The following is a 498854-nucleotide window of genomic DNA, read 5'->3' as shown; positions in this document are numbered from 1 at the left end:
AACACACTCTTTGCAAGCACCAACATTTACCTTTGCCCTCTCCACAATTTTCATTGTTCCATTCTTATTTTTCTTTTCCTATTTTGGGGGGAGAGCGGAGTGGCAGTTTTTTCTTTATTACACCTGTCATACCTGATGAGCCTGTATTCTGGTCCTTTGCTCTGGCAAGTTCAGAGATTCAATCACACCTATAAATGTGTCTTGCCACCTTGAAAGTGGGTTCTGAATCCAAAGACAAGAATTGGCCTCTATTGTGACTGTGCAGATTTTGGCCAGCATTTTCTCTGCTATACATGTGAGGACCTTAGCTTTCTTGGGGTAACACCATCCATGGACAGGGTAACAGCAGGACCACCTGCACCTCCTGGCCTGGTGGTTGCTGTGTGATTCTTGAGCATGGTAGGAAAGGGCCAGCTACCTCAGAAATCCAGATATCTACCCAACTGAGTATTTTTTTTTAAGTAAGCTCTACACCCAACATGGGCTTGAACTCGTGACCCAAGATCGAGAGGCGCACAACTGAGCCAGCCAGGCGCTCCTCACTTGCTGTGTATTGCCTCCTCCAAGAATTCCATTCTGCTTATCTAGCCTGCGAAGCACAAACTCTTCCACGATTTTCTCCTCTCTGAAGGAGAGACATTAGTAAAGCAAATCAGCATGTCGTTCTTCTAAAAATGCTCCAAAGGTTTCCCAGAATACTTCACTAGCTTCATTGCTCACCCCGCAATCTCCTGCTAGTCATACCGAATTCCTCACCATTCCCTGAACAAGCCAGGCTCCTGTTGCCTTCAGGCCCCAGCACATAGTCACATGGGAAGATTTTTCATTCCCCTTTGCTTGGCCAACTCCTGTTTTCCAATCTTAGCTGTACTGTTTTTACTCTCAGAAGTCTTGGCTCCTTCTCCCAGGACAAAAACCAAGTCAGATGCTGGTCAGGTGTTCCTCGCATGCTCAGCCCTCAACTTAACACTAACACCACATTGAAATGTTCCAGGTACCTGTGTGTTTCTACCTCGAAGATGCACCTTCTCTGATGGCAGAGACTCACTCATCAAGCCCTGTGCTCGGCATCTTACAACTACTCCATAGATGTTTGTTCAGTGGATAAGTAAATGAAAGAAGCCACCTAGTTTCCCTTACCTCTTTCAGGCTTCAGTTCTTGTCACTGAGGGAACATCAGGAACAGGGTCTTTCAGCTGTTCACTGACAGCCTCTGTTACTCTGATTTAAGCAGGTCTTTTTCCCCCAAAGTACGCTTCCTTATCCCTGTTCTACATTTCTCCACCTCTTCTTTAGTCCCCAAGGCTCCATCCAGAGCCTCCCAATATGACTATTCAGGGGGATCCCAGGAGGCACCTATCTGTGCAAGGAGATAGAGACAGAGGCGCAGAGAGAAAGAAACTGAAGAGGAACAGGGAGCAGAGGAATCCATGCTTCCTGACAGCCTCTTTTTTGCTCTGCCCTTTACCTCCCAAATCTGAAGGACATACTATTGTTTCTATTGTACAAGGTGTGGCCACTGGGGCCCCAAGGCTTCAACAGCCAGCGTGTCTCGTCAGTTCTGCAGCTACCAAGAGGTGGGACCAGGTAAAAATAGCTCTCCACTGAGCCTGTACCATGGGCTCAGCCCAGGACAGGGATTGTTCCATGTAATGCTCATGGTAACCTCAGAAGATAAGCCGTTTATCCCCAGTGGGCAGGTGAGGAACCTGAAGTCCAGGGAAGTCAATAAACTCCATCCAGGTCACATAGTAAGGGACTGAGCCAGGACCACTGCACCTGCCTTGTGCTTAAGGCCCTCTAGGGGAGGAAAACAGAAAGTGTGTGAAAAATAAAGCATACAAGATCACTAGAGGGAAGAGGAGTTCTGGAGTAAGGACTCCATATGTACCTCAGTGTCCTTCACCAAGAGGGGCCAGGAGGCCATGTGTACATCACACCTCTGGAGAATGAGTTGACAGTGCCCCCTGCACAAGCCCTCACCACCTTCTTACTGGACACTTCTATTTGCCCTTCCTTCCCATGACTACCCAGGGGCCAGTATTGGCTCTCAGGGCACTTGCTTTCCATAGGATCCTATGGTCAATTCTTCCATTCATGCAGACATAAGAATGTTGGTCCCAGCTCTCCATTCTCAACCTTGACTACACTTTAGAATTACCTGGGAAACTTTTATAAGCCACACACATCTAAGCCCCACCCCAGACCAATTAAATCATAGTCCCTGGGCTTGGGTCTTGGGTACTGGTATTTTTTTTAAAAGCTTCCCTAGTGATTCTCATGTGCAGCCAGATCTAAAAACCACTGCATTTTAGGAGATGGGTCCATATGGAAAAGTTAAATTGCAATGTATGGCACTATCTACACACAGAAAAGACCCAAATTCTTTGGGGGTCAGGGAGGGGAGTTGGTGACAGCCTCATAAAGGAGGTGAGATTTGACATGACCTTGAGCAACATCCAGAGGAAGGAGGAGGGAGACACCAGAGGAGGAAATGACAGGAACTTGTGCTTTCCTCCTCCTGCTACACAGGGCCCATCCAGACTCTTCCACTCCTCAGTGACATTTTACCCAGGATGGGGGTCAGCAAAGGCAAGCTGAGAAGAGTTCCAAGTATGAAGGTTTATTGTGAGGCACATTTAAACGGTGCCTGATAGTTGATGAACTGGAGAGAAGAGAAAGGAAAAGTAGAGAGAACAGGAGAAAAATACTTGCTCTCCTCTGCCCCATCACTCCATCCTCCTCCCTCAGACAGAATCAGGTCCTCTCCACTCCTCACTGAGATGAACTCCTGTGCTCTCATCACCAACCATGGAGACTCTTTCAAAACAGTGCTTCCAATGAGGCACTGCAGCTCAGAAGGCAATGCCTGGTTCCTTTGCTCCCAGAGCTCAAAGCAGTGCCTCCAGCTGTCTCCATGTCTGCAGCTTCCCCTAAGGAGACACGCGGATGGCACAGGCTGAGCCCAGGGAACCAGCTATGAGGTGTGGGCATCTGTCTCCTGAGGCCACACCCTCTCTTTACTCCCCTCTCCAGATGCTGATGAAAATGTGCTTGCAGCTCTGTTTTATGGAGAGAAACTGAGGTCCACTGGAAGGAAATAATATTAAATATATATATTTATTTATTTTTGAGAGAGAGAGAGAGAGAGAGAGACAGAACATGAGCGGGGGAGGGGCAGAGAGGGGAGAGACAGAATCTGAAGCAGGCACCAGGCTCTGAGATGTCAGCACAGAGCCCAACATGGGGCTCGACCTCACAAACTGTGAGATCATGACCTGAGCTGAAGTCAGACACTTAACCAGCTGAGCCACTCAGGTGCTCCCATCACTGGAGGAAATAATCTGTGGACAATGATACACCAGAAGTTCCAAGCTAAGGGTAAATTACCCCAGATACCAGTTCAGGTGGAGGAGGTGGGTCAGCATGGACAACAGGGCCACCTCTGTCTTCAAAACATTCCCCAAATAGGGCTAAGAATACCTCCACAAGTATGACCTACTTTTCAGACGTGCTGATGTCTAGGATAGGGTCAGTCCCTGTGGGCTCAAGATCAGGGCGTGGGAGGGTGTGTGTGCCTGTGTGCCTCCCCTCACCACCCCCAACTAACCAAGAATATCAATTTGCATCATGAATTATTCTAGAAGTGTGTCAGAGCAACCACCTAGGCAACATTTCCTTACCCCCAACGCAAATGGAGAGATTTGGGGTGACTCCACCTCCAAACCTGGAACCTGGGGAGTCTGTGTTAAAATGCAAATACAAGGGCCTTAAATATTTTTAAAGGTGTAATATAAGAAACAAACTGCCCAGGGGCCAAAAGGATTACCTTTTATATGCAAATGCAATAATGTATGTTTAAATGCAGTTTTTGTCAGGGTGATGAGCTGACTCAGGCTGGAGGGAAGGGGCCACCTGGGTGGGCTCCAGTGCATAATAAAAACCCCACCAGGGCGGAGAAGAAAAAGGGGATGCAATAACCTGGGAGACTAGATAAGAAATTCTGGGGGCAAGCCAGCATGTAGAAAGAGGACCAGATTCCTGGGGTCAGTAACTAAGGGTGACAAGACTTTCACTTCCACCAGAAATCTGAGTAGTCATCTGGGGCAAAAAATAGGCCAGGAAGGTGCTATCTCAGAAACCAGAGGCAGGAACTCAGAGCAAATGGAGAGCGCCCTGCCTTAGTGGCCCACACTTCCTCTCCTGCAGCACCCCCCTCTCCCCCCTCCCCTCCTGCTCAACTCTAACTCTTCTTTCCAGGAGCGTGCTCAGCTGTGGATTACTTGAATGTGGGACTACGTTGAATTTTATTTTGATATTCCCAGTGCCTGGCATTCATTAAGTGATCACTGATGAAGGAATGATTAATTATTTGCTTCTGTTTTCCTTCTCATCCATTCACCAAATATTTGCTGAGGTCAGCTGTATGGTAGGCAATAGATTGCAATTGAGAGAGACAGAACGTGAAGAAATGATCAGCTAATTCTACACGTGATAATAATTACATTTAGGGTATGAAAGGACAAGAATTGCATAGAAGGGAGACCCAACCCAGAACAGGGGGTACAAAACAGTTCCTCACAGGAAAGGACATCTCAGATAAATCTGAAGGATGGATAGAAGTTAGCCAGAGGAAGAAGCGTTCCAGGCCTAGAGAAGAGCAAAGGTCCTGAGGTAGAAAGTTTAAGGGACTGAAAGAAGGATGGAGGCTGAGTGGCAGCAAAGGAAAGTAAGTAAAGAAAATGGTGTGATGCAGAGGGGAAACAGTGTGTATTCACCTCCATCTAGAAGCCCTGCCCCTTCTGGTGCACTGAGCCATTACAAGGAAATCCATTCCAATGGATTCAAAACAGATTTGCATCCATCTCACTGCTTGTCCTTTTCTGGTCTTCCCAGCGTCCAGGTCCTGCGTTTGTTTCTTGGTCTGCTTTTCCACAGTACCTGAACCTGGCTTAGGGAGCAGCCCTCCTTTCCTGCATGGATGACTGTCAGATACTGAACGGGCAGTAACCTCCCCCTGGGAGTGATTGGCAGTGTAATAGCGGTGACAGTGACTTGCAAAGTGTTGTGGGGGATTCATCCTGGCCTGGTGAGTCACCAGAGTGAGTGTGAAGGGGTGAGCAGAGCAGGCCCCCCGAGGAGCTCTTCCGGATACTTCAGTCACTTCCATCTCTTACTGAAGCTGGAAGTTGAGGCCCCCACAGGACCTAATGGGAGGGAGCAGACTTGTGCTCAGGGCGATGGGGGATTGAGCAGGTAGGAGAGAGATAGTATGTGCCCTGAGTGCCCAAGCCCTGCTGTGAACTGGGTTTACTGTTTCAGGTGAAGATGAATCCAAACAACTGGACAAAACTCATGAAAGAAGCAGAAGTTGCCAGGGAAGCCAGAGAACTCCCAAAGGCTTTGTTTTGAGTCAGAGCTTGAACACCATCCAGGTCAGAAGGGAGTAATAACTGAGAACCTGAAATGGAATTTCCTTCTTTTTTCTTTTTTTCAATGACTTTATTTTTAAGTAATCTTTACATCCAATGTGGAGCTCGAACTCACGACCCCGAGATCAAGAGTCACATGCTCCACTGACTGAGCCAGCCAGGTGCTCCAGAATTTCCTTCTAGACAGGTTGGCACAGAGTGAGTTGGGGACAGGGTGGCACCGTATACTTTCTGGAGGCACAACCTCAGGGGATGTCATTCAGATCAATGTCAATTTGAGATTAAAGGCGCCCCTTGGCAGTGTGCAGTATGGCAGGCCCGTGGAGGGACAGTATGGTCAGAGGCCCTACAGAAATTCTGGAAATGCTTTTGGAGGAGCTGAGACTATCTCCAGGCCTAGCAAGGATTCAGATTCACAAATTTAAGCAAAAGCTTCCATTTCCTGGGCTACTGCCTGCGGACAAGCTGGCTACCTATGAGACTGTGACCAAACCAACTTGTCACTAGCCTTAGAAATGTTTAAACACTAAAAAAAAAAAAAAAAAAAAAAAAAAAAAAAAAAAAAAAAAAAAAAAAAGAGGGAGAGAGGGGCACCTGGCTGGCTTGGTAGTTAGAGCACATGACTCCTGATCTCAGGATTGTGGCTCAAGCCCCATGTGGGGTGTAGCGAGTACTTAAAAAATAAAATCTTAAAAAATAATAATAATAAACCTTAAAAATAAAATAAAATAAAAAGAAATCAGTGGTCCCATGCAAGAATGACATTTATGTATATGGAGTCACTGACAGCTATTGACTGTAACAGAATTTTGGAAACAGACCAACAGTCCATCAGTAAGAGATGGGTTAAGTAAATTATAGTATCCACTTATGGAGAATTATGTTTTATAATGATAGATGAAGGGTCACCTGGGTGACTCAGTCAGTTAAGCATCTGACTCTTGATTTCAGCTCAGGTCATGATGTGACAGTTCATGAGATTAAGCCCCAAGTAGCACTTTGTGCTGACAGCGTGGAGCCTCCTTGGGAGTCTCTCTCTCCCTCTCTCTTTGCCCCTCCCCCACTTATAATCTCTCTCTCAAAACAAAGAAAGAAACTTAAAAAAAAAAAGATTCTCCTCCCTTTCCCTCTGCCCCTCCTCTGCTTGAGCACACTCTTTCTCTCTCTCTCTCGCAATAAATAAATAAATAAATAAATAAATAAAAGATGAAGAACTTTTTTCACTATGCACTACAAGAAAAATATCTCCAAACTACATTTAAGTTAAAAAAAAAAAAAAAAAAAGCACAGTGCCAAAGTGTGAAGCATGTACAATGTGCTGCCTTCAATATAAGCAAGGAGAAGAAAGAATAATATATATTCATTACTGTGTTTGCAAAAAGCAACTCTGGAAGAATACACAAGAAACTGATCAGTGTGGCCAGCTGGTAGTTTGGGTGACGAATCAGGGAGTAGAACAGGATGTGGGAGTGAGATTTTTTTTCTGTAAACAGTTTATGTTATTCTGATTTTTTCAACCATGTCACTTATTTGTGGTAGGCAGAACAACTTCCTAAAGATGCCCTAATCCTCAGGTCATGTGAATATGCTACGTTTTAGGTCATTTAGGTCACGGATGTTAAAATGGGGAGATTATCTGGGTGGGCCCAATCTGATCACCTAAGCCCTCACAAGTGGAGAGCTTTCTCTGGTTGAAGTCAGAGAGATTCAGCAGAAGGAGGCAGAGAGATTGGAAGTTTGGGAAAGACTCAGGGGGCTACATGGAAAGCCTGGGAAAGAAAGCAGTCACCCCTCAGAAACTGTCCTCTGGCTGATATCCAGCAAGGAAACAGGGACTTCAGTCCTGCAACCTCAAGGAACTGACTCCAAATTACAATGTGAATGAGTTTGTTTATTTATGTATTTATTTTTAATTTATTTTTTAAGTTTATTTATTTATTTTCAGAGAGAGAGCACACACACACACACACACACACACACACACACACACACACACGTATGCATGGGGGAGGGGCAGAGAAAGGAAGAGGCAGAATCCCAAGCAGGCTCCACACAGCGCAGAGCCCAAAGTGAGCCTGGAACTCATGAGCCAAAGATCATGGCCCAAGCCAAGATCAACAGTTGATGCTTAACCGACTGAGCCACCCAGGCAGGCACCCCTATTAATTTATTTTTAAATTTTTAAAATGTTATTTATTTTTTAAAGTAAGCTCTTCACCTCACTGACCCAGCCAGGTGCCCTAGTGTGGACAAGTTTAGAAGCCAACTATTCCCCTGAGTCTCCAGTGAGGAACACAGCCCCACCAGCACCTTGATTGGGGGCTTGGGAGACTTTAAACAGAGGACTCTGCTGAGCCCACCTGGACTTCTGACCCACAGAAATTGTGAGAAAATAATGTGTGCTCTCTTAGGTTGCTATGTTTGTGGTAATTTGTTGCATCAGCAACAACAATAAAAAATTGTCTATTCAATATTTTTTTTAATAATGTTTTTTCATTGGTGCTCAGAAAATCTCTTCCTTCTTTGTAATTTTTCCTCCTTGAATGAAATTTAGAGCATGAGTCAAGAAGAGGCTTGAGAAGGGTGCCTGGGTGGCTCAGTTGGTTAAGAGTCTGACTCTTGATTTTGGTTCAGGTCATGATCTCATGGTTCGAGAGATCAAGCCCCACATTGGGCTCAGTAATGACAGCTTGGAGCCTGCTTGGGATTCTGTCTCTCTCTCTCTCTGCCCCTCTCCCACTTATGCTCTCTCTCTCAAAATAAATAAATAAATAAATAAATAAATGTATCTTTACAGGTATTTTTACCAAAAAAAAAAAAAAAAAAAAAAAAAAGAGCTTTATGAAAGGCTCAGTCCCATCTACATTTTAGGGCACACTATGTCCAAAGATTCACCATTGGTTCTATTTTGTCAATTCCTGTTCAGGACTCTAATCCAGACTTTCCTTACAGTCTCAAGAGAGTGTTCCAGAAAGCATGGGAAAATCAAATACTTAGTTACAAACAAAGAGATATCATAGTCCATTATTCTAGCCTAGGGTTCTTGAAGTTTGGGTCCTGGGCTACAATCATCATCATCACTTATAAACTAGCTAGAAATGCAAAACCTCAGAGTTTTCCTGGATCTACTGACCAGAACCCCTGGGGGTGGTGCCCAGGTTTCTGTGCTTTAACAAGTGCCCCAGGTGATTCTGATGCTCGCTCAAGTCTGAGAACCGTCATGTGTCCTAGCCTGTACAATGCCATCTTCCTGTAAATGACTGGGATGAGTGGCAGAGTTCATAGAGAGAGAGATTAGAGGCATTTCAGAAGGTGGGGAGGTTCCCAGATTCATCATAGCACATCTCCAAGTGTCCACTAATTCTCAAGGGCTTAACAACAGAAAGTTTGCTGTGTTAGATAAGCACAAACAGCTAGGTTAGGAAAACTGGGCAGGGACAAACAGGAAGTGGCAGGACGCCCTTTCACAGAGGGTCAACTCTGACTCAATACCAGCAGGGGCTGCCCCGACAACACACTGTGGGTGGGCAACCGTGGGCACCATGTAGTCTGTAATATTCTCAAAAGTGCTGTTTTATATCAGTTAAAAACATACCAGAAAACACTATTCCAGAATATAAATAAGGCATGCCTAAGTAAACCAAGAAGTGCTTGCAATTATTAACTACAAAATGTTTTTTTACAATCTGAAAGGAGTTTGTGCACTTAGCTCCCGTCCTGTGTGGTTGGGCAAAAGTTGGCAAATGATGCTCCACAGCAGACCTGGGAGGTAGGAACTCAGGTGAGAAAGTGCCTTTTCTAGGTGCCTGCAGGAGAAAGGGACGGAGTAGTCTGACAGGCGCACAAGAAAGAACTCTGGGGGCTAACATGCGAGGAGAGTCTGCCGACCCACCACCCCTGAGGCCCACAGGTGGATCTCTTGTTGGATCTCTTCAACAAACAGGCAATTGTCCAAATGGCCTGACTGGGACTCCACTCATTAGTTGCCTTTTGGTCTTCTGCCCATTTATGTCTAGCCTGTCTTTCCCAATGAATTGTTCAGACTCACATTTCCATATGCCCAGCCCCACATGCAGCTTCTTCTGGTGCCTAGCTCAGCCTGTCTCTGTCCCTCCCCCTACACTGCTGGTGGCAACAGCTTAAACTGCACAGCCGTGGATGGACTGCCTAGTGCAGTCACCTGTGCAAAGAGAACCAAGCCCTGGAAGAATGTTTTTAGGAGTCACCTCAACTGCGGGCAGCTTGAGCCCCTTACTTCCTTACAATGTAAGGTGACCCATGTCACAGGGGTGCTTGCATGATGTGGGGCAGAATGTGAGAGTGGGGGAAGAGCTTGGACAGGCCAGGATCAGGAAAAGAATTGGTGATGGAGACAGGGACCCTATTTGTTTGGTTTGTAGGGAGCATCAGAAAGAGTAAGCCTAGACACAGCTGCACTGAGACACACAGCTGGACTGTAGTATCCCTGCGGGAACTCCCCCAAGTGTGATACATAACTTGGGGGGTTTCCAGAAAGCTTGAGCCCTTCATCTGTGACAGAAGATACTTCCCTTCTGGGGTGGGGGGGGGGGTTGGTCTCAACATCTCTATCTGTATTGCTTTGTTATAATTGTCATGACAAAATAACAAAATACCACAGACTGTGTGCCTTAAACAACAGAAATTTATTTACTCACAATTCTGGGGGCTACAAGTCCAAGATCAAAGTGTCAGCCAATTGGGCTCCTTCTGAGGCCTCTCTCCTTGGCTTGCAGGTGGCCACCTTCTCACTGTGTCTTCACATGGCCTTTCCTCTGTGTGTGTGCACACCTGGTGTCCCTCTGTGTGGCCAAATTTCCTCTTCTTAGAAGGACACCAGTCAGACTGGATTAGGGCCCACTCTTATAGCCTCATTTTAACTTCTTTAAAGGACCCTGTTTTCATCAACGTATGAATTTTGGAGGGACACAGTTCATCCCAGAACACTACTAAGAAATAAATAACATCAACCCATCTTTTTCTTCCTTTTTTTAAAAAAAAATATTTATTTATTTTTGGGAGAGCGCAAGCAGAGAGTGGAGGACAGAGGATCCGAAGTGGGCTCTGCTCTGACAGGCTGACAGCAGCGAGCCCAATGTGGGGCTTGAATTCATAAACTGTGAGATCATGACCTGAGGAAAGGTGGGATGCTCAACCGATTGAGCCACCCAGGTGTCCCTAATCTCAATCCAGTTTACTAACTGAAGGAACCATGAAGAGAAGGCAGGGCTGTGTTAGAATCAGCAGAACAAGTTTTGATTTAAGCACCCCCTGCAAAATATCAGAAAGGTCGTTCTTGTCCCTTGTTAATGAAAAAAAAAATCACTCTGCATCTAGGAACTATTAATTGAGTGCCTCTCTGTGCCAAGAATTGTGAAGGTAAAGCCATAAAAGCTGAAAGCCAAGGCCCCCACTGCAATGCAGGTATTGTCTGATATAATCAAGGAGGATTTATTGAGTGGTGGAGGTTAAAGTAGTATCACACATGCTGGATCCCAGTCTTGAAAAAGCTTGTAATTCTTGCTGGGGTGGCCGGAGGAACTCCTATGATACAACAGGAACACCACCAGGCAATATATGAGTTCTCAATCACGCAGTGCTTCAGAACAAGGAGGATCGATGGGGCAGCGGAGCGAGAACAGCTCAATTACTCAGACTGAAGCATTCATTAGTCTGAGCCATTGTTCATGCTACAGATTTTGCTGCTCAGAACAGTAAGAGCCTTGGGGTCCCTGGGTGGCTCTGTCAAGTTAAGCATCGACTCTTGGTTTTGCTCAGGTCATGGTCTCGTAGTCATGAGATCAAGCCCTGTGTCAGGCTCCAAGCTGACTGTGGGGGAGACTGCTTGGGATTCTTTCTCTCCTTCTCTTCCCCTCCCCTCCCTCAAAAAAAAAAAAAAAAAAAACCCCAGTAAAAGTCAGTTAGAAAGCCTTGATCACATGGATGACTCAAGATCTGCAGTTTCAAGTTTCTAAAATCACAAGCCAAGCATGGGTCTTGCTCTGCTCACCATTGTCTCCCCCACCCCCCCTCCACCTAACACCAAATATGAGCTGAAAGCTTTCTCTGGGTGGCTTTGCCCTGTGAAAGCATATGAGAAAGGGGGTCCCCACCCCACCTATGCACACAGACCTGACAGTGAGTTTCAATAGGACAGGCTGAATAAGCTCACACCTGTGCCCCGTTCCCACTGCACCCCAAGTCCCTCAGTCCTCTGAGTTGCTGGTAATTATGCCCTTATTTGTTTAGGAAGCCCGTGGCTACTTATTGACCAAACAGGGCATCAGTTGACAGGATGTGGGCAGTAGGAGGAGCCTGTAGAATTAGACAAAGACAAGCAATCAGAGCCAGGCAGAGAGGACAGAGAACACAAGGAACTGAGGGCTAGAACCGCCTAGCTTGACTTGTGTTTCTCTCCCCTCTCCTTTCTGGTCCCAGGGGTCCAGATTGGCCTGGGAGTGCAAGCGGGGTCTCCTCGCTTCTCCTGAACCCCACGCTGTCCTTCCAAAAGGCCCCTCTGTTTTCACCCCCAGTTCACCTGTGCGTAGCATGGGGAATGGCCCCCTCCTAGGTTTCTTGGTGTGGGAGGGGCTCTGCTTGGTGGGCCCTTGCCTCCTCTATGCACAGGAGTCCACAGGGCAGTGACCAGGGCCTAGTAATGGCCAAAATGCCTTCCTTTCAGATGATAAGTTGGGAATATCTCTAAAAACTGTCTGAAGCAAGTAGATTAGAATTCACTTTCATTGAGAAAGTGCCCCTTTCAGAAGCAACATTTGTTGGGGTAGAGTGGAGATAGGCAGGGCAAAATCAAACAAATGGAGATGGCCAGTGCAAGCTTCCTTACAGCTCCTGGAATCCCAGAGTTCCAGCGTGCCCCAAGTCGGTGCCGGGTTTGACACACAGTCCACACTGCTGGACACTGACAGAGAAACTAACTGCATGCGGAGGGTGGAGGGTCACGGCATCCTCATTCAACTTCTTTTTGTTTGTTTATTTGTTTGAGAGAAAGAGGGCAGGCAGTGTAGGGGCAGAGAAAGAGGGAGACACAGAATCTGAAGCAGGCTCCAGGCTCTGAGCTGTCAGCACAGAGCCCAACACGGGGCTCAAACCAATGTACCATGAGATGATGACCTGAGAAGAAGTCAGACACTTAACCGACTGAGCCACCCAGGCACCCCATCATTCAACCTCTATGTCTCTGGTGTGTGACTTCCAAAGGATACTAGCAGTTCATAAGAATTGATTCAGCATGAATCTGGCTTTAACTACAGGAACAGAAAGATGAGAATCAACCTTCCTTGAGTTCCTGAGGAAAAGGAACCTAAACCTGAGTTTCTCCATGGGTACTACGTTAGTATCCCTGCTCTCCTGCTCTCTCTCACACACAGCTCCTGGAAGCCCTGGGAAGTCCTGAATCTAAACTCTTTTTTTTTTTTTTTTTTTTATTTTATTTATTTATTTATTTATTTATTTATTTATTTTCAACGTTTATTTTTGGGACAGAGAGAGACAGAGCATGAACGGGGGAGGGGCAGAGAGAGAGGGAGACACAGAATCGGAAACAGACTCCAGGCTCTGAGCCATCAGCCCAGAGCCTGACGCGGGGCTCGAACTCCCGGACCGCGAGATCGTGACCTGGCTGAAGTCCGACGCTTAACCGACTGCGCCACCCAGGCGCCCCCTGAATCTAAACTCTTCATGCTGAAAATGTGGGTTAAAAATTTGTGAGCACTGTGAACCTCCAACATGTAGAGACAGCCCTCCTTCCCCAGGCATTATGGAGCATTAGCACTGGTATTTTCAGTGCACTGCACTCAACAGCAGTATATAGCCCATCTCCCAGGAAGGAAAAGGAGAGGCCCACAGTCCAGGCTCAAGATAGGTAGATATGCTTTGTGACAAGAACACCTAATAATAAATGTATTCTTACTTGACGGCTTCTATTGTGCCAGATGTTTTTACATGTTATTTCATTTAATCTTCTAGGTATTATTATTAAGGCGAGTTATATGATCTGAACAGAAACCAGAATATAGGTATTATTATTACCATTCCATTGTAGAGATGAAAAAACTGAGTCTCAAGAAGGTAACTAGCTTAGAGAGTTAACTTGCCTCAGGTCATGTGGCTAGTAATTGGGGAAGGTAGAATTGAACTCAAATGACTCCATGGCCCACATAGTAACTACTAGGATTTACTCCCTCTCTCATAAACTGATATTGTCAATTCTCAGCTATCAGCAGGGTTGGTGCCTTTAAACACCAAAAGCAGGGCTGGAAAGACCTTAGGAATAATATTCTAGTCCATACACAGCAGGCCTACAGCCTACAGGTCAAAAATTTTTTGTATTCTTTATTGAGGCATATTTTACATAATTCATCTATTTCAACTGTACAATTGAATGATCTTTAGTAAATTTACCAAGTTAAATTGCATAAACATTATCTTCAATACATTTTAAAATGTTTCCATTGCCCTAATAATGTCCTTTATACCCACTTACCTGCAATTCAAAATATGACCCACAGATGTTGTCTTTGGTCCATCAGATTTAAAATACTAAAAGATTCTTTTTGCTAGTTTTATAAAATGAGACAATTTCACACAGAAATTTAAAATTTTAAGTTCTTGAAAAAACAAGATTGAACAAAATTGGACCTTCCTTTATGCAAGGCAAAACTGGTAGCTGGCTCCTTTCAAACAAAATGTACTTGCTGGGAATTAAAAGCAGAAATGAACTATCGGGACCTCATCAAGATAAAAAGCTTCTGCACTGCAAAGGAAACAATCAACAAAACCAAAAGGCAAACAACAGAATGGGAAAAGATATTTGTAAATGACATATTGGCTAAATTTTAGTATCCAAAATCTATAAAGAACTTACCAAAGTCAACACTTGAAAAACAAATAATCCAGTGAAGAAATGGGCAAAAGACATGAATAGACACTTTTCTAAAGAAGACATCCAGATGGCCAACAGGCACATTAAAAGAAGCTCAATGTCACTCCTCATCAGGGAAATACAAATCAAAAACCACACTGAGATACCACCTCACAACCAGTCAGAGTGGCTAAAAATGAACAAATCAGGAGAGTAATAAATGCTGGCGAGGATGTGGAGAAACGGGAACCCTTTTGCACTGTGTGTGGGAATGCAAAACTGGTGCAGCCACTCTGGAAACCAGTGTGGAGGTTCCTCACAAAACTTAAAAATAGATCTACCCTATGGCCCAGGAATGCCTGCTAGGAAGTTAACCCAAGGGATACAGGAGTGCCGATGCATAGGGGCACTTGTACCCCAATGTTTATAGCAGCACTCTCAACAATAGCCAAATTATGGAAAGAGCCTAAATGTCCACCAACTGACGAATGGATAAAGAAGATGTGGTTTATATATACAATGGAATACTACTTGGCAATGAGAAAGAATGAAATCTGGCCATTTGTAGCAACAAGGATGGAACTGGAGAGTGTTATGCTAAGTGAAATAAGTCAGGCAGAGAAAGACAGATACCATATGTTTTCACTCATATGTGGATCTTGAGAAACTTAACAGAAGACCAGGGGGGAGGGGAAGGGGGAAAAAAATTACAGAGAGGGACGAGGCAAACCATAAGAGACTCTTAAATACTGAGAACACACTGAGGGTTGAGGAGGGTGAGGGAGAGGGGAAAGTGGGTCATGAGCATTGAGGAGGGCACTGTTGGGATGAGCACTGGGTGTTGTATGGAAACCAATTTGACAATAATTATATTGAATAAATAAATAAATAAATAAATATTGTTTTCATCTTCAAAACAAACAAAAACAAACGTACTTGCCAGTTCCTCAATGAAATTAGTGAGGGGGCCCAGGAGGGGGCCCCAGAACCATGGCCCCACATTTGCCCTACAGCCCCAGGCACCTGGCCGTATGGCTCTTGGCAGATGGCAGAGCCATTGTGTCTGCGTCGTTGTTACAAAGATAGCTTTTGGTTCTCAACAAAAAGGAGCTGCTCTTTTTACTTGGGCAAACTTCTGTGAAAGCAAAGCCACATGTCTTATTTGAACTTCATAATAGGGTTTGCACCTGATTGTGGCAAAGGAAAGCTCAGAGTTTGCTTCCTTTCTTGCTGTCTCTTTGGAATCTACCTCTCCCTGCACATAAAGATGGCATTTCTTGAATCTTGCTTTTTGGCTTAACTTTGCTAGACTCAGTGCAGACACACTTCTCAGGGAGCTTGTAACGCAGCTGATCAGAGGATGACCTTCTTCAGTTACTAAGGTAGACTTTGCTGGTTGTCTACTCAATTTCTCCTTTGTTCCTTACCATTTTGTTCAGAGTGGCAATATTTTCAGGGAAGGTGGAGCCAGCGTTGGGAGCCAAATACGACTGGCCTGACCCATGCTAGGGACCCAGGTCTCTTTGACAGTGATTTGGCTTAGGATAGGTATGACCTTCTCTAGTCAGAGACATAAGGGGATAAGGACATTGGCTGGGGGACATTTAGAGCAGATTCCCCCTTTTTGTCATTTGTTTATTGTCACAATAGTAACGTAACACTTGGTGCTACAGCCAGCCACCTTGTGATCATGAGGGCAAAGCCAAGAGAATCACGAGAGGATGAAATAGAGCCCCTGATGTTGTTGAGCTGCCAAATCATCCAGACATCTCCTGCTGGACTTCCAGTCATGTGAGATCAGCTATGCCCCTTATTGTGCAGGCCACTTCTACTTATGCATTCTATTATTTAAAACCTAAAGCATCCTGACCAAAGTGTAACATTCTAATCATAAGTTCCTATTGCCAACTGGGACGCTTCCCTGCTCCCTATCACTTGCTCAACTTTTTAACCATATTTTGGGGTGGGTTTCTCATGTAGAAAGCTACGTTTCAACCAATTTATGTTGATATTGTTTTTTAAATTTCAAGAGGTTGAGTTTTTCCTCATTTTGACTCCAGAGTTTATGTGCAAATGATATGACCCCAAAAAACTGTATTACAAAAGTCTCTGAGGTTAACCAAGAAAACAAAGGGACAAATGCACAGACCTTGCCATGGCAGATTGTACTTCCACCAGCAATCCCGGATTAAATTAGCAAGCAGGCAAAGAAGGTCACCTGCCAAAACCATGTACTGGTGGCCAGCTCTGAAGGCCTGTGGAAATGGCTTTGTTTTGCTGCCAGCCTCCACCCATGGGCTTGTTTTTAATTAGAGAATTAATAGTCCCTTATGTCAGGAAGGCTACAGCTGCTTCAAGCCTCACCCCACTCCAACACCTGGGGGAATAGTCTTCGGTCACCCTGTTGCTGGGCTGAGAATGAGGGCAGCCCCAAGCACCAGCCATGGGCCCGTTGCTGTGCCCCAAAGCTCTACTCACTAATACCAGCTTCTATCTACTGAACACCACTACGTGCCCAATTACCCCTTGTCATAATGCTACTCTCTAAAAAACTACACTATTATGTGGGATAATTACAGGGCCCATTTCATAGACAAGGAAACCAGGCTCAAGTGTGGCAAGTAGGTTGCTTGAAACCAAAAGCTGAAAAAATTGCAGCGCCTCCCTCTGTCTCCGAAGTCTGCTGGCCAATGCCACTCAGATCCAGAAAGAAGGGGCCAGGGTTATCACCACACTCCCAGGAGGGGCCTTCACTGCAGCTCACGGCTCTGAACAACTGCTTTCTGGCCATCAGGCTTTTACCCCTGAGTCCTGAGCCTGAGGCTGCCTCTTAAGCTCCCAGTCAGTAAAGGAAGGCTCCTGTGCCCGGGCACAACATGCTTGAGATTTGTTATAGTAGCCAGCTGAGGGAAGTGCCAGGCCCTTTCATCCCACATTCTGCCTTTCTCACCTGTCCCTACTCTGGAAATAGCCTCCTGATGACAACCTCTGTTACTAAGACAGAACCAGAGGCAATACCTAAGGATGTGTTCTTGCCAAGAAGTTTTAACCAGAATCTAATCAAACCTTGTAGATTTAACTTTCAGTTTATAGGAAATATAAAGATAAAGGAACAAGTTAAACAATACAATGGGGAAATAATCAGACAAAATCATGGTATGAAATTGTATATGAGATATACACAGGTCAGTACCTGTCTCTTCAGGAATCGATGACACTGGGGCCCCTGGGTGGCTCAGTGGGTTAAGCAGACAACTTTGACTCAGGTCATGAACTGGTAGTTTGTAGTTTCAAGCCCCACATCGGGCTCACTGCTGTCAGTGTAGAGGAGAGCGAACGTCGGATCTGTATCTATCTCAAAAATAAACATTAAGGGGGCGCCTGGGTGGCTCAGTCGGTTGAGCGTCCGACTTCGGCTCAGGTCACGATCTCGCGGTCCGTGAGTTCGAGCCCCGCGTCGGGCTCTGGGCTGATGGCTCAGAGCCTGGAGCCTGCTTCCGATTCTGTGTCTCCCTCTCTCTCTGCCCCTCCCCCCGTTCATGCTCTGTCTCTCTCTGTCTCAAAAATAAATAAATGATAAAAAAAAATTAAAAAAAAAATAAACATTAAAAAAAAAACAAAGAAGAACAAAAAACAAAAAAATGAGGGGCACCTGGGTGGCTTCAGTTGGTTTAAGTGTCTAACTTGGCTCAGGTCATGCTCTTGTGCTTGCGTGGAGCCTGCCTTGGGATTCTCTCTCTCCTCTCTCTCTCTCTCTCTCTGCCCTCCTCTCCTCTCTCTCTCTCTCTCCTCCCTTAAAAAAATAAAATTAAAAAAAAAAAAAGAATCACCAACACTGTAAAAGGAGAAGTGATTGTTCTAGATTAAAATGGATGAGAAAAATAACAACAAAACACAATTCATGGTTCTTGATTGTGTCCTGGTTTCAAAAAACCAACTTCGAAAGATATTTGGGGGCAGATGGGAAAACTTGAATATTGGCCCTGTTGTTAAATTAAATTAGATAATTATTTTCTAGGATAATATCCTTACTTTCTGGAGATGTTTCTGAAGGGGAAAATCACTGTTTGTAATTTACTTTAAAATAATTCGAAGACATAGAGATAACAGGTAGGGGGATAGAGAATAGATAGAATGAGCAAATATGGCAAATATTTACCATTGTTGAATCTGGGGGTAGCTATATGAAGATTCTTTGTACAGTTTCTTTCTATTTGTATGTATTTCAAACATAATAAAAATTGGGGGGGGGGCTTTCATAACAAAAAGTTACAAACTAAATGAAGATGATCATAGGATGGAGACCTGAAGCCAGGGCCTCTGTTGGTCAAGTTTTGCCCAGTGGTCTCCTCCCTTGGTGTTCTGCCCAGCTGTTGGGCTCCCTGATGCTTCAAGCCTGGACTCTCTGAGACTTGAAGGAGCTTAGAGTCTGCTGAGGCCCCTAGAAGCAGAGCAGGAAGAACTGGTTCTAGGGCTGGACAACCAAGGTGGGATTCCTAATTGGTGACTTGGAATGAAGATAAATGTCTCCCATAAAGGGGCCCCTGAGGAAGACAGACCCTATACAGAAGAGCAAAAGTCCCTCCTGGGCATGCCTCCCAGCAAGAATAGGAACAGAGTTAAAAGCATAGTAAGATATAAATGTATCAATCAACACACTGTACACTTTAAACTTAACAGGATGTCATGAGTCAATTTTATGTCAATAAAGATGGAAAAAAGAAATAGCACAGTAAGATAACGGGCAGCAAGTCTGGGCCCTGAAGTTAGAATGATTTACTAGAGTAGAAAAGTCATTCCTGGCTATGAAGACCAAAAATGAGGTTGAGGGCTCCCCAATCAATTAGCAGACTTAGCACATTTTCCATAAAACACCAGTGAACTTAACAGAATTTGAGAAATGATCACATAATTCATATGGAAAGTGGGCCAAAAATACAGATTTGAAGAATATTTTTAGAGATTATAAGCTCCCTGAGAAGAATCACGCCTGACTTGTCTATCTCCCACCCAAACCCTCATTCTGCCATAGGAGCTTGCATACAACAGGTCTTCAAAAAAGTTTTTTTGTGGGGTTTTTTTTGGTATTCAAAATTTTTTTTAATTTTTTAAAATATTTATTTATTTTTGAGAGAGAGAGAAAGAGCACTACAGTGTGAGTCAGGGAGGGGCAGAGAGAGAGGGAGACACAGAATCTGAAGCAGGCTTCAGGCTCTGAGCTGTCAGCACAGAGCCCAATATGGGGATTGAACCCATGAACCATGAGATCATGACTTGAGCCAAAGTCAGACTCTTAACCAACTGAGCCACCCAGGCACCTCTTCTTTTTTTTTCCTTTTAATTTTTTTTGTTTATTCATTTATTTGAGAGAGAGAGAGAGAACAGGTGGCAGAGGGGCAGAGAGAGAGAGAGAGAGAATCCCAAGAAGGCTCAGAGCTGTCAGCATGGAGCCTGATGTGGGACTCAAACTCACAAACAGTGAGATCATGACCTGAGCTGAAACCAACAGTCAGATGCTTAATTGGCTGAGTTACCCAGGAGCCCAGATAGAGTACTTCTAAGTGCAATCTAACTGAATAAATTTCTCATAGCCAGTTTTCCTTTTTCTTTTTTAATTTATTTATTTTGAGAGAGAGAGAGAGAGAGAGAGAGAGAATCCCAAGCAGGCTCTGTGCTGTCAGACAGAGCCCAGCTTGGGGTTCGAGCTTAACGAACCATGAGATCACGACCTGTACTGAAATCAAGAGCCAGATGCTCAGCCAACCTGTGCCACCCAGGCGCCCCGGTCACAGCCAGTTTTCTTAGACATAGGAAGAAATTCCACTCTCACCTTCTTTTCCCATGTTCATTAAGGTTGTAGGGAGAATGGGAGATGTAGGACAGAATAGTCCTCTAATGGTCTCATATGTAAGCATTGGCTACCAACAGGTCAGCCAATTCTGTTAGGATCAGGACCAGGTCATATGTCTTCTGCATTCTTTCGGGTCCAGCAATGTTGGTCACAGACTAAGTGCTCAAAAAACATTTGGAAAATTGAACAGATTACATCTGAAGCCAAAGAGCACTAATCTTACTTGTATAAGGTGGAGCTCAGGGAACTTTCCAAAAGAGGGAGAAGGTATACATGGCACAGGAGGTCTGGTTGAGGGGCCGTTGATTCCATATAAAACTGGACAGGAAATGCTCAAAGATGGTATCCTGGCTCTTCTGCCCTTTGGAGCCCCCCGACCTGTAAGAAGGAAACTTCCAGAGCTTCCCCATGATGAAAGTTTTAACTGGGCTACAGCTAGAGCATCTGGGTTCAGGAAAACAGGCAGTCACTTGAGCTGGCTATATTAGTAACCACCATTAAGGGGTGATTTTATTTGGTTACCTGGCCTCTGGAAAAGGAAATGGGCTATAGGCAAAGAAATTAGCAATCTAAAAGCAAGCAAATTTGTCAAGTAGAAAAGGACTCTGAGATCAGAGGCTCTAGTCCTGCATTTTACACAGCAGGGTCCAGAGAAGGGAAATACCTAGCCCTGAACCACTTCCCTTGTTAGGAGCAAAACAGGTACTAACTAGAAGCTAGCCACTGACTCCACACTCCCACCCCTTCCCACTCGGGCCAGCCTCTCCCACGAGACAGTCACTCTGCCTCACCACCCCACAGACAGTCTCACTGTTCTTCCTTCCCCAAATCCATCCATCCGCCCACAGGCCTTTGCCATCCTTCCCACTCTGTGGGTGCCATACAGTTCTGATGGGCATTGTGCTCAGAGAGCAGCAAGCTGGGACTTGTGGTCTTCCTGAGTTGTTGTTTTGGGCTGCTAAAAAAGCTGGTGGCCAGTGACTGCATCGGAGACGTATGCAAAAGGCATCTGTGTTTCTTAGTGTCCCCAAACACCAGGCTCAGTGCCAAAGAAGCAGACCCTTTGTCAACAGAGATGCCTTGGCTTTGTGCACTCATAGGGAGGCAAAAAAAAGTCTGCTGGCATCAGACTCATCTCTAGGGGAGGAGGGAAAGGGAGTCATCTACAGAAGTTCCAGTAAATGTTCTCATTTAAACAAACAACAAGAAAATAATAAGATGGAGAAAGAGCCAACGGGGCGGGGACAAGCAAACTCTTGAAATTGCATTATAATTAGAGCATAACTTTGTTCCGGATCCTCAGGTGCAGAGAGGGCTGGTGTGTTTATTAACCTGGTCAAAAGACATCAAGGCAAATTGAGTTGCAGCCTAGCCTTGCCAAAGAACAATTTAGCATGCAAATGTGACTAGCACTGGGGCTCTAAGGAGACCAATAAGGTCTTGGGCAGTTGAAGAGGGAAATCCAAACTGGGCTGCCTTGAAAGTGAGGGGAGTCACTGGGGAGAACAGAGCAGGGGTGGGGACAGGTATCCTGTTTCCACCAGGGACAATTTTCATTGGTTTGGTCCGGCTGATACCAAAGCTAAGAGCTAGCTGGTTGGCCCCCAAGGACCGTGCCAAGCCACATATGGGAGTACAGCAGACTAAGGCCCAGGAAAATTTACGTGATTCTGTGCCAGTATTAACCCAGCAGGAATGCCTACCCATCAGCACTGCTGCTCCAAGGCCAGGAGGGCATTGCCAGGGTGTTTGCCCAGCAGAAACTAGCATATGGGCCCCAAAGAAACCTTTCAGAGTAGGCGGAGGGCAGCCTATACCCCTGTGAATCACTCTCTGGTGGTTTTGCTGTGGTTTCAGAACCCGTGGCTAGGGCAGAGGGACCACGAGGGCCCCTGGCCGGGTTGCTTTCTCTTCTCCCAGCTGCTTCTGTCTCTCTCTCAGGCTCCTGGACACAAAACAGCTGAGCAGATAAACAAGTCACCACCTGCTCCCTCCTCCCCCATGACACCGCCCCTGTCCCCAAGTCCCACCCCTTCTTCCTAGCATTCTCTCCCTCCATTCCTCCCTGAAGCCAAACTTCCCAGCAGCAGCAGCTGCCGCCGGCTCTCCCCTCCTGTGCCTGCCTCCCCAGCACACCCTCAGCTCGCCCCTCCACAGCCCCCCTCTGCCCCTTGCTCCCCACCAATGGCAAATGAGGAACATGTGTACAGAGCCCTGGGCTCTCCCCCTTCCCAGAGCCATTTCAAACAAAACAGTTGTGCTTTCTGAAAGTAATTCGTGGAGCTCTGGGTCCCCAAGGAAAATGAGTTTATGGCATCCACAGCCCTGGAGCCAGTGAATGTCTGGCCACTTGGCCCAGAGCCCCTCTGCCAAGCACAGGAAAGCTAGAAGGAAGGGGTTAACCTGAGCAGAAGCCAGGAGGGGCCCAGCTCCAATCCAGACTGCAGGGGAGGCAGATCCCTGGGATGGAGGGGAGCAGGAAACAGCTCAGAGAGGCCAGGAGGCCAAGGCCCAGTTTAAACCCTGAATAAAGGCCATCTTTTTGGTAGCCTGCATGCATTCTCTCTCTCTCTCTCTCTCTCTCTCTCTCTCTCTCTCTCTCTCTCTCTCACACACACACACACACACACACACGGTATATTCTTATTACCAAAATAAAGGTTGTCACAACAGACTCTGGTAGGCAGAAGCTCTGAGTTGGTGCTGTTTAATAAGTCCCCAGTGCCAATGGTAGGCATTACTGAAGACCTCGGTGGGTGGGTGAGTGCCTCCCAGGGAGGGGAGGTGTGTCAGGAGGATCCCCCAGAGGACTCCTTGGCAACTTAGAGTTTAAATTTGGGTTACTACTGGCTCACCTGAGTTCTCAGAAGCTGAAGCCAATGTAACTGGGAAGACAGTGTACTAGCCTGTCTTCACCCTCAGGCTTCCCTATTTTCTCGGAGCTCTCAAAAAAAAAGAATTGTAGGGGCACCTGGGTGGCTCAGTCAGTTAAGCATTTGACTTTGGCTCAGGTCATGATCTCATGGTTCATGGGTTCGAGCCCTACAGTGGGCTCTGTGCTGACAGCTCAGGGCCTGGAGCCTGCTTCGGATTCTGTGTCTCCCTCTGTCTCTGCCCCTCCCGTGCTCACACTCTTTCTCTGTCTCTCAGAAATGAATAAACATTATAAATAAATAAATTGTAAAAATTGTAATTGAAGTATACTTGACATACAACTCAGAGCTCTCTCTTTACTGTTTTATGGACAAGCAGGGAGTGGATTTGTTTGAGGAAAATAAACCTGGCTTCCATTTGCTAAATGTTTCAAATCTGTTTGCATAAACCAATGCTATTTTGTGGAAAGTAGCAGCAACATTAGACTGGATAGCAAGGAGCTGAGTTTGAAACGGTGAGGAAAGTAGCAGCAACATTAGACTGGATAGCAAGGATCTGGGTTTGAAACGGTGAATGGTGGAATGACCCTGGACAAGTTACATTACCTCTCTGAGCCTGTTCTCTCATCGGTAAAATGGAAATACTATCACTACTCCATATTTTTCAGGTGAAGTGAAGTGACAAGGCAAAGTTAATGAAACATGCCTGCAACACCAAGCATTCTGCTGAGGCCCCACCTGGTGCTCGGTAAAATTGTTTATATTCTGTGGGAGACAAAATGGAAACACCAAACGGAAAATGGACAGTGGAAAGGCGGGTGCAAACCCAGAGACTCTGAAAAGGTCCATGTAGAACCACTGCATGAGGTGGGAGGAGGCAGGTGAAATATTCCAGGTAGAAGTAAGTGAACACTTCTTCCCTCCTTCTCCTTGTAGAGCAGGGTTTCCCAACCTCAGCACTACTGACATTTTGGGTCAAGGAATTCTTTGCTGTGGGGACCTGTCTGGTGCCTTACAGGATTTTCGGTAGCATCCCTGGCCTCCACCCACTAGATGCTGGTACCACCAACCCCTCCTTGTGACAATCGAAACGTCTCCAGACACTAGCTGGGTGTCCCCTGGGGGCAAAAGAGGACCTGGCTGAGAACTGGTGTCAGGAGCTAGGAGAACAGGCCTCCTTTTAGGAGTCTGAACCAAGGCTGTGCTCATAGTACGGAGTCAGTAAATGTTAGGATAGATGCTCGCTGATACCTTTCTTTTAAGCAAGAGAGGCTCTCACAATCCGAGAAGGAAGATGTAGTCATGGAAAAGGCAATGAGTGACCATTCTAAGAAATATGGTGGGTGTGGGAGGGGGAAGGAGAAGCAGTGGCTGCTATTGAACAGGCTGGAAGGAGAGGCTGGCCAGTGCCCACCACTGACCTCCCCCACCCTCCCTCCAGGAGGCACTCACTGTCTTAGAGGGAATTCCCCACTTCTGGACTTTCCTCTCACCTTATTTGAAGAATGGAGTTGAATTTGTGCATCAAAGTGGAGAATGATTCAGGGTGGTAGGAGTCAGATCTGTTTCTGACCTTGCTTTGTAACTAATGAGACGTGTGCCCTTAGACAAGCCATTTCATCTCTCTGCAACTGTTTCTTTGGCTGTGAAATGTGGGAGTTAAGAGTTGATGAGAGCTAAGGTCCCTTCCAGCTGGAAGTTCTAAGGCCTGTGAGCACCACAAATGTGATTAAACCAACTGGCTAATTAGGGCAACGTAAAGTTCCGTCTTACTGCACTGCAAGCCAGCAGTGTAATTCTCCACTTGTCTTTGTTAAGACCTATTGCTGCCAGAAAAGCTTTTGCAAATTCCTACTAGAAAGCACTGTGCTAGCTACTGTGGGAGAGAGAAGACTTTCACTCTTTCCTTTGCAATCTAATTAAAGAAAAAAATAATTCTAATTAAAGGCCATGAATTAAAAATGCCTCATACCCCCCAATGGCTTCAAAGTGAGGCCAGCCTGCGTTAGAAGGCTAGCTCCGTACTAGGATTCCTCAGGCAATCCACTGAATCTGTTTCTTCATCTGTGAAACTGGCATAATAATAGCACCAATGTTACAGGGTAAAATTGTAAGGGTTAAATACTTGCAAGAAAATTAGCATGGTGCTTGGCATGTAAATAAGTGCAAAAAATTTTTTTTTGTTTGTAGCAAACACTTGTTGGATACTCTGAACCAGGCACTGTGCTAGGCCCTGGGAACATGGAGATGGGAGACAGGGCTCTACCTCTGGAGAAGCTCACCTGATGGTGGGGAAAGAAACAAGGACCAGCTACAGTACCCTGAGAGGGCTATGATGGAGCAGGGTAGGAGGACTGTGGACACAGGGAAACATCCGGCCCTGATCACAGGACACGGAGCGGAAATAATGTCTGTGCTGGATCTTGAAGCACGGCCAATGGTCTTCACTCAGATTAAGGAGGCAGAACATTCCAGATGAGAGAACACATGTGCCAAGGAGCCAAATGCCCTGTGCTTCTGCAGAAACTGCGTGCACTGGATCATGGTTGAGTACATATGGGATAGTGGTCATAAGTGAGCCTGGATGTTAGTTCCCAAAGGGACCTGCACAAGAAATACTTCTTTTATCAGACACACTATTTCCCCTTTTGACACAACCACCAGGCAGCTCAGAGCTGATTTTTAGGCTCAGTGTTACACACTTCCCTGAATCTAGGTTGTCTGGTATAACTATTCTCTTGCCCTAGCTTCCTTTACAGCCTGGACCTCAACTATTAATCTGTTTTTTGGTTTTATCCATTAATTATAAACTACCTTAATTCCTTTTTGAGTAAGGATGGCACATGAGTAAATGAATGAATGAACTGTGAAATACAAGAGTGCATGGATAAGAATGAAGTCAAGTCTTGTAGGGTGAGCTCCCCCAGGGTGGCGAGTTTGTTGTGTTCGCAGCTGTATCACCAGTACCTGGGCCAGTACCGGGCACACCATGGGAGCTCAACAAACCACTGCTGACTCAGAGAGTGACATTAGGAATTTTCACCTAAAAAAAGCCTTCTCTGTAAGATACAAAAGAACTGACCTGTGGGGCCATTCCCTGGCCCTATCACACCTTTGGGCTCCATATTGGACTTCCTTGTATATTGTTCCCCACTTGTTTGGGCTCATGGCCTTGCTGTTCCAGCCAGATGGCATGCTATACCTCACGGACAGATGCTTTGCCATATATGTCAGTGTCTCCCAAACCACACGTAGCACAGAGCTTGTCCCAAAGCAGCCTCCCTAAATTTCTGTGGTTTTAGCCTGATAAACACCTGCAATCCTTTGTAGTTGAAAAAGGGTGAGCAACCAGGACCCTTCCAAGTCAGGTTGGACTGGTTTTCCTCCCTGACCATGCATTTGACTGCATGGAATAGTATTTCTTTCATTCATCCAATTGATCAATGACTATTTGCTGGATGAAAGAAGGAAAGAACTGCTTCTTATTGGTGTGTTGAAGGCCTTTGTGCATTTTTATCAACTGCATTTGACCCCCCCCCTCCCACAAAAGGCAGGGAAGGCAAGGAGGAGCTGCTGGTCCTCTGGAGAAGGGACAGAGGCTCCAAAGGAGAGAGGACAGAGGGGGATGGCAGGTGTGTAAAAGCCACGGGCACTGCTGCTCTCACACCCGGTAGACCTCTTCTCTCAGCTCTCCTCAAGAGTCAGCATCAGGCCAATGACTGGGGTAGGTGACACACGGAGCACTCATGGCCTAGCTGGGCCCAGTGCTGGGTCCCGAATGGCCTCTCTCACACCTTCCTTCCTTCCTCCTTCGCCTTCTTCCAACCTCTCCCTGTCTCTCCCTGCCTCTCTTAGTGAAAGGACTCCCTTGACAAGAGTATAAGGTTTCAATTGTCTGTGTCCTGGGAAATTACAAGATCTTTCCCCCTTTCTCTTTTTAACCAGGATTACACATTCAGAGTAAGTTGGCTCCCAGGGCCTGCCCAGCTGCTGCAGGGCTGGAGGATGCCAGAGACTTCTGGGCTTGGCCACCCAGTGCAGGGTGGTCAGGTCACAGTGAAAGCCACCAGGCCTGCTCTCCCCTCTTCTGAACTCCAGAACCCCCCTTTCAGAATTCTGAGAGTCCCAGGCGTCCTTGCAGAGGAGGGGGGTGCAGCTCAGACCTGCCCTCCCCGGTCAGGCGTCTGGCCACCAAGTCTTCTTCCATTCCAAGGACAACTACAGCAGGAGGGAAAGATGGGAGACACCAGGTTATTTGTGATCTGACCATTCTCCTTTAGAAAGAGAAGCATTTCACAATATATACATGGAGCAAACCATTTTTTTATATCTTAAACTCATACAAATTATATGTTAATTATATCTCAATAAAAAATGGGTTAAAAAGAAAGAGAAGCAGGCCAAGAGGGTAGATAAGATTATGAGAACAGCAAAGGGGAGAGAGTGAAGAGAGACAAAAAAAAGGAGGGACTCTGCAAATTTCCTGTGGCCGTGGGCCCTGAGCTCTGGCCACCAAGAGGAAGTGGGGTTCTGAGGACATGGCCTGAAACAGTCTTCTTCAGAAAATTAGAAAGGATCAAGGGGCACCTGGCTGGCTTAGTTGGTAGAGCATATGACTCTTGATCTTGAGTTCAAGGCCCACATTGGGCATGGAGCCTACTTAAAAAAAAAAGAAAGAAAATTAGAAAAGTTCAAAATAGCGATTTTGGAGTGCAGGAGGAAGGCTGAGCTCTTCCATCATCAGTAACATTCACTGGGTACAGCTCTTCTCTACACTGATAATCAGAGCAAGTTGCTCCTGGGTGTAAAAGTGCACATACTGTCTCCTAATTTGAAAGGCCTGGGAAATGTGGCCACGTTTTGGCCATTCCCGCCCACTCATGGACAGGGGAGGTTGTGCGCTCATAGCACATTGGAGGCTAGGCATCGCCAACGCCCTGATTGTACAGGGGGAAACCCTTGTTCTAGTGATGAAACCTACTCCAAGACCCAGGCCCCAACACACTGCCTCCCCCTCACACACCAGAGCAGGGGGTGCGGGGTGGGGGGTGGCCAACTAATGTCTGAGTGCAAAGTGATTTAAACAAATGAAATAGACACGGTGCCAAGGTACACAGGCTGTGGTTGTGGAGTTGGGTTCTTGAGGCAGAGGTTGGAAGTGGAAACAGTCAACTTTTGGCCTTTGAAGGTCTCTGAACCGCCAGGCTGCTGTCAGCCTTCCCCAGTCCCCCAGGGTTCCTGCTTGGCTGCTGGGCGCTTGGTATTTTCCAGGACACAATATTGGGCACCTTAAAAGAGGACTGAGGGGAGTCAGGATCAGCGTCTGGCTCAGATTTCCTTACTCGGGGCAGACACGGTCTTAGGAAACTGCCCACAGTGCACAGTCCTATCATTCAAATGAAACATAAAACCCCAGCCCTGGGGAGTCACACGTGGTCACCAAGGACACCCCGGCCTGGGGCTAAGCCAAGGGCATTAGCCTGGGCGGCTCAGGACTGCTCCGCAGCTGGGATCAGTCCTTTTCTCAGACCCCCCCACTACCACCCCACTCAGGACCCTCTCAGGACCCTCCAGCTGGTCCCTCTTAAGTGCAATATTCCCTGTGCTTACCTTGGGGCTCACTGTGCTATGGAAACAGCATGCAACTTCCCAGGTTATGAGAAATAACTTTCCTAAGAGTGTCACCAGCTGCAGACGCCCCTGTCATAAACTGTCCCAGCTCTAAGCCGCCTAGGGCTTTTATCCCCTCCCTCTTAGCTACTCATTACCCAGCTTAATTAGGCCAGGAAATGCTCACGCAGAGGACACTCTCGGCAGGAGGTGAGGCTGGAGGAGAGATTCTCAGCAGCTCCACTTCCTGAGGCTGGAGCTGGGGGCTGGGGAAAGCCTGGTGAAGGACTGTGGAGATGGCAGGGCTGTGTCCTCCAGCGAACAGCTGCTGGGAAGGAGGCAGAGATGCGCACATTTGCTCCTCAGGCCCTCCAGGGAGCTGAGGGTTGTACTTGTTTACGGGAACAGCACCGGATCTGAAAGCTTGGATGCGCCTACTCACCCCCACCTTCCCCTCCCATCTCAATTAACCAGCCCCACCCCCCCAACCCCACGCTTTCACCCTCCTAACCACTTACAGTATTTCAGCCCAGTCTCTGACATAATCACAGCCAGACACAGCCTGAGACTGCCTCCCGTGTTCGGCCAGCCCCTGACCTTCACCCTAAACTGCTTTGGTTGTTTGTGTGGCCGGCTAGGCCTCCCCAGGAAGATAACGCCAAGGTTCTTATGAGGTGAATGCAGGAATGAGTTTGCCTTTCTGCTGCAGTGGTGGGCGAGAGGCAGGTAACACTGTCTGGTGGTTAATACAGGGGATTGAGAGTCTGAAGTCCAGCCTTGCTGTCCTCTGTAATTCTGTGACCTTGGATAAACTGTTTCATCTTTCTGAGCCTCAGTTTCCTTAGCTGTGAAAACAGAGAGAGTGCTACCGACCTCCTGCGAGGCTGAGACTATCTACTATATCCTCATGGCAGAGAACGGTCAGGAGGAACTAGCGGGTGTTACCTTGTCAGGACTTTGGCCAGTGGGCTTTGCCTCTGAGCAGTGAGGAGGTCTGCGCTTAGGGATGCCCCACCCCCACTTCTCTTTAAGGGAAACCTAAGAAAAGGGGAAAGTAATATTGGAGTTCTTAAGATGTATCAGAGCCATTCATACTTACATGATTTCACTTAATTATTCAATTATCTGTTGAGGCTTCTGGATACAAGTGAGTGAACTGAGGCTCAGACAGGGTGGGTGATAGCTGAAAGGCAGAGCAGATCACGGGTTACAGGATCTGGTAAGTCTGAGACTGTGCCATGGCCTGGAAATGTCAGGCCACCAGCCTACAGTGAGGAGAGTGACCTGAATCCCAGCACCAACCAGCAGATCGTCACTCTCCAAGAGGGGATTTTGAAGGCTTAGAGTCAGAATGTCATCCAAGAATGAGTCTGTCTGTGGTGGCTCTCTAGTCCCAAGGAACACACACCCACCGACCTTTTCAACAGTTCCTGGGTTCTGTTTTATGCCTTGCTGCTTCCATTGCAACAATGTTTTCTGAGAAAATGTACATTTCTTGACAAGTGACCTCATTTCCCTCACCTGTAGGAAGACAAAAATGATTCTTGGCTCTCGGATATCCAATAGTGCCATGATCAGAAGGTTCTTGTAACTTTGAAAAGTGCTTCTCATTCTACCAAGAAAAAATGAAAATGTTCCATAGTAGAGATGGGGTGGGGGTGTTGAGGAGGATGGGGACCTCCAATTCTATTCAGAGGGCAGTAGTCTGTTTCCCCACAGAGAACACCTGGGGACCTAGGTCCTCCCCCACCCCAAGGGAATCTTCGTCTGCTTTTGATCCACCTGAGAAATGGCACCCCTACCTCCCTAAACTCCTGTCCAGTGGTTTTGGGGGTCCACTGTTTTTAGGGGTCCATTTACTTGACCGGTAAAGTGGTTCTCACTTGAAATCCATAAAAGCAAAGGAAACTCCCAGCTGAGCAGTCAGGCGCACACTGAACCTTGGAATCCTAAACCTTGAGGGTCTCAGGCTTCGTTGCTCTCTACTCGTGATCTGAGGTGAGTGAAGACAGGATAACGCAAACAACTCAGCGATTTCCCAGGATGCTAGAAATGTTCTCATGCAGAACTTCTCTGCAGCTCTAGGGAATAAGACTTGAGTAAAGTTCCAGGGAAGCAGTGTGGGCTTTAGGCACAGAAGGCCCTAAGCTGTTGGCAAATCATTCTGACTGGCCAAGGAGGCAAGGCCCATGCGGGTGGGGGATGAAGGTTTAGGAAGGCGTAGGATGGCCTGTGCACTGGGCAAGGTGCGGGGCCTTCCACCCCAGGACTCCGTTTACGAGGGTGTCGTGAAGTATGAGCTCAGAAGGGTGAGGGTGGGGGAGAGAGCTGCTGGGACACAGAACCAGGACACCGTCTCTGGCACACAGGAATTTCCCTTTCGGCACCATCTGCCGCACCTTTTAGGCCTGGCTCTCCTTCCTTCAATCTATGCCCCACCCCTCCCTCTTCCCACCCACTGGGAGGCATCCTCTTCCTCCAGGGAGGGGGGGGCTCCCACACCAAGGCAGGAGTGGGAGATGCTGCCTCGCCCGAGCAGCTTGGGGGCAAACATCTGCTCACTGTCATTGTTTCTCGCTACTTAGGGGGTGGGAGGGATCTGGTGGAGCTCAACAGAACCACACACAAGAGCTGCACTTTGGTGTCTCCTCCTCCAAGGGAGCAGGGAAAAGCTGAAAATTCCCCTGGGTCTCGGAGGAGGGATTTTCAGCGTGTCGTTCCCACAGGGCGGGGGCTGCTGCTGGCGGAGGAGCTGGAGGAAGGGTGATACTCACCCTCCTTGGCAACACCCCTCATTTGTTCCCTGGCTCCCTGGTGCCTGGCAAGGCCACGTGGCTGAGGGATACAGTCACCTATGTCCCTCCCTCCCCTCTGGGTCTGCCTCTGTGCCACTTCTAACCACCAGGCTTGCAGCTGAGCACCTGGAGTCTTGGGTGTAGGCAGGCGTTCATCTCACCAAACGGCCGATTGCCAGGGTGAGGGCCCTGAATCACACATACCACGGGGACTGTAGGTTCACACAGTCACCAGCTAACCCGCTCAGGAAATGCAGGGATTTGTTCCAGCATCTTCCTTGGCAACCCCACCTACCTAACACCAAGTTTCAAATGCCAGGTTTGAGATAGAGGGAACCACCGTGAAGTGATTCTGGAAGTATTGGTGTTAGGGATGTAGTGGTAAACAGAGAGGATGAAGCAGGCCCCTGCTCAGGGGATGCCCTGCAGTCTGCTGGAGGGGTAAGCGCCACAGGTGGTAAGCCCCAATGCAGATAGAAGGACAGACCGTGGGGAGCCCAGGAGGTAAGTGAGAGCTGCAGCAGGTGAAGGGAAGGTATCTCTCAGGAAGTGACGTTTAAGCTGAAGTGAGCAGAGGTTAGGCAGGCTTGGCTAGTCTGGCAGGTGGCTGCCAGAGTTAAAGTTCTAAGACAGTATGAGGCAACACATTCCAGAACCCAGGCAGGCTCCAAGTCAGAGTTCTGATTCTGGGCTTTCTAATGATTCATTGTGTGGTCAGACTAGCAGCCCTTAATTACCCTATGGACGATGCTATCAGACTGTCTCCCAAGGATAAGAAATGTGTGCCTTAAAAGTGTTCTGAGATCTCCAGACAAGACCCAGCATATTGTTATTATCAGTGGCAACATGTTATTTCTAGTTTCTACCCACTCCACGAAAATAAGAGCCTTCTCAGAGTGGTGCCCCATCCCTTCCCAGCCTCAGCCAGGCACTTCCCCTTAAGGTTAATATAGATCATGCAGATGGTTCCAGATACCTTTATTCCCTCCTTCCTGATGGATGTTCTTGCAAATGTAGAGAGATTCCTGTTTCTGCTGTCTCTCCTTCCATGTCATCTTTATCGTGACTTTTTTTTTCAAGGACCCAAAGTATTTGGAGTGAGTCAAGTCACTGCCTCCCCCCCCCCCACCCACCCAGGGCATTATCACTGTCTACAATTCAGGGCATTTCCCATGGTGACCTCATTTGGACATACACGCATATCCACTGGAATCAAACTCTGGGTTTATGATTTATCTTCCAGTGTATGTCCTCATCTCTTGTTTTTAGCTACTGCATAGTATGACTTAGTCTGGGTATTATCACTTGTTTCTTATTTATTTGTATGCACTCCCATGTTTACTGCTACATTATTGACAATAGACAAGATATGGAAACAACGTAAGTGCCAGTCAATGGATGAATCCATAAAGATAAATACTGTATGATATCAACTTTATGTTCTATCTAAAAAGCCAAACTCATAAAAACAGAGTGTCAAATGGTGATTATCAGAGGCTGGGTGGTGGGAAAGTAGGAATGATTTTTTTCTTTTTTTTTTTTTTTATGGTACAAACTTGCAACTAAGAGACAAACAAATTATTTGTTTCTTATTGATGGATATTTGCCTCCCCTGCCCTTTTTTTTGCTATTGCATATGGGTGACTTCTTTACAAGGAGGGTTGGATTTCAGATATTTTTATTTTCTTAAAAAAAATTTTTTTTAACGTTTATTTATTTTTGAGACAAGGAGAGACAGAGCATGAACGGGCGAGGGTCAGAGAGAGAGGGAGACACAGAATCTGAAACAGGCTCCAGGCTCTGAGCTGTCAGCACAGAGCCGGACGCGGGGCTCGAACTCATGGACCGCGAGATCATGACCTGAGCCGAAGTCAGACGCTTAACCGACTGAGCCACCCAGGAGCCCCAGATATTTTTATTTTCTAGAAAACTTTCTTCAACAGGGCAAGATGAGGTGAGAAATCCACCACTGATAATGCTATTTTTGTTTTTCTTTTAGTTAAGTGCTGTCTTTGGAATCACGCCCATTTGCTCAAGGGCCCGGCAAGCTCACTCTACGATGACCTTAACCTTATTGTCCAGTGCCACCCCCCAGCTCCCCATCAGTGATCGTCCTCACCCTGGTATAAGGTGGTGACCATTCATTTCCCTCAGTTTGTCTGATACCCTGCCCCATCTCTGATGGACTAGGCTCATCATTTCCAGCTTGTGTGTGTCTCCCTCCCACAGTGGGAGGAAATTGGGGCCCTCACCCCTGCCCTTCAATGGAGCCCTTTGGACCAGAGTCATCTCTTACCTCAACCCACACCCCATCCCACAGCTCCCCTCCCCTGGCAGGCTGTCCTCTGTGGCTATCTTTCTCTATTGAAGCTTTTCTCTGCCTGTCCTGATATCATTTGTCCATTTATATTTCCTCTCTATCTTCTCAGAACCTTGGTGTCTGGAGTTTCCCCCTCTAGCCTGAACCCCTCCTGGGCTCTCCACTCTGCTGCCTTTCTTTTCTCCCACCTCGGGACCTTTCGTTTCCCCCCACTATACTTTCCAGGTTTTGCCCCCTCCTCTTTCCCCTGTGGTCTCTTGTCCAACAGCCTCTGCTCCCAGCATCTCTTTCTTCAATGCGTCTTCGGTGGCCAGGTCTGTGTGGCACAAAGTGAAGAAGAAGGTTGGTAATCATCTAATGAGCCCACACAATGCAGACAGCCAATTAAAATATCATCAACACATTGATTCCCCTTCACTGAGCATAAGGCTGAGCTCCAGTGAGGTCTGCCCTTCACAAAGTCTGCCACACCATCCAGATGATCCGGGTGACATTAACTCATGTTTATCTCACCATCAAGTAAAAATTTCAGGACCTCTCTGTCTGACTGCCATCTCCCCAGAGTAAAGGGTATTTAAATACACTGCAAATAAAAACAAAAAGAATGAAACACACAAGAAACTACTTTCTTACAGTTGGTGTATAACTGTGAACTGAAATGCATCCTCAAAACAGGAAATTTCTGTGGAAAGTGCTGTTTGGGGGGCACCTGGGTGGCTCAGTCGGTTAAGTGTTCAACTCTTGGTTTCGGCTCAGGTTGTGCTCTCAAGGGTCAGGAGCTCAAGCCCTGCATTGGGCTCTGTGCTGACAGCGTGGATCCTGCTTGGGATTCTCTCTCTCCCTCTCTCTCTCTCTCTCTCTCTTCCCCGTTCACTCTCTCTATCTCTCTCAAAATAAATACTTAAAATAAAATTTAAAAAAAAGAGAAAGTGCTGTTTTCATGGTAATTTAAATTCCAGCATTTTATTCATAGATATGTCCTTTTGCAAAATACAGAGCAGAGCTGAGAGCAGCAGCTTTTGTGGCTCCAAAGACCTTAACGTTCCTCCCTCTTTGCCTTGTCACAGAGGTACACACCAGAAGAATGCTATGGAATGAAACCCAGTTAGTTAGCATTGGTTTAGGTGCTAGGGGCTGGTTAAGGACAGAACCACTTCTCTAATTTCAGTACATTTAGTTTCTACTTGAAAATAGCAATCATAGAATATTTAATATTCTATCTCAATAGTTTTAGTAAACACTTAAATGATTTCAGTTGTTTTCCTGAGCTGACAGAGATACTATTTTATTTTGTTTTTGAAAATAAATCAATAATCAGGGACTTTTATCAATTTAAAAAGATTTGATTATTAATATTGAACTGGATTTAAAATAGCTTTGGGGAAAATATTAATTTAAAACATGGAGCATGCCTTTTTGAATAAGTAAAACAAAAATAGATTTGAAGTTTTTCTGAAGCACATTCTCTAAAACAGCATCCTCTTGGGGCACCTGGGTGGCTCAGTCACTTAAGCATCCGACTCTTGGTTTCGGCTCAGGTCATGATCTCATGATTCCTGAGTTCCAGCCCCACATCAGGCTCTGTGCTGACAGTGTGAAGCCTTCTTAGGATTCTCTCTGTCTCCCTTTCCCTCCCCCCACCCCCACCCCCGTTCTCTCTCCCTTGCTCTCAAAACAAATAAACTTAAAATATAAAATGAAATAAAACAGAATCCTCTTTCTTCCCATCTTTACACCTATTCTGGGCTATCAGCCTTGAAAATGGGATTTAGTAAAAGCATCCCTATACCAAAGCAAATACTCTCTGCCCCCACCTCCCTTAACCTACCTGCTGAGGCATCTCTCTAAATGTGAGCTGTAATCTAGATTTGGAGATCTACGGGTTGGTCTCAGGCCAACCACTAAGTGATTCAACCACTGTGTGTCTTTGGGCAAGTAACTGTCCCTCTGTGAGCCTCAGTTTTCTCACCTATATTACAGGAAACATAAGAACCACCTCCCAGGGTTGTGGTAAGACATAACTGAGACACCATATTTGTAAAAGTGCTTTAAAATAAAGCACAGGAGGGGCGCCTGGGTGGCTCAGTTGGTTGAGCGTCCGACTTCGGCTCAGGTCGTGATCTCGCAGTCCATGAGTTGGAGCCCCGCGTCGGGCTCTGTGCTGACAGCTCAGAGCCTGGAGCCTGCTTCAGATTCTGTGTCTCCCTCTCTCTCTGACCCTCCCCCGTTCCTGCTCTATCTCTGTCTCTCTCTGTCTCAAAAATAAATAAACATTAAAAAAAATTTTTTTAAATAAAATAAAATAAAACACAGGAGCTCTGGATTGGGGTGCCTGGCTGGCTCAGTTTGTAGAGCATGTGACTCTTGATCCCAGGGTTGTGAGTTCAAGCCCCACATTGGGTGTAGGACTTTAAAAAAAAAGAAGAAGAAGAAGAAGCATGCTCTAGGGCATAAAATAAAACACAGGATGTCCCTGATTGGTTCTAATGTGGATAAAATGACAAGTACAAGTATTCTAGTGTGGATAAAATTACAAGTATTCTTTGTTTAATTGTGTGAGAAATACTCAAAGATATGGGGAGGATCAGATTTAAACCTCCATGACTTATTAAATAAATTAAGAAAAATATCACAAAAACACTAGATTTTCTATGTTAGGGAAGGCTTCAGCAAACTTTCAAAAATGCCATCTTCATATTTCTCCCTTGTGAAGAATAAAATCTAGGATTTATCTAGTGTCACAGATCTTCAGGATTAGCAAAGAGACCCAAAGTTAGGAGAATAAACCAGGGCACATTCCTACAGAAACACCCTTTATGAGAGCATCACCCAGAGGAACAAAGATGTCCCTTCAGACACCTGGACTTGAGGACAGTCACCTTTCCTTTTTGTTTCTGCCCAGGGTCCCTCTTCTATGGTTCTTCTTTTACTGTAAGGTGAGAAATGTCTATGGCACAATCTGCACCCACTGGAGAGGCAATGCTGTGTGACGGGACAGAACAAAATCATCAGTGGCTTATGAGTTAGGAGAGCTTAGATGAGTCTCAAAGCATTTGGGCCTCAGCTTCCTAAAACTATGAAATGAAGATCATGATACTACCGTTGTAGGAAATGTGTGAAGAGTAGATAAAAATGCATAATTGAAAACAGTCTGTATATTATATACTACTCTACACTATAAGCCATTATTATCATGATAGATAAATTTTTTAAGATTTATTTATTTATTTATTTATTTTGCTTTTAAGTAATCTCTACACCTAACATGGGGTTTGAGAGTCCTACACTCTACTGACCGGGCCAGCCAGGTGACCCATGACAGACAAATTTATTATTAGTTTGACTTAGTGTAGTACAATAATTGAATTTTTTATTTTTTTTTATTTTTTGGAGAGTGAGAGGGGATGTGAGCAAACACACACTTCTGAGCAGGGGAGGGGCAGAAAGAATCTTTTTTTGTTGTTAAGTTTATTTATTTATTTATTTATTTGTTTTGAGAGAGAGAGAGAGAGAGAGAGAGAATCCAAAGCAGGTTCTGCACTGTCAGCACAGAGCCAAATGCAGAGCTTGAACCTGTGAACCATGAGATCATGACCTGAGCCAAAGTTGGACAATTAACCAACTGAGCCACCCAGGCACCCCTGCTTTTCAGTTTTCAAGGACTCTATTGATATAGTCCCTAACTCAGAGATTCTTGCTTCAGCCGCATCCACATTCTTCATTTCTGTTACAGTGGTGCTGTTGTTGTTTACCTGGAGCATTTTGGTTGAGGCGGAGGTTCTTTGGATCTCTGTCTCTGCTTACTTTATCCATTAACGCTCTTCACATACTGATCATTGTTTTAAATTCTTAATCTGATAATTCCAACATCCTTGCCATATCTGGTTCTGATGCTTGCTCTTCAAATTGTGTTTTTTGCTTTTTGGTATGCCTTGTAATTTTTTCTTGGTAGCCGGGCACATACTGGGTACAAGGAACTGCTCTAAATAGGCCTGTGGTAATGTGTTGGTGAGGCGGGGAGGGAGGGAAAGCATTATATAGTCCTATGATTAGGTCAGTCTTTTACTGAGACTGGGCCTGCACTGTGAACTTCACAAATTTCTCAGTTCTTTTTCTCCCCCTGCCCCACCCCGTGAGTGGGACAGGATGGCTAGAGGGGCTGAAATTGGGTATTTCCCTTCCCCAGGTCACTTAGGCTCTGATAACACCATAGCAAGTTAGGTTTAGGTTAACTAGTGTCCCCTGAGGGTGGGCCTCATTAAGAACAGAAAGTTCTGGCAATTTCAAAATGGTTTCTTTCATCCTCCCCCTTCTTGAAGCCCAAGGGGATTTTTCTTCCTTTACTATGGAATCTGGAAGAGCTCCTGAGGCAAATCTCACCATATTGTCAGGGACCCTCTATTACTGGGTCCCCCTGGAGTTTTTGACCCTCAGACTTGTCCACAGGAGCCTCCAGCAATTTGTCAATTATAGTTCAGGTTTTCCTACCCTGGCCCTGGTTTCCAGTTTCTGCTTTGAGTCTCTGCTTTGGGAAGACATGACTTCCTGTACTTGTCTGTCTGTCTTTCCAATCTTGGGGGCAGCAGTTTACCCTATGTCCTTCCTCTCTTACAGATCCAAAAAAAAAAAAAAAAAAAAAAAAAATTGTTGATTTTTCAGTCTGTTCAGCTTCTTGTTGCTAGGATAAAGGGGCAACTCCTAGGCTCCTTTCAAGTTGAACAAACAACCAAAGTCTGGCCCCATTTTCCAGTGAGGTAAAAGAAATTCAGTTCTTAGCCTATAATTCCTTCCTTTCTTTCTTTTTGTTGTTTTTGCTGTTGTCTTGAGGTGTTTAAGATTTATAGCTCAGTTTGAGTGAAAGATGTAACTAGACAAGTCTTAAATTGCTGGTGATTGATATGGTTTTTTTATCGTGACTTGAAGTTTTGCTTCTCCTCTCTCTTACTTTTAAAGAATTTATTCAATCTTTTATCTATTCAAAACTGAAGTAAACAAAACTTAGTGCCTAGGAAGGGAGGGAAAAAACATGTGTAGCCTGAATCACAATACAAATGTAGATTCATGTTTGTGCTTGCTTCTCCTCTGTACCTAACAGAGCTGTTGGCTGCAAACAACAACCAACTATGGATAACTCAGGAAGATCAGAAATTGACTGAAGGTGATCTCCAGGAAAACTGGAGAACCAGGCCTGGAAAATGGGCAAAATCCAAATCTACCCATGAACCCTAGCCAGAACCTGCCTCAGAAACAGTCTGGCTGATAAACCCCTGTTAGGCCTCTAGGGGACACTTGGCTCCATTTTTGTGAAGAAATAGTATTGGTAACCATTTCCACATCTCTATGACACTCCTTCAAAGAATTGGGCTAAACCAGATTATTTTTCTCTGTGGGAAGAGGGAATACTAGGTCAGCCTTCCAGGTGGAAGACAGGATCCTTCATCTCACTAGGACTCCTTCACTGGGAAAGACTCATAAGTGGAATGGAGATTTGGAAGTGGACAACCAAAGCAATGACCCATGTTCATTATAACCTACCTTTTTTATAGCCCAATATCCACATGTACTTCCCATACTTAATACTTCCCAGGAGGTGGGAGGCCCACACCTCTGGATCTACGTTGTCTAGAGCAATCCTACTTCCCTTGAAGGAAGGAAGGGTCAGTGACCTAGCCAATGCTCCAACTCCCCTTTTTTCCTCTTTGCTTGATGACACAAGGAGACAAAACATTAGGTAGCTATATTAGCTGATATTTCAATATGTCTCCTGGTGGAAGCTTTCTTCTCATGGGCACTAAAACCTCTAAACCAGCAAAGAACAGGTACATGGGAATAGGAAACAAAAACATTTGTAAATGGGTCACTGAGTACAATTTTACCCACTTTCATTTCCTGATTCTTATCTCTGTATATTTTTTAAGGTAATCTCTACACCCACCATGGGGCTTGAACTCATGACCCTGAGATCAAGAAGTCACATGCTTTACCAACTGAGCCAACCAGGTGCCCTAGCTCTGTGTTCTTTGGTCATTGGTTCCAAGCATAAGCTACATCCTGCAGTATTGCACACCAATCTCTGAAAGTGCTATGTCTTTGGTAGCACGTGCAAACCAGTGTTCTCTGACTTCTTGACAATGGGGTACATGATAAGACTACTGAATCTTATGACATCAGTGCATCACTTGTTTCTTTCACTGTAAAACAATGTCTGTGGGACAACTTGGGGATGTTTAGGGGCATTCATTATATTCACAATTTTTTAAATTAAAATTTAATTAAAAAATTTTTAAGTTTATTTATTTATTTATTTAAAAAAAAATTTTTTTTTCAACGTTTATTTATTTTTGGGACAGAGAGAGACAGAGCATGAACGGGGGAGGGCCACAGAGAGAGGGAGACACAGAATCGGAAACAAGCTCCAGGCTCCGAGCCATCAGCCCAGAGCCTGACGCGGGGCTCGAACTCACAGACCAGATCGTGGCCTGGCTGAAGTCGGACGCTTAACCGACTGCGCCACCCAGGCGCCCCTAAGTTTATTTATTTTTGAGAGACAGAGAATTACACAGAAGGGGGGAAGAGGAAGAGGGAGGGAGCAGAGAGAGAGAGAGAGAGAGAAAGAGAGAGAGAGAGAGAATCCCAAGTCAGTGTGGAGCCTGACATGGGTCTCAAACCCATGAACCATGAAATCATGACCTGAGCCAAAATCAAGAGTTAGATGCTTAATAGATTGAACCATCCAGGTGCCCCTCTTTATTATTTTATTTTTAAGTAATCTCTACACCCAACCAACATGGGGCTCAAACTTACAACCTCAATCAAGAGTTACATGCTCTACCAACTGAACCAGCCAAGAGCCCCTAACTTCACAATTTTTATGTTAGCAGAATCAAGGAAAGCAAAAACAATCCAGGCTAAGCGTTTATTCTGATAAGGACAAAATAGAGGCACCTTTTTGATGACAGAAGGGGTCCAATGTAATAAAGCTGTCACCAGGTAACTGGCTGGTCTTCCCAGCGAACAGAACCATAGCAAAGAGTCAGTGTGCTAAAAGTTGGTCTTACAGCAGTGGTGGGGGGCAGGTCAGCCTTGGTAAGAAGAAGTTCATATTATTGAGACCATTCATACATGATCTTCATTTCCCTGCCACCATGACCTTTATTCCTGAGCCCTGGGGTGGTGGAGAAGGAAGCTCCCTGACATCCACCTGGTGGTCATCTCATTATCTCACCCACCTGGTTAAAAACTTTTTGTGAAATGGAAGCCTTTTGATAAGAATTCACAATGGGACACCAACCTACCACCCAGAAACACCCCCCTCCCTGGGTTATTGGAAGGGATCAATGAGCCAATAAATGTCAAATGCATGGCACATGGTTTCTGCTCAATAAATGGCACTTATTACCGCTAAAAAACAGAATATGTAAATTGTATAAATACTCCCTGTAACTATGTTGAAAGAATATAGTAGAGAGAAAATATAAAGTATACCATTTATATAGTGCATAAAACAGCACTCATGACAGGCTCTAGAACATAAAGAAACTGTGTTTCTTTTCTGGGAAAATTTCTACTAACTTTGATCCAATCCAATAGCAGTTACTTTAATTTAAAAAAAAAAAAAGTATTTTCATTTTGAAAACAAAATCCAAATGTCAAGTTTAGGTGCTGTGGTTGCTCAGAATTAAAAAAAAAAAAAAAGTTTTTTTTCATTTTGAGACAGAGTGGAGGGAGGGGCAGAGAGAGAGAGAGAGGGAGAGAGAATCCCCAACAGGCATTGGGCCAACAGCACAGAGCCCGATGCCGGCCTGATATCACAAACCGGGAGATTGTGAGCTGAACTGAAATCCAGAGTCAGATACTTAACCTATTGAGCCACCCAGGTGCCCCTGCTCAGAACTTTCTGATTGTATTATATTCATGAGTATATGTAAATTATAGTAAGGCTTATTCATGTGATACAGAAAACCACAAAGAGGAAACTATTAACAGATTTTGTTTAAAGGAAATTGTTTTGTAAGTTAATAATTTACTTTTATATGACTCTTTTGCCCCTAATGATCTAGAACTGCTTGGTGGGCAACTGTGGTCACCACTTTACAAAAAAGGCAATAAATTTCATTAATAATCCAATTGATATTTATTGCCCAGGACATTATGTGGGTTGTGGGCCCAGGCCAGAAGAGAAGTTTGCTCCAGCTGCTGGACAGCTGCAGTCCAATGTGGATGAGACACAATGTGATGTTGACAGTGGCACCTATACAGAATAATTAATAAAATAAAAAGCACCGGGATACCCAATACACGTTATATGATGGGTGAGTGTCCACGATATCCTTCTCCTTAGCCTTTGGGAAATAGCCTGTGTGTGAAGGGGGAGGGCAGTGTGGTGGAGGCTGAGCCCTTGACACAGCATAGCTCACTGGAGGTGGGGAGCAGGTCAGACTGAAGGAGAGGGTTGATTGAGCTGCCATGGCAGTAGCAGGAAATGAAGGGAATGAGGCAGGATGAAGGTCTTAAGGTCACACTATATGTCAAGGACAGAGCTGGTCAAGAAAACTAGAAGTCAACACTCCCAGGCTCCTAACATTACTGGGAGACCCAGCTTCCTTGATATCTCATAAATCACAGTTTCCAGATAAATAAACTCATGTAATTCCCTCTTTTGGGGCTACCACTAACCTGGCATGTTTTCCCAGAGTTTCTAGCCTTATCACAGATTTGAGAGGTGGCAACCTGAAGGACGCTCACTAACTACAACCAGATGAAACGTTGTCAGTTGGAAAACGCTATGATAGTCTGTAGTGCTCGTCTTCAGCATTATGGATGTGCCCCCACCCAGAGACATCCCAACCTTTACACCTTCATCCTAATGCTGGATGGCCACTTCAGGCCCGGTCCCTTTCCACACTCTGCACGAATGTGTGTGAGCGTGTATGCACATGCGTGTGTGCATGCACTACATTTGCCTTGAATGCTCAAGGTTTGTAGTTTTAACTCCCCCACATCCATTATCATGGTAGCAGCCACATAACTCATTCCCAAAAAACACTAGCTCATCATCTGGGAAAAATTTATGGGTGAAGATACCCTTTTGGTGTTATTCCTTTGTTCTCTATTTGTAAGTGATCTTCAGTGAAATCCCTTGCTCTCGTGTTAATGTTCCCAGTATTTTCTGTTCAGTCTAGAAAGAGTCCATGAGTTGTCTCCCACACAAACCAGCCATGCAGCGCAAGTTTGACTTCTAAGAGTTTGTTGCTGCCTTTGAAGTGTGATTTGAGAGGCTAGGCATTTCTGCCTCCCTCCACTGATGCCTAAAATGTAACCATGAGAGATTATTCACCTGCACTCAGTATGTCATTTTCCCAATACCCTTTGTTCAGGCTTTTCCCTGAGCAGCAAAGAACACTGCGTGAGGAAGCCGGATGAGTCCTTCAGGAAGCCTTGAGATCTGTGAGGCCTTGGGCAAGTCACCCAAACTCTTCTGCTCTGAACACAGGATACCACCCCAGCCACGCAAAACTACCTGAGAAGCAGGTGAAATAAGTCAGGAAAGTAGTTGGCACAGTGCTTGGCACAAAGTCAAGGCTCCAGTAGCAATTGCTTTCTTCATAACTTCCTCAGTTTGTCATCTATAAAATGGAGCGTATACTTGCCTACCTCACACAGATGACCTAAGAATCTGCCTCCATGCCTGTCCCCCTTCAGGGTCAGGTTCTCTCAGCAGTATGGCTTTCAAGCATTCTAAATCTCAACTCGCAATAAGAAATATGCCTCATATGCACACCCCCAGTCTTGACTGGCTCCTTATCCCAAGGATTGCTCCTCCTTGCCAAAGTATCTGTGTATTCCACCTCCCCACTCCCCCATCCTACCTCGTAGAAAACCCCACCCCTGACCAGAGGCTTGATCTCCTTCTCCAGGAAGGAACATGCCCCTCCCTCCTGAGTACAAGTCGACGCCATGTGTTCATGTGATGTCATGTGATAATCAATGACCTCATCCCACAAGCCCTACTCATCTGTTGGAGTCTATTCTGGGCTCTAAGTCTTGCAGTGAGGTCCAAGGAGGGAGGATGGTGTCAGCCTATGAGTCAGAAGGTCCCTTTCGAATCCTGCTTTCAGTGTGAGTACACGCGGCTCTCCCCACTCGCCAGCAGGTTACTGATGTACCAAACACACAGTTACACTGCTCGAGGACAAGCACTTCACAGAGGCAATTTAGTTTAAATGTCAGGTGGCACATCTCTCCTCAGAGCCAGCCCAGTCACATTATCATGCCAGACAGGGTTTAGTTCCTTTCCTTCATCACCCGCACACCTCCTTGCCCTTTCCCCTTCAGACCATCTGGTAGCAAGACACAGGCCCTGGGCTAGGCCACACATCCCAGATACACCTCCCTTAGCTGTGCAAAAAAAAAAGAAAGAAAGAAAGAAAAAAATGCTTACAGACTATGGCTCTCCTCAGACTCCAATAAATTCTTAGCCAAGAGCCTTCCTTCTCCATGGTGGCTGCTATCTGCAAGAAGAAAAAGGGAAGGCTTATTTTTGAGCTACAGAGGTTTTTATAAGAATGCAATGAAATAATAAAATTTAAAAGTTATCCTCATTATTGAAATACACCTTATACCATAGTTCCCCACACCTTAATACATGTGCATTTATCAGGCAATTTGCAACCAGAGATTTTATTTTTTTTTATTTTTAATGTTTATTTATTTTTGAGAGACAGAGAGCACAAGCAGCAGAGGGGCAGAGAGAGAGGGAGACACAGAAACTGAAGCAGGCTCCAGGCTCTGAGCTGTCAGCACAGAGCCAGACACAGGGCTCAAACTCGTGAACTGCAAGAACATGACCTGAGCCAAAGTCGGATGCTTAACCAACTGAGCCACGCAGGCACCCTGCAACCAGAGATTTTAGAGAAAAGAAGAGCAGTAGGGGCAGGAAGGCAGAGAGGGGAGGAGGAGGCAGTAAAAATAAAGTGGGGCATTGGAAAGTAAACATGGACATTGAACACAGGATGATTTTGAGCCTCAGTTCCAGAACCCAGGAACATATCTGAACTCCCTACCAGCCCACCAAAAAGATTGCTTCACAGATCCTTCTGTTTATTGAGACCTTCCTAAGCACATCCAACCAGGCACTGAGCTAAATCCTGGGGTCTCAAAGACACAGCCCCTGGCCTCAGAGAGTTTACTATTTAATGGAGAAAAGAAACGCAAACAGTAACAATATGGTAGTATATGTCTAATGGTATAATTTTTCACAATGGAGAGGGTATCACTCCTGAGGGTCAGTGAGTCAAGGGAAGCCCCTAACTAAGGCATTTGAAGTAGAATGCTGAATGGCAGATAAGAGGTCGGTTGGACAAGGTGATGGGGGAGAGATTTCAAGGCAGAACATCCAAGGCAAGGACACAGTCTATTGTGGAAGTGCTCAGTCTTGTGGAAAGCAGTGGGATAAGGGCAGACAAGCTGGCAGGGAGCCTCTTCTGTACCATGGGTGGGGGCTTAGGTTTCTCTCTTGGGAGACAGGCAATCGTGCAAGATTTTAAACAAGGCGGGTAATGGTGTCAGATGTGCATTTTTGAAAGACCCTTATAACATGTAGATGGAAGAGACGCCATAAAAGGGGGGCAGTAACTGCTATTAAGCAAACCATATCTGTGCACAAATGAACCAACATGGGAGATGTCAGAGCTGTGGTTAACCTCCACGCGAAAGGAAATAACACCGGGGAAATGATGAGGTAGAAGTCATGGAGGATTGGAATGATGGGAGAGAAAAGGCCGATCAATTCACATGCGTATTGCTCACTCGGCAACTACTAGAGCACAGAGCAGTTTGTGGTGATGCAGATTCGTGAAAGGGGATTTTTAGGGGATGGTGAAGGCTTAGGTGTGGTTGTGTGCTGAAAGGGGAGAACCAGTGGAGCAGAATTTGAACATGGTTTTGAATAATGCATAGGAGCTAGGTAGGCAGAAGAGAGAAATGATCCCTGTAAAACTCATATTAACAAACCCTTTGGGACTAAAACTTTTGAACAAATTCATGCTGGGTCAGTGGGGGGAAAGTTCTAGACTCAAGACTGGCTTCACAGCGTGGACTCTGTTGGAGCCCGTGCTAGGAGTCTCAGGTGTGGCCTTTCAGGTGAGACTCCTGGGCTCCTGCACCTCACAGAATCCCGTCCCCAGAGAACTGGGGAAAGAATGCCTAGTTTTAACCATACTTCACTCTGAGTGAGGTAAGAATACCCTCTTCCAGGGTTGGGAGGCAAAGCTCACCTCTCTTGGAGGGGAAGACTTGTGGCTCTCAGTGAGAAGCCACCCCTGGAAGGCCTCCTGGGCCGCCCACCTCTTACTTCGACAGCCATTTGTCCTCACCTGTCAGGTGCGCCTATCGCACTGCATTGTAATCCTTTATTTACTTGACAAATAATTTGTCTTCCTTACCAGACAATGAGCTTCCTCCTTACAGAAATAGACTTAGTCATCCTGGCATCTCCTCCAGTGCCTGCAACCCAGCATGTGCTAAGACAGTCAATCAAGATTAGAAATGAATGAATGTGTACTGCCTGCCCTAGTTCCAGCCACCATTGCCTCTTCCCTAGATTAAGGCAACAACCTCGATCAGGAGCTCATCTCTGCTCTGGCCTCCCTCCCTGCTGCTTGCCACATGAAAGAGAGACCAGAGTGGCCTTTCTAATACACAAATCCTACCCCACTCCTTCCCTCCCCTCCCCTGCCCCAAACCCTTTGAATGTTCACAACCCACCCAACAAGCCCAATGTGATCTGGCCAGCTTTTCTGTCAGACCCACTCCCCACCTGGTCCTAGTGAACACCTTTAGGTCACCAGTGTGTCCTGCTGTCTTTATTGCCTCTGGTCCTTCACATATGCTGGCAACATCCTTAAATTCTCCTCCCCCTAGAAAATTCCTACAGGCCTAACTCACTTTCTTCCTATTGCCTTCACTAAACTCCCTAGAGAAGGTTAGATACCCTCTACTCAGTTTTCACAGTGCTCTGTGGGTCCCCTAACAAAGCACTTGTCTCTCTGGATTACAACTGCCTGCTGACTCATCTGTGTCCTCTATTCAGCTGTAGAGCCTGCAGGAGCCGGGAACTTGTCTGTCTTGTTTGCCATGATAGCCCCAGAGCCTAGCACAATGCCTGGCACTCAGTGTACTAACTGTGCAATAAACAAATGGATTCTGGAAGAGGCAAAAGAAAGTGAAAGCTGCCAGCAGAAAAGGAATTGAAGGAGGAGGGGTAAATGTAAGAACAAAAGAGAAATACAAGGATATAATCTAGAGTCCGTGAGTAAATGAAATGGGGCTACAGGTGAAAGGCAGTAGGTCTGAGGGAGAATTCTGAGTTTGTTTAGGCAACGTTGAACTTTAGGTCCCTGTGGCATATCCAAGTAGAAATGACTAATAGGAAGTTGGAGATCAGCATCAAGAGAGGTGACAAGGTGAAACTAGGACCTTAAGAGTCTTAGGAGCAGAAGATGAAGTGAGGATATGCAGAGTAAGGGTGGACCCTGCCCAAGAGGGGATGGGAGGGGCAAGTGTGAAGGAGGGAGAGAGGGGGAAGGATCACAGCAGTCAGGAAGGGTAATTTCAGGGCAGTGAGGTTTGGGGGCAAGTTGATAGGAAAGCCGCGGTAAGAGTACAAATCTCAGGGACAGGATGAGTGTAGGAGCAAGACCCTGGGGGGGGGGCGGGGGGAGGGGTTGGGTGCAGGGCATTGGGGGCAAAATTAGCTCTGGAAAGGAGTAAGGATGCCCCTTCTTTCTCTGAGCAAGGCAGAGAGAAGGAACCAATGAAGACAAAGATATCACGGATGTTGCAGGGAGGAAAGCCGAGGGAGTTCCTGCCAGACCACCTCTCTTTTCTCTGTGAAATTGAAGATTATCTCAGATAAGAGTCTGAGAGTTTAGTTCTAGCCCTATCAGGAATAGCCATGTGGCCTTGGGCTGTTCATGGAATCAATCTCCCCAGGCCTCATAGTGATTTGAAAACAACACCATCTATCGTGATGATTCAACAGCCTCCTTTATGGAGACTCTTCGTTTCCATAAAAACCTTTATTTGCCACACAACACACATTTCAGCTAAACTGTCTGAACCTTGAAGGAATTGCCTTTTTGTTGAAGCAGAGTGAATTCAAAGGGACAATAAAACAGGGCCACAAGGGGAGGAAAATAAGAAATTTGCTAGTCTCTAGCACTGATATTCAGAGAAGGGTTTAACCCTCATACTGGTGTATAGCATTGAGTGATCAGAAGGTAAGTACTAACTATAGGAGTTATTCATTCTTATCATCTCTCTAGTAAGGAACTCTACATGTGGTGTAAAACTGCTTTGACTACATTGAATAATTTATTAATTTGCCCAACAAAAATTTATTGAGCACCTGCTCTGTGCAAGGCAAGGAGCTTATAGAGATGAATAAAAAACCAACCTGCATTACCAAGCCAAGCTAGGATATTAGAGTAGAGCACTGTTCAGTAGAAATAGACTGTAAACCACATATGCAATTCATTTATTTATTTATTTTCATGAAATATTTTATTTTTAAGTAATCTCTACACCCAATGTGGGGCTCAAACTTACAACCCCGAGATCAAGAGTTGCATGCTCTACTGACTGAGCCAGCCAGGTGCCCCCACATATGCAATTTAAAGTTTTCTACTAGCCACATTAAAAAAAGAATCAGTTGAAATTAATTCTAATGTTTTCTGAAACCCAGTATATCCAAAATGTTATCATTTCCACATATAGTAAATATTTTAAAATTATTAATAGTTATTCCATGTTCTTTTTTTTTACAGCCCTGAAATCTTGATGTATTTTACCCCTACAACACATCTCAATTTGTTCTAGCCAAGTTGCAAGTGGCTCCTGGCTACTTTATTGACAGCACAGTTTCAGCGTCCCTAAGTTTTAAGGTGAATGTCGAAGGGGGCTTCTGGGTCACCCCCATACCCTTGGTGCCTGTCAGAGGCTGGATAAATCAGGGGTATGCCTAGCAGTCATGTGTTTGTTCTGAGCTACTCACGACCAAGGAGGAAGACTGGCCTCCTCTTTACCCCATTCTCCAGTCACCTTGATCTCCTTCTGCAGCCAGAGGCAGAGCCATAGCATTAAGCTGTCCAATCTCAACAAGCAATCACTGAACCAAACTTCCTCCCCAGGGGACAAAAGCAAAGATAGTTACTGTCTTTCTTCTTGGGGCCCATGTAGTCACCACAAGTGGTGAGGCTGTTTGTTCCATGCCTTGCAAGTTCAGTTACAAACGGCTTGCAGCTGTGAGATTGTTTTCAGGCCTCCTCTGGTCTCATTGGCTGGCCACCCTCTGCTCCTCACCACCACTGTATTTACTCACAGTCCTGGACCTCTGGGATTTTCTTTTTATTTGCCCAGCGTCCTTTCTTTTGGGGAACAGCCCTACTCCACTACCCCCATTTCATCTCATTTTAGTGGGTGGTCAATCTCAGGGGCCTTTTCCTACTCCTACCATGCAGATGGGCCCTTAACACATCCTCAGACAATAAGATATTCTCTCCTTGAAATTTAAATACAGGGGCACCTGGGTGGCTCAGTCAAACATTGGACTCTTGGTTTTGGCTCAGGTCATGATCTCACAGTCATGGGATGGAGCCCTGAGTAAGGCTCCCTCTCTGGGTGTGGAGCCTGGTTAAGATTCTCTCCTTCTATCTTTGTCCTTCCCCTGTGCACTTTCTCTCTCTTTCTCTCTCTCCCAAAATAAAATAAACTAAAAAATGTTTAAAAATACATTAAAAAAAAGAAATTTAAATATTAAGCAGAAACAGAGGGCGGAAGGCAAGTTGGAACCAGAGTCTACAATCTAACCAAGTGACTGATTCCTGTCCTTTCAAAACTTGGTAGTTTAATTCTTCCTTTGATTCTGTGAGCTATCCTCCCAACATCTGTCTTCTCTCCTTCCTTTTTTCTCTACCTCACATTAGCCAGAATCCATTTCTGTTGCTTATAACCAAACAAGCCTGATAAAAAATTAAAAAAAAAATTTTTTTGAAGTTTATTTTGAGGGGGGAGGGGCAGGTGGAGGGGAGAGAGAGAGAGAGAGAGAGAGAGAATTCTAATCAGGCTCCTACTGGCAGCACAGAGTCTGACTCAGGGCTCCATGTCACTAACTATGAGACCATGACCAGGGCCGAGATCAAGAGTCAGAGGTTTAACTGACTGAGCCACCCAGGTGCCCTCTGATAGAAAATTTTAACTGTAGTTCTGCAAAAAAAGCTAAAAGTAAATACAGAATATATACATATATATTTGACTTCTGTCATATATATGCATGTATATGTATGCATGTATAATTTCCCTTTTTAAACTATGCTAAATATAAGCTTTTCGAGTTTTGCAACTAGGTTTGTTTGGTTTTATTTTTTGAAACAAGGATCATTGGAAGTTTCTTATGTCTCACCATACTCTAAAATCAGTATGTATCCAGGTGAAATCACACCACCTGCCACCTCTGGGCTTAGCAGCCAAGTGGCCAGAGGGATATTGAAATGAAGTGGGCCACCTTGGCTCTCAGCCTCTGGTGGGGAGGCTGCCCTTCAGACCACTTCCTACAGCAGCTTGCTCTTGGTGTTCGTCAGCTCTTCTTCTTCCCATTGAGAGACTGAATTCTAAATACTTTATTCAGACAGCTTCAGCAAAAACAAATGTATGATGAGGTGAATAACATACTTGTAGAATAAAAATACCATGCAAGAATATTCTTAGGGAGCCTGGCTGGCTTCTTCAATGGAATGTACGACTCTTCATCTCAGGGTTGTGGGTTCAAGCCCCACATTGGCTGTAGAGATTACTTAAAGATAAAATCTTAAAAAAAAAAAAAAAGAATATTCTTTGTGTTCCAAATCATTGTGTGATGTAATCCCTGGGAATGCATGGATTAGTGTTGCTTCAGAGGTAGTATATTTCCTGAACTAGGAAAAGGTAAATAACACTCTTTATCTTAAGTGTTATACATTTAATTGAGAGTATGATGAAGGATTACACAAATTAAAATTCTGTTTATTTAACCCACTCCCCTATGTATTAAGTATACATAAATATATTTATGAATATTTATACATAGGATATTTGTAAAGAACAGAAGAAAGGGAGAATATTATGTCAATAATTGGATACTACACATTACTTTGTAGAAATATGTATCTATATAAATTTTGGTCTGTGATATTTTGGTCAACGACATAAAAACAACAAAAAAATCTAAGAGAATCTAAGAGAATAATAACCTTTCTCAAGTATGGAAGCACATGGTATCACAACAGCTAACAATGTAGGAGAGGTAGACCACTTGACTGTACAATTAACTTTCACACAGAAGACCAGAAAGTGGATTTAACCATAAGGAGATGAGAGGCATTTAAAAAATTTTTTTCAATTTTTTAATGTTTTAAAATTTATTTTTGACAGGCAGAGGGAGACAGAGCATGAGAGGGGAAGGGGCAGATAGAGAGAGAGGGAAACACAGAATCCGAAGCAGGCTTCAGGCTCCGAGCTGTCAGCACAGAGCCTGATGCGGGGCTCAAACCCAGGAACCATGAGATCACGACCTGAGCAGAAGTCGGACACCTGACTGAGCCACGCAGGCGCCCCTAAAAATTTTTTTTTTAATCTTTATTTATTTTTGAGAGACAGAGAGAGAGAGAGAGGGAGAGATAGCTAGCAGGGGAGGGGCAGAGAGAGGGGGAGACCCAGAATCTGAAGCAAGCTCCAGGCTCAGAGCTATCAGCACAGAGCCCAACACAGGGCTCAAACTCATGAACTGCGAGATCATGACCTGAGCTGAATTTGGATGCTCAACGGACTGAGCCACCCAGGGGTCCCAGAGATGAGCTGCATTTTAAAGTTTGATGGCAAGTTGGGAATCATAAGAACTGATTTCCCCCCCCCCCCCGTTTATATGCTACTATTTACTAGCTGGGAACCCTTGGTGATGGTACTAAACCTCTTTATGCCCAACCAGCAAACAGAAGCGATGTGTGGATTCGGGTTTGCGCTGGTGCTGCAGTGTAAGAACATGCGCCCTGAGTCAGACTGTCTGCATGTCCTGGCTCTGCTCCCTGCTTGCTTTTCACCTTCTGGGATCTCAGTGTCTTCAGCTGTCAGGTGGGGAGGTAATACCTCCTAGCATTGTTGGGATTATTAAATAATTAAGGCACCTAGCATGGTGTTCATGCTTAATAAATGCTAGTTCCTTTCCCTTTTCATTTTTTGGTTAAAATTTGGAATTCGCATGTTTTACTTTATGCAACTTGATTTAAAAATACAAAAGAAATAAATCTATACAAGACAAGACTTCAGGAATAAATCAGGGAGACATGGGGAATATAATTCAGACCTGGCACCCAGGGGATTCTTGCTTCAGCATCTCCTTCTAGGGAATTATTGCTAGTGAATCCAGTAGAGCCCAGGTGACCTGGCTCCAACATTAGGACACAAACAAAAACAGTTAAGCAGTGGAGACATCGTACTGCAAAACAAAAACAAAAAACACAGCATTTGACCCTTGCTGCTGCAACTAGACAAGGGAATGAGGGGGAAGCTCTTATGTGATTCGAGAAGATCCTCCTGAAAGCTGAGTGGCCTTAAAAACCCTTGCACTCCACAGCTTCATCTCAAATGCATTTGCATTAGAGAATTCTCTAGCATTTCTAATAGAAATTAGGAATAGGAACAGCTAGAAATAGAAAAATAATTGATGAACGCAAGAAAGTCCATAAACAATGATGTTTCTGCAATTAATATGAATACTGAGAATTAACCAGCCCAGTAGTGCTTGTGGCCAGCACAAACAACAAAGGCTGAAGGGGCAGCTGACTGGGGCAAGCAAACTACACTGGGCCAGAAACTTGGTCTTAGTCGCCTCTGAGTAAGGATTTTAAATAACATCCCAGTGAGAAGGGAACATTGTCTTTTTTACTTTCTATTATTTTCAATTTGGCTTATTTTTCCAAAAAAAGTGAATATGGTTAATTTCATGGTAAGGCTTCAACGTAACTTCCCATTGGCTTTCTAAAGCTCTGAATTAAACAAAAACTGCCCTGCCCCCGCCACTGCTGCAAACTGAACCCTATTAGAATAGTTAAGGAGAGAGCTGAGTTCCTCTACAAGACTGTAAGCTCTTGGTCGTTGGACTCCCAGAGCCCAGTGCTGAGCCTGCACAAAGTCATTCTCTTAACCTGCAACTCTGTTGGGTGGAAAGAGACGGACCCAGCCTCGGGTGTGGCAGCAACCAATTGCCCACAGCAAGCAGACATGGGTTCTTCCCCATGCGGAGTAGTACCTGTGAGGGTTTCTCTCAGTTTACGTGTAGTACTCCTTACAGCAGGAGTTAACTGAGGCAAAGAAGAAGGGTAGAGAAAAAAAGAGAAAAGAATATTTCGCGGTCCTACTACCAGCTGAGCCAGCCTGCCCTCTGTGGCCCAAATACTCCCATTCTCCCCACCCCCAGCCCCATGAACCTTTCTCTTCCCAGGATGACTCTCTTGGTGTGGTAATTTGCTAATGGCTAATAGAACACTAGAGGTGATATTCTTAGGCTCCTAGGTAGCAATTTCATTTTTAGTAGTGGTTTTTGGGGAGACAATGCCTCTGCTACTGGAATTGTGAAAATACTGGAAATGTTGGAATAATCATCTTCATAATGGAGACAAATTCTTTGCAGTTCTGCCAAAAGGTTACAAGGCTGGTGTTGTAGAGTGAATTTTCTGAAATTCACATGTCAAAGCCCTAAGCCTCCAATGTGGCTGTTTTTGGGCCTTTAAAGAAGTAATTAAGGTTAAATAAAGCCATAAGAGTGGGGCCCTAATCCAACAGGAGTCATGTCCTTATAAGAAGAGGAAGGGACACCAGGAGTACGTGTGCACAGAGAAAAGGCCATGGGAAGACAGAGAAAAGGTGGCTGTCTGCAAGCCAAGAGGAGAGGTCTCACAGAAACTAACTCTGCTGGCACCTTGATCTTGGACTTTCAGCCTCCAGAACTGTGAGAAAATAAATTTCTTTTATTAAAGCTACTCAATCGGTGGTATTTTGTTGTGGTAGCTTAAGTACCACTGACTAATATAGATGGTCAGTGACTACATGGGGAGATCCCTATCAGTACACTAAGGAATAAGAAAAACAGTGCCACAGAACAAAGGTGAGGCATCTTTCTGGAGCTTCAAATTCACATAATTTCTGGGAAACAGGGGTGCCTGGGTGGTTCAGTTCTTTAAGTGTCTGACTTCGGCTCAGGTCATGATCTCACAGTTCCTGAATTCAAGCCCCATATCAGGCTCTGTGCTGATAGCAAGGATCTTGATCTCCCTCTCTCTGTCCCTCCCCTGCTTGCACTCTCTCTCTCTCAAAAATAAATAAATAAATAAACATTAAAAAATTTTCTGGGAAAATTATTTTCCTATTAAAACAAACACAGATATAAGCAAAATTCACTTGGTTTTTTAAGCAGATCATGATGTAGCAAAGGAATTGGCCCTTCAACAGTGTTCTCTACTGTATCCGTCTGAATCCAGTCAAGAAAATAGACATTCCATGCAAGAAACTGGTTACATGGGTGTTGGAAGACCAAGGAGTTGAACAAGGGATAATGAGTCAATTGAGAGATTAGCAGAAAACATTGCCCCCACTAGAGTTAGAAGTACGCAGGGACCAGGTGATGTTCCCAGGGATGGTTGCTGGTGTTTAGGTGAGAGGGATACTCTGACCGTGAAAGGAGGCATGTCCAGATAGAGACGGAATATGGAGGAGACTCTGCCTTTGCAGCACATTGGGACTTTGTAGGAAGAGAAAGAGAAGCATTCTGGCTTCTTCCTTCTTTCCACCCTCCAGCCTAGGGAAAGGATGAGGGGCATTTCATCATCTGCCAGTTGGGGTACTTCTTCAGCCTCATTTACCTTTGACATGCAGAAACTTTAACTGGTGAATCTCTCTAGAAGTTGTGTGTGTGCTTGATGTCATGATCAACCTACCACCTCTGGGTTCACACAAAAGCTTGGCCTCTCTGTGCGGGTTCCCAGTTCCCATCCTCTCAGAGTCAGGGCAGAACAAGGGCAACTTCAGTTCCTTGGGAATGTCCATGCAGTCAAATGTTCTAATTATTCTATGTCACAAAACAGATCAGGGCATTGAAAAGGCATTTGCTAACTCCTGGAGTCTCCTAGGTTTTTCTGGCATGTTGAGCCTCCATGATTTTTCTCCTGCTGGTGCCTCAGCTGCTCCTGCCTGTCCAAATCCCACCTATTCATTGAGGCCCTGGCAAACGCCTTTCCCAAGGGTGAATGTGAACCTTTTCTTCCTCTGGGCTTCTTCAGCATGTTGATTTTCCCTCTGCATGGCCCTTACTTTCACCTTTTTTTTTTTTTTTTTTTTTTTAGACTGTTGCTGACAAGGCTATCTGTAACTGGACTGGAAAACCCTGGAAGGCAAGGACCCTGTTTTTTCATCTTTGTCGCCTTAGCAGTGCTTGGAGCAGTGCCTCACACTAGCACTTAATTGTTGGAATTAAATCGGGGAGTCTATTGGAATTAAATCGGGGAGAATTTTGTATGATTTTAAAGGACGGGGCCTGTTATAAACCGAATGTAGCCCGCCAAAAAGTCTATGTTGACATCCTAACCTCCGATGTGATGGTTTCAGAAGGTGAAGCCTTGGAGAGGTAACTGGGTCATGAGGGTGGAGCCTTCATGAATAGAATTATTGCCCTTACATAAGAGACCCCAGAGAGCTCTCTCTCCTTCCTACCAAGTGAGGACACAGGGAGATGATAACTATCTGTGAACCAGGAAGTGGACTCTCACCAGATACCAAATCCACTGGCAGCTTGATCTTAAAGTTCAAACTCCAAAACTGTGAGAAATAAATATTTGTTGTTTATAAGCCACACAGTCTGTGATACTTTTATTAGAGCAGCCTGAAGAGACTAAGTCAAGGTCATTTCCCCATACCCTTGTGCCAAGCTATAAAGACCAGAGTGTCAAATGTACTGCCACGGTGCTGGGTGGCTGCAGGCTTCACAATAACTTGTTGGTGACTACAGAGGTAATTTTTACCTGAAGCAGATCCTCTATTTTCAGTTCTATCGCTCCTCCCTGCTTCTATTCTAGCAAATTAAAAATCACACCTTTACCTGACAGAAAGAATCTCACCCATTTTCCAGCTCAGGGAAAATCTGACTCCGTGCCTTAGTAACTGAAGGTTCAAAAAGGAAGGTTAAGTTTGCTGAAGTGCTCAGGCCATTGTAGCTAGAAGACAGAGTAATTCAGCCAAGAGAACTCACCTCTGATAGGGAAATCCTTTTCCTGACCTGCTGACAACCTTTAGTGAGTCGTTTACCTCTATTTGTCCATTTTTATAAAATGAAGGAATTGAACCAAATACCTTAAAAATCAGTTTCAGATCTAGAAATCTGATTCTGGGGCACCTGGCTGGCTCAGTCAGAACAGCATGCGACTCTTAATCTTGGGGTCATGAGTTTGAGCCCCACGTTGGGTGTAGAGATTACTAAAAAAAAATAAAAAATAAAAAAACTTTAAAAATCATCTGATTCTATAATTTATCGAGTCTGTAAAACTCCCCCCCCAGCTTTATTGAGGTATAATTGACACATCAAACTTGTATATACTTAGGGTTTGCCATACATATACATATGAAATGATTACCATGATCAATTCATTAACACATCCATCACTTCACATAGTTATCTTGTGTGTAGTGAAAACACTTAAGATCTACTTTTTTTAGCAAACTTCAAGTGTACAACACAGTATTTTATTTTTAACTATAGTCCCCATGCCATACCAATAATAATTTTTATGATTAAATCGATTTTTAGGTTTAAGTTCAGTTCAAAAAAGAGCTCTTACTGAATTATCCCAAAGGCAACAGTGCACCTTGGTTACTGGGAGGCTTTTCCAGCACCTGCCTTGAATCCCTACTATCAAGCGCATGGCTTACTTGTTCTCCCAAACCATGCTGCAGCTGAGCACTGACATGCTACTTGGAGAAACTAGAAATAGCTAGGGAGAATAAAGTGAAGAGAAAATTCCCCTTTATTTTGATTTAAGTCTCCTCTCCCCTGGCAGGTTGATCTCTTTCCTGTTCCTACCATTCAATCATCCCTTTGGAATCTGGTTAATTGCTCTTTCTTCCTTCCTTTCTTTTTTTCCTTCTTTCTTTCTTTTTTTTTTTTTTTTTTTTTTTTTTTTTTTTTGCTCAGATAACACTCTGGTATCATCTTCAAAGACCAAAATGTCTGGTAGTAATAATTTACTGGCCTCTGCTTCTGATTAATAATTTTGGATGCTTTAACCTATAAGATCTGTTATTAGGAAGCTCAAAGTTTTAATTAGAAAGGGCAAGGAGATTTGTGTATTAAGAAGGGGTTAGTAGTTACTCTGAATTTTTTCTGGGAACACTCTAATGTATAAGGAAAGAAAATATAAATAAAAATAATCAAGAAGTGTCTGACCCAGTGGGTATTTGTTTGTATTTTAAGTTGCTTTATTTTTAGAGATTTATTTTTTTAATTAAAAAAATTTTTTTAATGTTTTTTAGTTTTGAGAGAGAGACAGACAGAACGTGAGCAGGGAAGGGACAGAGAGAGAGGGAGACACAGAATCTGAAGCAGGCTTCAGGCTCTAAGTTGTCAGCACATAGCCCAACGGGGGGCTCGAACCCACAAACTGCAGGATCATGACCTGAGCTGAAGTCAGACGTTCAACCGACTGAGCCACCGAGGCACCCCTATTTTTTTTAATTTTAAAAAAAATTTATTTATTTATTTTTGAGAGAGAGTGCAAGTGGGGGAGGGGCAGAGACAAAGGGAGAGAGAGAATCTCAAGCAGGCTCGGCACTGTCAGCACAGAACCCAACTCAAGGCTCCATCCCACAAACCGTGGGATTATGACCTGAGCCAAAATCAAGAGCCAGACGCTCAACCAACTGAACTGCCTAGGCACCCCTTAACTTGTTTTATTTTTAAACCAAAGAGCAATTCCCAGGTGACAGTCCCATTACTCCCTTTTAAGAGTTACCTTAAAAAGCAAAGGAGCCACCAAACTCACATAGCATAGGAAGCTGATTTGAGATAAATTGTCTTTGTTGACCTGGAAAATATATCAGAAAACTTAATAGAGGTTAAAGTGGGTGCTTTCCTAATGCTTTGTCTGTGGTGTTCCAGAAACCAGCACTGGAAAAAATATTGGTAGCCTGTGAAGCCCTTCAGAAGTAAGGAGCCCTGATGTTTGCTGATGAACAAAACCCAAGATGGTTTCTTAAGGATTTTTTCCTGGCTTCTTTCCTCTACAGTCAGCCACAAAGACATGGCTATGGCTGTTCACTAGCATTAACCAACCTTGCCTTTTTCTCTGGAGTCAGACTGCCTGGTTTGAGTCCTGGGTCCACCCTGGGTGGTGACTTATTCTTTCAGCCTATTTCCTCTATCATGTGCCAACATTTACAATAGATTGCACTGACAGATGAGACCAACAGGGAATTTTTCATAGCCCATGACATTAAATCACTCTCTTGTCAAACTTGTCAGCTTGTGGGATGCATCAGCTATCTATTGCTGTGTAACAAATTACCCAAAACATAGCTGCATAGAGCAACAAATATTTATTTTCTCACTGTTTCTAAGAGTCAGGAGCCCCAGGCGTGGCCTAAGTGGTGATTCTGGCTCAGCATTGCTCATTAGTTTTAGTCAGAATGTGAGCTGGGCTTGTAATCTAGTCTTAGAAGTGATATCCCACCATTTTTGCCCCTCTTGTGGATGAAGAATTGAAAGCCCAGAAAGGGAAAGTAAATTTACCTAATTGTCTTCATCTTGTTCTTACAGATTTAGCCTGACAATTTTTTGGAGAGTGTCCTGCAGGGTAGAGGTAAGGTTTCAGGAGATTAACATAGATTCCCGGTGCTCAGACATGCTGGCTTAAGTCAACAGTGCTAAGAAAGTGCAGCAAATATAACCAAGCAGTGTGGCATGGTGGAAAGAGTGGTGCTTTAGACTCAGATAGGAATGGGTTCAAATCCAGGCTCTACCACTTTCCTATGTGACCATAGTTACCTCACTTATACATAATAAACTACCTTATAGTGCTGTTGACATGTATAAATGAGATCCATAATAGTGGCAGTAAATATCAGACCCAGTTCTACAGTTTCTTTCTTGAAAATCTCTTTTAGATTTGTTCTTCCTGTTCTTTCAGCCATGGACACTCTAGTAGTCTGGTCCTCACCAGCTCATGCCCAAGTCCCCGACAGTCTTCCAAGTGACCTGCTGGCCTTGTGTTGGCTCTGCACCCTTATCCTTTTTCTTTCTCTTTCCTTCTCTGTATTACCTTCTCCTTTCTTTCAGCTTTGCTGTGTGCCACCAGGTTCATGTTCCTTTGCTACTTTCTCCTTTCACCAAGACATTTTCTGTTCTTATACTGCCTCCCAGTTGCCTGTGGCCTTAAGTATAATTTCTCTGCCTACCCACCTGTCAAGGCTTCCCACAGGCCTCAGTCTCCTCCTTGATGATCCCTGGGGTCCACACCATTCTCCATTCAGGGTTGCGTCTTCACTGCTCTTCCACTCCTGGACTCTTGCTCATTATTTCCCCAGGCCACAATGACCCCTCCCCACACTGATGAAAATCATGTCCCTATTTTAATGTCCAGGCCAAATACCACTTGCCACAAAGTCTTCTTCTATTACCCTAGCTTAACCCAGTTCAACCTCTATTTATTGAGCAACTGTTATGTGCAAGGAACTGTGATAGGAGAGGTCATACAGCTAGATAAAATACATAACATGTGTCTTTCTAAGGAAAAAAAATTTTAAGTGGCATTTAATCTGGGATTGGAAGGAGGGTCAGGATTTTTCTAGGATGAGGTTAAGTAAGGTAGAATGCAGTGGATCTGTTTGGTTGGATTTCTTTTTTCAAGAAATTCTCCTCCCATCACCAAATGCCCCACACATAAGGAAGGGTTGTAAAGGCCATGTTTGTGTGATGAGACCCTACCCTCCCTGGCCATAGATGACACTTGACACAAGCTACCATTCAGTTTTCTTATTCGTGAATTTGAAATCAACGTCCATTGGTATTGGTTAGTCTCTACCCTTGCAATTGAAGATTTTGAACTTAGAAAAGTAGCACAGCAATCCTCTACCATGTACCCAGGAGAAGAGGAGGAAGGAAATAAATATTCAGACAGGAGTTGGGACCATAAGGGTTCAGGGAGGGCCTGCATTTCCCAGGTCCACGTTCCAATCTCTTTTGAAGAGATGTTAGGCTGTGAGGTTAAATGAGATTTCTTTATATCCTTATAATAAGTTTTCACCTTTAAAAAAATTATTTTTTTAGGTAATTTCTATATCCAGTGTGGATCTCAAATTCACAACTCTGAGATCAAGAGTCACATGCACCACTGACTGAGACACCCAGCCCCCACACCAAGCTTTCACCATTTTTGCTTGTTTATATGTTGCAGTTGCTTACAACCAAAAATGTCTAACTAAGACACAGAGGCCTGAACATTGGGTTTTATAAAAAGAGGTGGAGTCTGAGATGCCCTCTTCCACCAGACTACAAGGTGAGGAGTACCTGGCCATGGGGCTGGAAGGGTAGGTTATTGTAGACACAATGTGGAGGGTTTTGAATGCCATATTTAGAAGTTGACATCATATTGCTTAAGAACTACTGAGGTTTTGTGTAGAAGAATAATACACAGTTTCAGAGGTAGACATTAAAAAGTCCAGATGGAAGCAGTGGTACGTGGATTTGCCCAGCTGGTAAATGACAATATTTTCTAGCTATGTTTCTAGACCTTGGGCAAATTACCTAATCTCTTAACCTTGGTTTCTGCATTTGTAAAATGAGAATACTAATGCTTGGCTCAAAAGACTTGGGGAGAAATTATATGAAATAAATTATAATAAATTGTCAAATGCTATGCATGCAAATGGTGACTAGTATTATTTTTATCTTTTCTTTCTCTAAATTCCTGTGACACTTATTACCAATACTATGCACATTAGCCTTATTTATTTTTAAATTATTTCAAGTATGCTGATTTTGTCTTATAATCAGATCAAAGGCCTCCATGAAATAATAACATCTTAAACTGTTTTTATATTTCTCATAATTCCTATACAAGCTTCTGGACCCAGAGTATGAAGAGCTAAATACTGTGATTGATTGCTTGTTGGCAGCAGCCAAACCATTCTGTTCTGGCATTTAGTGGCTGATAAACATTTCCACATGTTGCCTCTTCATGAACTGATGGTCTGCGTTTGGGGCTTAGCAGAAAAATGACCACATCACTGAAGCCACTTCCCAAATTACGAGATTTAATGAGCCAAGGAAATTTAATTATCCTCTGAAGTGTATTTTCTGTTTTAGATTATGACTCGGTGGCAGCAGTTGTTATCACCAAATCTCTGGGAAAAATTATACACAGATAAAAGTAGGCATATGATTTCATTCATTCATTCACATTAAGAATCTACTCTGTGAACAGTATTAAACCAAGGAAGTCTGATGCAAAGATATATACAGAAGAGGATCCCACCCACAAAATGTTTGCAGTCTATCAGGGGAGTCGAGCCATGGAAATAAATAATTACAATACAGGGCAATATGTGGTAACTATAATGTACTTATATATAAGGTAGAAATCTTGAAAGAGCTTAAGGGAACTGAGAAGTTAGGAAAGGCCTCCTGGAAGAAGTGGTCTGTACACTAGCCTCTGAAGGGTAAGTAGGACTTAGGATTTCAATAGCTGGAGTTGGGTGAAGAGCCATCATAAGCTGAGCAATGTGATTAAAGACACAGAGACTGAAGAAGTCAACGTGGGGTCCATGCAGATGTATGGGGAAGAAGGGGGAGACAGTTGGGAGCCAGAGCCAGGAAGACCTTAAATGCTAAGTTATGGATTTGGATTTTATATGCTAGACAAGAGATAGGTCCTAAAGTTTCCTGAGTAGAAGAATCTTGGGAAATTTTTTGTACGCTCTGTGATTAATTGATGTGCAGGTAAAAGAAACTCAAAACAATTGGAACAATGCAGGTGTGAGGTCAGAAAGGCTGATATTAGGGGGTAGCACTGGAAATGGAAGGGATATAGATAACAAAGGATTATAAAGGGCTCATTAATTGTTTGAACATGGGAGTTTGGGAAGACATCAAAGAATATGTTTTCCTGAGATGATGAGTCTGGGATATCGGGATGTCAATTTTGGTACTATCGAGACAACCAAGTAAATGTCTGGTTGGCACTGGAAGTATGGCTGGAGTTCAGGAGGGAAATCAGAACCATCACAGAGTTCACCATCCTTTCCACACAATCATTCCCAGAGGAAGGATTACATACCTAAAAGAAAGAAAATGTGTAGAGAAGAAAAGATAAAGAGGCAAATTTTGAATCATATTCAGAGAACTGGAAGAGGAGCCAGAGAAAGAGCCAGAGAGAATTCAAATATAAAGTAATGACAACTAATCAAATGCTTATTATGTTCCAGGCACTATTGTCAGTATTTAAAATTTATTCACCCATTTAATTTTCATGATGATTTCATAATGTAAGAACTATCACTTAAAGATACCGAGAGTCAGAGAGCTTAAGCAACTTGCCTGAGCTCACCTAGCAAGGCTCAGAACCCAGAGTCAAACCCCAGCAGTGTGACTTCAGCATGTGTGTTCTTTTTTATTTTCTTCACTGTGTGTTCTTTTTTATTTTTTTATTACAAAAATTTTTATTTATTTTTTATTTTTTTAAACTTCTTTTTTAATGTTTATTTATGTCTGAGAGAGAGACAGAGCACAAGCTTGGAAGGGACAGAGAGAGAGGGAGACACAAAATTGGAAGCAGGCTCCAGGCTCTGAGCTGTCAGCAGAGAGCCCCATGAGGGGCTTGAACTCATGAGCTGTGAGATCATGACCTGAGTTGAAGTTGGATGCTTAACCAACTGAGCCACCCATGCACCCCCATTACAAAAAATTTTAAAAATAATCTCTACACCCAAAGTAGAGCTCGAACTCATAAACCTGAGATCAAAAGTCACATGTTCATCAGACTGAGCCAGTCAATGCTGCCCCCTCCACAGTGCGAGTTCTTAACTTCAATTGATTTTGCTTTGAAAGTAGTGGTACAGGGTTGTGTCACTGAAATCAAGGGATATAGGAGTTTCAGGGAAGGGGTTGGTCAAAAGTGCCAGTGCTGATCACAGGTCATGGAGAATGAGAGTCATTACCATGAAGCAAGACCTGGAAGGGGTATTCTAAAATGAGACACTGATTTCACAATTTCATATATGTACAAGCACATACTCCACACTGGATTGATACCAGCCCAGCTCCCTTTAACAAGATTGATCAAGGATGACAAGAAGGTTTTCACTCAGGTGATTGTTCTGGAAACAAGGTGGCTAAATGCATTAGTCACCAGCCTTCTCTGTCATCATCTTAGATCCATTAAGCCCATTTAACCTGCCATTCAGGTGGCTGGAAAAAGAATGCAAACCACACCCCAATTGTCCACCAAGCACCCTCTAATAAAAGGCCAGAGTAACTTAATGAAAGCTTCAGCTCTCCTCTGTGGTTGAGGCCAAAGAAAGGTGGGGAAAGGGACCTTACAATCAAGAGAATTTAAATAGAGCTTAAGTACCACTGAGAGTTCTGAACATTATCCTACAAAAACAATTGAGGACTATTGAGTTTTTAGGTAAACTTATATTGGGGCACTGGCTTGGGTTTTGATCCTAGTCAATTATCTTTGTGTAGAATTCAAGTATACCTTCAGGTTGTTGGGCAAACCCCACTTAGTCTCCTATAAGCTGGTTAAGGATGATTTCTGACCAATGTAAAGCACATGAGGCCTCTGGTCTATACTTCATTATGACAACTTTTCAAACTTCCCCATCTCAAATTCATATGTTGTAGAATTTCTGATTCTTCAGGCCCACATATCCTATTTGACCTTCTGTATTGTTCATACCACACCCTATAATATGGGATGCTGCAGCCATTCCTTTCTTCTTCATTCATTCATTTATCCATCTGAGAGCCTATTATGGATCAGGTGCTGTTCTAATTGGATAATATGAAAAATAATCAAAGGAATTTGTAATTTGGCAAATGGTGGTAAGCAATATGAAGGAAAATAAGTAAGTGTAAGGGAATGAAGAGTTAGGTGCGGCAATGGTGGCTATTTTAAAAAGTGGGATCAGAGTATGAGGTGACATTTGAGCAAAGGCTTGAGCAAAGAGAAGGCTCCAGACATAAGGAGTTCTGATTAGTTTATAAGCCACTCAAAAACAGGGAGTGCGTCTTGTTCATTTCATATCCCTCTAAACATCTACTGCTGTGCATCCACTGTTGGTATCTCAGGAAATACCAGGGGAATGGCTACTTGAATGTATAGGGAAAAAGAAAAAAAAGCAACCTACTGACTGTTACATTAGACTAAAGAAAACATTTATTGCACAAAAGCTTTCTTTAGAGGGAAGTTTTTGTAACTAGATGAACACAATATTTTTACACGGGACATAAATGATCATGGATTTGAAAAGGGTTCTTTTTGTTTGTTTGTTTTGTTTTAAGATTTTATTTTGGGGCACCTGGGTGGCTCAGTCCGTTAAGAGTCTGACTCTTGATTTGGGCTCAGGTCATGATCTCAGGGTCTTGGGAAAGAGTCTGCATATGACTCTTCTGCTGGGCATGGATCCTGCTTAAGAAGCTCTTCCTCCCTCTTCCTTTGCCCCTCCCCCACTCACATGAGAGGACTTTCTCTCTCTCTCTCTTAAAAAAAAGAGAAAGAATTAAAGGTTTTATTTTTAAGTAAGCTCTACAGTGAACATGGGGCTCAAACTCACAACCCTAAGATCCAGAGTCACTGAATGAGCCAGCCAGGCGCCCCTGAAAAAGGTTTTATTATATTTTTATATAGAACTCTGCTTTGTAGCAATAATTATTATAATGAGTTAACCAATTATTAGTTCAAGTTTTGTACACTTCATTACCTGTAAATTCCATTACAATTTTCTGCCTTTCCTATAAAAATAATTATTTCAAGTAGGCAATACATTTATAAGACTTAAAAATTAGAAAGTATAAATAGGTACACAATGAAAAATCTTCCTCCTACCTTTTGCCCTTCCACGGCCCAGTTCCCAACCTCACCCTTAATACACACACACACACACACACACACACACACACAGCTATTACTATTATCTTGTGTATCCTTCCACAGTTTCTTCATGCATATATAAGTAAGTACAAATATGTACTCTTATTCTCCCTTTTAACACAAATAACCCATTCTGCACTTTTGCTGCATCTTGGAGGTCTTTCCATATAAATACATGTAGGATTTTTCATTCTATTTTACCGTTGCATAATGTTCCATTGTACAAAGGACCATGATTTATTTAAAGAGTGTCTCGCTAATGGATGATTAGGCTTTTGTTATTAAAACAAAGCTTCAATAAATAATGTGGAACATTTATCATTTTACATATGTATGACTATAGCTATAAAATCCCTACAAGAAAAGTTATTTGTTTTTGCTTTTTATAAAGTGAGGCCACATTAAAACTTTTTTTTAACGTTTATTTATTATTGAGAGAGAGACACACACACACACACAGAGCATGAGCAGGGGAGGGGCAGAGAGGGGGGAGACACAGAATCTGAAGCAGGCTCCAGGTTCCGAGCTGTCAGCACAGAGCCTGACGCGGGGCTCGAACTCACAAACTGTGAGATCATGACCTGAGCCGAAGTCAGTCGCTCAACCAACTGACCCACCCAGTCTCCCCAAGAAAAATTATTTGTAACTGCTATAGATATTGCTAAGTTGTATTCCCTGGAGCTTGTACTATTTAACTGTCCCACCAACATCAATGAGAAGGACATTCATTTCTTCTTGCCTTCATTCATTACATAAATATTTACTGAATATCCACTGCCTCTTAGGCAGCATGGGAAATATTAGGGATGTAACTAAGACATGGTTTCTGCCCTGAAGGAGCTCATAGTCTGGGACAGTAGTGCTTAACGGGGGCAATTTTACTCTCAAGGGGACATTTGACAATGTCTGGGGACACAACAAAGAAGTATGTGGTCCAAAGTGTCAACAGTGCTAAGACTGAGAAACCCTGGTCTGGTGGGAGTGACAGACATTGAAATGTAGAAAAGTTGTGTTCTTGAAACTTAGAGGAGAGGCTTCTGAAGGCCAGAGAAGCAGGGATGGGAGAGAAGGAAAAGAGAACAGCCAGTGTGAGGGCATGGAGGTGTGTAAGTGGCCTTGAGTGGCTAGCCTAGTGAAAGCTGTGTGAATGAGGCATGCGCAGTAAGGCCAGAGAAATCGTCATGGATCTCACTGTCAAGGGCCTTAGTTGCTAGGCTAAAGGATGTGATCTTTAAGCAATGTGGAGAGTCACTGAAAGGTTTTAAGCAGAGAAGTGGGGGTGCTTGGATGTGCATTTTAGAAACTTGCCTTGGCTGCAGGAGGGAGGATAGTTTGAGTGGGGGCCAGATTGGTGACAAGCAGAAGAGTTAGGAGGCTTGGCAGTAATCTAGATTGGAAGTGACAAGAGCCACAACCAAGGTGGAAATGGAGGGGAGGGGTTCAGGTGATACAAAGGAAGGTAGACTCAGAAAGACATGGAGCTAAGAAGGGAACTTATAGGACGATTCCTGGGTTTCTGATATGTAAGCAATAGGGTGGACAGAGAGGTAATTCTGTAGAATACAGAATACCAAAGAAGAGCAGATCTGGGGAGGGAGAGAAATGTTAATAGATGTGTTGAATTTGAGTCAATGAGCAGGGAATATTCAGACATGCAGTTCAGCAGAAAGTCCAGGACTAGCATACCCATTTAAGAGGCATCAACAAAGAACTGTCCTTTGAAACTTTGGGAGTGGATGAGGGCATCCAGGGGGAATGCAGAAAGAGAAGTGGGTGGAAAGCCACTCTTGGGAGCAGCTGTTGATTGGCCTCCATGAAAATTGTTTGAGGAGCTGAATGCTCATCTCTTTTACAGATTGCTATTCTCATTTCCTCTGGCTATGTTGACACTGCTGTTTCTCTATTCTCCTCCAAGCAAGCATCCCAATTTTTGACAACTCTTTAAAAGGCTATGCAAATCTAACTTGCTATTAATGTTGTTATTTTCATTATCCCAATTGTTCATCTGGTACCTGAAAGCCTTCTACAACATACCTTCTGCCACCTCCTGCAAATCCTTTGGCAACACTTTGTTCTTTAAAAACTCAGCTTAATATTACTCAGCAATCAAAAAGAATGAAATCTTGCCATTTGCAACTACATGGATGGAACTAGAGGGTATTATGTTAAGCGAAATTAGTCACTCAGAGAAAGGCAAATATCATATGACCTCACTCATATGAGGACTTTAAGAGACAAAACAGATAAACATAAGGGAAGGAAAGCAAAAATAATATAAAAACAGGGAGGGGAACAAAACATAAGAGACTCTTTAATGTGGAGAACAGAGGATTACTGGAGGGGTTGTGGGAGGGGGAGTGGGCTAAATGGGTAAGGGGCATTAAGGAATCTACTCCTGAAATCATTGTTGCACTATATGCTAATTAATTTGGATGTAAATTTTAAAAATAAAATTAAAAAAAACACCTCAGCTCAAGTATATTTCCTGCCTGCCTTACAGGGAACCCTGGGCAAATATCTGTCATAGAACTTAAATATCTCACTATAGTTGTCTGGGTTTTTTGTCTGCTTCCCCAACTATACTGAAAGGTCTTTAGTGCAGGAATCAGTTAGTTATCTTAGACTCTCCACACCTAATACAGAGCTTGGTACTTAGGCTTTTGAAAAATGGCTGTTGAATGAATGACTTTGATTGAGTTCTAAGAGGTTTATTAACAGGGCTGCTATACATTCCAGGGCACTCTTGGTTTACACCGGTTGTCCTGACACAGTTATTAATAATTACCCATTTTCATCACTTCTTGACCTTTTGGCCAAGATCAAGTGTAGTATCTGTTCTTATCAGTTTAATACCTGATATGCCTTCTATCCAAGAACAATATATTAAATGGATTTTTGGAGAAGGGAGATGGAATAGCAGCTTGCCCCATCTACTCTTCACATAAAACAGGTATTGTGATATTTCAGGAACAGTCCACTCCCTCAGGGACAAATAATAATAATAATAATGTTATTATTATTATTATCCTTTTCAATCTCAAAAGTGCACTTATTTGAAAGATAAAATATATGGTTACCCTATTTATAGAATACCCGATTGTCATAGCTGCTCTTAACTTTTGGCAAGTGTCTCTGTTTACAAGACATTTCTACCAGAGAAACCAGAAGACAGAGTAGGGTCTGTTACTGGTTCTAGTCAACATTAAATAATTGGAATCACTTTTCTGAAATTATGAGACAGAAATGAGACCCCAGAGTTATGGGAAAGAGAGGGAATTCATGCAGATCCTCACATTGATAAAACTTCTTTCAAAACCAGCAAGCTATAAAATCAGTATGAAAAATGACTGACACAAATAGAATGGTGCAGTGCTAAGAATCTAAGAACCAACAACTATAGGATATTATAGATATGAGGCCTCACAAATTAGGTAGCTACAATAATTCATTATGTAAATAAGGAACTGAGACCCAGAGAGAGTATGTTGAGTTGACCAGTTATAAAGTTAGTGTAAAAATGGGGCCTAAACATAAGGATAATCAAATATAACAAAGAAAGAAAATACAGAATTCAAAACTACACCCACATATATGCAGTTATTTGATTTTCAGTGAAGGTACCAAAGCAATCCAATGGGGAAACTAAAGTATTTTCAACCAAATGGTGCTGGAACAACTAAATATCCATATGAGAAAAAAAAAAAAAATGAACCTTGACCCCCTACCTCACACCATTCACAAAGACTAATTTGAGATGGATTAGAGACTAAAATATAAAAAATAAAACTATAATTATAGCTTCTAGAAAAAAAAAACCACGGGAGGATATCTTTATGACTTGAGGGTAGGTAAGTATTTCTTACAGAGGACACAAAAAGCAATAAAAAGTTGATGAATTCAACTTCATCAAAATTTAAAATTTCTACTCTTCGAAAGATATTGTTAAGAATAGAATAAGCAAGCAGGGGGAGCCTGGGTAGCTCAGTCGATTAGCCCTCCGACTTTGGCTCAGGTCATGATCTCACAGTTTATGAGTTCAAGCCCCACAGTGGGCTCTGTGCTGACAGCTCAGAGCCTGGAACCTTCTTCAGATTCTGTGTCTCCCTCTCTCTCTGCCCCTCCCCTGCTCGTGCTCCCTCTCTCTCTCTCTCAAAAATAAATAAACATTAAAAAATAAAAAAAAAAAAAGAATAGAATAAGCAAGCCACATAGTGAGAAAAGAATTTGCAAAAGATATATCTAATAGATACCTATTAGCTACAAAGGAAAAAACAGTAACTTTTCAGTGCAGAAATAGAGCAGATTTTACCCTAACCAAATGATTAAAGTTAACAGTACCAGTAATGGTACAAATGGACATCATTTACCTCCTGATAGGATGCACTGAGAAGGACCCAACTTTCCTTCTGTGGTATTCCTGCCAAAAAATATATAACCTCAATCTAAACATGAGGAAACATCAAACAAACCCAAAATGAGGGAAATTCTATAAAATACCTAGTCTGTAATCCTAAAAGTGTCAAGGTTATAAAAGGCAAAGAAATACTGAGAAAGTGTTCCAGACTACCAGAGACTAAAGGAACATCATAACTGAATGAAATATGTGATCCCAGATATAATAAAGGGTATTAATGGGATGACTGATAAATTTTGAGTCTGGTTAAAGTTTAGGTAATAGTATTATACCAATATTAATTTCCTAAATTTGATCATTGTACTGTTTTTGTGTAAGATAATGTTCTTTCTTTATTTTTTAAAAATGTTTATTTATTTATTTTTAAGAGGGAGAGAGAGAGAGAGAGAGACCAGGAGAGGGGCAGAGAGAGAGAGAGAGAGAGAGAGAGAGAGACAGAAAATCCCAAGCAGGCTGCAAGCTGTCAGCAGAGCCCAACATGGGGCTCAAACTCACCAACTGTGAGAGCATGGTGTTTAACCAACTGAGCCACCCAGGTGCCCCAAGAGAATATTTTAAAGAAAAAAAGTAAATGCACACTCAAGAATTTAGAAGTAAAAATCATCATGTCTGCAATTTACTCTCAAACATATCAGAAATTGTTATATCTATCCATCTACCTATACTTATACACATATTATATGTACACATACATATATACACTGAAAGAGAATAATTGATATAGCAAGTAAGGTAAACTGTTAACATGTGAGGAATATGGTAAACTGTTAACATGTGAGAATGTATACGGGAATTCTCCATGCCATTTTTGTGACATTTTGGAAGTCTGAACTTAATGCAAAATAAAAAATAATATAATATCAATTATAATATACTATAAATAATAAATAATATTATTAAATAATAACATAAATAATAAATTAATATAATATAATATGTAATATATAATATATATGACAATAGACTTGAATATAAAAAATACCTATGAAACAACAGACAACCCAATTAAAAACTGGACAAAACAGTTGAGGGACACTTCACAAAGAAAGATATATACATATATATATATATATATAGAGAGAGAGAGAGAGAGAGAGAGAGAGAGATAAATACACAGGAAAAGATGCTTAAAATCATACATCATTAGGGCAATGCAAATTAAAACCACGACACAATACCACTGTACACCTATCAAATCAAAAAGGTTGACAACACTAAATGTTGATGAAGACATGGAGCAACTGGAACTTTCAAATACTGCTAATGGAGTGTTAAGTGGTATAATTACATTGAGAAAAGTTTTAACAGTTTCTTATAAATCTTACTCTTTTTAAAGTTTATTTATTTACTTTTGAGACAAAGAGAGCAGGGGAGGGACAGAGCAAGAGGGAGGGAGAGAATTTGAATCACAATTCCATGCTTTCAGCAAAGAGCCTGATGTGGGACTCTATCAATGAACTGTGAGATCAGGCTTCACATGGTACACATTTTTTTGTGGACATGTGCTTTTATTCCTTTTGGGATTATAAAAGAGGTGTTGTTTAGTTTTATAAGAAACTGTTGAGTGGGGCCTGGGTGGCTCAGTCAGTTAAGTGTCCAACTCTTGATTTCAGCTCAGGTCATGATCTCATGGTTCATGAGATGGAGCCCTGTGTCAGGCTCTGTGCTGACAGCACGGAGCCTGCTTGGGATTCTCTCCCCTCTCTTTCTGCCCTCTCACCCCACTTTTTCACTCTCTCTCTCTCTCAAAATAAATAAACATTAAAAAAAATTTTTTTAATGTGTACCAGAATGCTCATAGAAGCTTTACTCATAACGGTTCAAACCTGGAAACAACCTGAATATCCATCAACAGGAGAATGAATATAGAAACTGTAGTGTATTGAAACAAATATGTAACAACATAGATGAATCTCAAAAACATCATGCCGAATGAAACAAGACTTATAGAAGCATTACATACAGTCTGAGTCCACTTAGAAAAAGTTCTGGAACAGGCAAAATTTATCTATTTTGAAAAGAAATCAGAATAGCAGTTGCTTCTGGGAAATGTAGACACTAGAATTGACTAGAAAAGCTATGAGGGAACTTTCTGGGATAAAGGTAATATTCTATATTCTTGTTGGAAGTTTGGGTTACGGAGATGTCATCTGCCAAAGTTCATTGGATACAACACTTTAGATTTTTTTATTTCACTATATATAAATGTTACCTCAATAAAAAGAATCATAAACAGCTATTGAGCTCTAGTTATTAATATGCAGGTTGAAGTGTTTAGAGGTTTGGTATACTGATATCTGCAACTTATTTTGAAATGGATCAAAAAATAAGATCAACTGACACATGGTTAGATGGACTGGTAAATGATAAAGCAAATAAAGCAGAATGTTAACTGTAGAATGTGTGTGTGTGTGTGTGTGTGTGTGTGTGTGTGTGTGTGTGTGTGTAATAGGTATATACACATACAATTCTTTCAACTGTTTTTTCCGTAGGTTTGAAATTTTTCATAATAAAATATTGGGGGAAAGTTGAGCCCAAAATCCTGGACTCCAATCCCCATTTTATTCTTTCCATTATATCATAGTTATCAAGCTTTCAGTGTCTAATCATCAGACATTAGCAATCCTTTTTGAAAAGTCAGACCAGACTAACAATAACATATAAAGGAGACATGACAAGATATTCCAGGAAAATCCTCCATAAAGCCAAGGAGATTTGTAAGCAATTCAGATCTGAAAAACAGTCCTCCAACTTAATTAAGGCCTAAGAATGCACGAAAAATCTAAGAGAAAACATCCCAAGGAAGGCCTATGTTGCCTTTTGGGGAACTGGCAAGTACAGTATAAATGACGTCACCATAGCTGACATAGAATTTCAAAATATGTTAAAGACTTACATTGCCAAGATGAGGTTTTATTAGGCTTTATGTTTGTATGACTTCTGCCTTCCTTGGACTTCATATCTAATTTCTTAACACTTTCATCAACTTCATTCTTGAGTCAAACTTACATCACGAACAAGACAAGATCACCAGCAAGAAAGGTGCAAGGACATAACTGGTTTACCTGCATAGGAGCAAGGTATTTTGCAACTCCATTCGCTGAGCAAGACTCAAGAGGATGACTAAGAGGAATACCTATGAACAACTGCTGTGTAGTAAACAGGACCACAGTGGAGTGAGCTATCCACAGAAGCTCAGCTTTAAGCAACATTCTGTAACACTGAGTCACAGAATCAGCACACAATCCTGTTTGGCACAAGTCACACAATAATAGAGGACATCTTTGGCCAGCACTGTAGGACTTCTCCAGAGGTGAAAAGGCTAGGCTACGAATAGCTACCGATATTGATTCAGGCTTCAATAATGGCTGAATCCAAAAACCAAAGGGCAGCCAATCTTGACTTGTTTCTAACCTCAAAAGGATGGTCAAGCCTCATTGACCACTCAGACATCTGGATGGTACTTACTGACAGTGTCAACTTTGAATATTAAAGATAATCAGAAGTAAACAGGGGCATTTAATACTGGTTTAAGCCTTAATTCGTTTGTAAAAATTCAAGTTTACAAAGGACTTTAGTTAGGGATGATTTTTAAAAATATTTTATTGTAAAAATAATACATGCTTATATAAAAGAATTAGAAAAGTGGAAAATTGAGGGGCACCTGGGTGGTTCAGTCTGTTAAGCATCTGATTCTTGATCTTAGCTTAGATCTTGATCTCAGGGTGGTAAGTTCATGCCCCTTGAACATTGGGCTCTGTGCTGGGTGTGAAGCCTACTTGAAGAAGAAGGAGAAGGAGTGAGGGGAGAGAGGAAGAGAGGAGAGAGGAGAGAGAAGGAGAGAGGAGAGAGAAGGAGAGAGAAGGAGAGAGAAGGAGAGAGGAGAGAGAAGGAGAGAGGAGAATCAAATTGAAGAACGAGAGCTATTTTAATTTTTAAGTTTACAAATAATATTTCCCTATTATAAGAGTTAAGAGTTATACTTATTATGACATATTTGGGAAATAGAAGTGTAGAGAAAAAATTTTAAGTGGTGATTATTTTCATCTAAACAATTAACTGCAACATTTCTTAACATTTCAGCATCTCTTTTTCTCAAATGTTTAATATATGATTGACTTACACAACTCTTTCAAGAACATGTCTGTTATAAGCCTTTTTTTTTTTTAAGAAGCAGGGTATAATCAAAATCATTATTAAGTAACATTTAAAATACTGGTATTGTTAGTTCTGGTTTCAACATAATACTAACTTCCAAATTCCACCTCCCTAATCAAATAAATTGAATAAAACTGGACTCCACTTCACTCTCCCATGCTAAGAAAATGAATTTGCTGCAACGATGATGACCTCTATTCTGCTGTGCGGCCCCTGTCATTAAGGGAGCAATATGAAGATTTCCGCCCTCTTCACAGAGCAGACATGGTGGTGAGGCCACAGAAGCATCCCCAGTGTACTTGAACTTTGCTTGCTCTTCATTGGTACACCTGAGGGGGTGGGTCTGGGTTGTGCTGACTCTGGTGACCTGGGTTGTCTGCAAAGACCTGAGGCAGTGGTAGCAGGCCTCCTCGCCTTTTCCCTCTGGTCCGAGTGTGGAAAAACACAAAGGCTTCTTCCTTTCTCTTCCTAACACAGTTTGGGACTAGTGAGGATTTGCCAAAGGAACATTCCTAAAAATTCAGGGAAGCCAAAAGGAAAATAAACAAGGGAAACTCAAAAATAACAAAGTCAACAGACAGCATACAGGTTCTGAGCTTACAATAGCTAACTCGCTTACATGCCCATTTCCTGTTTTCCAGGGGCCTCTCAGGGTTTGGAGGTGAAACTAGAGTGGGACCCAATCTTGTAGGTATTTTTTGGTGTGTATAGTATCCTGTGTGAGGAGAATGTCTGTGCACCAAGTTCTGTTTGAGAGATGGTATGATGATGTAATAACAAGAGCTGGCCCTGAAGTCATCCTCCTGGCCCAAGTCTGAATCAGAGACTTGGATGCTTCTTGGCTGTGTACTCTTTTTGTTTTAACCACTTTATTGAGACATAATTTACATACCATACAATTGGTGTAAAGTGTACAATTAAATGGTTGTATTATAGTCACTGAGTTGTGTAACCATCACCATAATCAATTTTAGAGCATTTTCATCACCTCTCTGAGAAGTGTCATATCCATTAGCAGTCACTCCCATTTCCCCCAAACCTATCCCTTCACCCGCCTACCCCTACCCTAAGCAACCACTCATCTTTCTGTCTCTACAGTTTTGTCTATTCTGCCAGTTGTGTACTCTTGAAAGCAGTATTTAACCTCTTTGACCCCTAATTTCTTCTTCTGTAAAATGGAATTTCATAGCTGCAGGACATAGGAGGCATTTAAAAATGTTCTTTCCAGGGCACCTGGGTGGCTCAGCCAGTTAAGTGTGCGACTTCACGGTTCACAGGTTTGAAACCCACTCAGGCTCTGTGCTGACAGCTCAGAGCTGGAGCCTGCTTTAGATTCTGTCTCCCTCTCTCACACTATGTATTTCTCTCTCTCTCTCTCTCTCTCTCTCTCTCTCTCTCTCTCTCTGTCTCTGTCTCAAAAATAAATAAACATTAAAAAAAATGTTCTTTCCTCCCCTTCCATCATGGGCCTTAAGATACTTGAGATACTCCTCGCGGGCCTGGAGGAATTTGAAGCCCAGAGGAGTTAAATTACTTGCCCCAGTGACACAGCAGGTAGGTAAGTGGTGGAGCCATGTTTCGACCCAGGCAAGCTGCTCCAGAGCCTGCACACTGGATGGGGTCACACTGTACCTCTCCAGGACAAACCACCCTGTGCCTGCCACTCATCGTCCACCATGGTCACCGACAGAAAGTCTGTTGCAGCTCAAAGAATTTGTCCATTTCAGAACCATTCTTTTTTTTTTTTTTTTTTTTTTTTTAAGAGAGAGAGCATGAGTGGGGGAGAAGGGCAGAGAGGGAGAGAAAGAGAGAGATCCCAAGCAGGCTCCACACTCAGTGCAGAGCCCAACTCAGGGCTCGATCCCACGACCCTGGGATCATGACCTGAACCAAAATCAAGGGTCAGATTCTCAACTGACTGAGCCACCCAGGTGCCCCTCAGAGCTATTCTTTAATAAAACATTTCTATTCCACAGCAATAGCCTAGATCACCCGGAAAACATTTGTTTCTAGACTATACAGTGTATGAGTCTGAGTGATTTCGGGGAACTCAGAGGGCAGTTTATGAATTCAAATCAGGGAGATATGAAGGTATTTGTTTCTATAACATATCACTAAGCACAAAACCACTCTAGGATGGGAAGATCCTATTATTTCCAAATAGTGTGCAACTGTGCTGAACTGGCAGCAAACTTTGACCCTCAGTGAATGCCTTTATTATTGCTTACTAGACTGATTTCATACCCTCTACTTGTCTTAGTACTGACAACCCTTTATAGTTCATTTAAATTATGTATCTGTCTTCTCTTGATTTTCCAAGCTGTATGAGGACAGTGTCCATAACAGATCTATGTCTGTGTTTCTTAAATTAGTACAGTTCCTAGCACATAATAGATGCTTATGTTTTTTTGAGGAGACTTAATTGAATTAAAGTGAACTGAATCAAATTTCCCTAGGCTTCATGGACCTAACCATTTATTCCTGAAAGATATCTCCAAATTCTTAACATAACTTCAGTTCTCTTCATATTTTGGCAGAGGCAAATTCCTAAAGTCTACTACCATAATTCTCTCCTGCTTGATGGTTGTTCTCTGGGGACCAGAAAGTCAGGTTTCAGCATGTGGTTTTGAGTCCTGTAGGAACAGAAAATCAGTTGAAATGAAAATTTAGGCTTCCCTTTTAGATCTGGCCTTAGTAAGAAATACAGAGTAAAGCAGGAAGAAAAAGGGAGTCTCCTGCACATTGTGAGGAAAGAGAGGGAGCACCCCTTCCTTCACTGTCCCCAGTTCCTAAGTTTATTGACCACAAAGTCTTGTGTGTGAACTCTGGCTGCTTGTCCTGGGCAGTTGGTCTCCCAGCCATGCTTTTACATCCTCTAGAACATGACTGCTCAGAATTGGTCCAAGAAAGCCAAATATTCATGACTATTTCCTATTTTCTTTTCCTCACCAATGACTTGTGCCCAACTTGTAAGTAGACTTTCCTTTAGTTTCTAGCATCTTCCTGATTTGATTTTATGCAACAGACCAAGGAAGTTCTATTTCAATTGCTTTCTGTTAGACCAAACATCAAGTCTACCTTCCTTTGGCATACTTATTATTCTAGGTTTATGAATACTGCATGTGCATGTGGGTGGGAGGGTGTACATTCCCTACATATTAGGAATTTACTAATGTAAAGTAATTTATTCTTAGAATTGTCTAAACCGTGTAATTTTTCTTTGCTCCTTCATAAAAGAGGATTGATCCCTTATGGCCTGTTGTTTCATTTTGATTACCTATTTTACTCTTTCAGATATAACTGAGATACAAAAACAATACTATGCAAAGTATATGTACAAAAAGCTTGTAATAGCCTAATAAACACCCTCAGTCTAAAATAGCAAAACTGTTTCTAGATCTAGTCCAAAAGTCTCAAAAATGTTGGGTTTCTGATGGGTGACTGGGGGTGACCAGAATAGTTGGATTTGAGAGATACCAGCACTTTCCTTTCCTCTACAAACAGACAGACAGACAAACAATTTTCAGATACTTCTGAGTATAAAGAAGCCGGCAATTCTACAGTGAGAAACCCATTTTGAAGGTTAAGCATTGTCCTTTCAAGGAGCTACACTTTTAAAATGGAAATGAAGGGATAATATAAGAAGTTGCTACTATCATGGTATGAATTGCCTTGTAATATAGTGTTTCTCTCACCCAGGGTGGAAATAGAACAATATGAGGATATTGTGGGCTTGGAGGATGGGGAAGAGTGTTTAAAAGAAAGTAGAACAGTGAGGGGCACCTGGGTGGCTCAGTCAGTTAAGTATCTGACTTCAGTTCAGGTCATGATCTCACAGTTTGTGAGGTCGAGTCCCACATCCAGCTCTACGCTGACAGCTCAGAGCCTGGAGCCTGTTTCAGATTTTGTGTCTCCCTCTCTCTCTGCCCCTCCCATGCTCACACTATGTATCTCTCTCTCTCTCTCTCAAAAATAAAACATTAAAAAAAAAAAAAAAAAAAAGAACAATGAGATGTGCCAGAAATACACGTACCTACTTTGAAAGTTTGCCTCAGATCCACTCTGGTTGTAAATAGAAGGAATCCAGTCTGAAAAGAAGATAATATCTAACAGATGCTTTTACAAATCTCTATTCTCTCATTTTAATTAATTCATTTTACCTGGGTTTTTTGGTTTTTTTTTTTAAGTAGGCTTCATGCCAGTGTGGACACCAACATAGTGCTTGGAACTCATGACTCTGAGATCAAGACCTGGGCTGAGACCAAGAGTTGGACACTTTCTTTTTGCTTTTTTAAATGTTTGTTCATTTATTTTGAGAGAGAGAAAGAGAAAGGGAGACAGCATGAGCAGGGGAGGGGCAGAGAGAGGGGAGAGAGAATCCTAAGCAGGCTCTCCACTGTGGGCATACAGCCCCATGCAGGGCTTGATCCCAGGAGCCATGAGATCATGACCTGAGCGAACATCAAGAGTCAGACGCTCAACTGACTGAGCCACCCAGGCACCTCTAGAGTCAGATGTGTTAGTGAATTCATATTAAAGAGGGATCTTTTGTTAAGGAATCAATGTAGTATCTGAAAAATTCAGTATGATTTTCAGAATGTTCCTTTGAGTAATATTTTGACAATACATATACACATAGTTTCATCTGGATATATACATTTCCAAAATATAATGAATGGAATATTTCTAGAATGTTTAAAGAGCAAATAACCAAGAAAAACAATTTGAATATGTATTGTTTAAATCAATTAAAGTTAACAGAGCAACAATTAAAGTCCTTCACCCTAACCTAACTACATTTTTATTATTTTTCAGCCTCTGCTAATCTTAGGACCAACACACAGAAAACAACTTTCTGGAGTCTATAGGAAGGGAAACCTTTAAATGGAATATAGTCCAACCCTCTCATTTTGCACCTGAGGAAACCAAGATTCAAAAAGTGAGCTGATTTGCCAAAGGTCCCTTGCTTAGTTAATAACTAATGGAGAACTAGTACTCATTCCTAATTCCCAGTTCTTGGACTTTCCTAAAATACCTTGTTGCCTTATGAACAAAATACTAATTTTCTGTTTTTATAAATACATCTTCCAGCTTATTTAAAATTATTTACTAGGGCACCTGGGTGGCTCAGTCAGTTAAGCATCCAGCTCTTGGTTTTGGCTCAGATAATGATCTCACAGTTCCTGTCTTCAAGCTCTGCGTCAGGTTCTCTTTTGTCAGCAAGGAGCCTGCTTCAGATCCTCTGTATCCACCCCCCTCAAAAATAAAATTAAAAATTTTTTTAAGTTAAAAAATTTAAAAAACAATTTAAAAAAATTAAATCGTTTACCATCTCAGGAAAGGCTGAGCATTTGGAATCGCTGTATTTCCATCCCTTCCTTTGACAGATATTGCAAATTGTCTCCCAACATTCATTCTTTCCTTCTTCCCTTAAAATGAAACCCCTGATTTTTAGCTGGACCCAGGAATACTCAGAATAAAGAGGTTATTCCCATGCTTCCTTGTAGCTGGGTATGGCCACATGATTCATTTCTGGCCAATTGGGTGTAAGCCAAGGAGGGAGCATAATCATTTTCACCCCTTCTTCTTCCTGCTGATTGGAACACAGAGGTATGGCTGTGGGGATCATGAGATAGAAACTGTGTGCTGAGGATGATAGAGTCCATAGAAAAAACCTGAGTCCCTGATGACTGTAAAGCCTCTGTATCTAGCTTCCTTTGGACTATCTTCCTTTTTGAGAAATACACCTTATGTTGTTTAAGTAATTGTTGTTGTTGTTGTTGTTGTTGTTGTTGTTACCTGCAGCCAAATTCTCCTGAATCTAACTGTCACAGATGCACCATTACGCCAACTCACATCTCTGCTCACAAAGGCCCTGTTTCCTGCTCTGTGTCTAAGTTCTATATCTTGGCTAAGAAGTCCCTCTCTGCCGGGATACTTGAGCCCTGCCTCTCTTGATTTCTAATCCTCTATACCTCTATTACAGACTAGGACATTGTCGGGCTGGTTATTCTCTAACACCTTCCCCCCGCCATTCATCTTCTGACTCTTCTCCAGCCTGTTTAATGATCCAACAGGCTGAGTTCTACAGACTTTATCATTTGAGCTTCCACCCCTGAGAAGTACCACCAAGGACCAGAAGCAGAGAGATATGGGAACATTTCTTACTCTGCCCTTTCCCTGCTGTGGTACCTTAGCTCTGGCCATGTTTTTCTATACTATCACTCTGACAAGAGGTTCCTCCTCCTGACTCTGTTTCTCTCTGGGGCCTCATTGACACTGTTGCCACCCCTTGCCCTTTCAGGCTACAGATGGTGATGGCTGCCTGCCACTGCTCATTCCTGAATGCCTCAGCATCCCCTGTTGATCCCCCTCAGCTTGTCTACCCCTCTGAAAAAGTTTTTCACTTCCTGAAGAATTTCATTCTGAATTCCATCTGAAGGTACCTCTGCAACCTGCAGCAATCAAGACTAATAAAATTACAGTATGATCATTTGCTCACTTCTCTCCTCTCCTTGACTGGAAGTTTCCTAAAGGTAGGGAGCTTCATCTCTCTTTTCACAGCTTATAGTATCATAACATGATTTTTGGCACATGAGTATTAGTTGAAGAATGAGGGGTGCCTGGGTGGCTCAGTCAGTTAAGCATCAACTTCGGCTCAGGTCATGATCTTGCAGTTTGTGAGTTCGAGCCCCGCATCAGGCTCTGTGCTGACAGCTCAGAGCCTGGAGCCTGCTTCAGATTCTGTGTATCCCTCTCTTTCTGCCTCTCCCTGGCTCTCTTTCTCTTTCTCAAAAATAAATAAACATTATTTAAAAATATTTCTTTTAAAAATAATAAAGTATCTCCCTTCAGTGTACTTTTATTTAGACCTAAAAAAAATTATTTTATTTTAGGGTCACCTCAGTGGCTCAGTCAGTTAAGCGTCTGACTCTTGATTTCGGCTCAGGTCATGATCTCACAGTTCATGGTTTTGAGCCCCACATCGGGCTCTTTACTGACACTGCAGAACCTGCTTGGTATTCTCTCTCTCTCCCTCTCTCTCTTTGTCCCTACCCCACTCATGTCATCTGTCTCTTTCTCTCAAAATAAATAAATTAATTTTTTAAAAAGATTTTATTTTATTTTATTTTTAAAAGTTTATTTATTTTGAGAGAGAGACAGAGAGAGAGAGCGCGTGCACATGCACAGGCAGGGGAGAGGCAAAGACAGAGGGTGAAAGAGAATCCCAAGCAGGCTCCATGCTATCAGCATAGAAGAGCCCAATGTGGGGCTCCATCTCACAAACTATGGGATCATGACCTGAGCTAAAATCAAGATGCTTGACCGACTGAACCACCCAGGTGCTCCCAAAAATATTTTATTTTTAAATAATCTCTACACCCAATGTGGGGCTCAAACTAACAACCCCAAGATCAAGAGTCACACATTCTTCTGACTGAGCCAGCCACTAATTTAGACCTTGAATTTTAGGTATTTTATTTGGAGTAAATTATGTCTTCCTTTCACAATTAGATCCCTTTCCTGAGGCAAACAATGTTTGCAATATCATTTGAATAAAATCTCTCTATATGAAATCAATGTTCAGCCAGATCTTTAAATTTAGCTACCACTGATTTAATATACTTTTTAATTTCTTGTTTTTTCAATATATGAAGTCTATTGTCAAATTGGTTTCCATACAACACCCAGTGCTCATCCCAAAAGGTGCCCTCCTCAATACCCTACTTTTTAATTTCTTAAGAAAGTGGAAGTCTTTGCAGTTTCTTTCTTTCTTTCTTTCTTTCTTTCTTTCTTTCTTTCTTTCTTTCTTTCTTTCTTTCTTTCTCTTTCATAGGCTCTATGCCCAACATGGGGCTTGAAGTCATGACCCAGAGATCAAGAGTTGCATGCTCTACAGATTAAGCTAGTCAGATACCCCTGTAGTTTCTTGATTAAGATAAAATTTGGAAGTTTCAAAACATTATAGGCTCAAAGGACTTCCAAGGATACTAAAAGTTTTTATTAGAAAAGAAAAAATGCATCTGAGTTGTTCTTAGCAAAAGTCCTCAGGAGTTTGGTGTGTAGAAGAGCTAGAGCAGCCCTCAAGCCTATGTCACTAGAGGAAGCAGACAGAACAGGCTGTTGGGGCATGCTATCCTCTTCCTAGAGGTGTTGGAACCTGGATTAGAACGTGATTTATTCACTTTCTCTGGTTTAAAATGTAAAAGGTATCTTTGACTCATCCATTTCCTTTAGACTAGATAGCCAAGCCAGCTCTCTGATTTTTATCTTCGAAACTTCTCTTCAACCATTGCTCTGCCCTCTCACTGCTGCAAAGCTAATCTTGGTCCCTATTACCTCTGTTCTGCCTTTTGCAACTATCCTAAAATAGCTGCACTGATTCCAATGCTTCTCTCGTAAGTCCTTCCTGGCCCTAGGCAACCTACCCAAGCTGTTTCTCAATCCTCTCTAACAAACACTCTCCACCAGAGAGCCTGGTCTAGTCCACCTCACAAGCATGCTTGCTCAATCCTGTCTCTGCCTGTCCCTTTGTTTATGTTGTTCCCCATATCTTAAATGCCTTTCTGCCTCTTCTCTGGCTATCCAAAATCTCACCCAAAGTTCAAGTTCAGCTTAGATTTCATTTTCCTTCCAGCAGCTCTAAATCGCAATAAATGCTCCTTTTCCAGTCATCCCATAGCACTTAGTTACAAAATCAAAGAGTTAGGAGGAAACTTAGTAATAAAAAAATCAAATATCATTTTACCAAATGAGAAAACAGAGTCAAGGAGATAATGAAGTGACCTATCCAGGGTTATATAGCTATTAAATGACAGAGGGGGGGAAACAACCAAGACCCCCAATCTTAGTTTAGTGCTATGGCGTTTCTCTTCCACTTGTCTTTATATCCAATAGGAATTTGCTTGTATTATTCACATTTGTTTTGTGGAACAAAGTTGTATCTCCTTACAAAGATTGAAAGTCTCTCTTTTTTTAATTTTTAAAAATGTTTATGTATTTATTTATTTATTTTATAAAAATGTTTATTTATTTATATAAATTTTATTTATTTATTTATTTAAAATCTTTATTATTTATTTACTTTTTTAATTTTTAATTTTTATTTTTAATTATTTTTAATTATTTTTAATTTTTTAATTTTTAAAAATGTTTATTTATTTATTTATTTATTTATTTATTTATTTATTTAGAGATTGGGAAGCAGAGGGGCAGAGAAGGAGAGACAGAATCCCAAGCAGGCTCCATGCCACCAGTGCACTCACGAACTGTGAGATCATGACCTGAGCCAAGGTCAAGAGTCAAACACTTAACTGACTGTGCCACTCAGGCACCATGAAAGTCTCTCTTGAGATTAGAAACCATGTCTTTTACTTCTTGATATTCCCACAGCAAATAATGGGCACTCAGAAAAAATCTTTGTAGTACTGAAATTCAAAATTTTAAAGTCTTTCGACAGATCTGTTGTGCACATGGTGAGCACATAATAGATACTTCGAAAATACCAGTTGATTGACTAGCTGAGTGAAAGATGAACATATACTCTCATTCCTTCATTCATTCAGTTATGAAGATATTATGTATCAAGCACCATCTAGCTGCTAGTACACAGATTATGACATGCATGAGGGGTATGCAGTGTGTCAGGCAAGATGAATATGTATACATCATGGCCATAAAATAAAATAAGAACCTACTAGAGGTGTGCACGGGGGGGGATAAGTATTGCAGGGGTGTGAGGAGGGAAACACAAAGACTTATCTTTTGAGTTAAGTTTTGGAGGAATAAAATCTAACTAAGTATAGAAAAAGAAGAGGAATTCCTAGAATCAGGGTCAGCAGACACACAGAGGCAGGCAAGTGTGCATTGTCAAGGGACAGTGAAGAAGAGAAGAACTCTTGGAGAAGGTGAGTGTAGACAGGTGGATGGCATCAGCTTGTAAAGAACCTTTCGAGCAGGACTAAAGAGGTTGGACTTTATCCTGAAGGCAATGGGAGTCAGGAAACTTTTTTTTGAAGTTTTATTTATTTAAAAATTTTTTAAATCTTTATTTATTTTTGAGAGAGAGATAGCATGTGAGCAGGGGAGGAGCAGAGAGAGAGGGAGACACAGAATCTGAAGCAGGCTCTAGGCTCTGAGCTGTCAGCACAGAGACTGACTTGGGGCTCAAACTCACGAACCGTGAGATCATGACATGAGCCGAAGTCACACACTTAACCGAGTGAGCCACCCAGGTGTCCCTTATTATTTAAATTTTTAAAAATAAAAAAAAATATTTAAAATGTATTTAAAAATGTATTTAAAAATGTATTTATTTAAAAAATAAAAAAAATTAAAAATAAACATTTTTTCTTTTTTTGAGAGAGAGAGAGAGAGAGAACATGAGCAGGGGAGGAGCAGAGAAAGAAGGAGACACAGAATCCGAAGCCACCCAGATGCCCCAAAAGATTTTATTTTTAAGTGATCGCTACACCCAACATGGGGCTCCAACTCACAATCCCAAGATCAATCTCATACTCTGCTGAGTGAGCCAGCCAGGTGCCCTTACAGTTATTTTTAAGAAGCATTTACTGTATATCAGGAATACTTCACTCACTCAGTCCTCACCATAAAACTTGAGGGATAGAGAAATTAAGAAATTAGTCCAAGAAGAGAAAAATCGCGAATAGTGGATTCTGGGACCATGTATTATTACTTAAAAAAAAAACAGCTTTATTAAGAAAATTTACATATCATCATATATTAATTTTAAATGGAACAAAATACATTTATTTATTTAAAAATCACAGAACACTCCAGTTCCCAGGGGAAAAAAATCACTGTTGACATTTTGATAATCATCCCCCTTCTGTGAATGTGACCTTCTGTCACTGAGATCTCCCCTTCCCAGGCCTCAGAGAAAGGAACAGTATCAGATCCATGCCGTGAAGACAGCGAGAAGGATGGACTCAGAAACACAGAGGGGGTAGCACAGGAGTAGGGGGAAGGAGGAACAGAAGATGTGACCATAATTTAAGGACAAGAAAAGAGAAGTCAGGGAGGTGATCTCTGAAACCTCTCTTTTCTCAACAATAGATGAGGGTGTCTGCTGACAATGAGATGGAGAGCCAGACCAGGCTTGGATTAGGGTCATGAGGCGATGTGGGAATAGGTTAGAACAGCTGTTATATTACTAGGAAAGGTTTGCTAACTTGGGACTCAGGGAAGGATCCTAAGCATCCTCAGGACCCAGATGAGACAGAAAATCATAACTGTTTTTGGCAAAGCCAATTAGCACATGTGACATAATTTTTTTTCCTCCAGCAACAATACAACATAATCTCATTAGCTTCTTCCTCTAGGTCCTATTTTAAAATGCTTTTCTATAAGTACAGCGTAGGGAATATAGTCAATGATATTGTAATAACTTTGCATGGTTACAGATGGTAGCCCTAGTTACTGTGGTGAGCATTTTGTAATGTATAAAATGTTAAATCACTATGTTTTACACTTGAAACTAATACAATATTGTATGTGAACTATACTTCAATTAAGAATTTTAAAAATTGCTTTTCTGAAACTTCCTTACCTTCTCTACATGACACTAACATGTGGCACCTTTATTTTGACAGCAGGAAAAGGCCTGTTTAATGAGGGTTGAGGAGGTTGTCTTCTAGTAGGTAATTGTGAAATTGTGTAATCAGTTTCCAAATATCGATTATCGAAAAATAGTTGGAGAAGCCCTTGACCTCAGCATTTATTCCAAAATTTGGAGGTTTCAGTCGTCCATTAGCTCAATATGAACCAACAAGGTGATGAGCTGCAGAAAAGCTAATGCCATGTTGGTTGTTATCATATCGATACGCTTACCAGATCAGGGAAAGCAACACTATTGTACATGCATTGGTGAAATCACTTGTGTATTTGTTTATTTGTTTGGTTATGTGCAATTCCAAGAAGAACCTTGGCAAAGAGTTTTTACAGGACTTTAAGAAGTCTTAAATCAAAAAAAAAAAAAAAAAAGAAGTCTTAAATCTACATTATGTGAGGCAGGAGTAAGGAAAGTCCTCTGCCCTTCGCCCTTTGTATGTCCCCTCGGGGGAGCCACACCAAAGTCTTGTACACATGTTGATGGTTCCCTCAACTGTATCTCTACCAAGACCTCTCTGCTGGTCTTATGTATCCAGCTGCCTGCTGGCTGTCCACCCTTGAATGCCCACAGTGCCTCAAGGTCACTATGTATAAACCTGCTTGCATCCATATCTCTCAGAAATGACATTCATAATTTCAGGCAGTGATGTCATCATTGGCTCAGCCACTGAAGTCATCTAGGACACCTATTTCTTAAGCCACACACAGCAGTCAGCAAAGCCTACAGATTCTAACTCTGCAGTACTATCCCTGCTTTCCTTGTTCTCCATTTCTTCTGCTACTGCCTTCAGTTAGGATCTCACAGCGTTTTGGCCTGAATCACTGAATTCTGCATTTGTGACTTCAGTCTGTTTTCTACCTATTCTTTTTGACTTCAATCTCTCTTTGCTCCCTTTGCTGCTTCAAGCCATAACTTGCCAATTTTCTAAAAATAAAAACCCACTTATATTATTCTCTTACTTACGATCTTTTAGTAGCTTCTCCAAATATTTTAGCATAAAGCTTTCACTCTGAATGTAGCACTAACGGCCCAGGTTATGTTTCTACCCTCTTAGCACAACCAACCAAAATGCTCCACTCCAGCCACTCTGAGCCACTGTGGCTCTTTGCTTCCCCTCCTCTATCCAGCTGTCACTCTATCCTTCAAGCTCCACCCAAGTAGCTCCTTGTCCAGGAAGAATTCTCTGGAGTCCCACTTCAGTTTGGATATCCTTCTCGTGTGCTCCATACCACATTGTGCCTACACTTAAGACCGTAATACTTGATTTATTTGTTTGCCTTCCTCTCTAGACTTTAACTGCCAAAGTGCATGGACCCTGGTTTATTGAACTTCATAAATCTAAACCTGAAGCCAAATACCACGCATGGCAAGGAAAAGGCCCTCAGTAAGTGATTTTTGTTTTTGTTTTTGTTTGGTTTTACTTTACTACACTGGAGCACTGCTCTAGGTGCTAGGAATACAATAATGAACAACCCAGGTCTGAGCCCTACTCTAAATAACTGAACAAATAAATACTAACTAAATGAACTAAATGACTTATTTGGAGAAAGGAGAAATCTAAGAGTGACAATGACTAGCTTTCTATTAGGTACAAGAGAGACTAATGCATTTTTATCTTGCTCTTAAATTAAAAATCCTTGAGTAAAATCTACAGAGAGGTAGATTTCATTTCTTTGGGTAATTAGAAATGATAAAAACTGGACCGGTCTGGCTGATGATGTAGTGACTCCCCATCCCCGTAAGTGGAAAGTGATCAGGTAAAGGCTGACAGCACTCCTCAGTGGGTGGGTGGTAAGCTAACCCAGAGCACCTTTAAGGCATGTCTGGAGCATGAAACCATGATGCACTTCTAACTTGTGTTCCTTCCACTGCTCCATCTTGCCTTTACATGGTGGCAGTCATAATCTCACCAACACTTTAAGTTCAATGATTTAATGTATTCCATTTTTACTTTCCACTTTATTTTTCTCATAGCCTATCCTTATTATGCATAAGCATATCCAGAAGCTCATTTGTACTCTTTACACCCATACCCAGCTTATCTGCTTCTGTTCTTGGCTCCTCAGTAATGGCGGGGAGGAGTCTTTATTTCAGATGATAATGTGGGAAGACCTGAAAGAACATGGCTGGATTATTTCATATCCCATTTGGGTGGACAGGGTTGCTAGCAGCTGGGAATTATTCTTTTATATCAAACAGAGTCAACTGGATTGGAAAGCCAATGGGGAAGAAAGTAATCTTGTATCCTATAGTATTACGTTTATAGCTCCCATAGTTACCTATAGGGAGCACAAAAAAGAGCAGCTGCTAGCTCAGTACTTCAGTGACTAACCTGCAGACTGAGGCTTACTTAACACCAATGGCCAGGTACCAGGGGCAGCATCAAGCGAACAGTTGTTGCAAGGTTTCTATTTGTTAGAATCAAAGAACTCTTATGCATGAAGGAAATAGAATGAGAGACGTGGAGATTCTGTGTCCAAGTCCTTGCTCTTCCCCATGAAAAGAGCAAGAGATGCTCAATCTTAGCACAGGCCTTTTTCATTTGCCTCATCACTGGGCTTCAATCCACACTTAGGGGAAATAATAATGTTTTTCACTTATATGATCGTTCACTCTTCACTGCTGGCCATCATTAACCATCCCACCAGTACTCCCCTATTAGCTGTGGATGGTTCTTTCACCTCCATTGTTGGCCTCAGTGAGAACTGCCAACAAGAAATATCATTCTTTGTCATGTGTTATGGGTTTTGAGGTACAGACAGACACTTGTACCCCTGAAAATGGATTGATGACATCAATTTATTTTTCACAGTTCACCATCCAGCCTTTAGTTAAAAGCTTGGTTGGGGCACCTGGGTGCCTCAGGTGGTTAAGTGTCCAATTTTGGCTCAGTTCATGATCTCAAGGTTTGTGAGTTCGAGCCCCACAGCAGGCTCTGCAATGTCAGTGCCTGGAGGAATGAAATTAGAAAACAATGTTAATTTCACAGTTTTATTCATGAAAAGTAGAAACTTTGGGGGGAGGTTGATAAAAGAATGAGGTGGGGCGCCTGGGTGGCGCAGTCGGTTAAGCGTCCGACTTCAGCCAGGTCACGATCTCGCGGTGCGTGAGTTCGAGCCCCACATCAGGCTCTGGGCTGATGGCTCTGAGCCTGGAGCCTGTTCCCGATTCTGTGTCTCCCTCTCTCTCTGCCCCTCCCCCGTTCATGCTCTGTCTCTCTCTGTCCCAAAAATAAATAAACGTTGAAAAAAAAAAAAAAAAGAATGAGGTAAGCTTAAACAAGGGAATAATGTGATCTTATATTGTAATAAAATGAATAGTATTTACTGTAGTTATTGAAAGTTACTCTAGACTATTAAAAATGTTTGCTCTTTATTCTAAGTTCAAAAATGAAGATAATAAGCAAAGAAAGTTAATTTCAATGTTATGCTTTTATTTATCTATTTTGAAAGTATATTTATTTAAGTAATTTCTATACCCAACATGGTACTGGAACTCACAACTCCAAGATCAAGAGTCACATACTCTTCTGACTGAGGCAGCGAGGCATCCCTTCGTGTTCTGCTTTTAAAAATATACTCTTATTGGGGCATCTGGCTGGCTCAGTTGGTACAGTATGCAACTCTTGATCTTGAGGTTATAAGTTCAAGCCTCATGATGGATGTAGAGATTACTTAAAAATAAAATTTTAAAAATATACACATATACTCATTTCAAGAAATCAAGAGCTTACATTTTTTTTTAATTTTTAAAGGTGTTTTTTATTTGTTTTTGAGAGAGAGAGAGAGAGAGAGAGAAAGCAGGGGAGGGGCGAAGAGAGAGGGAAATACAGAATGTGAAGCAGGCTCCAGGCTCTGAGTTGACAGCACAGAGCCTGATGTAGGCTTCAACCCATGGACCATCAGATCATGACCCAAGCCTAAGTCAGATGCTTAACTGACTGAGCCACCTAGGAAACCCAAAAACATACATGGTTTTTACAGTGATGGCACCTGGAACACATTTCATCCTTTTACTTTCTATTTTCTTATTAAAGGTGATAGGTACTTGGGGTGCCTGGCATTCTTAGTCGGTAGAGCATGTGACTCTTGACCTCAGGGTTGTAAGTTCAAGCCCCACATTGAGCCCCACATTGGGTGTAAAGATTACCTAAAAAAATAAAATCTTAAAAAAAAATGGTGATAGGTACTCAAAAAATGCTGTATGAATTAAATTAATCGGTTAAGCCATACTCTACCAGAGGGAGATTTCATTACTGTTATGGAACACCTCTCAGTTTATTTAATTTTCTGAGCTCAACTTTGCAGACTTAATTGATATTTAACAATCAAATCAATGAAACAATAAAATAGATACTTGGTGCTTAATTAGAGATCCCAGAGAGGACATAGCTCCCACCTTCAAAAAGATTATGTTTGTTCAAATGTAAAATATATTATTTATTTATTTTTATTAAATTTTTTTAAATGCTTATTTATTTTTTTGAGAGAGAGAGACACGTAGAGACAGTATGTGAGTGGGGGAGGGGCAGAGAGAGGGAGACAGAATCTGAAGCAGGCTCCAAGCTGTCAGCACAGAGCCTGACACGGGGCTTAAACTCACAAACAGTGAGATCTTGACCTGAGCCGGAGTCGGATGCTTCAACCGAGCTGCCCAGGCACTCCTAAAATATATATTTTATGGTCCGTCCCACCTTCATCTTAAATATATGGGCGTGGAATATAAATCAACAGAGAAAATATCTCACTTGAGACCTGTCTGGATAAAGTGAAAAGCTCATGTTTTTATGGAAATATATCACTTTTGAATTGAGTAGGTTTAAAATAAAAAAAAAAATTTTTTTTAAGTTTATGTATTTTGAGAGAGAGAAAGGGAGAAAGAGAATCCCAAGCAGACTTCATGCTGTCAGTGCAGAGCCTGACGTGGGGCTTGACCTCATAAACTGTGAGATCATGACCTAAGCCAAAATGAAGAGTCAGATTCTTAACGAACAGAGCCACCCAGGTACCCCTAAAATTCTTTATATGTATATGGCAGTTTATTGTTTAAGTAATTATCTCCTTTGCTCCACATATCAATCATGGAGGCAAATGGAGTGAGAGTGTGTGCTATTATTATTTATTATTTGAGAAAATGCAATGTAATACTCAAGGTCACATAGATGCCGGGAACGAAAGTTATAATGAGAAGGCTAGGTCTTTTTGAATCCTAAAAAACATTACTCTTGCCTTTGCACTATGCTTCTTTCTCTACTAAATGTTACTTTAAGTTAAAAAATTTATTCTAATTTAATCAGTTTTGAATTCAGTAGAATTTTATTCAAGATGTTAAGCTCTGAACGAAGATAGCTAATAGGGTTTCTCGCCAATTCAAGATCCATCGTCCTTGTGAAGCCTCCCCAAACACTCAGTCTCACACTAAATATTTTCTTCCCTGAACTCCTCTCTAAAAGAAGCCAAATGAACTAGATTATTTCTTACAACCTTTATGACTTTAACATTATATAATATACTCACATTCTATACAACATGGATAATCTTATCAATTGCATTACAAACTCCTTAAGGCTAGAGACTGAATTTTCTACCTAAATGTATATTTCTATATGGGATGAATCAAATTGGAGAGACAACTCTGGCCCAGCTAAGGAGTTTGAGGCCAGATTGTACACAACCCTGGGCACTTTGTCAACCCAAATAATGTGACCTTTAAACTGAGTAGGGACGGTTTGAGGCCAAAGGAACAACACAAGGAGCTAAAATAATTAAAAAGAAAGTTAAAGAAATTAAGGATTGTAGTCCCTTTGAAAAGAGATTAAGGGAAGAACTCATTAAGATTCGCCAGCTTCTGAATGGCACTGAGAATTGAGATGCTACAAAGCTATTTGACCTAGTGTCAAGAACAAGGGGAGATGCCACAATAAGATAGGCTAGGGATGGACACTCCAGGAATTCAGAGAGGAATTTTGGAACAGAACAGCATAAACATGGGCTAAGCCACCAGGGCAAGAGAGCTGATTCTTAGATATAGTTTCTAGAATAGAACTGAAGAAGAGTTCTTTGGCAGGCAATAAAATCTGATGAAGTCCTGAGCCCTGAATCAAAGAGGGGGGCCCATGGTAGAAAGGACCCTCAGCCCCCTTTCTATTCTCACCCACTGAGTACTGACATTTGTAATATCTCCTTTATGGCTACATGTGGTATTAAAACAGTATTTGTTAGCCCTCAGCTCTGGTCCAAGCTGGTTTAAGCCGGAACAGACAGAAGCAATGCACAGGAGAGCCACAGCCTCCATGCTCAGGGCTGAGCCTCCAAGAGTGCCAGCAGGCTTTCTCAACCAGGGTCAGGAGGGTTTCAAACCTGACACCTCAGTTTCAGGGCAATAACAAATTACCAGTCTTAAGGTCAAAAATAAAGAGAGCTGCTCCCGTAGCCCTGGTCCCAGGCAGCCTTGCGGCTGTTATTAAAGTGCTGTAGAAGGACACGGAGGCTTGCAAGCATCACAGTTCACAGTAATGAGAGTCCCCATCCTAAGAAGCTCTGAGGAAAGGTGTGGACAGGTGGAAAGGAGAACCATATTACTCTGAGTGTGTTTGTACTTCAATCTGGGCTTTAGGGAGGGCAATTAACTACAGAAATGCCAAAAGAAATTGCTGGAAATGTGGGGGGCGCTGGGGGGAGACATTTACACAGGGCACAATATGGTTAGTCAAAGAATTTTTTTTTCCTTTAAAAAAAGTTTGTTTATTTATTTTTTGAGAGAATTCCTTTTTCTTTTCTTTTTTTTTTTTTAAGTTTTTATTGAAATTCCAATTCATTAACATACAGCGTAATGTTATTTTCAGGCATACACTATAGTGATTCAACACTTCCATACAATACCCGGTGCTTATCACAAGTGCTGGTTTGCTAAAGAATTCCTGGGGCGCCTGGGTGGCTCCATCGTTTAAGCATCTGATTCTTGGTTTCGGCTCAGGTCATGATCTCACAGTTCATGGGTTCAAGCCCTGTGTCTGACTCAAGCTTGCTTGGGATGCTCTCTCTCTCTCCTTCCCACTCCCTCTGCCCCCTCCCCTGCTCTCTCACTCTCTCTCAAAATAAGTAATAAAATAAACTTTAAAAAAAGTTTAACAAAGTCATTATACATTGTTTACATAAAAGAAAAATAAGTTTATATGAAAGGCTTGAAAGTAATCTTAAAATTAGGTGGTTAACTAGATTTCATAGTAATAGGAAGCATGTTGACACTTTAAAAGTTATAATCTGTGTTTTATCACAGACCTTTATGATTAAAAAAATAGTGAGATAGAGTAACTAATGTTTTCTAAGAACTTATTAGCAATGCACAATACACTTATTTCACAAACATTCATTTATGATCAATTATCTGTAGACTGCTTTAAGGGAGCAGGTGGAGGACAGAAATAAAGGAGCTCTATGGGCTGTTCCCTGTGGAAGAGCTGAGATTTACTTAGTGAAATTAAGTATTCATGAAAGAGGTAAAATGGGAGATGCAGCAGTAGGCCAGGGTGGTTAGGGATGCCTCCCTGGGGTCTATAAGGAGGAGAGGCAGAGTTTGGATAGGTCAAGAACCAACGATTTAGAGGCGCACAGTGAGTACTGATCATTTTGGTTACTGTAGATCTGTAAGACCCAATACAACAGTTGCTAAGCCATGTGTGGCAGGTTGAGCACTGAAATGTGGCTAGTCCTGACTGAGATGTGCATTTAAGTATAAAATACCAGATTTCAAAGAGTTGGTATAAAAAAATGAACATAAAATATTTCATTGATAGTTTTTATATTGATTATGTGTTGAAACTATAATATTTTGGATATACTGGGGTTAAGAAAATATATTATTAAGATTACATTCACCTTCTTGGGTCACACGGATGATTCGGTTGGTTAAGCATCTGACTCTTGATTTCATCCACGATCTCATGGTTCGTGAGTTCAAGCCCCACCTTGGGATCTGTGCTGACAGTGTGGAGCCTACTTGGCATTCTTTCTCTCCCTCTCTCTCTTTGTCCCTCCCCCGCTCATGCTCTCTCTCTGTCTCTCAAAATAAATAAATACACTTAAAAAAATAAATTCACCTTCTTCAAATTAATGCACTGTTTTAAGATAAATATGACTATACTGGGCAAGACAGAGTAGGTCAGAGGCAACATGGAAAGAAAGCTAGTGAGGAAGCTTGCAAAATAGATGGAAAGGACTTGGATTAGGGTGGAAACTGAGGTTATCAAAAGGAAAAGGGATGCAAGAGACATCATGAAGGAAGAACTAATAAGACAGTGATTATTAACTGAGAGAAAAGGGAGAAGAAAGTGTCAGAAAAAAAGTGAACCCAGGAGTCTAGGAATACAGTTGTTCCATTAAAGGAATTAGGAAGTCAGTAAGGGTGTGTGAGGTGGATAGAAAAATTTAAGCTACTTGTTGTTGCTGTTATTCTCCTTCCTTTCAAAGTATTGAATTTAAGGTAATGGGAGGCATGCAATTGGCATGTGAGGAAATGACACTGGAACTCAGGAGAAAAGTGAGACTGAAGATGTGTACTGAGAAAAACATGATGTTTAATGCTGAAAGAATAAGTTTCATGACGAGAAAGCAGAAAGGCAGAGGAAGGAATGAGGGAAAATAAATGAATCCACAATAGGCATTTAAAGAAGTTCTGAATTTCTTTTTTTTAACTTATTTATTTATATTATTATTATTTTAATTTAAGAAAGTTCTGAATTTCTTGTTTTTTATGCCATCGCCTACATCATCATTATGTAATCTCATTAATCATTTAATTGCTGCATGTTAGGGAGAGTTCCCCCCCCCCCCCAAAAAGTCTAAGAACCTGGCTGAGGAGAGGACAACCCCCATTATAGTAAAATATTTAAGTAGCACTTCAAAATAAATAGTAAAAGATGACCCAAAGGAGTGTTTGATAAGTGAATTATACAAACTGTAATTTCTTGTATAAGAGTACATGGAGAGACACCCAAGCTGGAGTGTTTCAGGAAAGCTTTAGGGAGGAGGTGAGTTTTCAGTGGGTCATGATCTGAGAGGTTGAGTTGTCTTTCCAAGCAATTGAAAAGGCATGATCAAAAAGGAGGAGGCAAGGATATCCAGGTGGGTGAGTGAACCAGTTTGGCAGGAGAAGTCATTGGATGGATGGGGATGGGGGTGGGGATAGCAGATAAGTCTGAGAAGGCAGGTTGAAGCCAGATTGTGGCAGGTCTTGAATAAGAATCTATCAGAATTGGGACTTTCTCTCATGGTCAAGGGAGACTCATTGAATTTTGAGTAAGTGAATGGTACGATTGAATTTAAATTTTAAGAAAATTAAGTTGGCTTTATTTTTTTAAATTTTCATTTATATTTCCTTTTTTATTTATTTACTTACTTTTTTTTTAAATGTCTAATTTTGAGACAGAGAGCAAGTGGGGGAGGGGCAGAGAGAGGGAGACACAGACTCTGAAGCAGTCTCCGGGCTCTAACTGGGGGGGCTCGAACTCACGAACTGGTAGATCATGGTCTAAGGTGAATTAAGACACTTAACCTGGACATTTAACTGACTGAGCCACCCAGGCACACCTATAGTTCCTTTATTTTTGAGGTCTTGCTCAAACGTGTTCAGCAAGTGTTGGCTCTCCTCCTCACAGTCAGGTTTATCTTCCAATAATAGGTTATTTTGGGCATAAGGCACAGACATTTGTTTTATAAGGTTCTGGTCACTGCCCGTCCCCCCAGTTTGGTTCTAGTTTAAAGGCAAAGCCAATAGAACTCAGGGACCATTTAGCTCAAGACCTTTTTCTCACAGAGGAAATACAAAGAGATTAAGAGCCTTTTCTAAGAGAGAACCCATGTTTTCTGACCTCTAATCTAATTTACTTTCTACAACTTTTAATTTTTAAAATTCGTCTGGCTTGCAGCACTCTTTGGGAATAGGTCCATTATAGAATGCAGCTCTCTAATGAGAAAGGAAGGTTGTATGTGAGGGTGTGTCAAGAATTTGTGAGGTACTTGGACATCAGTTATACACAGGCAACTAAAGTGACAAAATAATGGTTATACTGCATTCTCACTCCAGTTGGATTCTGGGACTGAAACAAGGAGTATCCAGGTCAAGTTGGTTACCCCCCAAAAAAAGAAAGGGCAATTCAAGCAGAAAAGAGAAGCAGTATAACCCATTAGAGAGAAAACTGGATGACTAACTAGAAATTGGGGTTCTAGTTCTGGTTAGCAGTGGTTATGGGAGAAGCCACACTTTTATTTGTCACATCCCTTCCAGATTCAAATAAATGTTTTTAGCCGATCATTTGGAACTTACAACATATTTCCCAAAGAAGTGGTTATGAAACAGTGGTTAGTTTCCCAGATTATCCTCCAGGAATCTATAAAGATTCCATCAAAACTGAAATTAGTGCATATTTGCAATGAGAAATATAAATGTTTTTTTCGCAACATTAATGAATTAGCAAAACAGATTAGCCAAACCAATTATTGTGGGGTTTTTAAAATGGAAAACATTTAATTAGAAGAGGATATGGAACTGAAGGCTGTGGCAAATGTAAAAGACTATTACTTCTTGGCACTTTCAAGGTAATCTGAGGTTAATGGCACCAGCTCACAAACAGAAAAGATGCAAGAGAGAGAAAGGGAAAGAAAGTAGGAGCTGTGTGTGCTTTTAAGGAAGATGGCACAAACAGTGTTTAGAGGATGAATGAATGGGCCAGGCTGGAAAAAGCCAGGAATGAGACACCACTCTGAAACTAAGGGAGAACTGATGGAGGGTCAGTGACCAACAGATAGGTATAGAGGTCTTAATCTAGACTGTAGGAGATTAGGTCAAAAGTGGGTCCAGAAAGTAAATCAGAGGTAGTGAAGTCCCAGGGGAAAGGTGAGACAAATGTTCAAAGCAGGGTCAAAGACTCAGCCTATCAATTCCAACAGAGGCAGAGGCAGAGGCCTTGGCCTCCAAATGTGAAGCTCTAGTTGGAGTCCAAACTCAAGGAACTCAGAGGCCACACTTTCCATCAGATCAGAGACATAGAAGACTGCTTAGCCCCAGGGCCAGAATTGGTTCCAGACTGTTGGTGAAATTTGGGGTGGGCAAAGAGCACAGTGAGGGGAGGAACGAAGCAAAAAGTACAGAGACTGAACCAAAGTTAGAGGACAGAAAGAAACAGGTCAGGATGGAAGGAAGGGAGGAAGGAAGGAAGGAAGGAAGGAAGGAAGGAAGGAAGGAAGGAAGGAAGAAAGGAAGGGGAGGGTGTAAAGTTGGTGTGCGGGTCCCTATGAACACTGAGGGGATCCTCAGAAGAAAAAAAGGCAGCACAGGGAAATAAACGCTAGTAAGAAAAAGGTGCTGAGATAGAATGACTACTCTCTAACCACCACCAGGGGGCACCTCCAGTTCCACGACAGTTTTGTTGATTCACAGGACTGGGCAGGGGGGGGGGGGAAGAGGACAATAGACTAACTTCTACTTGAGGGGGGGTTGTAACCAGTACTCAAACATACTAGAGTAACCACATCATCTCACCTTTCTGCTTCCTGGTATTGTTAACGTTCTAGGCACTATTATTACTTGGCCGGCTAGTAGTGAGGCAAGGTAAAAGGTTAAATAATGATAAAAGATACAGGCAAAAATGAGAAGACAGATGGAGAACCAGGAAAAAGAAGTTGGGGAAAGAAGAGTCAGGATATAATGGATTGGAAATGAACATGAAGAAAAGTGGTAACCGTTTAAAAAAAGACAGAAGAAAAAGTGTGGAAAGTCAAACAGGTCTGAGGAAATGAAGAAAGACTGCAGAAGAAAGTCCTGAAAACCTCTAATTCAGGTTATGTGATTAATTCCACAGTGGCTTGTCACCCTTTTCACATTTCATCTATTAATAGGATATCTACAGAGGAGCTGTGCTTTATAAACACACTAAAATGTAGCCTTTGCTTTTGGGGAGCACTTAGATATATGCTCATTTTTGTCAAAGATGAAAGCATATAGTAGAATTTGGGTGGGAATTTTAAATCATTAGGTAGTCCCAGGTAATAAAAGAACAAACCTATGTAACTTTTGGGCTGTTTCTATGACAAGAGAGGGAGTGGGGGAGCCAGTGTTAGAAGTATTTTGACTCATAAAAGATACAATGAAATATATTTTAAGAATTTGGGGTTTTTTTCTTAATGCTTCCTGATAAAAACACAGCAGGTTATTAAACTGACCAGGAAAAGTGAGGGAGAAGTGTAGGAGAGACTCCAGATAGCCCACACCAAATTCTATTACATCAAGTGCTCATCATTTTTCTCCAGGTTTTACACTGCTCAAGATGGAGGAGAATCTTTGATTTAACCACAGTACACTGTATGACTGTGCCTGTCATTCAAGATATACTTGACTACTTTTGGGGAAGCATCAGGGGTAGTGTTTCCTAACTGAGAGGTGGATACAGAACCCAGCTAAGGCCCTCGCAGACCGAGGAGAATGCCGTACTAAAATACGTAAATTGCAATGACCAATACAAATATATAGGCATTCACTGTAGTTTTTCCACACTTCCGGTCTGTTTGTGAGGTGTTTTTTTTTTTTTTTTCTTCCTTCGGGCTTAGCAGAATTCTAATGTACTATAGAATTTAGTATCTCTGAAGCACATGCCTCAACACCCTCCTCCCTAAGTACATTCCCTTAGCCTTGTTGTGCAGATCTCCAACCCACCAGAGTACACACCTCAGACTATCTCCCATTTCCCAATCCCGCCCCCCACCCCCCACCCCCCGGCCCCCCAGCTTTCTAACTACATTGTGCTCACTCTTCCAGGCAGCTATTCCGCAGCCAGGGCAATTGCTGAGCTCCAAGATTGTCTTCTCTAGGGCGGTCACACGTGTCCATTCCCTGGGGTGGGCGGCCGGGGCGGGGGGGGGGGGGTGTGGCTCTCCGCTCACGGTCGCTGATTGGTGCCTCCCCCTACCCCACCCTTCCCGCCGCACTCCTGCCTCCATCATACTTGGTTCCAGCTTAACCAGCCCCACCACCTTCTTTTCTTGGAGAAAAGAGCCACTTCAGAGCTCCTTGAAACACCGTTCTTGGATGGAATAAAAGTGAGAACAGGTGGAAATCACTTTATTTCTCTAGGCCTCATATTTCTGGAGTGCACAACCCACTGGTTCTCTGGTGCTATTACCAGCACCAATAATAACTGAACTCTCACACGTGCGTATTTCTGGATCTAGCCCCTACCGAAAGCACCACCCAGCGGGCCCTTTAAAAGGACGCGACCACTAAGGCCATGTGGGGGGGTGGGAAAGACCCTTATTGTCCTCATTGATCAAAGTCATTAAACTTCTCAGACCCAAACACCTGGAAAACGGAGTGAGTATCATGGCAGTTCATGAAGTGCACCATGCTCCCTTCAAGTCACACTCCTCTTTTTTCTTGGGGTGCTCAGTTCCCTCTCCCCTCCCCCTCTCTTCCAGTGCAGCTGTCCGGACTGGGGGTGGGGAGTGGGGGCGGGGGTTGTTGTTGTGGTGAGGGCAGCCCCGCCCCCTCCTCGTGGGCGGCCCCTCCCCCAGGCCCTCTGTTAGGCCCCCTCCCCCCGCCCCCCCCAGCCCCATCTGTTTTCCCCAGCGGTGAGATGATTATATTGTATGGTACTGGGGGCGGCCGCAGCCGCAGGATGGGGCGAGCGCGCGGACCCCGTCGGCAGCCTGAGCAGCAGCCACCTCAGTAACTCGGGCCCTCGAGCCGCCGCCCCCCGCCCGGGTCGCCCGCCCTCAGCTCATGCACTCGCCGAGCGGCGGCAGCAGCAGGAGTAGCAGCCGCCGCCACCCCCGCCCGAGGAGCTAAGGCGCTGCGCCGCGGCGGGAGTCCGAGGCGGGCGGGCGAGCGGTGCGCGGGCAGCGTGGGGCCGCCGAGGCGCGCTTGGGGTTCGGGGCCGCAGCCACCGCCGCGCCTGGGAGATGTGCCCGGAGGAGGGCGGCGCGGCCGGGCTGGGCGAGCTCCGCTCCTGGTGGGAAGTCCCGGCCATCGCGCACTTCTGCTCGCTCTTTCGCACCGCGTTCCGCCTGCCTGACTTTGAGATCGAGGTGAGTGGCCGCGAGGAGCGGGCGAGGTGGCGCACCCCGCGTCCCTTTCTCCCCTGCCCCCTCGGGAGTCCCGAAACACCGTGCGGGAGGGAGCGGGGCACGCGGAGACTTTGGCCGGTAGTCCGCAACCGGAGGAAGGGCTCGGAGGTGGGGGCACGAGGCGCGCCAGGGCCGGAGCGCGGCCGGGGGCCGCGCCAGGCTCCCCAGGGGACGCCAAGTGCCGGCGTCCGGGCTCGGGACGTTCGCTCGTGGCCGCCGTGCCCACCCGCGCCTTCCGGGACTTGGCGAAGCGGGCGGCGAGGGGGCGGGGGCGGAGTGCGCTTTTGTGGGAGCGGGACCCGGTCGGCTCTCCCGGGACTTCTCGGGCTGGAGGCTGAGTGTGTGGGGAGAGTGCGTGCGCGCGCTCCCTGCCCGGTGCCATTGAAGCGGCGAGCCAGCTGCTCCGGGCGGGGACGGGGTTGCGGGCTGGATTAACTCCGACCGGGCGGGGAGGCGGCCTGCGGTCGGTTGGGGGAGGGGTCTGTCGTGCCGGGGAGAGGCTCGCCCTCACTTCGGCGGGCGCGTGGAGGGGCAGTCGCACTTTGCAGACTGCCGGAGGCCCGCGACTCTCGGGGGCGCTTTGGGTTAACTTCGGGCAGGCGGAGATGGGGGCCCGGGCTCGGGGGCGCGCTCTCCTCCGGGGAGCCGCCCGGCGCTCAGCCCTTGCCCAGAGCTCCGAGGCTGCGGAGAGAAAGTTTAGGACTCCGTTATTCTTTAACAGCGCCTTTCCTTTCGGAGCATACAGCCCTCTTTATTCGCGGACCTCGGGAGCTCTTTGAGTTGATTTCGCCACCATTATCCCTCCAGGCGGGCGTGGAGTAAAGGGATGGCTTTTCTGGCCAGGCCGAAGGTGCTTTCAAACCCGAGGCTTTGTGATAACAGGACTAAAATCAGGGGGTCCTAGTAGCAGGGATGGTGGCGGGAGTGTGAGGAATGGAATGTGTTCGATGGCCCCGACGAGCAACTAGCCCTAGCAGCATCCATCCTTCTTTCTTTTATTTTTATTTTGGAAGGGGGTGTGAATATTTGATTGGTTAGCAGGTTGAATTGCCTGTCCTCCTATGGCAGTATATATGTATTCACTTAATCACCTTTAGCCTTGGACAAAGGTAAATGGAAACTGTTGGTCAGTTTTTCTTTTCAGCTCTGCCAATGAGTTCGCCAATGGAGTAATCAAAATAAGAATTAACTCTTTAGGAAGAGCAAATCGTTGTTGTTGCCTCCCCACCCCCACCTATCCTACTTTCTGCCATTTTCAGATTGATTTTAATTCGTTTAATCTTGAGGATTTTTGCCTTACCTTTATTTTTAGATTCAATGTTGTTTGCGGAAATATCATTTGCTTCTCATATGAATGAAGTGTTGGGACTTGCTCTTGTTGCAGAGTTAATGAAATTGGAAAATAAAAAGATCAAAAGGGGTACGGTGGGAGAATGAAGCGGAATGTAGGCTGATAAACTAGGACCGCTCACTGGCTTTTGGCGATTCTTAGTTCCCGAAGCTAATTAAAACAATGTGATTAAATCGTAGGCTTCTGTTTTTAGGAAGATGTAATAACTTGGGCATTTTAGATAGCATCATAGCGTTTGTTTTCAAAGTTTGAACGTTATTGTAGCAAGCATGACTTTCACTAAAAATTTTAGTAGGGTAAGTGTTTGAAGAAGAGAAACAAGGCCACAAAAATCAAGGATTTGGGAATGCTTAAAGTCAAGAGATGTTTAACAGTTATTCTGATAATCATGTTTTCTTTTAGTTGGCATAAAATCGTGAGTAGTTTAATTACATCCTGCTGCTCAAAATGGTGGCTGTCGTGGAAGGTGTTGCTTGTGACCGACTGTGCCATCTTGGGTGCTGGCAAACTTGCCCCATAGACCATTTTCTTCCTTACAAGATAATAAAATTGAGGTGATGTTGAATTACAAGTTTAAAGCTTAAGGGCCCAGTCTAAAACTACTGTGGGAAAATTCATCTTTCAGAATCCATATAGTCCCATTTTGTTGATGGAAAAATAGAGGTAACTAATTTTGCCTTAAATTGTTGTGGATATCTAGAGTAATCTATAAATAACTTGTTTTATATTCTAAGAAATAAACTTATGGATTCTAAGTATTAGCTGGTATAATTCGTAAAGGAAATGTAAGCTGACCAAAGAGGTCAAATTTGTGTGTTTAATAGAAATGAAAAATCATTGTTATAGGGGAATAATTTGGGCTCTTTTAAATGACTGTCTTTTCTTTTGATTGGAGAGGTTCTTGGAAGTGACACTATTGTTTTTGAAGTGCATGCTGTGTGAAATACATGCAACACGAATGAATGTTTGAAATCTATATACACGTTTTTTAGAACTATCCATATCTGTTTTTATTAGATGTTCAGTAGATGGATAACAAATGATAGGGACTTTTAACCTCTGCAGTTCTTGTGTAATTCTCTCATGTAAGGTGTGTTTTGATACAGTTAATGCAAATGGTGATTTAAAGTTTTCAGCAGTTATCAGAAATAAAATTAGCCTTTTTTTTTTGGCTTCTAACAAATTTGACTCAGTGATGGTGCAGAACTCACTGAAAATATCAATTTTAGTTCAAGTGTAAAGCAAATTTATTATTTTTCTTAGATGATTTTTTAATTTAACAGTTGATTGTCCTGACGGTTTAAGAAACAACCCCTTGGTTAGAGTGTATGATGTAATGGAAGGCCCTTAAAACAAGCAGACAAAAAACCAGTTCTGATGCTGAGTCGTACCTGTTAGGCCAACTGAAAAGGCCCTACCATCTTTAATTTACTGTAGCTTTAAAAGGTAAAAATGATGAATAATACCAAGTGGTAGAAATTGTATATCAGCTTTTTTAGGAAATCAGTTTTCAGCTATGGGGAAAGATCTTGTTTTACCCTTGACCACCAAGCTGAACTAGATTTATAGAAACTTTAGGTAGTAGAATTAGAATCCTCAAGGACTTGGCTTCTATTTACCTAGAGTGAAGTAATCTCTTAGATAGGTGAAGGGCTGGGAGGATTCATGATGCAATTCTGCAACCTCCCACTCATAGAACTGGTCCCCAAAACATGGATAGTTTTATTTTTGCTTATAAAAAAAGTCCTTTTACTCTGTTAATCAACCTTGAATGGACAGGGATTCTGTAATCATCAGATGGAAAATCTGTGAATGTATGGATAATGTTTCAAGTTCAAAATTTCTGGTGTTAAAAATAATGCAGATATTATATAAAACTTGAAAATTATAGCACACTGTAGGTAAGAGAATTAAAATCACCCATAATTCCTCCACTCAGAGATGTTAACTGTTAACTTTGTATCCCTCCACTCAGGGATAAATGCTATTAATTGTTAACATATTTAGAAATTCCCAAATATGCTCACAATGTATTTGTGCCTTAGATTAGGTATTTTTATTTTTCAGATGAAGAGATTGAGGTATAGCTGGGCAACAATAGGTTAATGACACTGAATTCTGTAGTTGGTGTTACGGAAGCACACCTACTACTAGGTGCTTAACTTAGAACTGGGAGATTGCCAAAGAAGCTCCTAACTCACCTCCTTTGCATCAGAAGATTATCTGTTAACAGTTCAGAACCACTTCATTTAAATCAAGTATTTTACAATTGCTTAGCATTCCAGTGGGTTAGGTTGGTTAAGTTTTGTCTTGATTTGAGAAATGAAGAATTGTGACTTGACCATTTAATGATAATTTAAAGCTAATTTTTTTCTTCCCTACCAGGTGTTCTTTATGGTGACTATAGGGGTCTTGATCAAAGTAAGGGAAGGGAATATAGAATCATTTTCAACAGTTTGGTCTGGAGTTAATAGTGATGGGTGTGGGGTTGGGGGCAAAAATCCCATCACAAACATTTTGGGAATATTTTCCTCTAGAGAAGAGAGCATGGTGCCTCTAGGTGGCTCTTTGAAAATGGGCATGTAGAATTATCTGAATGGTTTGTATATTAGCAACATGGTAAAAATAATCTGTTTGTCCCATCTACTTTTTCCCTGAGCTGCTTGCTGTTGAGTACAGAATCCTTTGCCTTCTTTGGTTGTATGATAGATAAAGTCCCTCACCTAATGGGCATGATGACCTGGGGTCACTATCTTTAATTCAGATTCCTGAGTTCCAGTCTTCGTGTTTCCTTAATCAAGGGCACCATGGCATGAATTATTTTTATTTTTATAAATTTCTTATATTTTTAAGTAATCTCTACACCCAACGAGGAGCTTGAACTTGGGACTGTCAAAAAACGAGAGTCGCGTGCTCTACTGAGCCAGGCAGGCTCCCCAAGGCATAAATTATTATTAAGCATAGAAAATAAATAATTAGAATTGCTGAGAGTAACTTATTAGTATAAACCAGTCATATCAGCAGTTCCTTAAGCCTGGGCCCATCGTTGGGCTACAGGAGATTTTGTGTTGGTATACATATGTGTACTTTGCTGGAGGAGAAGGCCTGTCACTTTCATCAAATTCTGAAAGAGGTCCCCAACCATACAAAGGTTGAAAAGCCCTGAACTAGATGAAAGAATAAGTAAACCTTGAATAAGGGAGCCAGAAACCTAGTTTTAGGACATAAGATGCCTTGCACTAGGAGTTAGAAACTTGAATTCTTACTCTAATGGTGCCACTTATCTAGCTTTTTGACCTTGGGCAGGTCAGAATAGCTTAATGATAAATGACACTTTTTTTATTAAAAAAAAAAAAAACTCATTTATTTTTGGGAGAGAGACTGAGCACAAGCAGGGGAGGGGCAGAGAGAGAGGGAGACACAGAATCCAAAGCAGGCTCCAGACTCTGAGCTGTCAGCACAGAGCCCGATGCGGGGCTCGAACTTGTGAACCGCGAGATCATGACCTGAGCCGAAGTCAGATGCTTAACCAACTGAGCCACCCAGGCGCCCCGGCTTGCTTGCTTTCTTTATAAAATGTTTATAAATATATTTTATAAATTTTTTAAAGTTTTGCTTATTCTGAAAGAGAGTGTGCTCATGAGCAGAGGAGGGGCAGAGAGAGAAGGAGAGAGAGAATCTCAAGCAGGTTGTATGCTGACATCAGGGAGCCCAGTGTGAGACTCGAACTTGTGAACTGTGAGATCATGACCTGAACCAAAATCCAGAGTGGGAGGCTTAATGGACTAAGCCACCCAGGTGCCTCATTCCTTGGCTATCTTTAACCATCACTATGAGATAGGAGTTATTTTATTTTATTTTTAAAGTTTATTTATTTTGAGAGAGAGAGGGCATGCATATGAGCTGGAAAGGGGCAGAGAGGGAGAGAGAGAATCGCAAGCAGGCTCCTGTCTGTAAGCACAGAGCCTGATGTAGGGCTCCATCTCAGGAGCCATCAGATCATGACCTGAGGGGAGAGATCAAGAGTCAGACACTTAACCAACTGAGCCACCCAAGTGTCCCGTTATCCACGTTTTATAGATGAGAGGCTGAGTTGCTTGCAGACCGACTCTCACCTGGATTAGGTTCTTTCATAACAAATTCTGTGCTGTTGCTACATCATTCTTTATATTTCATTATGTAAAATGGAGGGCTATACCTGTAAGTGATGGCTGGGCTTCCATAGTACAAATCTTGAGTTCTTTGATTCTTAATAATGTGGGGTACAGAAGATACTTGTAAAACTTCTGCTCAAGTAAGTACAGAGTCAAGTTCGTGATTTCATTTCTTTCAGCAGGTATTTATTGAGCATCTATGTGCTAGGCACAGTGTATTAGATAATGGAGGTACAGATCTGAACGTAACACAAAAATACCTATCCTCTTTCCATTAGAAGGAGACAGACAGTAAATGAATCGGTATAGTATGTCAGAGGTTAGTTAAGAAACAAAGCAGTTATGGAGGTATAGGGAGGCCCAGTTGAGGGAGTGGGTTGTAATTTAAAATAGGTTGGTTAGTATGGCCTCACTCAAGAAGATGACATTTGAGCAGGACTGAAGGAGATAAGTGATTTAAAATGCTTTAAAAATTAGTATTTTGTGACACTGTTCTATTTAACGTAAGATACCAGATGATAAATATTTTCTGAAGATTCAAAAATCTGTTCCTCCTCTGAGGAATAAAGCCCAAAAACAGATGTGAATTACAGAGTGGCAAATCTTTATGCAGTTTGAAATCCTGAAAGAGGAGAATGTTCTGTCAGAGCAGGTCTGTCTCCAAAAGTGAAGGACGCCTGGCTGGCTCATTCAGTAGAGCATGCGACTCTTGGTCTTGGGGTTGTGACTTCCAGCCCCACATTGAGTGTGGAGATTACTTAAAAATTTATCTCTTTCCAGAAGTGAAAGAGATTCCCTTTCTGCTTATTTTGAGGGGGTGGGGGGTGTCTTTTTTTTGCCAACCATGTGAAGCTTCAAAGGGGTAGTTGGGAGCTTCTGCAGTTGCAGAAAGGGCAATACCCTCTCATCTCTGAAGGACAGCCTGTGTTACCATCTGGCTGGCTTTATGACGGAAGTTCAGTACGGTGTTGCTTAATTTTCTGGAACATAGTTAGGATAGCCGAAAATACACTTTGGCACCATTTGGTACAGCGGACAGTCTGCCCTTTGATCAAGAGAGGCTGGGCTGGAGTCTTGCTGTGTGTTAGGAGTCAGAAAGAAGAGCACTGGCACAGTGCTGAGAAACTGCAAGTGCAGAGGCTGATTTTGGTACAAATTCAAGTGTGGACAGAGCCGAGGGGGACAGAACCACACAGCTTCCAAACTATGTGGTTTTATAGCTAGTTGATGTGATCGAACATAGTCTCGGAAGGGATCAAGCAGAAAGTCAGAAACCTGGATCGTGGGCCTGTCTCTGTCATTAACTTGAGTTAGGATCTCAGGCAGATTTTTGGTTTCAGATGCTCCATACATATAATGGGAATTTTAGACGAGATGATTCTTAGGTTTTTCCTAGGTCTTAAGTTCTGTCATTCTAGGAGTGTTTCTCACATGCATAGCACTATTAATTGATCCAGAAAATCACCGACCTCACTTGTTAGGATCAGGGTTGTGACCTGTGTTAGGATCCGTGTTTTACAAATTAATTTTGTACCAGATGAAAGCCGCAAACCTGTACTTCATGTGTTTGTGAATTATATGAACTTCTTTTTCTGTGGAAATCTTGTCTGCAGTCATGTTACTTTGAAAGTAGCTTTTAGGGCTTGATGAGTAGTTAAGATTTTGTATTTTGAGACCAGAAGGAATTCTGGAGGATGAAGATCTTCAGTTATGTTATTTTCCCTTCATTTTTGTTATATTTAACAGCATTCATGCTTTGAACTTTGAATGAGATCCAGTTAGAGCTTTTAGGCATGTGGCTCGCTTTTCATTTGATACTGAAATCTTTCTAGATAACTGTGTCGTCCTCCTCTATGTTCATATTTCAGTAGATATTGTTCCTTGGATGCTTTTATTATACTTCTTTACATTAGCCTCTAACCAATATTAATTTATATTGGAACGCTTTGGAGAAGTCTTTCAGTAATTCTTACAATTGAGCAAAGAATTGTTAGATAGTATTGAGCTCAGGATTCCGTGGGTTTCTTTAATGCTTGAGGTTTCTCAGCTCAGCACTCTTGATATTTTGGGCTAGATAAGTCTTTGTTGTGGAAAGCTGTCATTTGCATTTTAAGCTGTTTAGAGGCATCTCTGGCCTCTACCCTCTAGGTGCCAGTTGCATCCCCAGTCATGACAAAATTGTTCTCCAGACATTGCCAACTATCTCCTGGGGGCCCAAATCACCACATTTGTGATTTACTGCTTCAAGGTATAATGAGGGAAGACTTGTTCAGTGTAGGTCATTGTATAAAAGGTACACTGTGAAGAGGGTAAGTTTTGCTTTCTGATGCTATTTTTTTCCCCTAAACGCAAATCTTCAGTATATTTGTATATAAAAATTGAAGGAAGTTAAAGTTGTTCTCAGATATGCATGTCAGTAGTAATTGCACTTGTCAGAAAACTGGGAAGCAGATGTTTTGTTACTATTATTTTTTCTTTCCTGGAGTCATTTAAGGGAAGAAGTGGTTTGGGGGCAATAGAGAGGGCATTGTGGGGCTAACTGGGTCCTTAAAGAAAGGCCTCCCTTTTGCAAAGCCTGGCTGCCTGGCACTGTTGGGGAAGCTGGGTGTTGAGCTGTATAGCCTCAGGCTGGCTTCCACACTGCCATTGCCTGTCAGGGCACAGGCTCTTCTTGACAAATCTCTTGAGTCTTGCGTAGTGGTGGACTGTGGGGAGTGGGGGTAGCCAGTTATGACCAGGTCAAAAGTTCAGTGAAACCTAAGTTGAAGGGGTGTGTGTGCGCATGTTCCTATATGCTTACATGCCTGAGACGGATGTGTATATTGTTATACAAAGTTTATTCTACCAGAATCTTCAACTTAGAACACACCAATCACAGATTCTTTCTTGAGGTCACTCTAAATATTTTTCTTGATTTCGCCCATTGGATTTTCCTTGTAGGCAAGTATGGCAAAATATTTTATTGGATCAAGTAGATTTTCATTTTGGTTTGGAGAAAAAAATGTATTGTGATGGTGACTTAACAGTAAGCTAAGATAGCAGTAAGCTACAGAAAGATACTGTAGAACTTCCAGGGAGATGGTAACATTTATCTGTGGCTTCCAAAGGTGTCTTTCACATAGAGCATCCGTCTCAGACTCCATTTTTGCCATCTTGGGGTATTTGGTCCCCACAGGGATCCAGCACCTTAATTTTTGTTTTTATCTCTTGATTGGGAATGAAGTAAGTCCTGACCATATTATTTTTTCTCTCTTACTCCACATTGTTGTGCTAATCTACTGATGTCCTAGGTTTGTTTTGGGCTGTGGTGGAGTTAGGTAGAATTTCTGGTCCAAATCAGGATATTAAATTCCAGAATCTGTATAAATAAGTTGGTGTGAAGTTGGTCATGCTGCAGCGAAAAGCAGTTTTCTTCTTTAGGAGGGTGAGTGACCCCTCTGAATAATTCTGTTATGTGCACTGTTTTGCACTTAATTACTCATGTACCCTTTAAAATGGAATATTGTTTATGTAAAAGTATATGAAATACAGTATTTCATTCTCCTTTTTAAAGCCCCTGACCTCATGTGACGTTTATGATTTGGTTGGCTTAAATGATGTCATGTTCTTCTAATCGTCAGCTTTTAGCTTTGATTCTACAGCCCAGACTCTCTAGGAGCAGTGCTGTTCTACTTTTTCCCTAGGGTGGGTTTGCTAGAGTAACTGCCTGACTTGGCAATATGTCACTGAGGCATGTGGCCACCTGAATTAAATGTGTGAATGGTTGTCATAGCAGACTGTGTGCATCCTTCAGTGCCCCTCCCCCCACCCATAACCTCTAAAGATAAGTGAAAATAGAGGAAGTGTTAGGGTCACAATTACACTAACCACTTCATGTTTTTAATGTTGAACATTTAAGTCACCTCTAATTAATAATTCCTAAGAATGGAATAAGTTCTTACAATTAAGAGGCTGTTAAGCAGTTTGGTTGGCCGCAAGACTGTTTTTTTCTTCTGACCAGTTCCTCTTAATGAACACCCCTTCCCTGAGTGTTCATTGTTTCAGCAACAATGGCACTAAGGACAGTTGATTTGCTTGACAGAAAATGTGTTAAATTAACAGATCTACTTCTTTAGCAAATCTTTTCTGTCCCTCCTTCCCCATTGTGTCTCTTCTGTCTCCCTGAAAGGTTGTGTTTGCAGATTCTTTTAGGTGTGGGAGACAATTTCTGTAGTCAGTGTCCTGAAGTTCTTTGTTCAGGGTACACTGTTTTATGGGAGAAAGGTGATTTAAAGAAAAATTTCACCTGTTGACATAATTAAGGGATTTAACTTTGGATGTTTTTACACTCTTAGACTGGTATTGATTTGGGTTAATATCCTACACAAATCTACTATTTTTTTTTCCACATTGTTTCTCAAAGACTTTTCTCCCCTCATTTTCCATTGTGTGGTTAAAGCAGGCCTCCTTACAGGACATTGGGATTGGGAGTGGAATGTTCTAATTGATATTGGGGATACGTCTGTCCTCATAACACTATATTTTCATCACTTTAAGTGATGGAGCTCGTCTTCATAACTGTACTAATTGCTGTACTTGGATTTCTGTAATCTGCAACTCTTTAATAGTGGAATTAAAAAGAAAAGGAAAATCTCAAATCTCAATCAGTCTTCTGTTTATTGTCATTGTTATTAATATTAAGGTTGCAGAGGTATGTGACAAAGGTTGCTATTTTCCACCTGCCCTAGGAAATTATAGTATGTTAAGAAAAAGCAGGTGAGTGGGTGGCAGTGATCGTGTAAAATTGAGTTATAGAGTATATGACTATGTGCCAAACGAGTTATAGAGTATATGACTGCTGTAGGAGTGCAGGGGCAGGCAGTGATCATGAATGAAATGCTTCCTGGAGAAGGCAGGATTTGGAGGTTCATAGTGAGTAAGTCAGCACAGACCTAGCCAGGTCAGAGAGTTCTTTTTTTTTTTTTTTAATTTTTTTTTTTTCTTCAACGTTTTTATTTATTTTTGGGACAGAGAGAGACAGAGCATGAACGGGGGAGGGGCAGAGAGAGAGGGAGACACAGCATCGGAAACAGGCTCCAGGCTCCGAGCCGTCAGCCCAGAGCCCGACGCGGGGCTCGAACTCGCGGACCGCGAGATCGTGACCTGGCTGAAGTCGGACGCTTAACCGACTGCGCCACCCAGGCGCCCCAGAGAGTTCTTTTTTTATAGAGGGCTAATGAAAATGAGGTTGAGGAGTGCCTGGGCAGCCCAGTCTGTTAAGCGCCCAACTCTTGATTTCAGCTCAGGTCATAATCTCACAGTTCATGGGATTGAGCCCCATGTTAGGCTTTGCGCTGACAGCACAGAATCTGCTTGGAATTCTCTCCCTCTTTCTCTGCCCCTTTCTGTCTCTCTCTTTATCTCTCTCTCTCTCTCGAAAGAAACCTAAAAAAAATTTTTTTTCAAATGAGGTTGAGAAATAGTAGGCCAGACATTACAGCAAGCCTTGAATGGTAGGTTCACTGGTGTTAAACATTTTTTATTCAGGCATTGAAGTGTTAGACAAGAATGACGACAACGTTTCAGGCTAAGAATGTCCTGTGTGCTAAATGTTTTAGATTAAATCTGGTATTGGAAGCTGGGATAGAACAGTTGAGGAAGAGAGGCTGGTTTAGTTATTGGGAGTGGAAGGAGCATAAAATGCCAAAGGTAGCAATAATAGGAAAGGACATTCATCACTGGCATTACTGAAGAATAAGTAGGACTATGTGATCAACAATGTTGGGTGCATAAAGAAGGTTGTATCCGTTAAGAATGTTTTTGGCTGCAAGGAAAGAATGCTGTACCAGCAGCAACTTAAACCCTGGCACAGCCTGTAACGTAATCTGGAGGAACATGGTTTCTGGCAGGTGTGGCAGCTCTGTAAAGAATACAGCATTCCGCCATTGGTGTTCCTCATGGTCACAGGATGGATTCTGCAGCTCCAAGGTCTGCATTGCTGAGTGATGCAGAGAAGTCACAGGAAAATTACCATGGAAAACAGCCATTGAATTGGTGATTTGAAGAGGTCTGAGGTGACTTCAGAGAAGCCTGTTTGAAAGAGGAGGAGAGGCTAAAACTGCATACTTCTGGAATGAGAGAGGAAAAGAGCTCTTTAGGAATGGTGGAAAAGAAAGAACTTTAAGAAATGTTTTTTTCAAAAATAAGATATAGCCATCACAAAATCTCAGTTCTTACATGGTTAACATTTTAATGTACTGAGGGAGTCCATTGTAATTCCTCCCCACTCCTGCCTTTTTTTTTTAGGCCATCCTGTTTCCAAACTCTTGGTTTAAAAAAAATTTTTTTTCTTTAACATTTCTTCATTTTTGAGAGAGAGAGAGAGAGAGAGAGAGAGAGAGACAGAGCATGAGCGGGGGAGGGGCAGAGAGAGAGGGAGACACAGAATCTGAAGCAGGCTCCAGGCTCTGAGCTGTCAGCACAGGGCCCGACGTGGGGCTTGAACTCATGAGCTGTGAGATCATGACCTGAGCCGAAGTTAGACGCTTAACCGACTGAGCCACCCAGGTGCCCCAACCAAATTCTTAATTTTTTATACTAGCAATCCTAATCCTCTTTTCTTTCTCCCTCTGATTGTTGGGAGGGGGCTGGTAGTTACCCTACCCCAAGATTGTTAGTTGCTTAGTGTTTTAAAGATTTTTTTTTTAAAGTTTGTTTATTTTTGAGAGAGGGAGAGACAGGGTGCTAGCAAGTGAAGGGCAGGGAGAGAGAAGGACAGAGAGACAGAGAATCTGAAGCAGATTCCAGGCTCCAAGCTGTCAGCACAGAGCCTGACTTGGTGCTTGAACCCACGAGCTGTGAGATCATGACCTGAGTCAAAGTCAGATACCAACTGACTGAGCCACCCAGATGTCCCCCCGCCTTGTTGCTTAGTGTTTTAAACACTTCCTATTTAGTAAAATGAAAATCTGGATTAAGAAATGTACCCTTTTTATCATTAGAATTTTAGATTTGTTTTTGCTTAACTATTGAATGTTCGGAATACTTCAGATTTTAGTTTCTCTCTGTTAAGTATTTAATGATCTGTAAGACTGCTACTTAATGCAATTCTGTGATCCTTTTGTAATGGGCATTTGTGTACAAATATGATAGTTGGGTATTAATAATAAGTGTTCTAATACCATGGTTTTCATGCCCAGGGAAGTTACAGTTCAACAGAAGGCTTTTTTTGTTTGTCTTATCTCCCCACTGGCTCTACAAAAATTTTTGGAAGTTATCTGGTAGTTCTTGCAGTGCCTTTCCCTTTTTCCCCTTCTCCTGGGTCAAGTAAATCTATAGCCTGCCTAGTAGTCTTTTTTTTTTTTTTTTTTTTTAATTTTTTTTTTTCAACGTTTATTTATTTTTGGGACAGAGAGAGACAGAGCATGAACAGGGGAGGGGCAGAGAGAGAGGGAGACACAGAATCGGAAACAGGCTCCAGGCTCTGAGCCATCAGCCCAGAGCCTGACGCGGGGCTCGAACTCCCGGACCGCGAGATCGTGACCTGGCTGAAGTCGGACGCTTAACCGACTGCGCCACCCAGGTGCCCCATAGCCTGCCTAGTAGTCTTAACATATCTTGCAAGTAAAGATGAACTGGGTCAATCAAATTCCTGTTCTTGAGAGTGTAACCTAGGAAATGTAAGGATTATTGAATTAGTGTGGAAAAGAAGCTAAAAGGTGAGAAGCCACGAAACGAGCCAAAATGTTGCATGTGAGAGAGCAGAAACCAACAGAGACCCAGCATTAGAGCAATTTCTAGGAAGCCTCCAGCTCCAATCCATTGGTTTATATCCTGTAGGAACCCCCAAGCATCTGAGGCATCAAGAGCCTAACACTTTGGGGTCACCTGGTTGATTCAGTCAGTTAAGCGTCCAACTTCAGGTCATGATCTCATGGCTTCTGAGTTCAAGCCCACATTGGGCTCTGTGCTGACAGCTCAGCCTGGAGCTTGCTTTGGATTCTCTCTCTCTTTCTCTCTCTCTCTCTCAAAAATAAATAAAACATTAAAAAGAAAAAAGAGCCTAACACTTTCTTTTCTTTATGTGCATACATTAAATGTTTATAAAGGTAGGATCATACTTTTACATACTTTACAGCATTTTGTTTTATTTAGTTAACAATATTACACGATATAGACTGCCCTTTTATCTCCTACATTATGACTTTTAATAGTTTCACATTATTGGCACTCTTATTTAACCAATCCTCTATGGGACATTGAGGTTATTTTTAGTTGTTTTCTATCTTAACAGCCATGAACAGAAATCTTTTTTCTCCATGATGAGACTAGTGTTTTTATTTTTCTTAAGTTTATTTATTTTTTTAGCAATCTCTTACACCAAACTTGGGGCTCAAACACATGACCCCAAGTTCAAGAGTCACAAACTCTTCCAACTGAGCCAGCCAGACACCCTGGGATTAGTGTTTTAAATCATTAGACTTTTCTTATAACCTACTGTTTTAAGTCTTTTTTAAAAAATGTTTTATTTATTTGTTTTGAGGGGTGGGGGGGGGGTCAGAGAGAGAGGGAGAGAGAATCCCAATTTGGTTCCGCACTGTCAGCCCAGAGCCTGACACAGGGCTCAAACTCACGAACCCTGAGATCATGACCTGAGCCTAAATCAAGAGTCAGAAGCTTAAACCAATTGAACCACCCAGGTGCCCACCTTCTGTTTCAAGTCTTAAGTTTTGAGTTTTCTTCAGTCATTTTTAAATCTTCTGTTTCATGATACAAGCTAATATGAATTTGGTGCCCATGGTGGGTGCTCCAGGCACTACATCAAGTGTTGCTTATGCATGAACTTATCTATTCTTTTTCTTTTTTTTTAAATTTATTTATTTATTTTGAAAGAGAGAACAAGCCACGAGCAGGGGAGGGGCAGAGAGAGACAGAATCCCAAGCAGACTCCGTGCTGTCAGCACAGAGCTAGACACAGGACTTCAAGTTCACAAACCGTGAGATCATGACCTGAGCTGAGATCCAGAGTTGGACTCTTAATCATCTGAGCCACCCAGGCGTCCCTATCTATTCTTTTTTAAAATTGTGATATAATTGACATACAGCATTATGTTAATGTTTCAGGTGCACAACATAACGATTTGATATTATATACTGTGATGTGACAACCACAGGAAGTTAAAACTACGTCCATCACCAGACATAATTGCAGACTTTTTTTCTTGTGATGAGAACTTTAAAGACTTACTATCTTAGGGGCACCTTGATGGCTCAGTCAGTACAGCATGTAACTCTTGATCTCATGGTTGTGAGTTCAAGTCCCATATTGGGCGTGGAGCCTATTTAACAAAAAAAAAAAAGATCTACTCTTTTTTTTTTTTAATTTTTTTTTCAACATTTATTTATTTTTGGGACAGAGAGAGACAGAGCATGAACGGGGGAGGGGCAGAGAGAGAGGGAGACACAGAATCGGAAACAGGCTCCAGGCTCCGAGCCATCAGCCCAGAGCCTGACACGGGGCTCGAACTCACGGACCGCGAGATCGTGACCTGGCTGAAGTCGGACGCTTAACCGACTGCGCCACCCAGGCGCCGCAAAAAAGATCTACTCTTAGCAACCTTCAAATATATAGTATTGTATACTATGGTCACCATGCTATACATAACATCCCCAGGACCTATTTATTTTGTAACTTTTGACTACCATATTGCCCACCCCCTACTCTGCCTCTGGCAACCACCAGTCTGTTCTCCCTATCTATGAGTTTGGTGGAATTTTTGTTTTTCTTTTTCTTTTAAAATCTTAAGGTTTTACATACAAATAGGTCATACACTATTTGTCCTCTATCTGACTTATTTCACTGAGCATAATGCCCTCAGGCTCTATCCATGTTCTTGCAAATGGGAAGATCCTTCTTTTTTTTTTTTTTTGTTTTTTTGTTTTTGTTTTGTTTTTATTGCTGAATAATATCCCATTGGTGTGTGTATACCACATTTTCTTTATGGATTCATTGGTGGACCCTTAGATGCTTCCATACCTTGGCTGTTGTGAATAATGCTGCAGTGAACATGGCGTGCAGGTATCTTTTTCAATGTAGTGTTTTCACTTCTTTTGTATACACCTAGAGGTGGAATTATCGGATTGTGGGGTAGTTCCATTTTTAATTTTTTGAGGAACCTCTATACTGTATTACATAATTGGCTGCACCAATTTATATTCTCACCAGTAGTGCAAAAGGTTTTCTTTTTTCCACATCCTCACTAAATGCTTGTTATTTTTTGTCTTTTTGATGATAACCATTCTAACAGGTGTCCAGTAATATCTTACTGTAGTTTTGATTTGCATTTCCCTGATGATTAGTGATGTTGAGCACCTTTTCATGTTCCTGTTGGCCACTTGTGTGTCTTTGGAAATATGTCCACTCACATCTTCTGCCCATTTTTACTTCTTTTTTAAAATTTTATTTATTTATTTATTTTTAAGTTTATTTTGAGAGAGAGAAAGAGAGCGTGTGCGCAAGGAGGGGAGGGAAGAGAGAGGAGACCAAGAATCCCAGGTAGGCTCCACTCTGTCAGCACAGAGCCCAACGTGGGGCTTGAACCCATGAACCAAACTGTGAGATCATGACGTGAGCCGAAATCAAGAGTCAGACGCGTAACCAACTGAGCCACCCAGGTGCCCCTTTCTGCCCATTTTTAAATCAGATTGTTCTTTTTTTTTGCTATTGAGTTGTATTTATCTATTTTTAATTCCCCCATGAGGTAAACGTCACCTTTATCTCACCCTGCAGATGAAGAAATGGAGGCGTACAGGCGAAATGATTTGTCCAAGGTCACATAGCCAGCAGGTGGCAGAGCCCAGACACGAACCCAGAAAGTTCTCAGTAGAATGCCAAGACCTTTATTGGTAAAGGAACTGAATGTTAGTGTTTCTAAGAGAGGAAAATTGATATCCAGTGCAGGTTTTTTATATGGGCTTGTTGGAAGGTAGGTAAAAGTAAATTGTCTTTAATATTGTGGCATTGAAAAGAACTTTTAAGCAAAACTGTCAGAGAAAAAAGGACATTAAAAAAGATTTTTATTTTTAAGTAATCCCTAAACCCAACATGGGGCTCGAACTCAAAACCCCGAGATCAAGAGTTGCATGCTCTACCAACTGAACCTGCCAGGCTCCCCAGGAAAAACGACGTTTTATTTTACTATTTTTTTTTTAAGTGTATTATTTATTTTGAGAGAGAGAAAGACAGAATCCCATACAGGCCCAGCGCTATCAGCATACAGCCCAACGTGAGGCTCGATTTCATGAACCATGAGATCATGACCTAAGCCGATGTCAAGAGTCGGATGCTCAACCGACTGAGCCACCCAGGTGCCTCAAAAATGACATTTTAGAAGTGAGAGAAATCCAGTTTTTTCCCTTAATACTTAAATTATGTGCAGAGTGTATCAATATCTTTTAAGAATTATTTACTTTTGTTATTTTCCCATTCTACTGTAACACTGGCTAGTGCTCTTTAAACATTATTTAATTTTTAAATAATGTCAAACTTACAGAAAAGCTGTAAGACTAGTGCAGAATTCCTGAATCCCTTCACCCAGGTTCTACGTTTGCTTTATCATTACCTCCCTCTTCCCATCATTCCTCCTCTATCCATCATCCATTCGTTCATCCACTGTTTATACCTATATAACTTTTCCCCCCTGTACTGAGAGTAAGTTTCAGACATGTTACCTCTTGACGTTTTCTCACATGACCATAGTACAGTTGCCAAAATCAGGAAATTAATACTAAATAAGATCTATAGATAATACATCGAATATTACCAACCTACCCCATACTAATATACATGTGATTTATATATTACATATTTTTAATGTATTATTTTAGAAATTATTTTTGTGGGTCAGGTTTTTAATCTAGGATCATGCATTGCATTTAGTTATTGGGTCTCTAAAGGCACCTTTTTTGTTGTTTTTTTTTTTTAAGTTTATTTATTTTGAGAGAGACAGAGCCAGAACAAGTGGGGGAGTGGCAGAGAGAGGGAGACAGAGAATCCCAAGCAGGCTCCACACTGTCAGTATGGAGCCTGATGTGGGGCTCGAACTCACCGAAACTGTTGAAATTGTGACCTGACCTAAAGCCAAGAGTTAAATGTTTAGCCGAATGAACCACCCAAGTGCCTGTCTTTAGTCTCCTTTAATCTGGAATGATTTTTAAGCTAGTCTTTCATGACCTTGACCTTTTGGGAAGAGTACATTTTATTGATTGCCACTTAATTTGGGTTTGTTGAATATACACTCATGATTAGATTCAGTTCCTGTGTTTTGGCAGGAATGCTAAAGGAGTAGTGTAGTGTCCTTTGTGCATCATATCAGGAGTTACATTGATGCCAGTTGGTCACTTTATCGTTGCTGGTTGTTATTAATTTTGGTCACTTGGTTTAAGATGGTATCTGCTAGGTCTCACCAATGTGAAGTTACTGTTTTTCCCTTATAATTAATACATACCTGGTGGGGGAATACTATACAAACATCCTATTTCTCATCGAAATTTTACCCATTAGTAATTTTAATCTGTGTGTGATTCTTTGCCTTATTCATTACATCATAGTTGCCAAATAGGTGATTTCAAGTTCCATCATAACTTTTTTCTTTTTTTGAAGTAGGCTGTACACCCAATGTGGGGCTGGAACCCAAGACTCTGAGTTCAGGAGTCGTATGTTGTACTTACTGAGCCTGCCATGTGCCCCTCCATCATTCCTTTTATATTAAGTCAGCATTCACAATTTTCATTCATCAATTCTAAGTATTTGATTCAAAACTGTTTTTAGTGTCTTATAAGAATATAATTTTATAAAAATTTTTTTGTTTTCTTGGAAATTTTCTAAAGTGAATGTACATTGATATAACAATATTAAGAGTGAAGTCATTTTTCAAAGATTCAGATTTCAGTTTTTCTTTTTACTTTGAAAAAATTCAACCTCTAGTGAAGTTCAGAGACCTAAGTATAAGTGAACCCCTGTAAGTACTTGACTTTAGATTCACCAATTGTTAACATTTCACCATATCAGCTTTTTGTTTTCTTTTGCGCTGAACCATTAGAAAGTAAGTTGGCATTGTGATGATACTTTACCTAGAAAATATTTTGGTATGTACTTCTGAAGAGTAGGGACCTTCCTCTAAATGACCGCAATAGTGTGTTCACATTTTAGAAAATTCTTTTTTTAAGTTTATTTATTTCTTTTGAGGGAGAGAGTGGGGGAGGGGCAGAGAGACCATCCCAAGCCAACCCTGCACTGCCAGCACAGGCCCAACGTGGGGCCCAAACTAACTGCAAGACCATGACCTGAGCCAAAACCAAGAGTCGGATGTCCAACTGACTGAGCCACCTAGGCGCCCCCAAGAAAATTAATCTATAATAATATATTCAGATATCCTCAGTTGTCCCCACAGTGACTTTTACAGATGTTGTTCCCATCTCTATACTGGTTCTAACATTGTGTTTGGCTGTTAAGGGAATAGTTTTTAAGGGAAAGTTTGGTAAAATGATTTAAATTTCAAGCTGAAAGTTAATTAGGTGAAATAATAAGGAAAAAAGAGACAGTTTATTGGAATAACACTGGCTCCAGTCCAGGCTGTACTCAAGGTCTGGACAGCTAGCTACTTAACTTGTCTGAGCCTCAGTTTCATCATTGGCAAGTTCCTCACTTAGTCCTTAGGGTTATTAGGAAATTTGAATGAGCTAAAGCATATGAGGGATTTCATAAGTGGATTTCAACAACTGGTTATTATTACTAATTTTTTCTTAATATTCATTTTGAATTATGATAATGATACTATAACTGTGAATCATTTGGGAGAAAGGCATTTTATAATAAAGATGTTTTTTGAATTCCCGTATTTTGAAATCAAATTATAATGCAGTAAAATTGTTAAAACAAATCAGTGCGGTGTATTGTGCTTATGTGGATTAACGTGATCACAGAGTACAATTGAATAGTTTTATTGAGATAGAATTCAATACCATATAATTCACACATTCGAATTGTGAAATTTAGTGATTTTTACAGATAGGTGCAACTATCACCACAATCAATTTTAAAACATTTTCTTTGCCTATAAAAGATCCCTCTTTTGCTATTACTACTTCATTCCTTTTTATGGCTGAATAATGATATTCCATTGTATGGACATACTATATTTTATTTACCTGTTGATGGGTATTTAGGTTATTTCTACCTTTTGGCAGTTATGAAAATACTGCTATGAACAGTGGTATAAAGTTTTTGTGTGGTCATATGTCTTCATTTTTCTTGGGTATATACCCAGGAGTGGGATTGCTGGGTCATACAGTAACTGTATTTGAGCATTTGAGAAACTGCCTGTTTACCAAAGAGGCTGCATCCATTGTCTTTCCCACCAGCAGTATATGAAGGTTCTGATTTTTCCACATCCTTGCCAACACTTGTTATCTTGTTATCTGACTGTAGTCTAGCCATCTAGTTGGTGTGAAGTAGTATCTCAGTGTGGTCTTGATTTGCATTTCCCTGATGAACTAATGCTGTTGTCACCTTTTTTTTGCTTATTGGCCATTTTTGTATATCTTGGAGAAATAGCAAATCACATTCTTTACTCATTTTAAAATTGGGTTGCCTTTTTTATTATTGAGTCAGGAGTTCTTTCTTTTTCCTTCCTTCCTTCCTTCCTTCCTTCCTTCCTCCCTCCCTCCCTCCCTCCCTCCCTCCCTCCCTCCCTCCCTCCCTCCCTTCCTTCCTTCCTCCCTTCCTTCCTTCCTTCCTTCCTTCCTTCCTTTTTTAATGTAAAATCTACTCCCAGTGTGGGGCTTGAACTCATAATCCTGAAATCATGAGTTGCATACTCTACTGGCCGAGCCAGCCAGGCACCCTGAATTATAAGAGTTCTTTATATATCTTAGATATAAGTTCTTTATCAGTTATATGAGATGAAAATATTTTCTCCCATTCTGTAGGGCTGCCTTTTCATCACTTTTTTGACGATGTCCTTTGAAAAACAATTTTGAAATTTATTTTTTCTTCTATTGCTCATGCTATTGGTGTCATAGCTAAGAATCTTTTGCCAAATCCAAGGTCATGAAGATTTACTCTTGTGCTTTCTTCTACAAGTTTTATAGTATTTGGGTCTTTGATCCATTTTGTATTATTTTATATACGATGTGAGGTTAAGGGTCCAACTTCATTCTTTTTCATGTAGCTGTCCAGTTGTCCCAGCACAATTTGTTGAAAAGACTATTGTTTTTTTCTTTCTGTATTGAATTGCCTTGACATCCTTGGCGAAAATAAGTTGACCATGCATATGTGGGTTTATTTCTAAACTTTTAATTCTTTGTCAATGAACTGTGTGTCCTTGTGTCCATATTCCATTGTGTTGATTAATGATGCTTTGTAGTGGGTTTGGAAATCTGGAGCTGTGAGCCCTCTTCTTTTGTTCTCTTTCAGGTTTGTTTTGGCTATGCTGGGTCCCTTGAGGGTCAGGTTGTCAATTTCTACTAAGAGGTCAGCTAGGATAGTTGTATCAGGTTCTGATAGGGATTGCTTTGCCTCTGTAGATCAGTTTTAACAATGTTGAGTCTTCTAACCCATGAACATGGGATGTTTTCCCTTTTATTTAGATCTTTTATTTGACAAATGATTTGTAATTTTTTTAAAGTTTATTTATTTTGATGGGGGGAGGGGTAGAAAGAGAGAGGGAGAGAGAATCCTAAGCCGGTTCCATGCTGTCAGCACAGAGCACAAAGTGGGGCTCAGTCCCACAAACTGTGAGACCATGACCTGAGCTGAAGCCAAGAATGGAATGCTCAACCGATAGAGTGACCCAGGCGCCCCTGTAATTTTCCAAATACAAGTTTGGTGCTTCTTTTGTTAAATCTGTTCAGAAATATTTTGGGGTTTTTTGATGCTGTTGTGAATGAAATTGTTTTTTTTTTTAAATTTTTTTTTAACATTTATTTATTTTTGAGACAGAGAGAGACAGAGCATGAACGGGGGAGGGTCAGAGAGAGGGAGACACAGAATCTGAAACAGGCTCCAGGCTCTGAGCTGTCAGCACAGAGCCTGACGCAGGGCTCCAACCCACGGACCGTGAGATCATGACCCGAGCTGAAGTCGGCTGCTTAACCGACTGAGCCACCCAGGCGCCCCGAAATTGTTTTAATTTTTTTTTTTTCAACGTTTATTTATTTTTGGGACAGAGAGAGACAGAGCATGAACGGGGGAGGAGCAGAGAGAGAGGGAGACACAGAATCGGAAACAGGCTCCAGGCTCTGAGCCATCAGCCCAGAGCCTGACGCGGGGCTCGAACTCACGGACCGCGAGATCGTGACCTGGCTGAAGTCGGACGCTTAACCGACTGCGCCACCCAGGCGCCCCCCGAAATTGTTTTATATTCAGATTGGTCATTGACAAATTTTTAAAATCAGTTTTATTGAACTATAATTTAAATACAATCAAGGACATCCTTTTTTAAGTATGTAGTTTGAGTTTTGGTAAATGCATCCAACTTGTAATTACCACCATTTAAATCAAGACGTAGAACATTTTTTTTCATTTCCAAATATACATATATTTGTTTTATCCCTTGGCAGTTGACCCTGACTTCCACTCTGGTGGATTACTGATCTGCTTTCTCTCACTATAGATTAGCTTACTTTTTCTAGAATTTCCTGTAAATATAGAGTGTGTTTTTTTATATCTGGCTTCCTTTAACATAATGATTTTAAGATGCAGCCCCATTGTGTGTATCAGTGGTTAATCTTTTCTTTTTGAGAGACAGTGGGCACAAATGAGGGAGGGGCATAGAGGGAGAGAGAGAAGCAGGGCTCCTTCTCATCAGACACAGGGCTCATTCTCACCAGAGAGGCTCAAACTGAGACAAAGTCCAATGCTTAACTGACAGAGCCACCCAGGTGCCCTTCGGTGGTTAGTTTTTTTTAATTGTAAAGTAGTACAAGTAAAACCTTGGGTTGTGAGTAACTTGTTCTGCAAGACGAGCAAACATTTATAAAAAATTTTTTAAATGTTTATTTATTTTTGAGAGACAGAACAGAGCACGAGCAGGGGAGGGGCAGAGAGAGACACAGAATCCGAAGCACACTCCAGGCTCTGAGCTGTCAACACAGAGCCTGATGTGGGACTCAAAACTTACAAACCATGAGATCATGACCTGAGCTGAAGTCCATCCGATGCTTAACCAACTGACCCACCCAGACACCGCAAAGAGCAAACATTTCTAATACAAATTTCATTATGTGGCTGTACCTCAGTTTATCCATTTTCTTACTGATGGACATATGGGTTATTTCCAGGTTTTGGCAGTTGTAAATAAAAGTGCTGAGTATATTCACATACAGGTAAGTCTTTGTGTGCACTTGTTTTTAATTGTCTTGAGTAAATATCTAGTAGAATTGCTAGATCATATGTAAGTGTATGTTTAACTCTATAAAACACCAAATTATTTTCCAAACAAACTGCTTTTTTTATTATTTTGATTGATGTATAGTTTAGGTATATTAAAATCTTCCCCTTCAGCTGTTAGTGAACATTTCTGTGACTTTTCATAGTTGTATAACCACTACCACAATCAAGGTGTAGAATAGCTACATCACCCAAGAAATTTACCGTGTGCTCCTTTCCTCTAGTCCTTGGCAATCACTTGGTTTTTTCCCTTGTAATTTTGGCTATTGTCATAGAAGTGGCATCCTACAGTATGTAGCCCGTTGAGTGTGGTGTCTTTTATGTGGCATAATGCATTTAAGATTCATCCGTGTTGTTGTATGTTGTCAGCATTTCATTCCTTTTAATTGCCAAATAATTCCACTTTGGGGAGACAAGTTGGTTTTAGTGGAAGAATGTTTGAGTTGTTTCTAGTTTTGTTGATCATGAATAAAGTTCCTTAAGCATTTGCATACAGATGTTTGTGTGAATACCTAGGAATAGAATTGTTGAGTCATATGGTAGGTAAGTGTATGTTTACCTTTGGAAAACACTTTGGTAGTTTGTGGTATTCCCACCAGCACTGTGTTTTGGTTCCTCTGCATCCAGTGTTACTGTCAGTGTTACTGTTTTTTAATCTATCCTAATTTGTGTGATGATATTGTGGTTTGATTTTTATGTTTACCTAACGACTAATTATACTGAATATCTTTTCATATGTTTATTTGCCATCCATACACTTGGTGAAGTATCTCTTAAAATCTTAATGCCCATTTAAAAAGTTGAGTTGTTGGGGAGCCCGGGTGGCTCAGTCCGTTAAGTGTCCAACTTCTATGCTAACAGCTCAGAGCCTAGAGCCTGCTTCAGATTCTGTCTCCATCTCTCTCTGCCCGTCCCCTGCGCTAGATTCTTTCTCCCTCTCTCTCTGCCACTCCCCCACTCATGCTCGCAGTCTGTCTCTTTCTTTCTAAAATATAAACATTAAAAAAATTTAAAAAGGAGCACCTGGTTGGCTCAGTTGGTTAAGCATCTGACTTCAGCTTAGGTTATGATCTCGTGGTTCATGAGTTTGAGTTCCACATTAGGCTGATCAGGCTCTGCCGCTGATAGCATGCAGCCTGCTTGGGATTCTGTCGTCTTCTTCCCCTTCCCCGCTCCTGCTCTCTCTTTCTCAAAATAAAAAAAACAAAACCAGTGTCTCTTTAAGAGCAGAAATTTTTAAGTTTGAGAAGCACATTTTGTCCAGTTTTTCTCTTCTGGATTATATTTTTGGCATTGTTTTTAAGAAATCTCTGCCTAATTTAAGATTGCAACAATTTCTTCCATGTTTTCTTCTAGAAATTTGAGGGTTGCTTTTCAAGTGTTTTTGTTGATAGTGTATAAAAAGTATTTTTATTGTTCCTCATTTAATTTCTAAGAAATGGGCGGTATTTCTATATTGGGATGGAACAGTTTTGTCTAGGACAGCCTACTGGGCTCTTAGAGACAAAGTTCTCATTTCTTTTTCCAGCTTAATTCTGGAGCATAGAGAATCATTCCACATTGAAAAAGACCAATCTTCCTTTTAGGTTGATCGAAGGGGATTTTCCTCCAAAGTTGGTTGCAGTGGTACTGTAGAAGCATCAATATTAACAGTGTGTTAGTTTTGCAAACTGGAATTTGATGGTGAAAATAAAGAATAGATTATCAAAATAGTTGGTACAGGATAATTTAAAAAACCAACACAATTAGTTTTTTGTTTATCTTTGATTCCTCTAGTACTTAATGGCTTATACTCTGTAGATTAATGGGATAAAAAGTTATGAATGAACACTCAAATGTAAATTAGTATAAGTAAAAACTGGAAAAATGTGAATAAAATTTGTAAATGATATCAATGTCAGTGTCTTGGTTGTAATGTTATAGTTTTGTAAAATGTTACCTTTGGGGGAACTGAGCAAAGTATACAAATATCTCTCTCTGGTATTTCTTAGACCTGCATATGAATCTACAATTAGTGAAAAATTCAATTAAGACAGTAAATCTGGGTGGGTCAGTCGGTTAAGCTTCCGACTTCAGCTTAGGTCATGATCTCGGTTTGTGAGTTTGAGTCCTGCATTGTGCTATGCTGTCAGCAGATCCTGTCTGTCTGTCTGTCTGTCTGTCTCTCTCTCTCTCAAACATAAATAAACGTTAGAAAAATCTGTTAATTGGAGAAGAGGAACTAATCTGTTACCTTGATACTTTATAGATCATTTGATTATATGAATTATTTACTTAGTTTTTATTTTATTTTCCTTAAAGATTTCAAACCTACAGAAAATCTGAAAGTGTGGTGCAACGAACACCCACATACTCTCCATTTAGATTCAGGGGCGCCTGGGTGGCGCAGTCGGTTAGGCGTCCGACTTCAGCCAGGTCACGATCTCGCGGTCCGTGAGTTCGAGCCCCGCGTCAGGCTCTGGGCTGATGGCTCGGAGCCTGGAGCCTGTTTCCGATTCTGTGTCTCCCTCTCTCTCTGCCCCTCCCCCGTTCATGCTCTGTCTCTGTCCCAAAAATAGATTCAGTAGTTATCGGGGCGCCTGGGTGGCGCAGTCGGTTAAGCCTCCGACTTCAGCCAGATCACGATCTCGCGGTCCGGGAGTTCGAGCCCCGCGTCGGGCTCTGGGCTGATGGCTCAGAGCCTGGAGCCTGTTTCCGATTCTGTGTCTCCCTCTCTCTCTGCCCCTCCCCCGTTCATGCTCTGTCTCTCTCTGTCCCAAAAATAAATAAAAAACGTTGAAAAAAATTTAAAAAAAAAAAAAACAAAAATAAACGTTGAAAAAAAAATTAGATTCAGTAGTTATCATTTTACTACATTTGTAGTAAATTTGTGTATGTGTGTGCATGTGTATATAAACATTTGTATATTAAACACATTTTCTTCATGCATGCATCATGACATTTCACTCTTAAAAACTTTAGTGTACATTGCCTAAGTGATAAAAAAATAACATTCTCCCATACAACCACAATACCATTAATGCTTCTAAAGAAAATTAAAAAGTTTCATAATATATTGGGCGCCTGGGTGGCTCAGTCCATTGAGTGTCTTGACTTCCGGCTCAGGTCATGATCTCCTGGGTCAGCAGATTCGAGCCCTTCATCGGGTTCTGTGCTGACAGCTCAGAGCCTGGAGCCTGCTTCAGATTCTGTGTCTCCTCTCTGCCCCTCTGCTGCTCATGCTCTGTCTCTCTCATAAGTAAACGCTAAAAAAAATTTTTTTTAAAAACTCATAACGTAATGAGTTTTTATAGTATTACCTAAAAATAGTTCATGATATTATTTAATCTAACATTCAGATCCCCCAACCCTGCCTTACAAAAATACCATCATTGTATTTGTTGGTTTTTTGTCAAGGATCTGATCAGGGTGTCATGTTTTGCAGTTTGATACTACTAAATTTCTTTTTATCGAGAGTAGTCCCTTTCACTGTTTGCTTTTTATAACCCTTTGAAGAGTCTGGGCCGGTTATCTTATAGAATATTCTACACTTAGGATTTTTCTGATTCCTTAGATTACATAGGTTCAAGTTAAACATTTTTGGTAAACTACTTTGTGGGTGGTGGTTGTTACTTATTGTTTCACATAGGAACCTCCATAATTTCAAGCTGCTTACTGTTAGTGATGCTTATTTTCATCACTTGGGTAAGGACATTTATCTTTTTGAGTGAGTGGTATTGAGTGAGGTTTCTTTTCTTTTCAATAAGGTTATCCCTGAGAGGATAGTTCTGTACACTAACCAGTGCCAGAAAGTGAGGTGAAAAGACATGGTTACTGCCTGTAAAATTTAAGAGATCAATGTTCAAACAGTAGTAGTAGGACAATAAGATGTTTGTTCTAAAGGAAGCGTGCAAACTACAGTGGAAGAAATGGTGAGGCCTATCAAGGTTTCACGGCTTGAACAGAGCCTAGAGGGCTAAGTATGAATCCACAGTTGGACAGGTGGAAAGAAAGGGTCACTTGGCAGAGGTAACAATGTCTGTGGAAACATGGAAGAGAGCAAGTGTACCGGAAAGACAGACTAGGGAATATCAGGTTTTGGAGGAGCATATTTGCAAGGTTGATGGGAGTGGGAAGAAGAGAAGAGAAATATGTCAGTAGTGAGGTGGTGGTAAGATATGAAGACTACTTGATTAATTTAGATTTTATTCTGATGATTGGGGTTTTCAGACTTCTTTTAAAGCTGTGAATTATTTTGTTAAAGTTATGAATCAAGTTTCCTTTGCTGAAAGGAATCAATATATGAAATAGATAAAAGTGAAGCACTGTTTGAACAGTGCTGTAGATGATGAGCTGTAAAAGTGAGCAGGGGAGAGTGACGTGACTGAGTATTTAGAATGGGTCTGGTGTGTAATCTGTGTGCAATAAATATTTGTTGATTGAATAGATAAATAATCTTTGGAGAGTAGACAGTTCACTGTTAGTAGAGCAGTCTGGAAACAGAAAGGCAAGTAGCAAGGCTGTTATAATACCCTAGGTGAGAAATGACAGGACCTGAACTAGAGAAAAGATGACAGAGATTGAGGAGAGGCCAGATGTGAGAATAGGAGATAGAATTAACTGGACATGGTTGGACAGTAGCTTGTAAGAGAGGAATAGTCTAGCTCAGTTGTACCATCCACAGGGCCAAATCATCCCCAAGGAGTGGTCTGAGAATTTATGGAGCCAGTTTTGGTCACAGAGATTGGAAGACAGTACTGGCATTTAGTGGGCAGGGCAGGCATACTGGATGTTATACAATGCACAAGACATTCCCAACAGTGAAGAAATCACCCCATCCTACGAAGTGTCTCTTAGATGGGGAAAAATTTACATTTGAATCTAAATCCAAATTTCTATTTTACATATAAACACAAAGTAGTTTTTCACTGTTTTAACATATATTAAAAGATTTAGGAGTGTGACTCTTGCGTGAACCAAGAGAGTATAGTGTTTTGTTTGGAATATTGCTAAGAGTTTTTTGCCATTTTGGAAAATTCTGTATCTATATCATCTTGTTTATCACTGGCTATATTTGGTTTACTTATACTAGAAAACTCAGTCTGCATTTGTACTTTTAGGTTCTGTGTTTAAGAATAGACATTTGGGGGGCACCTGGGTGGCTTAGTTGGTTAAGCACCTGACTTTGGCTCAGGTTATGATCTCATGGTTCGTGGGTATGAGCCCTTCATCGAACTCTCTCCTGTCAGCCTGGAGCCCCCTTCAGATCCTCTGTCCCTTTCTCTATCTGCCCCTCGCCTCCTCTCTTGTGTGCTCATGTATGCAATTTCTCTCTCTCTCTCTCTCAAAAATAAACATTGAGAAAAAAAAAAAGAACATACATTTGGGGCACCTGGCTAGTTCAGTTGATAGAGCATGTGACTCCTCATCTTGGGATCATGAGTTCAAGCTCCCACATTGAGTGTAGAGCTTACCTAAAAAAAAAACCAACCTGTTAGGTCATACTCAAGAGTATTCATTTTATTATATATTTTATTTTATGTCTCCTTTGATTACAGTTGTGGTAATATACTGATTGTTTATATATATGGATGTAGGAGGGTTTTATTACCTATGAATTTCACATCAGGATAATAAAAGGGGGGGTGTTACAGAATTTGCATTACAAAGAAGGGAGCATTGGGTCTGACACAATTGAAGAATCACTGGTCTGGTGAGTCCCAGGTTTCTGGCTTGGTGACTGCCTAGATGTTGTTACTCTTCATCGAGATGGGGAAAATGGAAAGAGGTTTGAGGCTGGGGTGAAGGTAGTAAGATTGGGAATGTTAGTTTGAAGTCTGTGTGGGACATTAAAGTATTATGAATGGGGATTTGGAGTTCAGGAGAGAGTTTTTGGCTGGGGAAAAAGTAACAGTTAACATTTATTGAGAATGGTTAATATTTATTTATTTATTTATTTATTTATTAAATTTTTAGTGTTTATTTTTGAGAGAGAAAGACAGAACATGAGCAGGGGAGGGGAGAGAGAGAGGGAGACACAGAATCTGAAGCAGGCTCCAGGCTCTGAGCTGTCAGCACAGGGCCCGACGTGAGGCTTGAACTCATGAACTGTGAGATCATGACCTGAGTCAGATGCTTAACTGACTGAGCCACCCAGGCTCCCCAAGAATGATTAACATTTATTGAAAGTTATGGGGTTAAGAATACAGAATGTGAGACCTGATTGAGTTTGTTTCCCATTGCCAAACTCAGTACCTGTCAATTTTACAAATAACTGCTCTTACACCCGGTTTCCTCATCTTTAAAAATGGGGATGAGAGTACCTATCCATTGAGTTAATGTGAGAAATAAATGCCGTAAAACATGTAAAATACTCCTGTAGTGCCAACTTAAAAGCTGTACTCAAATTAGCCATTATTTACCAAACATTGAGTAAGTGCCAAGAATTACGGGTTAATATGTGAATTATCTCATTTGGTCCTTACTGAGCAATATTTTAATGAAAAAACTGGAGCTTAGGGAGATTTAATACAGTTTTGAGAGTCATAAATAACAGTCGTAAATAATAAGCTTAGATTGGATAGGATTGAATCAAATGCTATCAGACGGTTGTACTCCATCTCCATCTCTGTTCTAAGACCAGCAGCTTCAGCATCATCTGGGAACTTGTTAGAAATGCAGGACCTCAGACTTCACGCTAGATGTGCTGAATCAAACTCTACATTTAAATGAAGTTTCCAGTTCAGAAAATGTGGAGGCCTCATTAAATGGTGTAGTTAAAAGGCCCAGGATGTAGAACACCAGATTTGGATGGGCCTAGCTCTAGGTTTTAGCTTTGTGACCTTGGCAGGTCTGTTTCTTCCTGTGGACCTCAATTTTCTCACCTTTAGGTGAGGCAAGTTGTCTTTTAGCTCTAACATTTTACGGTTCTAAGTCCCAGGTCTTCTACTTGGAAGGTGCTTCTGAAGGATGTTTAGAGTTTGGATAATGGAGGAGGTAAATGGTGGTTTGGGGTAGGAGTATCAACATAAGTACACTTAGGAATTCCTGAGTATGCCATGAATGGAAAATTGTGGATTTTACCAATTGTGGATTTATGAATTTCCATATAATTTTATCCTTTCTGAATTTTGTGTTTGAATTTAAGGGAAAATTTCTCCAGAATCTTAAAATTTAGGAAATACATCCTTTCAGCATGTCTTTAAATTTTGGGCCCCACATTTAATGCTGGCATGCTAATGTGGCAATTATTTTTTCATTATTAGGCTTATTGTAATTCTTAAGTTAACATGTCATAGTTGGATACATTTTATATTAAGTTCTAAAATGGTATTTTTTAATCTAAAATTCAAATTTTGTTTCCATATTTGCCAGAGTTTTGTCACTTTCCTTTAGACTTTCTGAAGGCATTAACAGTGTCTATTTCTTTGAACATGCAGGGAATTGTCTAAACACATTTTAGTGTGACTTTGGTAATCAGATAATAATGTTTAATTTGTGAGTGTTTTATTTACATACTTTTCCATAAAAATGTAATTAATTTCTTTGCAGATGAAAAAATCCAGATCTTTCCCCCTTGAACATAGTTTCAAAGTGTTCTTTAGGATTACCCTTAATTTTAATGTCAAACTCAGGTTGAGTGATTGAGGAAGAGGGATGGTATATTTAAAAGTAAAGAAAGGTATGTGGGAAGTGGAGAACTTAGTGACAGGTGTATCTGATGTATAGTAAGGTAGAGAGTAACTTAGTGGTATAGGTGCTTGTGAGGGAGCTGAGTGAGGTTAAATTAGAAGCTAGAGACTACAAGTATACCTTGTTTCATTACACTTTGCAGATACTGTGTTTTTTACAGATTGAAGGTTTGTGGTAACCCTGGGTTGAGCAAGACCGCTCCATTTTTCCAACAGCATTTGCTCACTTTGTGTCTCGATGTCATATTTTTGTAATTGCACAATATTTCACACTTTTTCATTATTTTACTTGTTACAGCGATCTGTGATCGGTGATCTTAGATGTTGGTTTTGTAATTGTTTTGGGGTTCTATGAACCACACCCATATAAGATGGCAGACTTAATGGATAAATGTGTGTGTTCTGACTGCTTCACTGACTTTGTTGTTCCCTCATCTCTGCTTCTCCTCGGGCCTCCCTATTCCCTGAGACTCAACAATGTTTAAGTTAGGCCAATTAATAACCCTGCAATGGTCCCTAAGTGAAAGGAAGAATCTCATGTCTCTCCCTTTAAATCAAGAGCTAGAAATGATTAAGCTTAGTGAGGAATCGTGTTGAAAGCCAAGATAGGCTGAAAACTAGGCCTCTTCTAGTTAGCCAAGTTGTGAATGCAAAAGAAACCTCTTAAAGGAAATTAAAAGTGCTACTCCAGTGAACTCAAGAATGATAAGAAAGCAAAACAGCCCTGTTGCTGATAGGGAGAGTGTTGTAGTGGTCTGCACAGGAGATCAAACCTGCCACAAGGATCCCTTAAGCCAGTGCCTAATCCTGGGCACAGCCCATCTTTCAATTCTGTGAAGGCTGAAAGAGGCGAGGAGAGGAAGCTGCAGAAGAGTTTGAAGCCAGCAGAGGTTGGTGTATGAGGTTTAAGGGAAAAAGCCATCTCCGTGATATAAAAGTGCAAGGTGAAGGAGCAAGTGCTGATGTCGAAGCTGCAGCCAGTTATTCAGAATCTTATCTATCTGAGATCATTAACAAATGTGACTACACTAAACAGCTTTTCAGTGTGGACAAAACAGCCTTCTGTTGGAAGAAGATGCCATCTAGGACTTTCATAACTAGAGAGGCGAGGCAGTGCCTGACTCAAAACTTCATTTTGTTTTATTTATTTTAAATGTTTGTTTATTTATTTATTTTGAGAAAGAGAGCATGTGTGCAAGTGGAGGAGGGGCAGACAGAGAGAGAGGGAGAGAGAGAATCCCAAACAGGCTCTGCACTGTCAGCACAGAGCCTGACATGGGGCTTCAACTCAGGAACCATGAGATCATGACCTGAGGTGAAATCAAGAGTCAGATGCTTAACTGACTGAGCCACCCAGGCTCCCCCTGGCCCAAAACTTCAAAGGACAGGCTGAGTCTCTTGGGTAGGGGCTAATGGAGCTGATGACTTTAAATTTTGATGCCCATTTACCATCCTGAAAATTCCAGGGCCCTTAAGAATTATGCTAAATCTACTCTACCTGTGCTCTACAAATGGAACAACAAAGCCTGGATGACAGCACATCTGTGTACAACATGGCTTACTAACTATTTTAAGCCCGCTGTTGAGATCTGCTCAGAAAAAAATATTCGTTTCAGAATATTCTTCTCAGTGACCTAAGAGCTCTGATAGTGTTGTTTTCCTGTTTGTTAACAACATTCATTCCACAGCCCGTGGATCAAGGAGTAATTCAATTTTTAAGTCTTATTATTTAAGAAATACATTTCATAAGGGTATATAGCTGCCATAGATAGTGATTCCTCTCATGCATCTGGGCAAAATAAGTTGAAAACTTCTGGAAAGGATTCACCCTTCTAGATGCCATTAAGAACATCTGTGAGTCACAAGAAGAGGTCAGAATATCAACATGAGCAGGAGTTTGGAAGAAGTTGATTCCAGCGCTGGTGGATGACTTTCAGTGGAGGAGGTAACCGCACATGTGATAAAAACAGCAAGAGAACCAGAATTAGAAGTGGAGCCTGAAGACATCACTGAATTCCTGCAGTCTCATGATAAAACCGGAATGGATGAGGAGTTGCTTCTTGTGGATGAACAACGAAAGTGGTTTCTTGAGATGGAATCTAATCTTGGTGAAGATGCTGTGAAGATTGTTGAAATGACAACAAGGGTTTAGACTATTACATAAATTCAGGGGCGCCTGGGTGGCGCAGTCGGTTAAGCGTCCGACTTCAGCCAGGTCACGATCTCGCGGTCCGTGAGTTCAAGCCCCGCGTCAGGCTCTGGGCTGATGGCTCAGAGCCTGGAGCCTGTTTCCGATTCTGTGTCTCCCTCTCTCTCTGCCCCTCCCCCATTCATGCTCTGTCTCTCTCTGTCCCAAAAATAAATAAACGTTGGAAAAAAAAATTAAAAAAAAAAATTTAGTTGATAAAGCAGCAGAAGGATCTAATTTAGAAAGAAGTTCTCTGGGTAAAATGCTATCAAACAGCATTTCAAGCTACAGAGAAATAAGTTTGTGAAAGGAAGAGTCAGTCAATGTGACAGACTTCATTGTCTTTTTTTTTTTTTTTTTTTAATGTTTATTTTTGAGACGGCACAAGCGTGGGAGGGGCAGAGAGAGGGGGACATAGAATCTGAAGCAGGCTCCAGGCTCTGAGCTGTTAGCACAGAACGTGACATGGGGCTCGGACCCACGAGCTTTGAGATCATGACCTGAAGTCAGACGCTCAACCGACTGAACCGCCCAGGCGCCCCTTCATTGTCTTATTTTAAGAAATTGCCACCGTCACCCCAGCCTTCAGCAGCCACCACCCTGATTAGTTAGCAGCCTGATCAATGTGGAGACAAGACCCTCTACAAGCAAAAAGATGACAACTCACTGAAATCTCAGATGATGGTTAGTTTAGCATCTTTTAGTAATAAAGTATTTGTAAATTAAATTATGGTATGTAGGGGTGCCTGGGTGGCTCAGTCGGTTGAGCATCTGACTGCAGTTCAGGCCATGATCTCATGGTCTGTGAGTTGGAGCCCCGCATCGGGCTCTGTGCTGACAGTTCAGAGCCTGGAGCCTGCTTTGGATTCTGTGTCCCTCTCTTGCTCTGCGCCTCCCCTGTTCATGCTCTGTCTCTCTCTCTCAAGAATAAATAAAACATTTTTAAAAAAATTAAAAAAATTATGGTATGTACATTGTTTTATAAGACATGCTATTGCATACTAATAGATTAGATAGTGTAAACATAACTTTTTTATGCACTGGGAAATAAAAAATTTCATTTGACACACTTTGTTACAATATGTGCTTTATTGTGATAGCTTGGGATTGAACCTGCAGTGTTTTAGAGCTATGCCTGTATCATCTCCAAACTCTTCTTTTATCCTCTAGGATAAAAAGCTGTGTTCTAACTCCTGTGCTGGCTACCATTTTCTTTTCTCCCAGGTTTAGGAACATAAAGAAAGACAGCAAGTCTGGGAAGGCCAGAGATAGAAGAGAGGTTGTTCTAAAGGTGGATGATAGGGGGAGGAAGTTTGTTCTGTAAGTAACATGCTTATCTGGGTAAGTGTGATCTCATTTGCCTCTGTAGCATTTGTTGGCAGGACATCAAGAGAGTCTTGTGCTTGCAGGATTGTCTTTAGACTTCTTCTAGAACAAGTGTGGCTGTGATTTAAAACCCTCCTCCAAACAATAAATATTCTAGAGGAAGGAAGAAGTGGATTACAGCAATTGACAGCTGAAGAGATTTTGTTGATGGGTTAGTCTGTTTCTCCATACAACTGCTTGAGATTAGAAGAGTAGATTTTTTTTTTTAAATCAAAGTAATTTGTTAAAAAAACAGGTTTATTGACATATAATTGACATACAATAAATTGTGTATATATACACATATATGTACAATATGATAAGTTTTGACATGTAGACACTTGTATATCATCATCACAGTCAAGATAGTGAACATACCCATGATCCCCAAGAGTTCTCTTGAGCCCCTTCATAATCCTTACTTACGGTCCTTCCCTGCTTCCCTTTTCCTAGGTAACACTAGATCTGTTTCTGTCACTATATATTAGTTTGTATTTCCCAGAATTTGATGTAAGTGGAATCATACAGTACATATTTTTCTGGAGGGCTGCTCTTCATCTACTCAACATAATTACTTTGAGATTCACCCATGTTGTAGAATGTGTTAATATCTCATTTCTTTTTATTGCTGAGTACTGTTCCACTTTGTGGATGTACATTATTTATCTAGTTCACCTATTGGCAAACATTTGTGTGCCATTCTGTGAACAAGTGCTTTCATTTTTCTTGAGTAAATACCTAGAAGTAGAGTGACTAGATAATATGGTAGGTGAACTTTTAACTTAAAAGAAAAATAAATAAAAACTTTTAAGGGGCGCCTGGGTGGCTCAGTCAGCTAGTGTCTAACTCTTGATCTCAGCTCAGGTCTTGATCTCAGGGTCATGAGTTCAAGCCCGGTGTTGGGCTCTGCACTGTGAAGCCTACTTAAAAAACAAAAACCAACTTTTAATTTTAGAATCATTTTAGATTTACAAAGAATTTACAGTGACAATACAAAGAGTTCATGTGTATTAGGAGTCAGGAAACTTCTCCTGTAAAAAATGGGATAGTAAATATTTTAGACTTTGTGGACCCAGTGATCTTTCTTAGAAGTACTCAACTCTGCCAACATAGGGCAAAACCAGCCATAGACAGTAAGTGAATGAGCATGACTGTGTTCCAGTAAAACTTTATTTATAAAAACAGTTGGCAGATTGGATTTGGCCTGTGGGCTATAGCTTGCTGACCCCTGCTATATACCCTTTATCCAACTTCCCTAACGTTTAATCAGATACAGCTGTGGTACATTTGTCAAAAACTAAGATACTAACTTTGCTACAGTATTATTAACTACAAACTTTATTTGGACACCAGTGGTTTTCCTTCAGTGTCTTTTTGTTTCTGGTTTAAATCCTGCATACCACATTATATTTAATTATTATGTCTGCTTAGTCTGTTGTTATCTGTATCGATTCGTGGATGTTCATTTTATTGTGGGTTTTAATCTAATACATTTTTTTTCTTGCTCATATTGTTGGTTTGACCATTGGGAGGTTTTTTAGGTTGACTGTGCTATAGACATGTCTTCATTTTTTCTTGTTTGAATACTTTCTGGCTGAATAGCATTCCCTTGTATGAATGTACTCCTTTTTGTTTATCCATTCATCAGATGGTGGACATTTGGGTTTCCACTGTCCACAACATTTGTTGTTTCTCCTTTTTGGCTTTTATGAATAATAGCCATCCGTATGCATTTGCTAATAGGTGTTTGTGTGGTTGTGTATTTTCTTTTCTCTGGGGTGGGGACCTAGGAGTAGGATTAGTTACATTTAACTTTTTAATAAACTGCCAAACTTGTTTACCAAGTGGCTGCATCAGTTTATATTCTCAACAGCAATGTATAAGAGTTCGAGTTTCTCCACATTATCATCAGTATCTCTTATTGGCTGTCGTTTTGATTATAGACATCTAGTAGTTGTGAAGTTGTATTTCATTGTTGCTTCGATTGGTATCTCTCTAATGCTAATAACGTCCAGCAACTTTTTATGTATTTAGTAACTATTCACATATTTTTTGTGAAATTTCTAAGATCTCTTACTCATTTAAAAAATTGGGGAGGGTAACACCTAGGTGGTGGCTCTGTCGGTTAAGCATCTGACTCTTGTTTTTTGTTCAGGTCATGATCTCATGGTTCATGAGATTGAGCCCCATGTTGGGCTCTGTGCTGACACTATGGAGCCTGGTTAAGATATTCATCTTCTCTCTCTCTCTCTCTCTCTCTCTCTCTCTCTCTCTCTCTCTCCCTCCCTCCCTCCCTCTCCCTCCCTCCCTCTCTCTCTCTCCCCCCTCTTGCATGCATGCCTGAACTCTCCCTCTCTCAAAATAAACATAAAATTATTTAAAGATTGGGCTGTCAGTATAAGTTATTTATATATCCTGGGTATAAGTCTTTTATCAGAAATATTCTTTTTCAGAAATAAGATAATACATTTTTTCTTAGTCTGTAGGTTTTCTTTTCAGAATTTAAAATTTTGATCAATTCTAATTTATCAATTATTTTGTAGGTGTGCTTTTATTATCATATCTAAGAAATTGTCCTTATTCAGGGTCACAGAGGTTTTCTCTTAAGTTAGTTTTTAGAAGTTTTATTGTCTTAGAGTTTATATCTAGGTCTATGAACCTTTTTTTTTTTTTTTTTTTTTGAGGGGCATAGAGGGAGAGAGAATCCCAAGCAGGCTCTGTGCTATCAGTGCATAGCCCAACACGGGACTTGATCTCATGAACTGTGAGATCATGACCTGAGCCGAAACCAAGAGTAGGTTGCTTAACCAACTAAGCCACCCAGGTGCCCCTGTCTATGAACCATTTTGAGTTAGTTTTTGCATATTGCGTGAGGTATTGATCAAAGTTTTTGTTTTGGGGGCAGGTTTTTTTTTTTTTTTTTAATGTTTTATTTATTTTTGAGAGAGAGTGTGAAGAGTAGGGGAGGGGCAGAGAGAGACATAGACACAGAACTCAAAGCAGGCTCTAGGCCCTGAGCTGTCAGCACAGAGCCTGATGAGGGGCTTGAACCCACAAACTGTGAGATCATGACCTGAGCTGAAGTGAGATGCTTAATCAACTGAGCCCCCCAGGCACCCCTGGGGGGAGGTTCTTTATTTTTTGTTTTTTGTTTTGTGTGTGTGTGGGGGGGGTAGTTTTTGTTGTTGTTGTTGTTTTTGCATGTGCTCTAGCACTATTTTGTTGAAAAGGCCATTCTTTACTGAATTGTCGTTCTACTTTTGTTGAAAATCAGTTGCTTATGAGGTTTTTTCTGGACTGTGTAGTCTATGTTATTCAATTTGTTTGTAGGCCATACCACATTGTCTTAATTACTATAGCTTTGTAATAAGTCTTAATATTAAATAATGTTAATAATTTTCACTCTGATGTTCATTTTCAGTTATGGCTATTTTTTGTCCTTTTTTACATATTCATTTACATATGAATTTTAGAATTAGTTTATCAGTTTCTATTAAAAAAGCCTGTGAGATTGTGTTGAATGTATGTATCAATTTGTGGGAAGTGGGTGCAGTAACAGTATTTAGTTTTCTGGCCAATAAAAATGTATCTCTATTTGTTCAGGTTTTCTTTAATTTCTCACAGAAAAACTATTTTAAAGATTCCATTTGTTATTTGCTAGTATGTAAAAATACTATTGAGTTTTGTATATTGGTTTTATATCCTGTAACCTTTCTATACTCAACTCTTTTAGAAGCCTTTTTGTAGATTCCATTGAATTTTTTACATAGGTGATCATATGACCTGTGAATAAGATACTTTTCCTTCTTGTTTCCTAATCTGAATACCTCTTTTTTTTTTTTTTTTTTTTTAATGCACTGTCTAGAACTTCCCATAAAATGTCTAATAGAAGTGGTCAGATCAGACATCCTTGTCTTGCTCCTCATTTTAGGGCAAAGCCTTTGGGTGTTTTCACTGTTGCCCTTTGATTTCTTCCTTCATTGTTTCCCTTTGATAATCCTTCCCATGGATTATTTAGAAGTATGTTATTTAGTTTCAGATATTTGAGGTTTTTTTCAGAGAGCTTTGTATTGATTTCTGATTTAATTCCATTTTTGTCAGACAAGGTAATTTATATGATTGACATCCTTTTAAATTTATTGAGACTTGTTTTATAACCCTTTATTAGTAACAAGACACCCATGCCCCCTTAATGGCTCTGAATTTTTTCAGGAATGTGAATGAAGAACAAATATGTTTGAGAAATATATTTTGGTTATCTGAGTAACCAAATACATATTGCTTATAAATCATTATATTGCAAGGTAAAATTAACATAAAATTAACCATTAACTATTTTTTTATAATGATAGTGATTTTTTTTTTAATTTTTTAAATGTTTTTATTTGTTTTTGAGAGAGACAGAGACAGAGACAGAGCACAAGGTGGGAAGGGACAGAGAGAGCTTGAGACACAGAATCTGAAGCAGGCTCCAGGTTCCAAGCTGTCGGCACAGAGCCCGACACGGGGCCCAAACTCACGAGCTGTGAGATCACGACCTGAGCTGAAGTCGGACACTCAACCAACTGAGCCACCAGGCGCCCCACCATTAAGTGTTTTCAAGTGTACAATTAAATGGCATTTAGCAGATTTGAAATGTTGTGCATCTAGTTCCAAGACATTTTCATCACCCCAAAAGGAAACCTGTGACTTTATCTCCTGTCTGTATAGGTTCTAAGTTACTTTTATGTTTGCTTTTTTATGATGCTTTGGAAAGAACATTGGACAAGAAATCAAGAAGTGAACTTCACATACCAACTTCCCTGTTTTCCTCTTATCTGTGTGATTTGGGCAAGTCGTTCATCTGTCCTAAGCCTCCATTTCCACTTTATTTATGTGACAGCTTTAAACGAAATCTTTAAAGTCTGAAATTCTAGCCCACATTTTGTTTGATCGGAAGTTTTGTTGGACATCTGTGACAAATTTTCAATTCTACACTAACTTCTTTCTCACCCAGGGTGCTTCTAAGCCACCTTTTCCAGGTACTGAATTAAGTGTCCTTAGATTGATGTGCTTGGACTTACAAACTAATTTCAGTTTCAGCTTAAATAAAGTGATTAGGGAGGTAAAGATGCTTCAAGTTTAAATTCATCCAATTATTAAATATATTTTGGGTTACCTGGTTTAGTTCCTAATTACCTTGTTTTATAATTTGGAAAACCAAAATTAAGGATATTCTATATTCTCATTCCTGTTTAAAATCCTCCAATAGCTTCATGCATTTAGAGTTAATTCTAAATTCCTTACCATTGCTTAGTGGGGTCCCCACAGAATCTTTCTGCTTTCACAGCCTTGCTTTGTGCCATTCTCTACCTAGTGCATGTGCTTGTCACATCAGCTTTTTTTTTTTTTTCCTCATAAAGGCTCTGAGCTTCTTAGGCCCTTTGCACCAGCTGTTTCCTCTATCTGGAAGTCATGGGGGAACATGGCCTGTTACTACTTTTTAAATCTTAGCTTGGATGTCAGTTCATTGAAACCTTCCATGATTATCCTACCAATCTATGGCTTTAGAAATTTAAAGTAAATACTGTAGAGAGACTAATACAGTGAATTCCCATCATCAAGCTTCAGTAATTGTTAACATTCTGTTGTTTGTGATCAACCAACTTAAAGTAGTATCCCTGCGTCTCCTCCTAACCCTGTCACTCTCTGTCATACTGCTCTTTTCATTTTTCTTTTTCTGCAGTTATGTTTTTTTTGTTTACTTTATTGACTGTGTTCCCCCCCCCCCCGCCTCCCCAAGAGTGTGAGTTCATTTGGACAAGGATCTTGTCTATTCTTTTTACTCTTAAGTCCCGAATACTGGAATTGTCTCTGTATATAGTAGGTGCTCAGTAAATATTTACCAAATGACATAATGAAATAAACTTCCTTAAAAGCAGGGACTGTGTTTTATGCATATTTGTATTCTTTTTTTTTTTTTTAATTTTTTTTAATGTTTATTTATTTTTGAGACAGAGAGAGACAGAGCATGAACAGGGGAGGGGCAGAGAGAGAGGGAGACACAGAATTAGAAGCAGGCTCCAGGCTCTGAGCCATCAGCCCAGAGCCCGACGCGGGGCTCAAACTCAAGGACTGCAAGATCGTGACCTGAGCTGAAGTCGGACCCTTAACCAACTGAGCCACCCAGGCGCCCCAATGCATATTTGTATTCTTAACTGTGCCTAGTAAAGAGGTTCTTTACATATAGTAGATATTCAGTAAATATTCTAATTTTTTAAAAAAAATTTTAATGTTTTAATTTTGAGAGAGAGAGACAAAATAGGAGTGGGGAGGGGCAGAGAGAGAGGGAGATCCAGAATCTGAAGCAGGGTCCAGGCTCTGAGCTGTCAGCACAGAGCCAGATGCAGGGCTTGAACCCACGCACTGTGAGATCATGACCTGAGCTGAAGTTGGCCACTTAACCAACTGAACCACCCAGACGCCCCTAATATTTTTCTTTTTCTAAGCTCTTGTTCCCTTTTACTGACAGTGGTCTTCAGGATTTTTCTAATAGAAGGGAGAAGAGTATACTTTTGTTTACTTTCTGATCACCCTGCTTATTTAATGAGAACAGATTTCTTATTGACTGGAGATTTTTTTCCCTTGCCAGGTTCACTTGGTTTTTAATCTTCCTTGTCTGCTTATAGGTGATTTGTAACATTCTGGAAGGATTTGTTGCAAGACCATTTATCTTTCCTTTCCTGATCTATTGTTTCTAGAGCTATAGAAGGTTAAGAGCTGGAAAGGATGTTAGAGATAATTTAGCTTAAACTCACAGTTTTACAGATGAGGACATTGGCCAAGGTCATACAATAAAGTAGTGGGTTGAGTTGGGGTTAGAACCAAGATGGCCAAGCCTAGCAGTTAATAGTAGGCAAAGACTTAAAACATTTTCTCATTGTTTTGTATTTATGAGATCTGTTTTATCAGGTGGACTCTTACATTCTTTGTATTATACCCTTTTAATACCTTCTATAGCTTTTAGCACTAGGCATAGAGTAATATATTTGGATTTAAGAAAATAATGTGAAGGTATTGCTTTGAGAATTAATTTAATTTAATATTATATTTCTACCTGCCTTATGGGAAGAGCCACCTGGAGGGCAAATCTTGATTACTTGTGCAATGGGTATATAAAAAGAATTGGGAATGGGACAGATGAGATGGAGAGGATTAACAGAAGGCTGCAGATGGTGGCTTAGCATTTTGGAACGAGGCCATCAGTTCCTGCTGTCCAATCCAGTGTGAAAGATCCATCTGCGCCTCCCTTGAGTACAAGAATGTGATGTAATGGACTTAGGATGTAAAATCTGGGTTTTGTTGAAATTGTCAGGTTGAATAGACTTGGAAATGCTAGATATAGAGATGAGATACAAAGAACTGAAGACCTACGCAATGTAGGTCATGATAGAGTTCTCTTTCCATTCATCTAGTACAATCCAGACCATTGGCACTTTGGTTTCTAGTTTAAGTCTTTATCAAAAAGTAAACTTAAGTAAATGTCCAATTTTAAAATAGTACCCTTTTTTTGCAAAAATTTTATTGGAAAAACTTTAGAAAATTGAGGTAAGCAAAAAGAAGAAAATAAAATGATTATAATTAGTTCTTTTGAGCCTATATAGATCTATATATAGGCAGACACATAATTTTTCAATATATGATATCATTTTATGATATAATGTTTTTTTTTTTTAATTTTTTTTTCAACGTTTATTTATTTTTGGGACAGAGAGAGACAGAGCATGAATGGGGGAGGGGCAGAGAGAGAGGGAGACACAGAATCAGAAACAGGCTCCAGGCTCTGAGCCATCAGCCCAGAACCTGACGCGGGGCTCGAACTCACGGACCGCGAGATCGTGACCTGGCTGAAGTCGGACGCTTAACCGACTGCGCCACCCAGGCGCCCCTGATAAAATGTTTTAGGTCCTTTTAAATTATTTATTTATTTATTTTTAGAGAGAGAGCTCACATAGCAGGGGAGGGACAGAGAGAGAGGGAGAGAGAGCGAATCCCAAGCAGGCTCTTGCACCAGGCACAGAGCCTGATGCGGCGTTCAAACTCATTAACCATATGGGATCATGATCTTGAGCTGAAACCAAGAGCCGGATGATGCTCCACCGACTGAGCGACCCAGGAGTCCATTTTATGTCCTTTTAAAAGTAACATATAATATAGTTGTGGTATTGTAATAGCATTGTATGGTGACAGGTGATACCTATACTTGTGAGCATAGCATACCTATAGAGTTGTTGAATCACTATGTTGTACACCTGAGGTGTGTCAATTATGCTTCAGTTTAAAAATAAGTAAATAAAGGTAATATACAAATTTTTTTCATATTCAGATTTGTGATACTGTCATAATCAGATATGGCTATGCCATCATTTATAATCATTCCCCTGTTGTTGGGCATCTAGGATCTTCCCAGTCTTAAACTAATAGTGCTAAGATGACATCTTTGTTTATATGTATGTACATGGCTTTTCCTTATGATAAAATTGATAGTGGAATTTTTGTGCTCAAAGTTATGTACCAGTTTTTTGTGTGTGTGGTTTTTTTTTTTAGTGATATTTTCGATTGTCAGTTGTTACAGCTAATACTCTGATAACTTACTTCATTTCTTCTGCATGTCAAATAAATGATGACCCATAATTGTGGTTGTAGTTCTGGTGTTCTATTATGAGTAGCTATGATTGGGAAAGTGTATTTTCTATTTACTCAAATAGAAGCTTCCCCAAATAAGCTAATAGGCATTTGTCACCACTGAGTCTTAATAATGTGATTAAGTCCAATTAATAAAGTCATTCTATTATTTCTTTTTTTTTTTTTTTTTTTAACGTTTATTTATTTTTGGGACAGAGAGAGAGCATGGACGGGGGAGGGGCAGAGAGAGAGGGAGACACAGAATCAGAAACAGGCTCCAGGCTCTGAGCCATCAGCCCAGAGCCTGACGCGGGGCTCGAACTCACGCACCGCAAGATCGTGACCTGGCTGAAGTCGGACGCTTAACCGACTGCGCCACCCAGGCGCCCCATCTATTATTTCTTTTGACTACTCTTCATTTTTTGTTTCTAGCTTTTCTTTCCATTTTAATTTTCTACCCCACCCCTCACACTTGTTCCTCAGCTACTTTTGTGTGTGTGTGTGTGTGTGTGTGTGTGTGTGCATGCGCACGCGTGCCTGAAGCAGCCTTGGGTTTGGCTTGGTTCCCATTCATAGTACTGAAGAAGCCTTTGGCTCCCAGTTCAAAATCCTGTGGCATTCACAGGTGGAGGGATATGAGGGCTATTTCCATTCTGTCCGACCTTCAGCACAAGTAATTGTTGGAAGGAAGGATACTGTTGTGGGACCAGAGAAAAGGTGGGAAAATCCTTTTCTTTGGAGGCTCTGCTAAAGGTAAATTAGGACTTCTGAGGTTGGGAAAATTGTGTCTAGGAGTCCCTCAGTATGTGTATAAAAGCTTTTTGAAGTAAATGATGAAGATTAAATATGATTTGAGTCTCCATTAGTGGTATGTTGTGTCTTTATGAGGAGACGGTGGGCTTCTTTGGTGCACGTCTATTTATGTGTGCATTTACATTCTCTTTTGAGGAAGATGTTCTCCTTTTGCAGATAGGCTCCATTCTGACTTGTGGTTACCGTTGTTACAATTTTCTTCAGGAAATGCCTGACACCCCCTTCAAAACTGCTCTGAGGCGGAGATTGTCTGGCCTCAACCTCCATACCCTCTCTTGGAGCAAGAAACTTTCTTTGACCTTGTCGGAAATATACTTTTTGCAGAGCCTTAGAACTTTTGCAGCCTTTGCAGTTTGTTTTGAGGCTGGCTTTAGATGAGGGATATCTGTGATTATTGTGGATGGAACCTCCTATAAAGGAATTAGAATCAGAAAATTATTCTTGTGAGAATAAAGAATAAAAATATTCTTGTGACCTTGGGAGCTAGAGTGTGAAGGAAAACAGGGATAAGTTGTATACTCATAGCGGCAGAGGATAGGAGTTACTCCTTTGCAAGATTTTTTTGTTTCCACGCAAATACTCTTTATAATCTAGCACCGCACTTTGGAGAGGCCATGGGTCTATTTTTGTTTGTATTTTGCTTATAACTGTTCTTAACATATGGTCTTAATGTGTTGGCCTATGTTGGCTCTTGGCTGTGATTGCCCCATTTGGTCAAGCTTGCTATGCTTGCTTAGCTTGCTTCCTCCTTTAGCATTTTTCAGATCCGCAGATCTGAGCAACAGGAAAAACAAAATGTTTGATGTCAGAGGATTTTCATCTGGCATTTAGCCTGACATTTTGGATATCCAAACAATTCTGTAAGCTAGATATATGGTTTAAATCTAGTCCAAATGTCATGTGAATTTGGAAGACAGATTCTAGAATCACTGTAGATCTCTAGAAAGACAGGTTCTCAATGACAGAATTGTGAAGTGTATTGCAAGTACTTTGTGAATTACCTTAGTTGGCAAATGACACACCTGAAAAATTAATTTGAGTAGATAGAAGGTTATTCTTGGACTATTTTCACATGCTTTCTAGGGAGAAAAATTGTTGGAGTGGATTATAGCTAGTATGGGCCAGAGACTGTATGTAATTTACCTTCAGCCTTTCTTTTTTTTTAAAAAACTTTTTTTTGATGTTTATTTAATTGTTGAGAGAGAGAGAGATAGAATCCAAAGCAGGTTCCAGGCTCTGAGCTGTCAGCACACAGCCCGACGCAGGGCTTGAACCCACAAACTGCGAGATCATGACCTGAGTCGAAGTCAGACACTGAGCAAACTGAGCTGAGCCACTCAGGCGCCCCTTACCTTTAGCCTTTCTTAATTAACATACCTATTGTGGAGTGCTTACATGTTTAAGGCATCTATTTCTAACCAAGAATTAATACCTGAGGTGTGGTTTATAAAGTAAGAGCTGCTTGTTCACAATGTTAAAATATTTTTTTTTATTAAATTGTCTCTTATTTGGAGAGTAAAAATATGTGTAAGGCAGTGACTTAATTCACCTAGAAGCCATTTGTGTTGGTACCTACAGTCCTTCAGTATTTGAATAAATGAGAATTATTTTCTTTTTACTGTGGAATCTTATTAACAGATGTGTATTTGGCTTTTAGTCTTTGACTTTAATATTATATTAGTATTATTTTCTTACCTTCTTTATTCAACATTATACCTTGCCATTTTGGCCCAGTTTTTTCATTCAATATGCTACTAAGGTAGAACATTAGGTGAACTGTTTTCTGCTATATATTTCAAATAAAGACTGTTTGTTTTTTAATTAATATTCTTGAGAGAGAGGGAGTGCATGCGTGAGCCTGGGAGGGGCAGAGAGAGGGGGAGAGAGAGAATCCCAAGCAGGCTCTGCACTATCAGTGCAGAGCTTGATGCAGGGCTCAAACTCAGGAATCAGGAGATCATGACCTGAGCCAGAATCAGGAGTCCAATGCTTAACTTACTGAGCCACGCAGGTGCCCCTCAAATAAAGACTTTTATAACTTAACAGAATAATTCAGATGTAAATTGGTTCATGACTGGCATTTTGGATGTAATTCATTCATTTAGAGCACTGGCAGTATGACATGGCCCATAGTTTCCTTCATATTTTATATGTTCCTCCAGAGAAATGCTGATAGACAAACAACATTCTCTAGATGACTCCAGGGTAGTAATTAACAGTTCCTAGTTTTACAAAATCCTCGGTTTCTCTGGTTACTTCACAGTGTTTTGAAACTCAAGGCACTCAAGATAAAATTTTAATTCACCCTAAGATGTAAGTCCATATAAAAAGATGTAAGGTACAGGGCTGCCTGGGTGGCCCAGTCGGTTAAGCATCTGACACTTGGTTTCAGCTCAGGTCAAGATCTTGCAGTTTATGGGTTCAAGCCCCACATTGCACTCTATGCTGACAGTGCAGAGCCTGCCTGGGTTCCTCTCTCTGCCCCTTTCCTGCTCGTGGTCTGTCTCTGTCTCTCTCTCTCTCAAAATAAAGAAATAAACTGTTAAAAAAAGATGGAAGGTACAAAGCTAAAGTATTGTACAATATCTGAAATCTGAAATCGCTCCTTTCACTGTGAACTAGAGAGAAGGGAAAGTGGATTGTTTGTACTTACAGAAGAGTCAGATTGTCTTGTCTTCTCTTTAAAATGTGCTGGTATAAAAATAAAAATAAAAATAAATTAAAAATGTGCTAGTATTTAATAGTATTATCATTTAGTACCATGTGTGAAATATCCGGGCCTGCAGTTGAAATGAGATAGAGCTCTGGGAATGCAAGCTGGTGTAGCACTCTGGAAAACAGTTTGGAGGTTCCTCAAAAAACTAAAAATAGAACTACCCTACAACCCAGCAATTGCACTACTAGGCATTTATCTACGGGATACAGGTGTGCTGTTTCAAAGGGACACATGCACCCCCATGTTTATAGCAGCACTATCAACAATAGCCAAAGTATGGAAAGAGCCCAAATGTCTATCGATGGATGAATGGATAAAGTTGTGGTATATGTATTCAATGGAGTATTACTCAGCAATCAAAAAGAATGAAATCTTGCCATTTGCAACTATGTGGATGGAACTGGAGGGTATTATGCTAAGTGAAATTAGTCAGAGAAAGACAAAAATCATATGACTTCATTCATATGAGGACTTTAAGAGACAAAACAGATGAACATAAGGGAAGGGAAACGAAAATAATATAAAAATAGGGAGGGACAAAACAGAAGAGACTCATAAATATGGAGAACAAACTGAGGGCTGCTGGAGGGGTAGTGGGAGGCGGGATCGGCTAAATGGGTAAGGGGCACTAAGGAATCTACTCCTGAAATTGTTGCACTATATGCTAACTAATTTGGATGTAAATTCTAAAAAAGAAATGAGATAGAGGCCAAAAGCATATGAACTCTTGGAAACAATGTTGACATATCTAAATATAGTAAAGTCTGAAAATCCAGTATTTCATATTCTGGGAAATCCTGGTGGTATGGCATCTATGTGCTAAACCATTAGGCATACAGAGATTAAAATTTGTGGATTGGTAGAGTGCATTTATTAGAACTATTTGGCTTGCTGGTGATAACAAAAATGTGGCAAATCTTTTTTTTTTAATAAGTAAGCTCTGGGGCGCCTGGGTGGTGCAGTCGGTTAAGCGTCCGACTTCAGCCAGGTCACGATCTCGCGATCCGTGAGTTCGAGCCCCGCGTCAGGCTCTGGGCTGACGGCTCAGAGCCTGGAGCCTGTTTCCGATTCTGTGTCTCCCTCTCTCTCTGCCCCTCCCCCGTTCATGCTCTGTCTCTCTCTGTCCCAAAAATAAATAAACGTTGAAAAAAAAAATTTAATAAGTAAGCTCTATAAGCAGTCTGGGCTTGAACCCTGAGATCAAGAGTTACATGCTCTGCTGACTGAGCCAACCAGGTGCCCCAAATTGTGGTACATCTTAACTGAATGGAAGAGTATATCTTACATTCTTGATATATTTGCCATTTTATGTAATGCAGTTTGGAAGTCAAATGCTATATTTAGTTGTGATTATCTCAACATATTTTGACTTTTTATTTTGTATATAGTTTATGAAGGCCCCGAATAGCGAAGGTGTAGTAATGGTGGTATGGATTAATTTTAGTCATACCATCAGAAAATAGCACTAGTAAAGTGACTTGAACAAGATGAAAACAGAAATGTGACCATTCAGAATTTCATTATAGGTTATCTACATTGCCTATAATAATTTTCATATGTAAAGTTAAAGTTTATTTATTTTAAATTTTTTTAATGTTTATTTTTTTTAATTTTTTTTTAACATTTATTTATTTTTGAGACAGAGAGAGACAGAGCATGAACAGGGGAGGGGCAGAGAGAGAAGGAGACACAGAATCGGAAGTAGGCTCCAGGCTCCGAGCCATCAGCCCAGAGCCCAACGCAGGGCTCGAACTCATGGACCGTGAGATCGTGACCTGAGTCAAAGTTGGATGCTTAACTGACTGAGCCACCCAGGCACTCCAATGTTTATTTATTTATGAGAGAACGTGAACAGAGGAAGGGGAGAGAGAGAGGGGGACACAGAATTCAAAGCAGGCTTCAGGCTCTGAGCGGTCAGCACAGAGCCCGACGCGGTGCTCAAATTCACAAACTGGGAGATCATGACCTGAGCCAAAGTCAGACGCTTAATCGACTGAGCCACCCAGACACCCCATAAGTTAAAGATTATTTAAATAGGAGAAGAAACTTACACTTCAAATTTGTTATACTCTTTCAATGTTTGTAGTCCCCATTAGTATGCAGCACTAATACATTAATTCTATCAATAAATTCTCTTTTACAAATCATTTCTGTGGCATTGAAGAATTATACTTTTCTTTGTATTTGTGGATTTTATTGGGGCTTTTTAAGTTTTAATTCTAGTAAGTTACTACACAGTGTTATATCCATTTTAGGTATACAATATAGTGATTCAACAATTCTATACATCATCCGGGGCTCATCACAAGAGTGCACTGCTTTTTTTTTTTTTTTTCAACGTTTATTTATTTTTGGGACAGAGAGACAGAGCATGAACGGGGGAGGGGCAGAGAGAGAGGGAGACACAGAATCGGAAACAGGCTCCAGGCTCTGAGCCATCAGCCCAGAGCCCGACGCGGGGCTCGAACTCACGCACCGCGAGATCGTGACCTGGCTGAAGTTGGACGCTTAACCGACTGCGCCACCCAGGCGCCCCAAGAGTGCGCTGCTTAATCCCCATCACCTATTTAACCCATCCAGCCCCCCTCTGGTAACCATCAGTTCGTTCTCCATAAGTCTTTTTCTTTTCTTTTCTTTTCTTTTCTTTTCTTTTCTTTTCTTTTCTTTTCTTCTCTTCTCTTCTCTTCTCTTCTCTTCTCTTCTCTTCTCTTCCTTTCTTTTTTGTAATGTGTATCATTTATTTCTGAGAGAGAGAGGCAGAGCATGAGATGGGGAGGGGCAACGAGAGAGGGAGACAACAGAATCCAAAGCAGGCTCCAGGCTCTGAACTGTCAGCACAGAGTCCGACGCGGGGCTCAAACTCACAAACCAGGAGATCAAGACCTGAGCTGAAGTCAGCCGCTTAACCAACTGAGCCATCCAGGTGCCCCAAGAGTCTGTTTCTTGATTTGTCTCTCTCTCTTGTTTTCCCCCTTTGCTCATTTGTTTAGTTTTTTAAATTCCACATGAGTGAAATCATATGGTATTTGTCTTTCTCAGATGAATGGGGTAAAGAAGATAGCGTGTGTGTGCGCACACACACCCACCACCCACCCACCCACACCGGAAAATTACTCAGCCATGAAAAAAATGAAATCTTCCCATGCAGCAGCGTGGACAGAACTAGAGAGCATAATGCTAAGCGAATCAGTGGACACTTGGTCTTGGTATATGGATCTTAGTGGGTATTTCTTCGTATAAGATGATTTAGTCAATGATTGAGGTACTCAATAAAGAGTACCTGAGTTCTATTGTTCTATGATAGTTCATTTAAATTACTATACCTTTTATAGTCAAAATGTGCACCATATGTGGGATATTGAGGAGATATCTTAAGGTAATGTAGAATAGTCTCCAACAGTCTGGAAAATCTGATGCTGGGCTGTGGGAGATTAGCAATTATTCTGACTTCTTTTGGCCTGCCTTATTTGTGGGAAGTAAATAACCTGATAGCATATCTTTTGAGATGGAGGGTTGTATTTCTAAGTGAGTCAGAATTTGGAGTTTGAAAATGTTGGCCTTAGCAATTTCAGTTTATCTAATTATTCTTTGCTTTATTCTACAAATAATTTGAAGCTTTTTATCATTCAAACAATTAATTCATCATCCATCATTCCATGCCATCTGTAGCATTCACTGGAGATTCAAGTCCTCACCGCTTCTCGAGGTCCAGGTTTTCCAATATATTGATGATTTCTGGGAAGAAATTGTTTTTAGGATTGCTTTTCTTATTTCCAGACTCTTTGCATTCTGTGTTGGAGAGGTTGAAGTGGTGGAATTATGAAGCCAGTAGTTAGCACTAAGGGAGTTGGATGGCATATTTACTGAAATACCTTTGAATGTGGCTCTCTTAATCATAGTTAATTTCAAATGAAAATACTTGAACCTAGGCAGCTAAGTGTTTGTGTAGAGTCAAAGTAAGCCAGAGACACAAAGAAAGGGGCAGTGATTTTTTTAATGCTTAGTTACACTTCAGAATGATGACTAATACTGAATTTAGATTTTTAAAAAAATTTTGTGAGTCAGGAAGGTGTTAATATGTATCCTTTTTATTGTTTTCTTTTCCTAGATATTTATTGTCTCTTAACCATTTTTTGTGTTTGTTTCTTTGGCTTTATTTTTATTTATTTATTAAAAAGGTTTTTTTTAATGTTTATTTTTGAGAGAGAGAGAGAGAGACAGACAGACAGACAGACAGACAGACAGAGTGTGAGCAGGGGAGGGGCAGAGAGCAAGGGAGACACAGAATCCAAAGCAGGCTCCAGGCTGTCAGCTGTCAGCACAGAGCCCAATGTGGGGCTCAAACCCACGGACCGGACCGTGAGATCATGGCCTGAGCTGAAGTCAGCTGCTTAACTGACTGAGCCACCCAGGCGCCCCTATATATATATATATATATATATATATTTTAAAAAAAAAGCTCAACCTGCCAACAGCTAAGTAGATTGAATGCACTGGGACTTATCCAATTATTCCTCCACAGTTTGGACCCTTAGATTGTTTCAGTGCCTTAAAAAAAAAATAAAGTACCGGTGGATATCACATGTATGTGCACATTTATAATTATTTCCATATGATAAATTGCTAAAAGTATGAAAGGTATGAATCTTTTTAAGGTTTTTTTTAAAAATATTTTTGATGTTTTTATTTATTTTTGAGACAGAAAACACAGGCTGGGGAGGGTGAGAGAGAGAGGGCGATTGGAACCTAAGTCGGTTCCTAAGTCGGTTCCTGGGCTGACAGCAGAGAGCCCAATGCGGGACTCAGACCCAGGAAACCATGAGATCATGACCTGAACTGAAGTCAGATGCTCAGCTGACTGAGCCACCCAGGTGCCCCTAAAGTTTTAAGTACCTATGTCATATTGACATTGTTGTCAGATATGTTCTCTCACGACAGAGTAACATTCTTTAAGAATTTTAAAATCATTTTATCACAGAGCTAGCAGTTTGGTGTTTTCCTCTTGCTAATTATCGAAGAATAGACAATTTTTGATGGGCTTTATTAAATACATTCAGGTATGTGTTGCATGTGTTGTATGTACTAAAACCTGTATTCAGGTTTTAGTAGAAATAGCACTTACATAATTTTAATATAAGCCTAGCAACAGTCATTGACTGGCATTATGGATTCTTTGAGGGTCACATCTTTTTTCCCCCCCCCAATAACGTTTATTCAGTTTAGAGAGACAGAGACAGAGTGTGAGCGGGGGAGGGGCAGAGAGCCTGGGAGAGACAGAATCTGAAGCAGGCTCCAGGCTCTCAGCTGTCAGCCCAGAGCCGGACACAGGGCTCAAACTCAATGAACTGTGAGATCATGACGTGAGCCAACATCAGCCGCTTAACTTACTGATCCACTCAGGCACCCCACGTCTTTTTTTTTGTTTTGTTTTTAAAGATTTTTCTTAAAGTACACCCGATGTGGGACTTGAACTCACAGCCCTGAAATCAAGAGTCGCATGCTCTACTGACTGAGCCAGCCAGGTGCCCCAAGGGTCACCTCTTGATCATTCAGTTTTACTTTATAAAATGGGAAATTTTCTGTACTTTACTTGCTTCTTAGGCAGTAATTACTTTTATTTTTATAGAAGGAAAAGTTTTATAGTGGGTTAACAAGTTGTAGTTAGTGAAAGTAATATTATTGGTGAATTTGCTGACCAAGTTTTGCAAAAAGTAAGGGGAAAAAATGTTAGGATGCAGAATGTTATTGCTACAGTCTCTGCTTAGGGTGAATGGTAAAATTGTGTCTCTCTGGAATTTCCAAGGAAGCAGAGCTTTCTTGGGGGTAGCTGAGGTATCTATATATTGTGGAATTTACTACTGTTTATCACTTTCTGGCCTAAGTTTTTAATTTATGAATTTTGAGAAGAAATCTTGATAGAAAGTATTATAGTTCCCACTCTTTAAAAACAAAAATCAAATTTATTGAAGTATAATATACTTACATTACACAAATTTCAAGTATACAGTTGAGTTTCAAAAACTATACACCTATATAACCACCACCCCAAACAAAATACAGATCATTTTCATTCCCTTAGAGTCATTCGTGCCTCTTTGAGTCATATTGACCCCCCATACATACACATGCACACACACATGCACACCCTGCCCTATGCAGTCACTGATCTGATTTCTGTCACTACAGATTAGATTTGTTTCTTAGAAAATAAATAGAATCATACAGTATGTGTTCTTTTATGTCCTTCCCATCCTAATACAGTGTATGGGATATACTTTTATCTAGTCCCAGTAACTGCGTTCTAATGCCTGCACTGCATTGATTTACTTTATTTCTGTTGACCTGTGTATGTCCTCGCCCACTTCGGTAGCTCCACACTTAGGTTTGGGTGTTAGGGTTCTGTGCTAGCTTTTTAGAAGATTGTTTCTGGCTCTTCACTTCGTCAGACAACTGACTACTAGATACCACTATGTTTCTTGCCATTTTTTCTGCATTTTTATCTTTCATAGGCCAGGTCTATTAAACTTTCAAACTTTCCACTATGGTGATACATGATAAATGCACATAATCTATACTTATATTTGTTTAGCAAAATGGTGAACATGGGTTCCTGATAAGCATTGCAAATGTGAGTCTGCAGGAGTGACTTACCTTTCTGCACCCTTATCCCTGCCTTTCTTTCCACATGTCCTTTGGCCATCATTCCATGTGTCACTCTTATTTTGTCTCCTAATTCTCTAAGTTGTTATATCAGCCAATTTATCTTCCATCAGCTTTTGTAATTCATCACACTCAATTATCTCTAACCCTCTCCCCTTCTACCCCCAAACACACACCCCAGTGCTCCTGTCTCTCACGCTGTGATTGATTTCCTCTCCTGCCAGCTTTCTCTCTAGTCTAGGCTGCCCTGTCAGATTTTAATACTGGGGAAAGAAGTGTTCCACCCTAAGACTAAATTGTACTTTGTGCAGCCTGACTTGTTTCTCAACATCCAGCCAAGGCTTCTTTGAAAACATCCAGTGGGGGGGGGGGGGGAAAAGAACAAGCTTGCATCATTTCTGTGGGTTGTGGCTGCAGTGTCTTTGGCTGGTTTTAAAAAACAGCTACCTGCTTGGCTCTCAGATGATCCTATAAACAATTACTTTGTCTGTATAAGTTGCAGTAGTTAATACACCATTACTACCCATTATTTAATTATTACTTAGCAGAATTATGATAACACACATCATTAAATATATGCCAGATTGCCTCTGTTAGTTTATTTGACTAATACAGTGATCTTTGTTTGTAAATGCTTTGTTTTCATCGTTTGTTCCTTATGTTGCATGGTTAAGTGCTTACAACTAACTTAAAGAGAACCCTGGTGGACATGACAGTATTGATCTTTGAATATTGATCATAACCCTGATCATTTATACACGTGTTGCTAGCTTTCTGAATGCCGTACCTATTTTTGCTGAAGTTAGGGTAAAAGAAACAGAAATTTGAGTGACTTTAATGTCAGGCTCTTAATATACCTTCTTTCATTTAGCTTTTATAATAACTCTGATGTAGATAGCATTGTTTGGTTTTTTTTATTTAAAAAAAATTTTTTTAATGTTTATTTTTGAGACAGAGAGAGACAGAGCATGAACGGGGGAGGGGCAGAGAGAGAGGGAGACACAGAATCGGAAGCAGGCTCCAGGCTCTGAGCCATCAGCTTAGAGCCCGACGCGGGGCTCGAACTCACGGACCACGAGATCGTGTCCTGAGCTGAAGTCGGATGCTTAACCGATTGAGCCACCCAGGTGCCCCAAATAGCATTGTTATTGAACTGTTCTCCTCTTGTCTCGAGGATGTTGGGTTTTTGAACTATGTTATTTTATTTTATTATTATTATTTTTTTTTTTTAATTTTTTTTTTTTTTCAAAGTTTATTTATTTTTGGGACAGAGAGAGACAGAGCATGAACGGGGGAGGAGCAGAGAGAGAAGGAGACACAGAATCGGAAACAGGCTCCAGGCTCCGAGCCATCAGTCCAGAGCCCGACGCGGGGCTCGAACTCCCGGACCGCGAGATCGTGACCTGGCTGAAGTCGGACGCTTAACCGACTGCGCCACCCAGGCGCCCCTATTTTTTTAAGTAATTTTGAGAGAGGGAGACACAGAAACTGAAGCATGCTCTGGGCCCTGAGGTGTCAGCACAGAGCATGACACGGGGCTCGAACTCACAAATCGCGAGATCATGACCCGAGTTGAACTTGGATGCTTTACTGAGTAAGCCACCAGGCGCCCCAGTTTTTTGAACTGTTTTAAATGAAGACTGTAATACCTACCTTGCAAGGTTGTTGGGAAGATTACAAATAGTATATATGTAAAGCATCAAGCATAGTGCCTGACACTGAAACTTACACAGACATGTATCCTGTTCTCGGGTAAATTTATGGCCTAGAACATTTTCTAAAACATACTAGCACTTGCTAGAATTTATTCATCTTCAAAGGTAGTTCATTTCATCTTGAACCACAGCATAAAATTATTTGTATAAAGGTCTTGAATAACTACCATCAGTACTTTGCTTTTATATACTACTGTTCAACTTGAATTCAATATAATTAAAATATAAGCATTAAAAAACCACATATCCATTTGAATGGTATCAGTGGAGCATTACTTTAAAGTGAAAAACAACCACAGCCACAACCACAACCCATTTCCTGATATTTTTTCAAAGACTGCCCTCCACCTTGCTCGCAACAGTTCATTGAGATATTCATACCCCATACAATTCAGTGGTTTTTATATATTCACAGAGCCAACCTTTAATCACCACAATCAATTTTAGAACATTTTTCATCACCCCTTAAAAAAAAAACCAGACTCTTGGTAGTCACTCTCCTCTCCTCCCCATCCCGCTATCTGGAAACCACCAATCTATCTTCTGTCTCTGGATTTTTGCTTGTTCTGGGCATTTCCTGTAAGTGGAATCATTCAAAATACAGTCTTCTGACTTCTTTCACTTAACATGTTTTTAAGGTTTATCCATGTTGTACAGGAATTAGTACTTATTCCTTGATTGCGAAGTAGTATTCTCTTGTATGGATTTGCCACATTTTGTTTATCCATTCATCAACTGATGAACATTTGTGTTTCCACTTTTGACTGTTATGAATATGCTGCTATGAACATTCATATATAAGTTTTTGTGTGAACAAAGGTTTTCATTTCTCTTGAAGAACTGCCAGACTGTTCCATAGTGACTGCACATTTAATATTCCCACCAGTAGTGTATGAGGGTTCCAGTCCATATCCTTACCAACACGTTTTTATCTGTATTTTTTATTATAACTTTCATAGACTTTCACATATTGACCTTGATGACAGATGCTTTAATGATCCCTGTACATGTAACATACTCTGCATCGTGTTTTCCTGGGCTTCTGATCGCCAAAGTGCTGCACTGACTTTGGGGTGGAACACTTCTGTCATTGGCAAACTGGAGGAGTTAATTCTTTGACTTAATATGAATGATACCACTTACTGGTTAAGATGTGTGCGAAGGCCTAGTATTGCTGTATCTTAAAAATCTTCAGAGATATTTTTCATAAGTAGTTTATTTCAATAATAGATTTTAATGGGAATGCTGTTCTTCAGTTTGAGCAAAGTTTATGTGGAACTGATTAGAGTATTTTAAACTTTGTTGGTAACATATCAATTCAAATCATGTGGTGATCTGGTCAAAGAAGTTAAAATTAACTATTGTTAAGCATTAATTAGATTGATATTTCCCCCTTGTGACTCCATTGGTGTTTTGTTTTTTGTTGTTGTTGTTTTAAGCTTGTTTGTTTACTTAAGTAATCTCTGCACCCAACATGGTACTCAAACTCAGGGCCCTGAGATCAAGAGTTGTATTGTAAACTCTTCCTATTGAGCCAGCCAGGCGCCCCGCATTGTTAATATCCAAACACTATTAAATGCATTCTCAAGGGGGTGGTATTCCCCAAAGGGGTTAAAAACTGTTTTGGCGGGGTATGGAGTGAAAAAAACCCTTAGTTATTACAGTGATTTGTGACCCTTAAGAGGACCACAGTACGTAAACTGATACATAGTGTATCTATAAGACTAAAATTTTATGGTTTGGGGATGATTAGGAAAATAATATCTAAAAAAGTTTCTTAAGGGGGTGGTAATGAAAAACAGGTTGAGAAACACTTCTCTGCTGCATAAAACAGAGATGCTAGAATATGTAATCATTAGAGATCATTTAACCAGATTACTTCCTAGAATAAAATGAGTGCCTCATATGTGCTAAGCACTCTATTATCCAGGAGGGCAAAAAATGAAAAGACCCTTTGCTTCTTTTGGGGGAAGTCTTATATATTAGTTAACATGGGATGATTATTGCTTTAGTTTAAGGAGGTATACTCAAGGTGAGAAGGCCATATAAGTTAGATTGAGGGAGACAGGGAAGAAGGGTCCAGAATAAGTATGGTGTGTAAGCTCTGAGTCTTGACTTCTAGGCCTCTGTAGTAGAATTTATTTTTCAAACTTTTAGAACCACTGGATTATTGTTTAAAATGCAGCTTCTGGGGGGCACCTGGGTGGCTCAATCTGTTAAGCGTCCGACTTCAACTCAGGTCATGATGTTGTGATTTGTGAGTTCAAGCCACACGTCAGGCTCAGAGCCTGTAGCCTGCAGCCTGCCTCGGATTCTGTGTCTCCGCCTCCCCTGCTCATGCTCTGTTTATCTCTCTCAAAAATAAATAAACAGTAAAAAAAAAAGTTAAAATGCAGCTTTCGAAGTCCCACCTCATGTAATATGATTTGGGATTGGGTCCTAGAGATTGTGATATGGGTAGCCTAAGGACCTTTTTTTTTTTTTTTTAATTTTATTATTATTATTTTATTTTTTTTTCTAGGGGTTGGGACCTGTCTTAAATGGTGGCAGTAGAAACTTTTCAGGGACAAACACTGGTCTAATTTTGTTTTATGGGAACTTCACCTATTAGGCTGTCACCTTTCATCGCTTTTCCAGCAGCTTAGAAATAAATGCCCCCCAACCCTGTATTAGGACTTTTTATTCCTGGCTAAGCTGTCACTGTTTCTTGATTATGTTTTGTTTGTATATATTTTCTTTAGCAGTATCTTTTGTAGCCATTTAGGGTAATGGAATCCTTTACTTACTCGTGTTCAGAATAAAGACAGTGTTAGTCCTCTTTTCTTTTTTTTTTTTTTTTTTTTTTTTAACGTTTATCTATTCTTGGGACAGAGAGAGACAGAGCATGAACGGGGGAGGGGCAGAGAGAGAGGGAGACACAGAATCGGAAACAGGGTCCAGGCTCTGAGCCATCAGCCCAGAGCCCGACGCGGGGCTCGAACTCACAGACCGCGAGATCGTGACCTGGCTGAAGTCGGACGCTCAACCGACTGCGCCACCCAGGCGCCCCAGTCCTCTTTTCTTAACTAGTTGAAGAATATGTGTTAAATTCTAGATGCTGCAGGTGAAAGGGTGACTTGAAGAGGAAAGGAGATGAGCATTATCTGGAACTGATGGAAAAAAGGAACCATGAATATTTAACCTGGGAAAGTACGCATACAGGGCCTAAACCTCTGCTCACTGAAGTTGTAGACCTGGACATCAAATTCAGATACCTGCAGGGCTAGACAGGTAGTTCAGCGAGGGGGGTGGGCCTGATGTACAGTCGATAAACTGGAGGGTGCGTGTCCATCTTCAAAGGGGGCAGCCCCACTCATTAGCTTCAGCTGAATCTTGTCACGAAGGACCATGAGTCGGAATCAGATCCCCTTTTTCAAGAGAAGTGAGATATCCAGACTTTTATGTAAACTCTCCCAGATTTTTTTAACATTACACGACCAAATAAATAAAAACAAAACTACAGACCAAAACATTTCTCCATGCTATAGTTTGCATTCTTATATATCAGATGAATTTTGACCCATGAGTCTTTTCAAATTCTGTGATTGAGGTAGATAGCCCCAAATAGGGATTTACGTATTTGTAAGACCCAGACCTTGGCAGCAAGATTGTAAAGCAAAGTAGAGTTTGGAGAGGGTTGTGTAACATCAAGAGCATACTTCTATGAATTGTTGGTTGAAATTAGGTCATCTCAAAGTGAGATTTATGGTGCACTGTCTCTTCATCTCTCTTCTCTAAATTTAGAGGACCCCAATTAGAGTTATGTATCCTGACGGAGGCAGGTTTTTGGGGAATTAGCAAGTGAGATTGGTCACAGAACATCCATTTTTGTTTAATCCAATGAAAATTCTGGACAGGCCATATGTACATTTAGCATAGAATAGGCCCACTGAATCTCCTTGTACTCCCTAAGAAAAATTAATAGGAGTGGGACTTAACTCACGTAAATGATTATTTTCTCATGGTTGTCCTATCCCCTTAGACTATCCAGCGTCTCTCTGGCCATTAATTAGTATGTCAAGATGTTGTGAAATACACTGTAATTCTGTTTGGGGCCATAGAATATGAATTCTCTACAGGTATTGGTCATCAGGAAAGTTGAATTCCCCAACTTCCTCACTTCGTTGGATCACAATTTGCTGTTAATTTTAATTATGCTTAATTACAGTCAGCTGAATTTGGTCTTTAGGTAACATGTACAAAAATGTACAGTATTTTGGTTATAGTAACATCACCTATGTTTAGTTTATCACATAAAAAGTTGGAGTGGCTTAAGACTTGAGTCAATTAAGAATTCTTTACATGCTGCTTATTTGTTCCTACCTTTGACATGTGTTTTAGTAAACTTGCTTAGTGGTCTTTCATCAAATGTGTAAGCTATGTCCCTTTTGAATAATTAATGTCCCTTTTGAATTAATTAATTACTCTTTGGGTAACTGATTTTGAAAAACCTATATGTGTATTGCTACTGATTCCGACAACCCTTTTCTCAAATTGAGATGCCTTCTATGCCTACTCATTGTTGACTGAGTTTGTCACCACTGAGTTTTTCCCAAACAGGGAAGGCCTATGGGACCAATATCAGTCCTCGGTCAGGAAGAGGTTGTATAAATAGCTGTGCACACACTCTAGAGTAGGGGAAGGAGGAGAATTTAAGTGTCTGTCCCCAGATGTGAACTCCTCCTGTTTTTGTTTTAGGGTAATTAATGTTTCCTTAGATTGAGCTAAACTTTGGGCTCTTGGGTTTCTGACTTTCAGTTCTGAATCAGCATCCTTTAGGCATAGGTTGGGGGTGGGGGAAATGGAGTTTGTATTTCATGTCATCCCAAAATGAATGAAGTAACATGAGAGCCATGCTTTTTTAAGCTTGGACTTGAGACTAGAAAATTGGCTATATGAAGGTGAAAACTGTCACCCTAGAATCATAGGGACTTGGGAGGGATTAGACTGTAAGCAGTCTCTTGTTACGCTATTGTGACTCCGATTCTTAAAGATCATGTTGGGTTTTGTGGTGTTTGCTTCTAGGTTCTCTGGTTGAATATTTGTGTTATAAGGTGGTCTTGTTCCTGTCTGCCATTCTGCCTCCCTTGGCCTTCTAAATTAGATACATTCCCCCTTCTGCTCCCAGACGTCTCCATCTCTTCGTCCCCTGACACAGCAATCATTTATCAAGTTGTTTCACGCGTTGTCGGGAGGGGGGCCCTGGGGACTCGAGTTTGTTTCGTCCCTTTGTTGGAGCTCCACAGGATCGTCCAGCTTAGTCTCCAGCCAACTGCTGAGAGTTGCCGGACTCCAGGAGCAAATGTTAAAGGGGCCCCCTTTCATCTACTTGCTGCTACTTCAATCTTTTATTTTAAATTCCAGCTTATTGCAACTGTAATCACACATACAGTTTCTAGACATGTATGTAATCCTGAGAGGGTTTTTTTCCCCCCTTATTCAATCATTGAAGATATGGAAATAGATTTTTAGTCTGTCTTTTCTTTGTTGTTTCTTGTCCATTTTCTGCTCTCCCTTCATTACTACACTGCCTTTTTCCAAGTGGTAGATTATTATAGATAGATTTATTAAGTGGGAGTTTGTTTTTTTATTAAGTGGGAGTTTGTTTTTTTATAAGACACCTTCTTTTGGATATGCTGTAATTTATCAAGGTGTCCTTTTTTCCTGATGACATTTCATTATCAATAGAAATATCTAAACAGTATAGGAATAAAAAGATTTTAAAGTTAGTGAAATTTTAGTGCAAGGTGAATGTTACTGTTTGTTACTAGGGGTTATGCAGGTTATCTAAAGTGTCTTAAAAAGTAAAAGGAAAAATATAATTAGACATGTATGAATGTTAACCAGTTACCATGAATTTGAAAGATGGATATTGCTTACTGTAACTTAATAGTTTAAAAGAACAGTGTTTCTTTGTGGGGTACTGGAAGTCAGACTGTAATAAGGCTTACGAGAATTTTTTTGGTGATTCTGGAACATTTCCTCCTAGTACTTTATTATAAAACTGCCAAATGAACAGAAAGGTTGAAAGGATTGTATGTTATATTTTGGGCTTAAATTTGTGTTTTTCTTTGCCAAGCTGAATAAAACATGCAGTAATCTCATAATGTATTATAAAGTTACTCTTGGAAGCAAAGTAATGAGAAAGAAAATACCCCAGATGATATGTGTTAAAAAGCCTGAATTCTGCAATGAGCCTATTTACTGTAGACAAGCTGAGCCTAGAACCTAAAGTTGTAGAGTATCACTAATCATCAAGTTTAGTGGGGAAAACTTGTGTTTTCCCTCCTCTTCAGGTATTTTATGTTGTAAATATAGCCATCGTGATTAGATTTGTCAGCTGAAAAATAGTTTATAATGAAAACTAAATTGTCTTGAGTGCTGTGACTTTAACATCAAAGTGAGCCCGATGATTTCCCTTAGACTATATTCTTATTATTGGAATATTTTTCAGCTGTGAAACTGTAGTGCATTATTTCTCATTGATTTTCACAATAAAACTATAAAATTGCAATTGCTAATAAAAAGGATTTTTTCATATGTAATAGTACTATCCAAATATCAATAATATTCAGCTATATTTCAAGTTAAGAATATGAAAGCATGGCAACCTTATATTCTGAAAATTAATATGTATTGTTTACCAGATGTTTTAAACAGAGTATAGCAATAAATAAAATACACAAAAATCCTCTTGGAGCTTATATTCTATGGAGGGAGACATATCAGGTACTTCATCTTCTTTTCTTCACATTCAGTGGCAAGGTTGGTGAGTTTTTTTTCTGTAAAGGGCCAGACCATTTTTTTTACAGTTACTTGACTTTGCTATAGAAATGATTGGGTAAGGCTGTGTTTCAGTAAAACTTTATTTATAATAACAAGGAGCAGACCATAGTTTGCCAACCTCAGTTCTAAGCTGTAGAAGAAGGACAACTAGTAGATCATAAAATTTTTAAAAAGTGTATTTGTGTAACAATAGATACCGTTAAGTCAGTGGACATAGATGAGGTTTAAGAAAAAAATTGGCAAAGCAGATGGCAAGGTGTCAAATACTGTTAATACACATACATCCCAAGGGAACATGGGCAAAGGATATGAAGAAACAGGTCTTAGAAGAACAAATCTAAATGGCCAACAAATATCTTAGAAGATGCTCATCTGATTGGCAAAACTTACAAGGATGGTAGGTAATATGTATCAAAGTAGGCTCCCCTTATCCTCATGTTCATCTTCAGTGGTTTCAGTTGCCCACAGTCAAATCAGATGTCTGGAAGCAAATGATCCTCCTCCTAACTTCAGAAGGTTGGGGTGTGGCTGGCCCAGTCCAAAGAGTCTGCAACTCTTGATCTTGGAGTCTTGATCTTGAGTTTGAGCCCTATGTTGGTTGTAGAGATTACTTAGATACATTAATTTTTTTTAAAAAAAAGGTTGGTAGTAGACTAATGCTGGGATACAGTGCCTACGTAGTTCACCTCCCTTCATGTCATCATGTTAGGCATTTTATCATCTCACATCATCGCAAGAAGAGTATGTACAGCATGGTAGGATATTTTGAGAGACATTGAGAGACCACATTCACGTAGCTTTGTTATAATGTTATAACTTTTGTTATAATTTTTATTGTTATAATCTTTCCATTTTATTTTATTATTTTTTTAATGTTTATTCATTTTTTGAGAGAAAGACAGCGTGGGTGGGGGAAGGGCAGAGAGAGAGGGAGATGCAGAATCCAAAGCAGGCTCCAGGCTCTGAGCTGTCAGCACAGAGCAGGACTCAGAGCTTGAACATGAGACCATGACCTGGCCAAAGTCAGATGCTCAACCGATTGAGCCACCCAGGTGCCCCTCCACTTGATTTTTTATTATTAATTGTTTATTATGCTTAATTTCTAAATTTTTAAAAATGTTTTATTTATTGAGAGAGAAATAGAGAATGAGCGGGGGAGGAACAGAGTGAGACAGGGACACAGAATCCAAAGCAGGCCCCAGGCTCCAAGCTGTAAGCACAGAACGCAACGTGGGGCTCGAACGCACAAACCGTGAGATCATGACCTGAGCCAAAGTCGGACACTCAACTGACTGAGCCACCCAGGTGCCCCTACTGTGCTTAATTTCTAAATTAAACATTATTATAGGCATGTAGGAAAAAATATAGTATATACAGAGTTCGGTACTGTCTGCAGTTTCGGGCATCCCCTGGGGGTCTTAATGTATACCCCTCAGATAAGTGGGAAGTACTGTATTGGAAGATTAAAGGGTACTCTTATACATTGCTAATGTAAAATGAAATTGATGCTGCCATTTTGAAAAATAATCTGACCTCTGTTAATAGTAAAACTACTTTCTTTGTCTCAGAAATGCAGCTCCTGGGATGGGTGTGTGTATGGTGGTATTTCATTGTGTTTTTATTTTATTTTTTCTACTTTTTTTAGATTGTAGTAGAATACATACAACAAGTATATAGCTTATTGGTATTAAATACATTTGTAATATTTTACAGTCATCACTACCATATCCATCTCCAGAACTTTTTATCTTACTAAATTAAAACCTCATACCTATTAAACAGTAACTGTCCATTCCCCCTCAAACCCCCCTGCCCTGGCAACTACCATTCTACTTTTTTTTTTTTTTTTTAATGTTTCTTTATTATTTTGGAGAGAGAGACAGTGTGAGCAGGGGAGGGGCAGAGAGAGAAGGAGACATAGAATCCGAAGCAGGCTTCAGGCTAGAGCTGTCAACATAGAGCCCCGTGCGGGGCTCGAATTCAGGAATTGTGAGATCATGACCTGAGTTGGAGGCTCAACCGACTGAGCCACCCAGGAGCCCCACCATTCTACCTTCTAAGATTTTGACTACTCTAAGTACTTCATATAAGTGGCATCATATAGTCTTTGGCCTTTTGTGACTGGCTTATTTCATTTAGTGTAATCTCCTATTTCATCCATATTGTAGCATATGTCAGAATGTATTTCACTTTTAAGGCTAACTAATATTCTGTTGTATGTATATATCACATTTTGCTTATCCATTCATCCATTGATGGCCACTTGGGTTGCTTCCACATATCAGCTTTTGTGAATAATGCTGCTGTGAACAGGAGTGTACAAATATATCTTTGAGACCCTGCTTTCAGTTCTTTGGGGTTTATACCCAGAAGTGGAATTGCAGGATCATAGGGTGATTCTATTTTTCATTTTTTGATGACCCACCACATTGTATTTCTTTCTCAGTATCTCTCTTTTTTTTTTTTTTTTTATTTTATTTTTGGGACAGAGAGAGACAGAGCATGAACGGGGGAGGGGCAGAGAGAGAGGGAGACACAGAATCGGAAACAGGCTCCAGGCTCCGAGCCATCAGCCCAGAGCCTGATGCGGGGCTCGAACTCACGGACCGCGAGATCGTGACCTGGCTGAAGTCGGACGCTTAACCGACTGCGCCACCCAGGCGCCCCTCTCAGTATCTCTTTGATAGTATATTCCCATCAGCAGTGTACTGGGTTCCAGTTTCTTCGCATCTTTACCAACATGTTCTTCTATTTTTTTCTTTTTTTTACAGTGGTCATTCTAGTGGGTGTGAAGTTATATCCCATCGTAGTTTGGATTTGCATTTCTCTAGTGATTAGTGATACTAGGCAGTTTTTCATGTGTTTATTGGTCATTTGTCTTTTTTGAAGAAATGTGTTTTGAAGCCTTTTGCCCATTTATTTATTTTTAAAGATTTTATTTTTAATCTCTCCACCCAGTGTGGGGCTCAAACTCAGAACTCCAGGATCCAGAGTTGCATACTCTACCAACTGAACTACCCAGGCACCCTTCTTTCACCCCCCCTTAAAAAAATTTTTTTTAATGATTATTTATTTTTGAGACACAGAGACACAGCACAAGTGGGGGAGGGGGCAGAGAGAGAGAGAGAGAGAGAGAGAGAGATACAGAATCTGAAGCAGGCTCCAGGCTCCCTGCTGACAGCACAGAGGCCGACAGAGCATAGAACCCACAAACCACAAGATCATGACCTGAGCCAAAGTCAGACACTCAACCAGTTGAGCCACCCAGGTGCCCCTCTTTTGCCCAGTTTTAAAACAGGTTCTTGGGCTTTTGGTTGGTTGAGTTGTAGGAGTTCTCTATATATTTTGAATTTTAATCCCTTATCAGATACATGATTTATAGATGTTTTCTCACATTTGTGAGTTGCTTTTTACTCTGTTGATTAGTGTGTTTTGATGCATAAATTTTTTTAAAAGTTTTTTAAATGTTTGTTTATTTTTGAAAGAGAGAGTGTGAGCAGGGGAGATGCAGAGAGGGAGACACAGAATCCAAAGCAGACTCCCGGCTCCAAGCTGTTCTCACAGAGCCTGACACGGGGCTCGAATCCACGAACTGCATGATCATGACCTAACCTGAAGCTGACACTTAACCGACTGAGCCATCCAGGCACCCCTGATACATAAAAAGTTTTAATTTTCATGAAGTTTATATTGTCAGTTTTTTCTTTTGTTGCCTGTACCTTTGGTGTCACATGCAAGAAAGCATCATGAAGATTTTTGTCCTATTTAACTTTTAGGAGTTTTATACTTTCAGGTTTTACATTTAGATCTTTGATCCATTTTCAGTTAATTTTTGTATATGGTGTGAAGTAAGGGTTCAGATTCATTGTTTTGCATGTGGATATTCAGTTTTCCCAGCACCATTGATTGAGAAGACTCCTTTTCCTAGTGAGTGGTTTTGGCACCCTTGTCAAAAATTATTTGACTGTATGTGCAAAGATTTATTTCTGGATTTTCTATTCCAATCCATCGGTCTATAGTTTTTTGTTTTTTGTTTTTTTAAGTATAATGCATACATACCGTGTTATTAGATTCAGGTATACAATATAATAATTCAGTGATTGTGTTCATCACTCAGGGCTCATCACAATAAGTGTAGTGTCAATCCCCTTTATTCTACCATCCTCCCACCCATCACTCCTTTGGCAACCACCAGTTCTTTGTATTTAAGAGTTAGGGGTTTTTTTTTGGTTTGTCCCTTTTACTCATTTGTTTCTTAAATTCAACATATGAGTGAAATTGTATATTTTCCTGACTTAGCATTATAACCTCTGGGTTCCATTCTTTTTTATGGTTGAGTAACATTTGATGTGTATATATACTACATCTTCTTTAAACATTCATCTGTGGACGGGCTCTTAGGTTACTTCCATATCTTGGCTATTATAAGTAATGCTGCAGTAAACATAAGGGTTGCATATATCTTCTCAAAGTACTGTTTTAATTTTCTTTGGGTAGATACCCGGTAGTGGAATTGCTGGATCATATGAGTAATACTATTTTTAAGTTTTTGAGGAACCTCCATACTGTTGTCCACAGTGGCTGCACCAGTTTGCATCCTCACCAAAAGCACACAAAGTTTCCCTTTTCTCCCCATCCTCACCACCACTTGTTATTTCTTGTGTATTTTTGTTGGGTGTGAGGTAATACCTCATTGTGGTTTTGATTTGCATTTCCCTCTTGATAAGTGATGTTGAGCATCGTGTCATGTCATCTGTCTGTTGTCTATTTGTGTCTTCTTTTCAAAAATGCCTATTCAGATCCTCTGCCCATTTTTAAAATGGACTATTTGTGGTTTTTTGGTGTTGATTTGTGTAAGTTCTTTTATATATTTTGGATATTAACCCCTTATCTGATAGGTCATTTACAAATATCTTCTCCCATTCAGTATGTTGCCCTTTTTTGTTGATGGTTTCCTCTGCAAAAGCTTTTTATTTTGGTGTAGTCCCAATAATTGTACTTTTGTTTCCCTTGCTTGAGGAGACCTATTTAGAAAAATATTTGTACAGCAAATGTTAAAGATATTACTGCCTATTTTTTTCACCTAGGATTATTATGGTTGCAGATCTCACATTTAGGTCTTGATTCTATTTTGAGTTTATTTTTGTGTAAGGTGTAAGAAGTGATCTGGATTCATTCTTTTCTGCAGGCAACTGTCTAGTTTTCCCAGCAGAGACTGCCTTTTTCCCATTGTGTGTTCTTGCCCTTTTGTCATAGATAAGTTGACCATTTCAACGTGGGTTTTATTTCTGGGCTCTCTATTCTGTTTCATTGATTTATATGTCTGTTCTTGGGCCAGTATTATACTATTTCAGTTACTACAGCTTTGTAGGCTATCTTGCAATCTGGGATTGTGATGCCTCCAGTTTTCTTCTTTCTCAAGATTCCTTTGATTATTCAGGATCTTCTTTAAAATTTATTTATCAAGTTATTTATCAAGTTATCAAGAGGGGTTGGGGGGAAGAGAATCCCGAGCAGTCTCTGTGCTGCCAGTGCAGAGCCACCCGTGGGTCTTGAACTGACAAACTGTGAGATCATGACCTGATCTGAAATCAAGAGTCAGATGCTCAACCAACTCATCCACCCAGGTGCCCCTGACTATTCAGGATCTTTTGTGGTTCCATACAAATGTTAGTATTATTTATTCTAGTTCTGTGAAAAATGTTGTTGGTGTTTTGATAGGGATTATATTAAATCTGTAGATTGCTTTGGGTAGTATGGACATTTTAACAATATTGGTACTCCAGTCAGTAAGCATGGCTCCATTTTTCCATTTGTTTGTGTCATCCTCATGTCCTTTCATCACATGTTTTATAGTTTTCAGGGTACAAGTCTTTCACAAACATGGTTAAGTTTATTCCTAGGAACTTTATTATTCTTGGTGTAATTGTAAATGGGATTTATTTTTTTAATTTTTCTTTCTGCTGCTTCATTATTAGTATAGAGAAATGCAACAGATTTCTGTATTTTTGTATCTTGAGACATTACTAGAGTTATTTATCAGTTCTAGTAGTTTTTGGGTGGAGTCCTCAGTGGGTTTTTTTTTTTTTTAAATGTTTTTAATTTATTTTGAGAGTGTGGGGTAGGGGCAGAGAGAGGGAGAGGGAATCCCAAGCGGGCTCTGTGATGCGGGCTCGAACCCACCAACTGTGAGATCATGACCTGAGCCTAAATCAAGAGTTAGATGCTTAACCAACTGAGCCACAATGCGCCCCTAGTGTTTTCTATATATGACATATCATCAGTGAAAATTTTACTTCTTCCTCACAATTTGGATTCTTTTTATTTTCTTTCTTGTCTCACTGCTTTGGCTAAGACCTCTAGTGTTGTGTCGAGTAAAAGTGGTTAGAATGGTGGACATCCTTCTTTTGTTCCTGTTGTAGAGGAAATGTTCTCATTTTTTTTACCAGCGAATATGTTAGCTGTTAGCTGTGGGTTTTATATATGTATATATCCTTTATTATGTTGAGGTATAGTTCCTTTAAATCTACTTTGTTGAGAGTTTTAAAATCATGAATGGGTGTTGTATTTTGTCATGCCTTTTCTGCCTCTATTCAGATGATCATATGATGTCTTTCTTTATGGTAGTACCACATTGTTTTAAAAAAATTTTTTTTAACGTTTATTCATTTTTGAGAGACAGAACGTGAGTGAGGGCAGGACAGAGAGAGAGAGGACAACACAGAGTCCAAAGCAGGCTCCAGGCTCTGAACTGTCAGCACACAGCCTGACACAGGGCTTGAACCCACAAACTGTGAGATCGTGACCTGAGCTGATGTTGGACGCTTAACCCACTGAGCCACTCAGGTGCCCCAGTACCACACTATTTTGATTACTATAGCTTTGTAAATTTTGAGATAAGGAAGTGTTAGTCCTCCAGGTTTGTTCTTTTTTCAAGATTGTCTTGTTATTTCAGATCCCTTCAGATTCAATATGAACTTCAGGATTTTTAGGATTAATTTAGGGCTTTTCTGTTTCTGCAGAAAAACATGGGGATTTTGATAGGGATTACATTTACTTTGTGGATTGCTTTGGGTGGTATTAACATCTTAATATTAAGTCTTTCAGTTCATGAACATGGAATATATTTTATTTATGTCTTTATTTCAGCAATGTTTTGTAGTTTTATTTGTAGTTTATTTATAAAAGTCTTTTATTTTCTAGACTGAGTTAATTCCTAAGTATTTTATTCTTTTTGATGCTATTGTAAATGGAATTATTTTCACAATTTACTTTTTAATTGTTCATTATGTATAGAAATGTAACTGAATTTTGTGTTGACTTTGTGTCATGCTACTTTGTTGCATTTATTTGTTTTAAATGCTATCTTTAGAGTTTTCTCCATAGAAGATAATGTCCGTAAACAGAGGTAATTTTGTTTCTTCCTTTACAATTTGAATGCCTTTTGTTTATTTATTTATCGATTTTTGTCTAATTGCTGTGACTAGAACTTCCAGTACTGTGTTGAATAAAAGTGGTAACATAGGCATACTTGCCTTGGTCTTGATCTTAGAGGAAAACTTTGTCTTTTACCACTCCTGGAATTTTAGCCCATAAATGCAAAACAACACCAAGGGCATATGCACATGGAAGCTCATTTTGACATGGTTCTAAGTGACAAAAAATGGAAAACAAAACGAGAGGCTACCTGTCAGGGAGTAGATGAATAGAATATGGTATCTTCACACCATGGACTATTAGGTAGCCTTTAAAAGAGTAAGGTCGAGCTATATCCCTTGACTTGGAGGGATTTGCGCAACATAATGAGAAAAGCAATATGCAGGTAAGTATGGTTAACATTAATCTATTAAAATAAAGCTTATATTTATGTGTATATCTCCATGTATGTATGTGTAAATCTTACATGTGTGATTTTATGTGAATTGACAAAAGTGAAAAGGGATATATACTTAATTGTTAACATGGATACATCAGTTATTGATGTTAAAGGTAGAGAAAAGAGGGGAAAGTTCCCAGAATTAATAGCATGATAGCTTTCTGAATTTATGTAGACTGTGTCTGTGTATCTATATATGTATATATTTATTTACAACTTTTTTTTTTTTTTTAAGGAAAAACAGACACTGTTACTCAGTCTTTACAATTCTAGCAATTTGTCAATGGGCTTGCTAGCTCCCAAACTTGATGTCATAAGATACACTTGCCTTTATTGTGAATCTTTGATTACTTGTCCAATTTGCCCTGTGGCTACAAAATTGAAGTCTTTTTCCCTGTTTTTATGGCACAAAAACTTTAAAAGATTGAAAAGTGCCTTAGAGAAATGAAGACTCTAGGTCATACAGCTAGTAACTGATGTTTGAATTGAATCCAGACCTATCCTTATACTTTGTACTATATACCATGCTGATAATCTTTGTCTCATGATTTCCTTCGAGCTTCTTTGTTGATGATTCACCTGGTACCTGATCCTGTACAGAATGTTGCTTTCCTTGGGATCAGTGAAAAGTAACGTTGTATAGCGGATTTATAAGAAAAATTTTATTTCAGTTATCTCTTAACAGATTTAATAAGAATGGAGTAGGGGCGCCTGGGTGGCGCAGTCGGTTAAGCGTCCGACTTTGGCCAGGTCACGATCTCGCGGTCCGTGAGTTCGAGCCCCGCGTCGGGCTCTGGGCTGATGGCTCAGAGCCTGGAGCCTGTTTCCGATTCTGTGTCTCCCTCTCTCTCTGCCCCTCCCCCGTTCATGCTCTGTCTCTCTCTGTCCCAAAAATAAATAAATAAACGTTGAAAAAAAAAAAAAGAAAAAGAATGGAGTAATACCATTTCTTCACCACCCCCTCCACTCCCTCTCAGTCTGGGATTGAGAAGCTAGGGGTGGCTGTAGACACTCTTATTCCTCAAATATTAATTTCCAGGGCTAGGTGATTTAGCAGGTAGGTTTTACACACTTCTTGTCTTCTTTGGTCACTGTCTGCTATGTTTTTATTTTGGATAAACCTTCAAAAAACAACACTATCTAACATGATAATTGTACAGTCATTGTAGGCTTAATGTTTTCTGGCATATTTATTCGATAACTTAATGTCCAAAAGATAAATACTTTATATCTATGTTGATAAATTTGTTTCTATTTCCAGTTATTTTGAAGGTTATCAGGTCTTAAAAAAAATTTTTTTTTTTAACATTTGTTTATTTTGGAGAGAGACAGAGAATTATGAGTGGGGGAGGGGCAGAGAGAAAGGGAAACACAGAATCCGAAGCAGGTTTTAGGCTCCAAGCTGTCAGCACTCAGCCGGACATGGGGCTCGAACTCATGGACTCTGAGATCGTGACCTGAGCCAAAGTCAGACGCTTAACCAACTGAGCCACCCAGGTGCCCCTGATTTTGTAACTTTAGATAAGAGATTTTAATATCATGTGGTATTTCCCTTATTTTATTCTTTGCATAGGATACTTAACATTTTTATGTGTGAATTTGCTTATACAAGTTAGAAACAGTGTGTTTAAAATATCACTGGATAATAATAGTGATTCACATGATTCCATAGAATCATTAGCAATTTTTGTTTAATGAGTTAATGAATCATAGTTGTATATGGGATTTTTGCTGGTATAGTAAGACCTTGGTTTGCAAGCGTAATTCATCCTGGAAACATGCATGTAATCTAGAGAACTTGTTTATCAAACCAAATTTCAAGAACCATTGGCTCAGTTGTAATCATGTGACATTTGGCATCACGTGTTATAAAACATCACTAGTTTATCAAGTTTTAATTCATTAGAAATGTTTGATGGGCGCCTGGGTGGCGCAGTCGGTTAAGCGTCCGACTTCAGCCAGGTCACGATCTCGCGGTCCGTGAGTTCGAGCCCCGCGTCGGGCTCTGGGCTGATGGCTCGGAGCCTGGAGCCTGTTCCCGATTCTGTGTCTCCCTCTCTCTCTGCCCCTCCCCCGTTCATGCTCTGTCTCTCTCTGTCCCAAAAATAAATAAACGTTGAAAAAAAAAAACAACAATTTTAGGGGCGCCTGGGTGGCGCAGTCGGTTAAGCGTCCGACTTCAGCCAGGTCACGATCTCGCGGTCCGTGAGTTCGAGCCCCGCGTCAGGCTCTGGGCGGATGGCTCGGAGCCTGGAGCCTGTTTCCGATTCTGTGTCTCCCTCTCTCTCTGCCCCTCCCCCGTTCATGCTCTGTCTCTCTCTGTCTCAAAAATAAATAAAAACGTTGAAAAAAAATTAAAAAAAAAATCGGGGCGCCTGGGTGGCGCAGTCGGTTAAGCGTCCGACTTCAGCCAGGTCACGATCTCGCGCTCCGTGAGTTCGAGCCCCGCGTCGGGCTCTGGGCTGATGGCTCAGAGCCTGGAGCCTGTTTCTGATACTGTGACTCCCTCTCTCTCTGCCCCTCCCCCGTTCATGCTCTGTCTCTCTCTGTCCCAAAAATAAATAAACGTTGAAAAAAAAAATTTTTTTTAAAAAAATAAAAAAAAGAAATGTTTGATCATCTTGCAGAACTCCCTCAGAACAAGTTACTTGCAATCCAAGGTTTACTGTATTTGTTGAGGGGTGTGTGTGTGTGTGTGTTTCTAACTTGAAAAATCCCTTTTTTTCTCACTTAAAGAACTTATTTTGAATTTAATTGGTCTGTTTTTAATTGCTGTCCAGTCTTGCTCAGTGCTGTGTATTTCTTCATACTGTCTGCCTCTGAGCTCTTCTCTAGCTTGTTTTCTTAAAAAATAAACAAAACGTCCCACCAGCCATTCTACAAATCCTGGTATCTATAATGTATGAAAAAATGAAGCAGGTAGAAAGTTGAACATTACCTTAGAACTAAGGGCATGCTTTTAGAGTTAGTCTTACATGTTTGATCTTACCATTTGGTAATATTTCACAGGGTAATAGACCTATTAATATAATTCTGCCCAGCTATAAGTTGTTAGTAATTGTAATCCTATTTTATTTATTTATTTTTAAAGATTTTATTTTTAAGTAATCTCTACACCCAATATGGGGCTCGAACTCACAACCCCAAGATCAAGAGTTCCACTCTCTACCAGCTGAGCCAGCCAGGAGCCCCCGTAATCCTATTTTAAACAGTTTATTATCTTTGAAATTAATCTTGGAAGATTCAAAAAAGAAGAAAGGAACAAGTTCCTTTAACCAACAGGAATCTTCTAAAGATTCCTTGAGAACCTTAGTGCATATGGTAGAAAGGCACCAGTGGGGAGGAGAGAAGATCATATTCAATCCTGAATGTTTACTCATTTCTAATTTTGACCCAACAGAAGGGAGAGGAAAAAGGTCCTAGCTGAAGTGACTTTAGCAGCTCCATTCCCTGGCTTAGCAGTGAGGGAAGTCTTCTCCCAGCAGCTCAGCTCTTCTCTGTGGAGACTGTGCTTCACTTCCCGTTCTCCCAGTGTCCTTTCTGCTTTAGCCTGCTTCACGTTTTTAGGGTTCCTGCCCCACTCTTGGTGTCATTTAAGTATATGCCCCTAAAATAAGAGGCTCTTGGCTAACCAGCTGACTACAGGAGCAGATGTGTTAAGAGTCTATTGAAACACAAAGATTTAAACTAGAAAAACATTTTGAAATGTAGAACAAAGAGAACAAAAAGCCATAATGTAAAGAAGTCAAATTTGATGATTAAAAGCAAGGTGATTTTTAGATTGTTCACCTGCTTCTCTTGTCTACTAGAAGATTGGTTAAACCCTTTTATGCTTCAAAATCATCTAGGTACCTGCCTACACATACACACACTCTGCTGGTATTCTCATAAGGACTAACAGTGCACCCCGTCTCTGGAGAGATCCTCTCCCATGGAACTGAATCCAGTGTCTTTCTTTCTTTCCTCCCCTCTCCTCCCCTCCCCTCTCCTCCCCTCCCCTCTTCACTTTCTTTCAAGTTTGTTTATTTTGTGTGTGAGAGAGAGGGGGAGACAGCATGAGTAGGGGCGAGGCAGAGAGAGGGAGAGAAAAAGAGACATCATTAGTGGGGGAAGGGCAGAGAGAGAGGGAGAGTGAGACTACCAAACAGGCTCCATAACTGTCGGCGTAGAGCCCAGTGCAGGGCTCGAACTCATGAACCCTGAGATCATTACCTGAGCTGAAATCAAGGGTCAGACACTCAACCAGCTCAGCCACCCAGGCGCCCCCTGTTTCTTATCACTCTCCTCGGCCTGGGTGGTTGTTTCTTCCATAGTTGATTGCAGGCGTGAAATTGTTGCTGGCTAATATAGATAATGTTAATTTCTTAGGTGGCACCCAAAGCACCAAATGATACATGAACAACCAAGTCTTTTAGGTTGTCAGGCTGGTAAGGAGTTACCTACAAATAGCTTTGAATTACCACCATCACTACCATTAAGATTTCCTATAAGAGAAGTTATGTAAAATGAGAAATAGTAATAAAGTCCTGTAAACCCTGCCTAGAATTACTCTCTGAAATAGTTTAACTAGAAAGAGAAGTTATCCTTCTACACAGAATTAAAGAGTTAGTGAAAACTTACTAAGAAGGAACTTGAATGTACTGTGTTAATAATGTCAGAATAGTAGCAAAACTTCCTAGGAAGGTGATACAGACAGTACCCTCATAGCTACACTAAAAAGAATATTCAACAAATATACCCAAGTATTCTTACTTTAGATGAAAAAATATATATATCATGATTTCCTGTTGAAAAAGTGATTTGTTAATTTCCCAAATAGGTAAGATTTAATTTTTCTCTTGCTACTTTAATGTTCTTAAATGCTTTTGATCTCTACATATTAGTAACTTGGATCTGTTGGACAATTCAGTTACAAGTCTTTAACGTCCTATATAAGGGAAACATACTTTACGCCCTAAGATCTATAGATTTCCCTTTCAGCAGCAGCATTGATTCATAGCAGTTAAATTAGTTCTAAAGCCTTGCATCAACAGCATTAGCATGACCTCGGAGCTCGTTATTAATGCCTTATTCCAGACCTAGATGAATCAAAATCTGCATTTAAAGAAGTTCCCCCATGATTTCTGTGTGCACTCAAGTTTGAGAAGCACTTTCCTAGAGCAGTGGTTTTGTACTTTGACTGCATTTAAAAATCAGCCTAGTTTAAAAAAATATTTTGCCTAAATCTCATTTCTGGAGACTTCAAAAAAAAAAAAAAAAAGACTTTTGACTTGGCATTAGGATTTAGAAACTTCTCCTATGTGGTTTTATCACATAGGCAAGGTTGACAACCATTGTTCCAGAGCTACACTGTGCAGTGTAGTAGCCACTGTCCACATGTGGCTATGTAAATTTACATTACTTAAAATCAAATACAATTTTTAAATTCGTGCCTCAGTCACGATAACCACATTTCAAGTGTTTAATTAGCCATGTGGCTAATGGCTGCTATATTGAATAGTGCATATTGAGAACACATAGAGATCCATCATCAGAAAAAGTTATATCTTAACATTTTGACAGCATTCTAGATAACTTATTTTCAGAGAGTTTTAATTTTAGGGAGTTGATTTATACTATTATAAATTGTGTCCTGGGGAAGAATGCAAAAATAGGCATTCAAAGGCATTCAAAGACTAGGAAATGAGTAGGCTGTGAAAAAACATCTATATTTTGGTTGAAACTTTCTTTTCACATCAGTTCACAATAACCAGTTATGCTTTTGCTATATGTAATTAGTTCAAAAGACAAATGAGAGATTGATAGTGCATGTTCATGAGTTAAAAAACTGGTTAGACCTGACTACTTTTGGCAAATAAACACTTGATGTACTAATATGAAAAATGAAGTTAGATTATTTGTGTAACTAGTTAATGTAATATCCAGCTTTGTTTTGTTACAATTTTTTAAATTTTTTAAATGTTTATTCACTTTTTGAGAGAAAGAAAGAGACTGAGAACGAGTCGGGGGGAGGGGGAAAGAGAGAGGGAGACAGAGAATCTGAAACAAGCTCCAGGCTCTGTGCTGTCAGTCCAGAGCCTGATGCTGTGTCTTGAACCCACGAACCATGAGGTCATAATCTGAGCTGAAGTCAGATGCTTAATCAACTGAGCCACACAAGCGCCCCTGTTTTGTTATAATTTTTAAGTTAAAATTTTTAAATGTAATTAATACAATTTATTGTGTATAATGCATTTAAGAAAGTGGTACAAAGGAAGGTAACCTTGTTGTCAAACAGCAGTTTCTCCATTTACTAGCTGTGTGACCTTTGGTTTTCCCTGATGAATGTCTTTTTTTTGCATATATATAAAATATGGTTAATAAAGTTACCTACTAATAGTATTGCTGAGGATTAAATGAAATAGTCAATGTAAAGCTCCAAACACTGCCTTGTATATACTAGGTTTTCAATAAGGGACAGCTAACATTATTAATAGTATATCTATTTATACTCTGGTGCTAAATAAATAGTTCTAGTGTTGATATTCTGCATCTATCCGTTGTTGTCTTCCTCCAGCAGGAGTCCAGGGTCTTTTTTAGGGCTATTGACTCCTAATGCCAAATCAATTGCTTCTTAATTTGAACTCTGTAAAACTTTCATTCCCTCCATCATGGCTTTCCAGATGCCCCTCTACTAACACTCTTTCAGCCTGCCTTTTCTTCTTTTCAAATTCCTTTTCTTTTACCCACCATTTAAATGTTAATATTCTCTTTTCTGCCCTGGGTGGTAAAATCCCTGAAACTATAGGAAGAGACCATTGTTTGAAAACAAACTCATCTCCTGTGCTCTACACTCCTTACTGATACCCTCACCTGTTTGTTCTTCAGATACTTCGGACCCAACAAGCTTAAGCAGTGAATTCATTTCCCCCCAAACTCTCAAACCAATTATTCTACCTGTCTCCCCTGGATTGAACTGGTACCACCATTTATCTAGTTAAGACAGAATTTTAGAAGTTTTCTCAGTTCTCCCGTTTTTCATAGTTGCACACATTTAGTCGGTAACCAGTTCTTACTTCCTAACATTATTCGATCTTTCCTTCTTCAGTACTTCAGCATCTTTTGTCTGAACAGTTGTGGTGGTCTGGTAAGTTTTCCCTGCCTGCAGCATGTCCGTCACAACAATCTAGAGACACACTTCTCTCAAACATACTTCATTTAAGTTATTCATGTGCACATAGCCACATTGCTATTAGACCAGGTTCCTTGAAGACAAACATGTCTCAGCACTGCGTCTTCAATACCATGCACAGTAAATGAACGTGAATAAACTGATGGTCCCTCAAATGCAGGGACTTGTGTGAGAAACCTCATTCTATTTGTAAGGATTGAGAATAATACGAAGCAGGATTCTTTGAACTCGCTCTCTTAGTGGCCTGAATTTTCTGTTGTTTTCTTACATGAAATTTGAATAGTCTTAAGTTTTAAATGTATGTGCAAACAGTTTAGATTCCTTTAGGAAAAGAATGGTATAATCTTTTTTATTTAAAATATATTTAGGCGCATCTGGGTGGTTCAGTTAAGTGTCTCTGACTTTAGCTCAGCTCATGATCTTGCAGTTCATAAGTTCCAGCCCCATCTCCAGCTCTGTGCTGGCAGTGCAGAGCCAGTTTGGGATTCTCACTCTCTCTTCCTCTCTCTGCCCCTCCCCACTCGCACGCTCTCTCCAAATAAATAAACTTGGAAAAAAAGTATATATATTTAAATACAATTAAAAAAAAATTTCAACATAGTACTACAAGTCCTACCCAGAGCATTTAGGCAAGAAAAAGAAATAAAAGACATCCAGATTGGAAAGGAAGAAGTAAAATTGTCTCTGTTTGTAAATGGCGTGATACCAAATAACAGAAACCCCTAAAGACTCAACCGGAAAACTGTTAGAACTAATAAGTGAATTCAGTAAAGTTCCAGGATGCAAAATCAGTATTCAAAAATCACCTGCATTTCTGTACGCTGATAGTGAACTGCATTTCTGTACATTAACAGTGAACTATCAGGAAGAGACGTTTGGAAAACAATTCCATTTATAATAGCATCAAGGGGCGCCTGGGTGGCTCAGTCGGTTAAGCGGCCGACTTCAGCTCAGGTCACGATCTCGCGGTCCGTGAGTTCGAGCCCCGTGTCAGGCTCTGGGCTGATGGCTCAGAGCCTGGAGCCTGTTTCCGATTCTGTGTCTCCCTCTCTCTCTGCCCCTCCCCCGTTCATGCTCTGTCTCTCTCTGTCTCAAAAATAAAAAAACTAAAAAAAAAAAAAAATGTTATAATAGCATCAAAAAGAATAAGATCCTTAAGAATAAATTTAACGAAGGATGTGAAAGATGTATACACTGAAACTATAAGACAGTGATAAAAGAAACTGAAGACACAAGTAAATGGGAAGATAATTCCATGCCCATGGATTGGAAAAATTAATATTGAAAAAATGTCCATACTAACCAAAGAGAACTATAGATTCAGTACAATCCCTGTCAAAATTCCAATGGCATTTTTCACAGGAGTTGAACAAACAGTCCTAAAAGTTGTAGGGAACCACAAAATACCCTGAATATCCAAAGCCGTTTTGAAAAAGAACAAAGCTGGAGACATCACACTCCTTGATTTCAAATTATATTACAAAGCTATAGTAATCAAAACGGTCAGCTGTTGGCATAAAAGCAGACACATAAGTCAATGGAACAGAATAGAGAACCCAGAAATAAGCTCACGCATATATGGTTAATTTATTTTCAACAAAGGAGCTTAGAATATACACTGGGCAAAGGATAGCCTCATCAATAAATGATTTGGGGAAAACAGTATTGGCATAAGCAAAAGAATGAAACTGGATGCCTATTTTAAACACCATACACAAAAATCAACTAAAAATGGATTTAACACATGAACATAAAACCTGAAACCGTAAAACTCCTAGAAAATTTAAGAGGTAAGTTCCTTGCATTAGCCTTGGCAATGGTCTTTTGGATTTGACACCAATGGAAAAGACAACAAAAACAAAAATATATATGTGGGACTATATCAAACTAAAATGCTGTGCTCAGCAAAGAAATCATCAACAATGTGAAAAGGCAGCCTATTGAATGGGAGAAAATATTTGCAAACATCGTATCTGATAAGGGGTTAATATTCAAAATATCTAAGGAACTGGTACAACTCTATAGGGGAAAAAAAATCTAAATAATAAAAAATGGGTGAAAGACCTGAATACATATTTTTCCAAAGACATAAAAATGACCATTTTCATGGTACATGAAAAGATGTTCAGCATCACTCATCATCATGCAAATGTGCAAATCAAAAGCCCATTGAGGTGTTTCCTCACCCCTGTTAGGATGGCTGTTCTCAAAGAGTCAAGGAATAACAAACAAGTGCTGGGAAGGATGTAGAGAATAGAGAACCCTGGTGCATTGTTGGTGGGAATGTAAACTGATACAACCTCTATGGAAAACAGTATAGAAGTTCCTCAAGAAATTAAAAATAGAGCTACCATGTGACCCAGCAGTCCAACTTCTGGGTGTGTATCTGGAGGAAGCAAAAGCATTATCTGGAAGGGATACCTGCATGCATGCCCATGTTTCTTGCAGCATTATCACAATAGCCAAGCTGTGAAAACAACCTAAGTGTCTGTCAGCGGATGGATGGATCAAGCAAATGAATCTGTCTCTCTCTCACGCACACACACGCACGCGCGCACACACACACACACACACACACACACGCACACACACAGGAATATCATTCAGCCTTTAAAAAGAAGAAAATCCGGGGCGCCTGGGTGGCGCAGTCTGTTAAGCGTCTGACTTCAGCCAGGTCACGATCTCGCGGTCCGTGAGTTCGAGCCCCGCGTCGGGCTCTGTGCTGACTGCTCAGAGCCTGGAGCCTGTTTCCGATTCTGTGTCTCCCTCTCTTTCTGCCCCTCACCCGTTCATGCTCTGTCTCTCTCTGTCCCAAAAATAAATAAACGTTGAAAAAAAAAATTTTAAAAAGAAGAAAATCCTGTCATTTGCAACATTCTGGATGGAACTGGAAGGCATTATGGCAAAGTGAAATTAAGCAAAGACAAGTACTGTATGGTATCACTTACACTGTGGAGTCTTAAAACACACACACACACACACACACACACACACACACACACACACACACACAAACAGTAGAAAAGCAGTTGCTGAGAGATGGGGAGAATAGGGAGTTTGTTAAAAGGGTAATCAACTTTTAATTGTAAGATAAATTCTGAGGATATGATGTATATAACACAGTGTCTATAGTTGATAACACTTTATTGTATAATTGAAATTTGCTAAGAGTAGAACTTAAATGTTCTCACGTACCCCCAAATGCGGTGATGGGTGGGAAGGATCCTTTCACAGTGTATGTGTATCAAATCATCACATTGTATACTTTAAATACCTTAGTTTTGTCAGTTGTATCTCAATAAAGCTGAAAAAATCATTAAAAAATCTTTTTAATGTTTATTTTTGAGAGAGCATGCGAGTGAGGTAGGAACAGAGAGAGAGAGAGAGAGGGAGACACAGAATCCAAAGCAGGCTCCAGGATCTGAGCTGTCAGCACAGAGCCCAGTGTGGGGCTTGAACTCAGGAACCGTGAGATTATGACCTGAAGTGAAGTCGGACACTTAACTGACCGAACCCCCCCAGGGGCCCCTGAAAAAATAGTTTGTAATAAAAAATGATACATTAATGAATTTCTTAAAACATTGAAATGGTACAAAATCCTGTGCAATGAAAAGAACTCCTCATTAACCACTGGTCATATGTATCTTTCCAAAAATACTTTATGCATATATAACCACCACCTGCATGTATACATTTCCTTTTTCCTAGTTAATTACTTGATGTCAACTTGATTTCCCCAATCTCTAATCCAGGTTTATTGATTATAATGAATTGCATCATTATTCACTGAATTTTTGCCCACACCAAAATACTGAGTCTCTTTAGCTTCCTTCTTTCCCTTTGCCTCACACCTTTCTACTGACCAGCAATTATGTTGGTTTTGCTGTCAGCATAAATCTCGAATTTGTCCACTTCTGTTCATTACTTGTCCTGCTTTGACTTTATTCTAAACCACCATCATACCATAACTAGATTATCATAGTTCTGTTCTAACTGATCTCCTTGCTTTTCTTTGTCCCATCTAATCTTTTTTTTTTTTAATATGTTATTTTATTTTTAATTTGTATCCAATTTAGTTAGCATATAGCGCAATAACGTTTTCAGGAGTAGATTCCAGTGATTCATCCCCTATGTATAACACCCAGTGCTCCTCCCAGTAAGTGTCTTCCTTAATGGCCCTTACCCATTTAGCCCATCCCCCCACCTGCAATCCCTCCAGCAACCCTTAGTTTGTTCTCTATATTTAAAAGTCTCTTATGTTTTAACAGCCCCCCATTTTTATATTATTTTTGCTTCCCTTCCCTTGTGTTTGTCTGTTTTGTACCTTAAATTTTATACGTGAATGAAGTCATATATTTGTCTTTCTATGACTATTTCACGTAGCATAATACCCTCTAGTTCCATCCACGTTGTTGTAAATGGCAAGATTTCATTCTTCTTGATTGCCGAGTAATACTCCATTGTTTATATATACCACATCTTCTTTATCCATTTATCCATCGATGGACATTTGGGCTCTTTCCATACTTTGGCTATTGTCAGTAGTGCTGCTGTAAACATTGGGGTGCATGTGACTCTTCAAAACAGCACACCTGTATCCCTTGGTTAAATACCTAGTAGTGCAATTGCTGGGTCGTTGGATAGTTCTATTTTTAACTTTTTGAGGAAGCTCCATAGTGTTTTCCAGAGTGGCTGTACCAGTTTGCATTCCCACCAACAGTGCTAAAGGGTTCCTTTCTCCACATCTTTGCCAACATCTTTGTTGCCTGAGTTGTTAGTTTTGGCCAGTCTGACAGATGTGAGGTGGTATGTCACTGTGATTTTGACTTGTATTTCCCTGATGAAGAGTGATGTTGAGCATCTTTTCATGTGTCTGTTAGCCATCTGGATGTCTTCTTTGGAAAAGTGTCTATTCATGATTTTTGCCCATTTCTTCACTGGATTATCTGCTTTTGGGGGGTTGAGTTTGATAAGTTCTTTATAGATTTTGGATACTAACCCTTTATCCAGTATGTAATTTGCAAATATCTTCTCCCACTTCATCGGTTGCCTTTTAGTTTTGCTGATTGTTGCCTTCACTGTTCAGAAGCTTTATCTTGATGAGGTCCCAATAGTTCATTTTGCTTTTTGTTTCCCTTGCCTCTGGAGACATGTCAAGTAAGAAGTTGCTGCGGCCAAGGTCAAAGAGGTTGTTGCCTGCTTTCTCCTCTAGGATTTTGATGGCTTTGTGTCTTACATATAGGTTTTCCATCCATTTTGAGTTTATTTTTATGTATGGCATAAGAAAGTCTTTGGTCCAGGTTCATTCTTCTGCATGTTGCTGTCCAGTTTTCCCAACACCTTTGCTGAAGAGACTGTCTTTTTTCCATTGGATATTCTTTCACGCTTTGTCAAAGAATTGTTGGCCATATGTTTTGAGTCCATTTCTGGGTTCTCTATTCTGTTCTATTGTCTGTTTTTGTGCCAGTACCATACTGTCTTGGTGATTACAGCTTTGTAATACAGCTTGAAGTCCAGAATTATGATGCCTCCAGCTTTGGTTTTCTTTTTCAACATTACTTTGGCTACTCGGAGTTTTTTCTGGTTCTATACAAGATTTAGAATTGTTTGTTCTAGCTCTGAAGAATGCTGGTGTTATTTTGATAGGGATTGCTCATTTGTCTTTTTTAATTCAACCCTCTAGAATACTAAAGTGGGGATGGAGGAGGGAGAACAGAAGGGAATTACTTTTCCTCCTCCATGTTATACTCCGTTAAACCACAAATTATGTCCTAGCAGTACAGGTTTTTATTTGACTCATTTATTATTTTTAACATTTATTATTAGTTTGAATGCTATTTTGTTTTATACTTTTATATATTTTATGTATTTTTCTACTTATTGTGATCCAGTAATTTGCTATTCAAATTGTTCGACTGTGACCAGTGGGAGCTCTTTCCATTGGTTGATTTGGTTTGGTTAGAGTACTTTATTACTTTCAGATACCAAAAGATGCACCAGGCTCATATATTTCCTACCCCTGTCTTAAAATCTGCTGTTTCTCCAAGGAGCTCTGATTTCTTTTGTTGGATAATGAATATTAGAAACCAAGATTTGGGGATGCCTGGGTGGCTCAGTCGGTGAAGCATCTGACTTCGGCTCAGTTCATGATCTCACAGTCCGTGTGAGCTCCACGTCACGGGGCTTCTGGCGGAAGCTCTTGCCCAAATCACTTGACCCCTGCCGGGGTTTCCGTGAGATGATCCTTCACCGCTGCCTCCAGGGTCAAGCAGTCAGATGGTTTATTGAAACTGCCGAAGTGGGGAATCCTCAAAAGTGCCACATTTGTGGCTTGAGCATTCCGTTTTGCTTTAAACACGAGTTCTCCAATATTTTGTCGTAAGACTCAAGACCCCTGCTTTCAATGGGAGCCCTAGTAGGGATGCCACTGAAGTCTTGCTTGGCGTGTCCGTCACAGCGCAGATGCATCGGCTTTTGATTTCCAGTTTCAGATTCTTCTCGAGTCGAGTGAGCACTTCAAGGCATGGGGACCCAATCTGTGTACAGAATGCTCGTATGTCACATTTCCAACTGACCCACCACTAAGACTTTGCAAAGCAATCAGCTTGGGTTTCAAAGAAATAAGAACTCTTCTTGTGCACACGTTTTATCCATCTAGGTAGCATTGAATTACATTTCAAAAAAAAAAAAAAAAAGAGCCCATGCCAGGCTCTGTGCTGACAGCTCAGAGGCTGGATGGAGCCAGCTTCAGATTCTGTGTTTCCCTCTCTCTCTACCCCTCCCCCTCTCATGCTCTGTTTCTCACTATCAAACATGAGATAAACATTAAAATTTTTAAAAACACCAAGATTTGAATGCTGGATATGCTCTTTGCTACTGGATTATTTTTGCCCTCTGCCCTCTCAGCTGACCGAGTAAGAAGATACATGTGTATATACTCACCTGTGTAAATACAAGTATGTATAAGTATATCTGTATGTGACCATCTCTGTAGTAACATTAAACATTAGTTCACATTAAGGTCTCTAAGTTTAAGCTATTACTCCAGGGATCATCCTTGCCTCTTCCCCTTGCTTATTTGTAAATTCCCACTCCAACAATGAGAATCTTGGCAACCACCATTTGCCATTCATTTGTTCAATTATTCAGTCCTAGTATATTATTGTATAGCAGTGTAAGAATTGTTAACCCATATCCTCATGAGAAATAGTTTTATCAACTAAAATACAGTGCTTCTGTAAAGTGTCTTTTGCCTTTTAAATCTTACAGATCCCACTCATTTCTAAAGTCACTTAGGTCAGCATGCATTTATTTTATAGATTCATTATTTTTTAGACACTCTTTCTTCCTCCAGCACAGAAGGCAGTCTAGTGTCCTCAGTACCCCCTCATTTATGACACTGACCTGTTTACACTTGTAACTTGGAATCTCCTCTGATGTTTCTTCCCTCGTTTTGGACCCTTGAGATGGAGTTAAAGGTTGTTCATGCATGATTCGTGTATTCCCCAATCAGGTGTTTTGATTTTGGAGGTTCACCTTCTTGCACAGTGAGTTCTTTTGCCCCCTTTCATTTAACTTGCAAGCTTTAGGTTGACAAGTCTGGACGGAGACGGTCTTTACATTTATTTTATGTTGCGTCTCTTGTCTCTAGTCATATGCCGTCACTCTTAGTATGTTAATCTATGCCTGGTAGTTAAATCAACCATCTTAAACACTGTATGCATTGCTACACCTGTATTTCATATCCCATGTTTTTCTCCGTAAACTCTAACTTCATTTTGGGGAGAAAGCCTCTCACATTTGCACCAAATATTCCTGCCTAGTATTTCATTTCTAGGTCTCTTCTGGTGTTAGTAGTCTTCCATCTCCATAAAAGCTAGTAGGATGTGGTTGACAGGTTTGGTTTAGTCTTAGCTGGCCTTTTGCCACATTCTGGAGACCTGTTTGTTGCTTCCCTAATTCCAAACATCAAAGAAACACTGAGTACCAGGATGGGTGTTCCCCCGTGGTTCTAGTAACAGCTGCTGTGCTGGTACCCCTTGTTACTCCTCTGCAGAAGCAGAAAATTGTTTTTATGCAGGTCTTAGTTAATCTTGCATGAGTGAGTTACGTTCTTGTTTTCTGTGTTGGTGCAGAGTTTATTCTTTTCTTCAAAGCAACTTCTCTTGCCAGGTAAGTTGCTGACATTAGTTTTGATTCTCACCAATCTCCTAAAATAATGTTGAGTTTTTGAAAAAAACATTGTTTACTTGCTCATCTTTTAAATATTCTCTCTTGAGACAGTATTTTTCAGTCCCCTCTCCTTTTTCAAGCACTCATAGCTGATGGGTGTCTGAGGCAGAAAAATAAGTATAGCATACATCCTATATGCCTCACCTCCTCCCATACTTCCATACTTTCTTTCTTAGGTTAGGGCTCTTGTTTTAAGTTACTGTCATTTAAGAGACTCAGCCTCTTTCTCTTGAAAGTCCTAGGTACAAGAGTATGGTCGCATTCATTATCAGTAGACCAGTTTGTCCAGGTGAAGGCAATTAGCAGTCTACAATTAGCAGAAATCTGTTAGGGACCCAGGCTGACTTATAACTGAGACCAGACTTTCTCACAGGTGATCCTCTATGCGCCAGAGTGTGCAGAAAAGCAACTTTTCTTCCAGATGTTTGCCATGTTTGTCCCCTGTGATTGGATAGGGTGGTAGTGAATAAATGACATTTATTCTAACATGCAAGAGACGACAAGAGTAAAGATTGGGAAGTGTCTGTCATTTCTGAAAAATAACATATTTATTTAGCAGCAGGGAATGGATGGCTTTGTGCTTAACTGCCTGAAATATTTCTTTATGTAATACAGCTTTCAAGTAGCTTCCAGATCTATCTGGTAAGTGAGAAGTGTTCTGGAACACTTACCATTTAGTTCTCCACAAGATCTCTAGCTTAGTGGGAGAATATTGAAAAGGTACATTGAGGTCTTTTCTAAATGGCTTTGAATGATAAGCTTAGTAGTTTGAGTGCATATGCTCAATTTGGTGAGTTGTGAGGAATCCTTGGAGGCTTCTAAACAAGTGATGTGACAACAGTTGGAGCCAATTTAATATGGCAGCAGAGTAGATCAGTCTGTGTTGGAAGTGGGAGACTGGAAGTTCAGGTGAGAACTGACAGTGTACAGCCTGTCTGTATTAACGCAGCGGCAGTGGAGATGGGGAAGAATCCATGGAGTTAATACTTAACTTAAAATAGAGCTCTCATTCAGTATTCAGCGCTCCCCAACACTACTAAGACCCCAAGAAGTGCTTCTGTATACCTTGTGTCTTAAACCCATAAGTGAGGTTAATTTTTCCTGAAACCAACACATGTATTTGCTGTGTTAGTGAATACCTACAGATTTAATTTTTGGAGTAAATAGTTTTCACAGACTAGGTAATTGTTTAATGACTTCAGATCAAACTTCAGAGAGTCATAAAACATTTCAGATGCTTTATTTTCATAACATGCTTCTCAATATTCATACCTTTATTATCCCTTGTAATAGCTGGGATTTAGGGCTTCTTTTATTGGGTTATAATCTTAAGGTTAGAATCTTGGCTGATGGATACTGCCTAACTTCTTTCAAAAATATTTCTAAGTACTGTGGGCAGGGACAGTTTTGGGGAAATGGGCACAGAGTTCCTCAAGAGATTTACATAATTGCAGTGGAAGAAAGAATATAAATGCATATAATAGGTGAAAAGTGAGTTACAAAAATAAAGCATAATAAATGAACTAGAGAATGATGTTCAGTAACTAAGAGGGCAAACCATGCAGATACTAGGGATTATGGTCTTAACAGCCACAGGAAGAGCAAGTGCAAAGGTCTGGGGCAGGAGCATTCTGAGGATCTAAGAGGAAGGTAAGAGGCTGCTATGCTGAGGGGAGTGAACAAGAATGAGAGTAGCACTGAAATGATAGAGGGTCAGCAGGAAGGTATTACTAGGTAAGGTCACGAAGGCCATAATATAAACTTAGCATTTTATCTCTCTCTGCCCCTCCCCCGTTCATGCTCTGTCTCTCTCTGTCCCAAAAATAAATTAAAAAAACGTTGAAAAAAAAAATTAAACTTAGCATTTTATTCTGAAGAAGATTTTTGCACAGAAGTGACATGTTCTGACTTAAGTTTTGTAGGTTCACTGGCTATTATAGGAACACATAAGGAAAGAAGCCAGGAGTTGCGCTTATAGGTTATTAAATAGTTGATGCTTAGACAGTGGGTAGTGGAGAAGATGCTAGCGAGATGAGAGATCAGTTTCTAAACCTGATTTGTTGAATGTGAAATGAGAGGAAAAAGAGAAGAATCAGGGATGACTCAAAGTTTACTGCTGGAACAACTGTGGGAAGATTCCATTTACTGAGGTTGAAAATGTCAGAGTGGAAGCAGGTTTAGGGAGGTCAAATAAAAAATTCAGTTTTGGTTATGTTTAGTTTGTTATGCCTGTTTGATTCCCAGTGGTACAGTTCGTTACAGGTACCCAGTTGGATAAGCCAACTTTGAAATCTGAGGATGGGTTATGAAGGTATAAATGAGAGAGAGTGATTGACTAGTATAATGGATGATATTTAAAGTCATGGCTGGATGAACTCATCAAAATGGGTATAGGCCAAAAGGATAACAAAGAGAGGAGGTTCAAACACAGCCCGAGAGGTATTCACCAATCTTTAGAGTATAAGAAAGGGCAGAAACCAGCAAAGAAGATTGAAAAGGAATACTAGTGAGGTGAGTGTTGTGAAGCCAAGAGATGAAAGTTTTAAGACGGAGAAAATAATCAGGGGCTCCCGGCTGGCTCTTTGGGTTAAGCATCTGAACTCTTGATCTCGGGTCAAGTCATGATCTCATGGTTTGTGGGTTTGAGCCCTCATCGGGCTCTGGGCTAGTGGTGTGGTGGAGCCTACTTGGGATTCTTTCTGTCCTTGCCACTGCCCCTCCCCTGCTTGTGTGCACACGCGTGCACTCTCTCTCTTTCTCTCTCCCTCCCTCTCTCTCTCTCTCAAAATAAACTTTAAAAAAGATGGGAAGAAATAAGTAGTTTACATACTTCTTTTTTATTTTTTTATTAAAAAAATGTTTATTTATTTTTGAGAGAGCGCGAGCATGAGCAGGGGAGGAGCAGAGAGAGAGGGAGACACAGAATCTGAAGCAGGCTCCAGGCTCTGAGCTGTCAACACAGAGCCTGACATGGGACTCAAACCCATGAACTGCAAGATCATGACCTGAGCTGAAGTCGGACAATTAACCGACTGAGCCACCCAGGCACCCCAACATACTTCTGTTTTAGATCCGGTGTGATGAGGCTGTTGATTACTTTTGACTTGGTTACAGTAGAATGTTGGGAATGAAGATTGATTTGCACCACTAATATTGGTGATAATATTTTACACAAAGATTCTTTTTACCATCCCTTGAGGTTCAATCATTTTAGTGAACAGTTTCATCAAAAATGAACTACTGTTTAATTGGTTTGAGGCAAATAATCAGGAGCTTCATTGCTTACGGCCAGCTGATGAAATTTCTTGGCTAGTAATAAGTTTTAAAAGGTATCTACATAATTTTAAAAAATTTTCCCAATTCTTAAGTTGTCAGACAAGTGAGTGTATTGCAGTTGGTTAACTGCTGCACATACTTGAAAAGGAGAGATTTGACAGAGTATCTTTGCTCTGTGATTCCTTTTTACAATTCCTAATTTTGGTTAATTTTGGTAGTGACCACATGTACTTTAGGCTCATTACACTTTTGAGGAATAAAAGTCTTTCCAGTGCTTTCCAACACTTTTTTATTTTCTTTTTTGATGTTCTGGCCTGTCCTAGAGATGCCAGTTTCATCTCCATTTAAATGCCATCAGAATTTGTAATATTCTGCAAAGTGTCTAATATTTTTGTTAGAACCACTTGGTAACCCTATTTCTTGGTTTTGTCCTTTTTTTTTTTTTTTGTATCCATAATCTACTTATATTATTCCTCTGTCCTTCAAGCTGTTTGTATCAAATTCTTTAATCAAATCCAGAGTCTTCTACCTAATATTCAAGGACCTTTACCAGTTTTTTCTTGTTACCTTTCAACTCTTCCCTGCCATTGACATTTCCCACTACAGATGTTGATAAAACCCAGTTGGAAAACATTGGATTGTTTGCTTTATTATTCAACTTGATCAAATACAAAACAGCAGTTCTTATGTGGAGAATGAGGGCAGATGGAAGGAAAAACATAAATAGGGAGGATCGATCTGGAAATTATAAAGATTCCTTCTAGATTGGAGCCCAGAGAACCAGAAGGATATGTATTAATAATTGGTGTAGGGGCACCTGGGTGGCTTAGTGAGTTGAGCATCTGACTTCAGCTCAGGTCATGATCTTGCACTTCGTGAGTTCAAGCCCCGCATCAGGCTCTGTGCTGACAGTTCAGAGCCTGGAGCTGCTTCGGATTGTGTGTGTGTGTGTGTGTGTCTCTCTCAGCCCCTCCCTGTTCATGCTCTGCCTCTCTCTCTCTCTCAGAAATAAGTAATAAAACATTTAAAAAAATAAAAAATAATTGGTTGTAATGGGGTACTTTTTGGAGGATGGGTAATATCATGGGGTATAGGTAGTGATTCTTATCTGTTTGGAAGTTGAATACGTAATATAATGAATCAGTTAGGCTATGTTTTATTAGAAATAGGGTCATTGTAAAATATTGTTTTCCATGCCTGTTCCCCTTTCCAGATTTTTATGGTCTCTTCCTTTATGAGAGATGTGATTCTCTTTGATACAGTGGAAAGAGTATGAGTTATGATTCTTGTTCAGTCATTTTCGTAGTAGTATTAACATGTGTAAGTTGCCATAGAAGTTTCAATTTAGGCAATGCCCCATTTCCCAGTGAGATGATTCAATAAAACTTTGGGAGTATTGACTTATCATAGTATATAAAACTTGCAATAACACATACGAAATAGTCAAAGTTCTATTTGGAATCTTTATTTTGGGAATTTTACATGAACATTTGAGTTTTTAAATTTAGAAATAAATGCTTTTTCCATTTTTATTTCTAGAAATAACTTCTTCATCATCATTGGACCACTTTTGAAGAACTCAAAAGTACTCCAGCCTTGCTTCTATCTTAAGTTTCTGAATCAGTTCTTGATGTGTTTTCTGAAAATTTTATCCCTAGCCACATGTATTTATTCATTCAATAGTAGGATAGTTTGGTTTTTCACTTGCTCTGTAGGTGTATATTCATGATCATTATAACATAAACACATATATTTCTATTTAAAATGATTTTTATAATGACATTTAATACCTGAAGTTTAGCTCCCACCCCCAGAGCAGTTACTGAGTCATTATAAGGGTTTTTTACCTCCTTATAAAATAAATTCAATCAAATGACCTCTGTAAGATCCAAAATTAGCATTGATTGAGGTTGTTTCAGGCCAGTGTCTCTTTCCTAATTTCTGTTACCCAAAAGTAAAATGAGTGAGTATCTTTTAATAGAAGAAACTTGGCAAATGTATACAATCAAGGTAAATCTCTTTTATTTTTTTTTATTTAAAAAAAAAAAATTTTTTTAACGTTTATTTATTTTTGAGACAGAGAGAGACAGAGCATGAACGGGGGAGGGTCAGAGAGAGAGGGAGACACAGAATATGAAACAGGCTCCAGGCTCTGAGCTGTCAGGACAGAGCCTGACGCGGGGCTCGAACTCACGGACCATGAGATCATGACCTGAGCCGAAGTCGGACGCTTAACCGACTGAGCCACCCAGGCGCCCCAAGGTAAATCTCTTTTATAAGAGAGAATTTTGCTGAGAAACATTTGCCTCAGCCCAGCAGAATCCTGTCTGTTTGCCAGCTTTACTTCTAAGGTAAAAACAATTTCAGTAGACTCAGAGTTGCAGAATGACATTTTGTTTCTTTAAAATTGGATAGGTATCTTTCCATTGTCGTATTCACACCTGCCATTCAACACACACCACCTTCCTAATCCAAGATCCACTTGGAAATGCTAATCAAGGATCTCAGAGGGGCACGTGGGTGGCTCATTTGGTTGAGCATCCAACTTTAGCTCAGGTCATGATCTTGAGGTTTGTGAGTTCAAGCCCCACGTCAGGCTCTGTGCTGACAGCTCAGAGCCTGGAGCCTCCTTCAGATTCTTTGTCTCCTTCTCTCTGCTCCTCCCCTGCTCGCTCTCTCTCCTTCCCTTCCTCCCTCTCTCTCAGAAATAAATAAACATTAAAAAAAAAAAAGCATCTCAGAATCAAAAGAGAATGGATTAGTCTTGAGGGGATAATTTCTTACGGGCCTGATGAAATATTCCTGCCCCATAACCAAGTGTCATCAGTACCTCTCCCTCAGCATCGAGCTTGTTAAACACTGCCAAATTCTTTACCTTGGGACATCTTTCCCATTATAGATAGCATATCCCCTTTCGGTTGTAACCTCTCCCCCCACCCCCCAACAAGATTTCAGTACTGTTTTCTTAGTTATAATCACACCCTGGTCATTTCTAGTTTGTCCTGCCTTTCCAGATTTCTTGACTGTATTTCAGGCATTTCTGCACTCGCACATTCATCTTTTTATTTTTATTTTTTTAAGTTTATTTATTTATTTTGAGAGAAGGTGAGAGAAAAATCAAGTGCAAGTGGGGAAGGGGCAGAGAGAGAGAATTCCAAGCAAGCTCCATGCTGTCAGCACAGAGCCCAGTGTGGGGCTTAATCCCGCAAACCATGAGATCATGACCTGGGCCGAAATCAAGAGTTGGACGCTCAACCAACTGAACCATCCAGGCACCACACACATTCATCTTTTAGATTAGTTGTTCTCAGTGGCTAATTCCTTTCAGTTTTCTCTGAACATTCTGTGACACTTACTCTGTGGAGGCACTGGGCAGTACCAGGGGTTTTGACACCGGTCATTATTAAGTTTTCATTTTCAGTGGTAACCTAAATTTTATCGAGACCCTTACTGTTCCTACTACCCTTGTGTGAACTGGCTGCACCTTGCTCATCTTTCAACCTATGCTAATTAATCTCCATAGCAGCATTTTGCTTGCTTATCTCCACAGCACTCTGCTGTAGCAGTCATCACATTGAATGGAAATTACTTATTTTCTTCCTGCCCCTCAGCTCCCCAGTTCTAGATCTTATGCTACGTGAAGGTAGGGTTCTTGTTTTTTTTTTAATACATATTTATTTATTTTGAGAGAGAGAGAGGAAGCGCACACGCCACCAGCAGGGAAGGGGCAGAGAGAGAGAGAATCCCATGCAGGTTCCGTCTGCCATCACCAAGCCCAATATGGGGATCATGACCTGAGCCCATATCAAGAATTGGAAGCTTAACCAACTGAGCCACCCAGGTGCCCCGAAGGTAGGGTTACTATTTTTCTCTTTGCATCCCCAGCGCTTAACACAGAGCCTGGCACATACTGTGTCTTCAGATGCTAGGGATGCCTTTTCACTTTATGGTATCCCACTGGCACATACCCAAAATAACGTTGAACTGATCAAATTGATTCAAAGGGAGCCCTACCTCCCTGCACACACTAAAGTTTTAAATTTTAAATGTGTATGTACATTTTTGCCACTCTCACATAGGACACAAGGACACTGTCAAATATGAAAAACAGCATTTAGGACATTACAAGATTGTTTCCCACTTTACAACTTCTAGGACCTTATTTTGAATATCAAGTCTTTGTTGTTTCTTCCCGCTGCCCCCTTCTTCCCATTCACCTTTCAAGTTTAATCATCCTTAATTTCTGTTTACCAATTTAAAATACCATAATATTTTTTCAGGGGTGGGGGAGGATTAGAAATTGTTACCTAAAATTTCTTTGCCCTTTTCTTATCCACATACAGTTAGTTGCAAAGTCTTACTGATTTTCCTTCTGAAATCCTCTCCTTTCATCTCATCCTGTGTATTTCCACTATCCTCTTTCTCGTATTGGCCCTATCACTTCTTCCCTGGACTAGAACAGAAATCTTCTTACCCTGTAATCTCTCTCTCTAACAATGCGTCCTGCAAACCACATCCAGATTTTAGCCTTTCTCTTTTGATTATTCTTTTTTTTCCCCTGTTCTTTAGTGGCTCCCCTAAATACCTAAAATAACTTCCAACTAATCCAGTAGTGAGCTTCTAATGACAGGGAATGAAGACTGTGTAACTTGATAGGCCTAGATCTATAGCCGCAAGTGGCTCCAAAGAAATTCTCTGATGAAGTCTTCCTGTCTTCAATTCATGCAGATGTTTAAGTTAAAAATATCTTCTCAACAACAAGTAAAACAGTGAAAACAAACAAAAAAATAAAAATAAGACTGACTCTCTAGAAGCTGTGCCATTTTAAACAGATGGTTTCCCATATTCTGACCACACGCTGGAGCCCCAGGAACACACGTACCCTAGTTGGAAAGCCTTGTTCCAAGTGGTGAAGTCTAGACTATTTGACCTTGTGTCTGAGGTTGTATATGGTCTTTCAAGAACTTGCTTTTCCAGATCTCTTGCCTGCATGGTTATACAGTATACTATGTCCAGTACTCTAGCCTCATAGAACTTATTGAGGAGCTTTCCAAGTTTTTCAGTGCTCAGAAATTGTTTATATAATAATCATGGGCATTTCCTTATGGGAGAATATCTATGAAACTTCTGAGCCTTTTTTTTAACTGCTAGAGCCAGTTTTGATAATTTATGCCTTTTCAGAAAATCATATTCTAAATTTCCATATTTATTGGTATAATTAGTATTTTCCAGTTACCCTCATATTTTAGGGTAGCAGTCATTTGAGGGGAGAAGCTATTTTGGTTTCCTTTCTGTTACCCAGCAGCATAGCCAGTGACACAGCTGTTTCATGGATGGTTGAGAGGAATGGTATGGTCGTAGCAAAGCAGCGATACAGACCTGCTGGCCTTTGGGGACTCCTGGGATAAGCCACTTGGCCAACTGAAAGTGTTATAATAGCCAGTTTCAGGTCCCTCACCATTATACCCACTCGAGCTGATTTATACTTTACAGTCTAAATTGGCATGGGGCAGGCCTTTGGGATTAAATTAATTTATACCAAGTTAGAAAGCATCAGCTGCCAAAGTCAGGAGTGCCTTCTGGAGGCTAGTGTGCTTATTTCTTCATGTATTCTAAGCTCACACTCCAGGCATTCTCTCTTGGAAAGCAGCTGGGATAGTCCTTCAGGAAGCCCTGCTTTGCATCTCCTTTGTGTAAGCACAGTTCTGGGTCCTATACAGAAACCCCCATCTTCTTCGGAGACACTGCATTTCAGTTGGTCCTTGTGCAAATTAGGAAGATTTGTAAACCTTCTAAAATCAAATACAGCATGTATGATTATTTTTTATCTTTAGACCTATTTTCCCTTCTTAAGTAAACTCAAAGAAATTATTGTACCTGAATGGCAGTAGTACAGATCTATGATCTTGATCCTTTACTTGGAAGTTGAAGAAAAGAAAGTTTATCTCTCTTTACCACCTTCTTTTCTTTAGCAAAAGATTAAAGAAAATTTCGAGAGATGAGAAGTGTGTCAAACAATAAAAAGTTACTAATATTATTTTAGAAAAGGTGTTGAGTGGGTGGTTGTTGTCCATTAAAGGAATTGGTGATATTCTTCCTGTGTCATTTTGACTGTCTCTAGTCAGGCAGGCAGGCAGGACTTCTTAAAGTAACGAATTGTAAGTATTTTTCCACGACATATGTTAAAGGCCCTATTTCTCTCCCATTGCCAATCAGCATTCGAAGCCTTTCCCCTTGCTCAGTCCTGAGTTCTTTTCCCAGCAGCCCCTGCTTGTTCTTGAGGGTGGAGGAGGTGGAAAGACGTTAAACAGACTTGTCCCTAATGAGCTGTGACGCCAGCTGCAAAGAGGGCAAATCCTGTTACTCCCTCCAGCTACTCTCTGAAGCTGCAGAGGAGCAGTAGGGATGGGTCTCCCTTCTCTAGGCTGATTGGTGAGTTTTCTGCTCCCCCACCCCCACCTACCCACCCCTGCCTCTTCTGTCCCAGAGCATCTTGGCAAAGTTCAGATTTCTGTGCTCACAGCTCAGTGCCCACAGTGAAAAGGAAATACAAAAGGGGAGGAGAGAAAGTGGGGGGGGGGGCGTAGGGGGGATTTTAGAAGTGTATTCCTTATTGCCTTACTCTAAGACTTAAGCCCTGGGTTTGAAGGCCTAAGTAGTAAAGCTTTGAATAACCTGGGTTTCCAAATAGTTCCTTAGAGAACTGTTGGCTTTTATTGGCTTATGAACACGGTAGGCCATGTATTAAAAGGATTTTAATTTCTATTGTCCAGAAACCTCTGAATTTTGAAAAGGCCACTTTCTAGCTCTTCAGTCTTTGCCTTTTTCCACACACTTTCATTGTAAGGAAGATGACATAATTGTAATATTAACATGTTATAGAATATTTACTGTGTGTGCCAGGCTCCGCTGGCTTTTATAAGCATTGCCTCATTTAATCATTACAAAACCCTTGGTGGTGGACAATTTTTTGTCTAAATTGTGGTAAGAAGCATAATACACAATTTGGCTTCTTAACCATTTTTAAGTGCACAATTCAGTAGTGTTAAGTATATTCGCAATGTTGTGAAACAGAGTTCCAGAACCATTTCTTCCTGCAAATGTGACACCATACCCATTAACGTGCACATTTTTTAACTGATGAGCCAGTTCTTCTGTTCAGGAGGATTGAAATTACCTTTCTTCTTTGCTGTCTTCCTATAACATTCTTAATCTTTATTTCCACCACAGGGTGAAAACTGAGGCCTATATATAGTATGCCTTGGTTTATCCATTTGATCCCAACTACTGGGGTTAACAGTAACTAAGGGGAAAGTGGGGGAGGGGGGGGAAAGCTTTGCTCTCCAGAAGGTTATCACCTATTCTTCATTCTAATCTTTACTGATTCTGCATTTTAAGTTCTGCTGAGCTAGAGGGGAAAAGTTTACTGATAACTTTGTCACCTTACAAGTTACCATGGCCCTGCATACTTTTTTGGTGGGTTATCTAGATAGCTACTGATTTATGAAGCAAATAAAAATACATGTAAAAAGCAATTTTATATTTTGAGACCCATTTTCTTACTGATTTATAAGTTTACTCTATTCTATGGGTAGAATGGTGGACAAGAGAGAGGGGTTGAATTTTATTTGTAAATAACAGAATTCCTCTCAATACTTGTGTTATTTGAGGGACAGTTCAAGTCTGCTTACTTCTCCTTGGAAGAGCGGATCCAAATCCCTGATATTCTACCTTTCTATGTAACCACTTTCCTTAGTTGCTCCCTCATTAGTTCATGGTTGTGCTGGAAAAAACAAACCTAGGTTCGCTGGGGAGAAGTTTTTACCATTCCCCTTTAGCCTGTCCATCATAGTTGAGTATTGAACCAAGAGCATTTCATAATTTTATTTTTGAATTAAAATAAGGATGCTGGGCCTCAGTTTCTGCTGATAATGTTACGAAAACTATGGTTGAATCACCAGTGAAGCCTGGTTATTGAAGCAGGCAGAAAATACAGTGAAACAATTTTGTCTTTCCTTCTTTTTCTTTTGTAAATTTCAGAGTCACAGATTTTATTAATCATTGTTCTTGATTCATGACACTCTCATCATTGATCTAGGAATCATTTTATTCATTTATAAGTGATATCATCTGAAAATCACCTCTATCGGAATTAGATCATCAATATCGATGCTGCTCTCCCATCCAATCTTCTGCCTCCTAGCACCTATGGGAATTTTTAATAATGCAGATAGAGAATAAAAAGTTACCTTAGGTTTATTGAAGAAAATATAGATTTGTTATACAAATTAATAATCAACTATTGGGTGCGTAGTTTAACAGTTCTTACACTTACTAATTATAACTTGACTAATTTTGATTTCTGCTAACTACCACAGATTAACAAAATGTTAGTAATTTCAGGCTTGAAAATTCATAATCTACATGTAAGTAGAATGTAGGTTTAAGGACATCTTATCTTTTGGCCATATCTCCTGTAACCTTTGTAGGTCTTAGCTTTTATTTTGTCATTGAACATCTTGTTTCACTCTAATTTGTCTGTAATTCTACTTGATGACGCTCTGGAAATAGTGATAAAAGGATATTGGCAGTTGATAGTGTTTGGAGAACACTTTAACCAGAAATTTCATGTTATGTTCATATTCTAAATAGATTTATTGGTAGAAATGAGATTCTTCTATAGGGACCAAAAACCCACTCTTTCCACCAGTCACCACTAATCTTGTATTTAGAGGAGATTATTGAGTGGTTTGCCTGGATATCTGAATTACATTTCATTCTTCAGTCCTTTCAACAGGCTTCAGAGTTAGAGGCAGAACTGTAAATTCCACAGATATTGATAACCACATTTTATCTGCATGGTTTGATTATAATCATACATTCATGCTAGGGCTTTTAGATAAACAAGGGGCTTTAGCTTGAGATTAATCATTTGACTGTGTTTGGGGTTACATTATAAGGATTTAATTCAGTCCTTATGTCAGAAGTTGAATTTTGAGCTTTCTTATATGTTTTAGAGCATTTTTGGTCTATAGCATTATTTTATTTCTTTTGGTAATTATGCCTTTTGTTTTTTAAACCAGATTTATTCATCTTCCACATGTTCTCAAATCCTCCCCTTCTTTATTCCCACAGCTGCTGGGAATCACAGACTCCGACCTTTTATCTTCCAGAATAGCACTTCCCAAACTATATATGCATATGAATCATGGGGCTCTCGTTAAAATGCAGATTCTGGATTCTGTAAGCCCATAGTGGCTCCTAGGTACCCTACTTCCTGCACCCTTCCAGGTGATGCTGACACTTGCCTCCATGGTCCTTACCTCTGGTACCACTCACAGTCATTCTGCACCCTGTTCTCAGAACTGTTTTTCTGAGATACAGATCTGATGATTTCACTCTCCCTCAGACTTGATTGCATATAGAAGTAAAATCTACATTCTTTAGTGTGGTTTTCATGGTTTTCAGAGAAGGTCCTCAAAGAATAGGCCTGTCCTATCTATGGTTCTCTAATTACCCTCTCCACTTTGAGGAGGGTCCTTGGTACTTTCTACACATGACATCAACTTTCGCATGCTCTTCCTTACTGTGCATTTGCCAGGTAAGAGTCTTCCCTTCAGGGCTCTGTGCGAATCTTACCTCTTTGGCAAAGTCTTACTCTACACTCCTCAGTTTCTCTAGTTTTCTCCAGTTTCCCCTATCACTTTGTATATTTAATGTAGCATTTGTTACATTGTCCCCATAATTCTGTGCTATCATTCAGTCAAGAAAACATTTGAATTTCTACTGTTTCTGGTTGCTGGGGGAGACAGTACTGAACACAAAGATAGATAGATAGATAGATAGATAGATAGATAGATAGATAGATAGATACATAAAATTTTCCATTCTGGCTTACATTTTAGCCTTCCCTCATTCCCTCCCTTCCATCCATCCATCCCTCCATCCATTCATCCATTCATCCATAAACATATTAGGACTTCATTCACTCTTGTATCTATTACCTGGCATATAGTAGGTAAATAAAATTCAGTCAAGAAAATATTTGAATTTCTACTGTTTCTGGTTGCTGGGGGAGACAGCACTGAACACAACGATAGATAGATAGATAGATAGATAGATAGATAGATAGATAGATAAATAGATAGATAAGATTTTCCATTCTGGCTTACATTTTAGCCTTCCCTCCCATCCATCCATCCATCCATCCATCCATCTATAAATATATCAGGACTTCATTCATTTTTGTGTCTCTATTACCTGGCATATAGTAGGTGAATGAAAAAAATTATAACTTAAAAAAAATTTATTTGAAAAATTTTTTGATGTTTATTTATTTTTGAGGTAGAGTATGAGCCAGAAAGGGGCAGAGAGAGAGGGAAACACAGTCTGAAGCAGGCTCCAGGCTCTGAACTGTCAGCACAGGGCCCAACTCAGGGCTCAAACCCATGACCTGAGCCAAAGTTGGATGTTTGACTGAGCCACCCAGGAGCCCTATGTATATAAACTTTTTAAAGTTAATTTGATGACCACCTACTATTTGCTAATTTCTGTGCTAATGTTATAGGTAGGGCCACAGAAGAAAACAAGAATGTTCCTTTTCCATAAGCACCTTATGTAGATGAGTAAAACTAACACTGTTATGTTAATATTAAGGAACAGAAAGGTCATTCAGTGACTCTATTGCTATATTTTATTGTTTCCTCTTCAGAGGACAATATCATTAGGTATAAACTGGACAACTAGAACTTGGGTCTAATGAAAGTTACCCTGAAAGAAAGGGAAACATTCTTGTCCAGCGTTTCCACCTAAGCCAGAGGGGAATGTCTGTTGGTGGGAAGCAGGAAATGAAAAAGAAAGGGAATTCATAGCTTTAACTGTTCCTGTATGAATGATTTTTTTTGTAGTCTCAGCTTAAAAATTAATGCAGATTTTACATTTTTCTCTGTAGTAGGACTCCTATAAAATTAATGTTTTGAATTATTTACTACTGAATAAAATTCATCCACATGTATCCTGTGGCTTCTAGGAATCCTGCCAGACCTCCATTTAATTTGGTACTTCTGTTCTTTAAAAACACTAAGAAGCATCAGTTAGTACTGACTATAGCACCTTTAGTCAAGAATCACATTGTGCTATTTAATTTAATTTAATTTAATTTAATTTAGTACACTGATGAGGAGGACAGCACCTCGACAGGAGCGTATAACAATATGTGAACACACATGGTGTTGAAGGAGTTCCTGGAGGAACCAGCAAAGTGAAACTTGACCAGGAAGATTTTATAGATAAAAGTTTTTCACGTAAAGGACATACAGTCCTTGGCAGAAGGGGGAGCAGATAGGGATTTCTTTCTCCTTAGGGGAATGGTATATGTGAGGGCTTGGTTGGGAGTGATGGAAGTGGGTTATTGTCGCTATTATAGCCATCAGCCTTTCTAGGATAGAGAGCATGGGCCAGTAGGAAGCAGTTTTACTCTGTGGGAAGAGCCTGGGTGGGGTGGTCTGGGTTTCACTGAGTTCTGGCACTTTTTGCTGAGTACAGCAAGAGGAGTCAGTTAACCTTCCTGGGCCTACCTAGTTTATTTATCCTGACATTGGGGGAGTTGAAATAATACAATCTATAATTGACCCTCCAGCTCTACCATTCAGTAGTTCTGACTTCTCTATCAAACGAGATGGCCTGGGATTTTTTGCTTCAAGGATTCAGCTTCTGTTATAATTGCAGTTTGCTTCGGAGTGTTGTCCAGTGACCAAGCCTAAAATATGAACCATTCAAATCTTCCCTTGTTTTGCATCACATTTACTTCTGTCAGATCTTGAGTTCGTGTTTCCTCATTGCTGCTATTTCTCTTGTTTGGGAAGTCCTTCAGAATCTTTCTCCCCAGGCTGTTGTTTGTGTTTAACCTCACCTCCCACCCTCCACCGCTAGAATTCATCTTAAATACACAGCAGCTGTGCCCTCTCAATAAAAATAACTGTAGTGAGTCTTCTTTGTCTTCCAAAGAAAAGCCAAACTCATTAGCTCAGTATTCAGTATCGCTATCAATCTTAGCTCACATTACTCCCCTCATATGATCTAGAGAACAGTTAAACTGAAGCCAATATCCTCTTGGTGTCCTTGCTCCCATTGTTCCCTACACCTGGTTATGCCCTGCACTCCCCCCACATTGTCACACAGCCACAGTTTTCCCATCTCAGGTGCCACCGTCTTGATGCAATCTCTTGGGCTTCCTGCAGCCAGAAGTAATCCTTTTCTTCTCAATTCCCATAGCACCTATAGCACCTATAGCACCTTTCCTGTACCTAATAGTGCTAATTAGTTGGTATGTCTACCTTTTTTGTATTCTTATCTCTCTAAACTAAACTAAACTCCCCAGTGCTTAGGAAGTACTATATTATCTTACACAGGGTGGGTGCCCAGTAAATATTAGTTGAGTGAATGAATTCTGGCTAATTATATTTCAGATCTTTGTTATCTCTGATTGGTAAAGTTTATGTTTTTCTGGATAATCTCTAACTAGAATGTAAAAAAGAACTCTGCAAACAGGAATTAATAAACTAATATAAGAATAAGAACCATTACTATAGATGTGTTATAATTCCCAAGTTTGTAATTAAAGCAAGCAAAATGTTTGCAAGCCTCAGCCTTGTCTTTGAATTTTGAGTCTCATTCACCAACGCTTTCAACGCAGTATAGGGCAGATGAACCTTTTCAAGTGAACCACCTCAGGGTAGTTTCTGTTTTGCTTATTTGTGTCGGTTAATATGCTTAGCAGTTTTTTGTTTTATGAAAGTTTTACAAGTGATTCCCAACTTGAGAATTTTAAAAAATAATAAATGGAACAGTTAACTTACAAAATTATTTTTTAAAATTATTTTATTACAATTATAATTGTCACAAAAAACTTTACTGTTTTTACAGTAGAAGCAGACTACCCTGCTAAGTATGCACTGCCCTATAATTGGTGTTAAGGCCAGAAATTGCTTCTTATGCACACCTCAGGCTTTCAGAGCCATTAATATGAGCCTTCAAAGTTTGGTTTCTCTGTGGTTATAGATCTGGTCAATACAATAAGCAGTCAAACCATAAGCTTGGCAGACCCTTGGGAGATGGCCTGCATGCAGAAGACATCATCCTGGTTGAAACAGTGCTAGCAAACTTTGTGTCCCAGGAGTTGATGACTTAGAGCAAATTCCACCATCTTAGAAAATACTGGTTTATTATGGGAGATTGAAAAGAGAAATAGGATCTCCTAAAATTTCCCACTGTCACTTTTTGTCCAAATAGCTCCTCTCAACCAATCTTTGGTCAGAATAGTGTACTAAGACCAGCTAACTATTTGGCATTATCTGCTTGAATCCCAAGGAAGGAAAATATATCTCACCTAGGATTAGACCATTAACATAGACATTACCTCACTTCTGTCCAGATGATGTAAGATTAATCTCAGTTCTAGCAATCTCCTGTCATCAGTCCTCAAAATAAGAATCGCTACATTGCTCATTACCAGTGCTTTTTCTTTTCAATAAATTAGTGGTTCTTTAAAGCAGTTGCAGATGGTGTACCTGTTAAAACTGTTAAGTGAATGACTAATAGTTTTTAATTATGTATTTGCCCCTTTATTCTCCTCTTATTAAAGTAGAAGGCATTGCAGCATATTTGTAGAAGTTAAGGTCTTTGAAATTATGTTAGCTAGCACGGACTTCTAAAAAGAGATACATGTGTGTTCTCACATGCAGAAAAAAAGGAGTGGAGCTTGGTGGTGGAGCAATGGGAGAAATAAATTCCATGGAAAAACAAAAAGTTGAACTCATTGCGCTTCTAGCAGTAGCTATGGGAAGAAAGGCAGAGTTCATCCATGGCAAGCAGTTTGGCTGCTCTGACCATATAGTGGCTTAGAGGGTGATGTCAATAGTGTGGGTAGTAGGAGGGGAGGGACAGGTAGATTTTAAGGAATCTCTATGTTTGATCTCTCAATTTCTCTCTCTTACCTCTTAGGAGTTAGAAGCAGCTCTTCACAGAGATGATGTAGAGTTTATCAGTGACCTGATCGCCTGCCTGCTTCAGGGCTGCTATCAACGAAGGGATATCACGTGAGTAATCCTGATTTTACTATGTATTTTGTGCATAAAGAACTAATTAACCAGGTGCCATGATGTTTCAGGTCTCCTGTAACAAACCAGAACTGATCCTTAGTTGGTGGCATTTACAAATGGATTCCACAGACTTGTGTTTGGCTCCTTTTGCAGTTCAGTTTTAATTTTATTATAATCCTTGAGTTTATTTCACTCTCACAAATCTATATCCTTTACTTTTGGATCCACCAGTTAACATAATCAAGTGTAGAATTTCTTCCTGTCAGTATATGCCTTTCTTCCTGAGTTTTATAGAAATTATAGTCTCTTGCATTACTGGTAAAAGGTAGCCTAACAAATTAAAACTAGATTTTACATTTCTGCCACTTGAGTATCTTCTATTCATATAACCAGTAGTTATAACCATAACTACATAACATACATAATGTTTAATATGGAGCTTCTAGTCTCCCTCACACCATAACTGCTAAGTAAACCGCTTTCCAATACATTTGAGATTTGTAGAAATTTGGAGCAACATTTTATTTGTGTAGATAAATAAAGGATCTTCTTGATAAGCCTCATTCCTTCTTTTGACCCTAACTTGATAACACGTTTTCTTCACTACTACATTTCTATACGGAACAGAAGTGTATAGAGCCAACTCTCAAAAAGCTGAGACAAAATGGTATTCCAGTTTTTACCCCCTGGTGCCATGCAGGGCAGGGGTTTGGAGTGTTATGGTTTGTATTTTTCATACAGTTAAAGATGGCATCTCAAATACTTCTGTTCAATTAAATCTACTCTTAGGTGTCTGCTTGGGCTGGGAAACTAGGCCCAGTATTAATGTGCAATAAACTTGTCATTACAAGATGAGTGAGAGATTGATGAAATGCCATTTTGTTCAGGGTAGAAGTTTGTATCCCTTAAGGGAGAGTTATTGCTCCTGGACTCACTGTGTTAATGTAATGACTTTTTTCCCCGAGAATACCCAGATGGTTGTGCTAGACAAAGAATAGATGAAAGGGGGAAATCATCTATTGTTTTACTACTTGAACATGATAATTAAGTTCTTCCATTCTTTTATTGGGATGTAGATTTGGGAGTTTATGTGGTTTTTAAGCACAGTTGTGGTCATAGTGTGATAGAATTTTACATTTTCATGTCTTGAATTTTTTCATTGTAACAGTTTATTTTCTTAAACCACCTTTCCTTTAAACATGATTGTCAAATGATTCAATTTGATAGCTGGACATTTGCGTCTAGCTTTTAACTGTTGTAAACAGGCTATAATGCATAGCCTTGGACATAAAAGTTTGCTTATCTAGTGAATTGTCTTCTTAGTTTAAATTTCTGGAATTGTGGTCACTCAGAGGAAATGTCCCTTTAAGATTTTTAAAATGAATTGCCAGGCTGCCCACCACAGGGATTGCTCCATTTTATCCTTGAACCCTCAATGAACGAAGGCATCGGATCACTTAAAACCTCCATCTGGATATTGCCCACTATTTGCTGGCCAGCACGTACTGGTATAACAGACACTCTCAGGGCCTTCATGGAATTTACAGTATTATGCAGGGGTGGTAGGGGTTCACTAATAATTACAGTAATGGTTATATAATTACTGTGATAAGTGTTCTAAAGTATAAAAATACAGAGTGTTAACAGAGCATATAACCTCATATGAGAAAATGATATGTGAACCGAGCCTTTATATTTGGACTTCCTTAGGCCAGTGCCCATGTCTTATAAAGCACAAGAAATAAGTAAATGAATAAATGAATGAATGAACAAATGAAATGACCAAAGATTAACAAGTAGAAGGAGTGATAACCTTAGAGCAGAGCCTAGAGATTATAGACTTAGAAAGTCTCATGTGGTTCAGAGGCGTGATTTGTTTACAGTCTTGGCCCCCCAGTGTTAAATTGTAATTTGTTGCCAACATCTAAAATGAGATGTCACATTTCAAATTCCAGCTTATAGCTTTTAGAAAACATCTAATGGTCTGCTAACCATGAAGACAGCCATCAACTAGAGGGCAAACAGGGTCTGGTCTGCCTTAGTCCTCAGCATTCCTGATTACTCTCCCTTGAGGAGGCTGATTGTCACTCATCATCTGTCATGTTCACTTGGCCCACCATATTTATTTACTTTTATTTATTTATTTTTTTTAACATTTATTCATTTTTGAGAGAGACAAGAGTGTGAGTGGGGGAGGGACAGAGAGAGGGAGACACAGAATCTGAAGCAGGCTCCAGGCTCTGAGCTGCCAGCACAGAGCCCTACATGGGGCTCGAACTCATGAACTGTGAGATGACCTGAGCCAAAGTCAGACATTTAACCGACTGAGCCACCCAGGTGCCCCTCATCTTCTTGATTAGGTCCCCTGCACACATTTTGGTTTAAGGAATCCAATATGGCACAATAGGAATTGGAGCCTACTAGGCTTTGTAGGCTGGGTTAAGAATTTGGGGGTATAATCCTAAAAGCAGTCTCCAGCAGGGGACTGGTCAGGTAAGCATCCTGGGCAAGCAGAGGGGTAAGCAGGAAGACCAGTTAGGGGGCTAATCATTTAATCGGGGGAGAAAGGAGAGATGTACACAGAAAGAGGGACTGTTATGAAGGTAAAATTAACTGGACTTGATGTCTCTAATCTTGACCAGTCCAATAGGTATAAAGTTGTTTTAATTTGCATTTCATTGATCAGTCTTCACATGCTCAATATCTTTTCTTAAGGTTTATTGGGCACATTTGAAATCCTTGTATACTTGAACTTCTTGTTGTATGCTTGGGTCATTTTACTGGTGTGTTGATTGAAGATCAGGGAAAAGAAATGCTCACTTAAAATTTGTGAGGCTTGGGGGGGCCTAGGTGGCTCAGTCGGTTGGACGGTCGATGATAGCTCAGATTATGATCTCGCAGTATGTGAGTTCAAGCCCTGCGTCAGGCTCTGTCCTGAGCGCTCAGAGCCTGGAGCCTGCTTCCGATTCTGCGTCTCCCTCTCTCTCTTCCCCTTCCCTGCTTGCTGTCTCTCTGTCTCTCTCTCTCTCAAAAATTATAAACAATAAATTAAAAAAAAAATTTTGTGAGGCTTTCCTCCTCTTGGCTCTTCTGTTTCACTCTTGCACAAGAGTCTTCCTTTACCCTTGCCTAGTGCTGGACATTGCCGATAACATGCCAGCCCCTAGGTGCTAGTAGGATAAAACAGTGTCCTATCTCTTGTGGAGACTATGGTCTTCAATGTGTGACAGTGGAGGCAGAGGGGACAGTTTGTGGTTAAACATTTAAATAGCTAAAGTCATCTCATCATTTATGGAATAAATCTCCTCATCCCTGTTGGTGTGATATCTCTTTGATCTTTTACTAAGTTTTTGCTCATGTTAGAATCTTCTTGGTTCTTTGTAATTGTACCTGTCAGTCTCTTTTGGCTCTGATACCACACTGTGTGTCCCTAATATTTTCACTAGTTTTGTGAGCTTTGCCTCAGTTTTTTCATGTATAAAATGTGTTTAATGATAGTATCTACTTGTTGGATTATTGTTAAGGATGAAGTAACATTATGTATATGAAACAGGGATATCGTCTGGACACAACAACTAATAACATGAGTGATTATTCCTTTATATTATATTTTAATGTTCAATGAGGATAGTCCCTCTAATTAATCCCTCTATTTAAAAATTGTCTTGAGGCGTGTGGGTGGCTTGGTTAAGCATCCAGCTCTTGGTTTTGACTCAGGTCATGATGTCACAGTTTGTGAGTTCAGGCCTCACATCGGGCTCTGTGCTGACAGCGTGGAGCCTGCTTGGGATTCTCTCTCCCTCTCTTTCTCCTTCTCTCTCTGCTCCTCCCCCACTCATTCTCTCTCTCTCTCTCTCTCTCTCTCTCCTCTTTTTCTCAAAATAAGTAAACTTTAAAAAATCTATTTACAAAAAATAGAATAAATTTTGTCTTTACTAATCTTGCTTCTTCGTTCTTCTGGAAAATGATTACTTTATCTCATCATGTTCTGTAAGAAATCCCCTTATATTGATTACAGTCAAATAAACCTATGAGTAAATTCAAGCAGAATTGACCTCTTCACAATATTGAGATTGCTTTTTTATTCAGACTCTATTACCCAGTAAAATTGTATAGCCTGATTCATCTATGTCAGGTAACATACCTGGCTATCTTAATTTTTGTTGCCATTAAGAGTAGAATACCATTCACACTATAAGTACTTTGGAAATATATTCTTCTGAATAGATCTTGAATCTGCCCAGTTTATTGATCCTGATTATTTTTTAAGTTGCTTCTCTTCTGATTTTCTAGGATTATCATCCCTCTTTCCTTTTGGTGTTTTTATTTCTTGTCTCTTTTATGCTGTACTAGTTATCCACTATGATGTAACAAATTACCCTAAAATTTACCAACTTAAAAACCACAAAATATTATTATATCACAGTTTCTGTGGGTTAAGAATCTGGCTGCAGCTTAGCTGGGTGTGTCTAACATAAGATCACTTACAAAACTGCAATCCAGGTACCCAGGACCTTGAATAGGATTACAGTCCTCTCAAGGCTTGACTGGAGCACGGATCCACGTATTTGTTTTATGTTGCTGCATAACAGATTTCTCCAAACTTAGTAGCTTAAAAAATCCATTTATTTTCTCAAAGTTTTATAGGTCAGAAGTCTGCGTGGGGCTCACCCGGACTGTCTGCTCAGTTTCTCACAGGGCTACAGTCAGGGTGTCAGCCGGGCCGTATTCTAATTTGGAGGCTTACCTAGGGAGCAGTCCGAGTTCAGTCAGGTTGACGGCAGAGTCCTCTCCTTGCAGTTGTAGGACTGAGGTCCTCATTTTCTTGCTGGCTGTTGACTGGGAGCTGCTGTCAGCTCCCACAGGTCACCCACAGTTTTTTTCCAAGTGGCCTCTTCATGGCTGTTCGTGTTCAAGGCTAGCAGGAAAATAGAGAGTCTTATCTGCTATAATCATGGGAGTGACATCCTTTTGTCATATTCTATCGAACACAGGCAAGATATAGACAGTCTGTCACACTTAAAGGGAAAGGATTGTACAAGGGGATGAATACCAGGAGGCAGAAATCATTCTGGGCCTCTTAAAGGCTGCCTGCTATACATGTTTTTATCATATTGACCAGATCTTCCAGAACAAAACTAAATAATAATGGTAAGATGGGGGCACCTGGGTGGCTCAGTCGGTTAAGTGTACGACTTCAGCTCAGGTCATGATCTCACTGTTCATGAGTTCGAGCCCCGCATCAGGCTCTGTGCTGACAGCTCAGAGCCCGGAGCCTGCTTCAGATGCTGTGTCCCCCCTCTCTCTCTCTGCCCATTGCGCTCTCTCTCTCTCTCTCTCTCTCTCTCTCTGAAAAATTAATAAACATTAAAAAAATTAAAAAAAATAATGGTAAGATGTATGTATGCTTGCATCTAATTACATTTACTTAGTTATTAATATTTCATAAATTGTGTGGGTAGTTTGATGGATTTTTTGTGGACAAGTACCAGTTAATTGATTTTTGCATAATCATATTTAGTATTAATGGATCTTATATATATGTGTGTGCATTTGAATTATATATATGAATCATATCATATATAAACATATAAGAATCATATATATGTGAATTATTAATGAGAGATTTTTGACTTGCCCCTTTGTTTTTTTGTTTGTTTTTTTTTAACATTTATTTATTTTTGAGACAGAGAGAGACACAGCATGAACGGGGGAGGGGCAGAGAGAGAGGGAGACACAGAATCAGAAGCAGGCTCCAGGCTCTGAGCCATCAGCCCAGAGCCCGACGCAGGGCTCGAACTCGCGGACCTCGAGATTGTGACCTGAGCTGAAGTCGGACGCTTAACCGACTGAGCCACCCAGGCGCCCCTTGACTTGCCCCTTTGTAAAATAAATGGCTGTAACCAACTTGTTCTTCATTTAATTTTATTCCTCCTGTATTTACCATAAGTCTCCACCAAAAATTATAGAAAAGTATGTAATTACTTTGATAAAAGTATGTAAATACTTTCCTGTAAACATAATTACTTTGAAAATAATGGTTATATATAAAATAATGGTATTTAATTTAGAATCTACCTTTTCTCATCATTCATTATATTTTCACTTGGGTTCAGGTAAAGAGGAGATGGTGTGAAGTCATCTAGATTAATAAGGTCCATTTTACAGGGAAGGAAACATAATCCAGACAGTTTATTTATCAGGTCATGTGCTATTTAGAAGGTGAATAATTCCTGGGGCACCTGGGTGGCCCAGTCAGTTAAGCATCTGACTTCGGCTCAGGTCATGATCTCACAGTCTGTGAGTTTGAACCCCGCATTGGGCTCTGTGCTGACAGCTCAGAGCCCTGGAGTCTGCTTCAGATTCTGTGTTTTTCTCTCACTTGCCTCTCCCCTGTTCATGTTCTGCCTATCTCTCACTCAAAAATAAATACACGTTAAAAAAAAATTTTTTTTAGAAGGTGAATAATTGCCACAAAGAATTGAAAGAACAAGAGTTTGAATATTAGAATCTGAATTTTAGGCCTATAACTCAGACCCTTTCATATTTTTTCTTAACATAAAACTAATGCATTTTTGCAGTATTAAAAAAATTTTTTTTTCATTGAAACAAGTGTTGTTGAGGATGTGGAGAAAATGGAACTATTGGTGGGAATGCAAATTGGGGCAGGCATTGTGGAAAACAGTATGGAGGTTCCTCAAAAAATTAAATTAAAACTACCCTGTGATCTAGTAATCACTCTACTGGGTATTTACCCAGAATACAAAAACACTAATTTGAAAGGATATATACTCCCCTATGTTAATTGCAGCATTGGAAGTAGCCAAAGAGTCCATCAATTGATTAATGAATAAAGAAGAGTATGTGTGTGCATGCGCGCACACACACACTGGAATATTATTCAGCCATAAAAAGAATGAAATCTTGCCATTTGCAACAATTCAGTGGATCTAGAAAGTATAATGCTAAGTGGAATAAGTCAGTCAGAAAACAAATATCCTATGATTTCACTCATATATGAAATTTAAGAAACAAAGGAAGAAAAAAAGAGGAGAGACAAACTGACTCTTAACTATAGAGAACAAACTGATGGTTACTGGATGGGAGGTGAGTGGGGGATGGGTGAAAATGGTGATGAGGATTAAAAGCACACTTACCATGATGAGCACTGAGTAATATTTAGAATTACTGAATCACCATATTGTACACCTAAAACTAATACGACACCCTATGTTAACTATACTGGAATTCAAATTAAAAAAAAACAATAAAATTTCAAAAATATAATGTAAAAAAAAAAATCACCAAACATAGTATAGAGTAGGCATCCCCATCCCCTTCCTGAAGATGGGGTAGGTACAGGATGAGCTGTACAGACTAGGTTTTATTTGTCACATAAGTATATATACCTAGAGGTAAAAATAGCATTTATAGACTTCAGAATGTCTTTTTCTCATCAAAACTGTATTGGCTCACCAGTCACATGCAAATGCCCAGTTTCATTCTGTCATCTGTTTCTTATATGTCCTCTCCACAGTTTATGCCTTTGTAAGACCGCACAGAGGCCAGAAGTGGGAAAAGTGCATTGCCTGCTCCCCTTCCACAGTGCTGAATTATAGCAGCTTTTATAAATACTTTTCCTCCTTATCACAACAGTGTATCAGTTACTCCTAAATGATTTCTTTTGAAATGAGGGATTAATTCGTTTAAAAAAAAAAAAAAAAAGGCCTCAGTCAGATTTCATAAAATTTCAAATACTTGTAACGGGTAAGAAAGAAAGGAGTTTTTCCCCTCCCCTTTTGCCAGCAGCTACTTCTTTGACTTTTCTGCTACTGAAGGAAAATATGAAAGAGAGTCTCAGATGGACAGAAGGGAAAAAGAGCCCAGGGCTCTCAGTCCTCTTAATATTCATCGTCCTTTGGTAGGGGGGTGTGGGGGAAGCACAGGTCCTACCAGTAGTGATGAAGAGTTCTTCCTGACAAAGCAGAACCTGCTGTTCTGTGCTGGGGCAGGGAGGCAAGCAGTTTTCCAGCATTTTTCAAACCACATTCTGCTAAACACACCTATAAGATGTCAGAGTATTGTGGAAAACAATCAGTTAATTTTATCTGTTTAAGTACAGATGAAATAAAAATATTTCTGGATGGCCAGATAAATTTGGGGACTGGCAGCCCAGAGATTTCTGAATTAATTGTTCTGGAATGAGACTCTGACCTCAGCCTTTTAAAAACTTGTTATTATTGATATATAATATACACACAGAAAAATGTGTATTCTGTAGTTCTACAGTTAAGTGAATACTAACTTACAGAACACACCTGTATAATGAGCACCCAGACTAGAAAGTACACTACGGGGCACCTGGATGGCTTAGTTGGTTAAGCGTCCAACTTCACCTCAGGTGCTGATCTCGAGGTTCCTGAGTTCAAGCCTTGATTGCGTTCTCTGCTGACAGTGCAGAGCCTGCTTCTGATCCTCTGTATCCTTCTCTCTCTGTCCCTTCCCTGCTCACACTCTTCTGTCTCAAAAATAAATAAACATTAAAAAAAAATGCTACAATGGGTTTTACTTTTTCCATTGAGAGGAATTGCCCAAAGTGATGGTCATTTTGTCCCACGAGTGGTATCCACTAGCAGTTAGAGTGAATGCATGCTTTCTGAAGTTTTACTTTCATCTCATCCTAAAGGGAAGTTTGACAAATGAAGTCTTGGCTTTTCTGGTTCTGAGATTTACCTGATATGTGGAGGTAAGACAGCTGCTTAATCTCTTCATGTATAACTTGCCTCATCTCAGAATGAGAACAGTACTAAAGTTATTGTGAGGCTTAAATGAAATAATTTATAAGAAGCCTTAAAACAGTCTCAAGCTACTAATAAATACCAATTTATTGTATCAATGTATGTAGAAACATTTTCATGAGTTTCTACACGTGCTGAGTAGAAAGCAGACATTGGTTCAAGCAGCTTTCCATCTCTTATCTATTATGGTTTGCATGTTTTGAAACTGGGGTCAGCAGACTTTTTCTGTAAAGGCCCAGAGAATAGATATTTTGGGCTTTGTGTATATCACATGATCTGTTGGAACCACTCCACCCTGTAGTGCAGAAGCGGTGCCTAAATGACTGATTGGGGCTGTGGCATTTTTAGAACTTTATGTACATTGAAATTTGAATTTTATAACATTTTCACATGCCATGAAATAGTATTGTTTTGATTTTTTTTTCCCCCCCAAAGCATTTACAAAAAGATGGTTTTTTACATTCTTAGCTTACAGGTTGTTTAAAAAAAACAGCAGCGAAAAAGACAGGCAGGCCAGATTGGGCCCACAACCCATAGTTTGCCAGCTCCTGTTTTTAGAAAACTAAAAATGATTACTATTCTAGTTTCCACTAACTCATTCTAACCTTTAAACTAGCATACGGAACCCACATTTGTTTTTCATTGCGTTCTGCAAACTGAGATTCTTGCCTTTACAGGATAGAATAATGCTTGTTTGTTTATCCTTACTGTCCTAGCCAATGCTGCAAATGCTTTTCAGGAACTTTTATTGAATCCTTATGATGCCTAATATAAATTCCTTTCTCATCTATTAAGGATGATGAGTTTGAGGCACAGAGAGGTTAAATAACTTGTCCAAGGTTACACAGCTGGTAATTGATATAGGATAGATTTGGCCCTTAGCAGTGTGATCCCAGACCTCCAGCTCTAACCCACAGCCCCATTCTATAAAGGAATTAAAAGAAAAACATTACAGGTTTTCATCTAAAACAGGATTTTTAACTATTTTGAACTATATACTTCTTTGGCATTCTAATGAAGTCTATATCTAAGAATATGATTTGAAATCATAAAATAAATAGAATTACAATAGGATCCAAATATACTGAAATATGGATAGTAAAATTTAATGAAACAAATTTTTGATACAGTAATGTATTTTTTTGTTAACTCATTAACATAATCTAGCAGCAGGCTTTATTTCTCAAGATTACTATCTTCCAAGTATTCATGATTACAAATGTTTATTTTGGGATATTTACAGTATCTGTAATGTGATACAAAAATACCTGATTTCTTTTGACAAAAAATACTCATGCTACTATTTTCTTGCCTACATTTACAATTGAGCAGAATGTAAAATTTCTGTTATAGGTTAGTAAAATAAAAATATTTTCTTAGCTTCATGGACCATGTGAATTGTCTCTGGGGACCTCTGCTTTAAGAGGTTTTCAAATCTCGTATCATCTGGTGTAATTTGTTTTGTTTTTTTTTTAATTTTTTTTTTAATCTTTATTTTTGAGAGAGAGAGAGACAGAGTGCGAGTGGAGGAGGAACAGAGAGAGGGAGACACAGAATCCGAAGCAGACTGCACAGAGCCCGATGTGGGTCTCGAACTCACAAACCGTGAGGTCATGACCTGAGCCGAAGTCGGACGCTTAACCGACTGAGACACCCAGGTGCCCCATAATTTGTTTTTTTAATCCATGAGGAAACTAAAGGAAGCAGCAAAACTGTACCCAAGACATGACTGTCACTTTCACATGTGTTCCATTGTATGCTATTGTAATATTTGCTCTCATATATGTCTAAATATTTTCTGCATCATACAGCAGGATTCGTTTGCAAATCTTTGGTTTGGCTTTGTGTTAGTTATAACTGTGTTTAGTAATTTGTTGTATCTGAGAGACATTTAGAATAAAGTCTCAGTTCAGAAGTTTTTCAGGAATTTGTTCACTTTGTTGCCAAGGAAGAGTGGTACAGTAAGTAGTAGTCCCTCATCTGCAGAGGGACATTCCAGGACCCCCAGTGGATGCCTGAAACTGGCTAGTATTGAATCCTGTATATTCTGTATTTTTTCCTATACATACTTATGATAAACTTTAATTTCTAAATTAGGCACAGTAAAAACTGAAATTTAGATAAATACTTAAAAATTAAGGGGCGCCTGGGTGGCGCAGTCGGTTAAGCGTCCGACATCAGCCAGGTCACGATCTCGCGGTCCGTGAGTTCGAGCCCCGCGTTGGGCTCTGGGCTGACAGCTCAGAGCCTGGAGCCTGTTTCGGATTCTGTGTCTCCCTCTCTCTCTGCCACTCCCCCGTTCATGCTCTGTCTCTCTCTGTCCCAAAAATAAATAAAAAACGTTGAAAAAAAAAATTAAAAAAAAAATTAAAAATTAGGCACAGTTTATTGACAACAATAAAAATAAAATAGAACAATTCTAACAATCTATTGTGATGAAAGTTAAATATGCACACACACACTCTCAAAGTGTCTCACTGTACTGTACTTATACTGTATTATACTTCTGTATTAACCATGATGATGTGAGATGATAAAATGCCTAAACTATGAGATGAAATGAGGTGAATGATGTAGGCATTTTGATGTAGCATTAAGGCTACTGTTGATAAGTCAGAAGGAGTTTCATCAGCTTGGACCTCAGGTTACTGAAACTGGAATGTGAAACCACAAAGACAGGACTGCTGCATCTGAATGGGTAGTGGACTTGGCAGTTCGACTCTGAGTAGGTCCTCAGAAATTCTGTGTCTTTGTGTGATTCCTTCCCTTTGAGTGTGGGGTAGCATCTGCTCCTAACCGATAAAATGTGGCAACGCTGATGGGATGTCACTTTCCTGATTATTTCATACCATATAGGACTCCATCTTGCTATCAGGTGCTCTAGAGACTCTCTTTATTGCTTTGATGAAGTAAGCAACCATGTTGGGAAAGCTCACATGACTAAGAACTGCAGTGGCCTCTAGGAGCCGAGGGCAGCCAAAGCACAGCTCTATACATAACCATGGATAAATCAGGCCAGAAAATAATGTTGAGCAAATAAATCACAGAAGCATATGTACCAATGATTACGTTTTTATAAATGTCAAACAAGAAAAACTAAATAAGGATAAATATATGTAGGAAACTTATAAAGAAAATCAAGGGAATGATTAACACAATTCAGGAAAGTGATTCTACCTGGTTGGAAGGGAGAATACTGTAGCTAGGGATAAGCATAAATGGTAATAACATCTAAAGTAGTGATTCTTAAACCTTAGGGAACATCAGAATCAGTTAGAGGACTTGTTAAAAGATAGATTGCTGGCCCCACGGCTATCTAATTCAGTAGGTTGGAATCTGCTGAGAATTTGCATTCTTTTTTTTTTTTTTAATGTTTATTTATTTTTGAGACAGGGAGAGACAGAGCATGAACGGGGGAGGGTCAGAGAGAGAGGGAGACACAGAACCTGAAACGCTCCAGGCTCTGAGCTGTCACCCCAGAGCCCGACGCGGGGCTCGAACTCACAGACCTCGAGATCATGACCTGAGCCGAAGTCAGACGCTTAACCGACTGAGCCACCCAGGCGTCCTGAGAATTTGCATTCTTTACCTAATTCAGTAGGTTGGAATCTGGCTGAAACTTTGCATTCTTTACAAGTTCCAGATGATGCTAATGTGCTGGTCCGGGACCATCCTTGCAGTGCCACAGATCTAAGGAACTGCTAATTTTCTTTTTCTCAAGCTTGATGGTGGACACATGGGTTCTTATTTTGTTTTGTTTTTGCACTTTCTCTACTGATTTATCCCCTTCAGTATATAAACTTAAAAGCAGAGTAACATACTTTGAGTTGGTAACATACTTGTTATGGCTTTTGAAACACTATGTACTTTTCCTCCTGTTAGTCTCCCTGGAATTGCAATTCTAGCCAGTTGATTTTATGAGCCTGTATCAATAAAAACTGTAGGCATTTAAAGTGATTCTTCAACTACTTGCTCTAAGCAGCAGTTCTTTTTCTTCATTGGGAAGTAGCCTACCCTAATTGAGCAAGGGATTGGAAATCAGGAACTTCTGGTTTGCTCTTAGCTGTCAAAGTGAAGATAAGATTGCTTCAGTGCCTTGAGCAATGTCTTTAAGCTTTATAAAAATATCCCCCATCAAATGCTCATTGTGATGATATTTGACACCAAAAGATTTTTTCCTTTTATCATCTTTAGTAGAGTGCTTTTTAGATAATCTAGACTAATTTGTGTTTCAGTGTGGTCTTTGTTTCGCTTTCTTGTGGTTTCCACTCAAAGTGGAAACTCATAACAATTACACATTTTGCTTCTCGGGGTTAATTCTGTACCTAACTTTATGTAATAGATTCTCTTTTTTAATTTGAAAATAGTCGTTTATTAACTGACCAGATTACAAAAATAATCACGGTAGATACCTTAGTTCATTCTTCTAATAAGCCTATTGATCTGGTCTTCCCTGTTATCAGCATCTCCACCTTCTACAAAATGGGTGGTCTTCTTTTTCATTCCCCCTCGTGGAGAAGATAACTTGAAGGGCCAAAAAAGTTGTTTGCTTCTTTGAAATGTTTTCCAACAGTATAGATCTCATGAATCAGATCCTCCATGCAGATGATGCCGTATTTACCAAGAGATCGAGTGATCAATGTGTTATCTGTCAGGACAATTTGCTTCTTGTTGATTTTGCCATAACCACGCTTGTAGATCAGTTCATTCACTGACTTCAGGTTTGGGTACCTCCATGCTATATATGGTTCCACAATCCTTAGCATGTTAACTGAAGCTTTGTTGAGTTTAACAAAGGTGCCATTGAAGATCTGGTGAAGGTGAAGAAGCTGCAACACCTTTCGAACCTTTGGGCTCACACCATTGATACCTCTGATCCTAATGACAAATGCCAATTTGGGTTCCGTAGGTACGTAGAAGTTGCCAGTTTTTCTTGCCATTCTAGCCATTCGAATCTCAGTTCTGTACATCTGCCTGTATTCCTTGTGGTTAATGCTTAGCTTTTTCATAAATAACCTTCCTCTTGCCATTTGAAGCATCTTTTGGGCAAACTTCTTTCTCAGATGCTTGATCTTCAACTCTGCGAAATTCCTTCGCTTTTTCTTAAGAGTTTCTGGCACAGTAGGAACTTTCTTTTTCTTCTCTTCTGCACCCTCCATGGTTCCAGCCAGAAAAAGGAAGTTCTGTAATAGATTCTCTGAAGACTCTTAAACATTTAATATTTAGAGGTCTTATCTGCCCTCTGTAGAAATATTATTTATCTTTTTGGAAATTACAGTACTTCTGTGAAATGAGTCAATTTAGTTCCTCTTTATTAAGATATAATTTAGATACAATAAAATTCACACAGTTTAAGTGTACAGGTTTTTTGTGGACAAATGAATACACCATGTTTTCACCATCTTACGCAAGATGACAGGACATTTCCACCTCTGCAGAAGGTGCACTTTGCCACTAAATCTACGCTGCCCGCCTCCCCCACGTTGCACCCCAGGCAACCAGTGATCTGATTTTTTATCACTATAGATTAAGTTTTACCTTATTCTAGAATTTTATATGAGTGAGACTATACAGTATATACTCGTGTCTAATTTCTCAGTCAGCATAACGTCTGTGTGATATTTGTTGACACTGCTGTTTCTATCAGTAATTTTCTCCTTTTTTGAAGAGGGGGAGTCTAAATTGTATTCCATTGTGAAAGGAAATATCACAATTTGTTTACCTGTTCACTAGTTGATGGACTTGTATGTTCCTTCTGGTCTATGATGAGTAAAGCAACTATAAACATTTGCATACAAATGTTTTTGTGGTCATGTTTTCATTTTTCTTGGGAATTGCTAAATCATGTTATAAGAATATGGTTAAGAAACTATTTTCTAAGTAGTTGAAACATTAATATTCCTACTAATAACATATAAACAGTCCAGTTGCTCCATATCTTTACCAACATTTGCCATTTTTAATTTTACCCAGTTTTTAAGTTTACTGATTCTAGTGGGTGTAACATGATAACTCATTGTGGTTTTAATTTGCACTTCCCTGATGACTAGATATATAATAGGTTATGAATATTTTTTCCTGGTATGTAGCTTGCCTTTCCATTTGTTTTGCAGAGTATTTTGTTGAAATCCAACAAAAAGACAGAGCATGAGTGGGGAGGGGCAGAGAGAGAGGGAGACACAGAATCTGAAGTAGGCTCCAGGCTCCGAGCTGTCAGCACAGAGCCTGACGTGCGGCTCGAACTCAAGAACTGTGAGATCATGACCTGAGCTGAAGTTGGACGCTTAACCAACTGAGCCATCCAGGCGCCCCTTAAATTTTTATTTTTTAGTTATTTGTTTCCAGTATATACAAAATACAATAGATTTCTATATATTGACCATGTTTTTATAGTCTTCCTGAATTGACTTTTTAGTTTTACTGGTTTTGTTGTAGATTCCTGATGATTTTTATCTAGTCTGCAATTAAAAACAGTTTTGCTTCCTCCATGCCATTCTGTGTGTCCCTTGTACTTCCTCTCTTGTCTTATTCTACTGGCTAAGACAACTCAATATATTTTCTTTTAATTCTAGGGGAAAAGTATTCTGTCTTTCACCATTAAGTATAAAGTGTTGACCCCTTTGTATATTGCTGAATTTGATTTGCTGATAATCTGTTGAGGATTTTTACCTGTATGTTCATGAGGAATATTGTTCTAATTTTATTTTCTATCTTTGTCCAATTTTGGTACAAGGATTAAAAAGTATTCTCTTCTCTTTTCTGAAAGAATTGGTGTAATTTCTTTATACTTCTTTGAGTATTTGGAAGAATTGACCACCTTTGGGTTTGTAGTTTTCTTTGTGCAAGCATTTGATTATTATTGATTCCCTTTCTTTAATAGATTAAGGCTGTCCACATGTTCTATTTCTTAAGTAATTTTTGGTAGGTTGTTTTGGCATTTTTCAAGGAATTTGTCTATTTTATCTAAGTTTTTTTTTTTAAATATTTATTTTTGAAAGAGATAACGTGTGATCAGGGAAGGGGCTGAGGAGGTGGGGGTACAGAGGCTCCAAGGTGGGCTCTACTCTGACAGCAGCGAGCCCACGTGGGGCTTGAACTCACAAAATTTAAGTTCATGTCCTGAGCTGAAGTCAGACGCTCAACCAACTGAGCCACCCAAGCACCCCTTTAAGTTTTAAAATTTATTTCCATATTGCTGTTAATAATACTCTCTTCTCCTTTTAATTTCTGTGTGATTTACAGTGATAACTTCACTTTTTGTCCTTGATATATAATTTGTTGTTCCTCTCTCCCTCTTTAGTCTTTCTGCTGGTTTATCAACTTTTCAAATATTTATTTAAGGAACCAACTTTTTACTTTACCTGCTCTTTGCTTTTTTCTATCCTTCTACTGTTTGTATTTTTGTATTTAAATTGTGTTTTATAGATGATATCCTACAGTTGGTCTTGGTTTTTTTCACTCCGTCTGACAATTTCTGCCTTTTAGTTGGGATGTTTACTCCATTTACATTTAATGCAATTGTTGATAAGGTTGGTTTTCCACTTATTCCTCTGGTTTTTTCAAGTGTACAATTCTGTGTACAATTCACAGAATTGTGTAATATCATTCCCAAAAGACACTTAATACCTCTTGGCAGCCACAACCCATTTCCTCCAATCTGTATTCCCAGGCAACCACTAAACTGCTTCTTATCTCTGTGTTTTTTCCTGTTTTAGGTATTTGTTATAGGGCTTATCATATAATATTTGCCTTTTTGTGTTTGGCTTCTTTCACTTAGTACAGTGTTTTCAAGGTTCCTCTGTGTTGTAGCATGAATCATGTACTTCATTCCTTTTTATGGCTGAAACATATTCTGTTGTATTGATACACATTTTATCTATCCTTCAGTTCATGGACATTTGCACTGCTTCAGCTTTTTGGCTGTTGTAAATTGTGCTGCTATGTATGCACATGTGTGTACATGTTTTTGTATGGATGTATATTTTCATTTCTATTGAGTATGTATACCTAAGAGTGGAATGGTCTGCGTCATATGGTAATTCTTTATTTAACTTTAAAAAAAATTTTTAATGTGTTTTCATTTTTGTGAGAGAGAGACAGAGCATGAGTGGGGGAGGAGCAGAAAGAGAGGGAGACACAGAACTCAAAGCGAGCTCCAGGCTCTGAGCTGTCAGCACAGAGCCTGACAAAGGGACTCGAACTGTGAGGATCATGACCTGAGACAAAATTGGTCGCTCACTCAACCGACTGAGCCACCCAGGTGCCCCTGTGTTTAACTTTTAGAGCACCACGCCAAACTTTCCCAAAGTGGCTGCACCATTTTACTATTCCACCAACAGTATGTGAGGGTTCCAGTTTCTCCACATCCTAGTCAGCACTTGTTATTATCCATCTTTTAATTTTCACTCTGCTAGTCTCATTGTGGGTGTAATTTGCATTTTCAAATGATTGATGATGTTGAGCATCTTTTCTTGTTCTTTCTGATATTTTGTTCCTCTGTTGGCCCTTCAGTGCTTTCTTTTTGGGTTATTTTTGTTAGTATGTTACTTTATTTCCTCTGTTGGATGTGTGTGTGCGTGTGTGTCTGTGTCCGTATCTGTGTGTTTTAGTGGGTCTAGAGCTAGCAGTATGCATCCTTAAATTATAAATAGCTATTCAGGGGTACCCGGGTGGCTCAGTCAGTTAAGTGGGTTCAAACCCTGTATGGAGCTCCATGCTATCAATGTGAAGCCTGCTTGGGATTCTCTCTTTCTGACCCTTCCTCTCTCTCTCTCTCAATAGATAGATAGATAGATCAATTTTAAAAAAGAAGATATTCAGAATTCTTATTGTGCCTTTTCACATATTACCTGACGCTTCAGTTTTCTCAATGCCAATAATATTTAAGGTCCCATCCAGCTTCCATTCAAAAAAGGTATTTTGTCTTTTTAAAGATTATTACATATTGATTTCCAGTTGACTTTTAGTACTTTTTTGTTACCCAACATAAATAATCATAAAGGCATGTAAAATTTATATTATATGTATGCTTCTCTGCTAAAAGATATATTTCATATTTTAATTTAAATTCTTTAATTTAAAATTTAAATTCTTTAATTTAATTAAATTCTTTAAAATTACCATGATTTTTTAACTTATCCTGGCTGTCATGTTGATTTTAGGATGTTTGGGTACGGCAGCCACTATATGGCCCTAGAAAAGATATGTTATTTAAATTTTTTTTGTTCTGTGTCTTTGTATGATCTTTAATAAACAGTTTATTTAAAAAAAAAAAAGAATAAACAGTTTCTCAGATGTTCTTAGCCTTTTACTTGTTGCTTCACTTGGAACCAAAATCTTTCTCCTAATCCAGTGCTTGGTGTTAAATGTGGCTTAACTATTCACACATGTATTTCATCTGCTTCAGAAATACTTGTAGCCAATGAAAGAAATGTAATTTTTTCATTTAGGTCTCCATTATGCTACCCATGATGACATGTCTTAATTGTTCCCCTGCAAGTAGACTGTGGGATACCCTTTCGTGTCTCAGAGAACTAACACATGCCTCAAAGAACTCAAGAGTCTTCTTTTCATCTGTGATCATTTAATATAGATTGCAGATATTAAAATGTGTTGCCCTGCATCATCAAGAGGCCAGCTCCAAGCAGCCAAGATTTGTGCTAACATACTTTACTCTGGTCATGCCATCCTTGCAAAATTGGTCTCACCCGCAGAGGCATATACTGTCTGAAGCTAATTGGTGGGGTTCTCAAAAATGGCTAACTTTGCGAGTTTGGAATAAGGAAAAGAGCGGTATTTAAGAGCATTTGGAACTTTTTCAGACCAGAGAAAAGTGAAACTGGTTGTGTTCAGAACTTTTGGTTAGCTTGATTTTTCTGTTAACCATATTCTATTGAGACATTTCATTATAATTCAGAATTTCATTTTAATTCATTATATTTCAGAAAGTTGAGAGGTATTTGAGTCATTAAGAGAGAATTGCATTGAGCTACATAGATGAAAAAGTCAGGAATGTTCCAGCAATTTTCAGCAGCATGGTGCCCATACAGTCTTCTTCAAGAAACAAAATCTGATCTTCCACACAAAATTGTGGGCAGGCTCTTTTTCAGCAGGAGAGAGTATATGGTCTTAATCAAATTCTTGAAGAGCTTTATGTCCTATAGATTAAGAACCACTAAATAGAAAGTGTTAGCCTGATTTTTGGCTTCCTGCAGGCTTTTTGTTTTAAATGCCTTTGAAACATTTTTCCCCCTTTTGAATTTCTGATGTTTTAAGAAAGGGATATAGATTTATATGAGGCGGTTTATCTAGCTTGAATTCTAAGCCCTCAAGTATCTCTTGGTAAGGTATGGAGATGTCTTAAGAAAACTTTAGCAAAAGCAATGTAATTGAAACTGAGTAGGATAATAGGGCTATTGGAAAGGAATCTCAAACATGCACTTCTTTGAGACAAGTAGAGGCTTTCAGACAGATTGTAGGCACAAAGAACAACACTGTTTATACACATTCAGTGTTTGCAGGACTGGTATGCTGGTGCTTCCTTTGCCTCACATTGGAATTAGAAGTTTCCCTAGCCTGGTCCAGCCTGACTCCTGCCACATCCTCCAGCGAAGCTGCCGTTCTGGTGAAATAATCTCAGTATTATAGATTCCATATTTTATTTTACTGCAAGAAAAACATGCCTTGTTGCTTGGAGTACTATGTGTACATTAGAAATTATAGAGGGGTGCCTGGGTGGCTCAGTCGGTGAAGCATTCAACTTCAGCTCAGGTCACGGTCTCATGGCTCCTGGGTTCAAGCCCCACGTCAGGCTTTGTACTGACAGCTCAGAGCCTGGAGCCTGCTTCGTATTCTGTATCTCTCTCCCTCTCTGCCTCTCCCTTGCTTGCACTCTGTCTCTCTCACGTGCTCTCAAAAATAAACAACAATTTTTTTTTTTATTCTAGAAAGCATGTAGTAAAGGGCTATTGTACCAAAGAGACTGTAATCTTCATACACTTTGCTACCAAAAAAAACAATTTTAAAAATATACCCCATTTTATTTTCTAATTCACTATTGCCACAGTATCTGCTTTTTACCGCCAGTTTGAGCTGTTCTTTGTCCAGCTTCTCCCTCCTGAAGGGGCAGTAGCAGCTTCACAGGCAGTGGAGAGAGGAAGTAGTCCATACCCACTAAGGTTCAAGCCCAGGTATTCATATGCCAGTGCTTATGCTTTGAATGTGAATGCTGCGATCAAATCAAATTTGTGAGAGCCTTGATATGCGGAGGTATTTTGCTGCATAATAAGCTAACTCTGTTCACATTTTCCCCAGTTGATGTATCAATAGTAAGGAGGTAGTGTCTTCTCTCTTTGAAAAAGCAAAATGTTTAATTTCTTATTTGCATAAGGCCCTTTGATTTTTTTCCCATGAATATTTCCTCTGACTTTTTCTACAAACATAATTACCACAGATTGTCAGTCAACATGGTACATGCCTCTTTTTAAAATTACATTGACATATAACTTCTTTAGAGCTCCTTGCTTAGTGAGAAAAAAATTTTAATCAAGCAATAGGTGAAATTGTGCCCAGATTTGTTAATAGTTGAGAGATAGAATAACCATCCAACAACTAAACAACTCTTTATTTTATATTAAATACAAGGCACATTTAGGTACTAATCAAAGTGCAGTTTATAGAATTGCCAAACTCTAATCAAGAAAAATTTAAGTTGCCATCAAACTGTCTTAAATGTTTCCTATAGAAAAATTAATCTTCAAAATTTAGAATATAGTATTTTGTGATAAGCTTTAAAGTGTATGTAACAATACAAAATTGTAGTTGCATATAGGAGTAGCTGCTTGTATTCTAGAGAAGTTTTTTCCATCTTTGTTTCTTAACCTGAAATATGAATTAATTAGGTTAGGCAAACACTGAATTTCTTTTTTTGTTTGCCATCTCAGTTACAGATCTAATTTTGACTGCTATCCATTCAAACTGTATAGTCTCTTTTTAATTGCATGAGTGAAGGTAAGACTTGCCTGTTTCACAATCTGTACCATTGATTATTAGAACTTTTATCTATTCACCAGAACATGCTGTTTGTGGTTTGAAGTACAACAACTTATTCTGTGAGAAACCCTCTTACCATATTTATCTTCTTTGGAATTTGACAGTATATGGTCCAAGTAGATGGTATAATAACATGAAACTTCAGTAAGGGGCTTTGAGACCCCTTTTTACTTCCTGCTTTCTGTTTAAGATTTGTCAACTATCAAGCCATCAGTTCTCTCCCCCTTTCCTACCCATCCTCTGTAATTTATACTAATTTATTTTTGTGTTTGGGGCCGTATGGTTAGGCCTCAGACATTCCACAGCTACCTAGAGGACATCATCAACTACCGCTGGGAGCTTGAAGAAGGGAAGCCCAACCCTCTGAGAGAAGCCAGTTTCCAAGACCTACCCCTTCGTACTCGTGTGGAAATCCTACACCGCCTCTGTGATTATCGGCTAGATGCAGATGATGTCTTCGATCTTCTCAAGGTGCTCAACTGGCAAACCCTTTTCCTAGAGCAAAAAAAGCAGACAATCAGGATATAAAATCTGATGATGTTAAGAAAAGCTAGTTTGGCTTATGTTCCTAGTCTTGGGACTCTTAATTAATGCTAACAATGTATGCAATGACCGCTGTAACCAAGGCAATCCAAGCCATACATTTAGATAACTATATGTTATTTTGGTTTAATTTCTAGTTTGGTTTTGTCTTTATGTGGCTGAGTTCCAGCTGACAAAGGAACAGTCAGGCACCTATTTATTCACCCTTTCATCAGCCAAAATTGCAACTAAATTAGCTACTGAATTTTATTTCCCAAGTTTTAAAATTTGATTTTATTTAATTGAAATATTTATTGAAAACTACAAAGACTATAACCCACATATGCAAGTGAGTGAGGTTCATCCCTACTATATACATACATTCATACATGTTACAAAAAATGCGTTGGAGAAGGAAGATATAATATCTCTTCCCTTCTCCTTATTCTACTGTTATCTGTTTTGGAAGTCTATCTCAGAGGGAGAGTGTGAGCTATTGCTTTTCACTCATAGGAGGTCAGTTTCTAATCCTGTTCAGTCAGAAATGATTAAATGTGTTGATGACTTCTCATTTCAGCCCTGCTCATGGACTCAGTATAAAATCATTGTGCAATTTAAGTACAGTCTTAGCTGAGGACTCAAGATTTTCAATAGCAGTGGGGAGGCCAAAATAGGTCAGAGCCTGGGGTAAATTGGGAGCTGTATTACTGGATCTCAGCTAGAATAAGAGATTACTGTAGGTTACGGTGGAGCTGCAATAGAGCTCACGTGGGACAAAGCTTTCACAACATTGGATTCTACTCTGTTATAATTGTCTTTCCTTTTATGGATACACACATAAATAACAGTAAGGCCAAACCAAATATATGTTCATCAAAATTCCTTTTTTGTTGTTTTGTTTTGTTGGTAAAATGGGGGCAGTGATGGGGGTGGGAAACATTTGAAATATTTCTATATCCTGCTCTTCAAAGAAGGTACCATCTTCCCATTCTATCTGTGTTTCAGATGTCCTGATTGAACATTACATAAGATGCTTAGGCATTTTAAAATATGAGGTCTATCTGACTATAAATTTGAAATTTCATTTTAGTTTTCCCGTTTTGTTTTGTTTCCTACTTCCCCAAACCTCTTTTCCCTGTTCTTCAACCAAGGGTCTGGATGCAGACAGTCTCCGTGTGGAACCATTGGGTGAAGACAATTCTGGGGCACTCTATTGGTATTTCTATGGAACACGAATGTATAAGGAGGACCCAGTGCAAGGAAAATCCAATGGAGAACTCTCTTTGAGCAGGTATAATCTGTGAGGTCAGGGCTGGGATAGCTACGATACAGAAATGTCATTAAAATTAAATACATCGGAATTCTGCAGCACAAATTTTTTTCTTCTGAAGGAGTCAGATATAACAGCATGTGTATAAAGAGTTGGCAAAGAGTTATTTCATGCAGAAATAAAAACGAATTCATAATGTAGCCTCTGCTATCAGAATGGTGAAAGATACTGTTGTTTGGACTTGAGGTTCCCAAGGAGTCCCACTGCCTTAACATAGACTGCTCTATACAGCAGGTTGCCCATAGTACCACCACATCACTGCAGTGGTTTTCCTGTCATAATCGACTCTTGATAGCTCCTTTTTTCTACTAGAATTAACGATCTGCTTCATCAGCATAGGACCGAAAGGACCTTAAAGAATGCCTGAAATGTACGCCTTACTAAATGCTTCCTAAATGAGGAAGGGACCTTGTTTCCATAGTGTCCCAAAATAATGTTACCATCTAACTTTTTTTTTTGTATTAAAAAAAATTTTTTTTTAATGTTTATTTTTTGAGAGAGCAAGAGAGAGACAGAGAGAGAGAGAGACAGAGCACGAGCAGGGGAGGGGCAGAGAGAGAGAGGGAGACACAGAATCCGAAACAGGCTCCAGGCTCTGAGCTGTCAGCACAGAGCCTGACGCGGGGCTCGAACTCACAAACTGTGAGATCATGACCTGAGCCTAAGCCAGACGCTCAACCAATTGAGCCACCCAGGTGCCCCTTTTGTATTTTTTTAAATGTTTGTTTTTGAGAGAGAGCGAGAGCAGGGGAGGGGCAGAGAGAGAGAGGAAGACACAGAATCTGAAGCGGGCTCCAGGCTCCAAGCTGTCAGCACAGAGCCCAACACAGGACTTGAACTCAGGAACCCAAGATCATGACTGAGCTGAGTATCAATTCTATTACAGAACATTTTGATTTAATGTGCTATTTCTTAGGGAAAGTGAAGGCCAAAAAAGTGTCTTAGCTGTTCCTGGGAAAACCGGAAAAAGAAGAGGAAGACCCCCAAAACGGAAGAAAGTACAGGAGGAGATTATAGTGAGGTAAGACATTCATGTTAGTCTATGAGGGTCATAAACCCGCACACTAGAAGGGGCCTTAATTCACTTGCTCTTTCATCCTTGATTTTCCTTCGTGCCACTGGAAGGATATAGGACTTAGATTATGAAGGCTTGGGTCAGAATCTTCATAAAATTACCAAGTGTACACTAGGGCTTCCCTAGCTGCATGAACTACCCTCTCTAAGCCTATTCTTTTACTGGACAGTAGGTATACTACTAATAATAAGGATTAAGTTGAACAGGATAATGAATGTAACAGTATAAATGACTGAAAACCATGCATGACCTACAGAAAGTGCTCAATATGTATTAACTTTCAAAATTGGTTGTGCCACACGTTTTTTTCATAGGAGTGTAGAGCTAAGTTAATTCTGGTTAACTGTTGACTAATAATCAGGATTTAATAGGTTTATATATCCTATATAAGTTTAAGAGTTAATTCTTTCCCTATAAGGAGATTTTAGTAGCAAATATGTTTTATTGTGTTTAGAATACAATTTCCTATGGTAAACTACAGGTAAGAGCTTAATCTTAGCAAGGAAACAGATTGTTACATATGGGAAATTTTGTTTTATACATCGTGATCTTTTAGGAAATTTTACCATGTGAATTTTAATGTAAGAATTTTGAAAATCTGGCCTATAGTGTATAAATATATTTTCTTTAAGGATCAGATCTATCATTCTATACCTATGGAAGTTAAGTCATATTCTTAAAAATTCTAATAACAGAGGACAAACCACTTCTTTCCTCTAAATTATAGAACTAGTAAATAATCTAAATGCTTGAAGTAGGCCAGATTTCTCTTTGTTGCTTATTAACTACTAAGAAGTATTTATTTCTAGGAATCATTATGAATAAATCAGTCAGAATTCGATTTTTTTTTTTTTTAACTTAAGAATCAGTGTTCCACTTAACTTTCCAGGAATTTGATTACAAAGCATAGCTTTCCTCTATTGGTTTTGTGAGAGATGTTTTATAATCATGTTGTATACACATGGCATTCATTTCAGAGTTTTGTTAGCAGTCTAGACTTTCTTATAGATTCAGGAAGCTATTTTATACCTATCTCCATTTCCCTGTTCAGTACCAACAATTAAGGTATCTTACTATGAGGATTTTAGAATCATTTTAACATCATATGTGGACTTGTGCTACCCTCTGCTGGTGATTTTATTCTTTAGAGCTCTGTATGCAGTACAGTATTTGTGTATTTTTAAATTAAATAAAATTGAAAATTCAGTTCCTCAGTCATACCAGCTACATTTCAAGTACCCAGTAGCCACATATGGCTCATGGCTACCATACTGGACAGTGACAATACAGAACATTTTCATCCTCGCAGAAAGTTCTATAGAGCAGCACTATTATAGATAATTGAAAACAAACAGAAGGCCATAGAGAGTGACCTACATGATTCAGGTATACAAATGATGATGATACTTAACACTATTTCACTGAACACTTCTGTATTTAATAATTTAATCTCCAACATCCCTGTGATGTAGGCATTATTTATAGCCTATTTTAAGGAAAGTTAATTAACTTTCCTGAGGTCACATGGTAAGAGGCAAGCCTTGAATGGGGACAGTGTGACTTTAGAGCCTGCATTCTTAACCTCTACCTTAATATGAGGTTAAATTAAACATGCTTTTCTTCAGTATAGCCCTGATCAGGGAGGAAGACACTAGAATCCCTGTTGTTTAGGGCAGGGCAGATGGGGCAGGCATTTAACTGGTAACACTTAACTCCTCTGTTTGACTTCCAAAAAAATGTTTTAAAACCTAATATTTTCCTGTACATAAAGTGTTATCATTACACTGGATTTCTCTATGTCAGTCTTTCCCCTCAATACCAACACACCAACATCCTGGTATTCATTTATTCAGTAGAGTCATTCCTCCTCCTGACTTTGTCCCATTGAAACACACACACCCTTGTATTAATATTAATTGGGTCTAACTTAACGGGGGAAGTACAGAACAATTTTGAACATGTCTTTGTTTTAATTGGTGCCTCCTTTCCCTGTGTTTCAGTGAAAAACAGGAAGAAAACTCCTTGGCATCCGAGCCACAGACAAGAAATGGTAATGACTTTTGTTGGAGTTTAGAAAAGATTGGGGCATCTGAGTGGTAGCTCATTCAGTTAAGCATCTGACCCTTGATTTCAGCTCAGATCACCATCCCAGGGTTGTGGGATCCAGCCCCACGTCAGGCTCCACACTGAACATATGTTTAGCCTGCTTAGGAGTCTTTCTCTCTCTCTCTCTCTCTCTCTCTCTCTCTCTCTCTCTCTCTCTCTCTCTGCCTCTGTGCCTATCTCTATCTCTACACCCCCCCTTTCCCTCCCCACCCCATGCATGCCTGTCTCCCGCACTCATGCTCTCTTGCTAAGATACAAAAATAACTAGAAAAGATTTAGTAATTATGATTGATTTATATTATGATGACAACTCTTTTTCCGGAGCCATGCAAAGCAATTAAGATTATTGCAGTAGCCTTCTAACTGGTTTATTTGCCCTTCTTCAGTTCTCTTCCTCACACTTACCTGTGCCCATCTCTCCATCTGATGGATAACTTCAGATCTTCACTTGTGCTTTCTAACCTGGGCACAGTGTAATGGGCACATTACATTTGGATAAATGAGCAACTTCTCAAAGACCTATCTTTTTAATGTAAAATGCTATGTAAGGGATTATATTGGATTCCTAACCAGATTTCAGTTCCATAATCCAAATTGCCTAAAACTGGGAGTGGGAGAGGAATATCAATTTATATACAGTATGTCAACATAAATGAAACAGGAAGACTGCAGAAGATCAAATCAGAACCTTTTGAATAGAAAAGTAAGTATATTTAAGCATTTCTATTAAAATCTGTAATTACGATGGTCACAATACTTTTAGGTGTAAATAGTAACAGGAAAATCAAAATTATACATTATCAACTTTTTAAAATTAATACCCTTTTTAAAATTTTTTTTTTTATTTCCTGGTTTTGTTCATACCCAGGGGGGGAATGAAATTGAGAATAAACAGAAAAAAGGTCCTAGTGGTATCTATCTAATGAACCTATCCTTTCTTTTTTAGGGTCCCAAGGGCCAGGTCAAGGGACCTGGTGGCTCCTGTGCCAAACAGAAGAAGAATGGAGACAGGTCACTGAGAGTTTTCGGGAGAGAACCTCTCTTCGAGAACGGCAGCTCTATAAGCTCCTCAGCGAGGACTTCTTGCCTGAGATCTGCAACATGATTGCCCAAAAGGTATGCAAATAGGTGGTTCCTCCTCTTCTTTAGTAGCTATAAAGCCGCTTTATTTAAGGATGATTCATTAAGTTTTGAATACATTTCTAGTGTCTCCTGGAAGTGCTACAAGCCCTTCACTTTGATCTGGAATGTTAAAAAGGGACCTCATGCCACCCACTCTCCTTCACTGTGGATCATCCAGTATTCTCCTTAGCCCCACAAAATCCTCAGTGACTCGCATTCCATAGTACTTAGGATGGCTTTTCACAGTTTAGAACCAACTTCCCTTCTATAACATTCCTCAGAAAGTGTTCCCCAAGCCCCCAGGTGTATCTCCTATCAGCCTGTGCAAACTTCTGTATATATATGCTGCTTTTTTGGTGGGGGGGGGGGCAGAAATCCTCTCTCTCCCAGTAAGCAGCAAGTTCTGAAGGGTATTTGTCTTTGTAGCTCCAGGGCCACTCTGCCAGCTCCAAATGTGTGATGCTTTTTCCGGTTTCACATTATAGTTCCATAAATCACACTTTCTATATTTTCATGCATATACACCCTCATGTATGCCTTTTTTTTTAAATGTTTATTTTTAAGAGAGACAGAACTGGAGTGGGGGAGGGGCAGAGAGAGAGGGAAACACAGAATCTGAAGCAGACTCCAGGATCCGAGCTGTCAGCACAGAGCCTGATGTGGGGCTCGAACCCACGGACTGTAAGATCATGACCTGAGCCAAAGTAAGACGCCCAACCGAGCTACCCAGGTGCCCCGTCTTTTCTCAAGCATCTTTCTCCTTCCACTTCCCTGCCTGTTTGAATACTACTCTCTCTAAGATCTCCCGTGTCTCCTAATTTTAGGATTTTCTCCCTTATGTTTTTTTTCTTTTAATGTTTATGTATTTTTGAGAGACAGCGAGCAGGGGTGGGGAAGGGGCAGAGAGAGAGAGAGAGGGAGACAGAGGATCCGAAGCAGGCTCTGTGCTGTCAGCGCAAAGCCTGACACAGGGCTCGAACCCACAAATCATGAGATCATGACCTGAGCTGAAGTCATATGCTCAACTGACTGAACCACCCAGGCGCCCCTACTTAACACATTTTGTCATGACTTAATTCTGTTTTGAGTTGTTTAAGCTTTGTTTAGATTAGGCACCATATCTCACTGTTTTAAACCCCATAACACCTAATGTAAAGCCTTTTCCATAGTGGATGCTCAAGAGTCATTGACTTTGCTTATTTCATTGCAATAATTCTAATACTTCTGACTGTTGCACATGTTCATAGAAGTCAGAAAATTTTGACCACCTGCCACTGAAATCTGAAGAAAAAGAATAAATTAATTGCTGTAGCACCTCCAGGGAAAAACAGAAGAAATATATTAATTTGTTGTGACTCTAGTGATATTTCTAACTTTTCTAAGTGGGTTGGTGCTTTAAAAGGAAAATTGTAGAAAGTCACCATTCTTATTAGAGATCTTATAGAGTGCTTCAGTAATTACATTTTCATGGATGAGCAAAAAAAGAATCTCCATTTCCCCATCACCATACTTAATTCTATATACTATAATTATACTTAAGTTTGTGACCTGCTACCCACTGTGACAATTTTTCCAGGAATTGAAACACATAATCTGATTTTTTTTTAACTTTATTTTTTTTTTGAGAGAGAGAACACTTGTGAGAGCAAGTGATAGAGGAGCAGAGAGAGAGAGAGAGAGAGAGACAGAGAGAGATTGAATCCCAAGCAAGCTTTGCACTAGGCGCAGAGCCCAACACGGAGCTCAATCTCACGATCTTGAAATCGTGACCTGAGCTAAAATCAAGAATGGGAAGCTTAACCAACTGAGCTACCCAAGCACCCTTAATCTAATTTTCTTAAAATAACTATTATATGGAGATGGTTTTATAACTTTACGTGACTTTATATATAATGATGACACATTAAATCATCAATAAAGCATATGACTATTCTGCTTAATCCTTCTTTTGTAATTTTTGCTTTTTTTTTTTTTTTTTTTTTTTTTTAAAGTAATCTCTAGGGGCACCTGGGTGGCTCAGTCGGTTAAGCGTCCGACTTTGGCTCAGGTCATGATCTCACGGCCCATGAGTTTGAGCCCTACATCGGGCTCTGTGCTGACAGCTCAGAGTCTGGAGCCTGCTTCAGATTCTGTTTCTCATTCTCTCTCTGCCCTTCCCCCGCTTGTGCTCTGTCTCTCTCTGTCTTTCAAAAATAAGTGAATGTAATCTCTACATCCATTGTGTTCAATCCCTTGACCCGAAGATCAGCGGTCACACGTTCTACCAACTGAGCCAGCCAGGTGCTCTTATAATTTCTGCTTTTTTACTGCAGTGTTCAACCTATGATTTTTTTGAATAGATGAACTAAGAAAAAAAAACTTACAAGCATAAAACTGATGGTTTTGATGGGAAAAATTTCAAAAGTTATTCTTCGCAAGAAAAGAAAAAATTTTTAAATAAGATAAACATGAATTATAATTCTCAAGAAACATGAAATTACAAGCCAAATAATAACAGATTTGGTATTTTGAAAGGCGTATAGTGCTATAAATTAGCAAACCTTAGTAAAATAGGGTATTGATTACAAAAACAAGAGAATCTAAATTGTGCAGTAGAAAAATCTAAGGGGCACCTGGGTGGCTCAGTCTCTTAAGTGTCCGACTTCAACTCAGTCATGATCTTGCGGTTTGTGAGTTCAAGCCCCATGTCGGGTTCTGTGCTGATAGCTCAGAGCCTGGAGCCTGCTTCGGATTCTATGTCTCCCTCTCTCTCTCTGTCCCTTCCCTGCTTGCTTACTCTCTCTCTGTCTTTATCTCTCTCAAAAATTTAAAAATTTTAAAAATGAAGAGAAAAATCTTAGCAGTTCAGTAATTAGGGGAAAAGAGTTATCACAAAGGGATCCCATCAAAAACTCCAGAATCAGGGGTGCCTGGGTTGCACAGTCGGTTAAGCGTCCGACTTCAGCTCAGATCATGATTTCGTGATTTGTGAGTTCGAGCCCCGCGTCGGGCTCTGTGCTGACAGCTCAGAGCCTGGAGCCTGCTTTGGATTCTGTGTCTCCCCTTCTATCTGCCCCTCCCCTGCTTGTGCTCTGTCTCTGTTTCTCAATAATAAATAAACATTTTTAAAAATTAAAAACAAAAAACAAAAAAAATTCCAGAATCACTTGAATGTATTCACAGGTAAATTTTTCTAAACCCTTAAAATAAGATAACTTGTAAACATTTCAAAAATGAAGAAAGAAATGGGTAGCTACCTTTGTTCATTCAGATACAGATATCTTAGATTCCTATTCTTCATATAAACACACCCTCTTCATTCAGTAATATAAATGTCAAGTCCTTAATACTAACAAATAAAAGCCATCCTTCACCAAAAGAATAATAGTTCTTTTGTTCCTAATAATCCCTAGGTTCTAATATTGGTAACATTGTCTTGGAAGTTTTATCTAGTATAATGATACAAACAAGAGTCAGAGGCAAAACATTTTGCCTGGAGGAATATGATGAATCTGCTTAGAAGTCTGTTAATTAGAAGTTAGTAATAGTGCTGGGTAACTAGACTTTCTGCATCAGAATCACATTGCACACTTATTAAAAGCTCAGATTCTTGCCAGTATACCACTCCCAACCCCTATCAGAATTGTTAGAGGTGTTATTTGTTAATATGCAGTTGTAGAAGCTCTCAGGTGATTATTAGGCATACTGATATTTAAAGATTGCTGAAAAATCCCATTTACAGTAGCAACAAAACAAATTTTGCTGTGAAACTAACTTGAGTTGTACATGGTTGATAAGAAAGAAAAAGCTACAGAACTGTTAGTAGATACATATTTTTTAAATCTCAAGTAATAGTAGATACATACTTTTTAAATCTCATGTAAATATATTAAGATCTCTGTTCCTAGAAGGAAAGATTTTTTTTTTAAGTTTATTTATTTATTTATTTTGAGAGAGACAGCACGAGTGGGGAAGAGACAGAGAGAGAATCCCAAGCAGGCTCTGCACTGTCAGCACGGAGCCCAACATGGAGCTCGAACCCACGAAACCGTGAGATCATGACCTGAGCCAAAACTGAGAGTTGGACGCTTAACCAACTCAGCCACACAGGCGCCATGGAAAGATGCTTAGATATCAATATTCACCAAGATAAATTGAGATTTATTATAGCCTTAGCCAAATCCCAAGATAATAAAAATTTTTCTCCAAAATAACAGGTGGATAAAAAGTATTGTAAAATAGGAGTGTTAGGAGAGGTGGATAAGAAGCATATGTATTATCACTTAAATCAGCATATTGGAAGCATTCTGAAGGGTCCTTCATGTAACAGACATGCTTATCAAATGATTTACTCAAGGCAGTACAAATGTACCAATCTTCACGGTCTTTGCTGAACTTGACATTTAGCAATTTCTTTTAATGTTTATTTAGTTTTGAAAGAGAGCGAGAGAGACAGAGTGAATGGGGGTGGGGCAGAGCGAGGGGTACACAGGATCCGAGGCAGGCTCTGAGCTGACAGCAGCAAGCCCGATGTGGGACTTGCACTCACGAACTGTGAAATCATGACCTGAGCCAAAGTCGGATGCTCAACAGACCTAGCCACTCAGGTGCCTTGGCATTTAGCATTTAAGACATATGTTCATCAACATTTGTAATATTTTTACAAATGTGTTGTGTTTATTGTACTTGTTACAGTAATTACACAAATATTATGAAGTCAATAAAATATGAGCATAAAAATTTCTTTGAAAATTTTCCATTAAAAAAAATCATTGAATATGAGTTGCTTTAAAAACTTGACTCTCTATGGGCGCTTGGGTGGCTCAGTCAGTTAAGGGTCTGACTTCAGCTCAGGTCATGATCTCCAGTTTGTGGGTTTGAGCCCCGCATCAGGCTCTGTGCTGACAGCTCAAAGCCTGGAGCCTGCTTCAGATTCTGTATCTCTCTCTCTCTGCTCCTCCCCTGCTCACTCTCTTTCTCTCTCTCAAAAAATAAATAATAAACATTTCTTTAAAAAGTTGACTGTCTTGGGGCGCCTGGGTGGCGCAGTCGGTTAAGCGTCTGACTTCAGCCAGGTCACGATCTCGCGGTCCGGGAGTTCGAGCCCCGCGTCGGGCTCTGGGCTGATGGCTCAGAGCCTGGAGCCTGTTTCCAATTCTGTATCTCCCTCTCTCTCTCTGCCCCTCCCCCGTTCATGCTCTGTCTCTCTCTGTCCCAAAAATAAATAAAACGTTGAAAAAAAAAATTTAAAAAGTTGACTCTCAGGGCAGTGCACCTAGCTGGCTCAATCAGGAGAGAATGTGACTCTTAATCTCGGGGCTGTGAGTTCAAGCCCCATGTTGGGTGTAGAGTTTACTTTAAAAATAAAAAATAAAAAGCTAATTCTCAAATTAGAGCAAAGCAGTAAAAGATTGAATAGGACAAAAATCATTAAAATAATAAGGTTTCTGCATATGGATTACAAATCCAATCTCCTTAACATCTCACTTTCACTTAAACAAAACTGGTAGGACAGATAATGGCTTAAGAGGTTAATTTATATGACCGACTCATAGGAAACCCCTCTCAATGGGGTACTTACTGCATCATATGATTGGTGAATGGCAGTACATTTATACATTAAGTAAAATACATGCTTGAAGTATATACATTTTTTTAAATTCCTTGCTTTAACTATGTTACCCTACCACTACCCATCCTAATTATATTGGCCAAGAGAGATTTTTTTTTTTGTAATAATGAAAAATGCCAGTGATTCAAATGTGACATTTGAAACATATTATCAGTAGAACATAATGTGGTGCTCACAGATACACCCATTATATATAAAATACAGTATGGGAACGCCTGGGTGGTACAGCTCAGTTGGTTAAGCATCCAACTCTTGATTTCAGCTCAGGTCATCATCTCAGTATGTAAAAGCACAAAACAGCTAGGACAGTGGACAGAGGGTTAATATGGCATAGCAGGAGTTAAGAGCTTTTCTTTCAAACTTCATTGAATAATGGTGCTTCCCTTTTCTAGTTATCCCTTTGGATAAGTTACTTGATATCTCTAAATTTTTATTTTTTCTTAGTAAAATGAAAGCTCTAACTTCACAGAAGTTTCTATGGGAATTAAGCAAAAGAAACCACATCAGTGTACCTGGCATAGTACACAGCTACCAGTAGGTACTTGTCCCATCCATTGTTCATGGTTGTAGATAATTGGTGAGAAACCTTGGTAGAAAACTAAATCTTACCAAAATAAATGCAAGTGTGAAGAAAGTTAAAACAGATTAATAAATAATTCTCTAAATGTTGAAATAATAAAAGAATCAGTAAGCTTTCTTTGACCATATAACAGTTAAGCTTTTATGGTAAGGTTTAAATAAAAGATCTAAGCTAGTAAAAGTATTTGTTACTAATATTACAGGCAGTAATATTTAAACAGCTTATAAACATTAGGTCTTTAACAAATGAATTGCCTTAGAGTATAGATAATTCACACAAAAGAGTAAAGTTGTAGGAAAACAAGTTCATCTTCTTTATCAAGACTACCATTCTCCACATTAGTAACTTTTGTCTGATTTGGCAAAGTTTGGAGTCAAGTTGATATTAGCTGCTATTGCTACTAGCATGGTAAACTCGTACAATCCCTTCAAAAGAGAATTCCATGGTAAATTTTCACATTTACTTAAAATTGAAGAGCTCTTCCTCTTGGGGTCTTTAAGCTCGTAAAGGAGTTGCTCATAGGCATATTTGAGGAAACTGCTGTGGTAGCTTTTGTGAAAAAGAGGGTCGTGACACTTTGACGGTTAGATTACATTTGTACTGAGTCCTGGTCATTCTCCTAACAGGAAAGCTTTCTAAAGCTTCTTTTTAAATCTACCACAATTGCTTTGCAGTATGTTTGCATTGTATAGACCACACCTTTTTGTCACTGACTTTTTTTTCTACCCTTTGTGCCTTTACCTCATTGATTCTTCAAGTTTCAAGACTTTGGATTAAGTGGTACTGGAACCAAACCTGGGTAGTGCTGATACTGATACTGAAGCCACAAAATTACTCATCTTAACTGCAAAGCCTTTGCTTACCACCTCAATATAGGTTCCATTGGCGAAGCTATGGGGCTCATTCCACAAAAATTCCAAAACTTATGCTGACCTTAGGTAAATACCTAGCGTTAGTTAAGTTTCAAAACTCCTTTCTTGAAATGTCCTATAGTGATTGCTTTCAAGCTTTTAAATTTTGTCAAGTCTAATCTTCTCAGGCAAGCTCTCTGATTTCTGGTCCCTGAGTCTTTTTCCCCACTTCTGTCTTGCTACTTTGGTTCTCAGCTGAGGCAGCCACCCTCACTTCTCACTGCTGCCACTGAGCTGCCTTTTAGGGGAGTTCTGCCTCCATCTGCTCGTAATGCCTCCTTTCAGAGCCATTCCCTTCAGTGAAAAGTGGTAAAACATGGCTTTCTCTTAATAATTTGCAACAAAATATTTTTTTTAGTGTCTGAATAGTTAAAAGAGTTTCTTGCCAGTGATAAAGATTGATAGAGGAGACACTTGGTGTCTGTAAGTTTTTTGCTTTTAGTTTTTTTCTTTTTTTCTTTTAAGAAAATAAACTGGCTTGGTACCTTATGGAATTGAATAGTCATTTTATTGACTGTCCAAAGGATACCTTTGGCTCTTATTTAGGTAAAGCCGTAACCCATGTGCCTTAAAGGCCACTCTAATCCTGGCAGCAGCAGTAGCAGTAGCTGAGAACACCCTAATCTGTCTTTTCCTTTCTTTTCCTCACTTCTAACTATAGGGAAAGCGTCCACAGCGCACAAAGGCAGAATTGCAGCCTAGGTGGATGTCTGACCACCTGTCCGTCAAATCCATCAAGCAAGAGGTGAGTGTGTGTGAGAGTAGAGAGGAGTTTTAAGTGTTCAAAAGGATTGTTCCATTTTTATTTCAGGTACTCCTTTTATTCCTACTTTTTAATTTACCTTTACCTCAATTTCTAAATCTCAGACTTTTATGGAGCATTCTTATACATGAGATGCACTTTTAGAAAAAGAAGTCATTAAAAAGTAAGATATGACATTGCACTCTTTTGGATCTTAACAATTAATTTCCAGTGATGATAAACATATACATATCTAATATAGGTGAGAATGATAAGCACTATAATAGATATTATGTAGTAGAAATTCATGACTGCAAAAATGGAAAAAATTAGTAGTGGGCAAAGAAAGGGGAGTTGAGGCAAGCAGAACTATACTTCACCTGAACCTTGGAGAATGACTAAGATTTTGATGGTGGATAGTGGGGGCAGAAGAGTAATACACAAGAATAATATAAACAAAGCACAGAGGCATGATGATATATAAATGTGGTAAAAGAACAGTATATATTTGGATGTGTCTGGCATATAAGATGTGTTGTTATATATAGTGGAAGAAAATGCCAGAACGATGAAATTTTTGAGTCTCCGGGCTCTCAAGCTTATATTTTCAATAGACAGGCAGTAGTTAGTGAGGTTATGTCATTAGAGCTTTGTTTTAGGAAGCTACCTTTCTGGTCACACCATGATAAATGATTTTTTAAGGAAACACTGGAAAGTAAGAAATCCATTAGCAGTGTACTTCCAGCAGGAAAGAATAGTGGAATCCCTGCTACTGAAAATGTAGGTCTAAAATGGAGGAAATGAGGGGTGCTTGGGTCGCTCAGTTGGTTAAGTGTCTGACTTCAGCTCAGGTCGTGATCTCACAGTTCGTGAGTTCGAGCCCTGTGTTGGGCTTGTGCTGACAGCTCAGAGCCTGGAGCCTGCTTCAGATTTTGTGTCTCCCTGTCTCTCTGCCCCTCCTCTCTCTTCTCTCAAAAATAGATAAACATTTAAAATAATAAATAAAATGGAGGAAATGGTGGAGGTCGGGGAGTGGCAGGTGAGGGTCATTAGTGCATGAGGGTCATTAGTATCATGGTACTTGTTGTTTTGAAAAATATGACAGTTGGGGTGCCTGGGTGGCTCAGTCGGTTGAGCGTCCGACTTCAGCTCAGGTCATGATCTTGCAGTCCGTGGGTTCGAGCCCCACGTCGGGCTCTGTGCTGACAGCTCAGAGCCTGGAGCCTGCTTCAGACTCTGTGTCTCCCTCTTTCTCTGCCCCTCCCCTGCTCATGCTCTGTCTCTGTCTCAAAAATAAATAAAACATTTAAAAAAAAAATTAAAAAAAAAAAAGAAAAACATGACAGTGAAAGAAAACAAATTGTGAAAAAGTAAAGAGGAAGCAGGGTTGAGGAGAGCTTGTGGAATTTTCATTTTTTTAAATTGAGATGTAGCATGGACATGAAAGATGTCCATGAATGAGAAAGAGACTGCATGTAGCTGACTCTGGTAAGGTGAAGTGCCTACGAAGCAGGGCCTTGCCATGGAGTTTCTCCCGTTTCTCCTAAGTTAAAGACACAAACTTTGATGGGGCAGGAAAACGTTAGGAGTTCACATTGGATGTTCATCTATCCTCTGAAGGTGAGAATGGAGATCTAATGAAGACACAATATTTAGGTCAACAACTAATTTATTAAAAAAAGGGTTTCCCCACATCCAGAAGCCGACTATGTTTGGGCATTTTCATTTTGTACCATAGTTTAGGGTAGTTAAATGACTTTAGCAGCACACGTATAGGAAGGGACAAAATTGATACTTACATTTACTGAGATTTAAAAATTGTCAAGGTGGTAAAGGAATGTGAGGCCAAAGGAACTTGATTGCAGGTGATGATACATTTGATGCTGGAAGTCCAATAGGAGAGTGGAATTCAGGGAGAGACAGTCACAATGAAAGCACCCAGCAAGTGATTTCCCTAGATCCCCCTTCCCAGTCTGTGAAGGTTATATAGAAGGTGCCTTGTACTCACGGCCCTCAATCCTCTGAAACCTCCATTTCCTCACTCTTCTTTTACCAGAGGTTTTTCTTTGTTGCTAATTTCAATCTCAAATCCACACTCTGTGCTGGGCAGTTCTTACAGTCTCTGTACTTTTTAACTTTTTAATGCCTTTTAGCATTATGTTTTGTTGAATATCACATAGTTTAGTGGCCTTAGAAAGTATGGAGCTTCTTACTGCCTCAGAGTAATGTTTTCATGACTTAAATTCAGGTGACAGCATAATTTGTTTTACAGAGATCTTATCATTAACTAAATACATTCTACCTTGAGCCTAAAAAAAGGAAAAAATTAATTTATAAATTTTTATTTACTTAAATATATTTGCATTTAACCTTTATTTCTGTTTTTCAGTTCATAGACATGCTCTTGCCAGTAGATAAATTGCCCAACTTTTAATGATTGGCAGTTCTGTCATGACTGACTTCAGTCTCCCCAGTCTCTTCTTTCCTATAGCATCATTAGTTTCGGAATGGCCTTTGGTAATTGGTATCCAGCCATAGTTCTCAAATGGTTTTCTAGCTCCTTTTGTTTTGTTGTGTCCTCTCCACTTTCTTCAATACCTTAAGAGTTAACACCTCTTTGAAAGTTCTCTTTCCTATTTTCTGTTCATTGTCCCTGTACTGAGTCCTAAATGCCTTAATGTACATTTCACATTACATAGTAATCTGAATACAGACCTAAAATTTGTTTTTCATGGCTGTAAGCAAAGCTTACTTCAGATACTAAAATTTCTTCTTTTAGTTATTCTTTGTAATATTCTTTTTTTTCTGTTTTCTTTAGTTTTAGTTGTAACTAACCATGGAATTGTAGAGCTCCTGAATATCTGTTCCGGTACCCAGTGTCCTAGAGAAAACCTTAGATGTGTTATGAGTTTTGTGCTTTTGTTTAAGCAGCAGAGAAACATCAGGCCATTAAAACCTTTTAGGCAGCATGTCTGACCTATATTGGTTACCTAGGAGTCCAATCTTTTTGCCTCAAAAACTCTTTTAATTGTGACTCCTGGGGAAAATATTAGCGAAGGGAGATAGTCTTTCTAAACTCTGAGATTAGGGCTACATTGGTTATTTTTGTCAGGACACTCTGGACATTACTCTTACTAGGGACCTCTTTGTGGTGGTATGGTCTCAAGTGTGCTACTAAAGGTGGCAAGGGTGCCAGGGTGTCTGATAACCTGCCCTGGGTGAGGGGGGAGCACGGAAGGGGAGTCTAGGCACTGCTTCAACCGGATTCTATTTATAATACTTTAGAGGATTTCAAAGTGGTGTCTGTAATTAGCTTCTCATTAAAATCCCCCCCTTGATTCTAGCAGGTCTCTTATCTATAAAACATTTTAAAAATAAAAAAAAAAATAAAGAATTTAGATACCCCCCCCCCACACTTATACAACTGACCACTTATAAAGGAAAAACAAATGCAGTGTCAAACAGCATAAGAATTTTGTTAACTGTTCAGGGTTTTTTTGTTTTGTTTTTGTTCCTTTGGTTGTACTTATTCTTTAAACTCTTAGTGTTTAAACTATTAAAAATTAAAACATTACTAAAAGTGTCTCCAGGCAGTGAGTCCTATCCTTCAGTGGTATTTTCATTAATATTTGCTTTAGCTTGGGGTGGTGTACTGCTGGAAATGAGAACAAAAATTTTTAATTTTTTTTTAATGTTTATTTATTTTTGAGAGAGAGACACGGAGTGTGAGCAGGGGAGGGGCAGAGAGAGAGGAAGACACAGAATCCAAAACAGGCTCCAGGCTCTGACCTGTCAGCACAGTGCCTGATGCTGGCTCGAAATTCAGGAACGGCAAGATCATGACCTGAGCCGAAGTCAAGACACTTAACCAACTGAGCCACCCAGGCACCCCAAGAACAAAAGTTTTAAAACAGATTCTTGGTACATAGCATGGATTTTTTTTTTTCAGATTTGTATGATGCAATTTGTATAAAATAATAATTGTTGAGAATTCATATCAGATAAGAACTGCTGAAATTATAGCACATGATGAAACAAAGCCATACACCAATTTACATTCCCACCAACAGTGCATGAGGGTTTCCTTTTCTCTGCATCCTTGCCAACACTTGTTATTTCTTGTCTTTTTAATGATAGCCATTCTAACAGGTGTGAAGTAATAACATCTCATTGTGGTTTTGATTTTCATTTCCCTGATGATTAGGAATGTTTCATGTACCTGTTGGCTTTCTGTGTCTTTTCTTTGGAAAAATGTTCAGGTTCTCTGCTCATTTTTTTTTTTAATTTTTTTTAATGTTTACTTATTTTTGAGAGAGACAGAGACAGAATGCAAGTGGGTTAGGGGCAGAGAGAGGGAGACACAGAATCTGAAGCAGGCTCCAGGCTCTGAGCCGTCAGCACAGAGCCCGATGTGGGGCTCGAACCCACAGAGCTGTGAGATCATGACCTGAGCCAAAGTCAGGTGCTCAACTGACTGAGCCACCCAGGCACCCCTCTGCTCATTTTTTTAAGAAGAAAAAGATTGGGGTTTTTTTTGCTATTGAATTGTCTAATAAGCTTTTTTAATATGCTATAAATTTAAGTTACTCAACTGTTGTATCTTACATGCTTAGCATAAATATTAATTCATTGAAAACACAACTGAAGAGATACATACTGTGTAATTCCAATCATATGACATATTCAGAGCAAGTAAATCCACAGAGACAGAGCAGATCAGTGGTTGCCAGGTGCTGCAGGAGTGGGGAGTAAGGACTGGCTGGCTGATGGGTTCAGTGTTTTCTTTTGGGGTACTAAAAATATTTTGCAACCTAATGTAGGTAGTGGTTACATAACATAGTGAATGTACTAAATACCACTGAGTTATACACTTCACAATTGTTAATTTTATGTGAATTTCACTTTGGTTTTTAACAAAAACTTATTGAGAGTAAGTTTTATATAGTTTTTAAATGATGTAGGGCCTCTGATTTAGCAGAAAATTTTTTACATCTGTAATTATCCCAAACTTTGGGATTCCTGCTTCATTGTTACCAAAATAACTTAAGCTATTTATAATCAATTTTTAGTACCTCATCTTAAAAAATCTGCAAGTTCTGGGGTACCTGTGTGGTTCTGTCAATTAAGCATCTCACTTCAGCTCAGATCATGATCTGGCCTTTTGTGAGTTCAAGCCCCACATCTGGCTTGCTGCTGTCAGTGCAGAGCCCACTTCAGATCTCCCCCCACCACCACCACTCTCTTGCTCCTGTGCACCAGCTCTCATTTACAAAATAAACATTAAAAAAAAAACTTTTTTTTTTTTTTAAAGTAAAAAATCTACATGTTCTAACCTTTGGGTACTTTAACATATTTTAATTTTTGACTTTTAACAGGGATCATATAGAGGGAGTAAAAAGTCAATAAAAATTAGATCATTTCAGAATATGTAATACTAGTTAATTCCCCCTTACTTGGGAAGGAGTTATTTTAAATCCAGAAGAATTCACCTGCTCTTCAAGAAAACTTGGTGGACTACATTAAAAGACTATAGTACTCTAACAATTCACAAATCATCAGTACTACACTTTTACCTATTTGCTTCAGGCTCTTTCTCTAGGCATTTATTACAAAACTGGCATTTTTTTTTTAATGTTTGTTTAATTTTGAGAGAGAGAGAGAAACCGAACTCAAGTGGGGAAGGGACAGACAGAGAGGGAGACAGAGTCTGAAGCAGGCTTCAGGCTCTGAGCTGTCAGCACAGAGCCCAACAAGGGACTTAAACTCACGAACCGCAACATCATGACCTGAGCTGAAGTTGGACCCTGAACCAACTGAGCCACCCAGGGGCCCCTAGCGTTCTTGATTTTTATATCCAAACTATCCTCCAAACCACCTGTGCTCCAACAAGTTGATAGCATTCACTTTACCACATTTTTACAAATGTATCACCTTTTATCATCCTTCACTATTTTGTAAGTGAAAATGCTATTTTAGGAGAAGATATTTGCAAACAACATATCAAATAAAGGATTTTAGCATCCAAAATCTATAAAGAACTTACCAGACTCAACACCCAGAAAATAAATAACCCAGTGAAGAAATGGGCAAAAGACATGAATAGACACTTCTCCAAAGAAGACATCCAGAAGGCCAACTAACACATGAAAAGATTCTCAACATCACTCACCATCAGGGAAATACAAATCAAAACCAGAGTGAGATACCACCTCACACCTGTCAGAATGGCTAACATTAACAACTCAGGCAACAACAGGTGTTGGCAAGGATGCAGAGAAAAAGTATCTATTCTGCCCTGCTGGTGGTAATGCAAACTGGTGCAGCCACTCTGAAAGACAGTACGGAGGTTCCTCAAAAAATTACACATAGAACTACCCTATGGCCCAGCAATTGCACTACTCGGTATTTATCCAAGGGATACAGATATGCTGTTTTGAAGGGGCACATGCACCCCGATGTTTATAGCAGCACTATCAACAATAGCCAAAGTATGGAAAGAGCCCAAATGTCCATCGATGGATGAATGGATAAGGAAGATGTGGTACATATATACAATGGAGTATTACTCGGCAATCAAAAATAATGAAATCTTGCCATTTGCAACTACGTGGATGGAACTAGAGGGTATTATGCTAAGTGAAATTAGTCAGAGAAGGACAGATATCATAGGACTTCACTCATGAGGACTTTAAGAGACAAAACAGATGAACATAAGTGAAGGGAAGCAAAAATAATATAAAAACAGGGAGGGGGACAAAACATAAGAGACTCTTTTTTTTTTTTTTTTTAAATTTTTTTTTTTTTTTAACGTTTATTTATTTTTGGGACAGAGAGAGACAGAGCATGAACGGGGGAGGGGCAGAGAGAGAGGGAGACACAGAATCGGAAGCAGGCTCCAGGCTCTGAGCCATCAGCCCAGAGCCCGACGCGGGGCTCGAACTCACGGACCGCGAGATCGTGACCTGGCTGAAGTCGGACGCTTAACCGACTGCGCCACCCAGGCGCCCCAAGAGACTCTTATTTATGGAGACCAAACAGGTTGCTGGAGGGGTTGTGTGAGGGGGGGGATGGGCTAAATGGGTAAGGGGCATTAAGGAATCTACTCCTGAAATCATTGTTGCACTATATGCTAACTAACTTGGATGTAAATTTTAAAAAAGAAATTAATTAAAATATGAAAAAAAAAAGAAAAGGCTGTTTTACTTTTCTTTTTGATCATGGATGTGGTTTATATATCTCTTCTGAATTTGATATTCATGTTCCATTTGTTTTGTGGGGGGGCTATTGTTAATTGATTTGTAAGGTATCTTTACATAGTAAGAATAATACTTTGTTGGGGTGCTTCGGTAGCTCAGTTGGTTAAGTGTCTGTCTGACTTCAGTTCAGGTGATGATCTGCCTGTTCAGGTGTTCAAGCCCCACATCAGGCTGTTAGCCCCACATAGGCTCTTAGCTATCAGGCTCTTAGCTCTTAGTCTGCTTCGGATCCTCTGCTTCCCTCTCTGTGCCTCCCCCATCTTAAAAATAAATAAACATTACAGGAGTCTGGGTGGCTCAATCGGTTGGGTGTCTGACTTCGGCTCAAGTCATGATCTCGCAGTTTGTGGGTTCGAGCCCCACATTGGGCTCTGTGCTGACAGTTCAGAGCCTGGAGCCTGCTTCAGATTCTGTGTCTGCCTCTCTCCCACTGTGCACTCGCTCTGTCTCTCTCTCTCTCTCTCTCTCTCAAAAATAAATAAACATTAAGGAAAAATATTTAAATAAATAATAAATAAATAAATATTTTTTAAAAAACAATAATACGATCACCCGGGTGCCTTAGTCAGTTAAGCATCCAACTTTGGCTCAGGTCATGATCTCACAGTTTATGAGTTCAGAAAACTTTGTCGGGCTCTGTGCTGACAGCTCAGAGCCTGGTTCCTGCTTCAGATTCTGTGTCTTTCTCTACCCCTCCCTCGCTTGTGCTCTGTCTCTCTCTCTCAAAAATAAATAAAAATTAAAAAAAAAATTTAAAGAATAATCATATTCGTTGCAAAAAGAATTTTATAGATATTCTTTTGGTTAATTAAATAATTAACTATTTTTCACCCCTTCCATCGTCTTCAAACATGAAACACCTCCCATGTTTATTTACAGATGATTCTTATGTGACTTAATGCTTCCATTCATAAGTCATTAGCTTGAATTGCTTTAGTCCTTAATAAAATGCTGACCCTAATTAATATCCCCTTGTGCTGGTTGAAGGAAGAATATTTCACATGCTCTCACCTGCTATCCTTTGGCAAGGAGAAGCAGAATACACACATACATTATATAGAAACCACTACAGTTTTATTCAAGTGAAATAATTCCTTTGACCAGGCTTAGTTTTCCTCTCCTCCACTTCTCCCATCTTATCAGTTGTTAGGGGTATCTGTTCCATTATAACTTCTCAGCTGGGTTGCAATAATTAAGGACTTGGGGGGGGGGGCAGCTACGTGTGTAATGGAGAGAAGGTGCCTAACTAACATTTAGCAGGCAATAGCTAGATTAGCATTCTTCAGAAGAATGTTCCTTAATGTCAGTAGCATCCCCATTTCGGAAAAAATATCCAGTGTATCTCAACTACCTGCTCTGGTTATAGGATAAAGATTTTAGGAAACTTCCTTTAGTTTTACAATGTTAGGTGTGATAATGGTTATTTTGTTTTTCGGTTTGTTTGGGTGTTTTGGGTTTGTTTTTTGGGTTTTTTTTTTTCCATATTCATCTCTCCTTTCTCATTCATTTTAGATTTTTACCTTGTAGGTAACAAACTTAGGCTCATAGAATTTGAAAGGTCAAGTGACTTTGGGAAGGTCTACTATCTAGGCAAGAGCACTTCTGAATTCTGCGTCAAATGAGAATCTGAACTTGGTTTCAAAGACCATAAAGAAAATAATAGAAAATTTTACTCAGAGCACTTTCAGTGTTCAGTGGAGACTTATAAGTGACTTGTAAAGGTCAATATGCATTTGTCTCTTTTCTCCCTTTAAAAAGAGCACTTGTAGGGGCGCCTGGGTGGCGCAGTCGGTTAAGCGTCCGACTTCAGCCAGGTCACGATCTCGCGGTCCGTGAGTTCGAGCCCCGCATCGGGCTCTGGGCTGATGGCTCAGAGCCTGGAGCCTGTTTCCGATTCTGTGTCTCCCTCTCTCTCTGCCCCTCCCCCGTTCATGCTCTGTCTCTCTCTGTCCCAAAAATAAATAAATGTTGAAAAAAAAAAATTAAAAAAAAAAAAAAAAAAAGAGCACTTGTGTAATGTCTATGGCATAAAATTTTTTGAAAATGTATCCAGTACAGCAGATTCCTTAGGTCTTCTTACTACCAAAAAGATGTGTGATGAAAAGCTTCACATTCCTGATTAAGGTTTCCTTAAAATGGAATAGTTAATGTTATCTTTTCTGTGAGGGTATTGTGAATTCTCCCTTTGTTGATACTGGATTCATTTTTCTGTCTCTGCAATTCTATATACAGGGAACAGTTACTCTTCAATAAAAATTTTTCTTAAAAGTTCTAGCTTTCACATCACAAAAGGCAAAGGAAGAATTGAAAATAAACAATTTCAGCCCTAGCTTCACTATTCTGGTTTACAGAATGGCTTGGAACTAGTTATATTGGAAAATATGCAGAGTAAAACTTTCATACATTATGATGGTAATGGTCCTATTTTCCCTTATCTTTTGTTAGATTTCATAGATAATCACTTTCCCAGTTACCATCTGAAATGTTTATATTAATTGTTTGTGTGAAAAACAAGGGAAGATGATAGCCAATCTGAGTAATTTTATGAATTTCTGTACAATTGCCTCTAGGTATCTTAAGGCAAAATGGTAGCCCCTTCCACCAAACTCTTAATTTTATTCATTGTTTTGTTAGTAAAGTATTAAAGTTAAGGGTTTTAAAGTCATGCACCCTGAAATCATGACCCTATGTTCTTCTTTTTTGAAGTTTGTTTAGATGAGAGTACTTTTTAAGATGTCACTTTTCTCGGGGCGCCTGGGTGGCGCAGTCGGTTAAGCGTCCGACTTCAGCCAGGTCACGATCTCGCGGTCCGGGAGTTCGAGCCCCGCGTCAGGCTCTGGGCTGATGGCTCGGAGCCTGGAGCCTGTTTCTGATTCTGTGTCTCCCTCTCTCTCTGCCCCTCCCCCGTTCATGCTCTGTCTCTCTCTGTCCCAAAAATAAATAAACATTGAAAAAAAAAATTAAGATGTCACTTTTCTCAAATAGTAAATCTGTAAGAGTGGTGTCTCCAAACTGCCTCAGTTTCTTTTCTCTGGTCCAGCATATTCATAGCATTATCTCCCAAAATGTAGATTGTTGAGACCAACACGTTTACCTTGGTTTAAATTGCCATTGTGTTTTAATGTTCATCCATATATTTATTCTATAGATAAGATCAACTTGTGGGTATAAGCTCCCTACCTAATATTATTTATTAAATAAATTGAATTCAGTAAAACTTGAATCTTAGAGCAGAGAACTGATCTTACATGATTGTGTATTGACTCTATACACTTGATTGGCTCTTTCCAGGAGACCCCTGTGCTTACCAGAATAGAAAAACAGAAGCGCAAAGAGGAGGAGGAAGAACGTCAGATTCTCCTAGCAGTGCAGAAGAAGGAGCAGGAGCAGATGTTAAAGGAAGAGAGGAAACGAGAGTTGGAGGAAAAGGTCAAGGCAGTGGAAGGTACGTAGGTTCTGCACAGTACATGGGGTATGGGAATAACCCTCCTCTGGCAATTTCTATTAAATATCTTGTTAACTGTGCTGTGTCTTGGATCCAGTCTTCTTACATTTGCTTTCCTTCTACAGCACTTGTATTTGTCATTCTTGGTTTTCCTTTCAGTCTCATGCTCCTTCCTCTCATCTATATACATTCCTCATGTAACATAGAAAACAATACTAAAGTATTGATGACAAGTTTCACAGAAATAACTTTAAGCACAGTTGAAATGTGCTAAAGAAAAGTCTTACAGATTTTTTTTCATGTATGGCACTATACAAATTTAGAATATTACCATTAATTTTATTAGGACAGGATAGTTTTCTCAGACTTACGTCCAGGTGTTCATCTGGTGTAATGAGATTTTTCTTTCATTTGCAATTAATATGAAGGATAATGACTGTCCCTAGATGTGTCAGATAGCAGTTGTATTTATAAGCTGAACCTAATAAATCATGTGGTAACAGATCATTTGGCTTAGCTGAATATAGATCAGTATTTCTTTTCTTTTAAGTAAATGTATTGAATATTTTAAGTTGTTTAATAAAACTACATGGCCTGTGTTTTCCTCTTTAATGCAATGTTTCATTGCAAAATTTAAATAAATTTTGGGTGTGAAATTTAATGGATTCTGGCCTTATTAAGTGCTTTTCTTCCTCCCATTAAGAGGAAGTGGTGCCTTCTGTTTCTTCATAGGTTAACCCCATTCCAACTTTGATCATTTCTTCATTATAAAACCCTTAGGGCATTTAATCTACAAATTTAGCCTGTGTCACAGTATGTAGTATGTCCTACTTGTGAAATGTTTCATAGGTTTTATTTCCAGTGCTAGATTTAAATTCCTTGAGACAGCAACTATGGCTTTTATTCCTTTATATTTTTTAAGGGGATTCTGTAATTTTCACTGGGACTCTTAACTGGCTACACTATTGTCATTTGACTTTTATACAAACAGGTTTAAAATTTATTTTTATGGCTTAGTATCTATACCTGTATGATTAATAATGCCTATGTTATAGATTGTTCTTTAAATCAACAAATATATTTAGAGCACCCATTCTATGCCAGGTGTTGTTCTTGGAATATAGATATTAAACAGAATAAATTAATCCTTTCATGGAGTTTCCATTTCAGTGGTGGGAAGAAACAATAAACAAATATTGTAGAATCATCAATAGTAGTGAAAGATCTAAAGAAGAAAACAGGTTTAGAGATAAAGAGTGACATGATGCAGGTGGCATTTAAATAAGATTGTCACGAAAGCCCTCTATGTGGACATCTACGTGGATCGGTCAATTAAGTGTTCTACTCTTGGTTTCAATTCAGGTCATGATCTTAGGATCAAGCCCTGTATCAGGCTCTGCACTGACAGTGCCAAGTCTGTATGGGATTCTCTCTCTCTCTCTCCCTCTCCCTCCCCCCCCCCTCTTACTCCCTCCCTCCCTCTCTCCTCCCACTGCCTCCCTCCCTGTCTCCCTCCCTCTGCTTGCACACGTGCTCGCGCTTTCTCTCTCCCTCCCTCTCTCCTTCTCTCTCCCTCTCTCCCCCTGCCTCCTCTCACTCCCTCCCTCCCTCTCTCCTCCCACTGCCTCCCTCCCTCTCTCCCTCCCTCTGCTTGCACACGTGCTCACTCGCTCTCGCTCTCTCTCTCAAAATAAATAAATAAACCTAAAGCCCTTTCTGAATATGTGACATATAGTAATGAAGTGAATGAAGGTCCCATATGAACATCTGATGGGAGAAGAGCATAGCAAGCAGAGGAAATAGCAAGTGCAAAAGCACTGTGGAGGGAATATACACGGAAGAAGGTCATTGTGGCTGGATCAAAGTGAACAAAGCAGGGGGAAGATTGGCAGGAAATGAGTTCACAGAGATAAGCAGGGGTCAGACCATGGCTTTGTAGACCTTGTTAGAAGGATTAAATTAAAAAATGGGTAGTCCCCAGCACACAACAAGCTCACAAATAATAGTTATCATGGGGGAACTGTAGAGAGAGTTTTGTTGGTTTTTTTTTAATTTTTTTTTTTCAACGTTTATTTATTTTTGGGACAGAGAGAGACAGAGCATGAACGGGGGAGGGGCAGAGAGAGAGGGAGACACAGAATCGGAAACAGGCTCCAGGCTCCGAGCCATCAGCCCAGAGCCTGACGCGGGGCTCGAACTCACGGACCGCGAGATCGTGACCTGGCTGAAGTCGGACGCTTAACCAACTGCGCCACCCAGGCGCCCCATAAAGAGAGTTTTTACAGGCTGTAAAATAGCAACAAACTTTTCCTGAATTCTTAGAAGCTAAGTGAAAAGGGCAGGGAGAATAATGGATTTTTTAATTGAGAATTTATTCACTGATAACTTTAAAGTTTAAAATAGTTAATTCAGAGAAATAAGCTTTTTGTGACAGTAAATTCAAAGAGGATTTCATTATGTAGGTCCTTTTACCATAACGAATAATATTTATCTGTGGTGATGGTAAAACAAAAAATTTTACACTGTTTAAGATCAGTCTAGGGGCGCCTGGATGGCGCAGTCAGTTAAGCGTCCGACTTCAGCCAGGTCACGATCTTGCGGTCCGTGAGTTCAAGCCCCGCGTCAGGCTCTGGGCTGATGGCTCAGAGCCTGGAGCCTGTTTCCGATTCTGTGTCTCCCTCTCTCTCTGCCCCTCTCCCGTTCATGCTCTGTCTCTCTCTGTCCCAAAAATAAATAAACGTTGAAAAAAAGATCAGTCTATAAAGGGAGCACAGAACCTATCAGTTAGTTTTAGTCTATTATACGTTTCTCTTTCTACCGTGTCATCCCAGCAGTGTTGACAGGCAGTCACTAGAATAGGGATCCCCTGAAATTGCTGGCAAAATTAATGTGATAGGACATGAACACATATTTCCAAGGAAAGGGCTCATAGCTTTCATTTGTTTCAAGAAATTTGAAAAGTGAGAAGTGGATTAAGAAAAAGTAGAAGCCAAAAGATGGAAAGAACCGAAATGTTCAGAAATGCATGAATGGATAAACAAAGTAAGGTTTATACCAATGATGGTTTATTATTCATCCTTAAAAAGGAATGAAATTCTGACACAGTCTACAACATGGATGAACCTTGAAGATATTATAATAAATAAAATAAGCCAAGAGGAAGGAAATGGGGAGTTCTTACTAAAGGTACAGAGTTTCTAATGTTGAGGATGATGTAAAAGTTCTGGAAATGGTAACAGTTGCACAATACTGTGAGTGTACTTAATATTACTGAATTGTACACTTAAAATGATTTAAAAGGTAAATTTTACTCTTTTTTAAAAGTTTTTTTAAGCTGGGTCACCTGGGTGGCTCAGTCACTTAAGCATCTGACTTCGGCTCAGGTCACAATCTCCGGTTCGTGGATTCAAACCCCACATTGGGCCTACACTGACAGCTCAGAGCCTGGAGCCTGCCTCAGGTTCTGTGTCTCCCTCTCTCTCTGCCCCACCCTCGCTTGCACTCTGTCTCTGTCAAAAATGAATAAACGTTAAAAAAAGGTTTTTTTTTAAACCAAAAGAAAGAAAAGCCCAAATAAATGCACTGCTTTTTATTAGTATGATACTTGTATAGGAAGTAAAACTGGATTGTGACATAAATATTCATACCAAGTTGAACAAACCAGTATGGAAATGGACATCATTGAGACTTTCTCATCTCTCAGTATGGTTGATATGTAACCTAAAAATTCTTCTTGCCTCAAATACATAGAAATTCTTTATTCTCCTTAATGTTTATTTATTTTTGAAAGAGAAAGCATGAACAGGGGAGGGACAGAAAGGGGGACAGAGGATCTGAAGCAGGCTCTACATTGACAGCAGCAAGCTCAATGTGGAGTTCAGACTCACAAACCATGAGATCATGACCTGAGCTGAAGTCAGACGCTCAATCTACTGAGCCATCCAGGCGCCCCTCAAATACATATAAATTCTATTTGTAATATATATGTTACAATATTTTGTCTAACATTGTATAAACACCCTTTTTAAGAACATATCTGAGGGTGATTGGGTGGCTCAGTTGTTTAAGTGTCCAACTCTTGGTTTCAGCTCAGGTCATGATCTCATGGTTTCATGTGTTCAAGTCCCATGTCAGGCTCTGCACTGCCAACACAGAGCCTGCTTGGGATTCTCTCTGTCTTCCTCTCTGTCTGTCTCCCACCCCTCCAACAGGCTATCTCTGTCTCTCTCAAAATAAATAAATAAGCTTAAAAAAAAAAAGCATATCTGATATCTTAGCCAAGTAAAGGAAGTTATCAGGCACTGTTTTTATGGTAACTAAAAACAGGATAAGTTGTGGGTATGGAGTGGTCTGTCTAGGGATGCTCTACCCCTACCCCAGAAATGACAACCATCAGTAAATTCCTGACAAGGATGAAGAGGTGATAAGAATTTCAAAGCAAATAAGGAAGCACCACTGTGAGCAGTAGTTGTTGGTAGTTACAGCAGACAAAAAAGAAATAGATTCAGTACTATCAGATATTTAAAAAAGAAGATATTGGAAACATAAGAAAAAAGTAACCTTGTTGAAAATGACAGGCAGATTCAAGGAAACAAATAGAACTCCTGGAAATGTAAGGTATAGGTTATTGGAATATTAAACAGCTTTGGGTATGTGTGAAAAGAGAATCAGTCAACTAGAAGGTATGTCTGGGATATTACTTGGAATGCAGCACTAAGATAAAAAGTTACTTGTTAATCTTTCAGTGTCCAGTCATGAAAACAAACCTTATGCTAGATATTTCAACACAAAGAATTTTACTTTTTTTTTTATGTAAAAAAGAGAGAGAGCTCGTGCACATACATGGGGGGAGGAGCAGAGAGAGAGAGAGAAAGAGAGAGAGAATCCTAAGCAGGCTCTGCGCTGTAAGCGTAGAGCCCAACATGGGGCTTAGACTCACAAACCACGATATCATGGCCTGAGCCAAAATCAAGAGTCAGATGCTAATTGACTGAACCATCTCAACACAAAGAATTTCAAATGGGTCTTTGGTTAAATGGAAGTCAGAAAAATAAAAAAGTTAAAAGAGACTTGTGAGATAGCACAAAGAAGAGCAAAGAGAAGAAGTTAGGTTATCACAACCTAGAAGTTGAGGGGCTCTGCCCAGTTGGAACAGGCAAGCAGCAAGCCTGGTTCTGGGACTACCAAAAAGAACCCGCTTATCAAAACCAACTGGGTTGGTTCATCTGGTCCCAGATGAAGGACCATTCCTAGCATGGTGTTGAACAGTGATAACAAACAGGAAGAAAGAAAACCCTTACCCTCATCCTATCATTCTTCCTCTGGTACTCCCTGTTGGCAAAATATAAAACTAGCAAAGAATGGAAAAGTAATGGATTTAGAGCTTACAAGCTTGATATTGATAGCTTAATAACTTAGGTGTTATCTAACATGAAAAATCCAGTGTGTGCCTACTATAAGTTCTAAAATGAAAGAATCAAGAGAATGGGGCAGAGAAAATATTTAGAATGGTTGAGAATTTTCTTGATTTGATGAAAAACACAAATCCTCAAAGTTAAAAGAAGAAGAAATGTAAACTGGATATAAATTACATGTAGACCCATGGTAATGAATTATAGAACCTATGACCCACAGATATTTGAAGTAATCAGTTTGGAGGGGCACCTGGGTGGCTCAGCCAGTTGAGCATCCAACTTCAGCTCAGGTCATGATCTCGTGGTTTTGAATTTGAGCCCCATGTCAGGCTCTGTGCTGACTGCTCAGAGCCTGGAGCCTGCTTCAGAATCTGTGACTCTCTCTTTCTCTGCCCCGCCCCCACTCACACTCAGTCTCTCAAAAAATAAAGGTTAAGAAAATGTTTTTATAGTAATCAGTTTGGAAAAGATAAATTACCTTAAAGGATGTTCTGTAACAGTGATAGACTTCTCAGGAGTAATAATAGGATTCAGGAGAAAATGGGTTGAATTTTATATTAATTTTCCAAGCCTCCATAACTAGATAGTTTAAAACAGAAATTTAATTTTCTCATAGTTCTGGAAGCTAGAAATCTGAATTTTAGATTATGGCAATCTCCATAGACTTACAAAAGAAGGGAACTTCCTTAACCAATATCCACTTTAATGGGAAACGTTAGAGGTATTCCTTCTTAAAGTCAAGAAGAAAAGATTTTTTTCTATCATTGCTTTTATTCTGTATTGTATTGTTTCACAGGGTGTTCTCTATAAAGGAAGAATATTTGTGTATTTATATTATAGAACTACATACGTATTAAATGTATAGTTTAAGGAATGTATGATTTGAAACTCCAATAAAATGTCAAGAAACTATCATAACTAATAAGAATAAAGCCAAGTAGTTGGATTCATTTTAAGTGTTAATATGAATAATTTATAAACATGACTTAATAACAATGGGAATTTTTACTACATAATAGTGGCCTCTAAATATCATTTCCTTCCAGAAGGAACCAAGATTCTTTGGAGAAATGACTGATTTCAGTACTAGGACAGAAAAAATATAAGGTGTGAGCCTAGATTATTTTATAAGAGAAAGCAAGGAAGCATCAAAGACTCCTGAAAGTTCTGTCAAAAGATATATTCTCACTGGCCAACATTGGATTTTTGTTTGTTTGTTTGTTTTATTTATTTTTGAGAGCGAGACAGAGTGCAAGTGGGGGAGGGGCAGAGAAAAGAGGGAGACACAGAATCCAAAGCAGGCTCCAGGCTCTGAGCTGTCAGCACAGAGCCCGACTCGGGGCTCAAACTCATGAACCATGAGACCATGACCTGAGCTGAACTCAGATCTGAACTGACTGAGCCACCCAGGCACCCGATCATTGGATATTTTTGAGCACTAAAAAAAGAAAATGAACAAAAAACATGAAATAAGTTTAAAATCTAGTTTATTTTTGAGAGAGTATGCACCCATGGAGTGGGCAAGGGCAAGATAGAGAAAGAGAGAATCCCAAGCAACCTTCATGCTGTCAGCTTGGAGCCAGATGCATAGGGCATCTGTAGGGCTCAGTCGGTTAAGCATCCAACTTTGGCTCAGGTCATGATCTCCCAGTTTGTAGGTTTGAGCCCCATATCAGGCTCTGTGCTGACAGCTCAGAGCCTGGAGTCTGCTTCAGATTCTGTGTCTCCCTCTCCCTGCCCCTCCCCAGCTCATGCTCGCTCTCTCTCTCTCTCTCTCTCTCTCTCTCTCTCAAAATAAATAAACATTAAAAAAAAAGAAAAAGAATGATAACACTGGTGGCAAGAACTTAAAAAGAAAGAAAGAAAACAACTGTGAGATCATTGACCTGAGCTGATATCAGGGGTCAGACGCTTAACCAACTGACTTACCTAGGTGTCCCCATAATGATATTTTATAAAAATCAATGATTACCTTAGGAGTTTAATGGGACAACTTGTTATTTTCAGACCTAGTAAAATAGAAAGTCTGACAGACTATATTTGAGAATATGCAAATAATTGGTGAGGAAAATAATTTGGTCAATAAATAATGGCAATTATAATAGAATAACAAATAATAAAAAAATGGACCTGGGCAGAGCTTTTCTCAACCGAGGCTTCCAAGAGATTATTAAACCCTAAAGTAGAGATCAGCTAACTTTTTTTTAACTTTTAAAATATAAAGCTTTTTATTTTTTTTTTTTATTCATTATTTTAAGTAGGCTCCATGCCCAGTGTGGAACTTGAACTCACAACCCAGAGATCCAGAGTCATATGCTCCACTGACTGAGCCATCCAGGCACCCCTGAAATCAGCTAACTTTCTATAAACGGTCAGATAGTAAATATTTTAAGCTTAGAGATAATACAGGGCTGTGTTCCCATTAATCTTTCATTCTTTCCCTCTTTTCCTTTCTTTTTCTTTCTTTTCTTTTTCTTTCTTTTTCTCTTTTTCTTTTTCTCTTTTCTTTCTTTCCTTTCTTTCTTTCTTTCTTTCTTTCTTTCTTTCTTTCTTTCTTTCTTTCTTTCTTTCTTTCTTTCTTTTCTTTCTTTCTTTCTTAAAACAATCAGCTAACCGTCCTACATTCTGTAGTTTGCCATTTGCAAACCCCTGCCCTAATACATCCATCGTATTTAATGAACTGACTTCTCTCCTATGCATTTTTACTAGGTATATACCTTGAAATTACTGAGAAAATGATCATACAAATAATTTTGTCTGCAGCTTAATTCTATTTTGGAACTCTAGTTAATCATCAATTGAAAGACTGATGAGGAACTTAGTAATGGGAAGATGAAGTTAACGCTGATATAATACAAAATCACAAAAGACAGATAAGTAGATATTATATCTGCTGATGTAATGAAAAAAGATATATACAACACCATCTATGAAATAATATTGCCCAAAAAATCAAACATGTTTGTCTGATCAAAGCCTCTAGATATAATTCAATTTACAGAAATCCAAGAGGTATAGGAACACATTAACACCACAGTGAGGATGCCATCAGCTAAATCCAGAATGCAGGAAATTACACAAAGACAAAATGACCCAATTTTTCCAACAAATTGGAGGGAACACTATTACAAATTCAGCTAAATTTAGACACAGACAAATGCAGTATATAGACCTTTTTAGTTTTGATTTGAACAAACCAACTTAAAAAGATTATTGCACTAGAGAGAAAGTTTGACCTTGACTCAATATTTGATATTAAATAAATCCTTTTACATTCCTAAAGTTCATACAGAAGAGCAAAGGGCTAAGAATAGCCAAGATAATAATTTCCAAAAACAGTATGGTGGGGACACTTATTTTACAGATAACAAAATAAAAATAACAGTGAATAAAAGAATGGTATTGGGGTGCCTGGGTGGCTCAGTCAGTTAAGCTACAGGTCAAGATCTCACAGTTTTGTGCGTTCTAGTCCTGCACTGGGCTCGCTGCTGTCAGCACAGAGCCTGCTTTGGATCCTCTGTCCCCCATTCTCTCTGCCCCTCCCCTGCTGTTTCTCTCTCTCTCAAAAATAAATAAAAACATAAAAAAAGAGAATGATATTGGCATAGAGATAGAAATGAACCCAGTAAACTACATAGAAACAGGCCTTGGGAAGGAATGTGGGTTCTCCGGTACCACATAACCAGTACAATTGCTTACTAATCAGAGGAAGAAAATTATATGTCTGCTTCCCATTTGTGTTCCAGATGAACTAAAGGCCCAAACCAAATTGAAGACAGTATAGATGAATGTCTTCAAGATGTCAGAATAAAAAAGAATGTTATAAGTACAAAAAACACAAGCTATAAAGGGAGCAAGATTGATGTTCGGCTACACAAATTGTTCAAAACTTACATATGACACAAACATAAACAAAGTGAAAAGATGAGTCAAAGTGGAAGATTTTTTTTTTTTTTTTTTTTTGAGAGAGAGAGAGAGAGAGGGTGCAAGTGAGTAAGGGGCAGAGAGAGGGGAAGAGAGAAGCTGGGCTCACCTGATGCAGGTCTGGGACTCCTGAACCGTGAGATCATGTCCTAAGCCGACGTCAGATGCCTAACTGACTGAGCCACCCAGGCACCCTGGAAGAAGATAATTTTAACACATAATCAGCAACAAAGTCTTATTATCCAGATTATTAAAAGCATTTATCTAAATCAGAAACGTAGCAACCCAAAGAAAATAGGGCAAAGTAATCACTCCAGTCAGGAAAATGCAGATGAAAACATCAAAATTCCTTATCAATAATACTCAGTAGTTTGGCAAAAATGCGCCTTTTATCCTACCAAGTGAGTGTGAGTTCACTCAAATTGCTGTTGAGAGAAAAGCTGTACCCCTTTGGAAATCACCTTGACCAGGCCTGATGAAGTTCACTATCTGGAAGTTCCGCTGCTAGTTGTGGACCCTAAAAACCTCACATGCATGCGTGAGAAGATATGTCAAAAGAATTGTCATTATAATACCATTTACAAGATGCAGACATATTGCAACCAACTGGAAAGTGGATTATTAAGCTGTGGAGTACTGTATTAAAGTTAATAAAGCAAAAATCTTAAAATCTGCCAGTTTGTTAGGTTCATGGATATTCATTAACTTGGTTACATTGTTCTTTAATCTTGAAATCATTTTTTAAAAAGTAATATAAGTCATTGATAGCCAAGTGCCTTTCACTAATTAAAGCAGATAAAGATTTAAGTTTATAAGGGATAATGTAAGAACAAAAAATTAGCAGGGTCATGTCATACTCATAGCAGTGGGCAGATGTGGAGTCTGTCTCTCGGGTAAGAAAATAGAAGGTCTGTCCTGGCTTCTCCCTTCCATTTTTGTGTCTTTCTGTCTGACAGTGTTCTTTATCTTCCTGGCTCTTTTCTTTACTCCTGACCTTCCGGTTCCCTGCTGGCAGTGAGTGTCCCATCAGACTAATAGTGGAATGCCAAGTGTGTTTCTCATGGCTGTGGCTGTGAGCCAGAAAAAAAATCATCCATGCCTTCCAGATCTTTGCCCATTCCAGCTGGCATCTTTCTCTTTTTCCCAGCCAAATTTATTACTACCCTGGCTTAGTAGGGTCCAGCTGCCAGTGGTGGGGGTGGATTGAAGAGCAAAGACAATTGGGGTGCAAGGATATTTTTGCAAATGCAAAACCTTGAGGGCTTACATGTGCATATAAAATCTTGTATATGTTTTGGATTGAGAATCTGGTCCTTAAAAGGGGATGTTGCTTTTCTGAGAGAACTAGGAAAGTCCTCAGGTATTGAAAGAAGGATAATCTTCATTCAATCTTTTTTTTTTCTTTTTCTTCTAATTCTGTTTTTTTCAGCCTTGCTCTTTCCTCCCTCTCCATCCCAGTGCCTGCCATACCACCCTCATCCCTCCCCCCCCCAACCATTGATTTAAATATGCATAAAGGAAATGAGTTCCACAAGATTATATTTTTCATAAAGCATTCCTTCTATAAAATCATCCTAATTATCAAAAGAGGATGGCAGAAGAAGCAAGAATAATTTTATGATACTGTTTTGGTGATCTTTGTTTCTCCTCAAAATGCTTAACATATAATCTAATCCTCTAAAAAGCACTTACCTCACTTGTACCGTAATGCACTGTGTTCATTGTAGATCGAGCAAAGAGGAGAAAGCTCAGGGAAGAAAGGGCGTGGCTGCTGGCCCAAGGGAAGGAGCTCCCCCCAGAACTTTCCCATCTGGACCCTAACTCCCCCATGAGAGAAGAAAAAAAGACTAAAGACCTGTGAGTATTTAATGATACTAACAGTAGCAAACAGTAACATTTAGGAAGCACTCAGGAATTGTGCTAAGCACTTTGCTCATTTAATTCTTACAACAACCCTGTGTGGTAGGTAATATTCAGTGTTCATAAGCTTCTCATTCTTCTGTATGCCTTTCTGTATTACTGTTATTTAGATTATAAAAATATTCATTAAGGGAAAATATAGCCCAAGAAATAATGTGCTATGAAATAACTAACATTATAGAATCATAAGTGTGGATCATCTGAGTCAACCCCAGCATTTTATGGATGAGGAAAATGATACTCCGTTTTTTGCTTAGGTTTACTAACCATCATCTTCACAATTCTTTTCTGGAGATTATCAGTGTCACAAACTTACCTTAAAAACAGTTTATTGGGACTCTTCCAAACCTTGGTACAATCAGCTGCCTGTCTGTGATTAAAGTAAGAGAGCTAAGGAGAGAAGGTTATCAAAGTTACTATTTCTTATTTTGTGATTCACAGCTTTGAGTTGGATGATGATTTCACTGCCATGTATAAAGGTCAGTTCCCATTCTCAACTATTAACTATTTCTGATAGAAATACTCTTGTGTGACTGAGTTAATGCAGCTCTCTTCTTTGGCTTTCAGTTCTCGATGTGGTAAAGGCTCACAAGGATTCTTGGCCCTTTTTAGAACCTGTGGATGAATCGTATGCCCCAAACTATTACCAGATTATTAAGGTAGAGGCTGCCTTTACAGTTATACCTTCTATGGTGTGTGTTTCTTTCTTGATTTTTGTCACTGTTTTTAAGTTCACCTGTTGTTCTTGAGAATCAGAGTTGCTGGATATATGCCATGCTCCTGAGCATCTCATAATAGCATGATTCCTTTGCCTCACAGGGACTACAAGATGGTTTTTCTCCAGCATGTTATAATTTAATGTGTCCTATTTTAGGTCCCCATGGATATCTCAAGCATGGAGAAGAAACTGAATGGAGGTTTATACTGTACCAAGGAGGAATTTGTAAATGACATGAAGACTATGTTCAGGAATTGTCGAAAATACAATGGGGAAAGTAGTGGTAAGTGGGGAAGGAGTCTGCTATGGATACACTTATTATACCATTTCAACCAAGAATAAAATGCCTTCTTTTTTAGAAATACACAAAAATAGAAGTGCATCTCTTTCAGAAGTGAATCAGACCTTTCTTTGGGGCTATGAACACAATGCACATTAAAAGCCATAGGATTGGCCATTCTAACCACTTACACAATATGTGCCAGAACCACTCCTATCCTGTGTGACAAGAGAGTATATCTGGTGGCTAACTGGGCTCAGGTTAGTTTTCATTATCTTCAAGACCAGGCTGGGCTTAGTTTGTACTGCGCTTCCTTCATTCAGCAAGTTAACCACTGACAAGACTGACCCTAGATTTTTAAGTCATCTTGAGAAGTCCATAGAGTATATATCCAATAATAAATAATATAAAAGGCTCTAGTAGCTTAAATGCTTTAGTTTAAAAACTAAGCAGCTTCTAACTAAATACAGTCACTGTATTTAATAATTCTGCATTTTAGCCTTTATTTGTACTCATTTAAGGTAACAGTCCTAGAGTCATCTTCCAGCCATACAGCCTAGAGCCTCTTAGGACAAAAACAGTACCTTCTTCTTGTGTCCATACCTGTACAACATAATATGCACTCAAGCCAGATTAAGCTCCAGAGTTTACCCAAATAGCATCTTTTATTGTCTATTGGTAGGAGATTTTTTTTTTTATGTCCTGTAAAAGCTGTATCTGGAAGTCAATCCTTGTATCTTCCCACAGAATATACCAAGATGTCTGATAATTTAGAGAGGTGTTTCCATCGGGCAATGATGAAGCATTTTCCTGGGGAAGATGGAGACACAGATGAAGAATTTTGGATCAGAGAGGATGAAAAGCGAGAAAAGAGACGGAGCCGGGCTGGGAGAAGTGGCGGAAGCCACGTTTGGACCCGCTCCAGGGACTCTGAAGGGCCCAGCAAGAAACAGCAACCAGTGGAGAATGGAGGAAAGTCCTTGCCACCTGCACGCCGAGCTCCCTCTTCTGGAGATAATCCTAGCAGTAGTTCCACACAGCTCCCTCGGGAGGGGAGCACCTCAAACGGCCGAGGCTTTTCTCGTCCCCTACATTATGGGGGGATGCCCAACCAGGCACCCCTTTTAAACCAGATGGTAAGGAATAGCTTAAAATTCTGTTGTGATTGCTCCTAGTTGGTGAATTCAAAGAGAGGTGAAGCCTTTTTAATCGGTTCCTCTTCCAAAATAATTTTTCTGTATGTGGATGATTTCTTTGCCTCTCATCTGTCCATTCTTTCTTCATTTTTCCTCTTATTTTAAATCTTTCTCTTAATCTGACATACTCTCGGTATGGGCCAAAGTTGGGATTTTAAAAAAACTCTTTGTATACGAAGCGCAGAAATACATACAGTACTTAAAATACACAGCATATCTGTAGCATTAAAATTATATGTTGCAGGGCAGTTGGGGGAAAATTGGCTTAAGAGGCTCTTGGGGAAGGAAGCAGTTATGAAAAAAAGATTAAGAAACAGCAGTCTGTCCTATAGAGAGAGATTGCTTTCGGCCCAGGAACTAGCCCTGATCTGGGTGAGCCCATGTGCTGACGTTCTTCCCTTTCTTGGCCCTATGCTGAGTTGTTCAAGGTCTTTGTGTTATTTTAGCAGTACATCCATATGCAGGAACGTCCTTGTTTTCTACTTAATGTCTTCTGTGCTTTTTTTTTTTTTTTTTTTTTTTTTAAAACCTCTCCCCAACTTGCCTTTACTCAACACCCTCCAGAGGCCAGCAGTACCAGGAACATTTGGCCCTCTTCGAGGATCAGATCCTGCCAATTTATATGTGTCCTCTAGAGTCCCAGAACCACACCCTGGAGAGCCTGTACAACAGCATCAGCCTTTTGCCATGCAAGTAAGCAACCTGATACTCAGAATATGCAGATGCAAAGGATTTCACGATAAATTTCAGAAATCTAGTCTCTTCCCAGGTTAAATTTAATTCATTATCTCCTATTCTGTAGGGTCTGTTATTATAGATTAAGCACATTACTTATTCTATGCATCTGTTGAACATTGCTTTCTTCTCTTTTCTTGTTGCCAGCCTCCAGTTGGAATTAACAACCACCGAGGACCCAGGCTAGGCACACCAGAAGAGAAGCAAGTGTGTGGGGGACTGACACACCTTACTAACATGGGATCGCATCCTGGATCCTTGCAGCTTAGGCAGATGGGTGGCCCCAGTCAGGATGGAAATATTTATCCCCCAACTCAATTCCAGTCAGGATTTATTCCTCCCAGGCATGGTGGGGCTCCAGCCCGACCCCTAGACTTTCCTGAAAGCTCAGAAATTCCTCCCAGCCACATGTACCGATCATACAAGTACCTGAATCGAGTACACTCTGCTGTCTGGAATGGGAACCATGGTGCTACAAACCCAGGACCCTTGGGCACAGATGAGAAGCCCCCCATGGGGCCAGGACCCTCTCACCAACCTCGCACTCTTGGTCATATGATGGATTCCCGAGTGATGAGACCTCCTCTCCCCCCAAACCAGTGGACTGAACAATCAAGCTTTCTACCTCATGGAGTTGCTTCTTCAGGGTATATGCGACCACCCTGTAAATCTGGTGGACTTCGGTTACAGCCACCTCCAGCCCCAACGCCAAGTTCTTTATTTGGAGCACCCTCCCAGGCTCTGCGGGGGGTGCAAGGAGGGGACTCCATGATGGACAGCCCAGAGATGATTGCCATGCAGCAGCTTTCTTCCCGAGTTTGCCCACCAGGTGTGCCTTACCACCCCCGACAGCCTACACCGCCCCATTTACCTGGCCCTTTTCCACAGGTAGCTCACTCGGCATCAGTAAGTGTGTCAGCCCCCAAGCCTACCTTGGGGAATCCTGGGAGGACACAGGATAACAGTGAAACACAAGAGCCTGAAAATGACCGAGGTAATTTACACCATCACTTTTGTCTGACTTCTGACATTTAAGCTATTATATTAATTCATAAGGGATCTTTTTTATGAAGACTATCAAACTCATTTACAGCCTCTTTTTCTTGAACCACTCACTCAGGATTGGGCCAAAGATCTGAAAGGATTTCTGGTGGTAATGATCATTATACAAATGTAGTCCTTACCATAATGTGCAGTCTTTTTGAGACTTGTACGTATAGTAATTCAGTTCTCAAAACAAACTTTTGAGCTAGCTACTATTTAATGATCCTTGTTTGTACAGGTGGAAAATCTGAGGCACAAAGGTTTAGATTGGTTGCCCTCATCTCACTAGTAAGTGGTGGAGCTGACATTTGAACCCAGACCTACTCAGTCCAGCACCCATGCTTTCAACCATGGCATCATCAAACTGCCTTTAAAAATGGCTGTCTTGGTGCGCCTGGGTGGCTCAATCTGTTAAGCCTCTGACTCTTGACTTCAGCTCAGTCATGATCTCAAAGGTTTGTGAGGTCGAGCTCCACGCTTCTAACGCAGGGTCTGCTTGGGATTCTCTCTCCCCTTCCCTCTCCCTCTCTCTCTCTCTCAGAATAATTAAACTTTAAAAAAATATTATTATTAACGGCTGTCTTAAAATTTATCATTATGAAATAACTTTTTAGTACTTTACTTAAAGCCTAATTATTTCCATCCTTCTATTCCTTGGACACATAGCTATAGCTACTAAGAATGAAAAAAAGTGAGACCTAGCAAATCCTGAAGAAATGTCTTAGAAATGTCATTTAAGAGAGTAAACCTGAAAATTGAGAAGAAAAATTAAAAGAGTAATTTGTGTAATTAGTGCTTTTTTCTGGGATAGAGGTCAACCACGTATTGTATATAATTTTCTTAATGCATGACTGGAGAATAGACACCTAGACTTTTATCAAATATGAAAATTCCACATAAGATTGATGGTAGGCCTAGAACGCAATTACTTTTTGTTTTAATTAATGTATTTAGTTACTAGGATATCTACTGAAACTTTTTTTTTTTTTTAACTTCCACTGTAGTTATTCGTTTCAGGTATACAATATAGTGATTCAACAGCTCTATACATTACACAGTGCTCATGATAAGTGTACTCTTTGTCTCCTTTGCCTGTTTCACCTGTCCCCACACTCACCTCCCCTCTGGTAACCATTAGTTTGTTCTCTATAGTTTTTCAGTTTGTCTCTCTTGTTTTTCAGTTTGTTTCTCTTTTCTTTGTTTTTTTATATTTCACTTAGCATTAATACCCTGTAGATTCCTTCATGTTATTGCGTATGGCAATGTTTTGTTGTTTTTGATGGCTGAGTAATACTCCATTGTACATATGTACCACTTCTTTATCCATTCATTTTTTTTTTTTAATGTTTATTTATTTTTGAAGAGAGACAGAGACAGAATGCGAGTGGGTTAAGGCAGAGAGAGAGAGGGAGACACAGAATCCGGGCTCTGAGCCGTCAGCACAGAGCCTGACATGGAGCTCGAACTCACAAGCTGTGAGATCATGACCTGAGTCGAAGTCGGTCACTTAACCAACTGAGCCACCCAGGCACCCCTATCCATTCATCTCTTGATGGTCACTTGGGTTGCTTCCATATCTTGGCTATTATAAATAATGCTGCAATAAACACAGGTGTGCATACACCTTTTCAAATTAGCGTTTCATATTCCTTGGGTAAATACCCAGTAGTGGAATTAATGGATCATGTGGTAATTCTATTTTTAATTTTTTGAGGAACCTCCTACTGTTTTCCACAGTGGCTGTACCAGTTTGCTTTCCCACCAACAGTGCAAGAGGGTTCTTTTTTCTCCACATCTTCACCAACATTTGTTGTTTCTTATTTTTCTTATTTTAGCCATTCTGACAGACATGAGGTGATATCTCATTCTGTTTTGATTTCTGTTTCCATGATAATAAGTGATGTTGAGCATCTGTTCATGTGTCTGTTAGTGATCTGAATGTCTTCTTTGGAGAATTGTCTGTTCATTTCATCTGCCCATTTTTTAATCGGATTATTTATTTTTTTGGGTGCTGAGTTATATAAGTTCTTAATATATTTGGCTACTCACTCTTTATCAGACATGTCATTTGCATATCTTTTAGTTTTATTGACTGTTTCCTTTGCTCTGCAGAAGCTTTTTATTTTGATGTAGTCCCAATACTTAATTTTTGCTTTCATTTCCCTTGCCTCCGGAGACTTATTTTTAAAATGTTGCTATGGCCAATGTCAGAGAAATTATTGTTTGTGTTCTCTTCCAGGGTTTTGATTTCGGCCTCACATTTAGGTCTTTAATCCATTTTGAGTTGGTTTTTGTGTAAGGTGTGAGAAAATTGGTCCACTTTCATCCTTTTGCATGTGGTTGTCCAGTTTTCCCAACACCATTTGTTGACGAGACTGTCTTTTTCCCATTGTGTATTCTTGCCTCCTTTGTCAAAGATTAATTGGCCATATAATTGTGGGTTTATTTCTGGGCTCTCTGTTTTGTTTTCGATCTATATGACTTTTTCTGTGCCAGTACCATTCTGTTTTGATTATTACAACTTTGTAGTATAGCTTGATACCTGGGATTGGGACACCTCCAGCTTTGTTTTTCTTTTTCAAGATCACTTTGGCTATTTGGGGTCTTTTGTGGTTCCATACAAATGTTAGGATTATTTTTTCTAGTTCTGTGAAAAATGCTGTTAGTGTTTTGATAGGGATTGCATTAAATGTGTAGATTGCTTTGGGTGGCATGGACATTTTAACAATATCTGTTTTTCTAATCCGTTGGCATGGAATGTCTTTCCATTTGTGTCATCTTCAGTTTCTTTCATCAGTGTTTTATAGTTTTCAGAGTTTAGACCTTTCACCTCCTTGGCTAAAGTTTCTTCCTAGGTATTTTATTACTTTTGGTAAAATTGTAAATGGGAGTTTTTTTCTTATTTTCTCTTTCTACTACTAGTGTATAGAAATTGAACAGATTTATGTATATTGATTTTTGTACTTGTGACTTTATTGAAGTCATTTATGGTTGTAGTAGTTTTTGGTGGAGTGTTTAGTGTTTTCTATATGTAGTATCATGTCATCTGGAAGTAATAAAAGTTTTCCATTTTCCATACCAGTTTGGATGCCTTTTATTTCTTTTTGTTGTCTGATTGCTGTGGCTAGAACTTCCAGTACTCTGTTGAATAAAGGTACTGCTGAAAGTGGACATTCTTTTCTTCTTCCTTATCTTAGGAAAAAGCTCTCAATTTTTCAGCATTGAGTGTGATGTTAGCTATGAGTTTTTAATATGTGGCCTTTATTATATTGAGGTATGTTCCCTCTAAACCTACTTTGTTGAAGGTTTTTTATCATGAATGGGTTTTGTACTTTGTCGAATGTTTTTTCTGCATCAATTGAAATGATCACATATTTTTAATCCTTTCTCTTGTTGAGGTGATGTATCATGTTGATTAATTTGCCCTTGCATCCTAGGAATAAATCCCACTTGATCATGGTGAATGATTTTTTTTAGTGTATTGTTGTGTTTGGTTTGTTGAACATTTTTGTGTCTTCGTTCATCACAGATACTGGCCTATAGGTCTCTTGTTTTTGTTTGTTTGTTTTGTTTCTGTTGTTTTGTTTTGGTTTTTTTGGTAGTATCTTTATCCGGTGTTGGTATCAGGGTAATGTTGGTCTTGTAGTATGAATTTGGCAGCTATCCTTCGTCTTCTATCTTCCAGAATAGTTTGAGAAGAATAGGTATTAACTTGTCTTTAAATGTTTGGTAGAATTCACCTTTAAAGCTGTCTGGTCCTGGACTTTTGTTTGTTGGAAGTTTTTTGATTATTGACTCTATTTGCTGGAAATGGCCTGTTCAAATTTTCCATTTCTTCCTGATTCAGTTTTGTTAGGTTATGTTTCTAGTAATTTATCCATTTCTTCTTGGTTGTTCAATTTGTTGGCATATAATTTTTCATAATCTCTTATAATCCTTTGTATTTCTGTGGTGTTGGTTGTTATTTCTCTCTCTCTCTCTCTCTCTCTCTCTCTCTCTCTCTTTTTGAGTTTGGCTAAAGATTTGTCAATTTCATTGATCTTTTCAAAGAACCAGCTCCTGGTTTCATCTACTATATTGTTTTTTTAGTTTCTATTTTGTTTGTTTCTCCTTTAATCTTTATTGTTTTCTTCTACTGGTTTGGGCTTTATTCTTTTTCTAGCTCCTTTAGGTATGAGGCTAGGTTGTTTATTTGAGATTTTTCTTTTTGAGGTAGACCTACATTGCTATAAACATCCCTCTTTTTTTTTTTTTTTTTTTTTTTTAATGTTTATTTACTTTTGAGAAAATGTGCAAATGAGCAGGAGAGGACCAGAGAGGGAGACCAAGGATCTGAAGCGGGCTCTGTGCTGATAGTGGAGGCCTGGTATTGGGCTCAATCTCACAAACTGTGAGATCATGACCTGAGCCAAAGTTGTATGCTTAACCGACTAAGTCACCCAGGTGCCCCTAAACATCCCTCTTTGGAATAGTTTTTGCTATATCCAAAAGATTTTGGACTGTAGTATTTTCATTTGTCTCCATGTGTTTTTTGATTGCCTCTTTGATTTCTTGATTAACCCATTCATTCTTTAGTAATATGTTATTTAACTTTCATGTGTTCTTTCCAGATTTCTTGTGGTTGATTTCTACTTTCATGCCATTATGGTCAGAAAAGTTGCATGGTACAACTTCAGTCTTTTCAAATTTGTTGAGACTTGTTTTGTGGCCTGTCATGTGATCTGTTCTGGAGAATGTTCCATGTGCACTTGAAAAGAATGTGTATTCTGCCCTTTTAGGATGGAATTCTTTAGAATATATCTGGTAGATCCATATGGTCAAGTATGTCATTCAAAAAGCAACTGTTTCCTTGCTGATTTTCTGTTTCGATCTTTCTGTTCATGTAAGTGTGGTATTAAAGTCTCCTACTATTGGGGCACTTAGGTGACTTAGTTAAGCGCCTGACTCTGTTTCAGCCCAGGTCGTCATCTCACAGTTCGTGAGTTACAAGTCCCACATCCAGCTCTGTGCTGACAGTGCAGAGCCTGCTTTGGATCCTCTTTCTCCCGCTCTGCCCTTCCCCTGCTCTCACATGTGCACACTCTGTCTCTTTCCCTCCCTCCTAACTTCCCTCCCTCCCTCTCTCTCAAAATAAATTTTTTTTAATGTTTATTTTTGAAAGACAGAGTGTGAGCGGGGGAGGGACAGGGAGACAGGGAGACACAGAATCTGAAGCAGGCTCCAATCCAGGCTCCAAGCTGTCACCACAGAGCCTGACGCAGGGCTCAAACTCAAGAGCCATGAGATCATGACCTGAGCCAAAGTCAGCTCCCCAACTGACTGAGCCACCCAGGTACCCCTAAATAAATAAACTTTTAAAAATAAAATAGGGGTGCCTGGGTGGCTCAGTTGGTTAAGCGTCCGACTCTTGATTTCAAATCGGGTCATGATCTCACAGTTCATGAGTTCGAGCCCCAATGGGGCTCTGCGCTGACAGCATGGAACCTGCTTCAGATTCTCTCCCATCTTTCTGCCCCTCCCCTCCTCATGCCTTCTTTCTCAAAATAAATAAACTTTAAAAAGTTTATGTTAAAAATAATAAAGTCTCCTATTATTCCTAGTGATTACTTCCTTATGTTTGTTATTAGTTGCTTTATGTATTTGGGTGCTGCCATGTTAAGTGCATAAATATTTACAGTTGCTGTTTCTTGTTGAATCTGTCCCTTACTGATTATGTAGTGTCCTTTGTCTCTTGTTATTAATAGTCTTTGTTTAAAGTCTGTTTTGTCTGATACAAGTATTGCTACCTGGGCTTTCTTCTGGCATTCATTTGCATGATAAAGGCTTCTCCTTCCCTTCACTTTCAATCTGTGGGTGTTTTTCAGTCTGAAATGAGTCTCTTATAGGCTGCATATCGATGGGTTTTGTTTTTGTTTTTGTTTTTGTTTTTTTAATCCATTCCATCACCCTGTCTTTTGATTGGAATGTTTAGCCCATTTACATTCAAGGTAATATGTAGGTATGTACATATTGCTATTTTGTTACTTGTTTTATGAATGTTTTTGTAGATCCCTGTTCCACTGTTCCTTCTCTTGCTCTCTTCTGTCATGACTTAGTGCCTTTCTGTAGTGATAATAGTTGGATTCCTTTCTCTTTATTTTTTGCATATTAGTTGCCAGTTTTTGATCTGTGATTACCATTATGTATGTATGTATATGTATATATATATATTTGTATGTGTATTCATATACATTCGCCATCTTCTGCATATAATATGTAAGTTGATGGTCACTTACGTTTGAACCTATTCTTAACTCCCACCATCCCACTCCCAGGTTTTAGGTATATCCTATCATACTTTCTATCCTTTTATTTGTAAATCACTTGACTGATTTTTATAAATATACTTAATTTTACTGCTTTTGTGCTTCCTACCTTTTTTACTCCTGCTTATGGTCTTTCCTTTCCACTCAGTCCCCTTTAACATTTCTCATAGGGCTGGTGTAGTGGTCATGAATTCCTTTATTTATTTATTTATTTACTTTTTTGGGGGGTCTGGGAAACTCTCCTATTATGAATGAGAGCCTTGCTGAATAGAGTATTCTTGGTTGCTGTTTTTTTTTCTTTCAGAACTTTGAATACATTATACCACTCCCTCTGGCCTGCAAAATTTCTGCTAAAAAATGAGCTGAAACAGGGTTTCCCTTGTATGTAACAGTTTTCTTTTCTCTTGCTACTTTTAAAATTTGTTCTTGGGGCACCTGGGTGGCTCAGTCAGTTAAGCCTCTGACTTTAGCTCAGGTCATGATCTCACAGTCCATTAGTTCAAGCCCCACATGGGGCTCTGTGCTGACAGTTCAGAGCCTGGAGCTGGATTCAGATTCTGTGTCTCCCTTTCTTTCTGCCCCTCCCCCACTCACACTCTGTCTCTGTCTCTCAAAAATGAATAAATGCTAAAAATTTTGGGGAGGGGGTGCCTGGATGGCTCAGTCGCTTAAGCATCCAACTTCGGTTCAGGTCATGATCTCGCGATTTGTGAGTTCGAGCCCTGCTTCAGGCTCTGTGCTGACAGCTCAGAGCCTGGAGCCTGCTTCAGATTCTGTGCCCATCTCCCTGCCCCTCCCATACTCATGCTCTGTCTCTCAATAATAAGTAAACGTTAAAAATTTTTAAAAAAAATTTTTTTAACTTGCTCTTTATTACTACATTTTTGTCATTTTAATTCCTGTGTGTGTCTTCGTGTGAACCTCCTTGGGTTGATTTTGTTGAGGACTCGCTATGCTTCCTAGATCTAAATTTCTGCTTCCTTCCCCAGATTCAGGAAGTTTTCAGCCATTATTTCTTCAAATAAATTTTCTGCCCCCTTTTCTCTCTCTTCTGAGATCCATACACTTGTTGTCACTGAGTTCCCTAAATCTTTTTTTTTTCTTTTTTTTTTTGCCTGTGAAGCTTGATTGCTTTCCACTACTTGGTCCTCCCAGTCACTGATTTTTTCTTCTGCTTCCTCTAGTCTGTCTGTTTATTCCCTCTAGTGTATTTTTAATTTCAGTTATTGAGTTCTTCATCTCTGATTTGTTTTGTTTTGTTTTGTTTTGTTTTCTGTTTGTTGAGAGTTTCACTGAAGAGTTCCACTCCTTTCTAACTTGAGTATCTTTATGACCATTACTTTAAATTCTCTATTGAGCATATTACTTACCTGTTTCATTTAGCTCTCTTGCTGTGATTATGTCTTGCTTGGTTCTTTCCTTTGGGACATAGTCCTCTATGTCCTTGTTTTGTCTAACTCTGTGTTAGGAAAGTCAGCTATGTCTCCTGCTCTTAAAAATAGTGGCGTTGTGAAGAAGAGGTCCTGTAGTGCCCTTCAGTGCAGTGTCCCCTGTTCACCACGACCTAGCACTTTAGGGGTGTCTCCTATGTGTGTTGTGTGCACCCTGGTATTGTAGCTGAGCCACATTTGCCTTCATTCCAGTTGTGTGCAATGGCTCTCTTTGTCTTGGGTAAGGTTTGATCCCTGTGTTGTCAGTGGCCCAGTCTGGGGCTGCCTTGGGCTTGAGCTGAATCAATCCAGGCATTTGCTAGAGATGCGGTAGCACCAAACTGCTGGGCACTTTCCTTCTATTGTCCTCCGAGAAGCTTTCAGTGGTGGACTTGGCCTTCAGTCAGAACACCTGTCTTCCCCCAGCCCACTGCTAGGGCCATAGTCAGACTGGTATGTGTAGTTATCTTCCCCGTTCTCTGGGGCAGGAGGAGTCTCTTTGCAGTAGTGTTTGGCCTTGTTGGGGCTGCCTGTACCTTGCCAGGCTTGTGCCGTCACTTTGGATGGGCTCTGGCCAAGGGCATATTGGAGGGGCCAGGTCAACAGGGCAATGGGGTTAGGGCCCATACAGTTCCAGGAAGCTCCAAGCCAGTCCAATGCAGGAGGGAACTGCAGCTGCCCAGGAAAAGTTCACCTGGGCTTGGATGGAGTGTTTCTGCAGGAGAATGCTGGGGCTGGGCTCTTTGTTAGCAACCCAGGTAACAAGTATTGGCACTGCTCTGATTCCTACAGGTGTCCATCTATCTAGCCTTGGGCGGGTGAGACAATGTTGCCTTTCAACTCTTTTGTTCTTGGAGAGGTGTCCCAAAAATCCCTACCCTCTAGCATACACTCAAGATTAGTAAATAAATCTCCTTACCATATATATACACCAGGTCTTCAAACTGCTGCTTCTAAGCTTTATCTCAGTGGGGCTGTTTATGTTTGTTGTGCTGTCTCTTTTAAGGGCAGGGACTCTGCCCTCCTGTCTCTCCCAGAGCCAAGCCCGCTGATTTTTAGTTTCAGGTGTTAAGTCATCTGCCCCCACCCCCCCCTCCCCCCCCCCCCCCCCCCCCCCCCCCGTCCCAGATTGTTGGGCCTCTTTGGTTTTCAAAGCCAAATGTTATGGGAATTCATCTTCCCCATGTAATTTCCTTGTGCCTGGGGTGCCTCCCTTGGGGAACTGCTTCTCTCCTCTCTCTGTGTCTGCTGTATCCTTCCCTCCTGTGGACAGTCCTAGAGTCCATTTGACTCCTGTCAATACCTTTGTTCTTCCTACCCTCTTTGATGTGGCCCCTGCTCTACATATAGCTGTGGAGAGACTTTTCTTTCAGCCTTAAAGTCATTTTTTGGGTTATTGATACCAATCCTCCTACTCTGCCATCTTCCCCAAGTCAGACTTTTTAAAAGTGTTTCTTTTGAGGAGCATCTCAGTGGTTCAGTCAATTTGAGCATCTGACTTTAGCTCAGGTCATGATCTCACAGTTCATAAGCTTAAGTCCCTCATCAAGCTCTGTGCTGACAGCTTGGAGCCTGGAGCCTGCTTCAGATTCTGTGTCTCCCTCTCTTTCTACCCCTCCCTGCTTGTGCTCTTTCTGTCTCAAAAATAAACATTTTAAGAATTAACAAAAATAAAAAAAATAAATAAAAGTGTTTCTTTTGAGATAGGGCCTGCTTTGTGAAAACCAGCTCTAACAGAATTGTCTAATACTGATTTCACATGGAGTCTGGAAGAAGCTTTAGAAGTACAGTCCCTCTGGTGAAACTAGATAAGCCTATTTGTTAGTTGCCATGTTTTATGTTGATAAAATAATGATAAGTGTAGATTTAATTTTCATTGTATAGCTCCTGCCTTTGATTTTTGAAGACAGCATTATTAGTTCATTAGTTGACCAAGATTTTAGTCGGTCTTTAAAAGTTGTTATGAATCCTTAATCTTGTCTTTAAAATTTGTTACCAGAATTGTATTTTGATCCACCTGAGCAACAACTCTGTCCTGTTCAAAGGATTGTAATAGTAAGACCATATTTTTGGTTTGATACAATAGCAAGGTAAAGAATTCTGAATTTCTAATTAAGCATTTGAGTCTAGTAAATTAATTTATTTGGGTTTATTAAATTTCTGTAATGTGTTAAAGATGCCTTTCGAGTTTTATCCTGTAGGACATCTTGTTCTCAAGACATCCAGACAAGATATTTTCATTCATTCAGCAAATATCAATTGAGTCCCTTTGTTAAGCACTAAGAGTGGTAGGGAACAAAAGAAAGTCCCTGCTGCTGTGGAACTTGTGTTCTGAAGGGGCACAAGTCAGGGATCCAGCCCTCTTGATACATACCCATCATGTCCTCGTCCTTCTCATTGTATCTTATTGTATCTCCATATGTGACATGCATCTCTGTGGAATCCATGAGCCATGAATTATCTCCCCCTCACTTAGTGATCTGTGACCACACAGGAAGAGGGAAACAAGGACATCTCCATTCTTTGGCAGACTTTATGAGTAGCTGTAGAGGTGCTAGGTCTTACCTCTTGGTCTATAAGAGGGAGTTTGCAAGGACCTCAATATCATCATCCTTTCCAGGGACTCAATTTCTAGCTGAAGTTTCAATGGCCGCACATCTACCCCAACCCTATCTCTCCTTATCTGACAGCTTTCATGTTCTTTTTACTACTGACTCCATCAGTGTCATCATTTCAGCTACTGAATTACTATTTTGTTCTGTGTTTCACTTACAGCAGATCCCTTGCCTGGGCTTGAGGAGAAACCACCAAACATTGGTGGTTCAGAGGGCGTGTACCTCAAACAACTACCTCACCCTACACCTCCCTTGCAGACCGACTGTACCAGGCAGAGCTCACCACAAGAAAGGGAAACAGAGGGCCCAGAGCTCAAAAGCGACTCCTCAGATTCTGGAGACAACTGTAAAGCAACAAAGAACAAGAATACGTGGCCCTCAGAGAGCGGCTATACCAGCCCAGCCACTCAAGGATGTATGCGAGACCTCTCCACTCTGGCAGATAGAGGGGCTCTACCTGAAAATGGAGTAGTTGTTGAAGCATCCCCTTGTGGATCAGAGGGGAAGGGCCTTGGTGGTAGTGGTTCAGAAAAGCCACTCTGCCCCAGAGGTAAAACACTACAGGAAACCATGCCATGTGCAGGACAGAACCCAGCTACACCTCCCAACACAGACCCCAGTTTGATGGGAGGCACTGTAAGCCAGTTTTCTCCCTTGTACATGCCCAGCCTGGAATACCCAAATTCAGCTACCCATTACCACATCAGTCCAGGCCTGCAAGGTTTGGGCCCTGTGATGGGAAGTAAACCCTCAGTATCCCATCCTCAGCATTTTCCCCCTAGGGGCTTTCAATCTAGCAACCCTCATTCTGGAGTCTTTCCCCGGTATCGCCCCCACCAAGGAATGAGGTATTCCTACCAGTCACCACCTCAGCCTTCCTACCATCACTATCAGCGAACTCCTTATTATCCGTGTCCACAGGGCTTTTCTGACTGGCAGAGACATCTTCATCCCCCGGGAAGCCCAAGTGGGCTCCCACCTAATCCACCTCCCCCACCAAGGCCCCTCTTCTCAGATAAGAGCACCTTGGCTAATCTGCAAGGCTGTGAGACACTGAATGCTGCCTTAACTTCCCCAACCCAAATGGATGCAGTGGCTGCTAAAGTAGTCTCAGCTGATGGGCAGAATCCTGTTCCAGAGGAAGAAAAGCTGGATGAATCTATGGAGAGACCAGAGAGTCCCAAAGAATTTTTAGACCTGGACAACCATAATGCAGCTACCAAGCGACAGAGCTCATTGTCAGCCAACGAATATCTTTATGGAACTCCTCCACCTCTGAGTTCAGGGATGGGATTTGGTTCATCTACTTTCCAACCCCATGGTGTGATGCTACAGACAGGGCCTCCTTATACACCTCAGCGGCCAGCCAGTCATTTCCAGCCCAGAGCTTACTCCTCCCCTGTGGCTGCTCACCCACCTCACCATCCAGTGGCTGCCCAGCCCAACGGCCTCTCTCAGGAGGGCCCCATCTATCGCTGCCAGGAAGATGGCCTGGGTCACTTTCAAGCTGTAATGATGGAACAGATTGGCACTGGAAGTGGAATAAGGGGACCTTTCCAAGAAATGTACAGATCATCAGGGTAAGGTTACATTAGGTGGTTTTTGGGTTGTTTTTTTTTTTTTGTTTTTTGGGGTTTTTTTGTTTTTCTGAAAAAAGAAATAGATGTTAGTTTTGAAGAGCAAAATGACCTTAGGAATGACGATAAATGTTAGCAGTCTAGGTCCAAGAAAAACATGTGACTCATTGATAATTGAAGACTTAATGGAAGTACATCAGCCTTAGAGTCTGATTTTATCTTTGGCACTTTTTTTCCCTCGTGAAAGTGAATTCGCATTTAAATGACAGATTTTGACCCTGGAAACTTGATAGCTCCAGTTGAGAGCTATAGACAGGCGTCAATATGCTGCTAAGTTCAGATACTCTGACTAGGGTAAAATGGGTCTTTCTCAAATCCTGAGGTTATGGGATCACATGTAATGCTCAGGTTTTATCCCTTATGTGTCATTTCTTCTTAAAACAAGTCAAATACTGTCCCCATAAGAGTTCTTGCAAATAGTGATGAGGTGACCTATGATCCATGAAATTTTCAAATTAATAATATATAAAAGGTGGTTAAATGAAGTTGTTTATATAAAGTTATAAAGCCTAGGGGCACCTGGGTGGCCCAGTTGGTTAAATATCCAACTCGATTTCAGTCAGGTCATGATTTCAGAGTTCATGCGGTTGAGCCCGGAGTCAGGCTCCTCACTGAGGGTGGAAGGGTGGAGCCTGCTTAGGATTCTCTCTCTCTCTGCCTCTACCCCACTTGTTTTCTCGCTCTCTCTCAAAATACTTAAACTTAAAAAAAAAAAAAAAAATGAAGTTATGAAGCTTAATCTTAAAACCAATACCATCCAACTTAAAAACTAATGTGCCTCTCTTCAGTGCCAACCTAAGAAGACCTTACCTCCAAAACCTCTCCCCCATTTAACGTTGTTCCCTATTTGTTTTATGCCTCACTAAGTACATTATGTTTCTTTTCTTTGTCTTTTCTTTTAAACCATTGGGAAGTAAGTTGCAGACATCCTGACCCTTTCTCCCTAAATATGTCAGCATGCATCTGCTAAGAATAACGACATTTTCCTGGAGCACAATCTCAAACTATTTTCACACCCAAGGAAAATAACACTAATAGTATTTAATACAGAGTTCTTACTTAATTTCTCCAGTTGTCCTCAAAATATCTTTAAAAAAAAATTTTTTTTAATGTTTATTTGTTATTGAGAGAGAGAGAGCATGAGCAGGGGAGGGGCAGAGAGAGGAGGAGACACAGAATCCGAAACAGGCTCCAGGCTCTGAGCTGTCAGCACAGAGCCCAATGCGGGGCTCAAACCCACAGACCGTGAGATCATGACCTGAGCTGCAGTCGGATGCTCAACCGACTGAGCCACCCAGGCGCCCCTCAAAATATCTTTTAAAACTACATTTCTTGGGGCACCTGAGTGGTTCAGTTAGTTAAGTGTCTTACTTCAGCTCAGGTCATGATCTCAAGGTTCATGAGTTCGAACCCCACAACGGGCACTGTGCTGATGCTCAGAGCCTGCTGCCTGCTTCAGATTCTCCCTCTCTCTCTCTCTCTCTCTCTGTCTCTCTGCCCCTCCTCCTGCTCACGCTCTGTCATTCTCGAAAAATAAAACATTGAAGCTACATTTCTTTGTTTTATTTTTTTTTCCCATCCAGGATTCATTTAAGGTTAATGTATATGTTTGGTTGCTATGTCTGTTTAATCTCTTAGTTTGAGACATTTATGCTATCATTGTTTTGTTTTCTTTTGTTTTTCAAAGACTCCAGGCTAGTTCTCATGTAGACTGTCCCAATCTCTGGATTCTTCTCATTGTTTCCTCATGTTTGGAGTCCAATTAAACATTTGTCAAGAACACTACATAGGTGGTGTCATGTACTTACTTTTTTTTTTAAGTTGGCTTCACACCCAGCATGGAGCCCAACATCATGCTTGAACTCAACCCTGAGATCAAGATCTGAGCTGAGATCAAGGGTGGGATGCTTAACCGACTGAGCCACCTAGGTGCCCCAGTGTCATATACTTCTTATTGCATCTTATCTGGAGGCACACGATGGCACTTTGTCCCAGTATTGATTTCAAGTTTGATTACCTAGATAATTAAGGCAGTATCTGCCAGATTTTTGTGATTAAAGTGTCTCTTTTCATTTTTAATTAATGTGTCTTCATTAATTCTTAACTATGCTTTCTTGTGGCTACAGAATGCAAATGCATCCGGTCCAGTCACAGTCCTCGTTCCCAAAGACCCCAGCACCAGCAACGTCACAGGAAGAGCTGCCACCACATAAACCCCCAACACTTCCTCTTGATCAGGTAAAAATTACCAGCAATTAGAATTTTTGTTATTCTTCGAGGTGGCAGGGAATAGTTTATTGTGAATTTGTTGTGATTCTGAAAAAATCTTTTAAGGTGTTCTGGGAAGTGCTTCATGTCCTACTGGCAGCCAAGTAAAAAGGGCCCCTTGGGCCCTGTGCTCCAAGTAGATTCAGTGGTGGGAAAAGCCAGGAGAAGATGACCTCAGAAGTAGCTCCTGTGCTGTCTCCGTATGTTCCTTTTTTCTGTCCTTGTGGTAACCAGCTATTTGGGGTTGTTTAAGCCTCATGTTTCCTAACTGGCCACTAGCATTTATTTTGATAAGATAGCTTTGTTTTTTTTTTATTCTACCAATTTCATCTTAGAGAGACTGGTTAGTCCAGTTTTAAAAGAACTGTAGCTACCTTCAAGTGCTGCTTTTCTGCCAGGCACCGTGCTAAGGGTTTCTGCATGCGGCATCTCATTTAATCTCTTTCTTGACTGCCGTGAATTAATTATCTTCACCGACATCAGTTCCATTCCCTAATGTGCAAGAAATCCCACAGCTCCTGAGTGACGAGGTTGGGGTCTGGATCAGGAGGTCCAGAATTTTAGATCCCACCCTCCAGAAGTAAACTGTGATGGCTGAAACCAAAACCAAGCCATTTTTCAGGTGGAGAGGAATGTGTACAGCTCTTCAGCTTACTTAATTTTTTTAAACAATACAGCTGTCAATTTTGTTTACACTGTCTTTATTTGCTTCTCTCAGAGCTAGTCCAAGGAGGAAATAAACCCCAAGGAAACAGAAAGCTGCGCATGAAGACTGGAACATGGAGAATTTAGGGGAACGGTCCCTGCCCATCTCTGTTCCTGTTCCCCCGCCACACCCCTTCACAGTGCATCACTCGTGCCATCCAAGAGCTGGAGCCATTCCCAGAGTCCTAGACTAACACCAGCTTGCAGCGGTCCTTGGGCAGGGATCTTTGCATGGCTGATAGTTAAAAACAGATGAACTGAAATTAGTGACAGCTTTTCTAAGTCCTGAGACTCTTTTTTCAGGGAAGATCATCCTAAACTTGGGGGAGGGGTCATACTTATGAATGGAGTGGTGCTTGTAAACTTTCATGAGCAGCTAAACTCAGGTATATATTTGGGGAAGGGACTACTCGTAGTATTAATGTGTTTGGAGCTGGGTCCAGTTTACAGAATTTTCATGTTGCCTTTTAAAAATAATTTTTGTTGTTGGTGGTGAATGTATTGTACATAAAGTGGGAAGGGTGGGTGGGGGTGTGGAAGAAATGGAAGTCCTAACTATGGTGGGCACGCAGCACTAGAGTGATCCTCATTTGTTTACAATCATATCACACTGAATACTTTCAGGAGCTGGAGAAGAGGGTAGGGTAAATTTACTCTTGTAAAATGTCACTATTTCCTCAGTGGCTAGCAGTCCTTTGTTAGCTAAAGGCCTTCTTTCCGATCAGCCGTAGAGGGTACCATTGCACTACACCCTGGTTGTGGGCTTTCTCCATTGGAAGGCAGAGTGCTCTCAGATGTTCTACCAGGAGCGTCTCCCCACAAGACTGGCTTCCCTCTCATCCAGTGGCCTAAATCCTGGATTTCAGAGAGCAGTGCCCTTCCTGATTTGCCACCAGCCCTACCAGATAGTTGTAAACCAATATCAGGAATTGGGATCACTAGAGTGTTTTGCTTATTAAAATACAAAATGAATCATCCTCGTCACAGACCTGCTGGGACTGTGATCTGGTAGGCATCACACAAAGCTTTCTGACACGAATCACATTTTGTGGAAGTGACTACTCAGGTTTGTATATGTTAGTACAATAAAGAAATTGCACAGTTTTGAATAGGAAAAATGTATTCTATAGATTTACAGGTTGAATTTAGGAATATCTCGGTATATATAGGTTTTATTCATTTTAAGTGAATCATAGTAAGATAAGTCATGGTGATTTAAAATAGCTTTCAGGAACAAGTTCTTGGAAATCATTTGTCATACCTGTGATAGGAAACAATTTTACAGTATTAAATTACTTTGTTACAGTTTTAGAAGTGAATTACACTGGATTGTCCCTGGTTAGCATTCTATATTTGATTTTAGCTGAGATGCCACCAAAGTTAGGACTCCTATGTTTTAAACTTTTGAATATCCCACAAAGAAAAAAATAAGACTAAGGAAAAATGCCCTGAAATTACAAGTTTTTGTAAAGAATAGCATATTTTTAAGCATGCCTTTGGGATAGTAGAAAAGCTTCCATATATTATTAATCTGCCCTAGTTTCTTACAAATTCAGCCTTGTGAGGGGCCAGTAGAATCTTTTCCCTCCAATTCCAGCATCATTGATGAAACGTGGAGCCAACATGTTTAAAGTTTGCTAAGCGTGTGCTATCAGGAAGAGAAACAAATTGGAAATAATCCATGTTATACCGATGGAAACCCAAGATACCAGCTCTAGTGTAATGGAGACTCATAAAAATAAGGGAATGCTTTTGACCTGGCGTTGTGGCTCACAGCTCAGGTAGGATTAAGAGTTGCATAGGGAACACAGGGAGCCTTTAAGATACAATGCACAAAAATACAAGTTTTTCTCTAATAGACTTCAATTTTAAATTTGATGTACTTTTATGTGGAATGAGTTTTGAGCCTGTGTTCTCATTTGATCCTAATTCTTGTTAGCTATCACTGGCATAATCTGGTTTGGAGGAGTGAAGAGGTCAGCCTTATCCCTGTAGGAAGAACAGATTCCATGTTAGCCCCTAAGCTAGTGTAAGCTAGCATGGCCGAAGCATTACCTCTTCTGTTTTTGTGTTTGTGTAGAAGCAGGGAGGAGAGAAAGACCAACTGGTCTTGACAGCTGGTTTGGGTCTGTTTAGAGCTGGTCTAGGCCCAGAGCCTTGTGCTGGTGACAGCCTTTCTCTTTTTGCATGAAAGCTGGTTTGGGTGAGAGGCCTCTGGCTGCTGTATAACTGGGAGCACAGTGAGCACAGGGTCTGTTCCCCTGGCACCAAAGTTGGAGGCATTGCTTTGTGCTGAATGACCCTGGGGCGTGGGTAGGAGCGGACCATAAGCAATAGTTGGGTTGATTTGTTCCCTTTCCTTCCACCCACTCAAGGTAACCTTTTCTCCACACTCCCCCAGCCCCTCACCCCCTGTTCTCTGTTGCTAGAAGCTGTGAACAATATAGGAAGAAATCCGTAAATTCTTATATCCTTAACCTCCCTTCTCAGTATGTAGAGAGGTGAGAAGGTATTAAGGAAGAGTATCAAGGATTGAACTACTGTTTCATATCGTAACACTGGGAACAAGGGCAACAGCAAACTTGTCAGCCTTGTTGCATCCCATGTGGGAATTGGGTCATGCATTACAGGTCCCAGCACTTCAGCCCTTGTCTGGTATATCCTGAGCTTTTACTGGTCTTTGAAGTGCAGATCTACTAAAAGCAGTCAGGAGCTGAAAGATTGCAGGAACACATGTGACCGTTGAGCTGCTGTGAACCCCTGATCCGCAGGACCTCTTTCCTCGTCTTTCTCCTTTGGCACTTCTCTTCCCAAGTGTCTTAAGCAGATGCAAATGCATTTGCCATCTTCTCCATAATGGGGATGATGGTCATGTGATATGCTGTAACTAGAAAGTAGTGTGTGAGGAGGTCCTAAAAATGACCTTTCTCAGGCTAGAAGGACTTTCACACGGTGGGTCAGTGTGCTGGCTCTCAGCTCTCAGTAGTCTGCAGAAGGGGATAGCTGGGGTCCACGGGTAATGAGAATACTCTCACACCTGTTTGATTTGATAGTCATGGCTAGCCTTTATTAGACTTGTTAATAAGTTAGAATCTGTTTCCCTAAGACCCAAGAGAAATAAATGATCCAGAAAGAAAAGTAAAGCCTTTTGGAAGGTTTCTGTTTGGGTTTTTGTTTTTGTTTTCCATCAGAGTCTGTTCATTTAAAAAGTAGCTGTTGGCTAAAATTATGGTAGATGCATGTGAAGAGTAAATGAGGGCAAAATACGCAGATCCATAGAACTTTCCATCCCACTTTCTAAAAATAAAAGTAAAGCCACTCCACCTCTCCTTAATCACGTTGGTTTAGTTCTTCTGGCAGTGCACATGAGCTTGTTATTAAGGATTCTTTTTTCTCAGTGAGCCCAAGTCAAACTGCGCTCCAAAGGCAAAACTCTTTCATGCTCATCTTCATTTTTACATTTATTGAAAACCTCAAGACCCCATAGTATGTATGTGCCTTAGTTCACTCACACCTCAGCTTGAAATGTCATTGTGCCGTAGCTTAGCCCTCAGACCTTGGAAATGCTTCTCTTGACTAAGCATGTGGTGGTGTTATCCCGTGGCGTTTGTCTGCTGTGTAATTTTTCCTGCTAATTCCCATGGAGTCCAAGAGTATGTCCAAAACACATACTCCAAAACAAAGCGCTGTCCAAAACACGCAAAATCCCAGTGTTGCAGTCACCACAGATGTCAGAAACAAGCTTTTAATCCATACCACTAGGTTGAAATTTTTCCCTTTTTTTTTTTTTAATGGAAGTTCAAATCTATAAATAATAAACTGCTCTTAAGACCTAATCTGAATTTCACAGGAGGTCTTAACCCAGCAGTCCCAAGGCAAGGACAGTCACATAGTGTCAGAATCCTGTCATGCTTTCAAAGAAACTGTTTTCAAAGAAATGAAAGGCTTAGAGTTTTCTAGCATTATTGCTACCCCCTGCGTTGTGACCGAGTGTCAGTGCATTCGCCCCCTGCCAGATTCTGCATGGGCCTCCACTGAGGAAGTCAGCTCCATGTGCGTGTGAGTCAGGATTGTGCCACTGTCGGGGGTTCTGGGATGCAGGGTCCCTGTGGATAGCTCTCTGTTCAACACTCCAGTGAGGATACTGGGAATCTTGGCTGAGCATGCAGAGGCTTTTATTCCGGGGCTCACATCGCTGTCTAGGAACTGAGAATGTGATTGAGGCTTGCTGCATGAGAAGAAACCCCTTTTTCTTTTCTAGTGGGTTGGACTCTAACATGGAGCCTTAGGACACCCAGCCTTGCCCTGCTTTCCCATTGGGAAAACGGAACTTGAGTGAACACTTCTGCATCCCATCTCTCATATGAAGCTGTGACGCAAGCCTTAGCTCCAGGTTGCGTGTTCATCTGTCTCTGCTTTGTAGGCCTTTGCTAAACAGACATTAGTGAGGCTGTCTCCCCAGCTAGTCTTGGTCTCTCACTGTGTACCAGGGGACTGACTGAACCTTTATGTAGAAATACCTGAGAAGCAGCTGATTGTCCTGTGTTTTTGAAAAGGGTGGGATGGGGTTGGGAACAGGGGCGTGGATAATAAGTTATTGAAGTGCTGAACCCCGTTCAGTGTCCTCCGTGTGACCCCTTTCCCCTAGCTGGGACCTGGGTACCTCACTCTCCTGCCTTGCACACAGCTCCTGGGAGCCCAGGCCAGTCTCCACCAGCCTGCGGCACAGTGTCAGGGATTCTTTGCTCCTGCTGCAAAAGCCGTGAGAACTTTCCTGGCCAGTACTGGAAAGGGGAATGCTATTTATTTTTATATTGTGTATATTTTGTCGTGGTCTGCTGATTCCCTGTTTCACTGAGAGCGACACTTACCTCAATAGTTAGTTCGATATTGTGTGTTGGATAATTTTTTAAAAGAACTTTTTAAAAAGCTTTTTGATCCTCAGAGATCTGTAGATTTTATTTCCATATGAACTGGTTATTTTGTATAAAGTACATTCTTAAAATAGCAAGGCTCTGATATGTGTGAGTTGTGTGTGTCCGTGTGTCACTTTTATCATCGGGAAGGTTTGAACTAGGCCCCAACGCCACCACCCATCTCCCCTGGCTTCATCAAGACGGGCAGGCGGTGTTGGGGCAGACAGCAGAGTGTGCCCTGGGCAGGTGATGGCGGTGCATGCTCTGTGGAGAGCTTCATAACGGCACGAAAACTGGCAGTTCCACATGATGTCTGGGATACAGTACCCCCCCAGCCAGCCCCATCAACACCCACCTTGTTGCACCCACTCCCAATACCACCCACAGACCCCCAGCCCTTGGTACACACCTTTGACACACTTGTATACACTACTTTTGCTCTCCTTCCAAGATCTAGGGCAGCCTGGGGTCTGGCAGGCAGCTGTGTGTGAATTACAGGTGGTCCGAAGTGGGAGCTGCAAGGCTAGGTAAGCAGGGGCTCTTCTACCTGTTCTACCTTCCCGGTTCATTTAGGTTTTATTTCCAGTTCCTAGGAGGGTTTTTGTTACAGGGGAGAGGGAGAATAGATAAAAAGTGGCCACCTTGGGACAACTGACTGGCCCAGTCATGGAACATATGACTCATTCTCAGGGTCGTGAGTTTGAGCCCTACGTTGGTTATAGATTGCTTGAAAAAAAAGAACAAGGAAGCCATCTTAAAGTAGCTGTAATCCCAAAACCCCACAATTTCTGGACTGTTTTATCCTTACTTGGCCTTGTGAGTAATCTCATTCAGTAAAAATTCTACCACAAATAGTACCAGTTTCCAACTCTGTTGTTCACTCAGTTTTATCACTTTCCAGGACAGTGACAGATCTCTCTTGACCTCCCGATTATGTGGTATTAAGTTATCCCTATTGATCTATCATTATTGACTAACATATATTTGAGACTTCTATCCTGTCGACTGCTTTAAAACTGTACTTTCCAGGGGCGCCTGGGTGGCTCAGTCGGTTAAGCGGCTGACTTTGGCTCAGGTCACGATTTTGCGGTTCCTGAGTTTGAGCCCCACATCGGGCTCTGTGCTGACCGCTCAGAGCCTGGAGCCTGTTTCAGATTCTGTGTCTCCCTCTCTCTGACCCTGCCCCGTTCATGCTCTGTCTCTCTGTCTCAAAAATAAATAAATGTTAAAGAAAAAATAAATAAAAGTGTACCTTCCATAAAAAGTATTTTTCCTAGGGGCGCCTGGGTGGTTCAGTCAGTTGAGCGTCCGACCTTGGCTCAGTCATGATCTCTCAGTTTGAGTTCAAGCCCCGTGTCGGGCTCTGTGCTGACGGCTCGGAGCATGGAGCCTGCTTCGGATTCTGTGTCTCCCTCTCTCTCTGCCCCTCCCCCCTGCTCACGCTTTGTCTTTCTGGCTCTCAAAAATAAATAAACATTTAAAAATATTTTTCCTAAAAAATATTATATCAGTCACATTTTCTAGTTTAGTTGAATTTCCATATAATTTTTTTTCTTAATGTTTATTTATTTTTGAGAGAGAGAGACACAGAATCCAAAGCAGGCTTCAGGTTCTGAGCTGTCAGCCTGACACAGGGCTCAAACTCACAAACCATGAGATCATGACGTCACCCGAAGTCAGAAACTTAACCAACTAAACCACCCAGGCGCCCCTAATTTCCATATGATTTTTGAAGCAAAAAAAAAAAAAGCAACACCACCAACTTTAAGTGAAAATCATTAGTAAACCCCAGATTTGACATGATGCTGGTTAGATGTTTTGCAGTGTCTCCTTTTGCACTGGTGGGACAGGGTGGGTGGGCCACTCACTGCTCTGGCCTGGCTTCCTTTGTTGTCGTGGCAACTGTGACACTGACATGGTCTACATCTACTCCCAGTTCGTATTAGTATCACATCCTTACGATGCATGAAAAAACTAATTGCTGACTTCTGGATTCCTAACTGCAACCACTTTTGTGACCTGAATTCCTCACCAAGCAAAGGGTAAAATTCTTTGTTTCAGCTAATGATCGGGTTTAATTTACTTTGTAATAGGAACTTAGCTCTTAGCTTAGTGCCCCTAGAGTGTTCCCAGATTTATCTCCTTTGGATCAAAACAAAGTATCTTCCACAAGTGAACTGTGTTTCAAAATTTGATAAGTAGGCAGTGTTAATCCAGCTCTATTTTTGGAACTATGATTTGACATTAATGCTTATTAAACCCTATGTGTACATAAGTTACACAACAGTTATAATTGGTGAGCTGCTTACTTCAAATTGGAGCATGAAAAGAAAGCCGGCAGGGCAAGATTTAGGGAAAACGAAGGAAGTCACAAATTGTCCATGAGGATTAGTCTCAAAACTCTGTGGAACTTTCCTTTTTGACATTTGGAAACATCCAAAGTGCTTCTCTTGTTAAGTGTTAGTGTCTTATGTCTCTAAACCAATTCCTGTCATTGGGGAAGGAAAGTATCTTAATTATATAAACAAGTAGCCCCTATAGGGTTCAGTTTTGTCATAATCTACACTCTCTGGGAGTGGTATTAACAGAATGGAGAAAATAACCCACAGTTGGACTCTTTTGGAAGTCAACCTTCACCCTTTAATCTAACTAGAGGTGAAAGGCCTATGTCAGTAAACTGTTGTGCAAGGGGTACCTTTGGAAAAAGTGTCATTGGACCTTTTCTCCCCGAGGCTGGATTCTAGACCAACTGGGAATGAGGCAGAGCTCTGAGTGTCCAGACTGCTGTAGCCTGCACTGTCCCCTCCCCCATGGGATTCTCTGTAGATTGGCCATGCAGGTCTGTTTCCCTGGCCTCATGATTTTCCCTTGGGTTTTTTAATGGAGAACATCTGTGTGTGTTTTAGTCCCCTCTTTGCTTACCAATGCTCACTCTAGTTTCCTTAGGCAATTTTCACGAAAACCTTCAGTGTAAGATGGACTGTGAAATACCAGCCAAGGAGGCAGCTGGAAAATCCCCAGATTTGGCTATTGTGTGCTGAAATCCCAGCCCCCTTCTGTTTCCATGACCTGCATATAAATTCAGGTCCCCTTGAGAAGTCTTCAGGTTTGGAAAAGCACTACCTGCTCCTAGAATCTTGGATTTGAACCTCATTTTGGACAGCGAATGACAAGAAAGGAGTAACTCTATTCTAGCCAGTTCACGCTAGATAGAATTTTTTAACAAAGTGGAGTCAGTTCCTCGGATTGGATTCAAGGTTTTTGCTTTGGGGAGGAATTGAGTCCACAGTAGGAAGGCAAAGACATCCAAGTGAAGCCTGGCCTGTGTGTGCCCCAAGAACTAACTCGCAGTCAAGTTGTCAGTAAGTATTAAATTCCAGCTGTATGCCTAGTTACTTTGCCTAATTACTAACAGTGGAAAAGGGCGGTGGGGGGGGGGGAGGCGGGAATAGCTTCCTCTGCTCAGAGTTCACTGTAAAGGGAGAAAAACAATACAAAGAAATTGGACTACAGTACAGTGTTAGAACACACTGCATAAAATAGTAGAAAGATTTTTATTCCCTCCCTGAAACGTAATCATTGCAGGAGGGTGGGGTGTTAGCCATTTGATTTGGACAGCCATTTGACTTGATGTGCTGGTGAAGAACACAGAGCCGGGATCTCCTCGGTCTGGGCCTGCTGTCTCAGCTTGTTCTGTTCAGTCTCTGCCTAGTTTTCTCAGAGTCCTTGCTGCAGCTTGAATTCCTCTTCCCTTTCATCCTGGTTCTGTTCCCGTGAGGCTACACTGTAGTGATGAAGACAGAGCAAACGGTTCTGACACCAGTAATTCTCCCCAAGGGGTACTAGGAGGACGTTTCCTAGAAACAACATAGGTCTGAGGAAAAAAGCATGTTTTTGTAGAGGCCATGGCATGGCCCCGCTACGGCAGCCTTCCATATTGTCTGCTGTCTTCTTGTGGTCACATCATCTATTATGCTTCTGAGTGTAGTCTCTGGACCAAAGCATCACCTGGGAATTTGTTACAAATGCAAATTCTGGGGGCACCTAGGTGGCTCAGTTGGTTGAGTGTCCGACTTCAGATCAGGTCATGATCTCATGATTCGTGGGTTTGAGCCCCACATCAGGCTCTGTGCTGAGAGCACAGAACCTGGAGCCTACTTCGGATTCTGTCTCCCTCTCTCTCTGCCCCTCCCCTGCCTCCGCTCACCCTCTGTGTCTCTCTCTCAAAAATAAACATTGAGAAAAATTTTAAGTCTCACTCCCAGTTTCCACATCCTCTGTCTCATCTGCAGTGTTGGGTGTTTTGGGAGATCTAAACCTAACCAACCATTGCCAGTCCAGGGTCTTGCCATCCAGTAATGTCAAGACTCCCTGCTGGTCAACGATCTGTGTACTCCAGGCAACATCTCCCACGTCTGCTGTTGTGACTTATTTAACAAATTTTAGTGAGCTTATGTCTGTGGCTTTGCAATCTGTAAGCCAATGGTGGCCAATCTAGGGTGCCCACTTAGGGGTTTAAAAACCTGGGCTTCAGAGGAGTCTGGCTGGCTCAGTTGGTGAAGCATGTGATTCTTGATCTCGGGATTGTTAAGTTTGAGCCCCACGTTGGATGTAGAGATTAAAATCTTAAAAAATCAGATGCCTGAACACTACCCCACAGGGTTTTTCATTGGTCTGGGGTGCAGCCTGGGCAACAGGATTTTTCAAAGCTTTCCTGGTAATTCTGTTGCCCAGTCAACATTGTATAAACCACTTTCCAAAACCAGTGGCTTGCAGACTTGAATAAGCCCATGAATCACCTGGAGAATCTTGTTCAGATCAGATTCTGGTTCACTAGGCCTGGACTGGGTCCTGAGGTTCTGCACATTTAACAAGCTCATTGCTCACTGCATTTTGAGAGCAGAACGACCTCAAACCCATCCATGCTTTCCAACACTGCTGGACTTGCCTTTTTATTTAAAGAGGGAGACGACCAGGGCGCCGGGGTGGCTCAGGCGGTTAAGCATCCGACTTCAGCTCAGGTCGTGATCTCAAAGTTCATGAGTTTGAGCCCCATGTCAGGTGCTGTGCTGACAGCTCAGAGCCTGGAATCTGCTTCAGATTCTGTCTCCCTCTCTCTCTGCCCCTTCCCCACTGTTTCTCTCTCTCCTTCAAAAATAAACATTAAAAAAAATGATGGAGACTCCCTCATGTGGTCCTCTAACATTGTGCTTTTCCAAATCTTCACCTTTTTTCTTTTCTGCCGGTAATGTCCCCTCATCAAAGCTGACTTTCCCTTGTGCGAGGCATTCCAGCCTCCCCTGTCTACCTCCTTACCAAATGCCATCAGTTAGCCTCTCCTCCTTTCTTCCCTCCCTATGAAGGTTTTTCCAGTTCCCTCTATTTGAATATCACATATTTACCTCTCTTTATCTTCATGCAAGCTTTTTTAAAGTTTTCTTTGTTGGGTTTTTTTTTTTTTTTAGTAATTTCTACACCCAACGTGGGGCTGGAACTCACAACCCCAAGATCAAGAGTCACATGCTCTTCTGACTGAGCCAGCCAAGTGACCCATACCTTCATCCAAACTCTTCACTAATAGAACCTGGCTTTTTTTCCTGACATTTGGCTTCCTCCCTACCTTTCTACAACTACTGACTTACATAGAGCCTTAGCCCTTTCGCAGCACTTAACATCCTGTGTGGCCTCTGACAGCTTGATCAACCCCCTCTTGACCTGGTTCTCACTGGTGCCATGACCCACACTCACCCAGCTGTGACACAGCCTGCCCTTCCAGTGACCTTCTTCCACTTCCCAAAGGTGTGCTCTTCCTAAGACTTGCTTTCTTCTCCTTTTTTTTTTTTTTTGAGACTTTTTAAAAAATGATCTCTACACCCAACATGGGCCCAAATTCACAACCCCAAGATCAAGAGTCACACGCTGTACTGACCAAGCCCAGCCAAGCACCCCTCTTTCTTCTCTTCATCACGCAGTCAGTGCACCTTCCTCTAAATGACTTTCACTTTTACCTACAACTTAAGATGTCCCTCTGTGCAATCAACTTCTATCTTCAATTCAGACTTTTTTGCCATGTTCTGGTCACCCTTTCGAAGTTCCTGTTGGACATTGACACCAAATGTCCCTACTGCCATTGTTCCGGGATTTTTATTTGCCACTGTTTTAAATTTTTTACCGAAATGGTTTACAATTTTATTTCCTACATCTTGTTAGTTTGTAACATTCTTCCTTAACCATTTTATTATAACTCCACATTAAAACTGATTGGGGCACCTGGGTGGCTCAAGTCAGTTAAGCGTCCAACTTTGCTCAAGTCATGATGTTGTGGTCCATGAGTTCAGGCCCCACATCAGGCTTTGTGCTGACAGCTCAGAGCCTGAAGCCTGCTTTGGATTCTGTATGTCTCTCTCTGCCTCTCTCTTTCTCTCTCTCTTGAAAATAAGTAAACATTTTTTGAAAATTAAAAAAAAAAGCTGACATCTTCACTTCTTCCTCCAATGCCATCCATTTATGTTTAAATGTAACATACTGCCTTCATTGCTTATCTCTTTTCCTTTCTACCCTGGTAAAATACACATAAAATATACCATTTTAACCATTTTTTAAAATGCATTTGCTTTTTTTTTTTTTTAATGTTTATTTATTTTTGAGAGACAGCACAAGTGGGAGAAGGGCAGAGAGAGAGGGAGACACAGAATCTGAAGCAGACTCCAGGCTTCTAGCTGACAGCCCAGAGCCCAATGCGGGGCTTGAGCTCACAAACTGAGATCACAACCTGAGCCCAAGTGAGATACTTAACCGACTGAGCCACCCAGGTGCCCCAAATGCTTTTGCTTTTTTGAAATTTTAAATGTTTATTTTTGAGAGAGAGTATGCACAAGCAGGGGAAGGACAGAGAGAGAGGGAGACACAGAATCTAAAGCAGGCTCCAGGCTCCAAGCTGTCAGCACAGAGCCCAATGTGCAGCTCGAACCCACAAGCTGTGAGATCATGACCTGAGCCGAAGTCAGATGCTTAGGCAACTGAGCCACCAAGGCGCCCTTGACCATTTTTAAGTGTATAGTTCAGTTGCATTGAGTACAATCACCTCATTATACAACCATGACTACTATCCATCTCCAGAACTTCTTTATCCCATAGTGAAACTCTATACCCATTAAACTAATACCCCACCTCCCTTCTCCCCCAACCCCTGGTAACCACTTTTCTTTCTGTGTGTATGAATTTGGCTATTCTAGGTACCCCAGATAAGTGGAATCATACAGTATTTTTCCTTCTGGCTTAGCATATTTTCAAGGTGCATCCATGTTGTAGCATGTAACAGAATTTTATTCCTTTTTGAGGCTAAAGAGTATCCCATTGTGTGTATATACTGCATTTTGTGTATCCATTTATCCACCAAAGGACGTTTGAGATGTTTCCCCTTTTGGCTATTGTGAATAATGTTGCAATGAACATGAGTGTACAGATAGTGTTTAAGGCACTGCTTTCAATTCTGGATGTATACCCAGAAGTGGAACTGCTGGGTCATGTGGTAATTGTATTTTTAACTCTTTGAGAACCTGCCATACCGATTTCCACAGCCACTGCATCATTTTACATTCCCATCAGCAACACACAAGAGTTCCAATTTCCCCACATCCTTGCCCACATGTGTAGTTTTCTGTTTGTTTGATAATCGCACCCTAGCAGGTGTGGTACCACTCTTTCTAGTGCACACTGCCATCCCCTGTTTTGTGGCTGCCACTTTAAACTCAATAGCCATCCAAACTTTTCTTCCCTCCCCACTCTCCTTACCTACCCACCCCTTCTGATGCTACTAGTTGGGGTGATGATATATCTTTTCCTGCTGATCCATGTGTCAAACCTGATATTTGTCCCTGGCATGTTTAATCAGCTGCCAAGCCCTATTGATTCTTCACAGAAATCAGTCACATCTCTTTCCTCCTGCATGCAGGTTCTGATTTTATTTCTCACCTGGATTATTGTAATCTCCTGGCCTGTCCAGACCACTTGGCACTGCCATAAACCTGACCTCTGACCAAAAAAAAAAAAAAAAAAAAAGGGAGTGGGGGGGCACCTGGCTGGCTCAGTCAGTAGAGCATGTGACTCTTGATCTCAGGGTCATGAGTTCAAGCCCCATGTTGGGCATGGAGCCTACTTAAAAAAAAACAAAAAACTGAACTGTGCCCTCTGGGCCCCCATTCCACATCCTATGTCAGCTTTCCATTGCCCACCAGGAAAAGAGAGGAAAAAAATGTTATCATTTAGTGAGCGCCTTTTATGTGCCAGGCACTCAATGTAAATGTACCAAATGTACTAAATGCTCTACATCTGAGTCTCATTTCACAGAGGAGGTAGCAGGCACAGAGAAGTTACGTAATTTAAGGTCATGCAGCTAGTAAGTGGTAAACTAGAATTCAAACCAGTTCAAAAGCAGTCTTACTCCAAAGCCCACTCAACCACTCTGCTCTCCTACCTCATTAGCAGTCTTATGAACTGGATATCTCAAGCCCCTTTTGAGGAAGAAAAGCACTAAGTTAAATAACTTGCTTAAAGTGAGGTAGTTATTAACTTGGAAGCTGGAATTTGAACCTGGGTCTCTGACATCAAAGTCTGTCCCATGCTGATTCTTCATCTCTCCCAAATCCTTGGCCGGGCAACAAGGTCCTCTACCTTTGGGACCCAATATGTTACCAGCTTTATACTCCCCCCTACTGTCTCATCCCTTGCCCCAGATTAGACACTTTGCCACTAAAGAGAAGCTGGGTTTTAATTTTACCTCTCTGCTTCCGGTCTTCAAGGCCAAAACCAGTGACTACTTACCAAAACTTTTCCAGCTGTCTATGCTGGAAGAAATCCTCAGCTGCAGCTCTGAGTTCACAACTCAGCTGTACCACTTGTGAGTGCAGGGAATGTGCCAAATCAGCACTGCGGCCCTGCCACAGCGGAGCACGTGGTGGACCACTGAAAATACAGAACCACTGAAATAGGCAATCAGTTGTAGTTAGAAAAGTGTGAGTCTGACAAGCAGAGGCTGGCTTCTGACCCCAAAAGTCTGGCAGAAGCATTTGCATTGCATTGATTTTCCCTTGTTTGTCCTCCTCCCTGACTTCCAGGTCTCTGAGTGGGTGGCCAGTCTCCCCTCACCCCCACCCCCACACTGCCTTGAACAAAGCTTTTTCCATCCTGAATTTTTGTCTCAGTCATTCCACAACCAAGTAAACAGCCACCTGCTTGCCACCTAGGGAGGTAGGACTGGGCTTGACTAGGCTGCAGAGTGGCCTCTTTGGGGTTTCATTCAAACCCAATCTGTTTACAGGTGTGGGAGGTGGGAGAGAAGCTGGGGACCCAGAGTAGAGGATGGCTTAGTGACGACCTGCCCCAGGGGAAGGGGCTGTGTGGGCATGAAGAGGGAGGGCCACTAACGATACCAAAAGAGGATGGTAAACCAACCCTTCCTGCAGTTCCTGCAGTTCAGCAGTGATCTGGCCTATATCTTGGCATCCAGAAAAGACAGAAGGTTCCTTACTAAAAGCAGGTAAGTGTTTGTCTTGTCTGTATCAAGCTTAGAGTTGCTAGGGAAAGACCCACTTCTAGCAAATAAACATCTGAGAAAGGTCAGAGCAGCCTGTGGGAAAGGGTCTCCATTTGCTGCACAGAGTTGGAAGGAGGTGGGCAAGAGGAAGTGGCCAGTCCCTGACAATAGTCCCAGATGACGTCTAAGTCAGGAAGCAAGTTATTTCCTTGGCACTGCTCATGTAAGGGGCTCGTCTCTGAAGAACTCTGGCTTGCCCTGCTAATTAGAGTAGGTAGAGAGAGGATGCCTCTCTTCCCTGAGTGCCTCCTCACAAGGTGTAGAGAGGAGAGACAACTGAAGAGCAGAACTGTCTGTCTCATGATGAGACTAACTGCAAGGTTAAAGGTGGTAGCTACCTCATGGTTCACTGATTCCAACATCTTTATTGAATGCCTCTGCACCAGGCTCCAGGGGCACAACCCTAAGACTTTCATCTCCCAGTAATGAGGGGGGGCCTGGGTAGCTCAGTGGGTTAAGCGTCTGACTCTTAATTTCGGCTCAGGTCATTATCTCATGTTTGGCTGTGAGACAAGCCCCGTGTCAGACTCTGCATTGAATGTGGAGCCTGGTTGGGCTTCTCTCTCAAAATAAATAAAACTTAAAAAAAAAAAAAAAAAAAGAGGCTCATGGGAGGAAGCCCAAAAAACTTTTTTTTTTCTTTTTTGTTTTCCAAAAAACAAATTGTAATTCGTCAGGTACAGATGGGGCAAGAGTGTCCTACTCAACAGGACAGTATGTGCAAGGCTCAAATGCAAGAGACCGTGATATGTTCCCAGAAGTGAGAGTTCTCCATGGCTGGCAGGGAGAGTAGACTTGGTGATTTGGGAGGGTACAGTCAAGTAGGAAAGTAGGGTCCGGGTCTGGGCAAAGAGCTAGGAAACTGTCCTAAGAGTGGAGGGAAGTTAGCGTTGCACTTTAGGCAGGGAAGTGCTTAAATGGCAGGCTGGCAGTTGGGTCCAGACTTGCACTTCTGCTCACTTGGCCATGTTGTGGAGCTCAGATTTGAGGGGAGCAAAGGGGGAGACAGAGGGGGGAGACTGCCAGGTGCTCCAGACAGTGGATGACGCCCGTGTGATTAAGCAGTGGCTGGTGGGCCCATGAGAGACTTAGGACAGCTTTTTTCTACCCATGATGAAAGACCTGTTTATCCTAGTTTATTATGGAGCAATAATTTTGTAAAATACAATAAAAATCAATTGATAGAAAAATAGAAATTTTATTTAAAAAATTTTTTTAAGTTTTATTTACTTATTTTGAGAGAGAAGGCATGAGCAGGGGAGGGGCAGAGAGAGGGAGAGAGAGAACCCTAGCAGGCTCCACGCTGCCGGTGCAGAGCCCAATGTGGGGCTTGAACTCACAAATTGTGAAATTGTGATCTGAGCTGAAATCAAGAGCCAGACACAAACGACTGAGCCACCCGGCACCCCCAAAAATAAAAATTTTTTAAATGATAGAATATAAGCTCACATTTTTCTCAGTAAATTGTAAAACATGAAATTCCTCAAGATGCCATAAAAATTCCTAAGCATTTATTTTCAATTTCTGTAGTTGTCACAGATGAGCACTGAACCACATGCCCTGAGTAGCACTGACTTTAGGAGGAAGAATTGCCAGAACATGATGACTGATTAGTTGTGGAAACATAAGGGGGAAAGGATGAATCAAAGATAGCTCACAGACTTGGCCTGGATAATTGAATGGCTAGTGGTGCAGCTTCCAGAGCTAGGAAACCAGGAAGAGAAACAGCAGGTCTACAGGGGTGGATACAAGTAAAAAGAGGTATTACTATACTGTGTGAGGCCAGACTGCTAAGATGGGGATGGCTGGGAGCTGGTTAAGATAATGGTGAGGGGCTCAGGGCAGAAATCCTCAGCTGTAGGTACATCATGAGCAAGTAGACAATGACTGAAGCCCAGGAGAAGATGGGTTTTCAGGATGATTGTGTGGAGTGGAGTGGAGTGGAGTGGAGTGGAGTGGAAGGAGTCAAGAATCTTGGCAGGACTTTATGGGTACCAGTGACCAAAGACACTGGTCATGGGAGGCTGGGAAGCTACTGGGGAGAGCCAAGGAGTCACAGAGGTCAAGATAATAGAATGTTTTAATGTGGGAGGAATGAAAAGTGGTGGAATCAGGAGCTCAGAGAACCGTGGCCTGCTCTGGTCCCTGCAACTCACCACCTAGAATCATCCTTCTAAATAGATGTGTCTCTGGACAGTCTCATTCAAAATATGATCCTGGGAAACCATGTAATAATTACTTTAGGGGTGCCTGGTTGACTCAGTCCTTAGACCATGCAATTCTTGATCTACGGGTCTTGAGTTCAAGCCCCACATTGGGCGTAGAGCTTACTTTAAAAAAAAAAAAAAAGAAAATTACTATACAGTTTTCTGTGCTTTCCAAATTTTCTAATTTTTTTCTAGTACTTTAAATACTTTAAGAAATAGAACAATTGTTCATATTAACAAAAGGGAACTGATCACCTCCTAAGCATCTGTTAACTAGCTATCTCCTAAAGAAATACACAGGATGGGTCACAGTTTCTTTTTAATTTATTTAAGTTTATTTGTTTTGAGAGGGAGAGAGAGAGAGAGAGAGAGAGAGCGAGCAGGGGAGGGGTAGAGACAGAGGGAGAAAGAATCCCAAGCCGGCACCCCACTATCAGCACAGGGCCCAACACGGGGCTCAATCCCATGAACCGCGAGACCATGACCTGAGCCGAAATCAAGAGCCAGTAGCTCACCCAACTGAGCCACCCAGGCACCCCAAAATGGGTTACAGTTTTGATGTTAGGGGCAGAACCCCTGGACAAGACAGGGTAGGTAAGCCGACTGGGCCCTGCCATGCAGACTCCCTCCCAGGCCCTCCAAGGACCTGTCTGCTTCTGGCTCTTCGACCAGTACGGCCCTTAGCCAGCTTCTTGCTCGCAAAACAGTCAGCAGGAGAGTGGAGAAGGGGCAGACGACCCCTCTGAGTGCACACACACACGCCGAGCAGAGATACTTCTGGAAATGCACACATAAGGGATCAAAAAATGCCTGGCTCTGCGCGCCAGCTGAGTGGTGTCCTGCCTGCCATACAAGGGGCACCTTGTCACTGACTTCCCACAGAGCTGGAGGAAACTGTTCCCAGAGCCTCAACTTCTCTCGCAGTGCCAGACCCTCCCTGTGGGCAGCCTCCTCTCCTGCCTTGCCTTTCACTCCTCAGCCCCTCAGGTTTCAGGCCTCCACCAGCTCCATGGTTCTTCAGCCCTGGACAGTCGCCAAGCCCAGACCCTTTCTTTAAAAAGTTCTCTCCCAAGGCACCTGGGTGGCTCAGTCGGTTAAGTGGCCGACTTCGGCTCAGGTCATGATTTCGCGGTCCTTGAGTTCAAGCCCCGCGTCGGGCTCTGTGCTGACAGCTCAGAGCCTGGAGCCTGTTTCAGATTCTGTGTCTCCCTCTCTCTGACCCTCCCCTGTTCATGCTCTGTCTATCTCTGTCTCAAAAGTAAATAAACATTAAAAAAAAAAAAAAGTTCTCTCCCAACTAACCCTTGCCCTCTACACTCTCCACCACCCCCCTTTTCTCTCTACCTCATTGCTTTGCCATCATGCCACCTATCTGGCTTCTCGCACGAAATTTCCTTTTCTCAACCTGTTCTTCCTGCATTGTCCTCATACCACATTCAACAGTGTGCTTTCCCCCTTGAAAGTATTCAGTATTTTTTTACTGCCTGCAGGATCAAATTGGTGAAAAGTTAATTTAGGGGGCACAAACTATATTGGGCAAGCCCCAGGTTCTCCATGCCTGACCTAACCTACTTTTGTAGCCCTTTTCCACCGTTCTGGTGAGCCAGCCAGGGCGGTGAGCTGTGCCCTCAGCCCTTTGCTTGGCCCCCTTAGGTGCTCACACAGTGCTGTGTCCAGGCCACCTCCCCCTCCTCTTCTTAGAAACTTTCCCTTATTTTTTTTAGTACATGTGCTGGTGAAGCAAGCACCTCCCTATGTATTTTTTTTTTAAGTTTATTTATTTAGAGACAGAGAATGAAAGTGGAGAAGGGGCAGAGAGAGAGGGAGAGAGAGAATCCCAAGCAGGCTCCATGCTATCAGCGCAGAGCCCAGCGTGGTACTCGGTCCCATGAACTGTGAGATCATGTCCTGAGCCAAGACCAGAGTCAGACGCTTAACTGACTGAGCCACCCTGGCGCCCTTCCCTTATTTTTTTTTTTTAATTTTAATTTTTTTTTTTAACGTTTATTTATTTTTGAGACAGAGAGAGACAGAGCATGAACAGGGGAGGGTCAGAGAGAGAGGGAGACACAGAATCCGAAACAGGCTCCAGGCTCTGAGCTGTCAGCACAGAGCCCGACGTGGGGCTCGAACCCACGGACTGTGAGATCATGACCTGAACCGAAGTCGGATGCCCAACCGACTGAGCCACCCAGGCGCCCTACTTCCCTTATTTTTTAAGACCACTTCCAGATCTTCCAAGCCAGGCTGGAATGGCCTTGCACATCTCTGAACACTTACAGTATTCACTATCTAAGCATCTCAATTGCAATAAAATGGAATTTGAGAGTTCTTTAAAAAGTTTGCTTATTAAGAACTCTTTGGCTACTTGGGCGCCTGGGTGGCTCAGTCGGTTAAGCACCTGACTTCAGCTCAGGTCATGATCTCATGGTTCATGAGTTTGAGTCCCACTTCAGGTGAGCTTGAGCCCTGCTTCAGGCTCAGTCCTGACAGTGCAGAGCCTGCATGGGATTCTCTCTCTCCTTCTCTCTCTATCCCTTGCTCACTCATGCCCGGTCTCTCTCTCTCTCAAAAAAAAAAAAAAAAAAAAGAGAAAAGGAAAAAAAAAAAAAAAACCTCTGGCTACCCAATTACAAAAACTAATTTTAATTTGCTTAAGACAATAAGTCATAACACCCCAAAACAACAGCAAGAAGACAATAAGTCAATTCATGAAATATCCCTTTGGTACCTAAGGTCAAGAATGAAGTGGGTCACTGTATAGTCAGGGCTTCAAACCCCACCAGAACTCTCTGCTCTCTCTCTTGTTCTGCTTTATCCATCTCTCTTACTACAAATGATCTCTCTGTTTCCCAAACCACATACCACATGACAGTAAACATGACTGCAGATCAGTCCCAAGTGTTATGTTACAGACAAAATCTGTAAAGAAGCTAAACAATCTCTTCTTTAAGATAACTGTAGAGGTCAGGGCTCCTGGGTGGCTCAGTTGGTTAAGCATCCCAACTCCCTTTTTTTTTTTTTTAATGTTTATTTATTTTTGAGAGAGATAGAGTGAGCTGGGGAGGGGCAGAGAGAGAGGGAGACAGAATCTGAAGCAGGCTCCAGGTCAGCACAGAGCCCGATGCAGGGCTCCAACTCACAAACTATGAGATCATGACCTGAGCTGAAGGCAGATGCTTAACCGACTGAGCCACACAGGTGCCCCAGGGTCCCAGCTCTTGATTTCAGCTCAGGTCATGATCTCAAGGTTGTGGGATCGAGCCCTAAGCCCCGCGTCAACCTCTGCATCGAGCCTACCTCTTGTCAAGCCCTGCAGGCATAGAGCCTGCTTAAGATTCTCTCTTTCCCCCTCTGCCCCACTCCCACTCATTTGTGCACACCTGAGTGCTCTCTCTGTAAAAATTAATTAAGGGGCACCTGGGTGACTCAGTCCGTTAAGCATCCGACTTCAGCTCAGGTCATGATCTCAAAGTTCATGAGTTCAAGCCCCATGTTAGGCTCTGTGCTGACAGCTCAGAGCCTGGAGCCTGCTTCAGATTCTGTGTCTCCCTCTCTCTCTCTCTGCCCCCCTGCCCACTCATGCTCTCTCTCTGTCTCTGTCTGTCTGTCTCTCTCTCAAAAATAAACATTTAAAAAAATTAAAAAAAATACCTATAAGGGAAATTAAATGACCTATTAAGTCAGGGGCCCATCCTCAGGTAATCAACACTACCCAGGAGAATAGCATCACATTTTAGGAACATGGTAGTCCCCACCAGGTGAACGGTAAGAGAGAATGGGGGTTCCTGGAAATGCAGTAATGAAGAACTACAACAGTTGTATCACTGCATCCCACCCTTTGATGCCTGGGGACGTGCAGAGGCATACCATTTCCCATTCATTCACATTTTTTCCTTTTTTTAAAAAAATATTTTGGGGCGCCTGGGTGGCGCAGTCGGTTAAGCGTCCGACTTCAGCCAGGTCACGATCTCGCGGTCCGTGAGTTCGAGCCCCGCGTCGGGCTCTGGGCTGATGGCTCAGAGCCTGGAGCCTGTTTCGGATTCTGTGTCTCCCTCTCTCTCTGCCCCTCCCCCGTTCATGCTCTGTCTCTCTCTGTCCCAAAAATAAAATTAAAAAAAAAAAAGTTGAAAAAAAAATTAAAAAAAAAATATTTTATTTTTTCATGTGATCTCTGCCCCCCAGTGTGGGGCTCAAACTTACAACCTCAAGATCAAGAGTCACATGTTCTATCGACTGAGCCAGCCAGTTGCCCCTAAATTTCCCCCTTCTAAATATGGATCAATAATCACGTGTCAAACTATAAATGCACTTATCTTCCCAATGTGAGATAATTCAATGTCATGACCTGATACTGCAGCCAGAGGCAATGACAGGGAGCCTCTGTTATCCAGATAAAGATTACTTTTTTTATATGTATATATCCTGTCCTTCTCTCCTTTGGTCCCAAAGAGTTCCAGATGTAGATACTCATAATTCTGTATCCCAGTGCTTAAATAATTAGTATTACTACCCCAGTACTCCCCAAATACTATTTTTCTAAATTCCATTTCGAAGAGAGAACAGGTGAAATATTATCTATTGGCCAATAGTCTAACACATAGAGCACACCTGGCTCAGTCAGAGGAGTCTACTACGCTTGATCTTGGAGTTGTGAATTCGAGCCCCACGTTGGGTGTAGAGATTACTAAAAAAAAGGAAATTAAACAGGGTGCCTGGGTGGCTCAGTAGGTTAGGCATGTGCCTTTGGCTCAGGTCATGATCTAATGATTCATGGGTTTGAACCCAGCATCAGGCTCTGTGCTGTCCCAGCAGAGCCTACTTTGGATCCTCTGTCCCCTTCTTTCTCTGCCTCTCCCCCACTTGCATGCATGCACGTGCTCTCTCTGTCTCTCTTAAAAATGAATAAAAACTTTTTTTAAAAATCCTAAAAAAAAAAAATTTTTTTTTAAAGCTAAATATTTTAGTCAGTATCCATTTGTTTACTAAATTCTTTGTCAGTGTAGGGAGCAACTTGGTCAGGCAAATGGCTGCCCCAAGGCTGGGCTTGCCGGAAGAATTTCCCTTGCCTGGGATCCTTCAAGTCCTATATATGGAGAGAACGGTGCCCAGGAGCGCCCCCGGTGGGAGGGTGCTCTGGAAGTCTATTCCTGTCAGGGCTGGAACCAGCAGGGACCTTGTTTTTGTTCTCAGCTGCATCCTGGCTGCCTGAAACTGTGGCCACTGGCACAGTCAGCACTCCCCACGCGTTTCTAGGGTGACTAACACTTGGGCCAATGGATTACCTGAGGTATTGAGCAAGTACGAACTCTGTTGCCAAGTTTGGGATTTGGGGAGTGATGACTCCTTTAAAATGTTCACTGGCTCACTGTCAGTTTCCTCTTTGTTGACTCCGTTTGCTAATGTGTTTACTGGCGCCAGAAATCTTGTGTGGCCCAGTCCTTGAATACTAAGTCTGTCCAAGAGAACTGCCTGGCCTGGGACTTACAGTGGCATGGCCCAGTCCCATGGGGTGGGGGTGCTCTGCAGTGCGTGCCCACACTACACACCAACAGGCAAATGCACTTAGAGGTTGGAGACATTATCACATCTGCCTCGTGAAAGCACTATGGCCCTGGGATTCGGGTGTCCCTAATTTCTCTGAATTCTCTTAAATACCCCTATTCCAAAATCCAGTGAACCACAATTTATAAACTAGTAATTTTGTTCTAGAAAAAGCAGGGAATATGGCTGCAAGATTCTCAATTATTTGAATCTCTGCTTTCAGACTGACAGGGTTTTTTAAATGTCCCATTGTTTCTTATCTACTTTTAAGGTGCCGTTCCGGGATTACAACACATCTTTCTCTCATAACAACTTTGTGAGTGTCTCAAAGAACAGCTGACACACTTTAATTTCCTGACATTTTGTGCCTGAGTGGCTCAGTTGCTTAAGCGTCTGACTTCGGCTCAGGTCATGATCTCGTGGTTCATGAGTTCGAGCCCCTCATAGGGCTCTGTGCTGACAGCTCAGAGCCTGGAGCCTGCTTTGGATTCTGTGTCTCCTTCTCTCCCTGCCCCTCCCCCACCCACACTCTGTTTTTCTCTCTCAAAAATAAATAAACATCAAAAATTTTTTTTCCTGGCATTTTCCCACAAGTTCCCTAAAGCTCCAGCTTTTGGAGGCACGTGGTTGGAGCCTCAAGAGTGACTGGGGGCACCACACAAGAACTGCCAGCCTCTCAGCCTGGAAAAGGGTTTCTTCACAGCCTGTTCCCTGCTTTCTCTGAGTCTGTGCTTCAGGTTTATAATTTGCAAATCCTCCCCTCTCCTAGTTTAGGGGATAGAAGTCTCTTTTGGTTGGGAGTATCAAAAACACATTCTAGCAAGTTAAGCAATAATGACGATTGACAGGACTGTTGAGTGTCTCACAAAATCCAAGGACAGGAATGCAACTGGCATCCAGGAGTGAACTGGAAACTGGGATTTTAAACAACATTAGGACTATCTCCGTCTTTTGTTTCTCCTCCAGATATCTTTGCTTCACTTTTCTGTTTCTTTCTCTGCAGACCAGCTTCCTATTTCTCCAACAGATCCAAGTTTTACACATTCTGGGTCCAAACACCATGTTCGAAATTTCCAGTTTCTCAGACAAAAACTTTGGTGTCTCCTTAACTAGTCCCTTTGTCTCTCACATCTGTTCTGTCAGGAAATCCTGTTGGCCTTGCGTTCAACATACACCCATAATTAAACCACTTCTCACTCCCTCTCCACCCATATACCCTGAGCAAGCAGCCTTTTTACCTCTTGCCTAGATTCCTGCAATAATTTAATTGATCTTTCTGCTTTTATCTTGAGCCCTCTGTTGCCTATTCTCAACACAGCAGCCAAATAGTCCTGTCAAGAGCATGCCATTTCTCTGCTCAAAACTCTCCAGTTGTTTCTCTTTTCATTCAGAATAACAGCCAAAGAGCTTCCAAGGCCTTACAAGGTCATGCTTCTGCCCGTTATCGCTCTTTGTCTTTATTGCACATCCCTGTTCACGCTTCCTGGCCACCTCACTGTTCCTTGAACTCACCAGTCTCTGCTTACAGGGTCTTTGCACTTGCTCTGCCTTGAGTGTGCTTTCCCACAAACCCGCATGGCTTGCCCTCTCACCTCCTCTGAATCCTCAAGTCACCTCAATGAATCCTTTCTTGGTTAAGCCACCAAACACCCACCCCACTGACATTTTCCTATCTTCCTTCCCTTCTACATTTTTTTCTCCAGAGAATTTATCAGTATCTGGTTTAGGATTTACTTATTTCATTTTTTTAAGTTTATTTATTTATTTTGAGAGAGCACACACATGGGGGGAGGGGCAGAGAGAGAGAGAGAGAGAGAGAGAGAGAGAGAATCCCCAAGCAGGCTCCATGCTGTCAGCTCGAACTCATGAACCATGAGATAATGGCCTGAGCCAAAGTTAGATGCTTAACTGACCAAGCCACCCAGGTGCCTGTTTTACTTATTTCATTTATTGCTTGTCTCCTCCTTTAAAATTTAAGCCCCTGACAACTAGGATTGTACTCTTTGGTTCAGTCTTCTATCCCCAGATCTGGAACAGTCAGTGCCTGGCACTCAATAAATTTTTTCTGCATGGGTCAATATACACCAAGAGAACTGATCTCTCTCTGGTCTTCCCCAAAACAAAACCCTTGGAGACAACAGAAAATTGCCAGCAGCCTCAGGGACCAATGAGGAGCATGGGAGAGGAGGGGGACCCTAACACAGCTTGAAGTGAGCCTGGAGAAAGACTCCTCAGAGCTCAAGCCAGCCTCCATGGGAGCACCCAGAGAACTCTTCCTGACACTGCCCCACTGGGGTCAAACAGGACCTCCCCCGCCCAAAAAAAAGCTGCAATAATTACTATTATTGTAGCTTTGACTTTTTGACACCGTCCCTGACTTTTTGACACCTGCTTTCCATATGTATCCATTATACATAAGCCCCGAGACTTAAAGCAGCTTAGTCTTTCAACAGGATCATAGGAAGTTCAGAAAACACATTTTAAGAGCCAAAAAATAACTTCAGAACATTTCTGTGTTTTATTGTGGTTCATGGGCCTGACAAGAGGCGTTCCTAGTCCATAGCAACTCTTAAAATCCCGGTTTTGTACCATCAGCTTCCCTCACCACCGCTTCCAGGCTCTTCTTCCAAATGTCCCAGAACTCCTCTCCTTGAGCCTAGTTTGGGCCCATTGTCCTTCTCTCTCATTGCCTTTCTTCCAATCTCAATCCCCAAAGTCCAAAAAGTTTCATGAAGGAAAAGTAACGGAGCCAGTTGGCAGTATTGATCCATTAATAATGTTCTGTCCCAGTACATGCAAGGTTTCTCATACCATGAGATGAGTGCTGTTCTGATCATGTCATAGAGGAGGAAACTGGCCTGCGGAGGCTCATCAGGAGGGTGGCTCAGGCCAGTCTCCACTGACACCCGTGTTCTCTCCACTCTGCTGCGGTGGGCCACAGTCCAGGACACAGGCACCACATCTGCCTCGGCCAGCCATCTCCCTGAGGAGCCAGCAGCCTGTGTCCCAGGGACCCACCAGCAGAATGTCCAGCCAGGATTTGAGGTAAACTGGCTGAGATGGCCAACTCTCTGGGCTGGGTTTCTGTGGTAACATGTGGTAACAACACATCATTCAGCTTCTTTACCAGATTCCTGAGTCCTGGGGAGGAGCAAGCGAGACTCATTTCCCCCCAGTATACTATGTGTATATATACATATATATATATATATATATATATATGTGTGTGTATGTGTATATAATATATAGTGTCATTGTTTGAACTACATCTTCTCAGACTGCAGAATTTCAGTCACAATTCTATTTGTTTTCACAAAGTTGCTTGTTTGTGAAATCAGGGTTCAGATGTGAGAAAATCTATTATCTATTCCTACTACTTCCAGGTAATCTACCTCCAAATATTTTGCTCACAGTTGCCCTTGGCCTGAAAGATAATGAGATATTACTAGGTTCCAAGGAGACTGAGGAAGCTTTATTTTCTGTTTTCAGTCTTTCAGTTTCTATTTTCAGTCTTCTAAAATTTCTGGATAAGGGGGCTCACATTATGTAAAGTGTGACTTTTTTTTTTTTTTTTTTTTTTTTTTACTTTTGGCTAGAATCAGATAATCTCAATACTTTAACCCTGGTTATCTTACGCTGACTAGAAGCAGGTTCTCTTATTATAAATAATAGCTATCATTTACCAAGTGCATTAACTTATTTAATCCTCACAAAATCCCTTGAGGCCAGTTTTACAACGGGGCGGGGGGCGGGGTGGACAAAGGATCAGAGAAGTGAGGTAACTTGTTTAAGTAAACAGCATAGCCAGGATTCAAATTCCATTCTGAGTGACCTTAAGCCAAAATAAAATTGCAATCTGTTTGAAAACTTCCTTATGTGGCTCTAAAGGTGGGGATCAGCTGAAAAATAGGCCCTGGGTGGAAGCTGTGAGGGACTGCTCTGAGGTGAGCTGAGGACTTCCTGCACCCTGGCAGGGCCCCAGGGGGCAGAGTTGGCACTCTGGACCTCCTTCCCAAAAGCCTTTGCAGCATCCTAGCTTGAGGACCATTTTCCTGGAGGGGTTAAGATGCCTAAGTCCTGGTGAGTGCAGAGCCCCTGGAGGGGGCCCTGGCCCCCAGCCCCTCACCTGTCTCTGGGGGAGGGAGCCCCAGGTTAGGTTGGCCAAGGAGGTGCTGCAGTCAAGGAAGCAGGCTGAGGAGAGGGGTCTCTGGTGTGGAGCTGAGGTGGGGCTGCTGTTCCCACCCTCTCTGCCCCCACCCCCACCCCCACCCCCCATCTAGTCCTGGCTTTGTGCAGCTTTCTGCAGCCAGCCTCCCTCAGAACTCCTGTGTCTCTCTGCCTCCCTCACTTATTCTTTGCCTCCCTCCTCCTCACGGACTAGTATTACAGCAAAACTCATCAATGGAGGTGTGGCAGGGCTTGTTGGGGTGACTTGTGTGTTCCCCATCGACTTGGCCAAGACTCGGCTGCAGAATCAACATGGAAAAGATATCTACAAAGGAATGTAAGTATTGGTGAGGGGAATGGGGTGAGCAGGGAGAGGGGGACTCCCAAGGGAGGAATATGGGGCCTCATTCTTTCCCATCTCTTTATTTAGAGAGTCATGCATTGTGGGGGTGGAGTGGGGTCAGGGGAGGTGGTCAACTGGGGTGTGACCAGCAGGATTAGGACACGGGGGTAGGGGAAGCGGGGCTGATAGAGCAGCGTCTTGCTCACCACTGACTTCATTTTCTGGCCTCTGCTTCTAGGATAGACTGCCTGGTGAAAACTGCCAGGGCGGAAGGCTTCTTGGGCATGTACCGAGGTGGGCTTATCATGCATCCCTGGGGGAAGGCTGGCTTGGGTAAAGTGAGAACAGAGGGTGCAGTACAGGACACCAGACTTTGTGGGTTTATAGAACATTGGGAATTGGTGTTTCTTCTGCCCAGGGAGCTCCTGGGGCAGGGCATGGGCTACCACGTGATCCTAATGATCCTAAGCCACATTTGTTTTTCACAAGCCCCCCCCCCCCCCCGCCTCATTCCTTGGTGGAGACAGAGGCAGTTATGGTGAGGTTTTAGGGAGCACCAGTGAGCACACTGGAGCAACCCAGGAGCCCTAGTTTTCATCATGGCACCACTACTGTCTCACTGGGTGATGCTGGCCCCCACATTTCCCTTCCCCCCCACTTCTCATTTAGGGCTGAAGGGGGAGAGGCTGACAGGGAAGAGAATGGAAAGGGTTTTGAGCTCCTGAAAGGGAGTTACTGGATGGCTCTTCCCTGACACAAGCCAGTGCTGTCCCTGTACCTTGCAGTGTCCCCGCACAGCCATGATTACAGATTGGAAAGTGGATATAAAACTGGCGTTGAGAAGGAGCTGATGTAGAACCCCTGAGAAATAAAGTAAAAACCTCTGTGACTCAAAGAGCTGCCAGTGGGACTGGGCTAGTAAAGCACAGAGTAATGGAAACCGATCCCTGTCCCCCAGGACCTTCTTATTGGGGCTTGATTTGGGGAACTGTTCACTTATCATCAGAGATGGGCAGCACTAGCAAAGACAAAAATACCTTCCTTATAACTGCACTAATAAGCCCATAAAGGAAACACATACGTGAAAAAGGGAAATGTGGAGGGAGGGGAGTCAAAGTAGGGAGATGAAAAAAAAAATCATGTTTCTATAAAATAGGCAGAGGAGCCCTCCTCAACACCCCTTCCTCCCAAGACCCCAGTTACTCCCAGAAACCTACCTGGCTAGGTCTGAGAGGAGGTTGTTTATATGAGTGGAAGACTCAGATAATTGTTCCTTTTTAAAATAGTTTTTATTTAAATGTTTACGTAAACTCTACACCCAACGTGGGGCTTGAATTTGAACAATCCTGAGATCAAGAGTCACATGCTCTACCAACTGAGCCAGCCAGGTGCTCCAAGAATTGTTACTTTTCAGATGGCCTTAGCTCATCCTGGTTTTTTACTTGCAGGGGCTGCAGTGAACCTAACCTTGGTCACTCCAGAGAAGGCCATCAAGCTGGCAGCCAATGACTTCTTCCGGCAGCTGCTAATGGAGGATGGGTATGGCCAGGCCAGGGGGCTGTGGGATGGAATTCCTTCACCCTATGTCTGTAGTTTGGGGGAAGGTGACAGGGAGAGGAATGTGCTGGTTTACCTGTCTTCATGTATCTAAACGTGCACACAAATGGCTGAAGGTTGGCTGCAGATGTTCGGGCAAGTGCAAACTCAAGGAGAAAATGAACTGTTGTAATTTGAAAGTTCTAGATGATAGGTGATAGATGATAGACCATTATAGAATATATATACACATATATTCATCAACTAGCTGATGAACATCTTTTTGGTTTTATTGAGCCATAATTGCAGTACCACACTGTATAAGTTTATACAGTGTGTAATGTTTGTGCCGTATAATGACCTGAGGTAGATATACTGTGAAATGCTTACAATGAGTTTAGTTAACATCCATGACTTCATATAGTTACCAAAAAAAGTTTTTTTCCTCGCAGTGAGAACATTTAGGATCTGTTCTCTTAGCAACTTTCAAATGTACCATAGAGCAGTGTTGACCATAGTCATCATGCTGTCATTACTTATTATAACTGGAAGTTTGTGCCTACAGACCACCTTCACCTAATTCCTGTCCCCCACCTCCCACCCCCAGCCTCTGATAACCATAAACCTGATCCTTTTTTCAATGAGTTTGGCTTTTTTTTAGATTCCTCATGTAAACAAGACCATTGAGTTATTCGTTTTACTCTTGTCTGCCTTATTTCACTTAGCATAGTGCCCTCAAAGTCCATGTTTAGATGGCAGGATTTCCTTGTTTTATGGCTGAATAACATTGTATTGTGTTATATACACACACACACACACACACACACACGCATTTTCTGCATCTACTTATCTGTCCATGAACACGTGGGTTGTTTCCATATCTTGGCTGTTGTGAACATGGGGGTGCAGATATCTTGTTGACATAGTGTTTTGTCTCCTTCGGATATATACACAGAAATGGAATTACTGGATCATGTGGTAGTTCTGTTTTTAACTTTTGAGGAACCTCCATACTGTTTCCCATACTGACTGCACCAATTTACATTCCCACCAGTAGTGCACAGGGTTTCCTTTTCACCACATCCATGCCAGCATTTACCATCTGTCTCTTTGATGATAAACATTCTAACAGGTGTGCAGTGATATCTCATTGTGGTTTTGATGTGCATTTCCCTGATGGCTAATGATGTTGAGCACCTTTTCATGTACCTGTTGGTCATTTATCTTCTTTGGAGGGGAGCCTGGGTGGCTCAGTTAAGCATCCAACTTCAGCTCAGGTCATGATCTCACAGTTCATGAGTTCGAGCCCCACGTCAGGCTCTGTGCTGACAGCTCAGAGCCTGAAGCCTGCTTCAGATTCTGTCTCCCCCTCTCTCTCTTTCTGTCTCCCTCTCTTCCTTTCTCTCTCTCAAAAATAAAAAGTTAAAAAAATAATATATTCTTTGGAAAATATCTTTTCAGGTCCTTTGCCTATTTTTAATTGGATTATTTGTTGTTCTTTGTTATTCAGTTGTATGATTGCTTTGTATATTTGGATATTAAGCCTTTGTCAGATATATGATTTATTTAATTACAAATATTTATTTCCATTCCATAAGTTGCCTTTTCGTGTTGTTGACGTTCCCTTTGCTGTTTGAAGTAGCCACACTTTTTTTTTTCTCCTGCTGCTTGTGTTTTAGGTGACCCATATCAAGGGGCTTTGCCTGTGTTTTCATCTAGGAGTTTTATGATTTCAGGTCTTACATTTAAGTCTTTAATACATTTTGAATTAATTTTCATAAGTGGTGTAAGATAGGGGTTTAAGTGTCATTCTTTTACATGTGAATATCTGATTTTTCCCAGTACAATTTATCGAGGAGACTGTCATTTCGCCACTGAGAATTCTTGGCTCCCGTGTGAGATATTGGTTAACTGTATATTCGGGGGTATATTTCTGGGCTTTCAATTCTGTTCCATTGATCTATGTGTCTGTTTTTATGCTGATAAATTTTTGAAAATCAACCCAAACACTTTCTAATACTCTCTGTGCCTCCTGTTGCCCTAGTGATATTGCTGAAGGGATCAGGGACAATCAAATCCCTGCAATGGGTAGTTTCATTTTACTAGTTTCAACTTCTATGCAGGTGCTACCTCCCTGGCAGCCTGATTTAAAGGTAGTTTCATGTTTTAAAGAGGCTTAGTTTGAGGGCCAGGTGATTATTCACCCAGCTGATCTGAACACAGCTAAATACCATGCATGGAAAGCCCCAACTACCAAGGGAAGGTAGATGGGGCCAGGGTGGGTGGCAGGGCTAGCCTGACACTGAAAGAGCCTGACTCATGGTCCCGCAGGATGCAGCAGAACCTGAAGATGGAGATGCTAGCTGGATGTGGAGCTGGAATGTGCCAAGTGGTGGTCACTTGCCCCATGGAAATGCTCAAGATTCAGCTGCAGGATGCTGGCCGCTTGGGTGAGGTCTCTCCCAACTCCACATGAGATTAATAAAGGGCTGTGATCAGAATAGATTCCCCCACATTCTACACTCATTTGCTAGACTGTTATTGAATCAGCTTTCTGGGTCAGTAGAAGTCTTTTTTTTGTTTATTTATTTTGAGAGAGAAGGGGAGAGTGAGCACGAGTGGGTGAGGGTCAGAGAGAGAGGGAGAGAGAGAGAATCCAAATCAGGGTCCACACTCTCAGCACAGAGCCCAGCCTAGGACTCAGACTCACAAACCATGAGATCACGACCTGAGCTGATATCAGAGTCGGATGCTTGACCGACTGAGCGACCCTGGAGCCTCTTTTTTTTTTTTTTTTTAAGATTTATTTATTTATTTAAGCTTATTTATTTATTTGGGGGAGAGGGCCAGAGAGAGAGAAAAAGAGAATCCCAAGCAAGCTCTGCACTGTCAGCTCAGAGCCCAACATGCGGCTCGAACTCACAAACTGTGAGATCATGACCTAAGCCAGTATCAGGAGTCAGACATTTAACAGACTGAGCCACCCAAGCGCCTCAAGATTTTTTGTGTTTTTAAGTCATCTTTATACCCATTGCAGGGCTCAAACTTACAACCCCAAGATCAAGAGTCACATGTTCTACTGATGAGCCAGCCAGGCACCCTTAGAAGTCTTATGTTAACCATCTTAACAGTTTGGTCAGATGGTCTTAATAGTAACCATCTATTCTAGATTTCAACACTTCCAGTTCAGAAAAAATAGCAGAAACGAGAAACTTGACTCAGAGGGACAGAAAATTCCCTCATACCTCTATCATATCACCATGACATTTAGGCTTGATTTTCTAAAGATTTTAAGAAGTGTCAACATCCTGATCACAAATATTTCTCTCAATAGACATTCTATTATGCTACAGAAGCTGGCTGTTAGTGAGAAGGCATAACAAGGGACAAGAGAACCATTTCTATTGTTTTTATTTTCTCTGGAAGAGAATTTTCCTAAATCCTGATCCTTTCAAAAATATAGAGTGGTGTAGGTACCAAGGCATACATTAAGAACAAGCATTAGCTATCTGGTAGAAGGGAGGCCAGCCCCAGGGGTGGAGCAGAGGGCTTCTCCTCAGAGGGAAACCACAATGCCTGAATTAAATGAGTCAATGTGTGACGTGCCTAACATGGCACCTGGGAAGGTCGTCAATGAATGTGGGTGTCCTTCCCCTCCTCAAACCAAGTATGCACGTGTGTGCTAGAATCAACTGGCTTTCTGGGTTGGATCAGACTAGCCTGAAGCACATAACACTGCAGCAAAAATAAAGTTTGGGCACTGGAAAGAGTGTTTTGATCTACAAAGAGTAAAAGCTCTGGAAGATTTTGTTTTTTAACTCAGATGAGAGTTTTCAGTATTCCTAAAACACATAAAAAGTGAAAGACAGGCTATGAATGAATGGATGAATTATGTACCTTCTAAAGCAGACAGTGGGGAAAATAATGTCCATTGATTAATTACCTTTTCTTTTAATAAATTTATTTTTGAGAGAGAGAGAGAGAGAGAAAGAGAGAAAGGAAGCAGCAGAGAGAGAATCCCAAGCAGGCTCCATACTGTCAGCATGGAGCCCAAGGTGGGGCCTGAACCTACAAACTGTGAGATCATGACCTGGGTAGAAACCAAGAATCAGATGCCTAACTGATGGAGCCACCCAGGTGCCTCTGATTAACTACCTTCTTAAAGCTAATTGTTTGAGGCCTGCACCTAGATTGCTACCACAAGAAAATGTGTGGTAACTAGCTTTCTTAATATGAAATGTTGCCCTGCTAGGTATCAAACAAAATTGGGATATGAAATAACTTCTTTTTAGCAAGGACCTAAAATCTAGACAAAGCTTCTCAGACAGTGAGAAGAAAACAAATACACAATTTCAGTGTGTTGAACCCTGTGGTCATTAAGGAGACTCACCCACATATGAAATGCTTGTACTTGAAATGCTCAAGAGAAAAAAATTCCATTCTATTTATTAGGTGTTTAACTCATCAAATTGCAGGCTCCGAATTATTCAACTAAAATGAAGAATCAAATTCTATCAAATGGTGAAGGGTATAAAGACCACGTTCACTTAATTTTGGAATACTGGATCAAGGAGGCCCCTCTGGAAGTCTGAAGGAGAAAGCGTTTGGACAAAAAGAATTTGCTGCTTTACACATTAGGCAGAAGGCATATGGGACTCCAATGTCCCAAAGTGCCAATAGGATCTCTGTAAATAGCTCAGAGATGGTTTAGAAATGGCAGCCAGACCAAAAGCAAGTTTTAACAGGAGGATAAGGACCTGGCAGGTAGGGGCAGGTGCTGCTATAGCTTCCTATGAAGGGAGCTGGGCAGGCTGTGGCTGTGCTCTTACGAAGCACCTTGTACAGTAGGGACAACAAATTAGATAATAACCATCTTAGGAAGATTTCCTTGGAGCCAAAAACTAATGTTCTAAAATTAGGACAGGGGTGCCTGGGTGGCTCAATTGGTTGAGCATTGGACTCTTGGTGTCAACTCAGGTCATGATCTCGAGGTTTGGGGGATGGAGCCCCACATCAGGTTCTGTACTGACAGTGTGGAGCCTGCTTGAGATTCTTTGTCTCTGCCCTTCTCACTCTCTTTCAAATTAAAAAAAAACAAAACTTAAATAAAAATTAGGACAAGCCTCAGAATTCTATCAGGATGTCAGCCTTGCCCCCAAGGTGTCCCAGGGGTAGGAAGTGGGGGGTACACTCCTGTGAGTGTTTTGCAATACCTGCTGGGGCCTGGCTTGTGACAGTGTCCTCTCCCTTTCAGCAGTTCATCGTCAGGGCTCGGCCTCAGCGCCTTCCTCCTCCAGGTCCTACACTACCCGCTCGGCTCCCACCCACAAGCGCCCGTCTGCCACCCTTATTGCCTGGGAACTACTTCGCACCCGGGGCCTGTCTGGTCTCTATAAGGGTCTGGGCGCCACTCTCCTCAGGTGAGACTTTCTTCCTGAGCTTGGGACACAGAAGGGTCCCAGTGAACAGGAAGAGGGGCCAGAGGGCCAGAGGCACTGCTGCTCCAATCTGTCTCTGCATTCTTCCTAGAACATTTAAACCCCAGAAAGCAAACTATCTTGATGCTTCCTATTTTGTCCAGAATTGGGCAGAATTGCAGAGGATGGGTATAACCTGGAAGACTAGTTTGAGGCCCCTGCTCCAGTAACCAGGCCCACATGAGTATTGGGTGTTCTGTGGTCCAAAGTCACCTAAGAATGCCCTGTGTACAAAGGACTTTGGGTCATTTATAAGCAAATGAGTGCACAGATCCCTCATTTTACTTTGCTACTTGGCCAAAATCCTTAAAGTTGGTCTGAAGTGTCCCAGGCCAGGGGATAGTTTCCTTGCATCAGATCTCATTAGGAGATCTATTACCTAATAGATAAATGAACTTCACCCTCCTGCCTACCCCATCCCCTCAACACTTAGCTTGGATAGCCCTTCACCAGACACTTGCTCAACTCATTAACTCTAACATAGCCTGTCACCCTTTCTCACTGAACGCACTGCCAGTCTCTGCACCCGCTGCTGGCTCCTCACAGAATGGCTGCGGGTGGGGAGACAAACCCATCGTCTCTCTTCCATCGTCTCCCTTACACCCTGCATTATCACAGGGTGCCAGAGAGGGAACAGGTAACTGTGGGCTTGTCTTTGACCATCTGCTGGGCTCTACAGCTCTTGGAAAGGCGTACCGGGTGACCTTGGGTGGGAGCCCCGGAAGCAGCAGGTAGCTCAGTGTTTCCTCTTGCTCTCCTGCAGAGACATTCCCTTCTCCATCATCTACTTCCCACTGTTTGCCAACCTTAACAACCTTGGGTTCAACGAGCGTACCGGGAAGGCCTCCTTTGCTCATTCCTTTATGTCAGGCTGTGTTGCGGGTTCCATAGCTGCTGTCACAGTAACACCTCTGGACGGTAAGTGGATCAGAGATGAGGGTCTTCAAGGGTTGCTTTACAAATTAGGTAGCTGTATAGTTGTCTATAGGATAAATAGGAATCTTCCACTTTCAGGACAGAAATGAAACAGTTCCAACCTGAAACCCCTCTTGGGTCACAACCTGTGGTCACTGGCAGAAACTCACCAAGAGTCTTCCCAGATAAAGTGGCAACAGTGAGACCTTTGCTCTATTTCTTATCACCGACAAATCCCTTCACCTCCTAGGTGCTGATTTCATTAGTTTTTTGTTCCTCGAGGTGGGGGCAGTTAAAATCTAAAAGGCTAAAGGCAGGAGTTAAGCAGTATGGGAAGAACGGGCTTCTCCTATCCTCAGGGCTATACTCGGCTGCTCCAACAGGCAGGTGGACCCTCACACTTTTCCTACAGAAACTATGTCATTTCTAATTCCTCCAGGAAGATCTTCTATTCCAGATCACACAATGGCAGAGCTGGCCTCAGGATTCCGTTTTCTCTACACTGGCTCTGCTAGGAAACCACTTCGTGTGGAGGACAGGATGCCAAAAGCAAGACGTTCATTACTTATTTTAACTTTTGCTTGATTTAGTTTTGAAAACTCGAATCCAAACCCTCAAAAAAGGCCTGGGTGAGGACAGCTACAGTGGGATCACCGACTGCACCAGGTGAGAGCCCTGTCACCCCTCATAGGCCCTCACAGGCTGCGTCCATGTCTACCTACACCCCACCTAGGGCAACAGTTTATCACCGCACTACGCTGAGCTCTGGATTTCTTTGAGATCTGCTCCTTCCCCTCACCTCTCAACAGAAACAGGATGTAGAGGGAGCTTTTTTCTCCTTGCATCCCTGCAGCATCTTTCTCCCAGAAAGACAGATTGAACCACTTTCCCAGGGCTCAGCCCGGCTGCTTAGTAACCAGACTGCACACACATGATGGGTGGGGCAAGGCTCCCACAGGCCCGGGAGGTGCTATTGCTGTGAAAAATGACATCTACCTTCCGTGGAGAGATGTGCACATGTTGGAGGGCGGATCACTTCACACCGTCTGCAGTGCGCTCCTGTCAATCAGCTCACAGGGCTCTTCTCTCTCTGCAGGAAAATCTGGATTCAGGAGGGACCATCCGCCCTCATGAAGGGAGCAGGCTGCCGGGCCCTGGTCATAGCCCCTCTCTTTGGGATTGCCCAAGGGGTCTACTTCCTTGGTATTGGAGAGCGGATCTTAAAGTGTTTCGAGTAGAGAGCTGGAGCTCAAGTCCCTTTACTTGCTGCCAGCTCTCTAGCATATTCTACTTAGATTAGAGAGGGATGAGCGAGACGCCCCCCATGTCATACTCTGTCCTCTAACCTGTAGTGCTACCTCACTCTCAGAAGACACACTCTTATCCCAATAAGCAAGCTGGGTATGGTCCCGTTCTCCCTTCGTGATATCCGCATCTGTTTTTTGGCGGGGTTATAGCTACCAGGGAGCTTCAGAAGCCCTTAAGCACCTACTTTTCAACAGCAAACATAGTATGTGCTTGGGGTGTATTAACTGCGGGACCCAAACACATAGTAAGATAGAGGGGTTGTTTCTCCATTTTACATTTCTACTTCACACTCAAACTCCATACACTTGAGTCAGTTTGAAGATTTAATGTTATTTCTGAGTTAAATAACTTATGGTTAGTTCTAGCACTGATTTGGGGGAAAAGGAGGATCAGAAGTTCAAGGGGACCATGAAAGCCCTCAAAGTCAGCACCTTGTTCAAAACCAAGCAGCTGAGAGATTAGGCCGATGAGCGGCCTGGGCCGTCAGGGCGGCTATCCTGCACCACACAGACTCTCACAGAACAACGTCCATGGAACATGGTTTTAAATAAAACTGATTAAACTCTCGTCTTGTAATTAGTGGGAGCAGTAGACCCGCTGCAATGGATTGTTTTCCCTCCACCTTTCCCCATCCATCCCAGAACCAAAATGCATGAAAATGAGCTCTGAGGCAGGTCTTTAGCACGTACCCTTCAAATCACCACTCATGAGGTCAGAGGACAGCCATGGGGATACTTTATCTTTCAGTTACACTGGGTTTGAAGTCTTGACCCCATCATTTCCTAACTGCATCACCTTGAGGAATGGGATCCACTGTGACAGTTCCCATGCACCAGTGCCTTCGCCGGAGGGCTGCCACAGGGAAATGCTATCAGCAGGCAGGCTCAAGTCTTAGGTAAAAAATGCCTGTTTCGAGAATTGGTATTTACATTAGTCCCCATCTAATCTCACTTATGTTAATGAAAAAACGGTCAGCCTCAGTAGCCTCATTCTCTCTAGAGAAGCCCACATTGGAGTCTGGCTGCAGAGACAGACCTGAGTTAGATTGCAACTCTGCCTACCGGTAAGATCTTGGGCAGTTATTAGTCGTCATCTGAGAAAAAAATAAAGAATGAGGAGAGGAAGAAAAGGCCCTTTGTGAAAGGGTTTAGGCCTAACACACAGTAACCCTTCTCCTCCAATAAGCCCCTAGATGCTTTTCTTTTCTGACTCTGCCAAAGCTAATAAAACTATTTCCTCAATAAAGCTGTCGAACCCTCTGGAGGACAGGTAATATTGAACACCTGTGCGTGTGGTGTGTGTGAAAGATCCTAAGGGGCTACAAGGAACACCTCTGGATAAGGGCCTGGTAAAAGTGAGCAGGAAGTGCCAGAGGACACAGAGGGTTAATGGTTTCAAGTAGTGACAGCTGTCGACCAGCAAATGCTATGGGATTAGGAAAATGCTGCTTATCTAGATACCTCAGGAAGAACTGGACCCTCTCAAATGACAAACTTGTAGAACCTTGCATAATAAAACACAGTGAAATCCATGTAAACCTTTTGTTTTAATAAATAAAACATATTCATGGCTTAGATTTTAAATCACATTTACAGATGAGGAACACTTCTAGGCCCAAACAGGTTAACAGTGAAGCTACTACTGCTGGAAGGAACGCGTGCCCCCACCCCCCACCATGCATTTTAAGCCTAAAAGCAGAGATTTAATATCAGAGAACACTATACACGTCACCCTCTAGACTGGAGAACTGAAATCAGAGGAAGAGCAAAGACTTGGTGAAGCTCCCATAACCACCATCTGATACCCTCACCTTCATGCTACAGAAGCAAATGAAAGCTGTGCTACTTTTAGAGTAGCTAGAAGGAGGTTTCCTGATTACATTAAGTGGAACTTGCTCTCATTGTTAACAATTAGGCCATAGGCATTAGCTACAGAAGAGTATCCACTGATAAATACAGAATATTAGAACAGTGAAGAGGAATCCACAGATATCTTGTTTCTTCAAATATTAGAAACTTCCACACCACAGCCAGAGAGCAGTGGATCAACTCCACCTCTCCCAAAGGCTTAGTCCAGAAACTTCCTGTTGGCATTTGCACCAAATAAGGCTCCCCGAACTTCTGGCATCATCTGTGAAGAAATAAGTTCTTTAATAGGGAAGTGTTGTCAATTGGAAAATATGGAAAGAACTGCACATCTTAACCGCAAGTGGAGAGTCACTGACCCTTACGTGGCTGGGAAAGAAATCACAAAGCTACATGCTTTGTGTAAGGACCAATCTGTCCTTACTTATCCAAAAAACTATTAACAGAATCCTTGGTGAGAAACTTAACCAATCGCAAATTTGTGGTTATGACTGACTGCTTAAGGGGATGAAGAAAAAAAACTATAATTAAAGCCATTATCGTTTAAGGCATCTTTTTTTTTTTTTTTAAAGTAATCTCTACATCCAATGTGGGGCTCGAACACACAACCCCGAGACCAAGAGTCCCACACTACCAATTGAGCCAGGCGCATGCCCTTATGGCTTAAGGCTTCTGTTACTCTGTGATGTAGGGAGAAGAGATGATCCCTTAACAATACTCTGGATCAGCTATGTTTCTTTCAACAGTTACTGAGTGCCTACTATGTGCCAAGCAGAACACACATAATGCCAGTTTGTAATGAGGCACTCATTCGTACGGCAACTGAAAAATCCTTAGGATGTAAGTTCAAACTTCTAAGGCTATGCTGTCCGACAGAGGCCACTAGCCACATTTGGTTGTTACTGTGCATTTGAAATATGGTCAGTGCAACCATGGGACTCATTTTTTAATTCTACTTAATTTTAATTTATTCATATGTGGGTAGTGGCTACTCTAATGGGAAACACAGCTTTACGGTGTAAGTTACCAGCAGATGATACTCTAGGTCAAAGTGCTTTCACTGTAAGACAAGTTAGCAGCCACAGCAGCAGACTACCACCGCTGAAAGAGGCCCCACATTTTGAGATAACTGGATTTTCCTGGCTTGTTTCCTAGAGCTCATTTGTGCAAACCTGGAAACATCTGGAGAGCCAGCAGCCCTATGGGAATTCCTTTAAACAATATTTACTTTAGATCCCACCATTATTACTGGAGAAAAGGACTCTGCTCAGCACCTCTACATGTAGTAAAATGTTTACATTAGAATCCTAAATAAACCTTCATTCAACCCTAAATCCACTCTCATGTAAATGGTATCACCTCAGTAAATGCCACTAAGTGCCCACTGCCCATTCAAGAAAATGCCACAAAATGTGGAAAGAGTGACAAACCCCAAATACTAGGGAATGGACATATGTTCTCTGTACCACTTCAAAGTAACAACAGACCAACTAATAAGAAGTATTCCCACACTCACCTGCTGGGCTATGAGATCCAGCCGGCTTTCTAGGGTATTGGAAACTTTTATTTTACGATCTCCATTATAGATTTCAACTCCACCAGCTCTACAAAGAACACAGGAAATAACAATTTTTATAGATTTGAGGAAGACAGACACATGGTACATTTACTTTCTTCCCTTGGAAGAAAGCTGTTTTGGTGTATGGAGCGTCTAAATACTATAAGGGACCAATAAACATAAGCAATAAGCTTAAAAGTAATTCAAAAAGCCTCTGAGGATTTAAGGTATGGATGGTGATAATAACTGTCACTTACCAAGTGACTGCTATGTGCCAATCTGATTTTATGCTTAGCACCTAACTTAATTCTAACAACCAGCCCTCCTCAACAAAATGGAAAGGGGGAGGATTTGGTCCCATTTTGCGTATCAATGGAGTCCTCCTCTGAATATTTCTTAAATGCCCAATCCTGCTAATTACCAGCAAGTACTGATAAAGCAATATTCATAACTGCACTGTATATCAGATTAAAGGTACAACAGCAATATTGTGCCAAACTTGCCCTTAGAAAATTCTGCCTCTAGGGGCGCCTGAGTGGCTCAGTCAATTGAGCACCCAAATTCAGCTTAGGGCATCTCACGGTTTGTGGGTTCAAGTCCTGTGTCGGGCTCTGTGCTAACAGCTCAGAGCCTGGAGCCTGCTTCAGATTCTGTGTCTCCCTCTCTCTCTCCCTCTCTCTCTGCCTCTCCCCCACCCACACTCTGTCTCTCAAAAATAAACAAACATTAAAAAAAATTTTTAAATTAAAAAAACAAAGAAAGAAAGAAAGTCCTGCCTCTAGAGGCACCTGAGTGGCTCAGTCCATTAAACATCCAACTCTTGATTTTGGATCAGGTCTCACGTAATCTCATGGTTGTGAGACTGAGCTCACGTAATCTCATGGTTGTGAGACTGAGCTCCGAGTTGGGCTCTGTGCTGAGTGTGGAGTCTGCCTAAGATTTTTCTCTCTCTCTCTCTCTCTCCCCCCCTCCCTCCCTCCACCCTTTCCCCACCTACGCAAGTGCACTCTTTCTCAAAGAAAAAAAAAAAAGGTCTGCCTCTAGACACAACTCATTTCTTCTTCTTGCTTTGTGTTTATTTTTGTTTAGTAATCTTTTTTTTTTAAGTTTATTTATTTACTGAGAGAGAGAATGAGGGAGTATGAGCAGGGGAGGGGCAGAGAGAGAGAATCTCAAGCAGCCTCCACACTGGGTATAAGGGGCTCCATCTCATGACTGTGAGATCATGATCTGAGCCAAAATCAAGAGTCTGACGCTTAACTGACTGAGCCACCCAGGTGCCCCAATTTTTGTTTACTCTTGTTTAGTAATCTCTCCAACATGGGGCTCGAACCCACAAACCCAAGGATCAAGAGTCACATGCTCCTTTGACTAAGCCAGCCAGGTGCCCCAAGCCACACCTCACTTCTGTCATTTCTAAAGTTTCTAGCACTTAGAGGCTTAAGGCATATAATAGGCCAACTCTTAAAAGGAGCTCCCCGGGAATGACATTCTTTTACTACATTAGAGTTTTATGAAATAATTTTATTAAATGAGCAAGCTATATGACAAAGCCTGGGAAAAGGTTTTGCAAATTTTCTTTGAAAAATTTTAATGGACTATTACGTTAATATTATTTTCTTACTCTGTCCTCCCTCCCCCTGGCATTTCTTTGTTTAATCCACCTTTGGTTTCTCTAAACAGACTATATCCTTCATAAGGACATGGTTGGTTCTTTGCCGAAATCCTGACCCCAATGTCTGTGAGAGAATACTTTGTCCTCACAGAGGGAGTAAGGAGGAAGACCACCACTGTCTGAGAATATCGACTGTGTGCCAGGCACTCATAGAATGGAAAGCCAAGGGCTGCCCACAACTTCTGTCTTCACAGCAACCCCACCAGTGTCTTGGTATCCTCACCATTTTACAAACAGGAAAACAGGTTTAAAGAGATTCAATAGAATGAACTGATTGAATAAAACAACAATATTTAAAATTCTACTTCAAATTAACACTAGAGTAAGTCTGCAGTTCCTTATCTACATTTCTGAAATTCAAAAAGCTGTCAGAACAGAAGTCTAATTTGTGTGTCTCCACAAGCTGAACTGCTCTCTAGTACTTGGCAGCTAATGACTTAGTGAATCTTTATGTATTTATCCCTTGTAGTGTGAATATTCCTAGTTTCCCATTCAGAAATATTAATGTATTTGATCACAGGTGTGATGCCTCAGACCCTGTTGGAGATATTATGTAATGTGTAGCATATGCACTTTATTGCTTTTCTAAACGCATATTCAAAACATCTGGCCCCCAAAGGTTTCAGGACTGAAACCCATTATTTACCAGACTCTGAACCAAGTGTCTTATGTCCTGTCTGCTTAGTCTCCACAACAATGATCATCTGCCAGTTGAATAACTATGTATATTGCATGTACCAGGCATTGCATTAAGTGCTGTATGGACATTATCTCATTTAAGCTTCCAAGAATTCTGTGAGGCAAGAATTCATTCCAATTTAGAGGTGAGGAAATAAGTCTCCGTGAAATTAAGTAACTAGTCCAAGAGTACCTAGCTAGTATGTGGCAGAGTGGAGAATCAAGCCTAAATCTGACAATACTGAAGCTTTTGTCACCAGCTTATACACCTCGGTATATAAAGCATTTTCACATGTACTATCTCATCTCTTTTCCTCAGTTCATGAAACAAAAAAGCTAAAAGCATTGGCCCTATTTTACAAATGATGGCAATATTTTACAAATGATGGCCCTATTTTACAAATGATGGTCCCATAGCTAACAAAAGGCTGACTCGGAACTCAAACCTACATCTGGTGCTCTTTCGACTAGGTTCACATGTCTCAAGGACTTTCTGCAATGTTAGTCAATGTGTGCCTACGCAGCATCAGACACACAGACGCAATCAAGGAAATGACCTTGGCTGACCTTGTCAGGAGTTCCTGTTGCCTATCCCAATTGCACCAAGCTTATTACGGATGCTGAAGAAATGTCCTGTCATTTCCTCACAGCAGAAGTACCACTGGTATTTGCAATTCTATATCTAAGGAACCTAACTATTAGAAAGTTCTATTAGTCTATACAGTAGTCACTATTATATGGGATTACTTTCCTTATTTCCAAGAAACTTAGAGGTAACAATTCTCTTCCTTAGCATCTGATACAGAGATGTGGACCCAGCTTTGAGTTCTGGGTAAAGAATTAGTGCTACCTCTCTGCAGAATAAACTAAGTGCCCATAGGAAGCAGGATGTTTAGAGTATGTCTAGCTGTTTAACAAGAGGGAACAACACAGTAGTGACAGGAAAAAAAAACAGCAATAATTACAAGTGGAACACCACCACGCCTCCATTCTTGTAGTAAAGAGTGCCTTGGAGAAAACTTTAAGAAAGACTCAGCACAGAAGCCATTCTCATAGTGAAACAAGCTTAGATGTTAAAAGCAGAATACTCCTTACATTTCCTCAGGCAGATAGGCCTCCTGATCAATTTGGACATCAACATCTTTTTTGGTGGCAATTTTGTACATAGGAATCGCTTTTTGCACTGCAGCCTGAAAAACAGAAAACAAGAGGTTTTAGTAGAGACTCAGCAACAGGTATCAAAAAAAAATCAGCCAACTATACAAGCAAGGGTATTCCTATTTATCCAGTAAAAGAATAGATGCACTGCTGGTGGGAACATAAATGGTGCAGCTGCTGTGGAAAATGGTATGGCAGTTCCTCAAAAAAAAATTAAACTCTGAATTACCATATGATCCAGCAATTCTATCTCTGAGTATATATCCAAAAGTGAAAGGAGACACTTGAACAGGTATTAATACAACCACGTTCACAGCAGCATTATTCAATTGCCAAAAGGTAGGTAGAAACAACCCAAGTGTTTAACAGATGCATGGATAAACAAAAGATATATGCATATAATTCAGCCTTAAAAAGGAAGGAAATTTGGGGTGCCCTGGTGGCTCAGTTGGTTGAATGTCCAACTCTTGATTTCAGCTCAGATCATGATCTCATGGTTCCTGAGTTCCAGCCCTGAGTTGGGTTCTGCGCTGACAGCGTGGAGCCTGCTTGGGATTCTTTGTCTCCCCCTCTCTCTGCCACTCTCCTGCTCATGCTCTCCCTCCCCTCCTCTCTCAAAGCAAATAAACATTAAAAAAAAGGGAGGTGGGGGGGGAGGTAATTCTGACACATGCTACCACATGACGAACCTCGAAAACCTCACAAAAGGACAAATACTGTACGATTCTACCAGTAAGAGGTACACAGTGTAGTCAAATTCAAAGAGACAGAAAGTAGAATGGTGGCTACCAGGGATTGCAGATAGGGGAATGGGGAGTCAGTGCTTAATGGGGACAGAATTTCAGTTTGGGAAAATGAAAATGTTCTGGAGAGGGATGGGGTGATGGGGTGATGACTGCACAACAGTGTACACGTACTTAAGGCCACTGTACAGCTAGAATGCTAATTTTATACCAAGTACATTTTATAATTTTAAAAACAAATGAGCACATCAGGAGGAAAAAAATGCTATACTGCAATTAGGGTGATAAAATGTAATTAGTGGAAAGTCCTATCTAAATAACATTCTGTGGGAGTAGACATGTAAATAACATTTTCTAAAAGGAACTTTAGTTGGAAGCTCAGACCTGCCTCCATAGAATGCTTATCACCCTGGCAAACTCTCCAGTATGTCTAGCTTTCTGTTTTACAAGTTCATACATGAGGCTGTCAGCACAAACATGAGTTCAGGTTACTGGGATGATTTATAAACTAGAATCACAATTTATTTCTTTTATTTTAGAGAAAGAGCATGTGAGTGTGCGAGCAGAGGGGTAGGGAAGCGCGCAGAGAGAGAGAGAGAGAGAGAGAGAGAGAGAGAGAGAGAGAGAGAGAGAGAGACTATATTAACCACACGCTGAGCGTGGACCTGACTCAGAGCTCAATCCCACAACCCTGGGATCTTGACCTGAGCCAAAATCAAGAGTCAGACGCTTACTGACTGAGCCACCCAGGTGCCCCTAGAATCACACTTAATTAATTTATAGTGGAGAGTGAGAGGAATCAACACCTGTGTTCTCCAGCTGGCACTTTTTCTTTCCTAGAAGACAAGTTGCTTGAGAAACAAATTATAGTAAGAATGCAAATATATTATGTACTATTAAGTGTACTAATTTACAATAAGAAATATAATTGCTAAGGAAATGTTAGCTAGGGGAGGCTGGGTGGCTCAGTCGGTTAAGCTTTGGACTCTGGCTCAGGTCATGATCTTGTGGTTTGTGATTTTAAGCCCCACATCTGGTGAACTCAAGCCTGTTTTGGGTGAGCCCCACTTCTCTCTCTCCCTCTCTCAAAAACAAAACAAAACAAAAAAACAAACAAAATAAATATAATTGCTAAGGGATCAAGCACTCAATCCTTTCCTGAAAGCAAACTGCATGGAAATATTTTATTTTTTTAAAGTTTTATTTAAGTAATCTCTACACCCAACATGGGGTTCAAACTCACAATCCCAAGATCAAGAGTCACATGCTCTTCTGACTGAGCCAGCACTCCACACGAAAGAATTTTAATCTGAAGAGCAACACAATGACACAGAATCAGAGCTAGGAGAGCTCATTCTGATTCAAGGTCCTTTGGTCTAGAGCATCCTTCTAATGCTACAGCCTGTATGTACCTGCCATGGTGCCAGCAGTCACCCCTCACACTGGGGCATATTCTCCGTTGGACAGGACGTGGAGGAACAACTTAGTATTTGCCTCTGGGCCTGCAGCTATATTTTCACTGCTGACCAACCTTTTTTTCTGGTACCCACATTATTACTTCAAGTATAGGAATATACTGACTGGGTTACAGCCAAACTTTGCTAGTCTGGGAGTAGTGTGCCTCTTTTAAAAATTTTTTTTTTCAACGTTTTATTTTATTTTTGGGACAGAGAGAGACAGAGCATGAACGGGGGAGGGGCAGAGAGAGAGGGAGACACAGAATTGGAAGCAGGCTCCAGGCTCTGAGCCATCAGCCCAGAGCCTGATGCGGGGCTCGAACTCACGGACCGCGAGATCGTGACCTGGCTGAAGTCGGACGCTTAACCGACTGCGCCACCCAGGCGCCCCTAGTGTGCCTCTTTTAGATGGTACTGTCTGCCCATCTTTGTTCCAATCCAGTATGGACTGTTTTTATTGCTGAACTTTCAGAACATTATGGTACTACAATGTTCCCAGAAAGGGAAGAGGGTACTAACTCAGATGGGGCAATTTGACCTCTTTATGAAAAGAAATCAAGAGGCTTAGGTACATTTAATGTCCATAATGTGTTAAGATACCCCTAATTTCCATGGTTGAGCTATCATCTATTTAAAGCATGCAATATAATCTCTAACATTTCAATGTATTAAAAAAAAAAAAATAGGGCGCCTGGGTGGCGCAGTCGGTTAAGCGTCCGACTTCAGCCAGGTCACGATCTCGCGGTCCCTGAGTTCGAGCCCCGCGTCAGGCTCTGGGCTGATGGCTCAGAGCCTGTAGCCTGTTTCCGATTCTGTGTCTCCCTCTCTCTCTGCCCCTCCCCCGTTCATGCTCTGTCTCTCTCTGTCCCAAAAATAAATAAACGTTGAAAAAAAAAATTAAAAAAAAAATAAAAAAAAAAAAATAGATGTCTTCTTTAAGCTCTTTACCTTTACCAGAGGGAAATCCTGTTTCCTGCAACGAACAATCATTCGTGGCTCCAACAATTGGTACAAACCCTTTAAAACACAATCAGATTCAATTAGTAGGAAATGCAATTCATAAAACCCAATACCAAACAAAATATTTTTATAATTCTTTCATGTAATTTGGAAAAAGACAGAACACACAGTATGAGAACATGGTAAAAAGCTTTTGATATCACAAACGAGATAAATACACCCAACACTCCAGTGGTAGAAACAAAATTTATATGGGAATCTTCTCTTACATCAACTAGGCAGAGGCCAAATGTTATTGTAATTAACGTAAGTAAAATAAGAATTCACAAACAAGCAGCAAACGTTTAAGATACATACTGTGTCTGGTCTGAGCCTCATAATTTAAAGCAAGTATTTTAGTGGTGCAATCAAATTAAGGAAGTTTAAGGCCGGAGGTTGCAAGCATATTTGACCCTTGAGTTCTAAAGGACTAGTAAGACTATATAAAAGAGTGGTAAAGTCTGGAAGTCTTAACCACCAGACTTTACTGTCCTCCCATGCATTTGTCTATTAGACAAGGAAAAAGAGCGAAAGGAAGAAAGCCGAGATGACGAAACAGGAAAAAACAGAGCTGGTCTCTTAACACATCTTATTGATAACCTATAAAGTTACCTGGAGCACCAGACCATCCAGCAGCACCTGGTACCTGGTTGTATCTTTTACCACTTTGCTGAGTCTTTGTTTTGCTTCATTTAGTAGGTCCTACAAAGAGCAGAGAAGAATAAGTTTCTGGGTCATCAGCTCAGAACCCACCGTGAGGATGGTCCTGGCTCACACCCAATTGCTTCACATTATATTACTGTTTTCATTCAAAACACATTCCAAGACAGATGATAAACCAGATGTCGTACCAAGTCCTATACGTCAATACAAGGAAGCATGAAGAATCATCCATAACTCCTGGGGAGTTAACACTCAAGCAGAATAGCCCAGATTATCAATCAATTCAGAAATCTACAAAACTAACATAGAAAGAGCTACATGGTAAAGATTTTAAAAGCAAGCTATTAGGACAATTGTGCAATAGGATTATATTTTTTATTAGGAAAAACACAAATAATATCTGGATAGACAGCAAAGCATCAACAATGTTTACCTCTGGGAGGCTAGGTTATCAATGATTTCAATTTTCTTTTTTAAGTGTTTATTTAAATTCCAGTTAGTTAACATACAGTATAATAAGTTTCAGGCGTACAACATAGTGATTCAACATGTCCGTATAACACCTGGTGCTCATCAGCAGTGCCCTCCTTAATTCTTATCACCTACTTAACCCATCCCCTCACCCACCAATGATTTCAGTGTTCTTTATGCTAGTTTGTATTTTCTAAGTTTTTATTTATTTATTTTTGAGAGACAGAGAGAGAAAGAGCAGAGGAGGGGCAGAGAGAGAGGGACAGAGAGAGAATCCTAAGCAGGCTCCACACTGTCAATACAGAGCCCATTGAGGGGCTTGAATTCACAAACCATGAGATCATGACCTGAGCTGAAACCAAGAGTCCGATGCTTAACTAACTGAGCCACCCAGGTGCCCCTGTATTTTCTATAATAAACATTGACTTCTATAATAAAAGTAACTAAAATAAAAATTAAAAGGGATTATTAGGAAACATAACAAAGAGAACACATTGGAAATCATTCATTAAGTAACAAGCATTTATTGGCTTACTGGCAAAAAACGGAGTCTCGTCTTTTAAAAGGCAGAGATAATGCCTCTTAAATTCTCCAACACAGTCTATTCTAGTTAGTATAATCCTTGGAAAGTTATGTTTTTTGGTGTTTTAAGGAGGAAGGAGAGACACATGCTCACCTAGAGACCAGAGTTTGGGGAGAGAGGGTGGAGGGGAGGAAGTGGCCCTCTATGTTGAAAAGCCCTTTGTTCTGAGAGTCACCCTTCATCCCCACCCCTCTGAGAACCACTGCCATGCAGGACACCTGCGGTGAGCTCTTGCTCCACAATGGGCGCCTAGGTGAGGGCATTCGGTCTGACATTCAAATCACACATCTAATTTCAAGCAAACGTTTCTTTCATCATTTGACATTCACTAAGTGCAAATACACCAAGATTTATTAAAAAAAAAAATCAGAAGTATTCACTTTAGTGCCAATTAAAAAAAAGCTTTTAATAGAAAGTAAAATAAATTCAAAGACTTCAATAGCACCACTTCAATCGTATCATGGTATGAGCCTGGGTGGCTCAGTTGGTTAGGTGTCTTCTCAGAAGACTGGCTCGGCTCATGAGCTCACGGTTCATGGGCTCGAGCCTCCCGCGTTGGGCTCTGTGCTGACAGCTCAGAGCCTGGAGCCTGCTTCAGATCCTGTGTCTCCCTCTCTTTCTGTTCCTTTCCTGCTGGTGCTCTGTCTCTCAAAAATGAATAAATGTTTAAAAAAAAATGTTTTTTTTAAGAAGAAGAATGGTGGCCCTTCACCTGTACAGACTAACTTTGCAAGCAATTTTCTGTCAATTTTGCCATTAGACAACTAATCAAAGTTCAAACACATACATGCTTTCATATGAAGACTGTTTCTAACATACTAACAAATGAAAAACTAAACAATACGAGCATGCACTACTGTGGAAGATTTTTTTTCATTTTAGTCAATATACAGTACAAAATTGGTTTCTGTAGATTTCTTCTTTTTGTTTTTTTAATGTTTATTTTTGAGAGAGACAGAGCGTGAGCAGAGGAGGGGCAAAGCAAGAAGGAGACACAGAATCTGAAGCAGGCTCCAGGTTCTGAGCTGTCAGCACAAAGCCTGACATGGGGCTCGAACTCACGAGCCATGAGATCATGACCTGAACCAAAGTCGAACGCTCAAGCCATTAGAAGATTTCTAATCTGTGGCTGGACACCCCCAAAAATTTCATGAAGGTGTTCTGAGAATCCATGTCATTAGAGTTTATAATGCGAACTACTTAAAATTTCTCTTTTTCAAAAGCAAATAAAATACTGGAAAAAAATTCTAATTCACATATTATTATACACCTTAAGATTATCTTCACTGAATTCAACATCTGTACAACAAATCTTATACTGATTACAATGTCTCTAGAACATCCAGAACTAAGGGAAAACAAAAATACAGTGGTAGTATATCCAAGTTGACTTTCTGTTTATCTGAAAACAAAGACTAACCACACGTACAGTGAGTTATTTGCAAAGAAATGCTTGTTATAAAGCTGCCCAAATGCTCTTATGTTGTTATTAGAGCACTTTCCTCCCCAAATTATGAAAATAAATGGGTTGATCCAAAATGCAAGGATTCCAAACATCAAGTGATGACTGCAGTTTGTCTCCTTTAGAAACTTTTAACATGAATATAGTTTACCTATTCTTGTATTTCAGTCTATGTTACAATATATACTCTGTCCCCAAACCAAACATGACCAAATGCCATTCACTGGTCAATGATTCATACTTTTCACCTATAACTGTGTATGTGTATGTGTGTATATATACACACATATACATATGTATGTATGTGTGTGTATATATGTATATATGTATATATATGTATGTATACACATACATACATGTATATATACACATATACACATATGTGTATATACACATACATATATATTTTAATAAATATAAATTTATTTATAATAAATATAAATAAAATTTAATAAAATTTAATATTTTAATACACATACACATACATTATATATTTTAATGTTTACTTATTTTTAACATTTATTTTATTTTTGAGACAGAGAGAGACAGAGCATGAACGGGGGAGGATCAAAGAGAGAGGGAGACACAGAATCTGAAACAGGCTCCAGTCTCTGAGCGGTCAGCACAGAGCCCGACGTGGGGCTTGAACTCGCATACCGTGAGATCGTGACCTGAGCCGAAGTCGGACGCTTAACCGACTGAGCCACCCAGGCACCCCGTTAATGTTTATTTTTGAGAGAGACAGAGTGTGAGCAGGAAAGGAGCAGAGAGAGAGGAAGACACAGAATCTGAAGCAGGCTCCAGGCTCTGAGCTGTCAGCACAGAGCCCAACACAGGGCTTGAACTCGTGAATTGCGAGATCATGACCTGAGCCAAAGTTGGATGCTTAACCGACTGAACCACCCAGGTGCCCGACTTATATTTTTAAAAATTATTAATTTTGAGAGAGAGAGAAAGAGAGAGAGAACACAAGTGGGGAAGGGCAGAGAGAAAGAATCCCAAGCAGGCTCTACACTGTTAGCCTGGTGCCCAATACAGGGCTTGAACTCACAAACCATGAGATCATGACCTGAGCCGAAGTCAGACAGTTAATTGACTGAACCACCCAGGCGCCCCCACTTTTAATTAATTATCATATATATTTTTTTTAAGTTTATTTGAGAGAGAGAGAGAGAGAGAGAGAGAGAGAGAGAACGTGCTCGCACACATGGGGGAGGAGTAGAGAGAGAGAGAGAGAGAAAGAATCCCAAGCAGTCTTCTGTCAGCACAGAGCCGGAGGCGGGGCTCAACCCCCTGAAATATGAGATCATGACCTGAGCTAAAACCAAGAATCAGATGCTCAACCACCTGAGCCACCCAGGAACCCCAGCATAATTATATTTTAACTAGATTATACCACTTGTTAAATGGAAGATAGGAGTATTATAATTGTTTTAAATTTTAAAATGCAGTTTTAATATACTAATTTTTTTCCCTAAAAGAAAAAAAATCACTCTTTTATTACATTCTGCACAAAACTGAAAAAGTAGTTAAAATTCCCAGAGGAGTTTGCAAGATTCTAGTTCGTTAATAAATCAGAAAAGGATAGGAAGTTCTTTTACTGTTTCCCTGCTTATGACCCAAAGTAGGAGTCCTTTCCCAACAAGGCCCTATTGAGAGATGGGCCCAAGTAACAGCAAAATAGTATAGTTTGAAGCCTGAAACAAGTTAACAGGCATGTTTTGCTAAATTTACCTAAGCAAAACCAAGTACTTTTTTTTGTTACTGAAGTACAGTTGACATACAATGTTATATTCCTTTCAGGTGTGCTACCTAGTAACTGGACAATTCTACCCACTACTCAGTGTTCACCACCGTTAGTCACCATCTGTTACCATATGACATTACATTATTGACTATATTTCCTACGCTGTACTTTTCATCTCCATGACTTGACTTATATCTGTACCTCTTAATCCCCTTCACCTCACCCAACACCCTCCCTTCTAGCAACCACCAGTTTGTTCTCTGTATCTGTTTGTTCACTTGTTTGTTTTTCAAATTCCACATATAAGCAGAATCAAATGGTGCCTGTCTTTCTCAGACTCATTTCACTTGGCACAATAGTCTCTTATCTATCTACGTTGTCACAAATAGTTAAGACTTCTCTCTTTATGGTTAATATTCCATTGTGTATATACACCCCCTTCTTTATCTATTCATCTATCAATGGACATTTGGGACATTTGTCTTGGCTATTGTAAATAATGCTATAGTAGGGCTGCATATATCTTTTTGATTAGTGTTTCCATTTTCTTTGGGTAAATACCCTGTAGGAGAAGTACTGGATCATATGGTATTTCTCCTTTTAAAAAGATATTTTTATTATTTTTTAAGGTCATCTCTACACCCGATATGGGGCTTGAACTCATGACACTGAGATCAGAAGTCACATGCTCTACCAACTGAGCCAGCCAGGCATCCCTGGATCATATGGTATTTCTATTTTTAATTTTTTGAGGAACCTCCATACTGTTTTCTAGAATGGCTGCACCAGTTTACACTCCTTCCAACAGTGCATGAAGGTTCCCTTTTCTCCACACCCTTGCCACCACTTATTTCTTATCTTTTTGACAGTAGTCATTCTGAAAGGTATGAGCTGATACTGTGGTTTTGATTTACATTTCCCTGATGATTACTGATATTGAACACCATTTTAAAAATGTCTATTTAGGTCCTCCACCCACTTTTTAACCAGATTATTTCAGGGAGGTGGTGTGGTATTTAGGTGTAGAAGTTGTTTATATATTTTTATATTTACCCTTTATTGAATGTATTACTTGCAAATATCTTCTCCCATTCAGTAAGCTCCTATTTTGGCTGTTTTGTTGTTGTTGTTTTTTAAGTTTATTTTTTAAAATTTATTTTGAGAGAGAGAGAGTACATGGGAGGAGCAGAGAAAGGGGGAGAGAGAGAATCCCAAGCAGGTTTTGCACTATCAGCACAGAGCCCAGTGTGGGGCTTGAACTCACAAACCATGAGCTCATGACCCGAGCTGAAGTCAAGAGTCAGACGCTTAGGGGCGCCTGGGTGGCGCAGTCGGTTGGGCGTCCGACTTCAGCCTGGTCACGATCTCGCAGTCCGTGAGTTCGAGCCCCGCGTCAGGCTCTGGGCTGATGGCTCGGAGCCTGGAGCCTGTTTCCGATTCTGTGTCTCCCTCTCTCTCTGCCCCTCCCCCGTTCATGCTCTGTCTCTCTCTGTCCCAAAAATAAAAAATTAAAAAGCGTTGAAAAAAAATATTTAAAAAAAAAAAAAAAAGAGTCAGACGCTTAACTGACTGAGCCACCCAGGTGCCCCCTATTTTGTTTTAATGATAAAAAACAAATACATTTAAATTAACAACAAGGGCACCCAGCTGACTCAATCAGTGGAACATGCAACTCTTGATCTAAGGTTGTGAGTTTGAACCCCAACATTGGGTATACAGATTAAAAATAAAATCTTAAAAAAAAAAGTTAACAACAAAATGTCAAAAAGGACAATCCTTTTCCTTCTTCTAAGTATGTAATTATTAGACGATAGTCACTTTCTTTTTCACATTTTCCCCATGGTGGTATTATCTCAGTGGTTGTATCAGGTTGGCTTTATTTCCATTTGTTACAGAACATCAGCTAGCTTTTGCTTTAAAGCATTTATCTGACAGAGGTATTTCTATGGATAACCACTAATAAAGGAATCTACTAAAGAAACTGTAAGACTATTACCCTTTTAATACACTGAGTGTGATTAGCTTTTAAGATTTTTCTAGTCCCTCCATAAGAGACTCTTAGTTTAGTGAACAAACTGAGGGCTGATGGAGGGAAGTGGGCAGGAGGATGGGTTAAGTGGGTGATGGGTATTAAGGAGGGCACTTGTGATGAGCACTGGATGTTATACGTAAGTGATGAATCACTAAATTCTCCTGAAACCAAAAATCAAATAAAAACAAAAACAAAAAACAAAGCCAAATAAAATAACCAACAAAAATGACTTTTCTAGTCCCTGAGGGCTCAAGAGAAAGTAAACCCTCAAAATCTCCCCCACAGCAACAGTCAATCTCAAATATATTCTACACAAAGCAGACTAAACCCTCAGAGCAAGAAATATTTAAACAGTAATCCATCTCCTCACAAAGACCTGGAGTCTGAAGATAGGGTTATAATTTTGAGTTAGTCCAGACACTGAAAGACATGATGACAGCAGTAATGTAAAAAACATTCTTTAAGTTCAAAGGAGGAAGAGCATAGATTTAAAAAGAAAGAAAGAAAGAAAGAAAGAAAGAAAGAAAGAAAGAAAGAAAGAAAGAAAGAAAAAGGTGGACAATTTGTGAGGGGTTGGTGGGGGGGTTAAAGAAACTGGGTGGAATATGATACCCTGACAAAACAATTAAAACTTCTTCCTTTTTTTTTTTTAGAATTAAAATTTCTACATGAACATAGTGAAACTATTAAGAGGTGCTCAAAAATCAACCTCTAATTTTTTAATTTATTTTTAATGTTTTTATTTATTTTTGAGACAGAGAGAGACAGAACATGAGCAGGGGAGGGGCAGAGAGAGAGGGAGACACAGCATCTGAAGCAGGCTCCAGGCTCTAAGCTGTCACCACAGAGCCTGATGTGGGGCTCGAACTCACAGACTGTGAGATCATGACCTGAGCTGAAGTCTGATGCTTAACCGACTGAGCCACCCAGGTGCCCCTCAACCTCTAATTTTAAGTGTCCATCAGAACAACCTAACCCCGAGAAGTATTATCACTTCAATCCGAACAGTCTGGTTAAGAAGTCATTTAAGGCTTCACACAATCTAGGAAGCTTATGAGCACAAGGATTTAAAGCATACACTCTGTAAGGTGTTTGGCTGAAAGAAACTGTAGCCCCTCCTCATCGTGGAATCCCTCAAGCATTTTTCTCTGGGCTGGAATTGACCAATCAACTATGGTCAAGCAAAGAGGAGTGGAGTATGGAGATAGGTTTGCTGTAAGAGAATAAAATTAAATAAAGACGACTTGTAAAGAGCAATACTAGCCATCTGTAAAAGTAGCCCACTATGAAAAATCTGGAAATAGGTTAAGTGAGGACTTTTAACACCATCTAAAACTCCAATCAAGGAGGCAGGGAAGCCAGAATAAACCCAAACTCTAGCTAAGAAGGCTGAAACCTGACTGACACAAATTATACTGTCCCTTGAGTATTCCCGTAACTTAAAAGATATGTCATCATAGGTGAAAGAGGCAAATTATGATCAACAATGGTACAAACCACTAATATCTTAGTGACACTCTTTGATACTAAATTCAAACTTTCTGGGGCACCTGGGTGGCTCAGTTGGTTAAGTGTCCAACTCTTGATATTGGCTCACAGTTTGTGAGATGGAGCCCCACATCAGGCTCTGTGCTGACAGCATGAAGCCTGCTTGGGATTCTCTCTCTCTCAAAATAAATAAACATTTAAAAAATAAATAAATTCCAACCTTCTGATTATCATCTGGCTCCCCAAGCAGCTTTTCCAAGGAGAGATGTGTAAATTACTGCAGTTCACATGTCAGTTTACATTTTATTATCAGTATTTTGGAAGGACATATCTGCCCACTTGAACCTGACTGCCTCTAACCTTAATGCCCTCTTAAACCTGACTGTTTTATAGGAAACAGAAGGTTCAAAGTGCTTAAAAAATTTGCCCACCGAATAGCTGATACCAGGAAACAGAAATTCAAATCTCACAGGAATTCCAAAGCTTGTGCTCTTAAACATCAGGGCAGGCAAGGAAAAAGGATAAACATCAGAGAAAATAACTACTAGAAATAAAATGTTTTCAAATAGCGAAATCCATTTAAAGCAGGTATGTATGCTTTGATGAATATGTAACCCTGTCTGCTCTGTTTCCTCAGCCCTCTAGGCCTCTTACTGTGTTTGCTAAACTGTAAATTACTTGATGGTAAGAAGTTAGACTTGGCAAAGCGCTAAGGAAACACATGTCTTTAGAACTAAAATTATAGAAATGTTTATTTTCACAAAATTCTCACTATAAATTAAAAAAATAAAAGCTCAGCTGTACACTGAACTCAAGTTGCATGCTATAGAATACTTGTAACTTTGTATCTGAGATCAATGCACCAGCAGCTCCCACAGCCCGGCTCCTTAGGAGGCCATGCACATGCCTCCAGTTCCTCACCACACACTTACTTACACCACACACTTTTCAGGCCATTACAGTCTGGCTTTCTGCCTTCATTAATCCAATGAAAGTGCTCTGGCAAAAGTCAGAAATGACACCTTGAATGCCAAATCTGTGCTCTACCTACTCTGATTCTTAGAAGCATTAGCTGCTATTTTAGATTCTCATTTTGTTCAAGTTTTCTGTTCCCTTAGCTTCTTATTCTTCTCCAACACGACTGCTTTTTTCTTCATGTTTCCTTAGCAATCCCTTATCTTCCTGCCTATTAAATATGATGCTTCTTGGGGGTACCTGGCTAGCTCAGTTGGTAGAGTATGCAACTCTTGATCTTGGGGTCATGATTTAAGCCCCACATTGAGTGCAGAGCTTACTTAATTAAAAAAAAAAAAAAAAAAAAAAGATGCTTCTCAGTTTGTTTACTTGGCCCTATAATTCGACATCCACAACCTTGGTGATCTCATCCATTCCTTCAGCTCCACCTGGAATCAGTGTGCTGTCCATATAGAAGTTCCAACCTCTCAGGACGCCTGGCTGGCTTAGTCAGTGCAGTGTGCAACTCTTGATCTCAGGGCTATGGGTTCGAATCTCACAATGGGTGTAGAAATTACTTAAAAATAAAATTTTGGGGGCGCCTGGGTGGCTCAGTCGGTTGAGCGTCCGACTTCGGCTCAGGTCATGATCTCGCAGTCCGTGGGTTCAAGCCCCGCATCGGGCTCTGTGCTGACAGCTCAGAGCCTGGAGCCTGTTTCGGATTCTGTGTCTCCCTCTCTCTCTGCCCCTCCCCGACTTGCACTCTGTCTCTGTCTCAAAAATAAATAAACATTAAAAAAAATAAAAAAAAATAAAAAATAAAAATAAAAATAAAAATAAAATTTTGGGGGTGCCTGGGTGGTTCAGTTGTTTAAGCATCAGACTCTTGATTTTTGCTCAGGTCATGATCTCAAGGTTTGTGAGTTCGAGCCCCATGTTGGGCTCTGCAGTGACAGTGCGGAGCCTGCTCAGGATTCTTTCTCTCTGCCCCTCCAGCTCTCTCTCAAAAAAAAAAAAAAAAAAAAAAAAAATTGGGGCGCCTGGGTGGCGCAGTCAGTTGAGCGTCCGACTTCAGCCAGGTCACGATCTCGCGCTCCGTGAGTTCGAGCCCCGCGTCGGGCTCTGGGCTGATGGCTCGGAGCCTGGAGCCTGTTTCCAATTCTGTGTCTCCCTCTCTCTCTGCCCCTCCCCCGTTCATGCTCTGTCTCTCTCTGTCCCAAAAATAAATAAAAAACGTTGAAAAAAAAATTAAAAAAAAAAAATCAATCAACTTAAAAACACAACTCATACATAGCATACTAGGATATTAAATTCCACAAAAGCAGGAGCTAAATTTTATTATATCTCTAGTAATTAGAATCGTGCTTGCACCTGGTAAGAATTCAAATATTTGATAATAAATGATTAATCTAAATTTTAGATATTAATGGGGTGCCTGGGTGGCTTAGGCGATTAAGCAGCCGACTTTGGCTCAGGTCATGATCTCAGAGAGTTCAAGCTCTGCATCAGATGAGCTCCAGGCCCACTTCGAATAGTGTGGAGTCTGAGTGGAATTCTCTCTCACCCTCCCTCTCTGCCCCTTGCTTGCTCACTCACACCCTCTCAAAAATAAGTGAATTTTTAAAAATCACTTAAAAATAAAAACTAAATAAATAAAAAGTACAATTTTTTTTTATTAAAAAAACAATACATGCTATAACCCTTGGCACTCATATTGAGGCCTGCTACTGAGATATTTTAAGTTACAGGTCTCTAAACTCTTGACTATACAAATAACAGCATCTACACAGTAGCTGACACAGTTGTCATTTTTGACTCCAGGCATATATCAAAGATGTAGCAACTTAAATAGTTCAGGGCTTTCTGAGCACTGGCACCAAACAGCTGGGAGAATATTTCAACTATCCAGACCAATTAAGAGAAGGGTCACCACAGGAGGAGATGGGGTGGGGAAAGTGAAGTAACACTTCTTAAACAAATACTATATGCCAAGTGTTAAGCTAGAGTATTTAAATGCATTCTTGCATTCGATCCTTATGAGAGCCTAAGAACCCTGTGTTTCAACTGGGCCAAGAGACTGATATTTGTTGGTATAAGCCTTATGGATTTGATTCCTTAAATTTTAAATTTTTATTTTTATTTTAGAGAGAGAGTGCACGTGTGTAAGACAGAGGAGGGGAGAGAGAGAGAGAGAGAGAGAGAGAGAGAGAGAGAGAGAGAGAGAGAGACAGAGAGAGAGAATATCTCAACCAGTCTCCACACTTAGTACAGAGCCCAACTCAGGACTCGATCCCACAACCCTGGGATCATTACCCAAGCCAAAACCAAAAGTCAGATGCTCAACCAAACTACCCTGGTATCCGATTCTTTAAATTTTTAATGTGCATGTAACACTACGTAAAAATAAATTTGATGTTTTAAATATTTTATTTAATTTTGAAGTTTATTTACTTTAAGAGAGATAGAATAAGTGGGGGAGGGGCCAAGAGAGAGGGAGAGAGAGAATCCCAAGCAGGCTCCATGCTGTCAGTGCACAACCTGACATGGGGCTCGATCTCACAAACCACGAGATCACGACCTGAGCCGTTATCAAAAGTTGGACACTGAACCAACTGAGCCACACACATGCCCCTTTATTTTTTTAAAGTAGGCTCCACACCTAACTTGGGGCTTGAACTCATGACCCCAAGATCAAGAGTTGCATGCTCTACCAACTGAGTCAGCCAGGTACCCCAAAATAAATTTTACTTTTAAACAGTTTAAAAATTATTTTTAAAAAGAGAAAAACCCAGAGGCACCTGGGTGGCTCAGTCAGTTAAGTGTCTGACTTTGGTTTAGGTCATGATCTCACAGTTTGGGAGTTCGAGCCCCATGTCAAGCTCTGTGCTGACAGCTCAAGCCTGGAGCCTGCTTCGGATTCTGTGTCTCCCTCTCTCTCTGTCCCTTGGCCACTCATGCTCTGTCTCTCTCTCTCTCTCTCACTCTCTCTCAAAAATAAACAAACCTTAAAAAAAAATTAAAATAAAAAAGAGAAAAACCCAGCCCTCTGAACCAAGCACCATAATTAATACATACCAAAGAGGAAATTGAGGGTCAGAAATAAAAATTTACTCAAACTAATATGGCAAAGCTGAAAGACTTGTAAGCCCAAATTCTTTTACAACAAACTACCTTCCCTAAGCACATACTATTATTTTAAGAGAAGCGTATAAACTAGGTCAATCAATTCTGGTTGCTAAAGAAATCTGAATCCTGTGGAAAAAAATCAACCACTGGTTACTGAAACTCAACATTTTAGTGAAGACACTAGGTAACAACTACCCTCAGGTGTTAACATTTTGCAGTCAACATTTCCACAAAAAGCTGTCTAGTCCTCCTTTTATATTTTATAGAGTATGAATTATTCATTCCCATGTAACAAGATAATTTAGCAACACATTCCCTATTTTCCCATATTCCTAGATTTAAAAGCATTCACATTTGAAGTGCTATGAAGGTTATGTTAATAAGCAATCTCTGTTGTCCTGAACTTCAGCCCCTCACTTAACATCCTGACAGACACATCCAACTGGAGATTTCTTGGCCCCTTAAAGTATGTCCAAAAGTAAGCTAGCTATTCTTTTTTTTTGTTTTGTTTTTTGTTTGTTTGTTTGTTTTAAGCTAGCTATTCTTAAAAGACCTTGCCCTCCAGGAGCACCTGGGTGGCCCAGTCGGTTAAGCATCCAACTTCGGCTCAGGTCAGGATCTCACAGTTTGTGAGTTGGAGCCCCAGGTTGGCTTCTGCACTGACAGCTAGAGCCTGTAGCCTGCTTCAGATTGTGTCTCTTTCTCCCTCTCTGCCCCTCCCCCACTTGTGTGTGCACATTCGCTCTCTCTCAAAAATAAACTTAAAAAAAAAAAAAAAGAGCTTGCCCTCCTAACTTCCCATTTCATTAACACAATCACCATTCTCCTAGTTAACCACATCTGAAATTCAGTATTTAGCACTGAACTTGGAAGAAGAAGAGTTAGTCAGTAGTCAATGTCTGGGAAGTCTTCCTGCAAAATGTGTCAACACTGACACACTTATATTCGTTTGTGTTTCTTTAATCTTCTAAGAAAGTGGTATGTTTTTAGGGCACCTGGGTGGCTCAGTCACTTAGGCATCCAACTCTTGATTTCAGCACAGGTCATGATCTCAGGATCATGAGATTGAGCCCCCACATCAGGCTCCGTGATGGGCCTGGAGCCTGCTTGGGATTCTCCCTCTCCTTCTGCTCCCCTGCTTGCATGAACAGACACACTCTCTCAAACAAACAAACCAAAGAAAGGTATGTTTGCCATTTATTCAAATTTTATATTTTTAGTTTTATAGCTTTTTCATATGAATGCTGGCTTATTCACTAGCATTTACCCATAGTTTTTGTAACCATTTATCCGTAGTTTTTGTAACCACTACAAAGGAATCTACTTTTTATTTTACTTGCTAATTGGTTATTATTGGTATATAGAAAAACTATTCATTTTTTATACTCTCTTTATAGCCAGTCACCACTTTGAACTAATCACTAGTTCTTACAGTTTTTCAGATGTTATATTTTTTGTATAGGCAATCATATCTGCAAAAAAAATTATTCCTTCTTAATTTGTGTATAATTCCTATTTCTCCACCTTAAAGGAATCTAAGGCCTCCACCACAATGAAGAACAGTGGAAACAGCAGGCATCCTTGTTGGTTCCTGAAATATAATTTATATGAATATTTTTTTTCAGTAAACACTACACACAATGTGAGGCTCAAACTCACAACCCCGAGATCAAGACTCACATGCTCTCATGACTGAGCCAGTCAAGAGTCCCTAATTCAAATACCTTTAAACTTTCTCAACTAAATGTATGTTTCAGTAGGTTTCTGCCTTCTTCCTCAGATGACAATACTTCCCAAATGGTTATCTTGTGTCTAACCTCTTCCCTCTTATTTTTTTTTTAATATTTATTCATTTTTGAGATAGAGTGTGAGTGGGGGAGGGGCAAAGAGAGAGGGAGACACAGAATTGGAAGCAGGCTCCAGGCTCTGAGCTGTCAGCACAGAGCCCAACACAGGGCTCAAACTCACGGACTGTGAGATCATGACCTCACCTGAAGTCAAATGCTTAATTGACTGAGCCACCCAGGTGCTCCTAACCTCTTCCCTCTTAAATTTAGCCTACATACTCATACCATGAACCCAATTTATGATAATTCTCATAAAATAAAATAAAAACTTCAATAGCTTCTACTGAAAATAGGTGAAGCTCTTTTAGCCTTGCACTCTTGGCCATAATTTTACTAATTTTATTCATCCCTATCACCCTCACATACTGTATGGTCCACCCATAATGTGCTGTATAACCAAGAGTCTATACGCTCTGTGAGATCAGAGGGCCTTTGAAGACATGGCAATATCTTATTCACTTTGTATTTACTACAACACCTAGTATAATGATTTGCTGACCAAATGTTTTCTAAAAACCATTCACCTCCTTAATTAGCTAATGCTAACTAGTGCATTCTCTATAATAGGTAAATAAACACTTTACAATTTTATAATAGGGGCTAATTACTCACTGTAATAAGGTCATCTCTCGCTCTGAGGACTTTGAGCCTTGCTTGATTCATCAAATTAGACATCTGACTGCAAAAGATATGGAAAAATAGTAGCAGTACAGCATAAAAATACAGAAACTGTAGAAAAAATACACAGCTTCCTACATACGCACAAATACTCCTCTTTGCATATACTCGAGTGGCTTCTATAAACTTATTTTCAAAGATAAAGAAGCACTTTTATATCAGTTATTCCAACTTTTTTTTCAATAATCCTGTGAAGCTTCCATTTTCACAAAGGAAGGAAAATAATTAAGCAACTTGCCCAAGGTGAGAAAAGTGTAAGTTGGTCCAGTTAAGACTTGAATCCATACCTCCCTGACTCCAAAGCACATGCTCTGTCTTTTGTCCCACTGACTTTTCAAAGCTTCCTTAGCTAATATTGTGACCAGGATCTACTTACATTTTCTTCTGCTGCTCAATCTGCTTTTCTTTCTTCTCATAGTATTCCATAATCTTCAGTCTTTGGGTTTGCACAAGACGACCTTTCTCAATGTTGAACTCTTCCTCTGCCTACCAAGGAATTAATTATTATTAATTCATTACAGCAGATCTGGAGTTTTATTTTAAGCAGCTGGTAACCAGAGGTACTTGCTTATAATTATCGTTTTCCATATCAAACATAGGAAGTTTATTATGACTTGTCTTCAAGAATTATTTCTAATTTACTTAAAAGAGATAACCAGGGGCGCCTGGGTGGCGCAGTCGGTTAAGCGTCCGACTTCAGCCAGGTCACGATCTCGCGGTCCGTGAGTTCGAGCCCCGCGTTGGGCTCTGGGCTGATGGCTCAGAGCCTGGAGCCTGTTTCCGATTCTGTGTCTCCCTCTCTCTCTGCCCCTCCCCCATTCATGCTCTGTCTCTCTCTGTCCCAAAAATAAAATAAACGCTGAAAAAAAAAAAAAAAGAGATAACCATTGATTTTCATCATAAATGATGAACCAGAAAACTAAAAACCTGATCAAAAATAATCATACCCAGTGGTGCCTGGCTGGATCAGTTGGTAGAGCATGCCACTCTTGATCTAAGGGTCCTAAGTTCAAGCCCCACGTTGGGTGTAGAGCCTACTTAAACTAAAAATTAAAAAAAAGAAAAAGAAAAAGGATAATAGTACCTACCCACAAAGTCATAAAGTATATATTGATAGAAGGTTTTGTATGTGAAAAAAATCATTGGGGCGCCTTGGTTGAGCATCCGACTTCCGCTCAGGTCATGATTTTGTGGTTCATGGGTTTGAGCCCCGCATCAGGCTCTCTGCCATCTGTGTGGAGCCCACTTAATATCCTCTGTACCCCAGCCTCTCTCTGAACCTCCCCAACTCACACTCACTCTCTCTCAAAAATAATAAACATAAAAAAAAATCATTATGTATTCTAAATTTAATCCATTTGCTTACTAGGGGGCTAATGAAAAGAACACAGAATTTGGAGTTTAGAAGATCTGGGTTACTGCCTAAAGAATCTGGTCAAGTAATCTCAGTTTTAGTCCTCCCTTATAAAAATAAAAGAATTATAACAGCATTCTTGCCTCCATTGATCAGAAAAATAAGATGAATCTAACAGTCGTTTTAAAATTATAAATTAGGGGTGCCTCAGTCAGTTAAGTGGCCAACTCTTGGTTTCGGCTCAGGTTATTATCTCACAGTTCATTGAGTTTGAGACCCGCATTGGGCTCTGTGTAGACAGTGTGGACCCTGTTTAGGATTCTCTCTTCCTCCCTATTTCTCCACCCCTCCCACGTGCTCTCTCTAAATAAATAAACTTTTAAAAAACTTAAAAAGAAAAAAACAAGCACAAATTAATGAAAAAGCAAAATAACAACATAAAAATACTACACCTCTTTAAAAAAAATTTTTTTTAATGTTTATTTATTTTTGAGAGAAAGAGAGAGACAGACAGAGTGTGAGCAGGGGAGGGGCAGAGAGAGGGAGACACAGAATCTGAAGCAGGCTCCAGGCTCTCAGCTGTCAGCACAGAGCCCAACATGGGGCTCAAACCCATGAACTGTGAGATCATGACCTGAGCCGAAGTCAGACCCTCAGTCAACTGAGCCACCCAGGCGCCCCAATACTACACCCTCCTTAACCAGCTATCATAATTACCCATAGATGCTAAATGTCTAGATTCCAGATTCCATGAGAAAATTAACCCATTACTTTTCTACTCCCTACCATAAAATTTCAGGACACTTATTGACAATCAGGATGTTTAGAAAGGAAAGTTTATTTTTTAATATTAAAGATAAGAGCTATTTGGAGTGCCTGGGTGGCTCAGTTGGTTAAGTGTCCAACTTTGGCTCAAATCATGATCTCATGGTTCCTGAGTTCAAGCCTCACATTGAGTCTCGAATCACGGCATCGGGCTCTGCTGTCCACACAAAGCCTGCTTCGGATCCTCTGTCCCCCTCTCTCTCTGCCTCTTCCCCGCTCATGTTCTCTCTCTCTCAAAAATAAACATTAAAAAAATATTTAAAAAAGAGAAAAGATATTCTTAGCAGTCCTATGTGATGCGTTGTTAAACAACTAGTAAAATTACTCCTTACCAAAGCAAAAACAATACGAAATTTTGATAATTTCTTAAACCTGGAAAAGGAAATCTCACCTTTGCATCTATTTCTTCTGCTTTCTCATTGGCTTCCTGTTCAATAAAAGCCATCATATGCTTAATCTGTAAGAAAAAAATGAAAAGATTATTTTATTTTTGAGTATAACAAGAAAAGAAAATGTACCTATCTTTTCTGATTCATTCAACAATCAATCATTATTGAATGCCTATTATGTGCCAGGCATTGTACACAAGGATAAATGAGATAATTTCTGGTCTCAGATATCTTATAATCTGGAATTTGCTCTAGCAAATGTACCAGATGCAATATTCAATATCACAGAACATTATCCTATTCTCAAAGAACTTAGAGTTTATGGGGGAGGATGGACTAAATATATACCCTCCTCTACTTCATACCCCTTTTAGCCAGGACCCTCTTTTTCTCTTTTCCATTTCTAATAAAATGGATCAAAGACCTATTTAGATTTACTTTTCCAACTTTTTAAAAAAGATTTTATTTTTAAGATTTTTTTATTTTTTATTTTTAAGTAATCTCTATACCCAACATGGAACTTGAACTTATAACACTGAGATCAAGAGTCACATGCTCTAGTGACTGAGCCAGCCAGGTGCCCCATACTTTTTCAACTTTCTTACCTTCTACTCTCAACATACTTTAATTCACTTCTACCCCTTCAGTCCACTGAAATTACTCTCATAAAATGACAATAATCTCCTAGTCCTTAAATCTTGGCCTTACCTTAATTGACATTTCAGCATCTCTTGTTATGTTGACCAATCCTCCCTTCTTAAACAATCTCTTCCTTTTGACTTCCTTGTTCTCCTTCAGTGCCTCTGCCTCCTAGACTGCTCTTTTTTAGATATCCTACTCACAGCAACCTAAATCCAAAACACTCACTGATGAACTGTTAACCACTCCCTGCCCCCAACTTTGATCTCTATCTGGAGGATTAGTACAACATTCAACTTTGACTCTTCCTTGTACCTCAGTCCTCACATCCAATCAACCACCAAGTCCAATCAATTCTCTCTTCCAATGGTTCTTTTATTTGTCCACATCTCTCTACCTTCTTAGCCACTATCCTAGTCTTTGCTATCACTATCTCTCAGCTGAATTATTACCACAGCTTCCAAATCTGTCTACTGGCCTCCAGCCCTGTTTCCTCTTTCATCAACTCTACACTGCAACCAGAAAGATCCTTTAAAAAATGTTGGTCTCATCACATATCACATTCCCCCACACCCCAACTTGCTTTATGATCAAGCTCAAAGATTTTAGAAGGTACATGATCTGGTCAATGCTTACCTTGCCAGCATTATATGAAAAATAACTTTCACCACTCGCCACTCTTCAGACTCTTGGTTCCTATCCTACTAAACTTATTTCAGTTTTTCTGTTCCTTGAGTTCACCACTCTCTCCCTCATTTCCGAGATTTCAAATATGTTGTTCCTTCCACTTGGAATACTCTTCCTCCTGCTTCATCTAGCTAACTTCTTGGGATTCAGCTTGCTTAACTGCCTTTGGAAAATCTTTTCTGAATTTCTCACCTACATGCATCTAGGGCACTCCACACTTCCTCTACCTAAATACATATTCATAATTCCTTGCTTACTTGTCCCTATCCACAACTAAACTATAAGGTGAGGTCCTTGTTAAAGGGCTTTAGAGCTCTGGCTACAGAGAATAAAGTCCACTGAAGTCTTCTGAATGGGGCTTGGGGTGACTGATCCAATTTAGACTCATAAATGAAGTATTGTCTCCAGTGAAGATGTAAAATACACCCAAGTGAATATACAAGTAACACAGCTCACCAAACTCACTAGTAGTTTCATTTCATAGGGGCTCTATATGAAAGAAATGATGAATAAAAAAAAAAGCTGATTTTAAAAACATCAATAAGCTCTAGGTTAATTCATTGTGTTTATTAATTCTCCCATCTAAGGTAAGCTCCATGAGTACTGAGATCTTGTCTTTTATATCATCATAACTTCAGAAGGGAACAACTGCCACTACAGTGGGTAATCAATAAACATTTGTGAATGAATGAGAACCTGCTGGGTATTTTAAGCCTGTTGAGATATCCCAAGTACTTTTTATTTTTATATAAATATATTTTACTTAAAAAAATTTTTTTTAATGTTTTTATTTATTTTTGAAGGAGAGAGACAGAGCATAAACGGGGGAGGAGCAGAGAGAGAGGGAGACACAGAATCTGCAGCAAGCTCCAGGCTCTGAGCTGTCAGCACAGAGCCCAACGCGGGGCTCGAACTCACGAACCATGAGATCATGACCTGAGCTGAAGTCGGATGCTTAACCGATTGAGCCACCCAGGCGCCCCTATATTTTTTTAAATGTTTATTTATCTTTGAGAGGGAGAGACAGTGTGAGTGGGGGAGGGGCAGAGAGAGAGAGAGAGAGAGGGAGAGAGAGAGACAGAGACAGAGAGACAGAACTCGAAGCAGCCTGAGCTGTCAGCGCAGAGCCTGATGCAGGGCTCGAATCATGAGATCATGCTTAGTTGGATGCTTAACCAACTGAGCCACCTATGCGCCATCCCCCCAGTACATTTTAGAGTTTAACAATCTGGAAACAATTCCCAGCTTCTCCATATACCACAAAGATATCATAAAATTAAGGTACACACAGATGTACAAAAGTGAGTCAAGATTTGTTTTACAATAAGGTGAACATACTTAACACTACTGAACTATACACTTAAAAATGGCTGAGTAAGTTTGTTTTATATATTTTTTAAAAAGTGTATTAATAGGGGCACCTGGGTGGCTCAGTCGGTTGAGCGTCTGACTTCGGCTCAGGTCATGATCTCACGGTCCGTGAGTTCAAGGCCCGCGTCGGGCTCTGTGCTGACAGCTCAGGGCCTGGAGCCTGTTTCAGATTCTGTGTCTCCCTCTCTCTCTCTGACCCTCCCCCGTTCATGCTCTGTCTCTGTCTCAAAAATAAATAAATGTTAAAAAAATTTTTTTTAAATGAAAAAAAATAATATAATATAAAGTGCATTAATAATACAAGCTCATGCCATCAAAGTCTTAAAGAAAACACAGTATGGTTTTAAAAGGTAAGATTTCCTTTTTATCAAAATTCTTAGCAGCTACCCTATGCTTGAGGAACCAAAATAAGTATGATAATCAGAGCCTATTTCATAGATAATACAATACTTATGAAGTCTCAGGCCTTGAAATATTTGTAGTACCTAATCCAGAGATACATTGTATAGAAAAACTGTGACCCTGCTAAAAGCATTAACCCCCACAGATTTGTGTGTGTGTTCACGGTAAGGAATCTTATCTCCACACGTTCAGTTTGAAGCCTTACTGAACTCAGTTTGGAATTTTAAAGTAGTTAGTTTAAATACAGTAATCAAAACAGGTGTTTATAAATGCCACAAGGCATGGGCCTGTAGAGGTGAACTCTGATTCAAACCTGCATTATCGGCCTTTATCACTCATGGTGGACCCTCTGCTACCAGATTTGACTAGATCAGCACAGCCTAGAGCAAAACACACTCATTTTAACCCAGATCAGAGAACCTGTTTACAGCCAACATGATCATATTCTGTCTTCAGGAATTCCAACAAGAGAAATAGTGAAACCCTTCAGGACATTTAACTCCGCCCCTAAGGCAGAAAAATCTGGCCTTTAGAAAATACTTTTCTTCTTCCTGCTAACCCTACTAGGTTTTAAGTTTTTTGAAGTCAGATTCCTTCGAAAATTTAATGAAATAACCATACTCCCCACATAAAAACAAATATATATAAATTTTTTTTTTTAGATTTGTTTATTTTTGAGATATAGAGAGACAGAGTAAGAGCAGGGGAGGGGCAGAGACAGAAGGAGACACAGAATTTGAAGCAGCCTCCAGGCTCCCAGTTGTCAGCACAGAGTCCCATGCCAGGCTCGAACTCACAAACCGTGAGATCATGACCTGAGCCAAAGTCGGATGCCCAACCACCTAAGCCACCCAGGCACCCCTACATAAATATTTTAATACAATAGGGAAGACATCAGGGAATCCTCTATTTATAAACACTTACTACATGCTTGGTGCCTGGCCTATTCACTGCTGCAAATACAGGGAACAAAATACACTGCCCTTATGGAGCTTAGAGTGTGGAGAGGCAGAGAACAGATTTCTTCACCTTTCAATTTTACAGAAAAAAACAAATAGTTTCAATCTAAGGAAATATACCACTTTATCTTTATAATATATTTTTCCTGGGGAAGCCTTATTCTTCAATAAGTAGGGTAGGAAAAAGATGAAGGAACAAGTGGAAGAAGAGAATCAGCACTGTAATTGTGACTACTAGAAGGTATGGAAGGCACAGTACTTTTCCACTGCACCAAGTTTCTCCTATAGTAAAAATCATAAATAGCAGTTTATATGTTAAAAACCCCATTGTTTGGTAAGAATATTGTTAAGATTTCTTAATCTTCTCCATAGACACTATTTTTGTTACACGATTTCCCCTTTATGATTAGCATAAGACCACTGATGAAGAAACACTTCATTCTTAGTGCATACTAGATTAAAATGCAGAGTCATTTCCTAGGAAAAGGAAAAAATATTTTATTGGTCACTTAAGATTCATAAGGCAGTGAGTGAGCTTTAGTCAGAGAATTTTCCTAGTACTTCAAAAAAGAAATGGACTTAGTTCTCTAAATTACCTAAAGATTAAATTGCAGGCTTAAGCTTCTTTCTCTGAAAAACCTTTTGGCAATATGACTACTAAATTCAAGGACCCTGGTTGCAAAGTATCTATGCAGGGCAAATGGAAACCACTTTTTCCTGTTACTTACAGGACTATCAATGCCAATATATTATCCTGGGAGACTTTCAAATTATAACTTTCTCAATGCCTACAAACTCGAAGGTATGACACCTCAAAAATACAAAAACAAAAAACCCCTAAAGTTTCCCAGGACTGTTTATACACTTGCAAAAATAATGTAGGTTCACGACTTCCATCATTTTTTTCCACTGACCTGGACTTACTTACTTTATGCCAAACACTGGCGCTGGAGTTCATAAATGTTAAGAGAGGAATTCTGCATTATGATTAATAAATATTTACAAAATATTAACGTACACACTTACTGAGAGAGCAACCATTACAATTCATTATGATAGAGGGGATTCTTCCAAGATGAAGATAAACAGTTCATAAAATGAATGACCTCAAAACAACATTGGAAGCAGCGGTCTCCCATCAGCACTTTATCCTACTGTGAACCCTTCTCCCAGGGTTAAAAATCAAACGAAAAAGAGGTTTTTAATCCTTGCATTCAATTTGCATTTCAACCCTTGTTTTCAATTCTCTGCTCTAACAACCACAGCGAGTACCCTGGGAAAATAGGAAATGCCGAGGTGGGAGGCAAAAAGCCAGCAGCACATCAAGGAGGCGGCACGCGAAACCCCAGCTGAAGACATAAGGCTGTGAGTCAAACCTCCTTCCCGCAGACAGACCACTAAGCCCCGGGGACTTGAGGTAAGGGACCCCTCCTTCGGCATCTGGGCTGCCCGAGGCCCGCGTCCTCCCTGAGCCGGGTTCCAGCCCGTCACCCAGGGACCGACGCTGCGACTACGCCAGACCCAACCGCAGGCCCTCACCTGCTTTTGCACGTCAGCATCGCTGAGAGCCATAGCGAAAGTGGTGCTAGGCCGGAGGGACACTGGCTGGAACGCGATTAGAACAGGGAGGTAAAAGGAAGGGGAAAAGAAAACCCGGCGCAGGTTTCGGCTTCCTTTGCTTTATAACTCCAGCTTCCGGTTCCTGCCAGGTGACGGCACACTCCCGCCCTTCTCAGCCAGTGGGAAAAGAGCTGGTTCGGGGAAGTCCCGCCCTGGCCCCGCCCTTCCCTGGCTGGGCGCCTGCGCGGGCAGTCCTTCTTGGTTCAGTCCCAGTTCCTTTGGTCACGGGCTCGTGACTTCCGAGCTGTTTTCTTCAAAAGCCTCTTCCTCGGTAGAAGGGAGAGAATGGGAGTTCTGGTGTCTGCAATTAGTTGAATTATGTGAGTTTTTGTAGCCTTATAGCCCTTGAATTTTTTTTAGGTTTAAATTTTTAGCACAAAATCAGAACTTATTATTTTGCTTTCTTGGCCTTAATGAAAGCAAATTTCACCAATATTTTATTAATGGATTTTATTTTTAGAAAAGCTTTAGATGTACAGAAAAATTAAGCAGATGAAACAGGGTTTTCGTGTATCTTTCTCCCCCTCACACACTGGTTACTGTATTAACATCTTACATTACTATGGCACATTTGTTCCAATTAATTAAGCAATATTGATGTATTGACCCAAGTCCATCATTTATTCGGATTTCTTTAGTTTTAACCTAGTGCGCTTATTCTTTTTCAGGATCCCATCCAGGATACTGTGTTTCATTTAATTGTCATGTCTCCTAAATTTGGTGGGTGTGAATGTTAACTCAACTTTTCCTTTTTGATGACCTTGACAACTTTGAGGGATACTAATTAGGTATACTATAGGATGTACGGCTCTTGGAATTTTTCTTATGATTGGTCAGTGGTTTCGGTTGGAAGATTACAGGGGTAAAGTGCCATTTCATCACATAATACCTAGGATTCATGCTGTCAGTATGATTTTTGAGGGGTGCCTGGCCGGCTGCCTCTGAGGAGCATGTGACTTGTGGTCTCAGAGTGGTGAGTTCAAGCCCCACACTGGGTGTAGAGATTACTTAAATAAAAATTAAAAAAAAATTTTTTTAATTTTTTTTAATGTTTATTTTTGACAGAAACAGAGCATGAGTGGGGAGGGGCAGAGAGAGAGGGAGACACAGAATCCAAAGCAGGCTCCAGGCTCCCAGCCTTTGGCACAGAGCCCAATACGGGGCTCGAACTCACAGACCGCGAGATAATGAGCTGAGCTGAAGTCGGACGCTCAACCGACTGAGCCACCCAGGTGCCCCCGAAATTTAAAAATTTTTAAAAATACTATTTTTGATTGCTGATGCCTACTTTGGTCACATGGCAGCTTTCTCCGTTAAAGTTAAACGTTTTTCCCTTTCCATACTGTAATCTTGGGAAGGAAGTACTATGTGAAGTGCACACGTAAGGAGTGAGAAGTTATTCTCCACTTCCTTAAAGGTGGAATATGTACAGAATTTATTTGGAATTCTTTTTTTTTTTAATTTTTTTTTTAACGTTTTTATTTATTTTTGAGACAGAGAGAGACAGAGCATGAATGGGGGAGGGGCAGAGAGAGAAGGAGACACAGAATCGCAAGCAGGCTCCAGGCTCTGAGCCATCAGCCCAGAGCCCGACGCGGGGCTTGAACTCACAGACCGTGAGATCGTGACCTGAGCCAAAGTCGGATGCTTAACTGACTGAGCCACCCAGGCGCCCCAAGAATTTATTTGGAATTCTGAATGAGCCTATGCCTTTTCCAACATCATTCCCAAGACCCGCTTAAAGGGAATTATTCAGAAAATTAGGGCAGAAATTTCCACAGATTTGTTTGCCTCAAGCCCCATTTTCCCCCCAACTGTAAGACAAGAACTTTTGAGGGGCACCTGGGTGGCTCAGTTGGTTAAGCATACCACTCTTGATTTCAGCTCAGGTCATGATCATACAGTTTGTGAGTTTGAGCCCCGGATTCTCTCTCTCTCCCTCTCTGCCCTCCCTGGCTCGCATACCCTAAATGAATGAATGAATGAATGAATGAATGAATGAATAAACAAACAAACACATATGTACATACATACATACACTAACTAACTTAAATTGTAAACAATTTTATAGGGGTGCCTGGATGACCCAGTCGGTTAAACTTCTGACTTTGGCCTTTGGCTCAAGTCATGATCTCACAGTTCGTGAGTTTAAGCCCCGCTTTGGGCTCTCTGCTGTCAGTGCAGAGCCTGATTCAGATCCTTTGTCCCCCTCCCCCACCTCTCTGCCCCTACTTCACTCTGGAGCGGGTGAGTGCACTTGTGCTCCCTCCCTCTCTTTCTCAAAAATAACTAAAACATTAAGCATTTTTTTTTTAATTTTTTTTTCAACGTTTATTTATTTTTGGGACAGAGAGAGACAGAGCATGAATGGGGGAGGGGCAGAGAGAGAGGGAGACACAGAATCCGAAACAGGCTCCAGGCTCTGAGCCATCAGCCCAGAGCCCGACGCGGGGCTCGAACTCACGGACCGCGAGATCGTGACCTGGCTGAAGTCGGACGCTTAACCGACTGCGCCACCCAGGCGCCCCGCATTTTTTTTAATCTTTATTTAAAAAAATGACTTTTGAAAATTTGTTTATTTTTAGGACAGACTCCTAGCAGTAGAATTATAGGTCGAAAGGTACATACATTTTTATTACCAACTTTTTATTTTGAGGAAATTTCAAATATAATAAGTTGTAAGAACAATGCAATAAACTCCATTCATCTGCATTCACCAATTGTTAACATTTTGCTGTATTTGCTTTATCACTTTTCATCAATCAAATTCAGGAAATTTAACAAGTCCATTATCAGATTTTTCCATATGTCCCACCAATATCCTCTGTAGCATTTTTTTTCCTGATCCAGGATGCAGTCCAAGATCACCTACTGTATTATCATGTCTTTTTAGTCTCCTTTAATACGGAATGGTTCTTCAGACTTTGTCTTTCCTGATAGTGACATTTTTGAAGAGTTCCACACATTTGATACTGATACTTTTCTCATAATTAGATTCAGGTTATGCATTTTGGAAGGAGCACTACATCTGTGATATTGTATCCTCAGTGCATCACATCAGAAAACCACATTTCAGTTTGTCCTTTAATGAGAATGGTACACACATTTTTAAGGCTCTTAATACATGTTGCCAAATTGTTTTCCAGCTGTACTGGTATACAGTGATCTTTATAGTATGTGATGGATTGGTGCACATATTTGAAAACATTGGTAATGTTGGATAAGGGAAGGATTCGGCCACTAACAGACCAATAGAAATCCGTGCAGTTGACCTTAACTTGATCAGTATTGTAATCAACTGAGCTAAACCAGTTGATAGGTGTATTTCTCTCATCTTGTTAGTTATTGTATTAATAACTTCATTCTTTGCCATCTCAGAAGACAGATTTCCAGGATTATGCCTCTTTCTAGCATCCCTAGGGCAGGGTGAGGTAGTATTCATTCATTTGAATTACAATCCCTCTTCCCATTTAATTTTTACAATGTTCTGCAAATAACAGGGTTGGGGAGTGAGAGCAGCAATCTAATGCCACATGTCTAATCATTTGTGAAATTAATGTCTGTAACAGATCAATGTGTTTTAGGTTTATGGAAAACAGTGTGCTGATTTTTATGATTTGTTATTAATTTGAGACAATAAAAAATATAGAAAAATACAAAGAATAATTTCAATATTCATGTAGCATGTACCAGCACCCAGAATCAACAAATAATATTTTTCACATTTACTTTAAGACTTCATTTCTAAAGTTAAATAGTGTTACAGATATAGTTGACATTCCCTTTTGTGCAACTTTCTCCTCCTCTATGTTAATGCTCTTTATAACTAGTTTCTGCAGTATTTTGCTGATTCACCAAGGAATGGACCAGGTCCTGTCTGGTAAGAATATGTGTAAGCTTCATAGAGACAGTCTCTGGAGTGGAAAAGTTATTATAAGTACAATAAAAGGTTAACTAGTTGGTAGTTTTCTAAATCCAATCTCTTAGGTCTTGTGAAGCTTTTTTATTTTATTTTATTAATGTTTATTTTATTTTTGAGGGAGAGCGCATGAGGGAGAGAGGCAGAGAGAGAGGGGGACAGGCTCCTTCAGGCTCTAACTCAGGAACCATGAGATCATGACCTGAATCAAAGTCAGCCGCTCAACCAACTGAGCCATCCAGGCGCCCCTTGTGAAGCTCTTTTATATTGATTGATTGATTGATTGATTGATTGATTGGAGAGCACAAGCAGGGGAGGGGCAGAGAGAGGGGACAGAGGATCCCAAGTGGGCACTGCACTGACAAGCTGACAGCAGCGAACCTGATGTGGGGCTGGATCTCATGAACTGTGAGATCATGACCTGAGCCAAAGTTGGACACTCAACTGATTGAGCCACCCAGGTGCCCCAGAAGCTTTTTTAAAACAGCTTTTCAGATGGGGGTGCCTGGGTGGCTCAGTCATTTGAACATCCGACTCTTGATTTCTGCTGGGGTCATGATCCCAGGGTCAGCCGTGGGATTGAGCCCTGCGTTGGCCTGGTGCTGAGTGTGAAGCCTGCTTGTGATTCTGTCTCTCCCCCAACCTCTCTCTCTCTCTCTCTCTCTCTCTCAAATTAAAAAAAAAAATTTTAAAACAGATTTACAGATAAATTCCAAAAATCCCACTCCTAGATGAGCCTAAATATACTTATGGCTTCACAAAATCACTGTCCTAGATTCCCGTCGGGTTAGTCACAGAAATTGTCTCACCTGCTCCCAAGCTGAGACTTCAGTCTGTGTCTTAGATGTTGAATCAGCAGAATAGATAAAGTAACTCTTGAACTGGTTTGCTGGGGAGGACACACAGAGAGACTAGAGGTAAATGTAAATCCTCTTAGGGTACCTGGCTGGCTCAGTCACTAGGGCACATGACTCTTGATCTGGGGTTTGTGAGTTTGAGCCCCATGTTAGGTGTACAGATCACTAAAAAAAATAAACTTGGGGTGTCTGGGTGGCTCAGTTGGTTAAGCCTCTGACTTCGGCTCAGGTCCTGATCTCACAGTTCATGAGTTCAATCCTCATGCTGGGCTCTGTGCTGACAGCTCAGAGCCTGGAGCCTGTGTGTATCCCTCTCTCTCTGTCCCTGCCCCGCCCACGCTCTGTTATTCTCTCAAAAATAAATAAACATTAAAAAAAATAAAAATAAACTTAAAAAAAGTGTAAGTCACCTCTCTCTTTGAATGTTGAAAAATTAGGTGTTCTTTTTAAGATTTTATTTTTAAGTAATCTCTACACCCAATGTGGGTGCGGCTCAAACTCACAACCCTGAGACCCAAGAGTTGCATGCTCTATCAACTGAGCCAGCCAGGCGACTCTTGAAGAATTAATTTTAAAAAGAAAAAGCAAATGATACCAGAACACAGTGAAACTCTAATTTAGGTGCCCACACTTCTTACCCCTTTCCAGCTAATTTCCTACATAACAGAAAGAGTGGTTTAAAACCTAGATGGCAGAGCACCTGGGGAGCTCAATCGGTTAAACATGACCCTTGATTTTGGTTCCTAATCTCACTGTTCTGGAGTTTGAGCCCCACCTGGGGCTCTGTGCTGTCACATCATGGGGCCTGCTGGGGATTCTGTTTCCCTCTCTCTCTGCTCCTCCACCTTCCTTCCTCTCTCTCTCTCTCTCATTCAAAAATAAATAAACATAAAAAAAACAAAACAAAACTAGGGGCGCCTGGTGGCTCAATCGGTTACAGGTCCGACTTCGGCTCAGGTCATGATCTCACAGTTCGTGAGTTCAAGCCCCACATCAAACTCAGAGCCTGACAGGTCAGAGCCTGGAGCCTGCTTCAGATTCTGTGTCTCCCTCTCTCCCTGTCCCTCCCCCATTCACACTCTGTCTCTCAAAAATGAATAAAAAACAAAACAAAACAAAAAAACTAGATGGCATCTAGTAACTCCCTAATTTATAACCCTCTAATGGTTTCCAATTGCTTGAGAACACTTTACAGCTCACATGGTCTGTGTGAGTGCTGCCCAATCTGACCCTGTCTGCTTCTCTGACCTCATTGCTCCTCTTCCCTTTGCTCACCACCTTATAGCTTTACTGGTTTCTTCTCAACTCCTGGAAAACACCAAGCTTTTTGCCTGAATTCTTTTCCTGCACTTCTCACTTAGCTTGTTTTTCCTTCTTTAAGATCTCAACTTAAAATATCACCTCCTTAGAGAAAGCTTTTCATAAAGATCCTTTCACCTTCCTTTCTATTCCAGCCCCTTGTTTACCTCAGGACATGCCACAATTAAAAAAATTTTTTCTCTTTTTGATTTTAGGTTTTTATGTGGTTTTCCAATGAAAATATCTGCTTCATAGCAGAGACTATGTATGATCTACTCATCACTGTTTTTGCAAGAATCCAGCACACTGCCTGGTAAATAGTAGGGGTTCTATAAATAATGAAAATGAGAAGGAATAAAATGACAAGTCTAGAGTTTAGATTTTATTTATTATTATTTTTTTTGAGTTTAGGCTTATTAATCACATCAGGCTACACAGTAGACTTCTGTGTAACTTATAAGATCTGTCAAAAAAACTGAAACAAAACCCCACAAACAGGGCACCTGGGTGGTCAGTCGGTTGAGCATCCGACTTTGGCTCAGGTCATGATCTGGAGGCTTGTGAGTTTGAGCCCCGCGTTGGGCTCTGTGCTGAGAGCTCAGAGCCTGGAGCCTGTTTCGGATTCTGTGTCCCTCTCTCACTCTGCTCCTCCCCTGCTTGTGCTCTGTCTCTCTCTCTCTCTCTCTCTCTCTCTCTCTCTCAAGAGTAAATAAAACATAAAAAAAATTGCTTTAAAAAACACAAAAAAACCCATAAGCTGCTGTGATTAAAGCCAAATAATACCTGTAAAAGGACCATATTATTCTATACCATTTACTGTAAAGACTATCCCTTTTCCCATTGAATTGTCTTGACACCTCTGTCGAAAATCAGTTGCCCATTCTGGACTTTCTATTCTGTTCCATTGACCTACGTTCCATCCTTATAGTATACATTCAAAAAAAATAATAATAAGGAAAAACAGCAAACCTTAAAACTGGAAGCAATTTGAAAGAAATGAACCTAACCACCTATCAAATTTGTAACATAACCATAGAGAATTATTTCATGTGGCTTAAAATTTACATACAATAATCTGCAGAGACTTACAAAGTACAATTAGACGAATTCTGATGCCTGTGTGATCAAGATACAATTTCCACCACCCTAGAAAGTTCCTTTCTAGTCAGTCCCAGACTCTCTGCCTCCAGGCAGCAGTGTGCTGATTTCTATAACCATTGACTAATTTTGCTTATTCCTGAAATTCATGTAATTGGAATTACATAATTTGTACATTTTATGTCTGGCTTCTTTCACTCAACACAATGCTTTTGAGATTAATTCATATTGTCACATGTAATATTAACCTTAAAAATAAAACTGTCAGGGTTTTTTTGTTTTGCCAGCAAAAATGGGTTTATTCAGAAATTGCAGAGAATTGCAATTCAGGACATTCAAGCTCTGGCAAATCCAGAGAACAAAGGAGAGGACTGCTCTTTATTATAGAGGAAAATGGCTAGATGGGATATTATACTGGCTCAGTCAGAAGAGCATGAAGCTCTTGACCTCAGGGACATGAGTTAGAACCCCATGTTGGGTGTAGGGATTACTAAATAAAAACAAAAAACAAAGTAACTCCACTCAGTAAACCGGGAGTTCCAAGTATAGTAGAGTAGCTTTTCTTTAGCTAAGTTGTGACCATCTCTCATTGGCTCATTTGTTGCCGAGGGAAGGGAAAAACCTATCCTTCTTCTACTGGGGTAGTAAGGTAGTATGGACTTGCAAAGTACCCCCTCTTCCTTTTTTTTAAATTTTACTTTTTTTAAGTTTATTTATTTTGAGAGAAAGAGAAAGAGCAAGCAGGGGAGTGGCAGAGAGAAAGGGAGAGAGAATACCAAGCAGGATTTGCACTGATAGCAAGGAGCCCAACACAGGGCTTGACTTCAGGAACCATGAGATCATGATGTGAGCAGAAACTAAGAGTTGGACACTTAATTGACTGAGCCACCTAGGCACTCCTTGTTTTTATTTTATTTTAAAGATTTTAAGTAATTTTCACACCCAATGTGGAATTGGAATTCACAATCTAGAGATCAAGAGTCACAAGCTCTAACAACTGAGCCAGCCAGCGCCGCCCCCCCCTCCCCCCCAACCATTGGATCAGCAATTGACAGATTGATAGGGCATGAGAGCTCCCCCTTCTGGCTTCTTACTCTATTTTATCTATTTATTTTTTAAGGTTTTTGTTTGTTTTGAGGTTTGGGTTTTGTTTTTGTTTAATAATCTATACACCCAACATAGAGTTCTAACTCACGACCCTGAGATCAAGAGCTTCATGCTCTGCCGACTGAGACAGCCAGGCACTCCCTCTATTTTAAATGAGGTTTCCATTTGTTAATTTTCACAATATCACAATATTTTTGTTTTATTATTGAATAATTTCCATTGTGTGAATATGCTTGAAAAAATGTTATTAAAAATAAAACTAGGAAACTAATAAAATATGTAACAGCCAAATGCATGATCCTGGTTAAAACAAACAAACAAACAAACAAAAAAGTTATTGGGGCCCTGGCTGTCTCAGTTGGAGTACGCAACTCTCCATCTGAAGGTCCTGAGTTCACACCTCACATTGAATGTAAAGCCTACTTAAAAAAAAAAAAAAAGCCTATAAAAACCACTACTTGGACATTGAGGAAATTCATTTATTTTTTTTTCTGTAAGTGTTTATCATTGAAGAAAAAAACACAGCAGCAAGTTCTGTGTTGGCTTCAACAAGACCCGATTTTTAACATACCTACAACACTCCAAAATTGAAGTCAACACAGTCATTACTACAAATTACTTGTTGAAACAATCCATCCTGAAGAGAAAGGAAGTTAGGAAAAAGAATTTAAACAATTGGACATTGAAGAAATTTAAATATCAACTGGTTATTAGGTACTATTAGGTAGGTTTTTTTTTTGTTTTTGTTTTGTTTTGTTTTGTTTTTTAATCTGTGTCCTTTTGGATTGGAGACACCAGGAACACCCAGGGTTCCACAGGAACCCTTCAAAAAAAATTTTTTTTTAATTTTATTTAAATCCAAGTTAGTTAACATATAGTGACTCTTAGAGAATTATTGATCGTTTTACTAGCTCACTAAGCTTTTCTTGGCAAATCTGTCCAATTTGTCAACTAATGGCACTTACTGTTCCCTCAGTCACTCAGGCTTAAAGCCTGTTATGACACCAGCTCCAACCTTTTTGCTTCCACCCCCACTCGTCCTCATATCAGTTCAGGTTTTCATCACTTTTTTCCACAACTTTGTTGAGACATAACTCACATACCATACAATTCACCTATTTAAAATGGTTTCAAGTATATTCAGAGGGTGTACAACCATCAAAAATCAATTTGAGAACATTTTCATCATCTCCCTTCAAAAAACGCTGTACTCATTAGCTGTCACTCCTTATTAGGTTTTCATCACTTCTTATCTGGCTCCTTATAACAGTCTTCTAATTCATCATCTTCAGCGCTTTCCTTCTTTCAATTTATTTCATGTACACCAGACAATTCGGTTTCCCTAAAGCATGGTTTAGATATTACACCTTCTTAACTAGATACCTTCTGTGACTCCCCCCAAAGGACATTTGGATTCAAGTAAATAAACACCCATTATTACACATTCTGTTCTGGCATTGTGCTAGGTGCTGTGAGCAAAATGGATATTACTGAAGACTTTCTTTACTGCATAGTGTCTGTGCTTTATGGACCCTCCGCCTAGAATGCCCTCTTTACCCCCACCCACCCGCAACCGCTAGAAAACTTTCCCAACTTTCAAGGACCGTCTTCCCCGACAAATGGCTGCGAACTCTGCAGCTCTCTTGAACTCTCCAGACGCTTCTCTAACCCGTTCGCTTGCACACACTTAAACCTCAATACTTGTTAGCCCAACACATCCCCAGAACGTTCTGCAAAAGGAGCAATGCTCCTTTCCGCGGGAACGGCCAGCCTCTCTCCCCACACGATTGGTTCTTCAATATCCCAATACCCTTTCTCTAGCCATCAAAGACCTCCGCCCCCCGAATCATAGACGTGAGCGACTCCTGGTAAGAGCGGGCTAAGAGAGGTCGGCTCTTCCGGGTCACATCTGCGAAGACATCTCCGGACCTCTATGATTCGCGCTTCCGCTCGGAAGAACAGCACAACCTCTCTTCCGGCGTTCCTCTGCGCTCCCGGCCCGCCCCGACGCTGTCGGTGACGGAAGCACGCCGGGGGTGACCTCACCTTCCAACATGGCGGCGGCGGTAGATTAGGGCCGCGGGTCGAAGCAGCCACCGCCGCTGGGGGACCCTGTCGGAAACGACTGCCGCCGCCGCCGCCCCTTCCATCTCTTCTGGGGCAAGGGGCCAGGGCCAGGTGAGGGGAGTGGGGTTTTGGGCAAGGCAGAGTTGGGTCCTTATCCAGCTCCTCAGGCGGTTTTCACTGGGCAGGAAGGTATCCAGAGACTGTGCCGAACCACTGGCTCCCCAGTGGTTCCGACGACGCGTGAGTGAGTGTCAGTGAGTGTGTGACTGTGAGTGAGTGAAAGAGTGTGTGTGTGTACCGGCGCTCCTTTGCCCGAGGGTTCTCAAAGCATGAGGGGCCCATTTCTTTGTAACCGGACCTGTCCAGCGTGGTCCCACCGCGGACGCTTGTTGAGCGGGGCTTCCTGAGAGGGCTGCCAGAGGCGGAGGAGCTCAGCCCTTGCCCTACACCGCTGCTGTTCCCCACAAAGACCTTCACGTGGAAAACCCGTGTCCATTTTTAGGACCAGGCTGGGGAACGTGGATTTCTTTTTGGTCGAGGGAGAAGGTTTCATGCGATTCGTTTGGAATGGTTGTAGATTAGGTCTGCCAGTCCTAGTTGTTTCTTCTCACAGATTGTTAGAAATTGTTTAGCCTTTATTCACTGCTGTTCTGACACCCCTCATTATTACTTATTTTGCAGAAAAATCTGCTTTCTTATTCTTGGAGGCAGTACAGTTCACACTAAGTCCTTTCTTCCCTTGATTTTTATCCTCTCACTATTCCAAGGAAATGCCAAGTTTCTTTCCTTCATAACCAGCTATGAAGCAGAACTCCTAGACTTTGATTTGAGGCTTTAAACCTGGGTTGAAAATAAGACGGATCTGACCAGTTCACACGCTCCCCAATGGGATCTTTGTCTTAACCACTCCCCGCTCAAGTATTTGTTTGTTTATACAAAATAGCTGTCTCACTGTCTCTATTTAGAAGTTTTAAGCTGAACTGAGGTTAATCTCTAGCCTCTCCCCCCCACCCCGTGTTTGTTTTTTGTTTTTTGTTTTCATGATATAAAGCAAAACAAACATAAAGTCTTTTGCGAAATTGTCAGTAAGATTTCCTCTGGAGGTTTGGTGTAAACCAGAATGTTGATCTCTGCCCTAACTTGTTGTGACCTTGGATGAGTTGCCACACCCTTCTAGTACCTTCTTTTTTATCTCAGAAAATTAAGAAAATGTTTTTGTAGGTAGTAAACTATTTATGCCTCATATACATAATTGGATAAATGTACAGTGCACATCTGCACCTGCAAATTGAACTATTTAAGCCATTTTGGAATATTCTTCCTTTGATAACAGGCCAATAAGGGTTTTGGAAATCTTTACTCTGGTCGGGTACTATTTTCAGTATTTTTTTTTTTTTTTAAATGATTCATTTTTCTCATGCAGGCTTGTACCCCAGCAGTTGAGTTTAGTTGAAGATATAAAGTTGAGTCCAACCAGTTTTGTAAAGGAAAGATATGCTCTCTATCATGTAAGTTAGTCAGTACTAAATACCTTCTATACTAAACTTTAGGACAAATAATTTGCAACAGTAATCATTGTTTTAAAACTACATTTCTCTTATGAAATACTTTAGACATGCAAAACAAGTTTTAAACAGTCAGTCTTGCTTTCTTTTTATCATTGTTTTTCAAATATTTTGATTCATATCTTTTTCCAAATAGTCACCAAGATTTCTTATTTAATATATATTACAGCGTTGAAGGGAGGGGGTTATTTTCAGAGTAGCTGATTATTTAACACCTTTATCAAGATCTAATTAACATACAATTCATCAGTTGCATGATTTAATTTTTTTGAAATGGTTTTTAGTATATTCCCAGAGTGTGAAACCACCAACTCAATTTTGATCACCCCCAAAAGAAACCTTGTAGCCTTTAGCAGTCATTCATTATTCCCCACCTCTGCTAGGTAGGCAAGCATCGCTTTACTTTCTATTTCTATAGATTCACCAATTCTGGATATTTCATATAAACAGGATTATACAACATGTGGTCGTTTGTGACTGGCCTCTTTTACTTTGCATGATGTTTTCAGGATTCTTGCATGTTGTAGCATGTATCAGTACTTATTTTTATGGTCACATAATATGCCATCGGGATATGCCAATTTTCTTTATTCATCAGTTGATGGGCAGTTATTTCCACTATGTGGCTGTTAAATATTATGCTGCTGTAACTGTTCATGTGCAAGTTTTTGTTTAGACACGTGTTTTCATTTCTTTAGCATATACGTAGGAGTGAGACAGAGTAACTGAATTTTATGCCTCCCTTTTACAAAGCTATTTACACATGCATGGGAAGCCTAATTATGTTGAAAGGCAGAGTGAGAGTGAGGCATTCCTCTATAAGTACATTATCTTCATACATTATCTTTGAATGCCAACTGCTGAGTGAAAACATTTTGAGGCAGCTCTTAACACAAGATTGAACTAGAGTATTTCGATTAAGCACGTTTCGGTGTGAAAGGGACTATCTACACTAGAATATTTAGTGTCTGCTGAGTTTTAAAAATGACCCTCGCCCAGTTGCATTTCTCAGTTGGGTGGGGTGAATTTTTTAAATTTAACAATTTTTATTAGGATTATTTAATTTTATTTCTTTTATTTTGGAGAAAGTTCTAGAATTCTATACGGGCTAATAAAGTATGGATTTAAAAAAATATAGTTATTGGACTTAATTTATAGAACTTTAAAAAACTCCCTATTGAAAACACTAGTGAGTCTTGAAACTAGAGATCTGGTAACCCAAAAACGTTGTTAATGTTTACAATTCCAGAGTTTTGATTTGTGATTGAGTTATCTGTGGATTTTTATTTTTCTTTTTATAAACTGGGATTATAGGTCTGTTCAACTGTATTACTGGAGTATGTAACAGTCTTATTACATTGTAATTTTATTTTAGTAGACAGAAATGATCTAAAAACAAAGCTTGAAGTAATTTAATTAAACCATGTTAAATTGTAATCTGTTTCTGTTTTGGCTCTGTGGGGTTTAAAGAATACAATATAGCTATGATATTCTAACTCCTGTGTTGGAGGTGGTACTAGAAATTTGTGTTTTCCATGAACATTCAAGGTGATTACGATCAGACAAGTTTGGGAAACAACTACAAAAAACTCTCATGTTGCTGCAGATTTGCTTTTCATAAGAATTTAAAGTCGAATTTAATAGTTGCTGCCTACCTTCTGGTTGTAGTTCATAAATGTGTTTTAATTCCTGTAGTACTATTGGTGCTAGCATCCTGAAATTTGCACTAGTATTCATTAATAGAAGACTGGTTAAAAAAAATAAAGCAAACTATTTATTGTAAATTGTGGATGTTACATTTGTTACTGGAGGATCATGGATGTTTTATTTGTGCCTAGTTTTGGAGATGTCACCAAATGAATGTATAAACATAGGATTAAGTTACCCTAAGCTTCCTCAGGCTGTCCATCTGGCTGACAACTGCCTGTAATTTAATAGAGGAGCAAACTAAAGGTATAAGTTTGAGAAGGAAACAGGTAGATGACACAGATATATTCAGTGGCTTGTTAGAATTGTGCAAAAGATAGTTTTTATATTTATTTATTTTCTAATTTTTTTTTATTTTTTTTTAACGTTTATTTATTTTTGAGACAGAGAGAGACAGAGAGAGACAGAGCATGAATGGGGGAGGGTCAGAGAGAGTGGGAGACACAGAATCTGAAACAGGCTCCAGGCTCTGAGCTGTCAGCACAGAGCCTGATGCGGGGCTCAAACTCACGGACCGCGAGATCATGACCTGAGCCGAAGTCAGCTGCTTAACCGACTGAGCCACCCAGGCGCCCCTTTTTTTTTTTTTTTTTTTAAGTAAGCTCTATGTCTGACATGGGGTTTGAACTCAGCGACGACCGTAAGATCAAGAGTCACATGCTCCACCAACTGAGCCAGCCAGGCACCTGGATAGTTTTTGTATTTAAAATTGTATTTAAACTTCTGGATACCAAGAATACTTATACCTAATTTGAATTCTAAAGGGTTCTACTGGACAAAATTTAGAGTAAAAGTAACTATATTCTTCTTACCATTTAAAAGGAAGCTTGGGCTGTCTTAGATATGAAATGTACTCTGTGTTGGTCAGGCAGTAGTGGGGTGGACCTGAGCATTGTATTCTGTTTCCAGGAAAGCTCTGGGTGGTGATCTCAGATCGTATTTACCTTTCATCCATTCTTTTTCCTTTTTTTCCTTGCCCCATTCTTAAAATTGACAAATTTGTTTCTTTCAGTACTCTGCAAAAACACCCTGTTAGTCTACCAGTTCTCCCTATTATTGTTGTTAGTGTCTTCACCTCTGCGTTTTTCTCACCCAGTACCTTGCCTGGCATACAGTAAATATGTGTTGAGCAAATGCAAGGCTCAGAGTTCGGAACTGAAGAGGATGTATGTACCTGACCAAGTGATTGCACTGTTAATTAGCTGTATGATTTTGTGTAAATAAATTATCTATTCTTGTTTCTTCATCAATAAATTGAGACTATTACCTTTTCCTTCTAGCATAGAGTATTGTCTGACAACACATGGAAGAGTGCTTTAGAAATAGAGGTCTCATGCAGATGTAATTTATTTCTATTTGTTTGAAATGCAAGAGCCCATTGTGCAATATGGGCTACTCTGCACTACAGAATGTTGCAATGGAAGTGGATGCCCTCTCTTCCCAGAATACCCTTAGAGTACTGACCCTGTAGTAGTGTTGTGGAGTTTACATTTTGCACATTCTCAGTGCCTTTGTTCTGTAATTTAATACAAACACACTAGATGGGTAATAGTGTTCCTAGGGTCTGTCTACTGCACCACCTAACCACAGGCCTGAGTGAGCTGCTTTGTTGCTATACGACTGGAAGCTCATACTATAAGTCTGGCATGTTTAGGTCTGATATGTTTATAACTAGATTCTCTGATACACATTTAAAGCCTAAAAACTGTATATTGAATTTAAATGATTAAAGTTTGTAGTATCATCTCCATTAGTGTCCATCATTGAAAAATGATTGAATAGAATATAACCATCCACCAAATATATGGATGTGTGGATATTAACATGTATACTAGAGCTGAGGACTTTGTTGCAAATAGAATAGTGAGTATGGAAGATGGGAAATTATGAAATCTATGAGTAAGATTGCATTTACGGTTAGGCAATTGGGATTTGTAAGAAAATTTGAAGAGCACTAGGCTAAAAATGAAATTTAGAAATTCAGTGAACTATGCTTTTTCTATGGCATCTGGGTCAGAGAATGACTAAAATTGTCTTCAGATACCAATGCTTGATAAATACAGGAATTTGAATATAACAAATTTGAGAACATGAGTTTTTTATTTAAAGCATTATTCAAAATGTGAATACTTTATTCCTGTTACCAAAAAATTCTGAGACCTTTGTAGAGCTGAAGTTTTGTTACTGATTTGCTGTGCTCTCCCCTCTCTTTTGGAACTTCATAATTTATTCCTTGCTTTCTATATTTATTTATATCTCATTTGACTCCACTTGAGTGTAAACATGCTTAAGACTCTGTGTACAAAAACAAAACAAATGGACTCTCAAACGTTGTCTGTCTCTCTCTGGCCTCTATTCTTTTCTTCTCTTCCAACCCAGGCTCTTTGAAAGAATAGCTTACAACTCCTTTCTCTACGTTTTCACTTCCCATTCATTCTTCAGCTCCCTACCTTCTGCCATTGACCTTGCCAGCCACATAGAACTGGACTTTCAGGGATCATTACCTTGATATTTTCATTCTTTTTGGTGTGTTGTTGCATTTTGTACATGTCTTCACTATCTTCTTGTTGAAGTGCCTCCCCTGATTCTGTGACCACACTCTTTTCTGGTTTTCTTCCTACCTTTCTGACTGTTTCAGTCCTGATTTTAGAGGTCATCTCTGCCAGCTTTTCATCTTTTGGCCACACCTGAAATGTTAGTTTTGCCCTGAATTCTAGTGGTGTTTGTTTTTCAGATTAAACCAGTATATCTCATCATATTTTTTTGAAGTTTATTTATTTTGAGAGAGAGAGAAGGGGAGAGGGGCAGAGAGGGAGAGGAATCCCAAGCAGGCTCTGTGTTGTCACCACAGAGCCCGATATGGGGATTGATCTTGTAAAGCATGAGATCGTGACCTGAGCCAAACCAAAAGTCAGATACTTAACCAACTGAGCCACTTAGGCGCCCCACTCACATGTTTTTTTAAACCATGTCTCCTTTTGGTAAATAAAAAATTCTCTGGCTCCTATTCTGATGGTAGTGCTTGGGGTAGGGAGTGATAGGTGTATTTATTCTTCCCTCCCATCCCTGCATGAAGTCACTGTTACAAAGAAGGTTGAAGATTTACTGAGCTTTATTTTCTATACTTTTAATCAGGCAACAGTAGGTAATATTTCCTTCTCCAGTGTGAAACTATCTATTGAATATGGGTTTTGAAATGTAGTACTCTTTCTCACTCCTTCTGGAAATTTTGACACTTCTACCTATAGGAAGTCACTAACTCTCCATTCACTCTCCTTAGATAATTTCTTTGACTTGTATCTATGTAGAGCACAATTTTGTATCTCCAGTCCAGAACTCTTAGTATAAGACTTGTATGTCCAACTACTTGTACATCTTCACCTGGACAACTCACAGGTATTTTGAAATTCAGTATGCCCTAAAGTGAACCTGTTATCCTCTCCTAAGCCAGCTTTTCCTATATTACCTGATTTGAGAAATAGGAATAAACACTACTTTCAGGGCACTTCAGTCGGTCAGGTGTCCAACTCTTAATACCACCTTGAGTCATAGTCCCAGGGTTGTGGGATTGAGCTCTGCGCTGGGCTCTGCACTGAGCATGGAGCTTGCTTAAGATTCTCTCCCCCCCACCCCGCCTCCCTCTCACTCCCCCTCCCCCTTCCCCACTGCCCATCTCCCCTGCTCACTTTCTAAAATAAAATGAAAAAAATTTTTTAAATACCACTTTCCATATACTGCCTAGATTACCCTTTTATTGAGTTAGCTAACAAATCTTTGAAACTTTTTATATTTTTCCTATTTATCCCCCTTTCTGTTGTTCCTGCTCTAATTTATGCCTTCATACATCTCTTGTTTAGATTATTCCTATATTTCCCTAACTTGTGTCCTTTCCTCCAATTTCTATCTTTAATACCTCCTCCAGGATGATTTTTTCTAAAATATAATCTGTTGGGGTGCCTGGCTAGCTCAGTTGTAGAGCATCCAACTCTTGATATCAGGGTTGTGAGTTCAGGCCCCACATTGTGTGTGGAGCCTACCTTAAAAAAAACATACAAATATACATGTTTATATGTGTATATATATATACATATATATATGTGTATATATATATATACATACATATACACATACATATATGTATGATCTCTTGATATGCTTTTCTTGCTTAAAACCCTTCAATAGTTGTAGTAGTGTTTAGCCTGTTTTACATCATGATCTAATTTGAAAATCTAATGAAAGAAATGGAATGATTTTTCTCTCCAGAAAAAAAATGCACATGCACATAGAATTTGCATTTAGGGGGTTCATTCATGAATATGGTTAAAATAATTCCTTGCTTATAGGATAAAACCTAAACTTCCTCACATCCCATAGCATAAAAAGCATACCAAATGCTGACTGCTGCTTACTCCTGCTAAACCTCATCCCCCTTGTATCTTATGATTTAGCCATGTTAAATTCCATGGTTTTTATGTTCTATGCTGTTTCAAAACATTCCTGTGCTTTTTTTCTGGTCATCTTCACATCTGAATTCCTTCATTCCATCCCCCTAAACTGGTTCAGTTAGTGAATATCTACTCATGTTCCAAGATCGGTTCATATTTTACTTTCTAAAGCCGTTCCTGGTTTCTACTTTTTCCCTGTCCCAGAGAGACTCTTTTGGGTTGCCCTTCCCTACTCTGGATACTGACTTGTATCATAGAATGTTATTGTTATTGGTATTTTTTGTTTTCTTTTACTTGGTCAAAAACTCCAGAGGGCAGATGATTTATCTTAATGCCTGGAGAGTACCTTGTATCTTAAGAAATAAGTGTGTGTTGAATGAACACAAAAAATTATCAGAAGATACTGTCTTCTGTTTCAGGAGGTATAATTACTAGGTTGATATGTGGACTTTGCAGAATTTGAAGATTTTTCTAAACTAAATTAATAATCTTCACATGAAAGTAGTGTATTAAAATTGTTGAGAAACTGCCTTAGAAGTTTTAAGAAAATTAGGTTCCAGTCTTGGCCCGTGTTCCAGTTACATCTTGGTTGCCAACAACACAAAGTGATTTTAGCTTATTTAAGCAGAAAAGGAACTTATGAAAAGGGCATTGGATAGCTCACAGAATGGACGGGAAAGCAGGAAGGAACCAAGGGAGACTCGGCTGCACATTCAGCCAGGGTCAGGCCAAGGAATAGAAGAGATAGGACGTTGCTATTGGATCTGCACCACTGCCTCTGCTGACCTAGGACCACAAGCTTATCCATGAATTATCATTACATGTCTTTCCAGATTCTAGATCCTAGTGTGAGTCTCTGACTTGGCTGACGCTGCATGCCACAGAACAGAACAGGAGAGAAAAAGTCTAGTTGTTTTAGTTTTTGTAGTGGGGTTGGGAGATTTGTTTCCAACCAAGATTGACACAATGTTGGATACATAGGAAATTGGGTTCAGATGGCAGGCAGGAGCTAAACAACAACAACAAAAACAACAACAACAACAAAAACTGAAGTACAGCACTGCTGCTAGTTAATCCCTGGCTGATAGGCCTCAGAAAACTTATTTTATCTCTATGGGTATCCCTTTTCATATTTTTAATTTTGAAATTCTGTCTTCTCACCATTAAATGGTAACAGTGTAAAAGTATGAAATATTTGGTAAAACACCAGGTAAGAACATAGTGGTTGTGGCTTTCATTTCTGTGAAGTAAAGTGTAACACTTTTTCCCTTTCTTTGGAGTATGTATTCGTAATTTTGAAATACCTTTTTGAAGTTCATAAACTTCTAAAGTTGAGCAGGGTAGTCCAAGGCCTGTTGTTTGAATTATTGTATGTTTTGGTATAATTTGGTAGCACTGTTCCCTGAAGATGGGAAACAATAGGGATTTTTAAATGTTGAACTAAGATTTCTTTTGACAGCCTAAGTGAATACTGATAATAGCAACCATAAATGCATTTTTTAAAGTTTATTTATTTTTGAGAGAGCATGAGCAAAGTGGGGGAGGGGCAGAGAGAAAGAGAATCCCAAGCAGGCTCTGTCCTGTAAGCACAGTTTCATCCCGTGAACCATGAGATCAGTACCTGAGCCAAAATCTAGTCGGACGCTTAACTGACTGAGCCACCCAGGCACTCTCATTTTTTAAAGACCGTATTTAACCATTGAAAGCATGTTTTTATGCTATGTTTCCTTTTTATCTCTTTATATAGTCACTGTTTTATTTTGTGTATCTCAAATCCTGCATGTATTTTTTCATTGTTTGTCAGTCTTGGACATTTCTCTTAGTTTGTTTCTAGATCTTAAATTTTGTCAACGTTGCTTGTCTCTCTTTTTTTTTTTTTTTATATTTATTTATTTATTTTGAGAGAGTGTGTGAGCAGGGGAGGGGCAGAGAAAGAGAGGGAGAGAGAGAATCCCAAGCAGGCTCCTCACTGTCAGTGCAGAGCCCAATGTGGGGCTTGATCCCAGAAACTGTGATTGTGATCTGAGCCGAAATCAAGAGTCAGACACTTAACCGACTGAGCCACCCAGGCTCACCCCCTGCCTGCCTCTGTCTTATATTGTTAGTTATCTGGACCTCTTTTTCTTTCCTTCCTTTTTTTTTTTTTTTTTTTTTAAGATTTTATTTATTTATTTATTTATTTATTTATTTTTCTTAGATTTTATTTAAATGAAATATTTTATTTTATTCTAAGTCATCTCTACACCCAACATGAGGCTCGAATGTACAACCTTGAGATCAAGAGTCGCATGCTCTGCCAACTGAGCCAACCAGGCACTCTTGAACCTCTTTTTCTTTTACTGAATATTTCTTGCAATCTTGAAGCAGTTAGTATTTTTTTTTTTTAATTTTTTTTTTCAACGTTTATTTATTTTTGGGACAGAGAGAGACAGAGCATGAACGGGGGAGGGGCAGAGAGAGAGGGAGACACAGAATTGGAAGCAGGCTCCAGGCTCTGGGCCATCATCAGCCCAGAGCCGGACGCGGGGCTCGAACTCACGGACCGCGAGATCGTGACCTGGCTGAAGTCGGACGCTTAACCGACTGCGCCACCCAGGCGCCCCAGTTAGTATTATTTAAGTAGAAAACAAAGTTATTTGCAAACTTCTTATTATAATTTTTTATTTGAAACAACTGTTACGGTACATGGTAGGTACAACAGCTACTAAGTCTGTGTGAAGAGGTAAAAGCTGTAGTTATATTAATTAGGGTACATGTTAATGAAGAGATTTCAGAACGAAGTGCCTTAAATAATAGTCCAGAGGTGGTTGGTTCAGGCCGGCAGGGCGGTTCTGCTACACATGGTCACTCAAGAGCCCAGTTCCTTTTCTCTTTACCATCCCCTACGGTGGGGTCCTTGTTTGCATGTTAGAACGGGTATCTGCCATATTCACATTCCAAACCATAGCAAGGAGGAAAGAGAAAGTAAGGAGAGACCCACAGATTGTACATATAACTTCTCATATTCCCCTCACCCAGGCTAATCATATGGCACATTAAGCTGCTAAGGAACTGGGAAATGTGGTCTGCAGTTGTGTGGCCATGTGTCTAACAAGACTAGGAGGGTTTATTTTTCTTTTAATTTTTTTTTTTTTTTTTACGATTTTATTTTTAAGTAATCTCCATACCCAACATGGGGTTCAATCTCACAACCCTGAGATAAAGAGTCAGTTCTACTCATTGAGCCAGCCAGGTGCCCCTGGGAGGTTTTATTATTAAAAAGAAATAAGAGAACATATATTGGGGTGGGGGAAGTGGGGACATAGCCAGTTTTTTTGCCACATAGGTGAAAACAGAGAAACTAGGGAGAGATAGAGAAATTTGCCTTTGATTTGAAATTTGAATTAATAAATTCCCACTTGTAAGTAAACTAAAGTTACAATTTTTAAAGATTACTGAGAAGAATAGTCAAATATTTATTTTGGTATCTAGTTGAATAATTGGAGTCCATGGGGAAATGTATAGCATGTAATAAACTTTAAACTGAAAAAATACTTTTATGTTTTAGGTTTTACACATCCATAAGTAGACCTTTTTGGAGCTCTGCCAGCAAACTCAATGGCGTCCTCTACTACTGTGCCTCTAGGATTTCACTATGAAACAAAGTATGTTGTTCTCAGCTACTTGGGACTCCTCTCTCAGGAGAAGCTGCAAGAGCAACATCTTTCCTCACCCCAAGGTATTATCTTTGGCTTATGATGGTTCTGTTGAGTACTAATAATTACTTCATATTTAAAAGTACATATATTTAAATAATTTATATCTGTGGTTATAAGATCAAACAATACTAATAATTTTTTTAAAGAATAAACCCTTATCCCATCCCTTCCCACCCCCTGATCCATTCTCAGAAAAGACTTTTAATGCTTTTTAAGAGCATGATAATGTAAATGACTGCTGTTGGTACATGTAAAAATGTACTAAGTACCTGTAAATGAACAGAAATCTACCCTTCTTTAGAGATTTTATACTTAACAAGACATAGATTAGAATTACACAATTATGTTAAAACTTTTAATATAGGGGCGCCTGGGTGGCGCAGTCGGTTAGGCGTCCGACTTCAGCCAGGTCACGATCTCGCGGTCCGTGAGTTCGAGCCCCGCGTCGGGCTCTGGGCTGATGGCTCGGAGCCTGGAGCCTGTTTCCGATTCTGTGTCTCCCTCTCTCTCTGCCCCTCCCCTGTTCATGCTCTGTCTCTCTCTGTCCCAAAAATGAATAAACGTTGAAAAAAAAAAAAAATTTATAAAAAAAAAAAAAAAAAAAAAACTTTTAATATAGTTTCTTGAATTGACTTTTTTCAAGGATATTAGTTTTTTAAAAATTTTTATTTTTTCAATTTACATCCAAATTAGTTAGCATATAGTGCAACAATGATTTCAGCAGTAGATTCCTTAATGCCCCTTACCCATTTAGTCCATCCCCCCTCCCACAACCCCTCCAGTAACCTTTTGTTTGCTTTCCATATTTAAGAGTCTTTTATGTTTTGTCCCCTCCCTGTTTTTATATATTTTTGCTTCCCTTCCCTTGTTTTCATCTGTTCTGTGTCTTAAAGTCCTCATATGAGTGAAGTCATATGATAGTTGTCTTTCTCTGACTAATTTCGCTTAGCATAATACCCTCTAGTTCCATTCATGTAGTTACAAATGGTAAGATTTCATTCTTTTTGATTGCCGAGTAATATTCCGTTGTATATATATACCACATCTTCTTTATCCATTCATCCATCAGTGGACATTTGGGCTCTTTCTATACTTTGGCTATTGTTGATAGTGCTGCCATAAACATTGGGGTGCATGTGCCCTTTCAAAACAGCATACCTGTATCCCTTGGATAAATACCTAATAGTGCAGTTGCTGGGTTGTAGGGTAGTTCTATTTGTAATTTTTTGAGGAACCTCCATATTGTTTTCCAGAGTGACTGCACCAGTTTGCATTCCCACCAGCAGGGCAAAAGAGATCCTTTTTCTCTGCATTCTTGCCAACATCTGTTGTTGCCTCAGTTGTTAATGTTAGCCATTCTAACATGTGTGAGGTGGTATCTCATTTTGGTTTTGATTTGTATTTCCCTGATGATGAGTGAAGTTGAGCATTTTTTCATGTGTCGGTTGGCCATCTGGTTGTCTTCTTTGCAGAAGTGTCTATTCATGTCTTTGCCTATTTCTTCACTGGATTATTTGTTTTTTGGGTGTTGAATTTGATTAAGTTCTTTATAGATTTTGGATACCAACCCTTTATTTGATGTGTCGTTTGCAAATATCTTCTCCCATTCCCTCGGTTGCCTTTTAGTTTTGCTGATTGTTTCCTTTGCTGTGTAGAAGCTTTTTATTTTGATGAGGTCCCGATAGTTCATTTTTCCTTTTGTTTCCCTTGCCTCAGGAGACATATTGAGTAAGAAGTTGCTGTGGCCAAGGTCAAAGAGGTTTTTGCCTGCTTTCTCCTTGAGGATTTTGATGGCTTCCTGTCTTGCACTTAGGTCTTTCATCTATTTTGAGTTTATTTTTGTGTATGGTGTAACAAAGTGGTCCAGGTTTGTTCATCTGCATGTCGCTGTCCAGTTTTCCCAGCACCACTTGCTGAAGAAACTGTCTTTATTCCACTGGATATTCTTTCCTGCTTTGTCAAAGATTAGTTGGCCATATGTTTGTGGGTCCATTTCTGGGTTCTCTATTCTGTTCCATTGATCTGAGCGTCTGTTTTTGTGCCCTCAAGGATATTAGATTTAAACAATAGATTTATGTATCTGATAGGCTTAAGAGAGTTTTTAGCATAATTCTTTGTATTGTGAAGTTGTATGTATTCTTCTGTAAATAGTTTACCAAATGAAGCTTAAAACAGTTACTGGAGTCTAAATTAGCCTTCTTCATAAGATACAACATCATCATAAATGTTCTTTTTTTTTTTAATTTTTTAACGTTTATTATATATTTTTAAGAGAGAGAGAGAGAGACAGAACACAAGCAGAGGAAGGCAGAGAGAGAGGGAGACACAGAATCTGAGGCAGGCTTCAGGCTCTGAGCTGTCAGCACAGAGCCTGACGCAGGGCTTGAACTCACAAACAATGAGATCATGACCTGAGCCGAAGTTGGATGCTTAACCGACTGAGCCACCCAGGTGCCCCTAATACAGTATTTTTAAAGCAACTTTATAAAATATTTAATTTAGAGAAGTGTCAAGTCTCTTTGCACAATCACATTAGTAATGTCTGTGATTTTAAATAAATTGTACAATTTAAGTGACAAGTACAACTTTCATAAATAGATCAGGAGAAAATAGCTGATTCTTGGTAAGCATATAACTTACATGTGCTAGAAAGTAGTCTGCTAGCTGTATGTGTTCAGCTTGCAGCGGGCATATTCAGTATATTTTATAGTGAAATCGTAATGGGTTACTTAATTCACCAAATCACTTCAGTAGAGGTTAGTTAAGAATGCTTTTAGGGGGGCGCCTGGGTGGCTCAGTGGGTTAAGCGGCCGACTTCGGCTCAGGTCATGATCTCACGGTCCGTGGGTTCGAGCCCCGCGTCGGGCTCTGTACTGAAAGCTCAGAGCCTGGAGCCTGTTTCAGATTCTGTGTCTCCCTCTCTCTCTGACCCTCCCCCGTTCATGCTCTGTCTCTCTCTGTCTCAAAAATAAATAAATGTTAAAAAAAATTAAAAAAAAAAAAAAAAAAAAAAAGAATGCTTTTAGGGGCTCCTGGGTGGCCCATCGGTTAAGTGACTGGCTTCGACTCAGGTCATGATCTCATGGTCCATGGGTTCGAGCCCCGTGTCAGGCTCTGTGCTGACGGCTCAGAGCCTGGAGCCTGCTTCAGATTCTGTGTCTCCTTCTCTCTCTGCCCCTCCCCCGCTTGTGCTCTGTCTTACTCTGTCTCTCAAAAATAAATAAATGTAAAAAAAAATTAAAAAGAATGCTTTTATATATTGCTTTTTTTCATTTATTTACTTTTGCTAAATCATCTAGAGTCAAACTATTGGATCAAGGAATAACAATATTTTTATAAGGAGTTTGTCATTTAAAATAAATATGTGGCTTCTAAATTGTCATACCATATAGTATAACTTTTTAAGTTTTTACACATTGTTTTAAAAACTAGTTATAACTTCTGAAAGTGCTGGATTCCATTGTTTTAAGACTTAGGTGTCTAGACTCAGTGAACATATACCATAATAGACATACAGGGAATCCAACCAAGTAGTTGTGTTGATAGTGATTAATGCATACGTTGTTAGCACACCTGAGGTAGGAATTGTATCTGGACCAACATTTTGCTTTGGGAGGAAGATTCTGGGGATTAATTTTATGGAACACATGTGGCTTTTATACTTCAGTCTCCTAGAACTTCATAGATGCCAAAGTGGACATCAAGACCCAGTGAATAAGAGTAAGACCATGTATTACTGCCCTAGCCTAACAAACACCAAGAATGTTACATGATAACACTGGTTCACCCTGCCTCGGTCTACCAAGGGGTAATGTGATGAGCCCACTTGATGGCATTTTATGTAGTGGGTTGTACTGCAGCTGAGGTACCCAGTACTAAGGGCTTAGCACCTTTTGTAGCAAGCCAGTTACCTATTTCAGAGAGTGAGCAGTCACTTTGTGGTCATTTTGACCTATCTAATTGTCTTCATTACTAGTTATAAAAATGGCTTAGAGTCAGAGGACAGTTAGGTCTTCAGTTTGTCATACTCAGTAAGGACATACAGGGATCCTTGGGATTCATTGCAGGCTATTGCAATCTACCCTTGGAAATTAGATGCAGTGACATTCAGTGAAATCCATTTAGTTTGTCTTGTATAACACTAGATTAAGGCTATTCTTTTTTTTTTAAATTTTTTAAACATTCATTTTTGAGAGACAGAGTGTGAGTGGGGGAGGGGCAGAGAGAGAGAGGGAGGAGACACAGAATCTGAAGCAGGCTCCAGGCTCCAAGCTATCATCACAGAGCCCAAAGCAGGGCCCGAATTTATAGATGGCGAGATCGTGACCTGAGCTGAAGTCGGTCACCTAACCGGCTGAGCCACCAAGGTGCCCCTAGATTAAGGCTATTCTGAACAGGATCCCAATTAGCAGGATGAAGGCATTCTGCAATGTGGATCTCAGCTATCCACCTCAGGATCCCAGATTCAGCCAAGTGAGTAAGTCTCAGAAGGGACTAGTAGGTGTCTTCAGAGTTCAGATTAGTTTCCTTTCCTTAGCATGTATGGCTTGTTCCACTTAACCAGTAGTATTAATCCAACTCAGTAGGAGGTATTGGCCAGAATGTAGTCCAAGGCCAGTCTTCTACCCATTATAATCCATGCAAGGACATTTAGACCTATCTGCTGATGTGCTAGGGCTCGTGCCATTGCATTGGCTGTGGTAGCTAGGTTAAGGACAGGTGACTGACCATTTTATTAAATTAATTAATTCATTTTTAAATTTACATCCAACTTAGTTAACATATGGTATAATAATGATTTCAAGAGTAGAATTTAGTGATTCATCACTTACATAAAACACCCAGTGCTCATCCCAACAAGTGTCCTCTTTAATTACCTTTGCCCATTTAGCACATCCCCCCACCCAAAATCCCTCCAGCAACCCTCAGTTTATTCTTTGTATTTAAGAGCCTCTTATGGTTTGTTCTTCTCCTTGTTTTTGTATTATTTTTGCTTCTCTTCCCTTATGTTCATCTGTTTTGTATCTTAAATTCCATAGTCGGACGCTTAACCGACTGAGCCACCCAGGCACCCCTGCCATGTCTTCTTTATCCATTCATCAGTCAGTGGACATTTGGGCTCTTTCTGTACTTTGGCTATTGCTGGTAGTGCTGCCATAAGCACTGGGGTGCATGTGCTCCTTCAAATCAGCATTTTTGTATCCTTTGGATAAATACCTCGCAGTGCAATTGCTGGGTCTTAGGGTAGTTCTATTTTTAATTTTTTGAGGAACTTCCATACTATTTTCCAGAGTGGCTGCACCAGTTTGCATTCTCACCAGCACAAAAGGGTTCCTTTTTCTCTACATCCTCGCCAACATCTGTTGTTGCCTGAGTTGTTAATTTTAGCCATTCTGACAGGTATGAGGTGGTATCTCATTGTGGTTTTGATTTGTATATCCCTGATGATGAGTGATGTTGAGCATCTTTCCATGTGTCTTAGCCATCTGTATGTCTTCTTTGGAAAAATGTCCATTCGTGTCTTTTGCCCATTTCTTCACTAGATTATTTGTTTTTTTGGGGGGGTGTTGAGTTTGAAAAGTTCTTTATAGATTCTGGATACTAACCCTTTATCTGTCATTTGCCGCTATCTTCTCCCATTCTGTCAGTTCCCTTTTAGTTTGGCGATTGTTTCCTTTGCTGTATAAAAGCTTTTTATCTTGATGAGGTCCCGACAGTTAGTTTTTGCTTTTGTTTCCCTCGCCTCCTCCTCTGGAGACATGTCAAGTAAGAAGTTGCTGCGGCTAAGGTCAAAGAGGTTGTTGCCTGCTTTCTTCTTTAGGATTTTGATGGCTTCCTGTCTTACATGTAGGTCTTCATCCATTTTGAGTTTATTTTTGTGTATGGTGTAAGAAAGTGGTCCAGGTTCAATTCTTCTACATATCACTGTCCATTTTTCCCAGCCACCATTTGCTGAAGAGACTGTCTTTTTCCCATTGGATATTCTTTCCTGCTTTGTCGAAGTTTAGTTGGCCATATGTTTGTGGGTCAATTTCTGGGTTCTCTATTTTGTTCCATTGATCTATGTATTTTTGTGCCAGTACCATACTGTCTTGATGATTACCGCTTTGTAATACAGCTTGAAGTCTGGAATTGTGATACCTCCAGCTTTGGTTTTCTTTTTCAGGATTACTTTGGCTATTCAGGGTCTTTTCTGGTTCCATACAAATTTTAGGAATGTTTGTTCTAGCTCTGTGAAGAAAGCTGGGGTTATTTTGATAGGGATTGCATAGAATATGTAGATTGCTTTGGGAGGTATCTACCAGGTTATGGATTGTTACTTGTGGGGCATGAACTCCATTATCAGGGAACAATACTTGCTCTGTTGTATGGAACCAGGAGTGAGTGTATCTCTCTGTAGGACAGACTTCTTTCCCTGGGGACCCAACAAGGAGAATGTAGTCCAAGGGGTAGTGTCACTGACTCTTAGGAACATTGTCTAGGGCAGTGTTGGCAAACGGTAGGCCTTGTAATTTTAGATTCAGTTATTAAGAAACATTTTTACGTCTGCAGTGAAAGGTAATTTCTATAGCTATTTGTTATTTGATAATAGTGGTTGGGCGTGGCTCTTCTTGTTCAGAAAAATTTCATTCTCATTCTTGCGCTCAAAAAATTGCAGTGAAACACTTCCACTGCTTAGCATTGAACTGCTGTGTGGTAGGGTAGGTCAGAACATTCAGCTTCTATTTCTGACAAAAATTCATGAAACTGACAGTAATTAAGTCCACAACAGCAAATGAAGTTCACTGTTGAAACTCCCGGTTCATTAACATGAGATAGATTCTGATATTTTCCAGAGTACCTACTGATGAACACTACTGTGAATAACCATAGGTTTTAAATACTTTACATTTTGATAATCTGTCAAACTAATTTTGTCAAACTAATAAGACTTTTTCTGCTCCACACATATTTTGCCATTATCAGTAACATATCTTAGCAGATTCCACTTTGCATTGTAGTGAATTAGTGTTTTCTCAATTTCTTTGAAAATATTCTCACCCATAATTATTTTGTGTAGGCTATGCCAGTTCTTTAGTCACTTCAAACTCGTCATTGACTCCTTGAATAAACAACAGCTGAGCAGTGCATCAAGAGCCAAAGAAAACCACTCAAAATTGTTTGCCTTGTATTTCAATTGACTGTTGATGTTGTTCCTATTGTCCCCAACTCCTTGAGCAACTATTCTCTCCAAAAGGCTAATCTTGAACTTTTGTCTTTCTGACATACTTCTTCAGCTGCTTCAGGAGAATACAGCTTAATTAACTCAACATCTGGAAATGGCTTTCCTTGTTGGATTAACCACTGAGCCACTTAGAAACTTACTTTGGGTGCAGCCTCATTTTCATTTTTATTAAATTCATAAAAATTTTAATTTTAATGTTATTGAATTCATAAAAACAGGAATTTTATTAAAATTTCATTTTTCATGTTTTATTTCATTTGTTATTTTTATGAAGAAATTGTACAATGAAAAGTTCCATTTTAAATTCTTTTCTTTCTTTTTTTTTTTTTGAGAAAGAGAGTAGGGAAGGGGTAGAGGGGTAGAGGGGGAGAGAGAGAGAGAGAGAGAGAGAGGGAGAGAGAGAGAGAATCTCAAGTGGATTCCATGCTGAGCAGGGAGCCTGACGCAGGACTCAATCCTACAACCGTGAGATCATGACCTGAGCCGAAATTGAGAGACGCCAGCTCAACTAATTGAGCCACCCAGGTGCCCCTCCATTTTAAATTAAAAATTTTCCATTTAAAATTTTCTAATATTCCTGACTTGCTTTCTTGTGAGTTGGGAATACTCTGATGGTGCTATTTTATTTTATTTTATTTTATTTTATTTTATTTTTTTGATGAGTGCTTTATAGTCTGGTAATATCAGTGTATGTGGTGTGCTTCTTGATATGCTTCTTGATATGCTTCTTGATATGCTTCTTGATATGCTTCTTGGTATGCCACTGCATAATAAGCACAATACTTTGCCGCCTAATTTGATAACAAGGTAATGTATATTCCATTGTGCCTTAAGAGTAAGTAGGATATTCAAAGCCCACTTTTCTATTTGTTTTGTTTTGACATGATGGGTATGCATAGGTAAAATAAAAGTTGTGGTATGGCAGTATGCATGGTGATTGACATGCTGTGTAGTTATAACTGTCACTGCAGTATGTAGTGTGCTGAGCAACAGTGTGAAGCTGCGAGAGTGCCACACACAGGCTTTGGTACAACCATTCATTGCCACTGTTGTAGCATGAAACAACTGGCTGTATTCCAGTTAAATTTTACTTGTAGGCACTGTAATTTTTATGTCACGAAATAGTAATCTTTTTATTTTTTTCAACCATTTAAAAATGGCCTGTAGAAAAATATGCAGTGGGCCAGATTTGGCCCATGGGTTATAGTTTGCTGACACTTGTTATCAGTGCAGGGAACCTTATTTTACTCATTACTGTTGAGGAGTGCATTCCATTTATGCACAAAACTAAATGATGTTAGTGTTAAGTCCAAGTCTGTCTCCTTGTCATTTCCAATCTTTAATTGTATTTCTTTTTTTATTAAAATGTTTTTAATATATGTGAAAGTATTTGGAAAAGTAAAAGAATAAAAGGCAGTGAGAAAAAAAAATCCTATAATCCAGTAATTAAAATAACATTTTTTTCTCTACTTATATAGGAACATGTAAATTTGAATTTATGGTTTATAAAAATGAGGTAATACCTGTGCCATTTGATAACATTTTAAAAATTAACAACATATTTGAACATCTATCCATGTCAGTAATTAAATATCTGTAGTCTCCTGCTGTGGGACATGTAAGGTGTTCATCAGCCTTCTTTGGAATGGGTGAATGACAGTCCTTCAGTTAGCCCACAAATTCCTTAAAACTTGTCTTTTTCAGTTTCTAGTTTCATTTACTTTTCTAAAACCTTCTTCTGATTAGTGATAGCCGGATAGGTCTAGAAAAATACTAATTAATAGAACTTTGGGCAGTTTTGAGCATGTTGTGTATGTGCCCTGTCCAATATTGTAGTCACAAGTCATATGAGATAGTTGAATGCTTGAAGTATGACTAGTGTGACTAAGGAACTGAATTTTTAATTTTATTTAATTTTTATTTAAACTTAAAAAGTTGCATGTGGCTAGTGACTAGTGTAATATGAGACACTCAGGTCTAGAACTCAGGTTTTTATTTTCCCTTCTAAGCCAACCCCTGTTTTTACAATAATTTGTTCACAATACCACCTGCTACCCAGGCTTGAAACATAGGAGTCATCCTTTAGCTTTTTTCTCTGCCTCCTGCCCTCTCCCTTCCTCCCTCCTTTCCTTTTTTCCTTCCTTTCTTTTTTAGTAAGCTTTACACCCAGGAAGGGGCTTGAACTCACCACCCTGAGATTAAGAGTCACATGCTCTACTGACTGAGTCAGCCAGGCACCTCTCCTGCCCTCTTTCTTTGTCAGCTGTTACTAACTGTCCCAATTTTGTGCTGATTCTCCCATTATCCTACAGGTCCTGCCTCAAGTTATTGCAAATATATCCTGATTTTTCTCCTTCATGTTATGTCTTCTCCATTATTCATTTTGCATGCTACAAGCCCATATTGAACTTCCTCACATTGCCCCTTACATTGGGAACCCACAGTTGCTCCCTTTCCCTTAAGGCTACTTTATAAAACTTTCATTGGTTTCTATGATTTGGTCATCACCTATTACATCTTATGTCTCTTACTGTCTTATTTGTTTATTTAATTTTATTTGAGAGAGAGAGAGAGTGTGCGAGTGTGGGAGAGGGGCAAAAGGAGAGAGAGAGAGAGAGAGATAGAGAGAGAGAGAGAGAGAGAGAGAGAGAAAATCCTAAGCAGGCTCCATGCTCAGAACGGAGCCTGATGTGGGGCTCGATCCCACAAGCCCGGGATCATGACCTCAACTGAAATCAAGAGTCAGAGGCTAACCAACTGAGCCACCCAGGTGCCTGCCTTATTTATTTATTTATTTATTTATTTATTTATTTTAAAGATTTTATTTGGAAATAATCTCTACGTCCAACGTGTGGCTTGAACTCACAACCTTGAAATCAAGAGTCTTGTGCTGAACTGACTGACCTAGCCAGGTGCCCCTGTGTGGTATTTTAAACAAACCATGCTTGGGACACCTGGGTGGCTCAGTTGGTTAAACGTCTGACTTCGGCTCAGGTCATGACTTCAGGGTTCGTGGGTTTGAGCCCCATGTCAGGCTCTGTACTGACATCTCAGAACCTGGAGCCTGCTTCAGATTCTGTGCCTCCCTCTTTCTGTCCCTCCCCCCCGCTCATTCTCTCTCTCCCTCTCTATCTCTTTCTCTCTCTTTCAAAAATAAATAAACTTAAAAAAATAAATAAATAAACCATGCTTATTCCTGTCTGGATTTTTTCACTCAAACTGAGCTGCTCTGGAATGGTAGATTCCTGTGATAGTGATTACTAATGTTCACCCGTATCTTATTCTTATCTCCTTGCTAGACCCAGGGAAAAATTGCATTTAGGCAGAGCCATATGGACTAGTCCTAGCCAAAGGAATTTGAGTAGTATGATTTGTGTCACTTCTAGGCTGTAGCATTTAAGAACCAATATGCCTTTCTCCCTTGCTTTGTGGGGGTGTGTGGATGTAGGAGAGATCATATGTTCCAAATGGCATTGTTATAGTAGGGCAGAGCCACCAGCAATAAGGGTTGCTAAGTGACTACATGAAGCATGTCTTCCAGTTCCCTGTTAGATATGTAACATGGGAGGGAGAGAGTGGACTTTTGAGTTAAGTTGCTGAAATTTCTGGCTTCATTTATTACATAGCACAGACTAGCCTGTCCTAATTAACATGTTTCCCAAATATACATATTAGGTTAATCAAGTGTCCAGTTTGCCCAGGATTGAAAATTGGGAAGGTCCTGGACCAACTGGGATCCTAATACATACACACTTCCCCACCTATTCAAATTCCACTTGTTTATGTTATTTCCCATTAAAAAATTTTTTATTTACTTAAAAAAAAATTTTTTTTTTAATTTTAGAGAGTGTGCAAGTGGGGGAAAGGGATGGTGGGAAAGAGAGAGAGATTCTTAAGCAGGTTCCACACTGAGCATTGGATTGACACAGGGCTCTATCCCATGACCCTGGGATCATGATCTGAACCGAAATCGAGAGTCGGACGCTCAACTGACTGAGCCACACAAGCGCCCCTATTTTTCAATTGTAACAGACTCTATGCTCAACAAAACCCAGGATTTTTCACCTCCTGTGGTTGACTAAATTTGTAAGAACTCTAATGATTACATGTGCCTGTATTGGTCAGTTCTTTTTCATGCTTGAGCATAGAATTTTTTCCAACTGAGCACTGTAGGATTTGAGGAGTTTACCTGCTTTACTGTTTTGTTTCATTTCGTTTTTGAAACTTGGTTGTTATCATTATTTTATTTTCTTGTAAGCCTGAGTACAGAGTACTTATACTTAAATTTAAAAATATGTAGGCTAACTTTTTAGAGGAAAAAATTAAGTTCTTGTTGCTGTCTTTGCTGCTTTGCTATCCTATTTGTTATCTAAAATGTGATGTATGGTTTACTCTCATGACATGCTATTATACATAGGGTCTGCTGTAGCATCCATTGGTATAATGTGGGTAGAGTAGGGTTGGTTTCAAGTTCATAAAGCAGTTAAGGGTGAGAAGGAGAGGCTAAGGGAAGTGACCCAATTCATGACCCAAGATTTCTGTTACATTGAACGTTTTTCATTTTTTCCTGACTCATGTGCTGGTTATAGACTTTTCCATAAATAGTTAACTCTACACTTTTCCAGAACTAGCCAACTCTTTCAGTGTTAGTTTGTGCTGAGTATAGTCAACCCTGTTCTGAATTATGTATTCTGACTGGTAGAAGTCCTGCTGACTTGTGTATTTGATGTCAAATAATAATTTCTGTTATACACAATTTTGTGATTATTAATATAGAGAACTTTGATGCTGAAGTAATTAGCATGGATTTATTAATAAGACATTTCTTTCTTAGGTTAGAAAGGAGAGTAAGTTCCTGTATCTTAATTAGTTATGTGACTATCAAACACATGTAGTTGTGATACTGGTTTGTTATTCATCCAACCATTCAAACAGTAACTTCCCATTTTCCCCTCTTCCTTTCAGCCCCAGGCAACCACTATTCTACTGCATGTCTCTATGAATTTAACTATTCTAGGCATCTCATTTGAGTGCAATCAAACATTTATCCTTTTGTGTCTGATTTATTTCACTTAGCATAATGTCTTCAGGGTTCATCCATGCTGTCGCATGTGTCAGAATTTCCTTCCTTTTATTTTTAAGTAATCTCTATGCTCAACCCGGGGCTTGAACTCATGACCCTGAGATCAAGAGTTGTATGCTTTACTGACTGAGCCAGCTGGCACCCCTCATTCCTTTTTTTTTTTTTTTTTTTTTTTAGAAAGACTTTTTAAACTGTAAAATTTTTCTTTAATTTTTATTTTTTAGAGAGAGAGAGTGCACAAGCAGGGGAGTGGGCAGAGGGAAAGAGAGAGGGAATCTTAAGTGGGCTCCATGCTCACCTCGGAGTCAGACATGGGGCTCAACCCCATGACCCTGGGATCATGATGTGACCTGAAATCAAGGGTCGGATGCTCTACTACCCAGGCGCGCTCGATTCCTTTTTTTAAAGCTGAATAATATTCTAATGTATGCATGTAGCATATTTTGCTTATGCATTCATCTGTTGATGGACATTTGGGTTATTTCTCCCTTTTGGCTATTGTGAATAATGCTATCAACATTGGTGTTACAAATATCTGTTTGAGTCTCTGCTTTCAGGTATTTTTTGGTATATGCTCAGGTATAGATTTGCTGGATCACATGGTAATTCTGTTTAATTTTCTGAGGAACTACCTTACTTTTTTCCACAGTAGCTGTATCATTTTATATTCCCATCAGTAATACACAGGGGTTCCAATTTCTCCACATCCTCACCAATACTTGTTTTCTGGGTTTGTTTTTGTTTTTTGTTGTTTTTGTTTTGTTTTTTATAATAGCCATCCTAATGGGTGTGAAGTGTGGTGTCTCATTGTGGTAGCTCATTTCTTTTATTGCTGAATAATATTCCATTGTATGGATATACCATAGTTTATTTCTCCATTCACCTGTTGAAGAACATTTTCATTGCTTCCAAGTTTTGACAGTTACGAATAAAACTATTTTAAACATTCATATGCAAGTTTTGTGTAGATGTAAGTTTTCACCTCATTTGGGTAAATACCAAGAAGCATGATTGCTAGATCATATGGTAAGAGTATACTTAGTTTTGTAATAAACTACCAAGCTGTCTTCCACAGTAGTTGTATCATTTTGCATTTCCACCAGCAATGAATGGAGGTTCCCCTTTCTAAATTCTGCATCTTTGCCAAACTTGCTATTATTGCTATTTAAAAAATTTTATGTTAATTTATTTGAGAGAGACAGAGTGCGTGGGGGAGAGGGACAGAAGGAGAGAGACAGAGACACAGAGAGAGAGAGAATCTCAAGCAGGCTCCATGCTTAGCACAGAGCTTGATGTACGGTTCAATCCCATAATCCTGGATCATGACTTAAGCAAAATCAAGAGTTGGATGCTTAACGGACTAAACCACCCAGGTGCCCTATCATTGCTATTTTTGATTATAGCTACCCTGGTGGGTATGCAGTGGTATCTCACTAAGGTTTTATTTTCCCTCATTTTTTTTAAAGTTTTTTTTTTTTTTTAAGTTTATCTTGAGAGAGAGAGGGAGAGAAGCAGAGGGAGAGAGAGAGAATCCCAAACAGGCTCTGCACTGTCAGCACGGAGCCCAGTGTGGGGCTCAAACTCATGAACCGTGAGATCTTGACCTGAGCTGACATCAAGAGTCAAATGCTTAACCAACTGAGCCACCCAGGTGTCCCTCCCTATGACTTTAATTTGCATTTCCCTAATTGCTAATGATGTTGAACATCTTTTCATGTGTTTATTGGTCATTTGTATATCTTTAGAGAAATGTCTGTTAATATCCTTTGCCCATTTTTTGATTGGGTTATTTGTCTCTGTGTTATTGAGTTGCAAGGATTCTATATATATTTTAGATACCAGACCCGTATCAGATATATGATTTCCAGATATTTTCTTCCATTCTGTGGTTTGTATTGATAGTGTACTTTTTTGTAATGTTTATTTTTAAGAGAGTATGTGTGTCCACGAATGGGGGAGGGGCAGAGAGAGAGAGGTAGAGAGAGAATCCCAAGCAGGTTCCATGCTGAGTGTGGAGCCTGACCTCATAACCCTGAGATCATGACCTGAGCTGAAATCAAGAGTTGGACACTCAACCAACTGACCGACCTAGGCGCCATGGTATTATACTTTGATATACAAAAGTGTGTAATTTTTATGAAGACCAGTTTATCTGTGTTTGATATGTTTTTAGTGTCTAAGGAATCATTCCATAATCCAGGGCTGTGCATATTTTCACCTACGTTTTCTTTTAAGAGTTCTATAGTTTTGGGGCACCTGGGTGTCTTAGTTGGCTAAGTGTTGGACTTCAACTCAGGTCATGATCTCAGGGTTGTGGAGTCAAGATCATGACCTGAGATGAAGTACTATGCTTAACCGATTGAGCCATCCAGGAGTCCCTGAAGGGTTTTTTTGTTGTTTTTTTTTTAATGTTTATTTATTTTTGAGAGAGAGAGATTGCCAGGGAGGGGCAGAGAGAGAGGGAAACAGTCTCTGTGCTGTCAGTGAAGAGCCCATTGCAGGGCTCAAACCCACAAACTGTGAGATCATGACCTGAGCTAAAGTCGAATGCTCAAATGACTGACCCATCCAGGCACCTGATAGTTTTAGCTTTTAAATTTAGATCTTTGATGGATGCCTGGCTGGCTTGGTTGGTGGAAGGTGTGACTCTTGATCTTGGGGTTATGGGTTTGAGTCCTACGTGGTGTGTAGAGATTACTTTAAAAAAAATTAAAATCTTCAAAACAATTTAGATCTTTTATCCATTTTGAATTAATTTTTGTATTTGCTGTGAAGTAGGGGTACAGATTCATTATTTTGCATGGGAAAATCTAGTTTTCCCAGCACTATTTGTTGAAAAGGTTCTTCTTCTGCTGAATGGTCTTCGTACCCTTCTCAAAAATCAGTTGACCTTAAATATATGTATTTATTTCTGGACCCTTAATTAGGTTCCATTGCTCTATTTGTCCTTATTCCATAACCACCCTATCTTGATTACTGTAGCTTTATTTATAGTAAGTTTTGAAATTGTGAAGTTTGAGTCCTCCTACTTCATTCTTTTTCCAAATTGCTTGGACTATTTTGTGTCTGTTGCAATTCTCTATGAATTTTAGGATTGTCTTGTCCATTTCTGGAAAAAGGGAAGTTGGAAATTTGTTTTTAAGATTTTATTTTTAAATAATCTCTATACCCAGAATGGGGCTCAAACTTACAACCTTCAGGGTTGAGTCACGTGCTGTACTGACTGAACCTGCCGGGCACCCTGCAGTTGGAATTTTGATAGGGATTGCATTGAATCTGTGGATCAATTTGGAGACTGTTGCCATCTCAAACCAACTTTTTTAAGACAGATTTTCATAATCCCATCCCAAATTTTGACTCACAGTTCATTATTTCAGGAGATGTGTACTCTTTTATTCTTTTCTCCACTTTTCTATCAGGAACAGATATTTGATCCTGAAACCAGACTTTGAGTGGGTGCGTGGTGAAGTTTCCCTGCATTCTTCTCTTTCAAATCTGTCCTCTCTCAAATCTGTTTCCCAGTGTGCAGGATACCTGGGGGTATGGAAACACTAGAGCCTGAAAACTACCATTGTGATTGGCTATTTTGTACTTTTATTTTTTTTAAACATTCATAATTGAAGTATTTTCATTTTGTATACAATGAGTCAGCATGAAGGTAGGTATCTTGGATATCTACAGTTAAGGTAGGTCTCTTGGATGACCCATTGAAGGAAGTTCACTTAATCCAACTTAATGAAGCCTATATCCTTTCATACTGATGGAAGCACTGGGGCATATAATTGAGGCCGTATTTCTGGATCAGACCACATGGGTTTGAGCAGATGTGGCAAGAATAAGAACCTTAGCCAAATTTCCTTGGATGGCTCCAGTAGAGCCGCTGGTGACCCATCTTGCTTTCTCAGATGCAACGAGGCAAAAGTTTATTTTGTGCTTCTAAAAATCTGTCTAGTATGGTATCATTTGGGGTATTTGTTTTTGCTATTGAGTAAATAATTGAACCATGTTCTCAATATATTTAGCAGATGTTTTTAATTTGATTATATGAGTTTTTAAGAGCAGTATTTGTCAAGACTAATTGCCTGAATGCTTTTGAAGAAAAGATCATGGCATGCCTGGCTGGCTCAGTTGGTAGAGCATGCGACTCTTGATCTCAGGGTTGTAAGTTCCAGCCCCACGTTGGATGTGGAGATTACTTAAAAAAAAAAAAAAAAAAGATCTTGAGTGCATAGCTGGCTTAGTTAAGCATCCAACTCTTGATTTCGGCTCAGGTCATGATCTCACTGTGGAATCAAGCTCTGCATTGGGCTCTGCACTGACAGCATGGAGCCTGCTCGGGAGTCTCTTTCTCTGCCCTGCCCCCAGCATGCAAGCACTCTCTCTCTCAAAGAAATAAACCAAAAAAAAAAAAAAAAAAGAAAGAAAGAAAGAAAAAGAAAAAAAATCTTTATTTTAAATCTTTTTTTTTTAATTTTTTAAAAATTTATTTTGAGATAGAGTGTGTGAGTGGAGGGTGGGGGAGAGAGAGAGAGACAGAGAGAGAGAGAGAGAGAGAGAGGGAATGAATGAGAATCCCAAGCAGGCTCTGCACTGTCAGCACAGAGCCCAATGTGGGGCTCAGACTCATGAACTGTGAAATCATGACCTGAACTGAAGTCAGATGCTTAACCAATGGAGCCACCCAGATGCTGCCCCACACCCCCAAAAAAGTCTTTAAAAAGAAAATCATGTGGGGCGCCTGGGTGGCGCAGTCGGTTAAGCGTCCGACTTCAGCCAGGTCACGATCTCGCGGTCCGTGAGTTCGAGCCCCGCGTCAGGCTCTGGGCTGATGGCTCGGAGCCTGGAGCCTGTTTCCGATTCTGTGTCTCCCTCTCTCTCTGCCCCTCCCCCGTTCAAGCTCTGTCTCTCTCTGTCCCAAAAATAAATAAACGTTGAAAAAAAAAAAAAAAAAAAGAAAATCATGAGCCTTTACCCTGGACCCACCAGATGTTCCATGATGGGGCTTAATAATCTTTTTTTTTTTTACATTTATTTATTTTTGAGAGACAGAGTGAAACAGAGTGTGAGCAAGGGAGGGGCAGAGAAAGAAGGAGATACAGAATCTGAAGCAGCCTCCAGGCTGAGCAAGTGGTCAGCACAGAGCCTGACATGGGGCTCAAACCCACGAGCCGTGAGATCATGACCTGAGCCGAAGTCAGAGGCCCAACCGACTGAGCCACCCAGGTGCCCTGAGAATCTGTATTTTTAATATATTCACTCAGTAATTTTAATGTGTGTCCAGTTTGGGGGCCCACAGATTTAGAAAGTATTTTGCTCTGCCCATACAACTCTTCTAAACTTGTTGACCTGATACTCATTTTGAAAGCCCTGAGTGTATTTCAGGGCTGGAATATGATGATTGCTGACTCACTTGACTCTTCGTTTGACACTGAAGTGGGTGGGATTTGGTGTGCTAAAGTCTGTTTATCTTTGAAATATTTTTCTCTGGGTTTGTAGTGGAGGATTTATACTGCATTGCTGCTACTGCATAGCTCTATGCTTTTGAAAGTCTGGGTTGGGGGGGGTTGATTAAATGAAAATCACTGAATCTGTCTGTGTCATTGGTTAGCTAAATAAATAGCCTTTTGTGTCCTGATGGCAGTAGACTTTTTCTGGTTTAGGTTTTCCACATGACTTATTATCAAGTATGACAACTTGTCGTGTGTAATCAGCATCACATTAGTCTCATGAGAATAGACACTCCTTTAATCAGCTGCTTTTCTTTAATCTGGCAGGTGAGGCATATGGTAACCAAGACATTATTGTCTTTTACTTTGTGGCATGGTGGTAGTATTGGTGGTGGTGTGATTGGGTATGTGGGTGTGTGTATGTTTTAGGTATGTAGATTTTCCAAAAGGAAGCAGATGGCAGATAAAACATTCATGTATTCCTTATTTTTCACTGTACATAAAAAATTATCATGTTTTAGAATTCAGTAATAATTTTACTTGTCAGATGTACGTTCTTAAAGATTTTTATTTTTAAGTAATCTCTGCACCCATTGTGGGGCTTGAACTCACAACCCTGAGATCAAGAGTCACATGCTCCATGGACTGAGCCAGCCACATACCCCCAAAAGATCTACTTGCTAATGTTGTTTTTATATGATTTATTTTAGGGTGAATCTTTTCAATTTCTCTAAGTCCCATATTTATATAATGAGGAAGATGGATTAGATGGCCTTTATTTTACAGATCCTTTCAAATCTAAAATTAAATAATTCAAGCATTGACTAAACCTCTTCATAAACATGGAGATAATAGTTGAGGTCTTATTGTTTTTTTTAAGTTTATTTACTTATTTTGAGAGACAGAGCAAGCGAGCATGTGCACAAGTAGGGGAGGGGCAGAGAAAGGGAGAGAGAATCCCAAGCTGGCTCCAAGCTATCAGCGAGGAGCGCATTGTAGGGCTCAAGCCCATGAACTGTGAGATCATGACTTGAGCTGAAATCAAGAGTCAGACGCTCAACTGACAGCTACCTAGGCACCCCAAGGTCTTATTCTTTCCATTCCTCTTTCATAATGTTGTCTTATCATAATTCTATCACCATAAATAAATGGCTCTGTACTCTTACTGTCTTACATAAAATGACTTTCAAAACATGTTTTTAATGTTTATTTATTTTTGAGAGAGATAGAGTGTGAGTCGGGGAGGGGTGGGGGGTGAGGGGGACACAGAATCCAAAGCAAGCTCTAGGCTCTGAGCTGTCAGCACAGAGCCTAGTGAAGGGGGAGGGGGAGCCTTGAACCCACAAACTGTGAGATCATGACTTGAGCCGAAGTTGGTTGCTTAACTGACTGAGCTACCCAGGCAACCCAAAACGACTTCTCATTTCATTTCTCTTTTGTCATTTGAGCTAGCCTTAAAATATACTGATAACTTTTTAAATTCCTGTAATTTACTGATTTGTTTTTAAGTTTTTACTTATTTATTTTGAAAGAGCAGGGGAGGGGCAGAGAGAGGGAGAAGGAGAGAATCCCCATGCGGGGCTCGATCTCACAACTGTGAGATCATGACCTGAGCTGAAAGCAAGAGTCGGACACTTAGCCAACTGAGCCACCCAGTCACCCCTAAATTTCTGTAATTTAAAAATAACTTTAATTTTTGTTTAATTTTGTTTTTCCTTTTTTTTTTTTATAAAGATTATTTATTTTGAGGCAGAGAGCAAGATCAGGGGAGGGGCAGAGAGAGAGAGGGAGAGAGGGAATCCCAAGCAGGCTCCAAACTGTCAGCACAGAGCCCTATGTGGGGCCTGATCTCATGAACCGTGAGACTATGACCTGAGCTGAAATCAGGGGTTGGACGCTTAACCAACTGAGCCACCTATGTGCCACTTTGTTTTACTTTTTCGTAAGCGTCTTCTCTTGCCAACAGTGTTGTCATTTATACACATGAGCCACCCAGGTGCCTCTATTACAGCTTTTATTAAATGTTGAGAGCTTGCTGAGCACCAGACATTTTGCACACAGCATTTTTTTTAATTTTTTTTTTCAACGTTTTTATTTGTTTTTGGGACAGAGAGAGACAGAGCATGAACGGGGGAGGGGCAGAGAGAGGGAGACACAGAATCGGAAACAGGCTCCAGGCTCCGAGCCATCAGCCCAGAGCCTGACGCGAGGCTCGAACTCACGGACTGCGAGATCGTGACCTGGCTGAAGTCGGACGCTTAACCAACTGCGCCACCCAGGCGCCCCGCACACAGCATTTTTAAAAAAAGTTTTATTTAGGGGTGCCTGGGTGGCTCAGTCAGTTGGGCATCTGATTTCGGCTCAGGTCATGATCTTGCGGTCTCTGGGTTCAAGCCCCACATCAGGCTCTGAGCTGTCAGCACTGAGCCTGCTTCAGATTCTGTCTGTCTGTCTCTCTCTCTCTCTCTGCCCCTCCCCCTGCTCATGCTCTCTTTCTCAAAAATAAACATTAAAAAGAAATTTAAAAAAAAAAAACAAAGCTTATTTATATTTAGAGAGCCCACATAAGCAGGGGAGGGGCAGAGAGAGAAGCCCAAGCACTGACTCTGCTAGTGCAGAGCCCAACTTAGGTCTTGATCCCATGAACTGTGAGCTCATGACCTGAGCCGGGATCAAGAGTCGGACGCTGAACCAACTGAGCCACCCAGGTGCCCCTTATTTGAGATTGACAAATCTACGACTAAGGGAGTATCTCAAATAGTTTGTAATGTGGTCAGAATGGTAATAAACTATAAACTCATTGAACAGTGTAAGAAAATATGTACTTAAGTGTTAAACTATGTGGCACAGATGAAACTATATAAATGTGCAAATGTCAGCGATGCAGTAGTAATCATTGAACAAGATGTTGTAGAGAAGTTCAGAGGCTTAAATTGGTCCTTGACAGAATTTGAGTAATCCGGAAGAAGGAGGGCAGTCTGGGTTAGGTAGAAATGTAGCACGTTATGTCCTTTTTGTTAGTGAAGAAATTGGCAGTTGAGTTCATACTGAGTAGGAGCAGGAATAAATTTTTTTAAAATGTTTATTTATTTTGAGAGAGAGAGAGAGAGAGAGCTGGGGAGGGAAAGAGAGAGGGAGAGAAAGAATCCCAAGCAGGCTGTGTTATCAGTGCAGGTAATAAATGGCAAATCCATCTTTCTAAAACTTGTCAATGGTAGAAAATAGTGATAGAAGCAATTGAAAATGTCCTGGAAATATATCTATAATATATTCTGAATGGGAGGTGTGGGGTGTCATATTTGGATTCAGTGCTTTAGACAAAATGATAAGGCTCTGCTCCAAATACCCGAGTCAGGAGAAATTAGTAAATTGTAAAGCATCTGGTGTAATTTTCTCCTTCAGAGCTCTTCCCCTTTGTCTCCATTCTGTGTCACAGACCAAGACCTTCTTTTCCTTTTACTGCATGATAATACCTTGTAGGCAGTACTTTTGGTATATTCATAGTTAAGTTGGAGGCTTGTATTCTCTTTGGAAGATAATGGGCCTTCTTTTGGGCTGTAGTTTGCATGAAGATGTGAAGATAAAGGACCACGAATATCAATGTTAGAAGGCATTTATCACTTATTTAGACAACTTTTTGGGTTTCCTTTTGTATTATTATGTCAAAAAGGTTTCTGAGATATTTCCTTCCTAGCTTCCCAACCAGAAGATGAGGAGGACACAGCCCAGATTAATGATTTTATATTCATACTGACCTGAGTTCAATTAACAGCTCCTCCATCATGGGTGGTCTAACCTACCCAAGCCTCAATTTCCTCATCTTTAAATTTAAATATCTTCTAGACCAGTAGCCTTGATAATGACCTTTGATTTGTATTTTCTAAGTTAAATAGTTAAAATACTACCCATATTCTAATGGCTTCTCTCTCTCTCTCTCTCTCTCTCTCTCTCTCTCTTTCTCTCTCTCTCTCTCTCTCTCTCTCTCTCTCGTAGCTTCACAATCTCTGGATCAAGAAGTTTTATTAAAAATTAAAACTGAAATTGAAGAAGAGCTAGAATCCCTGGACAAGGAAATTTCTGAAGGTCTGTTTATTCTTATTTTCCTAGTTAATTAGTAGACTCAGTTTGGTGTGGTTGATTTACTGTTGGTTTGATATTTTACAGTAGAACATTCTAAACAGTACAGAATTGCATTGGAATAGAATTATAAGGGTGAAACTAGAAGGTATCCTTTTTCTTTCCTGGAGGATAGGTTTATAAATGTTTCCAAACCATACCTGACAGCCTTTTCTGTCGTTAACTAATAGAGTAAACAGTCATTTAATGTAGTTTGATTTGTATTTGGTATTTTTATAGTTAATAACAACATTAAAGGGGAAAATGTAAGTAAGTTGCTTCTATGTTTGCATGTTTGTATGCTATAGATAGTTGTAATAGTAATATGCATATAATTTTGTAGCCACATATCTTGTACTTAATATTATACCATAAACTTTAAAAATAGTTATTCTGGTTACCTGGCTGGCTTGGTAGAGCATTTGACTTTTTTTTTTTCTTAAGTTTTTTTATTTTTTTTTATTTTTTTTTATTTTTTTAAATTTTTTTTTTTTTCAACGTTTATTTATTTTTGGGACAGAGAGAGACAGAGCATGAACGGGGGAGGGGCAGAGAGAGAGGGAGACACAGAATCGGAAACAGGCTCCAGGCTCTGAGCCATCAGCCCAGAGCCCGACGCGGGGCTCGAACTCACGGACCGCGAGATCGTGACCTGGCTGAAGTCGGATGCTTAACCGACTGCGCCACCCAGGCGCCCCTTAAGTTTTTTTTTTAAGTTTTTAAATTTATTTTTGACAGTGAGAGCCAGCGTGAGCTGGGGAGGGGCAGAGAGAGAGGGAGACACAGAATCTGAAGCAGGCTCCAGGTTTGAGCTGTCAGCACAGAGCCCAATGCGGGGCTTGAACTCACGAACCATGAGATCATGACCTGGGCCAAAGTTGGATGCTTAACCAACTGAACCACCCAGGTGCCCCTAGAGCATTTGACTCTTGATCTCAGGGTTGTGAGTTCAAGCCCCATGTTGGGTGTAGAGCTTACTTAAAAAAAAAAAAAAAATAGGGGCGCCTGGGTGGCTCAGTCAGTTGAGCATCTGACTTCAGATCAGGTCATGATCTCACAGTCTGTGAGTTCAAGCCCGGCGTCAGGCTCTGTGCTGACAGCTCAGAGCCTGGAGCCTGCTTCGGATTCTGTGTCTCCCTCTCTTTCTGCCCCTCCCTTGCTCATGCTCTGTCTCTCTCTGTCTCAAAAATAAATAAAAACATTGAAAAAATAATAATAATAAAATAAAATACTTAAAAAACCAGTTATTCTACTAATTGCATGAAATTCCATACATTGAATGAATATTTAGCTAATCATTTCCTTATAATTGAGGGAACATTTGGGTTTTTTCTTAATTTGCTTTCCATAATTAATTGCATTGAACATCTTGCCCAATGATTTTTTGGTACAGTTTTATATTAAGTTTACCCATATATTTAAATGTTAAAATTAGTAAATTGTAAAGATCTGGTCCAATTTTCTCTTTCAGAGCTCTTCCCCTCTGTCTCCATTCTGTACCACAGACTAAGACCTTCTTTTCCTTTTACTGCATGATAATAGCTTGTAGGCAGTACTTTTGGTATGGGTATATTTAAATGTACCCATGTAAAATGTACAGTTCAGGAGTGCCTGGTTGGCTCAGTCGGTGGAGTGTGCGATTCTTGATCTTGGAGTTGTGAGTTCGAACCCCATGTCAGATATAAAGATTACTTAAAAATAAAATCTTTAAAAAATAAAATAAGATGGGGACACCTGGGTGGCTCAGTTTGTTGAATGTCTGACTTCGGCTCAGGTCACGATCTCACGGTTTGTGAGTTCAAGCCCCATGTTGGGCTCAGTGCTGACAGCGTGGAGCTTGGAGCCTGCTTCGGATTCTGTGTCTCCTGCTCTCTCTGCCCCTCACCTACTTGCTCTCTGTCTCTCTCTCCTTCAAATATAAACATTAAAGAAAATTATTTTTTTACTCTTAAAAAAAATGTACAGTTCAGTGGGTTTTAATATATTCATAGAATTATATAATCATTACCACAATCAAAATAGAACATTTTTCACATCCCAAAAAGAAACACTGTACCTATTAATGGTCACTTCCCATTTCTGCTCTCACCAGTCCTTGCCCTCATCCCTGCCCATGGCAAGCACTGATTTGCTTTCTGTCTCTATATTTGTTTGCCTATTATGGATATACACATAAATGGAATCATACACTATTTAGTCTTTTGTGGCTGGCTTCTTTCACTTAGCATAGTGTTTTCAAGGCTTATCCATGTGGTAGCATGTAACAGTACTTCATTCCATTTTACAGTGTGTGAAGATACCACATTTTGTTTATCCATTCATCAGTTGATGGACATTTAGGTTGTTTCTACTTTTATATATTATGTATAATGCTGCTGTGAGTATTCTTGGACAAGTTTTTATGTGGATGTATATTGCCCAGTAATTTTTAACAAGAAAAATTATTATAAATCATGTTTATAAATTGGTTCCCTGTTAGTTGAAAGATAAATTTATGAACTAGTTCTCTGTTAGAGAAAGAATATGAATAGAAATTCAAATATTCCAGAAACTTTTTTTTTTAATTTTTAAAGTTTATTTATTTTGAGAGAGAAAGAGCACAAGCAGGGTAGGGGTGAAGAGAGGAGAAAGGAGAGAGAGGAGAGAGAGAATCCCACGCAGGCCCAGTGCTGTCAGCACAGCCCGATACGGAGCTTGAATCCAGGAGCCACAAGACCAGGACCTAAGCCAAAAAGATAGACGCTTAACCGACTGAGCCACTCAGGCACCCCCAAATATTCCAGAAACTTAATTTTAGTCTTTTTATTTTCCTTTACCAACATTTTTGAATGGTTAAAGTTCCAAAACAATATTAAGCCTTTGTCCACTTCTGGTAACAAGTGCTTATGCATGGTAAAATAGGCAGAAGGCAGAAAGGAAGAAAACAACAAAGTTACATGCATTCACTTACCGAAGCCCCATATTATCCTAGACCAATTATTAAAATGGATGCTCTCAAGTTTGGTCACACACCAGAATTATTGGGAACTTTGCAGCCATTTACATCTTCCATGAAGGCAAGTACTTCATAAAGAAGTATGTAGTTTAGTAAAATTTGCCGCCTTCTGGGTGCAAGCCTTAGATTAATGCAGTGAATACATTATGGAGGTTATTAGTAACTTTTGGGAATGGGTGCTAGCTGCTTGCTTTCCTGGGTTTTCTGCTCTGTATCCCATTTGTACCTTGGAGCAACAATAATTCTGCTTGTTCTTCCTCTAGTTATTAGAGTATGGCAGTATAACATGGAAACCGATGAGAAGCTAGTAGTTTGAGCTGAGGAGAGAGAAGCTGTGATTGCTTCTTTTATGTGCAACTCGTGTACTTGTATCACTTGCATAGTTTTAAAATTTATCCACATGCAGGAATATTGAGTTTGAAAGTTCATTTTAACAAGGAAATGAAGGCTGCCTGGTGGTTCAGTGGAGCCTGCTTAAGATTTTCTCTCTCTTTTTCTCTCTTCCTCTGCCCCTCTCTTGCTCGCGTGCACGTGCTGTCTCTTTCTCTCAAAAAAAAAAAAAAAAAAACCCAAAAGGGAATGAAAGTTCTAGAATTGTTGAATCACTGTATTGTATACCTGAAACTAATATAACTCTGTATGTTAACTCTACTGGAATTAAAATAAAAAACTTTGAAAAAAAGGAATGAGGAGCACCAGGTAGTACAGTAGGTTAAGCTTTCGATTTCAGCTCAAGGCATGATCTCATGGTTCATGAGTTTGAGCCCCAGATTGGGCTCTCTCCTGTCAGTGCAGAGCCTGCTTCGGATCCTCTGTCTCCCCCACTCTCTCTCTACCTCCCTTGTGCTCTTGCTCTCTCTCAAGAATAAATAAACATTAAAAATAATAATAAAAAATTAAAAAAGGGATGAAAGTAATTGACTCATCCTGTAAGGTAGAGTAAGCTGATTAGAGTCTGATTTAAGAAGTGCCATATTTGGGGTGCCTGGGTGGCGCAGTCGGTTAAGCATCCGACTTCAGCCAGGTCACGATCTCGCGGTCCGTGAGTTCGAGCCCCGCGTCAGGCTCTGGGCTGATGGCTCGGAGCCTGGAGCCCGTTTCCGATTCTGTGTCTCCCTCTCTCTCTGCCCCTCCCCCGTTCATGCTCTGTCTCTCTCTGTCCCAAAAATACAATAAACGTTGAAAAAAAATTAAAAAAAAAAAAAAAAAAAAAAAAAGAAGTGCCATATTTTGGGGCGCCTGGGTAGTTCAGTTGGCTGGGTGACTGACTTTTCAGCTCAGGTCATGATGTCATGGTTTGTGAGTTGGAGCCCCACATTGGCCTCTGGAGCCCCACACCAGGGGCTTGAGATTCTCTCTCTCCTTCTCTCTTTGCCCACCACCCCCATCCCCATGTGCCCTCTCTCTCAAAATAAATAAACTTAAAAAAAAAATAGGTGCCACATTTATAAAGGTAAAAACAAAATCTTAAAAACAACATATAAGGTGAGGGGCACCTGGGTGGCTCAGTCGGGTAAGCATCTGACTTCAGCTCAGGTCATGATCTCACAGCTTGTGAGTTTGAGCCCCACATCAGGCTCTATGCTCATAGCTCAGAGCCTGGAGCCTCCTTCGGTTTCTGTGTCTCCCTCTCTCTCTCTCTCTCTGCCCCTTCCCCACTCATGCTCTGTCTCCCTCTGTCTCTCAAAAATAAAGAAACATTAAAAAAAAAAAACAAACATACAAAGTGGGACGATAGAGCTAGGAGTTGCCTTTCATTTATCATTCTTACTTGAAATTGGTATGTAGTAACATACTAAATTGGCTTGTGTATTTTAGCATGTCAGTTTAGTCTTTTTTTTCTCCTAAAACTAAGATTTTCCATAAAAATCTTTCCTTTAAAATTTTTTTAAATGTTTATTTATCTTGAGAGAGAGAGCATGAGCGAGCGAGCAAGCAAGCAGAGAAGGGGGAGAGAGGGAGAGAGAAAATCCCAAGCAGGCTCCGTGCTGTCAGCGCAGAGCCTGACTCAGGGCTTGATGTTATGAACTGTGAGATCATGACCTGAGCTGAGATCAAGAGTTGGATGTTTGACTGAGCCACCCAGGTACCCCCCCCTGTAGCACAACTTTTAATATTATGTATTAAAATTGATTTTTCTTTTACCCTGTCTTCAGCCTTTACCAGCACAGGCTTTGACCGTCATACTTCTCCCGTGTTCAGCCCTGCTAACCCAGAAAGCTCAGTGGAAGACTGCTTGGCTCATCTTGGAGAAAAAGTATCGCAGGAACTGAAAGAGCCTCTACAAAAGGCATTGCAGATACTCCTCAGCCAGTGAGTTACCCTTGCTGAGGGGGAAGGTGGTTCTCTAAGTAGTCTCTGGATCTCTCAGGCAGCACTGGATTGGTTAAGGCTTTGTTTTAGATGAACAGTGTCCCTTCTTCTACTTTTCTTCACTTTTTCTTTCTTTTGCTTTCCTAAAGCATCTCTGTGTTTTGAGTGACAACTTCTACATCAAAGTGGTAATTTAACTGTTCCAGCATGGAACAGTTGATTGATCATTTGTGTTTCCTTGTTGACCTGTCAGGTTTCAACAAATGCTTTAACTGCTTTGTAAATATAAATATAAGCTATTTCACTTGTCCTGACCACTTTTTACTACCATTCTGTCTAGAGGCCAACATAAATGTAAGGGTTAGGGCTTTATGCATTGTAATATGGGGTTAGCATCATATCAGTATTTTAGGTATCCCAAATGTGGCTAAACTTTGGGCTTGTCCATGGAACTACTGCCACGTTTTTATAGTGGGAACTTCTCTACTATGGTTTTGATCATTAAAGCTAAAGGCAAGAAGTTCCTAGTGAAAGTATATTAAAATAGAACCAAGTCATTTATTGTAAATCTCAAAATTTCTTTTCCTCTAATTCTTGCTGAGAATCATTAAGGAATTGGTATGAATTAGAAAAAATTTGTTTTAGTGAAGAATGATATCTAAAACAGGATGAAGACTGGTTTCTTCACTAAAAGGGTCAAAATTCAGATGCTAAATTACTGTTATAAGGTAATTCCTTATTTTCATGTAGGCAAACTTTGTGTGTTACTGTTTATTAGAAGGAAGCACTTTGCATTTAAGGAAAATTCAGTTTGTTTCTGCATATTCTGGTGACATGAGCAAATGTAAAAATCCAAATTACGTGTAGGACACTGAAATGAAAATCATGTTTGGATTTTCTTAATTTTATATAAATGTGAAGAGAAGATTATGGGTGTCAGAAAATAGATAGGAAATTTAGATGGACAGCAGTAGCTTTTAGAGTGTTCTGTGGAGCCTTTAGGGGCCCTGAGAAGGTAAGGGATGGGGTGAGTGGGTGGAACTTGTTAGGCCTTCTCCTGCTTCTTAAACCAGAATAGCTATCTTTTCATGTATTTTATATATCAAGGGTTAATGTAAGATTTGAAGAAACCTACTGTTTTGCCAAAAACAAAACAATTTTTAGAAGCTATTGGGATGTGGAGTAAAATAACTGAGTAGTAGAAGGGAAAACATTGTATTTCTAGCTTGGATATAAACTATTAGTGGCTTTAAGAAAACCATTTCTTTCTACGTCTAAATTTCCCCACCTATTAATTTCAACTTTACTGGGATATTATAAACACTCTGAAGAACAGTGTTATATAGGTAAAGTATTTTTTTTTGGCATCCTTTTCATAATCTAGAGGAAATACTGATATCTTCTCACTGCAAAGTAGATTATATTTTAAAATACACATTTAGGTGAATACTTGGTGATTTTTTTCACCCAAACCCTGAATACTGAAATAATTATTTATTTGTTTGTTTTAAGATTTTATTTTTAAGTAATCTCTACACCCAATGTGGGGCTCTAACTCACAACCCTGAGATAAAGAGTTACATGTTCCACTGATTGAGCCAGCCAGGCGCCCTTGACATAATTGTTTTTTAAATCGGTACCTCTGGTACCAATCAGAGTCTGGCTTCTTTATGAATAAATTTTTTTCAGTAATTTACTCTTGAAAGTTGTTAAGCTCTGTTACTAATACCTTAAAAATAGCTAATTGATGATGGACTAGAAGTATTAAACAGGTTGGTGAGAATAATATTTAAGGTAGAAAATACCACCTACTCCAAACAGTTTTGTTCAAGTAGGAAGTTAATCCAGAACACTTCGTAGAGTCAAGCACCAGCATTTTGAAAAGGTTTCCTCCTGCCCCTTTTTCTTCTTTGCTCTGTTCAAATAGCTCATCAGATAGGGCTGATTTTTCAGCTACTTGCTTTTCTATGTATTAAATTTTCTTTGAATATTTTAATCTGCTGGATCTTTTATGTGCATATATGTGTGTACATATAATGATTCAAATCATGTTTCATTCTGAAGGATGCTAAAGTACTCTAGCCTGATAGACAAACTACCAATAAGGACTACTGTGACCCACAGCAGCCTCAAACAGCTCAGGAAAGGAAGTGAAGGGACTGATATACACAAGTAAAGCTTCAGGGAGAATATAGGTAGGTAGACTATCAAGTTCAAGTTTTATAACTATCAAGTTCAAATATCCAAGTTCAAGTTTTATAACTACCTGGTATTTAGTGTAGGGCTTCTAAAAAATTCTAAGCTTACTTTAATGGTAATGTAATATCAGGAAGGTAGTACATAACATCTTATTAAAGAGGTCACCCATGCATCTTACCTCCTTGCAGCATCACTGTAGTATTAATTTGATATTGACCTGTATAAAAGAATGATACCTGTGTCATCAGAACTATTTTCTGAAGTATGTAGACCAGCACTGTACAATAGATACAATGCAAATCACATATATGTAATTTGAAGTTTTCTAGCAACCATATTAAAATTGAGATTTTTAATATATTTTATTTAACCCAATATATTCAAAATATTAGTTTTAACATGTACTCAATATAAAAATATTAATGAGCTATTTTACATTTTTTTCCTTACTAAGTCTTAGAAATCTAGTGTGCATACTGCATTTTCAATACATCAGTAGCCACATTTCAAATTAAAAAAAATTTTTTTTTACATTTATTTATTTTTGAGAGACAGAGAGAGACAGAGCACAAGTGGGGGAGGGGCAGAGAGAGAGAGAGAGGGAGACACAGAACCCAAAGCAGGCTCCAGGCTCTGAGCTGTCACTAGCCACATTTCAAATGGTCATTAGCGGTATGTAGTGTCTAGACATTATTGTGTCATGTGTCACAATCCTAATTAAAATACGAATAGTGTGGCCTTTGGACCCAGAGCTAGCTGGGTGTGAATTCCTACACTGCTGCTTGCCAGCTGTGTGGATTGGGGATAGTCTCTTAGCTTTTCTGAGCTTCAATTTCCTAATGTGTAAAATGATAATAGGTAATATAAAATATAAACATATAAAAATATAAAACTGAACAGTAGGCTACCAATAAGTGGTAGCTATCATCAATATTAAATATTCTTAGGCTGAAGAGATCACAGACCAGATTCAGAGTAGAAATGCCTTTGGAATGGATTTCAAAATCCTATAAAAAGCAAGATTCCTCTCCTTTTTTTACATATATGTTAATATTTTGCCCACAAAAGTTGGGGAGGTAAATTTTATTAAATCTAATATTCAAGCTATTGATGCTTTCATATGCTACTTGGTACCAAGTATTTTTTGTTGTTGTTAATTTGTACATGAAACCAACCATGTCTTACACATAGTGCCTAAAACCCTCAATAAATTAGTGAGTGTTGTCATCCTTCAGTGATTTGAGATTTTGGTATGACTAGAACTTACATGGAAATAATCAGAAAGGCTTATCTCTGCCCTCCAGGATTTTATGTCATAAGACTCCAAGTTAAAAATAGAGCTCCATTTACTGCCCTAGTTTATTCCAACTCCTTATATCCTCAATTGGAGAAGTCTTTCAGTGACATGTGTCTTTAATTTTTAAGTGTTTTAAATTTTTTGCCTTTTAAAAAAGTTGAATTTGTGCTTTTAATTTTATTAATGAGATCATTTTGTTACTATTTGATCTTATTTTAATAACCCAAGTGTTTGTTTATCTGCAACATGGAAATCCTGTTGGATAAGTTTCAATTATTTTAAAAGTGTGATTGTTTATCTTGCTGTGTTGTTAACTGCTTTCCCAAGCTGGTAGCGTACCTCTCAGCCTATAGGGAGTGATTGAAGAGAAATGCATACCAAATGTTAAAAGTCACATCTCATACAAAACAATATGTGGAATATATTCTTGGGTACTTTAGCAAAAAGTTCAACAGCAGAATAGTGATTGTATATTTATTCATCTGGAAATTTAGAATTTTCCTTCTTTGTGACCCAGACTTTTAAAAAAAAATCTCTACAGGCCAGTGACATATCAGGCATATCGGGAATGTACACTGGAGACCACAGTTCATGCCAGCGGCTGGAATAAGGTATTAACCAAATTATCTTTTCTCTTACAAAATTTTAGTGTGTTGATAAAGTGCAGGAGAAATTGCTAACGTCATAGAAGTGAAAACTGTTAGAGCTCATTATTTAATGCATAAATCCAATTGTGTAAGTGGATGTTTTTCATTAAAGTGGTTTTTTGGTTAATGCTACAAGTTTTTGGTTGGCCCAGAAATATGTGTCCCATAGTGTGCTGCTCTTCCTATCTGTTCTCAATTTTCCATCATTTCTTCATTTTTCTATATTGGATATGACATTTATCTCCAGGTGGTTATTTGTTACCCTGTGTGTATGTCTTGCAGTAGAAAAGAATAAGAGCTTCACATGGGAGACCACTTCTTCTGGTTTTCTCTTTCTCTCTTTCTGTCTCTCTCTTTTGTTTTTTTGTTTTTTTATTCCTCTGGTTCTCTTAAATGAGTAATACCATTTATGTTTACAAGGTATCTCATGTCTTATCTCATTGGATCGTTACAACCATCTTCTGCAGAGAGCAGAATGGACTTTAGTACCTTTTGTTTTGTTATTTTTTTATTTAGTTAGATCAGGTGAGCAATCATAGAAAAAAGTTAAATGAATTGTCCAGGACCCCTTGGTTAGGAAATATTGGAACCAGCACTAGAGCTGAGATCTCAGATCTTCTGATCCCAGCTTTAGTGTTTTTTCCACTGTACCATACTGCTTATCCATAATCTCAGAGTGTATTATCTATTTATCACCTTGAAAAGGCAGAAAGTCTCAGGGGATGCAATATAGGAAGGCTCAGCTCAGGAAGAAGTGTGGCCCTTAGTGATATTGTGCTAGGAATAAGAAAATTCAGTAGAATTACTTTTATAAATAGGCACGTCTACTCTGAATTTAAGTTTTTATTTCAGACAACAATTCCATATATCCATATATATTCTGTATATCATCACAACAGTTGCACTCCTTAATCTCCATCACCTATTTAAAAAAAATTTTTTTAATGTTTATTTTTTTTTTATTTTTTTATTTTTTTTAAATTTTTTTTTTTTTGAACGTTTATTTATTTTTGGGGGGACAGAGAGAGACAGAGCATGAGCGGGGGAGGGGCAGAGAGAGACGGAGACACAGAATCGGAAACAGGCTCCAGGCTCTGAGCCATCAGCCCAGAGCCTGATGCGGGGCTCGAACTCACGGACCGCGAGATCGTGACCTGGCTGAAGTCGGACGCTTAACCGACTGCGCCACCCAGGCGCCCCTTAATGTTTATTTTTGAGAGAGAGAGAGAGAGAGAGAGACAGAGCATGAGTGGGGGAGGGGCAGAGAGAGAGGGAGACACAGAACTCAAAGCAGGCTCCAGACTCCATGCACAGAGCCCAACGTGGGGCTCGAACTCATGAACCACGAGATCATAACCTGAGCTGAAGTTGGACACTTAACCAGCTGAGCCACCCAGGTGCCCCTCCCCATCACCTATTTAACCCATCCTCCCACCCCTGCCCCTCTACTCAGAATTGTTAATAGTATGCGTCCAATCATGTGACCTTACTACCTAATTGATGAGTATTATTTTTATTCACCTTATAATACAGGCTTTAGAAACATTATAGTGTAATAATTATCCTCATAGTCTTTGTAACTGGACTTGTTTCAAATATCAGCTTTGCCACAGACTAGATGCATATCTTTGGACAGTCCATTAAGCTCTCTAAATCTTAATTTTCTTGTTTTTTTTAATTGTTATTTATTTAAGTAATCTCTATACCCAACATGGGGCTGAAACTTACAACCCTGAGATCAAGAGTTGCTTGCTCTTCCAACTGAGCCAGCCAGGTACCCCTCTAAATCTGAATTTTCATATACATAAAATGGACCTAATAACAACTTATAAATTTTACTAGATTTAAATGACATAATATAGTTAAATGCTTATTTAGCACATTGCCTGACACCATAGTAAGCACTCAGTAAACAGTGACTATTAACATTACATTTAACACCTAAGAACTTGTTCTCAAATAGTCACTATTATGGATGGGGTTCTACTATGTTATTTAACTACAAATAACTTATTTAAGAAGTTTGTTTTATTTCCTTTCTTGGAATAAAAAAACACTCTTATTTGCATGTTTGAAATAGATTTGTTTGTTATATAAATAAAAATGAGCTTAGTTATGATATATTTCTTAGTATATCAAATAACACATATTTAGTTACCTAATATTACTAGCCTTCTTCCCCTATTTTATGTTATCTTTCTGTCACTCTTGACTAGTGACTGTTAATCAATTCTTGTATGTTCTCCTCCCCTTGATCCTGTGGTTATCCTAAAAAAAAAATCCGAGTAAACCCCAGACTTCATTATTTTGTCTTCACCCATCTGATTTTTCCATTCTCTGCTTCATTTTAGTCTCTTATCTGGACCAAAGGCCATGGCTGTGGCTTGAATACCTCATGTAAATGAAGCATGCCAGTTAGAGTATTACTTGCTCTGCTGAATCCATTATTACTCTCCTATTAAGTCCTCTAGGGCTGAAAAGAATATGGCTGTCTGGTAGGTAAAGAAAGCTCAAATGAAACACCCATCAGAGAGAAGAGAGTAAAATGTCCACAGAGCATGCCACATTAGGGATAAACTGAATATCAGTTTATCTGTACAGGGATTCTAAAAGCATCTTGGTAGAATACTCTTTATATCAAAAGACGAGGAAAAATGTTGGTCACAAACCTGTATTAATAGTTTATTTTTTTTTCATGTTTAACAGTCTTTAATTCAAATGTGAAAATTCAATACAAGCCATTTATAGGACTTGAGACTTGTTCTTTTAAAAACAAGAATGGAGGAATGCAACAAAATGATCTTTCCACTTTTTCTTCAGAAACTTTCAAAGAAAGGATAGATCATAGGGCAATAAAGATCCATTTAGTCATACCCACTTTTTCCCCCTACCAAGTCTTTCACCCATTCCAAAATTTTAATATACATTCCTGAAGGAAGATTTACTGTTAAGCTTGCTTACTTAATCATTTAAAAATACTTAGCACCAGCTTGCTTCCTATAATGGCAAACAAATCAAATCGTGAAACGACTTCAATATGCATTTCTTCTTTTTAAACCAAGGGGGTACTTATTTGTAGAAAGCAATGCTTAGCCTACAGATACATTTCCCAGAAATGGCATATGCCATTCAAAGGCCTAGATACGCTCATGCTTTCAAACGGAATACCTAGCCTAATGTGCATACAAGCATGAATGGCAAAGTTGAAGATCAATATTATAACTATTTTTTCTATTTATTTGAAGCATAGTAAAGGAAAAATTGGTACACTTTGGAAATTCAGTGGTGTAATAGTATGATTCTTTAGGAAAAGAAAGTACATATATAAATGTAGGTATGTATGGGGCACCTAGGTGGCTCAGTCATTTAAGCATCCGACCTTTGGTTTTGGCTCAGGCCATGATCTCACAGTTGGGTTCCTCAGCGCTGACAGTGCCAGGCCTGCTTGGGATTCTCGGTCTCTTCTCTCTGCCCCTCTCCGCCCCTCTCCGACTTGCGCTGTCTCTGTCTCTCTCAAAATAAATAAATAAACTTAAAAAAAATGTAGGTATGTGTATGCCTAGAAAAATAATTGAAATATGTGCCAAAATATTAAATAATATGTAGTAATTATCTCCAAATTATATGTTCTTTTATTTCTCTCCACCACCCCTACATGGCTATTGTTTTTTCCCTATGTACTTATCTGCTTCTGAGGAAAAAAGAACACAACCATCAAAGAGAAAAAGCCTTGAAATGCTTAGCTTTGCCTTTTCTTGGGGGTATAGACTCTGCCAGAAATACAGTTATGCTCAAGTGCGTGTGCCATTGGACTGCTAACTATAATTATGTTACTTGTAAAATTCCATAACTGGTTATGGCACATTCATAATCACTGTATTTTTCGACCTTGAGTGTAAATGGCATCCAGAGATACACCACACTTTACATCTTATCTTACTGCCTTCTATTTTTCTCACTCTCCTTATATCCTTTTTGTTAAACTAAACATTGTAGGGGCACCTAGCTGGCTCAGTTGGTAGAGCGTGCGACTCTTGACCTCAGGGGTATGGGTTTGGGCCCCACACTGTGTGTAGAGATTACTTAAAAACAAAATATTTAGGGGCACTTGGGTGACTCAGTCAGTTACGCATCCAACTTCAGCTCAGGTCATGATCTCACAGTTCGTGAGTTTGAGCCCCACATTGGGCTCTGTGCTGACAGCTCAGAGCTTGGAGTCTGCTTCAGATTCTGTGTCTCCTCTCTCTCTGCCCATCCCCTGCTCACACACGCGTTCTCTCAAAAAAATTAAATAAATAAACCTTAAAAAAAAATCTTTAAAAAAAAATAATAATAAAATAGAATAAACATTGTAACTGTAAAAAGAGAACCAGTTATAGTGTTAGTACGTACTGTTCATAGTATAATAAACTTTAGAAAAATAATAGCAAAAATAAAAATAAATATATTTGTCTTGGTTAATTTTTAGTGGCATATTTAATCACTAATATTTAAAATCTTTATTATTAAAATTTCAAGCATACGCAAAATCACTCAGCTTCAATAAGTATCAACATATGGCTGGTCTTGTTTCATCTATTTCCCCCGTACTCTTCTCACTCTCCCCGCAGATTACTTTGAAGTAGACCCTAGAAATCATTTTTTAAAAATATTTTTTAAAAGTTTTTATTTATTTATTTTGAGAGAGAAGGAGAGAGCATATGGGTGCATGAGCAGGGGTGGGGAAAAGAGAGGGAGAAAGAGAATCTCAAACAGGCTCTGTGCTGTCAGTGCAGAGCCTGGCACGGGGCTTGATCTCACATGAGATCATGACCTGAGCCTAAATCAAGAGTCAGATGCTTAACTGACTGAGCCTCCTAGACGCCTCTCCTAAATATCATTTTTTTCAAAAATATGTTAATATGTATTTTAAGGATGACATATTCCTTTTTTTAACCAACTGATAATACCACTATTTTACCTCAAAATATGAACAGTAATTCTGTCATCACATAATCTATTCAGTATTCAAAATTTTCCACTTGTCTCTTAAAGGTATTTTTCTAAGATGATTTGTTTGAATTGGGATCCAAACAAGGCCATGCATTGCATTTGGTTGATAATTCTCTTGTCTTTACTTTAAAAAAAAAATTAGGATATAATTCATACCATAAAATTTACCATTTTAAAGTATATAGTTCAGTGGTTTTTTTTAGTACATTCACAGAGCTGTACAGTCATTTCTACCATCTGATTCTGGAACGTTTTTATCTTTCCATAAAGAAACCCAGTACTTAGTAGTAGTCACTCTCCATTTCCTGTTCCTCTCAGCCCCTGGCAACATTACTGTCTTTTTAAATTTGCCTATTCTGGATATTTCATATAAATGTGATCATGTAACATGTGACTTAAGTGTCTTTTAATATGTAGGCTTATCCTCCCTCTTGTGTTTTTCTTTACTTACAAGTTATTTCTCTTAAATTTCCTACTTTCTGGATTTTATTGACATCATTGAGATGTCACTTAACGTTCTTCTGTATCTATATTTCCTTTCCCTTGGTAGGTAGATCTAGAAGCCTAATCATATTTAGGTTTAATCTTTTTGGCAAGAATACTTCATTGGTCGTGTTCCCTATTTCCTGTTGCATTACACTGTGTGATACATAATGCCTGGTAGTCTCAAATTTTATTTTGAGGTAGATAGGACAAACATTCAAACCTAATCAATTGATTAGATACAGATAAAATTTGTGGGATATGACATTTATTAGAATTGTTAAGTTATAGCATGGTTACTGAATAGTAGATTGATGGATCAACATATGTATTTTATAATTACAAATATCTATTCTCCTGGAAGAGACCCTTGACGCTGTAAACTAGTATATTTTATTTCTGCACCAGGCAAGCTCATATATTCTTTAATAAAAAGATAATGTTGTTAGCAAAGTCTAACCTATTGGAGGAAGGTGCCATGTAGTACATATGAGGAGACAGTAAATGGAGGTATTCCTTTTTGTTGGTCAAAATTGCTTTAGCATTTCTTTACCAAAGTTATTAGAGGAAAAAATAACTTCTATGTTTTTGGGATTACTATCATTTAGCAAGGAAATGATTTACAGAGAGGAATTCAAAGACTAAGACTATTTGGTTGCTTTTGAGTCCTAGAGATATGAATAGTGGAGACCTTCTAGGTATGGATGCTTGGGGATCCAGGTTTTTTTTTAAAACACTTTCTTTAGTACTGTGGGAGGGGGAACGCAAAAAAATCTATCGGGTATAAGGTGATAAGTATTGCCGATAGTACGTTGCCAAGTTGATGGAATTGGTTGTAGAAATAACTCATGAAGTTTTGTGTGTGATCACAAAAATTACAGGGCAAGTGAGTTTAACTATATTAAGACCATCTAAATTATACATAAAAGATAGTGGGCTTGGAAGTCCCCACATAGGTCCTTGAAGATAGTATGTCAAATAGGTAAAATAGAGCATGTATCACCAAGAGTGTTACAATTAGAATTTGTTAGTCCTGGAAAATAACATTTCTGCACTCTGGTTACTGAGTTGCAAGAAAGATATAATTGGGTTGGAGAAGATCTGGGAAGGAATAACTTAAATGATTAAAGCAATGGAAGAATGGCCATGTGAAGAACAGACTAAAAGATTAGTAAATTTCAGCCTAAAAAGTATAGTGAACGAGTGGTAATATGATTAAGGACTGAAATTAAGACAGTAGTGAAAGAGGATTACAGATTTATCTCTAGACGATTACATAGTAAAACTAGGGCATCTACTTTTTGATATATGAAAGATAAATTTGGAACAAATAAAAATAAGTATTATATAGCAAGTATAAAGTGTTTACAACTCATTTCCCTAAGACATAATAGAGCTTAAATATGAATAACTTTAAAATATTTCATATTTGTAGATTATTAGGGGAATTTAGAATGTTTTGAGGTACAGAACATCGCAGGCCTTTGAAGTTGATATGATCTAAGTCAGACTGATCAACAAGCTGTACCTTACTGCTTCTGCTAAGACAAAATACTGGATCTAGATGAACAATAGGTTTTTGGGTGGTTTTTTTTTGTTTTTAATAGTATGACATGTTTTCTAATTGTGAAGAAAGCCTAATATATATATTCTTTATAGCCCTATTAGCCCTATACCCCTCCATTAGTGTTAAGAAGGGATTTTTAAGTATATTTTGGACTGGAGTTCTTTTACAATATTAAAAAAGGAAGATCTGTGTTTGTTGCATTCTTTCTTTCAGTCTTTGAAATAGATTCCCTCAGGACTACTTTTACTTGAAAGCCAAAGAATATTAGTAAGGCTATAAACTCATTGTCTTTTCTGTTTGTCCTCTTCTGTAGAAATATTTTGTTAATCCTCAGTTATTACCTTGGCAATTCAGTAATAAGGAACTGGAATTGGTTTCATTTCCTTTTGCATTCCTTTTCCAGGAATGTGGAGCCTTCTTGATGTTTTAGACTAACGGGATTGCATGCAGATGGTTAATTGAAAATGGTTCGTTCTTTTCAGTGTGCAGCTGTTTTTGGAAGGCAAGGGACTCTAGCATGACTCTGTTATAAATTTGATGGTTTTTAAATATTGAGCAATAAGGTTATTTGGAATGATAATAATACCTCCTCCTTAGATTTTTGATGACTTTTTATAAAATAGCTGATAATTTTGAAAGTTTTTATTTTCAAATAGATAATAAAAGAACATGGTACAAAATGCAATAAGGACAGAGAGAAACGTACTGAAAACTATTTTCCTACCCTATCACCAGTTACTTCCTTCTTTTCTTAGACTGCCACTATTACCAGTTTTTTATATATTTTTCCAGAGATACTATAGGATTATGCAAGTGTGTGTGTGTGTGTGTGTGTGTGTGTGTGCGCGCGCGCGTGCGCGCTTTAAACACAAATGTACCATTATTATACACACTCTCCTGTAACTTTTCTCACTGAAAATAAGTCTTGGTGATTGGGCAGTAAATAATCTAATTCTTTTTAACAACTATATAATATTTTACCAAAATTGATTTAACCAGTCCCTGTTGGGTTGTTTTCAGTCTTTTGCTATTATAAATAATACTTTCAGTGAATTTCCTGTACATGTTTCACAAAAACACACATTCACAGGAGCCCAGTTATTTTCATATAATGATAACTTCCACCACCCTATGGTATAAAAATCTACATGCAGTATTCACAGACATTCTAGTAGGGGGTCAATGTTTTATTCCTTTATTGTGATAAAAGTGAGATTCTATAATGATGCATCCAAGTATCATTTTCTAGTAGTCAACATATAAAATGAATTATAAGAATTTCTGTTTGTTTTTTACTCTCTCATCTTTGCATTGAAGATTTTGGTGCCTCTGATTTTGCTACAACAAATGCTTTTGGAGTTGACAAGACGTGGTCAAGAGCCTCTGAGTGCATTGCTGCAGTTTGGTGTGACATACCTGGAGGACTATGCTGCAGAGCACATCATTCAACAAGGTGGCTGGGTATGAGCTGTTGTGTGTTTTCTTATCTTTAAAAAAAGGTTAAGCTACTCATGGTGCTTGTTTTTATCAACATAGGTTTAATATCGATATTATCATTTAATATTATTTAATATTGATTGCGTGATGATAGCAAAGCAAGACTATTAATACAGTTTTGCTATTAATATTTTACTTAGAGTAATGTGATAGGTGGTGTTTTTAAATAGTTCTTTTAAGTAGTTCTAATTATGAAACATTTTGTACTAACAAAAAACATATAAATAATTAAGAGGAATAATAAAGTGAACGCCTATGTATCTGCCAGCTCATTTGAAGAAAAGAACACAGCAAACATGTTTGGATCCTTTCATGTGCCCCTCCTAGATTCCAGCATGCTTCTACAAGGATAGCTTCTATTCTGAAATTTGTTTTTTTTATAGCTTAGCCATGCATATATATATATATATATATATAATGAGGATACGTATATATGAGGTATATATAATATATATAATATATTATAATAAATATAATATATATATTATGTATAGTATGTATAGTATATATAATATATATAATGAGGTATATATAATATATATAATGTATACATGTATATATGTATGTATATGTATATATATGTATTTATATATACCACACATACCTAGACAATATATTACTTTGTACATTTTTAACTTTATGTGAATAATACCACATTAAATGTATTTTTCTAAACTTGCTTTTTTTTCACGCAGTGTTACATTCTTGAGACTGTCCTAGGTCATTGTTTCTGAATTATTTTTTTCTTTCTCAGTCCCCTATGGATCCTTTTTTAGACATTTGTATCCTAATCCTCTGCCTCCTTTCCCATGAAATTTTAATACCATAGATCTAAGTGTATTTATGTACTGTTGCCTTCTGGAGGGCCACAAGCGATTGTAATACCTAAGATTCCCCCATCTTGCCAAACCAGTTTTAACCCTTGAAATCATCCACACTGAGAATATATGATCTAGGTTAATGTATTGGCTGGTGTTTGGTATTCCATTGTGTAAATATATCACATAATTTATCTATTATCTTGTCAGTAGACATTTTCACCTTTTTGCTATTACAAATATTGCTGTTATGAACATTGTTATACATATGTATACGAGTTTCTCTGAGTATATACTTGGGAGTAGAATTTCTGGGTCTAAGAGTATAGACATGTTCAGTTTACATGATAATGCCAAAGTGTTTTCCAAAGTGGTTTTCCAACGTACACTCTGTCAGCAGTACATAAGAATTTTTTGTTGCTCTTCGTCTTCTCTAATACTTAATATTGTCAGACTTCTTAATTTTTAAAATCATTTGTAATCTTTTAAAATAAGATTATTTTGTAATAAGTTTAGATTCACAAAACTGTGTAAAGTGTTCTGTATATCCTCCACCCAGTTTTCCCTAGTGTTAATATCTTACTCAGCTATGGTACCCTTATCAAATTGACTTTTCCATATTGATTTCATATCCAGCAAATTTGTTGAACTGTATGATTATCCTCATTATTTATCTCCAGGTTTCTTTGGGTCGGTCTTCTACTTTGAAAATCATACTGTCTGTGAATGATGATAATTTTTTTCCTTGACAAGTCTCTTTTAAATTTATTTATTACACTTATTGCACTAATCAGAATCTCCAGTACAGTGTTAATGAAATTGGTATTAAAACTCATCCTTTGTCTTTTTCCTGATGTTAAAATGAGTGCTTTTAATTATTTTACCATTTAGTTGTATCAGTCTAAATGAGTGAGGTTGGCTTGTAATTTTCTTGTATGTCTTCGGTTAAAAAATTTTTTTAATGTTTATTTTTGAGAGAGAGAGAATATGTGCATGCATGTGCATGTGAGTGGGGGAAGAACAGAGAGAGAGGGAGACAGAGGATCTGAGGCAGGCTCTGCACTGCACTGATAACAGCGAGCCCAGTGTGGGGCTCAAACCCAGGAACCGTGAGATCATGACTGTTAGGGTCAGGCTTCTGGCAGGGTAAAGACAGGAGTCAGAGGCTAAGAAATTTTAGCAAAGGCTTTCGTGACTCAGGGATAGAGAGAGAGAGAGAGAGAGAGAGAAGTCAGGGAAGTCGTGCCGGGTGTGGTGGGGTAGGGTTTTTAAGCTGCAGCGGTTCACAGTTTAGGTCCACGTGGGCCTTTTTCTGCGCCAGGTTGTGCTGTCGCTTGGTGATTGGTTGACCTCCAATTCGTTTTGGCGCACAGCTTTGGGCTTTCCGTTGGGTTGTGCTGGCGCTCGATGATTGGTTGACCTTCAGTTCGTTCTGGCGCGCCGCTTGGGGCTTTCCGTTGGGTTGCACTGGCGAGATGGCTGTCCCTTCCACTGTGGTTCCAGGGACATCCTAATAATGACTTGAGCCAAAACCAAGAGTCGGATGCTCAACTGAGTCACATAGGCGCCCCTAAGGATATGCTAGCTTCGTAAAATATACAGCTGGGAAGGGAAGAGTGTTTCCTCTTTTTCTATACTCTGTAATAGTATATATGAGGTTTAATTTATTGTGCCTTATCATGCCTGCAAAATCACCTGGTGTTTTCTTTGGGGTAAGTTTTCTGGTTTTTCCTGTCAACTTTTGAAAATTTTTCTGGATATTATCCCTAGATTTTCAGATTTATTGGCATAGAGCTGTTCATAATACCCATTTATTTATTTATTTATTTATTTATTTATTATTTTTGGAGGAGAATACAGTGGATTTTTATTTCTTAATTGTCTTGTACCACTTACTTTTAAAAAACATTTTAGGGTGTCTTGGTGGCTCAATCAGTTCAGCATCTGACTCGAGTTCAGCTCAGGTCTCTTGATTTCAGCTTTTCATGATCTCGTGGTTTGTTGGATCAAGCCCCGGGTCTGGCTCTACACTGATAGCACAGAGCCTGCTTGGGATTTTCTCTCTCTCTGCCCCTCTCCTGTTTGCACTCTCTTTCTCTCCTTCAAAATAGATAAGTAAACATTAATTAATAAATAAATTAATAAACATTTTATGTTGGAGAATTTTGAACATGTATGAAAATAGATAAGATAGTATAATGACCCCCATCATTTAAGCCCTAACAGCCATTAACACATTGCCAGTTATGCTTTTTTCACACCCTAGTCATGTCTCTTCTTAATATTATTTTGGAGCAAAATCTAGGCATCATATACTTTTATATATAAAAATTTCAGTATGTAGGGAGGTGGGGGGATGGGTGAAATAGGTGAGGAGGATAAATTAAGAGTATACTTATCATGAGCACTGAGTAATATATAGAATTGAATCACTATATTGTGCACTTTAATCAGCACTGTATTTTAAGTATAGCGGAATTAAAATTTTTTTCAGTATGTATCTCTAAAAAATAAATATTTTATTTTTATTTTTTTATTTTTATTTGTTTCAAGAATTTATTTTCTTTTTTAATTTTTTTTAATGCTTATTTATTTTTGAGAGAGAGGGAGAGACAGAGCGTGAGCAGGGGAGGGGCAGAGAGAGAGGGAGACACAGAATCCAAAGCAGGCTCCAAGCTCTGAGCTTTCAGCACAGAGCCTGACACGGGGCTTGAACTCACAGACTGTGAGATCATGACCTGAGCCGAAGTTGGATGCTCAGCTAAGTGAGCCACCCAGATGCCCCACTTAAGATTTTATTTTTAATTACACTACCATTATCACATCAAAAAAGTTAAAAATGATTTCTTCATCAAATATCCTGTTGGCATTCAAGTTTCTTTCTTTTTTTTTTTTTAAGTTTATGAGAGAGAGAGAGAGAGAGGGTGAGTACATGCAGGCAGGGGAGGGGCAGAGAGAGAGGGAGAGGGAATCCCAAGCAGGCTCTGTGCTAATAACATGGGGCTCGATCCCACAAACCATGAGATCATGACCTGCCAAGATCAAGAGTCGAATGCTAAACTGATTGAGCCACCCGGGTGCCCCAGCGTACAGATTTCTAAATGTCTCAAAAATATCCTCTCTTTTGGATGGGAAGGCAATCTGGCTGCAACATCTGTCACCCTATTGATCACCAGGGCTGATTTGGCTGATCTAGCTGGCTAGGCCCATCTCCCCTTCCTCCCTCAATGCTCCATGTGCATTTCCTGAGGCTGCACACTGGGTTGAAGAGGATGATCTTCCCAGACACCGTTTTGTCAAGGGTGTAGGAATGGCCGCACTCCACTGCTAGAGCCTCCAAACAGGCTCTCAAGCTCCATTTGTAGGAGAACATATGGTAGTCAAGCTTCTAAGACTCCAGACACATCTGAATGAGGTGCTGCATGTGGCAGTCTGCTTTTCTTTAAAAAAAAAAAAAAAAAAAATCCTTTCTTTTAATCTTTACAATGTATGGAGTTGTATCTCCCTTTCCATTTTATTATATCTTAATTTCTTCTTAGTTTTTGGTTTAAAATATTTTTTTATTGCCCTGGATATTTGTGTGTATATGTCTTGTTTGTTTTTGTTTTGTTTTTTAATTTTTTTTTAACGTTTATTTATTTTTGAGACAGAGAGAAACAGAGCATGAATGGGGGAGGGTCAGAGAGAGAGGGAGACACAGAATTTGAAACAGGCTCCGGGCTCTGAGCTGTCAGCACAGAGCCCGATGCGGGGCTCGAACTCACAGACTGTGAGATCATGACCTGAGTCGAAGTCGGACGCTCAACCGACTGAGCCACCCAGGCACCCCTGTTTTTGTTTTTTTTAAGTAAGCTCTAGGCTCAATGTGGGGCTGGAACCCACAACCCCAAAATTAAGAGTCATATACTCTACTGACTGAGCCAACCAGGTGCCCCTCTTTTCTTTTTTAATAACTGTAAATTCAAACTTAGAGAAGCTTGCCTTTGTCTTGAAAAACAAAACAAAATAAAACAACAAAGCATCTTATCATTTGCTAACCTGATTTCGTTTTAAGAAATAGGTGGTAGTTACATTGCAGGAGTAAAATTTATACCATGAATGATGCAGGTCTTAGTCTGGTGGTAATAAAAGACAATAACATTGTTGCCAAAATTTTAATCTATTGGTGGCATTTGTGGGAAAAGAAGCCCTTGCTAGACAGCAGCCAACTGCTAGGAAATTCTAAAGTGTCATAGGCTAAAGAGGGAATGAGGTTAGTAAAATGCCTCAACAGAGTTTGAATAAAATACTGGATTTGAGAGTTACTGGAACTTGGATATGTAAAAATAGGGTGGTAGGTTGGGTCAGGCTTGTCATGGTCTCAAGTTCAAGTAAACTACTATGATAATACACTACTTCACAGGTCTCACACTTTTCAGGGGCCTTTTCTTTTCCTCAGTAGGTTCTAGCAGAGGTGTGCTCAGTTATTTTCAGTATAGATGCCTAGCTCCAAAGACAAAACATGAGGAAGGAAGAGAGATGGAATGAAGAGAGTGTGCAGAGAAAATACCCCTCTTCTTCCTGTTTTTTCTTTTCCTCATGCTTAAAAGATACAGAGAGTGCCTGAAGAGGAACTAACTCCCCAGGGGAATGGTTTCAGGCCTACAGGATCAGTCAGACATACAGTCTATACTTTCCTTCAAAGCATCAACTTCTTTCTTTTCTTTTATTACTTCTGACTGAGAGCTGTGGTCTCTGCTGCTGTGCATTTCTACATCAAACAAAAGATCTACTCGTCTTCTTATGGGGAAGGGCTATCACAGTAATCACTTCCTCTTAAACTGCTCTGTCCTAATTCCTGTTGTGCATTCAAAAGAATCTCCTCCATGTCTCCATGGTAGATAGAGGATGAGGAAAGTACATGAGCCAGCCCCCCATTTTCCTCGTTGCCATTATCATTGCCATTGCTGCTGTTCATGGGTAGCTCCACTCAGGAATCTTCCTCACTTATATGGTGTTTTACAACAAGGGAAGAAACAAAATACAGGGGATGTTATTCATTCCCTTCTCCATTTTCAGTTTTATTATGATGTAGTATATTGATGTATATTGTTGTATTGGTGTATATTGTTTGTTATTATAATTTGTTACAGAGAGTATTTTATTCAACTGAAATGTGTGTGCTAAAGAAAAAGCAAAAATATGAATAACTAGTTGTTAATATTAAAAAATTTATAAATTTTTTTTTTCAACGTTTATTTATTTTTGGGACAGAGAGAGACAGAGCATGAACGGGGGAGGGGCAGAGAGAGAGGGAGACACAGAATCAGAAACAGGCTCCAGGCTCTGAGCCATCAGCCCAGAGCCTGACGTGGGGCTCGAACTCACGGACCGCGAGATTGTGACCTGGCTGAAGTCGGACGCTTAACCGACTGCGCCACCCAGGCGCCCCTTAAAAAATTTATAAATGTGTTTTTAATCTCTAAATTTGAATGCCCAATCTATATTTCACATTGTTAGGTCTAAGCACTCTGTTTTTTGTGTGTGTGTTTAAAACCAAGAGATTGCTTTTTCAGCTAATTGATGAAAATGTATCCTCTGATACAAAGTATCAGCATGAATCACCTTTAAGGTACTTTGTGTTAAATGTTACATTGACAGGTCTTAAAACCATAATGGTCATTCTTCTAGAGGTCATTGACAATTATGGTCATTGTCTACATGAAGTTGCATGTCAGTTATATAAAGTCTGTAGTATGATTTCCATGGGTGATGTGTTTGTCTTCAGCCACTTGAATACAACATCAGGGTAAAACAAATTACCTAGCTCTCAAAGTGGAACTAGTTTTGAAAACCTACAGGGAAGGAGGACGTGATGGCAGCTATAATATGTTAGATGAAGGCTTTGGGCTTATAAATTTGCAGAGGACAGTAATATTTTGTTCTCTGAGTTATAAAAAGAAATGCCTAGGATGAATGCCATTTAGAGTTCTACAGATAATTTTTTTTTCCTAGGATTTATGTTTTGTGATTGTTTTTGCAGTATATTTGAGATGATTTTTCCATTGTACTGGTATTGAGAAGAACACTTTTTTGAGGTTTAGAAGTAATATGACTGGTTTGAATTTTTTTAAACAGACTGTAGAGCAGTTCTAGGTTCACAGAAATACTGAACAGAATTTACAGAGATTTCTCATATACTATCTGACTGTACACATGCATAGCCTTCCCCATTATCAACATCTCCCACCAGAGTCGTACATTTGTTGCAACTGATGAACCTCCATGGAAACATCATTGTCACCCAGAGACCATAGTTTACGTTGCAGTTTACTTGGTGTATATTCCATAATTTGGACAAATTTATAATATGACATATATCTGGCACACCTGGGTGGCTTAGTCATTTAAGCGTCTGACTTCGGCTCAGGTCATGATCCCACGGTTTGTGAGTTTGAGCTCTGTGTCAGACTCTGTGCTTACAGCTCAAAAAAATAAACATTGAAAAATTTTAAGTATAATGACATATCCACCCTTGTAGTATTATATACAGAGTAGTTTCACTGTTCTAAAAATCCTGTGTTCCGCTTGTTTGACCCTCCCTCCCACCTAACCTCTGGCAACCACTGATCTTTTTACTGTCTCCTTGATTTTGCTTTTCCAGAATGTCAGACAGTTGAGACCATGCAGTATGTAGCCTTTTCAGACTGGCTTCTTTAACTTAGTAAGTGCATTTAAGTTTCTTCCATGTGTTTTTTTTTTTTTTTTTAATTTTTTTTAGCCTTTATTTATTTTTGAGAGAGAGGGAGAGAGAGACAGAGTGCAAGTGGGGGAGGAACAGAAAGAGAAGGAGACACAGAATCCAAAGCAAGCTCCAGGCTCTGAGCTGTCAGCACAGAGCCAGATGCAGGGCTCAAACTCATGAACCATGAGTTCATGACCTGAGCCGAAGTCAGACGCCTGACTGACTGAGCCACCCAGGTGCCCCTCCTCCATTTCTTATTATGGCTTGATAGCTCATCTCATTTTAGCATTGAATTTTTAGCACTCCTTTGGATGTTTATTTACCCATTCACCTACTGAGGGAGATCTCGGTTGCTTCCAAGTTTTAGCAATTATCAGTAAAGCTGCTACAAACATCCGTGTGCAGGGTTTTATGTGGGCATAAGTTTTAAACTTTTTTTTTTTTTTTTTTTTTTGAGAGGGAAAATGAACATACATGAACAGGGGAAGGGCAGAGGGAGAGAGAAAATCTTAAGGGCTTCACGCCCAGTGTGGGGTTGATGCGGGGCTCAGTCTCAACGAAACATGAGATCATGACCTAAGCCAAAACCAAGAATCTGATACTTTTTAAAAAAAATGTTTATTTATTTTTGAGGGAGACAGAGAGAGAGAGAGGGAGACAGAATCTTAACCAGGCTCCAGGCTCCAAGCTGTCAGCGCATAGCCTAACACAGGGCTCCAACTCACAAACTGTGGCATCATGACCCTAGCTAAAGTTGGATGCTTAACCGACTGAGCCACCCAGGCACCCCCATATCTCATTAGTTTAATTTGCATTTTCCTGATGACATATGATGTGAAGCATCTATTCATATGCTTATTTGCCATCTGTATATCTTTGGTGAGGTGTCTGTTAAGACGTTTGGCCCATTTTTAAACTCAGGTTGGCTTCTCTCACAGTGGGTTTGTTGCCAGAACACAGGTGTTGTGAAAACCACCTCTAAACCTAAACCAAAATGGGAAAGGAAAAGACCCACATCAACATCATCATCATTGGACACGTAGATTTGGGCAAGGCTACCACTACTGGTCATCTGATCTATATATGTGACAGGATTGACAAAAGAACTTTAGAAAAATTTAAGAAGGAGGCTGCTGAGATGGGAAACGGCTCCTTCACGTATGCCTGGGTCTTGGATCAACTGAAAGCTGAAAATGAACATGGTATCACCATTGATATCTCCCTGTAGAAATTTGAGACCAGCAAGTCTATGTGACCATTATTGATGTCCCAGGACACAAAGACTTTATCAAGAATATGATTATAAGCACATCTCAGGCTGACTCTGCTGTCCTGATCGTTGCTGCTGGTGTTGGCGAATTTGAAGCTGGTATCTCCAAGAATAGGCAGACCTGTGAGCGTGACCTAGCTTATACACTGGGTGTAAAATAACTTATTGTTGGTGTTAACAAAATGGGTTCCACTGAGACACCCTACAGCCAGGAGAGATAGGAGGAAATCATTAAGGAAGTCAGCACCTACATTAAGAAAATTGGCTATAGCCCCAACACAGTAGCATTTGTGCCAGTTTCTGGTTGGAATGGTGACAACATGCTGGAGCCAAGTGCTAACATGCCATGGTTCAAGGGATGGAAAGTCACCCGTAAAGATGGCAATGACAGTGGAACCACACTGCTTGAAGCTCTGGATTGTATTCTGCCACCAACTCATCTAACTGACAAGCCCTTATGTTTGCCCCTCCAGGATGTCTACAAAATTGGTGGTATTGGTACTGTCCCTATGGGCCAAGTGGAAACTGGTGTTCTTAAATCAGGCATGGTCGTCACTTTTGCTCCAGTCAGTGTTACAACTGAAGGAAAGTCTGTTGAAATGCACCATGTAGCTTTGAGTGGCTTTGAGTGAGGCTCTTTCTGGGAAAAATGTGGGCTTCAAAGTCAAGAACATATCTGTCAAAGATGTTCATCGTGACAGTGTCGCTGGTGATAGCAAAATGATGCACCAATGGAAGCAGCTGGCTTCACAGCTCAGGTGATTATCCTGAACCATCCAGGCCAGATCAGCACTTGATATGCACCTGTGGTGGATGGTCACACAGCTCATATTGCCTGCAAGTCCACTGAGCTGAAGGAGAAGACTGATCGTCGTTCTGGAAAAAAGCTGGAAGATGGTCCCAAGTTCTTGAGATCTGGTGATGCTATCATCGTTGATATGTTTCCTGGCAAGCCTGTGTGTCTTGAGAGCTTCTCTGACTATCCTCCCCTGGGCCATTTTGCTATTCGTGATATGAGGTGGTTGCTGTGGGTGTCATCAAAGCAGTGAATAAGAAGGCGGCTGGAGCTGGCAAGTTACCAAGTCTTCCCAAAAAGCTCAGGAGACTAAATGAATATTATCTCTGCCACTCCAGTCTCAATCAGTGGTGGAAGAACGGTCTCAGAACTGTTTGTGTCAATTGGCCATTTAAGTTTAATAGTAAAAGAATGGTTAATGATAGCAAATGCATCATAAAACCTTCAGAAGGAACGAAGAATGTTTTGTGGGCCATTTGTTTTGTATGTGTGTGTGGCAGTTTTAAGTTACTAGTTTTTAAAACCAGTACTTTTTAATGGAAACAACTTGACCAAAAATCTGTCGCAGAATTTTGAGACCCATTAAAACAAAAGTTTAATGAGAAAAAAAAAAAATCAGGTTGTTTCTTTTCTTTTTTTTTATGTTTATTTTTGAGAGAGAGACAGAGTGTGAATGGAGGAGCAGCAGAGAGAGAGAGAGAAAGAGAGAGAGAGAGAGAGACATCTGAATTAGGCACAGAGCCTGATGCAGGGCTCAAACCCACGAACCATGAGATCATGACCTGAGCCAAAGTCAGACACTTAACTGATTGAGCCACCCAGGGGCCCCATTTTTTTTTTTCTTATTTAAGAGTTCTTTGTCCCCACTAAAAGGGAGAACTACAGACCAATTTCCCTGATGAACATGGATGCAAAAATTCTCAACAAGATACTAGCAAACCAGATCCAACAATACATTAAGAGAATTATTTCACCAAAGAGGTGAAAAATCTGTACACTCAAAACTATAGAAAGCTTATGAAAGAAATTGAAGAAGACACAAAAAATGGGAAAAAAATTCCATGCTCATGGATTGGAAGAAAAAATATTGTTAAAATGTCAATACTATCCAAAGCAATCTATATATTCAGTGCAACCCTATCAAAATAACACCAGCATTCTTCACAGAGCTAGAACAAACATTCCTAAAATTTGTGTGGAACCAGAAAGGACTCTCAATAGTCGAAGTAATGTTGAAAAAACAAAACAAAACTGGAGGCATCACAATTCCAGACTTCAAGCTGTATTACACAGCTGTAATCATCAAGACAGTATGGTACTGGCACAAAAACAGACATTCAGATCAATGGAACAGAATAGAGAACCCCCAAAATGGACCACAAACATATGACCAACTAATCTTAGACAAAGCAGGAAAGAATATCCAATGGAGGGGCACCTGGGTGGCTCAGTCGGTTGAGTATCCGACTTTGGCTCAGGTCACGATCACTGAGTCCATGGGTTCGGGCTCTGTGTCAGGCTCTGTGCTGACAGCTCAGAGCCTGCAGCCTGCTTCAGATTCTGTGTCTCCCTCTCTCTCTCTGCCCCTCCCCTGTTCACACTCTGTCTCTCTCTCAAAAATAAATAAACATTATAAATTAAAAAAAAATATCCAGTGGAAAAAAGACAGTCTCTTCAGCAAACAGTGTTGGGAAAAATGGACAGTGACATGCAGAAGAATGAACCTGGACTGCTTCTTTACACCATACACAAAGATACTCAAAATGGATGAAAGACCTAAATGTAACACAAGGAAGCCATCAAAATCCTAGAGGAGAAAACAGGCAACAACCTCTTTGACCTTGGCCGCAGCAACTTCTTACTTGATATGTCCTCAGAGGCAAGGGAAACCAAAGCGAAAATGAACTATTGGGACCTCATCAAGATAAAAAGCTTCTGCACAGCAAAGGAAACAATCACCAAACTAAAAGGCAACTGATGGAATGAGAGAAGATAGGAAGATAGTGGCAAATGACATATCAGATAAAGGGTTAATATCCAAAATGTATAAAAAACTTTTCAAACTCAACACCCAAAAAACAAATAATCCAGTGAAGAAATGGGCAAAAGACAGGAATAGACATTTTTCCAAAGAAGACATCCAGGTGGCTAACAGACAGACACATGGAAAGATGCTCAACGTCACCCATCATCATGGAAACACAAATCAAAACCACAATGAGATACCATCTCATACCTGCTAGAATGGCTAAAATTAACAACTCAGACAACAACAGATATTGGCAAGGATGAGGAGAAAGAGAAACCATTTTGTACTCCTGGTGGGAATGCAAACTGGTGCAGCCACTTTGCAAAACAGTATAGACGTTCCTCAAAAATTAAAAATAGAACTACCCTAAAACCCAGCAATTGCACTACTAGGTATTTATCCAAAGGATACAAACATGCTGATTCGAAGGGGCACATGCACCCCAATGTTTATAACAGCACTGTCAGCAATAGCCAAAGTATGGAAAGAGCCCAAATGTCCATCGGCTGAAGAATGGATAAAGAAGACATGGTATATATTTCTATACAATGGAATATTATTTGGTGATCCAAACGAACGAAATCTTGCCATTTGCAACAACATGGATAGAATTAGAGATATTGTGCTAAGCGAAATAAGTCAGAGAAAGTCAAATATCATATGATTTCACTCATATGTGGAATTTAAGAAACAACAAAACAGGTGACCATAGGGGAAGGGAAGCAAAAGTAAGATAAAAACAGAGAGGGAGGGGCGCCTGGGTGGCTCAGTCGGTTAAGCGGCCGACTTTGGCTCAGGTCATGATCTCACGGTTTGTGAGTTCGAGCCCCGCGTCGGGCTCTGTGCTGACAGCTCAGAGCCTGGAACCTGCTTCAGATTCTGTGTCTCCCTCTCTCTGACCCTCCCCCATTCATGTTCTGTCTCTCTCTGTCTCAAAAATAAATAAACGTTAAAAAAAATAAAAAACAGAGAGGGAAACAAACCATAAGAGACTCTTAAATATAGAGAACAAATGGAGGGTTGCTGGCAGGTTGAGGGGATGGCCTAAATGGGTGATGGGCATTAAGGAGGGCACTTGTTGGGATGATCACTGGGTGTTATATGTAAGTGATGAATCGCTGAATTCGATTCCTGAAATCATTATTACCCAATGTGTTAACTAACTTGGATTTTAAAAAAGTGTTCTTTGTATATTTTGGGTAATGGTTCTTTATCAGGTGTGTCTTTTGAAATGTTTCTCCCAGGGGTGCCTGGGTGGCTCAGTTAGTTAAGCATCTGACTTTGGCTCAGATCATGATCTCACAGTTTGTGAGTTTGAGCCCTGCATCAGGCTGTCTGTTGTCAGCCCAGAACATGCTTTGGATCCTCTGTCTCCCTGTCATTCTGCCTCCCAGATTGTACAGTGCTCTGTCTGAAAAATAAATGAACATTAAAAAAAAATGGAATTGTTTTTTCCCAGTCTGTGGCTTGTCTTTTCATTCTCTCAACACTGTCTTTCATAGACCGATATTTTAATTGTAATAAAGTCCAGCTTATCAACCATTTCTTTCCTTGACTGTGTCTTAGTGTTGTATCTAAAAAGTCATCACCAAGCCCAAGGTCATCTAGGTTTTATCTTACGTTATTTTCTAGGAATTTTAGTTTTGTGTTTTGTATTCAGGTCTGTGACCCATTTGGGGTTAAATTTTTAAAGGGTGTAAAGTCTGTGTCTAGATTCATTTCTGTGCATGTGCATGTCTAGTTGTTCTAGCACCATTGTTTGAAAAGACTATTTTTTCTCCATTGTATTGCCTTTGCTCCTTTTTCAAAGATCACTGTATGGGGCACCTATGTGGTTCAGTGTGTTGAGCATCCAACTCTTCATTTCTGTTCAGGTCGTGATTCCAGGGTGTGGGATCAAGCCCCACATTGGGCTCCATGCTGAATGTTGGTTGAGCCCACTTAGGATTCTCTCTCTCTCTCTCTCTCTCTCTCTCTCTCTGCCCCTTTCCCCTGCTCATGTGCTCTCTCTCTCTAAAATAAGATAAAATAAAAAGATCAGTTGATTGTATTTATGTGGATCTGTTTCTGGGCTCTCTATTCTATTCCACTGATCTATTGTTCTTTCACCAATACCATGCTGTCTTGATTACTCTAGCTTTATATAGTAAGTCTTGAAGTCATGTGGTGTCAGTCTTTCAGCTTTGTTCTTCAATATTGTGTAGACTATCGCTGGTCTTTTGTTGCTCCATGTAAACTTAAGAATTAGTTTGTCAATATTTGCTGAGAGTTTGGTTAGGATTGCAGTGAATCATAGATCTAGTTGAGAAGAACTGATATTTTAACCATATTGAGACTTTATATCCATGAACATGGACTATCTCCATTTATTTAGTTCTTTCTTGATTTCTTTCATCAGAGTTTTATAGTTTGCCTTATATAGATCTTGTACCTATTTTGTTATATCTAAACATTTTGTTTTGGGGGATATTCATGTAATTAGTATTAGGTCTTTAATTTCCATTTCCATTTGTTCATTGTTAGTATATAGAAAGCAGTTGACTTTTGTATATTAACCTTGTATTCTACAACCTTGCTATTATTGCTTATTAGTTTTAGTATTTTTGTCGCTTCTTTTGGATTTTCATTACATAGATGATCATGTCATCTGTGAACAAGACAGTTTTATTTCTTCTGTAAAATAAAAATTCAACTGAGTAAATTTGATGACCTAATTGACTTTATTCAGTGATTCATGAATCAGGCAGCATCCCATCTAGCAAATAAAAGAAGTATGTATTTATGTATTTATTTAGAGTATCCAGTGGGGAAAGAGCTGAGGGGGAGAGGGAGGGAGAGATTCTTAAGCAGGCTTCATGCCCAGCACAGAGCCCAGTGTGGGGCTAGATCTCATGACTGACCGTGAGATCATGACCTGAGCTGAAATCTAGAGTTGGAGGCTCAACTGACTGAGCCACCCAGGTGACCCAAGGAAAGGCTTTTAAAGGCAGAAAGGAGGTGAGACAAGGAAGTCATAAACAAAAGAAAGGATTATTTCAGGCAAGGTCACCTTTTTTAGGGAGGTAAATGGAGTCTATTGGGTGAATTACCTCACTAGTGCTGACTAGGAAATTCCAGACTGACTGGTTACGATCACATTCTTAAAGAAGGTTGAACTTGCAGTTAGGTTAGGTATTAAGTCTTGGTTGGTGACAGGGGTTTAGCTCAAGTAAATCCATTTGGGGCCTGTTGTCTTCTTTTTAACAATTCCTTCCCAATCTGTATACATTTTATTTCCGTATCTTACTGCATTAGCTAGGACTTCCAGTACAGTGTTGAAAAGCAGTGGTGAGAGATGACATCCTTGCCTTGTTCTTCATCTAAATGGAAACTTTATAGTTTCACACCATTAAACATGTTAGCAGTAGGTTTTTTTTATAGATATTCTTTGTCAAGTTGAAGTTCCCCTCTGCCCTAATTTACTATAAAAGTTTTATGATGACTGGATGTTAGATTTTGTCAGATGCTTTCTCTGTCTGTTGACATGATCTTATGACTTTGTTTTTTGGTCTGTAGCCTGTTGATGTGATGGATTACATTAACTGATTTTTTAATGTTGACCCAACCTTGTCTATCTGGGATAAATCCTATTTGGTTGTGGCATATAATTCTTTTTATATATTGTTGGGTTCTATTTGCCAATATTTGGTTAAAGATTTTGCATCTATGTTCATAAGAGGTATTGGTCTGTAGTTTTCTTAAAATATCTGTCTGATTTTAGAATTAGTGTAATGCTGGCCTCATAGATTTTTCTTGTGTGAGTTTTGACAGATTACATCTTTTATAGAATTGGTCCATTTCATCCAGGTTATCAAATTTATAGTTATGGAACACAATATTCCTTTATTTTTTTTAATGTCTGTGGGATCTGTAGTGATGTCCCATTTTTCATTTCTGATATTAGTGATTTGTGTGTGTGTGTGTTTTTCTTACTGAATTTATTGATCTCAAATAATCAGCTTTTGGTTTTATTGATTTTCTCAATTGATTTCCTATTTTCAATTTCATTGATTTCTGCTCTTATTTTTACTATGTTTTTTTTCTTCTGTTTACTTTGGACTTAATCTTCTCTTCCTTTTCTAGTTTCCTATGTTGGAAGCTTAGGTGATTGATTTTGGGTGTTTCTTCTTTTCTAATATATGCATATAATATTTAATGCTATAAATTTCCATCTAAGCATTGCTCTTACGGCCTCATACAAAGTTTAAGTTGTGTTTTCATTTTCATTTAGTTCAAGTATTTTTAAATGTCTCTGGAGATTTATTCTCTGACCCATGTATTATTCAGAAATATATTGTTTAATAACCAAGTATTTGGGGATTTTCCATTTATGTTATTGTATTTTGTTGTATTCCATTATGGTCCTGAGAGCAGACATTGTATGATTTCTATTCTTTTAGATTTGTAAAGATGTGTTTCATGTCCCAGAATGGTCTAGGTGAGTATTCCATGTGAGCTTGGGAAGAATGTATATTCTTCTATTATTGGATGAGGTAGTTTATAGATGCCCATTATATCCAATTGCTGAATATAACTATGTCATTTGTGACTTTTCGGTCTATTTCTACTGGAAAGGTGTCAAAGTCTCCAATTATAATAGTAGATTAATTTATTTCTCCTTGCACTTCTATCAGTTTTAGCCTCCCATAGTTTGACACTCTGTTGTTAGATGTGTACACATTAAAGATTATTATGTCTTTTTGGAGGTTTAACCCCTTTCTCATTATGTAATGCCCTCTTTATTCCTGATAACTTTTCTTGCTCTGAAGTCTGCTCTGTTTGAAATTAATACTCCCACTTTTTTTTTTTAAGATTTTATTTCTTAAGTAATCTCTCCATCCAACGTGGGGCTCAAATTTACAACCCCAAGATCAAGAGTCACAGACTCTACCTACCGAGTCAGCCAGGTGCCCCTACTTTCTTTTGATTAGTTGTTAGCATGGTATATTTTTCTCCATCCGTTTACTTTTACTGTGTATGTGTCTTTATATTTAGAGTTTCTTGTAGACAACATATAGTTGGGTCTTGTTTTTTGATCCACTCTGTCTTTTAATTGGTGTATTTGGACTGTTGAAGTTCAAAGTGATTATTAATATAATTGGATTAATGTCTAGCATATTTGTTACTGTTTTCTACTTGTTGCCCTTATTCTTTGTTCCCATTTTTGTCTTCCACTCTTTCTCTGCCTTTTGTGGTTTTAACTGAGCATGTTGTATGATTCCATTTTCTTTCCTTTCTTAACATGTCCATTACATTTCTCTTTTTACTTTTTTTAGTGCTTGCCCCAGAGTTTGCAATATACATTTACAACTAGTCCAAGTTCACTTTCAGATAACACTGTGCTGCTTCATGAGTAATGTGAGTACCTTATCATAACAAAATAATCTTAATTCCTCTCTGTCATCTCTGTATCACTGGTGTCATTTATTTCACTTATATAAGCATGCATATGTATGTATATGTGTATGTGCATATATATACTGTATATGTACGCATACATGATTGAGTTGCTTTGAATAAACTATTATCAGGTATATCAATTAAGAATAAGAAAAGTAAAAATTTTTATTTTACCTTCACTTATTCCTTCTTTGATGCTCTTCCTTTCTTAACGGAGATCCAAGTTTCTGACTTATATTATTTTCCTTCTCTCTAATAAGCCTCTTTTAACATTGCTTCCAACGCAAGTCTAATAACAGCACATTTCCTCAGTTTTTGCTTGTCTGAGATTTTTTGCTTGCCCTTCATTTTTGAGGGGTAATTTTACATGTATAGAACTCTACATTGGTGGGTTTTGTTCTCTCAACATTTTTTTAATATTTTAGTCCACTCTGTTCTTGCTTGCATGGTTTCTGAGGTGAATTTCAATATAATTCTTATCTTTGTTCCTCTACAGGTAAGATGTTTTTAACTCTGGCTTGCCTTAAGATTTTTTCTTTGATTTTTATTTTTGTAGTTTGAAAATGATATTCCTAGATGTAGGGTGGGGGTTTTTTTGGGGGGTGGGGGGACATTTATTTTGCTAGATGTTCTCTGAGCTTCCTGAATCTGTGTTTGGTGTCTGACATTAATTTGAAGAAGCTCTTAGACATTATTGTTTTAAATATTTCTTCTGTTCCTTTCTCTTTTTCTTTTCCTTTTTATATTCTAATTTTGTATATTTATGCTTTTTGTAGTTGTTCCACAGTCCTTGGATATCCCGTTCTTTTTTTCCTGTCTTTGTTGTCTTTGCTTTTCAGTTTTGGATGTTTCTATGGAGATATCCTCAAGCTCAGAGATTCTTTCCTTACCCATGTCTAGTCTAATGGAAGCCCATCAAAGTATTCTTCATTTCCGTTACAGATCTTTTTGATCTCATGGTTCCTTCTTATTATTTCTGTCGCTTTGCTTACATTGTTCTTACGTGCTATCTCCTTTATCTACGAGAGTCCTTAGCTTATTTAAAAAAAAATTTTTTTTTTAAGTTATTTATTTATTTTTGAGAGAGAGAAAGAGAGAGAGGGACAGAGAGAGAGAGTCACAAGCAGGCTCCATGTTGCTAGCCTAGAGCCAGACGTGGGGCTCGAACCCACAAACTGTGAGATCATGACCTGAACTGAAACCAAGAGTCGGACGCTTTGACCAACTGAGCCACCCAGGCGCCCCCCTGAGTCCTTAGCTTATTAATCATAATTGCTTTAAATTCTCAGTGTGGTAATTTCAACGTCTGTAATGTCTGGTTCTGATGCTTGCTCCATCTTTTCAAATTATGTTTTTGCCTTTTGGTATGCCTTGTGATTTTTTCTTGATAGCTGGACATGGTGCACTGGGTGAAAGGAACTGCTGTAAAGAGGCCTTAGGGGAAAGGTGAGGGATTTTTTTATAGTCCTATGATTAGGTCAGTCTTTTTACTGAGCCTGTGGCTCACTGTAAACTTCACAAATGTTTTTCTCAGTTTTTTCTTCCTGCATTAGGTGGGATGAGATGGCTAGAGTGGGCTGGAGTTGGGTATTTCTCTGCCCATAGGTTGTTTAGGCTCTGATTAACTAGTTTCTCTTGAGGACAAAGCAGAGTGCCCTGATGTATTTCAAGATAGTTCTTTTTCCTCCTCCTCCTGTCAGAAGCATGAGGGATTTTTCTTTGGTATTTATTGAGAGCACCTGGTTAATCTCCTGGAGGTAAATCTCACAAAATTGCAGGGGTCTTCCTATGAGGGAGTCCTCCTGGAGTTTTAAACTCTGTGTTGGCCACACTGAGCCTCCAGCAATTCATCAATTATAGTTCAGGTTTGCCTACCTTAGTGCTCGTCCCCTGCACAATTCCCAGCCTGGTAAGCTGTGATTCCCCATATTCTTCTGTGTGTCTCTCCAGTCTTGGGGGCAGTAGTTTGCCCTGTGCCATCACCTCTCTACTTACAGATCCTCGAATAGTTGTGGATTTTTCAGTTTGCTCAGCGTTTTACTGGTTTGGGTAGAGTGGTGACTTTCAAGCTCCTTACATGCAGAACCGGAAACTGAAAGGCTGTCTGAAGTTTTCTCTCTCAGTTTTGTCCACCCTGAGCCTCCAGCAGTTAGACAGCTCCAGTTCATTTCCCTAACTAGGCACTGGTTCCTGGGGAGGTTACTGCTCATGAGTTTCTCCTCTATTAAGCTGTGATTCCCTGTGTTGCCTGTTGGTCACTCCTGTCTTGGGGGCAACGGTTTGCTCTGTGACCTCAGTTCTCTTACAGATCTAAGCAGAGTCACAGATTTCTCCGTTTGGTCAGCTTTTTTACTTGTTGTTAGGGTGGAGTGGCAATTTCCAGGCTTCTTACTGGTCTCCCAGAAACCAGAAGTTAAAATGACATCAAGCTGAGGCTTTACAAGGATCTGTATCATTTTGTTTTTAGTTACTTTATCCATGGGCATTATTCCTCAAACTGGGACATTAGTCATATAGTTACAATTTCTATATCTTAGATGTGAGAGATTCTCAATCTGCTTCTGATCATTCCTAATTACTGATACTCACCATCATGTGAGGTCAAAATATAGTTCTATAATTCCTTTGAAATGTCTGTGTGGAATAGAAACTGAGGCTCCTGTTCCGTGGAGCAATACTTGTAGGTATCACCAGTTCGTGTACTTTGTCTTGGTTTTCCTTGAGAAGGAGTATGGCCTAGGAGTGTTTATTACTGTCTAATTACATGGCCTTAGATGAATCATTTCCCCGAATGTCCTTCAGTTTATTTATAAAGTCTAGTTTCTAAGGCAATCATTAATAGTGTCAGCCCATTTACAATGAGTTGGTGAAGATTAATTAAATAAGTTAATTTCTATACTTTTTAAGCCCTTCAGAGATTAATTTTCAATATGCAGTAAACCTTACTTGATGGCGGCATATGTTATGGTAAGCACGATGCTAGATGCTAAGTATACAAAAGTTAAATAAAATATAGGTCCTACTTTTGAGCTCAGAGCTGGTTGAGAGGATATAAATGTCAGTAACCACATGTAGCATGTTACATGCTATGAGATAGGTGTGTTCAGAGATACAAGGAGGGGGTGATTAATTGGGGTGCAATTAGAAATATAAATTCAATTAGGAATACACACCTTAATTGTAATTAGCAGTTAGCTTTTCAGAGTTAAACTGGATTATAATTTTTTATTACTGTTTATATTGACATTAGAATTACAAGATAGGGCTTTTTATTTTCTTTTTTTTACCTGCCAGAGAGTGGTGAGTTAACAGGATTGGAAATCACAAAATGAATTTGTGGCCCCAACTCTGCCTTGTGTTTTGGGGGGAATTCATTTAACTTCTTTGAACTTCAGTTTTATCAATTAGAAAATAGAAAGATTAGCTCTCTATCTCACAGAAATAATGATATAAAAGTGTTTTGTGAAAATGTTACATTTTTACAAATGTCAAGTTTTCAGATATGTCTTTAAGAGCGTGTATTTTTTTCCTCTTCCTGAGTCTGATGATTCCTTTGCGTTTTGACTCTGACTTTTAATTGCCCTGCAGTGCACGTAGGGCACAGATTCGTTGGCATATTACGATTCTCCCTGACTCATCCCTTGTTCCCTCCCTCCTCTTTCTCACTGTCTTTCATTTCCTGGGATTGTGTTGCTACATTAGAAAGAAGTAAGTCTGTCTCCTGAAAAGGGCAGTACAAATCCACTGTGGTAAGGCTTCACTTTTATTTTCTCCTATGTCATGTACTAAATACTTATGAAAGATTTAGTTTTAAATTACATAAGAAATTATTGGTGAAAATGTCATCTGATGTCTACTATAATATTTAATATTTAAGTAGTTCGAATAAAATTTATTTTTGTCTTTTTTCTCTTTGACTTAAAGCTTCTTGTTTCTATTTTAAGAATAGAAAGCCACAAAAAGGTTTTTGGTTTTAATCAGGGATATTTGAAGACTGTCTTTTGGGAACTTTTAGGTAAGAATTTGTTAGAACAGAGTTTTTATACTGTGGGAGGTGACACAGTTTGTGATCTAAAATCAATAAGTGGATTTTGCAACTGAAATGATTTTAGTGTAATGAGGATAAGTACTGTTTCATGAAATCTGTATGTTTTATATGTGAGTGTGAGCATTTACTACATTGTGCTCCAAAATATATTTTTTGTGGGTCTTGGTCATCATATTACGTGGAAAATTACTTCTCTGGAATTTCTTTCACATTTTCCATTTTCTTATTTTCTTATTTTAGATTTGTAGTGATCTAAGAGGCTTTTAATATCCTGTTTGAATGTTAGAAGAGCAATTATCTGTTTTTATTTTTTAAGGGGAGTACTTGAGAAATAGATATTACATGATGACTGAGAAGTAATGATAAAGGTTTGTTGGTATTTCTTAGGGGAGGTGAGTCCCTAGATGAGTTTATGAGGGAATGGAGTTCTGCCAAAGCATCTTCAGATGGGAAAGTTAAGTCTGTAAGGAGCTCAGTTTATCAGCAGCTATGACTCTCAGGGTAAAATACTGCTTGAAGTGACAAAATAATTTGTAACTGATGTGAACCAAAGGTGGGGGTTGCGGGGGGAAGGAAGCAAAATGTAGTCAATACAGGTAGAATAAAGTAGCTGCCGCACATTTTAAAAATGGTTCCTTGAATGATCTGCAAGCTGTTTTTACTTTGTTCCTATCACCAAAACCAAAGTTACATTTATATTTCATTTTATATTTATTTAAAAATATTCCCCCTTGTCTCCATATTTCAGGTTCTTCTCTCTTTCCCTTTTTATTTGAACGGTTTATTTGCTTGGGTTTTATTTGAAGGGTTTTGTGTACTGCTTGAAGAAAATTCCAAGAATAACCTTTTCTATTTGCTTCTTGCTGTAAACTTGCTGTATGGTAACCAGGGGACTTCAGCCTAAGAGTTGGGGTTAAGTAGTTAAGTAATTGATAAAAGCATGGTCCCTAGAGGTAAACTGCCTGAGCTTAAATTTAGTTCCATGACTGAATGGATTACTTATCCTCCTCAGTTGATTCAGTTTTCTCATCTGTAAAATGGAAATAATAATAAGGCTTACCTCACAGAGTTGTGAGGTTTAAATAGATTAATATAAATAAAATCTTCAGAAGGGCAGATGATAAGAGTCACATAAGGGCTACCTATTATTATTATTATTTTTTTTTATTTTTTCTTCAACGTTTATTTATTTTTTGGGACAGAAAGAGACAGAGCATGAACGGGGGAGGGGCAGAGAGAGAGGGAGACACAGAATCGGAAACAGGCTCCAGGCTCTGAGCCATCAGCCCAGAGCCTGACGCGGGGCTCGAACTCCCGGACCGCGAGATCGTGACCTGGCTGAAGTCGGACGCTTAACCGACTGCTTAACCGACTGCGCCACCCAGGCGCCCCTGGGCTACCTATTATTATTGACATCAAGTTCTCTTTGCAGGCTAAGAGGCCTTGGGGCAAGTTACTTAATCTTTCTGGGCTTTATCTATTTTTTTTTTTTTTAAAGATACAATTCTCTGATTCTTTGTGCGTATTTAAACTCTGATAGTTGATCCAAATTAGTTTTATGTTTTTGAGCACTTGAAGTTACTCCTTTTTGTTTTTTTAATCAATGGAACTAAAAAATATTTCCAACAATATAAATATTTTGTGCTAAAAATGATTTTAGATTGTTGGAATGGCTCTAATATTACCTGTAGATGTTAGTCTCTCCAATGCAGTAAATTTTATGTAAAGTATTATCCAGAGAAGTCTTTTATCTTTCAGTGAAAGCCTACTCTTCACTAATAACAGGAATTGTTAAGAGAGAGGCCTCTATTTTTATATTTTTGCTTTATATGAATTGGCCCCAGGAGTAAAAGTGTCAGTGTCAGTCTTTCATTAATGCTTCTCACATAAGAGCACAAAATTTTTGGTGAATCTTCATTAAAATGTCATGTTCCAAGTACATGGCCATAACAGCAAGGCCATAACAGCAAGGAACAAAACAATTAAGTCTGAATTGACTTCTGAGCAATATATTATTCCAAAGTTGTAAGTTGACAGAGTTATTGATCAAGGGAACAAAGAGTGTTCTTAACTCTTTTGTTAGCTTTAAGCTGTTAAAAATAAAGCAAAATGTTTACAGTAAATTCTATTTCAGTTTGTTAACTTTTCCCTTATTTCTTCATGATGGAAGTTTTGAAATTTCCATTTCATTTGTTTTGGCTTACAGCCCTAAAGAAAAAGTAGCAAAGGTCTTTCTGAGGATTAAAATTTTTACCTTCTGTATTATGGTTCTTTTGTTTTTGCTTTTTTAATCAGTTCTTGCTGTGAGAGTTTCTGTTTTTAGAAGTACAGATAAGTTAACTTGTTGAGAATTCTTATCAATGAGCACTTAAGACCGCTCTGACCCTTGAATAACCCTTCTGTTTGGAGAGCTCTGTAATTGTAGGCTGCTCTGTGAATCCAGCTGTACTGTACGTCTTTTGAAGCGGCACAAAAACAGATTACAAAATTTGTAGAGTGTGAACAGAATGAGAGCAGATGTGATTCTAAGACTAAGAATAAACAACGTAAGAAATTACATTCCTTATCTTCTAAATAATTCAGTTGGGAGGTAGGGGTGGTTAGAAGCAATTTTTTTTTGAGGTTTTTAGATGAAAATGTGAAAATGTCCTTGGAAAGTGAACAAGAATATATTGTTTTTTGTTTTTTTAACGTTTATTTATTTTTGAGACAGGGAGAGACAGAGCATGAACGGGGGAGGGTCAGAGAGAAAGGGAGACACAGAATCCGAAACAGGCTCCAGGCTCTGAGCTGTCAGCACAGAGCCCGACACGGGGCTTGAACTCACGGACCGCAAGATCATGACCTGAGCCAAAGTCGGATGCTTAACCGACTGAGCCACCCAGGCGCCCCAAGAATATATTGTTTTAGGTTGCTTGTAGTGGAGTAACTGATGTTCTTTGACTATTTTCTGTAACTTTGAAATGCAATTTCTTTGAGAAAACGGTAGTTTTACTTGCTTCTTGGGGTGGCACACTGTGATTGGTTCATTTAGTGGCATAATTCTGTTAACTTTCTTTTCCAGTTTTTTCCTCTTCACTTAACAAAAAGAGCCCAGTTTAGTGTTTGTTTTTGTTTTTTTTAAGTTTTATTTATTTACTTTGAGAGAGAGAACGAGTGCAAGCCAGGAGGGCAGAGAGAGAGAGAATCCCAAGAAGCTGGCTCCTTGCTGTCAGCTCAGAGCCTGATGTGGGGCTCAAACTCAACAAACCGTGAGATCGTGACCTGAGCTGAAATCAAGAGTCGGATGCTTCACTGACTGAGCCACCCAGGCGTTCCAAGTACCCAGTTTTTAAATGTTGAGTTTCAATAGTGAAGAAAAAACGATTTAATCTTAAGCAATGCCTCATTACCCTTCTTTTTAGCTACTTTGCAAGGCTTTGAAGGTTGAGGATTATAAAGCTGCTGAACCATACTTAGTTTCTCATTTGGAGATTTTGAGAAAGCAAATAAATAAACAAGTGTACTAAAGTCAATAGGGATAATTATGAACTTTGTGTTACTTTATACTATTACTACTCTTCTTTACTACCTTTTTCCCCTCCTTATAAACGTATTCTTTATATGAGCCTTTATTTCTGGTTTTCATAAATGGAACTCCTTGAAGAGATGATTTAATAAACAGATAAACTTTTGAGTATATAAATTTTGTGGTAGGGCACCTGGGTGGCTCATTCGGTTAAGTGTCTAATTTTTGGTTTCAGCTCAGGTCATGATCTCATGGTTCGTGGGATCAAGCCCTGTGTTGGGCTCTCTACCCTGACAGCTCAAGCCTGCTTGGGATTCTATCTCTCCCTCTCTCTGCTCCTCCTCCCACTTGCTTACACACTCTCTCTCAAATAAACATTTAAAAAATATATATATCTAATAAAGAAAATTATATGGCAAAGAGAAATCCCTTTGTAATAAGTGTTAGAGGATTTGCATGACTAATTAGAATTGTGTTCTGGCAAAGAGATAGGTAAATACAGCTTTATTTTATTTTATTTTATTTCATTTTATATTAATTTTATTTTTTTCTAGTAATCTCTACACCCAACGTAGGGCTCGAATCCCGCTCTGTTGTTCTCTCTTCTTTCTCTCTTTTTTTTTAAGATTTTATTTTTAAGGGTCACTTGGGTGGCTCATTTAAGCATCTGACTTTGGCTCAGGTCATGATCTCACAGTTCTTGAGTTCCAGCCCTGCCTTGGACTCTCTGTTGTCAGCGCAGAGCCTGCTTCAGATCCTCTGTCCCTGTCTCTCTGCTCCTGCTTGCTCTCTCCCTCTCAAAAATAAATAAACATTAAAAAAAAATTGGGGGACTCCTGGGGGGCTCAATCGATTAAGTGTCTGACTCTTGATTTTGGCTCAGGTTATGATCTCATAGTTTGTGAGTTCAAGCCCTGCTTCAGGCTCTGTGCTGACAGTACAGAGCCTGCTTGGGATTCTCTCTCTCCCCCTCACTCTCTGCCCCTCCCCCACCTCTCTTTCTGTCTCTCTCTCAAATAAATAAAACTTAAAAAAAAAAAAGATTTTATTTTTAAGTAATCTCTACACCCAGTGTGGGTCTCAAATTTACAACCTTGGGATTAAGAGTTGCATGCTCCACCAACTGAACCAGCCAGATACCCCTGTTATTCTCTGTCTTCCTAGAAGCTTTCCATGAATCCCCAAATAAGTTTCTCTTCTTCTGTGTTTGTCTCCTTCACTAGGTTTTAAACTCTATTTTAAACTCTTTGGGGACAGAGATTATAGTGTTTTGTCACTACCATTTATATAGCACAATTCCCAACAATGAGAAGCAAACTACTTTCAAGAATAGGAGAAATCCAGTATGACTCCCAGGTTTTTGGTTTAGCTGACTGGTGAAATGTTTTTTTATTTTTCATCTCTAAATTGGATTGCAGCATCAAAGAGACAGGAGGCTTTGGTGAAAAATAATGATTGCTTATATTAGAGTGATAGCAGAAAATGTTGAGAGGAAGGGAAAAATATATCTTGATATGTTAGGATACATTAAGAATAAATGTTTTGAGATATAGTTAGCACTTTATGATTAGATTAAATAGAGGGAGAGGAAGATGATGAGGTAGATGGTAGCCAAAATAAAGTTACTAACAATGGGATAAGATAGAGAAACGATATAGAAGTGTTATTTGTAGTTTGTATTCTTCAGTAGAACAAGTAGTATCTCCTGGCAATCAGTAATTAATGACTTCTGCTGTTGGTGGGTATACAGTCTTTATGTGATGCATTTGGTTGCAAAGGGACTCTGTTATCATTCATTATTGATAAAGTCCCAGAACTGTTGAGTGGTTTTATATTACCATTGTACTGATGAAAATCTGAGAATTCAAAAGAGGTGAAATCCCATAAGATTATAGTTATGAAGGTCTCATTTAGATGCAGTTTAAGCCTGGGAAAGGAATCCATATGAAGAACAGTACTAATGGCAGATCTTATTAAAAATAAAAAATAAGATTATTAACTAGCATAGACTACTGGTTACTTTAGTACTTTACCTCCTCTGTTTTCTTTAGTCTCAACCTTTTTTACAAGCATTCTTGCCCCCAATTAGTTATATTATTTTATTATTTTTTAAAAGTTTATTTATCTATTTTGAGAGAGAGAGAGCAGGAAAGGGGCAGAGAGAAACAGAATCCCAAGCAGGCTCTGCACAGTCAGCTTGGAGTCCAGCGCAGGGCTCAAACTCAGACTGTGAGATCATAACCTGAGCCAAAACCAAGAGTCTGATGCTTAACCCACTGAACGACCTAGGCACCCTTGTTTTTTGTTTTGTTGAAGAGTAAAAGATAAAAGTCCTAACAGTTCAATAATAAAAAGACAATAGAATTTTATTTTATTTTATTTTTTTTTTTAATTTTTTTTTTCAACGTTTATTTATTTTTGGGACAGAGAGAGACAGAGCATGAACAGGGGAGGGGCAGAGAGAGAGGGAGACACAGAATCGGAAACAGGCTCCAGGCTCCGAGCCATCAGCCCAGAGCCCGACGCGGGGCTCGAACTCACGGACCGCGAGATCGTGACCTGGCTGAAGTCGGACGCTTAACCGACTGCGCCACCCAGGCGCCCCGACAATAGAATTTTAAAATGGGAAAAAGATTTAAATAGACATTGTTTCAAAGAAGATAAACAAATGGACAATAAGCAAATGAAAAGATGTTTAGTATCATTGGTCATTAGTGAAATGCAAATAAAGACCCAAATGAGATACCACCTCACATTCCTTAGGATGGCACTGATAAAAAAAATGAAACGGTCAATAACAAGTGTTAGGATGTGGAGAAATTAGAACCCTTCTACATTGCTGGGGGGAATATAAAATGGTACAGTTGCTTTGAGAAATAGTTTGGCAGTTCCTCAGTAAATTAAACAGAATTATATGACCCAGCAGTTTCACTTGTAGCTATGTACTGAAAAGAATTGAAAATAGGTGGTCAAACAAAAACTTATATGTGGATATTCACAATCACCAAAGGGTGGAAATGTCAACCAACTGATGAATGTCAACCAACAACTGATGTCAACCAATTGATAAAACCCAAATGTCAACCAACGGATGAATTAATAAACAAAATGTGGTATATCCATTTAGTGAACTACTGCAAAGCCACAGAAAGAAAGTGCTGATATACACTACAACGTGGACGAACCTTGAAAACATGTGAAGTGACAGAACCTAAACATGAAAGGTCACGTATTGTATGATTCCATTTATATGAACTTCCCAGAATAGGCATATCTAGAGGCAGAGAATGATTAGTGGTTGCCAGGGGAAGGAGGAGGGGAGAATTGGGAGTGATTGTCAAAAGCTTTCTCTTTGAGATGGTGGAAATGTTCAGGAATTAAATAAAGTGGGGTGATGTTTGCACACATTGTGAATATACTAAGCACCACTGAATTGCACACCTAAAAATGGTGAATGTTAGGTTACGTAATTTTATGAATGTGTTTATCGTGTATTAATACTAAAAAAATAATAAAAGATTTAAAAAAAAAACACCAATTTCTAATGGTGTTCTAATATGCCCTGCCCTTTGTTTTAGGGACATGTACAAAAGATATTCAGGAGATCCTCTTCATCTGACTCAAATTATTTCACAGCTCATGTTGAGATTGTTGAATGTCCACTAATCTCAAGTTTCTAGGAGGCAGCAGACCACAATTTATATGTAACAGTCTTTTAAAAAAATGGAGATAGATTTATTTATTATTTTCAAATAGATTAAAAAATTTTTTTATACAAAGTCATGATCATTGTAAAAAATTTATAGAATACACACTTTTCTTATAGTTCTATCCCATAGAAATAAGCTGTATATTGGTTTGATGTATACTATTGTAATTAAAAAAATGATTTTTTTTTAATGTTTATTTATTTTTGAGAGAGCGCAAGCAGGAAAAGGGCAGAGAGAGAGACACAGATCCGAAGCAGGCTCCATGTTCTGAGCTGTCAGCACTAAGTCTGACGCAGAGTTCAAACTCATGAACTGCAAGATCATGACCTGAGCCAAATGAGCCACCCAGGCACCCTTATACTATTGTAATTTTCTAAAGAGAGATTTTTACTTTCCAGTTTTGTGATACCTCTATTTAGGAGAGATGAGGATGTTAATTACCTTTTTGTACCCAAGAAAGGGTATTGTTTCAAATTGCTTTTCGTTTTAAAATTTTTTCAGTCTACGTGACTCTTTCTCCCACCACCACACCAAAAACAGTAGCAAAAAAACAATGACAACAAAAACAATAATAATGAAAAAACAGCATAATTTATTGATTGCTTACTATGTACAAGGTTCTGTGCTAAGCATGATAAATACTATATCTAAGTTTTGTTATAAAACTTACCAAGGCATTCATATTCCATTTATGAATAAATTGAAGTTTAAATGGTTAAGCAAAGGGGCGCCTGGGTGGCTTAGTTAAGCGTCCAACTTTGGCTCAGGTCCTGATCTCCCGGTTCATGGATTTGAGCCCTGCATGGGCCTCTGTGCTGACAGCTCCGAGCCTGGAATCTGCTTCAGATTCTGTGTCTTCCTCGCTCTCTGTCCCTACCGCCCCCCCACCCCCGCCCGCCGCCAAAATAAATAAACATTAAAAATTTTTTTTTAATGGGTAAGCAAGCAAGGCCTTCAGATATACACATCTGGTATGTGTGGAGCTGGGGTTCAAACCAGTTCTTTTTTCCTACAAATACTGTATTTTTAATTACTCCACTGTTGTATCTCTCTGCGTATGTTCATTCACAGACTATCCCTGATGACCTCTAGGGCTTCTTAAGGAGATTGAAACAAGGGTTGAGGTGGAATGTGGGGCAGTTAGAATCTTGATATTATGATCATGTTATTTGTTTAGTTGCTTTTCTGGTTTCTTTTTATGTAGGGCTAATAGAGGGACTACTGGTTTATATTAGAGCCTTAATGTATGCAGAAAGCTTTCAGTTTTTAAAAAAAATTTTTTTTAATGTTTTTTAATTTATTTTTGAGACAGAGACAGAGCATGAGCAGGGGAGGGGCAGAGAGAGGAGGAGACACAGAATCTGAAGCCGGCTCCAGGCTCTGAGCTGTCAGCACAGAGCCCGACGTGGGGCTTAAACTCACAGAGTGTGAGATCATGACCAGAGCTGAAGTTGGACGCTCAACCTACTGAGCCACCCAGGTGCCCCCCGAGAGCTTTCAGTTTTGATTGAAGAATAAAATTATTCTACTTCCTATGAATAGCAGCTATAATCACAAAATAAAATAGGAATTAATTTGCTTTACATACTCTATTCAAACTCTCTGCAGCATTTATGAGTGTTACCCAGACTTTTTGTGAAGCTTTCTTTAGGTCTTTATGAACATTACCCTCCATTAGTTCTCTCTTCCTCTAGGTTCCGCTATCATCCTGTGCATATACCCGTCTTAAAGCTTTCTGTATCATACTGAAATTATTCATATGTCAGTCTTCACATCTAGACGGTGAATTTTTTTTTTAATAAACTTTTTATTTTAAGTAGGCTCCATGCTCTGTTGAACTCAACGACCCTGAGATCAAGAGATGGGTGCTCTAGCAACTGAGCCAGCCAGGCGCCCCTGACATTATTTATTTTTATTGCTTTTGTGTCAAGACTCTTGCTAAAGAGAGAAGCAAGAGTCTTACATTTCTGGTGTTCCTCTGACCACTGCTCTCAAGTCATTTTAAAGTGGAGCTGTGATTGTCCTTGTGTAGCTAAAATACTTCATTGACCATTTCCTGTTGAATAAAGTCCATATTTCTTAGTTCTCTGTCAGGTTTTCCAGGGTCCCTTTCCTAATGGAAATTTCTATTCTTCATATACGTTGTACACTACTCAGACTGGGTTACATACTGTTACCCTTTTTTATTATTTATTTATTTTTATTTTTAAAAATGTATTTATTTTTGGGGCGCCTGGGTGGCTCAGTCGCTTGAGCGTCTGACTTCGGCTCAGGTCATGATCTCGCGGTTTGTGAGTTCGGGCCCCGCGTCGGGCTCTGTGCTGACAGCTTGGAGCCTGCAGCCTGCTTCGAATTCTGTATCTTCCTCTCTCTCTGCCCCTCCCCTGCTCATGCTCTGTCTCTCTCTGTCTCTCAAAAATAAATAAATGTTAAAAAAAATTTTTTTAATTAATTTATTTTTTAATTTCTTTTTTTTTTTTTTTTAATTTATTTTTTAATTTCTATCCAAGTTAGTTAGCAAATAGTGCAACAGTGATTTCAGGAGTAGATTCCTTAATGCCCCTTACCCATTTAGCCCATCCCCACCTCCCACAACCCCTCCAGCAACTCTGTTTGTTCTCCATATTTAAGAGTCTCTTATGTTTTGTCCCCCTCCCTGTTTTCATATTATTTTTGCTTCCTTTCCCTTATATTCATCTGTTTTGTATCTTAAAGTCCTTATATGAGTGAAGTCATATGATACTTGTCTTTCTCTGACTAATTTCGCTTAGCATAATACCCTCTAGTTCCATCCATGTAGTTACAAATGGCAAGATTTCATTCCTTTTGATTGCCGAGTAATACTCCATTGTATATATACACATCTTCTTTATCCATTCATCCATCGATGGACATTTGGGCTCTTTCCATACTTTGGCTATTGTTGAAGTGCTGCAGTAAACATGGGGGTACATGTGCCCTTTCAAAACAGCATACCTGTATCCCTTGGATAAATACCTAGTAGTGCAATTGCTGGGTTTTAGGGTAGTTCTATTTTTAATATTTTGAGGAACCTCCATACAGTTTTTCAGAGTGACTGCACCAGTTTGCATTCCCACCAGCAGGGCAAAAGAGATTCTCTTTCTCTACATCCTCACCAACATCTGTTGTTGCCTGAATTGTTAATGTTAGTCATTCTGACAGGTGTGAAGTGGTATCTCACTCTGGTTTTGATTTGTATTTCCCTGATGATGAGTGATGTTGAGCATCTTTTCATGTGTCAGTTGGCCTTCTGGATGTCTTCTTTGGAGAAGTGTCTATTCAAGTCTTTTGCCCATTTCTTCACTGGATTATTTGTGTTTTGGGTGTTGAGTTTGATAAGGTCTTTATAGATTTTGGATACTAACCCTTTATCTGATATGTCATTTGCAAATATCTTCTGCCATTCCGTTGATTGCCTTTTAGTTTTGCTGATTGTTTCCTTTGCTGTGCAGACTAGAAGTTTTTATTTTGATGAGGTCCCGATAGTTCATTTTTGATTGGGTTTCCCTTGCCTCTGGAGACGTGTTGAGTAAGAAATTGCTGCAGCCAAGGTCAAAGAGGTTTTTGCCTGCTTTCTCCTCAAGGATTTTGATGGCTTCCTGTCTTATTACATTTAGGTCTTTCATCCATTTTGAGTTTATTTTTGTGTATGGTGTAAGAAAGTGGTCCAGGTTCATTTTTCTGCATGTTGCTGTCCAGTTTTCCCAGCACTTGCTGAATAGACTGTTTTTATTCCGTTGAATATTCTTTCCTACTGTCAGAAATTAGTTGGCCATACGTTTGTGGGTTAATTTCTGGGTTCTGTATTCTATTCCATTGATCTGAGTGTCTGTTTTTGTGACATCCTCTTTTTTATATTTATACACTTTTGCGGGTATTGTGTCTTGTCCATGGTTTTCACCATACACTCTGACCCATTCTCCTGATAGCCACTGTAAATGCTGGTTTCTCCACAAAGCTCTCAGGCATCTCCCTGACTGCTGCAGCCTCCACCAGAAGAAGTTGCCATCTCTCCAGCTGAACTCTTACTAGCACTTGGACTGTCGGATAGCATTGCCTTACTAAGTGATAAATTCCTTGAGAGCAAGTTTCTTGCCTTTGTTTTCTTTGCTATTTTGCATTAATTATTGCATTGTATATATATATACACATCGAATTGAATATAAAAATCACATTTTGGTTTTTTAGTTGCAAGGAAATTGGTCAGAGGACTATCTTGTTAAAAATTCTTCCTCTGAGGACACTTGTTGGGATGAGCACTGGGTGTTGTATGTAAGCCAGTTTAACAATATATTATATTCATAAAAAAATGAATAAAAGAAAAAAATTCTTCCTCTTCATTGGTCTACAGGTAAATGCATTCAATCCAGAAATTACATAGCTGTAAACAATATTTATTCCTAGAACTTCAGTTTGGGAAAGAATTTTTATCCAGATTTATATTTATTTTAAATATATTTACCATTCTTTGTATTGACTCTCTTCCTTCTCTTCTAGGGCACTGTCTTTAACCTTGAATCAGAGGAGGAGGAATACCCTGGAATTGTTGCAGAAGATAGCAATGACATTTATATCCTGCCCAGTGACAACTCTGGACAAGTCAGTCCTCCAGAGTCTCCTACTGTGACCACTTCTTGGCAGTCAGAGAGCTTACCTGTTTCACTCTCAGCCAGTCAGAGTTGGCACACAGAAAGCCTACCAGTGTCCCTAGGTCCTGAGTCCTGGCAACAGATTGCAATGGATCCTGAAGAAGTCAAAAGCTTAGATAGCAATGGGGCTGGAGAGAAGAGCGAGAACAATTCTTCTAATTCTGACATTGTGCATGTGGAAAAAGAAGAAATACCTGAAGGTGTGGAAGAGGCTGCTGTGGCGTCTGTAGTCTTGCCAACCAAGGAGGTGCAGGAGGCATTCCCTGAAGCACCTGCTCCCTTGCTTCCGCATATCACTGCTACTTCCGTGCTGGAGGTGAGGGAACCTGACACAGAGGCGATTGCAGTTGAGAAAGTCAGCCCTGCTACATCGTTGTTTGTGGAACTTGATGAAGAAGAGAACTTGATGAAGACAAAAGCAGCAGCAGTTGAATCTGTTGAACTAGAAGAGGAAGTGATCCCTGCACTGGAACCCACGGAAACACTGCTGAGTGAAAAGGAGATGCATGTAAAGAGAGAGAGTCTTCAAGAAGGGCCCTCCCCTGCTGCAGAAGAGAAGGCCTTCCCCCTGTCTGAGGGCAAGTCTATACTGCTGTTTGGAGGGGCCGCCGCTGTTGCCATCCTGGCAGTGGCAGTTGGGGTAGCACTGGCTCTGAGAAAGAAATAGCAGATCTTTCAGAAGAGAAAGAAGCAAAAAATATGTAAAGTCTTAGCTGTACTGACTGAATTGGATCCACCAACAACTGATTGGACATTTGTGGAACACTCTGGGATAATGGGGGACTTCTGCTCAACAAGGCATAAATTGATCCACATAGTAGGGCTTGAGGTAGAGGGCATTCATGTTTGTCTGTTAAGTTCCAAGGACCGTGGCTCATGCTCAATTCAGAATCTCTTGAGTAAAGTACTCCCTCTAGAACAGGGTTTCTCAACCTTGCCATCAATGACATCATGATTAATCCTATGTTGTAGGGGGCTGTCCTGTGCACTGTAGGATGTTTAGCAACATCTGTGGCCTCTACCCACTGAATACCAGTAGCACCGTTCCCCCAGTTGTGACAACCAAAAATGTCTCCCAACATTGCCAAATGTCCCCTGGGGGCAAAATTGTTCCCATTGAGAGCCACAGCTTTAGAGGGAGAGAGTTAATTTAAGAGAATCTGCGATAGAAATTCCTAGGCCAACAGGGCTTAGCTGTGGGCTCCTCAGCTACTGATTTGTTCCTGCCCTTGGAAATTCATCTTTCCTGACCAACATGCTGTGTTTTGCAGCCATTCCTTTGTGGATCTTCTTTTTTCCCCCACCTTCTTAGTCCTGTAGCGTGAGGGTGCTCTCCCCTTATGTCTCTGCTGCCTCTCAGGTACTGCACCGTTCCTCTTCACCCCCACATTCTTTGTTAAGATCCCACAGGAGAGCACTTGCTCTGTGCCCACTAAGTCCCTGATGCTTCCTACGGCTCCACCTTGTAAAGATGTTACCTTTAGTAATCTTTAAAAAAAATAAATATAACAGAGACCTAGGGCTCCCTGCCTGTGAATGCAAAGGCAAGTAACTGGCTAAAGAGGGACATTTGTCTCATTTAGAAGCAGAAGGATGACTTAGATGGCCTGTCGAAGTCTCTTCTGGCCCTTTTGTGTATGGCCACCCTGTGGAGCTTATGGTTACTCGGTAGCAGCATCTCTGTTGCTGGATGGTCACTGTCTAGAACCTGCATTAGTGTGTTTTCCCTTTATCTGGCCTAGTCTTCTTACTGGTCAGCCAGCTTCTCTGTGGTCTTTTGCCATGTGATAAGGATGTTAATACTTGGGCTTACAGACCAACTGAATCATAACTTATTAAATACAGAAGGTCTCCTAAATACCATTGAAATAAAAAGTAGTAAAAGAGAAGCTTGACTTTCTTGAGGCTACCCTCGAGATTTTAGTTTGGCTTTCAGAGTTCTTCTTCCCTGAACTCTTTACAGTCCAAATGCCAGAGTGATAAACAAAATGATTCTAATCAGTATGTGCTAGTTGAGAATCAGTGTAATTTTCTTTCATCTGGCTGATTCCATCCCTAAAGCAGGGGGGGGTGGAACCATGTCTTTTCATGCCTGAGGATCACAGTGTCACTATGCAGGACACACATGCTTGATACAGGTCATCTCAGATTTATCTTAGTAAATGTAACAAATTACTTTTTAGATCCTGAAATTTGTAATAAAATTACTTTACTATCCTGATCACCAAAACTTGATGTTTTAAATGTGCTTTCTTTTTTAAATTTATTTTTTAAAATTAAATCTTCTCCCTAAAGCAATACTATTTAAAAGCTGGTCAAGGAAAGGTCTGAAGTGTGTTTGTCTATTCAGCTTTATCATGCACTGTATCTGTATGTTCTGAGTTGTAGCGTCTTAGGGAGTGATATTTTTAAGGGTTTTGGTGCACCTTGATTAGTGTAGCTAGAGAAGAGGTGGGAGGATGGGAATTAATGTAGTAAAGATGGTTTTCACTCCTTGGACTCTGACAGTTGGCTCCGACATTGGGGTTTCTCTGTATTCTAGTTCCTACTTTTGTGCTTGCATAGGATAAGAGCACACTGGTGAGTTATCTTGATTTTTTTTTTCTCTTTTATAATAAAATATTTTCCTTCCAGTGTTGACACTTTTAAACTCCGGAGCCCAAACCCATTAGCTGAACACATTTAAGCACTAATAGAAACCGGGTTTACTTCTGAGCTACTACAAGAAGATCTGTGGCTTAGGATATTTGGGTCTGTGTTCTCCACTAAAGGAAAGATTGAGACATGTGACAGGATGCTGCCACGTGCTGGTTTATTTTCCTATCTGTTGAACATTAACCCAAAGTGATTCGGCCAATTGCCTCTTGCTGGGTAATGGTTAATACTCTTTTCCATTGGCTTTCTCTAGGTTGAATCATTGATAGTTCTGAATAATAGTGTGTCAAGGTGCCTGATGCTTCTTCACTTCCTTATCCTCTGCCTCTGGCACTGGAGGGGAAATACCCTAATGAGGACCGCTGCTTACAGCAGTTCCTATTTTTTGCTTATTAAAAAAATTATTTCTCAGCCTCCCACCTCCCTCGTTTTTGGTGGGGCTGGTAGTCAGAGGCCATTTCTTCTCCCCCACGCCTCCCCAACTTAACATTACATCTAAATCTAAGGTAAAAAGGCAGATTAGGGATAAATCTCTCTTGCTTATGGAACTCAAATGTGGAATTGAGTATCACCATTTATCATTCCTCATTCTTTTTTTTTTTTTTTTTCAATGTTTATTTTTATTTTTGGGACAGAGAGAGACAGAGCATGAATGGGGGAGGGGCAGAGAGAGAGGGAGACACAGAATCGGAAACAGGCTCCAGGCTCTGAGCCATCAGCCCAGAGCCCGACGCGGGGCTCAAACTCCCGGACCGCGAGATCGTGACCTGGCTGAAGTCGGACGCTTAACCGACTGCGCCACCCAGGCGCCCCTATCATTCCTCATTCTTTAAACCATTGAGCAAAAGTTTGTATTAGTAAGTTTTCTAGATTTCTTCTTAATTGCTTTATTGACTGTAATGATTTCTGAAAACTTGGTAAAAAACCAATGAAGGTTTCTTGAGAAAAATACCAGAATTAAAGAATGCCACTTTATCGTCTTTGTATTAAAATAATAATTCTGAGCCAATAGAAATCAGTATCTACAGTGTGCCTTACAGGGACTCTTGTATCATCATTGCCCTCTAGAAAGCTTTCTAGAAAATGAAAAGCGACTGTTGACCATCTGGTTCACACGTTCACCACACAAAGGCATCCTTGATACCTACTCTCGCCTGTGTTTCTGTACCATCTCATATCAAAATGCAGCTACTTGACTGGGTCTGTCCTGGGAGAATAAACAATGAACCCAGGAATGTGGTTTTTTGGAAGTACAGCTACCATTAATTTCTTGTGGAAATCAATTTCCCCAGCCTTCATGCTAATTCCCTCTAATAATACAAAAGTAATGCCTGCTCTTTGCCTTTTTCTCTAAAAGGCATGATGTGGACAAATGTCATACCCACAGAATTTTAAAATTATTTTGAGATGTCTTATAGAAATAAAAGGTACTACAGGTAAAATTTGAGTTGGTGATCATATTTCATAGAGGGCCTGTAGACTATTTGATTACCTTTACAGAAACAGATTCTGGCCTCTGAACTGATTTCCTCACAAATCCCCTTGTCTGCAGTTTCGTTTTCTGCGGTTCAGTTACCAGCAGTCAGCCGTGGCCCAGAAGTAGGTGATACTCCCACATCCTGAGGTCAGTAGTAGCCTAATGGTTCATCACAGTGCCTGCATCGCTCACCTCACTCATCTCATCGAGTAGGCATTGTCATCTCATGTCCTCATGAGGGTATTAGTATAATAAGATAGTTTGAGAGGAAGACCACATTCACAGAACTCATCACAGTATATTATCTTAATTCTATTTTCTTGTTAATGTCTACTATGCCTAATTTATAAACTAACTTTACCATAGATATGTATGTTTGGGGAAAAAAACATACATAGGGCTCAGTATTCTCCGTGGTTTCAGGCATCCACTGGGGAGGATGAGGGGGCGCTACTGTATCTCATTTAAAGCCTCAGCAACACCATACCAGAAAAATGTAGCTTCTCTGGAGGAACGAGATCTGCCATTAGTGACAACTTCCCATTACAGCATTCGTCACTGAGGAGGTTCAGCTGTGAGATGGGTTTCAGTTTAGGGTGCATATTTTTCTGTATTAGAGTATCCTTTTCCTTAAAAAGTGTGGGTCATTATAATTTTAACAATAGTTGAACATTTACAATTTGCCAGAGATTGTTCTTGTGCACCATCATGTACCTTATTCCACCTTCACAGTTGCAATGGATATTCATAGTCCTCATCCCCAGCTTACGCTGTGAAGAGACCTAATTGGAGTTTAATGACTTTTCAAAAGCCTAGCATGGGAGAGGAAAAGGTGACTGGATTTTTCTGACTCCAAGTCTAGTGCTTTTTTCGGTTTTTACCATGTTTATGACACTGCCAAGCAGGATTAGTAGGCTCTCTACAAATGGTTGTGCCAATCATGGACTGCACAAGGGCAGCCAGGCGCACCAGACTGTGCCCTGGAAGAAAGGGAGTTTTTTTCTTGATTTGTACAACGGTTCCATCTGGCCTAATCTAAAATTTGAGCATGTTCTACAGAAATAGGAGTGAAGGTTATGTCCAGAGTTATTCCGAACTTGTATGATTTTCTCTTAGTGAATGTGATGCCTTGTGGCTAAAGAATGTGCAGTTATTGTTGGTATGGATCTTTATCTTTTTTAGTGTGTCACATAAGTACTTCTGCTTATAAACAAGAGTAAGGCAGTCTGACACAGGAATCATCACCAAATGACTTGAAGACAGCGCCTTGATGCTTTCTCTTCCCTTTTCTCTACCTTTCCCCCTGCCTATGCCATGGGTTGTGAAGTGGGATGAGATGAAGTGGGGGATACCGCCAGTCATTGGCCTCTCAACATTCGAGAGGCGACTGACTTGAGAGCTGGCAAGGTACAGCCACAGACACATCTTGCTCAGAAGCTGACACTAGATAACTTTCCAGTGAAACATCTCAGTTCCACAGTACACTGGGGCCTTGGCTGTAGGATACCCGTTTCTTAAAATTTAGTCACTATTTCTTAGTTACCTCATACATAGAACCCCACAGAGAGTAGAAATGGTCATGAAACTAAAATATTAAGACATCCTGGTCTTCCCTTTATTTACATAAGACTAGCCTCTGGCTGGCCATGTTCCTGTGAATTTAAACCATCAGGGCCCTCCCAATGTTTATGTTTACACTGCAGTAGCTCTAGCCAGGCAGCTGCTTCATAGTAAGCTCAGGTAGGAGATGTTCTCAGGGATATTTGCAAGGCCTTGTAATAAGTTAAAAAGTAGCAGCTGGTTTAAGGTGATCTTTGCCCCCTTCTCAAACTTCTAAGGGGAAATTTTATAGTGATCTTGCTCAGTGAGTTTTTTGCACCACCAGAAGAAATTGGTTAATCAGTGTATTGTTATGAACAAAAGTTTTGACATTTTACTACTGTTTGTTCCAGGAATAAAAGGAAGTTGAAATACAATCTTCCCTGTTAACGGAGTCTGGAATAACTTGGGTCCTGATTTTTAGCAAGACAATTGTATTACATAGGTTGGTCCTTGGCCAGCACCAAAGGAAAAGATAGAATTTGTGTATTTTTCCAGCTATCTTAGGCTTTCATTTCTCTTTTCCTTTACATTAAAAGTGCCTCTCTCTACCTCATTCCTTGACTGAGTTCAATTTATTATTGGTTCTAATGCTCTCATCTCCTCAAAATTACTGGAATTAAATGGTAATTTTGGTAACACAGGCATTTTACTTAAGTGCATGTATTTACTTTCTCTGTATGAATTTCCATTAGCTCTCCTAACAACTCTGATTTGCTCACCTTATTTGTGGTTTATTCTGGCTCCTCCTTTTCCCTCCTGTTATCTGCCTTTTGGCCAGTCTACTCTTCATCAGGGGAAAAGAATAAAATTCAAATCTATGAATTGTGCTGTTAGAAGCAGTGTGTTGGGGAGAATACATTGGAGGTTGAAATAAAGTGAGATCTGAAGATTAATGATGGACGACTCTTTGTATTCACATGGTAATCTTAGGCCTTGGACTTCAGAGGGATTTCAGATAATCTTGGGGTCTTGATAGGTACACACTTATTTGCTTTGCCTTCAGGTTCTGAAAACATGATCTTCGCATTCAAAGGACACTCCATATTCAGGTTCCCAGTCAGCAGTGAAACTGTTGGAAAATAAAAGGCTCTGGTGCTATGACCCTTTAAGGTAGCCCTGAGCATCTCAGCAGTTAGTGCTGGATCCTAAGTGGTGAGATCAGGAATGATTTGACCTTCTGACTATACCAGATAATCCACCTGACTTTCAGATATGCCAAGCAGCTTCTGGAGAAGAAAGCTTTTTACTTTTTATTCATTTAAGAATCCAGCCTTGTTAAGCTGCTAGAGGTGAGGCAAGAATTTTTTTTTAACGTATTTACTTATTTTAAAAGAGACAGAGTGTGAGTGGGGGGAGAGGGGGAAGACCACAGAGAGGGGGAGAATCCCAACCAGGCTCCAGACAGTTAGCACAGAGCCCAATGCGGGGCTCGAACTATGTGAGTTCGATCATGACCTGAGCTGAGATCAAGAGTTGGACATTTAAGTGACTGAGCCACCCAGGTGCCCCAGAAAACTTTTTATCTTTAACCAAGGAATTTCCATTGCTTAATTCAAATATTTAAAAAAACAGGATGAAATTCTCTAAATTAAAAAAACTTTGTTATATCCATGACGAGTAAAATCCACCAACTTCCAGGATAGGTCTCAGTCATTCTGGCTGGGATGTGCTCAAGACTGGGAACATTCGTTTTTGATACAGTGGACTCTTTTCATAATGCTGGTTTGGGGACAAGAAGGTGATAATTTTGCCTCATGGCTGAGAAAGTCTAACTTGGTCTGAAGAAATTTACACCAACACGTATGTATAAGCTGTATGAAAATGGTGGCCTACTGTATCAATTTAAGCAAAACTGGCAGATAAAGATGTGAAAAGTTGTATTATAAGAGATAGTCTGGAATTATCTGTCGTTTTTAGAGCTCTTTTTTTCTTCCATTAGAGTTGACTTTGTATTTAAATTGTTCCTTTCAGAAGAAAGTGTCCCCCCACCCCTAGTGAGAATCTGATTGAACTGATACAAGTATGGATGAGTGGGTATGTATGTATATGTGTGATTCAACCTGTTTCCACTGTGATATGAATCCTTCAAAAAAAAAAAAAAAAGTCCACTCCAAAACATAACAGCATTACCGGTTTATTTCCAAATGGTGGCCTTCTTACTGCACGGCTTTTAGTATTTGCAACATACTGCAGATAGTAGATTGAGGCCCAGCCCTAGTGTGGTATGTATTTAATGCTGAACAATGCAGTCATATTTCTTTTCTGATTAAACTCTCAAGGAACAGAAAAGTGTTTTTGGTAACAAGAAAGTATTTCTTAGTACCTATTACTCTTGTTCATATCCTTTCCCAGAGTGTTCTATTCATAGTAACAACGGTATTACTGGTAAGCCTAACATTAATGTGTGTGATATGGACCCAGCATCCACCACTGTACCTTTAAACAGAATCCTAGGAAATGCTTATCGCTGGGAACAACAGACCAGTATGGCACTGTTTCTAAATGTAAGCTCTCTCTGGTTTATTTTGGCACTACCTAAGTGACTTACTTTTGTTATTACTTGCATTCTGACTGTGTCTCTAAGAAAGGGAACCACCTCAACTGTTGAATTTTTAAAAGTCTAACTATTGTTTTATCTTTATGGCTAGAAACCTGTTTTCTTCAGATATCACTTCTTGGGCAAGGGTAAGCTGAGGGATATGGGAGGAAAATGAAAATGGAAGATTATTAACAGACATTCCCCCATGGGCTGTATGTAGTACCTTCTGGTACTGCATCAGCTTAAAATTTTTATCAGAGCCTTGACTTCTTGGAAAGAAAAGGTGCATTTGGTTACCTGATTTTGGAAGCTGTGGCTGACGTGGGTCCTTAAATGATCTCCACACCTTTCAATTGCCTGTGGTCCTTCTTAACTCAAAAGGAAATCGAGTTGAAAAAAATCATGTTTTGAGGCCTGATTTTCCCATTGTTTGAGTACAGAACTTTAGTCCAGAACCTCTTGTACTGTTTGGTTTTTAAATGGGAAGACTGTTAACTTCCTTAGTATCAAGGTGTGCCCTACATTGAGAGGAATTTTTCATTTGTGAGGGGTAAGTGCATCCGTCTCCAGACCTTACTCTCCTCATATTGCCTGCTGTCACACCACCTCAAGGTTGCACTTTAATAAACAGTATTTTTTTTTTAAACAAAAAAACATGGGTGTTTTTCTTAAACAAAAAAACCTTTTTTTCTGCCTTACAATCTGTTCTTAAATTTAATTTTCAAGTGAAGACCCGTACAGCTGAAATAAGATAAAGGCACAGTGTGTAGTGGATTTGGAAGATGGTATGAAACTCATTCAAATCTGTGCAAGTTGACATTTTCATTCAAGTATGTTAAGGTAAAGTTTCTAAATGAATCACTTGCTTAAAACATCATCTTTAAAATAGTAAGAAATAAATAGCTATTACTTCGTGCCTATCTTCTCTAAGAACTTTGTTTACACAGCCATGGCTCCATCTCCACTGGAGGCAGGTGTACTGTTGTCACCATATCAAGTTTTAACCAGTTGTACTTTTGCAGAGTTGTCCACTCAGTCCATCTCCTGCAGCAAGAAAGGAAAATAGACAGAATTAGCCAGTCTGATTCACTAACCAGGATTTAGTACTTAAGGACTCTGGTGCCACAATCAATAGATGTGAAGCCGGGGTTGTGCAAAACACACTCTCTGGAGCCCTGTCATCCTTAGATCGCTGCATCCTCCTTTTTGCTACATGGGAGCAATTGCAAAGACATAGGCTTTCAAGGTGCTGAGATCTGGATATTCACATCTATTGAATCACTTCTGGTGCTAAGAAGCATCTTGGTCCAAGGAATGAAGATTCTGTTTCAGCCCTTCAGTATTCGGGAGGCTGTTAATACAGACAGCTGTTGACATCTTGCCCACTTATTGTCCAGCTAGACGGTTGTTGGTGAAAGCTGTTACGAACTTTCTCAGGCTTACATTCTCCCAACAATTCAGCTTCAAGATTTGTATTCGTTCTCCTGTTTTAAAATGCTGCCATAAATGAAGACCATGGCACACAGAGAAAGGCATCAGGGGTTAGATGCCTGAGTAATGCCTCTGACACACAAAATCCCAAACATTCACTAAACTTACAGATAAGATACAACCACTTAATTTCCAGTTAAAGTGAAGCAACAGACTTTACTACCTGTCTGGCCCTTCTTCCTAGGCAGCATCATGAAGAATTGTGACTTTTAATATCTTGGACAGGTTTTCTGGGCAAGATTTTAGATAGTTTTTCCCCCTTTTTGACTATCCATTTTGGCATCTCTCCCCAACATCCTTTTTGGTAAACATGTTTTTAAATGTAAATTATACTTATGTTTGTGATGAGGTGGAGGTGAAGGCAGATGAAGCCCAGCTGGGGACACTCCCACCACATTCTCTCATGCTCTACCCATAACCTACACTGTATGACTTGGATCCTAGCAAGAGTAGAGTATGCAGTGTGCTCTGATAGCAGGGTGTCTTAAAAATAAAGTTGATGAAGCTCAAAGGGGTGCTCATCACCACCTTCTACAACACAACTTTCTCACAGAAGCAAAGCCACACCTTCTACCTGAGTAGCAAGGTCCCTTTCGTGTGGTCTGGTCACCAGAAGCAGGGGAGAAAGGATGAAAGAAGCCCGGCAGCAGAGAGCTCTGCTGTGTTTCCAGACCTTAGAAGGAGCAGGCAGAGACCAAGAGGATTCAGCGAAATGCCAAGGAGCTGACATCACTGGTTCTTACATTTCTGACTAAGTTCCTCACATATGTGAGTAGGTTCTGGTTAATAAAGTTCACTGTTGTGCGAAAGACATCACGGAGCAAGGACGGTGTGTGATCGGCCACCTTTTTGGCCAATACCATGGCCAACATGAGCACGGTCTTCTCCCTCTCCATGTCCTTCGGGTAAGTCTGTAGGACCTGCTCCAGTGCAGCAGCAAGGTGCTTCCTTCTGTCCTGCAGGTAGACACAGGGTCACGTGAAACTTCATTCACTAATATTCTGCCCTCGGAAAGGAGAACAGTCCACCAATGTTAAGTAGGAAGAAGCATGCTTTCATTTTGAGGGAAGAACTTATTAAACAGCTGAGGAGGCTGGAGGAGAGTGAGAAACAATTTAATTTGGAGAGGCAATGGAAAGGGTAGGCTGAGCTCAGTTCCCATAGCTGGACACACATTCATCAAATACATCTTGAGTGTGTGTGTTCACATTAGACAAATGAATCATTCCCTGCCTCTAAGGCACTTAAAGTAAAGAATTAATTAAATACCCAAGACGTCTTAGACCTATCTTACCAGTGCAGACCTAGCTACCGGAAGGAGATGAAGCGGGCTAAACATGACATTCTCACTACATGGCAGGGGCACACCACAGACCACCAGACTCTTAAGGACCTTCAAGCTCATCAACTCATATGCAAAATTAAGTCAACATTGTGGGAGAGGACCCGAGGCAGAACAATACCACGGCTATGACAGCTGCTGATCCAGAGGGGACAAACCTTCCTGGAGGCAGGAAGCTGCCCTGGAGGGCAGACACATTTCTGGGTAGTGAGGGGTGTTTGCATTTGCAGCTCCAGGATGGAATCTTTCCCCTCCTCCAAACTCATGTAGCCATAGATTTGACAGCCTTGGGGCATCTCTCCCACTAAGTTCCTTCAGGAAGGCTAGAGGAGCTAGTTTACAGTACCCGCAAGGGACAGAAGCTCTATACTGATTTTAACCATGAAGTTAAGAGTAGCGGGCTAAATAAAATGTCACTCTTGTCACATGTGGTAAGTGACCTGATGTTCTCACTCACATTTTTATTCAACTCTCTAAAACTGAGGAAAGAATAAGTTAGTCCTGGAAGAGTCATATATGTTTTGTTAATCTTTTTTGGAAAGTTTTATATCAAACTCTTAACTCTGACTTAAGGTTCAGGTTTCCTAAATACCAAGTAAGTTAATTCTTCTGAAAGACAATTAACCATGCTATGATTCTATTTCCAATGTTTTGTAGGCACTGAATTACCTCACTGGACACTGGTTTGTCTGATAAGAGACAAAGGACAGACCTTGGTGTTTTAATTAACAACTGGAAACTAAAAGGCAGTCTGTGGACTGAGAGAAGAGGTTTTCAGACATAACTGATAAAGAGTTAGTACCCAAAATCTATAGAGAACTTCTATAACTCGAAAAAACAAACAATCCAATTAAAAAATGGGCAGAAGACATGAACAGACATTTCTCCAAGAAGACACAGTGGCCAACAGACACATGAAAAGATGCTCAACATCACTCATCATCAGGGAAATGCAAATCAAAACCATAATGAGATACCATCTCACACCTGTGAGAATGGCTAAAATCAACAACAAAAAACACAACTGGTGTTGATGAGAACGTGGAGAAAAAAGGAACCTCATGCAGCCTCTGTAGAAAACAGTATGGAGATTCCTCAAAAAGTTAAAAATAGAACTACCCTACCACCTACTAATCACACTACTGGGTATTTAACCAAATAATACAAAAACACTAATTGAAGGGATATTTGTACCCCTATGTCTACTGCAGCATTATTTACAATAGCCAAACTATGGAAGCAGCCCAAGTGTCCATGGATAGATGAATAAAGAAAATGTGGTGTATACAAAATGGAACATTACTCAGCTGTAAAAAAGAATGAAATCTTGCCTTTTGCAACAACATGGATAGATCTAGAGAGCATAATCCTAAGCTAAATAAGCCAGTCAGAGAAAGACAAATACCATGTGATTTCACTCATATATGGAATTTAAGAAACAAAACAAAGGAACAAAGGGGGAAAAAGAAGAGACAAATGAAAAAACAGACTCTTAACATAGAGAACACACTGATGGTTAACAGAGATGGAAGTGGATTGGGGGGATAAGTAAAATAGGTGAAGAGGCTTATGAGTACACTTTATCGTGCTGAAAACTGAGTAATACATAGAACTGTTAAATCACTATATTGTACACCTGAAAATAATATAACCCTGTATGTTAACTACATTGGAATTAAAAAACAAAAACAAAAACAAAAACACACACACACCTGACAACTGAAAAAGTTCTCACACTTCCTGACTAACCCAGAAAGGGCACTGGTGAATATTCTCACTTACTTCTTCTGACAGGTTCACATTCATAAACTGCATTGCCAGGTTATTCACCACTCTTGGGTGGATGCTGTGATCCATCCTATCCCCGATTTGGGCGAGCTGCCTGGCGATATCTTGGATGATTTCCTCTTGACTCTCAGAATCTGAATGTTCAGGCAGGGACACAGAGACACAGCAGATTCAAAAAATGGTCCTGATTGACCCCTCCTCCCAATCCATCCCATACCAGAAAAAGAAAGGGATTCTGCTTTGGAACAAAGCTAGTTCCTGCTTCCACAGCTCACCATGGTGGGCTTGCTGACGGCACATGCTCCATTCTACTAGAGCTGCTATGTGAGGACCTGGGTGCAGTCAGGGGAGCAGGGGTGGAGTGCTGGGGCCAGGAAAGGGTCTAAATGAGCAGAAGACTGGAGAAGTGGGCCTCACCCTGCAAAGAGTCAACATTTGTCCACAAAAAAGACAGTGATGCAAGGGCATCCATGACTTGCAAGGCATCATGACTCTGAGCAGCCATGGCATGAATCTGATGGCAAGCTTCACGGCTGCCAGTTCTAGACCCCATCATATAACAGGTGTCAGCCTAAGAAGGTATTAGGGCAGAGGCTCTGCTGTTAGACTGAGTTAGAGCCCTGCATCTGCCACCAGAGAACACAGCTCCTTCTCTCTCTTCCTTTAGGTCTACTCAAACGCCACTCTGTCCGAGATTATTAACACTGCCACTTGCACTGCCACCTGCCCTCTCCGTCGCCCTCCCTTTTCCTTCCTCAGCACTCACTACCACCATATATTTTACCTGTCCGTGTTCTTTGTCTGACTCCCTTGCCAGAAGGTAAGTTTCCTAACAGCTCCAATTTTTAAATCTGTTTTGTTTACTGCCAAATATGCAGCACTGAAAACAATGCAAGGCACACGGTAGGGCTCAACAGACAACTACACAAATTAATGAATGTGTAAATGAATGGATCCTGTACCTAGCTCCTAGTAAGTAATCAATAAATGCCAGCCATTGTTATTTCTCCCATTAAATCTTATATTCTGTGTTTGCACCTTCCCTCCGGGTTCTTATTTACCCAGGACAGAAATCTCAATCTCCCCAGTCCTTGCAGGCATCCTCAAGCAATTGTCAAATCTTATCTCACAGATACAACCGTCTGTCCCACCATTACCACTGCCACCACCTGGGTGTGGATTCTCCATCAGCTCTCATCTGTAGCCTCTTAGCCTTCTCACTGCCCTCCAGGCCCTTCTCCACTCTCCACAATATACTTTGGCAAGCAAGGCACTGAGAGGGTGAAGTGTCCTGGTGTGCCCCTGGAGACAGTTCCTCCTTAAATTTTGTGCCTTCAGCATTTCACCTGCCCTAGACTGCCTACTGTGGTCTTGACTGTGATCCTTGAATCTCTGTGATCTCTGTGATCTCTACTCATTCATGTGCTCACACCTTGCTCAAGTAACAAGCTACAACCTAGCTTCCAAACAACTTGGACCATAACTTCCACTATTCCCTCCAAACACTCTAGCCAAACAACTATTCACAGTACCTTTTACAGACCCCAATCTTTTCATCTTCAAGTGTCTGCTTAAGCTGTTGCCATTCCCTCTTCCCAGTTTCCAAAGAGCCAAAATGTACCCCTTCCTCCATAGCCCAGCTCAACTGCAGTTATAGCTGTGAAGTCTTTCCTGATCCCTTGTGGAGGACCCATGCTCTCCGTAGCTCCCACTATACTGACTCTGCCTCACTGATTTCTCTGTGCTTTTCCACTTTATTGTGGCAACTTCAGGAGCCGTGGCGGATTCAGTGTCCAGCTGAGTAAATGAATTCACCAATGAAACTGTGGTGTACAGAGCCTCTAGTTTGCCTTTTGCTTCCAAATCTCATCAGGTACTTAATCTACACGCTAGTTTTCCACCAGCAGTGAAGTTAAGTGTACCTTTGCAAATGCCATTTGAGTTAAGCCAGGCTTGTGGGGTTCCATAGTGTAATGGTTAGCACTCTGGACACTGAGTTAAGCCAGGCTTTGCAGTCTAAGGGCAAGGAATGGTGCAGAAGAGCAAAAGACAGCCCAGGGGACAGCCTCTGGTTACAGTTACTCCGGCCATAGCTTCTGACAGCAAAGCCATTCCTGCCCTTCACCCCCTCCTAAGCCTTCCCCAAAGGGGGCCAGTTGCCCTTATTCAAATTTAGAGCTACCCAGGAGATACAGTAGCTGGATTCTAAAGCACAGAAGTCTTTGGCACACCCTGGCTAGTGGGGGAACTCTGCCATATCCCCCATCCACTCAATTTAACATAGAGCGGGAGGTCCAAAAGCTGGATCAGCTGTTGGTCTCCCCCATGGCCACAAGAGGGCAGTGCAATCTCTTATGCCAGGAAATATCTGGGCAGCAGGAGGCAGGATTTCAGTCCTTTGGCTAGGTTGTGAGGACTGGGTCCAAGACCTCAGAGTCCCTTTGGCAGTGATTCTAACCAGGACATATACCCCAGAAACACCTGAGAGTCTTCCACCCTAGAACATGTTGGTTCAGACAGCTGCAGTCAAGCCCAAAGACTATGCATTTTGAAAATGTTCCTCATGGAATTCCAATGTGCACACTACTGAGAACCACTGTTCTGAGCCCAAATCTGGAGTGGCTGATCCTTATCTTGCTTCCCAGCCCTGTTCCCTCAGCCTTAGAGTTCAGAATGGCCTCCCTCTGTGGAGGCCTCACCAGTGACAAAGAAGAGTAAAAAGTGAGGTTGGAAGGGCAGCACAGGGATGTGGGTGAGGAAAAGTGAAGAAAGCCTCGAAACCATGATATACTGGGAGGCAGCAGCAGAGGATGATGGAGCCCAGCTTAAGGAAACAGGCCTGGCCCAAGACCTGGTTGGACTGTGTCCAGTAGTTGCCTGACTTGGGGTTTGTAATTGACCCTTTTTTGGGCCTCAGTTTCCTCACTTGGAAATTAGGTTCAGAATACTTCAATGCCCTAGTTATGTTGTAGATAATCATGCCGTAATACATATGAAAGTGAAAGTGTGAGGTACTATACAGATTCAAAGAATCATTATAAAGAAACTGACTGGATTTCAACTGATTGGAAACTAGAGAGTCTTGCTCCACTGGAGTCATGAGGTACAAACCAAACAACCATATGACACAAACATATGCAGTGGACTGAAACCACGTAGGTGGACACTGAGTCCAAAGGTTCCTTCCAGGACTTAAGTTCCCTAAAAGTTAGTGGAGAGAGCAAAGCCCAGATTTGGGGCAGAGGAGGCTATGCTAGGTACCTGTCTCCTCGCTATCCAAGAAGCGGCTGCACCGGTTGCCATCTGTCTGGAGCCCATCATCGTGGTCCTCCTGCAGGTAAGCTGGTGGCACAGGCAGTTCACGGCCCAACACCTCTAACTCTTTATGGAAATTATAGTTGGAGCAGTTTTGGAGGAAGCCAAACACCAGCAAGTTTGTGATGCGCTCATCCTGGAGGCTTGAACCATTGCTGACCTAAGATGAAAAGGGAGTCAAATCAAGGAGACCTGTGGGAAGCTAGTCCAGGACCAGAGGCCCTTCCTACAACTGAGCTTGGCAAAAGGGCTCTGAGGGTAGCTGAGCCTGAAATAGCCTCACTGGCCCAAGATATCTGAATAACCCTGTGCATACAAGAGGACTCAGTGGGCAGAGGCCAAATCTGCAGAGCCTGCTTTAAGCAACACCACCTGTAGATTCCAAAGAGGAAGCTCCAATCCTGCAGAAGGTGGTTCATCTACCATATGCTTGACATCCTGAAAACATTGAGCTGGGGTGAGCTTACTTTCGGAGGAGGAAGGTACAAAGGCTGCTTTAGGTAAGTCAGCCAATATCATCACTTAGATATCATCCTTATACATCTACATGCTTATGCTAACTCTCACGTGTCTTTTACCAACTTCAGCCCACCCTACCAGCTACGCATCCAGCAGTTAGAAATTCTTTCATAATCTTCTTTGTGGGCCAAGATGGTATTGTGCAACCAGCAAATTTTCCATAAATACTGGGTAATAATGACCACAGATAACATTTGCCTTTGGGTAGGCTTGGTTTGCTTCATATAGGGGGATGGCTCCTGCTCTAATGTGAGAGGCTGGTGGTCTCTGCCTGCCAGCTCTCCAACCGTTAGCAACACTTGCAGGGGAGCTCTGGGGGCCAAGAGGGACATCTGTACTCTGGGAGCCAGGAGGGACATTTCTAGTGTGCCGAATACATCTGGGATGGTGTTCTTGGCAAACAAAGGTGAAAACTCACAGACGTGGCAGCCAGGGGTGCTCAGAGCAATCAAAGACCTAGGATGAAAGAGGGAATCATCTGGAAGCCTGGGGATACTGAGATTTGCCCAAATAAATGTAAAACACACATACTAGACTGTAAGAGAAGGTCAACAGAAGAAGATGAAGGTGCTTGTAATATTTATTTCTGTCTTCTAAGTCCTGAATATTTTTCATTAGAAAAAAATAAGAAAACTTTTAGGACAGTTTTTAGAGGGCAAATGGCTTTAAATAAATAAAATGCACAAAATAAGGAGCTAACGTATTGTTAACCAGTTTTTACTTCTCCAGAATTATCCCTTAAAAGGGGGAAAAATCCAGGGCACTTGGGTGGCTCAGCTGGTTAAGTGTCCAACTCTTGGTTTCAGCTCAGGCCATGACCTCATGGTTCTTGAGGCCAAGCCCCACGTCAGAGCAGAACCTGCTTGAGATTCTCTCTACCCACCCCCCCCCCCCGCCCCTCGCCTGCTTGCTCTTTCTCTCAAAATACATAAATAAACTAAAAAAAAAAAACGGGGGGGGGGTGTATCCTTATAATTACTGTATAATGAGGCCAGGTGGCACAAGACAGCTTAGAAACTCAAGAACATCCTTCATTTCTTCCTTAAGGAGATGTCCTGCCCAGAAGAGAAGAAAGGAAGGCTGGGGCAGGGTTGTGGGTTGAATTACCACAAACTCAAACATTTAGTACAGGTGGTTGGAAAGCAGTTTGACAGACACTGTTAGATGGGCATGTCAGACCAGACTACATCACAAATCAGAAAGCAGGCTCAGGAAAGAAAAGAAAGAAAAGAAAGAAAGAAGAGAAAGAAGAGGAAAGAAAGAAAAGAAAGAAAGATAAAAGCAAGCGGGCTCAGGAGCTGACAGCATTAAACAAAAAAATTAATATTTATTTTTGAGAGAAAGAGAAAGAGCACACAAGTGGGGTAGGGGCAGAGAGAGAGGGAGACACAGAATCAGAAGCAGACTCCAGGTTCCGGGCTGTCAGCACAGAGCCCAACTTGGGGCTCAAACCCTCAGACTGTGAGATCATGACCTGAGCTGAAATCAGACGCTTAACCAACTGAGCCACCCAGGCACCCAGGAGCTGATAGTATTTAATTCCAAGGACAAATAGAGCTTGTGGCAAACTGAGTACAAAACTATGACCCTTTTTGATCTTCTAGTGATAAAAGTTGAAATGGATGTCTCAGAAGATGCAAGATTTGATAGCTATTTATCCTTTTAAATCACAAGAAAAAGTATGTTAAGAAAAATGATCAAGACTTAGGAAAACTTGAAGGACATACTACAAAATTGATTTAAAGGAAGCAAAAATAACTCTCATGCTATAAAATCAGTTTCAGTGCAGAGAAAAAAAATGGAAAGCCATCAATGTGTTTTGATAAATTGGGATAATCCAGGTGCTCAAACCTGGCAAAACCAGCACTGTACAAATAGTTAAAAAATAAATAAAAGGCAACCCCCCCCCAAAAAAAAACTCCAAAATCCAAACCAATCTCTTATTTTGTTTTTCTAAAAAAAGAAAAAAAATCAAAGAACACTAAAATGTGGATGAACAGTACCATAATAGTAAAACAAACAAACAAACACAAGATATTATGCTAAGCCAGACACAAAGGAACAAATATTGTTGGATTCCACTTCTCTGAGGGACTCAGAATAGTCAGATCCACAGAGACAGAAAGTGGAGTGGGGTTTGCCAGAGATGGGGACAGGAGGATGGGAGTTAGTGTTTAATGGGAACAGAGTTTCAGTTGGAAAGATGAAAAGTCCTGGAGATGGATGGTGGTGATGGAGACACAATGTGAATGTGCTCAATGCTAATTAATGAATTGTGTTCTTAAAAGAGGTTAAAATGGTAAATTTTATCCTATGTATATTTTACCATAATTTTTTTTTTTCCAACGTTTATTTATTTTTGGGACAGAGAGAGACAGAGCATGAACGGGGGAGGGGCAGAGAGAGAGGGAGACACAGAATCGGAAACAGGCTCCAGGCTCCGAGCCATCAGCCCAGAGCCTGACGCGGGGCTCGAACTCACGGACCGCGAGATCGTGACCTGGCTGAAGTCGGACGCTTAACCGACTGCGCCACCCAGGCGCCCCGTATTTTACCATAATTTTTTAAAAACTGGAAAACTGGAGCCCTTGGGTAGCTCAGTCAGTTAAGCTTGGTTTTGGCTCAGGTCATGATCTTCTGGTTCGTGAGATCTCTGTGCTGTGTGTGGAGTTTACTTAAAAAAAATAAATTAAGTAAACAAAAATATAGCAGTAGACCTGCCCTACAAGAAATACTAAAGGAAATCTTAAAAAATAAAAAAAATGAATGCAACAAGAATGGTGGGCAGGTTTAAACGGCACCAAACGGAAGGGAATTCTGAACACTGAGAACAGACTTTCATCAGGACAAGAGGATCTGCAGAAATCTCCTGGTCAAGCAACCACCATCTCTGCTGAGCCCGCCATGTCTCAGTCCTTCCAGCTAGCAACCTGAAAAACCATGTGGTTTCCATCCTTTAGAAGGATATTTAACAAGCATATATTGAGAACCTTCCAGGCATCAGATGTTGCTATGCTTAGGGATTCAGAAACTGTGGGCCACTAAGTTTAACCATCAAATCCTTAGATTTTTTGCAGTTACCTCTCACAATAGCTGGTGAGAAGAGAAGGCTGATACATACAGTGTAGACACAGAAAAGCCTCTGGTGCTAGGGGCCTCTACAGAATTTGGAAAAGAAAGGAAGCAAAAAGACTATAGTAAGAAAATAAATAAAGAGCTTTTGATTGGATAGGCTATGATTTTCTCTTCCAGCTAATTAAAAGGTAAGTACAGACAAGGCAGTTTAGGTACCATCCTACTGAAGCCAGGGGAATGGCCTATATGACCTTAGGGTGATTGCTTCCAAGAATTCTAGAGTTTCTAAATGGTCCTGAATCAGAAAGCCGCCTTGCCCTTCCAGTGAGTGATCAGGCACAAGGTGGAGGGAAGAGAAGAAGAGAGAGAACAGGTATTTCTTTTTTTACTGTGCTACAGCAAGTTGTGAATGTGAGGCTCCTCTCTGCAGCGCTGTCAAAGAAGGGGTCAGCTAGGTGCACACTGACTGCACACACACAAGGAACAAGCTGGCCCCAGTCACCCTTGCTCCCCCTCCCAAAGCATTCCTCCAGGAGAAGTGCATGGGCTGACCTGAGAATCCATGGCACAAGCAGCCTTGCAGGGCTCTGTCTGGTTTCCGGCCTTGTAGGTGTCCCAAGTCAGCAACCTGGAAAAGGACACACATGCACACAGGGTAGTCAGCTGTTCCCTGCAGGGACACCCCTTTCCAGGACCCTCAGGAAAGAATTGAGGGAGTCATCCTGGACCCTGGATCAAAGGCGCCCTGGCCAGTGGCCAGGCTCACACCTCACCCATCCCAACCACACTCACTCAGGCTGCTCCTTTCTCCACAGCATGGAACCTGGGCAGCAGCCCAAGTGAGTGGACTTTGGAGTTTTCCTCACTATAGAGACTTGCCAAGGCATGGAGAGCTCCCCAAAATCAATCCTCCAACCTCAGAGCTCAGCTCTCCCGCCCCGAGCTCACTGATCAGGCAAATAGGGCAATATAGCTTATGAATTATTTTCAGGCAAATACTTACACTAGTACACTTTTTACAAGAATAAAGTTAGCTGATAAGTATACCTACAAGTTTTAGGGACTCTTTTATTATTACTACGACCACTGATATGACTACTACATAACCATTACTTCAGCGTGCAGCCATTCTCAGAGCATTCACGTTATCCGTTCTGTTCCACACAACTATGCTGAGAGGCAGGCGGTGTACAGTGTTGATCCGGGTGGGTGAGAAAATTAGGTTTGGGGAGTAAGAGACAGCGAGGCAGACCATTTCTCTCCAGAGGCCACATGATTTCAGTAGCATTCATCCAGAAAGAGCTCTTGTAAAATGTATATTAAAAAAAAAGAAGCCTTGAAATAAAATGTTTTCTAGCATTTGGTGGTAAAAAAAGGAAAGAAAGAAGAAAAAAGAATATATTTGACAATTACACAAAAGATTAAAGGTCCTCTATGGCACATATTCCAAACTAAATAACCCATCATAAACAATTGACCAGACAAAAGGCAACTGGGAATTGAGTTCAAAAAACTATGCCCATGAAGTAGAATACATATAACGTGAGAATAAAAAAAAAAAAAAAAAAAAAGGATGAGAGATCTAGGTGTGCATCAGTAGAGAAAGATGTCCAAGACAGACCAAAGTTTCTAAAGAACAGTCTCAACAATATAATCCTATCTTAAAATGTACTTGCCTGCATATGTGTGTGTTTACACACAATATTAGTTTTAACCAAATGAAATCATCATTTTGTAGGGTAAAAAACAGCCAAATTTGGCAATTTTATCTTGGGTCCTTAAACAGAAGAGATAAAAAACAAGAACAGACAACCAATTCCTCTTTAGGAAGCACGGGTGGGGCTCCCACATGCACGTGAAAAGGAGGCTAGGACAAGACCAGCATGGAGGACATGCCTTCCACACCAGGCAGCCGTGCACATTTGTGGGACACAGTTACTCTCGATCTGCCCATGCCCCTGTCTCAGGTGCTCCTGTTGGCCTTAGAGATCGTGCAAAGCTGGAGGCTGCACCCTAACCCTCACACTGGGAATCTGGCAGAGCCCATGGCTGGGTATGGCTGAGTGGGAGGAAAGGGGGCCAAGAGCAAAGGACTCAGGTGTATTTGGACAGACAGGGAACCTACAGATGCTGGCTTATCCACAGGCCCTCCATAGGGAAGGAGGCAAGAGCTGGTACCATTATCAGAATCGGGACAAAGAATAAAACAGAATATGCCCCTCAGGAAAAAGGCCACAGAAGCCAAATGATGTCCACAAGCCACTAACAATGTAAAGGTGCAGTGGACTGAATGCTGGCCTCCACCTTGTTCTCTCAAGAAGTAACTTTAGGAAACTATGTGGGGGAGATGGCACTCAAGAGATAATTAACATAAACATTTAATTGATTTCCTCCAGACTTTGATACTGTGAAAATAAAAGGAAACCTCATTTAGAATGGCTGCAGCAGGCCAGCAGGGGGCGCTCTCACGCCCCATGGCTCCTCATGAATTGCAGACCCAGAAGGAACAAAGGTACCTTACAAGTCTGACACTACTTTACTATCGTTATTACCCCAGCAGGAGGAAGAAAGCTTTTCCTCTTCCCCCAGCAACAGCCCAGCCAATGAGGAGCCACCATAATTGGAGCTCCTGGTTCATCCAATTGGGCTTTTTGTTTTGTTTATTACAGCCCTCCCAGCTTCCAATTTCCTCTGGAAAAGCACAGTCCTCTCCTTTGCTCTGTGAACTTGCTATGGTTTTGCCATAGTTTGCTTGTTCTAAATTACAGTTCTCTGCTATTCCCAAATAAATCCACAGCTGCTGGTGAAATCACTGGCAGTTCGATTTTTAAGGTTAATATTATTTAATGATCAGAAGTGGGAAATTTGAGACGACCCCAACAGCTCCACAGCTGGTGAGCAAACAGGGACCGGGTGCCCACAAAGCCAAGTGGCCTCACTGCTTTCTCAGTGACCCCAAAGTTTGAGGGTAAGTTCTCTCCTGGATTTCAGGCTCTGCTCTCTTTATGTCCAAGCTCTCCAGGCTTTATGTGGGATTTGTTTTAAGGTCTTGTCCTTTCTGAGAGTATGAACTATTGCTCTTGGAATTGTGCTGGCCATCAGTCTGACTCCTTTGGAACTAGGATGTTCCTGTCAAAACTTTGCTGTTTAGGAACTCTCCTTTTTGCTCTAGAGAAAAAAACCAACCAAACAAAAAAAATACCCAAGAAAGGGGATCCAAATTGTACAAATGCTTTGAGGATGTCCCCTTCTGGGGCCCTGGCCAGTTTTTTATTTAAAAACTGCACTCCTTACTCATGTGCATTTATTTTCTTTTTTTTTAATGTTTATTTATTTTTTGAGAGAGAGAGGGAGCACAAGCGGGGGAGGGGCAGAGAGGGAGATAGACTCCGAAGCAGGCTCCAGGCTCTGAGCTGTCAGTGCATAGCCCGACGTGGGGCCCAAACTCATGAACAGTGAGATCATGACCTGAGCCAAGGTCGGATGCTCAACCGACTGACCCACCAAGGCGCCCCTAAAATGCAGTATTTTTAAAAATTTGTTAATAAGCAACAAGAAATGATATTTTCAAGTGAATCAACAAATACTTTAAAATTTTGTTTTATTTTTTTAACTTTTTTTTTTTTGAGAGAGGGAGGGCAAAAGTGAGTGAGCAGAGAGACAAGGAGAGAGAGAGAATCTCAAGAGAGACAAGAGAAAAAAGGAGAAAGAGTATGGAGCCCAAAGTGGGGTTCAAGCTCACCCGACGTGGGACTTAAACTCATGAACGGTGAGATCATGACCTGAGCCAAAGTCAGATGCTTAACTGACTGAGCCCCCAAGCACCCAAAAATTTCTCAGGTTTAATTTCAAACACAGAAAATATAATAGATAAAACCCATTTAATCAAAAGCTTTTGGGGGTCCTCAATAATTCCTATGTGTAAAAGAGTCCAACAATCCAGCTTCTCTGTCATCCTCATTCAACAGAGAATAGTCCATAAAGACCAGCACCTGATGAGACCACACAGCCAAATCCTCCATCACTGCTGTCACCAATGGGAATAACTGATCTGCATGTGCAAACCAAGCCAAAACAAAACACAAAGTCAGGAGAGTGACAGAGACAGACAGAGACAGAGGGAGAGAGAGGGAGGGGGAGAGGGAGGGAGGGGGAGAGAGAGGGAGGGGGAGATAGAGGGAGGGGGAGAGAGAGGGAGGGGGAGAGAGGGAGGGAGGGACAGAGAGAGAGGGAGGGAGAGAGGGAGGGAGACAGGGAGGGAGGGAGGGAGGGAGAGAGACAGGGAGGGAGGGAGGGAGAGAGACAGGGAGGGAGGGAGGGAGGGAGACAGGGAGACAGGGAAGGAGGGAGACAGGGAGGGAGGGAGAGAGGGAGGGAGACAGGGAGGGAGAGAGGGAGGGAGAGAGGGAGGGAGAGAGACAGGGAGGGAGGGAGGGAGACAGGGAGGGAGGGAGGCAGGGAGACAGGGAGGGAGGGAGACCGGGAGGGAGGGAGACCGGGAGGGAGGGAGACCGGGAGGGAGGGAGACCGGGAGGGAGGGAGAAGAGAGAGACAGAGACACAGTCAGTGAAGTTAAAAAGCATGTTCTATTTCAGGGCACCTGGGTGGCTCAGTCGGTTGAATACCCAACTCTTGGGCACCCGACTCTTGATTTTGGCTCAGGTCATGATCCCAGGGTTGTGGGATCAAGCCCACGTGAGGCTCCACACTGAGCATGGAGGGAGCCTGCTTGAGATTCTCTTTCTCTCTGCCCCTCCCCCCCCAACTCACACGGTCTCTCCCTCTCTGTCTAAATAAATAAATAAATATTTTAAAAAAAGTTCTGGGGCACCTGGGTGGCTCAGTCAGTTGAGCATCCAACTTTCGCTCAGTTTATGATCTCACGGTTCATGAGTTCAAGCCCCACATTGGGCTCGAGGCTGCAGCACAAAGTCAGCTTCAGATCCTCTGCCCTCCCCGCCCCTCCCCCACATGCGTTCTCTCAAAAACAAACAAACAAACAAACAAACAAACAAACAAACAAACAAACGTTCTGCTTAGCTACTGCTTCTGGTAGCTAAGAAAAGACCATGTGAATCCACTGGGCATGCTTTTCAGTAGATGACCTCCAAAACTGCTAATGCGTAATTTAAAAAAAAAGTGAAACCATGACTCTCATACAAATATAAAATGATAAAATGGACACGTGTCAAAGATTTCATTTACCTCACTAATTAATTAATGAAGCAACTAGTAAGAGGATACAACCAGTTTCTAGAGAATGTGGATTTCTTTATTTTTTTTAATGTTTATTTATTTTGAGAGAGAGAGAGAAAGAGAGAGGGAGAGAGCACAAGAGGGGGAGGCGCAGAGACAGAAGGAGACACAGAATCTGAAGCTAGCTCCAGGCTCTGAGCTGTCAGCACAGAGCCAGACGTGGGGCTCAAACTCACAAGCTGTGAGATCATGACCCGAGCCGAAGTCGGACGCTCAACCAACTAAGCCACCCAGGTGCCCCGAGAATGTGGATTTCTAAAGTATCTGCCAGTTCTCACATCTACTTTTATAAATATAAAACCACTAGTCTAGAGCTGTAAGAAAAAGTCCTTCAAGTGGGGTGAAGTCCAGTTACTTGGGGTGGACAGGGTCCAGGCATAGCCAGAAAGATGGCCCTGACAGCCCTGGGTGGCTCAGAGCCAGACTTGTTCCTCTCCACAGTCCCCGACAGGACCTCAACAGCTTCCCTAACCCGCTGACGAGTTCTTTTGGGTTTTGACTCTTATGGGTTCTAACGTGGGCTCTTTCTAACAACTCCCAGCAGGGAGGATGTTGTCACCCTCACCCAGAACACACTTCTGTAAAAGGCACACTTCCACTCCCTTGGCCCAACTGGATTCCTCCTTGGGAAAGGAAGAAGCTGGCGTTTAGGATACTGGTCCCTCTGCCTCTGTGCCTAGGCTGAGTCTAAGCTCTCAGCCCCTCATTCTCACCCACAGACACTCAGGAAAATTCCTCAGAAATTCTAGTGCTCTGACTACTCTGTTCCCCTCCCCTTCCATCTCAAAGGCCTGGGAACCACTGATCTAACCCAGTGGTTTTCAACCCTGGCACACTGAAATCAACTGAGAAGCTTTGAAACATACTGATCTGACATGATCTTACAAATAGAAAAGCCCAAGGAATCCACTAAAAAAACTACTGGAACTAATAAGTGAGTTCAGCAAGGTTGCAGAACACAAGTATTTGCAAGATCAATTGTACTTCTATACACTAGCGATAAACAGTGCAAAAATGAAATTAAGAAAATAACCTTTATAACAGTATCAAGAAAAGGAGAATTCTTGGGGTGCCTGGTGGCTTAGTTGGTTAAGTATCTGACTTCGGCTCAGGTCATGATCTCACAGTTTGTGAGTTCGAGTCCGTATTGGGCTGTCTGCTATCAGCATAGAGCCCGCTTCCAATCCTCTGTCCCCCTCTCTCTCTGCCCCTCCCCTGCTTGTTCTCTCTCTCAAAATGAATAAATAAATTTTAAAAAAAATGTTTATTTATTTTTGAGAGAGAGAAAAAGACAGAGTGTGAGCGGGGGAGGGGCAGAGAGAGAGGGAGACACAGAATCTGAAACAGGCTCCAGGCTCTGAGCTGTCAGCACAGACCTGACACAGGGCTCAAACTCACAAACTGTGAGATCATGAACTGAGCCAGAGTCAGGCGCTTAACCAACTGAGCCACCCAGGTGCTCCAATAAATAAATAAACTTTAAAAAAAAAAGAATTCTTAGAAATACAATTAACAAAAGACGTATAAGATTTGTACACTGAAAACTACAAATACCATTGAAAGAAAGCCACACAATGCTCACATATTGGGAGAATTATTATAGTTTAGATGGTGATACTCCCCAGAGCTGACTACAGATTCAATCCAATTCCTCTCAAACTCCCAGCTGGCTTTTTTGCAGAAAGTTAGAGATGGTTCCTATAATCTATATGGAAATCCAAGGGGCACAGAATAGGCGATCTTGAAAAAGAACAAGTTGGTGGACTCACACTTTCCAATTTCAAAACTTACCACTAAGCTACAGTGATCAAGACAGTGTGGAATTGGCAAAGGATAAACAGATGAATGGAATAGCAATGACAGTCCATAAACTCTAATATTTATGGTTAATCAATCATTGACAAAAGAGGCAAGACCAGGGTAAAGAGTTGTCTTTCCAACAAATGGTGCTGGGACAACTGGATATCTATAAGCCCCTACCTCATGTCATATACAAAAATTAACTGAAAATAGATCACAGAATTAATGTAAGAGCTAAAACTATAAAATTCTTAGAACACAGGTATAAAACTTCAAGACTTTGGGTTAGGCAATGATTTCTTAGATAGGACACCAAAATAATACGTTATACAAGAAAAAACAGATAAGCTGGACTTGTTGAAAATTAACTCACAGGGTGCCTGGCTGGCTTGACTGGTAGAGCATGCGACTCTTGATCTCAGGGTTGTAAGTTTGAGCCCCACACTGGGTGTAGACATTACTTAAAAATAAAATCTTTGGGGGCACCTGGGTGGCTGAGTTGGTTAAGCATCCGACTGTGGCTCAGGTCATGATCTCATGGTTTATGAGTTCGAGCCCCACCTCGGGCTCTGTGCTGACAGCTTAGAACCTGGAGCCTGCTTCAGATTCTGTGTCTCCTTCTTGCTCTCTCTCTCTGCCCTTCCCCCTCTCACACTCTCTCTCAAAAATAAATAAGTATTAAAAATTTTTAAATAAATAAATAAATAAAATCTTTGGGGCGCCTGGGTGGCTCAGTTTGTTAAGTGTCTAACTCTTGATTTTGACTCAAGTCATGATCTCACAGTTTGTGAGTTTAAGCCCCATGTTGGAGCTCTTTGCTGACAGTGTGAAGCCTTCTTGAGATTCTGTCTCTCCTTCTTTCTCTGCCTGTCCCCTGCTCTCTCGCGCTCTCTCAAAAGAAATAAACTTTAAAATCTTTAAGAAAAAAAAGAAAATTGGGGTGCCTGGGTGGCTCAGTCAGTTGAGCGTCCGACTTCAGTTCGGGTCATGATCTCACAGTCTGTGAGTTCGAGCCCCGCGTTGGGCTCTGTGCTGACAGCTCAGAGCCCGGGGCCTGTTTCAGATTCTGTGTCTCTCTCTCTGACCCTCCCCCGTTCATGCTCTGTCTCTCTCTGTCTCAAAAATAAATAAACATTTGGGGCGCCTGGGTGGCTCAGTCGGTTGAGCGGCCGACTTCGGCTCAGGTCATGATCTCGCGGTCCGTGAGTTCAAGCCCCGCGTCGGGCTCTGTGCTGACAGCTCTGAGCCTGGAGCCTGTTTCAGATTCTGTGTCTCCCTCTCTCTGACCCTCTCCCGTTCATGCTCTGTCTCTCTCTGTCTCAAAAATAAATAAACGTTAAAAAAAAAAAATAAAAAAATAAAAATAAAAATAAATAAACATTAAAAAAAATTTTTTTAAAAAGAAAAAAAAGAAAATTAACTCTTATGCTTGAAAAGGTACCATCAAAAAAGTGAAAAGGCAACCTACAAAATGGGAAAAAATATTTGCAAATCATTTATCTGACAAGGGACTGACAATAAAGGATTCTTAGAATAATGATGAAAAGACAACCCAATTAAAAATTGGGCAAAAGATTTGAATAAAAAGATACACAAATGGCCAATAAGCACATGAAAAAATGCTCAACATTATTAGCCATTACAAGAATGCCAGTCAAAACCACAATGAAGCCACTAGGATGGCTAGAATAAAAAGATGAATAATAGCAAGTGAGCAAGGACATGGAGAACCTGGACCCCTCGTACACTGCAGGTGGGAAGGTAAAATGAGGCAGCCACTCTGGGAAAGTTTGGCAGTTCCTCAAACAATTAAACAGAGTTTTATCAACTGACACAGAAATTCTACTCCTAGGCATATAACTAACAAAAATGGAAACACGGGTCCACAGAAAAGCTTGTACATGAATGTTCATAGCAGCATTATCTACAACAGTTAAAAAGTAGAAATAACCCAAAAGTTCAACTAATGAATCCATAAACAAAATATGGTTATCTCTATTACAATGGAATATTTTTTTGACTGTAAAAAGGAATGAAGGTCTGATGTGTGCTACAACACACATGAACCGTGAAAATACGCCAAGTGAAAGAGACAGGCACAAAGGGTCACATGTCGTATGATCCCATTTATAGGATAGACAGATTCACAGAACAGAGAATGGATTAGGCTGCCAAGAGCTGCAGGGACAGGGGGACTAGGGCATGATTGGTAATGTATGTGGAGTTTCGGGGCTATTGAAATGTACTAAAATTAGATTGTGGTGATGGTTGGAATAACTGTGAATATACTAAGGACGATTTTAAATGGGTAAATTTTGTGGTACGTGAAATATCTCAATAAAGTGTTTTAAAAGAAAGGCAGCCTGAAGGAGGATGTTATAAAGAGGCAGGAGCCTCTTTACCAGATGATGCAGGCCATCCCTTCACACACGTCTAATGCTTCACCCAGGTCCACAGGCCTCTCTCCTAAAGTCTCCTGCTTCCCTTCCCCTGCCAAACCCTGGGCTTCTGATAGACATGTGCACCCTGGGTGGAGCAAGAAGGCATCCCAGAGTCCACTCCAAAATGTGTAAGTCGGCCTTTATCTGTCCTACAGCCTCTCCCTCCAACACCCCCTAACTGTCTTCCTCTTACAGCTTAGTCACAGAAAAGAAAATGGATGTTACCAAGGCTAAGTCAGACCCCAGACCACGGCCACCCTGGGACTGCTCCCACGCTGCCCTTCTGAGCCAGAGCTGGCAGGTGAAGCAACTGAATGGAGCAGGAGGGCGAGGACAGCCAGCAGGGCCTTCCATGGTTAAGCAACAGCCCTCCCACCTCCCAAGTTCTAGCAGGTTTTGTCTCCTCACCTACGCAATAGGATGATTACCTGCATCTGGAGCAGTATAGGGTGTGAAAATATAATCGGTGCAATCATTTTACATACTGATAAATACCACTCCAATGAGATGTTGTGACCACCAAGGGTTCTGGACTCAGCTCCCCAGTCATCCAGGAAAGAGTCTAGGAGGTTGGATGTTGCCAAGCTTCCTAGGAGATACCCCAGGGAGAAGCAGGGCTTTTTGAGATGTGATGGACACCTGGCTGCCAGCTGGTCTCACAGTCAGGAACTCCGTGATGGGGGTCGAGGAGGTTGACAAAGAAAGTGTGGTGGGCAAGAGAGGCATTCTCCTCAAGGCTGTGCTGTCACGCAGTCCCAGAGGCCCACCAGCCTGCCAGCCCATTGACTTCACAGCCCTGCCCCCACCCTCTCCAGGACAGGGTGAGGAAATACTTGCTGGAAAGTTCTGAAGAAGTTCTAGTCAAGGGTAGTTTATCTCCTCACCCATAGCAGGGTCTGCCTTGATTCCAGGGTGCCCAGCTAGTGCGCAACTTGGCCTTGGTCCTCTGCACCCCGTTCCTCCCCCACCACTACCATACATACAGAGGTGGCTGGGCCAGAAGAAAGGGGGGGGGGGCAGTCGCAAACACAATGCCTTCTCCCACCAGAAGCTCAGGATTCCCCCAACTGAACCCCAAAGGCAGCCTCCTCCTTTCTGTCTCCAAGGAGCGGCCTGCTGGTGCAGGAGCCCCTCCCAGCCCTTCTGATACAGATCTAACTACCCAGATGGTGATCCATTATAAATAATGTCCTCCCTAATGCCAAGAGGGGTTGCTGGTGCTGTGACTCATTTATCCAGTTGGCCTTGTCCCAAACAGGCACACAAATGCCTGAGACCTCAGGCCTGGTGTTATGGTCACAGGACCAGTTACTCAGCTCTGGATCACTCTCCAGCTCTTACTCCCAGGAGCGACCCGTATACCACCTCCCAAGTGCCTTCATGACTCAGCCCCTCTCCTCCACCCATCTGCTGCCTCCTCTCCCCTGCTCCCTTACTCCTATCATGTCCTCCTGCTGCCTCCAGGTCCTAACTGAACTCTAGTCCCCCAGCTCTGACTTCAGTTAGCTCTCCTTGGAAAGACAAATTGAAACCCCAGAAAAGCCCCAAACTCCCTAAGTCCTTGAGGCCCAGCAGCATTTAAGAGGCTCACAAATTCCCGGGGCGCCTGGGTGGCTCAGTTGGTTGACCATCTGATTTTTGCTCCAGTCATGATCTCATGGGTCATGAGTTCAAGCCCCACATGGGGCTTGCTGCTGTCAGTGCAGAACCCGCTTTGGCTCCTCTGTCCCCCTCTCTCTGCCTCTCTCTCTCAAAAATAAATAAACATTTAAAAAAAAATCTAATTAAAAAAAAAAGAGGCTCACACAAAAGGGATCCTCTAAAGGGAGAGAGAGAGAGGTCACAGCTGGTTCTCAACCTGCCATGTGACCTCACTTTCCCCACATTTGTAAAAGGTGACACTCCCTGCCTCTTGAGATTCTTACCCTTCACTTAGGCTTACAGGGGAGGGGAGTGCAGGGGAGGGGGGGCAGTGAACATGAGGGTGTGGAGATCTAAGTAGGAGCTCCTGGGACACGGCCATGGCCCAGTCCTAGACCCAGGACTGAGGCCACCTGAAAGCTTGTCTAACCACAAGCACACGTGAGAAACACCCCACCACTGATGTTTCACATCTATGTATTCATTCACATCACAGAATTCACATAAGAATTAAAATGAGAGTTATGCAAATTAAGCCAACTACATATGCACAGATGCCCACTAACAGAAAAACAACATCATCACTGCTGGCCTCAGATAAAAGCTCAGACCCCCACTCCCCCAACCCCCCCCCCCATGCTGTGTTCGGAACTCCAAGGACTGGCCTGCCCCTGACCCAGGCCTCAGCACTCACTTTCCTAACTCTGAAGAAAGGGACTTTTTTAAGCACATGAGCATATAAGGCAGATGCTGACCTGCCCCACTGGTCAGCATAGCCATCAACATGGCAGGAGCTTAGTAAGTGCAGGCTTGGCGATCCCATTCAGCTGGGGCAGAAGCCCAGCCACAAAGTATTGCAATCTCTGTGGTGGTCCTGACATCCTGGGCCCAGAAGGCAGGCCTCTCTTCATACAGTGGCAGCCCCACTTCTGCGCGGCCCACATCCTTCCACTAGGCCGCACGATCTATGGGGCAGGGCAGTTTCAGTCCAGCCACTCGGTGTGTCTGAAAGTAACCGGTCCCCTTTTAGAGACTTCTAAGACTCAGAGGGGTCATAACACTCTACCTCCTGGTGCCCTTCTCCAACACCCAAGCTGATAGAATTACCAAGGGGAGAGGGTCATTTAAAACAAACCACTTCATTTTTTTTATAGCTACTAAAATTTTTTTTTAATTTAAATTTTTTTAAATTTACATCCAAATTAGTTAACATTCCTCATTTTCTAAGTTGGTAGCTTCTAGGACCCTGGACACAAAAAGTCAACCAAGAATTCGATGGTTGCTTTATGGTTCGTTCAGACATCAAGTTTGCTTTTCATTTGAAACTTCCCCATTTTGACCACAACAGGCAGGAAGAGAAGAGGAGGGGAAGGTGGGGAAAGAAAGGATTGAGCCCCAGAGAGAGGAAACTGGGGAGCCTGCCGGGCACAATCCCACCCAGCGGGTCCATGGTGCTGCTCCCTGAAGCTTCCTCCTGTCCTGCGGACATCACCAGCTGCCTGCACAGCAGAGAAGTCCCCAGAAAGGCCATGGTCATTCTCTCTGCTCCTTGCCCCTTCAGGTCTCACCGGTGTAGAGGTGCAGAGGGTAGATGGGCCGAATTTGGGAAATGAGGTAGGGAGTAGCCTGGAAATCCAGGCAGTGCAATATAATACTTAGAGCTGGGATTCTGGGGTCTGACTCCCTCAGTTGTGACCCTGGCTAAGTTACTTAATCACTTCATGCCTCAGTTTTCCCATCTGAAGAATAAAGATGATAACCTAGTCCCTGATTACTGTGACGTCCAAGTGACCTAATACACATAAAGTTCTTTGTGCATGTATCTAGCCCACAATGAGCTCTGTATGTTATCACCATCTTCAATCAGCTTTTTCAAACCTGTCAGTGGCTTTGGGCAAGGACTTGTATGGCCTGTGGGGGTGGCCAGCCAGGTGTCCCAACCAAGGGGCTGCTAATCGGATCCTATGCATAGGAGGCCCAGTAGGGTGGGCAGCTGGCCTGAAGGAGCATCCAGGCCAGCACTACACCCCAAAGCTCCAGACTGACCAGAGGTGCAACCACAGAAAGGACTTCCAATGGCCACAGCTCTAGAGTGAGGCTTCTCAGGAGCTGGGAGTCCAGAGCCAGCATCCTGGGTACTACCACCAAGGAATACACAGTCCCTGATCAGCACCAGAGAAAAAGAGAACGGCTCAAATGTCATTAACTGCCCTTCTGCAAGCCAAGACTCCTGCACTAGAAGACTTCATCCTCCAGGGTCTTGCTCCTCCACACGTCCTCAGCACTCCTGACAGGCCATTCTCATTTGCAAATGAGTGGAACCTGCAGTTCCTCCAATTAGTCTCCCAGGTTGGCTAACACTGTGAGCTTTTCTGGGCAAGGCCTCAAAGCAGGGCATGCAATGCCCCTTTCCACCTAGAAACACCTCTTTCCTACCTAGGCACACCTACCCCACATTCCTGCATTGCCCTGAGTACACTTTCCCATCTTACCCAGCTGGCAAGCTCCTATTCATTCTTCAGAGCCCACTTCAGATGGCCTAATGTCTACAGACAAAACTAACAGCAACCCACTCGAAGCCCTTTGCAGCAAACACTATCAAAGCCTGCATCCTGATGTATGACAGCTGCCAGTCTATATCTCCATTCCCAAGAGACAGCACCCTGTCCCTCATGAACCATACTGCCCCCATGCCCAGCACAGCATAGGCACCTCAGTGCTCAAGGACACCCAAAAAAAGGCTGCCTTTAATCCCCACCCATGAGGTATTATACAAGGCCTCCTGCGGGTGCTGACACTGTACCTCTTCCCTGTGAGTTACTCTTCCCTCTGTGGGCAAGAGGGACAGAACTCACACATTGCAAGTGGCAATGGTGAAAGCCTTCACATCTACCCTCTTCCCAACAATGCCCTACTAGAGCTCTGCCCAACTGAACTTTTAAAACCAAAGGAGTCCTTCTCCCACTTTCCTTTTAGCTCCAAAACGAGATTATCTTCCAGGAACAGTCATTGATGACTCCCAGTGGACTCTGAGGGCCCTGGTCCAAGGTCTGCCTCAAGATGGCACAGACCAAAGCCCAGGAGAGCTTTCCCCATCTCAAGACCTGTCATGCACCCCAGATGGGTGGAGATGGGATGTGGAAAAACCACATCCTTTGGCAGGTTCCCTTAGCTCCCCCTTCTATAGAGACAGACCAGCTAAAATGCATCAAGTGAGGCTTGAGCAGACAGATAAGCCTGGCAGTGGAATTAGGCAGTTGCGTGAAAAGGTGGGGGCACTATGTGCTGGGTACCCCGCCTGCTCCTCAACGCTTCCCAGGCCAATCCAATCCCAGAAGACCTTAGCTGTGTTCAAGCCCATCCCCCGCTGTCCCTCCAGGACCCCAGCACGGGCTGCACATTCTTACTATAGTATGAATGAATAAATAAACCCCCGCTAGCCCAGCCACTTGGTAGCTGGGGGCTTTAGGGCTCTCCCAGGATCCCCTGGGGTCACTAAGTCATTCAATAAACTGATGTCTACCACGAGCTAGTATATGCATGTAATTTCTAACAGTTCTAAGGTTCTCTGGCCTCAGGAATCAGCCAGAGTCCTTTTCTAGGGAAAAGTGCCCTAGACCAGAGTCCAAGGTCTGTGTCTGGATTTGGGTTCCGGATCTGGTGCTGAACAGGTGTGTGACCTGAACCTGTCCCTTCCCGTCGGTTTTCTCAGCTCGGAGGTTGGACCCGGCAGCCGTTGGTCTCACTGAGAACCGTCAACGGAACCGTGGGCGGAGGATGTCTTAAGTCCTCACCCACCATCCTCTCCACCGCACTCCGGCCAAGGCCCCACAAGCCTAGGGCCAAGCCCGAAGACTCGCTTGGAGAGGAGACAACAAAGCCTTATCCAGCCTCCTCCCCAAGCGGAGGACCGCTCTGGCCACAGAAGAGAATCAAGGAGCCGCGCACGGGCCCCCCTCCTGCTTTCCAGGTTCCCCGTGAGCCCCTCCTTCCTCCGAGCGGGATGGGGGAGTCCTTCCGGCCGGTGTCAGGGCCGCGAGGACCCAAGGAGGGGGCCCAGGCGGTCGATAGGCGGGGTGAAAGGCTGACCCGACGCCGGGTGCCGAGGGCCGGCAGGCTCTAACCCTGGGGTCCGGCAGGCTGCCCGAGGCGGGGTCCCGCGGCGCGCTCCGGGTGGAGTGGCACCTGGCAGCCCGTGCCTCCACTCTTGCCCTCCAGCTCCAACCCTCAGCCGCAGGCGGTGCGGGGCTGTGTCTGGGAGGGTCTGGCCGGCGGCGAGCACCGAGCCCCGCACCCGGTAGGCACGGGCTCCTAAACTTGCAGCTTGGCGCTGACGGACGCGCGCGGTAGGGGGGCTATTCACTCACCCAGCAGCCGCGGCAGGAAGCCAAGAGACGGGCGGCGGGGGCCGGGGGCCGGGGGCCGGGGACCGGGGACCAAAGACCAGGGACCAGGCAGTCTCCGAGGCGCGCGGAGTACGCAGCCGCGGCTTGCCCACTTCCTTTATTTCCCGCCGGCACGGCCCCGGGCCCCGCCCGCCCTCCCGCCACGGCTGGCCCCGCCCCCGGCCCGCCTCCAGCCTCCCGCTACCGTGAAGCTCAGTCGCGGGGTGCCGGAGCGGGGCCCGGGAAGCTAGAAGGCTTTTGCGTTGCGCTCGTTCCAAAGCCGGGGTGCCTGGAGCCGGGCGAGGACCCTGACTCCAGCTAGGCCCATCAGTCGATGATACAGTGGCCCCAACATAGCAACATTTCCATCTTCACACCGTTCTCCATGTCAAGGTAGCTATCTGGGAAGGTTAGCCACTCATTCCGGCTATGCTGGGATAATTCCTAATGTTCCTTGCGTGGAACTGCTTTTAGAATCCTCCCGGACTGTCTTGGAATGGCCTCGGGGGTGGTGGTTCCCACTAATAATCTCGTGAAGCCATTCACCAGTCCTTGTGTCCAGATAGCCCCACAACTGCACAGCCAGAGGAGAAACACACGTGACTCCAACAAAAGAGAAACAGAAACGGGAAAGCAAGTTTCTGAAAAGCATGAGAAATCAAGTAGGGTCACGGAAGTTGCTACACCTGAACAAAGGAATAGGAACTGAATTTTTAAAAAGAAAAAAAAAAAGACTAGGAGGAAATAAAACCAAAAATCATCACAAGGTTATATTTTTAAAAAATCAGTGATTTATTTTACTTCCCACTTTCTTCTGTTTTCCAGTTTTTCTTTAAGAATGTTTTTAACGTTTATTTATTTTTGAGAGAGAGACACAGAGGGTGAGTGGAGGCAGGGGAGGGGCAGAGAGAGAGGGAGTCACAGAATCCAAAGCAGGCTCTAGGCTTCTGGCTGTCAGCACAGAGCTGGACATGGGGTTCAAACTAACCAACCGCAAGATCATGACCTGAGCCTAAGTCAGAGGCTTAACCAACTGAGCCACCCAGGCACCCCTTCTTTTTTTTTTCTTTTAATTTTTTTTTGTTTATTTATTTTGAGAGAGAGCACGTGGGAGAGGGGCAGATTGAGAGAGAGAGAGAGACAGAGAGAGAATCCCAAGCAGGATCTGAGCTGACAGTGCGGAGCCTGATATGGGGCTCAAACTCACAAACTGTGAGATCATGACCTGAGCTGAAACCAAGAGTTAGATACTCAACCAACTGATCTACCCAGGAGCCCAGATAGAGTACTTATAAGTGCAATCTACCTGAATAAATTCCTCATAGCCAATTTTCCTTTTTTTTTTTTTAAGTTTATTTATTTATTTTGAGAGAGGGAGAGAGACAGAGACAGAGAGAGGGAATCCCAAGCAGGCTCCACGCTGTCAGCGCAGAGCCCAACTTGGGGTCAAACTTAACAAATGAGATCATGACCTGAGCCTAAGTCAGATGCTTAACTGAATGAGCCACCCAGGTGCTCCCGTATCTTCCAATTTTTCTAAAATGACTGTGGCATTAATTTTACAACCACTAAAAACTATTATAATGAAAATCACAGAAAATAGTTTGTTAAATTTAGATAATGTTATCTGTATTTCAAGTTAACTTTTTTTTATCAGAGCTGCATATCCAAGTGATTAAAGTATAAATAGCAAGTAATATTTTTAAAATGTTTATTGTTGGGGGGGAGCAGAAAGAGAGGGAGACAGGATCCAAAGGTGGGCTCCACACTGACATCAGAGAGCCACTGTGGGACTTGAACTCACCAATCTGAGATCATGACCTGAGCCAAAATCAGACACTTAATGGACTGAACCACCCAGGCACCCCCCAGGTAATATTTTTAATGGGGCTGTCTCTGAGGTTTCTGGCAGCCAAAGCAATAGAGGTTAATTTCACAATTCCATAAACAAAGAATGGGGCATACCAATTACCACTTCAAGATAGCCCAACCTTATGATGCACCTAACTTTAAATGAAATTCCTGGGTTTTGTGTGCAGCTTATCTTGGCTCTGAAGGAGGTATCAAGGGGACAATCTATAAAGTTTCAGCAAGAGTAGGTTTCTTCCAATAAATAGATTTCCTCCAATAAGGACTGCTATGAAGGCACAGGATACCTGAGATCAGAGAACAAATGACACATGGGTAGTGCCAGCTGGATGCTTTCTCCCTGCCAAGGAAGATAACAGTGCCATGCTAGAGTTGGAGGGGCCCGGGCTGTGTGTCACAGACAATACAGACATCCCTCATTTGGGCAGCTGGCCTACCTAAGCTATAAGTCACTTCTGCCACCGATACTTTAGCACCACAAGTACATTTCTAGGACTGTAAATGTGTTTCTCGTTCTGTATGTGGACCAATCAGGCCACAGTATGCTCCCCAAGAAGCAGTTCCCAGGCTCAGGAGGAGTTTAGCTTCTAACCAATGCGTACAACTGGTAATCCTTCCCATCTTGACACTACTCAACTCTCCTATTACCCTCAACACTTCTGACCGCTAAACTTTGAGTGATGGATGACATACTTCTCTGTCTCCTTAAACAGGATTCTAAACATAATTTCATCTTTTCCGGGCCTCCAGTCATCTTCACAAGCGTGGCCTCCTGTGCTGTGAAATGCTGCTCTTGCTCTGGGTGGCTCTCTGTGCTCCCTCTCCACAGATGTACATCTGCTTGCTGATCCATGACGTCCCCAAATATCGTGGGCACGGTAATGCTGCTACAAACGTTGTCCTACAGACATACGTGTATGTATGTTTTCACTTCTCTTGAGAGTAATACCTAGGAGTGGCACTGCTGGGTCACCAGCTTGAGGAATGTGCAACTTTATTACACACAGCCAGTTTTTCAGAGCGGCTGTGCCATCCTGCACTCCGCCAGCAGTGTGTGTGCATCGCAGCAGCTCCGCGCCCCCCTCTGGCTCACCTCTGCACCACCAGCACCCTGATCCAAGCCACCATCTCCCTCTATCATTGCAATAGCCTCCTAACAGGCACTCCCTGTACTCTTCCTCCTTTTATAAAAGTCAGATGGTGTCACTCCACTCTTTAGAGTCCTCTAGGTTTTCCCAAGGTCTTTTCAATAGCTTCCAAAGTCCCATATGAGCTGCACCCTCTTTAAGCTCAAATCCTACCACTGTCCCCTTATTATTCTCCCTCAATACCAATGGCCTCTGTGCTTTCCCTAGGCCTGGCTTTATTTCCTCCACAGCACCTATTACAACCTAAAATATTACATAGTGATTTGCTCCACAAGGAGGACAGGGACTTGTTCTATCTATACTCTTGTCTTGGTCCCCAGACAGTGCTTGGTACTGCTGGGTGCTCAACAGGTAGAATAACTATGTCAACAAGAAAATCATCAGGTGCTGTTAGGTGTTATGCAGAAAACTAAACAGGGCACTGCGAGGGCAAATGACTAATGGGTGGCTAATGAGCTTGGTCCTCTGATGCCTGAAAGTCAAAAAAGGGAGCAGATGTGACAGGAGGAGGAGGAGCACTCTGGACACAGGAAGCCATCTACTGTAAGCATGCAGCCACCGGAAGGAGCCCGATGCAGCTGGTGCGTAGTGGGTGAAGGAAGGAAGTGCCAGGTGACAGCAGGGAGGCTTGGGGGAAGGCTAGGTGAGGAGTTGGGATTTTACCCTAAACATTGTAGGGGGCCACTGACATAGTCCTGCAGGGTGGGATTTATGCCAATTGGCTGCCAAATTCTTTGCATCTCCTATTTAGATTTTTGCAGTCAGGGTGGCTTCTCTCTGCTTCAATCCCCCAGTTCTCATTCACTGCTTCTATTAGGCTGTGGGCTTTTTGTTTTGTTTTGTTTTTAGAGAGAGAGAAAGAGCGTGATTGGAGAAGTGGCAGCCGGCGGGGTGGGAGGGGGGAGGGCAGGGACAGAGGATCCAAAGTGGGGCTTTGGATGGGGGGGCTCAAACTCATGAACCTCAAGATCATAACCTGAGTGGAAGTCGGACACTCACCTGACTGAGCCACCCGGGTGCCTTAGGCTTTAGGCTTTAAAATCTGTAAGCATTGTTTATAAATTAAGAGAGCTTTTGACACTCGATTTCAGCTCTGGTCATGATTGCAGGATAATGGGATTGAGCCCCACATCGGGATTGAGATTCTCTCTCTCCTGCCTTTCTCACCCGGTTGTATGCTCTCTCTCTGTCTAAAACAAAACAAAACAAAACAAAAACAAAACAGAGAATGTGATGCTTCTCAAAAAGGCAAGACTGTAGGGTCAGAAAACATAGCACTGGGTGCCAGACACTGGAAGGGGAGGGACACTAAGGGAAGCCAGGAAGGGTGGAATATTTCTATATCCTCATTGCAGGTTTGTTACTCAACTGTATACTTTTGTCAAAACTCATAGAATTCTACACTAAAAGGTGAACTTCACCATATGTAAAAATAATACCTTAATCCAAAAATAAAACAGTAAATACACAAATAAACCGGAAAGAATGATGCTCTTAGTAAGGAAGATAGAACACAAAACACAATGAGGTTTTGGCTGAAAGTATGTAGGAAGCTAAGCAAGCAGTCTGATCTAGGTTTCACTTTTTCCTGAGGCTTCTCACTGTTGCTTCCGGCTGCTGGGCCGCTCCTCCTCTGAAACCCCAACCCCCTTTCTTTTTTTTTTTTTTTTTAAGTTTTTTGTTTTGTTTTGTCTTAGTTTTTTTAAGGGACAGAGAGAGAGGGAAACACAGAATCCGAAGCAGGGTCCAGGCTCTGAGCTGTCAGCATAGAACCCGATGTGGGACTTGAACCTACGAACTGTGAGATCATGACCTAAGCTGAAGTCAGACTCTTAACCAACTGAGCCACCCAGGCGCCTCCCCAACCCCCTTTCTAAGTTCCCTTTATTGCAACAGAAAGAGGATAGCATTTTCAAAAACATCTTTAAGGAATACTGTTTGAAAATGATTATTTCTGAAACCCATTGTTGGGCTGAATTGTGTCCTTCTCAAATTCATATGTTGAAGCTCTAACCTCCCACTCTCTCAGAATGTGAGTATATTTGGAGATGGGCTCTTTAAGAAGGTAGTTAAGGTGAAATGAGGCCATTGGTGTATGCCCTAATCCAATATGACTGATATCCTTATGGGAAGAAATCAAGACACAGACACCCAGAGAGTGAGGGCCATGTGAAGACACAGGGAGAGGGCAGCTGTCTACAAGCCAAGGAGAGTGGCCTCAGAAGAAACCTTAGATCTTAGACTTACAGACTCTATAATTGTGAGAGAGTTGGTTTCTGTTGTTTAAGCCTCCAGGTATGCATATTCTGTTACGGCAGTCATGGCAAACTAACACACAACCTTCAGCTGTGAGTCACCTGTACCCAGTCAGGGGGGGGGCTAGGTTTCTTTCCCTTTTACTGCCTACGTTCCTTACCACAAGAAGGAACCTCTGGTCCTGGGGAGGTTACACCTGTCTTATCCTGCTCCAAGGTCAAGAGCAAAGCTCACCTTTTTTTGGAAAAATTCAAAGCTTTCCCTCCTTCTCAGGCCTGAATCCCTAAAGACCTCCTTGGAGGCTGTTTCTGACAGGACTCGGTGATGGCTGACTCTGGCAGAGTGCTATTGGGCCTCCCTAAACTGTTATGACCTGACCTTTCCAGGCTCTGTCTCTGGGCGGGTGATATTCAAATCCACACCTAGTCTCACAGGAAAACTGAACCCAGGCCTGGACCCCTCCAGCTTCAGACACCTGCACAGCCCTGTGTATGTCCACTGCACTGGTAGGGAGGGACTCAGTGACAGCTTTGTTTAGAGCACTGTTTATACTCTTTCTTGTTCAAGGCTGAATTTGGAAAATCGAGGTTACTGGCCACCTGACATCCAGACGCCCAAGGTATTTTTGTGTGAAGACAACTCGGGGCTGAAAGTTGGTTTGGGGAAGATGAACTAAATAACATCTACTCTATCTCATGTGGAATCAGGGAGGAAGACAGACTACTCTCCCTATGGCACATCTCAGGGATCTTAGAAAGTCCTGTTCCCTTCCCCTTCCCCAATCCTGTCTGTGCTTTGATTAATGCAAAAAAGCAAGTCTCCAGGGGCACCTGGCTGGCTCAGTCAGAAGAGCGTGTAACTGTTCATCTCAGGGTCATGAATTCAAGCCCCACGTTAGGTGTAGAGATTATTTAAACAAATAAACTTAAAAAAAAAAAAAGCAGATCTCCAGCAGAGGACATAAGAACTATGTAAGCTTGTATTAAAAGTCATTTATTTATAAAGAATGTTTTTCTTGTATGCTTCTTTTTAAAATATCTCAAATGCATTGCATTGGATGAATCATGTTCCCTAGTTTTTGTTGTTGTTGTTGTCATTGTTGTTTTTTAAGTCTATTTATTTTGAAAGAGCGAGAGAGTGGGAGAGAATGAGTGGGGGAGGGGCAGAGGGAGAGGGAGTGAGAGAGAGAATCCCAAGCAGGCCCTGTGCTCACAGCACAGAGCCCAACATGGGGCTTGATCTCATGATGGGAGATCATGACCTGAGCCAAAATCAAGAGTTGGACACTTAACCAGCTGAGCCACCCAGGTGCCCCCATCTCCTTAGTTCTTAGCGTGTGGTCATCATCAGTCCCCTCTCCTGTGTTGTTTCTCATTTATTTCTTCTCCTCCCCCCCCCCTTTCCATGTGCGTCACTTCCCTCTCAGAGGCAGCCTTTATGACATGTGTATCATATATCATTTGTTTGTATAAAGTCTTGTAAAAAAAAAAAGTATACTGTTGTTTTGTAGGTATTATAGTAGATCTCATTTTTTCCTCACTCAGCACAGTATTTGCAAGATCCCTCCATGTTTCCATGTGTGTCACTTCTAAGTGCCACAGAGTACTCCACTGTGGGCATCCCCCACATTTTGCTCATCCGCTCCCACATATATGCAAACCCCAAATTGCCTCCAACTTGCTCAAATGAACATCTTCAAATGAACATCTTCAAATATGGTCCCTATGTGCCTGAATGAGGATTTTTTTTTTTTTTTTGGAGAGAGAGAGAGAGAGAGAGAGAGAGCACAAGTGGGAGAGGTGCAGAAAGAGGGGGGGACAGGGGATCCGAAGTGGGGTCTGTGCTGTCAGTACAGAGCTTGACGGGCTCGAACTCATGAACTGCGAGGTCATGACCTGAGTCGAAGTCTGACACTTAACTGGTTGAGCCACCCAGCCGCCCCTGAGTGAGAATTTTTTGGAGAGCCCGCTGGGAACAGAATTACTGGTCACAGGGTGGGCATATGGGTAAATTGACCGAGTACTCACAGCCGCTCTCCCCACTGGTTGTTCTTCTCTACATTCCCACCAGGAGGGCCTGTTGCTCCTGTTTCCCTCCATCCTCACCAACACTTGGCATGATCTTTGTTGCTGATTTTGCTCATCTAATAGGTATAAAGTGATATCTCATTGTTATTTTGTTTGTGCATTTCCATAGTTCCATGATAAGCAATAAGTCTGAGCATCCTTGTTCAGGATAGGATAAAAGTATCAATTTGCATCCTCCATGGAGCAGACGCTGAAACAGGACAGCAAGAAGTTTTTTCGGGGGAGATAACGTCTGTGAAAGATAGAGGAAGAAGCAGGACTGGACAGGGAAAGCCTTCAGATCACAACACAGGTCTGAGCCCTGTAAAAGGAAGCAGGGGAGGAACCAGAACTGGACAGACCATGAAGCAGATCTAATCAGGTCACAGCCATGCCAGTAGGTCGCTCCAGAGCAAAGAATGGCGCACCATGCTCATTTACGCTTGGGAAGCACATGGCCTCTGTGGCAGGGTCTGAAGGCCACGCAGCCGGAGGCTGTCGGCTAACTGAACTTCTAGCAGCTGACAAGCAAGCTTTTTGTTGATGGCAGGTCTGAGCAGTGCTTCTCTGTGACTGCCACAATAGCTGTGCTGCAGTGATAAACCAGGAGACCTCAGGAGCTTAAGATCTCAAAAATGTATTTCTCGCGCAGTCTGACATGGGTCAAGTGGCTCTCCTCGGCGGTCCTCCTCCAAAGGTGATGCTAAGATCCAAGCAGCCCTCCTTCTGGGATCTCTGCTGTCACGAGTTTTTCACTTCTACTGGCAAAGACACAGGGACACAGTGTGCAGAGCTCACTCCTGACTGACTCAGCAGGAGCTAGCTGCACAGCCTTCCCACTCACATCCCCTGTGGGAGTGCCTATGTCATGATCTCCACATAGCTACAGACGAAGAAGCCAGGAAATAGAGTTTTGTGTGTGTGTGTGCGTCCAGGAAGAGGAGATACGATGGGGGCACAATTGTTTCCTCAACGCTCCTTTGGTAATTTACCTGTTTACTCCTTTGCCCATGTATCCATTGGGTTCTTATCCTGTTCTTATTAGTTTGCAGGAGTTCCTCAGGTATCCGACATACTAGTCCCCTTATTTGTTTTAGACATTACAAATTCTTCCAATCTGTTCTTGGCCTGTTAACTTTGTGGTATCCTGCAGTAAACAAAATTCTCAAATTCATCCATTTCTTCCCTTTTAGTCTGTGCTTTTTATTTTTTTATTTTATTTATTTTTATTTTAGAGATAGAGAAAGTACAAGCAGGGGAGAGGGGTAGAAGGGGAGAGAGAATGAATCTTCTTTTTTTTAATAGATTTTTTTTACATTTATTTATTTATAAGAGATAGAGTAAGCAGGGGAGGGACAGAGCGAGAGGAAGACACAGAATCCAAAGCAGGCTCCAGGCTCTGAGTTGTCAGCACAGAGCCCCACGTGGGGCTTGAACCCACAAACCATAAGATCATAACCTGAGCTGAAGTTGGATGCTTAACCAACTGAGCCACCCAGACACCCCAAGAGAGAATGAATCTTAAGCAGGGGTTTGATCCCACAACCTTGGGATCATGGCCTGAGCTGAAATCACGAGTCAGATGCTCAACTGAGACATCCAAGTGCCCCTATTTAGTCTGTGCTTTTGAAGTATAATTTAAGAAGTCTTTTTTTCCCATAGGTCACAAAGATATTCTCCTACATTTTTTCTATTGTTTAAATTTGTAGTTTGAGTTTTTACATTTTGAGAATGTAAAAACATGAGGTAAAATACCTAGGAATAAATTTAACCAAGGAGTTAGAAGATTTATACTCCGAAAACTGTAGAACATTGATGAAAGAAATTGAAGGAGGCACAAATAAATGGAAAGATATTCTATGGTCGTGGATTAGAAAAATTATTGGGGCACCTGGATGGCTCAGTCGGTTGAGCATCCAACTTTGGCTCAGGTCATGATCTTGCAGTTCTGAGTTTGAGCCCCACGTTAGGCTCTCTGCTGGCAGCTCGGACAGAGCTTAGAGCCTGGAGCCTGCTTCAGATTGTGTGTCTCCCTCTCTCTCTGCCCATCCCCAGCTTGTGCTCTGTCTTTTCTCTTGTCTCTCTCTCAAAAATAAATAAACATTTTTAAAAAAAGAAAAGAAAAATTAATATTGTTAAAATGGCCATACTAACCAAAGCAATCTACAAATTCAATGCAATCCCTACCAAAATTCCAACGGCATTTTAAAAATATTTTATTATTATTTTTATTATTTATTATTTTTTTTAGGTTTACTTATTTATTTGGAGAGAGAGAGTAAGCAGGGGAGTGGCAGAGACAGAAGGAGAGAGAAAATCCCAAGCAGGCTCTGCGCTGGCAGCGCAGAGCCTGGTGTGGGGCTCAAACTCACAAACGTGAGATCATGACCTAAGCCAAAATCAAGAGCTGGTCACTTAACGACTGAGTCACCCACGTACCCTTCCAATGGCATTTTTTTATAGAAATAGAAAAAAAAAAAGTCCTAAAATTTGTATGGAACCACAAAAGACCCTGATTAGCCAAAGCAATCTTGAGAAAGAAGAACAAAGCTGGAAGCATCATGCTCCCTGATTTCAAACTATATTACAAAGCTACAGTAATCAAAATAGTATGGTATTTGCATAAAGACACACAGATTCATGGAACAGAAAGGGGAGCCCAGAAATAAGTTCACACACACATGATCAATTAAATTTCAACAAAATAGTCAAGAATACTCAATGAGGAAAAGATAATAAAAAGTGTAGAATTAAAAGTATAGGGAAAACAGGGGTGCCTGGGTGGCTCAGCTGAATGTTTGACTTTTGATTTTGGCTCAGGTCATGATCCCAGGGGCTCTGCGCTGAGTGTGGAGCCTGCTTAAGATTCTCTCTCTCTCTCTCTCTCTCTTTCTCTCGCTCTCTCCCCCTCCCTCTCCCTTCACCCCTCTCCTCTGCTTGTGCATGCTCTTTCTCCTGAAAAAAAAATTAAAAAATTAATTTCCACATGAAAGAGAATTTTCACATGTATTTCTACATGAAAGAGAATGAAAATGGACCCCAATCTTACCCCATGGACAAAAATCAACTAAAAATGGATTGAAGACTTGAATGTAAGACCTGAAACCATAACATTCCTAGAAGAAAACATAGGAAGTAAGCTCCTATACATTGATCTTGGCAACGACTTTTTGCATTTGATACAGAAAGCAAAGGCAACAAAAACAAACAAACAAAAAATATGTAAATGGGACTACATCAAACTGAAAAGCTTCTGCACAGCAAAGGAAATTATCAACAAAATGAAAAGGCAACCCACAGAATGAGAGAAAATATTTTCAAATCATATATCTGATTAGGGGTTACTATCTAAAATATATAAATATATAAAATATATATATAATATATAATGAACCCATAAACAATCTGATTTAAAAATGGGTGGAGGAAGTTAGCCATTTTTCCAAAGAATATGTACAAATGGCCAAAAGATAGATTAAAAAGTGCTTAACATCACCAATCAAATAATTCAAATAAAAACTACAATGAAATATCACCTCACATCCATTAGAATGGTTATCGCCAAAAAGACAAGAGATAAATGCTGTTGAAGATGTGGAGAAAAGGGAACCCTTGTGCACTATCAGTGGGAATACAGCCATTATAGAAAACAGTATGGAGGTTCTTCAAAAAAATTGGAGCACCTGGGTGGCTCAGTCAGTTAAGTGTCCGACTTCAGCTCAGGTCACGATCTCATGGTTCGTGAGTTTGAGCCCCGTGTTGGGCTCTGTGCTGACAGCTCGGAGCCTGGAGACTGCTTCGGATTCTGTGTCTCCCTCTCTCTGCCCCTCCCCCGCTCACACTCTCTCAAAAATAAATAAACGTTAACAAAATGTTTTAAATTAAAAATAGGGGCCACCTGGGTGGCTCAGTTGGTTAAGCATCTGACTCTTGATTTCAGCTCAGGTCATGATCCCAGTGTCCTGGGATTGAGCCCTGGGTCCGGCTCCATGCTGAGTCTGCTTGAGATTTGTTGTCCATGCTCAACATGGAGTCTGCTTGAGATTTGCTGTCTGTCTCCTTCTGCACCTCTTCCCTGCTCACATGCTCTCTCTAAATAAAAAAATAAATAAATAAAAGAAATTAAAAAAAATTAAAAATAGAACTACTCTATGATCCAGCAATCCCAATTCTGGGCATTTATCCAAAGGGAATGAAATCACTATCGCAAAGGGATATCTGCACCCATGTGTTCACTGCAGCATTATATACAATAGCCAAGACATGAAAACATCTACGTGTCCATTGACATGAATAGATGAAGAAAATGTGACACAAATACACACACACACCCCCCACATACACATTGGACTCTTGCTCACTATAAAAAAAAAAAAAATAAGAAAATCCTGCTGTTTCCAACAACATGGATAGACTTTGAGGGCATTATGCTAAGTGAGATGAGTCAGAGAAAGACAAATACTGTATGATCTCACTTACATGTGGAGTCTAAAAAAGCCCCCCAAAACCTGAACTCACAGAAACAGAGGCAGGGGGTCAGGGTTGGGTGAAATGGGTGAAGAGGGTCAAAAGGTACAAACTTCTAGTTATAAGATACATAAATCCTGGGGATGTCATGTTCAGCATGGTGACTCTGGTTAACAACACTGTATTGTATATTTGAAAGTTGCTAAGGGAGTAGATCTTAGTTCTCATCACAAGAAAAAAATTGTAACTATGTGAGATGATGGATGTTAGCTAAACAGTGGTGATCATGTCACAATATATACACATATCAAATCATTATGTTGTGTATCTTAAACTACCACAATGTTTTGTATCAATTATATCTCAATAAAACTGGGGGCGGGGGGGAAGAAGTCCTTTCTCTATAGGTCAAAGATATTCTCCTACATTTTCTCTATTTTATAAATCTGTAGTTTTATTTTTTAATTTTGGTCTTTAATTCATCCCAAGTTTATTTTTACACATAGTGTTACAACAGGAAACTACTTTCATTTTGTCTATACAGTGAGCCCATTTGCCAAACATCTGCAAAAACAATTCATCTCTCCTATTGATTCACAGGGCCTCCTTAATCACAACCTGAGTTTCCACGGTCCCTCTGAATGCTTTTTTCGGGGCCCCATCAGTCTGCTGGTCCTTCTACCCATACTACATGGTTTTTATTGTGACTTTGCATTAGGTCCTACTATAGTTAAGGCAACGCCCCTACTCTTTTTTTTTCAAGGTTGTTTTAATTTTTTTTAATGTTTATTTATTTTTGAGACAGAGGGAGACAGAGCATGAGTGGGGGAGGGGCAGAGAGAGAGGGAGACACAGAATCTGAAACAGGCTCCAGGCTCTGAGCTGTCAGCACAGAGCCTGATGCGGGGCTCGAACCCATGAACCATGAGATCATGATCTGAGCCAAAGTCGGACGCTCAACCAACTAAGCCACCCAGGCGCCCCTTCAAGGTTGTTTTAGCTATTCATGTGTTTTTATTCTTTACAAAAATGTGAAAGAATTTCCGAGCTGTCCTAGAAGATAGGTTTTGATGGAGAGTCAGGAAGGGGAGTGCTGGGGAGAGGAAAACAAGGAGAGGCCAAGTGGGGAAGCTGAAAGGGGCCATCAGCTTAGTTTAGTAGTCAACTTTGCTCGGCTGGGGACAGCGCAGATACAGGGGACAGCAGTGAACTCTGCAACACATGCAGATGCATTGAAGGGTCAGTACATGGCTCATACCAGAGGCATTGGGGGATTTAGAGGGAAGAGGGGGCATGGACTGGAGGGGTCTAGGGCAGGCTGCCCAGGGGTGGGGTCAGAGGGAGGTTGACAGGCCTTTAGCACAGTGGTTAAGAGCTCAGTCTTTGCAGTTGGTTTTTTCAGTTCTGTACCTTCCTGGCTCTGTGGCCCTGGGCATGGTACCTAACTGCTCCAAGGCTTAGTTTTCTCATCAATAAAATGGGGATAATAATGCCTCTGAATATAGTGACTGGTACAGTGTGCTCTAATTATTACCTATCAAATGGGAAAGAAGAGGAACAGTATGTATTAGGCATAAAGTCAGAATGAGCAAGGCAAGTCCTCAGAATACATAGAAACCTGGCGTGAAGTCATTGACATTCCTGGGCTTGCAAGCAAGGAGGCCAGCAGCTACCCCCAAGAAAGCTGGCTATTGGCTCCCCACAAGCTGAGGCCCCAGAGCTGGCTTCTTGACTTCCAATTTCCTACCTGTAAAAGAAGATGATAATACATGCTTCCACGTTGTATTTTAAATATAGAAACTATGTAAAAATCTTAGGCATGGTGTCTGGCATAATAGTAAGTTCTCAGTAAATGGCTGCCATTGCTATTATTACTTGGTGTCCCTTTAGAGGCTCCCAAACAGTTCTGTGCAGCTGAGGGTGATTGGCTGGGGGTCAGAGGTCAGGGTGTGGGGAGGTGGTTCTGGGAGTAGGAGCTCAGTAGCTGGGCTTCTGAAGGGGCACAGAGACGGGGCACCTGGGTGGCTCAGTTGGTTAAGTGGCCAACTTAGGCTCAGGTCATGATCTCGTGGCCATGGGTTTGAGCCCCATGGTGGGCTCTGTGCTGACAGCTCAGAGTCTGCTCAGATTCTGTGTCTCCCTCTCTCTCTGCCCCTCCCCCTCTTGTGCTCTGTGTCTCCCTCTCAAAAATAAATAAACATTAAAAAAAAAAAGAAACATTGTTTAAGTGAAGGGGCACAAAGAGGAAGGAAGGAGAGGATAGGGGCTGCCGACTTGCACCCCTATCCCCTTCCTTCCCTTGTCACTTCCTGAGCAGCCTCCACAGTCCCTCCCTATCTGTTCCTCAGTTGCTTGTACCCCACAAACCTGGACTTGATAGTGACCCTCTTCTCCAGGTGTCTCTCATTTCCCAGCAGGGTTGGTGATGCATTGCCTCCGGGCTCTCAGGAGACCTCAGGTGCCTGGCCCTGGGAAACTGAAGGGATGGAGGAAGGCAGGTGGCAGGCTGGCGCCTCTGGGCCTTGTCAACTGAGCTCTGAGAGCGCACGCCTGTGGCTGCCTGGGTGCATTTGGTCCCTGGTGCCTGGCATACTGTACGTGCGTGTTGACTAAGTCACTTCTTGCTCCTGTTTTGATGGCATCTTGTCCCGTAGAACTGTAGGAGGTAAAGCCTCTGACTTCCCCAAAGACAAGTCCACATGGGGTGGGGATTCTGGATGGCAGATGGGCTCACACTCTACCTTCTAGTGCCTACTTCCCACAAGCACCCCCATGCCCAGCCTCTCCAGACATGCCATTCTTAGGTCAGAGTTTCCGCGAGCCCACAGATACCACTTCCTTCCCCCTTCACAATGCTCATGAAAGTCAATGTGATGCACCCAAGCTGACTTTAGATTCGTGACATCAAGGTTCCTTCCATCCTAGACACCCACACCCCTCACCTCAGGGATAGAATCTGACGACAAAGACCTGGGGTGATGAAAGGGAGGTGAAGGTGTAACATCTTGTGTCAGGGAAGACTAACTGGCAGAGTACCACGCATACAGCTAGCTCTCCATAACTACTTCCTCTGGGACCAGAGTTGAGGTTAGGGGGACATGGGACCTCCAAGGGTTTCTGAACCAACAGCCACATTAACAGAGGGCAGAAGAACATGATGGCTTATTTCCTGATACCCCAGGTCTCTCCAGCCCCAAGTGAATAAGTACCTCAGAGCTTCTGCTCTGTGCCTGACTCAGGACTCTACTGTGGGATCCAGAAAAAGGGTCAAGCCAGGGGCTTATCATCTTTGGTGGACCCTGGGCTGAGATGCAGGAACAAGTGGTGGGGTTAAGGTGCTGCTGTATGAGAGTCCAATGTGGGAGGCCCAGGGAGAGCTGTAGGAAAGTGCCAGGGGAGAGGGGAAGAGTGGTTTACATGATGGCATGACCCCCCTGTCCTTTGAAGTGTGGTGTGCACAGGGGCCAGGAGCTGCAGACAAGATGCCTGGGAAGGAAAGTGTCTGAATGCTTTCCCATCAACACGGAGTCTTGGCTCTGGGCCTTGAAGGATATGTGGGTCTGGAAGGCAGGAGGTTCTAGAGAGGAAAACCAAATAACTCATGCTAGAGGAGAGGGGAGGATGGCTACCTTCGGAACCTGGGCCTGTGGGGCAAAGTTCATGTTCATACCCATGATTATGACTCACACTGCACAGGTGAGCTGTGAAAGCTGGAAACCTTGTGGGTTTTTCTCAGCCCTGCCTGGTATGTGTTGGCAGGTACGGCCTGGGGGAAGCAGTGAGAGGCCAGCTCTGACCCAGCTTCCACTCCATGCCTTTGCTGGGCTTTACCAGTCTAGGAGTTCCAGTATTACCTTAGCCCTTCCCCTGGACCTTGCTATCGAGCCAACAACCAACAGTTGTCACTGAGGCTCCCATTCAGGGAATCAAGGCAGAGTGGCTTTCAGGGGGCTGAAATGTCCCCTCCCCGAGTCTGGCTTTCATCAGAATGGGCTCCAGGGGAGGAAGCAGACGGGAGCTTCCTAGGGGAGGTGGGCTGACTCTGCCGAACAACTGGGTCCTCCATCATTTAACCACCAGGGCCAGCCAGGTCATGTGCTCCCTAAGCTCTCCGCCTTGTTGCTGCCCTTCCTGAAGTTAGCTCATTGGGGGTTGGCTGAATCATACCAAGCCAAGGGAAGGGAGTGAGGATTCTGGAATGGAGAGGGGGCAGGGGCCTGGCTATGACTGGCTAGAACGTTTTACATGGTGGTTTGTCAGAGGGAGGGGTGTTCAGAAGAGGGAAAACCAGTGTCCAGAATCTTGTTTAAAGACGCACGGGCCAAGAACACCATGTGGCAGAGTGAGTGCTGTATGTGGGATTTTGTGTTCTTTTCAGGGAGGGTTGTGACTCTCATTGCTGTGAATCCATGCGCTCCAGAGCGGGAGCCTGGGTTTGAATCATGAAGGCTAGAAGACACATGCTTTACATTACATGAAGTTTCTTGCTCTTTATTCTTTTTTTTTTAATTTTTTTTTTTAATTTTTTTTTTTTCAACGTTTATTTATTTTTGGGACAGAGAGAGACAGAGCATGAACGGGGGAGGGGCAGAGAGAGAGGGAGACACAGAATCGGAAACAGGCTCCAGGCTCTGAGCCATCAGCCCAGAGCCCGACGCGGGGCTCGAACTCCCGGACCGCGAGATCGTGACCTGGCTGAAGTCGGACGCTTAACCGTCTGCGCCACCCAGGCGCCCCTTTTTAATTTTTTTTAATGTTTATTTATTTTTGAGACAGAGAGAGAGAGAGCATGAACGGGGGAGGGGCAGAGAGAGAGGGAGACACAGAATCGGAAGCAGGCTCCAGGCTCTGAGCCATCAGCCCAGAGCCTGACGCAGGGCTCGAACTCACGAACTGTGAGATCGTGACCTGAGCTGAAGTCGGACGCTTAACCGACTGAGCCACCCAGGCGCCCCTCTTGCTCTTTATTCTTATGTTGGACTTTCTCCACATCTAGCCCAACTCTGTGGCTTCCTTTCCTAGCAAGGCTGCACTAAGCTTCAGGTGTCATCACTAATTTCCTGGAGGCCAGACTTCGAGCAGCTGCTGTCGGTTCCCGTCACAGGCGCTGGGGCAGGAACAGCTCCTGCACCTCCTAGAAGGCACATCTGCTTGTGGGCAGGGGACCAGGTTCAACCTTGAGGGGAGACTGTGTGTGTGGTTCTGGTGGCTGGCATGTGACTGCGTGACTCAGCAACCTCAGAGGGACAGGCACAGTGCCCACAAAACTCAGAGCACTCAGCATCTCTGATCTCTTTTTGGTCCCACAACCACTTTATGAGGTGTAGAGTGAATGTTACTTTCCCATTTCAAAGGTAGCAGGTTTGGGGAGCCATGTCCAAGATCAGCCAGCCAGGTGGTGGCCAAGCCAAGCCAGATGCCAGGATCTGAAATTGACAGATTCCTAGTTTCTCTGATTCCTGCTCCAGTGTTGATTCCACACAGCCAAGTGGCCTCGGATATAGAATTTTCTTCTGGTTGGGGGTGAAGGAGAGAAGGGGATAGGACTCTTGGGATCATCTTTAAAGGGGCATAAGGGAAAAGGGAGGGGGCAGGGGAGATCACTGTACTGGCCTGGAGGGAAAAAAAGATGGGAAATGTTTAACAGTGGACCTTCCCACATCCATGGAACCAAGCACATCCATGGCACTGCCCGGAAGAGGCCCTGCAGACACTGTTCTCTGTGTGAAAACCAGCTTCAATGCTACACATTGGCCTCCTTCCCCGGCTGAACTTAGTGCTCAGCTCTCAAAGCCAAGTTCAGTTCTAGGCACATGAAGGCCCAGACACATCTGTTTATGTTGAAATGCTCTTCAGTTGCCAGGTCCAGGGCTTTCTAAAGAGTTTACTTTGTAAGTAACCCCTACACCCAACGTGGGTCTTGAACTTACAACCTTGACATCGATAGTTGCATGGTCCAATGACTGAGCCAGCCAGGCGCCCCCCTGGCCTCCAAATCTTGACCAGGTAAGAGCGGAATGTACACAATCCCCAGCCTGGGGGCCAGGCTGCCAGGATGCTCCCACCTGGAGAGGCCAGCAGGCCCACCCCTCCACCATCACCCAGCACTCCGAAGAGCTCTGGTGGGCTGCACTCTATCCAGTGCCATTCAATCAGTTCTGCTGGTTAAGGCCTCCTCCCAGGTCAACCCGTCAATGCCCTCCTCCTTATCACAGTCCTGGTTTGAAACTGACAGATTTTTCATCCCTGATCACATAGCTAGGTTTTGAGTCCATGTCTTTTTTTATTTTTATTTTTTTTAATGTTTACTTATTTTTGAGAGACAGAGAGAGAGACAGAGCATGAATGGGAGAGGGGCAGAGAGAGAGGCAGACACAGAATCTGAAGCAGGCTCCAGGCTCTGAGCTGTCAGCACAGAGCCCGATGCGGGGCTCCAACTCGTGAACTGCAAGATCATGACCTCAACCGAAGTTGGACGCTCAACCGACTGAACCACCCAGGCGCCCCCAAGTCCATGTCTTTTTATTGCCCTTGAGATTCCTCTCATCCTGCCTTCTCCCTTCCTCCATTAGCACCTGCCACCACAGCTGTGCCACAGCTCAACTTCACATGCTCGCCCTGAGATGAAAAAGCATGAGGAAATGCTGAGAGGGGGGTCCTCAGCCTGGGCAGAGGGTTGGGGAGGAAGACAATTTTTCTGCCCGTTATTTTCTTTCAAGATACATAGTAAGATCAAGGGAACGAGAGGCAGAAATATTCTCCTAGCTCGCAGTGTTTTTTTCCAATCCACACACAGTTGTGGGAGGCAGGTAGAAATGACTGGAGCAGGGGGACAGGTGGAAGGAGACATGAGTAACAAGCAGGGATACAGCTCACCCACCCCCATGGGTGCTGGCTCTGCTGGAGGCCAGACCGGGTGGGCAGGTGGTCCTGGCACCTCAAGGAGGGAAGGCATCCTTGGAGCCCTTGGTTTTATGGGCACATCCCGGTCCCACTGGGGGTGTGAACTTGCTTGAGGGGAGAAATGATCCTCTTCCACACAGAAGAAAAAAATAATGACCGATTTTATTTTGGTTGTTGCCCACAACAGGAGTGCAAACAGCCAGAGGTTCAGTGTGGACCCTGCTACACCAAACTGAAAAGTTACTTTCTACTTGTTTCCCTCTTTCCTTCTCACTAATGACTCTAAAAGTCATGAACAGGGTCGGCGGGGCTCTTCACATACATAGGCATGAACTTATTTTACATTTATTGTCAACCACTGCGATCAGCACGGCAGGCATACCCTCTACCTACTCTCCTCAGGCACGGTGTTTCAGAAAACTCGTCTGACCTTGATGCTTCTTCCAAATATCTTCCCATAGGAGAACTTGGTGGGGGTCCTGGGACCGCTGTCTGCATCTTCCAGGAGCAGGGGCCAAGGCCTGTTGGGGTGATTCATTCAGAAGAGACAGTCTGGGGTGACCACCCCTCAGGAGTTAAGGCTCTACCAATTCTGGATCCCCTGGGCTGTAGATGAGGCATCAGGGAAAAGAATGAGGTGTCCCCCTGAACCCCCACTGACCGAGCTGAGTGCTGGTTTGTTCCCAAACTGGTATAAGGCACCAAGTGCTGACCCAGGGCCAGCATCTTCCAGCCTCACCCTTCTGCTTCCCCAACCGGATTTTTACAGGTGATTTTAAGAACAATGTGATGAAGACTTAAAATGTTAATTCTAGGGCCAGAAACAGTATTCTGTCCCAATATGAAGGCTGGCAAGTAAGTCTGGCCCTGGTTACATTTTTAAAATGGTACTTAATTCTTTAAAAGCATTAAAAAATAAAATTAAATAAAATGCAGCTGGGGAAAGAGGGCTGTTGGCTGTCAGGTGCTTCTTGTTTTTTTCTCCCACGGGAAAGACCTGGCATTTAAACTCTTAGGGAGACAACCTGAAGGCCACATTGCCAGATGCTGGATATTCATCCAGACTTCCCCACCAAGAAACTCACTTTTTCTTGTCACTCGCTGTGCCAGTTGCCTGTGGTGCATGTGAGTGAACCCTTGTTCTTTTGGCTTTTGATCAGCACCATAACACTAATACACCCTAGCTTTCACTTGGACGAACCCCTTCTCCTTGGTAATGACTCTGGAGGACTAGGGACATGTGGTATGTCCCCTGGAGTCACTGCTGGGAGAGCAGGTCTGGTGGAGCTGCCTCAAGATGAAGGTGGAGGTGGCTGGCGGGTGTAGAATGAGGCAGGAGGAAAAAGACTGGAGTGTTGTCCTCTTGAACTGAGAGTGCTGGTTTGTTCCTAGTAAGGCACTGAGTGCTGACTCAGGCTCAGCATCGTCCAGCCTCAGGCACGCATCCAGCAGCGACCCATATGAAGGTTCTGGAAACACTGCCCATCTACATCAACCTGTCATGAGTAAGTTAAGTTCCTGAGAGGAAACAGAAGATTCAGCCCAGCATTTTAAGTAATTAAGAGTAAATGCACAACTCCGTTGGCTCACCAGATAGATCTGTGATGAACCCGGGTAGTAGGGAGCCAGACCCTAGAGGTGCTGGGACTGCTTCCCCTCAGTCCTTCTCAGGTTTCTTCAAGGTGAACATTAGTTACCATCATGAAAGATGTCTGCTCATCTACAAAGGCCCTGATTCAAGAATCTCAAACCCTTCAATGCTTTGCCCTCCCATGGATTCTGTGGGTTGGTTACCAGGGAGGGAGGCACTGACAAGTTAAGTGATAGGCCTAAGGCTTCCTCTGAAGTCAGGGAAGAGGCAGGAATGAGTTTCATGTCTGAATGCCAACCTTAATCTCGTCCGACTCACATTCCTTACCACTCTCTCACATGTGGACACAGAAGCCAGCAACGTTATTCTCATTTCACAAGTTGCATGAGGCAGCCCCACTCTTGTACTGGGCACTGTAAATGACCCTTCCCCTGGATCTGGGGATGCTCCAGCTGCCTACGTGGGAAACCATTCAATACAACTGTAATCCTCCAGGCGCTGAGCTGTTTACTGTTACAAGATCCTCAACTTGGATCCTGCTTTAGCCTGGACCCTCAGTTGGACCCTCCTGGGTCCAAAGGCTTATATTCAGCCTACTTTAGAGCTAGAGGTCCACACTGGTTCAGAAAGGGCATACCGATCATGAAAAGAAGGTGCGTGTGCACACATGTATGCACACATGTATATGCATGCATCATGGGACGCAGTCTCCTCTTCCATATGTCTTAGTAATAAGGTGGCTTTTCAGGCAGAGGCAGCCAGCACACATGGCCTCCCACAGAAGCCAGGACTCCAGCTTCCTTGTTTAAGCCCCACCTATAAGACCTCAGGGCAGAGGACACAAGGAGTGGGGCTGTCACAAAATGCTACCTGGTGAAGTTTGACAGCAATAGGTGGTCCATATGGGAGTGTAAAAGGTCTTTGTGACCCTGGGCACCTGGTCTAACAGGCTCCTTGGTTTAGTGTATGAGGTGCAGCTCTGGCCCCCTGGGCTGATGTTTCAGTGGGACAAAATCCACCTGAGAGGATGGTTTCTTACCCTCTTCACTAACATTGCTGGGAGGGGATCTTTTGAGCAGATAACACAGAGAAGGGAGTCTCCTTAAGGGGACTGGCCAGCTCATAAAGTAAAATAAAACAAAACATTCTCTCCATTTACCATTTTTTACTCTGATTCCTAAGAAGGGTTCAGGAGGGATTTCAGAGACATAAGACATTTCCTTCAGAGTTTCTTGGAAGGAAAGGGGGTATGTGTTTCTGAGGTGCACTTACATAGGGCTTATGTAGCGTTCCTTTCTGTTGCCTGCCAAAAACAGCAGCCATCATTTCCTGCCACCTGGGGCTGCTGTGACCTGTGGTCAAATCCTGCTTGTTTCCAGCTCTAATCAAAGCAAGACCTCTGAGGAACAAAAGGTGACTGGGATCAGCACAGGTGACTACCAAACTCCAGCCTTTCCCAATAAGCATGTGTCATAGCCACAGAATATTCACTCAAGCCGGTTATATTTTTTTCTACCTAAGATAGGGTCCTTTCTTCTTTCTGGGATAGCTGGCAATAAAGCTGAAAGGCTCTAGGAGCCAGCTTCCATGGCAGTGACCTCTAGGCCGGGCAAGGCTCACCTCAACACATCTAGTGCCATTTTTTCTTTCCCTGCTGTCTGTTACTGCTCCAGAGGGAAGCCTTGTGCCTTTGGGATTAGTTCTATGGGTGACAACAAAGTCAGCTATCTCCCGATAGGTCAACACACCAGAGAAGGGGAAAAGAGCTGGAATGTGTCTCCATCTGGAGACTAACCCAAGAGGCTTCTTGTAGTGAAGAGAGAAGAGTTCACCAGGATTATTGCCTTCAATCCTTTGGGGATGGTTCCAGTCTAAAGATGGGTGACATCAT

At 40.9% G+C, this 498854-nt stretch overlaps 6 protein-coding genes, 3 long non-coding RNA genes, 1 other non-coding gene and 5 pseudogenes across 28 annotated transcripts; 7 read left to right on the top strand and 8 right to left on the bottom strand.

Moving 5' to 3' along the window:
* The first annotated feature begins 67796 nt into the window (after positions 1-67796).
* On the top strand, positions 67797-67969 carry LOC115519624 (annotated as a pseudogene).
* Positions 67970-195454: 127485 nt separating this feature from the next.
* LOC115519592 lies at positions 195455-195522 on the bottom strand (annotated as a pseudogene).
* A 5908-nt stretch (positions 195523-201430) lies between these two features.
* LOC115518369 (cat eye syndrome critical region protein 2) lies at positions 201431-282271 on the top strand. 2 transcript variants are annotated; one of them, XM_032593878.1, is made up of 18 exons: positions 201431-201521; positions 222661-222844; positions 224047-224186; positions 225142-225246; positions 227301-227350; positions 228353-228522; positions 236292-236375; positions 246920-247073; positions 258139-258268; positions 258773-258810; positions 258899-258990; positions 259206-259332; positions 260077-260465; positions 261090-261218; positions 261408-262254; positions 272815-274234; positions 276418-276529; positions 277278-282271. In XM_032593878.1, exons 3-18 carry the CDS (start codon positions 224131-224133, stop codon positions 277281-277283), a joined length of 3909 nt encoding a protein of 1302 aa, XP_032449769.1. In that variant the 5' UTR covers positions 201431-201521; positions 222661-222844; positions 224047-224130; the 3' UTR covers positions 277284-282271. The 2 variants fall into 2 exon arrangements, with proteins under 2 accessions (XP_032449769.1, XP_030177697.1); XM_030321837.1 differs by lacking the exons at positions 201431-201521; positions 222661-222844; positions 236292-236375 and having other exon boundaries at positions 224051-224186.
* LOC115518370 (60S ribosomal protein L7-like) lies at positions 214671-215493 on the bottom strand. Its single transcript, XM_032593879.1, is given in 2 exon segments — positions 214671-214860; positions 214863-215493. Coding segments are annotated over 2 exon segments (744 nt in total). The 5' UTR covers positions 215482-215493; the 3' UTR covers positions 214671-214735.
* A 3206-nt stretch (positions 282272-285477) lies between the features above and the next one.
* On the top strand, positions 285478-313465 carry SLC25A18 (solute carrier family 25 member 18). 4 transcript variants are annotated; one of them, XM_032593877.1, is made up of 11 exons: positions 285478-285542; positions 291645-291718; positions 302468-302571; positions 303908-304030; positions 304275-304330; positions 305485-305575; positions 307904-308022; positions 310827-310992; positions 311813-311967; positions 312555-312630; positions 313061-313465. In XM_032593877.1, exons 3-11 carry the CDS (start codon positions 302552-302554, stop codon positions 313200-313202), a joined length of 948 nt encoding a protein of 315 aa, XP_032449768.1. In that variant the 5' UTR covers positions 285478-285542; positions 291645-291718; positions 302468-302551; the 3' UTR covers positions 313203-313465. The 4 variants fall into 4 exon arrangements, with proteins under 4 accessions (XP_032449768.1, XP_030177329.1, XP_030177327.1 ...); XM_030321467.1 differs by lacking the exon at positions 285478-285542 and adding an exon at positions 291363-291429; XM_030321469.1 differs by lacking the exon at positions 291645-291718.
* On the bottom strand, positions 285716-291240 carry LOC115518137. The gene is made up of 2 exons (XR_003970180.1): positions 291004-291240; positions 285716-285964 (listed from the first exon to the last, which is right to left on the bottom strand). It is a non-coding gene; the product is annotated as an uncharacterized LOC115518137 (long non-coding RNA).
* Positions 313466-314805: 1340 nt separating the features above from the next.
* Positions 314806-346780, bottom strand: ATP6V1E1 (ATPase H+ transporting V1 subunit E1). Its single transcript, XM_030321471.1, has 9 exons — positions 346622-346780; positions 341027-341092; positions 338833-338942; positions 338391-338457; positions 324018-324107; positions 323355-323423; positions 320144-320238; positions 316654-316741; positions 314806-315402 (listed from the first exon to the last, which is right to left on the bottom strand). The coding sequence occupies exons 1-9, from the start codon at positions 346652-346654 to the stop codon at positions 315340-315342; spliced, it is 681 nt and encodes a 226-aa protein (XP_030177331.1). The 5' UTR covers positions 346655-346780; the 3' UTR covers positions 314806-315339.
* On the bottom strand, positions 328971-329043 carry TRNAR-UCU. The gene has a single exon. It is a non-coding gene; the product is annotated as a tRNA-Arg (tRNA).
* On the top strand, positions 331280-354461 carry LOC115518138. Its single transcript, XR_003970181.1, has 3 exons — positions 331280-331293; positions 335600-335607; positions 354306-354461. It is a non-coding gene; the product is annotated as an uncharacterized LOC115518138 (long non-coding RNA).
* Positions 354462-357009: 2548 nt separating this feature from the next.
* On the top strand, positions 357010-443970 carry BCL2L13 (BCL2 like 13). 14 transcript variants are annotated; one of them, XM_030321312.1, is made up of 9 exons: positions 357073-357160; positions 368314-368484; positions 390213-390302; positions 395487-395643; positions 399681-399750; positions 408146-408289; positions 424402-424439; positions 425278-425359; positions 441186-443970. In XM_030321312.1, the coding sequence occupies exons 2-9, from the start codon at positions 368364-368366 to the stop codon at positions 442002-442004; spliced, it is 1521 nt and encodes a 506-aa protein (XP_030177172.1). In that variant the 5' UTR covers positions 357073-357160; positions 368314-368363; the 3' UTR covers positions 442005-443970. The 14 variants fall into 14 exon arrangements, with proteins under 14 accessions (XP_030177176.1, XP_030177180.1, XP_032449763.1 ...); XM_030321313.1 differs by lacking the exon at positions 357073-357160 and adding an exon at positions 357192-357293; XM_032593873.1 differs by lacking the exon at positions 424402-424439 and having other exon boundaries at positions 357017-357160.
* Positions 384440-384664, bottom strand: LOC115518081 (annotated as a pseudogene).
* On the top strand, positions 399961-418250 carry LOC115518079 (annotated as a pseudogene).
* On the bottom strand, positions 413603-414328 carry LOC115518080 (annotated as a pseudogene).
* On the top strand, positions 414657-418440 carry LOC116738185. Of its 2 annotated transcripts, none has more exons than XR_004343854.1 (2): positions 414657-414670; positions 418282-418440. It is a non-coding gene; the product is annotated as an uncharacterized LOC116738185 (long non-coding RNA). The 2 variants fall into 2 exon arrangements; XR_004343853.1 differs by lacking the exon at positions 414657-414670 and adding an exon at positions 416756-416765.
* Positions 443971-449189: 5219 nt separating the features above from the next.
* BID (BH3 interacting domain death agonist) lies at positions 449190-464436 on the bottom strand. The gene is made up of 5 exons (XM_030321311.1): positions 461693-464436; positions 457493-457706; positions 454226-454365; positions 451845-452057; positions 449190-450654 (listed from the first exon to the last, which is right to left on the bottom strand). Exons 1-5 carry the CDS (start codon positions 461702-461704, stop codon positions 450643-450645), a joined length of 591 nt encoding a protein of 196 aa, XP_030177171.1. The 5' UTR covers positions 461705-464436; the 3' UTR covers positions 449190-450642.
* Between the last annotated feature and the right edge of the window lie 34418 nt (positions 464437-498854).

The sequence above is a fragment of the Lynx canadensis genome, chromosome B4, assembly GCF_007474595.2.
Source record: "Lynx canadensis isolate LIC74 chromosome B4, mLynCan4.pri.v2, whole genome shotgun sequence".
Taxonomy (NCBI): domain Eukaryota; kingdom Metazoa; phylum Chordata; class Mammalia; order Carnivora; family Felidae; genus Lynx; species Lynx canadensis.
The sequence above is the reverse complement of the archived record's forward strand: the minus strand, read 5'-3'. Positions and strand labels throughout refer to the sequence as shown.

Bases quoted from the DNA above. Each gene is read 5' to 3' on its own strand.
- LOC115518369 (XM_032593878.1), top strand. From the start codon at position 224,131: ATGTATAAGGAGGACCCAGTGCAAGGAAAATCCAATGGAGAACTCTCT. The intron at 260,466-261,089 runs GTAAGGAATAGC...AACACCCTCCAG, and splicing joins CACCCCTTTTAAACCAGATG to AGGCCAGCAGTACCAGGAAC. The intron at 274,235-276,417 runs GTAAGGTTACAT...TTGTGGCTACAG, and splicing joins GAAATGTACAGATCATCAGG to AATGCAAATGCATCCGGTCC.
- SLC25A18 (XM_030321465.1), top strand. From the start codon at position 291,621: ATGGTAAACCAACCCTTCCTGCAGTTCCTGCAGTTCAGCAGTGATCTG. The intron at 305,576-307,903 runs GTATGGCCAGGC...ATGGTCCCGCAG, and splicing joins CAGCTGCTAATGGAGGATGG to GATGCAGCAGAACCTGAAGA. The intron at 308,023-310,826 runs GTGAGGTCTCTC...TCTCCCTTTCAG, and splicing joins GCAGGATGCTGGCCGCTTGG to CAGTTCATCGTCAGGGCTCG.
- ATP6V1E1 (XM_030321471.1), bottom strand. From the start codon at position 346,654: ATGGCTCTCAGCGATGCTGACGTGCAAAAGCAG. The intron at 341,093-346,621 runs GTGAGGGCCTGC...TTTTTCTTACAG, and splicing joins ATGCTGACGTGCAAAAGCAG to ATTAAGCATATGATGGCTTT. The intron at 315,403-316,653 runs GTGAGTGTGGGA...ATTTCTTCACAG, and splicing joins TGGATCTCATAGCCCAGCAG to ATGATGCCAGAAGTTCGGGG.
- BCL2L13 (XM_030321312.1), top strand. From the start codon at position 368,364: ATGGCGTCCTCTACTACTGTGCCTCTAGGATTTCACTATGAAACAAAG. The intron at 368,485-390,212 runs GTATTATCTTTG...TCTCTCTCGTAG, and splicing joins ACATCTTTCCTCACCCCAAG to CTTCACAATCTCTGGATCAA. The intron at 424,440-425,277 runs GTGAGTATTCCA...TACTTTTTTTAG, and splicing joins CATGTCCCAGAATGGTCTAG to TGCTTGCCCCAGAGTTTGCA.
- BID (XM_030321311.1), bottom strand. The intron at 454,366-457,492 runs GTACCTAGCATA...CTGAACATTCAG, and splicing joins CTTGGATAGCGAGGAGACAG to ATTCTGAGAGTCAAGAGGAA. The intron at 452,058-454,225 runs GTAAGTGAGAAT...GTCTACCTGCAG, and splicing joins ATGTGAACCTGTCAGAAGAA to GACAGAAGGAAGCACCTTGC.